At 42.5% G+C, this 576,716-nt stretch overlaps 7 protein-coding genes across 14 annotated transcripts; 3 read left to right on the top strand and 4 right to left on the bottom strand.

Annotated features, from left to right (window-relative positions):
• Positions 1 to 136,043: 136,043 nt before the first annotated feature.
• SPATA19 (spermatogenesis associated 19) lies at positions 136,044 to 141,577 on the bottom strand. 2 transcript variants are annotated; one of them, XM_086679452.1, is made up of 7 exons: positions 141,412 to 141,577; positions 141,184 to 141,240; positions 140,629 to 140,721; positions 140,361 to 140,452; positions 137,844 to 137,921; positions 137,450 to 137,541; positions 136,044 to 136,221 (listed from the first exon to the last, which is right to left on the bottom strand). In XM_086679452.1, the coding sequence occupies exons 1-6, from the start codon at positions 141,487 to 141,489 to the stop codon at positions 137,475 to 137,477; spliced, it is 465 nt and encodes a 154-aa protein (XP_086535578.1). In that variant the 5' UTR covers positions 141,490 to 141,577; the 3' UTR covers positions 136,044 to 136,221; positions 137,450 to 137,474. The 2 variants fall into 2 exon arrangements, with proteins under 2 accessions (XP_086535578.1, XP_086535579.1); XM_086679453.1 differs by having other exon boundaries at positions 137,466 to 137,541.
• A 40,725-nt stretch (positions 141,578 to 182,302) lies between these two features.
• On the bottom strand, positions 182,303 to 239,475 carry IGSF9B (immunoglobulin superfamily member 9B). Of its 3 annotated transcripts, none has more exons than XM_025928664.2 (20): positions 239,204 to 239,475; positions 228,171 to 228,368; positions 226,269 to 226,415; positions 219,885 to 220,036; positions 219,497 to 219,614; positions 218,023 to 218,164; positions 217,572 to 217,717; positions 214,725 to 214,867; positions 214,269 to 214,409; positions 214,068 to 214,184; positions 213,635 to 213,785; positions 212,428 to 212,551; positions 209,878 to 210,053; positions 208,570 to 208,796; positions 207,568 to 207,652; positions 205,226 to 205,387; positions 204,806 to 204,851; positions 202,583 to 204,232; positions 194,801 to 194,922; positions 182,303 to 186,216 (listed from the first exon to the last, which is right to left on the bottom strand). In XM_025928664.2, the coding sequence occupies exons 1-20, from the start codon at positions 239,265 to 239,267 to the stop codon at positions 186,008 to 186,010; spliced, it is 4,320 nt and encodes a 1,439-aa protein (XP_025784449.1). In that variant the 5' UTR covers positions 239,268 to 239,475; the 3' UTR covers positions 182,303 to 186,007. The 3 variants fall into 3 exon arrangements, with proteins under 3 accessions (XP_025784449.1, XP_086534764.1, XP_086534765.1); XM_086678638.1 differs by having other exon boundaries at positions 212,440 to 212,551; XM_086678639.1 differs by lacking the exon at positions 182,303 to 186,216 and adding an exon at positions 201,039 to 201,084 and having other exon boundaries at positions 194,803 to 194,922.
• Positions 239,476 to 326,525: 87,050 nt separating this feature from the next.
• On the top strand, positions 326,526 to 449,352 carry JAM3 (junctional adhesion molecule 3). Of its 2 annotated transcripts, XM_086678637.1 has the most exons (10): positions 326,526 to 326,694; positions 360,814 to 360,880; positions 438,261 to 438,326; positions 438,847 to 438,960; positions 443,039 to 443,191; positions 443,659 to 443,861; positions 444,854 to 444,953; positions 446,697 to 446,826; positions 446,924 to 446,978; positions 447,267 to 449,352. In XM_086678637.1, exons 2-10 carry the CDS (start codon positions 360,844 to 360,846, stop codon positions 447,300 to 447,302), a joined length of 894 nt encoding a protein of 297 aa, XP_086534763.1. In that variant the 5' UTR covers positions 326,526 to 326,694; positions 360,814 to 360,843; the 3' UTR covers positions 447,303 to 449,352. The 2 variants fall into 2 exon arrangements, with proteins under 2 accessions (XP_086534763.1, XP_025784630.2); XM_025928845.2 differs by lacking the exons at positions 326,526 to 326,694; positions 360,814 to 360,880 and adding an exon at positions 364,980 to 365,128.
• A 1,386-nt stretch (positions 449,353 to 450,738) lies between these two features.
• Positions 450,739 to 517,471, bottom strand: NCAPD3 (non-SMC condensin II complex subunit D3). Its single transcript, XM_086678632.1, has 35 exons — positions 517,297 to 517,471; positions 514,502 to 514,656; positions 512,868 to 513,030; positions 504,265 to 504,449; positions 503,455 to 503,619; positions 503,289 to 503,350; positions 503,006 to 503,093; positions 501,144 to 501,277; positions 499,665 to 499,737; positions 498,274 to 498,399; positions 497,890 to 498,142; positions 496,054 to 496,110; positions 495,451 to 495,540; positions 489,706 to 489,779; positions 488,777 to 488,911; positions 487,244 to 487,464; positions 479,753 to 479,944; positions 479,333 to 479,430; positions 479,123 to 479,238; positions 474,511 to 474,618; positions 472,394 to 472,508; positions 472,192 to 472,299; positions 470,832 to 471,070; positions 469,818 to 469,897; positions 463,638 to 463,775; positions 463,231 to 463,364; positions 462,782 to 462,981; positions 460,460 to 460,570; positions 458,451 to 458,588; positions 457,575 to 457,741; positions 457,217 to 457,356; positions 455,733 to 455,810; positions 451,586 to 451,660; positions 451,450 to 451,510; positions 450,739 to 451,359 (listed from the first exon to the last, which is right to left on the bottom strand). Exons 1-35 carry the CDS (start codon positions 517,358 to 517,360, stop codon positions 451,251 to 451,253), a joined length of 4,452 nt encoding a protein of 1,483 aa, XP_086534758.1. The 5' UTR covers positions 517,361 to 517,471; the 3' UTR covers positions 450,739 to 451,250.
• A 599-nt stretch (positions 517,472 to 518,070) lies between these two features.
• VPS26B (VPS26 retromer complex component B) lies at positions 518,071 to 540,947 on the top strand. Its single transcript, XM_025928401.2, has 6 exons — positions 518,071 to 518,748; positions 527,740 to 527,896; positions 533,227 to 533,391; positions 536,211 to 536,386; positions 538,029 to 538,171; positions 538,590 to 540,947. Exons 1-6 carry the CDS (start codon positions 518,526 to 518,528, stop codon positions 538,734 to 538,736), a joined length of 1,011 nt encoding a protein of 336 aa, XP_025784186.1. The 5' UTR covers positions 518,071 to 518,525; the 3' UTR covers positions 538,737 to 540,947.
• Positions 540,948 to 541,389: 442 nt separating this feature from the next.
• On the bottom strand, positions 541,390 to 546,789 carry THYN1 (thymocyte nuclear protein 1). Its single transcript, XM_025928501.2, has 8 exons — positions 546,701 to 546,789; positions 546,322 to 546,457; positions 544,405 to 544,586; positions 543,588 to 543,656; positions 543,188 to 543,280; positions 542,320 to 542,415; positions 541,916 to 542,066; positions 541,390 to 541,595 (listed from the first exon to the last, which is right to left on the bottom strand). The coding sequence occupies exons 2-8, from the start codon at positions 546,371 to 546,373 to the stop codon at positions 541,549 to 541,551; spliced, it is 690 nt and encodes a 229-aa protein (XP_025784286.1). The 5' UTR covers positions 546,374 to 546,457; positions 546,701 to 546,789; the 3' UTR covers positions 541,390 to 541,548.
• Positions 546,790 to 546,869: 80 nt separating this feature from the next.
• On the top strand, positions 546,870 to 569,905 carry ACAD8 (acyl-CoA dehydrogenase family member 8). Of its 4 annotated transcripts, none has more exons than XM_086678633.1 (11): positions 546,871 to 547,033; positions 548,782 to 548,882; positions 550,055 to 550,224; positions 550,887 to 550,996; positions 551,394 to 551,470; positions 552,077 to 552,214; positions 556,464 to 556,599; positions 556,694 to 556,791; positions 557,171 to 557,323; positions 557,958 to 558,137; positions 561,015 to 561,259. In XM_086678633.1, exons 1-11 carry the CDS (start codon positions 546,925 to 546,927, stop codon positions 561,225 to 561,227), a joined length of 1,485 nt encoding a protein of 494 aa, XP_086534759.1. In that variant the 5' UTR covers positions 546,871 to 546,924; the 3' UTR covers positions 561,228 to 561,259. The 4 variants fall into 4 exon arrangements, with proteins under 4 accessions (XP_086534760.1, XP_086534759.1, XP_086534761.1 ...); XM_025928498.2 differs by lacking the exon at positions 561,015 to 561,259 and adding an exon at positions 569,131 to 569,905 and having other exon boundaries at positions 546,874 to 547,033; positions 557,958 to 558,060; XM_086678634.1 differs by lacking the exon at positions 552,077 to 552,214 and having other exon boundaries at positions 546,870 to 547,033; positions 561,015 to 561,442.
• The last annotated feature ends 6,811 nt before the right edge of the window (positions 569,906 to 576,716 follow it).

Below are 576,716 nucleotides of genomic sequence, written 5' to 3'. Positions count from 1 at the left end.
AGCTAATAAGATGGGGAGAAACCAAACACACTGAGATATGCTAAATGGGGTCATTGTCGTTAATTCCCTTAGGAAGATAAATGCCACTGGCTTTCTCCACGCAGATTTTCAGTAAAAAGCTTTAAACAGTGTGCTTAGCATTGGGCTGAGTATGATCAAAGAATCATGAGTAGCCGTTCTCATGAAATTTATAAACTAGATGTGCTGAGAAAAATGGCACACATTGGATAATTAGCAAACAATATGATGGAACATAATTAAGCACTAACTAGTGTCATTCAGATTCAGAGAGGATTGAGGGTTAGAGTCTTTAAAAAAGGCCTCTTAGAGGAATTTCAAGCTACATTTTGAAGGGTATGGAAAGTTGAAGTAAAGGAAGGCCATCCAGAGGGGAAAACATTTGCACAGTCTCAGTGGTGGAAATGAATGTTGGGTGGTGAAACTGGCCCAATCAGATTTAGGAGTGTCGGGGTGGGGGGTAGATTTTAGAATCCAGATACCTAGGTGTGTCCCAAATTTACCACTCATGCAGCATTAGCACAAAAGTCCTTAACCTCTCAGAGCCTTTTTCCTCACCTGCCAAGTAGAAGTATTACCTGCATTTCTTCCTTACATACCTCAGAGAGCCCTGGTGGGATCAGAGGAGGTGCTGGTGTCAAAGGCCTGTGCCCGCAGGGAACACACAGGATGTGAGACAGCTGTGGGCATGGGGCCAGCCCACCCATAGCTTGAAAGCCAAACTGATATTTAGAATGTTTGCCTTTGGAACCAGTAAAGGTGATAGCTTAGACGTAACAGGATGTACACTTGGTGGAAACATTTCTTTTCTCATGTTGGATAGAAGATGGCTGGTAAGCCAGGGCCACAGGCTAGCAAACAACAGTAGCTTCGTGCTCAACAAGTGAGAGATTTTATAAAGGGCATCACCCTAGGATTGAAAAGGCATCTGGTACTCTTTCAGGAAAGCTATTATGCCTTAAAGTTACATTTTTTTCTGCTCCCTGGATTTCTTATAGTATTGTCTCTGGAAACAAGAGTTTGGCAACTTTCTGTGGTAAGGCTTTGTTACCTCCTAAAAATCGCCATCCGTATTCAGAGTATAAGCAAACCACCAGTTGTTTTGGCATTTTGCTAGCCTCCAAGCAGGAAGACATGACCTTCCAGGAATGAGGCAAGCCACATCTGGAGCAGTGGGGTTAAGAGGGGATGTAGATAGCCAGAGCCAACAGAGCAATGGTAATTTGCCAAACACCCCAGCTCTCCCCCCTTTTCTGGATCTGTTCCTTGAGTCCTACAGGAGACTTTGTCCTGACACAGAATGTTATGTGTCCTGGGTCCCTACAGAGTATTTCTCAGCTCCTCCCCTGCTGTGTGAAATGCCATATGCAGCCTCCTTAGTGAACAGAAGGTCGAATTTGGAAACGAGTGAATCTGAGCTCAGGACCTCTGTGCTACCTGTGTACCAGATTATTGTCCTGAACCCATCATCATACACCCTCATCTCAAGACCTAACTTGCCCCCTCTCTAACAGGAGAGACTGGTCTACTTCAGCCTATCTCAAATTCAACCAATTACCATAATCACCTGTGATGCTTGTCTACACGCAGGTTCCCAGGCACTACAGGAAATTCTCATTCAGTCCATCTCAGGTATCACCTCGTGATCTGTATGGTTAACATGGGCCCAGGATTAATCACAATGCTGGAACCACTGGGTCTCTGAGATGCCATCTGCCCCCAGTGTTCTCTGACCCTCTGCTTTGGTGCAACAGCCTAGAAGGAATGAAGAAGGCAAAGAAACCCTGTTTCTGTTGTAAAGGCCCCCTGAGAATTTTGCCATTACTTTTGCCAAGCAGAATTAATTTGATTCCTGTCTGCCTTTAAGCATGTGCCCAGTATTGGAGCTAGATGCCCGCTCATCTCTCTCTTACAGTCTGTGAGAAATTCGAGGGCAGAGGACACGTCTTATTTATGTGTCTATTCACAGCACCTAGCACAGTGTCTGGCATGGAGTAGGTGCACAACTGAATTTGAATGATGGTGACCTTAGTTCTGTAGGTAGGTGTTCTTCCTGTTCTTTCCACCTCCTGCTTTGACCCAGGAAACACTTGAATTAGGGTCAGAATTGGCAAGCCAAGTATCTATAATTTCAATCTTGGGAAGGCGCCCTGGTATCACCAAATACAGCATGGCCCTTAGAGGCTTAATTGCCTTCTCCCCTCCCCTCACAACCCTGGCCCAGCCTGGATGTCTGGGATGGGGTCAGGTTGGACAATCCAAGGGGCTCTGTAGGTTCTGATTCAGCCCACCATTCTGAGGCTTGTCCTGGAAAGAAAACTGGCATCCTCCCAGAAGAGAGCTGTGTTGTGGCCCCTCAGCCATGGGCCTCTGCTCTACAGCCTGCTTGTCTTTTTTTAGCTCAGCCTAGCCCTGCACCCTCCTCTCCAGCCAGCACTCTTCCTGAGAGAGGAGTGTGTTTAAGATTCCCTGCACGGGGTGTAAGAGGTGATTCCAAGCATCTTGCTGCAGAGTGAACTAATCCTACCTACCAGGTTAATTCTCCCCTCAGTTCATTCCATCTTATTAGAGCCGGCAGGCACCCCGCAATGCTTCATTACCTGTGCCACTCTAAGGCAAGGCTATTTTAATGAGCTGAGCAATGTGGGGAGCCCCCTGCCAAGCACCCCAGATGGATGTATTTGTCCTGAAAAGAGGGAGGCCCTGAACCCCCCCAAACCTGTCCACGGAACAAAACTGTTAAGAAGAGGAATGGATCCCACCCTCTGCCCACCTAATCCAACTGTAGCCTCAGTCATCACACCCTGTTTTCTAACAGAGAAAGTGCCATTTCCTCCCAGAAGTCTCATTGCTGGTGCCTTCTAAATTAGCCCAGGAAAGAAGGAAAGAAATGGAGTTTTGCCTTGGCAAGCAGAGAGAGAGGGCATCTGTGTGAGTGTGCTTGCTAACCCCTGGGTGTGGGCTGCGGGCAGGTGAGGGAGTGGCTGCAGGGCCAGGATGGGGAGGCAGCTCCAGTGCTCTGTTTTCATCCTTAAATAGCTCTGGCCTTACCAGCGAGCCAGCTGTCTGTGTGAAGGAAATCTCTGCTAATTAATCAAGTCCTCTCCACCACGGTGAGTGAGGGCTCCCACCGGAAGATAAAATAATGCTGCAGCTAGCAGAGGAAGGCCCACTTGGCACAGCAGGCCAGTATGAGGCAGGGAATCCATCAGCAGGGTGCAATAATTTCACCATCATGTTATGCCTCTATTTCCAGTAACCTGGGATCCCAGCACACCCTTGCTTACTTACACTCTCTTGCTTTGTCTGATCTGCATCTTACGCCCCCATCTCTCTGCTCTTTGGCTCCCTACTCTTGCTGGATGGCATTTAATTTGGTACATTCCCTGTGCTGGGCTTCATGAGCCCATCTCTGTGCACATTTCTGCCTTCTACTACATATTTCAATTTTCATTGTCCAAAGTGCAGAGAGAAAAAAGAAAGTGGCCAAAGTGAGATTCTGTGTGTGCTTGGGGGGGGGGGGGGCGGGGAGCTCCTCCAGGAAAAGGTCCTTTGCATACATTGCATACAGGAAAATCTCAGAGAGTGAGTGGACAGAGAGAAGAGAATAGCTCACTGAATACTCTATGTTTTCCAGAATAAAATGGTCATGGACAGAACAGCCCCTGTGGGGCAAGTAACTTTGCAGAAGGAAACCAAAGTAAAAGTATTCCTGTAAAACAAAACAAATGGTCTCTGGGCACCTTCCAGGAAATCAAAAAGAGTACAGGGTTATCTCAGAAATATTGTGGGTTCTGTCCCAGACCACTGCAATAAAGTGAATATCACAATAAAGCAAGTCAGATGAATTTTTTGGTTTCCCAGTGCATATAAAAGTTATGTTTACACCATGGTCTATTAAGTGTGCTCTAGCATTATGTCTACAGAAAAAATGTATGTACCTTAATTAAAAGATGCTTTGCTGCTAAAAATGCTAACCATCATCTGAGCTTTAAGTGAGTCATAATCACTGGTCAAAGACCACCATAAAAAATATAATAATAATAAAATTTTGAAATATTGCAAGAACTACCAAAATGTGACACAGAGATACAAAGAGAGAAAATACTATTGAAAAAAAAGGCTCTGATAGACTTGCTCGATGCAGGGTTGCCACAAACCAAAAACACACTATCTGCAAAGATCAACAAAGTGAAGCTCAATAAAATGAGGTATGCCTGTAATGAGCTTCTAAAACTGTTTTACAGTATCTACTGGTTCCCCATCCCTTCACTCTACCACCACACCCCAATTTCTACATAAGTTCTTTTTTTTAAAAAAATTATTTATTTTTGAGAGAGAGAGAGAGAGAGCATGTGCACACAAGCAGGGAAAGGGCAGAAAGAGAAGGAGACAGGAAATCCCAAGCAACTTCTCTGCTGTCAGGTGAGAGCCTGATGTGGGGCTCAAACCCACGAACCAAGAGATCATGACCTGAGCCGAAACCAAGAATCTGACACCCAACCAACCTAGCTACCCAGGTGCCCCCTACATAGGTTCTAGTCTCACTGTCCTTTGGCTACCACTGAAGATGCCTAGACAGCATGTGTACCAGAATAGGGCCAGTTTCCAGGCAAGCTGTAGAACTTCTCAGTACCTCAGTTTCTCTTTCTATAAAAAAGATAGTCTGATAACATCCCCATCTACATCAAGAGAATTGAGAGGGTAGTAGTCTTTTGATGTGAAAGTACTTTGAACTAGCTGGGTGTAGAACACTATTCCAACAAAGGAGTTTAGTGGTTTTGCTGCTTTTAGGAAGAACAAGTGTGAAGGGTTTTGGTGGAGAAAGTATTTGGAATCATAGAATTTGAACTTGTACAGCTTCCACCAAGAGGGAACCACTGAAATCCCTGTCCAATTCACCATCAGCCCAAATACTGTTCTTCAACCCTCTCCATCACCCACAGCCATGTCCATGCTACTCACAGCTTGTGCCTTCTCCTGGCTCAGGACAGTGCTACTTAAGACATCAGATTCTCTTCTCTGTCACCTCCTGGCCTCCGCTCCAGGTTCCATATGAGAAGGGGTGGTTTAATGGAAAGGCCATATAGGCAATGCATTATTATATTAACTTCTATAAAGAACAACCTCTGCAAAGCTTAAAGAATCCTGGTCAGCATCTGTGCTGCACATGGGCCCATGTGAGGTTCCTGCCCTAGGCAGAGGGAAAGGATCAGTTCTTTGAGTCATCAAATCACAGGACATTGGAGCTGGATGGGGTTTCAGGCCATTCCCGTAACTGGCTCAAATCCACCTACAACACAGCAGAGACATGGTCATCCAAACTCCCAGTGGAACTCCTCTGATGTGAGAGACCTCACTTCTCCACAGTGTTCTACTCCATGACTGTTATTTGTTAGAAAAATATGCTCAAACCTGCCTCACTTTAAGTATTATCTCAACCATCCCCATCCATTCATTCATTCATTCATTCACTCAGCAAATATGTGCATATCACCTACCGTGTGCCAGATATTGGTCTACAATGTCAGAGATGCCATGGTGAACAGGACTTGCTGATTCTGTCTTCGCAGAATGCTCAGTCCTGAAGAGACACACACCAGCAAAGAGACACCCACAGTCTAGTGCTGCAACAGAAAAGGTACAGGGACCTTTGGGGACAAATAGGAGAGACACCAGCCAAGATATTCTTGTGGATTATGGAGATGCAGATCAGGAAAGGCTTTCTGGGAGGAACAACATGTAAGCAGAAACGTGATCTAAAGAGTTAGCAGGTCAAAGGAGGAATAGAGGGTAAGAATGAGGTGGGAGGGGAGTCAGGACAAGAACTGGGCCTGCGGACATGTGGCCAGCTGTAGAGATGACCAAAACATGAATTAAAGTGGTGATGGCCAGGGTGGGTAGAGACATCCCATGAGCAGTGGAGCCCTTAGAAACAGCTCCCAAGTTCTGTTTGTGGCCTGGGTCCTAAGTCTCTTCACTCTCCTACCTCAGTTGCAGCCTCTCTACACATCCATAACCTTTCACTTGCCACAGCTCTGACCCAGGGCCTCATACCACCTTTTATCAGACTCCTTAGGCTACTCCTCAGTTCTGCTTTGATGGCATCTCCATGCCATTTGCTCTTCTCTGTCAGATCACAGTTCTCAGTGGCCCCAAGGCCCCTAAACATCCATCCCCAGGGCCAGCCTGTAGGCAGTTCTCAAGCCCATCACAAGTAGGTCAAGAAGTTTGTCCCATTGGCCCTGGTCTTCCCAGTGGGATGCACGGAGACTAGGTCCAGCTCTTCCCTGGGAGCTTCTGAGGTGTTTCAAAGCCGGTCTCATGACTGCCCTCCAGGCTCCTTTTCTCCAAATGAAGCACCTCTGTCCCCTCATTTCATGTTTTTTTTTAAGTTTTTAAATGTTTTTATTTATTTTTGAGACACAGAGAGACAGAGCATGAGCAAGGGAGGGGCAGAGAGAGAGGAAGACACAGAATCCAATGCAGGCTCCAGGCTCTGAGTTGTCAGCACAGAGCCTGATGCGGGGCTCGAACTCATTGGACTGTGAGATCATGACCTGAGCCTAAGTCGGACACTCAACCGACAGAGCCACCCAGGCGCCCCTTATATTATGTCCCTTCATTTCAAATTACCCCTTCTCTGTGATGGTTATTAGATTTCAAATGAAAACTACCAGTTTTTTATAAGCAAAATGTCATCTAGCTACAAAGTGAAATATTATTCAGCCATAAAAGGTATTGAAACATTGACTCATGTTACAATGTGGAGGACCCCTGAAAACATTGTGCTGAGAGAAAGAAGCCAGACACAGAAGGCCACATACTGTATGACTTCATTTATATGAAATACTTGAGCCAGGTAAATTCACAGATACAGAAGATAGATTAGTGGTCACCAGGTACTGCAAGGAGCAGGAAATGGGGAGTGACTGCCAATGAGTGTGGGTTTCAGTTTAGGGTGATGGAAATGTTCTGCAACTAGACTGTGCTGATGGTTGCACAACACTGAAAATGTACTTAATGCTACTGAATTTAATATGGTTAAATTGTATGCTATGTGTACTTCATGGCAATAAGAAAAAAACCCTATCATTTGTATAATTCTCTGTACCTTATAAGGCATTTTCATATAAGGTACAGTATACCACCTACTTCCCCCCTTCTGCCTGGTTATCATTCCCTTTTTACAAATGAGGGAGATAAAACACTGCCTGCCTTGGGGTCCCAAGCAGGACCTAGGGATAAGGCCCCGATCTTCTCACCCAATGTCCACAATCTCACCACTGCACATCCATACTGAGGCCAGGACCTGGACTGCTTGTTCAGCACAGGAGGAGCAAAGTTACTGACATACCTTTAACAAAGATTAAAGAAAGTGGGGTTAACAGTGTGATGTGCTGGTAAAGAATTACCCATCTTGCAAAGGAGGTATACAAGCAAGAAATCTGGAATGGGAAGGGAGACAAACTTGAGAAGTAGAACAAAAGGAAAAAAATACCATGTTGCCTCGCCCCCGTATTGACGCCCAGCCTTGAGCCTATGGAGGGGACAGTTTCCTTCCTATAGTGGGGAACACCCTGCTAGAAAAGACAGGAATAGAAGAGCAGGTGGTTGAGGGAGGGGAAGGAAGCGATTATCCAGGACTTGGGGAAAGACATTCAGGAACAGATAGGAAGAATAAGGAAACATGTGGAAAGCAGGGGAAGTTATAACGTGGGAGGGAGGGCAGGCGAAGGAGGAGATGCATGTCAGGAGAAGTGGCAGCACTAAAGCCCTGCAGATGCACAGGCTGGAAAAGGAAATGACACAGGAACAAATTTCCCTTTTCCCCAAATCTCCTGGGATGGGGGAGGGGGCTGCATTGTATGGAACTGGGAGCTCACTCTGAGGGTCATTTGTGATCTGACTGGCAAATAGCTCCTGAGATCAGCCAGAACAGAGGCATATTATGAGATGGAGAGAGAATAACAGAGCCAAGGACGGGTTGATGACTGGTCTGGACAGAGGTCATGAATCATGGGGAGCCATGGAGGGCTAGAATGGAGCACAGCTGCTCAGAAGCCACCCCACACTCAGCCCTGGGAATGTGGCCAGGTCTATGCCCTTCAAGGACACACAGAGCAGGTTCTCCTGGGCCTGTCAGGGAATAAAAGTGACATGGAGGTCTCAAGTCTCAAGAGTCACATTATCAATCTATGCATAATATGACAAAATAATCAGCTAAGTACTTGCAAGTGTTATCTGATTTATTCTTTATAAGAACAGGTCAGAGCACCAAGGCGTAGAATGCATAAAGAGATTTGCTCATGCACACACAGCTAAAGCATAGAGATTTGAACCGAGTTCAGTAGTATCAATATCCCTGCCCTGCCCTGCCCTCACCATGGTTTGACTTGAGGTCTTTCGGTAAAAGGCAAGGAAAGCGGGGGTGAACTACAGGCAAGCTTATGCTCACAGAACTTGGGGGCCTGAGCAGAAGACCTGAAGGCACAGGGCTGGGAGTACATGTCACTGTAGCTGTGGGAGGTAGGAGCCAAGGAGAGCATTTGCCTACCACTTGCAAGCACAGTCACATGCACCCACAGTCACAAAAGGCAACACAGAAGCCAGCTGTCTGAGCACACTCTCTCTAAGGCAACCACTTGGAACTGCCAGATTGTCCATTTCCTCCCTAGCTGGGGAGCCCTGTGTTCAGGGAGGGGCCTTTTCCATAGCTGTGGTCTGACCTCAGTCTAAGGATACCTGTCTCTTTAGGAGACCTGCCCCACAGGTCCCATCTCACAGATGGGGAAATGGCTGCAGAGAGGCCACCTAAGATACCCAAGGCCACACAGCTGATAAAGACAGAAAGAATACTTAGATCTAAGGCAGTGTGACTCTTTCACCCATGCTGCCTGCAATTCTTTCACCAAATTATTCTTGAACACTCGTCCTTGACAAATGTCTTCCCAAGAATCAGACACAAACCAAGACCACTGTGCACAACCCACAAGCCTGAGCACTCTGTTGGGCTGTGAGCAGTGGTGTTGGTGAAGGTCCACCAGCAAGTCTGCCACCTCTAATTCACAGCCAAATTCTCCAGTTCCCTGGGGCAACATGATGTTTTGAAAACCAGCTTATGAAAGAAGCCACCCAACAGGAACCACTCACGTCTCTACTCCAAACTTAGGTTCTGTGTGGGTTTGGAACCATAAGCTGTAGTTCAAAATTCTAAGTCACAGATTTTGATACAGAATGCAATGCCAATTGTCCAGATTTTTTTAATTTCAGATAGCCTCCCTAACACAGTGAAGATGTCTGTGTCAGGGATATCTTTCTGCCATGTTGCAGAAAGTACCATCCTCAATCCTAGAACATCTCCTTCTATATATCTATATCTATATCTATATCTATCTATATCTATCTATATATATCTATACACACACACACACACACACACACACACACACACATCAAGAAGACATTCAACCACTTTGTGTCTCACTTTTTCCACCTGTAAAATGGATGAGAAGAACCAGATATGCATCACACAACTCCTGCTCTGCTGCTCTATATATGTGTGGTCCCTTTCAAGGCATTCAACCTCCCAGAGCCTATGTCCCCAACCATAAAATGGAGAAAATAACCATCGTATGTTTTTTTGACTTTTGTGTCTGTCCAGCATTCATCCTCCCTTATTCTAGAAACATTATCTTCACTTTCCTTTGGGATCTGATGGGCCAATTCCTTCCACGAGTTACAGGGCTTGTCTTGTGACTCAGGTCTGACCAGTCAATATATTCCATCCCTCTGGCCACAGTGACCCATTCAGAAAAAGGACAGATGCATCTCCATGGAGCTCAGTTCCAGGATGTTTGTTGGAAATTCTGGGAAGAAGGGGTCCTTTCTCTGATGGATCTGTTGGTATCGTTTGTAGTAAGGATGTCTGGGGCCACCCTAAGGAAAGAACTCATGTGAGAGTGAAACTAACATAGGGAAACCCAGAGTCATGATAGACAAGGAAAGAGAGGAAGAATGAAAAGGAAGAGAAAGACAGACCATGTCCCAGTGACAATGTTTGAGTCCCTGGAACCAGCTGGAAGCCAGTCCTAACTCCTCCACTTTTTGTTTACATAAAGGAGTCAAATTGGATTTTTAATGCTAAAATAGAAATGATCCTTATGTAATAGGTTTGCTGTGAGGCTTGGTTAAGATAATATAAGTGAAGCACTTAGCCCAATGCCCAGCAAATAGTAAGCTCTCAATAAATAATGATAGCTGTTATGGGCAGCAAATGAGATGATGGATGTAAAAACACTCAGAAAAGCATAAAGTGTTATATAAAAGTAAGGTACCTATTATATGCTTTCCTGTTCTCCAATGATCTATACCTCCCATTGCGGCTTTATCGCCCACTCTCTCATTCTCTAAATATTTCATGTGCCCAATTAGACTGTGAGAATCTCATGCTACGTACGGACTAAGGTTCATATTCTGTTTTAGCCATCATAGAATATAATGTGGTTGTCATCACAGCTTAGTAAGGGGGTTGACATCAAAGACTTTAGTTCCCGGACACCTGGCTTCAAATACTGTCTCTGCCTCTTACTTGCTGGGTAATGACAGGGAGCTGATTTCACCCCTCCGGGTCCCAGTTTTCTAGGATGTAAAGTGGGGCCAATGTTAGTACCTACCTCATTTAGTTGTTACAAAGATTAGATTTATTAATAGTTGTAAAGCATGTGAAACAGTGCCTGGCCCATAGTGAGCCCTGTGAATGTGTCTAAGTAAACACTTCCCGATTATTTTATTATTGTAATTCAAAAGCATTTACTGAACACTCAAAGGATATACAACATTTTCCTTAATACTGTAATGAAGACAGGTTCCTTCCTTTAAAATAATAACAGCTATCATTTTTAAGGACATACCTTCTTCCTTCATTTTTATTTCTCATGTTCTAATCATGTACTTTAAAGCTACAAGGAGCCAAAAGAGACTTCTCACTTTGCAGATGAGAAAAGAGAGTCCAGAAAGGCTACATAATTTAACCAATTTGGCACAGATTGCTAGAAACAGAGTGAGGAGGAGAACCCAGGTCCCCCAACTCCAGGCCCATCATGCCTGCCTCACTACACCACACTGCCTAAAGACATGGTACATAGCATATGGCCAAAATGCATACACACAAACAACTGCAGATGCACAGAGATTTCTTCCATCCTTTAACAAATATTTATTTAGCATTGAAATATGTGCAACTGCCAAGAAATTAGGGAAATGGACTATGGTGAAGCAGAACCACTCCTCACCCTCTTTTCTTGCAAAACAGGTACTGTAGCTACCTTTCTCATTCATTTGGCAAATATTTAAGCATTGATGATTTCTCAATCACTGCTGATAGACACAGTATCAACATAAAGAAGATAGTCCTTATCCCCACAGAGCTCAAAAAATCCTGAGTTTGGCTGCACTATAAGTGCTCAGTGTTGTTCATTGAATCAATGAATGAATAATTAAATTGCCAACAAATGAATGCATAGATGGAAGATGGATGGATGGATGGATGGATGGACGATTGGATGGGTGGATGGGCAGATGGATTGATGGACTGGCTTTTCAAAACCCCACATGTCCTTGAGCTTTGTGCATAGGACATTGCACAGTTGTCTTCCTTTCATGTTCCCCAAAAGGATTTGACATGTAGCCTGAGAGATGAAATCAGGAACTCCAACATTCTAATTTTATGGATAAGAAAAGTAGCACTCAGAAATATGGATGTCTATGAGTCCAATTCTCTGACCACCTTTACAAACATAGCCATCCAGCAGCATAACATTCCTAGTCCTGGAATGGGATCACATCCTAGGAAAGTTCAATTTCATCCCCAGAGCCCCTCCTTGACACAGAGGAGCCATGCTTCAAGAAGACCACCTGTAGATTGTGCTTATTCAGGACAGTTGAGCAGGTCTTTGTCCCATCAGGACAGAGTAAATCCTGCCTAAGTACTCACAGACCATCAGATGGGTCTGAAAGCACCAATTTGTAAGGCTGCTACTAAAGTCCATCTGCTTGCAACAGGGTTTTTTTTCTCTTCCTGTGATTACTGCTCGGTTGTTCTTGAGGAAAAACATCTGTGGTTCCTATCCCACTACTGGTTGTTTTCTCCTATTTGTTTTCCCCCTAATGCTAGTCCAATCATAGCCAGGCAGGTGTGCTGTGGCTCAGCAGTATGTGGCTCTGATTTCCTCTTTCTTTCCAGTTGCACCTTGTCTATTTGCTAGTCCTACCCCTCTCTGGCCCAGTTGTATTTTTTGTTGCTTCTTGCCCACTTAGTATGTTGACTCAGGAAGCATCTATTTTAACCCCAAAGTACTGGGCCCTCTCTCCTAATTTCCTAGACTATATTGAAACCATAACACTTCTGGCATCCATGCTTGGGCATACCACTAAAGCAGACCTTCACTACTTTTAGAAAGTATATTAGTCTTTTTGATTTTCAATGTAATCATCTCATGAGCAAAAGAAATCCAAACTCACCACAATAAGTACTGTCAAACTGGAGGCAGAGCATCCATGCATTGAAATTTTATTGCAAACCACAAGGCTAGTGTAGGATTCCTGAATGCAATTTAACTGCTGGAAGGCAATGAAATTCCTTATACCTTCCCTGTGAAAGCAAAACATCAAATGACACAGGTTAAGAAATGCAAACCTAGCCACCTGCTGTGCTCTTCAAATATTTCTAACGATTTTTCTGATGCTTTGAACTGATTTAACCCAAAGTGCATTTGGCCCCTAAACAGTTATTCCTTTGATTTTTAAACTGGGATGTAATTTAATTCAGAGGCCCAGCTCTTCTATACTTCTGAGTACAAGGCTGGAAACCATAAATCTCTGAATCTAGTGGTACTTTTTTGCTTAGGGCAAAAAATTATGGTTTATTTCTGTCCAAAGAACATGACCTTAGGGAGGAAAATGAGCAAAACTGCAAAGCCCCAGGAACAAAAAGAAATTAGGCTGAACCTGAGGAAACCAGGTGTGGAATATGGAGATATTTGACTTCCAAGCAAGAAATGTGTCCTAATCTAAACCCCTGGTCTTGCCTTCTTCAAGACATTCCTGTTCTCGGAAGTGATGGGTAGCCTTGGGGATACTGAGAACAGTGACAAAAACTGATGATCATTAAAAGACAATTTAAAAATTAGCCTATCCTCCTGCACTTCTTTTAATCTCTGAGCCAGAAGATAAGCCACAACAACCAGGTTTGAGGTGCACCACATCTCACAAGGTGGCACAACAAAATAATCATCTCTCCATGGGCAAGGTGGGCAGAGGCCAGGCAGGGAAACACATCTTGAAATGAATGGAAGCAAATACTGGAAAAGGAAGGAGATGCCAACTTGAATCTGTAATGTCCAGCCTCTGATGTGATCATCATTCAACTAACTCCATTTATTTGTATTGAAGAGCTACCGTGTTTGTTCTCAAAGCGAGAGCTTCCCTACAACCACATTCAGAACCATTTGCTGAGCCTGTGTCCTTAAATGTTCACAGTATTTTTATCGAACATTAGGAAAGCCCTTGGTAATTTGCAGCAATTTAGTATGCTTGCTTTGCTTTTAGAAAATCCACAGCAATTCAATAAACACCCAGTCACTGTGGCTGTTAACACACACACAATATCTCTCCACAGCTGCCTGCCAGCTGTCACTCCAGGAAAGTGAGACATCGGAGCCTCCCCACTGCCTCCCCTTTCTCTGTGACCCTCAGTCCATCCTTTCTTCTATCCAAAGTGAAGATCAGCCCCAGAAAACCTTATCCCCACAGCTGTCATTCCCCTCCTCTCTAGGGTATTGAGAAACCCAGGGCACACTGATGAGTGGGGTAGTCCCATTGTGTACCCCAACTTGGCCTCATTTGGTGGTTAGGGGACATCTGTTGCATTGTCAGGGTTGAGCAAGACCCGAGAAGAAGGATCCACCTCTCCATCTGCTCTCTTTAGCATATGCTGCTTTGGACTTGCCGAGCCTCATCCCAGATGCACACATACAAAGGCAGTAATCTGGACTCTACCACCAAAGCCTGTTTCTTCTGCTAGTTCCTGTTTAATTACTAGTCTTTTAATTTCCTAAAAACCTTGTCTTTATCTATTTTTCCCACTTTCTCTGAAGTTCTGAGGGCAACCATGGAGATTCTCCCTAAAGAAATGTTCTAATCTTCACTCATTACCAAAGAATATTCTTGTAAAAACTAGCCAGTAAGACCCACAGGTATTGTGCTGTCCATGAGATCACAGTTTTGGTAGAGACATTCTGCTTTTTGGGCCAAGACCACATCTTTTAGACCTTATCCCCATGTCCTTAGCATAAGACCTAACATGTGATAAATATTTAGTAAATATATATTGACTTTAATAAAGGAAATAATTCATTATGAAGCACCATTGTCTAATTACTTTGACAGCAGGGCAAAAAAAAAAAAAAGTCTCAGTGACTTTGCATCTTGTCCCTTCAATGAAACTAAACCTAATACCTTCCTGGAAATCTCAGCAGCTTTTAAGATCTCTGAATTCAGTAAAACTCAGTGTTATCTCCAAATAAAACTAAAAGTTGACATCCCCATGTGATGCCATGTGCCCCCCAGCAATCACTCCAGTCAGTAGTTATAATGTAACAGTATTTACTCACCTACAGCCACCAGGTCACTAAAAACAGGTTTCTACCAATGGCAGCCATATAGATACATCCACATTGCAGCTTCTACCATGTTCTCCCCTCTGACAAACTTACTACAATGATCGAGGCCTGTGCAAATCTGGAGGATTCCCCCACCCATCTCTAGCACTCCTTGAGCACAGAGGCAATTGCTTGTCCTCACACACCATGCAAAGCCATGTCTCTGCTTTCTTGCACAGTGCTCTCTAGCACTAAGGCTGAGGAGCACCTTCTAATGGGACCATCGCCTCCCACGGGGCATGGTGTGAACCACAAAGGCCAATTCAGGGGCCCCACCCTACCATCCTCTCCAGCCCAGGCCTTCTGGGCTGGAAACCCTCACAGCCACAAATAGCTGTCAGCAAAGAACCAGCTACTTTTTGAGCTGTGTCATGTTTTGGGTTCAATGCGCTACTTCCCAGCTGCAAATACACATTATGATTGATGCCTGTGAGGTATGCCAATGTCCCAGATGGCCCCCACCCCCAACACCATCCTCCAAAAGCACAGCCTCCCCAACGGCTGCCCGTTCTCACAGCCTCCAATGAGCAGTGTGCCAAGAAAGGGATGGGACAAGAATTTTAAATGGCACTTCCTATATCCATGGCCTAAATCAGAAGTCCCTAAAATGGCATGTTTGATAAATTCATCCAAAAATCACAGCCAACCAGGAGCGGGGTGAGAACAAATCCTTCACATACATATGGATTTATTAAATATTTAAAGTTGCTACATAGATCTAAAGAGCCAGGTTATTTATTTTTGCAAGGTTGATCAATCATTTGTTTCCCTAAAGAATGCCAGACCTTTAACTACTCATCTAATTATGTCTGTGCAACCACATTGCTGTTACTCTTGCACTTAATATTTTATCCACACAGCTCCCTGGCAGAATCGTGGCTGCTTGTCCAACAGGACTCTTTTTTGCTTTGAGGAATCATTGTGCCCACTCCCATCACACTCAAATCCCCCCTCCCCAAATTTAAAAGGAATTTCTTTTAAAGAAGAGAAATGGAATAATAACTGTTTATTTCTTTCCTTCTCACTTCAAATATGAGATTTACTTTCAAAAACCCCATTAAGAGTTTGATGTGTTTGCTGAAAAACGGCTGCTGAGTTAAAAAGCACCAGCAAATTACATTGGCCTGCAGCTTCCAGTAGCTATAAGGCTTCAAGATAAGGCCGAGTTCCTGTCTCAGCTGCAGTGGTGTGGTTTGAATTGATACCAGCCCAAGCAGCAATTACCTTTTCACATGTTGGGTGGCAGGAGGGATTCCATTATTTGTCAGTCTCCATGATAATGATAAACAAGTGTTAAGTGCCAGCAGGTAAGCTAGAGATGGTACCAGATACAGAAACAAGGACACTGCCCGCAAGTTGCTTCAGCCAAGAAGAGACAAGGCAATGAATCTGTCATGGGTTTGGACTCCAGCCTCATCACAGCTCTGGCTTCTATTTGGCAGCCAGTTATTTCCTACAATGTCATGGTAGAGCTTCATTCATGAGCTATTACTGATTATTTGGTCTAAACTAAAGCCTACCTTTACGTTTATCTATGAAAAAAAAATTGGTGGAGAGAGGTATTCTGTGCAAATAAATGGCATAAATAAGAGGGGAAAGAATTGTACTATCATGGGAGAACCAAGCTGATTTAAATACTGAACAGACACTCATGTAATTACCAGTAATGTCATAATTCTATGGGTCAAGTGGAATCGTTAGACACTGTGCGTTCAAGTCCAGAAGCAAATGATCTCTGTTCACATTTGAGCTGGAAAGGGCATTTTAGATCTAACATGGTCATTCTACATATGTGGAAATTGAGCCTGAGAGAGTAAAAAGACTTTCCCAGGAAGTCTGAGTGTATCCACGATGCTCATTACCAGTGTTAAACCTCCCAATCACAGGAATAAAGGAAATTGAGTATTTGGAAGCCAGTCTGGGATAGATCTGATAAACCATAGACACACACACACACACGCACACACACCCTTATTGCCACACCAACTGCACCTTTTTCCTAGACTTAAGCAGGCATTCCCAGCTGTGAGCATAATCACCTATCTGCCCTAGACACACTCGTAAACTAATTAAATAATCTGGTTTAGGAAAAAACTACAGGATGGAAATCCATTACACTACCTGTGAAAGTGTATAGTGTGGATTCTGAGGGACTCAGTATAAAATGAAGGCATAGAGACCTAGAAAGTGTAACCAATAACAGTGACAATGGGAAACCATCCCAGCACCGGTGGCCAGAACCTGGCCAGACATCTTGACCATCACCATTCCACCTTGATCTCTCCCCTGGACTTCAGAGATAACCCTGCACTGGTCTCTCTGCTTCAACTCTTACCCACAACCCTTATTCCCCTTCTAATTCATTCTTGATACAGGAGTCAGAACTTTTCAAACATAAATCAGATCTTGTCATTCTTCAGCTTAAAGTCTTCCAGTGGAAGAGAGAGGGAAGATGGCGGCGTAGGAGGACGCTGGGCTCACCGCGCGCCCTGCTGATCACTTAGATTCCACCTACACCTGCCTAAATAACCCAGAAAACCACCAGAGGATTAGCAGAACGGAGTCACCAGAGCCAAGCGCAGACGAGAGGCCCACGGAAGAGGGTAGGAAGGGCGGCGAGGCGGTGCGCGCTCCACGGACTGGCGGGAGGGAGCCGGGGCGGAGGGGCGGCTCGCCGGCCAAGCAGAGCCCCCGAGTCTGGCTTGCAAAAAGCGGAGGGGCCTGACGGACTGTGTTCCCACAGCAAGCGCGACTTAGCGTCTGGGAGTTCATAAGTTAACAGCTCTGCTCAGAAAGCGGGAAGGCTGGAGGACAAAGGGAAGGAGAGCTGCTGAGCCCCCAGACGACAGAGCTCAGTTTGGTGGGGAACAAAGGCGCTCGCCAGCGCCATCTCCCCCGCCCATCCCCCAGCCAAAATCCCAAAGAGAACCAGTTCCTGCCAGGGAACTTGCTCGCTCCGCGCAAACACCCAACTCTGCGCTTCTGCAGAGCCAAACCTCCGGCAGTGGATCTGACTCCCTCCTACTGCCACAGGGCCCCTCCTGAAGTGGATCACCTAAGGAGAAGCAAGCTAAGCCTGCCCCTCCTGCCCCTGTGCACCTTGCCTACCCACCCCAGCTAAGACGCCAGATCCCCAGCATCACAAGCCTGGCAGTGTGCAAGTAGCCCAGACAGGCCACGCCACCCCACAGTGAATCCCGCCCCTAGGAGAGGGGAAGAGAAGGCACGCACCAGTCTGACTGTGGCCCCAGCGGTGGGCTCGGGGCAGACATCAGGTCTGACTGCGGCTCCGCCCACCAACTCCAGTTATACACCACAGCACAGGGGAGGTGTCCTGCAGGTCCTCACCACGCCAGGGACTATCCAAAATGACCAAGCGGAAGAATTTCCCTCAGAAGAATCTCCAGGAAATAACAATAGCTAATGAGCTGATCAAAAAGGATTTAAATAATATAACAGAAAGTGAATTTAGAATAATAGTCATAAAATTAATAGCTGGGCTTGAAAACAGTATAGCTGACAGCAGAGAATCTCTTGCTACAGAGATCAAGGGACTAAGGAACAGTCACGAGGAGCTGAAAAACGCTTTAAACGAAATGCATAACAAAATGGGAACCACCACGGCTCGGATTGAAGAGGCAGAGGAGAGAATAGGTGAACTAGAAGATAAAGTTATGGAAAAAGAGGAAGCTGAGAAAAAGAGAGATAAAAAAATCCAGGAGTATGAGGGGAAAATTAGAGAACTAAGTGATACACTAAAAAGAAATAATATACGCATAATTGGTATCCCAGAGGAGGAAGAGAGAGGGAAAGGTGCTGAAGGGGTACTTGAAGAAATCATGGCTGAGAACTTCCCTGAAGTGGGGAAGGAAAAAGGCATTGAAATCCAAGAGGCACAGAGAACTCCCTTCAGATGTAACTTGAATCGATCTTCTGCACGACATATCATAGCGAAACTGGCAAAATACAAGGATAAAGAGAAAATTCTGAAAGCAGCAAGGGGTAAACGTGCCCTCACATATAAAGGGAGACCTATAAGACTCGTGACTGATCTCTCTTTTGAAACTTGGCAGGCCAGAAAGAATTGGCACGAGATTTTCAGTGTGCTAGACAGAAAAAATATGCAGCCGAGAATCCTTTATCCAGCAAGTCTGTCATTTAGAATCGAAGGAGAGATAAAGGTCTTCCCAAACAAACAAAAACTGAAGGAATTTGTCACCACTAAACCAGCCCTCCAAGAGATCCTAAGGGGGACCCTGTGAGACAAAGTACCAGAGACATCGCTACAAGCATAAAACATACAGACATCACAATGACTCTAAACCCATATCTTTCTATAATAACACTGAATGTAAATGGATTAAATGCGCCAACCAAAAGACATAGGGTATCAGAATGGATAAAAAAACAAGACCCATCTATTTGCTGTCTACAAGAGACTCATTTTAGACCTGAGGACACCTTTAGATTGAGAGTGAGGGGATGGAGAACTATTTATCATGCTACTGGAAGCCAAAAGAAAGCTGGAGTAGCCATACTTCTATCAGACAAACTAGACTTTAAATTAAAGGTTGTAACAAGAGATGAAGAAGGACATTATATAATAGTGACAGGGTCTATCCATCAGGAAGAGCTAACAATTATAAATGTCTATGCGCCGAATACCAGAGCGCCCAAATATATAAAACAATTACTCATAAACATAAGCAACCTTATTGAGAAGAATGTGGTCATTGCAGGGGACTTTAACACCCCACTTACAGAAATGGATAGATCATCTAGACACACGGTCAATAAAGAAACAAGGGCCCTGAATGACACATTGGATCAGATGGACTTGACAGATATATTTAGAACTCTGCATCCCAGAGCAACAGAATATACTTTCTTCTCGAGTGCACATGGAACATTCTCCAAGATAGATCATATACTGGGTCACAAAACAGCCCTTCATAAGTTTACAAGAATTGAAATCATACCATGCATACTTTCAGACCACAATGCTATGAAGCTGGAAATCAACCACAGAAAAAAGTCTGGAAAACCTCCAAAAGCATGGAGGTTAAAGAACACCCTACTGGGGCGCCTGGGTGGCGCAGTCGGTTAAGCGTCCGACTTCAGCCAGGTCACGATCTCGCGGTCCGTGAGTTCGAGCCCCGCGTCAGGCTCTGGGCTGATGGCTCAGAGCCTGGAGCCTGTTTCCGATTCTGTGTCTCCCTCTCTCTCTGCCCCTCCCCCGTTCATGCTCTGTCTCTCTCTGTCCCAAAAATAAATAAACGTTGAAAAAAAAAAATTAAAAAAAAAAAAAAAAAAAGAACACCCTACTAACGAATGAGTGGGTCAACCAGGCAATTAGAGAAGAAATTAAAAAATATATGGAAACAAACGAAAATGAAGTACAACAATCCAAACGCTTTGGGACGCAGCGAAGGCAGTCCTGAGAGGAAAATACATTGCAATCCAGGCCTATCTCAAGAAACAAGAAAAATCCCAAATACAAAATCTAACAGCACACCTAAAGGCAATAGAAGCAGAACAGCAAAGGCAGCCTAAACCCAGCAGAAGAAGAGAAATAATAAAGATCAGAGCAGAAATAAACAATATAGAATCTAAAAAAACTGTAGAGCAGATCAACGAAACCAGGAGTTGGTTTTTTGAAAAAATAAACAAAATTGACAAACCTCTAGCCAGGCTTCTCAAAAAGAAAAGGGAGATGACCCAAATAGATAAAATCATGAATGAAAATGGAATTATTACAACCAATCCCTCAGAGATACAAACAATTATCAGGGAATACTATGAAAAATTATATGCCAACAAAATGGACAACCTGGAAGAAATGGACAAATTCCTGAACACCCACACTCTTCCAAAACTCAATCAGGAGGAAATAGAAAGCTTGAACAGACCCATCACCAGCGAAGAAATTGAATCGGTTATCAAAAATCTCCCAACAAATAAGAGTCCAGGACCAGATGGCTTCCCAGGGGAGTTCTACCAGACGTTTAAAGCAGAGATAATACCTATCCTTCTCAAGCTATTCCAAGAAATAGAAAGGGAAGGAAAACTTCCAGACTCATTCTATGAAGCCAGTATTACTTTGATTCCTAAACCAGACAGAGACCCAGTAAAAAAAGAGAACTACAGGCCAATATCCCTGATGAATATGGATGCAAAAATTCTCAATAAGATACTAGCAAATCGAATTCAACGGCATATAAAAAGAATTATTCCCCATGATCAAGTGGGATTCATTCCTGGGATGCAGGGCTGGTTCAACATTCGCAAATCAATCAACGTGATACATCACATTAACAAAAAAAAAGAGAAAAACCATATGATCCTGTCAATCGATGCAGAAAAGGCCTTTGACAAAATCCAGCACCCTTTCTTAATAAAAACTCTTGAGAAAGTCGGGATAGAAGGACCATACTTAAAGATCATAAAAGCCATTTATGAAAAGCCCACAGCTAACATCATCCTCAACGGGGAAAAACTGAGAGCTTTTTCCCTGAGATCAGGAACACGACAGGGATGCCCACTCTCACCGCTGTTGTTTAACATAGTGCTGGAAGTTCTAGCAACAGCAATCAGACAACAAAAGGAAATCAAAGGCGTCAAAATTGGCAAAGATGAAGTCAAGCTTTCGCTCTTTGCAGATGACATGATATTATACATGGAAAATCCGATAGACTCCACCAAAAGTCTGCTAGAACTGATCCATGAATTCAGCAAAGTTGCAGGATACAAAATCAATGTACAGAAATCAGTTGCATTCTTATACACTAACAATGAAGCAACAGAAAGACAAATAAAGAAACTGATCCCATTCACAATTGCACCAAGAAGCATAAAATACTTAGGAATCAATCTAACCAAAGATGTAAAGGATCTGTATGCTGAAAACTATAGAAAGCTTATGAAGGTAATTGAAGAAGATTTAAAGAAATGGAAAGACATTCCCTGCTCATGGATTGGAAGAATAAATATTATCAAAATGTCAATACTACCCAAAGCTATCTACACATTCAATGCAATCCCAATCAAAATTGCACCAGCATTCTTCTCGAAACTAGAACAAGCAATCCTAAAATTCATATGGAACCACAAAAGGCCCCGAATAGCCAAAGTAATTTTGAAGAAGAAGACCAAAGCAGGAGGCATCACAATCCCAGACTTTAGCCTCTACTACAAAGCTGTCATCATCAAGACAGCATGGTATTGGCACAAAAACAGACACATAGACCAATGGAATAGAATAGAAACCCCAGAACTAGACCCACAAATGTATGGCCAACTCATCTTTGACAAAGCAGGAAAGAACATCCAATGGAAAAAAGACAGTCTCTTTAACAAATGGTGCTGGGAGAACTGGACAGCAACATGCAGAAGGTTGAAACTAGACCACTTTCTCACACCATTCACAAAAATAAACTCAAAATGGATAAAGGACCTGAATGTGAGACAGGAAACCATCAAAACCTTAGAGGAGAAAGCAGGAAAAGACCTCTCTGACCTCAGCCGTAGCAATCTCTTCCTCGACACATCCCCAAAGGCAAGGGAATTAAAAGCAAAAGTGAATTACTGGGACCTTATGAAGATAAAAAGCTTCTGCACAGCAAAGGAAACAACCAACAAAACTAAAAGGCAACCAACGGAATGGGAAAAGATATTTGCAAATGACATATCGGACAAAGGGCTAGTATCCAAAATCTATAAAGAGCTCACCAAACTCCACACCCGAAAAGCAAATAACCCAGTGAAGAAATGGGCAGAAAACATGAATAGACACTTCTCTAAAGAAGACATCCGGATGGCCAACAGGCACATGAAAAGATGTTCAGCGTCGCTCCTTATCAGGGAAATACAAATCAAAACCACACTCAGATATCACCTCACACCAGTCAGAGTGGCCAAAATGAACAAATCAGGAGACTATAGATGCTGGAGAGGATGTGGAGAAACGGGAACCCTCTTGCACTGTTGGTGGGAATGCAAATTGGTGCAGCCGCTCTGGAAAGCAGTGTGGAGGTTCCTCAGAAAATTAAAAATAGACCTACCCTATGACCCAGCAATAGCACTGCTAGGAATTTATCCAAGGGACACAGGAGTACTGATGCATAGGGGCACTTGTACCCCAATGTTCATAGCAGCACTCTCAACAATAGCCAAATTATGGAAAGAGCCTAAATGTCCATCAACTGATGAATGGATAAAGAAATTGTGGTTTATATACACAATGGAGTACTACGTGGCAATGAGAAAAAATGAAATATGGCCTTTTGTAGCAACGTGGATGGAACTGGAGAGTGTGATGCTAAGTGAAATAAGCCATACAGAGAAAGACAGATACCATATGGTTTCACTCTTATGTGGATCCTGAGAAACTTAAGAGAAACCCATGGGGGAGGGGAACAAAAAAAAAAAGAGGTTAGAGTGGGAGAGAGCCAAAGCATAAGAGACTGTTGAGAACTGAGAACAAACCAAGGGTTGATGGGGGGTGGGAGGGAGGAGAGGGTGGGTGATGGGTACTGAGGAGGGCACCTTTTGGGATGAGCACTGGGTGTTGTATGGAAACCAATTTGACAATAAATTTCATATATAAAAAAAATAAAAAAAATAAAAAAATAAAGTCTTCCAGTGGCTTCCTGTTGTACTTGGAAAAAGTCTTTACCTGGCACCTAGAGCTCTTCATGATCTTGCCAGGATCACCAACAACCTTGTTTCCCTGTGCCTCCTTGCTCCATTCCTTTGCCCAGTTCCTTAAGCAACCCCAGGAACATTGTGTCACAGGGCCTTGCCACTGGATCTTTCTTCCGTAGGAACACTCTTCCAAAAACATATCTCTGACCACCCTTTTATCCTTTGTCACACTACCCTTGTTTCATTTTCCTTTACATCACACATCACTTTGAATTACTTTAATTTACTTCTATGTTTATTATCTGTTTCCCCATCAAATCTTTCTGGTGGCCTATGGACTGGCAGGGAGAGAATACATATGTACAGTGGAGTCAGGTTAAGTTTCAAATTCCACCTTCTCGGAGAAGAAAATGTCACCCAGAGTGGGGGAAAATGAGGGGTCCTGCAGTTTTCAATGACATGCTTCATGCAGGTATGGAGAGTTCCACACTCCATACTCCCAAGCTGAGAGGCTCAGTGCTTGCTGCTCTCCAATCCTTTACACTCAGAGTTTCTCCCACCATTCAAGATGCACTTGCAGTGCAAGGAATCATTTACAAAGCCAAGATCTCCTGATCCTTCAGACACGCTCATTTTTGGCAGGACCATGTATTCACTGGGGTATGGAGAAGAGACTCAGCACCCATATGTTTCTATCTCCAATTTCTTGACATCTAGAAAATGCATTTTCCTCACCTCCTCCACCTGAAAGGTAAGGTCCAGAAGAGACAAGGACTCTGTCTAAGTGGTTATTCCCAGTATCTCCAAAAGAATCTCCCTTAATGAGGGTCATGTGTTAAATAGGTGTGCAGGCAATTCTCACTAAATGAGTTGAAAATTGGTAAAGATACTCACAAATGAAGTCCACTAAATCAGGCAATTCATTCTGGCCTTCCCTCTAGTTAGGTTAATTTAGTAAGATTTATAATAAGTGGCTTCTCTCATCCTCTAAGTAAACCCCATAATAACTCCTAATTCTTTGACAGATTTATTTTGTTACTGAAGTCACCACATATTTGCAGGAACTCCAAAATAATTGAGGAATTGGGGGTGGGGAGTAAAGGGGGATGAGAATTTAATGAGGTCCAGTGGCAATTAGCTCACAGAAATACATCTAAAACAGAACCACCCAGGGGTGCTGGATGTCAGCTGTGCACTTGACTCCATGTTTCCTAGTAGCCAAAGTGAATATTATGCATCCAAACACCACCAGCCCACCCCTTGTTCCCAATAAACCCTGTAGTGCCTTCCAGGGTCAGCACCCATCTGCCCTGCATGTGGGTAGGTATCAGTATCTATATTTCTCTTAGCCAGCAATCATAATACACTTCTTTCTCTTTCAAAAATGGGAAGGGACTTACTATTTTCTCAATTATCTTTTCTCTTTACCTAAATCCCTCAGTTTCAAGCCTATTGTCTTTTACATGTTTTTGGAGATTCCTCCAAATCTTTGGTTACATGCCACACAGAATAAAGCAGTCTATGATTTCCACTTGTTTGTTTCAATCTGTTTTTAATAGCAAGACTAATTTCCTTACCAAAGATTAAGGCCTAAACTAGTTTCTGAACTTTTATTTTATCTTTTATTTAAATTTTAATTACTTAACACACAGTGCAATATTGGTTTCAGGAATAGAATTCAGTGACTCATCACTTACATCTGAACTTTTAAAACAGAATTGTTTTTAATGAATAGGTCCATTCGTTTATTCTGTCAGTCATTCATTTTCCATGATGCACTGTGTGGTTGCAAAGTGGTTTTCCTTGGACCTACCATTGGTGAGTATGTAAGCCACATAGATGGGACAGAGGCACACTGGGAGCTGAGAAACAGCAAGGACTCACATTGGAGAAGCACGGATATTAAATAAGGACTGTGAGTCCCAGCTTAATTGCAAAGTGATGGCCCTGTTAAGTAGGCCCAGGGTCTGAAACAGGACTCAGTGCAATCTTGAAATCATGTAATTTTTCGCCTCAATAAGCATGCAAATGTATTAGGGTGAGAAAAGAAGAAAGGGGTCTTGATTCAAAGACTTTTGAAAATGACAAGGATGAATGATAAAGGGGCTTAGATTACAGACACAATGAGTTGGCACCCACCCCCACCCCCCTTGCTCAGCACCTTGAAGAGGGTAAGACCTCCAATGCAGGAAATCTTGTGCCTAGCCTAAGAAAGTCAATCATGCCTGGAGATTCAGGATTCAGTGGGGAGTTGCCTACGAAAGCCATTCATGATCCTCCTGCTGCACTAAGCACTGCTCTGAGGCAGATGGAGGAGCTGCCAGTTGAGTGGCAATGAGGAAAGAGAAAGGGGAACATAGGCCAAACCCCTGCCTTAAAGGAGGCATGATAGAGAAGATGAAGCTTAAGAGCTGAGCCCACACAGATGTGCATCACCCATGTCTCATCATCTCAGAGAACAAGCAGGGTGCATTTTCATCTTGGAATTTTTCTGAGCCATGGGCATTCTCTAGATAATTCAGACATATCCTAGCCATACAATTAGGAGAGCCAGTGATCTTAAAGGAACCAGTCTAAACCAGAATGGGAAAAATATTTGAAGAATTTTCTGACCATGTTATTGGGGTTAGAAAAGACAAAAATCAGAGTACTTCTCTACTTTTCTGGAACATGCCATTTGGATCCATGGGAGGATGGGGAACTGCTCGTGTTTCTCACCAGCATCTGCCCCAATCCTCGCATACTCCTGATGAGCCAGAAAGTGCCTTCTGTACGTGGGCTGCCCCATCTGAAAAAGCAGCATGCTGAACCTCGGGATGAAATCACGAAGCTTCGGGACTGGAGCCTGCACAGGGTGGTGTCCACAGAACTTATTCCCTTAATTCCTGAAAACCAATTCCTGCATAACTCCAGGAACTGGAAAATGTAATCTCTGGATCTTCACCCTAACATAAATAAGGAAAACATACATTCTTAGGACTAAAATGACAAGTGTACAATGGTACACCCTCTAGAATCCTGTAGGAAGTAGAGTCCCCAGTTTCAACATGGGAAGGAAAAGCAACAAAGGGTGATGTCCGATGCAAGAAGGTATCTTCTCCATTCTGGAAATATTATTTCCCTGTTTTTCAGGAGTTAAGACTTTGGTGACAACATATCATCAAGAATTTAGATTATAGGAAAGGGGAAAAGCAGCATATTCCCAAGAAAGAGCAAGCCTCTTCTCCTTCCTATATTCTTTAATTCCAAAGTAATCCCATTTTAATTACATTTATAAATTTAAAATGGTTAACGTAGGACCATATTAGACACTCACACCCACCTTAAAGCTGCACTTTAATTTCCAACTCAATTGCACATATAAATTTGAAAACTGAATCCCAGGCAGACGAGAACAATTTCACAGCCTCCCTCACATGCGCTGCTTTGAAAACCACATTGCACTTTTAATACCTTCAATTGCATGTATAAATTTTTTAAAAGTTAATGCCACACTGTAGAGAAGAGCTTTAATTGAGTGTTAACGAGCTGCCAGATCAGCTTCCAGCCAGCCCCATTACACAGCAGGGAGCCACACAGGGGTCCCCAGGATAGGGAACTAAATGCATCTAAATAAACCATATGCACCAGCCACCTTTCCATGCAGTCCACACTGGCACTAGGCCCTGGATTTTAGATCCTTGCCCCTAAGTTTGGTCTCTTCTCTGAAATGAAATTGAGCCAGGCACACTCTAGAGCACATCAGTCCCCACAGGGGAGAGCAGCCCTGGGACAATTGGAATTTGAGGCTGTTCTGTTGAAAGTGACTGTGGCACTTGTAGCTCTTTAAGACCCTGGAACGTAAGGGCCAGAGATAACCTAAGAAGTCTCCCAGGCTTACTACCCTACTTTATAAATGAAAAAATAAGAAATATATATCAAGGTCACACAGTGAGTTAGTCATCAGAATGAGAACTTGATCTCATTTTCTCAACTTGTAATCCACTGCTACACCAAGGCATTTTTAAATTTTGGATTTCATTTTAACAGAAGAATACACACACATTATTTTAAAACACAAAAAATCCTATGATGTAAATGGGCAGCTCTCTGCCTCACCCTCCTCATTGCTGATCCCCACTCTTCAGAGGCATCCACGTCAACCCCCGGAGGCCTCCATTCCCAAGCTCCAAGCTTCTGGAAACTGCTGCACAGTTCTCATCCACTTCTGGAAATTCCTGTCCAACAGTTTCCTGAACCCTGGATCTTCATCCAAAGATATAATTCTATCTTTCAAGCTGCTGTTGACAAGACCAGCCCCACTCTGACCCCTCCCATGCAGACCACCATTCCTTCTACAGTTGCTCACTTCTCAGTAAGTCTGTAGGAGCTTCTCATTATCACTAGTATTTGAACATTGACAGTGATAGGGTAGGAGTTTTCCCATTCATTGTATTGGGCACTTGGTTAGTCCTTCCAATATGGAATCTCATTGCCTTCAGTACTGGTATATTCCAGGAAATATTTCTTTGAAAAATATCTTCTCTCTATGTAACTCCCATTAATTAAATTATGGGCTTTCTAGATTGATCCACGTGTTTTCTTTTCTATATCTGACCTACTGGATATTTTGTACTGCTTCATTAACTTTATCTTCAAAATCCTCCACTAAATTTTAAAATTCCTTTTACCATATATTTAGTTGTTAAGGGCAATCCCTTCTTTTTTGATTGTTCCTTTCCATAACACCCTGTTCTTTCAGGGATACAAACATTTTATTCTGAGATCAATTAGAGGACTTTTTAAAAGTTTTCTTCTGCTCCCTGCATTGTCTTTTTTCTCCTGGTTCATTTTTTAAAACAGTGTTTGCATAGGTCTCCATTTTTCATATTAGAGCCTTTTGTTAAGTGTCTGGTGCTCCTTGGCTCTCATGTAAGAGGAAAATACTGAAAAGCTAAATGGAGATTTTGTGTGCATGAGCTGAACTTGTGTAATAACCCTCGGGGCTATGCACAGATCTTTTGGTACTCCTCCTTCTGTGCCCATGGTAGGACTTCTGGTCTTTGAAGTTAGCTGTGGCCACATGACTTATATTGACCAATCACATATGAGCAGAATGGTATGTCCCTCTACCAGGGCTGACAGCAGAACTCCAGATGGTGGCTGCAACAGCTTTTGTCTTGACATGAGGATGACTCAGAGAAGAACCCCTAAGCAATCCACAAGAAACAGTTAATGTGAATAAGAAATAAACTTTGTTAATATAAGCCACTGAGATTCTAGAACTGCTTGTTACTATAGTATAACCTATACTATCCTGAAAGTACAGAAATTGACACATGGAGCTGCCACATCAAATACCTAGAATATGTGGCATCAGCTCGGTGGTGTGTCAGTGGGCAACAAGAAAATTTATCGGGGGTTAGAGGAATAGTGACCCACATTAGACAATGGGAACCATTTGGCAAAAGTTTCACTGGAGATATCTGGAAAAACAGAAAATAACCATGATGTTTAATTTTATGCACAACCTGACTGGGCCACAAAGTGCCAGATACTTGGTTAAATGCTATCTGGGTGTGTCTGTGAGGGTGTTTCTGGATGAGATTCACATTTGAATCAGTAGACTGAATGAAGCAGATTGCATTCCCTAAAGTGGGTAGGCCTCATCCAATCTGTTGAAGCCCTGAATAGAACAAAAGACTGAATAAGAAAGAATTCTCTCTCTGGGCTTGACTGTATTAGAGCTGGGACATAGGTCTTCTGTCTTCAGACTTGGATTTGGACTAGAACTTACATCATTGTCTCTCTTGATTTCCAGGTCTCCAGTCTCCCTTTCTAGATGATAGCTAGATAGATGAGAGAGAGAGAGAGAGAGAGAGAGAGAGAGAGAGAGAGAGAGATGTTATATAGGGATATATATTATATATAGATACATACAGTTAGAGATGAGAGAGAGAGAGAGAGAGAGAGAGAGAGAGAGAGAGACCCTATTGTTTTGGTTTCCTTGGTGAATCCTAGTACAATAATCTCGTGAACTTGCAGTGCTAGAGCAGGGCATCAGGACTGTGCATTTGTTGATGTTGGTTACATTTGGCATAAAGATAAATACAAAAGATTGTAATGAATTTAGAAAAGAACTGTGAGTAACCAAGTAGGAATGCAGAACAACCGAGTCAATAATTTGGGGACTTTTATGGTTGGAAGAGGTAGCTGCTTCTCACACTCAAACAGTAATAGAAAAAGCTGAGAAGAAACATAAGAAGAAAACATTTTAAAGGACGATTATAAATCAACCTTAAAGTAAGACCCACAAAAGCATGGCCTCCAACCCAGTGCTAAAACTCCTGAATGGACAAAGATACTCATTTAAAAATAAAGATACAGCTTCGAGAAAATCCTTCCAAATGAAAGTATGGCTTAAGGAAGAAGCTAGAGCTGTGGCTCTCTCACCAAAGCCTGATCAGATTTTTTCAAGGATCTGCAATTAGATTAGAAAGAGACATGAGAGCAAGTGAACAAATAAATATAGCACATTGAAAAAGTTTTTCTGTGTGTGGATATTCCCCTCATGGAGAGGACTATAATGAAATAAATAAGCTATCTATGTTTTGGAGAGCTTTATATTGTCAAAAGAACTATCAGCCTGGACTGAGACTCTTCAAAACTTAAAATGACCTCTGAGCTTCCATTATCTATGGGTATGAATTAGTATAAAAGTCTGCTCACTTCCAAAGGAAAGCATATTCCCCAAAATCCACCTCAAATGAGGCAATGGAGGTCAATAAAAAAGAAAAGACATGGAAAAAGGCGGAGCAAGGAACCACAGAACACAATGGGCAAGAAACAAGTACAGGAAAATGAATCAAGGTATAATCAAGGAGCATTTTCCCCTCTTAGACCAGGGGACTCTAAATATGACTGCCCGGTGGGATTCACCACTGCATGACTCCTCTCGTTTCCATTTCTAAATAAGAGTGTTTCTTGGAGTTATTCTGTCCTGTTCCATCAGTATATATTGGGTAGGTGGAGGGGAGGTAACAACTTGTTTATTTTGTTACTTGGCTTGTTGTTTGGGGTTACATATATGTTTATTTCCTGGATCACCAGACTGCTAAGAGCCACTCATGGATGAGAGGTAGAGACTCCTGAGCATCATCCCTTGAAGAGACTAGTAACATATACTTCTGTTTTAGAGGTTGAGCTTTATGAGACAGTAGAGAGATCTACCTCCAGGAGAGATAAGTATACTTTGCATGTGGGAAGAAGAGTACATAGAATATTTAGGGACCAGATGGGAATACTGTTGTCCAAGTTATTCACAAATATTCTGGTTCTTCTCCTTCCAGGCACATGGTAAAGTTTCATTCCCTCACCAGCTATAAAGTTAGACAGGCCTATGGCTTGCTCTGGCCAATGAAAAGTGTTTGGGTATGGTATGTGTCACTTCCATAGGGAACTTTAGGGATCAGTGCAGAATCCACAACACTATTCCCTTTTGCCATGATGATGGCCAACATGCCTGATAATAGCTGTTCCACTGAGTGCCAGGATAAGGACAACTCAGAGCAGAACTCCTGACCAACCAATGATACACATGTAACTCAAGTGGGCTTAACTTTGATTAGGCTATGCTCAATATCTGAAAATCTTGTATTAAATGCCCATCAGTTTCCCCAAAAAGGAATCATCCAGTGTCCTGCTAGGAGGAATAGTTGACTGATTCAGGAGGAAGATGAAAGAAAGGGATTGAAAGCCTTGCTGTTTAGTATGCAAACTTTCACTTAGCCCTGCTTTATTTTCCAAATAATGTCTCACCTTGTCCTCCATGCATACCTCCCAGTTTCTGTTGGATGGGAGCAATCACACAGCAACACACGTTGAGGGAGTTAATATGGGTCTACTGTTTTTTAGCAATTTGACCTTTTCTCAGCCATAGAGGTAACTAGGGCATCCAAACTCAAGGCCCAAGACTTTCCAATGTGGTGTTGTTTGCTTGACACACTCACATGCACACAAACAGGCACGCATGGGCTTAAGTTTTAACATATCCATTTTAAGGCAGTTTCTTTTTTCCTTTTGTCTGCTTTCTAGCTCCAAATACATATAATCATCTCTCACATGCTATGGTCTCTTTTTTTAATCTCTTTGTACTCATTGATGTTTCTTATTTATTTATTTTTTATTTTTTACTACCACTTTAGTGAACTTTGAAGGCAGAGTCAAGATGAAATCATATGTTCATATCACCAAGGTGTAACCAAATATTCTCCACCAGTCACTTAAAATTCACAGCATTCCTTGCTTCCATGAGGGAATTAGGCTTATTTATCAGTCAATATTTATTTAGAAGTATTGACTGAGAAATTCACATACCATATGGAAGTTTCCATCATAGGAACAAAAAAAAAGAGCTAATTTTATTATTATTATTATTATTTATTATTATTATTATTATTATTATTTAGCGCTCCCTCTCTCATCCTGTATTTTTTCTCTCTTTTTCCTGAGTTCATAAGAGTGTAGGAATTATGTATCACCCACCTTTGTAGCTCCAGAACCATCTTAATGATGATTAATTAATAATCAATAAGTATTTGTATAATATCTATGACATAGCTCCACCCTCAAAAAGAATAGGTATGTTAGCAGACACACAGATACAGATAATAAATACAAAGTGTAAAATTTAAAGGGATTAAATACAAATGAAGTCAAGCAGATTTTTTTAAATAAAGTTTTTCAAAACAAAAACCAAGGCTTGGCAAGATTAAGCAAATTGTCCAGCATCACAAAGTACTATAATTACTGTCTTTATATATATATATATATATATATATATTTATATACTGTCTTTATATATATATATGTGTGTATATATATATATATATATGTGTGTATATATATATATATATATACTCAACCTTGATCTAAAAGAGTTTAACAAGGCTAGACCCCAGTTAGCTACTGGCAAAAACAGAGATTTTTATATCCAGGTGGTACCTACTCTAACAAAGCACTTCTTAGAGCTCAAGATTGATTTTGACTAAGGAGTTTTATGAGAGCAGATGGGGTTTCAACAGCAACCTGAGTGATCGGGAGAGTGTGTCAACATTCCCAAAGCAACACTTGGAGAGGATTCTCAATAATAAGTAACCCCAGGGGAATCCATTTATGTTTGAAGGAATTATGAGCCTTCATAGAACCATGGAAGTCACTCTGCCCACGAACCCTTGCTGTAGACCCTTCTCCTAAATTCCCAAAAGCATGATAAAAGTGAAGTCCCTGTGTCCTCAGGGGGAGCAGGAAAATCTTAATGATTTAATCTGAGGCATTCGTGTCATTTATGGAGTTCCCTCTCTGGGTCATCATTTCCACACACTTGACTCATTAAGTGTGACCCTCCTGACAATCCCACTAAACAAATGGAGAGCCTGAGACTTGCTCAAGGTCAAATATTCCAAATTCCAACCCAGACATTTGACCCCAGTTCCATTGCTTTTCTCACTAGTGTGTTCTGCCTCCGTGTACTTCATTTGAAATTATGGTATCTGCTTTCCCTAGCATCATTTTCTCTTCCATGGTCCCCCTTCCCTCACCCTACTAGGGCAAGTACCAAGGAATCATGAGATAGCTGAAAGGTGGGAAGAGAAAGAACCAGAAGCAGTGTAGTTCCTGAATGGCTGAAATATGCTTAAACTTAGGGTGCGTGGGTGGCTCAGTCAGTGAGCATTAGACTCAGGATTCAATTCTTTATCATACTGGACATGGGGCCTGCTTAAGATTCTCTCTCTCCCTCTCCCTCTGCCCCTCTCCCACTCACTTGCACTCATGTGCAGTCTCTCTCCCAAAAAGAAAAAAAAATGAAACATGCTTAACTTTATTTTTTTTAATTTTTTTTTAACGTTTATTTATTTTTTTGGGGGGACAGAGAGAGACAGAGCTTGAACGGGGGAGGGGCAGAGAGAGAGGGAGACACAGAATCGGAAACAGGCTCCAGGCTCTGAGCCATCAGCCCAGAGCCTGACGCGGGGCTCGAACTCACCGACCGCGAGATCGTGACCTGGCTGAAGTCGGCCGCTTAACCGACTGCGCCACCCAGGCGTCCCATAACATGCTTAACTTTAAAGTCGAACTCTAAGCAAAGTCAAAACAACCAATCAGATCAGATAGATGCTCTGACAACTATCAGGGGCCCCTTGAGGATGCCTCTTGTTTAAAATAAAAGAAGGAAATACCTGGGGGACAGCAGAGCTCCATTCAGATGCTTATAGATGAGAGAGTGGGAAATTAAGGAGATGATGGACAGAGAGAAAGGAAGAAAGTTGGGAACCCTACTCTGCAGAGGAGAAAGAGCCACACTGGGCTTGCCAAGATAATTCCCTGGAGAGCATCAGAGGGTTTGCACAGAGGCTGGCCCATGAACTCCCACTCAGATGGTTCCAGTATGAGGACAGGAAGCAGCCTTTAGACCCTGTCTGATCTCACAGATGTGAGTAGGAGGGCTGAGTCAGAGAAGCTGGTAAGGAGCTGCAGTGCAGTGAAATCATACAGTCTTCAAATCAGGTTGAAAATCTCTACTCCAGTGGACTGATTACCAAGACTTTGATGGCTCATGTACTAGTTTTTAAAGTCCTGAGAGTTCAGGCTCCCACTTCTAATCCTGGTTGGAATTAGCCGTTGAAGGCAGATGTGTGAATCAGGCACGGAAATCAAAGCAAACTTGTACAAAATGAGAAATCAGGGAAGTAGGAGGCAAAAATGCAGCTCTGGAGACGTCCTCTCCAGAGCATCACCCTATCTCTCTGCTGTGACTTAGAGGTTCTTGCAGTTTAACCTTTTCCCCTCAATTTTTGTTATTTATTGTTTGTTTGCTTGCTTGCTTATTTACTTTATTGATGTGTAATTAACACAGTATTATAATAATTTCAGGTGCACCATATAATGATTCAACAATTCTGTACATTTCTCAGTGCTCATCAAGATAAGTGCCCTCCTTAATCCCCTTTCTCTATTTCACCCAAACCACGACTCACCTCCCCTCTGGCAACCACCAATTTTTTCTCTGGATTTAAGAGTCTGCTTTTTTGTTTGTTTGTTTGTTTGTTTGCCCCTTTTTTATGTTTGTTCATTTGTTTTCTTTCTTAAATTCCATATATCAGTGAAATTATATGGTATTGTCTTTCTATGACATGCTTCCTTTTGCATTATACCTCTTAGGCCTATCCATGTTGTTTCAACTGGCAAGATCTCATTCTTGTTTACTGATGAGCAATGCTTCATTGTATATATACCACATCTTCTTTATCCATTCTATCCATGGACACTTGGGTTGCTTCCATATCTTATCTATTAAAAATAGTGCTGCAATAAACACAGGGTGTGCAGTTCCATATTTTAAAGGCCTCTAACCAAATGACTAGCCAAAATTGTTTTTAGAGTGTCTTTAACATCCTGGTTGTTCTAAATCAATGGGTGAGGTCAGATAATTTCAGTCAATGCAAGTAAGGATTAAAGACATAAGATAAAACCAAAAGGAGAACCTTTTATAGATGGAATGAGAGCCAATGGATTAAGACCATTAAATAACGTTTACTGGATATTTACTCTATTCCAGACAGCAGTGTAAGATGCTTTATAAACATTATCCTATTTAATCCCCATGAGAACACTCTCAAGAAGGTATTCACAGATGAGAAAACTGAGGCTCAGAGTAGTTCAGTGGCTAAGCAAGATAACAATTGTAGCAAAACTAGCATTTTGAGCCCAGTTTTCTCTGATTCCAAATCTTATCTCCCCTACACCATGTTCTACAACTCCAAATCACATCTATGGCAAGCAAGCTACTTCATCTTACTGTCTCCTATGATAAGAGTTTAAACTGGAACAAGTCCTAAAACACAGTACCCCCAGGACGCTACTACATGTCAAACCTTTTTGCTATTTCATAGCTATAAATTAGCATAGGCAAAGGGTTGGGCAGGGAGGTCTCTCTCTCTCTACCACCATAGGAACAAGAAAAAAGTAGAAGCTAATTGTTTTTTTAAATTTAGGAGTCTCTCTCTCTCTCTATCTCTGTTTCTGTCTCCCTCTCTTTCCCTCTCTCTCTCTCCCTTCTCTACTCCCTTCTTCTCTCATATGGTGGGTGAAATCACTCAGTTTTTGCCAACTCATTTCCCCCACCCCCATCCCTAGCACCAACAGTCTCTCTTGCCTTCTGATCTTCAGCAATGTATTCATGTATTCATTTAAAAGTTCTGTCTGTGCTGAAGCCGGTGCTGCTTGTAATTGCTGGCGGCCAAAAGCTGTTCTGTTTTTTCTGGCTGAGTGTACCAGGCAATCATCAGCTGTAATTATTTCGAGTCTTGTTACAGATGGAATTTCGAGGTTTTCAGTCTTAAACAGAATTCATTATTCAAATGTCTCCAGAGCTGACAGCAAGGGGCAGGGGGCGAGCCTCCTGTGAGCCCAGGAAACTACAGAAGGTTCAGGAGAAGAGAGCTGGCCAGGTCTCCGACACCGTGGTGACTTAATGTGTCTTTTATCCCCAAATCTGGAAGCTTGAGCCCCCAGGTGCTCATGCCATTATCTCACCTTTGGGACTCAAGTTCAGTCCTGTTAACTTTTCAATTCCTTTACCTCAGACTTTCCCTGGGACACAAATGTGACCTTACACATCTCCCTTCTCCAAATCAAAAAATCAACCATGGTAGGCACATCTTTAGCACCACAAAATGCAATCATTGAGTCTCAATCCCTCAGAACCTTTGGTGAATTAATAGTGAGTTTCTTGGGAACAGAGCTCTTCTAAGAAACAGGGCAATTTCAAAGCTGTGAGGGAGAGAAGTTCTCATGATATCAACTCCATTGGTACCAGGCTACAGTCCAGCTTTAGAAACTTATATTAGTGGGTCTCCTGCTTCCTGAGAGTTTCATGAGCCAGTAGGTTAGGTGTTCCTGCAACTGCTCAAGTAGTCCCCCAGCCCTAGTGGGAAGGAGCCTCTAGAGAGGAGGACTGACAGGTGGAAAGACCAAAGTTCCAACTCTTAGGACATCTTTGAGGACCAGATTTGCATGGAGAGCAACTGTAAGGCCAAGCTATAGAGGAGAACTTGGGGACAACAGTTATTGAGTGACTGAGCCGTTCGTCATAATGGCTCTGTCAGCACATCCCTCCACCCCTGCTCCAAAATTATGGGGAACAGCATGCTCACAATCTCTCCCCATCTCCTATCCCAGAGGGAAGGGCCAAGTGCCCAGTGAGGATCCAAATGAGAAGAAACCCAGTGCTGTTGCAGAGGATTACATCTCTGACTCAAAAGGTAACTGCAGCCCAGATGCTTCTTCCACTGCTCTCGGCAATTTCAAACTTATCTTCAGTCTGCTGTTGAGCTACTGCTGTGTCTCTTGCCATTTTGTCTTCAATCTGAATTGTGGGATGTAGTTTCTCACTCATATAATTACAGGACTCTCTCTCCCCCACTCTCTCAAACACACACACATGCACGTACGCACTCACACATGCACACACACACACACACACAATCTCCCTTCCCATCCTTCTCTCCCAGGCCCCTGTTTCTTACTCCATTTCTCTCAGTTCCCCTTTCTCTTTCCTGCTTTTCTTACCCTCTCTGACTCATGTTCTTCCTTTCTCCCACCAATTTTCTTGCTTATTCTAATTTTTCCACACTGCCTCACACTCCTTATCCTCCCTTCCACACACACATATCCACACCCTTTTGCCTGGTTATGTCCCTCCCTCTCAGATACAAAACCCCTCACACAGAGTCCTGAGAGTGGCACTCTCTGACTGAGAACTTCAGAGTGGCAGGCAGGATGGGACTGAGACAGGAGGAAGAAAGAGCAGGGAGCTGCAGGAACAGATGGCAAGTCATCTCTGGCTGCACAGAAGCAGAGGCAACCCGCACCCCCAACCCACCACCCAGAGGTACCAGCCCATCACACTCCATTCCTTTGGTGGCTCCAATATGCCACTACAACAATGCTCCACCTATTCCACTTGGCAAGTATTCATGAGGGTCCTACTATGCACTTAGGTTTGCCAGGTGAGCAAACAGGCAAGAAAAGCAGTGAAGAGGTCAGAGTCTCCTCCAAGTGGCCGATCTACAGCCTACATGGGAAATCTACAATTACACAGACTGCTCCCTGGTAGCTTTATGTTCTGTGTGCTTCAACCAAGGAACAAGGCCCATGGAAGCCTCGTATCTCAGTTCTAAGTAAAACTGGGAGACTAGAGCTTGTGATATTCTGTGTTCAACTCTTGTTTTGTTGTGTGAGCAGTAAGTAAGGAACATTTGACAGAAGTCACCTATGAAAGTAGTTCTATGATCATCAATGAGGAAGGGAACTAATTAATATCTATGATAATTTTCTGTATCAAGTGTGATGATAAGAACATTGCACATATGATCTATGTAATCTTTACAGCAACACTGGTATATAAATATCCCCCATTTAACCCATGAAGAAATGGAGTCTGAACTTACTATATGACTTGCTGGTAAGTGATGGAGCAGAAGTTGACCTTACTTAGATCTTACTGATGCCAAAATATGGACTACTAGATGAATCTAGACTACTGGATAGATACATGCCAATTCATCTCTGCACCCAACACCAACATACTGCCTGGCCTTGGGAAGGACTTTATAAATGGGGCTAAAAGGCTGCTATATAATATGGCTTGGTTCCTGCTCATAAAAGGTATATAGTTGTGGTAGCAAATACATGAAATAATTGAGCACTTGTGCAGGAACCTGTACAATTGGATCCCATTGTAAATAATCTACACCACAAAGATCAGAGAATTCAGTGGTCAGACTGGTCAACAAGGCTTCATGGTGAGAAAGGAAAATTGCTGAGCCCTGAATGCGTGTAGGTGAAAGAAGAAGCAACAAATGCACTAGCAGGGGAAGCAGCAAGAGCCGGTGCTGACTGGGAATAGTGCTGTGTACACTGCAGAGAGTGAACCCACACATAGTTGAGAAGATGGACCACACACTGGGAAAAGTAGCAGGCACAATGCTGCAGACATCTGGGGCAACCCAGTACGAGAGCTCCAGGCCAGTGATAGAGATGGCATTTATTGAGAAGCAGCAAGAACTGATCCTAAGTAGAGTAATACCATATGACAATAAACTTATTTTCAGGAAGATTAAATGGGTAGTGGGTAGACAGATTAACAGGAAAAAGAATTGTCAAGAGACAATTATAATCATCCAGGTATGAAGTAATGAGAGATGAAACTGACATGGTAGAAGTAGAAGTAAAAATAAGGTAATGGATACAAAACAAGCATTAGAAAACAACAGGTCCTGAAGACTTGAAGTGATGGAGCGAGAGGAGAAAGTCAAGAAAAATATGACTTTGGACAGTAAGGCAAATAAGGAGAGTTGCTAATGGAGTGAGGTATCAGAGAGAATATGACTGATGGACAGGACAGCTGGGAATTCAGACAATGATTCGCTTAGAGTATGTTGAACACTTCACCTGCCACAAAGGATTGTACTCGGCATCAAGAGAAAACATATACATATGAAAACAACCAGAACACAAACCACATATGGAATGGATGAACAAATGGAAGACGTGGTAGTGTCAACTCTATGCATAAATACTAGAATTGCATTCGTAAAGGGAGCAGAGTCAGGCTCAGTAACTTTTCATGCATTTAAGAGTAAAAGAATAAATTGAACAAATTTTGAGCAATGTTCTGTTCTCCTCTCCTTGTTTCTCTTAATGTCTCCCTCCCCCACCCCACTTCTTCATTTCCCTCCACCCCACCTCAACCCTGCTTCTATTCCTTTCTCTGCCTCACTCATGAATTTTCATGCTCACACCACCAGGAAATCTGACAGCAGGCCTCAATGACCTTTGATGGGCTCTATTTCTTTCTATTCCTACCACACCCAATGTTCACAGAATTTTTTTTTATCTGGTTGAGTAGCAATTCTGAGTTGGGTGCTGCATACAGATGTTTCTCCTTTTTGAGCCTTAGGAGGACTGAAAAAGGGAGGAGGGCCAGAGGGTAGATGCACATAGTGAATATCACTAAATCAGGCACAGGTTAGTGAGCTTTTCTCATATCTGCCTCAGGAATCCTGACAAGTCAAATCCACACTGAGACCTGGGCAGGTTGGAGGCCCTGGAGAAGAAGCAGCCAGCATCTGGAGAGGTACCCAAGGGAAGTGGCAACATCGGGCCAAGTTTCAGCAAGCAGTCAGACCGAAAAATCCAAGACAAAGAACAGGGGGATTGGAAGATGAGTGACTGCCAGTGATTGAGAAGTCAGAGCTGGCCATACTGGAAGCCCAGAGAAGGTGGGTGTTAGGGTTAAGGTTACTGGAAGTTTGTCCAATAAGAGAAAAGCCTCAATACCAGACTGGGGGGCCAGAACAGTGCTCCAGTGAAGAATGGGAAAAGGAAGTAGAACCACCCTTCTAAGAAGGGCCAAAGGGAGTGATAAACAATTATTTCCACGTTGTATTGAACCCCTCTCTTATGACAATTCCAGACTCTGTACTATATCAACTAACCCTGAATATCAACAATAACAATATCACCATGAAGTAATATTATTATCCTCACCTTGCAAAAGAAAAAAAACAAAACAAAAACAAAAAACAAGACTCAGCAAGGCTATCATTTTGCCTGAATCACACATAGCAAGGCAAAAATTGAGACTCCAACCCAGGTCTATCTAATTTCAAGAATAGGAGTTTTAAAGAAAGAGACAAAGCAGGAGAGAAACTATAGGAACTTGCTCCTAGAGATGGAAGTAATGCACAAAGCCCAGATGAGAATTCAGAGTGGCTCCAGACCAAACCCAGTGCCTCTGATTAGCAAGGTCTGCTTGAGAGAAGGGCTCAACTTGGGTTCTGGGGATTCACCTGGGACTGCACCAGATGCCAGACTGACCAGGGTGGGGGTGAAGAAGAAACCCAGTGGCTGGAAACCCAGCTGGGCTTGATTTTATTTGCCCAAGATTTCGGAACTATTTCAAAGCCACTTCTGGAGCTGTAGTTTTCCAAGTCCTGCCTACAAACTATGGTCTTAAGCGTTCATCAGCTCAGGTGATTCATTAACCTCTTTGGACTTCCAGTGAAATAGGATTAAACACAGCTATTGAAAGTCTCCTCCAGCAATACGGTCCTATGATCGAAGGGTCCACGGTTTGACCTCGACTACAAAAGAAGATGAATCGGGGAGTGGCTCTAAAAGAGCAAAGAGCAAAGGAGAAAAAAAGAGCCCTCCTCAGGGAAATTTCACAGCCCCAGCTGAATGATACTGGAGGCGGCTTTCCCACCCTGTGGCTTCCCACTAGCTCCCTGAGATGCCCCCTGAAAAAGCATGGGTAGTTTACTATGTCTTTTCTTTCCAGTGTGGAGATGCCATCAAATCCTCTAGAACACTTCCATCTTTGGTATTCTGTGATCCATGAAATCTGTAAGATGCATCTGTAAGATGTTGGCCCATGATTCCCATTCAAAAGTGTCCCTATGATGTGTCTTGGACTATATGAGTGAGTGAGGGAGTGAAAGGCAAGTGGGTAAGTGACAGAAATACTAGATCTGAATCCCTAAGAGTTCTGTAATTCAAAAAGGTAAGCAAACTAGATGTGGTGAGCATTGCATAACATATAGAATTGTCAAATCACTACGTTTTATACCTAAAACTAAAATAACATGGCATGTCAACTATACTTCAATAAGTTTTTTAAAAGTAAGCAGACCACATCTTCACCTTTCTTTCCTCATGTAGTTAAAAAAAAAAAAACAAAACAGCAACTGGGTCTGGCAGAATCCTTGCCACTTAGTAACACTGACTTTGTCATATATATATATATATATATATATATATATATATATATTTTTTTTTTTTTTTTTTTAAACGATTTTAAGGGGCGCCTGGGTGGCGCAGTCGGTTAAGCGTCCGACTTCAGCCAGGTCACGATTTCGCGGTCCGTGGGTTCGAGCCCCGCGTCGGGCTCTGAGCTGATGGCTCAGAGCCTGGAGCCTGTTTCCGATTCTGTGTCTCCCTCTCTCTCTGCGCCTCCCCCGTTCATGCTCTGTCTCTCTCTGTCGCAAAAATAAATAAATGTTGAAAAAAAAATTTAAAAAAAAAAAAACAAAAAAAAAAACGATTTTAAGCCCTGAAGGAATGCAATTAAAATATTATAATTATTTGTGTTGGAATATTTGCTTTTATCGGCCCCTGTTAAAAAATATATGCAAATGTGGAGAGGTTTTAGCATCCTAGTGAGCCTTCTGCCTCCTACTAGGCCCAACATATTCACTCTATGGAAATGTGTTGGTTGGATTCCTTTAAAAATTATTATTTGGTTTTAAAGTTTTTTTTTCCCACTTCTCTCTAAAACTGGCAAAATAATTAATTAGTTGCAGAGGGTTTTTGTCTTTGTGTGTTTTCCTTCCTTTCTAGCCCAGATTGGCAAATCAATAGGAAAGAGTGTGACAGAATAAGAAATGCAAAGAAGCATCATTCTCATTCTCGGATGAACTGCCAGATATTTTGAGATCCCTAGGGCTGGCTAAAGGGGCTAGGCCCAGATTTTCATACTATCTTGGATTAATTTTTAATCGTTTCTCCAAAATCATCAAAGCACTTCATAATATTTTATTTACTCTAAAAATATCCCAGGAAGACAGCCAAAGAACCGGAACTGTAAAGGAGGGAGCTGAGGTTCAGAGACTTCAAACCTGCCTTCGGGTCCCACCACCAGGTCAGGACCTACACGCGACTTGGACAGTTGCATCCCTGGGATCGCTGATGGAAGCTGCTGCCCCATCTCAGCAATCAAAAATAAAGTGGTCCTGTGTTTCTGCTTGAAGCTTCTCTTTATATTATTGGAATGCCCTCTTCTCTCAGATCTGATCATCTTCTTTGGTTGAAAACAACCAAATGGACATTTGTTAAGTTTAAGAGAAAAAGAAGTACTTATCGGAAGGATACTGGCATTGGTGCATAAAGTAAGCCTTGGGGAAAGCCAGGAAGCTGCATGAGGACTCGGGGCATTTCTCAGGTATGGTCCCTAGATAGGTCCACTCTGACCGTCTTTGCCCCTCATCTTCCCCTTGTCTAAAGCATATTATTTATTGGCTGTAACTTGACCTGGCTTGGGTTACAAGTTTAGCCCAGTATTCAGGAAAGCAGAACGCTCTGACTGGCAGCCCCACTGAAGCCTATGTTATAGAGAAGAGACAGTTCCCCAAAGGAGGGGTTAGTGAGTGTTATAACTACAAGGAGGGGGGAAAGGATACTGGTCAGATGACCACTGTACTTCTAGTCGTGAATGAAACGTCTTGCCCAAGACCACATCACTATGAGAAACCCAGATCTCCTCTCTCCTGTTCCATTATTCCTCACCCAGTTACACTAGAGGCAACACTGTAAGTCAGTTTTGACAAACCTTATTCCCAGAGACAATAATCTCTGGGATTCTTTCCTGGCTAATGGCATATCAAAGGAGATGATAAGGCATAGAGGGGAATGAGGCATAAAGAAAGGGCATAAGCAAGCTTTTCATATATTCAGATTTTCTATGTCTCACTTTTCCAAATATCATCTCATTTCTGTCAGTTGCTAATTCTGCGAGGTCTTCATTATTTCTAATTGTCCACATTGCTTTGTTTTCCTTGCCGGGAACAGATTTGCCAAGTGTACGCACAGTCCCAGGCATTCACAGTGGAGAGTCAGCATTAATTTTCTCTTCTCATTTATTAGTGGGTCAATTTTTCTCCCTTGAAACTCTTTTTCCCTTTAATATAATTTCAACTACAAAAAGACTGCCTAAGTCTCCTTGGGCACTTTTTCTAGCACTGTGGGAGCAAGGCCTTTCTTCTATTGTGATCTTGTCTTTTGCTCCCAGCTTCTTTCTGCTAAGGAAATACTTTCAGTGTCTGCTGGCCTGCACATTTCAAAAAAGGACATGCTCCTCTGCTTGGCTACTTCACCCTAGTCATCTTTTACAAGGTGAGGCTAAAGGGATCATATCCCTGATTTCTTTCTTCATCAAAAAGGAATGGAAATCTGTGCTTACAAAGACAAAAAAAAGTTCTTCAGAAGGCCTCAGCTTTGCCTCCATAGATACAATTCCCCTCTCCCTGATGTTTTTCAATCATTTTCTATAATTTCTAAAGTATCGCTTTAGTGAGTGAAGCCCAAGGGTTCCCTGGAGACTGGATTTCATGGCCCAAGCCTCTTTCCTTGCCTGCTCAACAACTGTTGTTTAGTGTTTGCATAGAACCATTAAAAAGTATGGTTACTGAATTTGTAAATGACTGATGGCAAAGAGACACGGAAGAAACTGTGCATGATAAAATTAGTGACTGACCAGCTGAAATTACAAGCAAAACTTAATCATATTACAATGTAATAGATTTAAAAAGATGAAGTACATTTTGTGGGTCCAAAAAAGAGAGTGAAAGAAAGAGAAAAAGAAATTCACTGTGTAGGATAAGAAATACGTGCCTTTGAAGCAGCTCATGGGAGGAAGACTTAGGCAATAGCATATTATAAGCTGACTATGAGTAAACAGAATTGATCAGTTATCTATTGCTGTGTAACAAACCATCCTCAGCTCCAGCAGCACTTTTTGCAGAAATTGACAAGCAGATTATAAAATATACATGGAAATGCAAAACATCTAGAAAATCTAAAACAATATTTTTAAGAAATAACAAATTTGGAGCTCTCACACTTTCAGATTTCAAAACTCACTATAAAGTTACAGTTATCAAGCCACATAGGAAAGAAATAGAGATCAATGGAACAGAATTCAACAGAAATAAACTTCATGTTTATAACCAACTGATTTTGACAACGGTGCCAAAGAAAATCACTAGGGAAGGGATAGTCTGTTTAACAAATGGTACTGGGACTGAATGTGAAAGAAATAACCTTTAACCTTAACCTCGTACCATACAAAAACAAACAAACAAACAAATAACTCAAAACAAATTGCTCCACATCACATGCATAGGAATAGTCTTTTTCTACATGATCCAATGGGAGAGAATTAAGAAACACTGGATGGAAAATACAGGGAGAAAAGACCAAGACATAAGACAAGGAAGAATTTTCCATCAAATAAGGAAATGCTGACCTAAGACGATTCAAGAATAAGCAGAATACACCTTTGACAATGGTAGGAGTTAATAAAACTTCATATTCAGAACTAATTAATTGTATTGTTGAAAGCTCTTTAAACACGTGCTGCTCTTTTTTCCACTTGACCTAGCAATCATAAATGTATGTAGGAATTACTATGAAGGTAGACTTAGCTATTTCTTCCCAGAGCTCTATCAATTGCTATATCTTAGATTTTGAAGGATTTTTCGTAAATGCATATACATTTAGTACTGCCGTATCCTTTTGGTAAATTGAACATTGTTTTATTATGTATTGATCTTCTCCATCCCTAAAAAAAATGCTTTAATCTATTTTATCTAATATTAAGACAGCCATACTAACTTTATTTTGCCTGATCTGTCTTTTTACAACTTTCACTTTGTATCTTTGTGTGTTACCTCAGATATGGGCAACTTCCAGTTGAGGTCACAATTTGTTCCTGACAGTCAGCATCTTTTTTTTTTTTTTTTTAATTTTTTTTTTCAACGTTTATCTATTTTTGGGACAGAGAGAGACAGAGCATGAACGGGGGAGGGGCAGAGAGAGAGGGAGACACAGAATCGGAAACAGGCTCCAGGCTCCTAGCCATCAGCCCAGAGCCCGACGCGGGGCTCGAACTCACGGACCGCGAGATCGTGACCTGGCTGAAGTCGGACGCTTAACCGACTGCGCCACCCAGGCGCCCCCTGACAGTCAGCATCTTAAGTGAAAACTTAATCAGAAGCTTAATCTGTTTTATTTCATTTTTTCCAATAACCCACTACACACCAATCAAAACCCCTGACCTATTTTCTAACACACAAATGAATACAGTAAAATACATATATATCAGTAACAAACTTGTTAGATCACAATATATTTAAAATATCCATTCTCAATCACCAAAAAAATCAATATGGTTGTTAGCAAAAGTTTCCTTATTTGCAGGAATATCTCCTCCATTCAATCATTTCTCATACTCATTTTGCTTCCCTTTCCACAATTTTTTCAATTTTCCTATGGACTTGTTTTACAACATTAAGCTAAGTATGAAAGGCAGTGTAAAAACATGTTCAGAACAAGTGTACAATGGCAGAGAACTGCTCAGCTGAGAACGATTCTGAGAGCTTCTCAGCAAAATCCAAGATGAACATCCTCCTTGCTAACACTTGTCAAGACTTTCAAAATCTCCACACGATCTCACCAATTGTATTTATAACATAACTTGTTATTTTTCCTGAAATCGTTTTGCCAAAAATTGAATTGAATTTGGTCGGTATAAATATAATTTTCCCCATTAAAACATTGGATGAAAAATGTTGTACTAGGAAGTATATGTTCTATAAAGTTTGGCTAGTAAAAAGAACTTTCTACCAAGAAAATCTGAACCAGAGAAAATTCTTCAATTTTGTGTATATCTGGATATTTCCTAAACCATCCTATCATTATTTGTCTTGTAAATAGCAAGTTTAGTTTGTTTATATTTATTGTGGTAATGATATATTTGAACTGTTCCTAATATATAATTTACTTTTTAAGTTTATCTCCTCTTTTGAAATCTGTTCTTACTTTTAAAAAATACTATTGTTTCCCCTAATGAAACAGGAATTTTGGCTCACTCTTAGGTTTTTTGATCTCCTTCTCAACACCCATCATATTTATATTACCCTAAACTTTTAGTTCTGGATCATTATTAAAAAATTTCCTTTCTTTATTTTTTTTTTAATTTTTTCCAATGTTTATTTATTTTTGGGACAGAGAGAGACAGAGCATGAATGGGGGAGGGGCAGAGAGAGAGGGAGACACAGAATCAGAAACAGGCTCCAGGCTCTGAGCCATCAGCCCAGAGCCCGACGCGGGGCTCGAACTCACGGACCGCGAGATCGTGACCTGGCTGAAGTCGGACGCTTAACCGACTGCGCCACCCAGGCGCCCCTAAATTTCCTTTCTTTAAAGGACAGTATGATTAGTTTTGTTTGTCTTTTTGTTTGTTTTTACTTTTACATCTTTTACATTGGTAAAATATTCTGGATTATTCTCTCCTACTGTTTAAGTATTTCATCCAAACAGTTTTCAGCATGGATTTTTGTGTGACGAAGCCTTGTATTTCTGAGAATATTTTTATCATACTTCCATATTTGAATACCAACTTAGCTTAATATATTCTAGAATAAAGTATTATTTCAAAACTTTAAAAATACTATTTGAAACTTCTGGTTTCCTCTCAGGAAGTAGAGATTGGGAAAGAATGACAATCCCAACCCTACAACAACATTTAAAAAAAAGGGGGGGGCACAAACAGCAAGTTCATGATTTTTTTCTGAACCAGCTGGAGCATTGAGGTCACAGGGCAACCAATAAGTCCAAAATCTAGAGAAATGAACCAATAGGAGAGGAGATGCAAGAATGGTTTACCTTGACAACAGCACCCAGACACCAGTAAGGAGAATTCAGCTAGGGGTGTTGGCAAAGTGATGGAGGGTGAAAAAGCACTACTGATAGATGTTTACACCTGTAGGTGGCACAGGAACTGGGGGAGGCCACACACTATAATAGTTTTTTTTTTCTTTCTACTGGGTGCTCACAGAAAAGATTGGGAGATTTATGAGTGTCCTTGTGGTGCAGACTTAAAGAAGGGGAAGAACAGACTCTGCAGGAGGGGTAAAAACTCTACTGTTAACTTTTATTCTCTATCTCCTTTCTGGAACAAAAGCCCTAACAGGTGAGGGAAAAGACAACAAACACTGTCACCCTTAGGGCACTAGTGAAGACCCACTGCAGCTGAGAAACATAACAGGGGGGAAAAATCCTTTTATCCTTAGATGAAGGGAATCATGCTGGGGAAGGAGATCAGCGTGGAAAAAGCCACATACCCAAAGATGGAAGCTTAGTCAGAACAAAAAAGAATGACCCCTACTCCTATATCCTTATGGCTAGGCTAACAAGCATGGAGTGGTAAGTAAATTGGAAGATACATATCTTTTCTTAGGTGCAAAGCACAGTGAAGACCTCAAGCCAGAAGATGGATCATATACTGGAAAATATTCTCTGTCCAACCAGCCCCTACCCTAAATACAAGGTATTGTTTAATCATAGCAGTAACAAATCTGAAATCCAGTTCACCTCCTAATTAGATTAACTCAAGCTCCTGTACTAAAGTCCTAGCAGAAGGAAAGATATGTCTTTTTATTTCAGGCACAAAAAATAGTTACCTCATTCTCTACTGTCTTACACAAGATATATATCTTCCTATGAAAAGTTACAAAGCACCCAACAAGGCAAGTAAAACCAACACAGCCCCAAGAGAAAAAGTGATCATCAGAACCAAAATCAAATATGACACATGTTGAAACTATATGACAGTGAATTTGAAATAAGTATAATTAATATGTTAATGGAAAAAGTAAAGCAAAGGCAATATTTTGTGGGTAAAATCAGCAGAAATTAAATTATAAGAAATAAAATTGAAATGCTAGCAGTGAAAGCACAATAACAATGGTTAAAAATGCCTTCAACTTGTTTATAAAAGACACAAGAAGCTGAAGAATCAAAGAATTTGAAGATCTCAAGAAATTACTCAAACTAAAGCATAAGGAAAGGAAAAGAAAGGAAAGGAAAGGAGGAAGAAATTGAACAGAGAGTCCAAGAGTTTAGGAACAAATCAAATAGTCTAACAAACAGGCAAGTCAATACCAGAAGGAAAAGAGAGAACAGAGCAGAAGAAATATTTAAAGAAATAATTGTCAAAAATTTAGAAGATTAATGACAGATAGCAAAACACAGATCTAAGAAGCTCAGAGATTTCCAAGCAGAATACAGTAAAACCTTGCATTACAAGTAACTTGTTCTGCCAGTCTTCTGCAAGACAAGCAAATATTTCTAATAAATTTTAACTTGATAAATGAGTGATGTCTTGCAATATGAGTAGTATGTGATGACAAATGTCACATGATCACAACTGGGCCAATGGTTCTTGAAATTTGCTTTGATATATGAGTGCTTTGGATTATAAGCATGTTTCCAGAATTAATTATGCTCACAAATCAATTTGGTATTTTTGTACATACCAAAGCAAACAAACAAGAAACACCTATCATAGAATAATCAAACTGCTGAAAACAAAAGACAAAGAGAAAACCTTGCACCAGCATTCTTCTCGAAACTAGAACAAGCAATCCTAAAATTTGTATGGAACCACAAAATGCCCCAAATAGCCAAAGTAATTTTGAAGAAGACCAAAGCAGGAGGCATCACAATCCCAGACTTTAGCCTCTACTACAAAGCTGTCATCATCAAGACAGCATGGTATTGGCACAAAAACAGACACAGAGACCAATGGAATAGAATAGAAACACCAGAACTAGACCCACAAAAGTATGGCCAACTCATCTTTGACAAAGCAGGAAAGAATATCCAATGGAAAAAAGACAGTCTTTTTAACAAATGGTGCTGGGAGAACTGGACAGCAACATGCAGAAGGTTGAAACTAGACCACTTTCTTACACCATTCACAAAAACAAACTCAAAATGGATAAAGGACATGAATGTGAGACAAGAAACCATCAAAACCCTAGAGGAGAAAGCATGAAAAAAACCTCTCTGACCTCAGCCGTAGCAATTTCTTACTTGACACATCCCCAAAGGCAAGGGAATTAAAACCAAAAATGAACTATTGGGACCTCATGAAGATAAAAAGCTTTGCACTGCAAAGGAAACAACCAACAAAACTAAAAGGCAACCAACGGACTGGGAAAAGATATTTGCAAGTGACATATTGGACAAAGGGCTAGTATCCAAAATCTATAAAGAGCTCACCAAACTCCACACCCAAAAAACAAATAACCCAGTGAAGAAATGGGCAGGAAACATGAATAGACACGTCTCTAAAGAAGACATCCAGATGACCAACAGGCACATGAAAAGATGCTCAATGTCGCCTCTTATCAGCGAAATAAAATCAAAACCACACTGAGATACCACCTCACGCCAGTCAGAGTGGCTAAAATGAACAAATCAGGAGGCTATAGATGCTGGAGAGGATGTGGAGAATCAGGAACTCTCTTGCACTGTTGGTGGGAATGCAAACTGGTGCAGCCACTCTGGAAAACAGTGTGGAGGTTCCTCAAAAAATTAAAAATAGATCTACTCTATGATCCAGCAATAGCACTGCTAGGAATTTACTCAAGGGATACAGGAGTGCTGATGCATAGGGGCACTTTTACTCCAATGTTTATAGCAGAGCTTTCAACGATAGCCAAATTATGGAAAGAGCCTAAATGTCCATCAACTGATGAATGGATAAAGAAATTGTGGTTTATATTCACAATGGAATACTACATGGCAATGAGAAAGAATGAAATATGGCCTTTAGTAGCAATGTGAATGAAACTGGAGAATGTTAATGTAAGTGAAATAAGTCATATAGAGAAAGACAGATACCATATGGTTTCACTCTTATGTGGATCCTGAGAAACTTAACAGAAACCCATGGGGGAGGGGAAGAAAAAAAAAGAGGTTAGAGAGGGAGGGAGCCAAAACATAAGAGACTCTTAACTGAGAACAAACTGAGGGTTGATGGGGGTGGGACGGAGGGGAGGGTGGGTGATGGGCATTGAGGAGGGCACCTGTTGGGATGAGCACTGGGTGTTGTATGGAAACCAATTTGACAATAAATTTCATATTAAAAAAAAAAAAAAGAAACCATTGAAATCAGCCAGACAAAAAAGATGCCTTACATATAAAGGAACAAGGACAATAATTAAATTATAATTTTCTTCAAATACCATGAAAGCTAGAAAACAGTGAAGATTTTCAAAAGTGCTGAAGAAGTAAAACTTCTCAACCAGAATTCTATAACAAGTAAAAATATCTTTCAGAAATAAATGAGAAATAAAGTCTTTTTTCAGGCAAAAACTGAGAAAATTTGCTGCCAGCAGACCTACACTATAGAAAATATTGAAGAAAATTTTTCAGGAAGAAAGTTTATGATATGAGACAGAAACTGGAATCTACACAAAGAAATAAAGAGCACTGGAAAAGGAATAAGCGAAGGTAAAATATAATTAAGTTTTTCCTTATTTTTATTTATTCTAAAAGATCACTGATGGTCCAAAGCAAAAGTAATATCAATGTACTGATTTCTTATAACATATGTAAAAGTAAAATATATAACAACAATCAATAACACAAAGAATGGTAAGGAGATATTGAGAATATATGATTGAAAGGTTCTCACATTACACACAGAGGTATAATTTTATTTGGAGGTAGACTCTGATTAATTAAATTTGTATATATTAAACCCTTGGGCAATTGTTAAGGAAAATTTTTAAGAGGTGTAAATAAATCAATAGAGAACACAAATGGAATAAAAATTGTCCAATTAACCCATGAATACAGAAGAAGAGAAGAAATGAAAGACGGATGGAACAAATAGAAAACTGCTAGCAAGGTCATAAAATTAAATCCAAATATATCAATAATCACATTCATTCACATTATATGTGAACGGCATAACATAACAGTTAATGAACACAAATTATCAGATAGGATTAATTAAAATGGCAAGGCCCAGCAATAGGCTGTCTACAGGAAACTTACATTAAATGTGGAAATAAAAGTATGAGACTTCTGCTTCCAGGAAACTGAGCTTGTAAATGTACTTTTCCCTCTTATTCCCACTAAAGCCTGGAAATTATATCTAAATCCAACATTAGAAAACCCTGAAAGGTGAAGAGAAAAGGGCAGACCAGCTATGTATCTTAGGACCTAAAGAATAACACTGTGCTAAGTTCCCTGTATTCTCCTTTTGCTTTGTATATCCCAGACTTGGAGATGAAGGAGTCATCAACCCAGAAACACCAACAAATATGGACAAAATAAGCCCCCCCAAAAGCCTACTCTCGCTACTCAAAGGACCAGGAAAGGTCAGTCTAGCAAGACAGAATACTTTTTGACAACAACCGCTCTATTCCAGACAAACATTACAGAAAAGGCTATGACTGTGCCCATACCCATGCCAAGCAAAAGTCAAATAGGGAACCTAGACTTCTGCCCTCACCATGCTGTACAAAGGCACTTCAATACTCCTGCTGAGCTAGTGTCAGGAAAGTCCAAGTAGGGGGTCAGGACTTGATCCCCACCAGCCAGTAAAGAAAACTCCCAACCAACACAGCACCAGGGAAGACCAACTGGGATGTTTGAACATCCACTCCAACTCATCAGTAACAAGGGTTCCCCTACCATTTTCAATGCACTAATGTCAGACGATACCTAATAGAAAGTCAGGAACTTTCACTACTACCCAGTAGTAAGAAGACCACATTACTGAGGAGCCTGTGAGACCACATGGGGAGCCAGAACTGCTGCTCCAGCCCATCAGTAATGAATCACTCCTGCTTTGGGTGTCAATGGAAGTTAAGTGGGCAACATGGACTTCTGTTTCTACTTGGTGGTAATAAAGTGGCAACTCCCTTTTTCCCTTTTGGACATCTCGTAAAATTCAATACCACAACCAGGATACTGACATTGATGCAGTGTCATATAAAGCCAGCTAAAACAGATTAAAATAAGATACAGAGTCTCTTAGCATAAGATGAAAATATCCAAGTTTCAATTGAGAATTACTCATCATACCAAGAACCAGTAAAATCTCAAATTGAATTTTAAAAGATGATCAATAGATCCTGAGATGGCAGAGATGTTTGAATTATCTAGTAGAGATTTAAAAGAAGCCATAATGAAAAATGATTCCACAAATAATTAAAACTGATGAAACAAATAAAAAAATGTAAAGCTTCATCAAAGAAACAGAGGATATGAAGAAGAACCAAATGGAAAATTTAGAAATGAAAAATAAAATAACTTGCAGGAAAATATTCAATGACTAGGCTAAAAAGAAGAATACAAAATATAGAGAAAAAAAGTGAACTGGAACATAGAACAATATAAGTTATCTAACATAAATGAAAAAGATAAAACAGACTGAAGGGGGAAAAATAAAAGTAGACAGAGTCTCAGTGATCTATGGAACTATAGTAAGAAATCTAACATGTGTATTATTGGAATCCCAGAAAGAGATGGAAAAAAAAAAGTAGGACTGAGAAATGAATAAATTTGTTTTGCAAAAGATTCTACTAATAGGATAAAAGATAAGGTGCAGACTGGCAGAAAATATTTGCAAACCGTGTATTTAACAAAAGACTAGTATATAGAATATATAAAGAATTCTCAAACTTCAATGGTGAAAAAAAAATCCAAGTTGAACATGACCAAAACAAAAAGAGAATAGTGAAGAGATAATTCACTGAAGGGGATGTAGCAAATAAGCACATAAAAAGTTGTGTAGCATCATCAACCATCAAAGAAATCCAAATTAAAACCATAATGACTTATTACTACACACTATCAGAATGGGTAAAGTAAAAGAATAATGACAACACCAAATGTTAGTAAGGATGCAGAAAAAAAGGAATCACCATATATTCATTGTTCATAGGCATGTAAAATAACACAGCCCCTCTGAAAAAGTTTGGCAGTTTCTTTAAAAAGTAAATATACAACTACCATATGACTCAGTATTTGTTCTCTAGGGCATTTCTCTCAGAAAAATAAAGACTTGTATTTGCACAAATACCTGCGCATGAATATTTTTTCATAATAGTCCCAAATTGGAAACACCCCAGATGCCCTTTGACAGTTGAATAAAGACTGTAGTACATCCATATCAGAGAATGCTATGCAACAATAAAAAGAAACAAACTGTTACTACAAACAATTTGCATGGATCTAAAAGGGACTATGCTCAGAGGGAAAAAGTCAATCTCAAAATGTCACATCCTGTATGGTTTTATTCATACATTTTTGAAATGACAAATATAGAAATGGAGAACCATTTCTCTTTTACCAGGGGTTAAAGAAGAAGTGGACACAGGAGGGAAGTGGATGTGGTTACATGAGGGACTTTTTAGTGATGGAACTGTTCTATATCTTGACTGTATCAATGTCATTATCCCAGTAATGATACTGAACTATATATAATTTTGCAAGATGTCATTAGCAGAAGAAACTTGGAAAAGAGTACTTGGGACCTCTCTGTGTTATTTATTACAAACTGAATGTAAATTTATAATTACCTCAAAATTAAAATTTTAATTAAAATAAAACACTGCAGAAGTAACAACAACAAAATATGAAAATGATATACCATGTGAGTTGGGGGTCCTCAAGACCACCACATGTCTGGATATTTGCTAGGACTTATGGACTCAGCATATAGCTATACTCACAGCTAAGGTTTATTACAGTAGGTAATAAGAACACAGCATATCACAAAGGCTTCTGGATATGCCCTCCCTCCCATGAACACTCTCTTCCCCCAGCAATGAAATGCAGCAACATATGGGGCGCCTGGGTGGCGCAGTCGGTTGGGCGTCCGACTTCAGCCAGGTCACGATCTTGCCGTCCGCGAGTTCGAGCCCCGCGTCAGGCTCTGGGCTGATGGCTCAGAGTCTGGAGCCTGTTTCCGATTCTGTGTCTCCCTCTCTCTCTGCCCCTCCCCCGTTCATGCTCTGTCTCTCTCTGTCGCAAAAATAAATAAACGTTGAAAAAAAAAATTAAAAAAAAAAAAAAAAAGAAATGCAGCAACATGTGTGCAATTTTTTTCTGCTCAGAGACGCCCAATAGAGACCAAGCACTCAAGGTTTTAATTAGGGCTGGTCATGTAGGCACCCTCTGCTTTAGTGTGTACCAAAATTCTAAACTTGCAGAAGGAAAGCAGGTGTGTGGCATAAACCATATTGCTTGTACAAACAGTCTAAATGCAGTGAGCCCCTTTTATTAGTGAGGCAGTGGTAGGAATACCTCCAAAATCCAAATTCCCAGATACCCCCCAAGAGCCTTGCTCACACATGTTTCTAAGGATAGCAGCCTCAAGCCTACCATGCTAATTCCTTACTGCACACCATGAAAACACTAGTAGCCAAAAGAAAGCTAGAATAGATGTTTTAATACCAGACAAAGTAAACTCACAAACAAAGAATATCATCAGGGATAAATAGGGACATGACATAATAATGAAGGGTTCAATTCTCAAAGAAGAAATAATTCTGTGTATGTAACCCACAAGAAAGCTTCTAAATATATGAAGTAAAAACTTATATAATTGAAACAGAAATAACCAAATCCACAATTATAGTTGGCATCCTCAACACTCGAAGTAATTAGCAAAACGAGTAGGCAGAAAACCACTAAGGATATAAAAATCCTGAACAACACTATGAACCAAAATTGACCAAATTGACACATGATCCACATTCTTCTTAAATTTACATGGAAAATTCACCAAAATGCATTATATTTTTGGACTTAAAACAATGCTTTAAAAAATGAAGAGAATAGATATTACACAGAGTATAGTCTTGGACCATAAAGGAATTAAACTAGAAATCAGTAACAAAAATATAATTGGAAAATACCCAAATATTTGGAAACTAAACAACATAGTACCAATAACGTATTACTCAAAGAGAAAATCTCAAGGGAAATTTTAAAATATTTTAAGCTGAATGAGAATGAAAATACCATGTATCATCATTTACAAACAGCTAAAGCAGTGCTTAGATGGAAATGTATAGCATTAAATGCTAACATTAGAAAAGAATAAAGATTTCCAATCAATAATCTAAAATTACATCTGAAAAAGGCAATATGAGACCCAAAGCAACAAGAAAGAAGGAAAAAATACAGTTCAGAGTAGAAATCAATGAAATTGAAAATGGAAAACAATAGGAAAAAAACGGATTTCAGAGAAAAATCAATAGAACTGATATATTTCTAGTCAGACTGACCAATGAAAAAATAGAAAAGACACAAATTGCTAATACTGGGTATGAAAGAGGGGCCATCACTGCTGCTCCTATAGCCATCAAGATGATAATGAGGGGGATATTCAGAACAACTTCATACCAATAACTTCCACTTTCATCTTAGATGAAAGACATAAACTACCACAGCTCACTCAAGAAGGAATAGCCAGAATAGCCCTATATCTATTAAGGAAATTAAATTTGTACTCAAAACCCTCCACAAAAACAAAACTCCAGGCCCATATGGTTTCACTGGCAAATTCTACCAAGCATTTAATAAAGAAATAATACAAGTTTCTGCACAACCTTTACCAAAAAATATAAGCAAACTCTTCCAAATGACAAAGCCAGCATTACCTTAGTAATATTAAACCAGAAAAATACATTACAAAAGTTTAATGTCAATAGAATCCAACTAATTAATGTTCATTATATGGATTATATGGATTGTTTTTATATTTATTTTATTTTATTTTGGTGATGTATCTGAAAACTTTTTGCCTAACCCAAGATATCTTATCTTTCCTTTAGAAGTTTAATGATTTAGGGGTGTCTGGATGGCTCAGTTGGTTAAGCATCCCACTCTTGGTTTCAGCTCAGGTCATGGTCTTCGGTTTCATGGGTTCCAGCCCCACATCAGGCTTCAGTGCGGAGACTGCTTGGGATTTTCTGTCTCCCTCTCTCTCTACCCCTCCCCCACTCATGCTGTTTCTGTCTCTCTCAAAATAAATGAATCAATAAACAAAAAAGGTTTAGTGATTTACACAAAATGTCCAATAAAATGTACACTGCATTTCTGATTTGTTTCCAGAATACATAAATAACATTCAAAGCACACGGGAAAAAAATCCAAATTAAAAAAGACAAAAGATCTGAACAGACACTTCATCAAGTGGATGTCAAATAAGCATATGAAAAGATGCTCAAAATCATTAGTCATTAGGGAAACCAAAATCAAAACCACGACAAGGTGCCATTATATATCTATTAGAATGCCCAAAATCATAAAGCTTACCCATACTATATGTTGGTGAGAATGTGGAGCCACTGGAACTCTCATACAATAATTACTTTGTCATCAAATTCTTCAATACTGGAGATGATGGATTAATATTTTTAAAGTTTTTAATGTTTATTTCTTTACTTGAAGGGGGGGGGACAGAGAGAGAGTGCGTGCGCGCGCGCGCGCATGCGCGCACACACAACAGGGGAAGGGCAGAAAGAGGGAGACAGAGAATCCCAGGCAGGCTCTGCACTAAGAGTGCATGGGGCTCAAACCCATAAACTGTGAAATCATGACCTGAGCTGAAATCAAGAGTTGCTCAACTGACTAAGCCACTCAGATGCCCCTAGCTTTTTATTTTAAAAGAACTTGAGGCTTTAGAAGAGTTACAAAGACAGAAAAGAAAGTTTCCTGTTCCCTTTACCCAGCTTTCCCTAAAGTTAAAATTTGCCTAAATGTGATAAAATTAACAAAATTAATAAATTAACAATGATACAATATTATTAAATATAGAAATTATTTATACATCACCAGTTCTTGGAGTAATGTCCATTTTGCTGCTGTTCTGGATCTGACCCAAGATCCCACATTGCATTTAGATGTCCTTCCTCTTTAGTTTCCTTCAGTCTGACAATCCTTTGGTCTTTCCTTGTCTTTTCATAACCATACACTTTAGGAGCATACTAGTCAGGCATTTTATAGAATTTCCTCAGTTTGGCTTTGTCTGATGTTTTCTAATAATTCAATTGGGGCTATAGGATTTGGGGAAGAATATCACAGAAGTGATGTGCCCTTTTTAATGCATCATGTATCAGTAGTAAATAATGTTGATACATTACTTGCTTACGGTGGTATCTTCCAGGTTTTTTCCACTACAAAGTTATTCCATTTGTCATTAATAAGGTTTGGAGTTGTCCCTTATCTCTCCATTTTGGCACATGAGCTCTTTCATACAGCCATCCTCTGAAGTCATCCTTTTCTTTTTAATCCATTATCCCCCACAAGAGTTTTTCTTTCCTGATTTTATTTCTTACATCCTTAGATTCTTCTGCACTGCTGTCTTTGTGGTGCCCCTACAGGCTGAAGTTTCACTCCTCTATTGCTTCTTCTATCTCTCTCAGCTTTTCTATTTCTTTGTTCTTATTATTTTCTTTCTCAGATATGTCCTAAGTCTGATATTCCAAATCACTAATTCATTCCTCATCTATATCTTTCTTGCTCAATAACCCATCATTATCGACCTATTATGTATTTCATACCTAAATTTTTACTTTGACTATTTTATGTTTTCCTGTTCTTGTTTTATGTTTTCTCTTTTAGTATAGTTATTATTAGGCTCTTTTAAAACCTTGGTCCATATATTCTAATATTTATGCTTCTGATAGAATCTGCAATACACTATTCTTAATGCCATTTTCTTCAAGCTATACTTCTCAAAGACTCATTATTTTGACTAGTGACCTCCTTTTTCCTAGAGGTATTAGCTCTCTGCCAAACAATGAGTGTGGGCAAGCCAGAATCCCAGCCAATATTAGCCTAATTAACCCAGATGAATGAATCCCAGGTTGGAGAACCTTAGATACCAGTGAAAAATAGTCCACTACTCCCAAAACCAACCACCTAGGTCAAGTTTTATTTTCTGTCAACCAAAAGAAACATCAGTAAAGGGGGACACTCCTTATATAATAATTCACCATGGGGTAGGGGAGGGGAGTGGGCAAGGTTAGATGAAAAGAAGTAAGAAGCAACTGCCCAAAGTACAAGTCCCCACCTATTTTGTCAGTTCTTAATAAGCACAGAGCTTTTGTGCTGTACTAATTTATTCTTGAGAACACCTAGGCTAGAACTTGAGTTTCCATAAGTGTGGGACAGGTTCTGTATTTCCTGAAACAATGATGGAAGAGAAGCAAAAACAACCTCAAAAGGAGTTCTTATCTTCCCACTGCTGTGCTGGCTGTCCTGTAATCCCAAGAATTTCTCAGTTTTCTCTCTAACTTGCGATTTTCACTCTAGATCAAGTTTCTCAACCTCAGCACCACTGATATTTTGGGCCAAATAATTCTTTGTTGTGTTCAGCTGCCTTATGCATTGTGGTATCCCTGTAGCATCGCTGGCTTGTACTCACTATGAGTCAGTTCCATCTCCCCCACAGCTAAGACAATCAAAAATGTCTCCAGATATTGCCAAAGGTCCCTATGAGTGTGTGTGTGTGTGTGTGTGTGTGTGTGTGTGTGTGTGGTGGGGGATGTGGAGGGAGAATCATCCTTGGTTGAGAACCACTGCTTTTAAGTTCCTCAGGGTTTTGAAGGCATGAGTCTGCACTCATGCTAGTTTGGTGTCTTGGTAGGAACTGCTAAAGAACAATCTCTGCACCTGGTAGTTGTTCAGTAGGTATTGCTTCTTTTCCTCCTGTGCCCATTTCCCTAAGGTAATGAGGTTAAAAAAAATCAGGTCTTAAATCAGACCCACAATGATGCTAGGGACAACTAAGGGCATTAAATATAGGGGAGGTAATTGATCATAGCCTTTGAGGATGCACAGTCCTGCAGTACCTTGAGGACAGGGGCTTCTCTGCTTCCAGATGGTGCAGGGTCCACTAGTCACTGCCAATCAGACTTCCCTGTCTCCTAAGACCCAGTGCAGTCATGGGAGCCGAGACGTCCATACTGGACAGCTCACGGCATCAACTGATGGGCTGTCTCACTTGGGCAATGCTTGGGCTTCAGCTCTCCTGCATTTAATTGGTATTAAAGATTTAAAAAGAAAATTACCAAAGCAATCACACAGAATCCACTTGTCTATATCTCGCTACGGCTCCCAAGCAGTTTGATATTTACTGTCAGCTGGCATTTAATTACTCAGCCAGATTTGGAGGCCATAATTGACAGAATGCTGAAGACTAATTCTTTAAAAGGATGCTTTTCCCATACAAGAACACTTGGGCTCAAAGGTGACGCTGTCTTCCTGTTCCAAAGATCAGGGAGACAGACATTAGAACAGATTGATTCCTTCTCCCTCACTCCTCCCTACTGTTCCCTAGTTGATTTAGGTCCTCATGCCTGCTGGAGCCAGTAGGGAAAAGCAGATGAGATACTGAGACATGAAACATTTCCCCTTTCTGGTTGCCAAATCCAACCTGGTCCTGATTCTATAGAAAACACCCATAGCCAGGAGAAGGAGCAGGCCCTCAAGGATGAACTACACAGCCAGCCAAGAGAACCATATCTTTGCCCAGTACAAAGGCAAAAACCCCAAGTATTTGAGGAGCATCACAGTACCACTGACTATTTGGTTACATATATCTGAAATCTCACTGCATGTTGTAAAATTCCCCACCTCACCCTTGCTGCCCACATGTCATACCATTGCATGTTGTTTTAACTTCCTAATCCTGCATCAGTTACCTCATGTACCACTTAATAATTCAGACACCTCAAACTAGACTGGGCTCAGCAGTATAAAATACTGGAAAGAGGGCAATGAAGTTTTAAGGAAATATGGAAAAAATAGTAACAGATCAGCTATTTCCCTTTCTTCTCGTTCAAGGTTGCTGTCCAATACAGCTCAGTGCTGAATTAAAAACACATAAATCTTAATACAAAGAAAAAAGCTGTTAGCACATTTATCCAAGCTTCTTCTTCTTCTTCTTTTTTTATTATTATAATTAATAATACCAAAACTCTAAAAGAGGTAAATTTTTCAAAAAGGGGAAATAAAATGTTTTTGAATATTCCTACTTTCAACTAATGGTTCATCAAGGTTAACCACCCATCTGAGTAAATGAGCTTTTGTTTTCCGGCATTTTTTTTTTCCTTAAACATAGAGACTCAAGAAAAAAAAATACTGAAAAAAAGGAAAAGGCTGAGAAAAAAGGCTGACTTTGGAGGGATTGTTTCATTTTGAAATGTGTGCTCTCTACCATGAGTTTATCCTAGTCTCAGCTCCCACTGGGCACTCAAATCTCTGTCTTTCCTTTTCAACATTACAAAACTGTAGGTTCTGTTGCAGTCATATTTGAATCTGTGCAAGCTAAACTCTCCAGGCCTGGATGAAATAGCATGCTTAGGAATTTTATGAACCAGATTTTCATATAAATCCGCCTAGCTTTCTGTGCAGAGAGACCAACCGGGGCTACTGTGGATGTCCCATTTAAAGAAGAGAGCTAGGGGGTCTGGGCTTCCACTGGCAGTGCACCTGAGCAGGATCACATGTGGCAGGTGCTCCAGTGCAACACCAGTCAGATGGATTAGGTACCTGGATTTGCTCCAACAACTGTGACTGCACACTCTCCAAGCCAAACCCCTGCCCTGATTTCTCTTCACACACCTTTTCTTTTTTTTTTCTTTTTTTTTTAACGTTTATTTATTTTTGAGACAGAGAGAGACAGAGCATGAACAGGGGAGGGGCAGAGAGAGAGGGAGACACAGAATCTGAAACAGGCTCCAGGCTCTGAGCTGTCAGCAGAGAGCCCATCGCGGGGCTCGAACTCACGGACCGTGAGATCATGACCTGAGCCAAAGTCGGACGCTTAACTGACCAAGCCACCCAGGCGCGCCTTCACACAACTTTTCTCAAAGTGTTTTTCCCAGAAACTTCCATGAGCATGGCCTCCATTAAGATCTAGCAGTCCCAAAGGGAGTTTATATGTAACTGCCTGATTGCCTGTTTTAAGAAATTAATAACAGCAAATATCATCTATTCTTTCAAAATATCTTTGTGTTACTACACGATGTCTGCTCATACACAGGTGATGGCAAGCACCTCACTCCATTTTCACACATTGTGTTCACTCTAGGCCTTCCTAGCTTTGGGAAGTGAAGCTGTCACCCTCTTTTCTGACTCACACATCTGGAGGCAGTTTTAATTCTTGGTCCCAACCTACCAGACTGGCATGCTGACATTCAGGCCTCAAAAAGAATATATGCTTTAAAACACCACACACACACACACACACACACACACACACACACACACTAACGTTATTAATAAACATCCATCTAAAAATATAAGAACAAGAATTCTCATTTTAAAAAAATAAAGCAAAAATACAATTCCAATCCCTATTCACATTTTGATGCATTTTCTTCTTATATTTTTTAAAATAAATTTTTACACTATTATGATTACAAATTTATTTTTGTGTTCTGTATTTTTACCTAAATTTTTTTACATTTCCCCATTGAAAAGTACTCAAAAGGTCCATTTTAAGTTGAAACATAATATTTCCATAGAATAAAGTCACCCTCATTTATTTAATCATTCTCCTATTGTTGGGCATGTAGGTAGTTCCATTTCATTATAAAGAATAACTTGGAATGAACATATTTAGACATAAATCTTTGACCTTATCATTGATTACATTCTCAAGTTTCTAAGAGTGGAATTATTGAGTCAAAGGATATGAAGGTATTTAAGCTCTTAAAATAAATTGCCAAATTTATATCCAGTAAGGTTGCTCCAATTATACTCCCAACAATATGTATTACCTTCACTTTTAAAAATCTTTAATAATCAAATAGGCCCAAACTGATGTATAGTCAAAGTTATTGATCTGTTTCTTGGCAATCTTTTTTACCATTCCAAAGCTAAGAAAAACCATCCTCATTCAGAAGACAGAAAAATAGCCATATAAATACTATTGGGTTTTTTTCAAGGGTTCATTCTCTTACATTAAACTCTAAAATTTATGTGAAATTAGTGAATGTAGAAGGAGAGCCTCTTTTTTGGAGGGTGGGGCCTCCATTCCCCATTCCTTCATGCTTCCATGGGGACAGTGCTCTTCCTCCTGCTCTTCTGCCCAAATCCTTACTGCATATAGTGACAATTCTGTTGGTGCATGTGGGAGAAGCTGAGCCCTTCCCCTTGTCCTCCTCCATTTTGCTCTCCCACTGAAAGCTTTAATTCTGGTCTGCTGCTCCACAAGAGCAGCCCTTGCCCTCCCCCAAAGACCTGCAGCATTTAGTGCTGCCAGGGACTCACCTGGGAAAATCTATCCAGTCCAAGTGCAAAGTGTAGGAAACCTGTTTTCCAAAAGATCTAGACCTACATTCTCCACCCAGTATTTACCAGGGACCAGCATAACATACTAATTTCCACCTTTCTGATTGTATGTCCATCACTCAATTCATTTTGACTGTAGGCAGTGAGAGGAGTTTATTTATTAAACACCCTAGTTTCCAAAATGTTAATATGTTTTTTAAATAACTAGTCAGTATTTCCAACTAAATAATAGCTCCTTTCCTCACCAATCCATGAGTCTTCCTTCATTTCATATTTTTAGATATTTATATATTTAAGTTGAAGCAATTTAGTCTAGTCTATGTTCTATTTGTGATATCTATTTATTCTATTCTACATTTTAGATGTATATATTTATGATATAATACAGATTTATAATATGTTTGATTATTTGTGCTTTGAAAGATGAAATGGTGATATTATTCATTTGATTTGCCAGAGAGTAGCACATAGGATGATGACTCCCAAACTTTGTTGCATGTTAAAATCATCTGGGGAGCTTGTAAAAAATAATGCTACTAAGATTGTACTCTAAGCCATCAATGAAATTGAATGTCTGCAGGTGGAAACCAGGCATTCAGATATTCTTTAAAATGTCCACGTGATTCCAATGTGCAGCAAAATTTAGGAACTACTATCTTAGGAAGAAACATTGATGTATGGTCAGGAGACCAGGAACCAAAGGTTTTAATGCCAATTCCTTCACTGCCTCCTCAGTCTTCACTTGTGCAACATGGGTATATTAATACTTTACCACTGTTTCCCACACTGAAAATATCTTCCATTAATAAAATAATTCATTTTCAATAGTTTGCACCACCCAAGAAAGAAATACACTGAATTAACTTTAGTTATAAACTTTGCTAGACAGTGCAAAGTATATAGATACAGAACTGGTTCCTGTTTTCCCAGAAGATTATATGCTAGAACAGACAATGGAAATGTAAACCAATCATAAACATAGACTGCATCACAAAAGCATGATGTTTAAACCCACAAATTAAAAATAAACCACGAAATAATTACAGTTTGCATTTATTTTATCAATCAAAGTATTGTGACAAGTTCAAGGAAAATTTCTTTTTGGTTTATAAAATTTGCAGTCTTCAAGTTGGTTCAGACTACTGGGGAAAAAAACTAGAATTTATATAGCAAATTTCTCTTAAGGAGTCATCATCTCCACCCCCAGCCCCAAATGTGCATCTACAGTTTTAGCTTTCTGTGTCTCTCATTACATCTCTGTGGACCAGAACCCCTGTAGCTTCCTCAGCACCCTGTTGCTGGAAGTGTCTGTGGGGGCAGAATTTTGGCATAATGCCCCAACACCCTCTGAGAGCCCCAGGAGCTTCTATTATCCTCCAGGGCTTCTGTGTCCAAAGAAAGATCCCCAATCTGGCCTCTTTCTCTGAATCTTGCCCACACTGGACTCTGTGCTGGCTGCAATTCACAGTCACCTCATTGTAGTTCAAATAAACTTGCCCCCATGCTTCCAATTCTGCCTTCACATTGCCCTACACACCAACATCCTACCCAGTATTCAGCTCTGGGCTTGAGCTGTCCGTCTCCACATTGTCACCTGGATCCCCTTTCCCTGGCTCAGCGTTTTCCTCTGCTCCTTGCATGCTATTAAGCAGAGGTACAGCTGAGCCAACCCCTCCAAGGGGACTGTCAACTGGCCTGTGATTGACCCCAGCAAGTCCTCCCTGTTTGGAGCTCATGTCACTCAATTATAGCTTTTTCTTTTGCACTTTTTTTTGTACCTGTGTCAAATGAGACACTGTTGTCAGGATCTCTGGGTCCTCATTTTCTTTCCAACCAGTCCCCGCCTAAGTATGGGAGCACCTCAGAGCTTTGTCCACATCTGTGTCCTGTGTTCATAGTCTGTTCCTGAGCTAGCTTGTTTACACTCATAGCATTTACAGTCACCCAATGACAAAGCTGTCAGTCTCCAGTATTCTCCAGAGCTTCAGGCCTGTATCTTTGCCAGAGACCTTCCCATTAATGTTCTAAAATTTTTATTTTCAAAGATTCCAAGGCCAAATGCTTTCACTTCACCTGTTCCTCTGGTGACATCCTTGCCTCCTTTAATGACTCAACTTAGCTCCTTCAACCATGGCCAGAAGCAAGGTATTTTAGTAATAATAATAACAAGTGACAGTCCCATTTGTGGGGCACTTACTGTGGGGCCAGGCACCACACTGAGCTCTGTACATAAATCACAGCATTTAGTTCCTAGGGCCACGCAACACCACCTCAATTTTTACAGCATAGACAGGCTACAAACCTTGCTCCAGGCAACATGCAGACTAATATACAGTCTCCAAGTCCAGGTTGTGCCAGGTGCTGAGTTCGCATTACCCTCCCAGAACCCAATAAGGAGAGTGTGTGGGCACTGCAGACATCTCCCAGTATTTATTACATTCTAGATGATTTAAGCCAGTGTGACACATCTCTCCCTTTGTGGTATTTAGTTCAGGGATGGGCATTCCCCCTAAAAAAGGTATGTTGAAATCCTAACTCCCAGGATCTTAGAATGTGACCTTATTTGAGATAGTAATCAAATTAAAATGAGGTCATTAAGGTAGACCTTCATCCAATATGACTGGTGTCATTATAAGGAAGAGAAATTTGGGCACAGAGACAGCACACAGGGAGAATCTGGTGTGAAGATAGGAGGTAGACTGCCAAGAGAGAAGGAACTACCAGAAGCTAGGAGAGAAGACTGGAAAGAATCTTTCCCTAGAGCCTTCCAAGGGACTGTGGCCTTGTCCGTACCTTAATTTTGGACTTCTGAAGCCTCCTACTTTGTGATCCTTTAGTACAGCGGTCCCAGGAAACTAATCCAGTTGTCCTTGGCCACTTTAGGATAATGACACAGGAGAGGAAAGCTACTCAGGAATTCTGAGAAGTCACTCCCCTTCTTCTGCTGGTTGTGAAAGTTGATGCCAGTGACTATTGACTATCGCACAAGCATGAGGGGATCACTACACAGTGGGCCAGAGTTCCTGGCCTCCTGCACCTGAGCCTGCCCCCATTTCAAATCTCCTGCCTTTGACAGGACCCTTGCTGCCCAGTGATGGCAGCAACATACCTAATGTCCCTATTTTTAGAGGACTTAGAAGTGAAGTATCCTGACCAGGGGCCCACAATGAATACATGGCAGAAGTAAGACTTGAGCTCAAGTCTATCTACACCCAGATTCAGTGCTCTCATGCACTATGCAATATTGATTTTTATTTCATTAAAGGGATATTTTGGCATCAAGGGCTGCTCAAGGCAGTAGATCGTTATTCCTAGCTCCTCACCTTACTTCCTTCAAATTTTAGCTCACTCTTCCCTTTGTTCCTTTGCCTCACTTCTAATGCAAATATGCTGTTCTCCTTCTTAATCCTTGGTCCTTTCCTTCAGGCATAACGCTGGCCTTCTGGCCCCACTCCCCTTTGTCTTTTCCTTCCCCTGCCACTGGAGACTTAGCCCAGGCTGAGCCATTTCCTCCTCCTCCACCAGGCTTGCCCTTTACCAGGCTGTCCCAAGAGAGAAAGAAGAAACTCCTTCTGCACCCCCAATGCACTATGGAGTTATTATGACACATTTGCTCCCACGCTAGATTGCAGTCACCTTGAGGGCAGGGGTCATTATATCTTTGAATCTTTTAATCCTGATTTGGATTTCAGGCCACTTGAAAATCAAGTCAGTATCTCATCATTTTGCCAAATCACACATTACCTATTCATCTAGCAAATATTTGAGCCTCTACTGTATGTGAGGCATCATTTTTGACAGGATAGCAAAGGTCCCTGTCCACACTGAGCTAACTGGAGAGAGAGACAGACAGAGACAGAGACAGATACAGAATGAGAGAGAGAGAGAGAGAGAGAGAGAGGTGCACACCAGACTTATTTAAGGAAAGAGAAATGGTTCCATATGTTTGGCACATGGAGTTGTAAAACATGAAACTAGAGAGAGTAAACATCAGGACCTGGGCTCCTTATAAGCCATGTTAATTTCCTGTTACATAACATGTATTTAAAACCCTTTCACATATTAAGTGTTACTCATTCACACTAAAATACATATGAATAGAGTTTCCTTTCACCACCAAAAGGGGAATTAGCAGCCCAAAAGATGCTGGGGCAGCAAAACAAGTTAAGGGACAGATGCCCCCTTTAAGTCAGGGCTCTTCTCCTTCCCCACCCCAATCCTTTGGCAGCAAGTTCTGCTATCTGGGAAAGAGATAAAAATCTGACTCTGCAAAAGCTGTTTCCTATCAGCTTTGCTGGGCTTGGCCCTGACCCTGCTGAGCTGTAGGGCATTGAGCTGTGTAAGAACCATGTTGGAAGTGACTCCTTTGATGTTTTCAAAGGTCGGAGCACATCTCTCCCCTTTTGGAGTGTCACTCAGCTGTAGGTAGAGAATGTTTCAGCTGCTGGGAGAGCCAATTAGAGCCAATTAGAGCCCAACTAACCTCCCCTGACACCGAAACTCCTTGTAGAACTTGCCTGTTTCTTGCAAAAATAGTGTGCATCTAGGCCTAACTCCGGTGTGGAGTGTGCCTGATGACAGAAACCACGGGTGGCTTAGTCCTCGTCCACTCTGGCTGCACATTATGATCACCTAGCAGATTTTAATTCCCAACACCAAAACCCCATGCCCAGAGAGTCCAACTCAGTTGGTCTGGGTTAGAGGTCCAGGCAGCAGTATTGTTTAAAAGATCCCCAGCATTGAAAAACAGTATATCTGAATTCACCTGAAACAGCTGGCTCTCTGAAATCCAACTTCTCCCACTATAGACACATTTTTCTGGATATGTTGGCACCTGCTTCTATTACCATCAGGTCCTTATTTCATATTTCTTTATCATCCACTCTAATTTTCATTAACTCTTTCAGATATGTTCCTAATATATTTGCATTTTCATTTGATTTCATGCTTTCTTAACCAAATATTGCAGATATCGTGAACCAAGCAAGTGGACAAAGTAAACGCTTTTTTTTTTTTTTTACTTTTTGCTCAAGGTAGTTGAAAACTATTTCTTTTTATCTAGTTAATGGGAAACTGAGTCCATACCATCTAGATATAAATTGGCATCTTTTACAATTATAGGCTCATGCTTGCTATGACTGTGGATATGTTCTTTTGTTTACCCATAAACATATATCATTATTTCTCATACATACACAAACACAACACACACACACACACACACACACACACACACACACACACACAAAATCTTCCAAAGCACTAAGGCTTTAAAAAGCAGATATTCAATAAGAATTCTTGCAGGAAGAAATTAATGAATACACACATGGATGGATGCACAGAAGCTGAAACTAAAAGATAAAAACTTTATTCACATATATAGATATATGGATATATCACATATGTAAATACAACCTTATTTCCAGTTGGCATATTATAAGAGGACATCTGTTATAAATTTCAAAGTCTTTATTCAATCAATGTATGTAAATAACTGATATATGCATATAGCAGGATATGAGTTTTAATTTTTTAAATCATAGTGAACCACATCAATGCTTTTAATAATGATTAAATAAGCAAAACTTAATTATGTTATTATTACTAAATGGGTATTTCCAAGATGAAACATAAAATGTAAAGGTGCCTGATTAGAATCTATGATTAGAAAAAAAAAAGTCACTTCCAGAACAAATCAAGTTCCAGATCATGAGAATAGTATCAAACATCACAGACAATTAAGTCCAAAAGTTTTCAAAGATTTTGATTTGGCTTGTAGCAGCAGTTTCTTTAAACAAAACCCTAAGAAGAAAACCACTATATATAACCAGAATATAACCGCCTCTTTGAAGTGTTGGGGTGGGGCCTCAGAGCAGGTGGCCCCAGCTTCCCTCCAATCTAGAGGAGCACAGTTTGGAAACCATTAATCCCTTTAAATGATTCTCTTTCCTGGCTGCACTTAAGAATGACTTGGCAGGGCTCTTTAAAAAACATCAATTCTAACTACCCAAAGCAATCTACATATTCAATGCAATCCCTATCAAAGTAACACCAGCATTCTTCACAGAGGTAGAAAAAATAATCCTAAAATTTGTCTGGAATCAGAAAAGACCCCAAATAGCCAAAGCAATCTTGAAAAAGAAAACCAAAGCAGGAGGCATCACAATCTCAGACTTCAAGCTATACTACAAAGCAGTAATCATCAAGACAGTATGATACTGGCACAAGAACAGACACTCAGATCAATGGAACACAATAGAGAACCCAGAAATGGACCCACAAACGTATGGCCAACTAACCTTTAACAAAGCAGGAAAGAATATCCAATGGAACCAAGACAGTCTCTTCAGCAAGTGGTGCTGGGAAAACTGGACAGCGACATGCAGAAGAATGAAACTGGACCACTTTCTTACACCATACACAAAAATAAACTCAAAATGGATGAAAGGCCTAAATGTAAGACAGGAAGCCACCAAAATCCTCGAGGAGAAAGCAGGTAAAAACCTCTTTGATTTTGCCCACAGCAACTCCTTATTCAACACATCTCTGGAGGCAAGGGAAACAAAAGCAAAAATGAACTATAGGACCTCATCAAAATAAAAATCTTCTCCACAGTGAAGGAAACAATCAGCAAAACTAAAAGGCAACCAACAGAATGGGAGAAGATATTTGCAAATGACATATCAGATAAAGGGTTAGTATCCAAAATCGATAAAGAACTTATCAAATTCAACACCCAAAAAATAAATAATCCAGTGAAGAAATGAGCAAAAGACATGAATAGACACTTCTCCAAGGAAGACATCTAGATGGCCAACCAACACATGCTCCACATCACTCATCATCAGGGAAATACAAATCAAAACCACAATGAGATACCACCTCACACCTGTCACAATGACTAACATTAACTCAGGCAACAACAGATGTTGGTGAGGATGTGGAGAAAGAGGATCTCTTTTGCATTGTTGGTGGGAATGCAAGCTGGTGCAGTCACTCCAGAAAACAGTATGGAGGTTCCTTTGTGGCACCTGGGTGGCTCAGCCAGTTGAGCATCCGACTTCTGCTCAGGTTATGATCTCATGGTTCATGAGTTCCAGCCCCACATTTGGCTCTGTACCGATGGCTTGGAGCCTGGAGCCTGCTTCGGATTCTGTGTCTCCCTCTCTCTCTCTGCCCTCTGCCGCTCACACTGACTCTCTCTCTCAAAAATAAATAAACATTTAAAAAAAGGAAAAGAAAACAGTATGGAGGTTCCTCAAAGAAACTAAAAATAGAACTAACCCATGGCAGAGAAATTGCACTACTAGGCATTTATCCACAAGATACAGGTGTGCTGTTTCGAAGGGACACGTGCACCCCCATGTTTATAGCAGCACTATCAACAATAGCCAAAGTATGGGAAGAGCCCAAATGTCCATCGATGGATGAGTGGAAAAAGATGTGGTATATATATATATATATATATATATATATATATATATATATATACAATGGAGTATTACTTGGCAATCAAAAAGAATGAAATCTTGCCATTTGCAACTATGTGGTTGGAACTGGAGGGTATTATGTTAAGTGAAATTAGTCAGAGAAAGACAAAAATCATATGACTTCACTCATATGAGGACTTTAAGAGACAAAACAGATGGACATAAGGGAAGGGAAACAAAAATAATATAAAAACAGGGAGGGGGACAAAACAGAAGAGACTCATAAATATGGAGAACAAACTGAGGGTTACTGGAGGGGTTGTGGGAGGGGGCATGGGCTAAATGGGTAAGGGGCAATAAGGAATCTTCTCCTGAAATCATTGTTGCACTATATACTAACTAATTTGGGTATAAATTTTAAAAGATAAAAAATAAAATTAAAAAAAAAGAAAGGATCACACACACACACACACCACACAAAACATCAATTCTAGACCCCACCCTGAGGTGGAGCACTGGTATTTTGCAAAAGTTCTCCTGGTGATTCTAGTATGCAACAGGGTTAGGAACCACTGATCTAGTACAACTCCTCTAACATACAAACAAAACACTAAATCCCAGTGAGGTATGGTGACATGGCAAGACAATACAGCTAGTGGGAAGTCATGTCACCAAGACTAGAACCCAGTGATCCTGAATTCTAGTCCACCAATGGTACTATGCTCCCAGTAGACCCTCAGAAAATCTTTCTCTCTGAGGGGATTGATGGATGGCCTCCAGAAAAGTCTGTTATTACCACAGCAGAGAGAAGGAGATTTTAGCATGATCTCCCAGTCACAGACATCCAAATTTGCGCACAAGATATATAGTCATGAGAAACAGCAATCAGTCATGGAAAGTTCCCACTAGGAAAAAAGACTGAAGGAAGAATGGTCAGCAAGCACAGCTCTAATGAGGTTGTCTCTCAGGAGAAAAAGAGGACACGTGATTGGCACAGCAAATAACCTTAATAATAACAACAGGTGAGATGGATTGTTCTACACATTCTCATTTAGTCTTTACAACAAACCAATGAAGTTGATAACCATTTGGATGAGGAAACTTAAACACTTAGCTCCTAAAGAGCTGTGGTCATTTGCCCAAGGGTAGAGAGCTTTGCCTGGCTGAGCTAACAGATAAACATGGGTCTGTCCAATTCAAGTGCCTGAGTTTTCAACCAGTAGAGTATAAAATGAAAAACATAAAATTACTCACATGCCTCAATTTTAGGTGCTCTCAACTTGAACCCAAAGTCCTGAAAGGATATTCCCATCTTTCCTTCATAAAATGTTGAGTCTTAGGCCAAGTTATACACAGTTTCACACCCAGAAAGCCCATCTCCTGGCTAGAAAAACCTTTCAAGCCTCCTTGAACAAAGCTTTGCTATAAAGACTCACATTAGCTCTCTTTGTTTTGTGTATTTATTTCTCTACTATTTGCTCTCATTATCTAGAAATCTATATTTTAACCCTAATTGTCTCCCTGAGGTAATGATTAAGGCATGACTCTGAGATTTGCATTGCAAACACCATGAGGCCTTCAACAGGAGCAGATGAATGCTGAACTTGGCATCTAACAGCATTTATTGGTTCATTTTCATGTCTTCCCAGTTTCATTTTGGGCCAAATTTTTTAATATTTTTTTTCAAGTTCCAAAAGGATGGGGGTGGTATTCAGGATCATGATTTCAGGCCTACATTGACTCTACCCACTAGATCAAAACTGAGCTTTTTCTTCTTAAGACCATATCTTTGAATAAAAAACCCATGGATCAGTGCCTTATGTACATTTTACTAATGAATATTTATAGGACTACCCACAGAGTGTACAATTTCATACAAGCTACTCTATTTAGACAATGGCTATTTGGGAAAACCAGAAAAGGCTTTAGAAAAAGGCATTCTGTAAGTGGGATGCATTTTTATCCCTCCCAAAGGGAGAAGTCTTCAATGGATATCTGCTCCTTTTGGTTTTGTTGTCTTAAAAGTTTTATTTATTTTAGAAATAGTTACAACCCAGCCAGGTAAATATATTGCCATAAATTCCATTTAACTTTTTCCCTCACTGGAATAGCCTCATAAAAGACAACAAAGACCTGCAGAAAATTCAATGAGGGAATAAGATTGTCAATACAGCATGTGTATTTGAAAATAGAACGGTACAATCAGGTACAAAGAAGAGTCTGCATTCAAGTTAATAAAAATCAATCTAGAAGAAAGCATACTGCATTTTTGTGTCTAAGTAATCTTATCTTTTAATAACAATAAAACTTTTCACTTTACAGGGCTCTTTCTTTAGAGTCTCTAAGAGTTTGCTGACCAAGAACTAAAAAGTGATTGATGGTGTACCCAGCAGCTAAGGGTCTGTTCTAAAATCCTCCAGCTTCCTTCCATCAGTAGATGACCTCTGCTATGCAGGAGGTTCCCCACTATTACCATTCCTCAACCAGCCAATTAATAATGTTGACAAGCAAGTGTTCCAACTATGATTTCGAGTATAATTAGAAGGAAATGGAAAATCATAGAAAGTTATTTGCATTGGGTAGCATTTTGTTGCACATAACAAAATGCACTTAATAAATGGTGGCTATATCATATGAATGTAGTGACTCTAAGTGCCCAAATGAAAAATAATAAATCTGATTCCTTTTCATTGAGCTACCATATTTTCATGTCTTAGGAAGCCATTGATTGCATAACATACCATCAATTTAATAGCTTTCCAGGGGGAAAAGAAAAACAACTACCACATTGAATGTATGCATCAATTATAAGAAATATATTGATTTTATAAATGTTAAAGCATAGGAAAAAATGTGTCTTAAACGACAGAAAACACAGTGGAGCACCTGGGTGGCTCAGTTGGTTAAGCGTCCAACTCTTAATTTCAGCTCAGGTCATGATCTTACAATTTGTAGGTTTGAGCCCCACATTGGGCCCTGGGCTGATGGTACAGAGCCTTCTTGGGATTCTGTCTCCCTCTCTCTGCCCCTCCCCTCCTCGCTCTCTTTCTCTGTCTCAAAATAAATAAATAAAAAATATTAAAAAAAACAGAAAACACAGCAAACTTAATACTTCATTTTAAGAGCACTTTTATATTCATTATCTAATTTAATTTTACCACAATTTTGTAAGTTACTATGATTATTATTCCCATTTTATAGCTAAAAATCCAAGCCTCTAGGACATTAATTTGCTCAAAATTATACAGTTAGTAAACCAATACCATAACTGTTCAATTCTAAATTCCACACACTTTCCACTACTCCTGTTACCTTTCTGTCTTAAACTAGTAGAACTTTTTCTTACCTAAAACATTTTGACTGACCCCTAGTAAGAAATATAATGTTTGAAAAGACTACTATAGTAGATTTTTCATAACTGCTCTTGACATTCTTTCACGTTTAGGTAAGACTGTCTTCATACCAACCTATAATCATCATGGGCTGTTGCGTTAACTAGAGAAACAGTTGTCCCAAAAGGACGCAGTACTCCAGGAGTAGATTTGTATCACTGACTGAAATTTCTAATAGGTCCTCATGTATGTTTGGTGGAGAGACACCTGCTTTTGCAGATTAAAACTTTCAATTGGCTACATAAATTACCCTTCGTCAATTGTGAATCTTAACTTCTTTCTAAATCCTTGCCCTTATAAATGTACAGTGCCCATAAAGATTTATTAACTAGGTGTGCAATCAACTATCCTTCAGTGTTTTAGTGATCAGAGTAGAGGTTTGTAAATGGCTTTCTCCATTAACTAGATTGCTAGAAGTTGGTTCTGTTGTGGGAGTTTGGCTGTGCCTGGATATGAGCTCATGGAAGTGCATCAAATACAGAGTTGGAGGTAAATTTGCCTAATAAAGATATGTTCCCTGGTGGCAGTATTCGCGGCTTCTGTGTGGGATGTATAGCACTAGCGGGCATCTGCCATCCTCCAGCGCATGCAGTGGTGGCTGCAATGTTGTGTAAGCAGTGGAACATTAGTGTACAATACACTTAATGTCAATACAATTAGTGCCTCAACCCAGAAGAAAACTATCTCCAGGAGAGGAAAGGATGTCCTGTCTGCTTATACCCTGAGACCTGTAGTGAAAGCCCTCAAGCCTGACTCACTGATCAATGTTTCCAACCTTAAACAAAAGGCAACTATGTTCTGCAATCCATTCCTCCATCTCACTTGAAGGGATAAAAATAAGTGAGGACTGGGGTGCCTGGGTGGCTTAGTCAGCTCAGTCAGTTAAGCATCTGACTGTTTATTTGGGCTCAGGTCATCATCCCAGGGTCATGGGAACGAGTCCCACAGCAGGCTTCACACTGAGCATGGAACCTGCTTATGATTCTCTCTCTCTCTCTCTCTCTCTCTCTCTCTCTCTCTCTCTTTCTCTCTCTCTCTCCCTCCCTCCCCCTCTCCCCGCTCTGTCCTTCCCCCCTCCATCTACCCCTCTCCACCTCTCTGTCACTCCCCCATTCATGCTCTCTCTCTAAAAACAAAAGAGGGAGCCTGGGTGGCTTAGTGGGTAAAGCATCTAACTCTTGATTTTGGCTCAGATCATGATCTCACTGTTAATGGCATTGAGCACCACATCGGGCCCCGTGCTGACAGCGAGGAGTCTGCTTGGGATGCTGTCTCTCCCTCTCTCTGTCCCTCCGCCACTCATTCTCTCTCCCTCTCTCTTTCTCTCTTTCTCTCTCTCTCTCTCTCTCTCTCTCTCTCTCTCAGTAAATAAACTTCTAAAAAATGAAGAGTTTATATTTTTGTCCCAATAAATACCAACAAGTAAGTAGTACTATTTATCTATGGTTATTAGTGAATGATTCCTCCCAAAACTAATTTTAGCAGTGTTTATTTGAGAGTTTGAATTTGCTGTTAGCATTCTATGGCTGGCTTTGTGCTTTGTACCTAATCTTCCTATTAAGTCACTTCTTACCATTTAGAAGAGACTTCTATGACTGAGTGAATAGCACAGCAAAGGCAAAGAGAATAAGAACCAAGAGAATGCCAGAGAGAGAGGAGCCAATCATAATTGTGGAATCTAGTGGAGATTCCCAAGGCAACACCAAACTGATTTCCCCTATGTAATAATCAGATCTTTTCAGAGACCGGGGGCCCTTTGAATGGCCTCAAGGGAAAACAGCACAAGCAGACGGCTTTTGAAATGCAAAAAAAAAAAAAGAAAGAAAAACTTGTTTTACTTCCTTTTTTAACATACTTTGGAAATAAAATGAGATACTTATAAAACAAATAAGAAAATTGAGTTGGTCATTTAAAAATGCCCTATTAAAAAAATCCAGAGTGGTTACTTCAAGATAAACCCCCAAAACCATTTAGAGTGGGGATCCGTGGTGTTATTCTCAGCCCTATCCAGAGGCCAAGAAAGGCACAGATTACCTCAGCAGCCCCCGTTGCCTTAGGAGACTTGGATTTTACTCTTCCCACTGTTGTAGAAAGGGAACAGATGTCCCCTAGGCAATTTTTCTCCAAAGGACCTCAGAAAGTAACAGCTGCTACAGGCTTCAGCCATGCCTTCCAGGCGCTTCTGAAGATGAGGGAATTTCCTTCCTGCCTTCACCACCCTCCTAGATTCTCCACCCACAGAGCCGAGATTGCCTGGCCTGCTCCACCACAGAGCATGAGGACAGATCTGATATACATAAATCAACATATTACTCATTTTCTAGCACTGCCTTTGACAGCTGTTACATGAGCACATTGTTAGAAACTGTCAAGCAGTGATACACAGTGCCTTTTACAACATATGTTGACTTTTATCTAATGTAGTTCCATAATTAGCCCTAGGGAAAGCAAATCCAGGCATCCACCTGGCTGTGTGATCTCAGTTAACCTTTGCTTTCTTCTGAGGAAAGTTGGCAGGGTGGTGGTGGAGATCTAGGTACCTGGGTCCCCAAGACTAAGAGAAAATCAGTAAGTGTGTGAGTTGAGTAGGGTAGGGCACACTTCTTACATCTCCCTGGCCTCTACCCATTCTCCATGGAAAATATGTCTTCAGTCAGAGGCCAAGGGGTCTGGAGAGCTTCTCAGGTTGTTCAGGTCCCCCAGGCCTGGATGAGAATTGAAATTGTTACTGGAAAAATCACCCTGAAACCTAGGCCATTCAACATTAAAGAATTTGAAAGAAAAAACTAAGCATTGCTTCAAATGTTATCCTTGGTCCTCCTTTCAAAAAGGTGTTTCTCTTTCAGAAAAAAAAAGACAAAACTTAGAGCAATGAAAGCATATTTTCACTGAACTTCAAAATTCAGCAGGTAATTTAGCAAGGTCACTTAGCAAGGTGATATAATAGAATATATGCTTGTGGTAAGATAATCTAGACTCAAGTTCAAAATCCTTCATTTACCAATAAAGGAGCCATGGGAAACCTTATACTTTGTCATGACTTCTGTTTTCCTCAGTTTCAAATGAAAATAAGGGCAGCAGGCACCACGTCAATGTCATGAATGCTCATTCAGCACCATGGACAGTGCCTAGATCAAGAAACACTTTTAATGAATGAATTCATACACCTGGTATTCTAATAAAGACCAAAAGAGATGTAGAAACATTTTGAAGACAGAAAATCTGTGGCCAAATATGATTTTTATTATTTAACTTTCTATGTCTGGTTTTGGGGGGCAAGTCAGAGATACAGCTCTAGTTATCTCAAAAGCAATGAACCACAATAGATCTGAAGGAAACTGAAGGGCATGAATTGAACTTAAAGGCACAAGAACTTTCTAAATACTTATTTTAAATATTTGAAGACAACTAGAATTCCCCACATAGACATACTCCAAGTTGAAATTGCAGAAAAAAGATCTTCTCCAGAATCTCCATCTTGGTCCCATCCACTGCAGATCCTGTCTAAGCCACCCATGAGCCTTCTTCCTTCAATGAGCATCACCTCATGCACTGCAGTGTCAGAGCAAATGTGGGAATTCACAAACTGTATAAACAAGGTACTTGTTCTCAAGGAATGCATTCTACTAGTCTCTGGGTTACACCCTTAGAGATGCAATAAAGACAGAATGCTCTCCTTGACCTCAAGGAGTTATTGGTCCAATGGAAGAGAGAGTTCAACAAAGTGATGACATAGTAAGAGCTACACATAGAAGTACAGGGTAAAATAAAAAGGGCCAAAGACAGAATCCCATAGAACAAACATTTGCAGCATGGGTAAAAATGAGAATCCAAAGTAGAAAGAAAACTAGGAAATAAATGTCATAGAAACCAATAGAGAAGAGAATTTCAAGAATGATTCATTGCTTAGGTCACCTGGGTGGCTGAGTCAGTTAAGCATCTGACTTTGGCTCAAGTCTTGATCCAACAGTTCATCAGTTCAAGCTCTGCTTCAGACTCTATGCTGACAGCTCAGAGCCTGAAAGCTGCTTCAGATTTTCTTTCTCTCTCTCTCTCTCTCTGTCTCTCTCTCTCTCTCTCTCACCCACTCATGCTCTGTATGTCTCTCTCTCTCTCTCTCAAAAATAAACATTAAAAAATGAAATTAAGGGGGGATCCTGGGAAGTTGGTGGCGTAGGAGGATGCTGGGCTCACCGCGCGTCCAGCTGATCACTTAGATTCCACCTACACCTGCCTAAATAACCCAGGAAACTGCCAGAAGACTAGCAGAACAGAGTCTCCAGAGCCAAGCACAGACGAGAGGCCCATGGAAGAGGGTAGGAAGGGCGGGGAGGCAGTGCACGTTACACGGACTGGCGGGAGGGAGCCAGGGTGGAGGGGCGGCCCCCCGGCCAAGCAGAGCCACCGAGTCTGGCTTGCAAAAGCAGAGGGGCCAGACGGAGTGTGTTCTGACAGCAAGCGGGACTTAACATCTGGAAGGTTATAAGCTAACAGCTCTGCTCGGAGAACGGGAGGGCTGGAGGACAACGGGAGAGAGAGTTCTTGAGCCCCAGATGACAGAGCTCAGCCTGGTGGGGAACAAAGGCGCTCGCCAGCGCCATTTCCCACGCCCATTCCCCAGCCAAAATCCCAAAAGGAACCAGTTCCTGCCAGGGAACTTGCTTGCACTGCACAAACACCCAACGCTGTGCTTCTGCGGATCCATCCCTCCAGCGGGTCTGATCCCTCCCGGTGCTGCAGGGCCCCTCCCAAAGTGGAACTCTGAAGGAAAAGCGAGCTGAGCCTGCCCCTCCCGCCCCTGTGCACCTTGCTGATCCACCCCAGCTAATACGCCAGATTCCCAGAACCACAAGTCTGGCAGTGTGCAAGTAGCCCAGACGGGCCACGCCACCCCACAGTGAATCCCGCCCCTAGGAGAGGGGAAGAGAAGGCACACACCAGTCTGACTGTGGCCCCAGCTGTGGGCTGGGAGCAGACATCAGGTCTGACTGCGGCCCCACCCACCAACGCAAGGTATTAAAGACAGCACAGGGGAAGTGTCCCACAGTCTCGCACCACTCCAGGGACTATCCAAAATGACAAAACGGAAGAATTCTCCTCAAACAAACGTCAGGAAATAACAATAGCTAATGAACTGATCAAAAAGGATTTAAACAATATAACAGAAAGTGAATTTAGAATAATAGTCATAAAATTAATCACTGGGCTTGAAAACAGTATAAAGGACAGCAAAGAATCTATTGCTACAGAGATCAAGGGACTAAGGAACAGCCAGGAGGAGCTAAAAAATGCTATAAATGAACTGAAAAAATAAAATGGAGACAACTATGGCTTGGATTGAAGAGGCAGAGGAGAGAATAGGTGAACTAGAAGATAAAATTATGTAAAAAGAAGAAGCTGAGAAAAAGAGAGATAAAAAAAATCCAGAAGTATGAGGGGAAAATTAGAGAACTAAGTGATGCACTAAAGAGAAATAATCTACACATAATTGGTATCCCAGAGGAGGAAGAGAGAGGGAAAGGTGCTGAAGGTGTACTTGAAGAAATCATAGCTGAGAACTTCCCGGATCTGGGAAAGGAAAAAGGCATTGAAATCCAAGAGGCACAGAGAACTCCCTTCAGTCATAACTTGAATCGATCTTCTACACAACATATCATAGTGAAACTGGCAAAATACAAGGATAAAGAGAAAATTCTGAAAGCAGCTAAACATGCTCTAACATATAAAGGGAGACCTATAAGACTCATGACCGATCTCTCTACTGAAACTTGGCATGCCAGAAAGGAATGGCAGGAGATCTTCAATGTGATGAATAGAAAAAATATGCAGCTGAGAATCCTTTATCCAGAAAGTCTGTCATTTAGAATAGAAGGAGAGATAAAGGTCTTCCCAAACAAAAACTGAAGGAATTCGTCACCACTAAACCAACCCTACAAGAGATCCTAAGGGAGATCCTGTGAGACAAAGTACCAGAGACATCGCTACAGGCATGAAACCTACAGACATCACAATGACTCTAAACCCATATATTTCTATAATAACACTGAATGTAAATGGACTAAATGAACCAACCAAAAGACATAGAGTACCAGAATGGATAAAAAAACAAGACCCATCTATTTGCTGTCTACAAGAGACTCATTTTAGACCTGAGGACACCTTCAGATGAGAGTGAGGGGATGGAGAACTATTTATCATGCCACTGGAAGTCAAAAGAAAGCTGGAGTAGCCATACTTATCAGACAAACTAGACTTTAAATTAAAGGCTGTAACAAGAGATGAAGAAGGGCATTATATAATAATCACAGGGTCTATCCATCAGGAAGAGCTAACAATTATAAATGTATATGTGCTGAATACAGGAGCACCCAAATATATAAAACAATTACTCACAAACATAAGCAACCTTATTGATAAGAATGTGGTAATTGCAGGGGACTTTAACACTCCACTTACAGAAATGGATAGATCATCTAGACACACGGTCAATAAAGAAACAAGGACCCTGAATGAAACATTGGATCAGATGGACTTGATAGATATATTTAGAACTCTGCATCCCAAAGCAACAAAATATACTTTCTTCTCGAGTGCACATAGAACATTCTCCAAGATAGATCACATACTGGGTCACAAAACAGCCCTTCATGAGTATACAAGAATTGAGATCATACCATGCATACTTTCAGACCACAATGCTATGAAGCTGGAAATCAACCACAGAAAAAAGTCTGGAAAACCTCCAAAAGCATGAATGTTAAAGAATACCCTATTAAAGAATGAATGGGTCAACCAGGCAATTAGAGAAGGAATTAAAAAATATATGGAAACAAATGAAAATGAAAATACAACAATCCAAATGCTTTGGGATGCAGTGAAGGCAGTCCTGAGAGGAAAATACATTGCAATCCAGGCCTATCTCAAGAAACAAGAAAAATCCCAAATACAAAATCTAACAGCACACCTAAAGGAAATAGAAGCAGAACATCAAAGACAGCCTAAACCCAGCAGAAGAAGAGAAATAATAAAGATCAGAGCAGAAATAAACAATATAGAATCTGAAAAAAACTGTAGAGCAGATCAATGAAACCAAGAGTTGGTTTTCTGAAAAAATAAACAAAATTGACAAACCTCTAGCCAGGCGTCTCAAAAAGAAAAGGGATATGACCCAAATAGATAAAATCATGAATGAAAATGGAATTACTACAACCAATCCCTCAGAGATACAAGCAATTATCAGGGAATACTATGAAAAATTATATGCCAACAAACTGGACAACCTGGAAGATATGGACAAATTCCTGAACACCCACACTCTTCCAAAACTCAATCAGGAGGAAATAGAAAGCTTGAACAGACCCATAACCAGCAAAGAAATGGAATCAGTCATCAAAAATCTCCCAACAAATAAGAGTCCAGGACCAGATGGCTTCCCAGGGGAGTTCTACCAGACGTTTAAAGCAGAGATAATACCTATCCTTCTCAAGCTATTCCAAAAAGTAGAAAGGGAAGGAAAACTTCCAGACTCATTCTATGAAGCCAGTGTTACTTTGATTCCTAAACCAGACAGAGACCCAGCAAAAAAAGAGAACTACAGGCCAATATCCCTGATGAATATGGATGCAAAATTCTCAACAAGATACTAGCAAATCGAATTCAACAGTATATAAAAAGAATTATTCACCATGATCAAGTGGGATTCATTCCTGGGATGCAGGGCTGGTTCAACACTCACAAATCAATCAACGTGATACATCACATTAATAAAAGAAAAGATAAGAACCATATGATCCTGTCAATCGATGCAGAAAAGGCATTTGACAAAATTCAGCAACTTTTCTTAATAAATACCCTTGAGAAAGTCGGTATAGGAAGAACATACTTAAGGATCATGAGAGCCATTTATGAAAAGCCCACAGCTAACATCATCCTCAACGGGGAAAAACTGAGAGCTTTTTCCCCTGAGATCAGGAACACGACAGGGATGCCCACTCTCACCGCTGTTGTTTAACATAGTGTTGGGAGTGCTAGCATCAGCAATCAGACAACAAAAGGAAATCAAAGGCATCAAAATTGTCAAAGATAAAGTTAAGCTTTCACTTTTTGTGGATGACATGATATTATACATGGAAAATCTGATAGACTCCACCAAAAGTCTGCTAGAACTGATACATGAATTTAGCAAAGTTGCAGGATACAAAATCAATGTACAGAAATCATTTGCATTCTTATACACTAATAATGAAGCAACAGAAAGACAAATAAAGAAACTGATCCCATTCACAATTGCACCAAGAAGCATAAAATACCTAGGGATAAATCTAACCAAAGATGTAAAAGATCTGTATGCTGAAAAACTATAGACAGCTTATAAAGGAAATTGAAGAAGATATAAAGAAATGGAAAAACATTCCATGCTCATGGATTGGAAGAATAAATATTGTCAAAATGTCAATACTACCCAAAGCTATCTACACATTCAATGCAATCCCAATCAAAATTGCACCAGCATTCCTCTCAAAACTAGAACAAGCAATCCTAAAGTTCATATGGAACCACAAAAGGCCCTGAATAGCCAAAGTAATTTTGAAGACCAAAGCAGGAGGCATCACAATCTCAGACTTTAGCCTCTACTACAAAGCTGTCATCATCAAGACAGCATGGTATTGGCACAAAACAGACACAGAGACCAATGGAATAGAATAGAAACCCCACAACTAGACCCACAAAAGTATGGCCAACTCATCTTTGACAAAGCAGGAAAGAACTTCCAATGGAAAAAAGACAGTCTCTTTAACAAACGGTGCTGGGAGAACTGGACAGCAACATGCAGAAGGTTGAAACTAGACCACTTTCTCACACCATTCACAAAAACAAACTCAAAATGGATAAAGGACATGAATGTGAGACAGGAAACCATCAAAACCCTAGAGGAGAAAGCAGGAAAAGACCTCTCTGACTTCAGCCGCAGCAATTTCTTACTTGACACATCCCCAAAGGCAAGGGAATTAAAAGCAAAAAGGAACTACTGGGACCTCATGAAGATAAAAAGCTTCTGCACAGCAAAGGAAACAACCAACAAAACTAAAAGGCAACCAACAGAATGGGAAAAGATATTTGCAAATGACACATCGGAAAAATCTATAAAGAGCTCACCAAACTCCACACCCAAAAAACAAATAACCCAGTGAAGAAATGGGCAGAAAATATGAATAGACACTTCTCTAAAGAAGACATCCGGATGACCAACAGGCACATGAAAAGATGTTCAACGTCGCTCCTCATCAGGGAACTACAAATCAAAACCACACTCAGATATCACCTCACGCCAGTCAGAGTGGCCAAAATGAACAAATCAGGAGACTATAGATGCTGGAGAGGATGCGGAGAAACGGGAACCCTCTTGCACTGTTGGTGGGAATGCAAATTGGTGCAGCCACTCTGGAAAACAGTGTGGAGGTTCCACAAAAAATTAAAATTAGACCTACCCTATGACCCAGCAATAGCACTGCTAGGAATTTACCCAAGGGATACAGGAGTACTGATGCATAGGGGCACTTGTACCCCAAAGTTTATAGCAGCACTCTCAACAATAGCCAAATTATGGAAAGAGCCGAAATGTCCATCAACTGATGAACGGATAAAGAAATTGTGGTTTATATACACAAAGGAGTACTACGTGGCAATGAGAAAGAATGAAATATGGCCCTTTGTAGCAACATGGATGGAACTGGAGAGTGTTATGCTAAGTGAAATAAGCCATACAAAGAAAGACAGATACCATATGGTTTCACTCTTATGTGGATCCTGAGAAACTTAACAGAAACCCATGGGGGAGGGGAAGGAAAAAAAAAGGCTAGAGTGGGAGAGAGCCAAAGCATAAGAGACTCTTAAAAACTGAGAACAAACTGAGGGTTGATGGGGGGTGGGAGGGAGGGGAGGGCGGGTGATGGGTATTGAGGAGGGCACCTTTTGGGATGAGCACTTGGTGTTGTATGGAAACCAATCTGACAATAAACTTCATATATCGAAAAAAATAAATTAAAAAAAAGAATGATTCCTTGCTTGTTGGCATTAGATGCACTTCAAGTAAAATAACAACTGAGAACAATTCAGTGGATTTACCAGTTAGCAATAGGTATATGATGTTGTTGAGATGTGAAAAAACAAGTAGCCTTATAATAAAGGATCTTTCTAAGGGTAAAATGGTAAAAAAAAAAAAAAATTACAAATGCTATAGGAACACAGAAGAGAGAAAAAAAAGATCTCTTGGGATTGCAAGGTTAAGGGGTAATTCATCTAGAAGGTATGAAGTGAGACTTGAACGATTAGTAGAATTTGGAGGGGAAAAAAGTAAAACTAGAGTTTACTATTAGGGGTACTGGTCTGAATAAAACACTGGGCTGTGGATGTTTCAATCCTACCCCAGGGCCAAAACAGACGGTTTGTGGGGGATGAGACTGGGAAGAAATCTGGAGTCAGACTCCCAAAGACAGGGAGAAAGGACTTAGATGCCAGTTTCCCATTTGACCCCATAAGGCTTTGGGGCAGGGTCTAACAGATAACAACAGAGTATGGAATAGATTGGAGAGGAAAAAAGAAGCTAGCTAAGGAAATAGCACTAGGAGGAAGAGATTAGAGTTTAACTTGGCAAACATAAAGGGTTACTCTTTAATTCATAAAAGCAATATTTTACTATAAAAGGAATAAGAAACCACTTGCCCCAGAACATGGTATGGGGCAAATCTCCTTGTCCCTTAAGTCAAGTGTGCAAGATTTCCTTAGAACTTAGGGACATAATCTCGAGAGTCATACAGAGCCAGTTCAAAAACCAAATCACTGACTCACTAGCTACAGGATCTTGTTAGGTTGCTTAACTCCTCTGAGAGTAAATTTCTTCATCTGTAAAATGGGTACGATCTATTCCAAGGGGTTTAGCCCATGGCAAAGAATAAGCACTCAATAAATGTTATATCAGAATATTTCATTATTACAGAATACTGTTCAACCACATCAGAGAAATATCTGCAAATGAAGAATATGTGAAATAAATACCTCAAGAAACACTGGTCATCAACACATATATGAGAAATTATTTGACCTTAGACATTCAAAAATTAAATAATGTAATAGTTGCAAATTGAACACACTGACAGTACGAAGTGTGGCAGGCAATTCTATAATGATCACAAAGGTCCCTGATGTACACATCTTATATAATACCTTTCCCTGAGTATCAGCAAAAACAGTGAATATAGTATCTGCCCTGTGATTAGATTAGTAACCCACTGACTTTTTAGTTAATCAAAAGAGAGCTTATCCCAGATGGACCTGACCTCATCAGCAGTGCCTTTAGAAGAAGGTGAAGTGTCAGAGAGGCCTTGAAGATGTATACTCCTATATGAGTCCTACATCTGTAAAGAAAAAAATTCAACAACTGTGAGAGCTTGGAAAAGAATCCAAGGCTCAGATAAGCCCCCAACCCAGACCAACACCTTGATTACAGCCTTGTGGGACCCTGGGCAGAGAACTCCATTAATCTGTACTCAGACTCTGGCTCATGCAAATTGTAGGGCATCAAATTTAAGTTGTTTTAAATGACCATGTTTGTAACAATTTTTTTATGTAGCAATAAGAAACTAAGTGCTGGCAAAAATGTAGAGAATTAGTAAACTGTACCTACTGTTTATGAGAATTAACTTGGATTCCATTTGGAAAGCAGTTTGACATTATCTAGGAAGTTTGAAATGAATATTCACTGTGTCCATTCAATTTTGAGCTTTAATACATACCCTAGATAAACTCCTGCCTAGTGCATATGTATAAGAATGTTCATCACAGTGTGGCTTAAATAGCCAGACACTAAAAACAATATAAATTAAATATCTATCAAGATGAGAATAAATGAATTGCAGTATATTCAGAAAATGGAATACTGATCATCACTTAAAATGAACAAGCTATAGTTATATGATAATATGGCTGAATCTCAAAAACAAAATATGCATACAGGCAAGATGCAAAGGGGTATACAAATTCCATTTCCATAAAGTTTTCAAACAGGCAAAAGTAGGCTGTTTCTATTTACAGATACATACAGTGATATTAAAAAGCAAGGCTATTTTAGAGGCAAGGAAGTGATTTTCATGAACTTCAGGATAGTGGGGGCTGGGAGTGGGGGGAGAAGGGATTGTGTGTGGGGATAGGAAAACAGGGATTTACCAAGACCTGGCAAGGTTTGTTTTTCTTTTCACACTGGTGTTTGCTTTTAAAAAATTTTAAACTATACTCACATACTATATGCACACCTCTGTATAGAGGATATGTCTCACAATAAGAAAGAGCAGCAGTAAAGATCTCTGAATGGTGTATCTTACTACCATTCATAATAATGGCCTGAGAAAGACATAGAAACACAGATTTGGAGGCTTCTCTGATGTGTGGAAACCCAAACAGCCTGCCATGAGCTTGGGGCTGATGGCTCAGTGTGCCTCCACCTCATCCCTGCAGCGCCGTCAGCCTCCTGACACCTGTGCCAGGCTTGGCAGCTGTGGCCGGAAGGAAGGAGCCATCAGGAGCCATCACTAGAAGCAGACTAATAATAAGATTCATTTCTTTGAGACTCCCAGGACACAACCAGGGAGACTGGAGAATGCTAATGCTGCCTGCTAGGGCTCTGGGGGCTGCTTACTTATTTTTATTTTTTAAGGTCAATTGTTTCAGGTTGGCACACTTATTAGAGAGGGGATCAGTGGAAAAACAGTGTGCCCCTCTGCTCCAAGCCTAAAAGGAAAAACCAGACAAAAGGAAGACATTCGTTCACTAATCGTATATGAGTCCTCTTTTCTGGAGGCTGCCTGAAGTGGCCAGGGGCAGAATTAAGACCTGTAGTCACTCCAGAGCTTAGAGAAGGGAGAACCTAAGATTGAGACTGAAAATTTGGGAGGGGGTTCCCTGGCTCTTTCTTTCCTCCAACTCTTCTAAAGTTCATTTCTACCTCTTCCTCCTCCTCCTCTTCTTCCTCCTCTTCCTTCTCCTCCTCTACCTCCTTCTCATCCTCATCATCACTGTATTAGTATACTTATTGCTGCATAACAAAATACCACACTGAGTGAATTAAAACAACATAAATTTGTTATTGCAAAATTTCTGTAGGTCAGAAGTCTGGGCATGCATGGCATAGCTGGGCTCCATGTGAGAGACAGGTGTTGACCAGGGCTGTGGCTCCCTCAGGGGCTGAGTAGAATCTGATGTTCAATCAGACTTTGGTAGAATTCTATTCCTGGCAGTTGCACAATGGAGGTCCTTTTTTCCTTTCTAGCTGTTATGTGGGGGTCACCCCCACCTCCCAGATGGTGCCCACATTCCTTATTCCTTATTACCAAGATTTTCTTATGGGTACAATTCCACCATGCTTTGGATCTCTGACTTCTTTGTGTTGTGGCCAGAGAAAACTCTGCTTTTATAAGATCCAAGTAGTTAGAGCAAACCTAACTGGACAATCTCCATATCATAAAGTCAACTGATTTGGGACCTTAATTACATCTGCAACTCTTCACAGTTGTATCTAGTTTACTCATTGAATAACTGGGAAAATGTATGGGTATACTAGGGGTCTGGAATCTTGGTATATTATCTTAGAATTCTGTCTACCAAAACCATCAATTGCTAATACTTTCATTCTGAACAAGGAATTCATAGAGGTGTAAACAAACCAATGCTCCCAGAGAGGAGAATGTTAAGGAATGTTCTGTGAAGTGGGGAGATTTATAGTTATTTGAGTTGAAGTACACCCTGGAATTAGGAATAATGGCTTTAATTCATTCACTCATTCAACATGCCAGGTATTATGGGATGTTCATAGATAAATAAAACAAAGAGATTCCCATGACATTTCTGCTTTAAAAAGAGAGAAACCACAAAAGACCCCAAATAGCTAAAGCATTCCTGAGGAAGAATAACAACACTGGACACATATACTTCCTAATTTCAAACTATACTACAAAGCCATAGTAATCAAAACAGCAGAATACTGGCATAAAAATAGACATATAGAACACTGAAACAGAATCCAGAGCTCAGAAATAAAACCCACATACACTGAAAACTATTTGACAAGTGAGCCAAAAGTACTCAGTGGGAAAAGAACAGTCTTGTCAATAAATAGTGTTGGGAAAGCTGAATAACCATGCAGAAAAATGAAATTATACCCCTATCTTACACCACTCACAAAATTTAATTTATTAAAGACCTAAATGTAAGACCATAAACCATAAAACTTCTAGAAAAAAACATAGGGAAAAAGCCCTTTGACATATGTCTTGGCAATGACACCAAAAGCACAAGTAACAAAGGCAAAAATAAACAAGTGGAACTACATCAAACTCAAAGTCTTCAGCACAGCAAAACAAACATTCAACAAAATGAAAAGGTAACCTATGGAATGGGACATAATATTTGCAAACTATACATCTGATAATGGGTTAATATCCAAAATGCCCAAAATATATAAAGGACTCATACAAATAAATAACAAAATACCCAAATGAGGAATGGACAGTGAAATCAAATAGACATTTTGCCAAAGAAGACATGCAGATGGCCAACAGGCATATAAAAAGATGCTCAAAATCACTAATTACCAGGGAAATGCAAGTCAAAACTGTAATGTGATGTCTCATACCTGTTAGAATGGCTATCATCAAAACAACAAGAGATAACAAGTGTTCATGAGGATGTAAGGATGTAGAGAAAGGGAACCCTTGTGCACTACTGATGGAAATATAAATTGGTACAGCCACTGTGGAAGATAGTATGGAGGTTCCTCAACAAATTAAAAATGATTTGTCATATGATCCAGCAATTTTATTTCTGGGTATTTAAAAGAAATCAAAGCAGTATATTGAAGAGATAACTGAACTCCCATGATCATTGAAACATTATTCACAACAGCTAAGATATGGAAACAACCTAAATGTCCAACCATGGATGAATGAATGAAGATGTGACGTTACATACAATGGAGTACTTCTCAGCCATGAAAAACAATTAAATCCTCCCATTTGCTACAACATGGATGACCCTTGAGGACATTATGCTAAGCAAAGTCAAATAGAAAGACAAATACTACATGATATCACTTTTCTGTGGAATCTAACAAAGCTGGACTTAGAAACAGAGAGTAGAATGACGGTTAACAGGGGCTAGGGATGGGGGAAAAGGGAAGATGTTGGTCAAATAGTACAAACTTATAAAGTGAATAAGTTCTATTAATCTAAATCACAGGATTGTGATTACTGATATCAGTATTATACTATATATTTGAAAGTTTCTAAGAGATATCTTAAATGTTCTCACCACAAAAAAAGAATGGTAATTACATCATGTCATGTAGGGGTTAGCTAAAACTAGTGTGGTGATCATATCACAATATATAAGTGTATAAAATCAACATATTGTATATACCTTGAAGTTACACAATGTTATACATCAATTATATCTCAAAGCTGGAAAATAGAGAGAGAGAGATGCACAAAACTATAATATCCATTTAACAAATACGTAGTGTGTACCCACTATGAAGCAAGTGTTGGATATCTAGGATATTGTGGTGAATGATTGTGACAGTACAAAGTAAAATGCTTCAAGTTATAGCATAAAATATATAAGTCTCAATTTAGAGTTAAAAGAGAGCTTCTTGGGGAGGCTGGCTGGCTCAGTCAGTGGAGCAAGCTACTCTTGATCTTGGGGTTGTGAATTCGAGCCCAACATTAGGTATAGAGATAACTTAAAAAAATAATTTTTTTATTCTAAAAAAAAAAAGGCTTCTTTAACAGGCTGTTAACTATAGAGAACAAACTGTTACCAGAGGGGAAATGGGTGGGGGGTGGATGAAACAGATCCCCTCTTTTGATGGCGTTTAAGAAAGGCACTTGTTGTGATAGTACAAACTGGGGATGTATGGAAACTAATAGAACACTATATGTTAACTACACTGAAATTAAAATGAAAATAAGTAAAGAGCTTCTTAGACAGGGAATATAGTAGAGCAGCACTCTTACAAAAAAAAAGAAATAATGGGATATGCTTTATTTTAGGAAGAAAAATTTGGGATATAAGGGGAATGACATACCAGATAGAGAAACTGATGTGAAGAGAATCCCAAAGGTAACAAACAGCAGAATATCTGTGTAACAACATATTGGGTAGATTACAAGTGATATGAGGGGGCATTATACAGCTTAAGAATATAAAGGAGGCTTGGGGAAGATTTTGAAGCATATTGAAGGACAATGAAAATCCACTTTATTAGAATGTGGCATGCCCAAAGTTTAATTCTGAGAATATTGAGTTAGTAACTCCACATATTCATTCCTTCATATGTGGCAGGCACTGCTTTAGGTGCTGGGGGTACAAGTTCTAACCTGCCCTCCAGACATTTCCTTTTCAGGGGAGGAGACAATAATAAACAATAAAATTAATAAGGTAATTTCAGATAATGTGTCATGAAGAAAAAATAAATAAGGCAAAGTAATAGAAATTAGGTGTGAACCATATTAAGTTGAATGTCAGAGATGGCTTCTTTAAGCAAGTGGTACTGGGGTGAAGATTTATGCTATAGGAGCAAGATGGCAGGGGTCTCCAAGACAGAGGTTGAAGGAAAGGATCCTGGTGTAGAATCCTGCTTGTCACAATTAAGCAAAAGCAAGCAAGTGGTGAGGGAAAATGTCAGAGAAGCTGACATGCCCAAATTATATAGGATTTTGAAGGCCATGGAAAGTAGTTTGGATTTTATTCCAAAGGCAATGAGAAGTTACTGGAAGTTCCTGAGCAAGGCAGAGAGGTGAAATTGTATGATTTGCATTTTTGAAAGATCACTCAGGCCAGGAGAGAAAGAGTAGGGTTATTGCTGTATTCTGAATGAGAAGTAAAGTTCCCTCAGATAAGACGGCATGGCTGAGGCAGTGGTCAGTTTGGGGACATGACTTAGAGGTAAAAGCAAAAGGTCTGGTTGATAGATTGTATGAGATTGTGAGGGAAACAGAAAAATAGAAATTAGAGAGACAAGAGCCTGGAGAGGGACCAAGTAGGAAACTACTACAAACAGTTCAGGAGGGCAGAAATGAGGGGCTGGCAGTAAGAGGAGAGGAGGGTACCTAGGAGGAGAATTCCAAGTGGTAGAACAGATAGGACTGAAGCAAAGGTGACTTGGAATTTTTCATCCTTGATCACAGGGAACAGTGGTGCCCACTAATAAAAGCAGGGAATTCAAGATCAACGTAAAAGGGGAAATAATGAGAGAGTTTTGTATAATCTGTCCTTACAAGTGGAAGGTTTCTTGTGTATAAAAAGGAAAAGTTATTATGGTAATTACTTAGCAACAGAGCTTGCTACCTGCAAGGTAATCTCGAAGGTCTAGCACCAGGTCTACTTGAAGCTGCATAGGAAGCATGTAAGGTCAGTCCTATCAGGATCAAACAGGACTCCCTGCCTTTACCTCCCCCAGGACATGAGTGGATCTGTCTGTGGAGTTCTGAAGGCCCAAACCCAGTCCAATTCCTGTCCAACAAAGACAGGGCAAAGAGTAAAGAATGATCTGAATTCCACCACCTCTTGGGACTTAGAACTGACATGCTCCCTAAGCCCTGCATACCCAGAACAACTTGGTGCCTCTGCACACCTTCTGCAGCCCATGCTGACTTGTGACAAATCCATATGTGCTAAGAGTAAAGTCTGAGAACACATGTAGCTTTCCCTACACTCAAGTCACAGTACTCTTCATTTCCCTTGCCAGACCAGACCATAACATCTACCTACATTTCTACATACACTGTGTCATACCCTGGATTCTAGCCTATACCTCAAAATCTGACACTCACCTAGCTCCTGACAGCTCTCCTTAAGCAGGACTGGATCTTGTTGTCATTGTGTTTTTTCACTGGGTTAGTATTTTATGCTCTAGACAGACTCTCTAATAGCAACACTTCCCCATTTGACCTCCAATTCTCAGTTACCCACCCTCCACTGTTATGATTCTTTCTCCTCACCCTTTTAGCTAGGATCTGTATATTCTTTGAACTCTAGCCGACTCACCTGTATTATGTGAGATCTTGCCAAGCTATAAGCATTTTAATAACTCATATGAACATGGCCAAGGGTCCTGTGTGGTGGTTAAATCATGGATGCAACCAACATTCCTCATTAGTGGGACATGCAGCTGGCCATGTAATCATCTGTTCTATGACCACATCTGACCTTCTTCCCTTTCTGTCATTCCCTTGGTCTCCTCAATGCCTCACATTCATCCCATCCAAAGTTGAGCAAATCATCACTCCATTGAACCTCTCTCCCATCCTCTTGTCTCTCTCAAGCTAGTTCTTCCAATACCTTACACAAACCCACACACACATACACTTTTTTGTTAATTTCTGAAACCCTTTGCCCATAGTAAACACCACTGATAACAAGTAAGCCCTTATTCTAATGTAATTCCTTTGTAAGTAGCCTATTTTCTCTCTTCAGATGAGAAATTTATTTTTATCTTTTTGTACCTGATATGTTGCCATTTTACTGTGAGGTATCTAGATGTGGATTCCTATTTGTATGATTCTCAGTGTTGGAACACATTTTCAATGTGAAGTTTCATGTCCCACCCCTATCACAGACAAATACAACCTCCCCCACTATTAACATTCCTCTTCGCAGCTATACATTTGTTATGATCAACGAAACTACACTGACATATCATTATTACCCAACATCCATAGTTTATATTAGGGTTCACTCTTGGTATTGCACATTCTGTGGGTTTTGATAAGTGTATAGTGACACATGTCCACTGCTGTAGATCCTACAGAATTGTTTCATTGCCCTAAAAATTCTCTGTGCTCTGCCTATTCATCATCCAAAGTGACTATACCATCTCACATTCCTACCTTATTCCAATGAATAAGAGTTCCTGTTGCTCAACGTCCTTGTCAGCATTTAGTGCTGTCAATGTTTTGGATTTTGGCCATTCTAATAAGTGTACAGTAGTATCTCATTTTATTTTTTTAAGTTTATTTATTTATTTTGAGAAACAGAGAGAGAATGTGAGTGGGGGAAGGACAGAGAGAGGAAAGGAGAAAGAGAATTCCATGCAGGGTCCATGCTGTCAGCGTGGAGCCTGATTCAGCTCTTGATCTTGTGAAATGTGAAATCATGATCTGAGGTGGAAATCAAGAGTCAGAGGATCAATCAACTGAGCCACTTACGAGCTTCTTATTGTTTAAATTTGTAATTCTTTAATGACATATAATGTGGAACATCTTTTCATATGCTTGTTTTCATTTGTATATTTTCTTTGGTGAGGTGTCTATTAAAGTCTTTTGTCCTTTTTTTATCAAGCTGTTCATGTACTTATTGTTAAGGGTTTTTTTTTTAATTTTTTAAAAGTTTATTTATTTTTGAAAGAGAGAGTGGGCCAGCAGGGAAGCAGCAGAGAAAGAGACAGATACAGAATCTGAAGCAGGCTCCAGGCTCTAAGCTGTCAGCACAGAACCTGATGCAGGGCTTGAACTCATGAGCCATGAGATCATGACCTGAGCTGAAGTCAGATGCTTAACTGACTGAGCCACCCAGGCACCCCTCTTATTGTTAAGTTTTAAGAGTTCTTTGTATATTGTGGATAACAGGCCTTTATCAGATGTGTATCTAAAAATATTTTATCCCTGTCTGTGACTTGTTTTCTCATTTTCTTGACATTGTCTTTCACAGCATAGAAGTTTTAATTATAATGAAGTCCAACCTATCAATTATTTCTTTTGTGGATTATTCCTTAGAGGTTGTACATAAAAAGTCACTGCCATACTGAAGGTTATCTAGATTTCCTCCTATATTGATGTAGGAGTTTTAAAGTTTTGTGTTTTCCACGGACATCTCTGATCTATTCTAACTTAATTTTTGTGAAGGTGCAACCCATGTCTAGATTCATTTTTCACATGCGGGTGTCCAGTTGTTCTAGCACCATTTGTTGAAAAGACTCTCTTTGTTCCATTATATTGCCTTTACTCCCTTGTCAAAGATCATTTGATTATATTTACTTGGGTCTATTTTTAGCCTGTATTCTACTTATCTATTATCTATTGATCTATTTCACCAATACCACATTGTCATAATTAATGTAGCTTTATGGTGAGTCTTGAAGTTGGGTAGCATCAGTCCTCCAACTTTGTACTTCTTTAAGAATGCCTTGGCTGGGGATGCTTGGGTGGCTCAATCAGTTAAGCGTCTCACCTTTAATTTCCACTCAGGTCATAATTTCCTGGTTCATGGGATTGAGCCCCACATCAGGCTCTGTGCTGATAGCATGGAGCCTGCTTGTGATTCTCTCTTTCCTCTCTCTCTCTCTCTCTCTCTCTCTCTCTCTCTCCCCCTTACACACTCATGCACATGTGCACACACACTTTCTCTCTCAAAAAATAAATAAATAAGCATAAAAAACTTTAAACAAAAAAAAATGTATTGGCTGTTCTAGGTCTTTTGCTTCTCCACATAAACTATGGAGATATCCACAAAACAACTCACTAGCATTTTGGAGAGGGTTGCATTAAATCTATAGATCAAGTTGGGAAGAACTGACATTTTGACAATATTGAGCTGTTTTACTCATGAATTTGAAACATCCTTCCATTTATTTAGTTCTGCATTAATATCTTTCATCAGAGTTTTGTAGTGTTCCCCATATAGGTCCTGTACATATTTGGTTAGATTTATACCTAACTATTTCATTTTGAGGAGCTATTGTAAATAGTAATGTATTTTTTATTTCAAATTCCACTTGTTCATTGTTTAATTCACTTTTCTGCTTACTGAAATACATTCTTTAATATATCTTTTTCCGAAAGCATTATTAGAACACACTATTGTCTGAAAACACTACTGTGTTTTTCTAGCATTTGAATAATATGTGAATTGAAGCTAAAAATCTTGAGTTGACAGTGATTTTTTTCTTTAGCGTTTTGAAATATTACTCCATTGTCTTTCAGTTTCTATTATGTAGTAGGTACAATATGTGTTATCCCAGAAACACCCCCTCTATCTGAGATAATGCTTATTCCCCCAGCTTCTATGAGGACTGGATGCTAACAGCTCACAGCTACACTCTATTCAGGAGACTTGCCCTTGGTTGAGAAGAGCTGGTTCACCCTGAAATGACAATGAGGCTATGTTACCTCCATATCTCACTACCCTCTCTGGCCCCCATTCCCTATTGCTTCATCCAGTGACTGACTGATACAGGAGTAGAAAAGCTTAGCTCTATTTTCTCAAGGGGGGAAACTCTGGGTGCCATTTGTAGATCCCCAAGGATTAGGCTAAGACTAGACTTCAGCTCTTGTCTAATGACTAGACTCTAGACTGTTCCCTTGACCTACCTTATTGCCCTCACTCCCTTACAGGTTTTGTCCCTTCAATAAATAAGTTGCACAAGAATCTCCATCTCAAGTTCTTCTAGAGAACACTACCTAAAGCATATTTTTACTGGTAATAATGATTGTAATAATGCCTAAAAGTTATTTGAGCACTTAATGTAGATTAGACACTGATGGATAAGTTTTTTACCTGTATTATCTCGCGTAATTCTCACAATGATCCCATGGAATAAGAACGCTATTATTTCCACTTGTATTAGTTTTCTGTGGCTGCTGTAACACATAATCATAAACTGGATAGCTTACAGTAATAGAAATTTATTCTCTCACAACTCTGGAAGCTGGAAGTCTTAATGAGAGTGTTGTCAAGGCCACAGTCCCTCTGGAAGCTCTAAGGGAGTAACCAATATTTGCCTCTCCCAGCTTCTGGTGGCTGTCAGCATTCCTTGGCTTGTGGCCACCTTATTCCAATCCTCCCTCCACAGTCACACTGCTCCCTCCTCGTCTGTGTGTCAGTTTGATAAAAAATATGCATGATTGCGCTTAGGCTCACCCATATAATACAGGCCAAGCATCTTCTCTCAAGATATTTAACTTAATGACATCTTTTCCAAATAAGGTAATACTCACTCTTTTGCCATATGAGGTAATATTCATACATTCTGGGAATTAAGAATTGGACATATCTTTTTTAGAGGCTACCATTCAGCCTACTATACCAGTTTAGAGATGATAAGAGAGAGGCAAAGGTGAAAAGTACATGCTATTGTACTTTTCACAAAAGATACAGAAATCACAAAATAAGATGGAAGAAATACATCAGTAATAACAATAAATTTAAATGGCCAGAGCATCTCATAGTGGAATTTAAAAAAAAAATTAGGCTAAATGTGGTTTACAGAAGACACACCAAAAGTATGAGACTCAAAAAGGTTGAGGGGAAATAGAGTGAAAAAGACATGTCAGCAAACACTATTTCAGAGAAAGCTGGAGCAGCTAAAGCTGGAGCTGGAGCAGCTATAGTAATGACAGACAAAATTAACCTTAAGGCAAAAGGCATTATTAGGAATAAATTGGAAGTATTGGTCATGATAGGTTAGGTTAGGCTGCAGTAACAAACAATCCAAAATATTGCAGTAACATTCAAAAAAGGCTCATTTCTCAATCAACAGCATGTCTATCACAGATAGAGAGCAGCTTGTCTTTACAATACATTCACTCCCTTGGACCCTAGCCAATGGATTAGTTTCTATCTAAAACTTTGCTGGTGTCATGGCCAGAAGGAAAGAAAAAAGCACTATGGCTTTAAAACTTGGCTCTTAAATCTGGTTGCAAGTAATGCTTCTCACTTCCACTTGACTTCACTGCCCAAACCAAGGAACCCAACCAAATCTTATGTCAAGGAGAAGAGAAGTAAAATCTTACCTTAGCAGGGAGAGCAAATAACAATAATAGTCTATCATAAGGGGCCACTGTAGACTGATCCAGAAAATAATTCACCAGGAAGTTATAAAAATCCTGTTATTTTATGCAAAAAATGATTTAGTCTCAAAATATTTTTAAACTGACAAAATTACATTTAGAAAATGAAAATTTTATAATCATACTTGGCGATTTTAGGTTATTTTTATCCAATATGGATAAAGCAAGTACATAAAATTACTAAAGATATTGAAGACTCAAGCAACAAAGTAAGTTTGATCAAACAGACATGAATCTAAGAGTGCTGCACCAACAAAGAATATCCATGGAGCATGAATAAAAACTGAACTTGAACCAGCACAGAGAACTGCTCATAAATTTTTAAAGTGTCAACATCATACAGAACAAATTTTCTAACAAATTATAATTACATCAAAACTAATTATAGATAGACAAAGATAGTTTAAGAAATAAATATGCTAAAAAAAATAAATACATATGCATTCTTAAATAACCCCTTGAATATAGTAAATCATTAAGTAATTACAACTGAGCAAAAATATATATAATGTATTTAAACTTATAAGATGCAGCTAAAGTTGTATTTACAGGTAAATATATACCCTTAGAAAATAAAGATTGGAGAAGTAGCTAAATAACAAGAATGTAGAAAATAACAATGTAATGTGTAGAATTTAAAAAAAAAAACAAAATAATAAAAATTAAGAACAAAATAAATAGAAAACAAAAAATTAGAACCAATAAGAAAATTCAGCAAGATTGTTACAGATATAATCAATTTCTAAAAGTCAGTTGTGCTCAAGTCACAAGTGCACAGAGTGCATAAGTGAAGGAGAGGGGCAGAGAGAAAAAGAGACAGAGTGATAGAGAGAGACAGACAGACAGAGAGAGAGAGAGAGAGAGAGAGAGAATCTCAAGCAGGCTTCACACTCAGCACAGATCCCAAAGTGGGACTTGATCCTACAACTCTGTGATTACAACCTGAGCTGAAATCAAGAGTCAGGCTTTCAACCAACTGAGACACCCATGCACCCCCATACAAAGATGTTTTAAATAATATTTTTAAAGTTTTATATATAGAAAAATAATAATGTCAATAAATAATAATAACAAAAGCTGTATATTACATGTCTGAAGAAGAAAATAAAATTTTATTGAAAGATGCTGAAGAAAACATAAATGAAATATGTTGTGTTCATAAAGTGGGAGGATAATATTAGAAAACTGGCCATTCTCCTCAAATTAATCTAAATATTTTGCATGATTTCAATAAATTCAGTCAAGAATCTTCAAGATCCATGACAAGTTGCTTCTAAAATGTGTAAAGAAACTCAAATGATGAAAAATTGATCAAAACTTTTTAATAAGAACAAAATGGGCATAATCATTATAATAAATACTAAAACATCATAAAGTTATAATTAAAATAGTGTGAAATTTGACAATAAATTATATTTTAAAAAATAGTGTGGCATTGCTAAAGAAGCAAAGAAAACAAAATAGAGGGTCCAGAGATAGAGCTTTTACTATAATGAACATTTGTACCTGGTATGGTGATGATATACGTCACTGAGGGAAAATGAGACAATAAATAAATGCTGTTCATGCAACTAGGCATTCATGTGGGGGGAAAATTATATTCCTCACTCCATACAAAAAATATGTTCAACATAGATCTAAAACCTCAATGCAGACAATTATTTAAAAACCTCTGGAAGAAAATGAAAGAATATATTTAGAACTTCAGGGTAAGGAAGGATGTCTTAAAGCACAAAAAGCACCAGTCATGGGGCACCTGGGTGGCTCAGTCAGTTAAGTGTCTGACTCTTGATTTTGGCTCAGGTCATGAACTCATGGGCTCTGGACTGAGTGTGAAGCCTGCTTAAGATTCTCTCCCTCCCTCTCCCTCTCTCTCTCTCTCTCTCTCTCTCTCTCTCTCTCTCAAAAAATACCAGTCACAAATAAGGCTTATAAATTTCCCATTAAAACTGAAACCTATAACATTAAGCTACCTTATACTGAAAAGACAAACCACAGATAAGTAAAAGACATATGATAGACATATAACCAACAAAGTCTTTATATCCAAAACAAATAAAAAAGTACAATTAAATAAGCAAAAGGCAAACAATCCTATAGAAAAAATTGGCAACTGGAATAAATAGACAATTCTTAGGGGGAAAAAGTTGAAATGGCCAAAATATGAAAATACGTTCAACCTCATATCTACAAACTTACACTCATAGAAATGTAAATTATATTTCATATCCATCTAGTTGGCAAAGATTAGAAAGTCTAATGATATCAAATGATAGTGAGAATATGGAGCAACTGGAACTTGCAGCAAACAAAATTAGTACAACCACTTTAGAAAATAATTTGGCTAAATCCAGTTATGTTGAAAATGTACATAGCCTTATGGTCTAGCAACTGCAATTCTAAGGATATTCCCCCATGGAAACCCCATGTGTGTTCAATAGGACCCATGCATGTGAATATTAATTGTAATTTTTTTTATAATTGGAAAACTATAAGAAAAAATTGGGAGATCATCAGAAGAAAAGATAAATTATGATACAATCACATAATGGTACTCTACAATAGTACAAATAAAAAAAATAGACCTATAGCTGCTAACACAGACAAATCTAAAATATATAACATTGACTGAAAAGAATATTAGAGTTTTTTATGGAATAAAAGCAATTATATAAATTTTAATACCAAGCAAAAACAATAGTTTATGATGTTAATACACATACTGAATATGGTAAAATTATATCTTAAAAACAACAAATGAGGGGGCGCTTGGCTGGGTCAGTTGGTAGTGCATATGACTCTTGATCTCAGAGTCATGAGTTTGAGTCCCATGTTTGGTATAGAGATTATTTTATAAAAAGAATAAACAAAAACAACAAATGTAGGACATTGGTACCTCTGAGGAAGGGAAAAAGAGAATGGAGTTAAGAAGAAGTATAAGGGACCTCAACTAAATACAGCAAGAGAGAAAATGTTAATATTTGGTCAATCTAGTTGGTGGATATATGAATGTTCTCTATCATTCTCTTTATTTGGCTGTATATCTGAAACATTTCATAATTCTCTTAAATTTTCTTTAAAAAGTAAATGGATACAAACAAATGTTGGAGACTCCTTTCCCAGCTTGCTCCTACATGGGGAAAGGTAAAATTCCCATTCTGTATGGGTTGCAGTTGATTGTGAGGAGAAAGGAAATAAAGTCCTGTCAACCCCACTGAAACAGAGTGCAGCTGGACTTCACAGAGACTGGAACCCACTCTTCCCTCCCCTCCTCCTTCCAGCTGGTCTTTTCTGTATCTATTTCCTGCTTCTGTCTTTTCACCATGGGTCATCTACTCGTATCTTCCTGGTCCCTCAAAGTACCCAGGCCCAAGTCTACATGACTTTTCAGCTTAAATACCTACACTGATTCCTTCTCTGTCTCTTAGTTCAAATTCCTGAGAGAATTTGACTGACCACTGCTATGGTCAGCTGGCCTTGGACCAAGAGTCTACTTCAATTCAACTTCTAATTCAACAAGATTCAGCTGACAGAAGAGGAGACCATAATAAATAGGAATCTCTTTTAGGAGTTGTGGGCAAGACAGAATCTCAAAAAAGTTTTGGCTAAAGTACACAAACTTACCCATCAAGTCCATCAACCATGTTGAGTCAAGAGGAAAGTACTTGGAATGAGAACAGAAGCCTCCTCAGAAATAAAGAATGTACCTGAGGTTGAAGCACTCTTGTGTGGTCTTTCCCACACTACTTCTTTTTTTTTTTTTTTAATTTTTTTTAACGTTTATTTATTTTTGAGACAGAGAGAGAGCATGAACGGGGGAGGGGCAGAGAGAGAGGGAGACACAGAATCGGAAGCAGGCTCCAGGCTCTGAGCCATCAGCCCAGAGCCCGACGCGGGGCTCAAACTCACAGACTGCGAGATCGTGACCTGAGCTGAAGTCAGACGCTTAACCGACTGAGCCACCCAGGCGCCCCTCCCACACTACTTCTTGAGTGACCATCTGAAAAGCAGAAAAAAGAGAATTCCTCACATCAGACTCTACATGGACAAAAGACTCAATCAACAGATGAGAGGTAGGTGGAAATGTAGCATGACATACAGAATGGGGGAAAGTTCTTCATCTGAGACCAGACCCCTTACATGCAGTGGGTAAAAAAGAAGTCAAACATAACACTAAAGCCAACCTTTGAGATAGCCATGCCCCAGACTGAACTCATTATCTCTTCCCATTGGGATCCTCTTCTGGAACTCTTATCTCAATAAATGGCAACAATACTGATCTAATTGCTTCAATCTGAACCCTGAGCAAACCTTCCCCATTCCCTCTTATGTAACCCATCACAAGATCCCATTGTTTCTACCTCCTGGGTGCTGCTCGGTGTTTGCCCACTTCTTCACCACCTCCCATCTGTTGAACCTGCCCTCATTTCACCTGGTCTTCTGCAAGAGTTGCCCATGATACAGGGAAAGAAACCCCCAAACACAGTCAATGTGATTCATGTATTCAATCACTATTACATTTCCACCATGTGTCAGCCACTGTGTAAACACTGCATATGGACTGGTTAGAAGAGTCACTGCGATCCTTGCATTTTTAGTGATGATAGCCATTAAAAAAATAAACATGAAAATCACCATTAAAAAGTTGGGTAAGCGCTCTGAAAGAAAATATCTGTGTTCCTTGATAATGTTTAACCAGAGAAACCTAATGGAAATCGAGTAGATGGCCAGGCCTTCTCTAAGAAAGAATGACTTTTGATCTAAGGCTGACAGAGTCACAGTCTCCTTAAAACTTTCTATCATTTCCCCCCTTTTGAGGATAAAGGTAATCCATGAGAAAGTCAGATACAACTCAGCTTCTTTTTTCCTTCCCTGCCCAACTTCAACTTCACTTTCTCCTTAGCTCTCTGCTCCCAGCCACCAGGACGCCTCTCCAATCCCTCAAAATGTCATTTTCTCCCTTGTGTCAGGACCTGCATGCATGCAATGCCTGCATCAAGAAAAGACCTTCTTCATGTCCCCTTTCCTTCAGCCCCTGTTAACTAGCCAATCAACTGTCAAATATCAATTTAACATCCCTCACTCTAGAAAGCCACATCCTAATACCCCTGATAAGAGGGTCTAAGTCTGTGTGCCATATAGATTGTTATTTTCTTAGACCAAATGCCCTAGCAACTGTCTTGTCAACATCTGTTAGAACCCTGCACTCCATTATATGGGTAGGGGCATTTCTGTCTTCTTTGTCACTGAATCCCCAGGGTGTGGATTATTAAACATACTTAATAATAAAGCTGAATAAACAAATGAAAGAATCAATGATATGACTGTCCTGGTTTTGTAGAAACTCAGAACCTTAGAATTGAAAAGGACCCTAGGAGTCACCTAAACTTCCTCCCACCAAATAACCAAATCACACACCTCACAGCCTCTTTCAGGCTTCATACCTGTCTCCCCGGGCAGCAGAGAGCTCCTCAAGAACAAGGACAGCAGCTTATTCATCTTGGTATCTCCTTCCTCTACAGAATCACAAACTAGAGAGTTCCAAAAAGATCATTATCTCCAACCACAACCTAGAAACTATGTGGCACAAAGCCAGTGAGTGATTTGCCTAAAGGGACTCCAACAGATCCAACTGCAAATGTATTCATCCTAGCTCCTTCTGCTTAATTTCCTCATGTGCATAGTTTCTCTGAGGGTCATTCTCAACTCATTGCCAACCTTCCCTGTGTGTCCTTCCATAGTATCCAAGATTCCCACTTTACAACATCCCATTTTCTTCCAAGAATCCCCTCTCTGAGTGTCACAGTGTGCTTCTGTCTCTGGCCAAATGCCTAGCAAGCCCTAGGCTTCTCCTTGTCCCTGTGATCTCTAATATAAGGAATTAGCTAGGAGCCAAAGACCATCTCTCTCTCTCTCTCTCTCTCTCTCTCTCACACACACACACACACACACACACACACACACACACTATGAGCTCCAGAAATGGAGTTTATTTCATTTCCCCATTTTTAGGGCAGCCTCCAGCTTTAAGCCCTCCACCCTTGGCAGCAGCCTTTGCCTTTGGGAGAGAGACAAGCAACTTTAGAGTGATATGGAAATCACCCCCTAAACATTTGCAACCCTTGCAGGACTTGGAGCTGGTCCCAAATGAAATTCAATCAGCCCTTTCTCCACCCGCACTTGCTGCCTCCAGCTGAGCCCCATCTCATACAGTGGAGCCCAGTGAATGAGGTGCACCTGATAAGTCCCAAGAGGTCCCAGCCCCAAGAGAAAGGAGGAGCGGGGGAGGGAAGGGAACAGAGCCAAGCCTTGGCCAGTTGCCATATGCAGCCTGCTTTTGACAGAGGCCTCTGCCTACACTGAGAAGGACCCTCGGCAAAACCACAAATTTACACAGCAAGGAAGAGATCTTACTGGACTGTTGGGCCCAATTCCTGAGCTTTGGAGACTGAAAATGTTCAGTCTCTCAGTGTCTGACTCAAAAAGCCCTAAATCCCCCTGGTTTGTCAGATTAACAAACGATATTTGCAAGTGGATGTTGTGATACTGATATTCCTCTCCATCTCTGATCCATAGAAACCTAATTGTAAAGGATTCACTGGATTCAGTCCTCTGATGAGACAATGAAATTTCAAAGAATCCATAAAGAGGGAAAGCCTTGAGCATACAGTCTTATGTATGTGCTCTGAAAATGTATGTGCATGTGTATTATTGTGTCACCCCTAGCAATAGGAGAATTTGGGGGGGGAGGTTAAGAGTAGAGGGGGAATCAGAAACACAAGACACCGACCAAATGAATGTAAGATTAAGTGTTGAACAGTAATTCCATTGGACAAAATTCAAGGTGTTTACCTTAATCCTTCTCGATATTTTTTCCCACCATCACACGTTACAAACTCTGACAATCACTGGTACATGCGAACCCAGGATTTCCCTAGCAAAGCTCCCACCAAATCCTGTTATATGAAAATAAGTATCAAAATATTCAGAGGATTTGGATATACTTACCTGATGTCTCTCTTCTCACCATGTCACCACCTAAAGTCTAACAAGAGTAAATCTAAGAGGACTAGGAAACTGAAGCATGAAGAAACCTCCCACCATGCAGGGGAGGAAGTTTTTTCTTTTACCTTTCAAGCAACAAGATGCTGTGTTGTGTTGCTGTGGCTTTGGGTTCCATTATCCCTGTGTTAGAGAAATACAAGACGAACCTAAGAACCAAGCAGTTTTGAGTTTTACTGCAGGCCCCACAATGCCATAATCTTGGATAAAACACTTAACTTCTTAGAGCCTTGATTCCCTGGAGTAGGAATAAGGGTATAGATGAGATTAATATTGATTTATTTGGTTTATTTTGAGGCCAATAATTGTCATAATGGCATTCATGATTTGTGAGAGCTGTCATGCTCATCACAAAGTCTCTGTGATCACAAAATCCTGCCCTAGTCAGGAAAAGCAGTGCATCACTAGGACCTGCAAAGTTACAAAAATGTGAAAGCCATGTTTGTCGATACTTACTGGTAAATGATACAAAATCCTCATGAATTATACAAGATGCCTCATATGTAAACAGAGATATCATTTAAAGCAACAAAGTCATTTCTGAATTGTGCTTCAGTGACTATAAACTATGGATTCCTACATAGCTGCAACTTCTAGTTTCCTAAGTAAATCCCATCTGCCAAAAGGAAGACTGAAAACACATCCCTACCTCCTCCTGAGGACAATCATCTCTGAGAATGCATATGGTAGCTTCTACAGCAATAGTCAGCTACCTTTTCCTCAAGGTTTTGTGCTCCCTCTCAGGGGCTGCCCATTCTAGTGGTGGAGACATTTCCCAAATCCAGGGCCCTTATAGACTGCAGGAATTGAACTCATTTCCTGCCTGCAGTAGGTTTCACTCCTTCTGGCCCCTTCTCCCGACTAATCCAAGGATGCAGCTGTGTTTGGGCTAACATTTCTGCAGGGGGGAAGGAACATTTCTACAAGGCAATAAGAGCATGATAATTAAAACAAACAATAAAATTAAAAATTTATCAGCATCTTCAAAATATGAGTTTCAACCAACAGCACTGTACATGGAGGTGGGACAATTCCATTTTGGCAAACATCCTAAATCCTCTGAAGCAAGGAGACAACCTGTGTCCTTCCTGGAGGGAGTCTGGCTAGGATCTCCAGGGATCTTGCCAGGAGAGGGCACTTTCTGAGGGCATATTTCTTCCTCCTGTGGGGATTTTGCTGCTTTTGCAATGTCATGGCTAGGCCTCTGAGATATCAAACATCTAGGAGGCAAGCTGGAAGAAGAGGGAACAGTCATGGGGCTGAAGTAAGACAATCGTCTCTGCTTTAAGGAATGAGACAAATCCAAGCCACCTAGGTCCAGGGAAGAAGATGTGGTCAGGACAGACAGGACAAAGATGGAACAAAAGCTAAAGAATTCAATAGGCACTAACGGGTAAAAGCTAGCTTTCAAACCTGACCAGCTATGTCTTCAGAAGAGCCAATCATAGCAGAGAGTAGAATTTTCAGGGTTCAGAGTTGGCAGCATGAAATTTTAAATACCAAAAGCACAAGAAATTTCTAAAATTGCCTAGATGTTCTCTCTGCCTTCCAGAGATAACCATTGTTTATGTCTGTGTGTATTCCATATTCCTTATATAATTATATGTAATTATTGTCACAAGTTCAAGTCCATGACATACAATATGTTTTGTGATGCACTCTCTCCACCTGAAACACTACAAATGCTCTTCCATGTTGCTTCTATCTCAGTCCATAGTTGTTTAGGAAAAAGGAAACCTAGTGAAACTAGAATCAAAGGGAATTTATTATATGGATCAGGAATCTCTCCTAGAACCCAGGAAAGGGCAGCTGGGACAGGAGGGGCCAGCCCCAGCTCCCCAACTCTCTGAGGCACATGGTGCCTCAGTCTCTGCTCTCTCTGCAGTCTCATCCTCTGCCTCTGGGCACAGCAGCAACTGATGGCTGCCCTACTGGACCCCTTTCATCCATAATGCATAACACTAACTGACTACACTCCCACTCCAAATGCCCATGGTAGGTGATCTGACTGACTCAGTTTACGTCATCTGGACACCCTGGAAGTAGTCAGCCATGCTGGCAGGAATGGGAAAGGCAGGGAATAGATGTGCCAGTCCATTAAAGAAATGGACTTGCTTACAAATGTTATTTACTGTTTCTTCAAAGGATATGCCAGGAAAACAGCCTGTATTAGTCAGGGTAGACTAACTGCTGTTTACAAAAATCCCAAAGGCAATTTCTGCTCATATCCCAGTCTACTGTGGACCAATAGCAGGGGGGTGGTGATAGACCAGGAGGGCACTGCTGCTTATGGTCATTCAGAAACCATGGTCTCACCATCTATGGTCTCTCCACTTTTCAGGGTCTTAGAGTCATAAACTGGACCTTCCAAAGCTATTTGGCAGCCAGTGAAGGGAGGAAAGGTTTAGGAAAGAAACTGGAAGTGGTGTACATTATCCCTACCCACAGGCCCCTGGCCACAGCTAACCACAGACCCCTCCATCTGGTCTGGCTCTGGCTTCTGTGTGTGGTGACTTATGAAGTAAAGGTAAGTTGTTTACCATCCACAAATCCAACTTAACATAGTGGAACAGGGACAAGGTAACTACAATAACCATAATAAACACATTAAATAGTCCCATCTGAGAGAAAAAGGTGGAATGGGAGACCAGTCTGAAGCAAGTCTGATACATAACTGGGCAGGTACTTTCTCCATGATCCCCTACCTCTGCCCATCAGGAAGGTATTCCCTGTCTACCATCCTTCTGGGCCACATGTTAACTAGACATTAGGGATCATGCCTCCGCAGATGCTAGGAGAAACATACTGCTGGTTCCTGCTAAATGGGAAATTTGAGACTCATGGCTTTTCGCTTGCTCATTCCCTTGCTTTTTGCAACACAAATACCTCAAGAACCTAATAGCTTCTGATCCATTTGTTTCCAGTAAGTTTCATTTATTAAAATACACACAAATACAAACACACACACACACACACACACACACACACACACACACACACTCAACGGGCTTTCCTACACATAATTCTAAAGTGAATGTGATTTCTGTTTCTTCCCTCACTCTCACACTTTTTTCTCTAAGCAGCTGCAAGGAGGCTTTATGGTGCCACAGAATGAGACAGCCACACCCCATTCTAACATTTTTGCTACAGGACCAAGTCACTTTATCCAAATGAAGTTTTTTGACAGGTCATACTCTCACACAAACTCTCTCAATCATACCTCCTACTGTGTAATAAGCAACCAGCTTTTCCAAGCCCTTTGTGGCAAGTTTGTTTTCTGAAATACAGCCATGGCCATGGCACTTTTGTTGATGTCACGTGTTCCCTCAGAACATTGACCCTCAGCCATCATGAGGTAGAGTCAGCTTCCCCACCCTCAGTACAGTCAGTACAGATGGGCCTTAGTGAGTTGAAAATCTGAATAGTATGAGGCAGAAGGGAAACTGCATGACCTCTGAAGCTCTATCACAAAGGTGATACAACTTCGGTCTGGCAATCCAGTCACCATGCTGTAAGGAAGTTCAAACCAACCTGTCCAAACAGATTCGCTGGGCACTTGGCCGGTCTCTTCCAATGTGCCCATAGTCAGAAAGTGCAGGTAGAGCAGTGCCACACTACATCTATGCAGTGCTCCTACTGACTCCCCTTCCCAGAGTCTCTGCTCTGTAGGGATCAGGACTTCCTGGCAGCTAATCTTACAGACTTGCTCTAGGTTTGTCTAGGTACCACTAGGGTGGTAGCAGAAAAATGGCCTCAAAGATGTCCACATCCTAATTCCCCAATTCTGTGACTATGTTACCTCACAAGGCAAAAGACACTTTGCAGATGTAAGTAAGGTTAAGGACCTTGAGATGGGGAGAGTACATTGATGGGCCTGATCTAATGGCATGAGTCCTTGCAAACAAAGAAACTCTCCTGGCTGTGGTCAGAAAGGGAGACATTGCAATGGATGAAAGGTCAATTGGGGCATTGGCTATGAAAACAGGAAGGGGCCTGAGGAGCTGTCAAAGCTGGAAAGGCAAATAGAGGCAGACAGGATATCCAGAAAGGAAGGCGACTCTGCTGACACCTGTCTTAACTCAGTACAACCCATGTTGGACTTCTGACCTGCAAAATTGTCCCAAAAGAAATCCGTGTTTTAATCCACTAAGTCTGAATCTTTGTTATGGCAGCAAGGAAAAACTAATATAGCCAGTGACTGTTCTCAGCTCTAAATTCTGAGTCTAAAATTCAATAGCGTGTAGCATCCAGTGCTCCATAGAAATACACTTAATGGTTTTCAAACATGAATCTGGAAACTCTGCCAGAACTCTGAGCTGCTTTCCGCACACCCCAATGCTCCATCCCCCTCTCTTTAGTCCTCTGGGACATACGTGACATGCCCTGAAATCAGCGACCATAGGGTCTGCGTACTGTTCTGTGTCGCACACTGAGAGTCGTAGCCTTGACCTCCTGGAGCTCAGCCTCTGCTGGGGCAGAGACACAGGCTGGCCAGGCAGTGCTGGTGTTCTTTCCAAATGCACAGCTCTGAGCAGAGCCCTCTGGAGAAGGGCAGGCCCAGCCTCCACACAGATGGATACACTGGTGTGTCCTACAAGTGACCATTGGAAATGTAGCCCTGCACAGATCTAGGAAAAAATATGATCATATGGCCACCCCAGTCTCAATCTTCTTCCCCGTTTTCTCTTTTAGAAGTCACCCTCCCTCCCTCCAAGGTTTTCATCATCCCTTCTCCCTACCACCTTCATTCAATACCTCCCCTCAGGAAAGGATCTGGAAATTATTCCCCTTGATGGAAATGATAGATAGATATATGGTGGATAATAGCTTAAAGCACTACACATTTTTTCAGATGCTCTTTAACATAAATCTATGATTTAAGAAAAAATTTTAAAAAATGAAGTGTGGAATTTCAGGCAGCTGGTGAGGTAAGAAAAGGGTTATTTAGGTTTCTGAGTTTTTGCAAAATGCCTTATATAAAGAATATGCTATCTGCCCAGCAATAAATGAACTCTAGGCCAGTCATGACAATATACACACATTTGGGAGATAAGAATGAGATGGTGAAGAGAACTGAAAGAGGCAAAAATTGAAGGCACAGGCACAAAACTGGATACTAGTCAGGTTACATGAGTGTAACCCCCTTGTAGGGGTTAAAAGTGTGCTTTAAAGTTTGTGGGTGGGAAAAGAGCAGAAAGGAGCAGGTGGTGGCCTGGTAGATAGGCTGACACTGGGGTGAGGTCCCTCTTGCAGAGCCTACTGGTTTGTGGAGAGGTTGCCCTTCCTGCCAGCAGAGGGATGGTCCAACCATGTGGTCCACCCAGCAGCCCCAGGCTTCTGCTGCTCCTGTTGGAACCACAGGCTCCCTGAGTCCCTAGGTCTCCCAGTACCCTGCCTGTTTCTCTTGCCAGGGATTTTCCTAGCCTCCAGGGCAACACCTCTTGGCCATCCCCCTGGCTGGGGTTGACAATGGCCTGGAATAGCACAAGAAGCTTCCCAAAAACATTTCCAGATCCTCTGGGGAATTCCTGACAGAAGCCCAATTGGGATTCCCTGTGATGAGGCATAAAAATCCATTAGCATAATTAGATCAGACACACTATGATGTCATTACACTTCCTCTACTGTCTGTTCCCTTCATTAATAAACACACACTCCAAATGTGATTGTCTAGTCCCATCGTCCCTGGCCCTGAATTAGTTCCTGTATGCAGAAAGGATGGCAAAGAGAACAGAGTTACTTAGCAACTTTTCACTCTGACACTCTGACATTCTCTCTGACCCTCTGTCTCTGCACCTGCACATTCCAGCCCTCCTGAACCAAGAGGAACAGGCCTGCTTCCCACTGGTTCTCCTTCATGGAGGGAAAACTGCAGGTTATCCCATTGGTCTGGGATGGCTCATAGTAAAGCCTTCCTAAGGCCAAAGGAGAACCAGGTCCAGGTGACATTGGGAGAAAATAAGTGGGCAGGCACAATAGCATGCAGAACCTAGAAACTTGGTCAACTGGACAATAACTTAGGATTATTTCTCACTAACCCATGGAGAGCAGAATCAGGAAGAGTTAGGACTGAATGGACTATAAACCTCACCTGGTTCACTTTGTTTAACTGAAACTATTGATGGGCCTTTGCTACTCAGAGCCCCTTCAGTTTCATCTGTACTACAACCCTCGTAAGTCCCCAGTGTCAGAATGCCCTACAAATATTCTACCAAGGAAGGAGCCCCTTTGTTTCACAATGAAGAAATGAAGCAAGAAACATGATAAGACTCCAGGACCAGAGTGATCCATCCGGGTGGGGATAGAACAGCACCTGGAGACCAGGTTTGCTATTGGTCAGTCCAATGGTCTCACAATTGTACACAAGACTGAATCATTTTCCAAGGAGCCAGGAAGAAACAAAGAGGAATAAAACAGTATTTCACAGCAAAGGCCATCCTTTACATCCTTACCTACAGAGCTATCACTTCATGACCTCTGAGATGAGAGGTCAAATTCAAGATACATCAACACTAAAGAGACATGAGAAGAGGCAGAGAGGTTTTCTTTGGTGAGAACTGGTATTGTTAACAACTGTAACAAGTAAAAGCCAAAATTTATTGAATGCATCCAGCATACCAGGCCCTCTGCACAGCATTTCTTTGTGCATTCTGTCAGTTAACCCTTCTAACATTCCCATGACAGAAGTGCTATTACTACACCCATTTTCCAATAAGAAAACTAGAGAACAAAAAGAAGAAATTACTTACCTCAGGTCACACACGGAAAACCACAGAGCCAGGACTCAAACCAGATCTGAGTAACCACTGGCCTACCTGTTGACCTAAAACACTGTTTCAGCCCTGGAAACACACTCTCAGCCCCAGGCTTTCAAGTAGGACCAGATGCCTTCAATTCATCCATACAACAGGCATTTACTGAATGCTTACTAGGTGCCGAGCACTGTTCTGGACACTGAGAGTACTTTGCTGAAAAAAGCAGGCAAAAACCTCTTCTGTCTTCATGGACTATATATGTAGTGCCAAGAGGCAGACAATAAACATAAAACTTAAAAAATGACATACCCCATGACAAGGTGGTGAAGATAAGTACCATGAGGAAAAAAGCAGGAAAGGGGAAATCAGAAATGCTGCAGCAGCATAATTTTAAATAGAGTGTTCAGGGAAGGCTCACCTGGAAACTGACATCTGGACAAAGAATTGAAAAGGTTAGGGAGGAAGCATGTGGTTCAGAAGTTGCTTGTGGATTGCAACAACATGGTTGGACCTTGAGGGCATTTTTCTAAGTGAGATAAGTCAGACAAAGAAACACAAATACCAAATGATCTCACTTCTGTGTGGAATCTAAAAATCAAAACAAAACAAACAAAAAAACTCATAGGAAACAGACTGGTCACTGGGGAGGGCAGCTGAGGGGGGCAATGAAATAGAGATGAAATTGAAAGGGGATTTTAGTAACAAAGGCCTGTTAATAACCCTCTGTCAAGCAGAGGATCTCAGCCCTGTAACAAATATCAAATTAAAGAGGCTGCCTGTCCTTCTGTCATAGGTTGAATTGTGTCCCCTTAGAATCTGTATGTTGAAGTCCTAACCCCCCATATCTCTTATTTGGAAAAGGGCCTTTGCAAAGGAAATTAGTAAAGATGGGGTCCACTGCCTAGGGCTAGACAGCCCCTAGCCAATATGACTGGCATCCTTATAAAAAGGAGGAATTTGGACACAGAGACACCCACACAGAAGAGCTCCTTGGGACGATGGAAGAAGACTGAGGGTGATGCAGCAGAAGCCAAGGAACACCAAAGATTGGCAGCAATCCATCAGAAGTGAGGAGAGTGGCACAGAATGGATTCTCCCTCAGCCTGTTGACACCCTGGTTTCAAGACTTCCATTCTCCAAAACTGTGAGACAGTCCATTTCCTATGTTTGAGTCACTCCACTTGTGATACTTAGTTACAGGAGTCCTGGCAAGTGAACACTCCTTCCAAGCCTGGCTCCTGGTGGCTGCTACTGAGAGAGAGAGAGGCATGGGTAGGGGCAAAGAAGAAAAAAACTAAGCACACTTGGGAATTATATCTTGGAAAGAATTTTGGGTGCCGTTACTAGCATTTGAAACTGAATGCAAGCAAATAGTTCATAAACCTGCCCAAGTGTTTAGGATAATTGAAGACCAAAGAAACTATTAGCTGGCCCAAAGGAGCCCATGAGTGGAAAACTTGCACCAGCAGGAAGTAAGCTCTCAAATTTGTGCAGCTCCCATGACGACAGTCTCCCCTCAAATGTGGCCATGGAGGATGGTGTACAAAGGGCAGAGCAGGAGTTTTGCAGAGCAACAGACAGGGACACCTCTCCCGGAGAGTAAAGCAGAGTGTTATCAAGGAACAAACGCCCCTACAGCAGGGTGCAGCATCTTCATGTTGCCTGCCCTGTAAGATTTCACCTCTTTCATGGCTGCTGTGTGGCCGCCAATTAGCACTGGCCAAATGCTGTCATTGTCCTCACTCCCCCGTTGTATCCTGGGAGCAAGTGTGGTGGGAGTGGATAGTTTTGTTCTAGTTCTTAGGTAGCCAGACCTTGAAAAAGCACAGGGAAATATGTGAGTTTTCATCAATGGCATGTGCGTGAAAGTGGTGGGTGCCTTGTCCAGGGCACAGCTTCTCAAAAGTGTCTGAGCCCCCACATTGCTCTCTTTTGCTTTCTGCTATTTACACAAAGGGGCAGCAAGACTTCTAAAAATCAAAGAACCACAAGATGAAAGATCTTGAGTTCTTGCATCATCATCCTATGGAATGACATATGCCAATCAGGAATTCCATATTGGACTGTCACATGAACAAGAAATAAAATTCTAGTTTACTAACCCCTGAAATTTTGGAGCAGCTATAATAATCTTACTAAATATATGCAGCAATGCAACCAAAGTGGGGAATAGCAAGAACTTCTCTGCCAAGACACATCAAGGATTCATGAGATAATCCCTGGATTCAGATTTGGTTCTAGAGTCAGCTCTGCCATTAACCAGTCCTGTATCCCAAACAAGTTCACAGGACTTTGCCCAATAAGGTAGGTCTGCCCTAAAAGGCATGCCCCACCTCAGAGGTTCTGCAGCAGCACCTGTCAGGCTAAGCGCCTGGGGCTCCAGACACCTGCCTCCACCATACAGAATTGCCTCACCTTTACCTGTTATGTATATGTGGGCTTTCAAGTAAGACTTTTGTCTGAAGAAATGAGATCCTCAGGGGTGTGCTGATAAAAATAAAGTTTGAAGCCCCTGCTCCATGGGAATCTCTAAAGACATTAATTTTTGCCTTGGGCACTCAAATCCTTTACCCTCTCTTGACCCACTGGCACCGGCTCCCAGCTAGTTAAAACTCAGAGTCAAAACACAAATGTGGCTTCTCTGAAAATCTGATCAGAGCACGTACCAACCTATCATCCTGAGCCCTGCCTCTGAGGACCTCTGGGTACTCAGGCACAGAGAGAGCAAAGACACTAACAAGCACAGAGGCCAGGGACAGCATGGGCTAGGCATCATCTTAATGCCTCCAATGCATTATTCCATTTAATCCTCACAACAACCTCATTAAACAGGTATTATTTCCCTGTAATGCAGGTTTAAAAAGAAAAACAAAACAAAACTGAGGCTCAAAGAGATATATACAACTTGCTAGAGGTCACATTGCTAATAAGTGGCACAGCCAAGATTCCAACCCATGTCCCTCTGACTCCAACCCAATGCCATGTCCACCTCACTCCCTATTTGGTCAGTTGAAAGGATGTGTGCTGTGTCTTCTTTCAGCTGGGATGTGCCCTTCACTGCACTATCCGTGGGCACCAAACTAGGGAAGAGTTCTCCCTTCCTGCTGCTCCTCTGGAGCTGCTCTGAGGATGGGGGTGGAGGGAGGGATGATGCTTTTACCCTGATCCTGTGGACAGGACAGGCCCTTCCTCCAGGGCTCTGAGGAATGCTCCCCAGCTGGGCACACTCACATTTTCTAAATATCCACTATAATGTAAAGTAAATGCATATTTTTACAGAATGGTATGAAGCCATTTCAAACATTACCTGAGGGATCAAGGTAAACCACATTATCCACTGTTTGCTTCTTTCCTGCCTTCTTCCCCTCCTTTCTTCTTTTTTTTTTTTTTCCAGCGTAAATCTTTTCTGATACCAGTCTAAGTGCTCAGACAACATAGACTAATTGTAATGGTTAATTTCCTGGCTAAAGAAAATAAAAATCATCTCAAAGCCATGTGTTTTATTGTCCTCTATTTTACACTGCCCATGCCCCATTCTCCTCCAATAGCAATTGCAAATGGAGATTTAACTGAGAGTGGGGATGTCTGATCTTAACGGAGAGGATCACGGCTTATGAAACACATTCACACGGTTTTATTTGAGTGTCACATCTATGAGACATGCACAGTGCAGCTTCCATTATCTCCATTTAATTGATAGGGAAACTAAGTCTCAAACATATTAAATGAATGTCTAGAGAGAGTGAGAAATAGCATGGGGTGGTGGGAGAAATTTATGGAGAACTTGCTGGGTCCCTGGTTATGTGGGTAAGGTCTTGGAGCAAATAAGTGGTAAATGCCAGCCTGGGAGCCTGGCTGTCCAACTCCTGCCTGCCAGGGCTTGCCTTGGCACAGGAAGGCTGGCCCAGGACCAACTCCTTCCAAGTCTCTTCTTAACCCCTCTCTCTCCCACAGTTTGTTGACAAAGAGTGAAATCAGAGGTCTCCATTTTCTCATAACTTCAACAAAAGCCAATTACATTTCCCTCCGAACGTACAGATGGGGAAATTGTAACACAGGAAAAGTAGGTGGTTTTTCCCTAAGACTCTTCCATGGGTAAAGTCATCATCTTGAAAGGACACTTAATTTAACTCCTGTTTTCGGGAAGAACTCCCCTTCAACCCCGGCATACAGAAGGAGACAACCTTCAGCCCCCTGCATTGGCCCACTCCACATCACCTGTCAACACTCAGGTCGGCCGACCTGGAGGGTAGTCAAAAAGTCACAGCAGCAAAACCCTTGAGCACATTGTTCCTTTGAATGCCAGTGGATGATGTGAGGATGAATTTCAGACTTTGGAGCCAAAGATTTAACTTAGACATGAGCTCGCATTGGAATATTAATATCAGAGATGGGAATGGAGGGGACAAGGCAGGGAAAGCCAGAGAGGGAAAGAGAGCTGTCTACTTCTGTCAGACACAGGCTCCAGAGCAATAGAGATATACTGGGAGTTCAATTTCTGTTTGCCCGAGCCAGGGAGAAAATCTAATTAAATATGGTGTCTGAGTTTGGAGAAGCCAGGATGGGGCTGGAATATAAAGTGTGGCAGCTACCCATAGATCAGAGGGCAATATTAATAAACCCACAAAAAGGGACAGCAGGATCTGCTTGGTGGTATTGATAAAATGCAAAGCAAAGACAAATCAGGCTGGGAATGTTGCATGGTAATGCTGATAAAAACACACAAGGGACTCCTCCCCCACCATTGTGACCCCTGAACTGCTACAGGAACAGAAGCTTGGGTGGTTCACGCCCCGCTCCTTCCTTCTGTCGCTCTTCACCCTGACTCCAATTTCACTTCTGCTCCCCATAAGCATGCAAAGTCAGCATCAGTGAGCTTTCTGAGAACCACAGAAGCCAGGACAGGACATGGAGAATGAATGAGGGAAGATCTGAGCCTCCATTTCAACAAAGAAGTTTTGGATGAGGAAGAAAGAATCAAGGCTACATACACAAGTGAGTTCTCTGCAATCTGAGGATGGGAAAGTTGCACATTGGCTCTAATAAAGGGGAGTCTTGCTTGGAGGCTGAGGGCTACCTGAAGTGACCTCTGCAAAAGTGCTCTTTGTTCAACCACCCACCATGTGTGGGACACTTGCAGAGTTCCCCAACCTGCTGGCACTTCCAAAACCAAAGCAAAAGCCCTACAGACTTCAATTTTCAAAGAACACCAGGCACTCCTTTAAAATTTCATAGAGTGGACTTTGGGGTTTTGGAGTGAGATTCCTGTAGACTATTTGCCACACCTTCCTGGTTCCTCTGGCTTCCTAGGAACTGTTCCTGGCAGGGCTGGGGCTGGGGGCATTTCTAGGTTAGTGGAAGTACCACCACCTGCCCAGTTCCTCACTGTGTGCTCATATCATCTCTGTGGCCACTGTCACACTCAGAGCAAGGGTCTCAGATCTTAGCTGAACTATATTATTCTTTTGTCATCTGTATTTAATTGCCATCAGCTGGTATGTTATGATTTGCCTTATCTTCCTAAGTTTTCTCTGTTATAGCTAGCATCTGGCTGGAGTATTTTCAGCAATTTTTATTGTATATTAATCTGTTCTGTCTATACTACATTATTTTCCAGGAACTGTGTGTGTGATCAAAACAACAGTTGTCACTCTAAGTAAGTCCATGTCTGCCTACATACAATCACATTTTAAATCAATACCTGACCTCCCCACCCCACCTGCACAAACACCTAACACCTTCTCTTTGGGAACTGAATTTAGAATCAGAAGGTATTGGTTGAAAGTCTACCCCCACTGCTTACCAATTGTGTAATATTAACCTCTGACTTCTCTAAGCCTCAGTTTCCTTTCCCATTAAATGGTAATAATAATGACTTTAACCATGCTGGATGGAGTGTAAAGATTAAGTGAGACAATCTATGAGAAAAGTGCTCTTTGAGTTCTGAGACTATCTGGCCATGAAGCCTGTAGAAATGGGGAGCCATGCAACAATCAGGAGAAGGCCTAATTATCCTGACAGCAGCTTGCCTTTGTATCAGAGGTCACAGCTCCAAACATCCCCTTACTTCATCTCGACAATATCTTACAAGGTTTGGTGGCAGAGATATCACGTCCTCATTCAAGAGATGGGGAAACTGGATCACAATGACACCAAGAGATCTTTTAAGCTGCAAAGCTGATCATGTCCTTCCACTGCTGCCCTAAGCTTTCACTTTGGGAAGAAGGCAGACTAGAATCATAATCAGTCTAAGGTCTGCCTCACCTGACCCAGGACACCCTCGCTGCTCTCCTACTGGGCTACTTTCACTCCATGCTCCACACCAGCCTCCCTGTCTTTTCCATGGTGCTGAATATCCCAGTTCATGCTGAACTTCCCTGGATCCTTCTTTCTCACTCTTCTCTAGCCACAGCAGCTATTTCTGGGAGATGCCCAGCCCCAACCTGCATGTGTTCCGACCTTAGCATCTACTGTCCCCTCTGCCCAGAGATCCATGGCTCATTTCCTTACTCCATTCAGTCCATCTTCAGATCTTACCTCTGCAGCATGGGCATCTGAGACCATGTAAAATAGAACAGGTCCTAGGCATTCTCTGTCCTCTCTCTGCTTTTCTTTCCTTCAAACCCAGCCCTTCTATATCTATCTATCTAGCTATCTAGCTATCTACCTACCCTATCCATCCATCCTATCTATCACCTATCTATCAAATTGCTTATAGTCTAGCACTGTCCTCACTAGAAGTAAGAGCCAGAGCTTTCTTTTCCCCACTATTATAACTTCAGATCCTAAAAGAGTACTAGGAAATAAAACGTGCTCAACACAACAGCAGCAGTGGTCATTATTGTTACTGCACTTCATCCTGACAATGATCTAAACTACCTAGAGGCAGTATGTTTAATGGTTAAATGCACAGGTTAGGAGCCAGACAATATAAGCTAAAACCTTTATAACCTATATGGCCTCATGCCAGTTTCTTAACCTCTCTGTTTTATCACCTGTAAAGAGATGATATGGATAGAACAAACATCACAAGGTTGTTTCAAGAAGTAAAAGATATAATTGAGCACACAGCAAATGCTTAGTAGACGTGACCTAAGACTGTTAGTACAACTGTCACCATTGTTGTCATCATCATCATCATCATCACAAATATTAACCCTATGAGTTAGTCCCAACAAATATAATTATCCTTTAAAAGTACATTTTTTTAGACACAGGGTGCAAGTGAGTGAAGGGCAGGGGAGGAGGGGACAGAGAGAAGTAGGGCTCACTCAAAGTGGAGTTCATGCTCACCCTAAGTAGGGCTCCAGTTCATCCAATGTGGGACTTGAACTCACGAACTGTGACACCACAACCTGAGCCAAAGTCAGATGCATAATGACTGAGCCACCCAGGCACTCTAAAAGTACATTTTTAAAAAAGGATCAGAGAAGTTCATAGAACAAAGTCACAGAACAATGCCCTACCACAGCTGGAACTAAAGCCCATTTCCCTCTCCCCTAGACAAAGCTCCTGTCACAGTGCCCCCTCACCCTCCCTTTGCCTCTGTGTGATAAAGAGCACCCAAATGGTGAGGGAACAGACTGCTCTCCTACCTCCACCCCACCCTGCACAGACCTCCATGCCCGTGGCCATATACACCACTGTCTCCCCAAGCCTCCAGCAGACACTACTTGTTCCCTGTCCAGCCACCAATTTCTCTCCTTTTCCTTGTGTAAGAACTACTTTAAGTAAGAACTACTTTAAGTTTGTTAGCTTAATACAACAGGCATGTCTTCAAAATTTGACAATAAGAAAACTAACTTATGAGGTTAGCTGTTTGGTATCTAATCCAAGCATTATTGTTAAAAGCAAGCAACTCAAATAAATATGAACAAGAGTTTATACTAAACTAACAAACCGAACAATGGATATTCACTGATATCTAAATTATTTCCAAATAAAGATAAACAGTAGGTGCTAAACATAAGTGTATCTACTTTTAGCTTTTCAATTTTTTACAAACAGACAACTAATTAATAAGCATGTTTTGTGCCACATAGAAAAATGTATTATAAAGAAGAATATAATTCTATAAATTATAAAATGTACTTACAAATTTGCTAATCTACTACAGGAAGCTAATGTATGACAGTTCACAATTGCCTGCTTCCCAGTTTTTGCTGGGAAGCAAAAATCACTAATAGCCAAAATTTATAATCAATTTGTGAAAATGAAACTACTGGAAATAATAAGGGTGAAAGAAAATGACTATATAGTAAAACCTTAGATTGTGAGTAACTTGTTCTGTGAGTGTTCTGTGAGATGAACAAACATTTCTAGTAAATTTCAACTTGATAAATGAGCGATGTCTTGCAATATAAGTAGTATATGAAACCAAAAGTCACATGATCACACCTGAGCCAATGGTTCTCTCTCTTTTGCTACAGGATTGTGGTTGATCCTCGCCCATGCTCCATGCTCATATGATCACTGGTCTCAGGCCATGGTGTTTGGCAGAAATCAGTGATTTTTCAGAATGTTGGAAGGTGTCCACAACTGGCACTAGTATATTTTTTTTGTCACTTTGAAGCACCTATGAACAGTCCTTTATTTTGCCATACAAGAGTAACTTAGAAATGCTTTGCTTCATTCTAGGTCAGGCTGCCTGCAGATTTAGACCCTTTCCTCTGCTGCTTATTGCCAGTTACATTAAATACAGTATATGACAAGAGTTTATTAATACTGTACTGTAGTCAACATCCATGTGATCATAAACAATGGTCCCCATGCAGGAAAACAGTTGAAAAGAAAGGCAGTAAGAAGAAGGAGATGACTATGGTGGAAGTTAAGAAGGAAATCATCAAGAAATAGGAACGAGGTATGCGAGTGGCCGAAATTACAAGATTTTATAAGAAGTCTATGTCTGCATCTCATCTGCAGATGAGAAAAAGGCAGAGGAATCCCTCACTTCAAATGAGATTAGGGAGGTGTATAAAATGTGGGAGGCAGTGCAAAATTTTGCAGAAATCACCACCCAAATAAGGCTGTAACAGCGCAAGTGATGAATCTGTTTAACAACAATGCAATGTCACATCTCTGCAAAATCCTCAAAAGGAGGCAAAAGCAAGTGTCATTGGATAGGCTCCTTGTTAAAGTTGCACAAAAAGAAAAGATTCCATTGAGCCAATGGAGAGCAGTGACTCTGTTAGTGGTAGTGAAAGACTTCCCCCCTTCTCTCTCTTGTCTCCCTCACACCAGCCACGAAGGTTTTCAAAGGTAAGTACAGGTTAATTTGTTTTATTTTTCTTTATATTTTATACTTTCTTTATTATTTTGTATCATATTACAGTATTGAAGTATTATATTCATTTTTATATGAATATTTTGGGTTGTGTAATAAATCATCTGAGTTTCCATTATTTCTTATGGGGAAAGTTTCTTTGATATACAAGTGCTTTGGATTACAGGCATGTTTCTGGAATGAATTATGTTCACAAACCAAGGTTTTACTGTATATTAAAAGTGGATAAGGAAAAAATAATGTGTTTTTTGGATAAGGAAAGATATGAAGGACATGGGTTTGTTTTGTGGAAAAAAGAAAATAGAAGGAAAAAAAGAAAAAAGAAAATAATGTTGTCCTTAAGTAAAATGATTCTTCCAAAATAAGGAAATAAAAATGACAAAAGCTATGTGGATGTAGAAAGTTCTAGAAGGTCTGTGGAAAAAAGAATCTGGAGAGGGGCACCTGGGTGGCTCACTCAGTTGTGTCCGACTTCGGCTCAGGTCATGATCTCATACTTCGTAAGTTTAAGCCCCACATTGGGCTCTGTGCTGACAGCTGGAGCCTGCTTCAGATTCTCTCTCTCTCTCTCTCTCTCTCTCTCTGCCCTTCTCTCTCTCTCTCTCAAAAATAAATAAATATTTTTTAAAAAGAATCTGGAGAAAGGAATTTTATGTGTGATCAAGCTAAAATTGGAATAAATTCATTGAAGTTAATATCAAAACTATACTGATATAAAATTAGAATTTGTTTTTTTCTATTAAAATCACAAATATTTTTAGATTGTTGGTCTGTTCTTATTGAGAAATTGTAAACAGGGTGTCTCGGTTGCTCAGTCGGTTAAGTGTCTGACTTCAGCTCAGGTCCTGATCTCACGGTTTGTGAATTCAAGCCCTGCATAGGGCTCTGTGCTGACAGCTCAGAGCTCAGAGCCTAGAGCCTCCTTCGGATTCTGTGTCTCCCTCTCTCTACCCCTCCCCCACTCGCACTCTGTCTCTCTCTCTCTCTTTCAAAAGTAAACAAATATTTTTTTTTAATTTTTAATAAAAAAATTGTAAACAAAGATCTTTCTTTCCCATTAGTGTAATCTGCTAGAAAACAAAGATTCATTTTTGTCTTTACCAGGTCTTTGACTACTTAAGAAAACAGAGTTGGGGTGCCTGGGTGGCTCAGTCGGTTGAGCTTCCGACTTCAGCTCAGGTCATGATCTCGCAGTCTGTGAGTTTGAGCCCCACTTTGGGCTCTGTGCTGACAGCTCAGAGCCTGGAGCCTGCTTCAGATTCTGTATCTCCCTCTCTCTCTGCCTCTCCCTTGCTTATGCTCTGTCTCTCTCTGTCTCAAAAATTAAAAAAAAGAACATTTTAAAAAATTTTTAAAAAAAGAAAACAGAGTCTTCTCTGTTAAAAGAACTAAATTTTTTACAACTATGTAACTTTTGCACATGTTACATTCCATAGGAAGCATTGCCAAATAACTAAATTCTCTAGGAAAAAAATTGACGTGTCCTGGTAGAACATTACCAATCATAATTCCAGCTATTACCTTAAACATTGTACATCACCAAAAAACCAAATGTATTTGTCAACAAAAATCCTTCTTTTAATAAAGAGGGAATATTCTAATTTTTTTTAAGTTTATTTATTTATTGAGAGAGAGAGAGAGAGAGAGAGAGAGAGAGAGAGAGAGAGACAGCACATGCTCACAAGCTGGGGAGGGGCAGAGAGAGACAGAGAGGAAGAGAAAGAATCCCAAGCAAGGGCTTGATACCATGATCAAGAGATCATGACCTGAGCTAAAATCAAGAGCTGGACGCTAAATTCAGGCACCCCAATTGTATCTTGTTTTTGTGGTGAACTCTAACCATATTTTTAACCACAACTATCTTTAAGTCTTTCATTATTTTATAGACATTTTTTGTTCTATTCTGATGCTTTCACAAAAGTGTTCCCGCAAAAGCACTTCATCTTCAAAGAGATTTATGGAAAACACCCCTAGAAGTACTCTAAAATGCAGGCTTCTGATAACTTCAAGATCATAACATGAAACTGGGAAAGAGTTTCTAAAACTTTGATGGAAAACTGATTGATTCATAAAGCTAACCCAAGATGAAGCAAAACAAGAATTAATTACATAAGACTGAGTGAACTGTTAAAGATGATTATAATTTTTATGACTTCATTTGAAACATTGCTGGTTCTTTAATGTTTTGTTTTCAGATTTAAAGGACCCCTTTTTGTCCTCTTTTTTAAGCTATAACTTAATTTGGTAAAGTGTATCTTTGTTATAAAGGTTGAAACATTTATCTTTTTCTCCTTACCTGATCCCTCCAGAATTCAGAAACTCTTATTAAATATTCTTGATTTTCTTGACAATATACGTATTTGCATAACTTCAATTAAGAATCTGTTCTCCTTGTAACAGGACACGATTGGACAAGTCCTTGGCTTGGCTTCTTAGCCTCAAGAGGCTTTTGAAAGTTTAATCTGAGATTCCTTACGAAAAGCTCTAGCAAAGCAGATTTAAAAGAACCTATATGATCAATTGTTATTCTTGCTACACTTGAGTAAATAATCAGGCCAAGCTTACTGAAACTAGACTTAATTTGCAAACCAGTCTTATGGTGGTTGTCTTTGATAGAAATCAGGGTGATTATAGAGAAAAAAATATGTTTCAGTAGTACACCTTTGTGGATCAGATCCTAGTGCTGTTAACTGTCCTTGAGGTCTTGTTTTTCTGCCTGTAAACTGGACTGGATCCTCAATTCTTCTAGTTTCCTCACATATTTGGCTAGAACTCTCCAAACTGACATTTCCAATTCTCTCCCGCTCTTTTGACTTGGAATCACTATGAAACCAACACTGCCCTTTTCCCAAAGCCATGCGAGCTAAAGCTGGACAACTTGCTATAAACTTCAGAGAAGTCACCACAACAGTTCACGTGTGGACAGCCTTTGTGACTATTGCTGTGTGGCCATTCAGAAAGATCACCATTCACACTACACACTAGGAAAATCTATGCGATGGTCACTGTTTGTCCTCACTCTAAAGATGCCTAGAACACAACATTTAGATTTCTCAACTGGATGTTCTCAAAACTCAGAAACTTAATTTATAATTTGCTCCAAATATTAACCTTAGTTTTCTTTTGTTCCTATAGAAATGCTTCTCATTAAATTGCCTGTTGCTCACATTACATAGAGGCCTAATTTAGATGGGAGCTCACTCGCAACATCACCTCCTGAAATAAAACATCCTCATATTCGTCCTGTCCTAAGTAATAATATGTGAAAATACATGCTTGCTGATATATCATGGCGGTGCCTATGTAAGTAACTTTTAAAAAACTACGACCAGGGCACCGGGTTGGCCCAGTTGGTTAAGCATCTGACTTTAGATTTCGGCTCAGATTATTATCTCACATTTCGTGAAATCAAGCCCTGCATCAGGCTCTGTGTTGATACCACAGAGCTTGCTTAGCTCTGCCCCTCCCCCACTCATGTTCTCTCTCCCTCTCTCTCAAAATAAATAAAAAATAAACATAAAAAAATTAAAATAAAATAATTTCCTACAACCCATTCAAGTTATTTTGTTGGTTAAATCTTGGTTCCTGGGACTCTCAGCTCCAGAAAATTTTTCAGCCTTTGGCTATTGTCTCCTTATAGTCATCATATTGACCTCCCAGTGCATTGTATACTCTTGAGGGTTTTAAATGTCTGTCAGCAGTCACTCACATGTCACATGGTATCCATCAGGATCAGACAACTGCATGAAATCAACAATAACCATATAAATGATGAAGATTGTGACTCTATAACCCTAGACTAGCCCTACGACTCAACTAATGGAAACAGTGAATATGTGATTCTTGGGTCTGACTACACCATCAGTGGTAATAAGAATAACACTACAGTGGTAAAGGAGGAATTGTTGAAATCAAAAACAACAGAGACCAGCCTTGAAAATTCCCTGAGCAGACAAAACTAGTTTAGTCATACAAACAAAGCTTAATTGAGCTTATTTTTGCAAGACTAATTTGACCTGGGTCATTTCTCGCTTATGCCTCTGGAAATCATAAGCAAAACTTAAACTGGTTCCCAAGCTTAATGTGATATAACCACTAACCAATTCTCTATAATTTAAGAAAAGTATAATATTGTAACCAATCACTGTGAAGAAAAAAGTCACTGCCTTCTCGCTCTATAAGCTGTTTTCTAACAATACACTCCTAAACTTCATTCCATGCTCTGGTTTGAGTGGTCCCACTTTGCAAACTGTCTTTTTGGCATATGCACAATAAACGTTTACTAATTCCTACTTCAGTGATTCATTGGTTTTACTTCTGTAACTTATGATCTTGGACAATACAAAGAGAACTCCTAGAGTCAAAGACAAACCGGCAGTGTTCCAGGAAGCCATTTCTCCTACACCCAACCTTTCATGTCTGGGCAGCTTTAGGGGAGACCTAGAGTTGAGAGAATAGGAGGGAGCTGGGCTCATATTCAGGGAGTCATGACCAAGTGGCCAAAATGCACAGGATCCCTCACCAAGTGTCCTTCTTTGGGGGAATTCTTCTGCCTCTTTGCCAAACACAGCTGTATGAGTGGTAGATCCCCCTGTAATTGTTCTCTGTGTACCCCGATCACAAAGGATGGGGTGAGGACTTACTCCTAGCAATGAAGCAAGCATCCAGATAGGGACTGTAAGGCCAAAGGTAAGCTTCATGGAAAGACACAAATGGAGAGAGAAAGAGACCCACGAGAAGAGGAAGTCTGTAAAAACTGCATTTTGCCTACCCTTTCTTTCCATCTTCGTGTTCCTTGAGAGGACTCTGCGTTCAGTACTAAGCAGAAATAGCAACACCAAAAGATCACCCCTGAAGCTATTAATCACTATAGGAACCATCATCCAAGTAAACTTTAGAAAGATGTTTTCATAGCCAGGGTTCATTTCTGGGGGGACCTCCTTACACCCTAGCAAGGTTTCAGTCAGGGAAGGAAGCACACAATTTACACATCAGAGTGCAGACAGTGATTGGAGGTGAGGGGAATGGGCCATGGAAACATGCAACCTTTAGTAATACAGACAGGGTCTGAGTTAGCCCAGGTCCCAGAACATAACAAATAGGCTTGCATTCCAGTGGGGTGATTTACACTACACTGAATCAAATCAAGCTCTACCGAGCACCTACTAAAGTGAACAAAGTGAACAAAACCTAGATATTGCCCTAAGGAATCTTACAATCTAGCAAGTCTGGCAGACCCATTACCAAAAAAAAAAAAAAAAAAAGGAACTATTTAAAAATATAATATGGGGTGCCTGGGTGGCTCAGTTGGTTGAGCATCCGACTTTGGCTCAGGTCATGATCTCATGGTTGGTTGTTTCAAGCCCCACATCAAGCTCTATGCTGACAGCTTGGAGCCTGGAGCTTGCTCAGATTCTGTGTCTCCCTCTCTCTCTGCCCCTCCCCTGCTTGTGCTCTGTCTCTCTCAAAAATAAACAAACATTAAGAAAATTTAAAAATATACATAATGTAAAAAATGTGCTAAATACAGATATACACAGCAAGATGTAGAAATAAACTTGATCTTTGTTGACAAGCTGGGAGCAAGTAAACAAGAGGAAACATTTGAGCTGGTCTTAAAGGGCAAGTGCAGAGTTCAGAACAGAAAATGGAGGTAGGAAGGGTATTTCAGCCTGAAGCATAGAAGATCCACAGAGTTGTAGGAGAGAGGAATAGGCTAGCAGTGAGGCCCATAGATGTGTTGGAGAAGCAGGATCTGCACCTGTCTGGGATGGGTCATCAATCTGTCCTGCTGGGTGCAGAGGCACAGATCAAGTGAGCTCTGGAGATCAAGCCTCATCATCTAAAATCACTCTTGGAGGGGCGCGTGGGTGGCTCGGTTAAGCATCCAACTTCGGTTCAGGTCATGATCTCATGGTTTGTGAGTTCAAGCCCTGCATCAGGCTCTGTGTTGACAGCTTGGAGCCTGGAGCCTGCTTCAGATTCTGTGTCTCCTTCTCTCTCTGCCCCTCCCCAGCTTGTGCTCTGTCTCTATGTCTCTCAAAAAATAAATAAATGTAAAATCACTCTTGGAAGTCCAGAGATGCACAAACATCATGAAAAGAATTACACACATGCCCATAACTGCTTTTGGAGGAAGCAAATAAATTAGTTGTCCAAACTGAACTTCCTGGTGCAAACCCTCAGGGTTCCTGGGGTAGAAACCAGAAGGAGTCTCAGATTTGGGGATTTGGTAGAGAGGCAGCCTCAACCTGGCTTTATCCTCTCCTATTGCGGAAATAAAAACGATGTTTTTTCACCCATCAGGAACTTGACAACATTCCCTCTGAGCCTTTTCTCCACCCTTTCAAAGCACAGGGTGAGTGGTGCCTAGATAGAAATACAGCTTTTCTGATTTAAAAAAGTCCCCAGAGAGGTGGAGGCAGGAAAAGTCCATCGCTTCAGAGTCATACTGTTATAGTCACATTTATGGGGCCACTTTGTAAGGGTGCAGGGTGCTGTTCAAAGGTGTACATACACTTGCTCTGTTCCTGCCATGTAGATGTTATTATTCCCACTTTACCCATGAGCCCAGGGCCACACAGTCAATCCAAGGTTTGATTCCCTCAACACAATTTATCAAACCACAATTCTATGTGGTTCTCAAGGCCAAGCCCCTGGGATCTGCTACCCAAACCCAGCATGGGAGAAGAGAGCAGGCAGGTCTCAGAGGTCTGGACAGAGCAAAGAACAGGCAGACATCAAAGTCTCACCAGGCCCTTAAAGCAGGAGGGAGCGAAGGGATCAGCTACATCACAGCATCCATCCATACTCCACTGATTTGGCCAGGACCAATTCTGGGTGCAGGTGCTTCAACAGTCCCATTTTCCAGAGAGGTAAGCTTGGGCCTAGATACACTGAATGATTTGCCTGAATGCTTGCCCTTCTGAACTCTGGAGAAAAGGAGTACAGGGAGAGGTTGGGGTAGGTGACACCACTGAACACCAGCTCTGCCGGGCAATGCACAGGAGGCTTCACACACATTGTCCCATGACACACATCTAGTGTCACACCAGCACTGAGAGGATACTCTGACAGCTGGCAAAAACCCAAGTCTAGAGAAGTGAGATGGGTCAACCATGCTGACACAGCTGGTGCAGGCAAGGCAGCAATGGACACAGGGCTGCTGCCTCCATCCTCTTCTCTTGCCCCTTCCCCGTAGCTTCGCAGACAGTCGACCAAGGGTCCTGAGAAAATGGAGCGCAAACAGTGCAAACGCAAAGAAAAGCATCCTTTTTACTCCTTTTGCTTCACAAGGCATTATTTGATGCTGACAATACGAGAGCAGGGAAACAAAATGCACACACACACACCCACACACCCTTCAGGAAGGACTCAGAACAAGCTAGAAACCAAGAGATCCTAGGTGAGAGAGATTAAAGAGAAGGGATCAAGGGAAGGGGAGGAGTATTTCATGGGCTCAAGTTGAATAAGATTACTGACATACCCAATTTTCTGGGACTTGTTTCTCTCTCTGCTTATTTCCCTTTTGTTAATTCTCTTGGAGAAAGCAGAAGAAGAAGCCTTGAGATGACACAGTGGTAATTGGTAAAAGGAGCCCCCAAAGACCAGGTGAAGTAAGCAGCTGAAGTGAGTAGAATGTTCTCCTGGTGCTGACCCTGGATTTCCCAAGCTCTCCTCTATTAAGAAATGGCAGTGGTTTTTATCCCTGTGCATCTCAACACATGGCCTGAGGACAGCTGTCTCAGAATCACCTGCATGGGTCTGATAAAAATGGGTTCTGTCCAAAGCCTACCCTTTAAAATAAATCAGGTGGCGCTCAGAAATCTCCATCTTTAACAAGTGCCACCGTGCTTTGGTGGGACTCGGCTGCCCACCAAACCTGGAGAAGCAGTGCTTTACTTCCAGCTCTGCAGAAAGTGGATTTGGTCCCAAAAAGGGATTCTGAATCCCTAGGACTGATTCACAGTGATCCTCCTTCCTTTGTCCACACATACGCTGCATACTCTCCCCCTCATTCTACTCCTCCTCGAAGGGCATCCCAGAAGCCCCAAGCGGTATGCAGCAAGGGGCTGCCGCTCTGTAGAGTGGCCAAGTGACTGCATTCCCCAGGCCTCTGCCTGCAGTTGGGGAGCAAGACTCTTTCTACCCTGAAAACTAAGGCTACAGCCCTCTGCTTGCTCCCAAACCAGGCAGCCCTGAGTGGGCAGAGGAGCTTGCCCCACCAGGAGGACACACACAGGAGCCAAGGGTAGGTGCTAACGGAGCACTGGTGGCAGGGTTTGTGGTGCACACGGGGCACACAGCTGAGAAATCCGCAGCTTGGGGTTGAATGGGAGGGGGAGGTGCCATCTAGGGACCAGCAGCTGGCAACACTGGATCAACAGCATCACCTGCTGGCCACCACATGCCACACCCTCCCCCCTCCTGATCCAGGCCACGGAGGGGCTGCTCTCCTCAGAACTTAGGGGTCAGAGGAAGCAGTGCCTTTTCTCAGTTGGCACAAGATCCAGAGACACTTCCCAGAGTGTGAGGGGAGTCACGGAGTCCAGCCTGTCCCCAAGGGAGCATGTCCTGAGAGTCTGCAGAGCTGGGTCTTGGTTGTTCTAGGCAAACTTTGCCTCTCTTGAAGAGGTGCAATCCCTGACCTGACTGAGTGTAGATCTCCAACATACAGCCTCACGCACTGGGCTGTGAGTTTTATTTTCACTGTTTGTCTGTATTCCCCCAGCATCTTTAGATGCACCCAGAATCTTTCAACTTCCAATATCAGCTCCTACAGACCAGGGACTGAGTATTCTTTCACAGAGTGACTAGATCACCACCTCTCACTGCAAAGTGCTGAGGAGAGTATTTTATGAATGTAAAGAATAATAGCCAACCATCCATCACTGTCAGAAAGAGGTTGAACCAGGATGGATGGCTCTTCCTGGAGATAATCACCATCATGGCCACCATGTTTTGAGAGTTGACAGTTTCCCAAGTGCCAGGTACATGCCGCACACTTGACAGGGGTGATCTCACTTGATCTTCCCAAAAATTCAAGGAAACTGTGTTACAGAGAGGTTAAGAAACTTGCTCAAGGGCACACAGCCTCTAAACAGTAGAGCCTGGATTCCAGTGCAAGCAATCTTAGCACTTGTTCTCAGCAGTTATGCTATATTGCCTACAAAAAAACAAAAAAACAAAAAAAAACATGTGCACACACATTTAGTAAATGCATCCTCTTTATCAAAATATGCCACATGTAGTTTCTCACCAGGCCTTCCATGCATCCCACTTATAAGGCAGGCACTGCTATAGCTGCTGGTCTCCTTGTAATGGCCTCTCACTGACCAAACCACTTCTCAGGGACCCTTTCCTTCATCTGCAGGACTTCCAGGCCCACCCACAGAAAGGTGTCTTAGGAAGGGCACCAAAAATGAGGGCCCCCAGCAATGGTGGCGGAGGCCCCTGAACCAAGGTGCACACTAAGAAAATATTAACACAAATCTTGGAGGCCCAGACTGGGCACCAGAGACCCACGCAGCCACATATTCCTTCCATCAGTATTCACTGAGCACCTATATCAGACACTCAGTAGGGGGTAGAGGCACACACCATCCCCTGCAGGTGCACACTGTAAAGGAGCCCATCAGTAAGGAAACAAATTGGTCAGTAACCACAGTCAATGGTTATGCCCAAAGAGTTGTTCACAAGCTGCTGGTTTGGACCTTCTCCACTAACCAGCTGCTGCCTTTGCTATCTTCCCCTCAAAGTCCCACCACTGCCTCCCTCACTCCAACAAAGCCCACTCATGGGGACTTCTGGCTGCAAGCCTTGGTCTCCACACTCCTTGAGAAAACCCAAGTGCACTTCCTCCTGCAGTGCTGCAGGATCCCCAGGTCCCACGAACAGAACACTGGAGGAGGAGTAGAGATAGGAGTTGAACAGGAGTGAGGCAAGCGAAGTAGAGGGGAGGCAGTGGAGGGGGGAGAGGTCGAGGTGGAAAGAGGGGTTGAAGGGATTGAGCGGGAAGGAGAGAGGCAGGGTAAAGTGGGATGAGGCAGGAGAAGCGGGGAGACAGAGGAGGGAAAAGGAGGGAAGCAGGGAGGGGTGGGGAGAGGGGCAGAAGGGCGGCAGAGGGAAGGGGTATGAGGCAGGGGGAAGGGAGCAAAGTAGGGTTAACGGGGAATGAGGCAGTGGGGAAGAGAGCAAGGCAGAGGAAGGGGGCAAGGGAGGGGGAGAGGTGAAGGGGGAGCAAGGGAGAGGAGAGGGAGAGACTGGGGGCAGACGTTGAGGCAGGGGGAGAGGGGAGACAGGGCACAAGTCAAGGCGGGAGTGGGGGCGGGGGAGATAGGTGGAAGGGCCAAGGCTTGCGGAGTGTGAGGCCGGGGCTAGGGGCGAGGCTGGAGAGAGGACCGGCAGCGCCCCCTGCCGACTGCGCCCGCCCCGCTGGCTCAGTTCCGCCTGGCTGGGAGCAAAGTTTCCCAAGCTCACCCAGAGCAGCTGCTGCTCTCCCCTGCCTTTGTTTTCCCCTCTCAGGATGCGAAATGAAATTCGAGCATCGCTGCCGAGCCTGCCAAGTAATTGGAAAGCATGTCGAACACTGCGTCTGGTGGCTCTGCGAAGGTCTGCTGGTCGGCCCCCACCCTTCCAGGCCGTGGCGGAGGCGGGCGGGGGGCGGGGGGGGGGGGTGGGGGGAGGAGGGGATGGGCACAGGTGGCTGAGCACCTGGGGAGGGGAGGTAAACATAAGCAGAACCAGTCCCTGCGGTGCGGGGGGCCACACGTTAGCATCCTCAGCTAAGTCACCCAGAAGGGGCCTGGGCCAGGCCAGGTCCCTGCTTTATCTTCTGGACTGTGCACCCTCCCTACTCCACACCTGCAGCCACATCGTGGTGTTTAGTCTCAGAGTCTGAGGAAGGTGCCTGCAGGAGCTGGAGCCTAGGTTCCTCTGTTAAATGGAAAACTACAGACGTCACTTACAGTCCCTAAACCGGGATTTGAACCAATCTAATTGCAGTTCAACCTCCCTCCGAAATGCTGTCTTAACCAGTCAGGAATTTTCTTATCAGTGCCTTTGAAGTAATCTGACACCTGGACCCTCTCCAACTGCCCCCCCACCAAAGATGATGAGGCAGCCTGCAAAATAGAACCCGCTCCCTGCTCTCCCCCTAACCGGGCTCAACCTGACTAGGAAACAATCCTTTTCTTTCCCTAATAATTTTATCGCCCCACTCCCTTTCCTATAAAAACCTTCCATTTTGCACAGCTCCTGGGAAGCTCCCCTCTACTAGCTAGATGGTAGGCTACCCAATGGTTTAATAAAGACAATTTGATCTTCTAGTTGACTGGGTTGAATTGTTTTTTAACACCTCCCTGCTGTCTCCACTTCTCCTCCCCAGCCCCTCCCCGTCTGCTCCTGGGCAGCCCATCTGCCTGGCATTGTCTATTGGGTGCCTTACATTCTCCTCTGGGGATGGACCAGAGCCCCACCCCACCTCTCAGTGGACACCCTCGGACACTGGCTGGGTCTTCATCCTGCATTTCCCCACATTTGGTACTGTTCATTACAGCATGTGGGTCCTAACCCCCCATATGGACCGCATTCTGCATTGACAGACTCAGGAGGTACTGGCTCCTCTCTCCTTTGGTGTCTCAAGCCTCTGCTTTGCAAAGACCAAGTCTGTCCTCTATGAGACACCAGAGGCCCAAGTCTGGGTCTGTGTCGCTATCTCTGTCTAGAATTAACAAGTTCCCCGTTAGGACATGACACACTCTTGGATGATGAGAACAGGCCAACTTCCCCCCACCCCTCTCCACCACCACCACCACCACCAAGAAGTCCCAGGTATAACTTCTACAAGCATCAGTCTAGACTGACCCCCCCCCCCACCCACCCCTATCTCCCATGCCCTCCCTTCACAGAAAGATCCATGACCCACAAAGCCTTTATTAGCTCTTTCAGCTCCATTTAACTACACAAATGGCTTGGTCACAGCTGACTGATCCCAAATTTGCCAGTGATTTTCTTTTAATTTACCATGGCTCAGTCCCCCTGTAATACAGGTAGAGGAGGCATATTTGTTCCCAAACTCCCCTCCTGGGGTTAATCATGCACAGAACAAAACTCCATTTGAGCCACTTAATGATTTCATTTCCACCCTAGGTTTGAAGGAGCTGCGACTATAATACTAATGTAGGTCCCTCTCTCCCCAAACTCCAGATGTTTGTATGTGAGAGAGCTGTGGGGGCTTGTGAGCTCCTTAACCATTACCTCCCAAGTCAGAGCTCAAAACTGTAGGTCTCCTTTCCTTTCTGAGTGCAGTGGGCTCCCCTCTTTTCCAAGTGCCTAAAGCTGGAACCCTATGCACCTCTCCTCTCTCCAGAGAAGCCTTGCCTGACCAGCATTGCAGGTTTGGCTCATCTTTTCCTTGGCGTCTTGCAGCAGGTTTCATGGGCTTGTTTTGCACCCACCTGTGGGATCCCCACCTATGCACTACTCAACCTCCCTGCCCACTATTCTCCCCACCATATCCTGCATTCCAAACATTCAGGCCCAGGTCCAATGCCCCAAACATTCTGAATGCCTTCCCATTTGAGTATTCTCTTTGCCTAAAAGAACCCTCCTTCACTACAACAGCCTGGCAAATCCTCTACTTAAATGTCACCTCTGCTGGGAAGTCTGCACCTTTTCTCTCAAGCAGAGAAAATCACTCCCTCTTCTGCTTTACCATATATACCCTCTTGGTTCATTTACACACAACATTGAAAATTTGTTTGCATGTCAGCCCCTCCACCACTCTGAGCTCCCTGAGGATAGATGACAGAGTATTCATCTGGGTATCTCCATACTCTATCTAGCACAATGCTGGGTGTAAACACTCAATAATTTTTATTTCAATGAATAGCCCCTATATAGTTCATGTATGTGGATGTGAACTGTACCCATCATTAAACTGAGATATTCAAAGGCCTTCCATCTGTTTGGACTTCCCAAATCGTGCTAAAATTTAAATCCTGCCACGCACCCACGGTCTGACTCAAAGGAAAGACCAGTTCACCTTCAGAAAATGATTTTGTGTGGAAATGGCGCCATCTGGTGGTTTCTGGCAAAACAGCCTCGTAGGTGGGTAGTGAAGAGGGCTTTGTCCCTTCACAAAATGCAGCCCTGGCAAGGTAATCACCACTCCTTGCCTTCCCAAGATAATGAGTGAGGGGTTGAGAAGGCAAGGTCACATCCAGGACTGCTGAAAAAGGCCTGCTTACTTCTTGCCTACCTCTCTCCTCCTGCAGCTGTCGACTCCCCACTGCAAGCCCAGTTCTGTCTATCCGTCATCCACCTGCTTGACATCACCACTGAGATATTCTACAGGGGCCTAAATCATTACCCAAACTTAACTTATCTCCCCCAACCAAGACTCCCCTATCTGAGTAAGTGGCAGTTCCACAGACAGCTGCACCCCCAGGACTTTTCTTCTCCCCAGTTCTTCTGGTGCCACACATCACCAAGTCATGTCTGTCCTGTTCAAATCCTTGTTCCTCTACATCCCCTCACCTCCCCAAAGAGACCTCTCCTGAGGTCCCTGCTTCCATCCTGTAGCTCAGCCCGCCTCTACATATGTGATCCCCTTCTTCCTCCAACATTCCTGCACTTTTCATCTTTGCTAAGACAAGGCCCCCAGACCATATGGCCTGGCCCTGGCCCCCTCTCAACAGCTTCCTCTGTGGCCTTTCTTCCTCCTGCTCCCATCCAGCTATAGTGGCCTTTTGGCATTTTCTCTGTCACATCATACTCTTCTCATCCCAGAGCCCTCTCACCTACCACTGCCTAGCTCTGCTCCTCTGTCCCCTGGCTGGTCAACTCCTACTTTGTCCTTTGCCCTCTGCCTCCCCACTGGGGCAAGCAGGCAAGCAGGCTGGAAGGGAAAGGTGATGGAGAGGGAGAGTGCAGGCATTCCTGACCTCTGGGAGTAGTGGGGCATGGTGGATAAGGACGTGTCCTACCTCCACCTCTCTCCCTTCTACAGTGTCTTACTGGCCAAGGCTCACTACCACAATCAACCAAAATGACCCTTCCCCCAGCTTAGCTGCACAATGGAGTGGTTAAGGGCACTGGATGGCTGTGTGACATCAGGAGAGCTACTTAACCTCTCTGAACTTCCAGTTCTTCGTCTGTGCAATGGGGATGATGATTTTCAAATAATCAAAAATAAATCTGTTTTATTCTCTGATTAGGGCAAGTTCCCATTATATATAGTACTTCTCCTTTATAGTAACTGTGAAAATTGTGACTGTTTAAAACTTATCAAAACCTATCAAAATGAAGTTGAAGAGAGCAGAGAGAGGGTGGGTCCTACTTATTGTTTCATTCCCCAGGCCTAGCCCAGTCCCACACATAGTACAACAGTGTGGCTGAGAGAGAAGTTTTGGGAGCCAGAAGCCAGGCCATGTTCTCACACTCTGATGTCACCAAAGTAACTCAAGATACTCGGTCTTGTGTTGTCTCCTTTCATGTGGTAATAGCATCTATATCAGAGGGCTGCTTGGATAGTACATGGCACACAGTAGGTGCTCAGTCCACGTTAGCAGACACTCAATAAAGACCTGAATAAGACTTGCAATTTCCAGTCTAATATGTAAAGAGCTTGCAATTGTCACTCCCAATCTTACAATTAGAAAAAAAACCGAACAAACCAAAAACCAACAATAGTTCCTAGATCCATCAGAGAATTTAGGTCAAAGGGCAAAATGCTGACCAGAGAATTGGAGAGAGAGACAGGTTATTATGGAGAATTACATCTTAGACACAGTAACCTCTAGGAAACAGCATCAGAGTAGGGAAACTTAAATGTAATTGATGAATTGCTGGTGGCTCAATGTGGACAAGCTTGAGATTTAATAAGTCTAGGGGCCCAATCTTAAGAGGCCCTCCACTTCTGAGTTTTCCCTCCAGAAGCCCAACCAGGTTCTCACAGTAAAGATTAGAACCCCTCCTTCTTGCCCACCTCAGCAAAGGGAGAGGAAAATAGCCATTTTGAAACACGTCCAGAGCATTCTGTTCTCCTTAACAAAGGCCTGTTCTCAAGGTAGACTGTTTTTTTCCAGAGCCTACCCTGAGGGAAGGAAAACATCCAACGTGGTCCTCTCTGGCCTTCCTGCCTCTCCTAACGTGGAGGTGGGGGGAGGGGAAAGGTGAGCTGGACACAGCCAGGGGCACAGGCTCCCTAAGAGACTGACACCTGATCAGAGGACCCTAGGAACTTCCCCCTCTCCTCTCAGACCTCACCACCACATCACGAGTCCCCTATAGAACAATGGGCAGTGGGGGGGGGGGGGGGGGGGGGAGGGAGGGGAGGTTCAGCTGAAAGAATTATAAGTCTCAGACCCTTTTTAAGAAAGAACCTCTGGGGAAACCTAACAACAAGGAAGACAAAAGCAAGGGGACAAAAAGAAATGCTAGTCTCTGAAACTACAGCTGCTGGAGAGAGGAAATGCAGCCTAACTCCTAACCAGATAAACATAAAACCTCACACTATCTGTCTGGGCTTCTTTATCTCATGCAGCATATCTGGCTTTCAACAAAAAATTATGCTATATGATAAAAGGTAAAAAAATAAATAATAAATAATAAAAAATAAAAAAACATACAGCTTGAAGAGACAAGGCAAGCATCAGAACCAGACTCGAATAAGGCAGAGATGTTGGAATTGTCAGACTGGGAATGTAAAGCTATAATAAACATGCTAAAGAATCTGATAGAAAAAGTGGACAATACACAAGAATAGATGGGCAATGTAGGCAGAGACAAAGAAAACCCTAAGAAAAATCACAAGGAGATGCCAGGAATAATAAATCCTGTAATAGAAATCAAGAATGTCTTTGATGGACTCATCTGTAGACTAGACAGAACCAAGGAAATAAACATTGAGTTCAAAGAAATGCCAACAGAAAGTTCTGTGACTAAAAAGTAAAGATAACAAAAGGAATGGGAAAAAATGGGGGAACAGAATGGGAAAAAAAACTGGGGCAATTATAGAAGGTACAATGTATGCATAATGAGAATACCAGGAGGAGAAAACTGAAGAGAACAGAAAAAAAATGGTCAAAGTAATAGTAGTTGAAAATTTTGCAATAGTGGACCCCATACAACAGATCCAGGAAGCTCAGAAAACCAAGCACGGTAAACATTCAAAGCTCTACACCTACACCTACTCTACACCTACACCTACTCTACACCTCGGCATAGTATATTCAGACTGCATAAAATCAAAGACACGGAAAAAAAATTCTTGAAGCCTGAGTAGGAAAAAATCCTTACCTAAAGAGGAGCAAGGATAAAAATTCCATGTAATATCCATTCTTAAGCCATGCAAGCAAGAAGAGAGTGGGGCACGTATTTAAAGTGTTAAAGACAAAAAAAAACCCTAGAATTTTATGTCCCTCAAAATTGTCCTTCATGAGTGAGGTAGAAATACCTTCTCAAACAAAACTCAAGGCAAATTGTCTCCAGTAGACCTGCCTTACAAGAACTATTAAAAGTTCTTCAGAAAGGGAAAGGAATAAGTCAGAAACTTGGATCTACATAAAGACAGGAAGAGAGCTAGAGAAGAAATAAAGATAAAATAAATACTTGAGTGAAACAAACAAGGCACACTTCCCCCAGAAATCCTCCTGTCCTGGCCTAGCCCAGCACCCCTTCTAGTGTTCCAGGAGCACCCCACATGGCCTGCTGACACAGCTCTGTTCTGGCCTGTCATCTGCCTCCCCAAAAAGCTGCAAGCTGTGAGTCCCCAGAGCCAAGCCCATGAGGTGCTCAGAGCCTGATGAATGAATGGATGGCAAAGCACTCACACCAGAGACCAGGACAGTGATTAAATACCGTGTCTCTTTATTAGCAGTTCAGTGGGAAGATTCCAGTGTTGCACTGTCACAAGGAAAGGCTCACCCACCAGATTCTATCTCCCCAGGTGTAGTCGCTCCTCAGGTCAAGGGGTAATAGACGTTCTTCTGACACAGGCTGTTCCTTGACCCTAAAGGACATGAACCTGGGAAGCAGAGGATTGCATCAGAGAAATGCAGGGGTGCATCACAGATATGCAGGATGGCTACAGGGCTTGATGATCATGCCTCCAAAGCCCACAACCCCAACACTCATTGAGGTGCACCTAGAGCAGAAAAACCCATGGAGGGAAAGGACGATAGTGTATCAGACAAAGCTGGGGTTGAAACTTGGCTTTCTTCAAACTTGAAACTTTCCATTTGAATTGACCTATTTTGAAAATACAAATTGAAATCTGATTCTTCAAACTTCAGAAGACCCTGCAAGCACCCCAGATTCCTTATCTCTTTAATATGAGTAAACAATTGACATGGCACATCATGTCATTTCCTAAGTGCTGGAAGCCATTGTCCTCAAGCAATGTTTTAAAGTCTGAAAAAATTGAGGCACATGGAGTTGGACTAAAAGCCAGTATCCTGTGCCATCTGTATAGTGGGTTTGAACAATGCCCTCCTCTTAAGGTTCTTTTGGATCAGATGAGAAATCTTGACAATGCCTTGTGCTGAAGCTGGTATACAATAAGAATTCCATAAATGCCAGTGCTATATCTCCATAGCCTTCCTTGAAAGTATGTTGGGGTTCTACTGTGTTTAAATCACTCCTTCAGTCCCCTATGACATCCAGTTCAGTCTTCACACCTGACAGGGTGCAGTAACCTTTTCCTGAATGGATGGCCTCTGTAGTGCATCGACTGTCATTGGCCTTCCACCTACCAGAGCCATGTAAATGGCCACTATTGTGACCACAGGTACCAAATGCAGGCCAAGAAGCCATGGGACCCAAAGCCAAGTCCCAACTGGTGGAAGGGTCAAAACATATATGCCCTCACTCCTGACCCCAGTGCTCTGTGACCTTGTGGTTCAAGTAGGGTCAGTAGACCAACAGCAGCAATGCCTTGGGGTGTTAAAAATGCAGAGCAGCAGGCCCTCTGACAACCTACTAACACAAGATCCCAAGTGGTCCCTTACCTGTTCCAGGCTTAGAAGCACTCACTGTGACACCACAGCTAAAAGTGTCAGAGAGGTCAAATCCTGAACTTGACTTCAAGTCCTTTCAGAAACTTTAGAAAGGCATTGCAGAAGCCTAAGGTAACCTCACCAACACTCCCACTGGCCCCAAGTGTAGGCCTCCTCACCAAAATGAAAAGCTAAACTTTATAATCAAACTTCCACCCAGGACACTGTCTCACACCCAGGACAGCATCTTTTCCTCACCTGTTGGCCCTCTCACCTGTAGCTCTCAGCAGTCTGCATAGGAAGTTCTGTTGTGAATCTCCTGAGATGATTCATCCGTAAGATTGCGTAGGCTGCAGATGAAGAACACGGCAAAGGGGAGGCTGCCAGATGGCAAAGCTTACCCAGAGTGCACATCCAGATCATGGCGTGGAGCTGAGATGCCCACACAGCCCAGGACTGAGCCATTGCCCCATTCGGGTCCTGGAGCAAAGTCCCACAAAGAGACACTCAGCCAAGAAGGGCTTCAGGCATGGCCATGGAACCCAGGTGTGGTCTGGAGCCAGGGAGACCCACAGAGGAGAGGCTAACAGCCACCCCCATCGCCACTTGCCCCCAGTTAGGAGTACAAATAAACTTGTCCCAAATGGCTTACCTTCGTCTCACCTGCTCTATTCGGTCTCGCATAACATCCTCCCTCACCTCACTTGGCACTTGGAAGATACGGGTATGGCTGAAAAACACCATTCAAACATTTGGAATTCCTGAGTTTCTTTATCACTAAGCATAGTGAATGGGTTGGAATCATATAAACAATATTCTGTCGCCATGAAATTTTGATCTTGTCCTTCACTCCTCTTTCATGAGGCACACAAGGGTAGTTTTGTTTTGTTTTGTTTTGTTTTGTTTTACTATCAAGTACCCCTGAGTCACTCAATAATCCTGGGTAGGTAGCAAATGGTCCTAGGGAAAGTCAAAGAAACAGAAAGTTTAAGTGCCTTTACTAGAGTTGCACAGCAGGTGAGTAACCTTGTAAGACATGGAATTCACTCCTTCTGAATTCCTCTCCAACTTTCTTATCAGCTCTTTATGACCTACATTGTGCCATATTCACTATGGTTTAGAGATAATTGTAGAAAATTCTGTCACAAAGAAGCTGCAGACCATTCATTGCTGCTGTTGTTTTATTTCACCATGCTGACTTGCCTTCCTCTCTGTGGTGCAATTCATGCCCCCCTCAACTCTATTCTTCCCCCACAAGTCCTTCACTCCAGCAAAACCAGTGTGTCCACTATATCCTCCATTTTTGCATCTATTAAAATTGCCTTGTTCTAGGTGCTCTGGGGCTTTCAATGTGAAGACTTGAAGTCTGGGAGAGATAAATGTGCTCATTTACCACTCACACAAGGTAGAGCTGGGTCAGTGTCCAAAGAGAGGCAAGAGAGGATAAAGGAATTCCAGAGAAGGGAGAGATTACTCCCAGCCCAAGGCAGAAAGCAGGAAACCTCAGAGAAGGGGCCACAGCACTGGGCACTGGAGGCCAGATGGAATTGGCTAAGTTGCCAAGGCTTTCGTGATCTCTTGAAACACCCCTCATTCCTGCTCCTGTTTATCCTGTCCCTGCCCAGCTTATGGGTCAGTCCAAGCAAATGTCCTGCTAGAAACCTCTTCTGGCTACTCCAGGCAGCAATGCCTAGAGCTTGTGCAAGCTGGGTCTCCCATGCTATGCTCTTATAGATCCTCTTCATGGCTTTTCTGACATTTTCTCTAACATTTGCATACCTTATCCACCTAGTTCACTTTTATCCCTTGGAAACGGGGAACTCCATCTTATTTTCTCTCTCTTTAGAAGTCCTAGCAAACATCTGGTGGTCATCTACCAAATAAATGAGTATCCACTGATGCTTAATGAAGGGATATGTATTCCCTGACTACATATTTACTGAACCTAATAAAATAATACCAAAACTAGTGGATTATAGGGGAACCAGTCACAGTTTATGGATTTAAAAAATCCACAGAAAGTCCAGAGTGGAAAAATTATACATGGATAATTGACTGTAGGTTGTCTCCAAAGCTTGAATCTAGTTATGCCATACAGCTAATGTTTAAAAAATATCTGAAGATGATGTTCATATTATCCAGACCAAGGAATTGCAACATTTACAATTCCATATAGTGCAGCTATGTCAGGCAGGGACAGTCTCCCACATGCACGGCAGTGATTGTATACAGTCCCCAACATTTATGATTTTAGAATATGTTTCCCATCCAAAAAGTCTTTCCCAAGGAGGTCTCAAATTCCATTATTTGCTACCCTTTCCTATTACATAATTACTGAGCATTTGAATACTGTTTTAAAATGCTAATGACACTGTAAGGGGTAAACAGAGAAAACTGGATATCCCTCAGCAAAAATACATTTCTTGAGAAATATGTCCTCCTTAGTAGAGATGAACAAAGCTGGTGATGGAGGCAGGGGAAGGAAGAAAAGAGTACAGAAATGAGAGGGGAGCTGTTCCACAGTTTCCAGGAGTACCTGTTTAATCCCACATTTCTTTGGCTGGGAAAAGAGACCCTGAGTGAACCCTAGTCCTGAAGAAAATAGGGACGCTCATGCCAGAGAGAATGAGCTGGCTTCCAGGCCCATCTCCCTCCACCTCAGGTCTCAGCCCTTCAGAGCCAAGAGAGGCAGATGCAGGTGGTCTGTGCTCCAGCAGGCATAGCGGGAGGCTGGCAAAGCCACCATAATGTGAAGCACAGAATTCTAGCCTTGGGCACTGAGAAACCTCTCACCTCAGCTGCAGATGAGGGCTCAGGCTTTTGCATTTTAAGAGCTTATTTTCTTTTTGCTCTTTAAAGTACAGCCACTTCTTAACAAATCAAGTGCAAAAGTAACAGAAGTCTAAAATTTATTCAGAAGCATTTAAGAAACGGTGAGCAAGCCCAGTTTTGCAACCCCTCAAGTCATGCTAAAACTTAGGAATGAGCTGGGCTTTCAAGATAGCAAAAATATTCCCTTAACACCCCAAAGACTGAAAAATTTCTCAGCCAAAAAGTCAACATCTCTGGAGAAGAATAGCTGTGAATTTGTGTTGGCCAGGTATACTGAAGGTGGGGCCCTTGTGCCTCCCTCCCCACAACTCGGCTCAGGGCAAATGAGATGTTTTACCTCCATCTTATGAACTGGATTCTCGTTCTTTCCTCCAGGACCTCTTGACTCTGGTTTGCCAACAAATCAGACTTTGAGAGATGGTGCTTCACCTAGGAAACCCAGGTAGGGTGCATGTGACTACTGTCCAGCAAGGACTCCCTGGGAGGGGTGGGACCCAGCCTGGACAAGCTCCACCCACTTGCCCAAGACCCTTTTCAATTGGACATTGTGCATGTTTGCCTATCTGCCCACTCCCCTAGGATGATTGCCTCAAACTCTCAATTACCACATCTCTGGTCACATGTACATCTTGGCCATGCGTGGGAGGGCAGTTGGTCGACATCTTCTCCTTTATGTCCTGGGAAGCCTCTTCTTCAGTCTGAAAGGTGAGTAATTTCCCCTGAAAGCGTTGCTCTGTATCTCTTCTTCCTTCTCCCTGTTTTCCCTGCACATGCTGTGTGTCTTTTCGTACACACTCTATCTCTCAAAGTTCCATAGCAAGCTTATCTGTAGAATTCTAGGGGACTCATTAAATCCTTGGCCCTATCCCAAGATACTGCTGAGATGCCCAGTAGCTGGAGGTGACACATCTGAAACTTCTCATCCAGTATCCTTGAGAAGCAGGGTGGGGATAGTGATGATTCCAACACATCTCTGATGAAGACACAAGCCCCAGCATCTTTTAGGAAATCTGGTGAATTAGACACAGCTCTAGGTAAGGTGTTTGGCAATGAATTTGAGTTTCCCAGGTTTAGGAGGAAAGGAGTTCAGATTCCTGCACCCGCTGAGGCCAGCGCTCTAGAATTTGGGGTACCCTGAGTCATAGAGAAATCTTACTCACCTTTTTCAGCCAGTGCTGTACTACAGATACAGCCTCACTTTCTACAACTTCAACGTCCTGTAACAAATTGGTAAGTTAATGCCCTCAGAATACCTAGAGAACCAGCCCTCCTCCTCCATTCTTACTCAAAGTTATGTTATAAGATCTCTTTGGAAGTGCAGTAGGGGGCTCAGAAGGGAGGAGATGGATGAGAAACAATTCCAGGTAGCTATCCCAAGCTCCACCTACCGAACTGCTTTTTGGTGGGAAGGGGAACCCTGCACCTTTCCGGGCAAGAATGTACACAATCCATGTTGTAATTATCATCTTTGGACTTATGCCAGGCCTCCTTCTTGGCTCCCTCCTTCCATTGAAACTGCTGAAGAACTCCTCTGGAACAAGGAGGTCATTGACGGGAGGTGCTCACCTGATTGGCTGACCAATGATGATGTGACAATGGCCTCCTTTAATCTCCTGGGTCAAAGTGGAGATGGAAAAAAGAGGTCAGTAAGTATCTGCCTGAGTGATGGCTCAGAAATGGAGAGATAGGGGCGCCTGGGTGGCTCAGTCGGTTAAGCATCCGACTTCGGCTCAGGTCATGATCTCACGGTCCGTGAGTTCGAGCCCCGCATTGGGCTCTGTGCTGACAGCTCAGAGCCTGGAGCCTGCTTCGGATTCTGTGTCTCCCTCTCTTTCTGACCCTCCCCCATTCATGCTCTGTCTCTATCAAAAAATGAATAAATGGTAAAAAATATATATCTTAAAAAAAAAAAAAAGAAATGGAGAGATGGGGGGATGGAAAGAAAAACAAGATATAACCAATATAAACCTGAAGAAGACACATGGGGGAAATTATCAAAATCATAGAGATTTGATTGGGGCAGGGGGATTATGTCTGGTTACCCTGTTTTGAGCAATGCTGAAGCATAAAGAGATTTTTATAAATCAAAAGAATAAATTTGTAACAAAATTATCTGAGCCCTCTAGACATTTATGCAAACAATACCACAGGTACTTCTTATTCTTACATGTAAGGAAAGAATCTGTCCACCCCAAAAAAATCAAAGATGGAAGAACAAAATTCTCAACAAGGATATTTTCTTGTTTTTTTTTTTACTCTGTTTACACCAGTGATTCAAATCATAAAAAAATAACCCAAACGATAAGAGTGAAAGCGCCATTTCTTATTTAAAAAAAAAAAAATATATATATATATATATATTTCCTGATGATATATATATATATATATATATATATATATATATTTCCTGATGATATATATATATATATTTCCTGATGATATATATATATATATATATATATATATATATATATATTTCCTGATGATTTCAAGTGGACTGCCTAGGGAAGGACAGTAAAATAGAAATGAAAAGGAGATTGTGCTATGACTTCAGAGTTGGGGCTGAAGTCTGAAGCCTGATAGAGGCTCAGGTGGCTGCTATTCCCATCTAGAACCTTCACCAAGAAATTGGAAGTTCAATATACCCAAAGGATCCTGAGCAAATGTTCAGCTGCTCTCAAAAGTAATTGTAGCCTAACCCTGAGACTATTCTCAAGATCCTAAAAACCAGGGTTGTAATCCTGTCTTTACCATTAACTTGTTGTGTGATCTTGACTCAATCAAGATTGTCTCTCTGGTTAAATTTTTTTTTGTCTTCAAAATGAAAAGAACTGAATAAAGTCTGCAGTTTTCTTCTAGCTCTAATATTCTATAAAGGTTTTCATTCTTATTTTTTGAAGAATATAAAGAATATTTATTTCACTCTCCTCAATTCCCCTCATATAGCCACTGTGTCTCCTCCTTCTCCACAAATCATCTCAATTTTACATCTTCTCTATTAATCAGAATACTCTAGGCTATGTTGAGCTAACAGGCTAGTTCCGAAATTAGAAAGGTTTACTTCTCAGGGCACCTGGCTGGCTCAGTCAGTTAAGTATCCAACTCTTCATTTCAGCTCAGGTCATGATCTCGCAGTTCATGAGTTCAAGCCCCATGTTGAGCTCTAATGCTGACAGTGCAGAGCCTGCTTGAGATTCTCTCTCTCTCCCTCTCTCTCTACCCCTCCCCTGCTCACACTCTCTCAATAAATAAATAAATAAATAAATAAATAAGTAAATAACTTTAAAGAGGTTTACTTCTTATACAGGGTGATGTAGGAAACTGTTGAATCACTATATTGTGCACCTGAAAATAATATCACACTGTATGTTAACTGGAATTAAAATAAAAACTTTCACACACACAAAAAAGTTTACTTCTCACTCTCAAAAACTTTAATAGAAGTTGAGCAACTCTTCTGGGTTCATGTGGTGATTTAGAGATCTGGGAAGAATTCCATCCTGTGGCTCCAAGGTCTCATCATGTACCCTTCACAGTCGCAGAAACAAGGTGAGAGAACACATGGAGGAATAAAATCAGCTCTTCTGGTTCAGCCCAAAGGCTGAAAGCTTTCATCCATTCTTAAAGCTTTTTGGCCAGTACTACTCATATGACCCCAACCTAACTCCCAGGAAGACTGGAAATTGTAAAATAGAAGATGAAATTACTAGTGAAAGATCCTGTGGGGAATCTGTGAGGGCAATGCTCTCATTGGTAGAATCTCTGTTTCTGCCACTGTCCCCTAAAAGTTATGTTTCTACTCTGATTGATGTAATTTTTTAATATAAAAACATTAATGTGATTCAAAAGTTAAAACTACATGAAAAGATATACTCAGTGGGTTCCATCTCCTCTCCTATCTGTTTAACCTTGTTGTTACTTCAGAAGTAAGATTTTCATAAGTTTTTTAAGATATACATCCTGTGTTTATGTTTCCAAAATAAAACAGACACATAAATCTATTCTCACTTTTTTATTACTATGTTATAAAATGCGCACAGTAGAACATACAAATACATGCACAGTTCAGAAAAATTAGACACACACACACACACACACACACACACACACACACGCGTGCACCCTAAACAACTTCCAGTACCCCAGGAGGCTCAAGTAACACTCTCCCACAAAGTGACCAGGATTTTGACCTCTATCAGCACAGGTTAAGTTTTGCATAGTATTCCTTTGTATTAGCAGAACACAAATTATTTATCAGATTTGCTATTGATGGACATTGTGCTATATCTATTTTGATGCTTTTTTAGACTAATGCTGCTATGAACACTCTTATACCTATCTTTTGGTTGAAATAGGCACTAAATCTCTTGAGTATATACATACCAGAAAGTGGAATTGCTAGGTTATAGGCTTTACATATGTTTGGTATTAGTATATACCAAAGAGTATTGCAAAGTGGTTGTACCAACTTTTGTCCATAAGCAATATATGAAAGTAATATTTGCTTCATGTTCTTGCCAATACTCAGTATGTCATTCTTTATTGAATATTTAATCCATATGAAAGAATATTTATAGTATACTTTATGTACAGTTTAAAGAATAACAATACAAGAGTACACATTTAAGAAAGAGAACATTATTGTTACTCTTGAAATCCCTTGTGTAAGCCTCCCTGATTCTACCTTTTTCTTTTTCTTTTTTTTTTATTAAGTTTACGTAAGTTATTTTTATAGTTTAGCCAGATGAATGGAGATATATTGGTAACCAAGAATAGTTTAATTTGTAATTAATTAATTAATTAATTAATTAATGGTGGTAAACATCTGAGTTACATGGTAACTCTATTTTTGAGGAACTTTCAAAATGCTTTCTAAAAGGCAGCACCATTTTACATTTCCACCACAAATGTGTAAGAGTTCCAATTTCTCCGCATCCTTGCCAGCAGTGTTGTCTGTCATTCTAATTTTAGCCATTCTAGAAGTGTGGAGTGACATCCCATTGTGGTTTTGATTTGTATCTCCCTAATCATAAATGATGCTGAGCATCTTTTCATGTGCTTATTGGCCATTTGTATATTTTCTTTAGTGAAATATCTAATTAGATCCTTTCAACTTTATAATTGAATTATTTGGGGTTTTTTTGTTGAGTTTTAAGTTCTTTATATATTCTGTGTACAAGTGTATTCTCAGATAAATGATTAGCAAATATTTACTCCTATTCTGTGAGTTGTCTTTTCACTTTCTAGATGGTATCATTTGAAGAAAAAAAATGATGAATTAACTTAACATTCATCACACAAAATGGTGAATTGGACTTTGTGGTGAAGTGCAATTTACCTATTTTTACTTTTGTTGATTGTGCTTTTGGTGCCATTTCTAAAACATGCCTATTACCTTGTCATGAAGATTTATTCCTGTCTTTTTCTAAAATTTTAACAATTGTTGCTTTTACATTTGTGTCTATGATCCATTTTTAGTTAATTTTTGGATATGGTGTGAGGTAGGGAATCCAACCTCTTTTTATATTTCTGATTGAATTGTCGCAGCCCCATTTGTTGAAAGCAATTTATTTCTCTATTAAACTGTGTTAGCTCCCTTGTCAAAACTCAATTAGCCATAAATGTAAGAATTTATTTCTGGACTGTACGTTCCTTTCCATTGATATATATACCTATCCTTGGGCAGGAAAGAGAAGTAAGGGGACAAGAAAGGTCTTTCTTATACAGACAGTTGCATCAGGATTTGGTGGCATCTGGGCATGGCAGACGTCCAGACTTGGCTCTTGCTCTCATTGGTAGTCATGCATTGCCCTCACAGATTCCCCACAGGATCTTTCACTAGAGATTCACTTAATCATCCATGCCTCTGCATTACCTGGCTGCTTCTGGCTCCCCACTCAGTCTTCTGGACTTTGGTTGTCCACCTCACTATTGAGTCCAGGTAGGCCTTTTGGAGGAGTCCCGTTTTACAATTTTATCTGATCCCCCAGGATTACCTGTCATTGGTGGGTGTGTAGCTTGCTCCCAACGCAACCATTGCTCTCTCTCCTGCCCACTCAAACCAGACCTGAAAGATAGTTGTCTCAAGTGGGTGTGACACTAAGCCTGATGTTCTCTAAACGTCCAAGGACATATGACAAGGACTTATTTTCTGGTGACTTTCCCTCTCAGCCCTCCGCATAAATATCCCAGACCTTATCAACCTCAACCCTCAGTGGATATTTGCTGAGGTGAACTGAAGCATGGTTTGTGCAAAGTTTCACTCCACTACCTCTCTGCACAAGCAGGATCAGTTCCTAGGACCGGTTACTTTCTGACAAATCTGGTCTGCAGAGTTGACATATGTCATCCTTGCTGAGGTATAACACAGAGATGGCATACAGGAAGAAGACAGCAAAGGAAAAAAAAAAAAGCATTTTCTAGAAAGTAGCAGCTTTTATCATCTTGATTTGCAATGGAAATTATTTTAGAGAGGCATATATTACCACCTTGTTACCCCACTCTCTTGATTACTGTAGCTCTGTAGTATGTTTTGACATTGAGAATTTTGATTCTCCAACTTTGTTCTTTTTGTAAGATTGTTTTAGCTACTGTGAGCTTCGCAAATTTCCATTGGAATTTTAAGATCAGCTTGTCAATTTCTACAAAAATAATTTAAAAGTCTGCGATAGGGATTGCACTGAGTATGTTGATCTATTTGGAGAATATTGTCATCTTTACAACATTAAATCTGCTGTTCCATAAACATGGGGTGTTTTTCCATTTATTTCCTCCTCTTTAAATGTTTGTTTATTTATTTTGAGAGAGAGTGCAAGAGGGAGGGGTGGAAAGAGAGAATTCTAAGCAGGGTCTATGCTGTCAGTGCAGAGCCTAATGTGGGGCTCAATCTCATGAACCATGACATCATGAGCCTGAGCTGAAATCAAGAGTCAGACACTCAACCAACTGAGCCACCCAGAAGCCCCTATTTACATCTTCTTTAATTTCTTTCAACAAAGTTTTACAGGTTTTAATGTGCAAGTCTTGCACCTCATTTGTTAAGTTTATTCCTAAGTAGTTTATTCTTTTTGATGATATTGTAAATAAAATTATGTTCTTATTTTATTTTTGGATTTCTCATTTATAGTGTATAAAAATAAATTAGATTTTTTAAATATTAATGTATATCCTGCAACTTTGGTGAATTCATTTATTATAATAGTTTTTGTGGTTTCCTCAGAATGTTCTATATATAAGATCATGTCTGCTGCTGTCAAAGTGAAAATCTTAATTGAAAAATAATGGAATCCTGAAAATTGGTATGGAGACATATGGAAAAATCTTAATAAGCCTGGAAACATTTGACTCTTAAATAGTTTTTACTCTTCTTTGCCAGTGGAAGCAGTCCTTCTGTCTCATCTGAAGAGATTGATCCTGCTTTGCTTGAGGTACTTGCCTTGAAAGACATTGCTGATTCTACTCAGGACCCATCCTTATTACCCTGTTTCACTCTTATATTTATAACTACACTCAAATACCAGCAGTCTGCAACAGGTGAGGTACAAAGTATGACTGATGAGGAGTTGCACTACACTCCAAAAGAACAACATGATTTTTCCAATTTATGCAGACATAAATTTGGGGAACATGTTTGTGGATAAATATGAAGAACAGAAGATAATGGTGGAAGGAATATAAAGTTTGGTCTGGCCACATTTATCAATATGGGCCTGCTATTCAGAGATTCTGCATTTAATATTGGAGCTCAGGGAGTTAGAAAGGGCTCTAATGGTTTGCTTGACCGTTAGGATGAAACATGGATCAAAAGATGACCTACACAAAATGAATCTGAAATGCCAGAATTGCCTTGGTATATTATAGAGGAAGGCATCTAAAGGTTGTGGGAGATTGGAATGCTAGAGTGTATTGATCATGTAAGACATGCTCACCCACCCCTGGAGGGTCCGGAGAACACAACTTTTACTATGATTATGAGAAATAAATTTGTGAGAGGAGCCCCAACATCCTTGAATAGCTCTTGGGTCACTTTTCTCTGTGGGTCAGAAATTAAAGTGGGAATTGCTACCACTTACTTGAAGAATCTAAATGCAATAGAGATATTTGGATCCCAGGTAGCAGGGGCCATGTGGCAATACTTAATCATCAAAAGCAAGATGGCATGGTTAGTATAATGGACAGTGGAGTCAAAGCAGTAGTAAGAAGAGTCTGACTTCCAGAGACGTTTAGTGTTGGCTAGTTGCTCATGGTGTCCTTAGAAGTGAAACAGATGACTAGTGTACTAAATACTTGCCTGATATATATAAGTAGGAGAATTCTAGGTCAAATGAACAAAAGTCTAACTTGAATCATAAAAACAATCATGGCCCTTTGACCAATTCTGAATTGAGCCAGTTACAGACACAGAAATCCTTGAATGAAGGAGAGTCCAGATCCCCTTGAGGAAAGACCCTCCTACACTACCAAAAGCACATACTGTTAATCTTTCTTCCAGCCTTCTCAAAGGGACTTACAACCTTTTACTGGGTTGACCTACATACTCAGCAATGAGAGAATCACCACACTGCTTCCCTAACCTGTGGAGTGAAGACTATTATGGTAGGAATGGTGAAGTGGAAGCCAGTAGAACTTCCTTTACCTGGGAAGAGTAAACCAAAAGCAATACCACATTCCTAAGGGATTACAGAGATTTGTGCCACCATTAAAGACCCAAAAGATGCAGGGATGGTGATTTCCACCAAATCTTGACACAACTTGCCTATTTGGTTTGTGCAGAAGACAGAAGGGTATTGGGGAATGGCAGTGGATTATTGTAAACTTAGCCACGTGGTGATTCCAACTACAGTTGCTGTTCCAGATGTGGTTTCATTACTTGAGCAAATTAAAACAATCCCTTGTACATGATATATGGTATATAGAAACTTATGTAGCTAATGCTTTTTTTCAATACCTGATAGTAAGAGCCACCAGAAGTAGTTCTGCCACTTGGGCCATATGATCCAGTAGATTCAATAGTGCCTGAAGTGTCAGTAGCAGATAGGGATGCTATTTGAAACCTTTAGCAGACAGGGGCGCCTGGGTGGCACAGTCGGTTAAGCGTCCGACTTCAGCCAGGTCACGATCTCGCACTCTGCGAGTTCGAGCCCTGCGTCGGGCTCTGGGCTGATGGCTCAGAGCCTGGAGCCTGTTTCCGATTCTGTGTCTCCCTCTCTCTCTGCCCCTCCCCCGTTCATGCTCTGTCTCTCTCTGTCCCAAAAATAAATAAACGTTGAAAAAAAAAAAAAAAAAAGAAACCTTTAGCAGACATCTATTGGTAAATCACAGTGGGAGCCATTAGGATTTGGAGCAAAGTTTTGCCATGCTCTATGAATAACTACTCTTTTTTCATAAATACAGCTTTTCATTTGCTACAGGGCCCTAGTAGAGAATGAATGTTTAACCGTGGGCCACCAAGTTACCATGCAGCCTGAGCTGCCCTTCATGAACTGGGTGATGTCTGAACCATCAAGCCATAATGTTGTGTGAGCACAGTAGCACTCCATCATCAAATGGAAGTGGTATAGTTGAAATCAGGCACAAACTACTCCTGAAGGCAAAAAGAGTTATTTGAGGAAGTGGACCAAATATCCAAGTTCCCTCATCTGGCTACACTACCTTCTTTCTGCCAGCACATACCTATGGCCTCATGGGGAGCTCTTTATGATCAGCTGACAGAGAGGGAAAGACCCAGGTCTGATTTACAGATGATTATGCATAATCAGTCATCAAAACCTGAAAGTATACTGCTATAGCACTATGACCACTTTCTGGGATGTCCCTAAAGGACGGTAGTGAAAGGAAATCCTCCCAGAGGGCAGAACTTCAAGTAGTGCACCTGGTTGTTCATTTTGCTTGGAAGAAGTGGCCAGACTTGTGATTATATACTAATTCATGGGCTGTGGCCAAATGGTTTGTCTGGAGAGTCAGGGACTTAGAAGGAATATGATTGGAAAATTGGTAACAAAGAGGTATGGGGAAGAGGTATGTGATTAGACCTCTCTGGATGGGAAAAAAAATGAAGATATTTATGTCCCAAATGAATGTTCACCAGAGGTGATCTCAGCAGAGGAGCATTTTATTACTAAGTGGATAAGATGAGCCATTCTGTCGATACTAGTCAGTCTCTTTCCCCAGCTACCCTTGTCATCACCCAATGGTGGTAGGGACAGAGGCTATGCATGGGTTCAGCGACATGGACTTCCACTCACAAAGGCTGACCTGGCTACAGCCACAAATAACTAACTGCCTAATCTGCCAGCAGCAGAAACCAATATTGAGACCCAGATATGGTGCCATTCCCTCAGGTGATCAGCCAGCTAGCAGACAGCAGGTTGATTATACTGGCCTATGTCCATTATGTAAGAAACAATGTTTTGTTCTTACTGGCATAGATATTTACTCTGCATATGGATTTGCCTTCTCTGCACACAATGCTTCTGCCAAAACTACCATGCATGGACTTACAGAATGCCTTATCTACAATCATGGTATTCTATACAGCATTGCTTCTGATCAAGGGAACTTACAGCAAATTAGGTGAAGCAACAGGCCTATTTTCATGGTATTCACTCATCTTACTATGTTCCCTACCATCCTGTAGCAACTGGTCTGATAGAACAGTGGAATGGCCTTTTGAAGACTCATTTAGATTGCCAGATAGATGGCAATACCTTGTGGGCCTGAAGCATTATTCTACAGGAAGTGGTACATGTTCTAAATCAGTGTCCAATGTATTGTGCTATTTCTCTCGTAACCAGGATTCATAGGTCCAGGAATCAAGGGATGGAATTGGCAGTGGCACTACTCACTGTTACTTCAAGTTATCCACTAGCAAAATAGTGCTTTCTATCCCAACCTTGTGCTCTACTGTTCCAAAGGGAGGAATGCTTCCACCAGAGGACACAACAATGATTCCAATGAACTGGTAGTTAGTATTGCCACCTGGCCACTTTGGGTTCCTCATGCCTTTGAATCAAGAAGCACAGAAGGTAGTTACTGTATTGGCTGGGATGATTGATCTTGATTTCCAAGAGGAAATTGGACCTTACAGCAAATTATGTGCAGCTGTAAGTGAAGGTAAGGAAGAGTATGTCTGGAATATAGGAGACCCACTAGGATATATCTTATTACTGTCATGGCCTATGGTTAAAGTCAATGGAAAACTAAAACGGCCTAATTCAGGCAAGATTACTAATGTCCCTGATCCTTTTATCAGTTTATCATTTTTTCTTTATATTATGCTTTTGTTTCATGTTTCAGGAAATATCCTTACCCCCAAATCATGAAGACATTCTCTTATGTTTTTTTCTAGAAATATTTATCATTTTAGAAGTTTTTATACTTAGATCTATGATCCATGTCAAATTAATTCTGTGTATTGGGTGATGAGTTATACATCCAGATTCATTTATATTTTCCCTTCCAATAATCATTAACCTGATGAATAAGAGTGGTGTCTTCATTATAAACAGATGGCAGTGTATGTGTAGAGCTATTTCTAGGTTCTTTTTCTCTATTCTCCCTCCCTCCTTCCCCTCCTCCTCTTCCCCTTCTTCTTCTTCTTCTTCATCATCATCACCAATAGCACTCTTCCTTAATTTTAATTTTATCATTGGTAGTGTAAGTCCTCCTACTTTTTCATTCTTATTCATGTTTATGTTGTCTTTCTAGGTCTTTTGCATTTCTATATATATTTAAAATCAAATTGTCAATTACCACAAAAAACTTCTGGAATTTTTATTAGTATTTTATTAAATCTATAGCTCAAAATGGAAAGAAATGACATTTTATCTAAAGTGAGATTTCCAGGGGTGCCTGGGTGGCTCAGTTGGCTAAGGGTATGACTTTGGCTCAGATCATGATCTCACAGTTCATGAGTTTGAGTCTTGCATCAGTCTCTGTGCTGACAGCTCAGAGTCTGGATCCAGCTTCAGATTCTGTGTCTCCCTCTCGCTCTTTGCCCCTCCCTCGCTCATGCTCTTTCTCTCTCAAGAATAAACATTAAAAAAAATTTAATAAAAATAAAGTGAGATTTCCATCCTTAAACATGCTATATTCTTCCATTTATTTAAGTCTTTAATTTTATCAACATGTTTTACAGTTTTCAGTATAGAGGATTTGCATATCTCTCATTAGATTTATCTCTAGATATTTGATAATCTTAGTGCTACTTTCATTTGTATTTCTTTTTTCATTTCATTTCTATTTCAACTGGTTTTTGGTTGTAAAGAGAAATTTTTCTATTGTCCCTGTATCCAGTAAATTTGTAAAATTCACTTAATAATAATTACATACAGATATTTTTGGATTTTCTGCATATGAAATCATGTTGTTTGTCATTGTTGCTGCGCTGTTGTTGTTTGCTTGCCCTTTTTCTCTAGCTAGTATCTTCAGTAAAATATTGAATAAAAATGGTAAAAACAATCTTTGCCTTGTTTCTAATCTTACAAAAAAAGTGTTCACTATTTCATCATTAACGCTGGTGCTAGGTCCTTGGTAGATTCTCTTCACCCAGTTACATATTTTTCCTCCTACTCCTAGTTTGCTGAGTTTTTGTCATGAAAGAGTGTTGAATTTTACCAATTTGTTTTCCTGTTTGTTGAGATGATCATATGGGCTTTCTTTTATTCTATTATTATAGTGCATTCTATTGACTGATTTTTAAATGTTAATTTTTTTAACGTTTATTTATTATTGAGAGACCAAGAAAGACACAGCCTGAGCATGGGAGGGGCAGAGAGAGAGGGGGAGACACAGAATCTGAAGCAAGCTCCAGGCTCTGAGCTGTCAGCACAGAGCCCAATGCGGGGCTTGAACTCACAAACCCTGAGATCATGACCTGAGCCAAAGTCAGACACTTAACTAACTGAGCCACCCAGGCACCACGATTTTCAGATGTTAAAGCAATATTGAAATTCTATGACAAATCCCACTTGTTCAGGATATATATACATATATACACATACATATCATACATGTATATTATAACCTTATACACTATATACCTTAAATATAAATATATAGTTTTATTAGAACTTTTCCATCTATGATAATAACAGATATTAGCCTGTATTTTCTTTTTTGTATTCTTTGCCAGATATTGATATCAACGTTGAACTGAAATCATAAAATGGATTTAAAAGCATTCACTATTTCTATTCTCTAGAAGAATTCATTTGAGATTTATTTCTTCTGTATGTGTTTGGAGGAATTTACCTGTTATCCATCTATCTGGACCTGGAGTTTTCTTTATTGGATAGTTTTTAATTATAGAATTAACTTCTTTAATATATACAAGAATATTCAGATTTGTTTTACTGCTTGTGTAAATTCTAATGTTGTATTTCTCAAGGAATGTATCCATTTTATGTAAGTTGTCAGAATGATTGGCATAAAGATGCTAACAATATTCTTTTGTCATCTTCCTAATATTTGTAGAATTTGATGTGAATTCTTCTTTTTTATTTCTGATAATGTTAATATATGATTTTTGTCTTTTTATCTTTACTAGAGGTTTGTCTTTGCTTATCTTTGCTAGAGGTTTGGCAGTCTTATTAATCTTTTCAAATAACTATCCCTTGTCAATTTTCATGTGTGTATCTGTGTTAAATTTCAATAACACACTCCTTTATTACTTCATTTTTTCTGCATTCTTTAGGTTTAGCTTATGGCTATTGTTTCAGCTTCTAGAGATGGTGCCTTAGATCATTGATTTTCATTTTTTTTTTCTTTTCTGATGTCTGCATTTAGAACTGAAAATTGCCCTCAGAACATTGCTTTAGTTGTGTCTCACAAGCATTTTTTATTAGTATCTAACTAAAATGTTTTCTGGTTTATATTATATGGTAATTTCTTATTTGAATTTTGGGTTACTTAGAATTGATCCTTAACTGAGAAACTTTCAGAAATATTATGATGACTAATTTATAATTTAATTCCACTCTAGCCAAAGCACTAGTCTGATTTCAAGCTTTTGATTAGTGTTCTGGCCCAGTATATAGTCTATTTTGGTAACTAATCCAAGAGCACTTAAAAAGAATATGTACACTACAGTTGTTGAGTGTAGAGGTCTACATTTGTCAATTAGTTCAAGTTAGTTGATTATTTGTTATATTTTCTAAATCTTTACTAATTTTTCCTTCCTTGTTCTATAAATCCATGAGAAAAATGTATTAAAATCTCCAACTATGATTTTGTTTGTCTATTGTTTCTTTTAGTTCCATCAATTTTGACTTCATACATTTTGAAAGTATGCTATTAGAAACAAATTTAACATTTATTTGTCTTCCTATTAAATTGTCCACTTTATTACCATTAAAACAGCCTTAATGACCAAAAATATTCTTACTTTATTTGGTGAAGGCAATGGAAACAAAAACAAACTTGAACTACTGGGACTTCATCAACATAAAAAGCTTCTGTCCAGCAAAAGAAACACTCAACAGAGCTAAAAGGCAGCCTACATAATGGGACAAGATATTTGCAAATGACATATCTGATAAAGCGTTAGTATTCAAAATCTATAAAAAAAAAAAAAACTTATCAAACTCAACACCCAATAAACAAAGAACCCAGTTATGAAATGGGCAGAAGACACGAATAGACAATTTTCCAAAGAAGACATCCAAATGGCTAACAGACACATGAAAAAGATGCTCAACATCATTCATCATTATGGAAATACAAATCAAAACCACAATGAGATATCACCTCACACCTGTCTGAATAGCCAAAATTAACAATACAAGAAACAACAGGTGTTGGTGAGGATGCAAAGAAATGGGAACCCTCTGGCACTGTTGGTGGAAATGCAAACTGGTGCAGCCACTCTGGAGAATAGTATGGAAGCCCCTCAAAAAACTAAAAATAGAACTACCCTACAATCCAACAATTGCACTATTAGTTATTTACCCAAAGGATACAAAAATACACATTCAAAGGGGTGCATGCACTCCAAGGTTTGTAGCAGCATTATCAACAATAGCCAAACTATGGAGAAAGCCCAAATGTCCATTGACTGATGAATGGATAAAGAAGATGTGATACACACACACACACACACACACACACACACACACACACAGAGTGGAATATTCCTCAGCCATCAAAAAGAATGAAATCTTGCCATTTGCAATGATGGGTGGGAGTGGGGGAAGAGAAGAGAGGGAAACAAACCACAAGAGACTCTTAATGATAGAGAACAAATAGAGGTTTGATGGAGGGAGGTGGTGGGAGATGGACCGCATGGGTAATGGGTATTAAGTAGGGCACTTGTGATGAGCACTGGGATTGTATGTAACTGATGAATCACTGAATTCTACTCCTGAAATCAATATTGCACTGTATATTAACTAAGTAAAATTTAAGAAAAAAAATAAATAAAATAAAATAAAATAAAATAAATAGACTTTATCTACATCTGTGCTACTGGAACAAACAAGGCCATTGGGGTCTTGTGGAATTATTTGATTAAATGGAGTCAGAATGATGCAGAAGATAGTAAAATTAAATTTTCAAAAGGAAAACCCCCAAATTTAAAAAGCCCTCATAAAAAATTTTAAGAGAAAGTCATTAGATTTAGGTCAATGAAAATTTCCAGGGGGAGAAAAAAGCAAAAGATTAATCTAGATAGTAAGCCAATAAAACTCATTCCTATTAGAAAAAAAATTGGCTTTGTCTGATTTAATAAGGCTTTAATAACCCTCTTTTTGTTAGTACTTCTATGATATATATTTTTAAATTTTATTGTTTCCTACCCACCTTTCCATTTATTTGTATAATATGCTCCTGTAAATATCAATGATTGTGGTTTTTAAATCCAGTTTGACAATGTTTGCCTTACTAATTGTATTTCTTAGTCCATTTAAAGTCAATGTATTTACCAATATATTTTAGATAGCTTTAAGATTAATATATTTTTATTTGTATCATCTAGTTTTATCCTTTCCTTATTTTATTTTAAATCAAATATTTTAAATTATTATATTGTTTACTGAGTTATAGTTTGGCTGTTCCTTTCAGCACTTTAAAGATATCCCATTGTCTATGTTGAAAAGGCTGTCATTAATCTTATTGTTGCTCCTTTAAAGATAATGGGTTTTTTTTTTTCTGAACCTTTTAAGATTTTTCTTTTTATCTTTGGTTTTTAGCAGATTAACTATGATGTGCCTGGTGTGTTTTCCTTTGTATTTATCTTCCTTATAATTCATTGAGCATCTTGAATCTGTGGAATATCTTCTACCAGTTTAGAAAATTTCTCTGACATTATCTCTTCCAATATTGCTTCTGCCCATTCATTGTCTCTGCCCTGTTTGGGGCTCCAATTATATGTTCTGTTAGACCTTTTTGTTTGTGTTCCACATGTCTCTCTTGTTCCATTCCTTTCTTTTCCCCTTTCTTTTTTGATTCTGCACTTCAGCTTTGGATATTTCTTATTATCCTGGCTTCTGGTTCCCTAGCTCTGTCTTCTGCCATGTCCAGTGTGCTCTTCAATATATTTTTCTGCTAGAAATGTAGTTGTGCTCTTTGAAGGTTGTAAGTTCAGCTCTTCATGCTCCTTACCCCGTATAGTTTCAAAATCTGGCAAATGCCTTGAGGAAAAGGAAGGTTGTGTATTTGAGGAGGCCCCAATCTCCTTAAAGATTAGGGGTATTTCCCTCTGCCTCTTGGTATTTTCCAAGTAACTGCCTACCTTCCCAGCCTCATGTGCACAGCCCCAAACTCAGAAAAATACCCTATGGCAAGAACTTATCATTTATTTGGGGCTCCTTGAGTTTCCAACCCGTCACACCAGCTCTGTGTGATCCCTAAAGCTTCCTGACTTCTGTTTCCCAGTATTGTCCATCTGAGGGGGCCAGGATTAAACATAGGACTGGTCTTAGAATTAATAAATGCCTCCAGAGTAGAAAACCACTGGCAGCGACCAGTTTTCCTCAGAAGGGCTCCATTCTCTCTGGAATCCAAATTATTTTATTCTTTATTGCTAACATGATCTCCAAAGTATTTTATTTTTTTTATTTAAATTTTTTTTTCAACGTTTATTTTATTTTTGGGACAGAGAGAGACAGAGCATGAACGGGCGAGGGGCAGAGAGAGAGGGAGACACAGAATCGGAAAGAGGCTCCAGGCTCTGAGCCATCAGCCCAGAGCCCGACGCGGGGCTCGAACTCACGGAGCGCGAGATCGTGACCTGGCTGAAGTCGGACGCTTAACCGACTGCGCCACCCAGGCGCCCCTGATCTCCAAAGTATTTTAAAATACACTTTTATAATGTGTCTGACTTTTTAAAGTTGGATTGCTATCATTTAATCCAGAAGTAGATTCAAAAATCTATTCTTATTTCCCCTTTTTTCTTAAAAAGTGTACACAGACGTGTGCACACATATTAACCTTAAAAATGCCTCCACCCACAAGACCCCTGCTCCTTGATATTCATGTTTTCGTACAGTTTCTTTGTCCTTTGAATATGGCTGGACTGTATGAACACAATGCTAGTTTATAAAAGACATCACAGCCTCTGCTTTGGTCTTTCAGATTGCTTGATCTTGAGGAAGTTGGAGAACATCCAAGCAGTCCTGTAGAGAAGTATACATAAACAGTAACAGGCCTTCCACCAACAGCCAGTATCAACCTGCCAGCCATGTTGAAAGCAGATCTTCCTGCCCCAGAAAAGACTACATGAGTGTAGTAACAGTTAACATTGTGGCTGCAACTCCATGACAGACCCTAAGCCAGAACCAACCAATTAAGCTTCTCCCAAATTTCTGACTCACATAAAAGCAGAGAATAGAACAGTAGTTACCAGGAGCTGGAGGAAGGGGAAAATGGGGAACTGTTGTTCCAATGGATGGAGTTTCAGTTATGTAAGATAGGATCTCCTGTACAACAAAAGGCCTATTGTCAACAATACTGTATTGTGCATTACAAATTGTGTTAATAGGGTATATCTCACGTTAAGTTTTACCACAAAAACAAACAAGAAACAAAGGGACACAAGGAAGTTTTTGGAGGTGATGGACTTACAAGGCTATGCTTATGTCCAGACTCATCAACTGTACACATGAAGTATGAGCAGTTTTTATATATATATATATATATATATATATATATCTCAATAAGGTTGTTTTAAAAAAAGAGCCAAGACGGGGTGCCTGGGTGGCTCAATTGGTTAAACATTTGACTTCGGCTCAGGTCATGACCTCACAGCTCGTGGGTCTGAGCCCTGCATCAGGCTCTGTGCTGACAGCTCAGAGCCTGAAGCCTGCCTCAGATTCTATGTCTCCCTCTCCCATTGTCGGCCCCTCCCCCATAAAATAAATAAACATTAAATTTTTTTAAAAAAAGAGCCAAGACAATAAATATTTATTGTTGCTTCAAGCCACTAAGTTTAGGAATAATTTGTTATGAGGCAATAGATAAATTATATTACGTGTATGTATACACATTCTTTGCACTTTTAAAAAATTTAATGATACATCCTAGAAATTATTCCATATGATTTCAAGATCTTCTTCATTTTTAACAGCTTACAGTGTTATATTGTGTAGTTTATTGAACCATCTCCTGTGAGTGTGCAAATCCCAATATTTTGCTATCAGAAATAATACCAAAATTAATAACATTGTGCATGTTTGTGTTGTCAGAGGCGTAGCTTCATGGTAAATCCATAGAGAAGATTGCAGCTTCAATGTGTAATGTATTCTAGTTTTGTTAGATGTTACTGGATTTCACTCTATAGGGTTGTACCATTTTTACTCCCACTGGGAATATATGAGCGTGCCTATTTCCCCATGGTCTTACCAACAGAGTGTTTTATCAAGTTTTAGAACTTTTGCCAATCAGATAAATGAGAAACAGTATCCCTGTGTAGTTTAATTTTCCTTTCTGTAACTATGAGAAAAATAGAGCATCTATTCATTTGTCAAGAGCTATTAAAATTTTTGTGAACTGTTCACATGCCTTACCCATTTACCTTTTGAATGTTTAATTCTTTTACTTGATTCTTGAGTTCTTTGTAAATTACATATATTAGCTCTCTGTCTATGAGGGAAAATACTTCCTCCCAGTTTATCATTTTTCATTTTGGTCTTGCTTATGCACTTTTTATTTCATTTTTATTTTGCTTTACATGATCTTTTAGCCATGTAAAAATTTTGTAATTTTTATGTAGTCAAATTTATTAATTTTTAAGTGCATCTGGATTTTGAGTCATAGTAAAAATAGTTTTTCTTACACTCCAAATTATGTAGGAATTTATCCATATTTTTCCTAGCACTTGTGAGGATAATTTTTTTACATTTAGGCCTCCAATCTTTTAAGAGTTTATTATCAGTTTACCCTGTGTATCAGTTATAAATACATTACAAATAATAAATACATTATAATAAATACATTAAAAGTCAACCATAGAATGTCAGAGCATAAAACAATAAGTGTTTGTCCCTTATCTATCTGCAATCGGTTAGGTGTCAACTACATACCTCTCCTGACTCACCCAAATAGCTGGGGACGAGTTGATCTGCTCTGGCTTCTAACATCGGCTGGATTCAACTAGAGCAATTAGAGCAATGGGGCAATTATGTCTCATAATCTCATAAAGGCTACCAAGGCCATGTTCTCATGGCAATGGCAGAAACACAATAGAGAAGCCTTGAAGCAGGATCATTCAAGTTTTTGTGCATTATCTGCTGATATCCATCTCATTGGCCAAAGCAAGATACCTGATCAGTTCCAGAGTTCAAGAAGGAAGGCACTAGAGAACTATATGGCAAAGGGTCTGAACACAAGAAGGGGTAAAGAATGGAGGACATCTACTACATCCTGGAGTCTCCTAGATTCAGTTCATTCTAGACCTCCTCTTATCAGATTGGGCTTCTTGAAAGTCTTTATGAGTCTCTCCATTTCCTCATCTCCCAGTTAACCTAGTCCACTGCAATTTGGATTCTTCTTCCAATCTTTCCATTAGACCTGTTTCAACAAGGTTGTCAATAGACTGTAAATTGCCAAATCAATGTGCATTTTTTGGTTCCTATCTTACGTAACAGAATCTGTTAGTTGAGCATAAATCTAAGTCCTACATTTTGTAGGCAGATCATGTTAGTACCAGATATCTTCTGATTGCCCTCAAGATCCATTATTCACCCCTCTCCTCACTCCTCTCTTCTACTATATGGATTCCTGTATCCTGTGACTTCTAATTGGCTCCAGCCTGTGGAAATCCTTGTCAGGATATTGGAGGAAGAAAGGAAAATGAGATCATGGTATTTATTCCCTTGGTTCCATACCTGTGAGGACATCTGGAGGTTGCTGTCTCCCTTTTCATTGCTCTCTCAAGGTGGCCTGCTCCATATGACACCTTCTCTTCCCAATTATGGTGACCTCTCCTTCTCTTCTTGCCTTCAGGCATAGGATGGTGTCAGTCAGCCACTAATTGCCCCCTGTGCCTGAACTACCTCACTGTGGTCTTCCTACATCCCTCCCACACTTATAAAAATAACCGCTGTATAAGTAAACCTTCCTGTAATTATCTGTTTCTTGTTAGAACTCTAATTGATACAGTGTAGCATCATTCATTGCTTCCCTCTCCATCTCAGTATATGCTTTTACATTTAGGACTCAGAGGCCGCTCCTTCTACTCATCTAATCACATCCAATAATTGATATTGAGGCAGAGAGGGAGAAAATGGAGAGTCCCTGATCCCTACACTTTGAAATTTTAGGAATTGAGGCATCCTCATGGGAAACAAAAACTCCTAAAACAGAAAGAACTAACACTCCATGTATGCAATATGTGGCTCTCTCTAGACTATGGACCACAGCACTCATGTTTGCCTCCTTCCTGCTTATTTGGCAAATGAGACATGGATGATTTCAATGGGAAGTTAATGTGATTTCACCCCATCTTGTGAAGACATATTATATTTTGACTCTATTGACCATTTCCTCCTTGAGACTCTCTACTCCCTGGTTCTCTTCCCCTTTATGATCTGTCATTTTAGGTCCACTTTTCTCTGCCTTCCCTTACAGGTTGGTGTTTCCCAATATTCTATTCTTGGACCCCTGATCATCCCCTTTGCCACGTTCTCACAAACAATCTTGACCACTTTCAAGATTTAACATTAGACTCCATTTCTTCCTCTGCAAAATGTTGACTTAGGTACAAGTGTTGGGAAAATCCCAGGAGCAGGAGAGGAACTTGGTGGGCCCTGGAGGACTCTTGGTGTACAAAGATACCTGAGCCCCAGGGAGGGGAAGTGATAATAGCCCATGAGTCTGTGCCTGTTCTCTCAGTCCTGCAAGGAGCAGAGGGAGAGCTGAACAATTGAGCTGAGTCTTCTCTCTCCCCAAGCCCAGAAGAATAAGAGATGATCAGGGAGCTGAGAGGCTTCATTTGGTGTCTTGAAAGAGGGTTGAAAACTCCCTGCTGCTATGTTGCTGTCAAAAGGAGTCAAAAATTGGATTTGCAGATAGGCATGGTCTAGACACTATATCACCTATGAACCCATATAAGAAAAACACTTGAGGAAAGTCTTTACTGTCAAAAAAATTTTTTTAAGTCAAAGACTTCAATGTAGAATAATGTAGTGAGTAATAAATACACACAAATTCCTATATATGTACATGTGTGCATTCCAAGATACATTTTGGCTACATATGCACATATAGTCAAATGTGCATTGAAAATGAGCATCTGAGAATATATAATCTAAGAAATAAGGATTCTTAAAACAGAGGAGACCTATTGCAGGATAAAGTCTAATAATAGCTTAGAGTAAATGTATTAAACTCTCTTAGCAAAACCTAAGTATCAGGATGGGAAAATAGAAGTAAAAATATTTGAAGCTATCATTTCAGGTTGGGGAAAAGGAAAGTAGGGAAGCAAAAATGTTCTAAAGTCTCATCTTAAGCAGGAGTAGGAAGCAGCCAGATAATAATCTTGGTGGGGGGGGGGGGTGGGAAATTGGCATTTACCACCATTTAATAGTGGTGAAGGAAAGATAGACCCAGTTGAGTACTAGGGAAAGGAACATAATCATTAATAGAAAAAGATGTGATACACACACACACACACACACACACACACACACACACACACATTGGAATATTACTCAGCCATCAAAAAGAATGAAATCTTGCCATTTGCAATCATGTGGATGGAGCTAGAGTGCATTATGCTAAGTGAAATAAGTCAGGGGGTGCCTGGTGGCTCAGTCAGTTAAACATCCAACTCTTGATTTCAGCTCAGGTCATGATCTCACGGTTGTGAAATCAAGCCCCATGTCAGTCTCTGCACTGAGCATGGAGCCTGTTTGGGATTCTCTCTCTCCCCCTCTTTCTGCCCCTCCCTCATGTTCTCTCTCTCTCAAAATAAATAAACATTTTTAAAAATTTAAAGAAAATAAGTCAGTCAGCAAAAGACAAATATTATATTATTTCACTCATATGTGGGATTTAAGAAACAAAACAGATGAAGATATGGGAAGGAAAAAAGAGAGAGAGAGAAGCAAACCATAAGAGACACTTAACGATAGAGAACAAACTGAGGGTTGATGTATGGAGGTGGGTGGGGGATGGGCTAGATGATTGATGAGTATTAAGGAGGGCACTTGTTATGATGAGCACTGGGTGCTATATGTAAGTGATGAATCACTAAATTCTACTCCTGAAACCAATATTACACTATATGTTAACTAACTAGAATTTAAAGAAAAGCTTGAAAAAAATAATAAACTCCCAAATTTAATAAAAGGGCAAAATAACAATAAATAGCAACCGAAAAATACATAGCAAACAAGCAAAAATAAAGAAAAAGAAAAAGAAAACCCAGCAGACCACAAAATAAAATTAATAAAAAATACAAAATAAGATAGAATCCTATAAAAAGTGTAACAGTTGTTATTCAATGTGAATGAAATGAATGTTCCTTGGAAAAACAGACACCATTAGATTGAGTTAAGTAACATAGTTATAGGGGTGCCTGGGTGGCTCATTCGATTGGATGTCAGACTCTTGACTTCAGCTCAGGTCACAATCTCATGATTTGTGGGTTCTAACATGCATCAGGCTCTGCACTGACAGCATGGAGCCTGCTTGGGATTCTCCCTTTCCCTCTCTGTCCCTCCCAGGCTTGCACAGGCACCTGCTTGTTCTCTCTCTTTCTCAAAAACAAATTTTAGGGGCGCCTGGGTGGCGCAGTCGGTTAAGCGTCCGACTTCAGCCAGGTCACGATCTCGCGGTCCGTGGGTTCGAGCCCCGCGTCAGGCTCTGGGCTGATGGCTCGGAGCCTGGAGCCTGTTTCCGATTCTGTGTCTCCCTCTCTCTCTGCCCCTCCCCCTTTCATGCTCTGTCTCTCTCTGTCCCAAAAATAAAAAAACGTTGAAAAAAAAAAAAATTAAAAAAAAAAAAAAAAAAAAAACAAATTTTAAAAAACATTAAAAGAAAATAAAAATATATATAAATAGGCTCTTTAGAAGAAAAGAAACAGCATAGTTTAAACAAAAACTAAGAAAAATTGGAGACTGTCAGTGTTGGTACAAAGGCTGACTAGATGACCTAGAAAGCTTCCTGCCTCAAAAAATCTAGAATGCTGGATGAAATAAAGAACGTATACTTCTGAAAGCAGAGCTGCGTTCATAAGAAAAAGTACTGGTAATTGCCAGTAGCCAAAAACTAAAGGGAATTGGAAACTAGAATCCTAAGCCTAAACTGATTCTATGGTTGACCTGAGTGGGGCTGGGTGGGGTGGGGGTGATGTGGAGGGAAAGGCCCAATCCTGTAAGTAAAGAGCTGAGGTTTTAACACCTGGGGACAAGATCTGAGCCATAATTCTGCAGAAGGCAAAGTGCTGGTCCTGACATACCACATAGAGCCAGAACCCCTGCAGGACCACATCCTCAGTGAAAAGAATCAGAAAAATCCAGCCACCAACACCAGGAGACAGAGATACTTGTCTGTCTCAGTCTGTGGTTCACATTTATTTAAGCTTTCTCTCATGTCTTCAATTAAATTTTACCATTTCATCTATAAAGGTTAGATTTATTCCTGTATATATTATTTTGTTGTTGTCATCACTCTTATAAAAGTAACTTTAAAATTACATTTTCTGTTGCTAGTATAAAGAAACAGCTCTCATCTTAAATCCAGCAATCTCACTTAGTTCTCTTACTATTTCTAATAGTTTGTCCATAGATGTGCACAGATTTTTTTTATATAGCTGTTCACATTATTTGAAAACAATGAAAATACTGTTTTACTTTCTAATTTTTAAATCTCTTTTTTTTTTTTACTTTTTTCAACTATAACTGGTTGGATTTCCAGTACAATATTTCATAATATAATGGATGTGTTATTTCTTTTCTTATTCTAGGCTTTAAAGGGATGCTTCTAATGTTTCACCATTGATAATAATACCTTCTACGGGTTTTTGGTAAACATTCTGTTCTCAAAATGCATGATCAATCACCAGCCCCAGCCTGGAGAAGACAGCCACTGGTGAGCCTCTCACCCATGCTGCTGTGCTTTTCACCAACACATCCTTCTCTCCTAGGTAAATGGAGGGAGAGTCCTCCAACCCTCACAGTCAGCTGGTGGGTTTCCTGGTTCTATACAGTGGTCCATAGTAGCATGCCTACTTCTCCAAACCTTTTGACCCCTTCTTCCACAGGGAGTTCTGACATATCTATTTCACTTCATGGGGCCATCACATTCATCTAGTTTTCAAGATTATTCCATAAGCTACTAGAATCACTTTTCAGGGCTCTTGCAGGATTGTGAAGTCCTATGTCATAGGAGAGTGCTCCCATGTCAACAAATTCTCCTACAAAGAGTTTTATGTTCTAGCTCACAGGATCTACTTGCAGGCACACTCTGCCAGCCCCTGCCCAGGGCACATTAGCCAGGTCCCAGTGAAATCCCTATCTTCTCAGCAGACGCAACAGTTGCCCAGTGGGGTCACATGGAGGTTTGACTCTCATTCTTTTTCTAATGATAAGAAGGGAAGAATAAGGTACCTACTAAGGAAGTCAAGAATTTCTACTTGTAAGACATCTGCCTCGTTTGAGACATCTGCATATTCTTCAAGCAAGGAGGGGCTTCTATCTTCCAGAAAGAGGAAATAGCCATTTCTGTTTCAGAGGAAAGTGGAGGTTTAGGGTTTTCCATTGTATTCATCTATATATTCCCATTCTGGATCTCAGGGGCTCAAATCTGTGACTTTGGCACAGGAGACTCATCAAGCTGAAATTCAGCCTTCTCCAAAATTCTTCCCATCTCACAATTAAGTCCTGGGTCTTGTCTTCAGTTTTGTTTGCCCTTCTGTTGCAGGAGATGAAGTCTCTTTCTAGGTGCAAAGGAAGCACTTTGACTCATACTTTGCTTTAAACTGGTGATTGGTGGCCCTGATCCTGCATTTTCTCTCTTTAAGGCATCAATAGCATTCTGCAACAGCCACTCAATTTCACATTCTTATAAGTATTAGCTTCCCAGTATCTCTCAAATAGAAGATATTCTATGAACCAGTTTATCCTCTTCACCTGAACCCTGCCTCTGTTCAGCATAGGTGATATCTTAGCAATTTACACTGTTGGCACATGCCTGGGGTTGAGGGGGCTCTTAGCACTGTATCCAGCACCATGATGGGGTCCTATTGCCAGCAAGATGGTAAGTGACCCAACGCCAGAATGTCATCCTTAGATTCTCCAGGCAGTAGGTCTTAGAATGGGTTCCCTATGTTCAGAGTCTAAGACAAGCAATTGGGTGTATGTGATATGTGATATAAATACTCTTAGGGAAAAACACACACACACACACATAAGGGGGTAAGAAAAGCTAGACAGATTTGGCAAAAGAGGAATGTAGTCTCAGCTGAATTCTAGTCTTGCACCGATCCATGGAGATCACCAAAGAGGTCCCCCCTCTTAAGGAAAGTGGGTGGTCTTTTGTATCCCTGTGTCAGTCACTGTTAGTCATTGGCTGTGAGTCACCTCACAGGGAGGGGAATATAACCTCTTGGCAATAAGTCTTGTGTCAGTCAAGAGCACTTCTCCGGCAACAGGGAACTTGAGCCATTAGCTGCCACCACCGGTGAAGCTGGAGGATGGATGCACCTGTCCAGTACAGAGGATCCAGGTAGAACATTATAGCACCCACTGTGCTCCTAAACCTTTAAACAATGTCCTGGGAAACTTCCACTTAGTGGTCAGCAAATTATCCCATGTTATCAGAACTTTCCTTCTGCCTCCTAGCCCTATTTTAGTCAATAGCCCACTTCAGCTTGGACTGCTGTCCCCACCGTTCCACTGAGGCTGCCCTTGTTAACACCATCAATTACATGTCTCTATGCTGCCCAAACCTGTAGTCACTTCTCTGTATTTACCTTACTGTTCTTCACTCAGTGGCTTTTAGTACATCTCTTACATACCTCTTCTATCTCCCTACTTCCTAGGATTTAAACACCATCTGTCTGAGAATGATCGCCCAATCCAGATCTCTGGTCCTTGTCTCCCTCTGGAATTCCAGACTCATATATCCAGTTGCTTACTGACATGTCCAGTTGAATGTTTAATAATCATGAGATATTACAAACTCTTGATTTCCCTCCTCTTCATATCTCCTCCTCCTCTGTCTTCTCATTCTCATTCAGGTAAAAAAAAAATTAGGAGTCATCCTCGACTCTTCTATTTCCCTCACCTTCCACATTAGATCTTTCAACAAGCCTGTCAGCCAACCCTACAAACATATCCCAAATTGGCCTTATTTCTTTCCATCTGTACTATGACTGCCATAATCTAAAACACCGTCTTCTCAACTTTGGACTACATGCGTGGACTTTTCCCTGCTTCTGCCCTTGCCCTTCTACAACCCACTCTCCACCAGCAGTGGAGGGATCTTTTTAAGGCACAAATCAGAGCATGCCTTTTCCCAGCCTAAAACTCTCCAATGAGTTTCCATCACCAAAAGACAAAATCTAATTCCTTATTCAGGTTTACAAAGCCATGGAATATCTCTCCAGCCTTATCTTCTGCCTCTCTGCCACTCTTTCCTGCACACTCACATCTCATTTCTCTTTGTTCCACAGACATACCAAACTCATTCCTGCCTTAGGGTCTTTGCATGAACTGCATCTTCTACCCACAATGCTCTTTTCTGGCTGGTCCCTTCTTATCACCAATGAGACAAGACTCAAATGTTACTTTGGAGAGGTCTTCCCTAACCACCCAGTCTAAAGCAGCCAATGAGTCATTCTCTTTGCATAATGCCCACTACAATTTAACGTTGATGGATTAAGTGATTGGCTGATTGGCTGACTCCCTACCCCAGAATGTAAGTTGTGGCAAAGCAGAGACTCTATCTATTGGTTCCAGACCATTTCTCTCCTTTAAACCTAATCATTTGAGATGTGTGCCTTGCAAATCTACCACTACTTCCCTCTTGTTGTTGCCCACATCTCTCATCCTGAAGACCCTTCCATTCACTGAAACTTTCAGTACCTGCCCCAGTTTTCCTCTCCTCCCAACTTCCACCGTCATTCTCAGTGATGACTTGTCCAGGTGAGCCATCTATCACCCTGACTTCTTGTCCTTTTGAGCTCCTCACCTTTAGTGAATTTTCTCTCACTCTACCTGAGCCATCCATCTACAGTGACACCATAGACCTGATCAGCACCAGAATTATTCCTCCTTTAAATTATGAATACACTCTTACCAAGACCAGACCACAAGCTCCTATTCTTCAAGCACTGTGGCTCAACACTGCCCTCCCCCCAAAAAACCAAGTAGCAATCAAGACTCCAAACCATTGGACCCATCACTTAATATTTATCAATCCTGTTCTATCTTATTTACTTATTGACCTTGGATTCTATGATTTATTATAACTATTATCTTATAATCTCCCTCAACTATATTGTCCCTCTCCCTCCATATCATTCTTTCCTAGAAAATCCACAAGTCTGGATAAAACACAATATATTGTCATGAACCTCAAATTCATACACAAAATAGCCCAGCAATTCTTGGCATTTTTCAAGGAAGTTAACTTATTCTTCACATTTTTTCCACCACCACCACAACCCCTCTGATCTTTCATCTGATAACCTGGTTTTTTCACTTCATAAGAAAACACAAGTCATCAAATGAGAGCTTTCTCTTCCATTCCTATCACATCCTGGCATCTTCTTCCTTCCCATCCCAAGGGATAACATATCCCACCTTTTCTCAAAAGGCCTGTTCATTCATGTGTAGTCTGGATCCCCTTTTACTGTTATTTAATCAAAAACCATGTTACTTTTGTTACCACCATTCTCTCTGGTATCATGAGTCTCTCCTCCACTGGATCATTCCAGTAGCATAAAACACACTTTAACATCCCCTGACTTAAAAATGAAACTTTCCCTTGTGACATCATGCCCTCACTACCATCCCATTTTGCTGTTACCCTTTGCTATGAGGTGTAGTAACTCTGTCTTTGTTTCCTGTACTCTGATGCATTGACATTGGGGGCCTTGTCAAGCCTGAAAGGACTACTCCTTCCAGAGCTAGCCAATACCTAGAGATAATAGATAATTTACCCACAAGTGCAGTTTTCAAATACAAACCAACCAATCCAGTGTGTACACCTCAACCAGCTCCTTTATCGGGCTCTCACACTCTAGGCCATTATCCCCCTGCCCTAATGACCAGGGCCAGGGACCAGACAATTAGGAACAGTCCCTGTGCCCTGGAGCCTGCTGAAATTATTCAAACTAGCCAACCCTAAACCTGATTCCCCTGTTTTGCTCATTCCTTCCTGTGGAAACTACAGTAAAGATTCTTGCCTCAACTCCCCTCTCCTTCTGCCTCCTGACCAACTCTGGTGCGTCCCTGTGGGGCCCCTAATAGCATGATAACTAACAGACTATCTTTTCAGTGACAATTGTCTGCTGATCTGTTGGCCTTACTATACCTCAGATTTTCTATTTTTTGAAACACTAGGCTTCTTGAAAGTATGGCTCATAGACTTGTCTCTCATGCTTATCCCCCATGCCTCAACTGTCCAGTCTGGTTTCTGCTCCCATCAGGACACTGAAGTTACTCTTACCAAGGTTACCAATGACCAGAAAATTCAATGCTGCCAAACAAAATAGGCATTTTCTGAGCAGCCATTAATTCTTTCAATAAGTATTTATTGAATCTCTCTTTTGTGACAGGCACTCGGACTCCAGCAGTAAACAGGTCAGATAGGACCCAATCCCCAAGGAGCTTACACATAAGAAAGGCAAACACACAATGAGCTAGTGTAACAGAGTGTTAAGGGGCACTTAACAGACAATACTCCTGCTGTCTTCAAATGGGCAACTAAGACCCCAAACTGAGGATAAAGGGGAGCAAAGTACCTTTCTTTCTCAAGGTAGTTGCAGTCATCAAGAGGATCAGTTACTTCACCACAACCTACGAAAAGGAAGTGGCAGCACCCCAACCCCCGACCCATGCCTCTGCACTGGTGAGATACAGGCATGGAGAGGGGGGAGAAGGGGAAGACTCAAGCCCAGAGTGACTGCCTAATGGAGAGCATCTGTAGATTCTAAGAGGCTTATCTATCTCCTCCCTGTGTGGGCAGAAAAGGTGTGCTTTCCAATTAAAGCCAAATGAAATAAGGGCTCTAAAATAACCTGTCATAGAGATTGGGATTGCCAGCAAGGAGAGAATGTCCTCTCACCTTGGAATGCCATCTGGATGAGCTGCAGAACCTTGTGGCTCAATCTGGTGTTGCTAAGGGAGTTCCCCAGGAGAGAATGACCAGTGTGTTTGAGACTAAGCGCCAACACAGAGAATGCACATGTCACACCCAGTGTTTCTTGAAGGAGGGAGGCTGACAAGAGTAGCTCCCTCAGCAAAGTCAACTGATTTTCCCAAATTCATCATATACTCAATGGCAGAACCAAGACAGGATTTCTTCCAAGGGGCAGGGGGACCACGAGGGATGGGAGTAAACCATTGTAAATGTGGACAGTTTATAGACTGGGACTGAGGACATAAAGGAGAAAGTTTCTCAAGAGCAGAGTGAGCTACAATCTGAGATTTCAGGGTCCTAGGGAAAGACCTTGCCCACCTGCCTTGACCGATGAAGAAACTAAAGCATCCTGAGATCCTTCCTTAACACCATGTTCACAGATAGAAGGGTGCAGGGCCCCCATCTGTAGAGGTAAAGGATTCAATGGAAATCAAGGAAAGGGCCCAAAAAGAGAACACTGGGGATACAAAAGGAAACTTCCACAAGTTTACAAGTCTAACTTGGGTGGCGCCTGGGTGGCTCAGTCAGCTAAGCATCCAACTTCAGCTCAGGTCATGATCTCACGGTCCGTGAGTTCAAGCCCTGCATCAGGCTCTGTGCTGACAGCTCGGGGCCTGGAGCCTGCTTGGGATTCTGTGTCTCCCTCTGTCTGCCCCTCCCCTGCTCGTGCTCTCTCAAAAAATAATAAACGTTTAAAAATTTTTAATAAAAAAACAAGTCTAACTGGGGCTCACCATGCACCATGCTGTCAGTATGAGGACAGAGGTTCCTTTACCACCCAGGAACAGCCTGGTTTCTTCCTAAAACCTAAACACAAAGGGTCTTGACCCAAGAAATCAGTAGTTTCTTCAGGTTTATGAAGCTTATAGTTTGCTTACCACATGGTCTTTCCCCACCTTTCTTTGTCACTGTAATTTAGCTGAATCTCCACTAACAAATGTATTGGTTTTGCTCAGTAGGGTTCCAGAGTCTCATCTGCCAGACTCAGCTCTATATAACCTCACAGGGAGAATACAGGTATCCGGGGACTGGGTCATGTCCATCTGAAAGGAGCTTAAGGGAAAAAGTATGGGACAAGGACTAATGTCTGAGGCCTCTTATTTTCTAAGCAATATCTTGCTGCCTTAAAGCCTTTGTGGAATGAGGAGTGGTATGGAAGGGTGGGAGGAAATGAGGGAATAGGGGAGGAAGTGGCAGGGTTCAGGAGGTGGAAGGAGGGATGGAGGGGAAGGGGAAGAGAAAAAAAGGGACATTGACTGGTTGGCTCATTTGTTAGTCCTCACCCTCTCATTCCTGTCTCTGAAAAATAGAGAGAAACACCTATTTTACTTAAGCCATAAAGTTACCATGAGCACCAAATGTGAAAGACTTGTTTAAAGCATGGAGCACTGGGTCAACATGAAGTTAGGGCCAATTTTAAAAACATATTGAAGTCCCTAAAATAACACAATATAACACAAAGAAGGGCCTCCTGACCTAAGCTATTTATTTTTTCCTCACTACTTAATTCTTTTTTAAACTGAGCTTTGCCACAGAGCTGACAAATGTAACAGAAATGTTTGTTTCAGCCTGCAAGCTCTTCCTGTCACATTCACAGGGCTAGGAGAGGATTAAGGGGACTGTTGTGATTTATAGACTAACCTGGAGAAATTGAGCAGCTGGCCTTTGCCAGGGTGGGTTTGGGCAATGTTGCCACACTCATGTAAATAAGAGACTGCAAAGTGACCATCTATTGCTTTTTTTTTTTTTTTAAGTTTCTTTATCTTATTTATTTATTTTGGGAGGGGAGAGGGGAACGGCACAAACAGAGAGCCCAATATGGGGCTCGAACTCACAAACCGTGAGATCATGATCTGAGCCAAAGTCAGACAGTTAACCGACTGAGCCACCAAGGTGCCCCTCATCTATTGCTTTTGAAAATTAAGACCAGAGTCTGTAAGAAGTATCAAAAAGATTTTCATTATGACCTGCTAAGAAAAAGGGAGGGCAGAGGAAACCAAATGGAAACTAGGTAGGAATGCAAAACTGTGACCAGTAACTGAGGCCAAAGCAAGTTACATAGATACTAGATTCTCTAGCATCACAGTCCCGTCTCATGACGCTCAGGGAATCTTATATGGAGACTTTTTACACCATGGCAAATGTGTTTAAATTTGTAGATGGCCCTGTTTTTGTTTTTGCTTGGGTGGTGGGTTGTTTTCTTCACTTAGGACTCTGAGCATAAATAGGGATATCATGGTATTGCCTCCAACCTAAAGACCCAGTGAAATTAAAAATAAGCATCCTAAGAGTTATAGATGCTAAGAGTACTGCAGAGAGTACTGCAGAGATAGAACACACGGAAGGATACCAAGAAACAGGAAAGATGGTGGGTCAACGCAGGGAAAGCATGCTGATTTAGGCAGTCAAATCCACCAAATCACCCCTAGGGATGATGAAATGAGATGTGGAAGCCTGCTAATCCTTTCAAGTGAAAGGAAAGACATAATTCCGGTACAGAGGAGTCATGGCACCATCGACTCCTGTATGTGACATTTTGCCCAGGGCCAGCCTCCATCAGAGAGAGGGCTCAGTTAGACAAAGATGGAATGAAACAAACAAAAAAATGATCTTCACATAACTGAAAAGTCACATATTTTCTCCTAGTTTATACAGCTCTTGGGCATTGTAAAAACAAAATCTACCAAATTAAAGAACTTTATAGGTTATTAGACCCTGAGCTAGCTACCCCTTTTAGTTTTTGCTCAAATGTTATCTTTCCAGGAAGCCCTCTCAGGATGATCTATTTTATTTTTTTTTTAAATTTTTTTTTCAACATTTATTTATTTTAGGGACAGAGAGAGACAGAGCATGAACGGGGGAGGAGCAGAGAGAGAGGGAGACACAGAATTGGAAACAGGCTCCAGGCTCTGAGCCATCAGCCCAGAGCCTGACGCGGGGCTCGAACCCACTGACCGGGAGATCGTGACCTGGCTGAAGTCGGAGGCTTAACCGACTGCGCCACCCAGGCGCCCCAGGATGATCTATTTTAACTGCAACCAACAGCCTCCCTCTGCACTCCACCTGCCCCTTATCCTGCCCTTTTTTTTTCCAAAGCACTTATCACCTTATTATATTCTACACAATATTCTTTAGTATGTTTTTAATTTTTTTGATGTTTATTTATTTTTGAGAGAGACAGGCAGAGTGTGAGCAGGAGAGGGGCAGAGAGAGAGGGAGACACAGAATCTGAAGCAGGCTCCAGGCTCTGAGCTGTCAGCACAGAGCCTGACATGGGGCTTGAACTCACAAACTGTGATATTATGATCTGAGCTGAAGTCACACGCTTAACTGACTGAGCCACCCAGACGCCCCTATTCTATGTAATATTCTTATTGCAATAATTGTTTATTCTCAGTCTCCCCACCACTAGAATAAAAGCCCTAGAAGAATAGAAACCTTATCTATTTTGCTGACAGATTCCTATTGAATGGAACAGGGACTCACATGTAATATACCCTCAGTACATATTTGTTCAATGAATGAAGTCGGTCCTTAATCTCCAAGCCTCAAATCCTTCCAAAATCAGGTTGAGCCATGAGTTTAAAAATTTAGGATTAATTAGGGAGATCTAAAGCCAGAGGTGAGATTAGAAAAGATAAGAAAATACTTCCTAAGTATAAATAAAAATTAGAAAATAAACTTTTTTAGCAAATGTTTATTTATATCAAAATACAAAACATTTCTGAAGCAGAGTAATGTTACATGAGGAGCAATTAAATACTAAACTTCTTTTAATTACTTTAACTTGCAACACTCCCAGGATACCTTCACTGGCTACACATCTTGTCGTTCGATGAGCACTTTTTCCTCTTTTTGTTTGTTTGCTTATGTACGTGTTTGCTTGTTTCGATTTTAACTCACTATATGAACATGCAGTATTACTGGCGATGAGTTGGTTTAGTATCCAGCAAGCCTGAAAATACCAGCGAGTGGAGCCTGGCATGGCAGCCTGAGCCAACACAGGCTGCAGACCTTCTCCCTAATCGAGTTTGGGGTGTCACTCGGTTTTTTAACTGGCAAGAGTCTAAGGCCAAAGGGTCCTTGGTAGCCAGGGTGGGCATTATTGCTTAGGGCCACAGAGTAGGCGTGGCTTAGGGGTCCTCTCAAGCAGGTCTTCCTTGTGAATTGGGAAGAAGGGGTAGGACAGCCAATCAGAGCCCACCTGGAGGGTGGCAGCTAGAACAGGCCCAAGTCTAGGAATGGAGGACAAGGAGGAGCCCCCTTCCCCAAGAAAGCAAACAAGAGCTAGAGAGAAGAAAAGCTCCTCCTCATCTTGGCAGTCTGTGATTTTGTAGTTAGAGGTACCTGCCCCTTGGATGGGCTTTTTATAGATGCTTAGTGTCTGGAGATTTTGAGGGAAAAGCACCTGGTTAAGAGTGTAGCTGTTTCCATACACCTCCATTCCCTGACAGAGAGGAAAGGGAAGGAGACAGGAAATAAGGGAGAGGACACACTCCCCCTTTGATTCATTACAACCAGCCCACTCCCAGAGCCAACCTGGGTCTCCCTTTCAGACCCCCAGTTAGTGCATTCACTTTGGCATTGTGCACCCATAAGCACTCCCACACACACATACAAACACACATGCACACACACACACACACACACACACACACATGCCTGGTTTCCCCTCAGAGTCTACTCAGGAAGCAGAACGGTGTCCCATCTTCATCATTATCCTCTGCTCCAAGGTGTCCCCTTGGCTCACAGGTCCCCAAGACCCAGCCCCAGGCTTGGCACACGCTGGCATTCCCAGGCTTTTGAGAAGAGGGTGAGAGAGCAGGAAGTTCACCAGAGACAGGATATACAGAGTGTAAATATGTTCATATAAGGCTTTGGTACAGCACCGATTTAATGTTCTTATAGTCTGATTTCTAAGTTGTCTCTTAGAAGAAAAAAAAAAGCTTACTGAAAAAATAGTGTTTTTATTTACTTTTGAGTTACATACCTGAAGTTCAAAAAGTAAGCCTCTAGTTGCCATTCAATTTCACACTTAAAGGTGTTCTGTGTGCAGCTGTACAATTTGTTGGTTTGTCTTTAATAATTAACCAAAGTCAGCCAACCAATACCATGAAGTCAGCTGCCCATGATAACTGACTTTAACCAGTCCATACATAAAGAAAAGAGAGGGAGAGAACACAAAAGCTACTACCCCCATGTCTCCCACCCCAAACCCCTAGGGAAAAAAAATAAAATAGAAGACAAAATACAGCAAGATTTAAGGAACCAGTGGGACGAAGGAGGTTCAGTCCAGCTGGCCTCTTCAAGAACAGCACCATAAAGCACCCTAGCGCAGTTATGTTGTAATATTTGACATTCAAGAAATGGAAACGAGGTTTGAATGGTCTTCACAAGAAGACCTGGCATGGGTGGGGAGTAACTCCCAAAGAAAGCTGAAGAAGGAAAAAAAAAAGAGTTTGAAATGAGAGCAAGAACTCCCATGACGAAACTGATAGTCACATCCAGATTCATCAGAAAATAACTATACAAGAGGCTACTGGGCATCTGGAGGTATGGAGTTTTTAAGAGGTCTTGGGGGGGCTGCACTGGGACCCCTCCCCCTCCCACTGCCTAGCCACCCCACCCTCTGTGTGTCCACAGACCACTGGGTGAAACAGGGAAAAGAAACTCATACAAAATGGCCTCCAGGTGTGCGATGGAAGAAGTATATCCAGGATGACAGAATCTCTCCTGGTGGAAGAGAAAAAGTTGAAGGTGAAGGGAACCAAGCATCCCTGACAGGAAGCAGGATGGTTCCTTCAAGTCAATGGCTGTGGAAAAGGAGCAACTGGGGAAAGCACATGCCATCCGTGCCCTCAGTCTCTGGCCCCACAGATGGTAGTGTGGAAATTAAATATGAATGAGACATTAAGACCTTTTGCGATTGATGCATACGACTTGGTAAATGGAGCTTTGAACTGCTATTCTTCCCTAAACCAATGATTTCATCTAAAGTTCCAGCAATCAAGATCATTCTATGATGTGTCCCCTTCCAGTGCCTGGACACTGCACTGTGGTTTACTAAACAACAGCAGAGACCCCCACAGTCTGGCATTGTGGATAATCCCTTACCTTATGGACAGGAAGAGCACTGTGTAGTTCTCCTGTTCCCCCGCCTCCCACTTTTCATATTGTACAAAGTGGCGCAGCATGGTCACCTACAGCAAAGAGGAGGAGAAGGGCCTAACAAAAAGCCAAAGAGCAACAGACAAATTCCTCTTCCCCAAGCTACTGGTTGATAATAAAGGGGGAAAGGATATGACCCACCCCAATCTGTGGGTGAGCAATTCTCAATGACTTGGTCTACTCCAAGCTCTTGTTCCATGTAGCAGACAGAGGTAGCAGAAGAAAAACAACTCCACAGGTTCCGCCACCAGCTACCAAAAGGGAAAAGCCAAAATTCAATATCCCTTCCACCATATGGGAACCAAGGATCATGGCACAAGCGTATGGAACAGCTCAAGTTCCCAGCAGGGGCTATGAGCTTCACAAGCCTAATCAGAGCACCCATCCCACCAACTTGTCCCATGAACTGAGAGGTTCAAAGACAGGAAATTTTTATTCCATATATAATCAGATCTCAACCCATTTTGCTCCATGTGCCTTTGTGAAAGGCTCGTTCTTCAGAGAAATTGGAGATCCACACTGGGCTATCTATCCTTTCCCCCTCTAAGGTCTACCTACCTTTTCACCATCTTTCTGAGGGCTTATGGCCAGGATTGTTGAAAAGGTAGAGGTAAGCATTACATCCTCTCCCAAGCTCTAAAATTTCAAGGTAGGGTCTATGTCCCTTGTCGTCATTTTTCCTTCCATAAATGAAGAGTCCAACTGGAGGTTAAAGAATGAAATGGGAATGTGCAGGTGACTTTTGACCTTGTGTACTTTGATGCTGCTGAGGATTCTAAGGATCAAGACTTGAGTATAATGTGAGAAGAAGTAGAGTTTTAGAGTAACTGCAGATCTAGTGATGGTACTAACCCTCTGAAGGGCCTGGGATGTTAAAGTGACATATTCTGCTGGTTGCATGAGTACCAGAAATGGGACAGGATCTATGTAGAAAGAAAGGATGACTGATTTAAGAGCCAAAAAATAAATAAATAAATAAAAAGAAAAAAAGAAAGAAAGAAAAAACCAACAATGCCAACAATGGAAAGCACTCTGTGTGAAGGCTTGGGTAGGTTAGAAGGTGGAGGGTGTGAGTGGGAAAGGACAGAGAATGTGCTGCTTTGTCTCTTGCTTAACCTCCCTGAAAAATCTTACTAAGAAACATCCGGCTGTATCCTTGGCCTCCCTGGAAGACTACAGAAAAAGTTAGTCAAGGGTGGACACATTACCAATTGGACTCGGTATTGGAGCACTTCCATTACCTCAGACAGAGCCCATTTTCCTTCAGTGTCCTTGGAACATGAGAAGTGTTTTGAACAAGTAATCCAGGGACTCTATGACAGTGCCTGAGTGAATGGCAGAGCCCTATAAGGTCCACATTATAGGGCCAGGAGTCAGACTCAAACTCCATCCCAACCTACTCTTCCCACAATACCCCAAAAATGTAAGAGAGCCATTCCAGAGGCTGAGGCATCTGAGTCCCTCTAATGACAAAAGCTCTTAGATAACACGACACTTTGGTTGGGGAGGAGAGGTTAGTATTGCCTTTTTTTAGTTGATGAGCAGGATGAGAGCAGGGAGATTTCAGCCACAAGTCTCTCCTGGCTGCCTGTACCATCTGGCCCTTTACCAGCTTCAAACACATCACTCTGAGCTCTTGGCAAGTCAGAAGAAAAAGCTAGCACCCAAGAGACAATTGTTGAGGCTGCAAGGTGCAGAGCCCTTGCAGCATATGTGAGGTCTTGAATTCTCAAAGAGGTATACTTCAGGCCACACAAAGTGTCCTGCTCCAATGCAAGCGAGCTCCCACTCTCCAAAATCTCCAATTGTGAGTGAAATTCTTCTAATATACTGTTCAGCTCTGTAAGTCCCAGGCCAGGTGGAGGAGGTTCCACCCAGCCCCATCCTCCCCATCATGCCCAGAGTTCTTCTCTCACACCTTATCCTCCCCTCAGTGTCACAGGATTGGACCATTCCATTTTCAATGACACCTTATTTTCCAATTAAAATAATAACTGAAAAAGCATATATGATGTATTTATACTAGATATCACATTCACACTAGTTCCAAGAATCTGCAGCAAGAATGACCAGGGTATCTTCTCTACGACTGAGCCCATACAGTCAGCCTGGCAAAGCTCTCTCAAGATGCCTCCCTCTCACTGCCACATCTTCCAGGAGTGCTTGAATCAAGGTGCTACAACCAGAACAAGTACTGCTGTAAGCCTGCAGGTAATCACAACCTTCTCCTTTCTAAGGCTGCTGAGCCAGATTCCTTCAGAGGAACTGAGTACCAACCCCAGCAGTAAGAGGAGAGATTCACAGTCTTCAGCTCCCCATCTTCACTGCATTAAGCACCTGTGCCAAAGCGTTCAAGCCTCAGTGTCCTTTCCCAGTGACAAGAGACACTGGGTCCTGATTCTTTGGGGCTATCAGATCCAACAGCTTCCTGACAACCTTCAGTTCACTTGTCCTTTCTGCAAGTGGATTATTTGTTTTGTTATTTTAAAAAATTTTCATATACACACATTTCCATCAGAAAGACCCAAGCTACTCTGAACAGTGTTTCAAAGGAAAAGAAGCATAGAGGAAGGATAGGGAAGGTGGGGGCATCAAGGCATGAGCTAGTATTCCAGACCACCTGGGGAAGGCGGTCCTGCTCAAAACATCTCTAAGCACAGGTACAAAAATAAAGCAAACTATGACTTCATATAGATATATAGATATATAGATAAGCTAGCTAGATAGACTTTATATAGGTTTTCTGTATATTTATATATGTGTGCCGAGGGCATGAGCCCCACTCCTCCTGCCCAGCTTGAGTCTCCTGTCCTACCACTTCCCACTCCCCAGATGCCCCACTTGCCTGAAGCCTCCCACACTCAACTATTACATCTGATCCTTATACCCACCCTCCCCTTACATAAGTTTCCCTCTCCTTAAAATAGAACAAATTTTATGTACTTATATAATTTTATATACAATCTCCATAAAAAATACACTAAAGATGGTATATTACTAATTTCGCCCTCCTACCTAAACAGAAGTTGCCTATCAAAGAGTCAACCAAAAAGAGGGTCATCTAGGCCTGATGCTACTCAGGCAAATTAGTGTGTCCTTACAAACCTATACATACACACACACATACCACACACCACACACATGTACCCCAAACCACCAACACATCCCACACCACACACACCACATACCATACCACACACACACACACACACACACACACACACACCACAAACACACCTAACAAAAACATCCATATCGCATCACAAACACACACCACACACCCACACACCACCAAAACACACCACACCCATTCACACCCACACACATACAGTACACACACTCTCACACCCACACATACCCTTACTTCCTGAGCCCAGGAAAGGAACACAGACTAGATAGCTGGCTGGGGCTGGCGACCAAGGAGATGGTCTGGCAACTGCAGAGGGACAGGTGAGACAGCCCCATTTCTCTGACCCAGCCAGGACACTGTCTACTCATGACAGACCTCTCATTGTTCATAGTAGGCAATATAAATATTCATTGATAGAATGATTGACAATTGCCTTCGAAGGATTGTAGATAACCATGAGGGGGTTTACTCCCCTCCATCAGAAATGAATTTTTATAGGTGTCCTAGGACCAAAGGAAGCAAAAAGCCCCTAAGCCCTCATCACCCCTGAGGAGGGTCAACATTTGCCCCTTTCATCTACTACGTGAAAACCTCACACATCGCCCAAAAGCATGCTTTCAGTATTTCTAAGGCTGAAAATGTAACTACGCCTCCCAGCCCAAACTGTCTCCCCTCCCAGATTCCCTTCCCTACCCAACCACCTCCCCATCATAAACCATGCACAAGGTCAGGATCCCTGGAGCCATAAAGAAGTGGGGAAGGAAAGACCGAACTGGTATGTATATGGGGTGGAGGTGGAAAGCTTGCCCTAGTTCCTAAAATGAATCCAGGAAATCCAGGAAGAGGTGGGAATGGCAGAGCACACTTCTTCAAGACCAAAAAGAACATTAGGCCCAGACAGCCATTCACGTCTCCATCTAGTGGAAAGGCAAACAGCCAAGGGACCAGGGATAGGAACTGAGAATTTGTACCACTCTAACTCCCCAATCTAGCTCTCCCAGCCAGTGCTCCAAAACTGGCAATTATTCTATCAGCCATATACAGGAGCCCTAACTGCTATTACATACCCACCACAGAAGGGAATACCTACATGATTTCAACTGCTGGCTGTGGTCCGACCCAAGTATTTATTAATCAAGATACTCTGACTCTTCCTTCTATAAGGTGTGGTGAGCCATTAATGATATGTGCACTAATGCTTATTTTTTCCTTATCCTACCCAGAAACCCTTAGGTTTAGGTCTGTCTTTGGATCAGACTTAATCTATTGGGAATTATTTGGTCAGCTTAAAATGAGGTTAGAAAACACTTCTACCCTCTCAGCACCCCCAAACACAGAACATCTGGTGGGGATGTTATATTTGTTCATGAAAGACTTATTTGAAAGTACAGATGGTGGGGGGAGCCAGAAATAAAGGATTGGACCAGTGTAGTTTCACAACTAGTCTGAGGGAGGGATGGCAATGGATACCCCTCCCTAACCAAACATCAAGGTGCTAAGAGGGCTGAAGTCCAACCTGAGCTTTGGTCCCTATTGACTTCTTCTAAAGAAGAGATTTTTAATTCTGCCTCTTGATCTGAAAGGAGGAAGACATCAAAGAGGACAAAGGAATAGCTGGTCTCACTTCAGGGTGAAACTCTCTCATCCTTCTATGGCAATCAGACTGGTGGCCTCACCTTGTCAAAGGAGGAGAAAGTGAGGAGGACAAAACCTCTAGGTATGAAGCCACTAGGTGGCTTCATGGTCTGAAGGCAGTCTCTGTGCCCCAAGAAGAAAAGATGACAAATGTAAAAGCAACCCTAATCCCTCCTCTCCACCACTAGCAACAATGTCTTATAAGGAATTTAAGATCATGGGAGAGAAGGAAAAGGCCACCTGCCACTGCTGCTTATGAACACAAACACATGAAGCTCATGAGAATGAGTCTTCCTCTTTCTCTACTGACACAGAGCTAGCAATATGATGGGGATTTCAAGACAAGTCTCCCAGCTTTGGGCCTGAGGAACCCCTGAAAACAAACAGATGAAGTTGAAATACATCACAGAGAATATGCCCATGTTTGGTTTGGGCACTTAGTGTTATAGGCTAATTCTAGAAGAAGTAAGGAAGTCCAGCTATGAAGCAAGATCTTTTCCAAGATCCAGTCTGGGCCTATGCGCTAAGGTCCTACTCCACAGTCTTTTTTCAATGACTATAACAGTCTTCCACACCTATCCCCCAAATGATCTTCAAAGCTACCACTCCCCAGCCTGCCCCATCCCAGGCAATTGCTCCTCTTTCTTTTCTTGGGATGACCCCCGACTTGTATACTGCACCCTTAGGAGTAACTAAGTTATCACATGCTCCATAGAGAAAGGTAAGATTTGATGTCCCCTGGCTCTGGCCTTACTGTCCTATCCCAGGATCCCCACCTTCTACTCCATGATCAACCTAGCTCTCTATTCCCCTTCCAGCCTTATAGACACTTGGCTAAAGAATTCGACCTCCTTTCTATGCTCCAACTCTCTAAATCCCCTTCCTGAAAACACCCCACCTGATCAATTCCCTCATTCAGTTTAGATCTAGACCCTCTCCCCAAAGCAATAAGCATAGCCCCATGGGGCTCCATGCCTATAGCCTGCTGGAGCCTGCCTCCTTTTTATTTTGGAGAAGGTAAGAAGGCAGAGCTGGCCTAGAATGGCTTGTGAAAATGTGCACTCTTCCCCAGGGGAGAAGTAGGGATGCACTCAGGGGAGCTGCCCCTCACTCCCACCCATCTCTACCCTTTGACTCTTTCCTGCTGCTCCCCAGAAATCCCTGTGATGGCGTCCAAAGCTCCTTTACATGCAAGCAAAGCAAGCCCAAGATTAACCATTAGCTTCTCTTTCCTTATGTTTCTATGTAGTAATAAAATGTACTTTATGTACAATTCTCCCCCCCACCCCAGCCCACCCCAACCCCACAGAAGGCTTTTCTAACAAAACTGGAAGAAACAGCTCCAGCCACGCACACCTCAGCCCTGGATTTTAATCCTGGGAAGTGGCAAAGTCACCCTGACTTGGTGAAGTCTGTTTCTCCCTTGAAGCTACTGTTTTGTCAACTCAGCAAAAACTCAAATGAGCTAAAACAAAAACCAAACTCATCAGGAAATTCCACATCTGAACCCTACCCAGTGTCTTCTGCATAAAAAGGACACAGGGAAACAACTGGAATCAGTTTAATCCTAAATATTTTAGATCCCAAATCAAAATAAAGACAGAGAGCACTGAAAAATATTAATAATTACTCACCCCAGTCTACCCCTGCTTGAGATGCCCCCTAGAGCATGATCATGGGACATAGGCCCCTCTTCTAAATGGGGCACAGACCTCACCAGCCCTGTGGGATGAAGCAGACTGCCTATAGAGAAAGTGGAATCTCCCAAGGCCTCTCATACCCCCCATCTCTCAAGGAAAGTCACAAGGGAGATATGGCGGCAGGGCTCACCAGCATGTGCTGAGCTGGGCCACAAACAATGATACACACACAAGGCCCCACACAAGCCATGAAACCCACTCAGTGTGGTCAGCCAGCAATCAAGAAACAGGATTCACCTTCTCCTTATTGCTCATTTATTCTCCCTCAAACAATTGTAGTCTCAGATCCCCCTAAGTGCTTTCAGCCTCAGACTCCTCTGAGAATCATTTAATCCTTTCCCTGGTCTGAGAATCACCTAACCCTGAAACAATCAGTTTCCAGTCAAGGTGTGGAATGAATGGATAGGCAAAAGTCTGAGACACAAGAATAGGTTTTTATCTGAGTTGCTTCTTCTGCAAAGCTACCAGACCATAAAAGAGGAAGTCTGGAGGACGTTTGATCACACACAGAGTGGAGCACGAAAGTCCTAGGAAGCTCAAAAGTGCACATCGCCATTGTTCAAGTGCAGAGTACAAAGGACATTTGGTCCCAAGGAAAGGCTATACCCCCATCATGCACATGTTCACAACCACGCCCTCACACGCATGCACACACACCCAGCACAGAAGCATGTGCCTGTGACATCTTTACCCTCCATCAGAGGGACAAAGGGGACTGTATTCTGCCAATTTCCACCACAGCCCTTAAAGGAAGGACTGAAATAGCTCCCAGGGCTGCAGAGAGGCTGCTGGCCTTCAAGGACACTGTCACAAGAAGGAAGCCCTCTTAGGAGGAGAAATGAGTGTGAGGCTGTCAAAAGGTTAAGTTGGCTATGTGTCCTTTCCCTAGCCTTAGGGATGTCCCAGCATAGTTGCCACTCAGTGGCCAGCAAAAAAGCACAGCTCCAACCATTTGGTCTGATGCACTGAGGTAAGGTGCACTGCCAGAGGAAGAAGAGAAGACAGGAGTCAGCACCTTTGTTAGCCCTGGATATGGCTCACTGGGGGTCCCTGGAGATGGCTCGCTTGGGAAAGCACAGCTGTAGTCTGAGGCACCTCAGCCCAGAGATAGGCTCTCAGTCTTGTAGGACATCCTAAAATGGCAAAGCCTTCCACCCCATCTTCTCCTCTTCTGTAAGCTCAGGACCTAGAATTCCAAGCACAGGGCTCAGAAAGATTGGCCCAATTCACCCTGAAGTCCTTCAGCCCTGGCATCCCACATTCACATTTCATCCAGGATCCACCCTGGTTGGCAAACAACATGCCCAGAGAGGGTTCAAACTGACTTGGTATGAGACCCATGTCCATTCCCTGCACACCCTAGGAGAGGTACTCAGTGAGTCACTTATCGGGCACAGTGGCAGAGGTAGTGCTGCCTCTGAAAAGCAGACAGTCACCCGACCTCTGCTTTTCTGTTTTGCTGGAACTGCCACCTGGTGGTAAAGTGGTCTTGGATGCCAGGAGAAGTGCATTGGCCAGAAGGTCGAGGCTCCACTCCAAGGGTGCAAAGCCCAGTCCAGAGCAGTGGGGCAGTCAACAAGATGAGGGCCAGAAACTGCCCTCTCCCACCTCTGTCACCATGACTCACTGCCCTTAGAAAGGAACCATGGTTATGTGGCATGTAGCCAGACCCCAAAAGTGGAGTTGGTCCCCACTCTCTAGGCAAGAGAAAGGAAGCACCGGGGCTTGTGTGGCAGAGAAGAATCCATTCCCTAAGATGGAAGTTCCCAGCAGGGAGAAGCTCCCCAGCTCTCAGAGCCCCCCTTGCTGAGGTCATGTGGGCTAAACCAGTAGCAACTGCAGTGAGACCAGCAGAAGCCTCTAGATCTTTGACCTGGCCAACATCCAAGCAGGTAACTGGGGAGAGGTAGATGTCCCCAAACCCACCAAGACAACAGCACCAAGAAGGAAATACTTCAAGGAACCTGACAGCCACCTTTATTCCCAGGTAGTCAGAACACAGGCTCCTGCATAAGAAGAAGGGAAAGAGCAGATGCACCCCTATCCATCTTCAGGACCTTCTGTCCTGCTCTTGGGCAGCACCATTATCTTACTGGAGATGCATCTTTAGTCACTGTAAGATGAGTGCAAAGAAGCTTCTGGGTGCTAATAGTTTGAACTAGGACAAGATTTTGGCAGAAAAAGGACCAGAACCCAGGCCCCTACCTATCACCCTTCTACCTTCATCCCTTTGCCTCAGCCAGTTCCACAGAAATAAAACTGAGGGAAGAGAGGGGATCCAGAGTTGCTCCAGAATCTGGAAATCTGAGGCACCCTAGCTTCATGTGATCCCATCCTGTTGGAGCTTGGGTCCACGGAATGCAGGAGGGCCCAGGGCAAAGAAGAGTCTGCAGGCAGCATGTGGAGAGATGGAAAGGAGACGCAGGCAGGCTCCCCACAAGTGGCAATTAATCAATCTGGGGAATTAGCTCCCACAAAAGGAAAGGAGGAATCCAATCAGTGCCTTTGGAGCAGCGCTCCAGAGGGTGCCGAGCCAGAGGCAGGATATAAATAGAGCCGCGGCAGCTTGGTGTTCAGAACAGATGGCTCCAGAACGGGAAGCCCTTTGGCCACAGGGCTTCTGGCCCTGGCTGGACCAAAGGGGACTGACGAATCAGCTCGAGTTTGTGCATCAGGACCTGCTTCTTGGCCCCACTGCTAAGCAGCTTCTACTTCCGCAGCATGGGACAAACTGTGGAAGGAAGAAAGATGCCAGTCTGGCCCTTTGCTGGCTACCCTTTCTTCACCCAGGAACCAAGAAATAAAGGCTTGTGTTTAGTTCTGTGGTAACTCATTGATGAACCCCCAAAGCAGGCAGCTAGAAAGCATTGGAAGACCCATTTCTGCTCTGGACAGGAGAAGGTAGAGTTCAGCTGAGAAGCCATGAATCCTGTTTCAGAAGGAAGAATACCCAGGACGGATATCAGATGCCCAGCTGGCTCTCAGCCAGTCCTACTCACAAACCCCAGCAGTCTGCTGCCCTCTACCTCCTTCCTTCACTGACCACAGAAATAAACAGCACTTTGCTTCAATGTACATATATATACATAGAGAAGCCCACAAACTACATACATATGCATTTGTATCTATATCTATATATATGTAGATTTGGAAGATGGGATGGAAGTCCAGCCCTCTTCCAGGATTTAAGAAACTGAAACACAAGCAGAGAGCAGTAAAAGCCATTGCTTTCCCCTTCTTCACTTCCAAGGATATTTGAAGAGGTGAGAAAAATCAAGCCAGGGAAGAGGGGAGAGGTGGGAAGGAGGCAGATCTCTCCCTGTCCCTGGTTCACTTTCTGATCTCTACCTACAGGTCTGCCCCTGGCCTTCTGTCCTGAAAGTGAGACCGGATGGCCAGGATTCAGAGGTTCCACTCTGGCCAGAGGCAAAATGAACAGAACAAAGGTCAGAGCAGCCCCAGAAACTGCCCGCCTGTTGGCACACCCTCATCCTCCCTTGCCCCTCAGCCCAGCACTGCCACTCAGGGAACACTTAGAGTTGTGTCGTGTCACAGCAGGGTGGCATGGCCAGGGTCATCATGATCCACGCTGTTGAGAATCGCCGTCTGGTCTTCTGGAAGCTGGCGGTGGCACAGGTCTGAGAGGCGGGCAAAAGGGTCAGGCCGAGAGTGTCTCTTCTTCTTTCGGAGGCAGACGGCTTCATCGGGCCACAGAACCTGGGAGTCTGGAAGCTGCTGAGCCTGGGAGGCAGAACCGTCTAGAGAGAAGGGAACAGGTGCACCAAACAAATGGGAAGAAAATAAAGTGGGTGAAAAGGAAGATTGTCACCTCACACACTCATCTTTTTCATCTGCTGGGACATCTATCCTGGCTTTCTAGTATGACAGCGAGAATCGCTGAGTGTAGCAGGGCCTGGAGGCCACTACAGCAGAGATCCCCATGTTGGTTATATGGGTAACCAACCACATACACTTGCTCCCTGCTTGTACTGAGCTGAGAAAGTAGGATAGTAGGATAGGTCTAGTCAATTGGCATTTTTTAATCTTTTATTTAATATTTAGTATATTTGTTTAAATCTGTTATCTAGTAGTTACTAGAAATACTTTTATTTTTATTACAGTAATATCAGTATTTCTTTTTTAGTGCCACTTGGGTACCAAGCATCATTCTAGGTGTTGGGGATCAAGGTATCTAAGAATGGGTTGGGACTCATTTTTTCACCCCTCTCTTGGCCCCCCCCCCCCCAGAAATGGTGGACTTTGCCCAAGATTTCAATCCCTGCAATAGAACCAGGCCTGGCGCTTCCAAGACTTCTAGGGCCACTCCTGTGCCTCATGGGCCTTCTGCAGAAAGGGCAGTAAAGCGCTGGGTTTCTAGAAGATTATACTTAAATGTGGGGTGAGGAGGAAGAAACAAACATTACAGACTTAAAAAATACAGAAATGAAATTTTCAGATACTAATAGTAGCACAAAGAAAGCTGAAAACAGGGCCATGTGAGAGCCAATGACTGATGCACACTTCTACTCTTGGAAGGAGTCATGCCTGAGTCTTAAATGGAGCTTTCTGAAGCTCCGAGGGAGAAGTGTTACCAACAGAAGGAAGGGCAAATGTGAAACCCCTGGGTTAAGAGCCAATGTGCCACATTTCAAAGACAGAAGACTATTGCAGATGAAGCAGAATGAACAGAGGACAGAGACAGGAAAGACAGAGAAGAGTATCGTAAGCAGTTTGAAATCTGCTCTGGTTGCAGCAGGAAATTTCTGGAAGGTTTTATCAGGTGTGTGTTCATGTGTTCATGTGTGCATGTGTGTGTGCACACTGCCATGGCTGAAAGAGGATGCTATTACATTTTCTAAAGATCACTTCAGTTTCTGGGTGTAGAATATATTATAGAAGGAGCGAGGATGGAGCAGGATAACCAGTGAGGCAGTCACTGCAATAATCAGAGTGGGGATGAGAGTAACTCAGAATTTAGTTTTAGCAGTTGAGGTGGATTTAGGATATACTGTAAAAGTTGGGCCCGCAGACCTTACTAAGTAGATTGCACAGGACACGTGAGAGCAAGAAAAGCAAGGCTGAAGCGAGTTGTAGGGAAGATGGCGGCGTAGGAGGACGCTGGGCTCACCGCGCATCCTGCTGATCACTTAGATTCCACCTACACCTGCCTAAATAACCCAGAAAACCACCAGAGGATTAGCAGAACGGAGTCGCCGGAGCCAAGCGCAGACGAGAGGCCCACGGAAGAGGGTAGGAAGGGCGGCGAGGCGGTGCGCGCTCCACGGACTGGAGGGAGGGAGCCGGGGCGGAGGGGCGGCCCGCCGGCCAAGCAGAGCCCCCGAGTCTGGCTGGCAAAAAGCGGAGGGGCCTGACGGACTGTGTTCCGACAGCAAGCGCGATTAGCGTCTGGGAGGTCATAAGCTAACAGCTCTGCTCAGAAAGCGGGAAGGCTGGAGGACAAAGGGAAGGAGAGCTGCTGAGCCCCCGGACGACAGAGCTCAGTTTGGTGGGGACCAAAGGCGCTCGCCAGCGCCATCTCCCCCGCCCATCCCCCAGCCAAAATCCCAAAGAGAACCAGTTCCTGCCAGGGAACTTGCTCGCTCCGCACAAACACCCAACTCTGCGCTTCTGCGGAGCCAAACCTCCGGCAGTGGATCTGACTCCCTCCTGCTGCCACAGGGCCCCTCCTGAAGTGGATCACCTAAGGAGAAGCAAGCTAAGCCTGCCCCTCCTGCCCCTGTGCACCTTGCCTACCCATCCCAGCTAAGACGCCAGATCCCCAGCATCACAAGCCTGGCAGTGTGCAAGTAGCCCAGACAGGCCACCCCACCCCACAGTGAATCCCGCCCCTAGGAGAGGGGAAGAGAAGGCACGCACCAGTCTGACTGTGGCCCCAGCGGTGGGCTCGGGGCAGACATCAGGTCTGACTGCGGCTCCGCCCACCAACTCCAGTTATACACCACAGCACAGGGGAAGTGCCCTGCAGGTCCTCACCACGCCAGGGACTATCCAAAATGACCAAGCGGAAGAATTCCCCTCAGAAGAATCTCCAGGAAATAACAACAGCTAATGAGCTGATCAAAAAGGATTTAAATAATATAACAGAAAGTGAATTTAGAATAATAGTCATAAAATTAATCGCTGGGCTTGAAAACAGTATAGCTGACAGCAGAGAATCTCTTGCTATAGAGATCAAGGGACTAAGGAACAGTCACGAGGAGCTGAAAAACGCTTTAAACGAAATGCATAACAAAATGGAAACCACCACGGCTCGGATTGAAGAGGCAGAGGAGAGAATAGGTGAACTAGAAGATAAAGTTATGGAAAAAGAGGAAGCTGAGAAAAAGAGACATAAAAAAAATCCAGGAGTATGAGCGGAAAATTAGAGAACTAAGTGATACACTAAAAAGAAATAATATACGCATAATTGGTATCCCAGAGGAGGAAGAGAGAGGGAAAGGTGCTGAAGGGATACTTGAAGAAATAATAGCTGATAACTTCCCTGAAGTGGGGAAGGAAAAAGGCATTGAAAGCCAAGAGGCACAGAGAACTCCCTTCAGACGTAACTTGAATCGATCTTCTGCACGACATATCATAGTGAAACTGGCAAAATACAAGGATAAAGAGAAAATTCTGAAAGCAGCAAGGGGTAAACGTGCCCTCACATATAAAGGGAGACCTATAAGACTCGTGACTGATCTCTCTTTTGAAACTTGGCAGGCCAGAAAGAATTGGCACGAGATTTTCAGTGTGCTAGACAGAAAAAATATGCAGCCGAGAATCCTTTATCCAGCAAGTCTGTCATTTAGAATAGAAGGAGAGATAAAGGTCTTCCCAAACAAACAAAAACTGAAGGAATTTGTCACCACTAAACCAGCCCTCCAAGAGATCCTAAGGGGGACCCTGTGAGACAAAGTACCAGAGACATCACTACAAGCATAAAACATACAGACATCACAATGACTCTAAACCCATATCTTTCTATAATAACACTGAATGTAAATGGACTAAATGCGCCAACCAAAAGACATAGGGTATCAGAATGGATAAAAAAACAAGACCCATCTATTTGCTGTCTACAAGAGACTCATTTTAGACCTGAGGACACCTTTAGATTGAGAGTGAGGGGATGGAGAACTATTTATCATGCTACTGGAAGCCAAAAGAAAGCTGGAGTAGCCATACTTCTATCAGACAAACTAGACTTTAAATTAAAGGCTGTAACAAGAGATGAAGAAGAACATTATATAATAGTGACAGGGTCTATCCATCAGGAAGAGCTAACAATTATAAATGTCTATGCACCGAATACCGGAGCGCCCAAATATATAAACCAATTACTCATAAACATAAGCAACCTTATTGATAAGAATGTGGTAATTGCAGGGGACTTTAACACCCCACTTACAGAAATGGATAGATCATCTAGACACACGGTCAATAAAGAAACAAGGGCCCTGAATGAGACATTGGATCAGATGGACTTGACAGATATATTTAGAACTCTGCATCCCAGAGCAACAGAATATACTTTCTTCTCGAGTGCACATGGAACATTCTCCAAGATAGATCATATACTGGGTCACAAAACAGCCCTTCATAAGTTTACAAGAATTGAAATCATACCATGCATACTTTCAGACCACAATGCTATGAAGCTGGAAATCAACCACAGAAAAAAGTCTGGAAAACCTCCAAAAGCATGGAGGTTAAAGAACACCCTACTAACGAATGAGTGGGTCAACCAGGCAATTAGAGAAGAAATTAAAAAATATATGGAAACAAACGAAAATGAAAATACAACAATCCAAACGCTTTGGGACGCAGCGAAGGCAGTCCTGAGAGGAAAATACATTGCAATCCAGGCCTATCTCAAGAAACAAGAAAAATCCCAAATACAAAATCTAACAGCACACCTAAAGGCAATAGAAGCAGAACAGCAAAGGCAGCCTAAACCCAGCAGAAGAAGAGAAAGAATAAAGATCAGAGCAGAAATAAACAATATAGAATCTAAAAAAACTGTAGAGCAGATCAATGAAACCAAGAGTTGGTTTTTTGAAAAAATAAACAAAATTGACAAACCTCTAGCCAGGCTTCTCAAAAAGAAAAGGGAGATGACCCAAATAGATAAAATCATGAATGAAAATGGAATTATTACAACCAATCCCTCAGAGATACAAACAATTACCAGGGAATACTATGAAAAATTATATGCCAACAAAATGGACAACCTGGAAGAAATGGACAAATTCCTGAACACCCACACTCTTCCAAAACTCAATCAGGAGGAAATAGAAAGCTTGAACAGACCCATAACCAGCGAAGAAATTGAATCGGTTATCAAAAATCTCCCAACAAATAAGAGTCCAGGACCAGATGGCTTCCCAGGGGAGTTCTACCAGACGTTTAAAGCAGAGATAATACCTATCCTTCTCAAGCTATTCCAAGAAATAGAAAGGGAAGGAAAACTTCCAGACTCATTCTATGAAGCCAGTATTACTTTGATTCCTAAACCAGACAGAGACCCAGTAAAAAAAGAGAACTACAGGCCAATATCCCTGATGAATATGGATGCCAAAATTCTCAATAAGATACTAGCAAATCGAATTCAACGGCATATAAAAAGAATTATTCACCATGATCAAGTGGGATTCATTCCTGGGATGCAGGGCTGGTTCAACATTCGCAAATCAATCAACGTGATACATCACATTAACAAAAAAAAAGAGAAAAACCATATGATCCTGTCAATCGATGCAGAAAAGGCCTTTGACAAAATCCAGCACCCTTTCTTAATAAAAACTCTTGAGAAAGTCGGGATAGAAGGAACATACTTAAAGATCATAAAAGCCATTTATGAAAAGCCCACAGCTAACATCATCCTCAATGGGGAAAAACTGAGAGCTTTTTCCCTGAGATCAGGAACACGACAGGGATGCCCACTCTCACCGCTGTTGTTTAACATAGTGCTGGAAGTTCTAGCATCAGCAATCAGACAACAAAAGGAAATCAAAGGCGTCAAAATTGGCAAAGATGAAGTCAAGCTTTCGCTTTTTGCAGAAGACATGATATTATACATGGAAAATCCGATAGACTCCACCAAAAGTCTGCTAGAACTGATCCATGAATTCAGCAAAGTTGCAGGATACAAAATCAATGTACAGAAATCAGTTGCATTCTTATACACTAACAATGAAGCAACAGAAAGACAAATAAAGAAACTGATCCCATTCACAATTGCACCAAGAAGCATAAAATACCTAGGAATAAATCTAACCAAAGATGTAAAGGATCTGTGTGCTGAAAACTATAGAAAGCTTATGAAGGTAATTGAAGAAGATTTAAAGAAATGGAAAGACATTCCCTGCTCATGGATTGGAAGAATAAATATTATCAAAATGTCAATACTACCCAAAGCTATCTACACATTCAATGCAATCCCAATCAAAATTGCACCAGCATTCTTCTCGAAACTAGAACAAGCAATCCTAAAATTCATATGGAACCACAAAAGGCCCCGAATGGCCAAAGTAATTTTGAAGAAGAAGACCAAAGCAGGAGGCATCACAATCCCAGACTTTAGCCTCTACTACAAAGCTGTCATCATCAAGACAGCATGGTATTGGCACAAAAACAGACACATAGACCAATGGAATAGAATAGAAACCCCAGAACTAGACCCACAAACGTATGGCCAACTCATCTTTGACAAAGCAGGAAAGAACATCCAATGGAAAAAAGACAGTCTCTTTAACAAATGGTGCTGGGAGAACTGGACAGCAACATGCAGAAGGTTGAAACTAGACCACTTTCTCACACCATTCACAAAAATAAACTCCAAATGGATAAAGGACCTGAATGTGAGACAGGAAACCATCAAAACCTTAGAGGAGAAAGCAGGAAAAGACCTCTCTGACCTCAGCCGTAGCAATCTCTTCCTCGACACATCCCCAAAGGCAAGGGAATTAAAAGCAAAAGTGAATTACTGGGACCTTATGAAGATAAAAAGCTTCTGCACAGCAAAGGAAACAACCAACAAAACTAAAAGGCAACCAACGGAATGGGAAAAGATATTTGCAAATGACATATCGGACAAAGGGCTAGTATCCAAAATCTATAAAGAGCTCACCAAACTCCACACCCAAAAAGCAAATAACCCAGTGAAGAAATGGGCAGAAAACATGAATAGACACTTCTCTAAAGAAGACATCCGGATGGCCAACAGGCACATGAAAAGATGTTCAGCATCGCTCCTTATCAGGGAAATACAAATCAAAACCACACTCAGGTATCACCTCACGCCAGTCAGAGTGGCCAAAATGAACAAATCAGGAGACTATAGATGCTGGAGAGGATGTGGAGAAACGGGAACCCTCTTGCACTGTTGGTGGGAATGCAAATTGGTGCAGCCGCTCTGGAAAGCAGTGTGGAGGTTCCTCAGAAAATTAAAAATAGACCTACCCTATGACCCAGCAATAGCACTGCTAGGAATTTATCCAAGGGACACAGGAGTACTGATGCATAGGGGCACTTGTACCCCAATGTTCATAACAGCACTTTCAACAATAGCCAAATTATGGAAAGAGCCTAAATGTCCATCAACTGATGAATGGATAAAGAAATTGTGGTTTATATACACAATGGAATACTACGTGGCAATGAGAAAAAATGAAATATGGCCTTTTGTAGCAACGTGGATGGAACTGGAGAGTGTGATGCTAAGTGAAATAAGCCATACAGAGAAAGACAGATACCATATGGTTTCACTCTTATGTGGATCCTGAGAAACTTAAGAAAACCCATGGGGGAGGGGAACAAAAAAAAAAAAAAAAAGAGGTTAGAGTGGGAGAGAGCCAAAGCATAAGAGACTGTTGAGAACTGAGAACAAACTAAGGGTTGATGGGGGGTGGGAGGGAGGAGAGGGTGGGTGATGGGTACTGAGGAGGGCACCTTTTGGGATGAGCACTGGGTGTTGTATGGAAACCAATTTGACAATAAATTTCATATATAAATAAAAAAATAATAATAATAAAAAAAAAAAAAAAAAAAAGAAAAGCAAGGCTGAAGGAGCCCGAGCAGTGAGGTCGGCAGCAGTGTCATTTGTGAGGTTGAGGGAGAAGTGAAGAGATGCAGATTTGGAGAGGATAATCAATAACTTTATTTTGGACATTTCAAAGGCTTATAAAACATCTAAGCACATGTTCAACAGACAACTGGAAATATGAGACTTGTGCTTATGGAAGAGACTGGGGCTAAAAACATTTGGGAGCCATCAACATATTATGGGGCACAGGACACTGTAACAGAACAAGAGGGAAAAAAACTGATGTGGCTCTTTTTGTTAAAAAAAAAAATAGATATGTACGTAGGTGGGTACATGTGTCTTCAACTGCAAGGAGCTTAAATAGGTTGAACATTCAGCTTTGGGCTCAATTTCTCACCCAAACCCTAAAAAAAAGCTTCTTCCTCTTCTCTGCCTCAGGACTCCCATTTATAAACTAATAGGATAATAGCACCACCCAAAGGCTAACTGAGAGACAAGTGCTCACTGTCTTCCAGAGAGTCCAGGGGCCTCTGCAGGACACTTTCCCAGTCTCCAAAGAAAGTTACTCTCCAGTGGTTATTAAAGATCTGCAAGGAAACTGTGCAGCTGTCTTTTTTTGACAGCCTATCATAAGATTCCTAAAACTATTGGTAAAAAGTACATGATAAATATTAAAGAGTTTTCTAAGTGTAAAAAAGGGCTGAATTATTTTTGCACAATCTTAGAAGCCATCTATCACTGGTGGATAAACAGACATATTTCAATGGAAATGTCCTTTATACGAGGTAAGGAGATTTCATTCTATCTCACTGAGAAAAGTTTGGTCATCCAGCAGAGGCTGGGTCCATGCCACAGTGTCCCTTAAGCACTGAGTAGGATCCCATAATTCCCATGTCCAACTAAAAGGTCTGAAATAATAGAGAAGAAATATATAAGGAGATAGGGATATTTCCAAAAGGCATATTACAAAAAAGAAAAGAAAATATGCTATTTATGGTATTTATGCTAAAAAAAATATATGCTATTTAGGTCATGATCTATAGTTCATGAGTTTGAGCCCCACATCGGGCTCTGTGCTGAAAGCTTGGAGCCTGGAGCCTGCTTCAGATTCTGTGTCTCCCTCCTCTGCCCCTCTCCTGCTTGCACTCTGTGTCATTCTCTCTTTCTCTCTCTCTCTCAAAAATAAACATTAAAAAAAATTTTTTTTAATTCTAGAGAAAACCCAAGGTTGGGATCCTGAGCCAAACAATCCCATAATAAAGGCAGAGAGAACTGGAAAGAGAGAATCCGCCGTTTACCGGATCGTTTCTTTGACTTCGAAGAGCCCTTGGATGACTTTTTGGGCTTCTTTATCCGTTGGTATTTCAGAGCCTCCAGCCTCTCAGGTGCAGCAGCATGCCCAGGTGCAGGTGGATGTGTTCTGGAAGGGACAATTAGAGAGGCACAGGTCAGCTCCCAGAAAAGGAAGCTTTTGAAGAGGGGCTGGAAGAAAACCACATAGCCGACCCACAGGAGGACAGAGTACAGTTCTATGGAGTCCCAGGTATCCACAATGTTTCCTTGACATCAGCCTCTTGATTGCTCCTGGAAGGGAGAAAACCCAGTAGAAAGCTCCAGCAGTGGGAGGCCTACCTCAGATGGAAACCAGAAGACCTAAGAGAGGGAGAGAGAAACTTTAATAGTGAGCCCCAGCCCATATCACTCAAACATGGAGGAGGAAGGTCAGAGAAGAAAGCAGCTTCAATGTCCAAAGCTCTCAGAAATCCTCACAAGCAAGACCTTTAAGTGAAAAGTAAAAAGGCAGATTAAAGCAGTAGGTGAGTAATCCCACCCCAATTAATTGTCCTCCTCCAGAAAGAGAAGTCCAGGTCTAAATGAGAAACCCAGTATCAAGTGAGATGGAGGTACATAAAACCCAGCTTCTTTGGGCTTCTTCCTCTCCATCTATAAAAGGCAGGTGGAGCCCCAGCAGCTAAAAGTAACAGATACTTGCCATCTACCAACATTTCAGCAGGAGTGTCTCCCTGACCTTCTGCAATCTAGGCTCAGATGCCATCAGCCATGTAAGCAAATAAAAGGTAAAAATAGATTATGATGGTTAGTGTCCAAATTCCTTGCCATCAGTAGCAAGTGTCTAGTGAATAGAGATTCATTTTAAGATTCAGTAGAGAAACCAGGGCTGGGAGAGACACCATGTATATCAGTCTCTCCTTCTCCCCCAGCTGCAGAATAGATGCTGTCATTTGCCTGATGGATCAACTACGAGGTTAGAACAAAGTCCACAATTTGACTGGAGCCTGTGCAGCCCATGTGACAAAGGGAACCAAAGGTAGCTGGGAGGATGGACTGTCTGTGACAATCTGTGCATACTGGAGAGAATTTTTCAAAAGTCATAAAAGCAAATCTAGAAGACTTGTATGTTATAAATGTCATTTCTTCTCAAAGTAAGCCAAACTCGGAGCCTGAGGAATAAAGGGAGAGAGAGAGGAGTCGCTCTTTCTTTCCCGCCGGTGCTGGCTTTAGCACACCATCAGGGAAGTAGGGACATTCTAGGACCATGGTGGACTGAGGTGAATCACACTCTTCCTCAATCCCCACATCTCCTTTTTCCATCTCCGTCACAACTGGTTTTGGGTAAATTCTGATTAAAGGGAGTAGGACAGCCAACCCTGTGAGGGGAAAAGAAGTCCCCAGTGGTGAGCAACAAGCAATTTGAGATTGAACAACAAATGACAGCAGGATGGGAGGTCTGCAGCCCCATCTCCCCAGTATTGGCCACATTTGTGGGGATGAAGGAAGAAAAAACTTACAGACTAATTGTTGATAAGACTCTGGTCTCTGGGGTTTCCTGAATTAACTGGCAATGAAGCAACCTCCATCTTCTTTGATGGATATCATCAGTCCACAGTCTTTTAGTAAATAAAGTATCAAGACTCTCCTCCAAATTTCAGGTCAGAAACAACTTGTAGATTTCCCCCTGATAGCACAGGGCTAGGGGGCCCCACCTACATGCACACACAGGCAACACATGGTCTCATCTGGTAGAGAAGTCCAACTCACCAATAGAAGTCAGTCTTCCATCCCCAAAGCCCCAACCCACCAATTCCCCATCCCCTCCTCTTTTAAACTCTACCCACAGAGATCCTATATAGCAGGTGCTGCTGCCAGGGAATCTGGAAGGCAGGCAAAGGGTAGAGATGGCCAGGGTATGAGGGAGCATGACTTTGCACTGCTGGTAGAATGTCCTCACCCCCTTCTCATCCTTGACTAGAACTTCTTCAGCTGCCTAAAAGGAAAATCAAAGGTATGAATCTGCCCATTCAGTTTACCTCTTCCCTGGTCTTGGCCAGCCTTTTCAGAAAGACCACACAAGGTGAATGACGCATGGTCTGAAGAGGCATATGACAAGCAAGTGGACCCAGAGAGCAGTGTTTAAATGACATAATCCAGGGTGACCTATGAGGGCATAAGAGAAACTGGTTCAGGGTGCCCCGAAAATTCCTAGGGATTCTCCAAGCCAGGTAAAACATCCAGAGATATATGAAAATTAACATATCATTACTTTTATCATTTCCCTTATATAGCATTTATTTACCACTTACCATGTCAAGTACTGATCTATGTTTTTTACAATAGTTCTCTTTAATCCTTGCAACAACCTTAAAAGGTATATTCTATACTGATCCTATTTTTTTTCATAGGGAGAAACTGAATGTGGAGAGTTAACCAGCTTGTCTGATAATCCAGTTATTATGTGATAGAGCCAAGATTCTCAACATTAGGCTAAACTGCTCTTCTAACTTCTTCCTAAAGAAAACAGGTACAGAATCTATCTAGAGGAAAAACAGTGCTTCCATACCTCACCTGAGAAATCAGTGTGCCCTGCTGTTATAGTCATTGACAATCTCTGTTTCAGTGGCACAGTCAGGGTAAGACAGACCAGGGATTGGAAAAAGCTGACTGATGTTATATCTTCAAGCAAAAATTCCCAAATGGTAATGATCCATTGAGAAGGATAAGCCAAATTTCTCTTGTGAAACAGCCAAGCTCCAGCCCTTCCAGGACACCTGCTGTCCACCTGTTTTTGCTTTGGGCTCAGGGCTCAAACACAGAAACATGACAGAAGGCTCCTCGAGGTACCAAGACACTCTATGGATGCAGGAGAAAAAAATAAAATAAAAGCAAGTGTGTCTGGAAGGGGTGGGGTGTAAAATGGATCTTTATTTTAAGCAAATTATACAGAAAAGACACATGGAATGTGGTCCAACAAACTTTACCTGCATCATGTAAAGCCTTTTGGAATCAAACTGCCTCTCTTTTCTAGGAAGGGTGACCTTATCCCCAGTCAAACTCACAGCAGGAACTATCAGATAATGACATTTGGGTGATGGTGTCTCTCAAGACAGTGGGAAGCTTGGGTTAAGCAACTTCATCCTATCCCTGGAATAAAGTTGGTACGTGAATTTGAGGTTGACCAGTAGGTTACCCTGTTAGAACAGCATCCAACCCTGGGCTCTCTAAGAAATGGAGGTCACAGTTCTCTTCCCAAACTCAATTCTTCTAAAATCCAGCAAATTCTGGGGCTCTCCGTCTCCCAGGAAGTAAGAATATGAGGTCTAAAAGCCTAAGGGATTTTCTGGATCTTCCTTGTCATATGGGGTTTCCCCTAATCTCCAGTGCTCTGTCCCAGTGATGTCTCTCTGCAGTTCAGAACCACCAAAGAATGCCTGGAATTTACTTTCTCACTTTCTCTCTCTCTCTCTTTTCATAAAATCCATATGAAACCCAAATCACAATCATTTAGCCCAGGGGCCTTGGTTGCTTAGCTCTGTGCTTACCCAGAATAGTGAAGAAAAGACACAGTCAAAAAGGTTCAAAAAGCAGGCAGAGCCACAGGACAGAAAAGTTAAAATCCATGGGACATTTCCCACTCTTACTGCCCTGAGGGCTGACCATCCCAACACAGTTTGCAGCTGCCCGTCCCAGTCAGCAGAGGCAGTGATTTAAGGAGCGTTTTCATCCTCTTCATGATTGCCTGACAGCAGACTCTGCTTGTCTGACCTTAGACTAGAGCAGAGGCTGAGGAAATCCACTCACATATGAGGCATAGCCAGGAAAAAGGTCACTTCATTCTCCATATACAAAGCAGAAAGCCAGGATTGTGGAGGTCAGGTTCCACCCAGCGTCCACCCCACTTTCTAGTGGGGTCAGAACTCAGTGTTTGGCCTCAGAACTCAGGAGAGATTTGTTTCCAAATGGGAGCTCCTTCCTGCAGTTCACCCAGGAAAAGGGGGCCCATCCATCCTCCCAGACCCACCTGATTAGAGGCCAAAGTCGGCACTAACAGGACAGGGGATTCAAGGGTGGTGTGAGAAGAGGGTTGCTACTGGTATGAGAGAGGGAGCCGAGAGAAGCACCAGCCTCCCAGACGGCCACAGAAGGGGCAGGTCCACTCAATACAACTCCCCGCTCTGAGGTGGGAGTTGGGAAGAGGAGAAAAAGGGGAGAGAGAGAGGAGGAGGAGAGGCGGGAAGACAACTGCAGGTTTGGGGAAAAGGAACAGGAGAGAGACTGAAGGAAACAGGAACAGAGCGAGAACGAACGTAGACAAGACGTGTCACATCTTCTCCAAGCAAGACCGAGTGGAGACACATGCAAAGGCGCAGCATGAAGACAGCGTCTGAAGAGGAGCCTGACGCTTCCCAATGGCCCCAGCAGCTACCGCGCCCAGGGAGCTCTCAGCAAGCAGGAGTGAGCGGTGGCTCTTGCTGCCCAGCACCATCAAGGTCTAACTCCGAAGCTGCGGGAAGCACTTTATTCTCCTAGGCTGGGGATACTGGCCAGGCCCCAAGGAACCAAATCTCCCTCGTCGCTGCCCTTGGTTTCTGGGTTTGCCACAGCAGTGAGAGTATGATAGCTCAGCTCTCAGACCTGGTGCAGTGGGGACATTGTGGAGACAGGGATCAACAGCTGGGTGAGGGGAGTGGCAGTAACAATGGGGAATGAGGTCCAGGCATTTTCCAAGAGTGGAGTGAGAACTGGTCTTGGTGCTATCACCTCTCTGGGCATGACAGAGGGGTCATAACTAGGGTTCAGGGAGAGAGAGTAATGAAGGTGGAGGATGGTCCAGTCGCCATCCCCTGGAGCACCCACCCAGTAGGCCACAGGAGGCTCCTCATGAAGGAAGGCTCATAACTACTTCCTGACACCCTCCCTGCTCTCTCCAGTACTAATGGCTGCACTGTGGCAACCAACCAGCAGCAGACACGATCCCAGGGCCTCTTGGCTGCTACAATTTTATAGCCACAGATCATAAAGAAATGGCACAGCATCCCAGTCCTCCTTATGGGAGGCCACTCTTATGACTGAAGATTTATAGTTCTGAGTTTGGATAATCAGCCTCCCTTGACATCACTAGGTGGGCAAGGGATGCAGATGCTTCTCACCTAGAGAAACCAGGAGGCTCTCCTGACTCCACACTGCTTGTTCCCAGAAGTACAGCCAATGGAGTCCATGGAAAAAAGAAGTATCTTAGTCACCATGAGAGACAGTGAGTCTCAGGTGACCCTAAGCCTCTGTAAGGGACTCAATACCCCTCTAAAATGCCCAAGTTCCTAGATTTCCACCTGGGAGAATGCCAGAAGAGGACCAACCTCAGTGGAGAGCAGAGCGCAGTGCTTTACTGCTCAATTTCTTCCTGCCCAGGGGAAGCCTGTCCTCTCTCCCTGGGAAGATCCTCCCAAGACCCTAGAGCTGTGACCCAAGATCAGGAGTGACTACTACAGGGACCTTGGAAGCTATGTAAGCCTGAGGGCGAGGTCCACATCTCAGTCCTGTAACAACCAAGAATGAGCTATAGAGGGCAAGGAACATGGGAAGTGGTGACATTTCCCTGCCCTTGCCCTCACAGGACTACAGGTGACCTGGTCCTAAGGAAGACCCAGCTATTGAGGGAAGGAACTGGGCCACACCCCAACCCTGTGCTCCTTGAGAATATTAGTAAGATCCCAAGAAGACTGTGAGGGACCAGCAACCCGAGGGGAAGATCTGAGTCTCTGCAGGGGTCTAGGAAGGAAAGGGGTGGTGCTATGCCTGAGGGCAGAAGGGGGTCTGTTTCTGGATATGAGTGTGGCCCTGATGTTTCCAGAGGTGCAGAGATGCAAAGCAGATTTAGGCATTCTAGGCCCCTTGGGGTACATGCAGGGTCTCAGGGGGCTTCTGTGGGAGGCCCTGGGTGTGTTGGCAGCAGGGATCTGAGTGAGGAAAACTGCAGAGAGGCTCTGGGACAGGCTTGGCATGTGGGGTGGGAATCAGAAGCTGCAGCTAGGCGGTGCCCGAGCGTGGCCTGGTGAGGCTGTTGGAGCAGCATGATGTGGGGAACCCAGAAGCCGTGGGAACAGAGCAGCAGAGGCTGCCGCCCACAGAGGGGGTGAGGGGACATGGTTTGGATTCCCCTGTAAAGGAAGCGATGGCCCTGCCGAAGCCCCGTCCGCCTGTCCACCCCCCCGCCCCACCCCAGCCGCGGAGCTCCCTTACCTATTGAGCTGAGGAGAGGCTTGTCTCGACAACACTGCCCAGATAGCTGAGATCAATCAGAAACAAAGCAGTTATCAACACGGGCCGTGGGGGAACCACCCACGCACACCCAGAGGGGAGGAGGGGAGGAGCACAGGGGCCAGAGAACCACAAGCGAGGCCAGAGAATGGGGTGAGGGGAAGGAGAGGAGAGAGACAGAGAACCAGACGGCACGATGGACGAGGCAGATGGGCGCTGCACAAAGCACAGACAGGGCTGCGGCGCACAGCATCTCCTGCACAGACAGAGGCACGGGTCCCGTGGGCGCGCCACGCCTGGCATCCTAGCTAGAGCTCTCCTCCACCTTCTCCACCTGCCAGGAGCAGGGGGGAGTGGGAGGGGAGGCTGTACTTCCAGGTACCAGAGAGGGTGGGAGTGCATGGGGCAGGGGAAGGGCACTGGGCTCCCTCCTCTCCAACCGCCTCCCATCCTGCCTACCACCAGACCAGCCTCCTCTGGAACACTCTGCTCCCCTGCACAGGCGGCCACATCAAGAAAAGAGACCAAAGGACGGAACCAGAGAGAAAGAGAGAGTGGGAGGGAGGGCAGGAGGGACCGGGGGCACTACAGAGATGTGGTAAGCCCTTTGGAGCAAGTTGGGCCAACCCAAAGAAGATGGAGAAGGAAGAAAGACAGACAGAAAACCAGACTTGAGGAGGAAGGAAGGGGGAGGGGGAGGAGGAGGAGGAAGAGGAGGGCCAGGGAAGAAAGATGAGAGAAAGAGAGGCACAGACGGGCATCCAGGCTGACTCTGGTACCTGGAATACCAGCTGCTACAGTTTAGTGTGTGCCCTCTCAGGCAGGCTGGTCGCAGGAGCTTGTCTGTTTGTCTGTCTGTCTGCGGCTTCCTGCGAGGCACACAGGTTGGGGTAGGGTATGTGGCTCCGGGCACACAGTTCACAGGCCTGAGATTTTGCTCCCAGCCTCCAGGATGCGCCCCCTGGAGAGTCTGTGGGAGGGGCCCGGCGCTCTCTAGGCTGCTATGGGCAGGAGATTGGGAAGAGGAGCCCCAGGCCTGGTGGTCCAGGGAAATGAGGCTTCAGGGTCCTGCTTAGCAGGGAGGACAGCCCAGGGAAGGGAAGGAGGCTGGATACAAGGTCTCTGGGTAAACCCTGGAACCACCCCCAAAGCCAGGATCACGGGGATATGGAGAGCTCTCCACTCTAAGAGTAACTGAGGTGACCCCTCACTCGGACACACCACACCCTCCTCTCCTTGCCCACGTGTGTCCATTCCGCATCACCCTGGGGGCCTCCTGAGATCTCTGGGCTGGGTAGAGGAGATCCCTCATGCTCCTGGCAGGGTACCTGGGCAGGTAAGCCCCACCTTCAACCCCATGACCACACCCTGTCGATGCCAAGACCAGAACTCTCCCAAAGGGATGCTGCACCATGTCCAGACAAGCCCTGTCATTTGGGTTGATGGAAGGGGTGGAGGGCAGGTAAGGAATGGGGAGTGGAAGATGACCAGGTGGAGGTGGGCAGGAGAAACCAGCTCACACTCACCCTGAAGTAGGTAATGGCGGTGGGGGGGGCTCTGGTCTGAGCAGCTCCTCCCCCATCCTTCGAGGGGAAGGCGTCTGTCCAAACACATCCAGGTTGTCCGCAGGCCCTGCAGGGCCTGGCGGAGGGGAGGGGTAGCCTGTGGCCAGAGTGGTGAAGCCCATGGTGGGCCGGTAGCTGGGGCTCCCGCTGCGGCTGCTCTGGGAAGGGGAGCCGGTGGATGGCGTGGACTTGCGAGAGAAGCTGACAGCGGCTGGTGGCTGCAGGGTGATCTCCGACATTTCTGCCTGCTGCAGGAGGCCCGGGCGGGGCCGGGCCCGGGCGGCAAGCTCAGGGGAGCCGGTGCGGGAGCTCAGGGGACTTTGGGTCAGAGGCGAGAGCCGGGAGGGCTGTAGCACCACTTGATGTAAACTGGGCTCGGCGCGCCTGGCCTGCCGGGGGCTGGGCCGGGGCCGGGGCTGGGGCTCGTACCACCGGGTGTCCAGGCCAAATGTGCTGGGGCCGCTGTGCCCCCCCGGCTCAGCCGGCTCGGGGTAAGGCAACACGGGTATGCCCATACCTTGGCTGGTATGTCTTAGCTGCCCTTGGCTCACCAGAGGTTGCATAGGTCTGTCCTGCCACTTAGCGGAGGCCGGTGCTGGGACGGGGCCTCTGCCCGGCGACTTGCCTGCCCAGCCCTTGGGCGCCTCCAGAGACAGGATGCCCGGGTAGGCCGCGGGCACCTGCAGGGAGGTGGGGGGCAGTCCTCGAGGGAGGCAAGCCTTGGGCTGCAGACTCTCGGCTACGTCACAGGGGTGCAGCTGGTGGGGAAACATCATGGCCGGGGTTTCCAGTCCCCCAAAGGGGAATTCTGGCCGACCCCAGGGCTCAGGGGAGCGCCCTCCCGTGGGTGTCTGAGTCAAGGGCAGCGTGCTGTTGGAAGCGTTCTCTCCGTTTTCCTCAGGAATGGTGGGGTGGCCAAAAGGCCCCTCAGTATGCAGGGGTGGGGAGGACATGACAGAGCTCAAGGGGCTGCCCACTTCTGGCATGTAGAAGGGCGGTGGCTCCACCTCCCCAGGGCTGCTGCTGCTGAGGTACCCATAATACTGGCCATGGTGAAAGGGCCGGGGGGCGGGAGGTCTGGCTTGGCCTGTGGCCTGGAGCCGACCTTCCAGGCCGCCGGGGCCCTCCAGCCCACGGGGCTGGAACCGAGGGCTGTATGCTGGTGGTGGCAGGTAGGACTCCTGGCTGGATGACAGAGGGGTCAGCTGGGACTTCAAGGCAGCCACAGATGTGGGCACCAGCGGGTCCTCGTTCTCCTCATCTGACTGGCGGAACTCAGGGTACATGTCCGTCTCCTCGGCAAAGGGAAAGCCCTCAATGCGCCTGCTCTTCATCGAGGGCTCCATCTCAGAGGGATCCATCACAAAGCGGCCATCAGGGCCTCTGCTGATGAGCTCAATGGGTGTCGTGGCCTCAGCCTCAGCCTCAGCCTTGGCCACGCTGTACTTCTTGCTGCTGATGGCCCTCTTGGTCTTCTTGTACAATGACAGCTCTTTCTCCCGGGTGGGACTCAGCATCCTCTTGGCTGCTGGCTGGCCTTGGTCATCAGAGGACTCCGATGGGGCCCGGAGAGTGCGGATGCTCTCAGGGCTCACCTTGCCAGATGACAGGCTGTGGGGGTGAGTGAAGGAGCCGGAGTGTGAGGCAGGGCACACCTGCTCCTGTACTTCTTTTTCTTCTCTTAACAAACAACCACAAACACCTAAGATAATACTAAGGAAAAGGGGTGCAGATGGGCTGCATATTTTGGCATGAAATACCTTGGCCAACTCTCCACTGTCTAAATGTGTGCTGGCCATTTTTTGAATGAACACCCACATTTCTACTTTCATTCTGCCCTGCCCTTACTGTCTGCCACACTCTGTCTAGTCACCTTCATTTCCAGGGTGTTCAAGCAATGCAAGCCCATCTTAATATTAACTTAAGCAAAACACATTATGAACGCAAATCTATTAGGATGAAAAAAAATAACAAACACATTCCAAAGCTAAGGAGATTATCTGCTAATTTGGACTGTCCACTCTACTGCTCCCTCTGTTAATGTGGACAACTTAAAATTACCGTGCAGATCAGTTAACAGCAAACAATTTGGAAACACTTGTCTTGGGGCTGAGTGAGACAAACCACCTGCCTGTCTCCACCCTCAACCCTCTGCCCATACACCACAACAGCAGGGGCACTTACGGAGACTCCAAGCTCTTTCTGCAGTGAGTGATGGAGAGTGGAGGATCTGGAAGGAAAAAGAAGGGGAAGAGACCCTACTGAGGCCAGGGATACAAAATTTATCTCAGGTGTCCTCAGGGGCTGGAGCAAAGCCACATAGGACAGCAAGCCCTTCCAATGTTAGGCATCTTTGGGTCCAGTCCAGAGTCCTGTGCCCACCACTACACCTGCCTTCTCTCTCATTCTGGCCCCAGCACACCCTCCCCAGCATCCTTCTTCCTTACTCCCTCTTCCAGATCAAGTCCTGCTGGTAGTTCTACCCATAAGATTCCAATTTCCCTTATTTTCGAGGGAGACCATGCTAAAAGTGGACCTTCTCTCCCAATGGGGAGCATTTGAAACTGAGCCAGGTAGAGCAGGGTGGTGGGGGCAAACACCCACCTTTTTTGCGCTTGAGCTTACGCTTGCGCTGCTTGTTGACAAAGCAGGCGGCCAGGGTGCTGAACAGGATGGCAGCTGCCAAGAAGCAGATGGTAGCTACAATTCCAGCCAACACAGGCCGAGCTAGCCCGTCATCGGTCAGGTCCGGCTGTGGGAAGATGTCTGCAGGGAGGGGCGAGGAACACACATGACTCCCTACCTCCCTCCCATAACAGCCCCCACCTACACTGACAAGTACCTCCCAAGTATTTTTCCCTACCTCTGTAGAACAGACAATGTTAAAGCTCAGGCTCCATGTTCAACTCTAGCACTTGAAGAGGTTTGTATAGATGGGGAAGAGACAGAAAAGACTAGTTTATGGAAGTCAAGTGATACCTACAGAGCTTGTAAAGAAGAAATCACATCTATACCTTACCCCATAAGGGTAATAATTTCAATAATAATCTATAGTTGGCTACTGCTGTTTGCAAAGGGCTCTCATGCATATTACCTGATACCCTCAAATGAGACAGAGCACATGCTATTGCTCTCATTTTCTAAGGTAAAGAAACTGTCATGGCAGAGTTTGAGCAACTTGCTTACATAGATACTACAGATCAGTGCCCAAACCACAACACTGCTACTCTGACCTCCTGTTGGTATTTTCTGCCTTCTGCTATGTCATCTTAACAAAATGAGAGTGTAGATGTGAAGGTACCTTGAGGGAAAAATGCTATAGCAGGGAGAAGAGTTTGTGACCACAGAATTCAGATCTGTCTATTTCTAAGTCATTATAGCACAACTAAGCAACTTCTACAGGGAAGGTTAGCACGTCCTGGTCATCTCAAGTTCAGAATACTGGAGCTAGCACAGACATTCAACACAGGTCCCACTTCATTTTACAGGTAAAGAAGTGAGTTTCACTTTGTGCCCAAATCCACACAGCTTGTTAGTGAAGCCAGGACTAGACCCCATCTATTGTACCCTACTTCAAAGTCAGTTATAACAGTAAGTGCCACTTTTTAGGTTCTGTGCAGTCTGATATATTTGGCTGGAACCCATTGTTATGGTGATATAACGATGGATGAAAATAACCCAAATCACACTGATGAGTTGAGTTGGCAAATGAATGCTACAGTTTTTGGGAATGGGGGGCTTAAAGATGGGGGGAGGGGAGCTGAGGTTGCTGCACCTTCATTCACTCATGGGGAATCTTCCCTGTACACAGAATAGTTCACTGATGAAAACCTTCACATCTTCTATCCTGCAAACTCGGTTCCCTGTTCCTCTGGGTCTCTTCTCTAGAGGGAAGCCACGACAGAGGTATGTGTCTATAGCAGGACTTTTGTAAGAAAGAAAGCAAGAGAAAGAAAAAGAAAGAAAGAAGAAAGAAAGAAAGAAAGAAAGAAAGAAAGAAAGAAAGAAAGAAAGAAAGAAAGGTAGGAAGGAAGGAAGGAAGGAAGGAAAGGAAGAAAGAAAGAAAGGTCCATGGTGCCTAGCATGATGCAGAAGTCACACCCCACTGCCCCAGGGCTCTGGTGCCACTTCAGTCTTTCCTTCTCCTCCCCCAAGTCTGCCTACTCTGGTGCTTCTATAGCTCTGTGAGTACTACTGCATGAGCTTCTTGGCCAAGCTCTGAGCCAACTGGTCCCAGAGGTCTTTGTGTGAGCAGTGCCCATGGAAATGGTGCCATTGCTTGATCACTAAGAAAAAGCCTCTTCCCAGACCTAGGGAGCCACTTCACTGGGCAAGGGAGGGGTTCTTCTGTGTTCAGGCAGGAACTGTAGCAGAGAAAGATGTGTATAAATGGGACCAGGGCCAAGAGAAAGAAAGATAAATGGGGAAAATGCTAGGGAGTTGGCTGTATTTAGCCTGAAAAAAATCTAGGGAGACGAAGGGGTAGAGGGAAACAACACCAAACAGTAATTTTCCAAATAAAACCACCATAATTATAAAGCAGTCTTATAATAGGCACTCAATAAATACGTGCTGACCTGTTGTCTCTCCAGTTCACTGCCCCAGCCCATTACAGAGGACAACACTGGAGGAAACAGGGATTTTATAGCAAAAGAACTTAAGTCAAGTTATTTTTGACAACTATAATGAGATTAGCGACATTTCTTTCTGCAGCTATCTTTTAGAAAGTGTCATAAACGCAGCTCTTTAGTTGGAGAAATCCTGTCCATCATGGATGCAGAAGAATGGGTCGGAGGGCCTTAAGAAACACTACAACTCACAGCTTCAACCAGAGCTCTCCGTTGTTTCCAATTCAGTCTTCTTTCCTCATTTTAGCTATCTCACTGGGGGATTCCCACGTGGCTTTTACCCCCCACAGTTGTAAGAGAACCCCCCAGCCCAAGTACCTGTGCTGGAGACACCGGCAATGTTGCTGGGCTCACTGATCAGATCCTGCATGACGGCCAGAACCCGGAACTCGTACCAGGTGTCCTACAGTCCCAGGGATAATAGCCTGTCAGCCCAGAAATCTGAGACAGACACTGACCCACCACTACACCCACCCTGCAATGACCTTTCATGGAATGGGGTACCCAAAGCAGTGGCATACTGCAAGTGTTGAACAACCAGCTCTCAGGTTAAAAGAAAAAAGTCCTGATTTGAAAAACGCACTTGCCAATTTCCATGATAAAAATACTCCTACCATGGCAGATTTCAATCTACAAAAGTGAGGGCACTGAAAGCAGAGTTGGAAAGAGATGCTCACACAGGCTCTCAGGAGCCCCAATGCTATCATTAAATGAGTGTCCAGGGAAGGAAGACAGAAAGATAGATGAGGCTATCTATATCCATGTAATAATAAGCTGTTTCCTCTCTCCAGCTAGAGAGACATAAAAGTTTAAAGCGGAGGGTCAGCTGGAATATATATATATATATATATGTATGTATATTCCTCTAGGGACTCTAAATTGTTAAAGCAGGGGTCCTTCCCTGGGCAAAGCTAGAAGACAATCCTTCTGGGAAATCCTTCACCCAGCCCAAGTTAGACCCCTAGCAGGGACCTGAGGTCACTGTCTATTTACACAATCTGGGCTCCTAACCTGCTCCGCCTGGCTCCAGCTTATGTCTGTATGTGGAAAAAGCCCTCAAGGCAATAAAAGTCACCACTGCCAAACACTGGTCCTGAGTCTGTAGGACCCCAGTTGCCATGATCTACGGATCCCAGACCTCGGTAGCAGATCTGAGAATAAAGGAATCACGGTGTGGGGCAGCACATGGCTCAGCCTTGTACACCTTGTACACCTTGTACACCTGACTTGTACACCTCACTCAAAGCGTTCAGTGACTCCAGAGAGTCATGACACTTCCAGAATTTGGGAACAGCAGCAAGGAAAGGCTGGACACCTCACCTGTGACAGATCCTTGGCAAAGAAGTCTCCATCAGTGCCCGGGATGGCACCATCTAACGTCTCCCAGTGTTCCCCGACACGAAATTCCATGATGTAGCGGTCAATGGGAAAGCTGTGATTGGCAGGGGGTAACCAAGACAGGAGCACACCCTGCTGGGTCCGATTGGCTGTGAGGCACCTCGGTGGGGTAACCAGCACCAGGGGTTCTGGAGTTGTGATAGGGAATGCTGTGGCACAGAGGGGAGAGAGGGAAAGTATGTGGCGATGCCGAGATCATTGTACCCTCACCTCTCTAAAGTGCCTTCTGGCTCAGCATGTGTCTCTAGGGCACTGTGGCCCCAAGGCAATGGTCACTTTGCCATGCAGGAGTCATTTCAGAGACAAGAGTGTCACACAAAAGAGCCCTCCTCACCCAAGGGAAGTGGCCCACAGCCACAAGAACCTATTTTCTCAGCATTTCTAAAAACATAGATGAGGGAATGAAGTGTCTCAAATGGAAAAAAAAAAAAAAACAACAGAAATCACCAGGGTGGGGCGGGGGGGGGGTGGTGGTGGTTGTCGTGTAGAGAGTTAGGAGATGGAAGAATTAAATGTAATCTTTTAAATAAGATAATATCTTTAAAAAGATACTACAAAATGTATTTTATGTTTTCTTCCAAGGAGCTAGAATTGTCTTCTCATAGCACATTGTCTGCTCTCAATTGCCTTCTTGGCACAGGTGGAGAATAAAAAGGCCAAGGAGGAAAGCTCCAGAGCAGGGGTAAGCATCCCATCACTGCTGCACCCCCTAGTGGCAGTAAAGGATCCAGGAACAGGCTGGAGGGGTGCCACCTGTTCACGGCGCTCTCCAGGTGGAATGGAGTGAGCCACTGGGTCCAGGAGGGAAGAGTCAGCATGACTAAGATTTGACAGGGAGAACTGGCCACACACCAGCCACCAAATGAGGCCAAGGGCCAGAGGAAAGAATAGGCAAGGGTGCAGAAGGAGGAAGAAGGATTCCTAGCCTGCCCTGTGAAGCCACAGGAAGATGCAAACATGTGGCTTACCAAGGAAGGATAAATGTTGAAAGGAACCTGGCCCAAAGTGCTCTGATGTGGGTCAAGGCACTATGGTCCAGGCAAAACTCAAAGAATGGGATGAGAAGTCCTTCTTGGGAGATCAAATGACATGATTACCTGAAGCATGTAGCAAGGTGCCTGGCATATAGTAAGAAGTAAATGTTATCTGCTAGGATCATCACCACCATTACCGTCTTTACCCAGATCCTCCAGGAAATATCCTCAAGACATCCCAGCCCGGGGTCCTCACCTAAAGTGTTCACAGTGACCACCTCACTGAAGGCGCTCGTTCCCAGCTTGTTCTGGGCCAGGACGCTGAACTGGTATGCTGTCTCAGGCTCCAGGGCATCCACTAGCAACCAGCTGGGTCCCGGTGGCACTGGCAAAGATAGCCAGTCATGGGGCCCAAACTGTGCCCGCTTCATCCTGGCCAAAAGAAAGAGAGAGGATCGGGGACAAGGAGGTGGGGTGGGTTACACTGGAGACACGAGAATGCATGCAAGGTCCTCAAGGAGGTGGCACTGGGCAGACCTGGCCTTCCCTGGCTTTAGGATAGAAAGAGGAAATGACCAAGGTGGGATGACCTTCCCAACTCTGGCTGTGCCAGTCTTTTTAACGCCGGTCGCCAGCCACCACTGGCACCACCTCTACTAAAAGGAACCCTTAGATATAAGTGATGCTTACAATACTGGTAAAACTACCAATTGCACTGGGGGGCGGGGGATCTTTACCCTGGTCACAGCCCTAAGAGTACATCTGCCTTGGGAGAGTAAGGACAGTAGGAACAAGGCAGGTACCATCGTGGGGAAGTGAGGATGAGCAATTCAGCAATGGCAGGACTAGGGAAGAAATCCAGGTGACCTCAGCTGCCCACCCTCCCAGGGACAGTGAAAAGTAGGGAGTAAAGTAACCCAGAGGGCTCACTCAGTCCAACAAGGTTTGAGTCACCTGAAGAAGCCTAGGGTATAAGACAAAAATGAGCAGGGATTTCCCCACAGTGAGGACCAGGATCCTTAAGGCCTTAACAGTTAGAACTCATAATCAAGGGCAAGGTCACACTGTGTGTAGAGGACCCTGGAACTCAGGGTGAAGGTTAGCGTTTGTTCTACACCGCCCACCTAACTCTCCATCCCTGCTATTTCCAGGTGCAGTGCCCTGGGATCACCACGGGGAGGAGACATCATCCTATGGGACTGAGACCCTGGGCAGCTTTCTTCCTGCAGCCCTGAGCTACAACTTAGTGGATGCCGGCTCACAGGGTTCCCTCTAGGTTTAAATGCTCACTACCATGAATGCTTAGGAGTTTGAGCTGAGGCAGCAAAAAGCACAGCAAAAAGAAGCCAGTACCAAATGTCTGAGTCAATACGTGGAGAGTCAGCGGCAATCAGAACAACAGGAGGGAAGAAGACCTCCCCAAACTTTGCAACTACCCTTCCCACCCGCCCCCACCCCACCACCCCGGGCACCAAAGCAAGTGAGCAAAGTGTGATAAAGCGGTGCAGATGAGCAGCAGCATGGAGCAGGACCGCAAGCAGTGAGGGAAATCCCAATCTACACCCAGACCTGCCACTTGGACATCCCCAAAGATGGCCTGGCCTTGCCAAAGGCCCTTCCCTGGACACACAGCTGCCCAGCAGCACCATGATTCTTGCAGCAGTCACCTGGCAGGGTTGTCAGGAGCCCTCCCCCGCCCAGCCCCCCACCTTGCCTTGGGAGGAACAGAGATTAAGGGGTGGAGGATGTTCTGGTTGTAACTCAGAGAGTTCCCCACACTCATCATCTAGGTTGTTTGCCTAGTCAGAACTCAAAACATCCAGAATATTCAGGATGTACCCACCAAAACATCATGATGGGAAAGAGGGCAGCTTCCTCTTAACCCCCCTTGATGTTGACTAGTGTATCAAGGGCTCTCCCTGAATCTCCATGAGTTGCCCTCTGCAGGAATATTTCCTCCTTCCTAGGCCCTGATCGAGCCTGGCTGGGAATACATAGCCAGATGAGGCAGGTCTGAAAAGGAGGAAGTGAGAGGGCTCATCCTTCCCACTCAAGGATGTCCCATATTGCAGGTGGCCAGTTCTTGGCTCAGGATAGGAATGTGGGGGAGAAAAACCTTTGCGTGATGGGAAGGAGGTCCACTACGGCCCCTCTCTCCACCTTTTCTGTGCCTCTTGACCTCAGCCTGATTTATGTATGCATCTTTAAGATCCCTTACCTACCCCAAGGTTTAAGCAAAGATCTCAAATCACTACATCTGGCCAAATTAATAGCAGAGATATAAACACAATAGAAACACAGGGTCCTAGAGAAAATGAAGATGCTGAAGACAAGGCCAGAAGGCAAGCACCACTTCACATCAGTTTCTGGAACCACTGGGAAAGCGAGAGAATAAAAATTAGATTCTACGCTTCCAGCTGGGCTGTTTCTCAATGCCACTGAAGATTGGGAGTCTCTTCCAGACTCCAGAGGACAGAGGAACCTAAAAGAAGCATGAACCAAGGACACAAAAAGGGGTAGTGAGATAAGCTGAAGAGAGAGCAGCAGAGGGTGATGGTCAATTCAGGCAACAGCCTAAATTGGCATCCAAACCTTTCAGGCTGGGAATGCAGAATGCCCCGAATCCCTCACAGACGTGCCCATTCCCCACAAGACCTAGTCACTATGTCAAAACACCTCACTGACTGGAGGTCTAGCAGGCAAAGAACTGTATCCTTCTCATAACGTCCACCCGCCCCAGGGACTGACTGAAGTCAGGGGTTGGGGGAGGGAGAAGCAGAGAGCAAAGCATGCGGGGGTGACTCACAGAGGTCCGTACCAAACTGAGAATGTCTGCTCGAATCCTCCATCATAGCCTGGCTCCCAGGACACGTTGGCAGTTGTCATGGAGACCTGGACCCGGACACTGCCCGGGGCATGGGGGCTGGTGCCTGGAGACCAAGTGGAGTGCTCTCAGACTGAAATGAACTGGGCCCAGTGAGCTGGGCACCCACAGTGGCACTGCGTAGTAGCAAAATGCAGTGCCTCAAGTGGAGCACAGAATGGCGAGGGATGCTGAGGAGCTGATGCCCTGAGCAGTAGGACTGCAGAAGAAAAGCCATCCCACTGTGCCATAGAGTCCTTCTAGCAAGATATGGCACGAACATCAGGAACATGGCCAAAGGGAAACCAGAACCTTCGTCATCCCAGGCCAAAATCCTGTGCTCACCTGGCAAATACAGAAACACTCTCCCTCAAGGTCACAGTCCAAGCTAAAAAGTCCCTCTCCTATAAAGTTCTCTGGCCTCATGAGAGATAGCCATATTCCACCCGAACATCAAAGTGAGAGGCAGCACAACACAACTATTAAGAACTTCTACTTGTGTTTGAGTCCAGGACCCAGCAGTTATTAGTGATGTGATGTTCGGCAAGGTGTGTGATCCATGCCAGCCTTGGTTTCAATGTATGTACACTGGGGAAATATCAGCTCTCACCTCATAGGTTAAAAATGATAGGGCACCAACTGGGACAGAGCCTAAAACTGGTGGTAAATGCTCGAAGTGTTGGCCACTGTTACAACTAGCTATCAGTCCCCAGAGGGGCAGGCTACAAGCTGAGGTCTTAGGGACACACACCTCAGGCAAAAGAAGTGGGAACATAACCCCTGGCACCCCGGAAATGGGAATGCCAGTAACCTCCAGGCCAGGCCCAGCTGCTGGAGCTCAGCACACTGGTCCCCTCCCAGATCCCCCTCATTCCATTCTTCCAGCTCCCCTTCTAGGCCTAGACACAGTCGCTACTGCCCACACACCTGCCTCATTTCTATGGGGGGTGTTGCTGGGTACATTTTGCCAGAAAAAGATCTCCCCAGGACAGGCCCCATGTCACCTTCCCTTGTATAGAGTCCACAGAGGGCTAGGGTTACACGTGGCAGGCTCCTGATTCAGGGGTGGGCCGACTCAAGAAAGATGCCCAGAAAGGGTAGACATTGTCCGATGCCCAGACCACAGCCCTCCTGCCCACAGCCCCCGTACCGATGACGGTCAGGTGGGTACTGGCAGTGATGCTGGTGACCACGTTGGTGGCGATGCACTCCCACTCCCCGTGGTCCTCCTTACTCAGGGCTCGAAACTGGAGACTCCCGCTGGGCAGGGCATTGTGCTTGCTTCTGCTGGGCTTCCCTACCTTGGCCAAACAAGGGGGCAAAGAGGAAGGCAGGAGCGGGTCGGCAGGGGAGGAGCCGGGTCAGCAGGGAAGAAGAGAAGCCACCAACACATCAGAGGCCCAAGAACAGGAGGAGCAAGTGGTACCCGAACATTCAGCCCACACCCCCACTGCCCCTCCTCCAGAGCACCCATCACTCTAGAAGTCAGCCCCACTGCTCAGCACCTGGCCCGGTCACAACAGAGCACTACCAGATCTTGCCCCTCCAGCACACTTCCCAAGAGCTCCAGAACCTGAAGGTACCTTTCTCCAAGTGATGACAGGGAAAGGGTCCCCTGCAGCAGCACAGGGGATAAGCAGCTCCCGGCCAGCCTCCTGCCTATACTCCCAGCCTGGTAGCACCGTAAAATACGGGGGGTCCTAGGGAGAGCACAGCAAGGCCATGAAGTCAATCATTTCAGCTTGCCCACTCCCATGGAGGCCACTCTCAGCCCTGGGCCTCACCTTCAGGACAAGCCGTGCAGGAGCAGACTGGCCCATGGTCCCCAAGGTGTTGTAAGGCACACAGGTGTAAGTGCCAAGAGCCTCCTCTGTGGCCTCCTCAATCCGAATAGAGCCATCCTCCATCAGGGTCCAACCCAGGTTCTGTCAGAGCACAGACAGCAGAACAGGGAGCAATGGTCAGGGGACAGAAGCTCGGTCCCAGCCCCCACCAGGCCAGACCTAACTTTGCAGACCTGGACACAGCACCAGCTAGTGTGGGGTAAGGGGTTGTCTAAGTGCCCTGGGAGAATGGCAAAAGCTCTACCAGAGTGTAGACCCGCCACAGGAAGCAGCTCGTTGCTTTCTCAGAGTTTTTTGGTAGGGACTAGAGGAGTCCTGCAGGGAACCAGACCCTCAGAGGCAGCAGCTCAGCATCAGGAGAGTCTCACTGTGACCCCACATGCATCTTTTCAGCACCTTCTCAACCTGCAGGGGGCGGCCATCTTTGTTCCACTTGACCACGGTGGCTGGTGGCTCTGCATCCACAGGGCATCGGATATAGCCATGAATTCCCACGGGCACGTAGATGACAGGGGGCATGTTGAGGACACGGGCTGGATCTGTAGAGGGGTAGCATGGGGTGGGAGAGAAGAAAGGCAGGAGGGCAGTCAAGGAGTGAGAGATCTGGGCAGGGGGCCAAACCACCACATAAACCCCTGGGGTCTCATACAGACACTCCTACTCCAAGGAACTGCCATTCATACCCATCCACCCATTCAGTAAACACTGCCTATGTCCTCAGTGCTCACAACAGTGCCAGGTACCTGGACCACCATGAGGAACAAGACGGACAAAGCGCAGAGGCCACATCAGGCTGCCCCAGTGCAGTGTGGGCTGCCGGCGGCTTTTCATCTGCCCAGCCTACTGTATTCTTAAGAACTTCTGTTTCAAATGTCTGGAGGCACCCAAAGGCATGTTTTCACCTGCCTAAATCCCTAACACCCCTCAAATGCTCCTACACATGGACTGAACTGCAGACTAAGGACCCTGGATGTCCATTTCCCCAGCCCCTAGACTCCAAACTCAAAGTCAACATTTGACCCTATCCTCCACCGACCATTCCTCATCCCAAGTGTGTCTTGGACACCAAGCAGCTCTCTCTCGCTCCACATCCTAAACCAAAAGTGGAACATCAGTTCTACATTCTGTGTTCAGAGACATGACCACCAGTGATTCTTTCCTCTCCTCTCCATTCTGCTAGCTGTCCAGCCCCTCTTGGCCTCAGTTTCCCCTCTGTGCATCTGGAATACGGAATCAGCTTTGGCCACAGAATGGATGAAAGTTTCCCACGAGAGCAGCAAGAGGAGCACATCCTGTGATGTGGGTGACTCATCACCTTTCCATTCTCCCCAATTTCCCCTGAGGGCGACCAGGAGAAAGATCCAGAACTTCCAGTGAGGCAGTGAGGATGAATGAGCTGGTATGTTTTAAGCATTTGGAGCTCTTCAGAGAACAGCATTACATAAATATCAGGCCGAGTTATATATTTAGACATAGCTTCCTTCTTTTGTATGTAGAGTTTTTTTTTTTTTTTTTTTTTTTTTTTGCCTCCAAGATTTTTCAAAGGGTTTATGAATGGGAAATACTCTGAACGCTGCTTTTTAGCAGAAATAAAGATCCTTGTCTCACCCACCCGAAAATCTCACCCCCCGGATTCCCTCTGAAGGCAAAAAGGAGGTAAAAAGGGACAAGCTGCAGTGGGTGATGGCACTGGGGAAAGACGCAGAAACCGCATATCCCTCTCGGCACAGAATGGCCCATGGCTTCATGGATGGGGGCCTTACTTTTGGTTATATTCCTCATCCTTCTGAAGACTACCCCTGCTGGTTCTCTCTCTCTCTGCCCCCGCCACCTTCTAGCCCAAGTGACATAACTAGACAAGATGCTACTCCAAGTGGACTCTTCCCTGCCCTTAGCTCCTCCACATCTAGCACAGCTTGGGGCACATGGTAAGTCATGTTTAAATAGCTTCTTGACTTGCTTTTTCCTACTGCAGGTCAGGGTGGGAAGTGCTTGATGTCCTGGGTCACACCACATAGCTTTCCTAGGGCCTCATAGCCCTTAAAAACTTAGACTCATCATACAGCATGCTAAAAGCCCTTTTTAAGTTGATGACAATGGAAGTGGAAAAATGATGCCTTTGTCCCCACAAGCAAAATCACTGCATGGAGAAGGAAACAATAAGCATCTGAGGTGAGAAGCTAGACAGGGCTCAAAGGTCCAGCTTGGCTCCACCACCACAGCGCCCACTCAGCAGTAGACAATTGCAAACACCCAGCTGTTTGGAGTGGCTTTGGAGACCAGCCCCACTTCCTGGGGTCATCAACTGTCCTTCTGCTTGTTCTCAGCTCACATGCTGACCAGGGCATCTCTAGGCTATTGAACTTCTCACCCAGCCACGGCATGCCCTTGCAGGTGAGCAGTCTTCCCATACTAGCCCTCAAGTGATAAAAAGCCTGTCACCTACGGTAACCAGGCAGGGCCTTTGTTGTCTGAGTGACAGGGCCATCCACAAATCAAAAGAAAGAAATTAATCCTCATTACTCATCCTTCTGTCTCTTTCTCACAATGATCAGCTTGCCAGGGGGTGGGAAAGCATCGACCACACTGCTGGATTCAAGATTAGCAAACTGAATTATTGCACTTGCACAAAAGCCCTCAATTGTTCTGGCATGAGGAGCAGCTCATCCATTTGGATCTCTGGCCGCCCTAGAGAAGAGCTAGAAGAAAGCCAAGAGGGAGCCAGATGCTGGCAGAACTAGATCAAGTCACCCCAGAAGAGGGTTCTGTCCCCTTCACTCCAAACAGCTGTCCACAGTGGGGGAAGGCATAGAGCTGGCAGGAAATCTAACTCTACTTCAGCTTCACCTACACTCCCTCATATACCTGAGAAAAAAAGGACCAGAGACCATCTCATTCAACATCCAGAGAGAGGAGTTGGCTAGCATTCAATACAAAGACAACTGCTCAAAAGGTCTACCGATTCTTGAATCCAACCTAAGCTTGTTGACTGATGGAATGAATCAGTTAACACTTGTAGTGATGCCTGGCCCATAGAGGACACCCAGCAAGCACTGTTTCACCTCAATTGACCAGCCCAAGTCTTGGCCTCATGTTGGGCTATCCCTGCTTCCTGTCATTCCTCTGCCCACATTCCCTCAAATGACACTCGGTCTCTTACTATCCTCCAGCCTCCAGTCTGGCTAATGTGGCTTGGATCTTCTGGAACCCCCACCACGTGTTGCTCTCCCTATCCCTACTCACACTGCACAGTTAAGTATGCTGAGGCAGAAGGGGAGCGCCCCAGGCTGTTGCTAGGAACACAGGTGTATTTCCCTGCATCCTCAGGTTTCACCCGGAAGATGATCAGGGTCCCATCGATCAGGATCCGCACTCTCAACTTCAGGTCACTACAAACACACAAAGAGACAAGGAGGGGTGGGGGAAGAGGGTCTTCCATGAGACAGTGGAGCAAGGCAGCAAGGAGTCCCCTCTCTGTGAATGAGGCAAGGAGAGCCAGAGCCTCCTCATATTCCTGGCCCATCTCAAGGCCACTCTGTGCAGACACTGGCCTTGCATGAGGGACAGATTAGACCTCCCCTCTGCAAGCTCCTAGAGCCCAAGAGCAGCCTGCAGCAGCCCCTGCTCAGAGGCCTTGCCCCTGGGAGGCCTGGTGTCTGGGGACCCCACTGAGAGGGCAGGGCAGCATGCTCACTTCTGGAAGTAGACGTTCTCGTCCTGCCAATACCAGGTGTAGGTAAGGTTGCCGGGATACGCCTCTGCCCGGCAGGTGAGCAGAGCATCCTGGGATATGTTGACAGTGATGTTCTCAGGAGGGGAAACGATGAAGGGAGGCCCTAGGGAATAGGAAATAAACATAACCTTACCTGGTATGGGAGGGGAGCACAGCAGTGCTGGGACCTCCCAGGAAGCTCTGAGAGGTCTCAGCAAGCAGTGCCTAAACTCCAGGAGGGAGCTGGAGGGTAGCACTGGTTCAAGAGGCAACAGCACAACCCTGGGCAGTCGCCACAGAGATGCTTCCAGCTACTGCTAGCATTCACATTCTTACTCTCCTTACAGGTCCCAGAGATGCAAAAAGTCCTGGGGTGTGACCACAGTGAGCCCCAGCCCCCTGAGCCAGCTGCAAGACACCCTTGTTGGTGTATACCTGCACCCTGCCTCCATGCACAAGCTCCCCAAACCAGCCATCTCACCCCTAGACACATAGACATACATACCCCTTCCTGCTCATCCTTCTCTCCAGCAGAACCTGAGCAGGGGACATGCATGAGGGACAAAGGCCACTCTTTTCAATCCAGAGCAAGGAATAATCTTGCTTCTAAAGGAGTTAAAAGGCTTGTGCTGCTTATCAGCCAGAGGTCAAGAGGGCAGATTTGGGGAGAGGAGGCAGGGGGATAGCAGAGTAAACAGAGAGTGAAATCCCAGAACTCCCTGGTGCTAGCTTTCCAGATAGGCCACAGCTGCCACTTTGCTCTCTCCTGAGAGTGGGCAGCTCTTCTCCAATCTACAGAGGGACCTCTGGCCCATGCTGCAACACTCCAAGTCAGAAGAAGGCAAAAAGAACATGTGTCTCAGCAGCCCTGGCAGCCCAGACAGCCACCACTAGCTCTCACCCGCTCCTTCAGCAGGCAGCAGGTGGGAGGCAAAGAGGGTGGATGGGCTCAGTACAAAGAGATTCTGCCATCCTGACGCTAGTCCTTCTGGGGCACACTGGGGCCCCAGGCAGGGAAAACTGGCATTTCCCAGTGCTGACCATGCAGACCCCAGCTTTGCCAAATGCCCTTCAGTGTTATTTTAAATGTCTGAGGCTTGGATTGAATTCCTATCTTTATTTATTGAAGCCGTCACTAATGGGGTGGAAACCTAAGGGAGGTCTTCTCCCCTGGGGAAGATGGAGGTACAGCAGGACACTACTCAGACAGAGTAACCATCAACATGGTGCCTCCTGTCATCCCGTGTGGTGGCCACAACAGGCCACCATGGGCACTTGGGCTATGAACTACGCAATGCTCAGGGGGAGCCCAACCCCACTCCTCATGAACTGCCCATCTCTCTACCTACCTCAGCTGTGCCAGTCGTGCCCTGGGCAAACCCCTCTGCAGCTCAGATGGGACGAAAGTCCCTGTAAAAGGTCTGAGGCATGAAGAAGCCAGAGAAATCTCTCTTACCTTGGACAAGCAGGTGGGTGGTATGAACAGCCTCCCCCTGAATGCTGTATGCGCGACAGGTGTAGGCACCTCTGTCCTCCCTACTGACCGATGTCACCGTCAGGCTGCCATCACTCACCTGGGGCCAAAGAGAGATGGAGCTCAGCACCCACACTGGGGCCCCACCAGGGGCTATCTCCTCAGGCAGAGATAGCCTCAGGGCTCATGCACTACGGAGATATGGAGCCAGGCACTCCGTTCATCTCCCTTCAACCACAGACACCAACAAGGCTGCCTGCTGTGCAATGTTACTGGTCACATGAAGCAGGAGACCACCGTGGAGAGGGAGGAGGCAAAGGAAGGGCAAGCAAGGAGAAGTGCAGCAGCCCCAATGGAGAACCACACTTACCTGGTATTTCCCACTAGCACCTAGGAGTGTCCCCTCCTTCAGCCAGGTGACAATGGGCTTGGGGTTCCCAAAAGCTGTGCAGGTCATGGTAACACTGCCGCCCTCCTTGGCCTCGATGTACTGCGGGGGTGTTTCCGTAAAGGTGGGAGGAGCTGCAGAGAGATGCAGGGTGGGATTAGCCAGGCTGCCGCCCTGCATGCAGTGCCCACCCACACCAGGCACCATGGCCATTGTGTTCATACTTAACCTTCCGCGAGGTGCTAGGATAAAGGAAGGAAGGGGGACACAAGTAAAATCCTCTGCGCCTGAGTCTTACAGGAGAAGAGGAGACCTGAAATTCAAAGTCAGTCTGGCTGGGTGCAAATTCTAATATTCTCCCATTGTGCTTCGCTAATTCCCAATAAACAAATATTTGCTGAGTACCTACAAGGAGGCCACCATGCTCAGCACTAAGGACAAAGCGATAAACAGCACAGCTCCCATGACTTGCAGAGCACACACTTGCTACTAGCTCCAGACTGTTCCATCACCCCCCACTCCGGTCTTTCACCTAAAGATCATCCCTGATACTCCAACTTCCTTAACCCCAGCCCAGTCAGGCCCCATATTTCCAGGATGTCTCCCACCTGAGCTCCATCTAGGCCTACTACAGACCACAGGCCATGGTGACAAGGAATCTTACTCTTCCAGATTAGGCAGAGAAAATTTTCCACCTTCTTCCTTTTCTGGCATCCAGACAGAAAGACAGCCCACTCTGCAGGCTACTCCTTTTTTAATTTTCTTCTGATTATGCCAGGTTATCCCCACACTACCACCTGCATTGATTGTAGTTTTTTTTTTTTTTTTAAATTTTTTTTTTTCAACGTTTATTTATTGTTGGGACAGAGAGAGACAGAGCATGAACGGGCGAGGGGCAGAGAGAGAGGGAGACACAGAATCGGAAACAGGCTCCAGGCTCTGAGCCATCAGCCCAGAGCCCGACGCGGGGCTCGAACTCACGGACCGCGAGATCGTGACCTGGCTGAAGTCGGACGCTTAACCGACTGCGCCACCCAGGCGCCCCTGATTGTAGTTTTGACCAATATCCATCCTGTTTGGATAATCAACTGTTCAGAGACTCAGTCTCATCAGTCTGAGCTGCTTGTAGAGGCAATCAGATCACTCTTAACCTCTTGGACTTTCATTGCTTTTGAAGTGACAAGGAGGGGCCCCACTTTTAACCTTGAGTCCTAGGGTTCACAATGCCTGGCTGAGGCAGGACATTTTTAGCTCATCTCAAGGTACCCAAAGACCAAGTTACAGTGCAGCCTGCCACTAGTTGGGTAACCCTGGACAAGTTACTCAGCCTCTCTGGGCTTTACCCAAATCTGGCCCCCTCCAGTATTGAGGTGAGGAATAAGTGAGATACAGTTTGTGAAAGGGATCTTGTGAATGTAGATACGTGTGAAATGTTGGTTATTTTGCCATGACTATCATCATTGTCATCTCCCCAGAAACATCTGAGGCACCAATGAGAAGCTTTGAGGGGCGCCTGGGTGGCTCACACAGTTGAGTTTCCAACTTCAGCTCAGGTCATGATCTCACAGTTTGTGAGTTCAAGCCCTACGTTGGGCTCACTGCTGTCAGCCTGGAGTCTGCTTCAGATCCTCTGTCCCTCTCTCTCCCTGCCCCTCCCTGGCTCACACTCTCTCTCAAAACTAAAATAAACATTTTAAAAAGAGAGAGAGAAGCTTTGAGATAGGTGTCACCTCTCCAGACAGCATTGCCCCGAGAACCAGTCAGAGTGCTTTGAGGTTTGGTACTGTCTGCCCCCTCCTCTGCCAACCTCGTCTGCTACCATATACCCCTTCACTGTGCTCTAGCCACCCTGGCCATCTTTGTCTTTCTCAAATGTGCTAAGAATGTCCGATCTCAGGGCCTTTGCATTTGCTGCCCTCTCTGTACCCAGACCTCACGCCTTTGGTTCATGCAAATCTTCACTAAAATGCTATCTCTGCCTTAAGTGGTCAGCCCATCTAAGATAGCACTTCTAACATTCTCTACCCCCTTAGACTATTTTATTTTCTTTAAAGTACTGATCACTGACTCTCCCTGAGAACAAAGATCTTTTCAGTAAATCACACTGCATGCCTGGCTTTTAGCACAGTTCCTAGCTTGTAACAGAGCACTCAACGAATGTCTGCTGAATGGATAAATGAATTAAATGTACATACATACACACACCTACAGACCAACACAAATTCAAACACATAAAACTTCCTAGGAACAAGACCATGGCAATACCACTTTCTTCAATCATTTCCAAAGCCCTTAACTCAGTGCGGGCACACAGAGGGCACTTGGAGAATGAATACTGAGTGAATTAAGAAGCATAGTTCATCACACACAAAACACACACAATGGACAACTTCAAGCACATCAATACTCATCCAGCATCTAATATAATAAAAATGATGGCAAAAACCATCCCAAATCCTTATAAAGGGATTCTGGAATCCTAGCTTCTAGGCCTCTCGTGCTGCCCTGGAATGTGTGCTCATCTCCAACAGAGCCCCTCTTGCCAAGTCTGTCCCTGGAAATATAGCCACAGCCTTATTACCTCTGGTGTCAAGCTTAAAAGAAAAGATAATAAATTAAATTACGTCCTGAAGTGACAAATTAATTACTAATTACATAATTACTTTATTATTTAGGTGCTAATCAGGAAAGTACTTTGAACAATCTCGAGTTTTCAGGAAAACAATGGTTTGACTCTCAATTATTTACAGAATTAGGTGTTAGCTTGCCAGCTGCATTTCTAGGCTTAATTCTTTTTTACAAGTGCTCTATAATTAATAGTGCAGGTTAGAAATAGACTGGCCTCTCCTCCAAGTAATTCACCAATGTAAAGCAAGACTTGGCTTGGGCTTTTTGGGTATTTTATGTGATAAAGGAATAATTGGGTTTGTTTCCACCCAACTGGTCTTTAAGAAAACACAGAAGGAGACTGAGACCATTTATAATTCTAATTTTTCACTGGCCTTTCATTTTCCAAAGATGATCTCTGTCAGAAAATGCCTGACACTAAACATTCTAGTTTGGAAGCAATGGAATGCTGGCACTCCAGACTCTTTCCTTCCATAATGGAAATATTTATGCTGGAAGGAACCTCAGAACTGGGGGTGAAAGGAGGAGGGAATAAAGGGAGACAGCTCTCTCACCTTCAAATGTGTCTGCTCTAATCTACCCACTTGGGAGGCAGGCTCCTTGGTAAGGGCAAAGCCCCAGTTTAAACCCTGGAGCAGATGAGGGAACATTCTTCTTAGCTTTTCTGGCCAACACTTTCTTTTTTTTTTTTAATTTTTTTTTTCAACGTTTATTTATTTGTGGGACAGAGAGAGACAGAGCATGAACGGGGGAGGGGCAGAGAGAGAGGGAGACACAGAATTGGAAACAGGCTCCAGGCTCTGAGCCATCAGCCCAGAGCCTGACGCGGGGCTCGAACTCACGGACCGCGAGATCGTGACCTGGCTGAAGTCGGACACTTAACCGACTGCGCCACCCAGGCGCCCCTGGCAAACACTTTCTATAAACAACCTCTATGAATGCACTGACTCTCCATCTGGGCATGTGGGCATGTTGTTCCCTCTGCATGGAATACCCCTGCACCCGGCTAACTCCTCCTCCCTAGTTGGGTCTCTGCACAGGAGTCCTTCCCTCAAAGAAGTTCTCCCTCCTTTGTTCTCCCAAAGCCCATATTGCAATTTTCTCTGGACTTACTGCCTCTGGAAGTTTCCTTAAAGCTGAGTCTGGATTGGGCCCATTGCTGTGTCCCCAGAGCCTGCCACAGAGCAAACATCCAAGATATGTGTGTGTGTGTGTGTGTGTGTGTGTGTGTGTGTGTGTTACTTCCCTTTATTTACAAAATCTAAAAAAAAGCACTCCAGCCTGATCTCCAGGCCCAGGATATACAGGTTACTCATGTAAATACTAAAAGCCAAGACTCAAGATGTGTTATGAATGGATAATTATTGGTGAGTTTACAAGAACTTTCAAACTACTACAGTCCTCTGCATCTTCCAGTCTGAGGACCTTCCTATATACCACCTCCCTGCCACTACTATTTCATTTGATTTCATCTTTTTTTCTCTCTTGAGAAAAAGAATGGCCAGCATCTGACCCACATGTAATTAATGTCACAGACATTGTGCAGGACACTTTCTTACACAGCATTTCATCTGATCTTCACAACAGCTCTGCAAACAGGCATTGGTTTTGGTAACTGAGGGAGTTGATGCCCAGAGAGTTGCCTGGGATCTTACAGCTACTGAATGCATGAAATAAACCAAACCTTTTCAAGGCCTTCTCCCATGCTTATTCCACTCTAAGTCATTGTGAATTCTCACAGAACCAATTCCCACTCGTGCAAACTAATACAGAGATGTAATACAACACACAATCTCCAATTAAATTCTACCTTCCTGTCACGTGAGTGCCTACTGAACACCTGACATCTCAGGTCAATGAAGTGGGCGCTGCCAGGAGGACATGAAGGGAAAACAAGGTGGTTCTTGGAGATTACAGCCCAGTTTAGAAAGGGCATAAGAGAGAAAGAAAGCAACATGGGGACTCTTGGCTCAGTGTTCAATCAGCGAAGCTTTTCGCGGCAGATTTACCTTCCTAATTATGTTTTGCTTGGGCTAATATTTTTTTTTTAATTTTTTTTTTCAACGTTTATTTATTTTTTGGGACAGAGAGAGACAGAGCATGAATGGGGGAGGGGCAGAGAGAGAGGGAGACACAGAATCAGAAACAGGCTCCAGGCTCTGAGCCATCAGCCCAGAGCCTGACGCGGGGCTCAAACTCACGGACCACGAGATCGTGACCTGGCTGAAGTTGGACGCTTAACCGACTGCGCCACCAGGCGCCCCGATTGCTTGGGCTAATATTAAGATGAGTTTTCATTCTCGGCACACACAACAGCTGGCATCAAAAGGAGGTGACTCAAAAGCTTGCTATGTGGTGGGGACAGCCCACCCAAGACTTAAAGTAAGCCTCCAATCAGTCTCTTGGGACTGACTGACAGGAGCCAACTATATCTAATGGGTTGGGCAGCCTAGGACTGACAGGAGCCAACTATATCTAATGGGTTGGGCAGCCTAGACCAACACTGTTCTAGGACCACCATCGCTAAGTCTGCTCTTCTCAGATAACAGTGCCCTGGCTAAAATACTCTGTTCTTTCAGGACCCTGGAGAGGTTCTCAAGCCAAGGAACATGGCCTGCCCCCCTTGGGAGGAATGACCCAACCCCACAAGGTAGGGCAGAGAGAGCCATCCTTCAGAGCAGATCAATACTATGAGAAACTTCCAAGCCAGGAACAACATCAATTTCTCTCTCCCAACCACAGCATCTATAGTCACAGATATCAAAACCACAAGGACCCAAGCTCTGTGTGGCACATCCAAAGCATATATGCCACTTCTCCAGATTTTTCTCCACAGTTCCAGCTTCTCCTGGCTCCTCTAGAGTATCTCCTCCCAAGTAAGGACTCCCAGGGACATAAGAGAGACTCTCTTGTGGAATGCACGCAGAGGGCCCAACCCCTGGTGTGGTCACAGCCTTAGAATCAGGCCCCCAGCCTGCACCAGCACTGGGAACTCAACTAAGTCACTTGGGCCTCTGCAAAGGGCTTTGTTGCCTTTTCCCAAACACTTGAAAAGCATCAACACATAGCAGTTAATTTAACTGAACTATAATAACTGATAGCCATTAAAATGGTTACTCTTCACAGGATTCTTACATTTTCTTAGACAGTAAACCCAGCACAAGAAGGGACCATGTCTGGGTTGGCTCACCATCATTTCTCTTCCCCTAGTGCAAGGCTAGGCACACAACAGACACTCATTACATATCACTCAAATGAACATATTTAACAAGGAACCAAGATATTAACCTAAAAATGAAAATGGTTATGGTGGGGCTCCAGAAATCCCACTAGAGCAAGAAGGCATTATTTGGACTAGCAGGGTCTTCCCAAGGCTGGGAAATGGTGCCAGAGGCTATAAACTGGGCTTCGACAAAGCCTTAAACCTCCTGGTTCCAAGAACCAGCTACCTACCTCCCTCTGAGGAACTCTGACTCCACCACCCACAGCAAACCCCACTTCGTGCTCAGGGAGCTGCTCCTCCTATGCACCTCTGTTAACCCAAGGCTCTAGGAAGACAACTGAAGGGGCGTAGGAGGTGAGAGCTACTAATGCAATGGGGCCCGGCCCTGATGAGGCTCCTCTTTGTGGCAGAGATTTGGGGCAGGAATAGTGGCTTTGCCTAAAGCAGGTCCTCAGAGAGCAGTCTTCTGGGTCATCCCCCACCCGCCCAGCCCCAGGAATGAGGCCCATACACACCGTTGATGGTAAGGTGGACCCAGCTACCATTGTGAAAGGTGTCATATTGTTGGTCCAGCATGAGCACTTTGCACTCGTACCAGCCCTGGTCCTCAGAGCGAACCTGCTCCAGTCGCAGGGATGCTTTATCATGAAGACTTGCCCGGCCTGCAGGAAGAAAGTGGACAAAAGCCCAGGAGGCCATCAGGGTGAGGCTAGCAGTGTGACACCTGCCAAAGGCAGAGGACCCATTGTAACCTTCAAACCATTTCCCATGATAGGACCCCAAAATAACACCTCGCACCAATCCCAGGCAGTAGGCTGAAATGAAAAGGCACGCAGCCTTGCCATGGAGCCACTCTCCTGGTCTCGGCTGGCCCAGCCCCGCTGCAACTGTAACTCTGGGTTTGGCCCTGGGAAGAACCTCAGTCCCTCAGAATACTCCTATTCTTTTGGAGATCTCTTGGGATAAAGGAAAGGCATGGGGGATGCAGAGCTGAAGAAAGAGAGTGGGAGGGAGCGAGGGAGGGAAGCAAAGGTGCAAATAGAAGAAGGTGAGGTATGGGACTCTAGAGCAGGCCCTAAACCTCAATTCAGGCTGAGTGACATCCTTCTCCCACCTGGGTCCCCACCACCAGCATCTCTCTGCCTGTCTTCCCTATGGTAAAGCAGAGGAAAGGCAGGCCAGGGACCAGGGTGGAGAGGTCCCCTCCAGGTGCTGCTGCCCATGCCTGAGACACTGCACATCTAGCCAGAACCCAGTGTCCCCAAGAGCTAAGACGCCAGAGCCCATAAGCCCAAGAATGAGGACAGGGCTGGCAAGCAGAGCAAAGGCCCCCCAGCTACCCTCCTTAACTCCATCCTCCTCCCCATTAGGAGGCCATCTTTGTCTCACTCATGGTGATGAGATGGTAAGAACTGCGGCAGGAGCAAGCAGAATGGGAGTCTAAAATGAGGATACAAAGCACCCCTCAGGGTCCACCTTCCCCTCACCCACCACCTCAGCCCAGCCCTCAATGCCATGTCACCACCTTCTCAGTTTTCATCCTGTCTCAACACTGGCAATCTGCCTAAAAACCAGAGCATCAAATGGCCAAAAACAGAGTGAGAGAGAGATAAATGGAAGCTTTCTGAGAGATGCAAATCAGACCTCAGAAGTCTGACCTCAAAGTCCTGCCAGCTTCCTGTCTTCCATTAAAATTCCAGCACACATATGCACACGCGCGTGCACACACTCCTACACGCATGCATGTCCCATGCTCTCCTCCCTGGCAGGCTGGCAGACAGGCACTGGCAGTGACTCACATTGAGGCCCCTTCTGGCAGGTGGAACCACAGAGCAAGACACCGAGGAGACCAGTAGGAGAGAGGCTGGAGCAGCAGAGGAGGCAGACAGCAGGTGCAAGCCACAGCCACAGCACTGCCCGGACCAGCCTCAGACATTTACTTCCACTGCTCATGGATGGGATGAGGCCCCAACTTCAGAGCTAGAGGGAGGGAGTGGGCACAGGCAGACAGAACAAAGTCTACAGTGCCACCAGCATACCTGGCCAAGGGCAGCAGGGCTCTGACTCAGCTTCTTTCTGCACAGAGCTCCCCTTCTGCCCAGCTCTCCTCCCCTGCATGGTGGGCTCTCTAGGCTTCCCTGTCCTTACTCCTGCCTCTGCCCCTACACATCCATAGCTGTGCAGTGATGCTTTGTGTCTGCACCACCTCCTCTTCCCTCTCCTCCCCACCACTTAATTAAAACCTACCAAAGTGCAAACGATGGGAGGAAAGAGGCAGAGACTATGGAGAAAAGATAACAGACCAGTCAGAAAGATAAGAAGCAATAGAAAGGCAGGAGGAAGAGTGCCATGACCATAACCACTGAGAGCAAAACCCAGGAGAGGAAACAAGCAGCCCCGTGCAGCCCAGAACTTACCTGCATACTCAGGGTCCACATGAGGGGGATAGTAGCCAAACTTGATGAAGATAGGGATGGGCACCCCAAACTTGAACCACTCCACGACATAGGGTGGGGGCTGTCCCGTCACTGGGTGAATCACATCGCATCGCAGGACCACGCCCTCGCCGGCTCTCGCAGTAACAAACTCAGGCTCCTCTCGAAGGCCGTGGGCAGCTAATGGGTCAGCAAAGTTGGGATGCACAAAGGGAAATGACAAGGAGATCCTGCCCCAGCAGCCCAAGAGGCAGCCCCTTGCCCATGTCTAGGGACCTCTGCATTCCCACTTCCTCTCCAAGGCAAGCGGCCCACCCCAGCCCTCCTCCTGAAAAGTAGTCCAGTCACTTCCCAGAAGGTCCTCAATACATTTTTAACCCCCTTAATCCCCTCTCTGCTCATACCTCCCACAGCTCTGGGGGCCCCAGCTATCCATGAACCTGAGACAGGTAGGAAGGGGAGCAGAAGAGGAGAGAGAAGCAGTTCTTTCCAGTCCTGCATGCCAAACCTTCCCTCCCCAATCCCAAAGAGCAGATCCATGACCATATCCTCCTCCTTTGAACTCCCAACAGTCCTAAGGAGTCTGGATACTGAGAAAGTAAAGGGGCCTCAGCCTCTCTGTGGAGACCTGCAGCCTGGATTACAGAAGCCTGCTGTAGCAGAGGGTAAACATGGAATCTCTTCCTGTGCAGGATGCTTCCCACCAGAGCCTGGTAGGAGCTGCAGAGCCAGCCTCCTCCTACGCCCCACCCCCAGCTCAGCCTGATGTTCACAGCACAAAACAAGAGTACTCCATACAGGAGCAGGGGAATCCCTAACAAGCTGAGCAGAGGCTGCTCATGGCAACACCAGAGGGAAAACCCCACAGGCCTGACTAGCCTCTCCAGGCTCCTCCCTCCCACGCCCCACTGCACCTGCTACAAAGAGGGGAACAGAAGGGTCCTCCAGCCCTCCAAATTCCAAGCCCAAGACATCACCATTAGGATAGCAGTATGCTGGGGGCAGAGCAGGGATCCTGGGGCTGCTAAGTTCAGCCAGCTAAGGAGAAATCACCCCACCTTTAGTAGATGATAAAACATATGGCTGGATAGGGTGCGCCTATCCTCTTGGCAGCAGGAGGGCAAAGTGGAGAGAGACCCATCCCCACCCACAAGCTGGAGGACACAGAGGACAGGCTAACTCAGGCACTGCTTCTCTCACTGGTCAGCCTGTTCATGAGCCCCTACAGGAGGCATGCCACCCCCACCTCCAGCCTAAAACTGCTCCCTCCCGCATGAAGCCTCCGTGCCCACAAAGTCACCTTGTCGAGCTTGCTTCCCAGTGAAGAGGACAGCCTGGAGAAGCCTCTTCTTCCTGGCTTCCCTCACACTACCCAACACAATTACAGAGGAGACCTCCCCGGCTCTCCCCATCCAAACTCACCGCCCCTCCCAGTCCCTGCTGGGCCGCTCCAGGCAGCACCAAGGACAGCAGCTGTTCTACTAGCAGTGCAAAGCCAAGAGCTGATGGACCCTCCCAACACAGAAAGGATGCCCAAAAGAACAGCGTGTCTGTTTGTCTGTCTGTCTGCCTGTCATGGTGCTTCTGTATCTGACTCTTACTGCATCTCTGACCCCTGTGTGCTACTGCCTGTCTCCTTATCTCATCTCTCTGCTTCATGTCTCTGTGTCTTTGGCTCTTTCTATGTGTCTGTCTCTCTGATTCTGTCTTCTGGTTCTGAGACAGAAGTCTCTCTCCTACTCCTTCTTCATGTGTCTCTGTGCTGTTCCATCTCAAATCTTCAAGTCTCTCTGTCTCTGCCTCTTCCTCTTTAGCTCTCCCTCTATGAGGATGCTTCTACTTGTCTTTCTTGGTTTGTCTGTGTGTGTGTGTGTATTAGGGAAAATATGTGGATTTCTTTTCACCTATGCACTGAGAAGGGATTCTGCCTGCTTTTCTGTGTGGAGGTACCTCTATGTGCTTATGTTTCTGTGTTTGCGTCTTTCTGTGTCTGTCTGCATGTTCGTTGTTCATCTGTGTCTCTCCTTCTCTCCCTCCCCATCCCCCTCTCCCTCTCCTCCCTAAGTTGCGGAAGGAGGAGGAGGCAAGCCCTTCTAGAAGCTGATTGGCTACTGGTGACATCACTGTTTTCTAGAGAAAGAGCTAAGATCACAGAGTATTTTTGGAGCAGAGCGGGAGTGTTGCACTCACCTGCCAGAGGCCCCAGCAGGTTTCCCAATACCCCCACCCCCAACGTTGTTTCAGGCTAGGTTTGAATTCCAACCCCTCAGGGAAAGCTCCAAGAAGGCCCAGCTGCAGCAGGCACCTCCCCCACAGCCCCAGAGGCACCTGGATAAGGACAGAGCCTGCCTCCTAGCCTCCAGGAGCACAAAGGCTGATCCTGGACCCAGAAAGAATGGGCAAACAGTAGGCACCATGTGTGAACAGGGGGAGCAATGTGTGTGTGCATATGTGAATGTGTGTATATGAGGCTGCTCTTGGCAAAAGGATGTATGTGTGGATACATGCCTGTGTGTATGTGACTAGCTCTTAGCAAACAGACAAGGATGAGTGGGGGGGGGGGGGATGCTGCATGTGTGAGTGTGTATACGTTTGTGACTGTGTGTGTATAGCACAGACTTTCCAGGCGGTTAAAGGAGGAAATACAGGAGGCTGGGAGAAGAGGAAGGAGGTATTCCAGGGCCTAGTTACCTGGTGTGCAGGACAGAGGCTGTCCACAGAAGGGGGCCTCTTCCCAGGGCTTTGGCCCCTAGAGCCTAAGGCAAGAGGCAGAGGGGCAAAGAAAATGACCAGCTCTGCTGAGCAGGTGGTTGCCCACTTTTAGCAGTGAAGCTTGGCTCTGTAGCACCATGGCTACTGGGGTTGAGGGCTCTGGAGAGCAATGCCAGGAGGTAGGTTGGCTCCAAAATGGGTTCCCACAGTGCCTCCTGCTCAGTGCTGCCTCAATCACACCTCCCCCAGCACTGGGGCTGGCTCCAGGTTTCCACTTCCACCCCCAGCCAGCACCTGGGCTCAGGACTGAGCACCCAACCCAAGGCCCACCCCCAAGCCAGTCAGCCCCATCCCTCATCTCTGCACAAGGACCCTTTCAACCAGGGACAAGCAGCTGGAGAGAGGACTCAGTGAGATAAGCATCCCAAATATGATAAGCAAGGCAGAAAGAGATGGAGTTTCCCAAGAAGAAAGCAGAGGTGTGGGAGCTCCTGGCCCAGCCTCTGCACTTGGTTCAACCCATTTGGTTTTCTGAACCCTGAAGTACTTATCACCTTCCTCAACTCCTCAACACACACACACACACACACACACACACACCACTCTCACTCCATCACCTACAAGCACTTCTTCCTAAGCCTGATCCTTCCTGAGCCAAAGCATGTCTAATAAAACACTTTCTCTAGAAAAACTCAAAGCATGAAACAAAAGTAAACAGGGTGGCAGTAAATAGGGAAGGGGTGCTTGATGGAGGAGAAACTCTCACCTAGGACACCAAACCCAAATTGAAGACTTTGAAAGAGACTCAAGAAACCAGGAAGGAGAGAGACACAGAGACAGACACAGTGCAAACCTGACACAGGAAGAGCCCAGCCCACAGCAAGAAAGAGAACTCTGGGGCACGGAGGACCCAAAGACATAGGCCTTCATAGGAGCCCAGAATCAGGAAGACAGAGCAGAGGCTATTCGTTCAAGAAGCAAGTGGGCTTCTCCCCAGCAGATTGACTGGAGCAACTGCCAGTGGGCAGGGGGGCAAGAGGAGGAGAAGGAAAGGATCGAGAGTGACCTGAAGTGAGGAGGGGCTGCAAGAGGCAGAGACACCCCCAGGCCCCTTCCCCACCAAAGAAGCCTACAGCAGCCCAAAGAGGTGTGGCAACAACCTCAGAGGGGAAACTGGCATCTGCAGGAGTGAGGGTGGTAGGAGCCCATGAAGTGCTCTGGATTCCACATACCTGTTTTAGAGAAGGCAGGAAACAGCAATACCCTAAGCCAAGCAAATCTGCATCTTGGGGCTCTGCCCAGCCCACTTTGGAGTTGTTTTCCCAGGATAGGGTAGAGAAAGCAGGAGAACAAAGGAAGATGAGGTAGCCCCTGCAGTCTGGCTGACCTTTCAGGAAGCCCATAGGGTACAGGTCTCCTGCTCTCTAGGCCAGGTGGTGCCCAGCAGGCAGCCAAGTCCAGGTTGCCATTGGATCCCCTGTGGACATAGAACCATGAGGAGCCAGGCTCTGGCACAGCCCTTGTGCCCCACACTTACAGCCTGGGGCTCTTCCACCAGAGCAGGGCTGGGGGAGGAAGGGTACCTGAGAATGAGAAACACTAAATGCCTAAGAAGTTCTAGGAGCCAGGGCAGGGAGAGCTTCAGCTGTCAAGCAACCAAACTTCCTCTAAATACCTACCACATACCAGGCTCTGTGCCTGGCGTGTAACACAAATTTCACTTAATGCTCACAATGCCCACCTGATAGAAATACTACCAGCTCGTTTTCACAAATGAGCAAACTGGGAGGCTACCTGGCTCAGCCAAGTCACTCAGGTACAAGTAGGGGAGTCAAGCTCCAGCTGCTGTGTCTCCTCCTCCTCTTTGCCCACACTCATTGACAATATCCTGACCAACCACAGGCCCAGGCACCACAGCCTCTCCCACATTGCATCCCAGACATCCCAGACACTTTCCTCCCTGAGTCAGAGGGCAGACCTTCTCCACTACACATTCTGCTTAGGTTCCAACAGCCAGACCCATGCAGCCCAAGACTAGAAAAGGATGACAAGGTGGGTCTGTTTCAGAATGCAGCTGGTGCTCTCTGGCTGGCTCTGGGCTCAGCACTACTCAGCACCTCTGGCTACGTCTGGCAGTGGCTACCATAAGGGAAGACCACCGGGTGAGGACCAGCCTCCTTCATTCATGAGTACAAATCCTTACTGAAGCCACTGCTGCTGCCTCCTCCTCCTCTTCCTCCTCCTCCTCCCCTTCTTCCTCCTGCTCCTCCACCCCCTCCTCCCCCCCCCCCCCCCCGCCTCTTTGTCCCCAGCCCCCTCATCCTCTGGGCACCAGACTCCCAAACCACAGGCCTGTTGTCTAATAATACCAGCGACAGCCACCGCCACCTCCATCTGCCAGCCTAAAAATAATCCCTGCTAGTCCAAAAAAGGCACAGCCCCCAATAGTCCCCCAATCGCTCCTCCCCAACAAGCCAGAAGGCTCCAGGAGATTCCAGGAAGCCGGGGACTCAGGCTCCCAAGGAGCCTCCCACAGAGGTACACACCCAGAGGGATGGCATGAGGAAAGCAGAGAACAGAATCCCTATTGCCCAAAGCAAAGAACACTCTACAAATATGAGATAGACAAGAGGCCTGTGTCCAAAACATCTGGTCATGTCCTTGTTCTTTCCAGAAGGCAGGTGGGCTAGAAGTCATCTGGCCATCATTCTGCCTCCATCAAGAGCCCCCACACCCAGCCTAAGCAGGTTCTCAGAAATGTCCCTACCTTCCATGGTCTCCATCAGTGTCCTCCCAGCCCTTCTGGCCCCCACTCCCCATTAAACCTCTCAGGGTGGGAAGTCAGAGGTCAGGTGAGCCCAGACCAGCCCTAGCCAGCAAACCCTCCCATCTTCCAAACAGCAAGGCATGGAGGAGGGAGGGGCAGGAACTGCAGGCCTCCTTCCTCTTGTAGGTGACTCCTTCCTAACCCTCTTGGCTGGGCTCCCCTCGAAGCCCATGAGGCAGTGATGCTATTAGCAACTTTAATTTGCTCTCAGCTAGATTGTATTTCCAAGAGCCTTTTCCCCATGAGCCACTGACAGGAAGCAGTCAGTAATTCAACCTCCATTCTGCTCCTTTAATGGCTCCTCAGCAGAAAGGCAAAGCCACACCCCACCCCTGCCACCTGGGTGGAGGCCTGCACCCTGCACACTCACACGTGGCCATGTGCACACATGTGTTCCAGAGCAAACAGGCAGGCCAGCCCAGCCAGGTGAGGGCACCACAAGCTCTGCCTGCCACTAAGCCACCCTCCTCTCCTCAAGGAAGACAAGATAAGAAAGAAAGGGGGAAATTGAAGCTCCATATTTACTTACAGTAAGGTGTCAGCATTCCCTACTCTGAAGCCGGAAAATAAGGACAATGGCTCACCTTATACAATTTGTGAAGGCAGGCCTGTGTGCAAGCTGTCTGCCACAGACCTTCCTGGTGGATGCCTGTGACTAGGAGGGAGGTAAGGGGAAATGTGGAGGGGAGGGGGGGCTGGAGATACAATGACAGGCAGAGGGGACTATCCCAGTCCCTTCTCTTCTCAGAAGGACAGTTAAGCTGGTTGGCACTTCCCTCAAAGCTTTGGCTCACATGGAATTGTTCTCCAAAACCCTTACAGAGGCCCTGTCTCTGCTCACCAGTCTCCTGCTTATTCACGCAAGAGAGAACAAAAAAGCAGGAAGATTCCTAAGAAAAATAGGTCAGCTGCCTCGGGCAGATCGCGCTGGCACCCGTGGGCAGTGCCCCTGAGGGGGCCAGGCTACAAGCTGCCTCTGCAGTCCCAGCACCCTCTCCCATCTCCCCAGGGACCCAGCCCCTTCTCTACTCTATGTAGAGTGCACTGGGTTAACAGGCAACTGATGCCAGAGCCCACTGTAGCAAGACAGGCCCATTTTTTGTCCCCTGGAGCTCTGTCTGGGTTTGTCCCCCATTTAGGCTTTCTCTCAGGGACATCAGACATCCTTCAATCCAGTCCCTGGGCTAAGCCTCCAACTTTGGAAACTTCTGGGCTGTCTAGACTCAGGTACAGAGCAGGGGGATAAGGAAAGTAAGACATCTGCTCTGAGTACAGTCTGGCTGCCAACTATAGCACTTGGAGGGGAGTGACTCCCCACCTCGTGCCTGGAGCTTAACTGTCCCCCTGTCATCCTGCATTCTATACACATGCATGCAAACACTCAAGTGCACACACACACACAGGTGTGTGCACACACATGCACACACATAAAAGCACAGGCATGTATACTTACACACACATGTAAACATGCACACACATAGAGGCATGTGCACACATCTCCAGACAGCTCACACCAATTACAGCTATTTTCATAATTCAGATCCACTCTTCACACAAGCTGCTTAACCAATGCTAGGGAGCAGACAGAAGAAAACTGCCCCCCTGAAACCCTGGGCCCCAGCCTGAGAAGGTCACAGGATGTGTCTAGGAAGAGAGGAGACTTTCAAGGGGAGGAAAAGTGCGTTAAATCTCAGGCCTAGCCCTGTATAGAACATATCTCCCGGCCTTCACTTCCCTCCCCCTGCCAGCACACAGGAAGGCTGGGAGAGAGAAGAAAGCAGCCAGCAGGCCTGAGAAAGACAGGGCCAAGGGAGAAGAGAGAGCAGCAGGCCAGGCTCTGAGAGCCGCGCCCTGGCTGGGGTGGGCAGAGGGGAGAGAAAACGCAGGCATCAGAAGAGCAGTGCCAGGAGCCAGGAAAGAGGGAGGAGCAGAGAGATGCTGAGTTTCAGCATCTCCCCAGCTAGGCAGCCTCTGCTCCTTGGGTAACCAGATCCCAGCTTTCTGTCTCAGAGCCACAAACATGAAACCACTGAGCTCTGGGACCTGCCTACTCCAAGTCTGGCACATGTTGGGCCTCAGGTCAAGAGCTGAAAGCTGATTCTTCCCACTGCCCCTTTGCCATGCCCTTTCCAACACATCCCTTCCTCAGCTTCTCCCAGGGTGTGTGCTGCCAGACACACCCCTGTCTCTGGCAAGTGTGTGAGGGATGCACACACACAGGCGCGCGCACACACACACACACACACACACACACACACACACACACACCACTTGGCTACTTGCTGAGCAGAGTCCTTTGCTGATGGACTGCCCATGGGGTCTTGCTAGCAGCCTCCTGGTCTAAATCTCCTCCCTCTCATCTTCATCAGCAAAGGGAAGAAGGGAGAGCTAAGGCCAGGCACTCTACCAGTAGGATCTGAGTCAGAACCCCACTTTATTTGGGGACACTGTAGTCAGGGATCGTCCAACCACAGAATCTGTGGTTGACAGGAGGAGGCAGCCTTGGGAATAAAGGTCCAGACTTCTTCTCCCCTATGGGAGGTCCAGAGTCATCTAGGCATGGCCCAAGGTCCTGCCCCAAGTTTCCTCAGTCCAGGATGTTGAGGCTTCAATCACCATCTTCCAGATTCCAGATGCCTATCTTCTCCCTACCCTCCCCAACCTCTCCACTGACCTCAATCACCTCCCAGACACACATGATCAAAGTCAGATGGGAAGCCCATCCCTAACTGTCCCAACCCGACACTGGCTTAGGGGCCCATTCCCTTTTACCCCTCTGCTAAAGCGGCCCCTACTTCGGCCAAACCCTAAAGGTGGCATCTGAAAGTCCCTCCCTGTCAGAAATCTCCTCAGAAGTCACCTCTGCCAGTCAGACAAGAGCTGAGCTGTCACACAGAGCCAGCTTTTGAACAGTGACTGGTATTTCCCATATGAGCCAAAACCCTGCCACACAGATCCCCTCCCCCTCCCCCCAGAGTCTGTGATGCTAGGACCTGCTTGGCTCCCGGGCTCCCTGCATCCTTCCCACAAGCCTCTCTGGCCACTGACAAACTCTGAGTTTTGCAGATCTTTCAAAGAATTTCCAAGTAGTCCTGAGGTCTGCACACCCTCTGCATACCTCCCTGGGATTCAGAGGAAAAAGGGGTTCTGCCCAGGCAAGGTCAGCTTGTGAAAGGGTACTTGATTCCTACAGAGGCAGTCTTCTGAACTTCCCTCAACACACTTCCATCTCCCAATGCCCTGAATGGTCCAAGGGAAAGAAACTGAGAAGGGGCCTGGAACTCCAGAGATACTGAATGTAATAATAATAATAATATTCACATTTATTGAGCAATTACTATATAACAGGTAGTCATTCATTTCTTTACAGCACTAATGTTCACCAAAAAACCCTGCAAGCTCATACTGTTAATCCAATTTTTCCATTGAGGCAAGTGACATTTAAAAGGTTGAGCAACTTATCCAAGGTCACAAGGCCAGCAAGTGGCAGAGCCAAGATATGAAACCAGATCATGTGACTCTATACCTAGGTCCTCAACTACCATATATACTGGCTTTTTAAGCTAAAAGGACTCCAAGACCAACAGAGGTGGCAGGCTCAAGGGTGCATGTCAAGCCATCCCAGACAGAAGGATCTCTCCACACCCAGAAAGAGGGTATAACCTTCATGCCCAATAACCTTCAATGTTGTTTGGAAGTCCTTCCTTCTGTCTAGCCATTCTGTGTGTTGCTGCCATTTGCCTTTATTCTGTGCTTAAACTTGCACAAAGTCCATTCCCCTCACCCTGACTTCTCCAGTTTAGAAGCTATTTCAGAGCCTCCTTTCAGTGTCTCTTTTTTATTCAAAGATCCCAGCAGCTCCTCTTGGTGCTTTCAGCGACAGTCCCATAGCAGGAACGTACCAAAAAATGGAGGGGAGGAGGACGAGGGCATTGGAAGACTACAAGGAAATAGGGGAAAGGAGGAGGCTGAAGCTAAGAACAATTTCTCACACACAACTCGACCGATCTCACGCCTACCCCCATTTCATAAGCTTCTGAATTTCCCTGGCCTCAGTTTTCCCACCTGACAAATGGAGGTTTTAAACCATCCAAGGCAACGTACCATTTAACAAAATTACCCTCCCTTCACCTTCCTCTGGTTCGGTTTTCAGACTCACTCCCCTCCTCCAATAGCATGGAAGACATTCCATTCTAGAAACTTTCTCAAATCATTCCTTTCTCCCCCTACACACCCTCAGACAAGAGAGGACCCTGTCTGTAAAAGGCGCCTCCAGCGAACCCCCTCTACCCTAGCGCGGCTGGGAGCGGGTTCTCTCTTTGCCGGGTCCTCCCTGCTGACTTCCACCCACCGACGGGTTTTCTCCCCGCTCTCCTCTCCTCCCAGCTTTGTGAACTTGCCCGCAGCTGGGTCGTGTCTGCGTGGTGAAAACGGTGAGCTCAGAGTCCTCGCACCCTCCGGGCTCCGCTCCTGCTTCCATACAAGGGCCGAGAGCCTGGGGTGCCACCCAGAGGCTTGTAGGTCGCTTTGCCCGTCTCCAAAGCAAAAGCGCGCGCGCTCACGCACGCATCAACCAAGTCGCTGGCTTCCCTCTTGTCTCTTCCCCAGCTCAGACAGGGAAACCAGAAAAAGAGAAACCTCCCTCCGCTCCGAGATGAGGCAGTGGGGACCCCTACCCCGCCACCCTCACACCCAGCCAGCTCTGCCTCACAGCCGGTGAGGGCGACGTGGAGTCCGCACGCCTGGGGCCCGCTCTTAGGGAACTTTTGCCTGGCCAGGGCCCAGGTGAGGCTAAGACAGGCGCGGGCGCCTGGCAGGGCTAGGCAAAAGCGGACACTCCTCTGAGCCGGCCAAGAGACTCCCTCGTTTAACCTGCTCTTCTCTTTCGGGGCTGCCTGCGCCCCCAGCCCCGCAAGGGGAATCCAACCCCTAGCTGTCAGGATGTGTGATCAGAAGGGATGCGAGTTGGAGTTGGGGCGCCCGCAGGGTCGAAAAACCAGTCCCTTTAGCTAGCTAGCCGTGGGTGCCGAGAGTCCCAAGGCTGGACTGTGGAGCGGTGGCGCTGCGCGGGGCTCGTGCGTGCTGCAGCCTACCCAAACACCCACAAACTACCCGGCAGCCAGAGTTAGGAAAGCCGCCGACTCCCCAGCGCTAGAGAAGGCGGTTGCTCCGGCAAAGAGCACCTGGCTCGGCACGCCGGTATGAAACCCTGAGGCCGAAGGTGGACAAAGTCGACCCGGATCCCAAGATCTTTTCCCGAGTGCCAGGCAGCCCTTGGATTCCGGCCCCTTCCCACCCGGCCCCTCCGGCCCGCGGCCCACAGCGCTTCCCCGCAGTGCTCCGGAGCGCTCCTCAACCGAACCAGAGCCTCGCCCGCGGAAAGGCGCAACGCTCAGCGGGGCCGGGGAGCCCGAAACGAAGAAGAAAGGGCTGACGCCGCGGAGGGCCAGAGGAGGGGCGCTGCACTTCAACTCACCTTGAGCCGCAAGACCTCGGGTGCTGATCACACTTGCTATCAAAGTGGCCACATACCAAATCATAGTACTACCGCGCGCCAGCCAAGAGCCTCATCCTATCGCAAAGTGCTCCTGCGCCCGCACACTTCTCGCGCCCGAGCGCCTGCTCACGCCCGCTCGCGCCCGCCTACGCCCCACGCCGGTGCTCCTGCAGCCCCGCCGGCCCGCTCTCCATCCCTCCCCGGCTACGCTCGGCTCGGCGCGCAGCCTCCCCGGCCCCCGGCGCAGCGGCACCTGCACTACTAGCCCCGGCAGAGCGCAGCCAGCTCCACGGTGAAGCCTACCAGGGCCGGGCCTCCGGGACCGCCCCCACCGCCCTCCCATTGGACACTGCTCGCAAGCCTGGGGGCCGATTGGCTCGAAAGTCTGTCCGTTGTGGCGCGAAGGAGGCGAGCCCATTTCAAGGTGCGTTGAAGTGTGGCGAGCACAGAGCCGCAGAATCATGCGCATTGCCAGGGAGAAGGCGTTGTAGCGTCTCTGCTCTGTTCTGTTCTCTGCTCACACTGCATGGCAAGTTCCTGGTGAAGGGAATGGTAGCTTCTTGGGCTTGCTAACGGGACCCTGGGAATCTCAATTACCCCAGAAATGTTAGAAGGGACGTCGCCCCCGCCCACCCAGGGAACCCAACATCCGGTTTCCAACCAGCAAAAAGCAGTTCCCTAGAGGACCATGCTGATTCAATGATGGGGAAACCCAGGAACGGGCAGGGCAGCCTGGGAAAGCTAGGGAACGTCCTTCACTGGAGATCTTTTCAAAGAGGTCACACAATATCCCCCGCCCCGCGCCACTCCTTTCCACACACGGACATTCTTCCCTCAGCAACGCACCCCCTTCCACCCAAACATGATATTGTTAAGTTAAGCTCCATCCGGCCTGAAGGCAGGGGGATGACTAAAATGACCTCCAAAAGTCACTCCAATTTAGAATGAGTCATTGGCTCAGCTGAAGGAGTGTCAGAGAATCTTCTCCCCCCCCCCCCCCCCCCCGACACACACACGTACACACACTACCACCCCCAGTGCAGGTCATTGTTGCTCATCATTAGTAAATCTCTACTTTGAGCAATAAAAGTGTTTTTTTTTCCTTGTCTTAAAAAAGGCTGCCTCTTCATGCATAAAATTCCTCCCCTCCTCACCTATCTGAGAATTTAGTCCCATCTCAGCATCATGAAGCCAGGATGGATTTGTAGAGCAGTTTAGGGGTTTGGGATGGAGGGACCCAGGGAAAGGGGCTGATGGACTTCTTACTCCTACAGAGGAAGACAGATGAGGCAATTGCAAGGTCTCCATATTTCTCAGTCTCTCTACTCTAACCTCTCATCCCCTCCCCCAACACAGTTGTATCTGCAGAAGAAATAAATGAGTGTCATGGAAACATCTACTATAAACAATCACCTCACACCAGTGTTCTGAGGCTGCAGTGAAGATGTTTGTTCTTTCAAGGAGTGAAAGCAATGTGAGAGTGGCACAGTTCCCTAGGATGGGCTGTGGGCCAAGGAAGGAAGACATAGGGGCAGCAAAGGGGAGTTAAGGAATTTCACCCTCTCAAAGCATTCATTGGGCACAAAGCACTGGCTTTGAGACATGAAGCTCCTAAAAGGACATGAAGCTCATAAAAGAGCAAGAAGGATACTTGCTTCTGGGAAAACACATCCACACAACATGCATCAAAACTGGCCTTGAGTGCTAGAGGAACAGCTTTCTCTGAAACCTGAGCCCTTTTAGCTCACAGTCAGCCAGGAGGTGGAAAATTGGGATCCCCCCTCCCCACCGCAGAGTACCAAACCCATGGTAAAGGTTTAGCATCTGGATATAATCTGGAGAACCAGAACATCCTACCACTACCCACCCACTCCGGTCATGTAAACACACTCAAGGTGCATAACACTGAGGCCATCTCTCCTTGGGTGTTTGCTTTAGTTTCTCTTTCTCTGCCTAGATGCCTTTCTTGGGAATATGAAGTGAATTGGAAGCTCTGAGCCCCCATTGATGGGCTAATTCCAGCCAGTATGCCAAAGAATAACAACTTCACTCTCAGCATACACACACACACACACACACACACACACACACACACACACACACACACACTTTCCCAGGGTTCTCGGGCTGTAAAGCCTTACTGGGATCCATTTGCAGAAATAGTGATAAGAGAATTCTTCCCTTTCCAAAACCTCCAAGCAGCTAACTGGTGTAGAGAGAAATGCTGAATTCCCAAGGGCAAGCCCCAGTTCCATAAGGAAGGAAGAGGGGTGAAAAGCATCTGTGCTCAGGTAAACATTCTTCCAGTGGGCATGCAGGGTAAGGAAAAAGATGGAGCCACTCTCATCATCCATCTTGATTGTATCTGCTTGGCAATCTTCTTTGTCCTACTCACTGTAGTGGTTTCTGCTAGGGAATTAAAACTGTCAGGTTGGCAGGAGGGGAAAAAAACCATAAAGAGCTTGATAGCATGAGTTGGGTTTGGAATGTGTACAAAAGAACTATCTAAAAAAGAGGCTAAATTTCTTCTGAATAAGACTATTGGAGATGGAGTGGAACAGGGAGTGAAGACAGAGAGCAAAGGAAATAAAATTGAGATACAAAGGGAAAAGTTAATAGCATCACCACCACCACCATCATCATCATCATCATCATCATCATCATCATCATCATCATCAGATATGTCTCAGTTTGGTTTCATCTCAGCTCAAAAGAGATATACTGTTCCAAGTAACAGTGAGGAATAGGTCCCAGTAAACCTTCACCTCTTGGCATATGGCTAATTTCTGGACCCAGGAAGGATGGCAGACCCTCTCTGGCATGGACACATCCAGTAGAGTATTTGAGATAAGCATGGACCCCAGCTGTCCAAGAGGGATGTTAGGGAAGAATGGAGCCTCTCTCATGAGCAGCTTCTAGGTACATGATTAATAATCAATGACAGTAATAAATGCAGTGTATGTATATCAGGTATAGGAGTATATGGCATCCCTTCTTTTTGGAAATACAAAATGCTAGTGTTATCAGTTACTCTATGAAAAAAAATACATCTAGCTGCCTACCTATATATATCCATAGGCCCTTGAAGCTGACAGAAGCTTCATATCTAGGAGAAGAGGATACCATCTGTACTCCTTCCTCATATCCACTGAGCAAGTGGGACTCAAAAACAATAGTCCACTCACCTGTCATCACTTAGCTTCCTCAGCAGTTGCAGACATCTCTGTAGAATCTAGGTTAGAACAGTTGTTAGGACAGCTGCCTGTGAGGAAGAGAGGCAGCTCTAAGTCAAAGCAATTTACCCAAAATAAGCACCAAAAAGCATGTTTAGTGTTTATATAATTAGGGAACTGTATCAGTTATCTTGTCGTATAGAAAACCATACCAAAATGTAGTAACTTAAAACAACAAGAGTCACTTATTTCAAAAAAAAAAAAAAATCTGCAATTTGGACAGAGCTTGGTGGGGGCAGCTCTTGCCTACTTTGTATGGTATCTAACCAACTGGAGGATGGAGGCCGTGTTTCAAGATGGCTCACTCTCATAGCTGCCAAGTTGATGCTGGCTAGTTAGCCAAAGCTATAGGCAAAGCTGTAGTTCTTCTCCATGAGGGCTTTTCTACAGGCTGCTTGGACTTCCTCACAGCATGGAGGTTGGGTTCCAAGAGCTGCCAGTCTAACAAAACCAAATGGAAGATGTTTTCCATACTGTTTGCTGGAGTGGCTGCACCAGTTTGCATTCCCACCACAGTGCAAAAGAGATCCTCTTTCTCCACATTCTCGCCAACATCTGTTGTTGTGTGAGCTGTTAATGTTAACCATTCTGACAGGTGTGAGGTGGTATTTCATTGTGGTTTTGACTTGTATTTCCCTGATGATGAGTGATGTGGAGCATTTTTTCATGTGTGTGTTCACCATCTGGATGTATTCTTTGGAGAAGTGTCTATTCATGTCTTTTGCCCATTTCTTCACTGGATTATTTGTTTTTTGGGTGTTGAGCTTGATAAGTTCTTTATAGATTTTGGATACTAACCCTTTATCTGATGTATCATTTGCAAATATCTTCTCCCATTCCATCTGTTGTCATTTAGTTTTGCTGATTGTTTTCTTCTCTGTGCAGAAGCTTTTTATTTTGATAAGGTCCCAATAGTTCACTTTTGCTTTTGTTCCCCTTGCCTCTGGAGACGTGTTGAGTAAAAAGTTGCTGCAGCAGAGGTCCAAGAGGTTTTTGCCTGCTTTCTCCTCTAGGATTTTGATGGCTTCCTGTCTTACATTTAGGTATTTCATCCATTTTTTAAAATTTTTGAATGTTTATTTATTTTTGAGAGAGAGGAAGAGAGACAGAGCATAAGTGGGGGAGGAGCAGAGAGAGAAGGAGCCACAGGATCCAGAGCAGGCTCCAGGCTCTGACCTGTCAGCACAGAGCCCAATGTGGGGCCTGAACCCACAAACTGTGAGATTATGACCTGAGCTGAAGTCAGACGCTTAACCGACTGAGCCACCCAGGCACCCCATTTTCATCCATTTTAAGTTTATTTTTGTGCATGGTGTAAGAAAATGATCCAGGTTCATTTTTCTGCATGTCACTGTCCAGTTTTCCCAGCACCATTTGCTGAAGAGACTGTCTTTATTCCATTGGATATTCTTTCCTGCGTTGTCAAAGATTAGTTGGCCATATGTTTATGGATCTATTTCTGGGTTCTCTGTTGTGTTCCATTGATCTCAGTGTCAGTTTTTGTGCCAGTATCATACTGTCTTGATGATTACAGCTTTGTAATACGTCTTGAAGTCTGGGAGTGTGATGCCTCCAGCTTCGGTTTTCTTTTTCAAGATTGCTTTGGCTATTCAGGGTCTTTTCTGGTTCCATACAAATTTTAAGATTGCTTGTTCTAGCTCTGAGAAGAATGCTTGTGTTATTTTGATAGGGATTGCAAGACAAAAATGAACTTTAGAGAAAGTTTCTACAAAGAAAGGGTTTGCAAACACTATCTAGATCTTAGAATTTTCTCACTTCAATTCAAGCTGCTGCCACTAGTCCCAGGCACACAGGAATGTAAACTTCACCCTTATAAAAGTCTAGCCCATGTTTGAAGCAAATCTTTTCACCTTGTTTTCTCTTAATACTCCAGGGACCAGTCAGCATGTTTTAAAAGAACTTGGAAGGAGAGAAGAAAACAAACAAAGGGAAATTAGATTTCGAAAATATAAATATCTAATCTTAAAATCTGATATAGGAGAAGTGGATTAAACTTTACAGGATTCTCAAAACTTCTCATCATAAGAATTTTCCATCTCAGCTCAAAATGCTTGCAAAACTTTGTAGGCACCTTGCTTGGCTTACTTCTCTCCCAGATCCCTCTTGGGCAGATGGCCCCTGGTCATAAATTGTTTTTCTGGACACAAGTAGTTCTTCTAACAATCCACTTTGCCCTCTCCAAAAATAAATTCCTGAAGACTATGTCTTAATAAAATTCAAACTGAATTATGATTCAAACTTTTCAGAGGTTCAAAACTTTCCCTAGTCTGTTCCCACTTTCCCTAAAGGCTACATCTTGGTTAGGTGGTAATGATTGACCCAGAGACAGATCCAGTCCTTCATGGCTTAAGACACTTGTTCTGATCACCATAGGATCATTTTATGATATTTCACCCAGATGAGTCCCCAAGCATGGGAAGAGAAACTATCTATTATAGAAGGGCAGTAGGACATTGCTTAATTATACACTAGTCATCAATCATGTGCATATGTTAGATACAGCACACCAGTGAATGGGAAGGAGATGACATTCTCCCACAACCTGCCCTGATCATATATGTGTGCACAGGTGCCAGTTCCTGGAACTGTAGCCATACTATATTCATTTCTTGTCTGACTGACAAGGGAACAAGTTCTTGTCCAAGGAAGAAAGTGGATCCACTATTTAAGATAAGTTTATCTGAAAACCAGATACATAGCCCCCTCAGCCATACCAAATTCCTCTCCTCTTTCTTCTTGGTTTTCCAGACCAGCTATGAACAATCTCAAAGAAGGCATGTTTCATGTTTCTCTGGCTTAATCTAAGAATGCAGAAAGGAGGTTCTCTGTTTTATATCAAATTTGTCCACAGAACTCAGGTGCCCCCATGACAGCCCTCCTTATGAGGTGCCCCACAAGAATATGCTGCCATTAGTCTTCAGCAGCCTCTCACCTTGCCAAGGACTGCATCATATAAAATTTTATTTCCAGGACTCCTAGGCAACTCTGGCCCACCTGAGTATACTCTTGCCTACACAAAGCTAAAGGCCCAGCCGTGAGGTGCTGAAACTGCAGTGACCCCACTTACACAGAAGTCTAAAAAACAGCTAGGAATCAGGACTCTGCCAAACCATCCCAGCTCTGGCCTTAGGAAGTTGGTGTTCTGAGTCATTCTTTTGTCTGAGTTATGGTTTCCCAATTTGCAGAAAGGACAGTAGACCAAAGGTAGAAATGAAGGTCTGCAGAAAAAGAATCTAAAGATTCTTATGTGCTGTTGCTCTGTCTCAGTCCCAAACAGTCTCAAGCCATAGCCCAACTCCACGCCCCTGTTATACTATATAGGAGGAAATTTGGACCTAGCTTTACCCCAAGACTTTTGAATTCTCAGGGATTCTAGTACAGTATAGAAGCTTCCACAGAGGTAAATGGAGTCATGGACTAGAGCAGCTGGCATCACTGAAATTGGCAAAATGTTGACATGAGCAGAATATCAGAAAGATGTGGGGAATCAGCCAAGAAACAGGTCATGCTAGAATGCAAGAAGGGAGAGATCAAGGACCTAGGTCAAGAAACACCAGAAGAAGGAATTCTCCAATTAACAAGTAGCCGCTGAAGAGCAATTCACAGTCAGCACTGTGCTAAGTATTGAGGACGACACAACAGTGACAGACCAGGATCCCTATCACTCAGGAGCTTAGTATCTAGTTGGAAAGATAAACATGACCACCTGAGCAATACTTAATAAACTCTGTCAACATGGAACCTAGAGAGAGATGGTGGCCCAGACTTGAATTGCTGTAGAACCTCAAGAAGGTGGAGATGGTAGAAACAGGTGAGAGCTAAGTAGAGGAAGTGAGATGTGAGCCAAATCTCAGAAAAAGGAGAACAAGAGACAGAATGGATGAAACAAGACACTGCAGTCAAGGGTAACTACTGGTCTGTCACCCCCTGAGGGCAAAGAGTTTACTAGTTTACTGCTCTCTAGTATCCTAGTACCAGCACGTAGTGGATGTTCAATAGAGTTTCGTGGGAAATGAGTGTACAGAAGTGGTAATAAAATGACATGGCTGGCATGTCTGTGGCATAAGGCAGAAGCTTCCATGTTTAGAGCAGAGACTATGTTTAGGGGGAATGAGAAAATAGGTCAGCTAAGAAAGGTGAGAAGGAGGAGTAGGCAAATAGGAGTAACACAAGTCCATATAGGGTTAATTAGAAAGGTAAGGAGGGAGGTGGTGAGAAACAAGTCTGGGCCCAAGAAAAAGCTGAGGAGAAAGCATCTCTCTTGGCTCAAATAAAACCAATGGGCAAGGAGTTGGGGGGATGGGGAGTGACAAGTAGTCCAAGAAATAGTGTGGGAAGGGTCTGTGCTTCTGCTTTGGACCCACAGATGGATGGGCTGGGGATGGGGGAGGAGAACAGATTCTGGAGCCACAGCTGGAGGGCTTTATGGGGTCTATTTCTGGCACACATTCGACCCTCAGACCTCTCATTCTTGGACCCCTCCACATTTAGTTCTCAACCCCCACACAAAAGGGCCTTGTGTGGGAGAGCTAAGAGATGCCAAATGCATCTTTATTCCATTGCCTCCCCCTCCACCCCTTCCCCAGAGCCTTGGCTCCAGTATTGCTCTGCCAGGTGCAGGAAACAGGAAGAGAGGGGCTGGGGACCAGATGTGAGCCAGAGGTCGGCTGGAAATGTCAGCTCCATCCTCCCTGCCTCCAGTCCCCTTACTCTCTGCTGCATCCTCTCTAACTCCCCATCAGCGACGCCCTATCCTTACCCCTTCCCCTTTTGTCCCTGTCCCCATCCTTCTTTCACTGCCCCCTGTATCACAAGACCTCACTTCTCAATCCTCTCTTCTTTTCCTCTCTATTCCTCCCTTTGTTGGGCTTTAGAGTGGTGTGGAGAGCCTGGAGACAGAACTGGATTTATTCTTGGAAAAAACACCCATGGCAGAGGGTACCACAGCAACAAGTTTCCATGGTGCTTGGCCACAAGGTAAATATGCTATGAAGGAGCAATTACTGGACTCAGAGTTAGAAGACCCGAGTTCCATCCCTGACTTACTTCACCAACAACATATCCTGAAGCGACTTATGTAACTTCCCTAAGCCTCATTGGGAATTCCACCAATGTCCAACCATTTAATCAATAGCTGGCATTCACAAGTATGTATTGAGTACCTGTTATGAGCCAAGAACTCTGCTAGGTACAGGAAGATCAATGTAGACATGGTTCTTGCCTTCATATAACTTACAGTTAATAACTAGTAGGGTTGTTCAGAAAACTGGAGTGAGCTAAAGGGTTAACACAATGGCCAGTCCATAGTAGGTATTCAAGAGGCACTGTGCACAGAATCCCAGTAAGGAGAGCAGTCTGGCCTCATACCCCCATGATATGAGCTGCTACATACATGTAGCAGCTGCTACAATACTGGTTTAAAATTAGAAGATGCTGCTGAACTTCTAACCTTGCTTGCAGCCCAGTGTCTGTTTCTAGGTAGTTAGAAACTAGGGAACAATGTGAGATACTAAAGATTTATCTGCATAGGAGACAAGATTGCCCAATCTAGGAAGGTTCAGATATGTGGGAGATTCTGGTGGATGTGCTTGATAAGGGTGTATTCCTGGGGGTGGGATGGGAGAAATATATAAATGGTGATAGGAATTATTTGGGAAAGGAGAAGAATTCATCCAGAACCCTGACTTCTGAGGGTTTAAAAGCTAAGCTCCTTCCCCAATCCCTTTCTAGGAAACCAACTTGGAAAATCTTGTGGACTTGGGGGTAGTCACAGATCCCAGGGAAACCCATGACAGGAGTATCTTGTGGAAGAAGGCCAGTTGGGGCACTGAAAAGAGAGTCTCATAGGGAATCCCAGACAATGAGTTGATAGAAAGAGGAATGTGGAGAGAAGGGGGATAAAGGGGCAGGCTGCCATGACGGCTGCTTTCCTGGCAACTTCCCAAGGTTAATGGAGGGGCACCAAGAAGCCTCTGCAACATTCCAACAAGAGGGAGGCTGGTTTGAAAAGAGCATTTGCTGTGGGGAAAAGGGGCCTTTCTCTGCCCTAGGCTGCTGTTCTTTTGTGGAGGTTCTTTGAGGCATGAGCCCTGAGAAAACACACTGGGCAGGGGCAGAATGGATGATTTGCCATTCATCATCCAGGCAAATGATGTACACCTAGAAGACAAGAAGAGGTCAGAGGCTAGGTCAGCTGAGATGATGGTAGCTGAGAAACTTCTATATAAGGAATTCCAGAGCCTAACTGTACCCCATGAACTATGGGTATTTAGAGAAGGGCAGAAAGAGAGAGAAGGAGAGAAAACTGAGTATTAACTGAAAACTGAGGAGTACTTTTAGAGAGAAGGGGGGATCAGGAGTTTACACTGTAGGAGAAGATGTTGACCCTTCCCAAGCTCAGGGCCCTGTGTCTAGTTTGAAGAATTTGACTTAAGAATGCCCAGGCTTGGGGCGCCTGGGTGGCGCAGTCGGTTAAGCGTCCGACTTCAGCCAGGTCACGATCTCGCGGTCCCTGAGTTCGAGCCCCGCGTCGGGCTCTGGGCTGATGGCTCGGAGCCTGGAGCCTGTTTCCGATTCTGTGTCTCCCCCTCTCTCTGCCCCTCCCCCGTTCATGCTCTGTCTCTCTCTGTCCCAAAAATAAATAAACGTTGAAAAAAAAAAAAAAAAAGAAAAAAAGAATGCCCAGGCTTTGGGGCGCCTGGGTGGCGCAGTCGGTTAAGCGTCCGACTTCAGCCAGGTCACGATCTCGCGGTCCGTGAGTTCGAGCCCCGCGTCAGGCTCTGGGCTGATGGCTCGGAACCTGGAGCCTGTTTCCGATTCTGTGTCTCCCTCTCTCTCTGCCCCTCCCCCGTTCATGCTCTGTCTCTCTCTGTCCCAAAAATAAATAAAAAACGTTGAAAAAAAATTTTTTTAAGAATGCCCAGGCTTTTACCATATGGTAAGTTAAGACAACTAAAACCCCCATCTACACACACACACACACACACACACACACACACACACACACACCATTGCACACATACCCACTGTCAGGACTCACATACACATATGCAAAATCACACACAAATGCAGGATGCTCTTATGAACACATTCAAGGCAGAATCTCTTCATATAACCACACATATGTCATATCTACATCTGTACATATTTACAAAGTCCACATCCTCTTTTTTTGATGTTTATTTATTTTTGACAGAGAGAGAGAGAGAGACAGAGCATGAGCGAGGGAGGGGCAGAGAGAGAGGGAGACACAGAATCCAAAGCAGGCTATAGGCTTTGAGCTGTCAGCACAGAGCCCAAAACGGGGCTCAAATTCACAGACTGCGAGATCATGACCTGAGCTGAAGTCGGACGCTCAACCGACTGAGCCACCTAGATGCCCCCAGAGTCCACATCCTCTTAAGCTGCTCATAAGCGCAAGTGGATGCCATATCCTCACGCATCACAAGGCTGACACACATTGACCCATAGTTTATATGTATGTGAAATCTCCTGCTTTCCCATACCAGAACTCCCAGCATAGATGTCCCTAGAATGTTCTCTTCCTACTGGCCAATTCATGTCCCAAGGAGACTTGTCCATGAAACCCACCTTCCTAAAACTCCTCCTGAGCCCAGTGTCCAGGTTGCCCTAGGCTTCACCCTAAATTCTGTCTCCAGGGTGCCCAGCTCCCCACCCCCAACTTGTTATGACGCTGGGTAGTAGCTACCAGCAGGTGGCGCCAGCAGGAGCCTCAAGTAACCAGGATTTGTATTAATGAGAACAAATCCACATTTCTGAGAGGAAAAGTGGTCATGCCAGTGTGTAACCCTCCTTACTTTATCCAGGGATGAGCCCAGTGAATGGATATACTAAGAGCACCAGGTCAAGGAAAGCCACTCCCAAGGAAGAGGGGAAAGAGGGCAAAAGATGCTGAGTTCAAGAGAAGATGGGAAGCTAAAGATTAGGGATAGAATGGAAGAAGGAAGGAACTGAGAGCATTTCTGTGCAATTTGTCAGAGGTTTGGACATGCGTGTGCTCCTGTTTTGTGTGCACATGTGTGTTTTCATGCACCTTTGAGTGCCGTATTATATTGCTGATAGGTTACTTGTGTGTCAGTGGATACAGAAGAAGTAGGTGTGAATAGGCTTGAGAGTGCAGGTGTGTGTATGCATCTGTGGGTGCTGCTGTGTGTGGTATGGCTCATGGAGACAAAACGATGAAGCTGAGCAGACTAGACTCCTCACAACTACAGTGCCATCAGCACCACACACACCACAGTTGTTAGCCCTCTCCCACACACTTTCCATACACACACACTCCAGGGACACACACACACTCTTACACCACCCACACAGACAGGTGCTATGCCGCCACGTACAGACCTGCCCACCCACACACTTTCACACATATATACAGGCCCTGTACAGAACCACAGGGATACATATAGATGCAGCCAAGATGCACACAGAAGGGTGTATTCCTGGGGGTAGGATGGGAGGCACACATTGACCCTGCATGCACCTGCACATGTTTGCACACTTGCACATTCTGCGCTGTATGTCCAAACTCTCAGTGCTCCACACCACTCACAGGAAAAGGGGAGAGAGGTTAATAGATAGTAGATAACTCTTCTAGTCTGTAAAGCATCCTAATTTCTGTTCCTATGGGGATTAAAGAGAAAAATATGAAATCTGACAACTCCTTTGTCTGAGGATTGGGGGAACACATGAAACAACCACTCTACACACCCCTCTGCCAGAGTCAGGAGCAGCAGTGGTAACTCCCTGGCCCACAGGTCCTGCAGAGATCCCTCAGCACTGTGGACAGCACCTCAGCTAGCAGGAACCTGTCAACCCAGAGCAGTTCTCAGAGGTTCAGGGCACTGGAGCTCCCTTATCTGCATCCAGAAGGGCAACTGAAGTCAGACACATCCAAGTTCCAACTCCTTTGACTAGAGTTGGAACCCCCCCAGCACTGTTCCTGGCACACATCAGAGGAAACTATAAAAATAATACCTGCTCTGGGGTCCATACCCATGAATTCCAGACCAGACAGTGAACAGTCTGTGCAAAGAGTATTGATGGGCTTGGTAATATGGCATTGCTGTGTTGTGCCAGTCGATTTGGGTTCAACCCCAACCTTTTCAAAATTTAGCTCTGAAACCTAGGCATATCACTTACCCCATCTAAGTCATGGTTTCTTCTTCGGTTGGCCTGGAATAATAACAATAATGAAAATAATGCTAATTTTGATTCCCACACCCCAGGCCCTGTTATAAGTACCTCACAAAGATTAAATCAATGGGGCACCTGTGTGACTCAATTGGTTGAGTGTCTCACTCTTGGTTTCAGCTCAGGTCGTGATCTCTCAGTTCATGAGATTGAGCCCTGCATCGGGCTCCACACTGATGGTGCAGAGCCTGCTTGGGATTCTCTCTCTCCCTCTCTCTCTTCCCCTACCACTACACTCTCTATCCATGTCAAAATAAATAAACTTTAAAAAATAGTAAATCATTAAATCCTCATGACATTAAAAATTGGTTATTATCCCCATTTTATAGAAGAAGAAATGAAAGCACTTGCTTAAGATCATACCAATAGTAGAGACAGAGACAGGATTGGAACCCAGAAAGTCTGCCTCCAGAATCCGTGTTCTTAACCATGACACTGCATTACCCCCTTCACAGTGAGTGGTGTGCATCAAATGACATCACGGGTATAAAAGTAGTTAGAAGATGGCAAAGCATTATACAAATCTGAAGGTATACTGTTATACATCTCAGCCAGGCTCAGCCTCTGAGTAATTGCACAAGGAGTGAGAAGCAAGATGAATACAGGAAACAGGATGGGGATGGGTGCCATCTGGGACTGGCACATCACATGAAGAAGAGAGAAATGGGTAGAGGATAGACCAAAGGAGCAAGCAGCCATGAGTATCTTTGCATGGCTTTTCACTCTTAACCCATTACTAGCCTGGAGGTCAAACTACAGTATAAAACATTAAGAAGGTCATTTTCAGGTCATCCTGAAATGTTCCTCTTAATTTTAACCATGGTCTCACCAGCTCCTTTCCCCCTCTACACCTTCCATTACCACTCCTCGACCACAGTCCCTAGTGTAAAACATGTCACCTACTCTGTGATATATTTGAGGATCGTGGTTATGGGGAACTGCTGTTATTGCAAGAGCATCCTAGGGAAGTGTAGTCAAGCCAAGTGGCCCCTATGGATCAGAGCACGTCTCTCTGCTATCTGAAAGAGGAGGATGTGGAGACTAGGAACTTTGTTAGCAACTTATTTCAGGAAAGAGAGACCTCTGGACACTCTCCCTGATCCCCCCTCCCCCGGCTCATCTTGATATGACCTACTGCTTTCTGGAGAAGACTCTCTAGTTCTCAAAAAAGAACTCTTCCATGTACATGAGGAAAACTCCATCTTTTTGGAAGTTCCACATCTCTCATCCTGGCTGGCTACATTTAAGACTGAATAGGGGCGCCTGGGTGGCACAGTCGGTTAAGCGTCCGACTTCAGCCAGGTCACGATCTCGCGGTCCGGGAGTTCGAGCCCCGCATCGGGCTCTGGGCTGATGGCTCAGAGCCTGGAGCCTGTTTCCGATTCTGTGTCTCCCTCTCTCTCTGCCCCTCCCCCGTTCATGCTCTGTCTCTCTCTGTCCCAAAAATAAACGTTGAAAAAAAAAAATGAATAGTCACTGGCCAGGGAGGGATAGTCCTTCAAACTTCTTACATTATGCCACCTCTTACTTTTTCCCCAATTCTCCCGTTCTTTCCAGAATATCCTCCAGCCTAGTTATTCCTCTCTTCTTCTCCTGGCTGATGAATCCATTAGAGCAGAGTTCTTTTCTTTTGACGCTCAAGCTGGCGAAGTGAACCCAGGCATTTAATAGGATTGACTGTGAGTCTGACACCAATAATAGTGCAGTGAAGGCACACAAGCACTCCTGGATCTCTATATGATTCTTGTTCCCTTTCCTTTTCCTAACATAATTTCTCTACAACTAAAGCTGGACCACCCCCTACTACTGCCTATGAAGGCTATGCTAGCTCCGTCTCTAAGTCCAGTTGAAACACTGTGAGGGAGTCCCAGTAAACCTCAGAAGAGCCTGGGTTTTAAAGAATTGTCATTCCACCCTTCCCTCTTTATTCATGGCTTAGAGAGTCCACTCTCTCCAGCAGCTTCCCTTCCTTCTTCCACCTGCCACAGGCAGACAACATGCCCCACCATTTATGTTTCCTCTTAGCTGTTCCTTGACCTGAGCTGGAACTCGCTGTTTTCTAACATCCTCCCTCCTCTTCCCACTCCTTAAAGTCGTGTTTCTCCAAACATGGCTCCTGGACTACCTGCCCTAGGATCACGTAGAGCATATAATTAAAAATCTCAGATTCTGGGCCCCATCTCAGCTCCACCTCAGACCCACTGAATCAGAACCTCTGGGGGTAGGACGTGAGAACCTGCAGCCTGCAATGCTTCCTGTGGCTCAGGCATACTACAATTTGAGGAACTACTGCCCTAATAGAGTAGAAACCATCCTCCAAAGCTTCCGGGTTACTTTTTTTCTCATTAACCTTCACCTCAGATGAGTAAAAGTCATACACATGCATATCTGTGCCTTATTTGAGAATCACTGAAATGGGAAAGCCCCTATTACAGCCTAGAGCTGGTTCTGAGCTATGATCCCACCTCTACACCTAAATCCTTATAGGAGATTAGGCAAGTCACTCTGCACATGTGCCTCTGTTTCCTTATCAAAAAATGGGGGCATGATACTTATGTTTTCACCTCATAATTATGTTGTAAGATTCAAATGAGTAAAGAAGAGTGAAAGGTTGTTGAAAAGCTAGAAGCCTTAAATAAATGACATATGTTTTTATTATGCAAGAGATGCATGAGAGTGAAAGATATAGTATTCATCAAGAGATACTGTTCCCACACTGCAAATAAGCAAGGGCAGAAAAGTGAGAAGTTTCCTCCAGTCTCCATTACTCCATGGGTGATCCTTTCAGAACCTGTCCTGAGCCTGGTAGAAAAAGGAAAGTAGAGTTGGCATAATAGGTACAAGGGAGAATGCTCTGGATCCACTTAAATAAGTCTCTTCTCCACCATACTCTACCAGTCTGCCCCTAGGCCAGCAGCCCCATCAAGGACAGTGGGCCCAGCCCTTGGCATCAGCTCCTCTCCCTCTAATTACTTTTCACACACTCTGGCTCCAGGCCTTCTAACCAAATAACAATTGATTCTTCACTCCTCCTGGATCAATGCCATCGACCCAGAACAAGGAGGATGAATCCAAACTCACCCTCTAGGAAACCAATGGCCCAAGGCAAAACCCAGCAGAGAGATCTACCTACCCAAACTTTGGCACATACATGCACACACACACACATGATCACACACACATGCATGCACAGAAGGCACATGAATGAGTATGTGCATGAAATGCACTGGGTCACGAATAGATATTCTTATGTATACACATATATACCTAGATATTCTCATAACTGTCTACACATGTGTACACAAACACACACATATATTCATACATAGGGGCACATACATATGCCATTGACTAGGAGAAGGCCCTTTTGAAACCACAGAAAGCATCCTTTGGCCAAGTGTTGAACAGAATACTAGCTCCTTGCCAGCCCCCTTTCCACCTGCCCTCTAAGCTGCACACTCAGGAGCACGCACTGCCTGTGAGTCATGGTATGATGAGCCCAACACGCTTATGACACACACCTCCAGCAGAAGCTCTTCTGCCAGTTGTGTGGGACTCTGGCTCCCACTCCTCTGGGACGTGCCCTGCCTGCTAATCTCTTCAGGGGTGTTGGAGAAATGCCCAGCCACTTCTATACCAGACAGAGCCCATTATAACTCAGCTGGACTTTCTCTACACCTCCATCCTCAGAGGAGCCTGGAGTACATCTGCACCTGAGGCCCCAAACAACAGGAAATGAGGTGCCAAGCCTTACAGAAGCCAATGCAGAATGACAGCCACCAGCCTAATACCATCAGGTGTAGATATGGGGACACAAATAGAATGTCAAATACAGAGTAGAGAGAATACAGAATGGTACCACCCATTCAAAATAGTGCAAGCACATGACCAAGGCCTCAGACTATACTACCCCCTGCCCTTGAGGTCAAGCTTGTCTACTCTCCCTTACACACATACTCAGGCCACTGGCACATCCACCTCTGGGTCAAATCACAGAAATGCAGAACATCAGAAGTATAAAAGGCCTTAGAGATTTTTATTTTTTTTTATTTTTATTTTTATTTTTTTTTTAAATGAGAAGGATTTTCCAAGCTGGATGTGCTGTTACTATCCAACGTTTATTTATTTTTGGGACAGAGAGAGACAGAGCATGAACGGGGGAGGAGCAGAGAGAGAGGGAGACACAGAATCGGAAACAGGCTCCAGGCTCTGAGCCATCAGCCCAGAGCCTGACGCGGGGCTCGAACTCCCGGACCGCGAGATCGTGACCTGGCTGAAGTCGGACGCTTAACCGACTGCGCCACCCAGGCGCCCCAGAGATTTTTAGATCATTGCCTCTTCATTCTCTCAATGCCCAAATTTCCTTAATGACTTTCTCAACAAGTGACTGTCCATCATACTGAACATGTTCACTGGGACACCTTGGGGAATGGAGGACTCTTATTAAGCAGCTTGTTTTCTGGCTGAACAACTGTAAAATTCTCTCAACATAGAGTCACAATCTTCCTTCCCATAATGTCCACCAATTGGCATGAAGAAGAAGGAAATTAATTGTAAATGTTTTGTTGTGTTACTGAAACTGCTTACAGGAAGGAACACTGTCTTATACTTCTTTTTTTTTATTATTTATATATGAAATTTATTGTCAAATTGGTTTCCATACAACACCCAGTGCTCATCCCAAAAGGTGCCCTCCTCAATACCCATCACCCACCCTCTCCTCCCTCCCACCCCCCATCAACCCTTAGTTTGTTCTCAATTCTCAACAGTCTCTTATGCTTTGGCTCTCTCCCACTCTAACCTCTTTTTTTTTTTTTTCCTTCCCCTCCCCCATGGGTTCCTGTTAAGTTTCTCAGGATCCACATAGGAGTGAAACCATATGGGATCTGTCTTTCTCTGTATGGCTTATTTCACTTAGCATCACACTCTCCAGTTCCATCCACGTTGCTACAAAAGGCCATATTTCATTTTTTCTCATTGCCACGTAGTATTCCATTGTGTATATAAACCACAATTTCTTTATCCATTCATCAGTTGATGGACATTTAGGCTCTTTCCATAATTTGGCTATTGTTGAGAGTGCTGCTATGAACATTGGGGTACAAGTGCCCCTATGCATCAGTACTCCTGTGTCCCTTGGATAAATTCCTAGCAGTGCTATTGCTGGGTCATAGGGTAGGTCTATTTTTAATTTTCTGAGGAACCTCCACACTGCTTTCCAGAGCGGCTGCACCAATTTGCATTCCCACCAACAGTGCAAGAGGGTTCCCGTTTCTCCACATCCTCTCCAGCATCTATAGTCTCCTGATTTGTTCATTTTGGCCACTCTGACTGGTGTGAGGTGATACCTGAGTGTGGTTTTGATTTGTATTTCCCTGATAAGGAGCGACGCTGAACATCTTTTCATGTGGCTGTTGGCCATCTGGATGTCTTCTTTAGAGAAGTGTCTATTCATGTTTTCTGCCCATTTCTTCACTGGGTTATTTGCTTTTCGGGTGTGGAGTTTGGTGAGCTCTTTATAGATTTTGGATACTAGCCCTTTGTCCGATATGTCATTTGCAAATATCTTTTCCCATTCCGTTGGTTGCCTTTTAGTTTTGTTGGTTGTTTCCTTTGCTGTGCAGAAGCTTTTTATCTTCATAAGGTCCCAGTAATTCACTTTTGCTTTTAATTCCCTTGCCTTTGGGGATGTGTCGAGGAAGAGATTGCTACGGCTGAGGTCAGAGAGGTCTTTTCCTGCTTTCTCCTCTAAGGTTTTGATGGTTTCCTGTCTCACATTCAGGTCCTTTATCCATTTGGAGTTTATTTTTGTGAATGGTGTGAGAAAGTGGTCTAGTTTCAACCTTCTGCATGTTGCTGTCCAGTTCTCCCAGCACCATTTGTTAAAGAGACTGTCTTTTTTCCATTGGATGTTCTTTCCTGCTTTGTCAAAGATGAGTTGGCCATACGTTTGTGGGTCTAGTTCTGGGGTTTCTATTCTATTCCATTGGTCTATGTGTCTGTTTTTGTGCCAATACCATGCTGTCTTGATGATGACAGCTTTGTAGTAGAGGCCAAAGTCTGGGATTGTGATGCCTCCTGCTTTGGTCTTCTTCTTCAAAATTACTTTGGCTATTCGGGGCCTTTTGTGGTTCCATATGAATTTTAGGATTGCTTGTTCTAGTTTCGAGAAGAATGCTGGTGCAATTTTGATTGGGATTGCATTGAATGTGTAGATAGCTTTGGGTAGTATTGACATTTTGACAATATTTATTCTTCCAATCCATGAGCAGGGAATGTCTTTCCATTTCTTTAAATCTTATTCAATTACCTTCATAAGTTTTCTATAGTTTTCAGCATACAGATCCTTTACATCTTCGGTTAGATTTATTCCTAGGTATTTTATGCTTCTTGGTGCAATTGTGAATGGGATCAGTTTCTTTATTTGTCTTTCTGTTGCTTCATTGTTAGTGTATAAGAATGCAACTGATTTCTGTACATTGATTTTGTATCCTGCAACTTTGCTGAATTCATGGATCAGTTCTAGCAGACTTTTGGTGGAGTCTATCGGATTTTCCATGTATAATATCATGTCATCTGCAAAAAGCGAAAGCTTGACTTCATCTTTGCCAATTTTGATGCCTTTGATTTCCTGTTGTTGTCTGATTGCTGATGCTAGAACTTCCAGCACTATGTTAAACAACAGCGGTGAGAGTGGGCATCCCTGTCGTGTTCCTGATCTCAGGGAAAAAGCTCTCAGTTTTTCCCCGTTGAGGATGATGTTAGCTGTGGGCTTTTCATAAATGGCTTTTATGATCTTTAAGTATGTTCCTTCTATCCCGACTTTCTCAAGGGTTTTTATTAAGAAAGGGTGCTGGATTTTGTCAAAGGCCTTTTCTGCATCGATTGACAGGATCATATGGTTTTTCTCTTTTTTTTTGTTAATGTGATGTATCACGTTGATTGATTTGCGAATGTTGAACCAGCCCTGCATCCCAGGAATGAATCCCACTTGATCATGGTGAATAATTCTTTTTATATGCCGTTGAATTCGATTTGCTAGTATCTTATTGAGAATTTTGGCATCCATATTCATCAGGGATATTGGCCTGTAGTTCTCTTTTTTTACTGGGTCTCTGTCTGGTTTAGGAATCAACGTAATACTGGCTTCATAGAATGAGTCTGGAAGTTTTCCTTCCCTTTCTATTTCTTGGAATAGCTTGAGAAGGATAGGTATTATCTCTGCTTTAAACGTCTGGTAGAACTCCCCTGGGAAGCCATCTGGTCCTGGACTCTTATTTGTTGGGAGGTTTTTGATAACCGATTCAATTTCTTCGCTGGTTATGGGTCTGTTCAAGCTTTCTATTTCCTCCTGATTGAGTTTTGGAAGAGTGTGGGTGTTCAGGAATTTGTCCATTTCTTCCAGGTTGTCCATTTTGTTGGCATATAATTTTTCATAGTATTCCCTGGTAATTGTTTGTATCTCTGAGGGATTGGTTGTAATAATTCCATTTTCATTCATGATTTTATCTATTTGGGTCATCTCCCTTTTCTTTTTGAGAAGCCTGGCTAGAGGTTTGTCAATTTTGTTTATTTTTTCAAAAAACCAACTCTTGGTTTCGTTGATCTGCTCTACAGTTTTTTTAGATTCTATATTGTTTATTTCTGCTCTGATCTTTATTCTTTCTCTTCTTCTGCTGGGTTTAGGCTGCCTTTGCTGTTCTGCTTCTATTTCCTTTAGATGTGCTGTTAGATTTTGATTTGGGATTTTTCTTGTTTCTTGAGATAGGCCTGGATTGCAATGTATTTTCCTCTCAGGACTGCCTTCACTGCGTCCCAAAGCGTTTGGATTGTTGTATTTTCATTTTCATTTGTTTCCATATATTTTTTAATTTCTTCTCTAATTGCCTGGTTGACCCACTCATTCGTTAGTAGGGTGTTCTTTAACCTCCATGCTTTTGGAGGTTTTCCAGACTTTTTTCTGTGGTTGATTTCCAGCTTCATAGCATTGTGGTCTGAAAGTATGCATGGTATGATTTCAATTCTTGTAAACTTATGAAGGGCTGTTTTGTGACCCAGTATGTGATCTATCTTGGAGAATGTTCCATGTGCACTCGAGAAGAAAGTATATTCTGTTGCTTTGGGATGCAGGGTTCTAAATATATCTGTCAAGTCCATCTGATCCAATGTCTCATTCAGGGCCCTTGTTTCTTTATTGACCGTGTGTCTAGATGATCTATCCATTTCTGTAAGTGGGGTGTTAAAGTCCCCTGCAATTACCACATTCTTATCAATAAGGTTGCTTATGTTTATGAGTAATTGTTTTATACATTTGGGCGCTCCGGTATTCGGCGCATAGACATTTATAATTGTTAGCTCTTCCTGATGGATACGCCCTGTCACTATTATATAATGTCCTTCTTCATCTCTTGTTACAGCCTTTAATTTAAAGTCTAGTTTGTCTGATAGAAGTATGGCTACTCCAGCTTTCTTTTGGCTTCCAGTAGCATGATAAATAGTTCTCCATCCCCTCACTCTCAATCTAAAGGTGTCCTCAGGTCTAAAATGAGTCTCTTGTAGACAGCAAATAGATGGGTCTTGTTTTTTTATCCATTCTGATACCCTATGTCTTTTGGTTGGCGCATTTAATCCATTTACATTCAGTGTTATTATAGAAAGATATGGGTTTAGAGTCATTGTGATGTCTGTATGTTTTATGCTTGTAGTGATGTCTCTGGTACTTTGTCTCACAGGGTCCCCCTTAGGATCTCTTGTAGGGCTGGTTTAGTGGTGACAAATTCCTTCAGTTTTTGTTTGTTTTGGAAGACCTTTATCTCTCCTTCTATTCTAAATGACAGACTTGCTGGATAATGGATTCTCGGCTGCATATTTTTTCTGTCTAGCACACTGAAAATCTCGTGCCAATTCTTTCTGGCCTGCCAAGTTTCAAAAGAGAGATCAGTCACGAGTCTTATAGGTCTCCCTTTATATGTGAGGGCACATTTACCCCTTGCTGCTTTCAGAATTTTCTCTTTATCCTTGTATTTTGCCAGTTTCACTATGATATGTCGTGCAGAAGATCGATTCAAGTTACGTCTGAAGGGAGTTCTCTGTGCCTCTTGGATTTCAATGCCTTTTTCCTTCCCCACTTCAGGGAAGTTCTCAGCTATTATTTCTTCAAGTACCCCTTCAGCACCTTTCCCTCTCTCTTCCTCCTCTGGGATACCAATTATGCGTATATTATTTCTTTTTAGTGTATCACTTAGTTCTCTAATTTTCCCCTCATACTCCTGGATTTTTTTATCTCTCTTTTTCTCAGCTTCCTCTTTTTCCATAACTTTATCTTCTAGTTCACCTATTCTCTCCTCTGCCTCTTCAATCCGAGCCGTGGTGGTTTCCATTTTGTTATGCATTTCGTTTAAAGCGTTTTTCAGCTCCTCGTGACTGTTCCTTAGTCCCTTGATCTCTGTAGCAAGAGATTCTCTGCTGTCAGCTATACTGTTTTCAAGCCCAGCGATTCATTTTATGACTATTATTCTAAATTCACTTTCTGTTATATTATTTAAATCCTTTTTGATCAGCTCATTAGCTGTTGTTATTTCCTGGAGATTCTTCTGAGGGGAATTCTTCCGCTTGGTCATTTTGGATAGTCCCTGGCGTGGTGAGGACCTGCAGGGCACTTCCCCTGTGCTGTGGTGTATAACTGGAGTTGGTGGGCGGAGCCGCAGTCAGACCTGATGTCTGCCCCGAGCCCACCGCTGGGGCCACAGTCAGACTGGTGTGTGCCTTCTCTTCCCCTCTCCTAGGGGCGGGATTCACTGTGGGGTGGGGTGGCCTGTCTGGGCTACTTGCACACTGCCAGGCTTGTGATGCTGGGGATCTGGCATCTTAGCTGGGGTGGGTAGGCAAGGTGCACAGGGGCAGGAGGGGCAGGCTTAGCTTGCTTCTCCTTAGGTGATCCACTTCAGGAGGGGCCCTGTGGCAGCAGGAGGGAGTCAGGTCCGCTGCCGGAGGTTTGGCTCCGCAGAAGCGCAGAGTTGGGTGTTTGCGCGGAGCGAGCAAGTTCCCTGGCAGGAACTGGTTCTCTTTGGGATTTTGGCTGGGGGATGGGCGGGGGAGATGGCGCTGGCGAGCGCCTTTGTTCCCCACCAAACTGAGCTCTGTCTTCCGGGGGCTCAGCAGCTCTCCTTCCCTTTGTCCTCAAGCCTTCCCGCTTTCTGAGCTGTTAACTTATGACCTCCCAGACGCTAAGTCACGCTTGCTGTCGGAACACAGTCCGTCAGGCCCCTCCGCTTTTTGCAAGCCAGACTCGGGGGCTCTGCTTGGCCAGCGAGCCGCCCCTCCGCCCCGGCTCCCTCCCGCCGGTCCGTGGAGCGCGCACCGCCTCGCCGCCCTTCCTACCCTCTTCCGTGGGCCTCTCGTCTGCGCTTGGCTCCGGCGACTCCGTTCTGCTAATCCTCTGGCGGTTTTCTGGGTTATTTAGGCAGGTATAGGTGGAATCTAAGTGATCAGCAGGACGTGCGGTGAGCCCAGCGTCCTCCTACGCCGCCATCTTCCCTCCCATCGACCCACTGTCTTATACTTCTACTGACATTCCTCAATATGAGACTTTGTGCAGATGTTGAAAACCCAGACATCGGATGCTATCTGACCCTTGGAAGGATGTGCAGGTGATCTTAACCTCCCATATGTAAGAAGAAGACCTTGAAAATTCTAAGATAGTTTTCAACCTATTGAAGAAGCCCAATTGAGCTTTTGTTTCTAATTTTATCTACTAATTTTCCTATGTGACAATAAGGAAATTCTTTCTTGGGACCCTCTGGGTTCAGCCTTCCCCAAAATAAAATGAATTAATGGGATTAAAACAGATGATGATGTGTCTAAGGTCTGAGAACATTTTCAGCGTTTTGTGTGCCTGTACACTGACACCAAAGCCTTGGCTCCAGCACTAGAATCAGAAACTTCCCACATGAGGAAGTCTCTGAATTTGTGTTCTCCAAGTGCATAGTTTAAAAATTCTCTGTGTAATCTATTGCCATTCCTCACTCACAGAGAGCGTTTCCAACCCCTCCCATAAAGGCCTGAGGACCATCAGTTATGCCCCCGCTGCCTCCACACCCCCCACTACCTCTAACCGGTTGGACTGAGGAGCATTTCTTGCCATTTACCTGTCACTTGCAAGCCAGTAGAGGGTCATCTATTGCAGAATCACCCACCATGTGAATTAGATCCCACACACTACATGTAGTTGCATAAGATTTGAAAGACAAACAAGAGATGGAGGTGATCTTTGTGGAGCTTCTGATGGTTATCAAGGCCATAGTAGTCTTACAGGAGTTTTCAGTGTTCATTCTTCATTTTCCACGTTTCAAAAACAGTAGCAACAGCTTCTTTATCTGACTGCTTAATCCCTGGATTCTACTGTCTATTCTCCCATCTCCAGATCTCCAGAGGCTTCTGGAGCATGGTAGTTCCAATGGTAGTTTCAACCTTGATGTGCTTAGTCCCAGTGACACCTCAGAGGTGCAGCATCCCTAATTTTGCATTGCTGTAGGAGTCGTTTTAATAAGCTCAATACTGTACCTGCTTCCTCTGCCTTTACAACAATTGTGTAAGATCCTATATTTCTGTATTAAACCCCTTTCTGCTTTAAATATCTAGAGTGGAAATTTTTCATTCACTCAATCTTGACAGACAAGGTGAAGCAGGGTTAAAAACAGTTTTGTTGAGCTCAGTTCAACAAATATTTAATAAGCACAAACCATCTTGGCACTCTACCCACAGAGACACATAAGGCACAGTTAAGCAAGGTCCTGACATGGTGGGATAGGAAGGGCATAGGAGAGCAGAAGTTTTAGTATCCACCCAGGCAGCCAAGCTGAAGGGAGAGAGGCATGAAGAAGAAAGGCAGCCTCTGGAGGCAGACAGATGGGGTTGGATCCTGGCTCTGGAGCTTACCACTGAATGAACTTGGGCAAGTTGCCTACTCTGTCTAAGTTTCAGTTTCTGTGCTTTACTCTTGCTATTCCTTCTCTCCTTTGTGCTTGTTATTCATTCTTCAAGATACAGGACAGATGTCCTCTCCCTGAGGTCTTCCTGGATCTCCTCCCTCAATGCCTCTGTTCTATGCTAACCTATCTCCTGACCCTTCCCATGTGGTTCACGGAAAGTGTTCAGTAGATTGAATTAATCTGATTCATTCTTGCCATATTCTCTCTCTCTCTCTCTCTCTCTCTCTCTCTCTCTCACACACACACACACACACACACACACACACCCCTCACTGGAGTAAACTATGTCTAAGGTCGGGTTTCCTAGGTGTAGGACTTGAGATGTCAATTCTTGTGCAAGGGATTTATTTATGGAGGGCTCTCAGAATATACCTAAGAGAAGCAAGGCAAGCAGTATGTGTAGGAGAAGAAACCAAGGAAGAGTGGAGTTTCAGCTAAAGTTCTGGAGTTCTGAAGCATGAACTCCATGGGCACCGCAGAGCTGTCCCACCTTGAGGAAAGGAGGATTGCCCTTTGTAATCTGTATTGGTCACACTACATTGTCCCAGGTTGGGGGCATAACCTCCCAAGAATTTTCTTGCAGGGAAGGGTACAGTTATAAACCAATAATGCCCAACACTCACGGAGCAACTAGGGTGGGTATTCCATCCCAATAAAGGGATCTAGGAAAACACCAACTGCAAGAGATATAAAATAGCAAATGCATTGCAGTATCCTAAAGAATAAGAATTGGGCAGGTGGGGTCAAGGGAAAGATAGCAGGTTCCTAATCAAGTTGCCTTCCTCCTCCCATCAGCTGAGCCAGAGCTTGGGCAAAGCAGATTCCCACCAAGACAACAACATGGTCATAACAATGAATTGGCTATGTTTGCAGATGTTTAGGGATTAATAGCAAGCTTATTAATTAAGCAACATAAAGCTGCAGGATGTGTTTTTTATTATTTACCACAAACAGAGCTGTTGTTTTGGTTACAATGAATTCTAAACTGCGTGGTCAGACCTGGGGGCCCCCAAAGGGCACAGTGGGTGGAAGGTACCTGGAGCTGTGCTTTGGCAGAGAGCATGACAGTCTGCCTGAAATGCTTTCCAAAGCCACACTGTCTCAGTTTTTCCCAGGAGACAATGGAGTGTCTGGCCCATCCTCTTTTTGACTAGCCCGTAAGGAGGCCTCCTTCCTCCCCAGCTGGGAGTCAGTGTTGTTCTATCCAGAAGCCAGAAATGGACAAGAAAAGTTTTGTGTCCAGAATGCAGTGGCAGCCTTGTAAAGACACACATAGCAAATAGGGAATGTATTGCCTGAACCAGTCGTTAGCCCAGAAAGAGAAAAAGCAGAGCTGGCCAAAGTTGGCTTTCCCCCAGAGAAGAGACACAGTCCAGCAGCCTGTAGGGTGACCTGTATCCTTGCACTTTGGCAAGGAGGGACAATGCCACAATGACCTGATGCCTAGGATTCTGTGCCCCGGAGCCTTACATAAGGACCATATAATACCTACCTTCAAGTGAAACTCTAATCTTAGTTCATTAGATTTTTTTCTCACCTCTAAGCCAGAAATCTTTTGTCCTACAACCCCTACGACAGACTTCTTTGGGAAGCCAGACTCACCAAACCAAGAAAAGAAGTGCTCTGGGAAATTCTGCAGAGTGTTTTCTAATCTGATCTTCTTCCTCTACCTTCAGCGTTACTGCCTTCTCATCTCTGCCTTTTCTTGCCCTAATGGAGTAGGTGGCGATTCTTCTCAGAACAGAATTGGCCCAGGGGAGAAACTCCTCTAGCCAAGAAGAGAAAGTGACAGCAACAGGTCCCAGAGAATATGTCTGTCTGGAGACGTTGAATGCCAGAGCAGTGAAACCTGACCTGGCCCCTGCCAGCCCCAGGTCTCTGGAAGGGTGCCCCCACTCTGTTCCCAAAGAGACAAGACAACTGGTGACTTCCTGCTCACTAGCCTGGCATTGTGTGAGCCATAGTCAGATTGACTCTTACTTATAGCATTGAGCCAGAACATTGGAGAAAGGGTCATTTTTGCAATAGGATCATTCCTCATACAGCAATAAACTTCTAGAAATGGAGCTTTAAGCCAAGAAGATGAGACTTGAGCTCCAAGGAATTAAGAAAGATAGTGATGATGGGCCTGGGGTGGGAAGGAGGGAGTACAGGGAGCAGAGCACATACAAGCGTATAGTCTGCCTGGATCAAATGGTGGGCCCTGGTCAGTCTCCCACACTAAAATCTACCCTTATTACCTTTCACATCCCTCATGTCCCCCATTCAGCATCACCCACTTACCTCTTCAACCTCTGCAATGCTGCTTCCTCTGTGGCAATCACAGCATTGGCTCCACTCCAAAGACTGTTCCTTCTTAAGTCATTTTCTTAAGCAATTTCTGAAAACTAGAAAGGTAAGGCTTAGTGAATCTGGGGTCATACAGAGAGGCCAAGCCACTCAACCCCCTACCTCTAGAAATTTACACCTCCTAGAATGTAAGGTATTCTCCTATTACTATGTATAAGTCATGTTAAGACAGAAGATTATGCTTGGCCAGGGACCCAGAGCTGGCTTGCCTACATCTTGCCCTGCCACAGCCACTGTTCTGTTAACTTCATGCCACCCCTGTAGTGTTCCCGCAGAAAGAGATGCCTATGTGGAGGGCAAAGCCAAGCCAAAGCATGCTCTTGAAGTTTGTGCTGCAAACCCTAAAACAACCCCTGGGGAGCAGTCTATACACATAGAGGTCTCCTTTGGCCAAGAATGAAGGCAGGTGTTCTTCCTTTTCTCTCTAGGTCTACACCCTCTTGACCAGAGAAGAAAGAGGACTCCAGAGCAAAGCACAAAATGAAAACAGAGCATTTTTCTTTAGGCCCCTGCCAGGAATCCACAAGTCAGGACACTTCACCAGTAGGAGAGGAAGAAAGTCGTAGGCTTCACAGTCCTAAGGAAAAGAGACCATACTTGTAGCACCTTGGCCCCAAACCATCCTTTCCCTTGGCCCATGGAAATAAATCTTTTTTTTTTCCACTTGTACATGAAATAAGGGAGGGTATAAGGGGGTAGAGGAATCCTGAAGCTTCCCCTGGTGTCCCAGGTAAGCTGAGTCCCTAGGTCAGTCATCACTTCCCTGCATAAACCTGTTAGGAATCTGACTGTATCTCCAGTGTCTTCAGAGTCCTCTTACTCTCACCTGAGCTAACATGATGAAAAGCCAAATTACTGATGCTGTGGGAGGCTTCAAATGGTGTTTCCTGTGGGTATTATTTCCAGCCTAATGTTGCATTAACATAGCTCTGCTTGGTGATTACTATATTATTATATATTAATATATATTAATCATAGGATAATGATGCATACTCACCTTGCTTCTCTCCTCAGTCAGTTAGATCCTACCTAAAGCCCAAGGCACAACACCTGCTCTTCCTGAATCTGCACCCCCATCCCACCCTCAGGGGTCAACCTTGGGCTTAGCACCCCTTCTTACAGGTAAAGTCAGAGGAGGATAATTTTGTGTGTGTGTGTCTATGTGCCAAGCTAACAGTGTCCAAAGCTGGAGTTTGGAGCCCACAAGTCTGGACTACCAATTAGCCCTCTTTCTTACCCTTAATTGGGGAAAGGTCTTGAAGGCAAAATAAGGTCCAGAAGAAATGAAAGATGGCTTTGATGGCTTTCTGGGTCCAGAAGAAGGAGAAAAAGACTGGAGCTACGGCAATTTGAGCCTTGTTAACTCATCCAAGTACTGATTTAGCATTACTTTGTGCCAGCATTCATTCATTCACTTAGTAAATATATGTTCAGCCTTTATTTGGCAAGTATTTTTTGAGGCAAAGAAAGAGATCCTGCCCTCATGGAACTTTATTTCTAAAATAGTTTCCATGACAGGCCTCAGAGATACAACAGTGAAAGGTTGTTGTTCTTTACCACTTACTGGAGACAGTCAAACCAGTCATTTAAGGGTGTGGTCCAGGTCCTCACTGGGACACTGACTTAGAAGGAGAGAAAGATACCCCAAAGGGAGAAGACTAACTCCCTGACATCAAGGAATATATAATCTAGTAAAAAAGAAGTACAAATGAACATATTACAACTGATGAGGCACCAAAGAACCAAGGGAATGTGCCACTGAAATGAGCCTGATGGAGCTATCAGGGAAGATGTCATAAGAGTATCTGCTCCAAGGGGTCAAAGCCTATGCCTGTGATTTATACTTTTCCCTTGAAGGCCTGTGCCTTTCTTCAGGAGTCTTTGTATATCATGAAGGCCATTTATACATGCACACCCACAATATGACCAGGGCACAGACATAGGGTATAATGTCCAGACATAGGGTATAATGTCCAGACATAGGGTATAACGTCCTGTGCTTAATGGCTATTAACCATGGTAGAATGAAAAGAAGGAAGCTAGTGGTGGTGATGATACCAGAGATAAGAGGATTTCCTAGGCAGGAGAATTGGTAACCTGGAGATAATATAAGCATATGCAAAGATCAACCCACACCAATTTATTCACAAACATGTGCACTACAGGGAATTTGTTCATCTTACTCATCTTTGTATCCTCAAGTAAGCACTCTACAAGATGGCTCTCAATGCTCTTGGACTTCTTGTATCCATGTTTTTATACAGTTCCCTTCCTTAGGGCTGACCAGTGTTTCCAACAGAGCTCTATGGATGTGATGGTATGCAACTTCCCAGTGTTGGATCATAAAGGTATTGTGGCTTCTGCCTTTGTCTCCTGAATTACTCACTTGGAGGAAGTCCTTGCCATGGAGAGGAAATGAACACTCCCACCAGGAGCCAGAGCCATCTTGGAAACTTGTGAGTAAGCCACTTTGGAAACGGGTCCTCCAGCCCCAGTCAAGGTTTCAGATGATGACAGCCCAGGCTGACACCTGATTATAATCTCATGTGAGACTCCAGGCTAGGACCACCTAGCCAAGCCACTCCTGAATTCCTGATCCACAGATACTATGAGAGATAATAAATGTGTGTGGTTGTTTTAAAGTTTGGGGATGATATGTTATGCAGCAGAAATAACCAATACATACCCCTAGTGTTAGCACAATTCCCAGGACACAGCAGGTGCTCAGGAAATATTTGATAATTGAATGAGTGAATGAATGAATTAAGCCTGTTAGCAGAGGAACTACATGTCAAACATTGTGACCATTGGTGGGAAAGGGGGAGTGGTCATAACCAGGAGAACAAATATTCAAAACTTGGAAAGATAATAAAACTTAACCCATAAATGTGCATGCTCAAGAAATGTCCTAGTGCTTCATTTTCTTTAACTCAAAGTAAATTGGCTCAAAGCCACTATTGTTACCCAAGATCCCTTTCTACCCCTACTTCAGCTTCATTCAAGAATCTGAGAAAAGACCCCATATGGGGGAAGTGACTCTACTCCCCAAGTCTATTAATAGTCACCTCTGACGCCTTCAAAGCCCACACACCCTGGCTCCTTAAAGCCATACTACTCTATAACTATAGGGACTTTCCTGGAAGTCTCAATGTCCAGAATATAGTCTCTTAGAAATACAATAAAGTCAATCTCTTCTGGAGTCCTACACTTCATTTAGTCATTCATTCAACAGATATTTATTGGGTACTATATTAGGGGTCACCAGACAAAAAAGATCAATACAATATATAGAGAGATACACATATAGGGTTACATACAGATAGGTAGATGGATGGATGGATAGATAGATAGATAATAGATGATACATAGATACATAGGTAGACACATATAGATGATAGATAAATAGATACACATAGATAATAGAAGATAAATAATAGCTACATAGATAAATGATAGATGATAGGTACGTAAGTAGATAGATGATAGATAGATAGATAGATAGATAGATGATAGATAGATTTAAAGGAACTGGCTCACATGATTGGAGCTGCAAAATCCAAAATCCCTAAGGCAGGCTATCAAATTGGAGACCTGGGGAAGAGCTGATTTTATAGCTCAAGCCAAAGGTAGTCTGCTGGCAGAATTCCCTCTTTCTGGGGTGACCTCATTTTTTTTTCTCCTAAAAAGAGAAGGCCTTCAACTGATTGGATGACCCACACACTTTATGGACTGTTATCTGCTTTACTTAAAATCTACCAATTTAAATGTTGATCCCATCTAAAAGTACCTTGATAGCAACTTCCCGATTGTATTTGACCAAATATCTGGGTACCATGGCCTAGCCAAACTGACACATAAAATTAAACATCATAGCTGCCATTAACTGAACTAAGCATGAGGCTATAGTAGTAAACCAAAACAGACAAAATCTTTGGCTTGCTGGAGCTTTTACATTCCAGGGGTGGGAAAATAAACAAATAGTCACATACATATATGCCAAGTAGTTCTGATGTTAAGAAGGAATATAAATCGGGCATAGTGAAAGAAACCACTGAAGGTTGCCATTCCTGAAAGGCTGGTTAGGGAAGGTCACCATGGGAATATAACGCTTGGGCAGAGACCTAAATGAAGTGAAAAAACAAGTCATATGAGTATCTAGGCAGAAGAACCCTCTAGACTGAGCAAACAGCAAGTGCAAAGGCCCCACTTATCAGGAAGGTTGGGCATGTTTCACTCACTGCTGACACAAGAAGGACCCCTGCCCCAGCCCCACCCCTCTGATGTTCTCTTCCCAACTCTTCCATTCCCAGCAGAATTCCTCCAAGGAGCCCAGACTTTCAGGAGACAAAAGCTGGGAAGGAAATTTGTGAGCGTGTTCTCTTTTGGCAATACAATCTGTTTAAGCAAGGGAACAGAATGTAAAAGACCTGGCTGCTTTCTTGGAAAGGAGTGGGGTGGGGAAAATATAACAAATAAGAAATTAATTTCTCAGAAAATCAAACAACCACAGGAACAGCTGCTCCCCACCCCACCCCCACTACCAGCTGGGGTCTTCAGGCAGATTCGGGGGTGAGGAAAGGGGAACCAGGGTAGGAGAAGCAAGAACTTTCTCAATTTTAGAACTTTCTGATTCAGAAGAATTCACAAATTTCCTGACAAAAATTAAACTGTAAACTAAACCAAACTGTAGGCTTCTCCTTCCCCAAGAAATCCACATAGATTGGTGGGCTGAGCACTGTAAAAGGCAAAGGGGTAACTCTCCTTTCACACAACCTAAGAAACAGGAACCAAGAGCTCCCTGGAGAGAAAGCCACATGGCACCTGCTATACCTGACTCCAGCCTGGGGTCAGGCCCTGGGGGCTGAGAAGAAGCCTTCTGGAAGCCATTCCCAGACAGATTTGAAGCCATAGTGACCACTCCCCAAGGGACAGGGAGTCAGTAATGGGCAGTGGCCTCCATGATTGAGCCGTTATGGACTTAAGGTGGAAAGACTGGAGGAGAGGTTAACTGACATCCAATATCTTCTGTAAGAATACTGAGCCTAAAGCCAGAGACCTGGAGGGAGGCAGGAGAGGAAAAGGGGTCAGGATGGCTTAAGGCCAAATGGTCATGAAAAGATAGTATGGCTCCCCTGAACCTTTTCTCTCCCTCACCCTCTTACACTCCAGCTCTGACACCCACCCACACCCACATATGCACATGCGCATGTACTCACACACACAGCCCCCAGAAAAGGTGGTATCCAGGAAATTGAAATCAGTTCCATTCAACAAATCTGTATCCATTAATTCTCTTCTCCATGCTAGGTACCCCACCAGTGCTGGGAACGCCAAGAGAAACAAAAGTCACCTCCTGCCCTCTAGAAGCTTACCCAAGGTTGTGGCATGAGAACTGGTGTGTCATTGTTATGAATAAAGTTTGATAAGAGTACAGAGGAGGAAAAAATTAATTCTGCCTAGGGGCTTGTGCAGGAGGAGCAGATTCCTCCCAGGAGGTGACATGTAACCCTTGGAGACTGAGTTGGGGTGTGCAAAGATAGCAGCTTTGTCAAGGGTGAATGGCAGTGCTCTTCCCAGAGTGGTCTCAAATGAGGCTGGGGAGGGGCCTGTAGTCCCATTATGAAAGAAATTGACCTTAAGGCAATTCCTTAAATTAAATATTACTAAACAGGGAAATGCTCCTATGAACCCTCAGCTGTATCATCAGCATGGGGTGAGGGTGCAGTAGAGGGGAAACGTTATCAAGGAGAACATGGAAGAGACTGGCAGTCCAGGTCAGTGGTCCTGCAAGAAGATGTGCCAGCCCCTGTGAGGATGGAGAAGAGAGGCATATCTAAGCAAGATTTCAGTTGGAATACCTAGGGTTGGGGAACAGCCAAATAGGGCAGATGGGGGCATAGAGCACCCAAAGATCACTCTCAGGTTTCTGATTTGGTTGGAAGAAAATGGGCTAAAACATGAGCCCCATGAGGGCAGGGCTAGATCTATCTCATTCACTGTCATCCTCTAGCCCTAGCACAGTGACCAGTAATAGAAGGCCCCAGTAATGTTTATGGACCAAATGAGCAGAGGAATAAAGGCAGAGTGGTGAAAAGGAACAGTCAACTTGCCTGGCACTTTTGGAACTGCTATGCAATCCCTCCTAGGAACAGCTGTGTTTCACAAAAGGGCACTTAACACACAGGAAGGGCCCACTGCTGACAGAATTCTGAGCATCACTGTAGAAAACATTTCTAGTTGGTGGGATCTGCCACTTGCTCCTGCTCTGCCTAGCTTTCAGACTAGGGTCCAGTGGTGAGTGAGAGCAGCAGACTCTGTAGTGAAATGAAAGCTGTCAGGAGGCAGAAGGTACAGTGACCACAGCAGAACAGGCAAGAAGAGAAAAGCAAAAGAACTCAAATCTATTAACAGCAGGAAATCCTTAACTGGGTCTGAGGCCAAGAAAGGGATTTGCAAAGAAAATTCTATTCATGGCGTATTTCCTTCTTATCACAGTAAATGGTCTGCCAAAGTGGTATTGCTCTGTATTAAAAATGTGCTATCCTTTCAAAATTGCACACAGACACCCATGCATTGTATCTGCTGTGTGTACATAGAGAAACATATCCATAGCTCCCATTCATAAATGCAGGGCCTGAGGCGTTCTGATTGAGGTGGGGTGGGAGAGCAATTTCTGTAGTAGAAACACTTGTCCCTGATGCAGGGTTCATACTACAATTGTGGATTATCCTAGAACTTGTGCTTCTGGATAAGTTCCATTCCTTCCCTTTTTAAAGATATTTTAATTTATTTAAAAAGTATTGACTCCCTTTTCCATTGGTGTATAATTATGTGAGTTTTTACATATGTATAGATTCATGAGACCACTACCATGACCAGGACACCTAAGCTGGTCACCCCCCAAAAAACTCCTTCAACCCTCACCTATTCCCTCATCCCTACCCCTCACAACCATTGATTTGTCTTCCATTACTATCATTTTGCCTTTCCCAGCATTTCAAAAGCATACAGTATGTAGCCTTTGAGACTGGCTTTCTTACTCAGCACAAGGGTTTGGATATTCTCGGAACTGTTACCTGCACCAGCAGCCCATGCTTTCTGTCTAGTTGTGTTCCACAGAATGGAGGGACTACAGTGTGCTCCGCTGCTCTTCTAGTCCACTTCATAAACCCTTAGTACCTTTCTCACAGAGTGGACTGAGAAATAAAGAAGGAATGACCCACTGACTTTTCATCTTCTTTCACTCAGTAAGTACTGTCTGGGCCTCCAAAATGTGCCTGCCACTGTTCTATGCCTGGAGATGCACAGTGGAACAAAGCAGGCAGCACTCCCTGCCTTTGTGGGACTATAGTTCAAGAGCACCATGAACATATAAGCTAATGGTATGGGATGGTAAGAGGTGATAAGTGCAATGGGGAAAAGCAGAGAGGAGCAAGAGGAGTCAGAAGTGTGGGGAAGAGCCTGGGTTTAGAAATGGAGGAGACATTCAAGGACTTGAAGAAGACAGACTGTGCTTCTCTGGTTCCTGAAGAGCAGCCTGGCAGAGGAAGACACTTTTGTGAGGGAAAGGTCTGGAGGGTTCTGTGGATGCAAACTAAACAATGTGGCAGGATTTGGGAGAAAAGCTCAACCACCACCATGCCCCTATAGCTCCCTGTCACTGCAACATCTCAGAACATCCAGGATAGCTAGTGTGTCTCAATCATCTCTTAATAGCCAAGTTCAGAAGAGGTTCTTAAAGTAGACTCAAGCATGTGCTCATGGTGGGGAGCCTTTGGCAGGCTTCCCTGAGCCCCATCATGACAGCCAACCCTGAAAACAACTCACAAACTGAAAGACTCCTGGGTCCTGACCCAAGAGACTTTTCTCTGCTCCCAGGAAACTGGTATTTTTGTCACACTCTGCCAGCACTGCCTTAAGCCAAGGAGCCAATAGGGTACATCGGGGGTCAGAAACAACCTGAATCCTGGGGGCACAGGCCCCATGAAGCTGAGGTCATAGGGACAATTGAGTCTAGCAGGCATCCCTCAAGAAAGCTCTTATTAAACTCTTCTCCTAGAAGCAGTCAGAAGAGCACTGATCCATGCCTGAACCATTGGCTAGGGTTCCAGATCTCATTAGCATTTACAAAAATTGAATTAATCCTCCCCTGAAAATCTGGTGGTTATTGATTTTTATTTTTAACTCTTGTTTTATGAAGATAAATAAAGTGCTTTCAGCAGCACAGATGTTCCCAGAGGTGCAGAAAAACAGGAGAGAGGGGAACCAGGTGTTCAGACAGATCAAAGGATTTCTTGTGGCCTGGACAATCGGTCCTGGGAACAAGATAGTATGCCAGAATGTGGCCAGTCAATTCAACTGATCAGGAGCACAGAAGATGCCCAAAGAGGACATAGAGACCCAAAACTCTAGTGCCCCAGTTAGGACCATCTGCAGCTGGTAGAGACAGCTCTGATTCATCTTAATCACATGCAAGTTAAAAATAAACACCAATAACCAGTGCCTGGAGAAAGGGGGTGAAATTTTGAGGTGCAAATGAAGTGGGAAGTCCCAAAGCTAGGCAATAAGAGTGCCCAATCTTTGATCTCCTCAGCATAACTGGCCTGAGAACAATGTGGAGGCCGCCCACCAGTCCCCATACCTCTGAGGAACCAGCACAAACAGCAGCTACCAATTTTCCAGCGCTGGAAGCGTGATGTCCTATTGCATCCAGCACCTTCACAGTCAGCAAAGGTATGCTGGAAAAACTTGGATCCCGGTGGTAGAAGCTCAGCCATGTCCCAGCTCACATAGCTGAGTCATAGACCTATAACACCTCAGTTAAAAGACATGATACAGGTACAACGCCCAGAAAAGTCATGGTGCATAATAGGTGCCAATAAGAACTTCTCTTTCATTCATGTTCTGCTTCTCTCAGAACACAAAATTTACCACTTAAAAAGTTGGTTTAAATTATAGAAAATAAAAATCTTAATTAAACATCTCATACTAAATCAGGTGCCAAGGACTGTACAGGAATATGTGAGATCCTTGGAATACATATTAAATAATAAATTCCCAACCCCTACGCACACAGAGCTTAAGAAATCAAAGTGGGGTGTCATGGCCACTGAGCATGAGAGAAACTAGTTGATAAAGGCTGTGTTATCCACTTCCATGTAGATATTGCTGTTCGGCTCAGATTCTGTCCTGCCTAGAAGTAATGGTGAGATGGGAGGTGAAAGGCAGTTGCCTTCCTCTATTTTCTGCCTATGTGCCAGGCATTTCCACCTACAATATTATATTTGATTGTCACAGGTTTGCACATGAGGAAATCGGAATTCAGATGAGCAGGGGGACTTGCTCAAGCCTGGGAATCAGCCTATCATCCTAGACCCTTGGTTGCTGCTCATCCCACCCAGACATGGAGTTAAGAGAACCTCAGTCCAGAAAAGAGATGAACTAACTCACTGTGATTGACTCACTGTGGCAGCCTGGCAGCAGAGCCCTTTCCTGACAGGGCTCCTTCAGGGCTCCAGCCCCTCAGAGCACATCCAGGATTCTCTAACTTGCCCTCATTACCACAAACTCCCTGAGCCCCTTTCCTCATGTGGTTCTGCTCAGCTTCCAGCGGACTTTTCTCCACTCAGCTCCAGAGCCCACGGGTCTGACAGTCTCCCAAACCACCACCACAGCCCCTGGGGGGCAGCGGGGGCCTGAGGGAGGGCTCAACCCACTGTCCCTCTGCTGTGGAGCCAGCTCACCTCTGGGGATAGGAGAGACCTATATCTGTAGAGAAATCTTCAGTATCTCGTCCTGGTATGGGGGATCAGATGCAGCAATTGGCTGATTAGGAAAACTGCATTAACACCCAGTCAAAACAGCTCCTTAAAACAAGCTTTGACAAAATTGTCACATTAGATGTTTCTGAATAAAGTCAGCCGGGCGGCTGGCAGAGCACAATTCTATATCATTTTGACAGCCTGCGTTAAGAAGCTGCAGGCACCACCGGGAAATTACCTCCAAGCGAAGTCCAAATTATAGCCAATGCAGCATATTCAATCTTTGGTGGGTGAGGGGCTGCCAAGAAAGGGGCTTGGAGGGCAGAGGATGGACATTTTTCTCCCCTCTCTTCTCACAGTCAGGAGTGGAGAGGCTCCACCGCCTGCTGGGGAAGCAAAATGGATTTTAGTGCAGCTAGGGAAGACTCTTCTTCCTTCCATCTGAGTAGGAGTCCTCATGCCTGCACTTCTGTCTGGGCTCCCAAGTTCGGGGCCTGGGAAATCCTGGATGTGGAGGCTGTAAGTCCAAGTCTACCTCCCTCCTTCTGTTCCTAATGAGCTGTTTGATCCTGGCAACTTACCTTTCCTCCCTGGCCTTCCATTTTTCTTTCCTGGAAAAAAAAAAAAAAAAGAATGAAATCAATGTTTTGTACACTGTGCTCCTTAGATCTCCAGAAAGTGTCCCAGAGTGATCTGATGGGAGGATACGTGGAGAAGGCAGAATTCTTTCCATCCTCAACTATGCATTAACTGAACTGCTGTTGTTTTTATCCGTTTTATATGCTGTGCATCTAGGGAAGATGCCATTGAAGGGAAGTTTCTGTTGCTAATTTAAAAAAAAGGAAAAAGGAAGGAAGGAAGGAAGGAAGGAAGGAAGAAGGGAGGGAGGGAACTAAGGAAAGAAGGAAGGAAGGGAGGGAGGGAGGGAGGAAGGAAGGAAGGAAGGGAGGGAAGAAGGAAGAGGGGAAGGAAGGAAAGAGGGAAGGAAGGAAGGAAGGAAGGAAAGAGGGAAGGAAGGAAGGAAGGAAGGAAGGAAGGAAGGAAGGAAGGAAGGAGGAAACCACCAGCAATCAGGAATAACCAGACTTCAAATTGCTCTAATAGTCTGTGCTTAAAGGACCACATATTCTAGTGCTCATGGTATGTCTTTTCCAGAAGTAATCATCCTCATAGACTTTGGGCAAGTAAGGCAACCTGTGCATTTTGCATTTTTCCAAATAGGGAGATCTGATGGCCTGAGCTTTGTGGCCCCTAGAAGAGGGGAGGTAGTGAGAGCTAGGACCTCAGCCCTCCTGCATTCTCCCATCCTTGCAGCTCAGGAAGGAAGCCTGAGCTCTGTGGGCCTCCGCCCCACCCCCATCTGCAGATGTGAGAATACAATCTGATGGAGTAGGCTGGGTTGGAAGACACTTGAGGGAGGAAGATGCAAAAGGGCGTGAGGGCTCTGAATATTCATGTTGCTAATTAAGCAACAGCTAATTGGAAAATGTTGGATTTTATTAAGACCTCAGACTTATATCTTTGCAACAGTCACCAACACAATAACAATTATCTAATGGGCACTTTGGGTTCTTTCCAGAGTTGCTTTCCTCTCTCCCTGGCTATTAATGTGCAGGAGAGAGCAAGCCAGTGAGCAGATGAGGCCAAGGGAGCTAGATTTAGAGCTTGGTTTGTGCAACCTAGAAGCAAAACAGTGGACTGGATGATGGCCTATGGAGACTCCTTCCACATCATCATGAGTGGAGCTGCGAAAGGAAGGATGGAGGGATGTTCTGTCTTCTCTGCACCCAGGATTCCTGAGATTGGAGGGGCAGAGAAACATGTGCAACGAATATATTTGCTAACCTCAAAGGTGGAAGGAAGATTCCACACTGAGCATGACGCCTTTCACTCAGCAGAGAGTCAATAAAAATTAGTGGCGCTGATAGGAGCAAATGGGCTTTAGGATGAAGTTCCTAGAGGGAGGTCTGCAGTCTCACTGACTTGCTCTCTCATGGAGCTGGGTACCAGTTATTCCTCAAATCCTGGGAAAACATTTCTCAAGGTCTATGCCAACTGGAAGCATCGAAAGTAGCTCAGAAGTGAAGGAAACTCAAGTCTACTAATTTAATTTCCCTTCCCTGTAGAAAGAAAGAAACACCGCCTTAAAAGGAAAAAGTATAAAAAGTAAAGAATACCCTGGATCCTTTGAAAAATGTCCAATATGACACTGATATTACATTCGAGGGCAAAATGCGATCATACCTTCTCTACCTTCAGATTTGCTAAAACAAGGTAGGATATGAAGTAGAACAGGGAGGGGCTGTCCTGGAAGCCCCCTTCTTGTGTGTGACAGTATCAGAGCTCAATCCTACCACAAGCACACAGTTCCACCTGTATTGTAGAAATGACAGAGAAGGAGGAGTAATAAACGCTGAGTTAGAAAATAAGAACTGCACATTGGAATCAGGGAAGGGAAGTGGCCATACATACCTCCTGATGAGTCATGTATTTGATTAATCCACCGCTTTGCAGAATAGCCATCATCACCAGTAACAGGTGGCTACTTCTCTGGCTCCTAAGACACAGTGGGGGAAAACAGGGGCCCCTGAATTAGGAGCAGGATGCAGAGTTGTTCTTGTGTCCCATCCAAATGAGAGGTGATTCCCTTCCCCCACATTCCACTGCAGACCACCACCACCCTCTCTCTATCACCACTACTTTTCCCAGCCCAGGCCACAGGCCCTTCTAACATGGCCTTCAGGTAGGTCCTTTCAGGGATGGTCTTCCTCAGGCAAATGGGGCATGCCTGAAATCTCACACAAGCACCAGGTGAGGAGGAACTGGAACACAGGTTCAGGCATGGCCAGGAGACACTGGATCCCTGCAGCAGGTAAGAGTGCTTCTGGCCAGGAAACAGAAGCAGTCAAGACAGGAGCATCTTGAGGAATGATTCACTATTTGAGGGACTTTTTCATGAGGAAAGGATCAGCAGAGGCCTAAACTCTCAAAATATCTCATTAGTTTCCTTTTTTTTTTTTCAACTGTGGCAAAGATTTATTTTTATTGGCAAGGAAAAATGTTTGTTATATTAAATCAAAAAGCAAGTTGGAAGGGAGCCTGGATGGCTCAGTCAGTTAAGCATCTGACTTCAATCCAGGTCATGATCTTGCAGTCCATGAGTTCAAGCCCCACTTCGGGCTCTGTGCTGACAGCTCAGAGCCTGGAGCCTGCTTTGGATTCTGTGTCTCTCTCACTCTCTGCCCCTCCCCTGCTCACACTCTGTGTGTGTGTATCTCTCTCTCCCTCAAAAATAAGTAAACATTAAAAAAAATTATAAAAAAGCAAGTTGGAGAGCAGCAATTTCTGTGCAGATTAAAAGCAAACAATATATTTCTTTAAGGTTTTTTTCCTCATTGGTTTGCTATCTGGAGGATAGGCCAGATTGCTATCTGGGAAAGGCCTTATGTCCCTCCTGTAGAATCTAGTTTGAGATGTAGTGTTACTTCTGCTCATGGTTCTCTTACCTCTATCATCAAAAGCTTATCGAGAAAAACACGTTGATGAGGAGACCAGGAACCCTCATGCACTGTTGGTGAGAATGGCAGTTGGTGCCACCACTATGGAACACAATATGGAAGCTCCTCAAAAAATTAAAAACAGAACTACCATATGATCCAGCAATCACATTTCTGGGTATGTATGTGAAAGAAACAAAAACATTAAATTTGAAAAGGCACGTTTGTTGTGACATTATTGACAATAACCAAAATATAGAAGCAACCCAAATGTCCATCCATAAATAAATGGACAAAACACAAGTGGTATATATATAGTGGAATATTATTCAGCTGTAATAAAGAAGAAAATCTTGCCATTTGTGACAGTATGAGTGGACCTTGAGGGCATTATGCTAAGTGAGATGAGTCAGACAGAGAAAGATAAGTACTATATGATCTCACTTATATGTGGAATCTAGAAACACAAATAAAAACAAAACAAGCTCATAGATACAAAGAGCAGATTGATGGTTATGGAGGCAGGGGAGGCAGGGAGTAACATGGGTGAAGGGGATCAAGGGATACAAACTTCCAGCATAAAATAAATAAGTCAAAAGGATGTAATATACAGTTAATAATACACCGTAACATATTTGAAAGTTGCTAAGAGAGTAAATATTACTTACAAGTTCTCATCATAAGAAAAAAGAAGTTTCCTAATTTGTATGGTGAAAGATGTTAACTAGATTTTTTGTAGTGATCATTTCTCAACATATACAAATATCAAATCATTATGTTGTACACTTGAACCTGATACAATGCTATATGTCAATTATATCTCAATAAAAATTAGTTAATTAATTTCTAAAAAAGAAAAAAGATGATGGATAGATGGGTTGATGATAGATAATAGATGATGATAGATGTAGATACAGTTGTGACAAGAGATGATAGATACAGATATACAAAACAATGCAAAAGCTCAATGCTTAACAATATTTAAAGCACTTTCCCAGAATATGTTTAAGGCACTTCTCTGTCTTTCCTTAGAGGCTGTAAAGGTTGCAGGGCAAATGCTCTTATGCCTATTCCCACAGATGAGGAGCATAACACCCAGAGAGGAATGTTATTTGCTCCAGATGGCACAGTCCAGAGTTTTTTGTCTTCTGATTGACTTCTCTCTTAATTCAAGAGAGCAATTAGTTATTAGCATTTCTTTTTTTAAATGCTTTTTTATTTTTGAGAGAGAGAGAGAGATTGAGAGAGAGAGCTCACAAGTAGGGAAGAGGCAGAGAGAGAGAAGGGGACAGAGGATCTGAAGCGGGCTCTCTAACAGCAGAGAGACAGATGCGGGGCTCAAACTCACGAACGGTGAGATCATGACCTGACCGGAAGTCAGACGCTTAACTGACTGAGCCACCCAGATGCCCCAGTCAATAGCATTCCTGAGTCCCAGCTAAGGACTGGGAGCAGAATACAACAAATTCCGTCAAGGACGGAAGCATAGCTACAACCTCTGTGGGGATAATGCTGTATCTAAAGCCAAGAGGAGTCACAGATGTGAAGTTTTGCTAAGTTTCCAGGGTTCTTCTGTGTCATTCTCTCAAGGTTCAGAGGAGCCCTCTAACCATCTGTGCATCCTGTGGCCTGCTTGTGGATATACCTCAGCACTTTGGAGAAGTCCCAAGGGAGGCTCCTACTCCCATGGTTACACACACCTACCTGTCCAGCCTTCCCGGAGCCACTGTCATCTCGCTGCCTGCCCCATTTTAGGAGCAGATTAACTAGTGAAGGAGTTGCCTCATGGTCTGCCAGTCACAAGGCTAAGAGAGAAAAATGAAGATATTTATACTTTTCCAGCAATTTGTATCAATTACTACAGTGTCAGCATCACCCAGGGGTGGTTTCCTAGCAGGACAGACTGTGGATCTTAGGACCCCCTGGGACTAGCTCAGTGATGTCTGCCCTTATCTGCCCTCAGCCCCAGCAATAATCTCTCAACCCCTGATGTTCTGGGGATAAGGGCTCCAGTGAACTGACCCAGTAAACTCTGGCCCAGACAGACATCAGTCTGAACCATGGTGTCCCCATCTGCAGGTGGCAAGAGTACATAGCGACCAGGGTCCGTGGAGGAAAAGTGCCTGGACATCTTTGCACATAGTGTGTTAGTCAAAAGCTTCCCATAAGGTCTGGGGTTGGTCTTAATCCCAGGCTCTGCTGCACTACAGAAACTGAGCCTGGCTCATACTTAAAAATCTTGGGGAGGTGGGCTCAAGCAGTGGATATCAGTGAAACTGGGCACGGAAATGAGGGTGCTTACATGAAAGTGAGGGTCAAAAAAAGGGGAGAGGGCATGACACAGAGGGTCACACTGGACAGCAGTGAGGGCAGCTGCCTCCACCAGTGCAGAGGGAAGAGCAGCAAGGCCAGGCCCATGTGGCTCCCTGCCGTGGGATACAGGCATCCTAGCCAGAAGCCTGTCCTCACTGCAGGCAGTCTGGCGCCAAAGCCCATTCCCCCCACCATATCAGGCTGCCTCAGAGGAATCCGCAGGGAGAAAAAAAAGAGCCATTATTTCCCTAATTTCCACGTTTTCTTCTTTTTCTTCTCTGCATGACCGTGTTTCATTGAGAGGAGATAGCCAAGCCAGATGAGGCCCTGTGAGCCTGTCTCTCCCCACTGCCAGCTTCACCCACCACCATCACCACCACCCGCCCTAGGGCTGGATCCAGACTGCTCTCCTGGGGCCTGGAGCAGATCTGCTTCCCAGACACAGATAGCCCTGCTATGGAACCACTTGCTTTGTGCCCCTTTGGTGGCACAGTGTTAATAGCTGTCCCCATCCCACCTACACTCTGAGCTCCTGAGGACAGAGCCTCTCTTTCCTTCTCTATTCTCCCACAGGGTGTCGGGCAGCAATAGCTAATGCAGGGTTCTCTCCTTTCAGCAAGTGTGCATCCGGTCTCCCAGGTGGCAGCCACAGTGCCAGGCACCAAGGATCCCAACATGAAAGGTTTCAGACCCTGGTTGACTGACGCTTTAGCAGAAAATGCTGGGGGAGGCCAGAGAGACCTTAGCCTGCCCTATTTCTCTGTCTCTTCACCATCAATAATGAAAGACCCAGGAGCAGACTCCCCCAACACTTCCTTAGCCCAAGCAACCAAGTAGGAAAGCAGGTCCAGGCAGCAGCCCCACAGGGGGTCTCCAGGAAAGGACTGCAGACACAAGCTGCCCCCATGCTGTCTCACATGTCCCTGGTCTCATCCTCTGAGTCTTTAAGTGACAGATTTGGCTTCTCCTCACCCCACTGTCTGGCTGTCTCCCTGCCAGGCCTGGGTTTCTGCTCCCTCTGAGTCACCCTGACCCCAGCTGCCACTATCAGCAGGCTCTGTCGGCCACGGCCGTCTTTTCCTGGTAAGTGACAGGTCTGCTACATCACTGCAGCGCGGCAGCACACTGCGTCCTTGAAGATTTTCTCCTGCCTGCAGTGCATGCACGCAGCTGTCCCCTTGCCCTCTGCAGCCATCTCCACACTCTGCGACCAGACTGCTCTTGCCACCCTGAACCCCCAACATCTGGGGGACACCTGAGTCACCTCAGCCCCGGCTACACCACAGCTACATGTTTAACCTTGGCAAACCTCTGACCCTTTCTAATCCTGTTCTCTCACCTGCGAAATAGCAATAACAATGCATCCTCACCCACGTCACAAGATTACTGGGAGGTGAAATGAGATCACGTATGCGGATTTGCAAACTACTGTGAGATTCTGGTTATTATTATTCTCATTCCTGTCCTACAACACATCCCAAACCTGAGCATCATAAAGCGGGACTGAGGGCAATTTCAATGCCTAAGAACTGTCACCTCCTACCTTCCCCAGTCACATTCTACTGGAGTCTCTCATGGCTTAAATCCAGCAAGCTCAGTTCTCCCAGGTCTTAACATGCAGAAAGAATATCAAGGCCCTACGTAGTTGTGATGGTTAATTTTATGTATCAACAGGATGCCCAGTTATTATGTGTGTCTGCGAGGGTGTTTTTGAATGAGATCAACATTTGACTCTGTAGACTGAGTAAAGATGATTGATCTCCCTAATGTGGATGGGCCTCGTCTAATCAGTTGAAGGCCTAGCTAGAACGAAAGGACTAACTCTCCCACAAGTGAGAGGGAAGTCCTACCTGACAGCCTTGAGCTGGGACATCAGTCTTTTCCTGCCTTGGATTCAATCTAAAACATCAGCTCTTCCAGAGTCTTGAGCCTACTGGCCTTCAGACTGCCACTTACACATTGGCTTTCCTGAATCTCCAGTTTGCTGACTGCATATCTTGGGACTTGTCAGCCTCCATAATTGCATGAGCCAATTCCTTATAATAAATATCTTCATATATAAATGTCTTGTTGGTTCCATTCCTCTTAAGAACCCTGACTAATATACTTATCTTCCAGTGGTCTTTATTAGGCAATGTGTGGGAATGGAAACATGTTGGGGAATTTTTTCATTGTCAGAATGACTTGGGAGAGGAGGCACTACTCGCATTTAGTGAATGAGGGCGAGAAATGCTAAATACCACCTAATACCCATGCTTGACTCACCCTAAATACCAAGAGCACTCCTTTAAGGAAGTCTGGACTGATGCCCTGCCAATCTCTCTTAAGTTCATCCCCCCTTGGTGAGGCTCACTCCACCAAAGCCACATGAGCAACACTGGCCTCCTTTCCTGTTTCTCAAACACAGCAAGCTAATTGCTACATAGGAATTTCATGCTCCCCATCTTCTCTGCCCAGAGCAGTCTCCACCCCCACCCCCAAATGGTTGTGTCATTGGTTCTTCATGTCCCATGTCACCCCTGAAAGAGGCCTTTCCTGATAACCTGATTGATCCACAGTGGTCCCTCCACCCATGACACTAATCCTCTATCCTCTCTCCTGAGAGCACTCCATTCCTTATGAAATGATCGCACACATTTGCTTGCTTGCTTTGCTATTGTTCATTCACTCCCATGAGGACACGAACTTCATGTCATTCACCCTTGTATTCCAAGAACATGGTAGGAACTAAATATTTATTAAACCCTAGATTGGGAACTTGTAATAAGCCAGACACCCTGCTGGGCACTGAAAGATACAGAGTAGAATAAGCTCTCCTCCACTATGGGGGAGGGGTCAGCTCAGGAATTCCTTTGGCAAAAGCAGTCATGACCCCTAGCATTCCTGGGTGAAAGCCCCAGACACCTACATGTTCACGAAGGTCTTTGTATAACCAGGCTTGCCTCCATCCTCCAGAGCACCTCGTCACCTCTAGGCTTCTTCACCACAAACTCAGCCCTCTTCCTCCTCCAGCCCTCACCAACTCCCTCCTCCAGGGCACTTCAGACCAATTGTCTCCACAAGTCTGATTCAACGTGTGCTGAGGACCCACCAGGGCTCTGCAGCCAGTCTCTTGCTGGGATCTTCCTAAGTTGCCCTCCTCACATCTGTCAGCCCAGAGTTGTCTTGAGTCTGTCCTGCCTCTCTAAACACTTCATCAAGTGCCACCTGTAAACACAGGAAGCAGCCATGGAACATGGGCACATTTCCCAAAGCTCTTACTCTGTGTAGGTCTAATTTCTTATGGTTCTCCAATTCAGGTTTCCAGAATCCCAGCTTGCTTTGTATACACAAGCCCACTTAAATTCAGAATGACAGACACATCCTGCCCAGGATTTGGTCTTAAGAACATTTGAATAGTGACTGGCTTTTTTTTTTTAATTTTTTTAATATTTACTCATTTTTGAGAGACAGAGATAGAGAGATTGGGGGAGGGACAGAGAGAGAGGGAGACACAGAATCCGAAGCAGGCTCCAGGCTCTGAGCTGTCAACACAGAGCCTGATGCAGGGCTTGAACTCACAAACCGTGAGATCATGACCTGAGCCAAAGTCGGATGCTTAACCGACTGAGCCACCCAGGTGTCCCAAATAGTGACTGGCTTTTAACTTGGTCCCAAGTATCTCCTCACTGACCCCATGGCCCTTCAGGTTAGCAAAGTCTCGGAAGCTCATTGATGAATCTCTTACCTGATGACACATCGGGGAAACCCAGTGCTAGGGCTGTCTCTGCAGAGAACAGTGGCCTTACTCAATACAACAAATGGTGTAAGAAGAGGCCTCAGGCATGCCAGTGACCTGGCCAAACTTGCTCCACAGGTAAACACCCCCTTGCTGTGACTTGAGGTATCTGCTCCCTGCCTCTAATTCCCTCACTGTCTCTAGAAGCTTTTTGTTAAAAATGTAAATGTTATTATTAATATGCAAACTGGAAGAAGTAAAACATCAATATTACCACACTATCATTTTATCATACCAACAGATCACTCAAGGAGAAGGGAACCAGAATAGGGTATAGAGAAAAGCAAGGGAAAGCAAGTGCTGCAGACAAAAATTTTTGTTTCAGGATTTTGCCTCAGGTCACACCTTCGAGATATTCTCTCTGGAAGGGAATACCCCAGGCAGATCACCAGATGTCATCCAGCTCACTTGGTGGTCTGCCTCAGCAGTACCCTGTTCCCTGAGTGGGAGCAGTCACTGCCATCCCTCCCTGCCCTTTAGGGATGCTGATCTGATCTCTGAACTACACTAGAGTGTGAACAATGATCTTTGTTACCTTAGATAAGCCGATATAACATGGAAATTATTCAAAGGGAATTCTTGAAATGTAAGAGGAGAAAAAGCAAAATGAGAAACCAGAAAATAAAGGCAACTTTTTTCTTCCAACACAAGGTATCTTTTTCTACAGGTGGGAATAACCTTGCTTACTGATAGAATGTCCAATTCTCCTCAGGATTTGAGATTCCTGTTCATTAAAAATAGTATTAAATCAGGGCACCTGGAGCTTATGAAGGTAATTGAAGAAGATTTAAAGAAATGGAAAGACATTCCCTGCTCATGGATTGGAAGAATAAATATTATCAAAATGTCAATACTACCCAAAGCTATCTACACATTCAATGCAATCCCAATCAAAATTGCACCAGCATTCTTCTCGAAACTAGAACAAGCAATCCTAAAATTCATATGGAACCACAAAAGGCCCCGAATAGCCAAAGTAATTTTGAAGAAGAAGACCAAAGCAGGAGGCATCACAATCCCAGACTTTAGCCTCTACTACAAAGCTGTCATCATCAAGACAGCATGGTATTGGCACAAAAACAGACACATAGACCAATGGAATAGAATAGAAACCCCAGAACTAGACCCACAAACGTATGGCCAACTCATCTTTGACAAAGCAGGAAAGAACATCCAATGGAAAAAAGACAGTCTCTTTAACAAATGGTGCTGGGAGAACTGGACAGCAACATGCAGAAGGTTGAAACTAGACCACTTTCTCACACCATTCACAAAAATAAACTCCAAATGGATAAAGGACCTGAATGTGAGACAGGAAACCATCAAAACCCTAGAGGAGAAAGCAGGAAAAGACCTCTCTGACCTCAGCCGTAGCAATCTCTTCCTCGACACATCCCCAAAGGCAAGGGAATTAAAAGCAAAAGTGAATTACTGGGACCTTATGAAGATAAAAAGCTTCTGCACAGCAAAGGAAACAACCAACAAAACTAAAAGGCAACCAACGGAATGGGAAAAGATATTTGCAAATGACATATCGGACAAAGGACTAGTATCCAAAATCTATAAAGAGCTCACCAAACTCCACACCCGAAAAGCAAATAACCCAGTGAAGAAATGGGCAGAAAACATGAATAGACACTTCTCTAAAGAAGACATCCAGATGGCCAACAGCCACATGAAAAGATGTTCAGCGTCGCTCCTTATCAGGGAAATACAAATCAAAACCACACTCAGATATCACCTCACGCCAGTCAGAGTGGCCAAAATGAACAAATCAGGAGACTATAGATGCTGGAGAGGATGTGGAGAAACGGGAACCCTCTTGCACTGTTGGTGGGAATGCAAATTGGTGCAGCCGCTCTGGAAAGCAGTGTGGAGGTTCCTCAGAAAATTAAAAATAGACCTACCCTATGACCCAGCAATAGCACTGCTAGGAATTTATCCAAGGGACACAGGAGTACTGATGCATAGGGGCACTTGTACCCCAATGTTCATAGCAGCACTCTCAACAATGGCCAAATTATGGAAAGAGCCTAAATGTCCATCAACTGATGAATGGATAAAGAAATTGTGGTTTATATACACAATGGAGTACTACGTGGCAATGAGAAAAAATGAAATATGGCCTTTTGTAGCAACGTGGATGGAACTGGAGAGTGTGATGCTAAGTGAAATAAGCCATACAGAGAAAGACAGATCCCATATGGTTTCACTCTTATGTGGATCCTGAGAAACTTAAGAGAAACCCATGGGGGAGGGGAACAAAAAAAAAAAAAAAAAAGAGGTTAGAGTGGGAGAGAGCCAAAGCATAAGAGACTGTTGAGAACTGAGAACAAACCAAGGGTTGATGGGGGGTGGGAGGGAGGAGAGGGTGGGTGATGGGTACTGAGGAGGGCACCTGTTGGGTTGACCACTGGGTGTTGTATGGAAACCAATTTGACAATAAATTTCATATATAAATAAAAAAAAAAAGAAGCTATAAGAGGAGAAAAAGGGGGAAGGAGTCAAAATGAAAGGGAAAAAAGAGGGAAAAAAAACACTTGAGACAAATAAAAAAAAGTGAAATGGTAAAAAAAAAAAAAAAAATCAGGGCACCTGGGTGGCTCAGTCAGTTAAGCATCCAACTTAGGCTCAGGTCATGGTCTCACAGTTTGTGAGTTCAAGCCCCCCGTTGGGATTTGTGCAGAGTGTGGAGCCTGGAGCCTGCTTCGAGTTTTGTCTCCCTCTCTTTCTGCCCCTCCCCCACACCCGCTCACACTCTAACTCTCTCTCTCTCAAAAATAAATAAACATTAAAAAAAGAATTAAAAAATATAAATAAAAATACTATGTCCTATTTCTCTTCAAATTGAGTTTTATTATAACTTATTTGCACAACAGTAGTATACATTCTAATAAATAATATAAACTCTAAAATAGACTGGAGGCAAATATTCTACTATCAGGCATTTTACTTTGACCTATAAATCATATCTAATGTATTTATTGAAACTACCTGGCAGCTGGGAACAGAGGCCTCACCTGGACCTCAAACCCGAAGTAGCTGCTGGTTGAGTCTTTTTGGGGCAGGGCTCACCTGGGTGTCTAGTCCAAGGAGGGCTGTCTTCCTTCCCTCAGCCCAGGCTCCCATGGCCACGCCCTGGTCTCTGCCCCCAACCTGAGGGAGGAATTACTCCCTCTGACCCACAATGCATTTCAGTCCCTGAAATTGAACCATGAGGACTCTTCCTTTGTCCTTCTGCTGGAAGAGTCTGTGGCTTTCAGCCCTGGAAGCCTCTTCTCACCTCAGCCTTATCTCTGTCACTAACCAACAGTTGTCAAGGTTCAATGAGATTTATATTTGGGACTAGGCTCTCTACTTCTGTGCCATCCAATAGAACTTTCTGTTATGATGGAGATGTTCAATATGGTAGCCACTCGCCAGCCACATATGACCTTTGAGTCTTAAAATGTAGCTAGTGTAACTGAGGAACTGAGTTTTTAATTCTATTTAATTGCAATTAATTTAAATTTAAAGAGCCAGATGTGACTAGTGGCTACCATGTTAGTGCGACTCTAGTCCACATGGCCCATGAACACTACTATCATGCTGGCATTGCCTGGCTCATGTCAACTGCCTGCCCAACATTCCCTTTAAGTTACAAGAACATGTACAGTGGATCTTACATTCAAACCCTTATTTAGTCTAAGCGATGTCTTATTTTCATCATAGTTGCAAAGCAGATGTACATCTTTAACTTTCAGTTATACATTTAACCCACTGAATGATCTGTTTCTTTTCAGTTTAGGCTACTTCCTGCCACTTCTCCAGTAACTTTTTTCTCATGGGTGCCTGAGAGGCTAAGGAAAACCCCCTGACTGGAAAGGAGAAAGAACCTTAATATCAAGAGGAAAGAGTTTAGATGTGATGACCTAAGAAATGAAAAATCATTGAAAATTTCATAGCCAAAAGTGACAAAGATAGCAGGCATTTGAAGAAAACCTGAGAGATTGGAAGTCTACACAAGCAGGATTGGCATCTTCCTAACTAGCTGTGAACAAGTGACTGGACATTTCTGAGCTTCAATTTCTTTGTCTGAAGAATGGAAATAATACTCACTTGTATTAATCCAGTTTCTCCAGAGAAACTGAGCCAATAGGATGTGTATACCAAAAGACTAAGAGATCTAGTTTAAAAAAATCAGTTCATGTGATCTTAAATCTGCAGGGTGGGCTGACAGGCTGGAGACCCAAGGAAGAGTCAATGTCACAGCTCAAGTCCAAAATCTGTCTGCTGGCAGAGTTCCTTTTGCTCAAGAAGGTCTGGCTTTTGTTCCATTCAGGCCTTCAACTGATTGGATGAAGCCCTCCCAGAGCTTTGAGAGCAAACTGCTTTACTAAATGTTCATTTATTTAAATGTTGTTTTCATCCAGGGATGCCTGGGTGGCTCAGTCAGTTAACATCTGACCCTTGATTTTGGCTCAGGTCATGATCTCATGGTTCGTGAGTTCAATCCCCATGTCAGTCTCCTCACTGACAACATGGATCCTGCTTGGGATTCTCTCTCTCTCTCCCTCTCTCTCTCTCTCTCTCTGCCCCTCCCCCACTTGCTTTCTCTCTCTCTCTCTCTCTCTCTCTCTCTCTCTCTTTCTCTCTCTCTCTCTCTCTCACACACACACACACACACACACAAAATTAATAAACTTTTACAAAAATAAATGTTGATTTTATCCAAAAGTCACACTCACACAACATACAGAATGATGTCTGACCACATATCTATATACCATGACTCAGCCAAAATCAACGTAAAATAAAACTAACCAATATGCTGCCCTGTAACAAGGGTCATATTCACTTACATATTGACAGAATATATATGAAAGTGTTTTGAAACTCTCAAGTGCTGTAAGAATGCAGTCATGATGAAAACAATGCCCATGGTCCAGAGGTGATAAAAAGAACTGAGCTGAATGAACCTAGAATCCAAGCGGGTAAGGCAAGGCAGGACAGTGCAGTAATGTCTCAGAAGATGTGGCCTGGTGGCCATGGATGAGTGTGGAACGAGGAAGCAGTGGGTGTGAGTGCTGTTTTAAAGAAGGAGCCCCTGAACTTGATAAGGAATCAGACATGGCAAGAGAGAGAGAGAGAGAAAAGGGGCACTGCTTCCTTAAATGTGACAAAGTACCACTGGCAGATGCAGGAATGCTGTACCACAGGGGAGGGGAGCAGTAGGAATGTGAGTGATGGTTTCAGTTCTGAACATGTGGAGTTTAAAGTGGTAGCAAGTTATTTCAAAGAACTTTTTCATAAACTGTGGAAGATTCCAGTTTTAAGTAGTGTGGAGGGTCTGAGATTTTACTCCAATTGCAAGTTAACAAGGTAGCCTGCAACAGCCTAATGGATGCTGGCAGAAGATAGAGACCACTGGGTCAGAGACAAAGGACCCACAGCAATGACAGTAGCCACAATGTCAGAGCTTATGCCAGTTCCCCAAGCCCTACTCCCACAGAACACCATGAAAAATGGCCTGGCAATGCCTGTACCACTGGGATGGGTGCATTCCAGGAGGGGAGCTCTCAGCTCAGAAAACCCAGATTCTTTATAGTGAGCTGTAAGCCTGCTGCCCTTTGTCCTAGGGGAGGACTAGGACTGTACTGGACAGTAATCAAGCCTGCCCTTTACTCTGAAGGGAGACCGGATCTCAATCTCCCAAATCCATTTGCTCAACAAACAACCTTAGAAAGATCATCTGGAAAAGGGGAGTCAGTACCTGTGTCCACAAGATGTGCAGGAGCATGAGACCCATGGAGAACTGGTTCCCAATATCAGTATGGGTCTTAAGGAAGAGAAACAAACAACTGGGGGTTTGGATTTGGGAATCATCACCAGAAGTCCAAACCAAGCGAATGGATTCATATTCCTCAGTCTTTATCAGGAAGAGTCCTGGTGGAAAAAACGAATTCACCCCTGCTGATTCACAAGTAGAGATTGTAATGGCCAGGTGACTTACAGAGGCAAGTGCAGGGTGAAGGGAGGGTAGGAATATGCACAAAGCAAGCACTAGCCCTTGATGATTTGCAAGGGTCTCAGGTCTGATGTGGATGTGGTGCTTTACAGTACCAAAGCAATTTCACCCCATCCTGCTACTTAACCCCCACAACAGATTGGGGTATCTGGGGCTCAGAAATGTTAGACAACTTGCCCAAGGTCACAGAGTTGGGTCTTTTGTAGTTCAATCTCTTTCTACCATGCACACAGCTGTCCCCAGATGGGGGGACATGGTGACATACCTTGTGAAACATTTATGATTTAAGCCTATATCTCCTGACAGTGCCTACTCTATGGTAATTGCTCTCAACAGCAGTGGAGCACATAGCAGCTGGAATGATCCCTTTAAATGTACATCAGATGATACCCCTGCAATGACTCACCACCCCCAGTGAATAAAAGGAAAAGTCCTTACTTTTGTCTATAAGGCCTTCCACAATCCATCCCCAGCAAGATGATCTCTCAGCCCTAACTTTCTCATTCTCCCCTGCCCTCAGAATATTCCAGCCAAACTAGGCCCTTGTTCTTCCACAAACATGTCAATCATGGGCCTCATCTCAGGGCCTCTACACTTGCTTTTCCTTCACCTGGAATTCTCTTCCCTCAGGTTCCATATGGCTTGCTTCCTCACTTTATTCAGGTGTCCACTAAAAAATAAAAAATAATTTTCAGGAGACCTCTAAACACTGCAGATGTAGTCTCTCTCTCTCTCTCTCTCTCTCTCTCTCTCTCTCTCTTTCTCGATGTCTCCCTCTCTCACTCTCTCTCTCACACACACACACCTCACCATCTCTCATCCCTCTCACCTTGCCTTTCCCCTCTTCATTTCCCTGATCACTACTTGGCAGTTTATTTACCTGCTTACTGTCTGGGCTCTTCACTAGCAAATAAGCTTCATGAAGGTAGAAACTTTTTTTTCTTTTCCACCCTATCTACAGTACCTGGAGCAGCACAGGGAACATATTAGGGACACAAAAAAATCATTGCTGAATGAAGACTGAATAAACACATGTATTTGTGAAGAGGATGGGGAGAGATAAGAGAGTGAAGGGGTTCCAAACTGGATGTTTCAGCCCATCATCTTCTGCTCCTTCCTCCTCTCCTCCTGATGCAGACTGCAGCTGTGATCTTCCAAAGGTTGACTCAAGTGCCTCCTTGTGGAGCTTGGGTCTGCTAAATATTGCAAAGCCCTCCTGGGCAGAACAGATGCTGGATGTCAGGAGAAGATTTGTCTTCAGGAACAAAAGCAGGAAATGCTCTCACCACTCTGAGCCTCCAGATGTTGGGGTCCCTGACACAGCGGGAGGGAGCGTTGGCTAGAAGTCTTTCCCTTTAATGGAGAGAGTGATGCTCATCTCATCCCATTCCCTTGTTCCTTATGGGACTTTCTTCAGGGTAGATAACTGCCCCTTGTTCCCCCCAGTACCTTCTCCCAGTTTGCCTTCCTTATTATCCCACAGAAGTACGAGGTTCTGGTGAGAAGGGCGAGGAGGAGGATTTTACTTATTTTTCTCCCCATCCAAAGGAGAGTGGTTTGCTAGTTGAAATGATTTTTTTTTTTTTAAGGCAGGGGCAGGGTGTCTGGGTGACTCAGTCGGTTGAGCATCTGACTTTGGTTCAGGTCATGATCTCATGGTTCATGAGTTCAAGCCCTGTATCATACTTTCTGCTGCCAGCCCAGAGCCTGCTTCAGACCCTCTGTCCCCCTCTCTGCCCCTGCCCTGCCTGTGTGCTCCTCTCTCTCTCTCTCTCTCACTCTCTCTCTCTCTCAAAATAAATAAACATTAAGAATAAAAAAGACAGGGGCTTCATGAGCAATATTTCCAAATACAAAGTGCCTGACACATAGGAGCCTACTACATATGTTGTAACAAAAGAATAATGCAATATTGCCAACCTACATGAGTTCAGGGTGGGGTGTACAAGAAGGCCACTACCATTAGTACCTTGAGGAGGCTCACATGAAAATGAAGCCAAAAGGTCTATTTTTCATGCTGACACCACAGTTTTGTTTTACAAAGCTGGCCTTTGATGTGGCATCAGGTCATCTCCCTCTTTCTGGCCATCTCCAAGCACACTTGATATAGTCCTTTACATGGGGAACCTTAAACAAGGAAAGAGGTAAGGCTGCCCTCAGAACTCTGAGAGGTATAATTACAGATTTTCCAGATCATTCACCACTGACACGGTGCAGAGGGAAGACTCTCTTCCAAAGTAGGGAAGCCACCGCAGTGCCAGCTACGGGGCCACAGGTCAGGGCTTCCATGGTGGCAAAATTGCAGCCAGCAGTCATGAGAGCCCAAAGTGGACTCCAGCCATGTGGATGGGAGGTGGGCAAGGCATGCATTCAGGCCTCTCTGGACAGAGCAAAGGCAGGCTGCAGCCCACCTCTAGGCTCCTGCCACAGTGGACACCTTGCCAGGGCACTAAAGGCTACACAGAGGCCCATAGTAAAGCTGAGGGGCCCCCTTCTGGGAACTAGAAGGCCTGTTTCTGAATTCAGCTCTGCCGCTAAGTTACTGTGTGCTTTGAGCAAACCATTTTACCTGTTGGAAGCTCATGTTTGCAAGGCCAGTGATGCACCCCTCAGACTTGAGGGGATTCCATGGCCCCGACACAGTGCCCACCTCCAGCCCTGCTGGGAATGACCTGCATTTCCCACCCCCTCAGTCCTCTGCTTGCCCGGCCCTGCTCAGTGTGAGCTGGTGGAGGACACTCCTGCCTCCTTGGCCAGGACAGGGATGAATGTCCATACCCCAGTTCTGTCTTTGCATCTCCAGCTGTGGCACATGACCTGATACAAATGAGAGGCAGGGGGCAGAGGAGGAGCCCAGGAAGCAGCCCCTACTGCTGGGCCTTGAACCAGAGGGACAGGGAGCAAGCAAGTCCGTGGAGCAGAAGGCAGGATGAGGAGAAAGCCAGGAATTCTCTGGGTTTTTTCCTTCAGGTATGGATATTTGTTTGTTTGCTTGCTGAGAGGAAGCTGTGCTTGGGGCCAGATCACAGTAGGGGTTAAGAGGGCCACAGGGACACTGATGCTAAGGTCCCCTAATTCCCACCATTGTACTTCATTTCTCCTCTTGGATTTAATAAAGGGATCTAATATACCTACAAGAAAAGGCTTTGAGACAAAGCTGGTCTACTGGCTCGAGGTCTGTGGTAGGCATCATTAGAATCCTTCTGGGGTGACTAGCTAATGTGGTTTGTCAGGTACTGAGGAGTTGCCAAGACACCACCGTATCCTTCACCGCTCCCAGCAAGCACGGTCTCAATAACAGGACAGGTGACCTTATTATTCTAAACCTGCCTTCTCTCTCAAATCTCCCCACTTTCCACAAAACCCTCCAGCCCCTATATCTCCCTCCACTCTTGCACTGACAGCATCTCCTCCAGCCCAGGAAAGAAAGAAGTAGGGAAGTTCTGTGTCCATCTGAGTCCATGTTCAGGGTAGGACTAGTCTTTCTAGAAGCTGACCTGGGATAAGGAATGAAGGCGGAATCCAGAGGTGAGTGAGAAACCAGAAGAAGGCCCAGAGCCATTCTATTAATGAAATACCACCCACATTTTTGAAAGCCGGGCCCAGTCCCCCAAGATCTCCCCCTTGGGACTCTGCATGTTCCTAGTTCCTTGCTATACTTGAGAAGCAGTGACATCCTGCTGACAACTTTGACAGAAGCACATCTAATTTAGACACAGCAGCAAAGCAGTCACTGTCTCCCTGGGCCCACAGGGGATGGACCTTCGCCCCCAAGGGAGTCTCCCTTGTCCCCTCCCCTAGGGCCAGGGTCAGGGCTCCACTGCTTGGACAGAACCTTATCTTTGAGGAATCATGATATTTCTGAATTTTAAGAGCATTTTAAACCTTTATAAATGATATTGTCCATACAACATCTTTTTTTAAAAGAAATTTTCTTTATTTTTCCATCTTTATTGAGATATAATTGACATATAACACCATGCAAGTCAAACCATCACATTGTAAACCTTAAATATATGTCATCTCTTGATCTTCACACAATCCTGGGAGTTCCTGGAGTCTGGGTGATTCACTCAAGGTCACACAGCAGAGCTGCGCTGAGGTCCAAATTCTGTCTGTTTGCTCTTTTCTGTGGCCTGTTTTGCTTCACTCGTGGACAACGCTGTCAAACAAGGCCTGCCAGACTCTGGGGTGGCCCAGGCAGATGAGGAAAGTGTCAAAGCCATATCCTGATGAGCACCAAGCCACAGGCACCAATGACCTGAGACATGGCCCAGATGTCACCACCTCCAGGGGCTCCACTTTAGCTGTCTCAGCCTGGCCTGAAGCCAGAGGAAACACCTTTCAGGACAGACTGTACCTGCAGAGCTGTCCGCAAGAGCTCAGCGGGTCCCTAAATACCAGTGCTCTTTCCAATAGACACCAAAATATAACAGAGCTCTTTTAAAGCTGCATTTTCTATAGTTTTTCCAAGTTAAAGAAGCATTCAGCAACCGTATATTTTCTGGGTGATTTCCTGCCAAATGAGAGGGGAAGAAAGGCCATACTTACACACCAATGTTGAAGATGTCTGGAAATAAGATGTTTCCTACATAGTCCTTCTTCCAAGACATTAGCATTAATAGGAGACCAACAATAGGGAGACAAATACAAAAGGATCCGGTCTCTCCAATCTTTTCTTGGAAACTTCTTTGAATCATTGTGTCAGGACAATTCTTATTCCAAATGGGAATTGCAATCTTTGATGACAAACTGGAGAATATTGTCCATGGGCCTTAATTCACACATGCTAAACACTTACAGTGAAGCTGTGGGCACTCAGCTTCTCTGTGCCTCAGCTTTCCTCATCTGTGAAGCAGGAACCTTCATAATGCCCATATGTGGCAGTACAGACTTGTAGAGATGGGTTAAGTGAAAACAAATCAATAGGAAGTGTCCTATAAATCTTGGCTACTCTCATTCCTATGCACAGAGAGCACAGAAGGAGGTACTCATAGGGACTTACATGAGCCATTTTGTCTAATCCTTTTTAAAGGATACCTTGAAATGTATCATATTAATCCACGTTTTACAGATGAGGAAATAGAGTCTTGGGTCGCAGAGAGATTGGGGGTGAAGGTGGTGCTAGGAAGCAAAAAATGGAGGTCACTTTTAAAAACACAAATCCTGCTTGAAGCCTTCCTGGGCTTCCTAGTGCACTGAGACTGAAGTCCCAACGCCTGGCGTGGCCCACAAGGCCCTGCTCCAAGCCCACCTGCATACCTGCCTTCCCTGCCTCTTCAGGGCCCCCTCATGTGTTCTGAATCTTGTCTTTTTCAGAGTCTTCATACATCTTGTTCCCTCCTTCCCAAGCACCTGTCACCTTGCTACCCCTGGTGGCACCTTCTCAGGGGCCACCTGCCCAGAGAGTGACTGTTGTGAACAAGGAAAAGGCATCCACACTGGGTGGTGCTGGCCATGCAGGCACTCGGCCTGGAGGACACATGCAGGCAGGACCTGACTGCCACTCCCACTCACAATCGCCACACAATTCAGAGTGACTCCCAAGCTCAAATATCCCTCAGAGAGACTCCCTGACACATACCACTTGCAAGTCATGATTGTGTATTTATATGTGTTTATTTGTCCATATTTGCATCTCATTCTAGACTCAACAAGAGCAGGAACTGCACCTGATCTATTACTGTCCCTGGCACATACTAGGTACTAAATAAATAAGAATTGAATGAACAAATGAATGAATGAAACAACAACAGATGCCTGCATGAACTAGGTCATCTATCTGGATTTTGAGAGCATCCTTGATTAGGGTAAAAGAATATCTTTGGTGAGACCTACAAAGGGACCTTAACCTGAAGATCTGGACCCACTTATAGTGCTCAGTATCATATTCTCAATTTCCAAAATAGTGACTGCCATCACAATATGAAGGCAAGGACTTGCTCTTCTTGCTTACAATTATTTCCCCAGTAATGACATTTAGATGGTCAGTCTTAACATAGTTTTGTTAAATGAATAAATGCTTCTAGCAGGTGTGGTTTCAAAGCAGTTACATTTCTGTGTTTAAGCCAGAATCCTATTTCATTGATCAAATGTAAACAGGAAAATCATATTCTTTGGAAATTGTAAGGAAGCTTCCTGGAAATTATGGGTCTGAGCTTTCAAACATCAAGATGTTGAATGGGTAGATGTTGCTGCCGTAGTCTCATTATAAGTAACTAATGCAATGCACACAGTAAATACTAATAATCTCCATCCAAATCCAGTCTCTGCCATTTTCCATCATACGTCCTCTGAGCCTCAGTTTACTCATCTGTAAATATAGGGGAGTAAGAATGTCTACCACCTAAGGGAGTTGTGAGATATTACCTGGCACACAGAAAGCAACTATTATTATAATTGCTTAAACAGAAGGCATCATTTCAGAACCAAGCTGTTTAAAGCTCTGAGAATATACTGTCAGAAAATGTCCCTGACATCATTAGAAATACAGAAAAAGTGAGGAAATTCCTTGAAATGTACTATCCTAATGAGAGTATTCCCTCCAAATTCCACTTCTGCCACAATCAACTATCCAGTTTGAGGTGGATTCTGATAGAAATTATAAAAAAAAAATTGGCAACAAGAATGTATATTGCAAAACAAAATGTGTTGCTTTTAAAGTGATTTTGGAGCTTCAGTAATTAGTCTAGCAAGTTCCAAAGATACATTCTGTAGTCATCATTCAGTATTTGTTTCATTTGGTAATCTGCCTTTCTAAAAAAATAAAATAAAATAAAAATAAAAATAAACTGGGGTAAAAACATCTGTTATGAAGCTGTTTGGGACCAAAGGACCCCCCCCCCCAGGCTTTGTTGAGCTCCATATTACAAGGAACCCCCCCTTGGATCCCACATTCTTTCTTCCTGCCAGGCTGCTCCTGGGTCACTTCTCAGCTCTGGTGGCTGCTGAAACAAGACAGATGCTGCTATACAAAATAACTCAAGAACATACCAGAGCCTGTTGCTTCCAGCACTTGGAAAATTTGACATTCAAATATGCAAATATTTTATGGCACGAAGAGAAAAAAAAGAGAGAGAAGGAGCTGGAAAGTCACATTTGAAACGAAACATACTAGAGATGTAAGCAAACTGGAATTTACACTTCTCGATTATAATTAAACTGGTGCTATCATCAGAGAAGAGCGCAGAATTTGCCTTGATCCATTGCAAGGGTCTCTTTTTTTTTTTTTTTTTTTTTTTTAATTTTTTTTTTTTCAACGTTTATTTATTTTTGGGACAGAGAGAGACAGAGCATGAACGGGGGAGGGGCAGAGAGAGAGGGAGACACAGAATCGGAAACAGGCTCCAGGCTCTGAGCCATCAGCCCAGAGCCCGACGCGGGGCTCGAACTCACGGACCGCGAGATCGTGACCTGGCTGAAGTCGGACGCTTAACCGACTGCGCCACCCAGGCGCCCCATGCAAGGGTCTCTTTTACTGCTGAAGCCACCAGATATACCACCCAGTCTTCAGCACTGACCGGTGATGGCATGGCTGTAGTTGAAGCCCCAGGATGTGAACCTCCTTCTCTGCCTGACTGAAAGCATCCGTTGGCACAAAGGGCAGCTGGGAAATCAGAACACAGTCTTCACCCCATTTTCAATAGTGCAATATTTATGTTTATTTAAGAAATGGGATGCCTTTAAATATGTGGATTAAAATTCTGTCTGATATTCATCAGCGTGATCCTAGACTTTGAGTTGGTTTTCCAGGAGCAAAGTCAGTCTCACTGCCTCAAATGGTGAAGTGAAAAGAAAAACAAACCAGAAGTCCAAAATCAATTTGGGTCACACCATTAATAGCAGAGCTATTTTGATCAGTCGCTTAACCTCTTGGAGTTTTTATGTCCTCACGCATGTTAGTGGAGTTAGTCTACATGATTTCGAAGTCACCTTCTAGATCTTAGATTCTGTGAAAAACTGCCATCAAAAAATATGAATCAGACAGACCCGAATTTGAATAATGTTTTCATTATTTACCTGTTTGGTGGACTTGGGCATGTTACTTAATAGCACAAGACCCTGATTCTCATCCATAACACAGGGATAATAATAGCTTCTGTCTCACAAGGTTGCTGCAAAGTTTAAATGCAATTATGGTAAGTGAAGCTTTTGCAGTGAGGTAAAGTCTGGTTTTACTTCCTCTTTTTTAATAAAAAAAAATCTATTTATTGGGCACCTGGGTGGCTCAGTTGGCTGAGCACCCAAATTGGGTTCTGGTTGTGATCTTGAGGTTCACTGAGTTTGAGCCCTACATTGGGCTCACTGCTGTCATCATGGAGCCCACTTCGGATCCTCTGTCCCCCTCTCTCTCTCTGTGCCTCTCTCTCTCTCTCTCAAAAATAAAATAAAAACATTTAAAAAATTATTTATTTAAATTCAAGTTAGTTAACATGCAGTGTAGTATTGGTTTTGGGAGTAGAACCCAGCCATTCATCACTTACATAAAACACCCACTGCTCATCCCCACAAGTGCCCTCCTTAATGCCCATCACCCATTTGGCCCATCCCTTACTTCCTCTTTCTTATAATCTCTTTTGTGATGCAAGCTACAGAGTAGAGCTGGACGATAGGAGTTTGTGGCTGGGATGCCTGCAGCATTAACCTCATGAATACTAAAATAACTTTTGAAGGTCTGGATACATGAGACTAGTTCCTTAAATGAAAGACCACCCACGGCACTTTTTCACCTGTAATTTCCATCCTCTAATGCCAATTGCACTCCTGATGTCCTATCACCCTCAAGTGGTGTGTTAGTTAGTGACAGTGGTTGTTGTTGTTTTTTATTTTTTAGTTTATTTATTTATTTTGAGAGAGAGAGAGAGAGAGAGAGAGAGCGAGCAGGAACATGGGAGGGGCAGAGAGAGAGTGCGGGAGAGAGAATCCCAAGTAGGCTCCGCCGTCACCGCACAATGCATGGCCCAATGCCAGGCTCAAACCCACAAACCATGAGATCTTGACCTGAGCCAAGATCAAGAGTCAAACACTTAACCAACTAACCAACACTTAACCACCCAGGTGCTCCGACAGTGGTTATTTTTAATACCAATCTAGCAATAAAGTGTGAACTTTACTACCTGACTTCCCCTCCCTTATAAATCACAAAAAGATATACAAAAATTAGTTTTATGGTGCTTTGACTTTATCAGTAACACTATTCTCCCTCATTTGACATAGAACCTTGACAGTCATTGATTTCATTAATTCAGCTGATTCCAGTGGCATTTGCTCCATATTTTTTACTACTGAGACATACTATTTACCAGACACTATGCTAAGTATGCAAAATAAATGAGAGGAACATTTCTTCAGTTTGGTAAGATAAAGGAATTCTGATTTATCAACAGGCCTGGCTACATTAAAAGACATTATTGGCAAAGACACAATGAAAGAAACCAATTCTTTTTTTTTTTTTTAATTTTTTTTTTCAACGTTTATTTATTTTTGGGACAGAGAGAGACAGAGCATGAACGGGGGAGGGGCAGAGAGAGAGGGAGACACAGAATCGAAAACAGGCTCCAGGCTCTGAGCCATCAGCCCAGAGCCTGACGCAGGGCTCGAACTCACGGACCGCGAGATCGTGACCTGGCTGAAGTCGGACGCTTAACCGACTGCGCCACCCAGGCGCCCCTGAAAGAAACCAATTCTTAGAGAAACACATTGTATTAGTTATCTACTGTTGTTTAACAAATTACTCTGAAACTTAGTGGCTTAAAACAATAAATGCTTCATGCAGTTTCTAGAATCCAGGAGGAATCCAAAAGCAGCTTTGTTGGGTGGTGTTGGCTCAGGGAGTCTCATGAGACTGCAGTCAGGTGTCAGCCTGGGCTGCTGTCACCTGAAGGCCTCCTGGGCCAGGGGATCCACTTCCAGAGTAGCTTCCTTACATGGATGGAAAGTTAGTCTGATTTCTGGCAGGTGCTCATCCCCTGGTGGACCTATCCATAGGCTGCTTGGTATCCTCATGACCTGGGAGCTGCTTCCCCCAGGAAAGAGCAGTCCAAGAAAGAGCAAGGTGCAAGCCACGGTGCCTTTTTCGGCCTCATCTTGGAAATCACGCTCTCACATCTGCAGTTTCCTTCTGGTCTCAGGTCAAGCCAATTCAGTAGGGGAGGGCTTTGAAGGGTGTGAATACCCACCTTATTGGAGGCTGGCCACCACATGGATTAGACAGAAAGAGATTTCTGAGTTTAGGCCATGGAGGGGACACTGGGGCAGCAATTCTAATCAAAGAGTAAAAGAGGAAGGAACAAGGTCATCCACTGGGGCAGCAATTCTAATCAAAGAGTAAAAGAGGAAGGAACAAGGTCATCCACTGGGATAAAGGTCAGAGAAGAAACTGTTCAATACATTTAACCTCTTAGGAAGGTAGAGTGGGTCTCCCACCAGAGGCCAAGCACCCACCACAGGGAGTGAAGGCAGGAAGATTGTAAAGGGGTCAGAGGCAGCGGGTCCCAGGAGGGCTGATGCTGCCCATCTGGGGGTCCACTACACAGAAAAAAGAGGCTTTGGGGGGCCAGGGGCATGGGCAGTGTGATCACCTCCAAGGCAGCATCCTGCTGCAACATTCTGGGACACAAAGGGAGTCAAGAGGGTCTGGGGATAGCCATGGGCCATTGCCCTGGACTCAGCCTGTGGTTTTCTTTTCATCAAAAGAAACAGTTCAACTCTTGCATTTAGCCCACACACAGGCTGGAATTCCAGTCTCCCTTCCCTTATTCCACATTCCAAGCCACATTCCTTTTCCTCCCATGAGGCCAGAACAATCCCAAGAAAGAAACATTTATAAAGACCTTTCATTAGGAAGTTTTACCTGGACATAAACCTCCATACAGCCCATCAGCTTAGACCCTAAAAACCGGGTCTAACTAGGATTTTTTTCCCTTTCATAATTTATTCAGTCGGTACTGTAATTGAGAAATTATAATAAATTATGTTTAAAAGTGTTATCCTATAAGGCCCCATTCCAACACTCTGTGTTCCCCATTTCCCACTAAGCAGATAAATGTGGCTCTGTTTTCTTGCCCTGGGCATATCCTTGAGGGAGTGCCTCCTGGCCTCTAGGCCCAAGTCTACCCAAGCTGTTTGCTAGTGCTATTTCCCTATAACCTCTGCCCTAGAGTGAAGTCCCAAGAGCAGAGGTGATTGTGTATCTGCCACTTTTTGAGATGCTGATGAGTAACCAAGCCTTTACCAAGGAAGCCTCTCTCCCTTCCCTGTCTTGAACTAAAGGTCTCAAATGTAAGGAAGATGAGGTAGGGGAGGAAAAACTGCCCACCCTTATGTTACTCTCCTTCGGGGGCTGACATAGCAGAGGGCTGGTGTCATTCCTTTGGGGACCCCAGCTCTGTGGGGAAGTGAGTCTAATATCAGAGATTGGTGTGTTTTGCTGACGCTGCTTACTTCAGTGAATAATAAAATCAGGGTCAATCTGCTCAGAACCACCTGGCTTCATCCCTCAAGGGACAATATGGTGCAGGGACATGCTGACTGTGAGATGGAAGGGCAGCTGGGACCTTGTCACCCACAAAAATGATGTCATCTGATAAGAGAAGATCTGGCCTCAGATCTTCTTGGGGAAAGAGCTTCTCTCCTGACTTCCACACCCTTCAGGGCCCCAGGTAGGTGTCAGGATCTCTGCCAGAATGGGGCAAACCAGACTAAATGAAACACATTATGCAAACAGAAGACGGCCAAAGGGTGAATCTAGATGCAAAAACTAAGGGTAGAGATAACAGTATTTCCCTAAGCCCTTGGTTCAGCAAAAAGATGGTTCACCTTCTGCTTCCATCCAGGAGCTCCATAGTTGCCTGAAGAAGCCACCAAAGGCTTTGCCAACTCCTGTACCTCTGTCCCACTGCCCCACAGTGATGGTAGGCTCATGTAGAGCATCTTGGCCTCTGAGTCCTTCCCTTTCCACGTAAACCCTACACCTAAGAGATTCAGTCACTTTACTTTTCCTGAGAGCTGAGAGCTGTAAAACGGTGATAAGCTTTGCTCTTGTTGTTTTGCATGGATTATATCATACATGGTTTCAAATCTTACCTTGATTTGGAAAAGTCATATCTCCAAACGCATTATTTGTTTCTCCTAGCACAATTCCCCAAAAGAGGAGAATCTGCATATTTTCCCCTTCAAGGAGAAAAATCCTTAATCTGAATCCCTAATCTAAGTGCCTAATCCCTTACCTAATGGCCTGGCAAAGGCATCCCTACCTTGACAAAGGGCTTGACTATATATATATATATATATATATATATATATATATATATATTAAGAAATTTTGTATAAGAAAACATATCTAAAAATATTTTAAAATGCAGACACCTCAAAAGTGAAATGGACAAGAAACCTGAACAGGCAATTCATAGAAAAGAATATCCAAATGGTCATTATATGTGAAAATATCTCAGTTTAAATAGTGATCAAGGCAATTCAAATTAAAACCACAAAGAGATATCACTACATACCAATGAGAGTAGTTTAAATTAAAAGGAGTGATAATATAAAATTTTCACCAGGATATAGAGCAACAGGAATTCTCATATGTTGCTGGCAATTGTTCAAATTGGTACAGCCACTATGGAAAACCACTTGGCAGTACCTACTAAAATTCAACATATGTATCCCCTCTGACTTAGCAGCCTTACTGCTAGATATAGACCCAACAGAAATGCATGCACACAACCTCCAAAAGACATGTATTGAAATGTCATAGCAGCAGCATAATTTTAATAAATTTAATAAATTTTAATAAAGACTGAAAACAAGCCAAAGGTCAATCACCAATGAAATGAATAAATTCTGTTATAGTCATATAATGGAATATTATTCACTGATGAAAATTAACAAACTATAGCTACACCAAACAACATAAATGAATCCCAGAAGCGATTAGTAATAAAAGCAAGCAAAGATGGAAAAACATGCTGTTTGATTCCACTTATATAAAATCGATAAATGTGCAAAACTACCAGTTGTTTTCATAAGAGAAATGCTCATGATTCTCTCTAGGGCAGTGGAGAGGTGGTGATTGGGAGGAACTACTAGGGTACTGGCAGTATTCTGTTTTCCTGATTCGGGGTAGTCAATATTTGGTTTGTGATTTTTAGTTTTTGATAAGTCATTGGGCTGTACATGTTTTCCATATGTTGTTCTGTTTGTGTGTATACTTAGCAATAAAAACAGTGGACAAAAAAGTCACCCCTTCCAGCCCTACATGCCACTCATAGGATGTGGGTTAAGGACACACATGAGTTCAGGTCCACATAGGATTAAGTCATGGCTCCTATCTTATCATCTATATGACTGTGGCAAGTTACTTAACTTCTGTAAGCCTCAGTTTCCTTTCCTATGTGATGGGATGATAATGATTAATAAATAGGGTTAATGAAATGGTTAAATGTCCAAGAATATATTAAGAACCCAGTACAGGGCTAGAACATGGCAGGTGTCCAACAAATGATAGGTGAGTGTGGCAGCTTCTATTGCTTCTTGCTATTGCTATTCACCTTGATCTATTCCACCAAAACTGTGAGAAAGTGGAAAGTACTCTGAATTTGAAATTAGGTTGAGAGAGCCATTTGTCTTCTTTAAGATTCAGTTACCATATCTTTAAAATGTGATGAGTAATACCTGCCTCAGATAGCTCTTATGAAGATTAAGTGAACTAACATACGAACATGTCTGGCATACAGTGAAACCCCAAAGTTCATTTCTTTAGCAGTTTTTGTTTTGTTTTGTTTTTTAACATGGGACCATCCATTAGTGAGGCACTGTAGGAAGGAGTACTGCATGAAGAAAGACTGGCTGGGAACACTGAGTTGCTGCTCTGGTTTTCTATTGTTACATAACATTTAGATTATCCAAAACTCAATAGCTGAAAACACTTTCCTTTTATAAATTTCTTTTATAATTCCATGGGTCAGAGAAGGGAAGGAAAGCAGGGATCAGCTGGGTAATTTTTGCTTGAGGTCTCTCGTGTGGTTGTATTCAGATGTCAGCTGAAACTACAGTCATTTGATGGATCAACTTGGCTGGTCACCCAAGAGGTTACTTGCTGGCGGTCAATGCTTACTTTTAGCAGAAAGCTCAGCTGGAGATATAGACTCTTACTGAGCACCTGCACATGACCTCCCCAATTGGTTTGTATTTTCTCAGAATATGGTGGCCCCGAGACTCTAAAGGGGAATGGCCTGATGGATAAGGCAGAAGCCACATTGCTTTTGATGACCCAGCCTTGGAAGTCATCTAGTGTCAGATCTGTGTCTGACCCCAGAATCTGTTGATCAAAGCAGTCACACACCTGCCCTTATTCAAAGTATGGGGACAGAAAATTTGCAGCCATCTTTTAAAACTGTCACAGGTACTAGGAACACTAAGATTGCATGTGAATCCTGAAAACCTTCCCTCTAACATTATAGGCAACCTTGTATAAAGGTTAAGAATGCTGTCTGGGTTCAAATTTTGATTCTACCACGTATTGCTGCATATCTTTTAAAAGTTACCTACTGTTCCTGTCTCTTAGGTTCTTTATTTGTAAACTCAAGATTGTACCATCTTCATTGGTCCCATTAGCAGAGTGTGTGGTCCATGGTAAATATGCTCAATGAATGTTAACTTCTAATATTGTTGCTATCCATAAGTGTATCCAATTCCATGACTGTGGACTCTAGTTGTGTCACTCCCAACGTACTTGGACCTCTACATTTTTCCTATGCATATCACCTCCTTCCTGGGATGCATGCTATTTGACTGCTTCTGGAGATGGAAGAAACAGGCACCTATGTTACAGTGGGACAAAGACTTGAATTGGAGTCAGCTGGTTCTCAGTTCAAATCTTAATGCTGCTTTTTTTTTTTTTTTGATGGATATGGGATAATTTGTAAATTCTCTGAGATGCAGTTTCCTTAAAAGAAGAAGAAGAAGAAGAAGAAGAAGAAGAAGAAGAAGAAGAAGAAGAAGAAGAAAAATAAGACCTCCTTAATGAAAGGGCTGAAAAAATTAAATGAGAAAGTTTATAGAAGAACTCAGCACAGAGTCCAGCTCTGGGTACTTGGTATTTGGGGGTTTTCAGGGGTTTTTTGTTTTGTTTTGTTTTTTAGTTTCCAGGAGAAACAAAACATGACTCAGAAATGGCAGTAAAAGAAGCATTTCTCAGTGGCTGAAACAAACACCTCAATTAAACCATCCTCTTCAGCCAAGAAGAGGCTAAAAAGAATAAACTCCTGGTCAAAGATGGCATGATGATTACACTCCCAGGCATCACATTTCCTCTTTCCTCTTTGCCTCCTCGGTACCTCCCTCCCTAGTTCCCTGCTTCCCCTGAACCTGGACCTCACAGCTTTTCAGCTGTTCTCTACAAATACACAGTTTAGATGGGTAGACTCATGTGACCCTCAATGCCTCTGGTTCTGGTATTTTTTCTAATGGCTTGTTTTCCCACTGTGGCTACTTCAGCACAGTGGCTTCGTGCTGGGACCTTGTTAGGCTCTGCCCTCAACCCAACTCATGGACAAGCCACTCTGGTACTTACAGGAATTTTCCAAAGAACAAAACATTGGGAAAGGACTTGGGATCCTTGGTGGGAGCAAGCCAAATCCCTTTTCATCTGTTCACTTCTTTCTCTGTTTCTTCTTTGTGTCAAAGAACTCTTATTCTTGGCCTGTTCTTCTCTGCACCACATTCATTTAGTCAGTCGTGCTCATTCATGTAACAGATAATTCTGAAACACCTACTATGCACAAAATAAACAAAACTCTCCTCTCCTGGCCTTCATTTTCTAGTGAGTGAGCCTTCACTGCCTCCCAAAGGGTCTTCTACAACTGCTGCCTCTGACAAGAACTCCAGAAGAAGATACAAGCCCACCCAAATGGCCCAGATGGGGTATTGCAGAGAACAAAGGTTTGCTCTGGTATTGGCCCCTAAGAACTTGTGGTTACTGCCATGGGTGGGGCACAGGTATAGTTTGGATGAATGTGAAATGAGGTTAAGGGGTTCAGTGGCAAGAATTCAAATAGCTAGAGGCATAGATATCTGAATTTGTAGAAAATATCAGTGCCAGAGTTAGATGAAGCACAGTTGTTGGAAGGGAGCTGCAGCAGATCTGATCAACAACACCAGGAAAGAGGGCCAAGAAAATATGGGGTCCAAGGGCATCTGGGTGGCTCAGTAGGTTGAGTGCCTGACTCTTGATTTTGGCTCAGTCATGATCCCAGGGGTCATGGGATTGAGCCCCAAGTTGAGCTCCACGCTGAGTGTGGAGCCTGCTTAAGCTTCTCTCTCTCTCTCTCTCTCTCTCTCTCTCTCTCTCTCTCTCTCTCTCTGCTTCTCCCCCACTTGTGCTCTCTGTCTCTCTCTCTCTCTCTCAAATAAAAAGAGAGAGAATATGGGGTCCAGAGACAATTGTTTCCTCTCTCAGGGATTTAGGACCCATGAGTAATATCAGCTACTCTCCCGCTGGGACATTATAAACTGCAAACTAGGAGACAGCTCTGCTTTTGAATGTGGAAGATGCCATTGAACTCAGATCCCCTGAAACAGGGGCTCTCCTGCTCTCATCTCTGGCGAGAATGAGATACTGGGGGGTACCAGGGGCTCTTAGCTGTGAGAAAAGCAGAGCTGCTTCAAATTCCCTGGATTCCAGCTAGCAATGAACTTAACCATTTCTCCATCCATAAGATGTGAACCACTTTTGAGTTCCTAGATGGAGCAAAGCCTGCCTACCCCAAAGTAGACTTGAGTGTAAAATTTTTAAGCAATGATTATATATACAGTATACACAGGATATTTCCATATAGTACATAAAATGAAAATTGTAGAAATAGGTCAAAACTGAAAAAAATGAAAACAGGTATTTTACATTTTTGAAACACTGCCCAAAAGTTCATCAATAGTACTCAGTTCTCTTGAGTCACTTTATGACCTCTAGCTCAATCCATCTCTCACATGTAACGAATCAGCATCAAATCAACATCTCTCACAAATCAGCAGCAAGATTCTATAATCAGAAGGTCACATAGATCTGTTCTATGTCCTCTAAAAAGAACAGACTTAGAAAATAATTTAGGATACAAGGGAGGGAGAGTTTCCCTCATGAGGGAGCAGCCAGGGACAGATTAACCAAATTGTATCAGGGTAACAAACACACTTACCTTGATCCATGAATGATATAAATGCTCAATGTTTCCTGTTACTTTTTAAAACTTTGTTCTTTGTGTCCTGTGGATGGTTGCCCATATTGTAACATCTGTCTTTAGACTACTGATTTCTCCAAGACAAATTGTTGTCTCAAATAATAATTGTTATTTAAAAATATGAATAAGTACATGATTCTGCTTGTTTTTCAACAGCATGGAGAATAGAATTCTGGGTATACCCTCAACAAAAAGCAAATCTGTCCCCCTACCACCATTCACTTTCTATCCCATCCTTTTCCCCTCAACTTAAGATGCACTTGAGGGGAGGCTTGTGAAATTTGGAAACATCTTGGGCAGAGATATTAAAAGAAGTGGGGCCATCATGCCTAGAGAGTGAGAGCCTAAGCACTCTTAAGTTGCTGATAGAAGTTCTGGAAGAGAGGGAGGGAATATGCCAATGGCAAAATGTTCTCAATCATTAAGAACAGAAGGTTCATAACTGGAAAAAGCAGACTAGAGAAAATATTTGTCAGGGACACATGATTAAGTATTCAAAGAAGTATGATCCTGAAACTGGAGTAGACAGAGAACCAGGAAGCCATTAAAGCCAAGTTATAGTTGTTACAGAGGGCAGTGGGAAGCCATCAGAAAGTTTCAAAGATTCATGCAAACTTTCACCCAAAGTGAGTGTGTTCTTACACTTTTAATTTTAGGGTTCACTGGACACACAGGCTTCACTATCAAGTTGGACTGATACAAAAATAAAGCAAAGCCTAAAACCAAATGCATTAGCCTCCCCAACCTTATCAAACTGACTCATTGTTCAGTCTCCAGAGCAAGAGCCTGAGACGTGTGCTGTGGTTGGCCCGTGCTCTAAAGTCTCACGCCTTCCATGGAGACCTCACACCCATCCCTGCACTTCTCCTTGATCACGCTGTTCCATGGGTATTTTTAGCTTGGCTCCTTGGCAGTTTCTCAAAGGCTTTGCAAGATACTTATGGGCACATGTTGAGAATTACACTGTACAAAACTGGGGAAACCTGCTGGCTGCATTTTTATTCTACAGCCCCCACCTTTGAGGGTCCCTATCTTTCTCTCTGTCCCAATTTTCCTCTCTGACATGCTTGGGTGCCAGAAGCCCAGGCTGGATCCAACCTATAAATCAACTTTAACTCTGGCATGAAATAAAAGATAAAGCTTTTAAAGATATTGCTGTTTTTTTGTTTTTTTTTTTTTTGTTTTTTTTTGTTTTTTTTTTTTTTTGTCATTAGGCAAAGAGTCAGCTCTCCAGTGGACTAACCTTTATTTGACTTTAGGGGGCTAAGCATATGGCTTATGAGCACAGAAGTTCTGATACATTAACTTCAACAAGAGAAGGCTAGACAAGTCCACAGGGAGAGCAAATTTGCCTATCTTACACCTATGAAAAAATACATAAGAGTAGGGCCCCTGTCCTCTCCATTTACTGAAAGAGGTTAGGAAATATGGCAGCAAGACAAATGAAAATTAGATAGAAAGACTTAGTTGATGTTAGAAAGCACGTCCTGTCTTAAAAGATTGAGAGACACTTCAGTCATCTTCTACACACCAAACTTAAAAACACTTTCCATTTGGGTGCCTGGTGGGCTCAGCCAGTAGAACATGCAAGCTCTTGATCCCAGGGTTGTAAGTTTGAGCCCCACGTTGGGTATAGAGATTACTTAAAAATAAAATATTTTTAAAAATACACTTTCCCTTATAAGATATTTAGGAAGAGGATGGCTTAAAAGCAATTGCATCTAAATGTAAGGACAAGATGAACTACAGGTGAGTTGGAGTAGTGGCAAGAACATTGAGGAAGAAGTGACTTGAAGGACGAGTCCTTTAACATCTCTGAACTGCACATTCCTCCTCTATTAAAGAAGGGGTTTAAGTGAAAATCTTTAAGACCGCTTTGACCTCTCACAAAGTATAATTCTGGAGGTCTTATCCAGACTGAGAAGAATTTGGTTCTAAATAGTGAGTCCTGGGGTGCCTGGGTGGCTCAGTTGGTTAAGGGTCCGACTTCAGCTCATGTCATGATCTCACAGTTTGCGAGTTTGAGCCCCAGGTCGGGCTCTGTGCTGACAGCTCAGAGGCTGGAGCCTGCTTTGGATTCTGTGTCTCCCTCTCTCTCACCCTCTTCTGCTCACACTCTGCTCTCTCTCTCTCAAAAATAAATAAAAAGTAAAAATATTTTTTTAAATATGTATTTAAAAGGGCGCCTGGGTGGCTCAGTTGGTTAAGCGTCCGACTTCGGCTCAGGTCATGATCTCGCGGTTTGTGAGTTCAAGCCCCGCGTTGGGCTCTGTGCTGACAGCTCAGAGCCTGGAGCCTGTTTCAGATTCAGTGTCTCCCTCTCTCTCTCTGACCCTCCCCCATTCATGCTCTGTCTCTCTCTGTCTCAAAAATAAATAAATGTTAAAAAATAAAATAAAATAAAATAAGTATTAAAAAAAATAGTGAGTCCTAGAGTTTGTAAGGTTACATCACTGGTAACTAGCATATCAATTTTCTCAATCACTTGTAGCAGAGTCTTGGACTTCTCTGAGGCCTCAAAAAAGAATATATGTCAGTCAAAATGCAAGTTCATGGAAAACCCCCATTAACAGTGTCAATAGGACTGACAGTTTTCGAATTAAGGAAGACCTTTTCACTTGGTGGGGGTTAATGGAAAGAATGGGGGCTAAGGAAGACATAAGAAAATATGACAGGAGAACCAAGATCTTCTTTTGGGAAAGCTCCACCATTTGGGAGACTTGCAGGTGATAGGAGGGGACATGTATAGATACCTGTCCAAGGAAAAGAGAAAATCATGTCAGAGAGAAACTTGTACATATTTATTCATGCTCCTAGACAAATCACAAGCTGAGCCAGGAGACACTGACCTTATCATAATATTTATGCCCGCATCTTCCATGTCCCTTTTAGACATGAGGCAGGTGACAGGGAGGGCAGACTCACTGCTCCCTGCCAGTGATAAATGTTCCTGCTGCAAAAGAGTAGCAGTCACTAGGACTGAAAGCATGGCAGTGTCTTAAAACAACTACTCTCTGGGGCGCCTGGGTGGCACAGTGGGTTAAGCATCCGACTTCAGCCAGGTCACGATCTCACAGTCCGTGAGTTCGAGCCCCACGTCAGGCTCTGGGCTGATGGCTCAGAGCCTGGAGCCTGTTTCCGATTCTGTGTCTCCCTCTCCTCTGCCCCTCCCCCGTTCATGCTCTGTCTCTCTCTGTCCCAAAAATAAATAAACGTTGAAAAAAAAAAAAAACAACTACTCTCCATTCAAACATCTATGCCACATATCTGTTCTGTATGGTCTCCATCATCTGGAAAACCCATTGCTATTTCCTTTGATCCAATACATTGGCATTGGCCTAACCTGGTCAAAAAGCACTATGATTGGGTACTAGATGCATATCTGCCCTCACTTTGAGAACTCATCTCTCTTTCCCACCTGTGAAATGATAGATATCAAATAGGCAAATTTGCCCTCCCTTGTAGCATTTTTCCCCTCCTCTGGACCAGCCTTCTTTTGTTGAAGTTAAGGAATCAGAACTTCTGAGCTCATGAGCCACGTGCTTAGTACACTAAAGTCAGATAAAGGTGACTATCGGCCACTTTTCATATAGTGGTAAGGTGATCAAATAAGTGAATGTTTATGAGAAACTCCATGTTAATGCAGGCTGTTCTCACTGTCTTCTCTGTACTCAGTGCATCCCTGTCATCTTAGACTTAGTTGCCACACAAAAGATTTCTCTGTCTCACGCCACCTGGCACAGACATCTTGCTTCTGTCTGTTTCATTGGCTACTGTCTTATTCTCTTCCTTGCGTAAAAAAATCTCTTCTCCCTTGCTGGTGTGTCTTAATTTCCCTCTCCCTTGACTGTTATTTCAGCAGCTCTGCTATTTAGCTCCATGGTGTCATATCAGACAGTTGGTGGGAAAGAAACTGTGCTAAATGACATAGCATCAAAATCCAGGACTGGTTTCTTAGTGGTGAGGAAGCCCTCTTTAAAGCTCATTGCCATTTTGTTGCTTTGCAGGGAGTGGTTCCCTTAGTTGGGAGAAGAGAAAACACCCTTTAATCCCACTGCTTCCCACCTCATGCATATATCACAAGTTCCCCTAAGAGGTCATCTGGAAGGTCTTTATGGCCAAAAAGGGCACAGCTCTGACTGTTGTTCCTCCCCTGGTGGAAGAAGACACAGAAGCAAGAGGAGCTTGGGTATGCCAGTCCCTATTCTAGAACCCCAAGAGCCTGATTGCCTCTTGCTGTTAGAATATTTGCAGAGTGTTTCCCTACTTGTACATTTTCTTCTCAGCATTTGAACTTGGTAAAGCTGGAGGTAAAGCTGGTAGGCTGCCTGGCATGCATGATGATGCCTTCTGGCAATCAAGAGACTAGAGTTCCATGCCAGGCTCAGCCTCTTACATGCTGGGTCACCATGAACAGTTAGTTCCCTTTTCCTCCATAGCCTCAGTCTCCAGATCCATAACAGAGCTCACAGAACTGTCAGGACATTACTGCCTTTGTCCTTTTACCAAGAAGAATCATGATGCAGTAGAAAGAAAATGAGCCTTGAATCAGGTGGTGTTCTAAACTGAGCTCTGTGCCTACTAACTATGTGACCATGGGTGAGATGTAAAATGAGAATCAAATGACGAAAGATGTAAATCTTCCATTTCTATCCACATCTTTAAGGATTTTAAAGACAAAACAATAGAATTTACACCATGCAAGTCTGTAAGGAAATTGGCCAGGACTATAAGACCCCTTATGTTCCAGTAGTTTATAATTCTGATTCTTTAATAGACTCATAAATCCTGAAGCTAGGGTTATAATCATCAGCAATTACAAAGTCAATTATTTATTGAAAGCCTATTGTGTATTACTCTACTCTTTCCCTTGAAAGACTTAAAATATATATGGGCTATATATTTTTTAATTACTAAAATATAAGATAAGTATATGCTGAGTGACAAATGATGGAATTGTACAAGCCAGATGCCCTCCTGGTTTCTGAGGAGGAAGTGATTATCCAGGGTGCCATGGTAACATGCTTTTCCCATCCCATCCCCCACATGACTCAGGGCTCCACTGACCAATTTCCACTGCAATCAGAAGAAGCCAAGCAAAATGGGTAATTGGGAGGATTTCAAAAATTCCAAGGTTTTCATTTCCAAAGATACAGCAGATGATCCTTAGGCCTTCCATGAAAGCGCTTCTCCTGCTAGCCCCATGGTTTGGGAAGTAGTTTAATGGGAGTTCCCCATGATGGCCTCTATGAGGGAAAAGGGCACTGCTCTCAGCTGTGTTCATCTTTTTTTTTCAGATGGGGACAACAGAGGAGAGAGGCATTGTTTTTATCTAACCAATCATCAGGCCAGCACCCAAGTCTTAGCATTTCTCTGGGCTTGTAAATGAAGGCTGTTAAGAAATTTTCTTCCCCATTTCAGAGATAGAAAACTACAGCACAAAGTAGAGAGCGTTGTTTACCCAGACTTCAAATACATCAAAGTAGAAACTTGTAGAGAGCATTGCTAGGCCAGAACTGTGAAGGCCAACCATTCTAGAAAGACTCAAAGATGAAACCTGAGTTCCTCTCCTTGACAACCCCCCCATGGCCCCTCCCACACAGAGTGGGCTTAGCCTGAGCATGAGGAAGGCACTTTAAGCCTGGGAATGGCTTGCAGGAGGAGAGAAAGAGGAAAGAGCTCTTCCTAGGGAGCCAATTGTTCTTTTGCTGCTTGGTTTATGTTTTTGGAATAAATCGCTTTGTATAATAATAGAAATGAAAGCGCTGGAGTGAAACATCATTACAAAAAGATTTCCCACTGGCATTTCAATCAGTTGTGGTTTTTGTCCCCAATGTCCTCTTGCTCATAAGCAAAGAGAACCCTGATCCGACAAAGGGAATGAGCCTCTCTTTGTCCTCTCTGGTCCAATCTACCCACCAGAAGGGACAGTTTCTCTCATCACCACCTTTAATGATCCCAATCTGACTTCCTAGGAGGAGGTCTTACTGTGTATGAACCTTATATGTTTTTGTTTTGTTTTGTTTTGTTTTGTTTGGAAGACACTTCCAGAGCTGGAAGAGACTTTAAAAGTCATCTTATCCAATTCTCTCACCTTTCATGAGGTAAGGTTCAGTGATTTGCAAAGGTCCTGTAGTTAGTTCACAGGAAACCCAAAGTCCATACCTGTGTCTTTTTTACTCCCTTTGCAGAAGACCAATATAGGTCCATTATGCTATAGTGAAGCCCTGGGTATAGTTGATTGCTTCCTCATCCAACCGAACACTCCTCAGAGGGCAGAGACCCTGTTTTAGGTGACAGTGCACTCCCAGCATCTGGCATAGTGCCTGACACATAGCAGGTATGCAACAGAAGTTTTTTGGATATGTATAGAATTGCACATATTACCAGTAGGTGTCTGGTCTGCTGAAAGATGTATGCCCTACCTCTGGGCACTAGTGAACCTTCTGTGCTCTTCTCCAACTTGGGGAGAAGAAAGTATGTCTGACGGGGACAGACACAGTACTGAAAGGAGCAACACGTGGAGTGGAGGAGGCAACATGGAGGTGGATGGAGGGGAGGGAGCACTCTCAAGATCAGTTGTGGGAGTAGTGATGATGACAAGTCCAAGTGTAAGGAAATGACAGCAGTCACTGGGAGAATCATGAGCCACCCTGGATGTAGGAGAAATGAAGGAGACTGAGCAGAAAAGCCCAAGTAATGAAACCAGGAGACTCAAAGAACTTTTGTGACTTTGTTCAGAGCTCTGATTTGTGCAAAGTCTGAGATGCCTATCCAGGCTTAATGCCCAACGGGTCATGCCTCCCAATGTGTTTCTCCCAGATGTTTTCAGGCCAGGACAGACCTCAAAATATGCATGACTGTTGGTGAAAGGCACAGGGTGCCTGAAAAGGGTTTGATTGGCAGGGTTGTAATTCAACAACCAGAGGGATGCGGCCATGTCATCAGCAAAGCTCCCTATTTAGACAAGGCTCAGTCAGCAACTGTGAGGGCCAGGAGTTCGATGACCTGAGTTTTAATCTTGCTCTTCTGCAAGATTTGTCAATGTGCAAGATCTTTGGCAAATCGTTTCATCTCACAAGGCGTCAGTTCCCTCATCTGGAATCCCAAGTGTATATTCTAATTCTATGCTTCTATGGTTACCTGCCCCTCAAGCTCCCTCTGTGTGATCCTGTGCCCCAATCTGCTCTCCTGCTCCCGAGCAACTGGGGGGAGGGATCAATTTTGCATCTCAAATGCCTTATAGTGACAAAGATCTGGTTGTGGCAGAAATTCAAAGTAGGAGGATTTGAGGAGGACCAAGACCCAAACTCGCAAATAGAGAATGAACAGCAGGAATCTCAGCAAGGAGGACACATTCTGAATGACCACTTGCTGACTGACAGATGGAGGGAGGAACAGAGCACAAGACCAACAGCCTGGGCCCAGCTTAGGTCCTCCCTTCCCCTTCCTATCTGCTCCTGTGTGTTGCAGATGGGGGTAGGCATTGTGATAAACCCCCTATTAAAACACTTCCTCACCTCCTTGACAAAGTGGCAGAAGCAGCTGATTTCCCCACGTCTAAGAAGCTACTTTCTCCCTCAAAGAGGCTAACCTGGCTCTGTAACATTCTCTTCTCCTTTCTTGCTTTGCTCTCCTTATATTAGCAGCTCAATCTATATGCTGATTGCTGTTGTCCATGCATTAAATGGTAAGAGGCTGCAACCCATGAATGTTAAGTGGGGAGGAATCTTCACAGGAGAGAGTGGTTTACTTCTCTGCAGCTGGTGGAAGCTGAAGCATGTGTGAGGAACAGGATGTAGAGGAGAAGAACTAGACTCCGGGTTGTGGAGAAGAGTGCTTTGTAGGCCATCAGGCATCTCCCACTGTAGAGTAGAATGCCTCCAAGTAGATGCAAGAATTGGGACTTTATTTCTAATGGTGTCCACAGGTGACGATTTGGTTACATGGCTACCCAGTCTGATGGTTAAATCATCCCCATTTGTGGAGTTCTTCTAGCTAACAAAATACTCTGGGTGCAGTCTGGATCCAGAATTCAGGCAGACCCAAAGCCCCGACCTGCCAAGGGACACTTGTGAAAAAAATGACCTTTGCTCTTCCCAATTTCATAATAAACACTGAGCGATGGAAGAAAAGCTCTGTATAAATCATGTGCACCTCCTGAACAGACTGACTCATGGCCTGAGTCCCTAAAACAATCAGGAGGTCAAGGGTATCAGAGCAGAAGACAACACAACAAAAAACACACAGAATGGAGAAAGAACATCTCAGAGTGAGCCCTGGAAGAATCCTAAGTCCCTTGGTTGGGCCACCTTCAGCCATGGATCCAACACAAGAGCTCTGGGGCACTTGAGAAGCTGTCTAGGAGCATGCCTTAGTCTCTGGCTAATGTGTCCTTGAGGTTAAAGAAATGACATCCCTAATCTTGTCTATTTGCATCTCCTGTCAGTCATACCCTAACCCCCAACCCTGTCCCTGCATTCTGGCAGCTGTGCAAAATCTAATCTTCATTCTTCTTACTGGTCAAGTTTTCTTCTCCTTTGAGATAAAGATAAGTCAAAAAAAGAGTTAGATCTTTCCAGGCATATTTTGATGTTGCCCCAGCCAGAGATGGAGCATCTGATGAACCCATTCAAAACTAGCCACTGCCCCATGATACTATCTGCTCAACCTCCTTCAGAGTGACAGCATGAAAATAGCTGGACTAAAGTGTCTTCATTGTTCTATAGTCAGCTCTTCTGAAAGCTCACTGCCTGATTCCTAATTCTTAAGACTCTAAACACAAACAGAAGCAATACCAACTAAGTCTCTTCAAAAGCCAACCGAACACTTTCAAGATAGGTGTGCTTTGGTACCTTCCCCCAAAGTGGTTGCCAATAATAAAACAGTCTCTTTTATGAAATATTTATTGTATTTTCTTGGCGATTTGCATCTTCATGTCACCCATCTTACCATTTCACTGTGACAACAACGCATAAGGTCAGGTTTTATTCTCTTTGGAATAGGGAAGAGAGAAACTAAGGAGAAGTTAGCACTTCTTCTAAGGCACAAGCTTCGTGTTATCTCTGCCTGTGGCTGTTTCCCCCCACAGGTCCAGCCTCTGCTCTGCTGAATGCTTCTTGTGAACCATCTCATTCAGTCCCCACAGTACACTGTGAGTAGGAACTCTTATCCTCTTTGTAGAGTTGAGGAAACTGGCACTCAGAGAGGCTGAATTATTTGAGCAGAGCTTGTGAGTACACATTGGGATCCAAGTCCACATCTCTTTAACTATACAGCCTTGGTTTAGCATCTCACACCAGAAAGTTCCCCAGAGCCCCCACTTCTTCTGACGTGGGCACATCACTGCTTAGCCTGTCCAGAGCCCTGGCAAGTGCCCATCCTGGGCTCCTGCCCCTAGTTCTCATAGAAGATCCCCAACCTCTTCACATTATCCCTGGAAAATTAGAGAAAATATCTTTGATTCAGAGTCTCAGAAGCTCCCCAGCTTAAGAAATGTTGCCTTTTTTTAACTGTCTCTGAATCACTCACCTTTTCAACCAGCCTCCCCCCTCCAGGCTGCAAGTGGGGCAGGTGAGGCAGGAGAACAGAGCAGCAATGAGCCAGCTTTAGCCCTGAGTCAGTGATGATTCCCAGCGGTTTCTCCTCCACAGATTAATCACCTCCAATTACAGCTTCTGACTGGGCCACGAGTCATTCACAGCATCGCCTCCTTTGTCTGACCTGCGCCTCCCTGCCATCAGGCTGCCTATTTGTCCAAAATGCTGGCTGCGTGCTACACTTCCCAGCACCCCGAAAAGGTACCCCAGCAGCCAAGTGACTCAAGAATAAGGACTCCACCCTCTTCCCCCTCACCATCTGCTCTCAGCACCATGAGCCTTTTGGGGGCAAAAAGAAGAGGGAACATGAAATTGTTCTCCTTAGGAGCCTATAGATGACTATGAACCCTCCATTAGCTGATTGGATAACACCTTGTTGTGTTTCTCCTCAGCAGTGGCTAATAAAGCTTTTTCTCATTTCTACCAATTACCCCCTCCTCACCGAGAAGGATGCCACACAGCCCTGGAGGGTGTTCCATGGCTCACCCCACAGCCTTGCCCTCACTTCTCCCTCTGGCCTCACAGCGACACCTGCCTCCCTCCCACCATGCCAACAAAACCTGGGGCAGTTGGGGCCCTGCTGCCTTTCTGCTTCCTCCATGCAATTCTTAAGTATCCTCGCTTTGGCTGCTGACCCAGGCACATGGGTACCACAAGACACCATGCCATCTGCCCACCTCAGTGGGTATCACACTTGGCTCCCTGCCCTGAGCTGCCAGCCAAGGGTGGTGCACAAAGCCCCCCAGGAGGTGTGAATGAGAACTCAAGGTAGGGTATTGAATACATCTCTGTAGCTTGGCTCAGTTTACCAGAACTTTCCTAGGTCTTGTTTCACTTGACCTTCATGTAATCAACTGGGATTATTACACCCACTATCCTCTGAGAAAACGTGGTGCATTATTATTCCTGTTCTTTAGAGATCAGGAAAATGAGGCCCCATAAGTGGCTATGACTCCCCCACCCTCAGTGAGTGGCAACCCAAGTCTAGAGCTTGTGTTTCTCCATGATATCATGATCTAGCCCTAGCATTAGGATTGTGAAGCACCACTGAAACCCTTGTGGGCATGCTACAGGAGCTTAGAATTAGGTAGACCTATGGTTGAATCCTACCCTAGCTCTATTTTATTTGGTAACAGAGACTATTCCTAGCACTTTTCAAATACAGCGCCAACCCTTTTAACTCCCACAACTTCCTTTGGGCAAGGAATTATCGGTATCCTCAATTTGCCACTGTGAGAACACAGGCCAGGCCACACAGATAACAGGGTGCATCCTGGGGTCAGACACAGGCATCTTGGTCTAGGGCCAATCTCTTAACCCCTCCATGAGGCTGCCCTCACTTCTCCGACTTCTGACTATATAAACTTGGGCGATCACTTAAGTTTCTCGTTGTTTCAATATTCTTATCTTCTAAATGGTGGTCATAAGAGAACCTTCTCCTTAGAACTGTATGAGGGTTAGATGGGAAGACTGTGCATAGTTTAAATAAAACACCAAGTTCAGGGTCTGACACACAGTAAACATTAGTGATTAGTACAATTAAACCAGGGCAAAGCTGCAAGACAGGAGAGTAAGGACAGAATATTTAGGGTGGCATTAGGAGAAAGATTCCCAGGTCCCTATTCCCAGAGATTCACAGTGGGGCAAACAGTAAATCTAAGGGCACTCTACAGATATGGACCAGGTAGCATGTCATTTGCTCCTATCTTGGCCACACTCATTCCTTTTTCTAAGCATATCTCTCAAGCCTGCCTGATAACCACGATCTAAGATAACTCTGAGACTGAAAGCAAAAGCCTCTGTAGTTAAGGTTCTTACCTACTAGGGACCTTAGTCATCTTTGAGAATCTGATAAAAACTATAAACCCTTTCTCTAGAAAACTCCACATATACCCAATACACAAATTTATTCTTAGAAGTTCAGGGATAATCATCAGATTGCCAAAAGTCCATTGACCCCCAAGTTTAGCATCCTTATAATTATCATGGCTGAGCTTGCCAAACCCTTTCCTTTCCAACTTCTTACCTTGGCACTTTCTTCTCTCTCTCTCTCTCTCTCTCTCTCTCCCCCTCATACACACACACACACACACACACACACACACACACACACAGATGCATACTCCCTAACTCCCTGCTTCAAACCCAAGCTTCCTTGGACACTGCTCCTGGCCAGTGCAGATGCTACAGTGGTGGTTGCGATGGCAATGGTAATGGCTGTTGCTAAGGGAGCCAGGAGGCCGGGGAGGTGGTGGCAGGGAGGTGAGTGGGCAGCAGCCCAGCAGGGCAGCAACCCCCCCATGCAAGTCTGAGTGCCTCAGGCCCTGGAAACAGTGTTCCCAGCTGGCTGCCATGGCAACAGCAGGCTTGGGAAAGAATTCTTCATGGTCTAGACAGATTTCTACAGCTTGCACTTGCTCTTTCTTCTCCCTAAGTGGCTAATTGAGGTTTGAAAAGGTCTGCTGTGAGTGGGCAAGGGGCACAAAGGGTAAAGGGCTGGTCACATGTCCTGAATGCAGCAGGCTCCCTGGGAGGCTGAGAGGCCAGCAAGGGTCTGAGCCAGCACCCAAGCAGACAGCCTAACTGCTGGGGAGGCAGCCCCAGAACACAGATACTCATCCCTCTTCCAGGGACCTCTGCCCATCCTCTTGCTAGGAAGCACTTGCGCGTTTCCCAAGAAGTCATCCTAGGACGACAACAATGCAATGTGGTCACCACAGTAGATCCTGGGCTTTAAAAGACCTACAGGCTATGTTCAGGTGAGCCAGCAGCCAGGTGTGATCTGGTCACTCACAGCAAAGCCATTCAGGAGATGCAGACTTCTAGAGGCTCAGGCTTATGGGGAGAGGTTGAGAGATTGGGTCTAATTTACATGAGGCTAAAGGACAGATCAGATTGGAGTTAATGAAGAAGTTTAAAGCCTCACCACAGTGTAAGACCACCAATTCACTCATCTGGTTGTAGGTGATTTACATTAGCATCAGGTAAAAGCACCATTCCTGTTATCATTTATTGGGTGGTGATTACATGAGGTGCCTATCTCAACTTGATCTTTGAAGCAAAAGAGATTGTCCTCTTTTTACAGATGGAAAAACTGGGGCTTAGAGAGTAAAAACCACTTGACCAAGTCATGCAGGCAGAAAGCAATGAAGCTGAGACTTGAACTTCCATCTGTCTACAGATCCCATCTCTTACTGCAGGTAACAGACGGCCTGGTGCAGGTATGACCTGTTCACCTCTCAAAACAAGAGCAAACACGTCAGCGTGGGGTTTTGGGGTTCAGAGCCTTCATGGCCAAAAGTGCTCCCTGCCACTGTGCATCCTGCCAATTGTGGTTTCAGAGCAGCCTGATGTCTTTTGAAGCCCAGGATCTACTGTAGTGACCACATTGCATTGTTGTTTTTATTTTTATTTATTTATTTAGTATTTATTTTTGAGGGGGGGTTGCAAGTGAGTGAGGGGAAGAGAGAGAGAGAGAGAGAGAAGAAGGGTTCACCCAGGGCTCATGCTCACCCGAACTAGGGCTTGAGCTCACCTGATGTAGTACTCGAAGTCACCAGTTGTGAGATCATGACCTGAGCCAAAGTCAGATGCTTAACAACTGAACCACCCAGTCTTTAAAGTATATGTACAAAAGTGGAGCAATCTCACCTGTGACCCAGGGCTCTAGTTGCCTGGTGTGACTCCCAGGGAGATCCCACTGGAAGATGACCCTCGGTGAGAATCACTGGACCCTCCACTGCCAGAACTGGGTGAGGTAGGGCATCTCAAGTTTGTCTGGTCTTCTCTGTTCTCAGAAGCTGAGAGCGCAGAGAGAGGTGGCTAGGCCCAGCTGGGATTATGGAAGGGAAGGGAACTAGTACTTAAGAACATGTATTATATTCTAGGAATTCTAGTACATGTATTTGTTTAATATGCACAAGTCTTTATGGTTGGTATTATCATCACCCCATATTATGGAGTGAGAAACTAAACTCATAAAGATCTGGTAAGTTGACCCAGGGCAAAGAAAGCTTCAGCCCAAAAATAACTGGCTCCAAAATCTGTCAGGTTTCTATTCCAGTCTCTGACCTCCCACAGGTGCTAGCTGCTTCTAATGGCCCACTGAGACAGGAATCCCCAACTCAACCTCTGAGCAGAGTGTCCAAATGGTCTTCTTCTTCCTAGGGGCTCCCTAACCCCCCACAGAAGATGATCATCTTTCATCCTCCAGCTGTATTTATTTCTCTTTCTCCATTCTTCTTACACTCCTGTTTCCATCTAAGCAGGAGACCAGAAGCCATAGCCAACAAGTCAGAAGCCAAAGCAAGGCTCTCACCCCATCTTCCTCCAGCTACAGAAAGAAGAGAGGGGTCTTCACCAAGCCTGAGTGCAAAGGAAGAGTCACCAGGAAAGCCTGGAGATTGGGGACTCCATCCTCAAGCTGGCCTTGGTGCAGACTGTGCCCTCTCCAAACTTTCCTCCCTGATCCCTGCTTCCTTGGGAAGCTCTCACACCTGCAGGTCCTGCTGGGATCAAGGAGGAAGTGGGGGTGGGAAGCCAGTGCCCTCAAGATTCTATTCATTGTCTGGGATGGAGTCTCTCAGCCTACATCTGACCTCCCCTTCCTTGCCAGACATAGACCTCAAACTCAGTCTCTTTGGAGTGTCGTGTCCCCTGTTGGATTCAATTCTTAGGAGGTAGTTTGCAGTCCTGGGAAGAGCTGAAAACCAGGAGTCAGGGACCTTTGCTCTATTTCCAGTTCTGCTACCAATAAGCCACTAACTTAGCTTTTCTGGGCCTCACTTTCCTCCAGTAATTATTGAACCAACTGGTCCCTTCTAATATTCTACATTGCTTCTCTGAGTTCTGTAGTTCCTGATACCTATTCCACATCTCCCTCCCCGAACCAACAGTCCCTTCTCCCCCCAGTAGTTGGATGTCCTTACCCTAGCCAGACCTGCCAAACTATAAAGAGTACAAGGCAGTGGATTTGTTGCTGTTATGATTTCTTTTCAGGCAGGAAGCTGAATTTAAATTGTGCCCAATCAGTAGAAATGCTGGGATGCTCAGGTCTTCTACACAATGGATTATATAAAAACAGCTCACTTCTTAATGCCGTCTCTCTTTGTTCCTGCTCTTTTCCAATCACTCAGTCAAGTAATATGTATTAAGTGGATGTGTCTGCAAGGCATGGTGCAGAAATGTAATCCAAAACGACAAGGTTCTTGTCCATGAGGAACTTACAATTCCACAAGGATACAACCCAGACAGGAGCATTAAAGGCAAGCTTGCTGCCTTCTTCAGCGAGGAAGGACAAAAGATTTCTCACTGCCTTTTAATGTTTCCTTTACCCACTTTCATTGTTAATTTCATAGTGATATCATGTATCTGGTACCTGTCTTTGAGTCACAATGCTTCCTTCTGTCTTCTTATCTATGATGGAAATCAAGCTGCTCAGAGACACCAATCCCCTCTCCTGCCTGGGCCTCACCTTCCTACCTGGATGTGTTGACCTAATTTCCGCAAATCTGCAATGCAAAGACAAGGGTTTGAAGGCTGGGACATGTAGTCTGCGTCTGTCCAAGCAAAGGATGACACTACATACAGGCAGAGGTTGTAGAGACAGTGGAGATCTGCCCTCCTCATGGCTGAGGTCTCTGGCTGCCAGGTGTCTGTGTTCTCTGAATTCCCTCACTAAGCCTGTTAGAGGGCAAGTGCTACTTGCTGTCTCCCTCTTCTCCTTTAGCCCCAATGTCTCAACGTCTGCTCCATAAATAATAGTTTCTCTAGAGCTCTTTATAATTTACAAAGTGCTTCACTTGTATTTTCTCATTTAATCTTCTCAACAATGCTGTGAGATAGGATTATTATTGCTCCTTCTTTACAGATAAGAACCTGAAACTCAGGGAGACTTAGTGAGTGGCCCAAGACCTCACAGCTGGACCCAGCTGAGCTGTGCTGGAACCTAACTGAGCTCTTTCAGCCCGAGATGCTCCCTCATGGTCTTCTACATGAAATCCGAGGGAGAAACTGCTTCTCGCCTGGATCTTCACTCTCCTAAGACGTCACAGCACCACACTCTCACTCCATCTACTTGTACTGCACATGAGCCCAGAGCACAAACACAAGAGATAGGGCTCAGCAAAGGAGTAAGAAGAGGGGCAACAGATGAAAATGAGTCAGGGGTGTGCTTGTGCCCACTCCCCACCTGCTGGTCTGAGGCCCAGACCAATGCAGTTTCTTTGGTGGCACTATTTTAAAATGTAGAGTGGGTTTTGAAGGGTTTGTTTGCTTGGGTTTGGGTTTGTTTTTTGTTTTCTTTTTTTTTTTTTTTCTGGACAGAAATAAAAAAGAAACATTAAGGAAAAAGTAAATCATTGGCCAGGAGTCCCCTACAAAAACAAGAAAGTACCAGGGTGTGGAAGAAAAACCAAGCCAAGCCAGGGAGGCAGAAGGGAGGAGTCCCAGGGCTAAACTGTTCTCATTGACTACTGGAGGTTGGTGTGTGTTAGGCAGGAGAAAGGGTGTCTGGAGTTTCCCTGTGAAAAGGATGTCTGTCTACTTCACAGCTGCTGAAGGGCCCCACAGTGGGGCCTCTAGGTGAGCCTCTGGCTGGGGAGCAAACCTGCCACAAGTGTACATTGGGTGGGGCCTCACCTGACAACCCCCATGAGGCCCATAAAGAAGACAGCCACACGGGGAGCACCCTGGGAGTATAGACCAGAGTCAGGAGCCATAGGGGAGGAGTGTGACAGGCCAGTTCCCATCCATTCCTACATGGACTCTGCTTCTGAGCCACTTTCCAGCCACCATGAGAATACACTGGCTACTTTGTCAGTGAGCCAGGAAGTGGGGCTTATGAGGAGGTGCTCAGGGAGCAATGAAAGGTAAAGAAATGGGAAACACAGAAGAGACATAGGGCAGAAGGAAGGGCTGGACCCCGAAGATGTAGGGGAAAGACAGGCAGGTGACCTGAAGGTGGGATGGAGAATGAAGAATAAAGCAGAGAAGGGTTTCTGAGGCCAGATGATGAACAGGCAGAGAAAGGAGATGGAGGAATAATTGGGACTGGGGGAGTGACTCATTAACATGTGGAAACAGGAGGACACAGTGCTGCCATCCCCACCTCCTCCCCCTGGTGGCTACTGTAAAACTAATGGGCATCAGGAGAGGACAGGACACTCGCACTCACCTGCCACTGGCCCCTCTCCCTCTTCTCTCTTCTCCCTCTCTCTTCCCTGCTCCCAGCAGACTGGGTGCAGTTTCTCACCTGACTCCTTTAACTGCTGCTTTCCACCTCTTTTGGGTTCTTTCTGTTTGTTCACCTGCCACATTCAAGGGACTGAAAATCCCAAAGTGGAGATTCTGCTTCTAGTTCCATTCCCCAAGTGCTGGGCTGCCTGTTAGAGTGACATCCACACTAAACACCACAGTTTCTTCATTTATGAGACTCCCATGAGAGTTGTAGGGGGATAACAGAGCAATGTAAAAGAATTGTAAGATCACCAAAGGATCAGACACTTTAGATCCTAAGTTTATTTCAGGACTGAACTCGTCAAATCCCTTGAAGGGGAGATTCTTGCCCCAGACGCTCCGTGCCCTCTGCCATGTGTCTTGACCGAAGCACTGTGGCTTGTCTGTCTGGCTTCTATACCCCTTACAGCTGCCTGGCCCCAAATCAGAAGAGCCAAGAGTGAGCCATGCTTGGGGGAGAATAGGTGGGTTTACCAACATTTTCTAGACAATTAATCCAGACTGGGGTCAGAGACAGGGACCTAGAGTCACAGCCTGAGAAGTTTTATTCCTGAAGCAGATCTAGGCTTTTAGCACATAGAATCATCTAGGTGGATTTTCAAGGAGCCATTGAATATGCATGAGAGAGAGAGAGACAGAGAGACAGAGAGAGACGGGGGGGGGGGGGGGGGGGGGGGAAGGGAGAGGAGAGGAGAGGGAAAAATACCAGAGAAGCAAGAGAAATGGTGGCTAAAGACAAAGGGGAAAGAAGACCGCAGGGACTGTGGCATGAATGTGGTTGGATAGAGACCGGGGAAAGGATAGGGAGAAATGAGGAGCAGAAGGAAGGTTCTGGGAGAGAAATAAAGAGGCCGAGAGAGCAGAGCCAGGAGCTGGTGGCGCAGGCAGATGGAACAACAGAGACAGAGAACAGAGCCAGAGGAGTGGGCACGCAGCGAGGCCTAGCAGCCAAGCCCTGTGGGTTTCCGTGGGAAGCAGATGCTTCCAGGGACCAGCAACCGATGGTCCCCAAGCACGTGGATCCTTGTTGACTCCAGGCCCAGGGCAGCCTCCTCGGCATCCAGCCTTACCCTGGAGGAGCAACCCAGGTTCAGAGAGGTAGATGAACAACAGCCCTGCCCCTGTGGGGCTCCACTGCTTCTCCTCCATTCTCCCCCAGCCTCCACCACCCCTTTGTGGGTCCTGGGAAGCCATAAACTGTCACATCATGCCTGGAAGAAAGCAGGCTGTGTTGGAGGGGTAAGTGTGAGCCACAGCATGGGTGTGCAAGTGTGTGCAAGGGTGTGCAAGCTGGTGGGAGGGGCAGGGGATGCGGAGCAGTAGCTCTGGCAGCATGGAGCCTAGTGCCATGTGCTGGGATGGGATTGATCCCCAGCAGGGTACTCCTGGCCAAGGGGAGCAGGGAAGGCCATTCCTTCCCCTCTGGGTACCCACCATGAACAACCTGCAGCTTCCTGCTGCCAACATTTTTTTCTTTTGCCCAAGCCACTGGACTGCCACAGCCCCTTCTCTGCAGGAAGGAGCTGGAAGTAGGCTGGGGTTCTAGGTCAGAAGAACCTTGGGGCTTCTCTGGCCTCATTCTCTCCCGCCGCTACTCACAGGTCACTTTCCAATTGCTGCTGCAGACAGAGAGCAGTATGTACAAGACTCTGACTTGGGAGACCCCACCCCTACCCCCAAAATGCAGTCTAGTAGGAAGGAAGCTCAGAAGGATCTGAGAAGGAGGTTTTCACGAGCACCAAGCCCTCTCTCCAGTCCAAAGGCTATTTCCATTCTGTACTCCACCACCCACCTCAACACCCCTCCAACAGCATCCCCAGAACACTGCAGTGACCCCCACAACAGGCTCCCCAGCTGTGCCTGGGGCAGTCCCCCAGGCTAGAGGAGTCCCTCACTTCCCTACACCAAAGGTCCAGGGCTCCTGCCAGTAACCCGAGTGAACAAGAGCAATGCCCTGGGAGGGAAGTGGTAGAGGAAGAGGAGGAGGGTGGGGAACACAGCGTTGGCGTGGAGGCACAATTCAGTCGAGTGAAAGACAGGTACCACGGGAGCCAGATGGGCCAAGCAGAAACAGAAGTTAAGTAGGAAGAGACGGATAAACAGCAGACACCAAGCAACCAGCCAAGCATATGCTCTGCAAGCAGGCGATACAAGCACCCAGTAGGGTTTTGGGTGGGGGAAGGGACACGGACCCACAGGAATGGGACAAAGGGTTTGCTGTGGGCTGACTGTTGCCTGGTCAGAACTAGGGATCCAATCTTTCTCCATGGAGCCTCAGAAAAATGGAGCGCAGCTGTGCTGGCAAGGAAAAGGCGCATTTGGCAGGGTGGGGGGGAGGGGTGCTTGGGCCGACTGCCCCTGGGATTGGTCTTCGGTGGAAGAACCAGAGCCCCAGGCATGGAAGTCTGAATAGCCATGTGCCATTTCCGAGACCCCCAAGCAGAGACCCCTAAGCTGAATAAGATTCAGGACACAGAAGAGAACCACCGCCTGGCGAAGCCGGGAAGTCCTTCAGCCATGCAGGTGCGGCTTCCCCGCTAGCGAAGCCCTTCTCGGCTGGAGCCCTCAGTCTGGGTGATGTCATCCCTTTGAGCTCCAGGCTGGGAAGGGGTGGAGCCAGGCTGGAGCTTTGCAGTGTTTATAGGCTCCACCCCCAGGCCCGTTCTGTTTCTGGTCCCCGTCTGCCCAGCCCCCTCCAGGCCTGGCTTTCATGCCGGCCTGCTGGAAACCTGGTGCTGCTGCAGAGCTGGAGGAGGGAGGAGGGGCACACAGAGTCACTCCCTGCAGAAAGCGGGACCTGTGCAAGGGATAGGCTTACCTGGGGCCCCTCTTCCACTACACCCATGTTCATTCCCAGGTTCACTTATGGGAGCCCTGAGCTTCCAAGGCCCATTAGCCAGTGGCAGGAGCCCAGTTTCCTGGTACCCCAGCCTCAGTCCACTTGGCGTGTCCGGAAACGTTTATCTGTACCCGGTATCCCACTGGAATTTTTTCTCTAAACAATGATCCAGGGAGGAGTAACTGAAGGAGACAAGTACTATCCCAAATTTGTTATTGCTGAGCTAAAGAAATAAAGGCTCTGAGCTGAATCTGAGATTATTCTAAGCCCCAAAGCTAGACAGCCCTCCCTCAGAATGGCCCCTTCACCTCTCACATGCTCTTACTGGACATAAGCCAGCTCTGTGCCAGCTGCTGGCCTCTTTCCAAAGCTGGCATTGGCCTCAATTGTCCTGCCTCCCCTCTTCCAGGGCTACCCTAGCCTGTACCAGCCGCTGTGGCTTGGAGCACTGAGGACTCACTCTGGGCTAGGCAAAAATTGGCCTTCCTGTACCATCTTAGATGTTAAGGTGCTTTTTGGGGGTTGCCACAAACCTAGGCGGGGAAGCACAGGTAAAAGATTCAGCCCTGGAGTGAATTGTCACGTGGAGTTCACCACACCATGGCAGCTCTAATTCTGGACTCAGCTGGTTAGCACAGCCCTAGAGTCCAGGAACAGAGAACTCTCTCCCAGGTGTAAGTCTGGGAGCCAGGCCCATGTGTAGATACTTGCCCAGGGCAGATGCTTGCTCATGCCCAGGGCAGATGCTTGGCTCAGTGCTGGTGATCCCTGGCTCTGTAACCATGATGTGTCTAGAACAGACAGAAGTGAGAATGAGGGTGAAGAAAGAAGAAAGGCAGGACCAGGAATGAATTCCTTGAGCCCTAGACCAGCAGCCCTTGGCAAGACCAGCAGCACTAGGACCAGCTCACACAAGGAAAATATGGTCCCTACCTTTGCCAGCTCTTGGACTGCACTCGTGAAACAAATTGCCCTAATAGCCCAGGGTATGATGCACAGTACACTTTCAGGCTTCTTTCTTATGTATCAGGTTTGATGTGCATAACATTGCCATCATGAAGATAAAGCAGACAGTATTTTAATCCATTTTATGGATGAGGAAACTGAGGCTGAATTTTAGTATCTATCTATTGAAGGCCTTACGAGGCATGTGAGGTTATACAAAGATAAATGAGCAAAATAACTTATTAAGAACCCACGCTCTTAGACTCCTACCATCATAATCTTTCCCTTCTGTGACAGTGCTTCACATACTCAACTCCAGAGGAAGAGATGTGGCTAGGGGAAGAAGTTTCCACCTATGGGATAGCTGCTCAACCAAGAGGTGAAGGAAACAGAGCAGAGCAGTTGTGTGATAGAGTGAATTATCACATAGGTCTGGGATGGAGAAGCATGGTGTGTGCATGTGGGCTGCACAGTCCTGTCTCTAGGTATGGCCATACACTGCAGGTTTAAAAGGCTGAGTTAAGAAAGGGTATATGCATGAGCTTTAGATAATTCAAAGTTTTATACATTAGCATATATGCTGATGACAATCACATGTACGGGAAGAAAGAAAGAAAGGAAAGAGAAGAATGTTTATATGGAGATATGAGTAGGGTCTGCATATATTTTTCTGGTAAGAAAGAAATTATATAGACAGGTTTAGAATGTGTCTGTTAGCATACGACTGGTATACTGGGTGTGCAAATATGTACTGTATAGGCACGGGTGAGTGTGTGAAGACAACTAGCACCAACTGGAGAAGAGCATTTCCTGCAGCTGAGTCAGTTGCCTCTCTATTCTCCTTTCCAAGGGTTTCCTCCCTGAGACAAAAAGGTGAGCATTCCTGAGCCCTGGCAGTGGCTCCATGAAGCCTCTGCTACCTTGCAACACCTCAGGCCTCCACTGCTCTTCCCTCTCAATCCCTCAGAGGACCTAAGCAGATCAATTATAGTTAATAACATTTAAATTCTGGCCTGGAGGTGCTGAGGAGGCCATGGGAGAGAAGGAAAAGGTGGCATGGATTTCAAAGGAGGGACTTGGCAGATTGAATCACTTGGCTCCTGCAATGTCCAGTCCCAGAGTCAGACACTTGAGCCCTCTGATTTGTGTGGAAGCCATGGCTGGGCCAGAAGATTAAAGGCCACAGGTGACATTAGGAATTGCCCACTTCCATGCCCCAGGAACAGCACAGACCCACAGCATATTGCGTCTTGGAGCAGACCTGCTATGCTTCTCTACCCCTCTCTACCCCTCTCTACCCTTCAAGTAGGTGACCCAACCAGACAATGGGAGGGGAGAGGACTCCTCTGTGCAGGGCACCCCTTCTCAGATATCTGTAATGAGTACCAAGGAACAGAGAGGCCTTGCAAGATCACAGGAGGGGCCCAGCTGCCCAGGAAGCCCCCAGTGGTTATTACCACAGAAAAGCGCACTTCCCCTCCATCACTAAGGCTTTGGGCTGTGCTGAACCCTCCCCCATGGAACTGTGATTTATAAGGCTGTAACCTCTGCCAGAGCAGGCAGCCTTAGCTTCTAAATCCCCATAGCAGCCACTGCAGCCCTGGCCCAGGCAGTCAGCTGCAGGGGGAAGCAGAGTGGTGCAGGGGGAGGAGGCCCTGAGCTCTGGGGGTGGCCAGGAGCACAGCTCGGAGCAGTAGCTGGGAGTTTTCCTCACCAGGGCTCAGGTCCAGCCCCTGGAATCAAGGGCTGCCGCACCTGGAGACTGCCTCATCACCCCCGCGCCCTCCCCCACCCCCGCTCCTTGTCCTGTCTCCTCAGTAAAAGACATACCTGTGTGCCACCATGACGAAGACTCAGGGCACATCAGAGATGGAAGGAACCTCAACTCTACTTCAGTGTCCCAGCCCTTCTTCACTTCACAGACAAGACAAATGAGACCCCAAAGAAAGGAAGAGAATTGGCCAAGGTCACAGAGTTCACTGGCAGCCTCACCAAGATTATAATTTAGGATTTTTGCAAATGCATATTTCTGCTGTTTGGTAGAATTTAGAAATTTTTCAGAAAGTTAGAGTCTGGGCCAAGCAGCCAGCTTCCCCTAATCCACTCTGGTAGAACACTGTGATTACAATTCAGCTACACAGCTCCTGCTGGGAAATGCAGTGATATATCCATCAGTGCAGGCCACACAGCTGCCTCCCACTCTTAAAACAGGGGCTCTAAACCCAAGATCATTGCATCAGCTTCCTGGGCTCAGATGCCCATCAAATTATAGGCAGATGTTTGAGTGTCTATGCTCTAGATATTTTTCTGGAGAGAAGTTCACAGCTTTAATCAATTTATAAAGAGATGCATGACGTGGAAAAGGTTGAGAATCACTGCCTTAAAGCATAAGGAATCCAGCATCCAGAGAAATCAGATCTTAGCAATCAGTTGCTAGGTGCCTTAGCAGCATTCACAGACATAAAAGCGTTGGACTATTGCTCCCTAGATATATGAGTATATGTTTTGCAATATGAAAGAGTTTCTAAGCTCTAGATTTTAAATTCCTCAAGGGTAAGGTTGTTATCTATTTGTTCACCTATCTAAGATATCATCCTGGTTCAGGGCCTGGAGTAAAGAAAAATGTGATTAATTAATTTTTGAGTATCTCTCTCCCCATATCCACTACTGCTTGGTCTCCAACAATGACAAGAATTATAACAGAGAAGTCCTGATGTGAGAAGTGCAAGAACTATTTTATGGTTCAACGTTGAGTTTCAGGACCTTTTTCATCTACTGTTAAAGACCGATCACCTTGAGGAAGTCAAGGCAGTCCACCCAAAGCCCAAATTTAGATCTCCTGATGCAGTTTGTGTTGCATTCCACAACAGCCCAAGAACTTGCGGGGATGCCTCCTTCTCCAGTCAGAAAGAGAAAGCTCCTGCAAGCAGGGCCAGATGGGCTCAGCTTGTCTCAGAACCTGGACCTCAGGAGTCTGAGTTCTCCATTGTTAAAAGAGAAAAATTCTAAATCTAGAAAGGATCCGGGTGGACCTTAGCCTCAGAACACAGGCTCCAATTCCTCAGCCCCTTGATCTTCTGTTTGATCGTCCTTCCTTGTCCCACTTTGCAGCTTCTACATGCACTGGAGATTAAGAAATTGGGGGGAGGGATGAGGAGAGAGCTCATCTTGGGAAAGGGTGGCTTTCTGAGAAGGGAGGAGGGGATGGGGTTCTCAGGGCCCTGCTGGGCCACTTTCCTCCCCTTCCTCAGCCTCGTCCCCACAGCCTGGACCCTCCTTTGGAGAAACGTGCTCTGAGAGGTGGTTATACAGTAATGAAAAGCCAGAGCTGGGCCAGAGCTGTGCAGAGGACTCAAAGGCAGGAGGGAGAGAAGGTAGGGTGGACACAAGCGCCCCCAAGATGGGGGAACAGAAAGAGGGGGGGTACCACCTCAGGACTCTTGACTCTGCCTCTTAACTCTTAACTCTGGTCTTCTCTGTTGTCCCAGAAAGTCCTCTAGAGAAGGGATAGACTTTCTTATTCCCATGCTTCTGAGGGGACAATAAGGCATAGAAAGGTAAAGCCAGCTGACCTGAGTCATGTAGCTAACATTTATGAAGACCTTACTACCTGCCTATTTTCACTGTTTTAAGCACCACAGACATAAAGGACCCTATGATGTAGGTATTGTTAGTATTATTCCCTTTGACAATTAAAGAAATGAAGGACCAGAGACATAAACTCATCAAACTCAGAGTTGGAAAGTGGGGGCAGGATTCCACCTCAGACAGCCCAAGGGCAGAGCCCACACTGCTAGCCACAGCCAAGGCTGAGATCCCAGATCACTCAGGGCACCAAAGGCTGAAGAAGAGGAAACAAAGTCCCAGAGTGGCCCCAGAAGAGGGCACCCCAAGTGAGATGGGCATGGTTACCTAACATCCACCTTCTAAGGAGCTTATCATAACCATGGACACATGACATGTTTCTGGGTCCACTGCCCAGCAGCCACTTCCTCAGACTGGCTTCAAATTTTTAGGCAAATCCTCTCTAGCTGTCCCTTTCACCTTGCATGTTTCCACTTCCCCATTTTCTTAAAAGGTTCAGGGACATGGTGCCTAGTTAAGTCCTGGGAAGTAGGGACCCCAGAGACTCAGCCAGTGGGTCATGTTTCTGTGAATAGATGGTTAGGGGGCACCTAGGGACCTTTCTAGCCTGAGTGATGTAAATACTTAGAACCAAGCAGATTTGGGCTTCACAGACAGGGGTGAAGGTGGACAGAGGATGGAGGAAAGGATGTAAAGGGGAAAAGAAGATAAAGGAAAAGAAGAAAGGAGGGAGAAAGAAGAGGGGGAAGGGAGGGGAGAGAAAGACAGTGAGCAAAAAGTGGGTTCTCAAGGCTGGCTGCCAACCTGGCCACTCTTTCTAGACTAGAGGAGCCTAAGAGGGGAAGGGTTAGTCCTGTGGGGTATGTAGATGGTTGCAGTGGAGGGAAAGAGGGTGTCAGCAAGAGGGTGGGGGAGGAGTGGACCGTGGTGTCCCCAGGATTGCAGGATGCTGTAAACACTGCTTCAGTCCTGTCTCCTCTACAGATGCCTCTGTTGCACTTGCCTGTTTAAGGCCCAAGCACACACCATCCTCCCACAGAGCCACTAATGCAATTAACAAAACACATTCATAAATCTTGCATGGCGTCCGGAGCTGTCTCCTCTCTCCCCAGCAGTGAGGCCAGCTCCGGAGATCCTGTGCAGAGAGCCGCCTGGCTCTCCAGCATTAGAGCCTCCTGAAGAAAGCAGCGCAATCCTTAGTAGGACAGCAAGACCACCTCTTCCTGCGGGCGTCCCATTTCAAGAGGGGGAGGGGACCAGAAATAGTGAGAAGTCAGAAGAAGCTGGGAGAGGAGGTGGATATGAATATGTGTTTGCAGGGGACTGGGGAAGTGGATCATGCCTTCCAAGCTCCAGATGAGAGCATTCCCCCAGAGGCCACAGCATCACCCCTCTAGGGGGTATTTTACCTGGGAGTTCAGTCTGAGCATGTATGAGACTGAGGGCATCTGCATGAGGATGTGTGCATGACTTGGCAGCGTGACTGGGTGTTTGTGTTTTGTGGTGTGTGTGTGTGTGTGTGTGTGTGTGTGTGTGTGCACTCAGTCTGGAAAATTTGTGAGTCACTAAAAAAGGGAGCTTTCTGATCTGAAGAGCTTATTTTCAGCTATTTTTATCTCCTCTTGTCTCTTGGCCCTTTTTTTCCCCTTGTCTCTTTCAAATGTAGAGGAATTTGGGGGCTGTGAGTGCTGTATGTGCCTATGTGAATTTCAGCTTGAGCCAAGAGGTCAGAACCCCCCTGGAAGTGCAGAGATAAATGCACATGTGGGCTCCATGGGTGTGCAGTGGGGACACACTTATACACAGATTACCATAAGGTATAAGCAAATGTGAGTGAGGCCAGAAATGTCCCTGGACGTTTCCATGCCAGCTGCCTGAACTCTCTGATAGGATAGGTATAGAGCTCTACGTGTTCACATTGAGACTACGCCCTAGCTCAGGCTGCACATAAACTCATGTGAACACATGGCCCTGCGCCCACCTCACACTTACCCAGGTAGGCACACTCACTTGAACATGTGGCTACAGGCACAATCCTGGGCCCCTGTCTTAGGAAGTGGCCCTGGCCCCTGCATCTTCTCTCTTTGTCCAGCCATCGTCACCCCCAAAATGTTGACATCTTATCAGGAAGGTCCTTTCTCTGTTCTGTCAACAAAGAACAAGACATGAGCTGCTAACTGGGCTTTGGCCATGACTCATTCAGCCCATCCCACTCACCGCCACCTTTGGCCCTGAGATACCATGCTCCCTAATCCAACAGTCATCCAGTCATCTGGGGCCAGCTTGTGTCTGAGCTGGCAGGACAGGGCCAAGAGATATATTCCTCCTCTTGTCTTCTTGGGAGCTCATTCCTCCAGCCCATAAAGAGGGAGAAGGGAGGGAGCTCTTTGAGTACTCTGCCTCAGAAACCCTGCCTGCAAAAGAGAGACCAATGTGGCTTCCAAGGAAGGCATTCCAAAGCATCTTTCTCTCCCTCCATCCCACAAAGGGAGCAGGGCAGAGAGCAGACTGCATTCTCTAGAGTTCTAGAATGCCTGTGGGTCCCTTGACCTACATTCTATGTTGATAGGTCCATATAAGTGCACACATGTGCTAGTATTGCAGTACAGAAATGCACATGTCCTGACAGAAATGCACACAGCGTGTGGCACATGCTCACAGTGTCACTCCACACAGGCATGGGCCCCACTGCCTACCTTCCCACATGAGCACACATATTAACACATACAGTGGGCACACACATGCATGCTCACTCCTACTAAACCTCATGAGAGCTAACGGGAGGATTCTATCTGACAGGCAGCCTGAGGTCCACCACTTCCTTAAGACTGCAGTTTATGCATGTCTCAAAGGCCTCCTGCCAAGGGGGCCAAACTCCAGCCATTTGTGGCTCCTCTAGCCTTGTACTCTTTTGAGGGGCCAAATCAGCCCATAGGAGAAGCGCTTTGTCTAGTTTGTGTGCCCAAAGACACTGTTGCTCCTGGTGTCCTGTATATCACACACCTCTCCACTTCATCCCATTCCTCAAGCATCTGGGGGGCATGGGCTCATGCAGGTCATCATTACAAAGGACAAACCAGACCCCCCAGATCACTCACAGTCTGGCAGGGAAGACAGACATCTGCACAATTAGCCTGACAGAATGTACCACCAAGGCTGTGTCTGTGTGTGAACTACAGGGAGTTATTACTTCTTCCTGCTGGGGCATAGGGGCCTGCACAGAGAAGAGGTCAGGGGTTTTGCCTAGGCCTTGAGTGGTGAGTAGACTTCACCAGGTTGTGGAGGAGCTCGTAGGGGAAGCAGAGTGCAGACAGTGACTACGGAAGGGCATGATGAGTGGCAGGAAAACAGCAGGCTGGACAGGGCACATGAGGGAGAAATCTAATCCTGCCAACAGGTAGCCTGGGTTCAAATCCTGCCTTGACTAGTCTGTGGCCCTGGCCTCAAGGAGAAGAGATTTTGAATTATCTCCCTCCGTTTTACCCCACTAGAAGGAAAAAGTCTTTGCCTTTCTTGAAAGGTCTGGATACCTTCCAAATGGGTGCCTTTTAAGCATCTATAAAATAGGGATACTAAGAGAGCCTACCCTCCAGCAATTGTTCTGAACTTAAATGACACAATCCATAGAAAGCCGTTAGCACAGAGCTAAGTAGGTTTGTACTAAGTTATTAGCCTGTGTTATAGCTAAAACAGTGATTCTTGACGGGGGCAATTTTGCCCCCCAGAGGACATTTGTCAATATCTGGAGCCATCTTTGCTGTTAAAACCTGGGAGGCAGGGCAGTGTGCCATTGGCGTGCAGTTGATAGGGCCTAGAGATGCCGTCGAGCATCCTGCAGTGCACAGGAAGGCCCCACAACAACACATTATACAATCCCAAATGTAAATAGTGTAGAGATCAAGGAGTTTGCCTCTCTCCTGAAGACAACGAGGTGATGTCTAAGCAGAGATGACATAATGAAATCTAAGTTCTAGAAAGAAAATTCCAGCAAAGTGTGACATGACTAAAGAGTTCAGCCAGGAGGCCATGCAGGTCTGCAGAGGGGACTTGAATGGCAGCACAAACTCAAGGGGCATGGGAGGGAGGAGAAGGTTGGGAGAGGTAGCTGAGGTGGGGAGAGGGGAACAAGCATGAGGGGTAGCACTCTGAAGCTTGTGGGACTGAGCTGATGTTGAAGCCACCTTTCAACAGCTTCTGAGGAGGAGGAGGCTGTTTAGCTGTCCAGAACTCCTACTTAAGGGTGAAAACTCCTCCAACAATCTGGATGTCAACTGTGACCCCTCCATGCTTCCACTACTGCCCCCCTCTCCCAGTGCAAGGGACCACCCTTCAAAAGACCCTTCACCACAACTTTCAGGGCCCAGGAGAGGTGGCCCAGTGCAAAGAATCACCCTTCAAGAGACCCTTCACCACAACTTTCAGGGCCCAGGAGAGGTGGCATCCCACTGTGCCATTTCTCTCTCCATCCCTTGAATGGATGGAGATGGAGACCCTGAAAGAAGAAAGGACTCCCTGTGGCCCTAAGCAGACCAGTCACAGATGAAGATGACCACTCTGGGCTCCTGATGTCCAGCGTCCATCTGTCTTTCAAGACACTGAAGCTCCTATGGCCTGCTGTTGGCACAAAACAGGGACTCTGGAAGCACGGGCACACTGGGTCAGTCTGTGTGAGGAGAGACTGAGCCTCCTTATCACCCCAATTCCCCACGTCCCCTCAAATGAGCCCTGAAGACAAGTTAAAGTGTTGTATCCCAGTGCCTTGGGGCCTGAAGCAGGTCTCTACACCTCAAAAAGCTCCAGCTACCTTACCCATATAGATTACTTCTAGTTGTCTGGCTTGTGGATGGTAGTAGCACTTCTGATGGGTTAGTACTGATCTCCTGAAGCACTGTGTTCAGAAGGACTCTGAGGCAGCATTTGGGCTTAGCAGAAGTGCTATGGTTAATTAGTGATGCCTGGGTTGAGTGCTAACAGATGCTGTAGCAATGTAATCGCTGCTTATTAACTACTCCTGAGTAAGAACAACTGACCGGGATCATTTGCAAAGACTCTTCCAGCTCTCAAGTTCTATGGTTTAAATGGTAAATTTCAAGGCACTGGCTGGAAGCACAATAAGTCAGGGGAGGAAGAGCTATGTGTGGGTTAGAATCACCAGGAAAGACTTTGGGAAGAGGCGGCTCTTTAGCTAGGCCTTGGAGTGGGGGAGTATGAGTAGCTGTACAGAAGGTGGGAGGACATTTATGTGCATAAAAATTGGGCTGAGCATGGGCTGTTTTTGATACAGGAAGGAGGAGGCCAGCATTGCTGGAATGCACTGTCTTTGTTTGGGGCAGATGAGACATGCAAGGCTTGGTCATATAGAAAAACAAGAACTAACATTTATTAAGAGCTTACTATGCAGAAAGCCACAGAACAAAGATGACTTTCCACAAAATATCTTGTTCAACCCTCACAACACGCCCACAAGGTAAGTCCTATTACTAGCCTTCTTTTATAGAATGGAAACACAGAGACATAAAGGACTTGCTCAGGGTCATATGGCTAGTTGGAGGTAGAGTCAGGTTTTCAGCCCAGGCAATGTGGTTCTGATGTTTGCAGGTATAACCTCTCTGCTCTGTTGTGCCCCTCCTCTTAAAAGTAAGCACAGTGAGGGAACCCAACGAAGCAGTTGAAACATCATGGGTGATTCTCTGAGGTCCAGAGAGAGGGCAGGAACAGCTGCATCTTGAAGAAAGGAGACCTAGGACATCAATCACAGGAGCAATCCGAGCCAAGAACTTGGCAGTGTGGATACAGATCATAGTAACCACTAAGCGCCCTGGGTCCCTGCTCCTGGACACTTTCCCCAAGCCCTAAATAATCTACTGGATGGTGTCCCAGCACTGCAGATAAGGCAGCAGGGCATGATATTCCAGGGATTTGGGGCTCAGCATGTGAAGGTAGAAATAGATCCAACCCCGCTTGTACCACAAGCTCAGAAACAGAAGGCGGCAGCCTGAATCAAGATCTCATTTTAGAGATCTTAGCTTAGCCCTGCCTTAGCCCTGGGCTGCAGCCTCTGGCCATCTTGGCACTGTCCCTGCCTAGCACCTGGTGGTGTGCAGGGGAACTTATGTCCCTTCTCCCTCTTTTCCTAGCACTCTCTCATTCCTTCATTCCTTTCTGGGTTTAGGGACAAGTCCAGCCTCTCTCCAACTTGGACTCTTATCTTAGTTCAGTAGGACCAGAGAAGTACTGCTGTGCATCTCCCTGCTTCCAAGCACCTGGGCAGAGGAGGAGACTCATGTCTTCTCATTCTTCCTTCACCACTAATACCACTTGACCCGGCCACCCAACAGCCCTGTACCATGCAGGCGTGGCTCAGAAATCTGGGGATCAGCATGAAACTAGCCTGGGAACTTCCAGCCTTTCTCACAATCTCCCTCTTTGCACCCCGACCCTCGTTCTCTTTCTCAGCTTATTCTACTCACTCTCAGGACTGCCTTGAGGCCCTTCCATCTGGCTTCAGGGAGGCCTCTGGCTGCCACTGCACTGATAAAGGGACAGAGCCATAACAAATGACTGAAAGCTCCCGCTAACCACCTGCTAAGCTTCCACTTTTGTTGTCCAGAATATGTTCATTGACCAAAGACCTGATTTTGTAACTTTCTTTCTAGAACTTTCCTCCTTCCCAGGCTATTGGACCACAGTGGCCATCCCCACTGTCAGGAATCTCATCCTCATTTTCCAGCTTACCTTCTCAAATGCCTCTATTCCTTCTTGTTCTAGGGATTAGCAGGACCTGACCCCACAGTCACACTATCCTTAGTACCCTGCCTCAGCAAAAACAGTTACCCAAAGCTTACAGCCCCAGCCTCTTGGACCTGAAGCACTGAAAGAAGGCTTTCCATCCAGCCAGTAGCAAAGGAAAGAAAACCTAGACTTTTTTTTTCTGTCTACCTTGAAGAAGCCAAGTGGAAGGCCCCACAACTCTCCCTAGACTCCTGAGCTTTGCTTTCTTCCCAGTGGACCCAATAGTCAGGTGTCCTGAGCTAAGCAAATCTCCAGCAGCCAACCTCTCCTCTCTCTTGTTTCCTTCTCTTCTCATGTATCTCCCTCCATCCCTCCAATCATTTCAGAAGTTCTCTGGAGCTATCCCCCATAGAACTCATGTTGTGTCTAGTGTTAGAGGCAAGACATGCAATACTGAGTCTCTATCTGTCTGGGGAGCAAGACCATAAGAAAGCAGAGTTAGAGAGCTCTGCCAGCAGCACTGGAGAGGGATCACAGCCCAGAACAGAAGCCAATGCCCTGACCATCACATGCACACTCTGGAGTCCTGGGGTACTATATTCTCACTGCCCCTAGCTGGTGTGGGACTAACAGGAGAGAATGGAACAGACCCCCATAAGGCATGGAGGCATTCCCATGGAATTCATGAAGATAACCCCAAATATTTTCCAGTGGAAATATATGTCTTTGGCCTTTAGCCCTCAAAGTGCTATTTCCTAAGGGAAGGGCATGTCACCCAGCTGGTGGTTAGGAGGGGCTAGAATAGGTGGGTGCCATTGCTGGAGGAGTAGCAGCCATTTTGACCCCATCATACCCTGTTGTCTGTGGAATAAAGGCCCAGTTACATAAAGCTCCAGCTGACTTGGTATAAACTATGACTAAGAAAACTTTCTAAAGACAGTTGGTGGTCCTCCACCCCCCTGCAACTGGTGAGAACTACCCCCACAGAGAGCAGAGCAGAGATTAGGGCTCCTAGCTCCATGGCCCTGACTCATCACACACAAAAACACTCCCCAACACTTTTTCCCAAAACGGTTCCCCTCCTACCCGTCCACCCTCCTACCCAAGCTGGGTGACAAAAATGAACACCCCAGAGATCTTTCCAAGTTCTGGGCCAGGCTGAGCCCAGGGAGTATGAAATTCTCCACAGAATGGGATGGCCAGCTCCCCCACAGAAACAAAGTCCATTCAAAGGAAAGTCACCACTGACCCTACTATCATCACTGTATTGTTTCTCAAATAGCTTGAACTACCTTCCCTCAAAAGAGCCAAAGTCTGTAATCATAAAATATTAGAGCTTAAAGGAAACTTAAAGGTCATCCTTAACCCCTTTTCTCCTTCCCTATTTCCATGCATCTACTTATATATTCATCTATTTATCCACTCATGAAATAGTTATTGAGTTACTACTATTTGCATATATGGTGCAGGCAACAGGGATCTAAGAGATGCAGTGTCTCCTCAAGGAGCTTATCATCTAGATGGTAAGAAAGGCAGGTGAAAGGAAGTTGCTATAGTGTGATAAATACCGTGACAGGAAGGACATATGTTCCAGAAGCACCAGGAGGGCAAAGCATCCAAAGGACTAGAGGCAGGGTGTTCATGACACTTACTGGATGAGTGTCAAAAAGGAGGTAAATTCCACTTCCATTCATATCCATTTTGAGATACAAAAAGGAGGTAAATTCCATTTCATTCAGTAAGGGGTCTGTTCAACATGTAATATGGACAAAGCCAGTGTTAAGCATCCTACCTGAAATGAATTCATGTGGTATCCACAAATGGATGGGGGATATAAAATAAAGCTACAAATGACCAGAATATACTATGAAGCACCCAAGAGAAGGACCCATGGAGTCCTAGGGAGAATTTAAGAAAGGGTGAGGAGAAATATCCAGTTGGGAAAATCAGAAAAGCTACATAGAACAAGTGGAATTGGGTTTTATCTTGGGAATGCATAGAATTTAGAAGCACAGGTGGGGTGGGAAGGGCATTCCAAACAAAAATAATGGTATTAGCAAAGCTTAAGAATCAGTGATGTCTGTTTGAGAGAATGAGAGTATACCAGTTTGACTAAAGTTTATAAGACAAAGCAATGGTAGATGCAGCTTAAACATAGGCCAAGTTCTTATAATAATGGATAATTCTTAAATTTAAAGCAAAGCCCAGAGAGACTAGGCAATTTAATGAAGGTCACAGAGTTAGTAGAAAGCAGGTCTTCTGGAGGCACCTGGGTGGCTCAGTCAGTAAACAACTCTTGATTTCGGTTCAGGTCATGATCTCACAGTTCGTGAGAATGAGCCCCCAGTCAGGCTCTGCGATGACAGTGCGAGGTCAGCTTGGGATTCTCTTTCTTTCCCTCTCCACCCATCCCCTACTATCTCTCTCAAAATAAATAAACTTTTTTTTTTTTTTTTTCAAAGAAAGTAGGTCTGTCTTCTGGATTCAACTTCAAGGCTCCTTCTGCAGGTACTAGGCATGCCAGTTTCTCTCCTTGCCACAATTAAGCCCCCTCTTTGATGGAGGAGCACTGTGGCTGATTCCTCTCTCCCCTTGTCAGCGGGGCTCTCACTGCAAAGCAAGCTGACCCCAGGCTAGCAATTCAAACTGCTCTACACTCTCTCCTGCATTTTTTAGATGAATATGTAGATTTTCTTAAAGAAGGTAGAAGAATAGCTAACAGACTGGGTTAGGTTCTCACTTTGGCCCTTGTCCAGCCCAGTTTGAAATATCTGGAATTCCAAAAAGAAAGAAAAGAAAAGAAAAAGAAAAAGAAAAAGAAAAAGAAAAAGAAAGAAAAAAGAAAAAGAAAGGAAAAGGAAAAGAGAAAGAATTCAGGAAAGACCTGAAATTCCTATGGATAGTCTTCTTTCTTCTTCCTCCCCAAGGCATCTCTCCCCCCACTGACCTGTGGTCTCTTTAGGGTTAACTCTTTATTGTTTTAAGTACAGGCTCAGTTCTATGCTTGAGTCTATGTGGGTGTTTATGACTACAAGTTCTCAAAATACTGAGAGACACTGTACACAGAATTCCCTTTGAACACTCAAGCACGGAACACCAAACAACTAATCATCTAAAGCTGGTAATTGGCATTGAAGGGCTGGCTTGGGGGAGTGGCAGGGAGGGGACGAGTAAGGAATTGTAATGGCAAGAGCCAGCCACAAGGTGGTGCCGTGAGGCTGGCGGAAGGGTTTGCTCGGCTAGAAGCGGAGCTGCGTTCCTGCCTCAGATGGTGTGGGCTCGGGCTGGACAGCTTTCCCCTAGGAAGGCCACAGACCCGGGCTGGCAGCGGAATCCAGGAACGCGGGGTGTAGACTCACAGACGCAGTGTTTGCTCTTTGCTCTCCTCTTCTCCTTTTACAAGCCATCCGTGACCAAGAGCAGCACAGGGCGCACCTAAGGGCCTCCGCAGTTGGATCCTGCTCTACAATGAATGGGGAGCAGCAGTGGGGGGGGACTCAGCCTAGCATCGGGAAGTAATCTGTGCCTGTGGGTGTTTATCTATGTCCTTGAGGTTTGAGAGACTAAATGGCGGGGTCAAAGATGCTTTCTTCTTAGCCTAACACACTTCTTGGAAACAAAGCCAATTCCTGGAGGGAAGCTGCTTGGACATTTGCTGCTGCCCCAGAATGGGAGATTTTTAGGGGCTTTCATAAGATAGGGTCTGGATGCCTCTAAGAAGTACAAAAGAGTTTCCTTTCTGTTTTCCATCCAAAATTCACCCTACATATAAACCATACATACAAATCAAATATTTCTCTCACTTCAATTCATACCTGTTGTTAAATATGTATTTCTACAAATGCCCTTTTCCAGATACCTCTCAATAGCTTTCTGCAAAGTACTGCTCAGAAAGACATCTGTGCGCGCACACAGGCGTACACATATCCATCTTCAGCCCAACCATGCATTCCACACATACCACTTCCACCCTCTCCATATCTCACACAAGGATCCCGCACAGAGTTATATACATATTTATCGCGTATGCATTTCTCCACACAAAAAGGCAAAAGCATGCAAGTGTGCATGCACACACACCCCAAGATGGTAGACCCCGTGTAATGCAGAGACAAGAATAACAAAACCCATGCAGGGTGAGTGCCAAACCCCATTTGACCTTGCAGTGGTATGTTTGTTTCCATCTTACACATACTGGTTCTGAGCTCAGCTTGGGGAGACGGAGATGAAGAAGGAAACACAAAAGAGAGTTTATCAAAGAGGCTGACTGCAACCTCTCCTCAGCGATGAAGACAAAAATTACATAATGAGAGACAGGTTTTGATTTGGATTTTTTTTGTAAGGTCAGCAAAGTTTGAGGGAGATGGACTCAGTCTCAGTATGAGCCAGGAAGAGTTGCCTCAGACCTTTGAATTGCCTTTCACAGGTCAATCAAGGGTCAGGGTGTTTGTTGATGTAAGAAAGAGAAGTTAAATGTGTGTGGATCTGTGTGTGTGAGAGTGTATGAGTAAATAAGTAGGGGAGTGGAGAGCAAGGTGGGGAAGAGGAAAGGTCAAAACCAGAGAGGTGGAAGTAAGCAATTGAGAAAGAGTACAGACTGTTAAAAAAAGAAAGAACAAGCCCAAAATGGAGTCATATGACTCCAACAACACCAACAACTTAAATGGTTTCAACCTCTCCCAGGAATGTCACCTTAACAGTCAGTCTGAAATTTCCTGATCAACACTAATGAGGTCATCTTCTCGGCAAAAACCCTGCCATTCCCTCTTCACAAAAGAGATGTCCTGGCCTGAAACAATCCTTTCTTTTCTTTTGCTAGTAACTTCTTTGTCCCACCCTCCTTTCTCCGAAAACCTTCCATTGTGTACAACTCCTCAGACCATCTTTCCATTGGCTAAATAGAATGCTGCTCAATTCACGAATCACTGAATAAAGCTATTTAGATCTCCAAACTTAGTCGAAATTTTTTAACAGATTTGGTGACAGTGGTAGGATCTGAAGCAAACTTCTGATGGTACTCAGAAATAAGATAAACAGGCATGGAGCCCAACAAACCCTTTTGAGTTCATTGTCTTTCTTGCCATTTCTGAGGGCTATGAGTAAATTTCTGTCAATTCTAAGCTCTGTTTTCTTTGCATTGAACTCCTGATTTAATTGGCTTTCCTTTACAGGGAAGGTCAACTTGAGCTGGCAGACAGTTCTGCCCAGAGCCCAACTGAACTGGCATATCTGCCCAAAGCCCAATTAGCTAGCAGATGGTTCTGCTTGGAGCCAGGCCCCTAGCCTTTCAAACTGCAGTTCCCCAGGTTGAAAACCCCAGACCTTAGCTCTGTCTCTGGATTCCACAGTGGGAATTCTGATGGTTTGGTTTGCAATTCCCCATTTGTTTGGAATCCCTCCCCAAATTCCATGTTGGGAACTGGTGATGAGTTCCCAGTTCTCCATTTGTTTAGAATCAGTCCCCAGGCCCCATTCCCTGCAGGTTCAGTCCTCTCCCCATTTTTCAGATTATTAGTGTGACTCCAGGAAAATGAAAGGCCTAGCTAAAAGAGAGGGGATCCTTTATTTCCAGAGAGCTGTGCATGCCACCTTCTGGCACACCTACTTACTTTATGTATGAGAACTAGATTTCTATAAGTTGCAGATTATCTAGTAAGATGGCAAAATTTTACTAAAAACAACCTTGAATTACAATGGCCATTATGAGGAATGTTCCAAATAGAGAAGATCATTTAAAAAGTACACTCATGTGGTGCCTGGGTGGCTCAGTTGGTTGAGCATCCGACTTCCACTCAGGTCATGATCTCCCGTTCCTGGGTTTGAGCCCCGCATCAGGCTCTGTGCTGACAGCTCAGAGCCTGGAGCCTGCTTTGAATTTTGTGTCTCCCTCTCTCTCTGCCCCTCCTCTGCTCATGCTCTGTCCCTCTCTGTCTCTTAAAAAATAAAATAAAACATTAAAAAAAATTTTTTTCAGTACACTCAAAAGCAAGGGGTTTCAAATCAAACAATGAGATGCCTGTTTTAATTAGTATGCAGAAGCCTTCAAAAGCTTTCAAAATTCTAACATAGCTTCATAGAATGATTCATTGCAAAAGGCTAGTGAATAATTAAAGAGATAAAAGATATGTAAAACAAAAGCTACAACCCAATTCTTTGGGGGATTGGAAAGAGCTGCTTTTGTCATATAAATCTCTGCCAGGCCAAAGGTGTTGCTCTTGAAGTTCAAAGTTCACCTTCCCCTTCCAATCCCTTAAACCTCACCTATTCCTCTCAAAATGCTTGAAAAGATCAAAATATTGGAGATAAAATTGTTCTGCACTCAATCTGTATTTTGTGATGTAGATTTTTATCCTCCTCTTCTCTAGGACCAAAGAACCATTCTTTGAACTTCAAACTTTAGGGAGAAGTTTCTTTTCAGAAGAACAAAGAGAAAGAGAGGGAAGTATTTGAAAATTGGGCCTAAAATGTCCTCTCCACAAATATTAGTAAAAACAAAAGCTATAAGATTTTTGTGTCAGTGTGTGTGTACATGCATGCACATGCATATAGTAAATATGAGATATTTTTCCATCTCCAGATGGTATTGCTAAAATTAATTTGTTTTTTTAATGTTTATTTATTTTGAGAGAGAGAGAGAGAGAGTAACGGGGTGAGGGGCAGAGACAGAGGGAGACAGAGAATCCCAAACAGGCTCCACACTGCCAGCACAGAGCCCGATGCAGGGCTCAAACCCACAAACCGTGAGTTCATGACCTGAGCTGAAATCAAGAGTCGGACGCTTAACCAACTGAGCCATCCAGGTGCTCAACTAAAATTAATTTGTAAGAGAGCTCTATTTAGCCAGTTTGGAGGCAAGCACTTATAAGGATGGGGCATTCTTTTTTTTTAATTAATTAATTAGTTTTTTTTTTCTCTACGGGAAAGACTTTATTTTTAAAATTTAATTTATTTAAATTCAAGTTAATTAACATACAGAACATACAGCGTAGTATTGGTTTCAGGAGTAGAACACAGTGATTCACCATTTACATATAACACCCAGTGCTCATCCCAACAAGAGCCCTCCCTAATGCTCATCACCCATTTAGCCCATCCCCCACCTGCCTCCCCTCCAGCAACCTTCAGTGTGTTCTCTGTATTTAAGACTCTCTTATGGTTTGCCTCCCTCTCTGTTTTTACCTTATTTTTCCTTCCCTTCCCCTACATTTTTCTGTTGTATTTCTTAAATTCCACATGTGAGTGCAATATATTTGTCATTCTCTGATCGATTTATTTTGCTTAACATAATTCATTCTAGTTCCATCCACATTGTTGCAAATGACAAGATTTCATTCTTTTTGATCCCTGAGTAGTATTCCATTGTATATATGATGAAGCACCATGAGTCAGGCTGAGGGCAAAACACAAACTAGCACCCCACCCCATCCTAGGTGGGACTTATGATATTCCCTGGACACTCCCGGCTACCCCAAAAAAGAAAGAACAAAAAACAAATGGTTAAACTGAAAAGAGTCTCCACCAGTTTACCAGAAAAAGGCAATCTCATCAACAGCCTAAAGTCCAGGTACTCCTTACTGTCTCAATGTTAATGTGTTGCTAGAGGGAGAAACAACCTTATCTTCACAATAGCTAAGCCTCTAGTAAGTCTTTAGCATGTGAAAGTCTCTTTGGAAACTCCCTCTTGACTTTACCTCTCTGGACTCAACCCCTACATGTAAAGTGAAGCTCTTCCTGCCCATTGGTCCTATCTCCATGCTTTAATAAAATCACCTTTTTGCACCAAAGATGTCTTCAAGAATTCTTTCTTGGCTATCAGCAATGGACCCCACAAACCCCCCATAACCCCAAAACTTCATCATATATATCCCACATCTTCTTTATCCATTCATCAGTCAATGGACATTTGGGCTCTTTCCATACTTTGGCTATTGTTGATAGCGCTGCTATAAACATTGGGGTGCTTGTGCCCCTTTGAATCAACATTTTTGTATCCTTTGAATAAATACCTAGTAGTGCAATTTCCAGGTCATAGGGTAGTTCTGTTTTTAATTTTTGGAGGAATCTCCATACTGTTTTCAAGAGTGGCTGCACCAGTTTGCATTCCCACCAGCATTGCAAAAGAGATCCTCTTTCTCTGCATCCTCGCCATCATCTGTCATTGCCTGAGTTGTTAATGTTAGCCATTCTGACAGGTGTGAGGTGGTATCTCATTGTGGTTTTGATTTGTATTTCACTTACCATGAATGATGTCGAGCATCTTTTCATGTGTCTGTTAGCCCTCTGGATGTCTTCTTTATTCTGTCTGAGTTTACTAGTTAAATTCCTGTTGTCCTATTGCAAAACTGTCAGCAAAAAATAGATGACTAGAATGATGGCTGAGGGGCACCTGGGTGACTCAGTCAGCTGAGTGTCTGACTTCAGCTCAGGTCATGATTTTGCAGTTCATGGGTTCGAGCCCCACATCGGGCTCTGTGCTGACAGCTCAGAGCCTGGAGCCTGCTTCTGGTTCTGTGTCTCCCTCTTTCTTGGCCCCTCCCCCCCTTGCACTCTGTCTCTCTCTCAAAAATAAACATTAAAAAAATTATTAAAAAAAGAGTACACTTACTGTGATGAGCACTAAGCGATGTATAGAATTATTGAATCACTGTATTGTACACCTGAAAGTAATATAACACTGCCTGTTAATTATATTGGAATTAGAAAAAAATAATTTAGGGACATCTGGATGGCTCAGTTGGTTAAGCATCTGACTTTGGCTTAGGTCATGATTTCATGGTCCATGAGTTCGAGCCCTGTGTCAGGCTCTGTGCAGAGCCTGAAGCCTGCTTCAGATTCTGTCTCCCTCTCTCTCTCTGCCCCTCTCCTGCTCATTCTCTGTCTCTCTGTGTCTCTCTCTGAAATAAACATTAAAACAATTTAAAAAAAAGGATTTAAAAATGTGAAGTGAAATGTTGGGGTCTGGGAGCAAACAGTCAAGAAAGAATTTTTAAGACATCTTCAGTGCAAAAAAATGGTTTTATTAAAGCACGGGGACAGGACCTGTGGGCAGAGAGAGCTGCACTGGAGTTGTGAGGAGTGGCCAGTTATATACTTTCAAATTGGGAGGGGGTTAGGGATAGCATAAGTGTCTAAGGAGTTTGAAAGCAAGGTTTCCAGGACCTTGAAGGGCTAGCTGCTGTTAGGATAAGGTCATTTACTAATGTCTAGTATACCCTTAGTCATGAGACTCTTCAGCGAGTATCAGTGGGTCATGTGCTTGGAGGATCATTTCAAACATATATCTTGGGAGGTGGGTAGAGATAAAGGAAGTTTTCAAAGGGATTTTTATATGTTAAAGGAGAATTACAGGATTCTGGAGGTCAGGCTAATGTCAAGCTAAGGTTGCCTTTTGCCCTTAGCAAAGTATTAACATCCATGCAGTTGAATTTCTGGAGGAAAGTCACCATGCCTGTCCCAAGTAGTTGTCAATGGGCTGCAAGTTGTAATGAAAGTTATTTTTTTTCTTTTGCCCTTGTTCTTGACATCAAATGTAATTTACTTTTTAAAAAGGTCACCTGGCAGGGCATCTGGATGCCTCAGTTGGGTAAGCCTCTGACATCTCACTGTTTCATGAGTTCAAGCCCTGCATTGGGCCCTCTTCTATCAGCACAGAACCGTATTCAGATCCTCTGTCCCTCCTCTCTCTCTGCCCCTCCCGCACTCATGTGCATTCCCTCTCTCTCTCTCAAAAATAAAGAAACATTATAAAAAAGTAAACTGGCAAAATTAGATTTTGGCTTTCTCGTTGGCGTTTTGGTCTGCTTTTGATAACAGGTCATGAAAGTTTCTTTACCTTTTAAATGATCTGCCTAGAAAACAAAGATTTTATGTTTTATCAAATTAATTTACTGTGTTTACTGTCTCTATCAGGTCTTTCATTACTTAGGAAAACAGAATCATCTTAATATTAAAAGAACTGGGGAGCCTTGGTGGCTCAGTTGGTTGAATGCCCAACTCTTGATTTCTGCTCAGGTCATGATCCCAGGGTCATGAGAGATCCTCTCTCTCCCTCTGCCCCTGTCCCTTGCTCACACTCTAAAAATAAAATAAATCTTTAAAAAAATTAAAAGAACTAAGTTTTGTTAATAGATAATGATGTATTAAGTTTCATAAAAATCCGTGATTCTCTGCAACTAAGTTCTTTAAAACCATATATATGGGTTTTTGTCTATTTGTGTGTTTGTTTTTACAAACTTCTCAAAACCAAATTCTAAATGAAGTATTTTTGGTCTGGAAGACACTTTGGGATTTTTTTAGAGGGGCCCTGGAATATTCCAAAGTGTTTGTTAAGCTGATTAGGTTTACCTGATATGTTAAATTATATGGGAAACTGTCTCATAAGAAGTAATACTAAGCCTTCTTTATGTTGTTTTTGTATAGGTATATAAATGTTCTACAAATTAGATAAAATTCCTAGAAATCTGATATGTTCTGCTATAATGTTATCTCTTGTATGTCTAACTATTATCTTAAAATGCTGTCTTATATCCTTTGGGACCCCAATAAAAAAAAAGGGCAACAAGTAAATGGTATTACTGGAGTTCTTTTACTTTCTGAAATTGCTGTCATTAAAACTGAGGCTTACACTAAAAGGACAGAGCCTGAGTATCAGGGAAATCTATAAAAGGGAAACTGAGACAAGATGAACAGGCCTTTGGACTATGGTTCTTGCAATTTCCATCTGAGCCCCCTTAGTGTCCCAGTGCTCCTGTCACTATTCCTGTAATTCTTTGACCCACAACAGGGTAGGAACACATAAATCTGTCCAAATAAAATGCTGCATATAGGGAGGGGGAAAAAAGATTGTGGCACATGTGAATGAAGTCTATTCTGCGTCTACAAAAAATGGCCCCTCAATGCCAGACTTTTGCCATCCTGATGTCCCTGTAGCATGGCAACAGTCTGCTCCTGAATCAGAGAAACAGGTTGGTAAATAATAGCTGTAAATTGGGGTGCTTGGCCAGCTTGGTTGGGGGAGTGTGCAACTCTTGATCTCAGGGTTATGGGTTAGGGCCCTATGCTGGGTGAAGAGATTACTTGAAAATAAAAGCTCTAGGGGTGCCTGGGTGGCTCAGTCAGTTAAGCATCTGACTCTTGATTTCGGCTCAGGCATGATCACAAGGTCATGGGATTGAGCCTCATGTCAGGCTCCGCACTGGCAATGTGGAGCCTGCTTGGGATTCTCTCTTTCCCTCTCTCTCTCTCTCTCTCTCTCTTCACTTCTCCTTCTTGTGTGCATGTCCATGCATCCTCTCTCTCAAAATAAATAAATAAACATTTTTAAAAAAATCTGTAAAATCATAATATCTGTAAATTAAACAGTCAGAACGATGGTAAACCCAAGATGGCTGCTTGATTCTTCTTGGCTCCCTATCAAATCCAATTTATTTGTTTTTGTATTTTTTCACTCACTTTTGCATTTAAGATGACTCAAATTATGAATTGACATTGGTGGGGAGACTTCTACAAAATTGTGAAAACAGTCTATCAGCAGGTTGGCCTGTCAGGTCCTTTATCCTGGAAACAATATTTTTGTCCCCAGAGGCCTCAGACTTCTCTATGGATCCTTTGAACACCTACAGTGAAACTTCATTCAACTGCCACTTAGTCTAGGTTTTCAATATGCTCCTGTTATTGTGTGTGTGTATGTGTGTGTGTGTGTGTGTGTGTTTTCTTTTTTAAAGGTTTTTAAGTTTATTTATTTATTTTGAGAAACAGAGCACAAGCAGGGGAAGGTCAGACAGAGGGAGAGACAGACTCCCAAGCAGGTTCTGCACCATCAGCACAGAGCCCGATGTGGGGCTCAAACTCACAAACTGTGAGATCTTGACCTAAGCCGAGACCAAGAGTTGGATGCTTAACTGACTGTGCCACCCAGGTGCCCCGTGTGTGTGTTTTTTTTCCATATGGGTTGAAGCTTTCCCCTGCCACAAGGCTAATGCCCCTCAGTGGCAAAGAAGCTGTTGGGTTTCCCACTTGGGGTATACCTTCCATGAGCTCCAATGATCAAGACACTCACATCACTGGGTAAATCATACAAGCCTTAATGAAAGCCTTGCAAACTTCTTACAATTAACACTGCCCCTATCACTCTCAACTATAAGGCAAGGCCAAAAGAACTAATGGGATCCTAAACTTAAATTTTTTAAACCTGCAGTAACTACTGGACTTCCCTGGTCCAAGGCATTGCCTTTGGTCTTATTGACTATATGCAGTACCCACTCTGGGAAACATAAACTCACTCTGTATGAGATAGCCACTGATAGGCCAATATCTGTTGGTATACAACCTTCTGCTGATCACTTGTCTCATGCTAGTATGGCAAGCTACTGGGAGGCTCTAATGTTTTATGCTCAAGCCTGTCATCAATAGGTTAAAGAAGGCTTCCTAGATCCCAGTTCGAAGGATCCTGTTGGCTATAATGTAGGGCCTGATGACTGGGTTTTCTGGAAACGTTATCAACAAGACAGCCCTCAAGTCCCATTGGAAGGAAGCTTACCAAGTGCCCCCGGACACTGTCATTGCTGCAAAACTGGAAGGTATTAAGCTTTGGATGCACATCTCATAGCTAAAGAAGGCCCCACCTGACAGCTGATTCTGTACAGACACGGGACCTCTGAATCAAACTGACCAAGAAGAGAAATAGTTGACATTGAAGTAGACTGTTTTCACCCAAGAAGATAAAACAAGACTTCATACTTTAAGCCCAAAACCTTTATCCTTCTTTTTCTTTCCTTTACTCTGACACTGGCCTAGAAAGATAATGCCCTCATCTGTATCATTTCAGGCTAGGATAAAATGTAATCATATCTCAAACTTCTCACAAAGCAAATAAGACATTGCATTGACAAAGGCCTCTGAATTTACATTTTCAATTTGGAAGAAAGCAGCAGAAGTTTGTATATGAAGGCTTTCGTGATTCAGGATTCACTCCTTTTGGCAGGACTCTCCTTCCCTGGCTAGGAATAAATATAAATGAGGCTTTGATCAGGAACTTCTCCTTAATTCTTTTTTTTTTAATGTTTATTTGCTTAGTTTGAGAGAGAGAACATGGGTAAGTGTGAGTTCATGCAAGTGGGGGAGGGGCACAGAGAAGAGAGAGAGAATCCCAGCCTCCATGCTATCAGTGCAGAGCCCAACTTGGAGTTTGATCCTACAAATCGTGAGGTCATGACCTGAGCTGAAACCAAGAATCAGATGCTTAACCAACTGAACCATGCAGGCACACTGAGGAACTTCTCCTTAATTCTTATTGCAGAATCTGCTGCTGAAGTAATAGCAGCCCAACAAAGTTCCCTAGACTCTCTGGTCAATGTTCTTCTGGATAATAGGATAGCCCCTGATTATCTTTTATCTGAGCAAGGAGGCACCTGTGCTATGGCCATCTGCTATACCTCGATCAACACTTTTGAGGAGGTTGGAAACCCCATTACATAAGATTACTGAGTAGCCATTTGGCCTGAAGGAGTGATTCCTTTAAACAAGATCTTTTTTTGACTCATTTGATTTTGATTGCTTTGGGTTTGGGGGACAATGGCTTCAAAGTACACTCCAAACATTGGGAATTATCCTGCCTATGATCTCCCTGGTGTGCTATATCATCTCAAAAGCTTTATTTATTTTTTTAATTTTTTAATGTTTATTTATTTTTGACAGAGAGAGAGAGAGACAGAGCATGAGTGGGGGAGGGGCAGAAAGAGAGGGAGACACAGAATCCGAAGCAGGCTGCAGGCTCTGAGCTGTCAGCACAGAGCCCCACGCGGGGCTCGAACTCACAGACTATGAGATCATGACCTGAGCCAAAGTCAGACACTCAACCGACTGAGCCACCCAGGCGCCCCTCATCTCAAAAGCTTTAAATGCATGTTCACAGCTGATAGCTACCAAGCGGATGATCTCCCTGAGACTAGAATATTGGAGGAGAAGGAGCATGACTGACTTAAGGATTGTGAACCCAGAGTTGTGATCTGAGAGTATCATAGGGATTAAGCAAAAAAACGTCATGACCTATGAATATCACACAGAGGATCAGTGAAAAACCATAAGAACCACAGAGCAGTAGCTGAGAGTGGCACTAGTGCCTTAATTTGTGATCACACCTCTTAGGCTGACCAAAAGAGGGCAATTATTACAAAACAGACAGGCCCAAAATAGAGCCATCGGCCCTCACAATAGCAAACCAAGACTTAATTACAGTTTCAATCTCTCCCAGGAATGTGACCTTTAAAGAGTCAATCTGAAATTTCCTGATCAGCACTAGTGAGGCCATCTGCTCAATGAAAACTCTCATCCCTCTTCACAAAAGAGATGCCCTGGCCTGGAGCAAACCTTTCTTTTCTTTTGCTAATAACCTCTTGCCCTACCCTCCTTTATAAAGGAGGTTTTGCTAATAACCTCTTGCCCTACCCTCCTGTATAAAAATTGTACAACTCCTTGGAGCATCTCTCTACTTGCTGGATGGGATGATGCCTGATTCGTGAATGACTTAATAAAACCAATTAAATATTCAAATTTACTCAGCTGAATTTTTTTTAAACAAGACAAAAATGTAAGTCAGAGAAAACAGAGAAAATGTAAGTCAGAGAAAGGAATATAAATAAGGAATGTTAACTTAGAAGTGGAAGAGGAGGAATAATAAATGATAGGAAAGAGAATCAAATCTGAGAAGTGATTGGGGAGAAAGAGGAGAGGGAGAGAACTTGAAGGCAAAGAAATGAAGGAGGGCCAGAATGGCTCAGCAGGCGTCTGAGAGTCCTGCTGCGCTGTGCCCACTGTGCCCAGCAGAGTCCAGCCCAGCAGGACCTCAGGATGGCAGCTGGCTCATCTGTAATTTACAAGCACAAGCTCCCCTCAATCCTGATTAACAGGAATTAAGTGGCATATGACTAATCCTCCTTGCCACAGTTAATACTTTTCAGCCATGCATAGGGAACTAGGCAGCCTTTCTTATTCAGGAAGGAGGCTTCACCCAGCCTGGCATCTCAGGCACTGGCAGGGCTGGCTCTACTATCCATGTCTGCTGCAGGAGAGACTCCAACACGAGATTATCCAGCCAGCCAGGAGGAGAAGGAGAAAATGAAGTGGCTGGAAAACTTTCTCTACCTCCTTGAAGAGAATAGTAGTCCTCTGCTTGTGTGCCATTTGCTTTTCCTTCTTCCAAAAGGCTTTTTTGTCTGCCATTTCACTTCAATAATCACAGAAAATCTGTAAGGGACAGAAGATATGTAATTGTCATGACAAAAAATTAGGAAAATAAATCCTAGAGAATTGAAAGGAATTAACCAAGGGCTACTCAGTAGCCAAGTTTGGGTGTCCTTCCTCCCAGTCCGGCCTAATTTGTGGAAGATGGTGGCTGATTTGCTCCAAGAGTAACAACAAACAAACAAACAAACAAACAAAACAAACAAACAAAAGGAGAAAGAGAGGAAAAAGAGAAGAGGGAAATGGGAAAGTGGAGAGGAAGAAAAAAAAGGAACAGGAAAAAGATGAATTTCTGACAGTGGCCAGAACACAGTAAGGTATACTCTGAGCCCCAATTGAGTGCTTTGTGATTAAGGATTTGCTCACCTTTATAATTGAGCTGGTTATGGAATCCTGGACTGACTTCTCATTTCCCTCCACACTTTGAAGCTATTATTCCATTTTGTTCCCCGCTCTGCTATCACTATTGCTGTTTCCTTGTAAATAGCCTACCTTTTCAACATAACTAGTGTTGAGATTTTTCTTTTAGTTTGGGGTTCTAATATTTCACTCTATTATGTCTAGGAATGACTCATGTGGCTAGGGGTGACTAAACAAAATGAGAGCTTTCTTTATCATGGGATGTTGTGTTTAGGATAGCTTCTTCAAACTAGGGATTTATGACATCAATTCTAAAACATTCTGAGCATTACTTCCTAAATGACTGCCTTTTCCTTGTTCTCACTTTATTCCTACACAACTTTTATTCTGTTTTGCACGTCTCTTAACATCTTTTTCATATTTTCATGTCTTTACTTCTCTGTGCCTCATCTTTGGTAATTTTCTAAGATCTAACTTTCATTTCACTAATTTTTTTTTTTCAGTCAGCTATTAATTCATCCACTGAAGTTTTTTTTTTTTTCCCAGATGTTTCATTTTTTAGAAATTCCATATGGCTCTTTTCCTTATCTGCTTATTCTTTTCCAGCATCCTTTTATTTTTCTGTTTTCTAGTCCTTTTATCTCTCTAAACTTTGTAAGCCTACTTATTTTATTATCTCTTTTGGGTTGTTTCATTGTCTCAAGATTTGGAGGTGCTGATTCTCCGGCTTGTTATGTGTGTTGACTCTGCCTGTGGCAAGTGATTTCCTCCTGGGGTTTGTACACTTACTGTTAAAGTCTTCATTAGGGATTGTTTTATTCTGTGGGGGCCCTGTATGTTTTCAGGACATGCCAGGAAGAGCTGTGCATTTGCTTCTATCGGTTGGTCCAAAGGTTTCCTCCATGACTATGGTAACAAAAAAGAAAAGGAAAAGGTTTTACATTAATTTCAGGGTTTGAGGACTTCCATCCCATGAGATAAAGTTAAGTCACATCACACACCAGAATATGACATAGGTCTGGAAGTTTGAGTTTCTCCTAGGAAACTGATTTCTTTCTTCCCCAGAGCCTTAGGGCAGAAACCAATGGATGGAGATTTTTTTCTAGCCATCTTTCCCTGACAGAACAGGATTTCAGTTCCAAAGCCCTGCTTCCAGTGGGTCGTAGGACATGCCCCCTCATGCACATGGGTGTTAACGGCTCCCCCAGTTCTAGGGCTCCGTCCTCCTGCTGTTCACACCACCAAGGCTCTGGTTTGCAATGCTACTCTTTTGGCTTTAAATTCCTCCCTGTTACTGTCACTTGAGGATTTATTTCTTTACTTCAAGCTCAATATGCATTTTAATTTTTCTGTTATACTCTATTCAGAATTTCCCTGCATGGTTCAGTAAAGCAGTAGATATCCATACCAGCTCATTCTGTGAGTTACTAGACCCCTAAGGCATAATTATTTTTGTTCCTGTCTCTCCCACTGGACTGTGGGCTCCATGAAGAAAGAAACTGTGCCCTTATTATCTCTGGTTCCTAACTCGTACAAGAACATACACAATATAATGTGTGCTAGATGGAAAATTAAATGACAGAAGGTGATTCCCAAGGTTATACAGTTTTTCTAGATCTCCTCAATCTGGAAGAAGGTGACGATTTCCTCAATCATTCCGAGCACAAGGATATTCTTCCTTTCTTTCCTTTTCTTTTTCTTTCTTCCTTCCTTCCTTCCTTTCTTTCTTTCTTTCTTTCTTTCTTTCTTTCTTTCTTTCTTTCTTTCTTTCATAATCTCTACACCCAATATGGGCCTTGAATTCATGACCCTGAGATTAGGAATCACATGCTCCACCAACTGAGCCATCCAGGTGCCCCAGCACAAGGACATTCTTTTGTTCTGAAAATCTTTGTGGGAGATTCTGTAACATATGTCCTGTGATACCTATGTAAGTGTGTTTTACTTAACATTCTAACATGTTTATTAAGCAACCACTATGCAGTTGGCCCTTAGGAGGACAAATGTAGAGATATACCACAAGCCCTGCACTGAGCTCATGGTCCTCCAATTGCAGAATATAATGTGGAAAGCATAATTATCACATGTGTTTTGCAACATTGATAGTTGCATTTGCCATGATTTTATTCATGGAGAAGACTAAGTTTATTTGGAAGAAAGTGTTTACTAGGCCTATTTGGGAGAGTAGCTAAGGCTCCAAAGAACTTGAGAATAGAAGAAGCTGCTCTGAGGCAGACAAGGATAGCATTTTTCTGGTTGAGCTAGAGGGAGAGTGAGGGAGAGGAGAGAAGACAGGGAGAGGGTGAAAGCCTCAGTGCTTCATGGTGTCATGAGAATGGTACAACACTCCTGAGCCTATACGCCATGTAGTTAAGAACAAAAAGCATTTCTACAGAATTGTAATGAAATTATGAGAAATCCATAATCATAGTGTAATATTTAACAAATCTTTCCCAGAAATTACTAGCTACATTTTTTTAAAAAAGGCAAAAATATTGTGGTGCCTGGGTGGTTCAGTTGGTTAAGCGTCTTACTTTGGCTCAGGTCATGATCTCACAGTCTGTGAGTTGGAGCCCCATGTCAGGCTCTGTGCTGACAGCTCAGGAGTTGGGAGCTTGCTTCGGATTCTGTGTGTCTCTCTCTCTGCACCAACCCCATTTGCACTCTGTCTCTCCCTCTCTCTCCCTCAAAAATAAATAACATTAAAAAACGTTTTTTTTTAAGAGGCAAAAATATTGAAGTTTCAAGTAGCACAATAAAATTTAACTGAGTGGATATATAAAAGACCTTATACCTAACCATTAGAGAATACATTTTTTTAAGTATGCAGGAAGCATTTAAAAAAACTTACCCTCACTAAGCTGTAAAGTCACTCTCAGTGAATATGAAGCACTGATTTCACACAGACCTTGTTCTCTGGCCACCATGCAATAAAACTAAAAGTCAGTAGGGGCACCTGGGGGGCTCAGTTAGGTGTCTGACTCTTGATTTTGGCTCAGGTCATGATCTCTTGGCTCATGAGATCGAGCCTGTGTGCTGAAGATGGGGTCTGCTTGGGATTCTCTCTCTCTCCCTCTCTCTCTGCCCCTCCCCTGCTTCCTCTCTCCCTCTCTCTCAAAATAAATAAATAAATACTAAAAAAAAAAAAAAAAAACAAAAAACCTAAAAGTCAGTAATGGCCACATAGTCCCCAGTCCCCAGATATTGAGAAATTAATAAAGCAGACTTCTAAATGACAAATTGTCGAGTAGAAATCATATAGGACATTAGAAAATACTTGGAGACAAGTGACAACAAAGGCAAATATATAGCATAATTTTTTGGGATGCAGATAATGCAGCATTTAGAAAGAAATTGTAGTCTCAAAGGTGTATATTAGAAAAGAAGGAGGGTGGAAAACTATTAAATTCTAGAAGTCTGAAAACAACTACAGAGAAAATATGGCATTAGAATACAATGTGATAAAGTGTAAAATATATGCAAGCATAGTGTATTATGGAAGGACAGAGGAGGGGCACCTAAATCATCTTGGAGGGAGTGGGATTGAGCCTCATGTTGGGCTTTGTGCTGAGAGCATGGAGCCTGCTTGGGATTCTCTCTCTCTCCCTCTCACTCTGCCCTCCCCCCCCCTCAAAATAAATAAATAAACTTTTAAAAAAAGAATCATAGAATCCAGGTAATAGATTCTTTAAAAAAATCATCTTGGAAGGAACAATGTGGTCAAGAAATTCTTCCATGAGGATGTGACGTTTGAAGTGGTTCCTCAAAGACACATGAAAGCTAGAAAACTGAGTGGGCTGAAGAGGAGACAATGTAGGCAAAAGGGACCATGTAGGTTACTCCAGTGGCTTGAGAGAGCATGACAAGCAGTAAGAAGTTCAAATAACTGAGAGTAGCTAGATTCAAGGCTATAGATGAAGGTGTAATACGAGATGTTGACATGATGTTATTCATGACCAAAGGACTTCTTTATTTCAGCCATGACTTTTTTAGTTATAGAAGAGATTTTAACTGGATTGTGAAGGTAATATGGAGCCAGTTAAGAATTTTAAACAGAACAACATGAGCTGATATTGGGTTTATAGGATGCAAGAGTCTTATAGGCATTCATTCCACGGATATTCGTTGAGCACTTACCAATGTTCTAGTCCCTGTGCTACTCACAATTTTGAAGAGAAAAGTCTAGAGACAGAAGATACAGGCAGGTGCCTACAGATCATTTTAACAATCTGAATGAAAACTGATGCAGTTTGCTTTAGGCTGGTGGCAGTGAGGTGGCCATTGCTGTGGGGGGTGCGCAAGGAGTATCTTAGTGCTTAGCAGAGCTCCCCACCTCTTCTGGGAGTCTGTCCTCAGCAGCCGCTAATGCTAGGCTTGAACTACACTAGGCAGTGCAATTCTAGGGAACAAGGCCTGGCCAGAAGACAAAATACTGCCTGGAAAGACTGATAGGAATAAGGGGTGACCTCAGAGTATAAAGGGTGCAGACTGTAGACACTCTTAGGAGATGGTTCTCTGACCTTTGTAAGGCTACAGTGGCCTCCCAACTGCAGTAAATCTCTGCATTGCTATTGAGTATCTTGAGTACCTGATATCATCACAGAAGACCAAACACACCCACTCCTCCCAATCCCAAATTTTGTGGGAATACAATTCCATGAGATTAAATAGAAACTTCAGAGTCTTCTCTAGAGCCCTTATCATTTGCTTAAGAGGCCTGGTATTGAATAATCTCTGCGGGGAAAAAAGGCTTGTGGCATAATCCTCATCACATTAGAGTTCTGGAAAATAGAATGAAATACCCACTATTTCCAGTCCTGGAACAGGATATCCAGAATCTCTGCAATAGCAACCACAAAAAGATCCTTCCATCAGTACAAATTACCAGGTCAAACGCTTGGACCCAAAGCCATCAGGAAGAACTTGCCTCTTCCTCAAACTATGCAGTAGAGAATTGACCCTCGAAGGGACTCCGAAGGAGGTGCAAGATTCCCTGCAGTGAAAGAGGGAGAATAGCAGAGGCCCTGGTCTCTCTTTGGTGCTGCCAGGAAGTAAACACTGGATGGTACAATTTGTAGGAAAAGAAAATTACCTCTAATTGGAGGTTGGGATAAAAATATCTCCAATCTGTAAACAAAGTTGTTGGAGCATCCTTGAGGCACACAACTTGAACTGCAGAGCTGCAGATATGCTCTCTACCCACTGTTAGTTCCACACCTTCCCCGGAATCGGCTCCTCAGTCTGGCTCCAAGATAATCCCCACTGGTGCTCATGCTCATTGGTGTCCTCAGTACTGAAGCACAGATGAGGGAAAGCTTCCCATCTTCTCCCCAGACCAGTGGAAATATTCATCAGGGCAAGCAGAGGAGAGAACTGGTCTGTTTTATCTCATCACAGGTGTCCTTCCTAAAGGTGGTCTGGGAAGTGTTGTTTGCTAGCTGTCCCTAACACCTTTTCTTTCATGTTTGGATAGGGCATCCAGCCAAGCCCTGCTTCTCTACTTCCTCGAAGAAAGAACTGAGGCAGACACCTCAACAGGGGAACTTGGGATTCACAGTTCTTAGGGCCCTCAGCCCTGGAGCAGCAAACCCTAGTTAGGTTTCCACTGTGGCCATGAAATTGTCCATTAAGTGTTGTTTGTTGTGCTGTGTCTTCAGCTCCACTGGTGAGTAAAGAGACCTTGGCTGATGGTGATGGGACACTCTAATTCCTCCTGTAGCAGAGGTAAGTGACTCTTTCTTTCACCCATGGCATGTATGATACGTTTACTTAAACACACACTACACAAAAACACACACTAACACACTCTAGCACACGAACACCCAGGCTCTTTTCGGTGAAATATGAAAGGGCTGCTAAACAGCTCCTTATAAAGGTGTCTCTCTAGGAAGACACTTTAAGCCAAAACTTTGGCATTAATATGATCTTTCTCAGCTGTGCCACTACAAAAGAAAGGACCTTGCAAATAAATTGAACTGCAAAAGAACTTCCCTTCCTCATATAGCATGAGCAGCACATCTCGTTAGAAGGGGTGAAGGTTTTATCCCCTACTGTTTCCTTAGATTGCGGGGGGATCCTTCTATTTAGATGAAATTAAAGAAATACTTTGAAGAGAAGGAGCAGGACCTGATAGTTGGGAGAACATGTGAGAGACCAGAGTTGGAAATATTTCAAGGAAGAGGAAACTTGAATGGAGGTAAGATGGAGCAACAGGATCTTTGATAAACCCTGAAGAGGAATGCTTTTATAGAATAACTCTAGGGTCACAGATTTCCCTTAGTCAATGGATCTTACTTCCATCATGCTGTGAGGGTTGACTTCAGGTGATTGTTCAGGTGTATAATGGCATAGTGAAGGGGCAGAAGCCATAGCCATGTTACTTTTTAAGAATATAATCACACTGAGAGAACAAATACACATTGATGTAAAAGTTCCTCTTTGCTTCTCATTCTCTTTGACCCAACTGCAGACTGAAGGTACTTTTCTTTATCAAGACTCTCCAGGAATATTGTAGTCATTTTTCCCATTCTGAGCCAAAATAGTAGGAAACCGAAGGGGCACAGGCAACAGATATTTACTGAGCACCTAGTATCTTTTGGAACTTTATTTCACATGATCTTCACAACGACCACTTGAGGTAGGTATTGTTATCCCTATTTTACAGACAAGGAATCTAAGGCTTAGGGAAATTAAGTAACTTTCCCAACTTTACAAAAGCCAAGAATTTGCATCATTGCCCATCAGACTTCAGAGTTTATGTCTCCCCTCTTGTAATTGCTGATTCCAGGACCTCTCCAGTTTGTTTAGAGGTGATTCTCACAGGAAAACCCTACTCTTTGCTACTTGATTTACACTTTGCATTAGTATTGAAAAGTCTTGCACATGCTTTTGGTCAAGTTTAGCACAAGTGTATTTAGTTCCCTGAACTCTTTTAAGAAATGAATCTCTCCTTAGTAAATCACACATTAGAAACAAGCATATTCAGTTGGATAATGTGGTGATAGAAGCACAGACGCCACAGCTTCACTCACTGAATGCTTCCAGACCTCTGGTTCCCTTCTGAACAGGGCCAAAGCTCTCCTGGGAATAATTAGATCATATGAAGAAGCAGATCACTAGACAGCCAAAGGCATTCTACCCTGTCCTGGTGCATCACCAGTTAGGCTCCATTCCCGGATTGTGTCTCAACCACCAGCCATGACATGCAGACTCCATCAGTGGAGGAAAATCAATGTTTTACAATGAAGCACCTGCATCCGCTCTCATAGGAACCTCTGTTCCATATAGAATATTCATGGAGCCTTTCTCTGTGGTCTTGTTCTGAATTTCAAAAGATTCCCTAACAGAGAAAACCATTTAACAGACAGAACCATGTCACAATGCAAACACAGGAAATCAAGCAGGAGAAAAGAGGCACTAGTTTCTGAAAACTATTCCGTCCACAGTCAGACACCTCATACTTCCCAGGTAATCAGAATGGTTCTTTTAGTTAGGCAAATATGCCTGATTATATTTCCAAGAACTAAAGGGAATGATAAGACAAGAGAAAACAAAAGGAAAAAAGTCAGTGGGCCTAAGAAGATTTTTTCTCTTTTTAATTCCTGTATGTTGTGTTTGATGAAGGGAGAAAGGCTGCCATGATAATACAATTTTCACATATTTTTATTTGTGACTTTGGAATATGGAGAACTGGAACAGAAAGAGGGTTTAAGAAAAGAAAGACAAAATCATAATAAGTGGTTGAGTTATTTTTAAAGTTTTTATTCTGTCTTTATGAAATTTTGAAAATGTAATTAATTCACACTTGCAAAGGTTTGAGCAATTATAAAAAGTTATAAAGAAGATCATAAAGTGATGACAGTTGAAGAATGTCCTTGGCAACAGCCTCAATTTATTTCATGTTTCTTGGCGTTCATAATTTGGTATATATGTGAATTATACACACACAGTTTCCTACTTTGTGAAAGCTAAAAATACTAAATGCTAAAAAAAATGTAGGGTGTGTGAAAAATGAAGTCTTTAAGTTAAACATTTTTAAAAGTTCATTTATTTTACTTTTGAGACAGAGACAGAGAGAGAGAGAGAGAGAGAGAGAGAGAGAGGAGAGAGAGAGAATGCAAGTGGAGGAAAAGAGAAGGGGCAGGGAGAGAGGGAGAGAGGGAGAGAAAGAATCCCAAGAAGACTGTGCACTCTCAGTGCAGATCTTGACATGGGGCTTGATGTGGCGGTTGATCCCATGATCTGTGAGATCATGACCTGAGCTGAAATCAAGAGTTGGACATTCAACTGACTAGCCACCCAGGCACCCCCCACTAAGTTAAACATTAAAAAATAATAGTTGTTGGAGGGGTGCCTGGGTGGCTCAGTCGGTTGGGTTTCTGAGTTTGGCTCAGGTCATGATTTCATGGTTTGTGGGTTCAGGCCCCATGTTGGGCTCTGTGCTGACAACTCAAAGCCTGGAGCCTCCTTTGGACTCTGTGTCTCCCTCTTTCTCTGACCCTTGCTTGCTCGCACCATGCCTCTCTGTCTTTAAAAAATGAATAAATGTCAAAAAATTTAAAAAATATATAAAAAATATTTGTTGTTGTAAACTCTGGCATATTTTACTAATAACTATACTTAGAATTCTGTTTTCACTCTGTTGTTTCCTGAAGCATCAGGGATACTTTCTATATTAGATATAATAAAAGCTATTTCAAGATTTTTCCACAGTACTTTTTATTTTTTAGAGAGAGAGACAGAGGGAGAGTGGCAGAGGGAGAGAGAGAATCTCAAGCAGGCTCCATGCTCAGCATGAAGCCCAACGTGGGGCTTGATCCCATTACTCTGGGATCATGACCTGAGCTGAAATCAAGAGTTGGGTGCTCAACCTACTGAGTCAGCCGGGCGCCCCAAGAATTTCCATGGTAGTAAGTGACACTCAAAATCTCCTGCATCCCTAGGTCCAACTTCCAGTACCTTTTATGCTTCTCTTCATCTTATCTGCTTGTCTTCATAAGATTCTGCTCCATTTTTCTACCCTAGCCTTATCATTTTCCAATATTGAGAAATCAGAGCAAAGAATTATCATCCTGCTTTTCTGCAGAATAAACTATGGGCATGCCATCATGCTTTTGATCTACCACAGAAACTATGTATTGTGTTGAAAGACATCACTATTTAAAAAAAATGTTTATTTTTGAGAGAGAGACAGGGAGAGAGAATGTGGGCGGAGGTGGGGGCAGAGAGAGAGAGAGGGACAGGGGATCCAAAGAGGGCTCCGCACTGACAGCAGAGATATGGATGTGGGGCTCGAACTCAGGACCCCTGAGACCATGACCTGAGCCGAAGTCGGATTCTCAACCGACTGAGCCACCCAGGCGCTCCAGAAAGACATCACTTTTATATTCTGCATAATATATGTCTTGCTTATGTTTTAAATGGATTTCAGCGCTTTTTGCTTCTATCACATTTGGAATCAGGGACTCAAAAGAGGTGCAGGCTATAATGCTTTAAAGACAATTAGAATGCATCCTTATTTGTGGAATAAGGATTTGTGGAAATAATTTGAGGAAATACTTCATTTCCAAGTTTTAATTGAGTGCTCCTTCTCTGATCTGTAGTGTTCCATTCATTTTATAGCTATGGAAATTTACCCCGCCCCATTCTTGAACACGTTTCTTTATCTCCTCCCATCAAATTCGTTGAATGAGACCTCATGCGCTTGGGTCCTGAGCATCCCTGAATCCATAGCGACCAAATTTCAGCTTCCCTTGTTACTATGGTGACGGCTGTGCTGGTCCAGGTGGTCGCTATGGTAACTAGGGGCGGGTAGTCGGGGCCCCGGCAGGCAGGGCGCATGCGCGCGGGGGAGCCTAGCTGCGCCGCGCGCCCGCGGCCCCTCAGCTCCCCTAGACATGGCGCTGAGGCGGCGGCCAACGGTCCGGCTCTGCGCCCGGCTGTCTGACTTTTTCCTCCTGCTGCTTTTCAGGGGTGAGTGTGCATGTTTCTGCCTTTGGGAGAGGAGGATTTGAGGCGGATGGGAGCAGAGCGGGCCCGGAGCGACTGAAGTGGTTCCTGGCGGGAATAGCGGTCCCGGCTCCGGAGACGCTGGGGGCTCGGCCGGAGGAGCGGCGCGCGCCCGCGTCCCGGCGGAAGGGGGTCGATCGGGGGCCTCTGGGCGGGGTCCCAGCCGGGTCGTTGCGGGGGTGCAAGGGGCCGGTGCGAGGCCCGGGTAGCTCGCTCCGGGCGGTGGGCAGGTTCCGGGCGGTGGGCACCACTCTCTGGAAAGAAGGTGGAAGCTTAGGCGTGGGCTCGGAACTTGCTAGAACACACTGCGGAGCGAGCGCGTTGCCTAAAAGTCGACAGTGAGGGGCCTTCCGAAGTACCAGCGAAGCGCAACTCTGAGGCCTGCCTTCTTGGTCACAGCCCTCTGGGGATGTGCTGTTCATTTCTCTCTTGTTGTAAACAAAGGAACTGAATTGGGCAAACCCAACTTTCCTTTGGGGGAAATAAAATGCCATAGATCTCAATCAAGTATCCTTTTTGTCTCCAGCCTGGCCCAGGAGACCCTGCAGACCCTTACCCTGAAATAGCATCTTGGCCGTTTTCATCAGGTCACACTGACAAACTTAGGAGTTTTGTTTTGTCTTTTCCACTGTCCAGAATTCTCTTAGATTTGTGTGTCTCAGGACAGTTGGATGGAGGGTCTAATGTAGCTTGTATTTAGTGAGCATGTACTATATACTAGGCACTTTGAAATCTTCTCATTTAGAGCTTACAATAGCTTTGTGAGGTGGATTTTATTAACCCATTCTCAAATAAGAGAATTAAGACCTAAGTCAAGCCACCTTTTCAAGACTGCATCCTGAGTGAGTAGTAAAGACTGAAACCCATGTCTACCTAAAGCACACTACACAACACTTCTGTGGAGGACATCCTCAGGTAACCAGATGAGGTCTTATAGTTCTTAGGTCATTTATTGTTTGGCTCAGTTGCTGTTGTCATCCCGTGATGTTTTCCAGAATATACAAATTAAAACACAAAGTGACTGTTTGGGAGTGGGGGTGGACAGACCAGAAAAACAAAGCACTCCTGTGTTTGATGTCCATTCTTGTGGAATGTTCATAATGGTGGTAGATAAAAGTGAGGGTCTGAGGCAGAAGCTGTGGAAACAGGGCTCTATGATGAAGGATAAGTTTCAGGATATGGGTAGGTGTTGTCATATACTTTGCCCGAAAGTGATTTCCAAAAACATGTGGTTGGGAGATATAAATGATCAAAGGCTAGCCAGGGGACAAGGGTGTCAGGAATGTCCAGCTCCCAGCTTTGTTGGTCACACTGACACTGTCCTATTCACAGACTGGAACAACTCCCCATTGTTGAAAAGTTCTGTTCACATGAAAGTTTGCAGTTTTTATTGCAGACACATTTGGCAGTTGAATTTCAACTTGGTTGCTTGTTAATAAAACTAGAAGATGCTAAGGACTTTGTATACCATTAACTTTTTACTTTGTTTTTCTGGAGGTACAGGTTTTGTGGCTTTCTTGATATTAAGGGCTGGGATTTACCTGCAGAGCATAGGAGGAAGAATAAAATTTTGCAAAATAGGACTAATGACAAGGAATCAAGGTGGTAGGTTGTATTAATACACCTTAAGGGGCTATGGCTATCTTTTTCAGTAAGGAGCTCTTTTTCTCTTATTTTGTGTGTACTCTAAACACGCTGTAATACCTTGAAAACTTTACTCTTCCGCAGGTCATGACAGCCGTGTCTTTTTCATTTTTATGATTATTCTTTTCAAATACTATTATTTTTCAGCGTTGTCATTTAAAAAAAATTGTTCCTGATATAATACATTGTTTTTGTTGTTGTTCCTAATACAGTACATTCTTTATTAACCTTTGCCAGGCTGTTTAAGAATTTAATATGTAATTCATTTCATATTACTAACAACTTTAAGAGATTGTTAAAATTATTTTGTTCATTTTGTGCATGAAGAAACAGACTGAGAGATGCAGTAACTTGCTCAAGGTGATAGCCTATGCGTTTTAAATTTGGGAGTTTTGAACTATTTCTGTTAATTTAATTTGTGGTTACTTGTATCATTTCATTTGACAGTCGATTTGTTATGCATCAGTTTAACAATTTATCAAATGTTCAAAGCTTTGTGGTTTGCATATAAAATATTCTTTTGTTGTATTGGTGACAGGTGCAATTCAGCCTTACAAATGTTATGCCACATGGCTTTTTTGAATGATTATGTAGTAATATTTTTTGGCTTCCAAATCTTTTGATGTCCTAGAGAGAAGTGCTTCATTTAGAATTAAAACAGTAATATTTTGTTTATAATTATTGATATAATTTATTTATTTTTATTAATAATTATTTAATTATATTTAAATTATATTTAATTAATATAAAATTATTAATAATAATTAAATTAATTATTTATAATTATTGATAATTATAGTTTATAATTCTTGATATAAAACAAGCTTGTGTGCTTAAGTTTAGCAAAATCTAAAAATTAAAATTTCCTGGAAAAAAATTTGAAAAGTATTCTAAACCATTTTTTAAGAATGACTTATTTTATGTTATAATTCCTTTTAAATTTTCTGGCAGATATAATTGCTATCAGATGTGTGTGTGTGTGTGTGTGTGTGTGTGTGTGTGTGTGTGTGTTCAGAAAAACGAAGAACACCTGCCCTGCATTATGCAGTGCCTCAAATCAGCTGTTCATTCTCAAATGACTTGTTGATAGGCATTTATTCATGAGTTCAGGCTTCAGAGACTGAATGGATAGCTATTAGAGGTACTTAATCATAAGTAATTGCAGTATTATATCCAGACAAAATTATCAGACACCAGCCCCTAAGGTCTGTGTAACTTGCACTTAAGGAAGCCTAGTAGGATAGGCTTAGAACAGTTCTGAAAGAAACCAGATTTGTAATTAAGCACACTTTCTGAAATGGACACATAATGTAACTGAAGGAGCTATGGATTTAGTATATCAAGCTAGCAGCTGTTAGAGATGTGATATTAGCAGATTCCTTCTCCATAAATTCTTTGAGTTTTTTCAAAGCACAAGTGGGGTAAAAGAAAAAATATGTGTATGAATGAAGTGAGGATGTATGGAGTCTGTTGAATGATACTCTATTCATGAAGCTGGATTCTTTTTTTTTTTTTTTTTTTTTTAAGATATGTTTAGAATCAGGCGGTGTGAGTATGATGCTGTTAGGGTTGAATACAGATTTCAGAGCTCTCTCTACCCTCTGAATGCTAACCATATATGCAAATAGCTTCACTGGAGTATAAAGAGATCCTGAAAGAAAGGTTTGGTAAGCACATTCTTTTACACCTAGTTTAGCAAGGACAGTATCCACCATAGTACTCTATATGGAGATCTAAAGCTTTAATTTACTGCCTCTTTGCCACTTTTCATGACATACAGAAAGCTTCCTGAGAATTAGCCCTTGTTTCTGATTTAAAGGAATACTGTAGTATTTTGTGGTGGTGTGTTTTGTTTTTAGGTAGTATCTATTCTATGTTATATATTTCCCATGAGTAGTTCATATGTTCAGTGGCAGTTTCAATGCTGATTGTGTAGAAACATCAAACTTTTTATAAGTTAAAACTATACAAACATTTTTAAAAATTTTTAAATGTTTATTCATTTTTTGAGAGAGGAGGGAGAGAGCACGCGCGCGCGAGTACGCGCGCGCGAGCACGCGCATGCGCACAAGTGGGGGGTGGGGGGGAGAGAGAGAGAGAGAGAAAGAGAAAGAAAGAAAGAAAGAAAGAAAGAAAGAAAGAAAGAAAGAAAGAAAGAAAAAGAGGGAGACACAGAATCCGAAGCAGGTTCCAGGCTCTGAGCTGTCAGCACAGAGCCTGAGGTGGGGCTTGAACTCAGGAACCACGAGATCATGACCTGAGCTGAAGTCGAACGTTTGACTGAGCCACCCAGGCACCCCATATTTCTTTAAAAAAAAGTTTTTAAAATTTATTTATTATTTATTTTGAGAGAGAGAGAGAGAGCATGCATGAGGGGCAGAGAGACAGGGAGAGCTAGAATCCCAAGCCTGCTCCACGCTGTCAGCATGGACCCCGATGCAGGGCTTGATCTCGCAAACTGTGAGATCCGTGACCTGAGTGGAAATCCAGAGTCTGACGCTTAACTGATTAAGCCACCCAGGCGCCCCTACAAACATTTTTTTTCCTCATGTTATTTTTCATTTTCACAGAATCCCAAAGCTTCTATGGTTCAGACTTCTTTCGGTGAATTATTGCCAAAGTCAAATTATGCTATATTCATACTCCTACTCTGCCTAACCTAACCTTGTCTCTCAGTGACCTTTCTTATTTCTGTATAAGCATGACTCTTAGTTTGTAGTTCAGTTTAGTATAGCATTTATTGAATATCTGTTCAATATATTGAACAGGCACTGTTGTGCATACTACGGGTGCAGAAATGAATAAAGCATCCCCAGCTCTTGAAGAGCAAGGATAGTTGTATGCTGAATTACATTGGGTTTCAATTATTGGGTATAATACATTCTATCTTTTCAATGACACTAAAAACTCATTAGAAACCGAGGCTTAATTTCATTTCTTTTGTATCTTTCTAGAGATGACTATAGTAAATATTCTCTTTGTCACTTGTAAGTTAGTTAACTATCTTAAGTACTTCCTCTGTGTCTAGGCATTTTTTATGTATCTTAGCTCCAGTGGTCCCAGGAACTTTTGAGAATTCTTAGTTTTTACTGCAGTAGTTTCTGTGAAAGAAAGCAAATGGTAAGTATTTCTTGGTTTAATTTAAAAATCTTACCATGTATGCAAGTTATACATGGTTAAGAAGAAAAAAAAACATGGAGAAATGTTTATGAATAATTTAAGTGACACAAGCTGCAGGTAGGATTAGCATATACATATGATTACAGTTATGCAAAAACTAATCTTATGCTTAGGGGGAAAAAAACCCCCTGGAATCTAATGAACCAAAATGTTGATAGGTACTGTTTTTGAGTGGTAGGTCTTATGGCTGATTGTTTTCTACTTTTCTCTTTTTCTGGCTGATTCTTTTGTCTTTTTCCCAAGTTTTCTTTATTTTCCCCCCAAGTTTTCTTTAATGAGGATGTTTTTTAATAATGAAAAAAATTGTATTTTGTTTTGGCCTCTGATAGATAAAATAGTGGAATTTTAGATTTGACAGTAGTAAAGATTTTCTTTTCTTTTTTTAAGTTTTCCTTTTATTTTTTAATTTTTATTTATTATGTTTTTATTTAAGCTATGGGTCATTTCCTGCTTTTCCTTCATGGTCTGAGAAGCCAGGTTTCTTTCTCTGTAATGAAGCATAAGTAAGATCCCAGACAATTCTTAAGTTTATTTTAATGTGTATTTATTTTTGAGAGAGAGACAGAGACAGAGAGTGAGTCGGGTAGGGGCAGAGGGAGAGAGAGAGAGACGGAGTGTGAGTGGGGGAGGGACAGAGAGAGAGAGAGGGAGAGGGAGAGAGAGGGAGAGGGAGAGAGAGGGAGATAGAGAATCCAAAGCAGGCTCCAGGCTCTAAGCTGTCAGCACAGAGCTGGATGTGGGGCTCGAACTCATGAACCGTGAGATCATTAGCTGAGCCAAAGTCGGATGCTTAACCTACTGAGCCACCCAGGCACCCCTAAAGATTTTCTTTTAAAATGGAAAAACTTGGTGTGCCTGGGTGACTCAGGTCATGATCTCACGGTTTGTGAGTTCAAGCCCTCCATCGGGCTCCATGCTGACAGTGTGAAGCCTGTTTGGGATTCTCTCCCTCTCTTTTTGCCCTTTGTGCATGAGTTTACTCTCTTTCTCTCTCAAAATAAATAAATAAACTTTAAAAAAAATGGAAAAACTTTGAGTCTGGGTGGCTCAGTTAAACATCCAACTCTTGATCTTAGCTCACATCTTGATCTTGGGGTCATGAGTTCAAGCCCCGCATTGGGCTCCATGCTGGGCACGAAGCCTACTTTAAAAAAAATTAAAATGGAAAAACTTTGTTTAGTTCAATGTGATAGCATGTTGATTGTGAACCTTAATTAATGTCCCCCACAGTGAATGAAGTACGGAGGGGCTAACCTGATTCAGTTGTTTGATCATGTCTTCTTTGTGACTCATTTGAGAGGTTTGTTACTGGGTTTTGGGTGGGGGAGCCAACTGTGGCATCCTCAGCAAATGGTTAACTGGAAAACTGAAAGAGCTGATGAGAAAATCTGCCTCACTACCTTGTTTTCTTGTTTTTTTGTTTTTTTGTTTTGTTTAAACAAGCAAAATAATCTGAGTAGTTGCTTTGGTCTGCCTGTTCAGAGTCAGCCAGCATTTATTGAACACCTCCTTTGTGCTAGCTGGGCAACTCCTGGAAAACTGTTTTCTTTGTCTTGGGTGAGAGGAACACCAGGTCAAATTGACTTCCTTGGAAAATAGACTCTGAAAGATGTTTCCTGAAGAGAGCTGTCAGCTGATGTATCCTTATCACTTCTTCCTGCCCACCATGGACTTCCTTGTCTGATGTTTTTCTGTAAGGAATATGTATAATGTCTTTAGAATGAAGCACAGCTGTCTGGAAGGTTACAAAGAATGCAGTGAATCCTAAGACAGCTGCCTTTTTCCCCCCCACTCCTGTTTTTCCTCTAAAGTATCTCTACCAGGGTATTAGAACTTAAACAGCCAATCCATATTTATTTGGCAGTCTCTGTTTTCACGGCTGTAAAGCTTTCCATGAGTAAAACAGGAAAATCTGAGATGAACACCTCTTTAGACCAGAAGAAACATACAGTTTAGATAGTTAACAGAATAGCATTTTTGGAAAATGTTTTAATGTGTTTAGAAGTGAGAGCACTTACTTGCTCTGGCCTGGTAGACAAGAATTTCAAGAAGGAGCTGGACTTTTAGGGATAATTTTGATTTACCTAGTGCAGATTTGGGGGGAATGGAGGTGTTGGGGGCCAGTAAAATGAAGGAAATATTGAGCAAAGGCATGGAGTTGGAAATGCCTACATTGTATTTTAGGACCAATGAGTTATAATACCACCTACCATTTATTGAAAACTATGTGGCAGGCAATGTGCTGATAGCTTCACCTGGGCTATTTTAATTGATCTCAGAAGTCAGTTTTTATAGGTTGCATTTTGCAGATGATGAATCTGAGACTCAGAAAGGTTAATTCCCTAACTTAAGGTTACAGTTAGTAAATTAAGGAGCCAGATCATCCATGTAAAGAACATTGGGGAGTAACTAGATTGTAAAGTGCTTTCGATGCCAGGCTAAGAAATTTGGATCTTGTTATGTAGGTTCTAGAAATTAATGTGGCAGTTTGAAGCAGGGAAGTGATATGATCATATGATTTTAGGAGCATTAATCTGATATTCAAGAAGATTGGAGAGGGAAGGTTGGTTAGGAAGTTCAAGCTCATTTCCTTCAGGGTAGGCCTCTTGATCTTCAATTCACTTTTATGCATATATAAAAATATATTTATTTTCTTGAAATATAGGTTTATGGATGTGTAATTTTTGGTTGATAGTTATTTTGTCTTAGAAACTGGAATATGTAACTTAGATGCTTTCTGGTTTCCATTATTACTGTGGTGAAGTCTGTGCTTCAGTTCAACATATCCTCAGTCTTTTCTAGGTTGCCTGTCTTCTCTCCAGCTACTTTAAAGATCTCTTCTTTGTCTTTGGCATTCTGAAATGTTACTATTTTCCTTGTTAATTTGCTATACTTTGTGTATCTATGACTTTATGTCTTTGCTGAAAATTCTAAGGTTTGTTTAAATACTGTCTACTTTCTGTTCCTTAATTCTTTCCTTCTGGAACTCTGATCAGATATATATTCATTCTGTCTTTCAAGACTGTTAACCTTTCTGTCATAATTTCATATTCCCTCTGTGCTCTTTTGGGTTATTTATTTAGCTTTGATTTACAGCTCTTTTTTTCAGCTGTGTCTAATCTGTTATTTAACCAATACATAGAGTTTTTTTTTTTTTTTTCACCAATTATATTGCTCATTTTTGAAATTTTTACTTGGTTCTTTTTATAATCTGGTCTCTTTTGCTTGCTCATATTTTTAAGTCCTTTTTAATTTTTTAAGTTTATTTTTATTTTGAGAGAGAGAGATAGCAAGTGGGGGAAGGGCAGAGAAAGAGGAAGACAGAATCCCAAGCAGGCTCTGCGTTGTCAGTGCAGAGCCTTATGTGGGGCTCAAGCCCATGAACTGTGAGATTATGACCTGAGCTGAAGAATCAGCTCAGCGGGGCGCCTGAGTGGCGCAGTCGGTTAAGCGTCTGACTTCAGCCAGGTCACGATCTCGCGGTCCGTGAGTTCAAGCCCCGCGTCGGGCTCTGGGCTGATGGCTCAGAGCCTGGAGCCTGTTTCCGATTCTGTGTCTCCCTCTCTCTCTGCCCCTCCCCCGTTCATGCTCTGTCTCTCTCTGTCCCAAAGATAAATAAACGTTGAAAAAAAAAAAAAAAAAAAAAAGAATCAGCTCAGCCACTCAGGCACCCCTAAGTCCTTTCAAAAAAACATTTCAAGTGTAGCTGTTTTATAATCTTTATCTGATACTTTAGGTATCTGAAGTTCCTGGAGATCAAAATCTAATGTGTGTTGTTTCTTATGACTGTTAAGGTGGTTTGTTTGTTTTTCTTTATTCATAAGCTGACACTTGGTTGATCGTTATTAGTGGAAATATGGGTCTGACCTTATGATGCTTCTTATGAGAGTAGCTTCCACCAGACAATGGCCACCTGGGATGGCTTTACTCCTTTGAAGGTCCCTGGGATTATTTGAAGATGCTCAGCTTCTCTGCCTTTCTGCTGGCCCAAGGGCACAGTCTCCCCACTAAAGTGTTAAAAATGAGCATTTGCTCTCAGAGTCACACCCCCACCTATCTTTCTGGTTTCAGCCTGTGGCTGTTTTATTTTGCAGATCCCCCCATCTCCTGGGAGCCCAGAGGTATATTAGAAACTATGGTGTGCATTGGACCTTGTTATTGGAATGAAAAGGCCTTTTGAAGTATCTAATCCATACTGCTGGAAACAGGAGTCTCAGCTTTTACTTAACCTGCCCCCACCCCCCCTTTTTTAAAGATCATTTTAATTTCTTTTTTTTTTCTTTTTTGAAGAGACAGAGAGCATGAGTGGGGAGAAGGGGCAAAGGGAGAGAAAAAGAGAATCTTTAGCAGGCTTCATGCTGAGCATGGAGCCCAATGTGGGGCTTGAACCCACGACCCTGGGATCATAACCTGAGCCAAAATCAAGAGTTGGATGCTCAACCGACTGAGCCACACGAGTGCCCCTGGTCCCCCTTTTGATTAACATAAGAGTCACATACGTTTCTTTAAATGTTCATCTTGTGAAGGCAATTTGTTTTCAGTTTTCAGATATAAAATAAAAAATATTGACTATGTGTTTTCAGAGCACATATATACTCAGAGAGGTTGTGGTATGCATGAAGGAAAGGATTGCATGATTCTTGCTAAGCATCACTGCTTTGAGGATGGGGCTATATTATTTTAAAGATATGCCCAGTTGTACAACTGTAATCTCTGTGGATTGGATTCTCTGAGAAGCAACCATCTATCATTCAAGATACAGCAACTTAAAATTTGGAGAATTACAGCTGTTTTGCACTAGACAGGCACCTGAAATAGCAGCTTTTTACTCTGCTAGGAACAGGTATAGGTGAAGACATTCAGAAGTAAAATGTAAAAGTAACCTTGAGCTTTATAGCTGATATCTGAATCTGAGATTCAGATTCCTACAGAATGAAATGCTGGTTCTCTGAAAGGCTGATCAGTCCATGTATTGGGAAGAAGAAAACCACTCACTGCATCTTGGGAAGGCTCCATTGTTTGTAGCCTTTCAGATACTTTTCTGGTTGAAGGAAGGATCACAGCATCGTGGGTGTTAGGCATTCTGGATTCATTTCCCAGCATTGCATGTGATTCATATTTGGACCTTGGGGAGATAATATTGGTTTTAATCCAAATCATTTGAAAGTAATTTAAACACCATTCCTCTCACACTACCAGCAAAACATCTACATTTCATTCCCCTTATTAGATGGCTCACTTTAACTATATGAGTTTCACATCAAAAGAAGTGATTTTATGAGAAGTTAAGAGAATTTTTAACTGGTTAGTTGAATTAGTTTATTTGTTAATTAAAAGTGCATTAGAAGTTTACAAAAATCTCTTTCTTTACTGAAAGTTTAGAAGTGTTTTAGAAACAGGTAAACTTGGTTTGAACTCTAAGACGTTGGGAATATTCATCTTTCAGAGCCTCAGGGTTTTTTTGGTGTTTTTTGTTTTTTGTTTTTTTTTGTTTTTTTGTTTTTTTAAATCTGCTACAGCCTTACTATGTCTAATGTTTTAAGAGTTTCTGTGTTTCTTGGGGCACCTGGGTGGCTCAGTCGGTTAAGCGTCTGACTTCAGCTCAGGTCATGGCCTCACAATTCGTGGGTTCGAGCCCTGCATCCGGCTCTGTGCTGACAGCTCAGAGCCTGGAGCCTGCTTCACATTCTGTCTCTCTCTCTGCCCCTCCCCCTTCACACTCTGTCTCTCAAAAATCAATAAACGTTAAAAAAATTAAAAAAAAAAAAGTTTCTGTGTTTGTTTACCCTGAAGAAAAAATTGAGAACTATTTGGTTAGATTGGTGTTCTTAATTCAGTTTGATTTCTTAGTATCAGATATGAAGCTTCACTCTAACCATAAGTCCACTCACTGGTAATAAAGAACCAGTTTAGAACCTTAGTTGTGAGGCTTTAGAGCACTGGTTCAGCAAGAACAAATATTTAAGTGTCTTTAATTTAATAGGCACTGTTTCAGACTGTCCAGATACATTGGTGAAGTAGCTTATGGTATGAATACTTCATAGGAAATAAAGCTACAGATCCTTTCCTCCAAACGGTATTCTTATGTACATATATTAAAAAATATATATTCTATTTTGGGGGGTTTATAGCCCCCAGAAGATTATTTATACACCTCAGGTTGAGAAACCTGCCCTAGGGCTCAGGATCCTTATGGGGGACACATCCTTAGAATGAATGTTTTTTGAAATAGATGCTTACTGCATATAGAGTTCAGGAGCATTACAAAAATGTTATTTTATTCTTATGTTATTTCTTCTTTCCATTAATTCTGTTATAGCCCAACATTTCTGTTAGACTCTTTATATATTATGACGCTTAGTGTCAAACATCTAGTTATATTCTCTATACATTTCCAATTTAAATTTCTCTATAGATAAGTCCGAGAGTGAAGAGTTTGATTTAAATGGAAAACAAAGCATACATGTAACTTTAGACATGCTTAATTCCATAATTTTCAGTGTTTCATCATGTCAGTACAGCTCTAGGAGGTATGCAGGGGTAAGCCATATGAAAGACAGAGTGAAATGCCAGGAAGAAATTATTGCCGGAATTCCTTTTCCATCTATGTGTGGTGTCTGTTTATAGCAGGTTTCGCTGTCTCTCTGTTCCTCCCTGGCTCACTCTCTCTCTTTTACTTAGGCATTAGTGATGAGAGAAGAGTCCTGAAGATGTTTCATAACATTTGATGAGGGACTTCACTGAAGCCAGAATAAATATTTTCTCCTTCTATTACTCTGTGGCTACTATGCCACATGCTGTTTGCAAATTACAACAAACTATTCCTCAGAGTGAGTTCAGGGTCAGGTAATTTTCTTGAGAAGGAGTATGTTTTTGTGTTTTGTTCTTTCTTCAACTCCCAGGTTTTACTTTCTGTGCTTTTCTTGTCAAGTACGTTTTCTACGTGTAGAGTAAATAAAATCTGTTAAAACTTTGGTTGTTTCTATTATATGCGAGCAGCACCTTTTGGCTCATATATTTTAAAAGCTACTTTTAATGAAACCTTGAGGAAGAAAATGTAATTGGAATTTAGAGTCCCGGTTTTAAGCCTCATGACTTGCCTACAGCATGATGATAATGTGATATGTTTGGTTGTAAAGCCTTAGTTTCCAGTGGAAATCACTGCTTTGCCTTCAAGGGTGAGATTACTAGACTTGGGTTTCCTCATGACAGAGGTGAGGCAATTCTTTACCTGTCCACAGCCACCCTTTTCATTGAGGCATTGGATTCTAGAGAAATGTTTCTTTCTCTTTTTCTTTTGCAAGATTATGGCCATGTAATAAAGGGAACATAGATCATAAGACTTTATTTACTTTTTATTGGGAATCATGATTTGGAGCATGTTCTTTATCTCTGTAAAATTGTTTCATTATTATCTTCTGAGTAACCCTTGTTTATTCCATTTCTATCTTATTATCATGGCCCGTCTACCCTGAAATATGGAGTATAGTCTTCTTCTTCATTCCTACTTATTCCCTAGTGTCCAGCTTAGTGTACTTCTCTATAAAGTCTTTTTTAGATATCTAACCTGGAGTGATCTTGTCCTCTTCTGAATTCCTATTTATTAGGAAGAGCATAAACTAGACCAAGATTTGGGTCTCAGCTCTGCTATATGTCTTGCCAAAATTAATTTACTTTAAAAATTTACTGTAAAAAATAGTAATAATGTGTAACTTTGTAGGATTGTTTTTCAAACCAGTGACTATATGTAAAGCTGCCATCAAAGTATCTAAATAAATGGTAACAAAGGTAACACTAATTAATATAGCAAAATTAAAATTAATTACATAATTCTTATAAAATGCTCTGCAGAGGGTCTGGCAAAACAATACGCTTTTAGTGTTAGGTTTATTTTTTGTTCTTGCTGTTGTTATTAGTCAGTAAGTGGTAGAGATTTACTTTATTACTGTTGTTGCTGTTACTGTTACTGTTTTACTACAGTTCATTTGATCCTTAATTATTCAGAAGCAAGTTTAAAGTGAAGTTTATCAAGCTTATGCTTTTGGACTCCTCACTTAAAAAGGGACCCCTTTTGGGGCACCTGGGTGACTCAGTCGTTTGGGGCTCTGACTTCAGCTCAGGCCGTGATCTCATGGTTTGGCTCTGTGTCCAGCTTTGTGCTGACAGCCTGAAGCCTGCTTTGGATTCTGTGTCTCTCTACCCCTCTCCTGCTCATTTTCTGTCTCTCTCAAAAATAAATAAACATTAACAAAATTTAAAAATTTTAAGGCCCCGGATTTCATACTAGCAATATGTCCTCAAATTTGCATAAATTAGATGCCATAGCTATAATCAATTAAGATTTTTCTCTTCTTCCACTTTGCCTTCCCCTCTGTCATACTTCTCCTTATGTTGAGTAGTATTGTAATGGTCACAGGCATTTTCCCCAGCTAAGGGGAAGTGAGTTGGGAACACATTCAGTTCTGGTTTTAGTGGAATTGTTTATGTGGTCCATGGTCACTGGTATATAGAGCTGTTATTGCTAACCATCTCAGTGTAAGATGGCTTCTGAGAATATTCAGCCATGTTGTTTGACTTACGAGGATTGTGATATGAAATTGTAGAGCCTACTGTGAGTGCCATTTTTAAGCCCTCATAATGCCATTATAGTGAGTATGTGGTTGAAAAGTAGGTAATGAGTTTTCTCATGTCAAAGAGTATTTAAGATTTGTCACTGTTCAAGAAAACTCAAAATATTCTGAAGTCTTACAGCTTAAATGTGAAAGAAACTTTAGATAGAAGTTTTTGCAAATTTAACAATACTTAACACTTTGCATGATTTGCCAATAGTGCATATTTTATTTTCCTGTGATATTACCAATAATGAATAATGAATTATGAAGCAGAAAGAAACTTTCCTAAAGTATCAATATTACATTTTTTTATTAATCATGCTGAAAGAAAATCTTAATTATCATTGTTATTTTCATAGGCAATATTACAAAATGATTGGCATATGATAAGGTGATTTAAAATCCCAAGATAAAGGAAAGATTGGAGAGTACCAAGGAATTAATGAAAATATTGTTATATGTCTAGATTTTGTGCTATTTGTGTGGCCAGCTTTTAAAACTTAAAATTTTTTTTGTGATTTTTGTTCTCTTTCTTAATAAATATTCACTTACTACCTAATTTTGTATTCATAATTTTGTATTCATTTTCTTATTGAGGGACTCAAAATTATAGCATCAGGCTGCATAAAACCTAGTGTACACTAATTATACTCTAATTTGAATCATATCTTTGGATGTTAGATTGGCCTAATTTAAGTTATTAATGGCAGTATATTTTTCCTATTTGTGTACCTTTGACTCTTCAAGTAGTTTGCAGTTTGAGGGTAGAAATCTTGTCTTAATGCCTAGCATAATTCTTGAAGTAGGTGTATAGATATAGGTATACAGATATTCATTGACGAGAGAACAGTGTGGCAAAAGGAGGTGTCTATTCTTTAATTGTGGGTTTGAGAAAGGGGTAGAAGTTTCACTAGCTGTTTTAGATGGGGGCTGACAAGTATTTCTGTTCAAATATATTACAGTCTTGACAGATGAGAAGCCATGGTCTAATTTTTATGTTTCTTAATCTGTATTTTAAAGTAATTTGGAGCCAGCAGACCTGGTTTCTACTTTTCCACTTTGATCTCTGATACTTTCAAGTTTTGAGGTTATAATTGTCTCCTAATATATTTCAGACTTATTCTCTTAATCTAGGAAGAGATTATAATACCCACTTTATAGGATTGTTACACATGGATCAATTGAGACAGTAAGTGAAAGTGGTACTTTGCCAAATGCTACACACTTTCACAAGTGCTACATATGTAAACTATTACCATTCTTTGCTTTATTCCTTTTGGGTGCTCAAGTTTTATTAGACCTCTGGTTCTCCAAAACTTTAGGTTACAATCCTAATTAGAGGAACTTTTTTTTTTAAGTGGGATTACACCCACTGCAGAGCCCAACATGGGGCTTGAACTCAAAACCCTGAGATCAAGACCTGTGCTGAGATCAAGAGTCAGACAGTTAACTGGCTGAGCCATGCAGGCACTCCAAGGAACTTTTCTTCTATTAAAGCTTCCCTGATGGTTTATTTTGATGAGATTGCCAGTTAATTTTTTTTTTCTATGTAGAGAAGACATTTCATCTAAAGTACAGATAGTGTCCTTAATTAAAAACAAAACAAAACAAAAACCAAAAAACAAAAAAAACTAGTTTTAAGTTTCAAGAGTAAAGAAGAAAAAATTCTCTTTGACATTCTGGGATTTAAAAAATGGCTCAATGATATTTGTAGAAAGGATTAGACCTTTCATGCTTTGGGAAATTTTCATGTCTGAACTAGCAAACTTTCAATAATAAAAAGCATCGGTGAGAATTTCAGCATATCTTTAGTAAAGGGGATGCCAATATAAATCAGTGAGTTTACATTAAAAATAAATGTCTTATTAGATAAATAGATACTAAGAATGGATGAGTTCAGGATAAGAAAATGCCTTATGAATCAATAGATCTCCATGTTTCATAGGCTATTTCCACCTGAGAGTTTTACGTTGCCTTTTCCCAAACCCTTAGTGAAATGAAGTGACAGAATTTCATGTTCTCAGATAAGTGTGCCATATAATGTTAGCAGTCCTTCAGATGAAGTGCTTTTTTTTTCTTTTTTTGCATATGGGAGTATGAAGGAAAACATTCTGTAACTAAACAAATAAAATACCTCTGTGTTTTTTAAATACCTCTGTTTTAAGGCCCAAAGAATATATAGTTTTAAAAAATGCTAAAACCATATGTTGTTATTAAACCAGAGCATTATAGGCATTAAATTCTGGGCTCCCAGCTCTCTCTCACAGATTATATTTTTATTTATTTCAAAGCATTAGTTGAAGTCTGGAGAGTCTGAATGTATTAACTACTGCTCAAAGTTAGAGGCACTCATTCATTTGGAGGGCCAAAATTTGGAATCTGTCTTGTTACAAACCTAGGTAGGTAAGATACTTAAAAAAAAAAAAGTCCTCTTCTTTTGAAGGTCATTCATGTTGGACTTCTCTGGAAGAGGGAACTGTCTCATAGGCCAAATCTAATTTCTCAGTAACTGGAGTGGTTATCAGGAGATCTATACTTTGTCACTGATGTACATGATGATCTCAGCAACTCATTTAATCATCTTGTGTTAAGTTTTCTACCCACCAAGGTAATATTTACCCCTCTCAACTCACACAGATATATAGCTTATAGGATTTTAGAGCTGAAAGATCTCATAAGACATGGTTTCTCCTTCCTTCCTTTTTCCTTTTTTCTCTTCTTTCTTTTTTCTTTCTTTCTTTCTTTCTTTCTTTCTTTCTTTCTTTCTTTCTTTCTTTTCTTCTTTCTTTCTTTCTTTCTTTCTTTCTTTCTTTCTTTCTTTCTTTTTTATTTTGAGCGGGGGGGGGGGGTGGGGTGGGCAGAGAGAAAAGGAGAGAGAATCCCAGGCAGGCTTTGCATTGTCAGCACAGAGGCTGGTGCAGAGCTCCATCTCATGAACCTAAGCCAGAATCAAGAGTTGGGTACTTAATCGACTGAGCCACCCAGGTGCTCCTAAGACATCATTTCTTAACCTTAGCATTGTTGACCTTTTGAGCTGGATAATCATTTGTTATGGTGAGTTGTCCTGTACATTGTAGGATGTTTAGCAGCATCCCTGACCTCTAAATGCCAGTAGTAGGACTGCTAGTTAATGATAGCCAAAAATGACTCCACACATTTCCAAATATTCTGTGGATAGCAGTATCTCTATTAGTTGAGAACCCCTGCTGTAAGAGATTATTCAAGATAAGATAGCTGAGGCCTAGAGAAATTCAGTCACCAGCTTTAGATCACATAAATATTAAGTGGTTTAGCTGGAAGTAAAATCCAACTTTGTTAATATAATCCCAACCCAATTCCCTGGTTTCCCCCCTTCCCTCTTTTTTTAATGTTTGTTTGTTTATTTATTTATTTATTTTTACTTATTTTTGAGAGAGAGACAGAGGCAGAGAGAGAGAATCTCAAGCAGGCTCCACATGTCATTGCAGAGCCTGATGCCAGGCTCAAATTCATGAACTGTGAGATCATGACCTGAGCTGAAATCAAGAGTCAGATTCTCAGTTGACTGAGCTACCCAGGCACCCCTCCTGGGTTTCCCCCTTAAATTAATTTAGAGTTTCATTCCATGTCAAAAGCAGTGGCATACATTTAAAATTTTGACACCAAAAGAAATATTGACAAATCTACATTTACCAGTTTTGTATTACCCACTCACTTCCATCTCACCACTTCCAAAGCTCTTAACCATACATCCCAAAGAACCTTGCTTTCCTTGATTCTTAAACACTTGAAAAATGCTTGAGCACCACTTTAGCTCCTGCTGTCCCAACAGGGCACCCTCTGCACAGAGCCCTGACCTATGCCCACTTCAGCTCCATCTGTCCCATCAGGCCCCTAGGCTGTGCCCAGTCCAACTCTAGCCATCCTGCTGGGGTGGCTGGTACAGAGTGCTTCAGGACCACTGGTTCGTGCCCACTTCAGTTCCAGCTAGTCAGCTAAAACTTTCAGGCACTCACAGTCTGCACTGGGCATGTTCCCTCATAAGGCCACTCCTTCAAGACTGGGAGGCATAGCTGTTTTCCTTAATTCATAGAAACAAACACAGAAAATCAAACAAAATGAGGATATGGAAATATGCTTCAAACAAAAGAGTGAGACAAAACTTAAGAACTAAATGAAATGAAAATAATGTGTCTGATAATGACTTCAAAGTATTGGTCATAAAAGCACTCACTGGACTTGAGAGAACAGTGGATGAACTCAGTGAGAACTTCAACAAAGAGAGAAGTATAAAAAAGAACCAATAAGAGTTTTAGAATACAATAACTGAAGTGAAAAATACACTAGAGGGAATCAACATCAGATTAGAGGATACAGAAGAATGGATTAGCAATCTGGAAGACAAGGCAATGGAAAGCACTCAAGCTGAACAGAAAAGAAAAAAACAGAGAGAAAAAAAAAATAAGATAGGTTAAGGGACCTCTGGTATAGCATCAAGCACACTAACATCTACCTTCTAGGGTTCCCAGAAAGAGGAGAAGAAGGCCGAAAATTTATTTGAAGAAGTAATAGCTGAAAACTTTCCTAACCTGAGAAAAGAAACAGACATCCAGGTCCAAGAAGCAAAGAGAGCCCCAAACAAGATGAATTCAAGGAGGTCTGTGCTAAGACACATAATAATTAAAATGTCAAGAATTAAAGAATCTTAAAAGCAACAAGTGAAAAACTACTATTTATTTATGTATGAGGGAAACCCGATAAGGCTTTCAGCTGATTTTTCAGTAGAAACTTTGCAGGCTAGCGGGAGTGGAATAGTATATTCAAAGTGCTGAAAGGGGAAAAAGTGAAATAAAAAACTCTGCAACCAAGAATAGTCTACTTGGCAAGATGATAATTCAGAATTTAAAGAGAGATAAAATTTCCCCAGAGAAACAAGAGTTAAAGGATTTCATCACCGCTAAGCCGGCCTTACAGGTAATGTTAAAGGGACATCTTTTAGTGGAAAAGAAAAGGCAGTAAATAGAAAGTGAGAAAATTATGAAAGGAAAAATTTCACTGGTAAAAGCAAACATATAAAAGATTCAGTCCTTTGTAAAGCTAGTATGAAGGTTAAAAGACAAGAGTAATACAATTAATTTTATCTAAAATATTAAAGGATTCTTGAAATGATGAAACTTATGACTTCATATACATAAAACATGGAAGAGAAGGAGTAAAAATATAGTGTTTTTATGTTTTTGAATTTAAGTGACCATCAACTTAATACAGACCACTGTATACTTAGGGTGTTGTATGTGAACCTCATGGTAACCACAAATCAAAAACATGTAATAGATATAATGTATAACAAAACATATAACAAAAAAAAAAAATGAAGAGAAAGGAATCCAAGTATAACGCTGAAATAAGTCATCAATCACAAGGGAAGAGAAACAACCACAAAACAAAAAACAAGAGAGGAAAAGAAGAAAAGACAAAACTACAAAACAACCAGACATAGTTAACAAAATGACAATAAAGATGTATTATCAATAATTGCTTTAAATGTAAATGTTCTAAATGCGCCAATCAAAAGACAGGGTGACTGGATTTAAAAAAAGAAACCATCTCTATGCTGCCTGCAAGAGACTCACTTCAGACCTAAATACACTTATGGACTGAAAGTGAAGGGTTGGAAAATATATTTCATGTAAATGGAAGTGTAAAAACCTGGGGTAGCAATACCTTATCAGATAAAATAGACTTTAAAACAAAGATTGTAACAAGAGACAAAAAGTATCATTGCATAATGATAAAGGTATCAATCCAAAAAGAGGATATAACAATTTTGAGTACCTGTGCATCCAGCATAGGAGTAACTAAATAGATAAAGCAAATATTAACAGACATAAAGGGAGAAATTGATGGTAATACAATAGTAATAGGAGTGGATTTTAAAACCCCACTTACATCAATGGATAGATCATCCAGACAGAAAATAAGGAAACCGTGGCCTTGAATGACACATTAGACCAGATGGACTTAGCAGATATATACAGAACATTCTATCGAGAAATAGCAGAATACATTCTTTTCAAATACACATGGAACATTCTTCAGGATAGATCACATTTTAGGCCACAAAATGAGTCTCAGTAAATTTAATAACATTGAAATCATATTGAGCATCTTTTCCAACCACAATGCTATGAAACTGGCAATCAGTTGCAAAAAAATGGGAAAAAAACCCACAAACACGGGGCTCGAACTCAAGAACCGTGAGATCATGACCTGAGCCGAAGTTGGACACTTAACTGACTGAGCCACCCAGGCACACCATAAAATCTTTGGGGTTTTAGAACAAAAGAACAAAAGAAGTTTTAAGAGTGAGGTTTTTAGTGATACAAGCCTACCTCAAGAAACAAGAAAGATCTCAATCTAACCTTAACACCTAAAGGAACTAGAAAAAAGAAAAAGCCCAAAGTTAGAAGGAAGGAAATAACAGTAAAGATCCGAGTAGAAATAAATGAAAATGGGTACTACAAAACATTTGAAAATATCAACGAAACTAAGAGTTGGCTCTTTGGACAGATAAACAAAATTAGTAAACCTTTAGTCAGACTTATCAAGAAAAAAAGGACTCAAATAAAATTAGAAATGAAAGAGGAGAATTAATTAAAACCAACACCACAGAAATACCCAGGATAATAGGAGACCACTATGAAAAGTTATATGCCAACAAATTGGACAACCTTGAGGAAATGGATAAATTCCTAGAAACATACAGTCTTCCAATATTGAATCAGGAGGAAACAGAAAATCTGGAAACATAATAGTAGTGAAATTCAATTGGTAATTTAAAAACTCCCAACAAACAAAAGTCCAGGACTAGAGTGCTTCACAGTTGAATTCTTCTAAACATTTAAATAAGAGTTAATACCTATCCTTTAAAAAATATTCCAAAAAATAGAAGACAGAAGAAAGCTTTCCAAATTCATTTTACGAGGCTAGCATTACTCTGACACCAAAACCAAAGACACTACAATAAAAGAAAATTACAGGTCAGATTCCCTGATGAACATAAACACAAAAGTTTTCAACAACATATTAGCAAATCAAATTCAACAATACATTAAAAGGATTATCATACTCAGTGGCGAAAAGCTGAAAACTTTCCCTCTTAGATCAAGAACGAACAAGGATGTCCACTCTCATCATTTCTATTCAACATAGTGCTGAAAGTCCTAGCAGCAGCAATCAGACAAGAAAAAGAAATAAGAGGCATTCAAATTGGTAAGGAAGAAGTAAAACTTTCCCTATTTGCAGATGACATGACACTGTATATAAAAAGCCCTAAAGAAACAAAAACAAGACAAGGATGTCCACTCTTACTACTTTTATTCAACATAGTACTGGAAGTCTTAGTCACAGCCATCAGACAACAAAAAGAAATAAAAGGCATCCAAAGTGGTAAGGAAGAAGTAAAACTCACTATTTGCAGATGACATGATACCATATGTAGAAAACCTGAGAGATTCCACCAAAAACTTAGTAGAACTGATAAATGAATTCAGTAAAGTCACAGGATACAAAAACAATGTGCATAAATCTGTTGCATTTCTATACACTAAGAATGAAGTATCAGAAAGAAAAATTAAGAAAATAATCCCATTTATAATTGCACCAAAACCATAAGATAGCTAGGAATAAACCTAACCAAGGAGGTGGAAGACTTATATTCTGAAAACTATAAAACATTGATGAAAGAAATTGAAGAAAACACAAAGAAATGGAAAGACATTCCATGCTCCTGGATTAGAAGAGTAAGTATTGTTAAAATGTCTGTACTACCTGAAACAATCTGCAGGTTGAGTACAATCCCTATCAAAATACCAACAGCATTTTTCATAGAACTAGAACAGACAGTCCTAAAATTTGTATGGAGCCACAAAAGACCCCAAGTAGCCAAAGCAGTCTTGAAAATCTCAAGGTATCACAATTCCAGACATCAAATTATAATACAAAGCTGAAGAGATCAAGACAGTATGGTACTGGCACAACAATAAGACACACAGATCAATAGAACAGAATAGAAAACCCAGAAATAAACCTACAAGTATATGGTCAGTTAATCTTCGACAAAGGAAGAAAGAATATGCAACAGGAAAAAGACAGTGTTTTCAACAAATGGTGTTGGGAAAAACTGGACAGCTACATGCAGAAGAATTAAAGTGGACCTCTTTCTTACACCATACACAAATATAAATTCAAAATGGATTAAAGACCTAAATGTGATAGTGGTACGTGAAGCCATAAAACTAAAGGAAGCACAGGCAGTTATTTCTCTGACATTGACTGTAGCCACCATTTTTCTAGCTGTCTCCTGAGGCAAGGGAAATCAAAGCAAAAATAAACTGTTGGTACTATATCAAAATAAAAAGCTTTTGCATAGTGAAAGAAACAACAAAACTAAAAGCAAACCAAACTGAATGGGAGAAGATATTTGCAAATGACATAAATGATCAAGGATTAGTATCCAAAATATGTAATACAGCATTTCTAAGCACCTACCACATTCTGTACTGGATAGTGGAGATTCAGTGAACAATTCCTGCTCTCTGGAACCCTGCATTCTAACAATATGTACATAACCAATATACAGCATTCTAATTCTACATACATTATTGATTATATTTGCAACAAAGGCTATCAAGAAAAGTATAGGGGGCTATGAAAGCATATAACAGAAAGTACTAATCCGAAGAATTAGGGAAAGCTTCCCTTAAGGAAGTGACATTTGGGATTGAATCTGATGAGAAGGTAAATTCAACCCTGCAAAACGGTGGCCAGATAATATATGCACTGGGAAACATGTACAGTATCTCTGAGCAGCTATGAGAAAATAAAAACCAGGAAAGCTAACTATAGTGAGCAAAGGGACAACTGACAGGAGAGAAAAACAGACAGGTAAAAAAAAAAGGCTCAAGAATTTGAGCTAATACTAAGAGTAATAGAAGTCCCTCAAGAATTTTAAACAAGGGCATGAAAAAAGTAGAGAACAATGATATTTAAAGTATGAACTCAATTATTTCTAAAAATTTACAGAAAAATGACAAATACATAAAAATGTTAAATTGTTGCAACATTGTCCTGGTAAGATTATGATTATTTTTCTCATGTATACTTTTTAAACTTACCAAATTTTACAGACTATAAATTCTCAACAGTGAAAAAAAAAAAGTCCAGGTCACCAAATATAACACAGTAGTGGCTCCGTTCTTCCCTTGCTTCATGCAACCTTTCCATTGCTACACACATTTATTTGCAGGATACATCCTCCACCCCAGATCTAGTCTTTGCCCCTCAATTCTACTACCAACGCTTAACTCTAAGGACCACTTCTAACTGCCCTTCAGTACTAGTCCAATCCACATTGTCTAGCGTTAGTTCATTTTTCTAGGGGAAAATAACACTAAGAATACTGATACCCAGTGAGAAGAATGAAATTTGTGAGAATCTTATTAGGTAGCCAATGCTTTAGCTTAAGATAGTTTATAATGTACTTAGAGGAAAAAACAGCAAGTAAATATAAGCATGGCAGATAATTACACTTAATGTTGAATGGCTCCAGTTTGTCTTACTCTCCAAACCCCTAAGTTTGGACTTCAGGAACTCTCATATTGTGAACTTATGCATGTTCAGAATATTACATAACAACCCAGTTGTATCTGAGTTCAAAAATTTCAATAGATTAAAAAAGCATCTTCAAAGCTCAGTGTCTGAGGTTTTCAACATTGCAGGAGTCTGGAATTTTCAAAAGATATACAGCTGTGTTGCACAGCTATCAGAGAAGAGATTCTGTTAATGAGACCACATGAAATCAGAGATGTCCTTAGCACAGAGCTTGAGGTATTCCAGAATCCAGATGTTCAGATGATTTACCCTGATTTTAAAGGAAAGTGTTTATTTATAAGCTCTCCTACCTGACAGTGAGTTTCTTTTCTGACAACTAATTTTACTCAATTTGCTCTTATCTGGTTTTCCTTTTTTTATGTCTTCCCCTTCATGTCCCCAAGGCAAGCCTGAATTTCTACATACTGAAAACCCAAGATATGATAAACTGAAACATTAGATATGGAATTAAACAACTAAACAAAATTTACCATGTGCTACTATGTTTCCAAACATAATGCTTATTAAAACCCATAAAACTTAGAAGTACATAAAGAATGGAAGATATAAGAAGGTTCAGCATAAACCTTAGGTAACACAGAGATTTAATTTAATACATGGGCACTAGAATTCAGAAATACATCTTCTAGAGACCCTTGATCAGAACAAAATTCACTAACTTTTCAATACCCCGTACATCATATCCAACTTAAATTTACCAGTATGACTTGCAATGCAGATTGAAATCTTCCAAACCATCCATTCCAATTGCTCTTAAGTGTTGCTCAAGCATTTTTTATTGAAGTATGGTTGACACACAACATTGTATTCATTTTGGGTGTACAATATAATGATTTTAAGATTATGTATATTACCAAATGCTCACCACCATGAGTGTAGTAACCGTCTGTCACCATACAAAGTTGTTATAATATTATTGACTATATTCCCCATGCTGTAACTTTCATACCTGTGACTTATTTTGTAACTGGACATTTGTACCTCTTAATCAGCTTCACCTACTTCACCCATCCCCTGACCCTCTTCACTCTTGCAACCAGCAGTTTGTTCTCTGTATTTATTCTGAGAAAGTAAGTAGGGGAGAAGCAAAGAGAGAGGGGAATCCCAAGCAGGCTTTGCACCATCAGTGTAGAGACTGATGCAGGGCTCGACCCAATGACAGAGATCATAACCTGAGCCAAAACCAAGAGTCTGACTCTCAACTGACAGAACAACTCAGAAGCCCTTGTTCTTTGTATATATGAGTCTGTTTCTGTTTTTCCTTGTTTGTTCATTTGTTTTTTGGATTCTACACGTAAGTAAAATCATAGGGTGTTTGTCTTTTTCTGTCTTTATTCACTTAGCATAATACCTCCTGCATCTATCCAGGTTGTCCTAAATGGCAAGATTTCATTCCTTTTTAGTAATACATACATACCACATCTGCTCTATCCATTCATCTATGGATAGACATTTAGGTTACTTCTGTATCTTGGCTATTGTAACTAATGCTGCAATAAACACTAGAGTGCATATATCTTTTTGAATACATTTTTCAATCCTTCAGTGAAACATCCAGAAATGGAATTATTAGGTCATGTGGTATTTCTATTTGTAATTTCTTGAGGGACATCCATACTGTTTTCCATAGTGGATGCAGCAATTTACATTCCCACAAACCGCACACACGGGTTCCCTTTTGTCCACTTCCTTGCTAACATTTGTTATTTCTTGCCTTGATAGTAGCCATTCTGACCAGTGTGAGTTGATATATCATTCTGGCTGATTTGCATTTCTCTAATGATTAGTGATGTTGAGCATCTTTTCAAGTGCTTTCTGGTCATATCTATGTCTTCTCTGGAAAAATACATATTCAAGTACTCGGCCCCTTTTTTAATCAGATTATTTTTTGATGTTGAGTTTAAGAGTTCTTTATATATTTTGGATACTGATCCTTTATCACATGTATCATTTGCAAATATCTACTCACATTGACTAGGTTGCTTTTGTGATTGTTTCCTTCACTGTGCAAAAGCATTTTATTTTTTTATTTATTTTTATTTAATTTATTTTTTTTAAATTTACATCCAAGTTAGTTAGCATGTAGTGCAACAATGATTTCAGGAGTAGATTCCTTAATGCCCCTTATCCATTTAGCCCATCCCCTCCCACAAAAGCATTTTATGTTGATGTAATCTCAACACTTTAATTTTGCTTTTGTCTCCCTTGCCTGAATAGACAGAAGCAGAAAAAACATTGCTAAAGCCAGTGTCCAAGAGTTTACTGCCTAATTTTCTTTTTTGTTTTTGGTTTCAGGTCTTACATGTAGGTCTTTAATTCATTTGAGTTTATTTTTGTGTATGGTGTAAGAAAGTGGTTCAGTTTCATTCTTTTTTTTTTTTTTTTTTTTTAAATTTTTTTTTTTTTTCAACATTTATTTATATTTTTTTGGGACAGAGAGAGACAGAGCATGAACGGGGGAGGGGCAGAGAGAGAGGGAGACACAGAATCGGAAACAGGCTCCAGGCTCCGAGCCATCAGCCCAGAGCCTGACGCGGGGCTCGAACTCACGGACTGCGAGATCGTGACCTGGCTGAAGTCGGACGCTTAACCGACTGCGCCACCCAGGCGCCCCTAGTTTCATTCTTTTACATCTTGCTGTCCAGTTTTCTCATTTATTGAAGAGACTCTCCCCATTGTATATTTTTTACTTCTTTTTTGAGATTAATTGACCATATAAGTATGGGTTTATTTCTGGGTTCTCTATTCTGTTCTATTGGTCTGTGTGTCTATTTTTGTGTCAGTGTCATAATGTTTATTACAGCTTTGTAGTACAGTTTGAAATCATGGATTGTGATTGTGCTCTTCTTTCTCAAGATTGCTTTGGCTCTGCCAGGTCTTTTGTGGCTCCATACAAATTGTGGGATTATTTGGTCTTGCTCTGTGAAAAACACTATTGGCATTCTGATATGGATTGCAGTGAATTCTATAGACTGGGGTAGTATGGACATTTTAACAATATTAATTCTTCCAATCCATGAGCATGGACTGTCTTCCCATTTATTTGTGTCATCATCAATTTCTTTCATCAGTGGCTTGTAGTTTTCAGAGTACAGGTCTCTCACTTCCTTTGTTAAATGTATTCCTAAGTTAAGTATTTTTTTTTTTTTTGCTGTGATTGTAATTTATTTCCTCTTTCTGCTACTTTGCTATTAGTGTAAAGAAATGCAATGGTTTTCTCTATATTAATTTTATATTCTGCAACTTTAGTGAATGTATTAGTTTCAGATGTGCAATACAGTGATTCAGCAATTCCAAACATCACCCAGTGCTCATCACAAGTACAGTCCTTAATCCCCATCACCTATTTCACCCATCCTCCCACCCACCTCCCCTCTGGTAACCATTAGTTTGTTCTTGATAGTTAAGAGTCTGTTTCTTGATTTGTCTTTTTTCCCCGTTTGCTCATTTGTTTCTTCAATCCACATGAGTGAAATAATATGGTATCTTTCTGACTTCTTTTCCTTAACAGTATACTCTCTAGCACCATCCATGTTGTTGCACATGGCAAGGTTTCATTCTATTTTACAGCTGAATAATATTCTAGTGTGAATGTGTATACCACATTTTCTTTATCCATTCATCTGTTGATGGACACTTAGGCTGCCTTCCATAATTGGCTATTATAAATAATGCTGCAATAAACACAGAGGTGCATGTATCCCTTTGAATTAGTGTTCTTGTATTTTTTCTACTGTAAACATTTAGTAGTACTGGATTGTAGGGCATTTATATTTTTAACTTTCTGAAGAACTTCCATACTGTTTTCCATAGTGGCTACACCAGTATGCATTCCCACCAACAGTACACAAGGGTTCTTTTTCTCCACGTTCTTATCAACACTGGTTTTCTGTTTTTTGTTTTTTTTGTTTTTTTTTAATTTTAGCCAGTCTGAAAGATATGAGGTAAAACCTCACTGTAGTTTTGATTTGTATTTCCCTGATGATGAATGATGTTGAGCATCTTTTCATGTGTCTGTTGGTCATCTGTATGTCTTCTTTGGAGAAATCTCTGTTCACTTCCTCTGCCCATTTTTTAATTGAATTATTTGTTCTTTGGGTGTTGATGTTCAGTATATATTAATAAATGAATGAATGACAGAACATTATAGGCAGCCATCCTCTTCATTCATAATACCTTTGCTAAAATATATGCTTGGTTGTGATACTGATATGGGAGATATTTCTTCCTGAGAGAGAAAGAATAGCCCCTATTTAGTGTATGGCCATGTAGTAACTTAATAGCAGTCACAACTCAGTATTTCTATGGTGTTTTAACCTAGACTTTTTTTTCCTATTTAATTATTTAATTCCCTTTGCCTGATTTTATATGACCACAAAACCTTTAAACATAGTCTTCTTGTACCAGTAGAGAAAATAGTGGTTTTCTGTATTTGTATATGCAAAGAGATATTAAGAATATATTTTAAACAGATGTATTTTCCCACTTATATTTGGACTATTTTGTTATAAAACCTAATTTTAACAAGTAGGAAAAACAGGTTGGCTTTTCTCTTTTTCTATTGAATTTTTCATCTGTCACATTTGTTCAGCAGAAGTCTAAAATTTAACACATAGCAAATGAATCATCTTCTCTTTGCTGGACTCAAATATAACCATTAATGTTATCTGGCCTTTAGAAGCCCTTTATATAATGAGCTGCTATTGCTGGAATAAGATCTGAGTTGAATATAAATAGGAAGGACCTGTATACTCTGATTTTGGTCTGTTCAGTTCCATCCAGAAGTTCTGGGTCTGTAGATTGGTACAGTGGCTTCGTATGTGGAGATAAACTTTAAGTGCTTTTACACTTGTTTTACTTCATACTGCATGGTAAGTATATAGCAGTATTTGGGAAATTCCTCTATTTTAAGATTCTTCTCAAATACAGGTAGCAGTTATTTGGGTTGAGGTTTACTGGAGACTCTAATCACCTGTTCTTCCCCCTGAGGAAAGGCAGTGTCTTTGGAGTCTCAGTTCTGTTATCCAAAAGATGGTTCTACATTTACCTGCCTCTGGTCTTTCTTACTTCCAGGAAAGGCTGAGTCTGTTTGGACATTTCCACCTACCTTGTGCTTTGAACTGACTTCTTTGGTGTGTTGAGATGCTCAGTTTATCAGTGGTAAACACATTTGGATTCTTCTTTCCTTTGGTAGATGCTGGCCAGAAGTACTTTTTTCTTATCTTGTATCAGTCAATAAAAGACTCCTCAGTTTTTGGTTTCACATAATTCACCAAATTTAGTGTATTTAGTTAGTTTTATCAGTATATTGTTTGTTGAATGTTCACATTGTGCTTGACACTTTCCAGAACTCTGGGGATTACCCCAAAAGTACATGTGTGTATCTTGGGTATTGTGGGAGAAGGCTAGAATATAGCATTGCCCTTGAGGGGTTCTGTTGTGATGTATAATATAGAAAAGCTTTCTGCATGGTCCCCTTCACACCTCTGTGCTTACTTTAGGCAGAGCTTCTTGGCATGAGGGGGAACAATTAAGGGAGGAATAGAGATAGTGACTGTGTCTTAATTCCTCCCTACCATCTCCTTTTCCCCCAAGAGTTTGAATGTTACTTAGAAACAGTTTCTAAGTGGGAATTTCCATAAGTAAGTATTACAGAATTTGGCAAATTGTGGAAACAGTTTTAGCATCTATGGTTGATGTTCTACCTTGCAGAACATTTTTGCACATAGGTTTGAGGCTTAGCTGATCACTGCCTTCTACATCACGTATGCAGGAAGAGGTACATTGACAACACCTTCATTTTAGACTTAGTGAAATACTCCACAAGTATCTCTGGATCTTTTGATAAACCTCTTTGGAACATTTAATGACAACTTAATGTGTTTTACAGAGACATCTCTTCTTACATCTTATAAGTACTTAATCTGTGCTGGTTTTCAGAAGCAGGCTTGACTTCTGGTTGCACAGTCAGCTAGATTTTTTTTCTACTTGTGGAGAAGGAAGGTATTATCAGAAATGGAAAATCCAAATTTGCAAAGTATTAGAAACAATTTAAAACTGTATTTTACTTTGAATAACATTTGCTGTATATCTGACCTAATAATGTTTACCTCAGGGCAATGTTTTTTTGAATTATTTTTATATTTATAAGATGGTAATTTCCCCCCCCTCCCCAATTTATGTAAGGTAGTGTGAAGGGGTGATCTTTAGTTTTTAAAATTAAAATATCTGTTCTTAATTTTCTTATTCTAGGTATATACTTTCTTGGCACTGTAATATTGATATTGACCTCTCAACAGAGTAGGTTTAGTGGAAACATACCGCAACATAATAAAAACCATATATGAATAACCCACAGTTAACATCACTGTAAACTGAAAAACTGAGAGCCTTTCCTTTAATATCAGGAATAAGACAAGGATGTCCACTCTCACCACTTCTATTCAGCATTGTAGTTGAAGTCTTAGTCACAGCAATTAGACAAGAAAAAGAAATAAAAAGTATTCAGGGGAGCTAAGATGGTGACAGAGTAGGAGGACCCTAAACTCGTGTCTTCTCTCTAACGCAACTAGATAACTATCAAATCATTCTAAATACCCCAGAAATCAACCTGAAGACTGACAGAACAAACTCCACAACTAAAGGGATACAAGAAGCCACATTGAAGAAGATTAAAAAGTGTGGAGATGTGGTTTAGGGGAGAAACATACTGTGGGTGCTGCAGAAAGGATGGAGCCATGTTTGTGGAGAAGGAGAGGGAGAGAGGAGCACACAGGGGAGAGAGAGAGGAGCACACAGGGAAATGCACAAGGAGAACATTTCCCCAAAGCCATTGGCTGGGAAATGAGAGGGGCTGATTTTCATGAGTTCTGGCAACCAGAGGGGCATAAAGACTGGAATTTGAAAAGTCAGTGGGTTTTCCTGGGATAGAGCCTGGAGGACACTGCACTGTTCCTGGAGAGAAGACAGGCAAACAAACCAGAGGTGGACAGTGTGGAGATAGTGATCTGAAAAACGCCTGGATCATACATAGGGGGAGGTTATTCACTTTTCTCGGAGTACTCCCCTGAGAGGCAGTGTTCAGATGCCTCCCCTCTCTAGGGAGAGCCAGCTAGTGCCATTTCCCTCCCCAACCCCTCAGCATAAACACAGAGTCACCTACAGTAAGCAGCACAGTGCTGAAACTGGCTGCCTAACGTGCTTACACCAAGTCCCACACCCTTGCACTCTTTCAGGACTGCCCCTCTCCGTCAAGTTGGCCCCAGTCCCAGTGTGGTGGGCCCTGTCCCCAGAGGACCAGCAGACACCCCAGCCCACACCAACCAGATAGTTCTGCAGGGCTTCAGTTCTTTTTTTGTTTTTATTTTTAATTAATTAATTATTAAATTTAATCCAAGTTAGTTAGCATATAATGCAACCATGATTTCAGGAGTAGATTCCTTAATGCCCCTTACCCATTTAGCCCATCCCCCCTCCCACAACCCCTCCAGCAACCCTCTGTTTGTTCTCTGTATTTAAGAGTCTCTTATGTTTTTTCCCCCTCCCTGTTTTTATATTTTTTTTGCTTCCCTTCCCTTATGGTCATCTGTTTTGTATCTTAAATTTCTCATATGAGTGAAGTTAAATGATATGTCTTTCTCTAATTTAGCTTAGCATAATAGCCTCCAGTTCCATCCTTGTAGTTACAAATGGCAATATTTCATTCTTTTTGATTGCTGAGTAATGCTCCATTATGTATATATACATATATGTATATATATATATGTATATATATATGTGTATATATATATGTATATATGTATATCTTTTTTTTAATTTAACTTTATTTTTTTTATTTTTAAAAATTTACATCCAAATTAGTTAGTATATAGTGAAGCAATGATTTCAGGAGTAGATTCCTTAATGCCCCTTACCCATTTAGCCCATCCCCCTCCCACAACCCCTCCAGCAACCCTCAGTTTGTTCTCCATATTTATGAGTCTCTTTTGTTTTGTCCCCCTCCCTGTTTTTATATTATTTTTGTTTAACTTCCCTTATGTTCATCTGTTTTGTCTCTTAAAGTCCTCATATGAGTGAAGTCATATGACTTTTGTCTTTCTCTGACTAATTTCACTTAGCATAATACCCTCCAGTTCCATCCACGTAGTAGCAAATGGCAAGATTTCATTCTTTTTGAATGCTGAGTAATACTCCATTGTATATATATACATTTTCTTTATCCATTCATCCATCGATGGACATTTGGGCTCTTTCCATACTTTGGCTATTGCTGATAGTGCTGCTATAAACATGGGGGTGCATGTGTCCCTTCGAAACAGCATACCTGTATCCCTTGGATAAATTCCTAGTAGTGCAATTGATGGGTCGTAGGGTAGTTCTATTTTTATTTTTTTGAGAAACCTCCATCCTGTTTTCCAGAGTGGCTGCACCAGCTTGCATTCCCACCAACAATGCAAAAGAGATCCTCTTTCTCCACATCCTTGCCAACATCTGTTGTTGCCAGAGTTGTTAATGTCAGCCATTCTGACAGGTGTAAGGTGGTATCTCATTGTGGTTTTGATTTGTATTTCCCTGATGATGAGTGATGTTTGAGCATTTTTTCCTGTGTCGGTTGGCCATCTGGATGTCTTCTTTGGAGAAGTGTCTATTCATGTCTTTTGCCCATGTCTTCACTGGATTATTTGTTTTTTGGGTGTTGCTTTTGATAACTCAACAATTTTGGATACTAACCCTTTATCTGATATGTCGTTTGCAAATATCTTCTCCCGTTCTGTCGATTGCCTTTTAGTTTTGCTGATTATTTCCTTCGCTGTGCAGAAGCTTTTTATTTTGATGAGGTCCCAGTAGTTCATTTTTGCTTTTGTTTCCCTTGCCTCTGGAGATGTGTTGAGTAAGAAATTGCCGCGGGCAAGATCAAAGAGGTTTTTGCCTGCTTTCTCCTTGAGGATTTTGATGGCTTCCTGTCTTACATTGAGGGCTTTCATCCATTTTGAGTTTCTTTTTGTGTATGGTGTAAGAAAGTGGTCCAGGTTCATTCTTGTGCATGTCGCTGTCCAGTTTTCCCAGCACCACTTGCTGAAGAGACTGTCTTGATTCCATTGGATATTCTTTCCTGCTTTGTCAAAGATTAGTTGGCCATATGTTTATGGATCTATTTCTGGGTTCTCTGTTCTGTTCCATTGATGTCAGTGTCTGTTTTTGTGCCAGTACCATACTGTCTTGATGAGTACAGCTTTGTAGTATAGCTTGAAGTCTGAGATTGTGATGCCTCCTGCTTTGGTTTTCTTTTTCAAGATTGCTTTGGCTATTCAGGGTCTTTTCTGGTTCCATACAAATTTTCCAATTATTTGTTCTAGCTCTGTGAAGAATGCTCTTGTTACTTTGATAGAGATTGCGTTGAATGTATAGATTGCTTTGGGTAGTATCAACATTTTAATAGTATTTGTTCTTCCTATCCAGGAGCATGGAATCTTTTTCCAGTTCTTTGTGTCTTCTTCAATTTCTTTCATAAGTTTTCAGTGTATAGATTTTTCACCTCTTTGGTAGATTTATTCTTAGGTATTTTGTGGTTTTTGGTGCAATTGTAAATGGGATCGATTCCTTGATTTCTTTCTGTCGCTTCATTGTTGATGTATAGGAATGCAACCAATTTCTGTGCATTGATTTTATATCCTGCAACTTTGCTGATTCATGAATCAGTTGTAGCAGTTTTTGGTGGAATCTTTTGGGTTTTACATATAAAGCGTCATGTCGTCTGTGAAGAGTGAAAGTTTGACCTCCTCCTGGCCGGTTTGAATACCTTTTATTTCTTTGTGTTGTTTGATTGCAGAGGCTAAGACTTCCAATACTATGTTGAATAACAGTGGTGAGAAATATCACATCTACTTTATCCATTCATCCATCGATGGACGTTTGGGCTCTTTCCATACTTTGGCCATTGTCGATAGCGCTGCTATAAACATTGGGGTGCATGTGCCCCTTCGAGACAGCACACCTGCATCCCTTGGTTAAATACCTAGTAGTGCAATTGCTGGGTCATAGGGTAGTTCTATTTTTAATTTTTGAGGAACCTCCATACTGTTTTCCAGAGTGGCTGCACCAGTTTGCATTCCCACCAGCAGTGCAAAAGAACCTTTCTTCTCCACATCCTCACCAACATCTGTCATTGCCTGTTTTGTTAATGTTAGCCATTCTGACTGGTGTGAGGTGGTATCTCGCTGTGGTTTTGATTTGTATTTCCTTGATGATGAGTGATGTTGAGCAGTTTTTTCATGTGTCTTATTTGGAGAAGTGTCTATTCATGTCTTTTGCCCATTTCTTCACTGGATTATTTGTTTTTTGGGTGTTGAGTTTGATAAGTTCTCTATAGATTTTGGATACTAACCCTTTATCTGATATGTCATTTGCAAATATCTTCTCCCATTCTGTCAGTTGCCTTTTAGTTTTGCTGATTGTTTCCTTCGCTGTGCAGAAGCTTTTTATTTTGGTGAGGTCATTTTTGCTTTTGTTTCTCTTGCCTCCAGAGATGTGTTGAGTAAGAAGTTGCTATGGCTGAGGTCAAAGAGGTTTTTGTGCAGTTTCAGTTCTTTTTTTTTTTTTTTTAATTTTTTTTTTCAACGTTTATTTATTTTTGAGACAGAGAGAGACAGAGCATGAACGGGGGAGGGGCAGAGAGAGAGGGAGACACAGAATCGGAAACAGGCTCCAGGCTCCGAGCCATCAGCCCAGAGCCTGACGCGGGGCTCGAACTCACGGACCGCGAGATCGTGACCTGGCTGAAGTCGGACGCTTAACCGACTATGCCGCCCAGGCGCCCCTGTGCAGTTTCAGTTCTAATGGAAGTAGCATCAGGTCTCATTTAACAAACAGACCACAACATACCTAGTTAAAACTCTCCACATTGTGGCCAAGGACCAAACACTGCCCACTGCCGGCAAGGAGAGATTTTCAGATGACTGGCCTGAAAGATAGAGTAGCCAAAACACAACAGCAGAGTACATGCAGCACACACCAGAGGCCCTCCCTGTAGAGTCAGGCCATGGACACTATATGACTTCTTCTTCATGAAGCCATTACCAGGAGCAGAAAACATACCAGGCTTTTCTTTTCTTTTTGTTTTTTTATCAGTTTATTTATTGAGAGAGAGAGAGACAGAGAGACAGAGAGAGAGAGACAGAGACAGCACGATTGTGGGAAGGGCAGAGAGGGAGAGAGACAATTCCTATCAGGCTCTGTACTGTCAGCAGAGCCCGATGTGGGGTTCAAACTCCAACCATGAGATCATGACCTGAACCAAAGTCAAGAGTTGGATGCTTAACCAATGGAGCCAACTGGGCACCCACATAACAGGCTTTTCTAACACACAGAAGAAGACAGAAACTTAGACAAAATGTCAAGATGGAGGAGTTAATCCCAAATGAAAGAATAAGATAAAGTCATGGCCAGAGATCTAAGCAAAACAAATGTAAGTAACATGGCCAATGGTGAATTTAAAGCAGTAATCATAAGGATACTTACTGGTCTTTTTAAAAAAAATTTTAATGTTTATTCATTTTTTGAGAGAGAGAGAGCGAGAGCATGAGTGGAGGGGGGGCAGAGAGAGAGAGAGCGAGACACAGAATCTGAAGCAAGCTCCAAGCTCTGAGCTGTCAACACAGAGCCCGATGTGGGGCTTGAACTCATGAACTGCGAGATCATTGAAGTCAGACGCTTAACCAACCGAACATCCTAGGTGCCCTGGGATACACACTGATCTTGAGAAGAGAATGGGAAACTTCAGGGAGATCTTTATTGCTGAGATAAAAGAGAGAAAAAAGGAAACAAAAATGAAAAATGCCATAACTGAGATTAGAACCAGGCTTGCTGCAATGAACACAAAGCCAGAAGAAGTAGAGGAAGGAATAAGTGACACAGAAGACAAAATAGTAGAAAATAATGAAACTGAACAAAAGAGAAAAAAGAATTATGGAACTGAGAATAGACTTAGGGAACTCAGTGGCTACATCAAATGTAGTAACATTCATATTATAGGAATCCCAGAAGAATAAGTGAGGGAAAAGGGGGCAGAAAATTTATTTGAGGAAATAGTAGCTAAAAACTTACCTAATTTGGGGACGGAAACAGACATCAAGATCTAGGAGGCACAGAGAACTCCTGTCAAAATCAAGAAAAATAGGCCAACACTAAGACATATTGTGAGTGAATTAGCAAAATATAGTGATAAAGAAACAAAATCTTAAGAGACAAGACAAAAGAAGTCCTTAACTTACAAGGGAAGACCCATAAGGCTAGCTGCAGATTTCTCAGCAGAAACTTGGCAGTCCAGAAGGGAGTGGCATGCTATATTCCAAGTACTGAATGTGAAAAATCTGTAGCCCAGAAAGAATACTCTATCCAGCAAGGCTATCATTCAGAATAGAAGGAGAGATAAAGAGTTTCCCTGACAAAAGCTAAAGGAGTTCATGACCGCTAAACCAGCCCTGGAAGAAATATTAAAGGAGATTCTTTCAGTGGAAAGTTAAGACCAGGAACACCTGGGTCACTCATTCAGTTAAGTTTCTGACTTTGGCTCAGGTCATGATCTCACAGTTTATGAGTTTGAGCCCTGCATTAGACTCTCTGCTGTCAGTGCAGAGCCCTCTTTGGATCCTCTGTCCCCCTTTCCCTCTCTGCCCCTCCCCTGGTCATGTGTGCATGCTTTCTCTCCCTCCTCCCCCTCAAAAATACATAAACGTTGAAGAAAGACAAAAAAAAAAAGTCACAAAGACAAGAAAGGAATGAGCAGATCTCCAGGAACAACAAAACAAATAATAAAATGGTACTGAATACGTATCTATCAATAATTACTGTGAGTGCAAATGGAGTAAGTGCTCCAGTCAAAAGATACAGGGTGTCAGTGGATTAAAAAAAACAATATCCATCTATATGCTGTCTACAAGAGACCCATTTTAGACCTAAAGACACCTTCAGATTGGAAGTGAGGAAATGGAGAAACATTTATCACAAATGGATGTCAAAAGAAAGCCAGAGTAGCAATACTTATATTGGACAAACTGTACTTTAAACCAAAGACTGTACCAAGAGATGAAGAAGGGCACTATATCATAATAAAGGGGACAAATACACCAAGAAGATCCAGCAATTGTAAATATTTATGTACCCAACATGCAAGCCCCCAAATATATAAGACAATTAAAAATAAACATAAAGGAACTTATTGATAGTAATACAGTAATAGTAGGGGACTTTAACACCCCACCTTACATCAGTGGACGGATCACCTAAGCAGAAAATCAACAAGGAAACAGTGGCTTTGAATGACACACTGGACCAGATGGACTTAACATATATTCAGAATATTCCATCCTAAAGCAGCAGAATGCACATTCTTTTCAAGTGCACACGGGACGTTGTCCAGAATAGATCACATACTAGATCACAAATCAGCCTTCAACAAGTACAAAGAGATTGAGATCATATCATGCATAGTTTCTGACCACAATGCTATGAAACTTGAAGTCAACCATAAAAAAAAAATTTTTTTTTTGAAAGATCACAAATACATGGAGGTTAAACAATATGCTACTAAAGAATGAATGGGTCAACCAGGAAATCAAAGAAGAAATTAAAAAATATGTGGAAACAAGTGAAAATGAAAATACAATGGTCCAAAACCTTTGGGATGCAGCAGAAGTGGTCCTAAGAGGGACCACCTACCTTAAGAAGCAAGAGAAATCTCAACAACCTAACCTTACACCTAATGGATCTAAAAAAGAACAACAAACAAAGCCTAAAGCCAGCAGGAGAAGGGAAATAATAAAGATTAGAGAAGAAATAAATGATATAGAAACTAAAAAAAATCGGTGAAACCAGGAACTGGTTCTTAAGAAAAAATTAATAAAATTGATAAATTCCTAGCCAGACTTGTCAAAAAGAAAAGAAAAAGGACCCACATAAAGTCACAAATGAGAAAGGACAAATAACAACCAACACCACTGAAGTAGAAACAATTATAAGAGAATATTATGAAAAACTATGCCAACAAATTGGACAACCTGGAAGAAATGGATAAATTCCTAGAAACATATAAACTACCAAGACTGAAACAGAAAAAAATGGTAATCTTGAATAGATCACTAACCAGCAAAAATTTCCCAACAAACAAAACTCCAGGGGGTCAGATGGCTTCAAAGGTGAATTCCACCAAACAATGAAAGAAGAGTTAACACCTATTGTCAAACTATTCCAAAAAAAATAGAAAACCAAGGAAAACTTCTGAATTCATTGAATGAGGCCAGCGTTACCCTGATATCAAAACCAGAAGACTCCACTAAAATAGAAAACTATAGGTCAGTATCACTGATGAACATGGATACAAAAATTCTCAATAAAATACTAACAAAATCCAATAGTACATTAATCATTATGTACAGTAATGTACACTAGTACATTAATCATTAATTAGAATCATCCACCAGGATCCAGCGGGATTTATTCCTGGTCTGCAAGTGTGGTTCAGGCAAGAGAAACAAAAGCAAAATTAAAGTATTGGGACTACACCAAAATAAAAACTTTTGCACAACAAAGGAAACCATCAACAAAACAAGACAACTGACTGAATAAAGAGGATATTTACAAGTGATATATCCAATAGTGGGTTAATATCCAAAAAATACAAAGAATTTCTACAACTGAACATCATTACAGATGGGCATAGGATCTGAATAGACACTTTAAAACAATTGTTTCAGTGTTTATTTTTTGAGAGAGAGATAGAGCATGAGTAGGGGAGGGGCAGAGAGAGAGGGAGACACAGAGTCTGAAGCAGGCTCCAGGCTCTGAGCTGTCAGCACAGAGCCTGACATGGGGCTTGAACTCACAGACTGCAAGATCATGATAAAGCCGAAGTTGGATGCCTAACCAACTGAGCCACCCGGGGAACCCCTGAATAGTTACTTTTCGAAAGAAGACATACAGATGGCTAACAGACACAGAAGATATTCAACATCACTCATCATCAGGGAAATGCAAATCACAACCACAGTGGTACATCACCTCATGCCAGTCAGAATGGCTAAAGTCAAAGACCAGAAATTACATGTTGGTGAAGATGTGGAAAAACAGGAACCCTAGTGGTGGGAATGTATATTGATGCAGCTACTGTGTCAAACAATATGGAGTTTCTGCAAAAAACTAAAACAGACTTACCATATGATCCAGTAATTCCACTACTGGGTATTTACCCAGAGAAGATGAAAACACTAATTTTAAAAAGCATATGTACTATGTTTATTGCAGGATTATTTGTAATAGCCAAGATATGGAAGTAGCCCAAGTGTCCATGGATAGATGAAAGGATAAAGATGATGTAGTATATATCTATAATGGAATATTACTTAGTCACAAAAAGGGAATGAGGTCTTGCCATTTGCAACAGCATGGATGGACACAGGGATTATATGCTAAATGAAATAATTGAGAGAAAGACAAATATTACATGGTTTCACTCATGTGGAATTTAAGAAACAAATGAACAATCAAAGAGTATAAAATCATTTAAATACAGAAAACGAACTGGGGTTGCCAAAGGGAAGTGGGCAGAGAGGTAAGTGAAATAGAATAGATAAAGGAGATGAGCACTGAATAATGTGTAGAATTCTTGAACCATTATATTGTACACCAGCAACTAATACTGTAAAATGTACTTCAACTAAGAAAAGCTATAAAAATTTTAAAAATAAAATATGAGCCCTGTATTTTATGTGAGATGACAAAGCAAAGAGGATCTTGATGCACTCAAAAACAGAGCAGTGATACCTGGTAATGATCCTCACCTGGTGGACACTCAAGAAAAGCATTAATGAGTGAGGTCCAGGCTCCTGTACAAAGGCTCAGCTCCTTGCTACTGCCCTCAGATGCACTAAGTAGGGCTTTTCAAAGGCAAAGTAGGAAGTTTTTAAAAGGGCCTGAGGCAGAAGACTTGTAAACCAGACTGAGAAAGTGGTCAGTTTAATCCTATCCTGCAAACTCTTTTACAGCCAATTAGGCAGGACATGTAAGACTGGAAGCCTGCTGTCCTCCCTACCCTTTCCTTCTGTCATTGTCCCTTTTCCCCAGGCCCATGGTGGCCTTTTTGAATGCTGCTCTTCTGGACTGTACCACAGGGCTCAGTCTAGGAATTGTCTGACATCTGTACTTCACACCTGTCCCACTTGAACTTCCCACATACTGTTCCCTTAACAGGCGATGAACTAACCAAATAAACTTTCTGACTGGATGTCTTCCGGTGTTGTATTTCCCACACTTGGTAAGCTCTACCTGGGAATTATATCTGGGAGACTGGAGCTAGACATGCCATAGCTTCCTTTAGAGCATCAGTGTTACTCCAAGATTTTGGAGAAAATATAACATCATTTGGAAACACATAGATGCATTGTGATGGAAAATATAAAATTCACTTGATTTTAAGGTAAAACATAAAATTTAGAAATATAATACAGTTGGTTAAGTCACGTCTCTAGACACTCCTCCTTCACCCCCTGTCCTACCCCTGTATAGAAACCCATTCATTCTCTTCTAGAATTAAGGGTGCCTTGGCGGGGGGGGGGGGGGGGGGGAGAAGGTAGTTCATGCCATTATTAATGGCTCTAGCCCTTGAGTTAGAAAATTTAGTGCTTGCTTAGTTGTGATGACTGTGTTGGTTTTTTTTCTAATCATTTGCAGCGTGTACGCTGTATGGGACACACAGGAAACATCTCCCTCAACATTTCCCACTTCAAAAAAATCTGGATTAGATCCATCCCCTGTGTCGAGTCAGTATTTATTGAGTGCCTGCTATACATGTAGAGCATTGTGCTAAAACATGGTGAAGGCTCTGTTCTCCAGGAGAAATACTATAGTTGTGGAGAAGACTGAGTTGGCCATTTCTTTTACTGGCACCCACACCATACATACATAGAACATCATGCAGATGCAGAAACTTCAGCTGCATATGGGCTATTTTTTAAGAACATGGACACAGAATTTCAAAGAGGAAAGCTAAGAGCAATTCCAAGTTAACTAAAATTATTTGTTTTAAAAGAGGTCTGTTTATAAACTGCAGTAGTTTTTACAAAAAGTGCAGTAACTCAAACCAGATAAAACCCATTAGAAGGTTTGTGTGAGATATTTGGGATTTGCAAAATTAGCTTAAATGTGTTGGGAGAAAACAGTCAACTTCTTTTACTTGGGCAAGATTTTGCTTTTCTTGTGTATCTAAAGTCAGAACCAGTCGTCCCTTAGGCTGAAATGCCTCTTCACAGGTAGGCCAGGTAGACAGATGTGCATTCTCTTTCTAGTTGGGTCAGCCATCTTTCCTACATATTAGGGTTACCTCTAACAAGATAGCTGAGGTGGCAAAGAGAAATCCTTTGTTGCCTCATACCAAGGGCATTGTCAAAATACACTAAACTGAATTAGGCAAATAGCAACCATTTTATCTTTCATTTTTCTCAGCCTGATTTTTATGGCATACTGATCTTCCTAACTGAATTCTGAGCCAGCTCTCTGAGCTTGACAAGGTGGGTTCCCCCCTGCTGATGTTTGTGAGGGGTAGCTCGGTAAGTACTGTGCTTTTCCCAGAATATCTTTCCCACTGATACTTCACCATTAGAGACATACCTTTGGGTTCAGTCAGAGTCTGTGCAAAGTCTCTGGTTATGTGAACCTGTGCTGCATGGGGTAGAAATGAGATGAGGTAAATGTAAGATGTGAGGTGAACGAGGCACCTTCTTGGGAAAGGCAAGCCCCGGAACAAGTTTCAGAGGTTTATCCACATTGTTATTAGAATGTGTTTCCGTTTTCAAGATTTTTCCTTTTCTTACCCACTCCCTGCTACTTAAAAGGGAATTTGAGGATGCGTACATAATGAGGAGTCTGTTTCCATCCTTTTCTCTCTCATTCTCTCTCTCTTGTGGTGACGGTGGCAGAAGAGACCTGTCATTTGTCGTGCATTGTAACTGATTAGATAACTGTTCTCAAACGTATATTTCTGTTTAGAAGAATACTTTGAGGTGACTCCCCCCTTCCCCCTTGTCTCTGAATCTTCAATGAGTTGATCACTTTTTTCTAATCCAGGCAAGTTTCTGTGACTCTCAATTCTGTAGGGCCCTTTTGTCCTCTGAAGAGTGATTACTTTCTGCATAACATCCAGTGTTCTTTGCTGCTTTCCACCCACATAGCCTTTCTAGCTGAGGAGGAGGTGTTATGTGGAAAAATTATGAGTGCTTTTCAAACCCATTTGAGTTGAAGGCCCAGATGGTGAGGAAAATCCCTTGGGGAGCTAAAAATTGAATAGGTGATAGAATTTAAAAAGTCATAATTAGACTCACATTCTTTTAAGACCACTGTAGAGTTTCCAGTCTCACTTAGGCATGTGAGTTCCATTTCTCAACTGATTAGTGACCTCCTTGAGGGCATTCTTGGTTTGTATACCACTGCAACTCCAACACCTTAGAAAGTGGCTCTTTAATAGAGTCATAATAATCCCTAACATGGATTGAATGCCTTTTATGTGTTAGGTACTGTATTAAGTGCTTTACATATGCTGTTTTATCTAATTTGTACAAACTTAAGAGGAAGATATTGTAATTTATACCCATTTTATGGATAAGAAAATACAGAAGTTGAGTAAGACCCAAATTGCAAATACCTGGTAAGCAGTTAGAAGCAGAATTCAAACCCAGGCATTCTAGAGTATGAGCTTTAAACCACCATATTATACCCTTATTAAATACTTACTTAGTTTTAAAATAAATTTTTGTTGAGCAGAAGAATGAGTGAACCAAACCTAAAATTAATTTCCTGAAGTCACACAGTGATATTTTACCTCTTCTTAGAATAAACTACTCAGCATAAGTGGTCAGCCAGAATGTGTGGTGCTGTGCTTGGTGTTACTCAGTTCACGGAGATGTCACCCATGTTATAAACACTCAACATGGGATAAGAGTGTTAACACTGAATTTTATTCTCTTCTTATAGCCTTCTTCAAATAAAACAACCAGGAGCAGTTTAACAGTGATACTTGGCTTATAAACTTAACATATATTACTTAATGGTAATGACAAGTTAATGTGGCATAGATAAAGTGGTGCCATCATATAAGTACAAATTAAATGTAGATTTTCATTCCAGTTCTGTGTTTATTAAGTAGTGTTGTGGGAACTACAGCATATTTTCAAGGGGGAGAGACACTTAACTATAAGCACAACCATTTGATTTGTGAAGACCAGAGTATTTGTTAAAAGAGGGGTTACAAGGAAGTAACTTGGCTAAGGATGCTATCTCCTAGTGGAGGGAGCATTGGACTGTGAGTCAGGATATTTAGATTTTAGTTCTCTCTCCACTTTAAATTTCTGTTGGGTTTAGCTAAAGCATTTATGCTGTAATACTTTGCTTTAATATCAGAAAGTGTCCTAACTATACTAGAAAATATGGTGACTTTCTTTGTGCCTTTATAACGATACAGTGTTTGTTCTTTTGGTAGAATTTTCTTTCTTTTTCTTTTTTTAATTTAATTTTGATAGAATTTTGTATCCACCACAAGTATTGCCTTTTATCTTCTTAAAAACAAATCTGATCACATTACTCTCTTCTTCACCAATTTTTATTAAGTGCTTGCTCTCTGCTAGAAATTATTATAGGTCATTTATATGCAGTAACTCATTTAATTTTCTCAATTACCTTTTAAGGTGGTCACTAATACCCATATTTCATAAATGAAAAAACTGAGGCACAGTAGTACCCAAAGTAGCATAGTGAGTGATGGAGCTGATATCAAACCCAGACAGTTCAATGCCCAAACCACCACTGTCAATTAGTAATCTTTACTGCCTGTCAATGAAATATTTCATTCTTGAAAATCATCAACAAAAACACTTATGAGCCCTTGATTTATGCCAGTTACTATTCTAGACACTGGGGATTCAGAGGTAACCAACATCCAAGCACTGGGGTTCAAATAATCTGTCTCTAAGAGTGTACTTGATTAGAGTGCTTTCCTAATAACCTTTCTGGTGATTTAATAGGAGCATGAGGCCACCCCAGCCCACACTCTAGTACACAGAAAGCAGCACATCATACTTTATCCAATACTGGTCTGGTGGCTTTACACCTCAAACACCATAGGATTTTCATTTTTCACCCTTCCCTTTTCTTACTGGAAGAAATCGGTGTTAGCATCCCCTTATGCAGGCAGGCAACGCAGTACAGCAGTGTGGGAAAGAGCATGTTTCTGGAGCCACAACCTGGTTTATCTCTCCTGTACCTTATTTTTTTTTAAATGAAAGATTTATTGGAGAAAAATAGAACTGCCATGTACACAGGGAAAATAGCAAAAAAAAATTAATTGATACAGAACAACTGAAAGTCATAATTACCCAGTGTTGTTTGCAGTTACTTTTCAATTTCTTAAACAGTACCCCCTAACTTGTTTTTTAATAGTCTTGCTAATTTTTCAGTTGAAACAGCAAGTTTTCAAAAAACAAAGAGCCTCAAGGAAGGGACCAGCTTCTAAGAGAACAAAAATGACACCAAAAGTCTTCTCCTAACAGGGACCAATTCTACCTAAAAATTCCTTAAGAGTAACTATTGAGTCTTGTGAAATAGTCTGTATATCTCAGAGGCCACCAGGGATGAATTTTAGGACACTGACATAGATGGTCCAGTGTAGGGAGAGGACAAACAGAATAACAGTATTTCCTTGTCAGATGAGCCTATGCAAGGAAGCCAGAGAGAAGCTGAGAAAATCCAGGCAATGGCTGCTCAGAAAGAATTAAGAAGGTGTTCTAAAGGCCACATGTTGTTAACAATGTGCAAGCTGATGCAATTAGAGAGTAACAGGAAACTTTTTATAACAGCTGGTCACAGGTCTTGAGAACTCAAGAAAACAAATAATGATAGACACAAGAGCCAAAAGTCCCCTTAGTTGACCATTAGGATCCAGGTACTCTTCCTAATGGCTCCAAATAGTCAAGGAAATAAAATGTTGCCAAAAGCATCAAAGCAGTTCTGATTTTAAAAAATCCAAACGAAACTTTCTGCCTTTCTCTAAGATCAACTCCCTTCAAACAAAAACAAACAAGGAAGCAACAAAAACAGAAACAAGATGAAAAAACCCACAAAACCAAAAAATCCACAAACCCACTGATGCTAAAGAGCAGCCTTTTACTGACATTACCAATTCCATTAACAATACTTTTGCTGTTTTCTATGAATGGACAATCCTAAAACATCCCCCGGAAAAGTAGATGTCCAGGGGGCTATGAGAACTCTTTAAGAAATTTTGGAAGGAATAAGATCAGCATAATACAGATTTTGAAATTCCCAGCCAGGGGGTATATGGGGAAAATAAAGGAGGACCTTTATGTCTAGGGCTTTAGGAAGTTAAAAGGATGATAGGAAAGGTTTATTTACCAACAAAATTCCCCTGTATCACCTTAGTAGCTGTGTGACCTCTCTGCAAGTCATTTTCTTCATCTGTAATGGGGAGGATCATTGGCTCTGTCCCCACAGGATCATTGGGAAAATGAAAGCCCAGTGGTTTAAGGAACTTGTCACATGGCACGTAGGAAATTCTCCTAAAAATGTTCGCAGAGGGGTGTTTGTGTGCATGCGTGTGTAATGGCACATAGGCGTATCTATATGAGCATGTGCAATTTATGTAATGTACTTACACACATACATAGCATTCTTGTTTAGATTATGATTATAGTTTGACTTGAAACCTGCACTTCGATTTCTGATCCTGAGTTTACAGCTCATTTTAATTTGCTTTCCTATAATAAAAATGTTACCATATGAGATGGTAATTTTCACATACAAGTTATTTTTTCTATTTTTAGAGATCCACTGTCCTCCTTGATTCTAAAAATGTAATTCATGTGGTTATGGAGGTTTCAGTAGGAGGGAGAGGCTAGACTTCAGATCTCTGGGTTGGTTGGATGCTGTGAGCATGTTGGGCTTCTATAATAACTCTGAAATTTGGTGTGTGGGTATCCTATTAATTTATGGATCTACAGAAGCTAAAAATAAAATCCTCCATTTAGAGGAATTATGTAAAAGGAACGTGGATATCCCTGGTTTATTGTTTATCTGGAATGAGAGCAGTTTTCTTTTTTCTAAGCTTCAGTTTCTTTTTTAATGTGTGATGTTTACCATTTCCCCTTTCCCATTCTCTTTCTTATACATTGTAGTATCTCATTTTAAAGTTCAAAACCAGGGCCAAAAGCTTAATTCTGGGATATTTGGGGAGGAAAATTACATGGTATAAGAAAACTTAAGAACTTCTTTCTTTTTAATACTATGATTTTGCTAACCCCCCACCTTTCCCCCTTACGATCGTACAAAGTGGGAAATGAAATTGCCTGGATTTTCATGGGTGTCTTTTTGTAGTTGAGTTAAATGATGGATGTGTGTTGGGTGGAGTGCAGGCATGTTGCACAGGCATAGAAAAGGTAGAGTAGGGACGAAGAAGCTCTTCAAGGAACCATATTAGTCTATATTCTTATACATTAAGCTTCTCACAGAAGGAAAAGTTTGGGATGCCTTCATATCTATGCCAAGTATTAGTGAGGAATTCTGGTTTAGAACTACAGCATCCTTATTCAGCAGGTCTCTGTGTCAGAGGGCCACACATCAGACTTGTTTTTCAATTGTGGATGTTTTATAAAACACTTGAGGTGTAACTGACACACAGTAAACTGCACATATTTAGCGTACAGTTTGATAACTTTGGCATATTTGTAAACTCTTGAAACTACCAACCCACTCAAGATTTGAACATAACCATCAGTATCAGAAGTTTTTTAGTGTCCCCTTGTAATCCTCTTCTGCACCTCCATCTCTATCCCAACCCATCTGCACTTTCCCCAGGCAGCCATTTATCTCTCTTCTATCACGGCATGCTACTTTGGATTTCCTAGGATTTTATATAAATGGAGTCAGACCATATGTAATCTTTTTTTGTCTGGCTTTTCTCACTCAGCATAATTATTTTGAGATTTATCCATCTTAAAGTATGCATCAATAATTCATTCCTTTTTATTGGTGAATAGTACTATTCCATTGTATGGAAATACCACCTTTGATTTCTCTATTCACTGTTCATGGGCCTTTGGGGCTGCTTCACTATTTAGTTGTTACAAATAAAATTGCTATAAACATTTGTGTGCAAGTATTTGTATGATCATGTAATTTCACCTTCTTTGGTAGGTGTGAACCAAATGACAGGTGTCTTTTAAATTTTTAAGAAACTCCTAAATTGTTTTCCAAAGTGGTTGTACCATTTTACATTCTCACCTGCAGTAAATGAGAAATCCAGTTTTTGACATTCTTGTCAACACTTGTTACGGTCAGTCTTCTTAATTTTAGACATTCTAATAGGTTAGGTGTGTGGTGGTATCTTATTTTTAAATTGTATTTATTTATTTTAAAGTAAGTTCTGTGCCCAATGTGGTTCTCAAACTCAGACCCCAACGTCAAGAAGTCATATGCTCTACCAACTGAGCTAGCCCCAGGTATCTTATTATTTTAATTTGCATTTCATCAATGGCTAATGATGTTGGGCATCTTTTCTTGTGTTTATTTTTCTTCAGTAAGATCTTTTTCACAATTATGCAACTCTGCCATTTTAGAATGAAAGCACCCATAAACAATATTAATGAATGGGTGTGGCTGTGTTACAATAATATTTTATTTACCAAGACAACAGCAACAAAAAACACAGGGATAAAAATAAAGTCCATATACAGGTTGTATATGGACTTTGGATTGTAGTTTGCTGTCTCCTAACATAGATGGTCATGTCCTCTGCAAATAAAGATAGATTTATTTCTTCTTTTCCGGTCTGGCTGTATTGGAAAATTTCTTATTTTTAAAAAATGTTTATTCATTTTTGAGAGAGAGAGTGGTGGAGGCGTAGACAGACGGGGACAGAGGATCTGAAGTGGGCTCTGTGCTGACAACAGTGAGCCCAATGTGGGGCTTGAACTCACAAACTGTGAGATCATAACCTGAGCTGAAGTTGGATGCTCAACCGACTAAGCCACCCAGGCACTCTGGAAAATTTCTGTTCATTCCTGATTGTACTGTCTAAAACTTCCAGTACAATACTGTCTAGAAATGGTCAGAACAGATATCCTTGACTTGTTCTGATGTTTAGGGGAAAAGCATTCAGTCTTTCATCACTAATTATAATTTTATCTGTGAGTTTGTCATGGATACTATTGATCATGATTAGGAAATTCCCTCTATTCTTAATTTTGGTTTAATTGAAGTAGCTTTTGGTTTATTAACTTTCTTCTATTTTTTTTTTCTGTTGTCCATCTCTGGAAGTTCCTTTCTATTCTTAGAATAGAATATTTTCATCAGGAATGGATTTTGGATTTTGTCAAAATGATATTTCTGCATTTATTGAGAATATCATAGTTTTAACTTGTTCTTATGATGAATTACATTGATTGGTTTTCAGATGTTAAGCCAGTCTTGCATTCCTGGGATAAACCTTGTTGGTCTTTTAAAAATACATTTTTTGGGTTCTCTGTCTCCTCTCTACCCCTCCCCCCAAAGTAAATAAATAAACTTAAAAAATATAAATATTTTTGGATTTGATTTCCTAAGATTTTATTTAGAATTTTTCATCTGTGTTCATGAGATATATTGGTCTGTAGTTCTCTTGTAATGCATTTGTGTGGTTTTGGTATTATGGTAATGTTGGCCTCATAGAATAAATAAGTTATGAAATATTTCCTTCTCTCTACTTTTCTGGAAGAGTTTGTTCAGAATTGGTATTTTTTCTTTAAATGTTTGATAGAATTGACCAGTGAACCTCTCTGGGCCTGGAGGATTTGTTTGTTTGTTTGTTTGTTTGTTTGTGTGTGGGGGGATTAATATACATGAGGATATTCAGGTTATTCATTTGTTCTTGAGTGAGCTTTGGTAATTTGTGTCTTCCAAGAAATTTATTTTAAGTTGTCAAATTTAGAAGTATAAATTTGCTTGTAATATTGCCTCTTTTTAAAATATCTGTACAACTGTAGTGTTGTCCCCTCTCTCATGCCTGATACTGTGTCTTCTCTCAGTTTTTTTCTGCAGTCTAAGTAGACGTTTGTTAATTTTATTGATCTTTTCACAAAACCATCTTTAGGTTTTACTGGTTTTTCTGTTTTCTATCTCATGATTTCTGCTTTGATCTTTATTATTTTCTTTATTTTGCTTACCTTGGATACAATTTGTTAATTTCTTCGTACTTTCATAATGTAGAAGCCAAGGTCATTGATTTGAGACCTTTCTTCTTTTCTAATGTAGGTGGTTAGTGGTGTAAATTTTACTCTAATTACTGCTTTAGTGGCCTGATACAAATTCTGACCTGTCATGTTTTCAGTTTTGTTCAGTTTGAAAATACTTTGAATTTCTCTTTTGATTTCTTCTTTGATCTATGGGTTTTTGAAAAGTGTTTAGTGTTTACTTTCCAAATATTAGGGATTTTCCAGATACCTTTCTGTTTATTTCTAATTTAATGTCACTGTGGTTAGAGAACAACAGACTTTGTATACTTGAGTCTTCTGAATTTTTTTGTGATTTATTTTATGGCTCAGAATATGGTCTACTTTGCTAAATGTTTCATGTGCATTTGAGAAGAATGTAAATACACATGTCTTTGAGTGAAGTGTTCTATAAATATCAACTAAGTCAAGTTGATAGTGCTTTTTAAAGTCTATATTCTTACTGATTTCCTGTTTTCTTGTTCCATTAATTATTCAGAGAAGAGCATTGCAGTTTAACAACTGGATTTGTACATCATATATTTTGCAGCTTTGTTATTAGGTACATCATTATATAGGATTGTTATGTCCTCTTGATGAATTGACCCCTTTGTCATTATGCATGACCTTTTTTTATCCCTCATAATATTATTTAAAATCTACTTTGTCTTATATTAATATAACCACCCCACATTTCTTTTGACTAGAAATATACTTTTACTTCTACCCTATTTGTGTCAATATTTAAAGATGTCTTGCTTTAAAAAAAATGGAATCTCACAGCCTCTACTTTCTAATTGGGATATTTCAACCATTTAATTTAATGTAGTTATTTATATAGTTAGGTTTAAATATGTTCTCTTGCTGTTTGTTTTCTCTTTGTCTTGTTTCTTTGTCTTTTCCCCCTTTTTTTTTTTTCTTTTCTTGTCTTCTTTCCAATTAAGTAGTTCTTATTCTGTTTGGATATCTTCTTTGCTGTTAGCTGTAACTTGTGACCTTGACATATTTAAAGAGTAGTAGTTGGTTATTTTGTAGAATGTCAATCAATTTGAGTTGGTCTGATGGTTTTTCATGATTAGATTTGGGTTATAGATTTTGTGGGTTAGGGGAGGAGAATACCACAGTGGTGTAATAACCTTCTCATCATACGTATCAAAGGGTACATAATATCATCATAACATGTTACTGATGTTACCTAAATCTCTAGGTCTAGGTGGTATCCTCAAAGTTTCTTTACCATAAAGTTACTAGTTTTCCCATTTTGAACTCTGTTATTTATAAGAGCAGCCTACACTCAAGGGGAGGGGTATTAGGGTTCACCTCTTGGATGGAAGAGTATCAAATGCTCTTCCACATGTAGTTGTATGATAAAACCACCACAATAACTAATGAATATTTTGGAGGATCAGATATTATGAAATAATTCAAATACTCTGTTTCTCCTTAAAATTTTTTCCCTAATTTTGGCAATCATCAGTGGATCTTGCCTGCAGCAATTATTACTGTGGTCTAAAGGTGATTTTTTTTATTTACCTAATTCTTTCTACATTAATTAGTTGGAATTCTTTTACAAAGAAAATTTATTCTCATTTATTTGCTTATTCATTTATTTATGTCATCCTGGACTCATGGATATTTATTTTATCCTTTATATTATTGTCTGGTGCTCTCACAATTTAATTTTTGCTCATATCTTCCAGCTTTAACCACTGAAGTTCTCTCAGTTTAGCTCCTGGTTCTTTGATATTATATTGTTTGAGCACTACCCGACTTTTTGGCACTACAAGGTGGTCCAGCATATCTTGGATTTTTCCTGTCCTAGCCCTAGAATCAGCCATTTCTCCAAGGAACCCTAGGTCCCTTTTCTGGAGTATGGTATTTAGAAACCAAGATCCGGGCACTGAGTATGCTTTTTGTTACTGAAGTGTCAGTACTTTTTTTTTTTTTTTTTTTTTGAGAGAGACTAGCAGAGAGGGAGAGAGAATCCTCTGAGGGACAGAGAGAGAGAGAGAGAGAGAGAGAGAGAGAGAGAGAGAAGCAGGACTCATGTTCACCTGATATGAGGCTCAAGCTCACCCAAAGCAGGGCTTGTGCTCACCTGATGTGGGGCGCACCATTAGATCATGACCTGAACTGAAGTCAAATGCTTAACCAACTGAGCCACCCAGGCATCCCTGAAGTGTCAGTACTTTCTAAGTTCTCTCAGTAGACAGAGCTAAGAGATACATGTATTTATACTAACCCGTGAACACACGTATCCCTGTTTGTTTCTCTATTTGTATGTATATTAAAATAAACATTAGTTAATATTGGTATGTCTAATTCAGTAATACAGGGTTAATTCCAGCTTTTCCCCCTTATATATTCATAACTTCTTTCTTTGATAGTGAGAAATTGGCTCTCATAGTCTGTGGCATATTTATAGTTCTTATTTGTTCAACCCTGTTTATACATATAAAGTATTTTCAGAGTTGCTAACCCATACCACTGTGTGAAACAAATTTTTCAACTAGAATACAGTGTTTGTGTAAAGTTTTTTTGTTGATAGCCTTATGATAACAGTTAAGAACACTATTTTTGCAAAGTTATTTATGTTAGCTCCTTTCTTCCCTACCCTCATAGATGTGGTTATAGGTAATACTGTTAGTTTCATTTGTCAGTCTGCATTCCATCCTGGATGATATATTTTTAAAAATTTTCATAAAGTTCACTCTTTGGGCTGTACAGTTGTAAAGGGTTTGATAATGCTTAGTCATGTATTCTCCATCACTGTACCATACCCTAAAAGTTCCATCATGTAGCTCTTTTGCAGTCAATCTAAAAATAAAGTTATTTATTAAAATAAATTTTTTATTTAATGGATCCTTATAGTGTATTTGGTTATTAAAGTAAACCATAGAATGCTGAAATCAATTTTTCAGAGTCACTTTTGATATGAAAAAATAAGTAGACTAGCCAAGGCTGGAGTCATTAACTTTTGTTAGGTTGAAATTAGCAGTAGGGAAATTAAGCTAAGACCATTATTTTGTTTTCTTTTTCTTTTAGAATGATAGAAAGTATTTGATGTGGCTTTCCAGAGAATATTTTCCCCTCAAAATAGGCATCTCTAATTTTTCTACCCATTGTAGAGCAGTTGAAGATGAGCGAATGGTAACCATTTTAAAAATCAAAGGTCACTTGTTAGTGATGACTGTCTAAAGCCTGCCACTATTAATATTTCAAAATTCTATTACACCATAATGACATAGCATAGCTGTTACTCCATTTTCTTTATCTTTTTTTTACACGTTTGCACTCTTTTCCTATGCTCATTGTATGTTCATTGATTCATTGAGTTTTATACATTTAGTCATGACTATGCATGTGTCACTAAACTCTAGACTTTACTCTTTTTTTTTTTTTTTTATTTATATATGAAGTTTATTGTCAAATTGGTTTCCATACAACACCCAGTGCTCATCCCAAAAGGTGCCCTCCTCAGTACCCATCACCCACCCTCTCCTCCCTCCCACCCCCCATCAACCCTTAGTTCTCAGTTCTCAACAGTCTCTTATGCTTTGGCTCTCTCCCACTCTAACCTCTTTTTTTTTTTTTTTTTTTTTTTTTGTTCCCCTCCCCCATGGGTTTCTCTTAAGTTTCTCAGGATCCACATAAGAGTGAAACCATATGGTATCTGTCTTTCTCTGTATGGCTTATTTCACTTAGCATCACACTCTCCAGTTCCATCCACGTTGCTACAAAAGGCCATATTTCATTTTTTCTCATTGCCACGTAGTACTCCATTGTGTATATAAACCACAATTTCTTTATCCATTCATCAGTTGATGGACATTTAGGCTCTTTCCATAATTTGGCTATTGTTGAGAGTGCTGCTATGAACATTGGGGTACAAGTGCCCCTATGCATCAGTACTCCTGTGTCCCTTGGATAAATTCCTAGCAGTGCTATTGCTGGGTCATAGGGTAGGTCTATTTTTAATTTTCTGAGGAACCTCCACACTGCTTTCCAGAGTGGCTGCACCAATTTGCATTCCCACCAACAGTGCAAGAGGGTTCCCGTTTCTCCACATCCTCTCCAGCATCTATAGTCTCCTGATTTGTTCATTTTGGCCACTCTGACTGGCGTGAGGTGATACCTGAGTGTGGTTTTGATTTGTATTTCCCTGATAAGGAGCGACGCTGAACATCTTTTCATGTGCCTGTTGGCCATCCGGATGTCTTCTTTAGAGAAGTGTCTATTCATGTTTTCTGCCCATTTCTTCACTGGGTTATTTGCTTTTCGGGTGTGGGGTTTGGTGAGCTCTTTATAGATTTTGGATACTAGCCCTTTGTCCGATATGTCATTTGCAAATATCTTTTCCCATTCCGTTGGTTGCCTTTTAGTTTTGTTGGTTGTTTCCTTTGCTGTGCAGAAGCTTTTTATCTTCATAAGGTCCCAGGAATTCACTTTTGCTTTTAATTCCCTTGCCTTTGGGGATGTGTCGAGTAAGAGATTGCTACGGCTGAGGTCAGAGAGGTCTTTTCCTGCTTTCTCCTCTAAGGTTTTGATGGTTTCCTGTCTCACATTCAGGTCCTTTATCCATTTTGAGTTTATTTTTGTGAATGGTGTGAGAAAGTGGTCTAGTTTCAACCTTCTGCATGTTGCTGTCCAGTTCTCCCAGCACCATTTGTTAAAGAGACTGTCTTTTTTCCATTGGATGTTCTTTCCTGCTTTGTCAAAGATGAGTTGGCCGTATGTTTGTGGGTCTAGTTCTGGGGTTTCTATTCTATTCCATTGGTCTATGTGTCTGTTTTGGTGCCAATACCATGCTGTCTTGATGATGACAGCTTTGTAGTAGAGGCTAAAGTCTGGGATTGTGATGCCTCCTGCTTTGGTCTTCTTCTTCAAAATTACTTTGGCTATTCGGGGCCTTTTGTGGTTCCATATGAATTTTAGGATTGCTTGTTCTAGTTTCGAGAAGAATGCTGGTGCAATTTTGATTGGGATTGCATTGAATGTGTAGATAGCTTTGGGTAGTATTGACATTTTGACAATATTTATTCTTCCAATCCATGAGCAGGGAATGTCTTTCCATTTCTTTAAATCTTCTTCAATTACCTTCATAAGCTTTCTATAGTTTTCAGCATACAGATCCTTTACATCTTTGGTTAGATTGATTCCTAGGTATTTTATGCTTCTTGGTGCAATTGTGAATGGGATCAGTTTCTTTATTTGTCTTTCTGTTGTTTCATTGTTAGTGTATAAGAATGCAACTGATTTCTGTACATTGATTTTGTATCCTGCAACTTTGCTGAATTCATGGATCAGTTCTAGCAGACTTTTGGTGGAGTCTATCGGATTTTCCATGTATAATATCATGTCATCTGCAAAGAGCGAAAGCTTGACTTCATCTTTGCCAATTTTGACGCCTTTGATTTCCTTTTGTTGTCTGATTGCTGATGCTAGAACTTCCAGCACTATGTTAAACAACAGCGGTGAGAGTGGGCATCCCTGTCGTGTTCCTGATCTCAGGGAAAAAGCTCTCAGTTTTTCCCCGTTGAGGATGATGTTAGCTGTGGGCTTTTCATAAATGGCTTTTATGATCTTTAAGTATGTTCCTTCTATCCCGACTTTCTCAAGAGTTTTTATTAAGAAAGGGTGCTGGATTTTGTCAAAGGCCTTTTCTGCATCGATTGACAGGATCATATGGTTCTTCTCTTTTTTTTTTGTTAATGTGATGTATCACGTTGATTGATTTGCGAATGTTGAACCAGCCCTGCATGCCAGGAATGAATCCCACTTGATCATGGTGAATAATTCTTTTTATATGCCGTTGAATTCGATTTGCTAGTATCTTATTGAGAATTTTTGCATCCATATTCATCAGGGATATTGGCCTGTAGTTCTCTTTTTTTACTGGGTCTCTGTCTGGTTTAGGAATCAAAGTAATACTGGCTTCATAGAATGAGTCTGGAAGTTTTCCTTCCCTTTCTATTTCTTGGAATAGCTTGAGAAGGATATAGACTTTACTCTTTTTAAAATTTATTTTGAGAGAGAGAGAGAAGGAGGGAGAACGAGCAGGGGAGGGGCAGAGAGAGAGAGGGAAAGAGAGAATCCCAAGCAGATCCTGACACATTGCTCACACTCATGAACTGTGAGATCATGACTTGAGCTGAAATCATGACTCAGATGCTTAACTGACTGAGCAACCCAGGCACCCCTAGATTTGACTCCTATATTGACTTTTTTACAACTGGTTTTAATATAAAATTAAAATAATTTTTAGTGTTAGTTGTATTTATTGAATATGTTCTGGTCTTAAAATGTAAATGGATTGAATATTTTCTTCTTCATTGAGGTAAGAAAAAGCAAATTAAGTTGCTTTTTATATGATTTGTTTAGTCTGTGTATGAATCAGTGGTCATCAAGAGAAAAAGATCTTCTGGGGCACCTGGGTGGCTCAGTCAGTTAAGTGTCTGACTCTTGATTTCAGCTCAGGTCATGATCTCACAATTCATGAGTTCAAGCCCCGTATGGGGGTCCATGCTGACAGTGCTCAACCTACTTGGGATTCTCTCTCTATCCTTCTCTTTCTGCCTCTCTCTCTCTCTCTCTCTCTCTCTCTCTCTCTCTCAAAACAAATAAATAAACTTAAAAAAAGAAAAACATCTTCTTACCCCTGTAAGAAGAAATACTTGGTAGTTGATTATCTTTTCTACCTCAGATGGGATTGCACTAAAACTAATATGAACATAGGAGGATTTAACTTTTTTGTGAAGACCACCTCCTCCACTTCGCCCACTCCTCCAGTAGGTTAGTCCCCATTGGGATATTTCATACCATTTTAAGAAACATGTTAAACCTGAAGTGCATGTGTTATAGCTTGAATATGTTTCCTCTTGTTGATATGTTAGTAGAATAAAACAAAACAAAACAAATAACCAGCCCTTATCTTTTATACAGTGGATCTTGTAGGTGAAATTACCTTACATGTTCAAGCCTAGAGCCTTTGAGGTGGTTCACCTATTCAGATTCTATAGTAGGGTGATATGCTTGCACTGCCTTTTATCTTAACAGCAAAGGCTGTTTCCAACCTCTGAAGGATACAAAGATGGAGTGGACTCTAGAGAGGACGTGTTGGATAGGCTGACTGCAGTGTCTGCAGTTGGAATGCAGATGTAACTTTGAATTATTTCTCTATAGCATGTGAGAGAACACACTTTCCAGAATGCTCTGATACCAGAGCATCTGTAATCAATATGAAACTGTTACAGGACTGGGCTCACACAGAGAATAACATTATGCCAAGGTCTTATGCTCAGGGCAAGTGTTTGGGATAATTTATTTCCAGATGAGGTATTTTACAGAACAAGAATATGCCTGGACACATGTTCTGTATTTAGTTACATGAATTTGTCATGCCTCAGTACCTCTAAGATGGGTCTCACTGCAACAGAGAATTTTATGTGTTTATCTGTGCTTTAAAGCCAAGAATATTTTACAGTTGGTCTGATGGGTTTGCAGTTAGAAAAAGTGACAGTGTGCTATATTCATGTAAAGATGGTGACTTCCTCTCCACCAACCATTTGTATAACTTCATTTCCTTATTTCAGTGCAAAGCAAAGCTCCTCGTGAGTGAAGGGCAATACTATACAGTTTTTTTTTCCATTGCAGAGAATCTTTTTAAACCATTGTAAACACTGAGAAATCATTGCAGTGGAAGTGCCATTATTCTAGGTAATTCCTTCCTGTGTTCCTGTCTTTCTCTTCTGCCTTCCCTCTGCCTATTCCCCCCATTTCACTCTTCTCTGCTGCTCCACTTCCTGCCTTCACCCACTTTTCCTCTTGCTTTCAAAACTTTCCCCAACCACTAGTTTAGGATATTTTATCCATGTTTTTACTTGGTTGTTTGCTGAAAGGGCATGTAAGACCTAGCCCTTCTCCTTTTCCCTGTTGGTCTTCTTCCAGAGCTTTCATTAACATGACAGTAATTTCTTCCCCACAATAATCCTGGACTTTCTACTAAAGCTGTATAAGCCTATCTATTAGACATAGAAGAGGGATGGAGAAAGGTTCTTCCAGGTAGTTATTTCTGCAAACACTTCTATTTAAGGTGACCACTAGATGGATTTTCACTCTAGTGTTATCTGACATGGTTAGGCAGACTCATGGTCAAACCATCTTTGATGCTTTGGTTTAGATGTAAAATTAAATAGAAACACTAATAGTGTACTCAAATCAGTAGCACCTCATCTCATGTCTTCCTGCTAGCTTAACATGGCATCTGACATGATATTGCTCTGACTCTGCATTTAGGGTTGCCACTGAAAGAGTTCTTCATGAAGCATATGTGCAGGAAATTACATAGATTTTTCTTTTAAATTTGAGATTCGCAACAAGAAGAAACATAGCCCAGTGTATTAGTCAAGGTTCTCCAGAGAAACAGAATCATTGGGTTTGGGTGTGTGTGTGTGTGTGTGTGTGTGTGTGTGTGTGTGTGTGTGTGTGTGTGTATGTGTGTGTGTGTATAGAATGGAGTCGAATTTATCTATTTTATGTATATATCTTTTATGTATATATAGTTTTATTATAAGGAATTGTTTCATGTGATTAAAGAATCCGGCAAGTTCAAAATCAATAGGATAGGCCAGCAGGCTGGAGACTCAGGAGAGCTGAAGGTGCAGATGAAGTTCTAAGGCATTCTTCTGGAGAAATTCCCTTTTGCCTGGGGAAACGGGTCTTTATGATTTATTTATACTTTTCAACTGATTGGATGCGACCCAACTACATTATGAAGGGCAGTGTGCTTACTCAGATTTCACAAACTTAAATGTTAATCTCATCCCAAAACACCCTCCAAGTTGATACATAAAATGAACCATCACAACCAGTGTATTTGGAATTCTATATTTGGTTTAGTCTTTTTATTTAGGTCTTTTATTTTTTAAAGGTCTCTGTGTATAAACATTTATTTAAACCCAAGTAACAATGGGTAAGCTTTACCAGGGCCTCAGCTGACTATGTTCTTTTCATAACCCTTTTTTGCTTGATTTACTATATATTCTTAGCTCTGTGTATAGGTGAGTGGGTCTGGAAAGTATCATTGGCTGACATGTACTTTCTCCTGCTCTTGCTATTAAATTCTTTAAAAAGTTGGTTAAGGAACTAAATAGACATTGTTTAAAAGGTTGTTTTATTTGATATTTTCTTCTCTAAGATGGATTCTGCTAAGCAAGCTAACAGAAGTAGTCTTGAAGAATAAACATGTAAGTATTCTTCACTGGAAAGCCTGCATCACCATTTTATATTTAGACTTGACCCCAGTAGGCCAATGAGGTCTCACAGTGATGCATGCTGACATGCACCCACACGACTATAGTCTCAGTCAGGGAAAAGTTTCTTTCGAGCAGGGGAAAAACTGGACAGAATGCCAGAAGTCTAATTATAACTTTTTAGAGAGCCAGACATCCATAAACTAGTTCTTGGCGAACACATCTGACTTAAAGTGAAAACATTTTCTAAAAGAAAATTATAAAAGAAAAATTGGTTTATAATAATGAGTATAAACCCAAATTAATTTGATTTACTTGTGTAGAGCTAAGACAGCCACTGATTTTTCTCTTTTAGTTCTCTCAGCAGTTATATGATAATAGCCATTATTAAATACAGAAAGAAGCTCCTTCATCTCCTGGTATCCCTGTCATGAGCCAGTAAGCCTGTTTTGCTGTTCAGATTGGTTTTGTTTCCATAAGAGGAAAAGACAAGTAGTTTGTAGTTTGAGATCTTGATCTTCCTGGCTGTGGGTTGGATTGTCACTTTTGGAGTTTAGTTTTTCCTGGACTCTTACTCTTCCTCAGAATGCTTATACCAGTGTGCCAAGGCTCTTCGAAGAATCAATCAAAATAAAGTTAGCCTCTCCTGAATCAAAGAGTTTGTGGGCTGAGACTGACATTACCTCAAGATCCATTATGGTTTAAATGTATTTTTTATTATAATATTCTATGCTGTTATTCTTTTGCCTGAGGCTTTAGAAGCATTTTATAGCCAATAATTCTTTAGTAAAGCAAAGCAGTCATCATCCTCATGCCCAACAAAGGGCTGTGCTTCTGTGAACACAACTCTAGATTTCTGGTTCGGCCCATTCATAATGAATAACTTAGTCATAAGGTTCCCTAAATGAGACTGCACATAAGAGTCACCTGAGAGGCTTGGAAAAAAATACAGATCCAGGCTTTTCCCAACCCACTGAATAAGAATTTGGGGTGCACGTGCTCTAGGGACTGAGGAGATGTGTTGGGAAATAGCATTTCAAACAAGATCCTGAGGGGATCATCATGCAACTTATCTGGCATCAGATCCCCAGACTCTGGCAGAATTTCCAAAAGGTCTCTCAAAACCAGAATAAGAAACTGCAGTTGTTCTGCACAGCTGCTAAAATTGTTTCAGATTAGGAAAGGGAAGGGCAGACAAAGAACACAGTGGTTCCAGAGAATAATCTGAGGAGCCTGCATGAACTGGGAAGGCCATTGTGAACCTCAGCGTCAGCGTTTCCTCTCCTGCCTTATCATTCCCATCTGCCTGCTCCCTTCTCTGCCCCTTCATTCAGTTCCACATCTTTCCTAGAAGGAAGAGATGGTTGTGTTGAAGATGCCAGTGCCATCTGCATATCATTCCAGAGGCTTTTTTTCTTTTTTAAAGGCCACTTCCTTTGCAAACTCCTCTAAGAAAGGGTTTCAGTAGAACAATGGGATATAAGTTTAGGCTTCAGGGTCTGAGTCATGTTTCCCTTTTAGTTCCAGATCCTCTTTACATGTATTTGTTGCAGTCTCTTTTAGTTCTGTCTAGATAGATTTTAATAATATGTTTCTTCTTATATAAGAAAGATTATGAAATAGAACAGGAAGTGGAGACTAGGAGTCAGAAGTCCTGGCTTCTGGTTTTTTCTTTGTACTTCTAGACATTGATCTCTAGGACTTGGTCTTCTAACTGGGAAATGAGCGTAGTCATCCTTACCCACCTTGATGGAATACTGGAGGCTTAATTAGTGTTCCCAGTGTGCTGTTGTACCACCCAAACAGTATTCAGAAGGATGTGCAGTTCATTGAATCCCCAGCAGCGCTATGTACTTACCCTGTAGTTCCCTCCTACTTTCTTAATTATCAGAATGTTGGTGGATGGAAGTCCAGCATCTGCCTTGTTCTCTTTTCTCTATATTAGGCATTCATCCTGCAGGTGGAACAGTCCTGTTCAGAAGTACCTTAACAGGTCCAGCTCTCCTTTTTAGCAGAATAGGGAACTGAACTATGAGAAGCAGCTTACCATCACATTTACTACAGGTCAGAACAGTGTTATTTGTGAGACTAATGGTCTAACTTGTCTGTCTGCTCTTCTTTCTCTGAGCACTGCTGATTGGCTTTTTATAGGTGAAAGTTTATATTCCATATGACATCCGTTTGCCAGCCCACCCTTGTCTTCTCAGGAAAAGCGTGTATTTTGTTTGTAGATCAGTGTCCAGAGGAGTGGGATACTTGTAATTCTTGAGCCCAGTTGCTTAACCAGATTATACTGGAACTTAGAAATTGACACCACAGTCCTCCGGCTCTGTTCTGTGTGTGCTGTGTTCAGGCTCCCTAACCAAATGAGGCAAAGGCTTATGTCAAATGTGGTGACTCATATGTAGATGAATGGCCACAGTGTGCTCCATCCCTGCTATCATCTCTCTTTTGTTTTTCTGCTGAGCCCGTGCTGCAGTGCCCAGCAGGTTCATTTATATACATGTCTCTGGCATCTGTTTCTGCGAGCAGAAGGGAACCTCCTGACTGGGAAGGGCCTATGCTCTTTATTTTAGGGCAGTCCCATGTTTCTGTTTTCTCAAGGCAGGATTCCCAGCTGGGTTACTTCTCTCCATGTAGTGCCTCGTTCCTCTCTTACTTCAGGCAGTGTGGGCAGGGACACACAGATATGGGAGAAGGGGGCACTTAGCTGGGTTGGTCTAGGAACTGTGTAGGTGGAGATGGGTCAAGAAATCTGTGACAGAGCTAGGACAGCAGTCACAATTTCTTGGTCAGAACTTCTTATGTAGAATAGAAAACTTTTGCCAGAAACCACTATTTATGCTATGGGGTGTGTGTTTGGAAGCAGATCTGTCCCATGTTGTGACCTTTCTATATCTTGGTTTTGTCTCTTCCTCCTCAAGTCTTGCTGATTATACCTAACTGTTGTGCCTTAAGGATATCAGTAACTTGCCGTGCCTCTGATAATGTTATATGGTTAGCATCAATGTATTGGTGATAACCTGGCCCTCTTGCATTGTAGAATAGCATTGCCTTTGGACCATCTTAGAGCCATTTAGCATTTGGGAAATAAGTGTTTAGAAGAATTTTCCAATTTTTTTTTTTATTATCTCTTGCCACATTTCTTGTCAAGCACATACTCATATGAAACCAACCAAATGTTAATTTCTTTCATGTATTCCCTGGTGAAAAAAAGGAAGTGTAGACAATACAGTGTAATGGAAGGAGTATTCGACCTGGAGTCTGAGGACACAGCTTGAGTACCAGCTTCATCAGTTAGCTGTAGACTACAGGCAAGTCATAAATTCATTCATAAATTGGAAATGATACCACTTACATCAGTATTTTAGAGGATGATCTAAGGAATAAGTTGGTGTCATTTTCACTTCCTTCCTCACCTCAGTAACTGTGACATCTCTGATGGCCTTGGTTTCAAGAATAAGAAATAATACCATTGTGTAATAAGCCATTTCAAAGCTTGATGCCTCTGGAAATGCAGAATTAGCTTCATATTTTTCAAAAAAGTAAGCCCAGTGGAGAATGGAGTGACAACTGCTACTCCTAGAATAACATTAAAAGCATAGAGGAGATAAAAAGCAAGAGACAATGTGAGGCTGGGCCTGTACACCTGACCTTCCCATCATTACATGTGTCTTCTCAGAGCTCCTTATTCTCTCCTCTGTCCTTGTGTCTGGTTTGACGTGGGTGTTGTGCTGGGAGGTACTTCCAGGCAGAAAGCATTTATTGACTCTCATAGTGAACCAAGCAGTGGTATTTTTTCTTATTAAAATAAAATCAGAGCCTTTGGGAGTTGTTTATAGAAAAAAGAAAGGAAAAATGAGGTTTGCTTCTTAGATTTTAGCTTTGGCTTGACACTGGGCTGGTATATTTTCATAATTATTATGAGCTTGAGAACACACCAGCCTGAAGTCAAGTCTTCTCCTTAATGTAGTTGGAAATGTCATATTGTGTGGTTTTATAATTCCTTTTTCTCTGCTCATCTGCGGAGAGCCCTCCAGGAGTGGATGCAAGTGTCTGCTTTCTCAGAAATCCCCAGATGGGATTAAATATCATTGGATTAGAAGACTAAGAGCTTTTGCCAGCTATGAATTCAAGCATATTTGGATGCTCAAAAATTTAGAATTTCTGGATTTGGTATAAAAGAAATTCTCATTTTTATGTTTTCATTTATTTTTCTTGTCTTGCCACTATTTAATGTTCTCTTTTTTAGTTCCTCTTGCCCTCCCTTCTTCTTTGTTTCTTTCCTTTTTCTTTTTTAGCCTACCTCTCCTTAACCTGCCTCAGACCTCATATTGAATTTTCTTGTGATTCTCATTTATATTATTCCACTCATGGTATTTGGGGTAAATATATTTCTGGTCTTAAGTGTAAAGCCATTCGATTTGAAACTTACTGTTCCTTCAGCTACTAGAAAGGTATTGATCTCTACATAGCAAATATAGCAATGATGTTAAAGATAATAATAATTAAATGTTTCTCCATCTTTAGTTATTGGTGAAAGAAGGATAAAAAGTTTCTAATAATATTTTACAGTTGGGAAAAGTGAAGAGTACAGTCACATTTAAAGTCAGTAAGAGTATTAAAAGTAAGGCCCAGGGGCGCCTGGGTGGCGCAGTCGGTTAAGCGTCCGACTTCAGCCAGGTCACGATCTCGCGGTCCGTGAGTTCGAGCCCCGCGTCGGGCTCTGGGCTGATGGCTCAGAGCCTGGAGCCTGTTTCCGATTCTGTGTCTCCCTCTCTCTCTGCCCCTCCCCCGTTCATGCTCTGTCTCTCTCTGTCCCAAAAATAAATAAACGTTGAAAAAAAAAAATTAAAAAAAAAAAAAAAAAAAAAAAGTAAGGCCCATAAAATTTTAAAAAATAGGGCCCAGATTTCTTGATAATACTTTACAGCTTTGGCATATAGAAGAGGTTTGAAAATGGAATTACAAGCACAAGACTGGTTATACCTCTATACTGGATTGGGTCACCTGGTTCTTCTGGGTTGAGAAAACATTTGTCAGTTCTACGTGAAGCATTTTGTCAGTTCTGAGAAAAATAGAACATTTATCAGTTTTACTTGAAGTTAAGTCCTAGGAAATCATGGAATCCAAAAATGCCACTTTCCCAATTTAATTTTTTTTTTTCTTTCAACGTTTATTTATTTTTGGGACAGAGAGAGACAGAGCATGAACGGGGGAGGGGCAGAGAGAGAGGGAGACACAGAATCGGAAACAGGCTCCAGGCTCCGAGCCATCAGCCCAGAGCCCGACGCGGGGCTCGAACTCACGGACCGCGAGATCGTGACCTGGCTGAAGTCGGACGCTTAACCGACTGCGCCACCCAGGCGCCCCGACCCACTTTCCCAATTTATAGTGAAAGCTACATTGTTAGGAGAAATACTAAAAGGCAAGAAGTGAGTCAGACAGCTCTGGGTTTGAATCCTGGCTCTTCAGCCAGCTGTGCTGTATACTATGTAGGTTTCTGACATGTAGATTATCATATTGTATTGAAATTGTATCTCTCTCCAATTTTCAGTTAGTATATTTCCCAAAACTTCTTGCATCTCAGGTACGACTGTTGGGAATTGGAGGTGCAAAGATAAATAAGAATGGCTGAAATAACAAATAAAAAATGAAAAGAGCAGTAATGCTAGTTTGGTGTGACATCAGCAAGATGTAGAATAGGAAACTCCAGGCTCCTATTCCCCCACAGAAACATTGAAAAAACCCACAAACAAGCAGTAGGTGAACCAACTTTGTAGGAGTTTTGGAAAAAGGTTGAAGGTTTATAGTAACCAAATAAATGCCCAGTTGAGGAAAAACAGTCTTCAAAATGATAGGAAAATTTTTTTTTTAAGTTTTTATTTATTTATTTTGAGAGAGAGAAACAGTGTGTATGCACACAGGGGAGGGGCAGAGAGAGAATTCCAAGCAGGCTCCACACTCTCAGTGGAGAGCCTGACACGGGGCTTGATTTCATGAACCATGAGATCATGACCTGAGTCAAAATCAAGAGTCGGGTGCTTAACCATCTGAGCCGCTCACGTGCCCCTAAAATGGCAGGAAAATTTTATGATATTTTTACTCACCCTTTCCCCAAAACAGTCTCTCTCCTTCCCTGTCCCTTCTCCCCAAACTGGAGCAGGGAAAACCATATTTGCAGGTTATTGGGTATATTCATTTTAACTTTTCTGGGGATACCTGAAGGACTGACATGAGGTGCTTATCTTTGTTTCACATAACTTGGAATGCATATGGGAAAAGCAAGTAGCCACTGCTTGTAAAAGCTACAAGGGGACTATAAACCCACAATTGCTGGAAGAGATTCTGGGTAGAGATACACAATCTCTAGGCTCAGAAGAGAGGTTGTGATGAGACTAGGAAATTAGGACATTCAGAGCAGCAGCATAACATCTCAGGGTGATCCCTACACTCAGAGTAGCCTAGCTAAGGGGTGAAGGAGTGCCCCTGCACAGAGTGTCTGCAAAGATGTGGGAGAGAAGAATGTTCTCCTTTTTGTGTGTGTATGTATGTGTGTTTGTTTCAGTTCTTGACATTGAGGAAATCTTTATCAGAACAGGAAATGTCTGTCAGAACATTAGCTGAAGAGAAGGTAAGGGAACCTCAGTGACCATTTTTAAAAAGGAATAGTGTTTAAGAAAAAAAAAACTGGAGCTCTCAAAACAGATACTATAGTTTTCAACAATAATTAAACACATGCATGCATACACACACAGACACACACACACACACACACACAGAGCAAACCCTGGGGAAGGATAATCTGATTTCCTGAGTAATAGTTTGGTAATAGTCAAATGCCTAATTTTCAGCAAAACCTGCAAAGCATATAATAAGCAGGAAAGTGTGGTTCATTCAAAGAAACACAATGAATGAAAAGAAGCTGTCCTAGAGGAAGCCCAGACATTGGATTTAGTAGAAAAAGTCATTAAATAATTTATCTTATCTATGTACAGAAAGCTAAGGGAAAACATAGAAAGGAATTCAGGAAAACATTATATGATCAACAAAGTATTGACAGAGAGAAATTATAAAAGGAATAAAAAATTCTGGAGCTGAAAAGTACAGTAACTGAAATGACAAATTCACTAGAGAGGACAAATAGCATATTTGAATAGGTAAAAGAAAGAATCAGTGAACCAGAAGGTAGGACAATATAAATTATGAAATCTGGGGGGGCGGAAAGTAAAATAATGAAAAAGAATGAACATAGCCTGTATTAATTAGTTGGCTAGGTTGCCGTCACAGAATGCCACAGACTGAATGACTTAAATAACCAGGATCTATTTTTGTCACAGTTCTGGAGAGTAGAAGTCCAAGATCAAGGTGTCAGCAGGTTTGGTTCCTTCTGAGGCTTCTCCTTGGTGTGCAGATGGCCACCATCTTGCTGTGTCCTCACGTGGTCTTTCCTCTGTGCACACACATCATTCTACGTATCCTGATTTTCTATTTATTTAAGACACTAGTCAGATTGGATTTGGACTCCTAGTAGCCTCAGTTTAACTTCTCATCTTTTTAAGGGCTCCGTCTCCACATCTAGTCATATTCCAAGGTACTGGGGGCTGCGGCTTCAAAATATGAATCTTGGGGTGTGTTGGGGGGTGGGGGACACACACTTCAGCCCATAACAGAGCCGAAGGGACTTGTGGGACACTGTCAAGCTAACCAACATGTGCTTTATGGGAGTTCCAGAAGAAGAGAGAGAAAAAGGGGCAGAATGATTATTTGAAAAATTAGTGGCTAAAAACCTCCCCATTTTGATGAAAGGCATGATGAATCTACAAATCCATGAAGATCAATGAACTCCAAGTAGGGTAAGCTCAAGGGGACTCATCTTGAGACACATTGTAATCAAACTGTCAAAAGCCAGAGACAAAAAGAGAATCTTAAAAGCAGCAAGAGAGAAGTGAATTATCACTAGGGAGACCATTAATAAAGTTATCGGCTGATGTCTCATTAGAAGTGTTGGAGGCCAGAAGACAGTGGGATGGCGTAATATTTAATGTGCTGATAGAAAAAAGAAAACAGGCAAACTGAAATTTTTATATCTGGCAAAACTGACCTTCATAAATGAGGGAGAAATTAAGACATTTTCAGAAAAACAAAAGCTGTGGGAGGGAGTTCATTACCTGCTCTACATAAAAATGTTAAGGGAAATCCTTCAGATTGAAACAAAAGAACTCTAGACAGTAACTCAAAGCCATATGAAGATATAAAGATCTCTGGTAGAGATAATTACACAAATATAAAAGCTAGTCTTTGGAGAGTGTTCTAAGTGAAATCAGTCATACAGAGAAAGACAGATACCACATGTTTTCACTCTTATGTGGATCCTGAGAAACTTAACAGAAGACCATGGGGGAGGGGAAGGAAAAAAAAGAGAGAGGGAGCCAAACCATAAGAGACTCTTAAAAACTGAGAATAAACTGAGGGTTGATGGGGAGTGGGAGGGAGGGGAGGGTGGGTGATGGGCATTGAGGAGGGCACCTGTTGGGAGGAGCATGGGTGTTGTATGGAAACCAATTTGACAATAAATTTCATATTTAAAAAAAAGCTAGTATTACCATAATTTTGGTTTGTCAGTGCACTTTTTATTTTCTACAGAATTTAAAAGATAAATGCATAAAAGTAATTACAAATATATGTTATTTATAAGGCACACAGCATGTAAAGATGTGATTTGTGTCATTAATAATATAAAGGAAAGGACAGAATAGAGTTTTTGTGTATAATTGAAATTAGGTTGGTATCAACTCAAATTTGTTATAATTTTAGAATGTTATGATAAACCTTATGATAACTACAAAGAAGATATCTACAGAGTTTACACTAAAGAAAATGAGAAGGCAGTCAAAATGTGTCACTCCCCAGAAAACACTAAAGAAAACAGTAATGGAGAAAATGAGAGGCAAAAAATGATACATACAGAAAGCAAGTAGCAAAATAGAAATAAGTTCATTATTACTTTAAATGTAAGTGGATTAAGGGGCTCCTGGGTGGCTCAGTCGGCTGAGCCTCCGAATTCGGCTCATGATCTCACAGTCTGTGAGTTCGAGCCCCGGATTGGGCTCTGTGCTGACAGCTCAGAGCCTGGAGCCTGCTTCGGATTCTGTGTCTCCCTCTCTCTCTGAGCCTCCCTTGTTCATGCTGTCTCTCTCTGTCTCAAAAATAAATAAACATTAAAAAAATTTTTTAAATGTAAGTGGATTAAACTCTCTATCAAAGGCATAGATTGGCAGAAAGGCTAAATAAGTGATCTAGCTACATGCTGTGTATGAGACATTCACTTTAGATCTAAACACAAATGGGCTAAAAGGATGGGAAAAGATATTCTATGCAAATAGTAACCAAAAGATAAAATAGAATTTAAGTCAAAAACTGTTACAAGAGACAAAGAAATATAAAGAAATATAAAGAAAGTTTATATTGATAAAAAGATGAGTTGATCAAGAAGATATAATAATTACAAATATGTGCATCAGACGTCTGAGCCTCATAATACATGAAGCAAAAATTGACAGGATTGAGGGAGAAATATTTTTACAATAATAATTGGAAATTTCAGTGTCCACTTTCAGTAATGGATAGACAAGATAGAAGATCAATAAGGAAATTTAGGACTTGAACAACATTATGAACCAATGGGACCTAATGGACATATACAGAGCACTGCACTCAATAACAGCAGAATACACATTTGTCACAAGTACACGTGGAATATTCTCTAGGATTGACCATATGTTAAGCCAAAAAAGTATTAATTAAAAAAAAACATATGAAGTATCTTTTCTAATCACAATGGAATGAAACTAGAAAGAAGTAACTGAAAGAAACTAGGAAATTCACAAATACATGGAAATTAACACACCTTAACCAGTGGATCAAAGAAGTTACAAAGCAAACCTTGAGATAAATGAAAACATACCCAAATTTATGGGATTCAGAGAAAGAAGTACTAAAGGCTAGAATACTTCAGATTTCAAAAAATAAAGGGATAAAATCAATAACAATGTTACACCTTAAGGAACTGGGAAAAGGAGAATAAACTAAACCCCAAACTAGCAGAACATAGGAAATTATAAAGATTAGAGCAGAAATTAATAAAAAAGAAAATTAGAAAAACAATAGAAAATAAATGAAAATAAAAGTATCTTCTTTGAAGAGCTAAACAGAATTGGCAAAGTTTAATTAGATTGACTAAGGAAAAAAGAAAGTTTGAATTACTAAAATCAGAAAGGAAAGTAGGGGGTGCAACAGTTTGTCAGTTTCTTAAAAAAACTGACCATGCAGCAACATACAGTGGAGCACTTGTACTCTTGGGTATTTATTCCAGAGAAAAGGAAACGTGTTTATAGAAAAAGCTGTATACATATATTCACAGTAGTTTTATTTGCAATAGCCCCAAACTGGAAACCACCTAGGTATCTTAATAACAGATGAGTGGTTAAACAGTGGTATGTCCATACCATGGAATACTACTGAGCAATGGAAAGAAATGAACTATCATTGTACCCAAGTTGGATTCTAAAGGGCATTATGCTGAATGAAAAAAAGTCAATCTCAAAAGATCATCTATGATATATTTCCATATATATATATATTATATATCTCTAAATGACAGAATTATGGAGATAGAACCAGATTAGTGGTTGCTAGGGGTAACAGATGGTGTTGGGAGTAGATGTGATCGAAAAGGGTAGCATGAGGGAGATCTTTGTGATGATGGAATAGTGCTGTATCTTAATTGCAGTGGTGTTTATAGGAATCTTCACATGTGATAAAGTGACATAGAACCATACACATTTATTCTACACATGTCAGTTTTTGGTTTTGATATTGTGGGGAATTATGTAAGATATGACCAATGGGAAAACGTGGGTAAAAGTTATACTGAATTTTAATGACCACATACTGAAACCATAATATATTTGAGACTTACCTTACCTGCCTCTAGAGGAGAGTCTTAAATTTGGTTAAGAGGTTTTGAATAGAAACAGACAACTACACCTATCTTAGATCCTTTCTAAGTCCAAGATTCAATAATATGTTTCTAGGCAGGATGAAGAAGAGAGTGCCCATATTATAGCTCTGTGAGAAAATGGAATTCAACTAAATGATGCTTTGGAAAGCTCAAGTCAAGGAAATACAATATAGAATACAAAAAATGCACTTTGATTTATTCAGCAAACACTTTTCAGTTACCTACTAAATATCATTCAGTCATGGAATTGAAGATGTAAAGATGAAGAAACATGATACTTGTTCTTTTAAAATGTTTTAATGTTTATTTTATTTTTAAGAGAGACAGAGTGTGAGCAGGGGAGGGGTAGAGAGAGGGAGACAGAATCTGAAGCAGGCTCCAGGCTCTGAGCTGTCAGCACAGAGCCCGACGCAGGGCTCGAACTCACAAACTATGAGATCATGACCTGAGCCGAAGTCGGATGCTTAACCGACTGAGCCACCTAGGCGCCCCTGAAACTTGTTCTTTAAACTAGAGTGTGAGCTCCATGAGAACATAGATTTTTATTTGCTTTATTCATGTAATCATCGGTAATGTTTAGGCCAGGATCTGGCACACAATAGGTGCTAAGTAAAAATTGCTGAATCAATGGATTATCCTAAAAAGCTTAGAGTCTGATAGACAAGCCAAGATAGGTAAGAAAATAAATAGGGACAACATGTGATAGATGCTATCACAGACTTTCCCCCTTTTTCTCCTTTCAAAAAACCCTTTGTTCAGTCTTAAGTAATGCAATCACTGTGTGGGTATTCTGCTAGCACTGGAGTTAGGTATGTGCAAAATTAAACTTCAGGGCTGGCTTCCAGACCCCATTTCTACTGGTTCTGTCAGAGTCTTACCCTCAGGCGGGGATAGTGTTCCAGCTGAGTCACTGTGATACCTTCAAGAGTTGGGTTTGTTCCAGTCCTCACAGCACTGTTCTTTTACACACGGTATTGCTATACAGTTAACCCTTGAAGAACAAGGGGCTAAGAGGTGCCCCGCCCCTGCAGTTGAAAATCCTAGAACTTTTGACTCCACCAAAACTTAACTATTAATAGCCTACTGTTGACAGAAGCCTTACCTATAACATACACAGTCATTTAACACAAATTTTGTTATGTTGATTGTATTATATGCTGTATTATTACAATAAAGTAAGCTGGAGAAAAGAAAATGTTAAAATCATAAGATAAAGTACACTTACAGTACTGTATGTATATTTAAAACATCTTCCATAAATGGGCTGGCAGGGGCTGGGACAGAGGGTGGCAGCAGTGAGCCTGGCCCTGGGGTGACACTTTTCCTTAGCTTGGTGGTCTCTGCTCAGCATTGGCAGCGGCTGGGCAGCCCACAGGCACTGGGAGTGTCCTGGAGGTGCCGTATAGCTGCCCCAGCTGCCTGGAGTATATGGCTGGCTATAGCTAGCAGCAGCTGTGGCCTCTGGGAGGCTGCCAGGATGCATCAGTGCTGGGCCAGGAGGGACCAGCGGCAGCTCCAGTGCAGCCCAGAGCCTTCTGGGCATGTTCTTCCGCTCCAGCCCAGTTCCTCCTGCCTGCCAGCCCTGGGTGTTCCACTGGACCACCCTGTTGGCACATGGGGTGACCTGCAGCCCTATCTGGTATCAGGGGTCTGGGGCTGCAGATGGCCTCTGTGGGCGTCCCTGCCTGGGTTCTCAGAGGGCAGCAGGCGCAACTTCTGTGCCAGTCACTTCGATTCTTCTGTGGAGACTAGGGTGGGCAGTTGTCAATAAATGCTATGTGGCTTTTGCTGTCCACTCTTAAAAACCCACCTAAAAATGGATCTGTGCAGTTCAAACCCATGTTGTTCAAGGGTCATCTGTATTTTAAAGTAGGGATCTGGGTTAGTGAGGATGGGTAAATGAGGCAGTATAGAATACTTGTAAATTTAAGACTTGTTTAAGAATGGAAGGAGAATTTTGAGGGAGGACTCTCAGCGGGACCACCTCACACCCTGGGCCCAGCTGTCGTGAATCATCACTTGGGCTAGAACTTCACTTGCTTATAGCGGTCCTCTGTTGTTGAATCTTCTTGGGACATCCAGGACTGACACAAGCAGCTGTCTGAAAACTTACCCAGGGTCGTTGGGCAGTAGAGGGTCAGACCAAGCCTTTATTAAGGAGTATAGAGCACTCACTTCTTTGCTGCAGAGTAGAGGGATTAAAGAGGTGATTATTTCCATTATCTGGGGCGTGTTCCTTTAGCTTCTTTTAGGTGGTAAGAAACAAATTGGCTTATTTCACTCTAGAGGCTTATTGTAAAGAATGTGTCTCAGTTGGCCTTCATGAAAATTTGACATTGTTGCAGACACTAGAGTAACTTCAGTGGTACCTCTTTGTCTTCCAGTTCATTTGTTACCAACTGTAGTGTTTCCACCATTTTGATAGCTAATCTTTCACTCTACTTCCACTCAGTTTCTTGGGTGACTGTGCACTAATTCATTCTTAATTTTTCTCAGCAGGAAAGGGTCAAGTTGGGTTGTCCAATTATTTATTATCCAGTTGGACAAAGCTCTTGTGAGTTACCTCAAAGGCTCCTTAGATGGCCTCTCGGTTGGAAGCTGATTACTTGTCATAGTTCTTTGTAACCAGAGTCTTATTTTCTCATCATCTAAACTATGGTGATCATACTGAAAGAACTGTCTATGGTCATTTCCTTAGAAGGAACATGTGTGTCCTTGGTAGATATTCAGAGCATCATTTATTACTCTTTATCAGTGGGTCACTGGGAGCTTTCAGACCAAAGGAGATGTAGAAATTGCTGCAGATACACAGGGTGTATTTCTGGTTTCCAAAAGGAATAGCCCATGGCTAACCAAAACAAAATCAAATTATCTTTACTTGTCCTGGTTCAACAACCTTTTATAGAAATCATTGTTTTAGATACTAATAGCAACTCAGGTGTACATATTATATTTATACCTTTTAGTTTTTTTTAATGGATTTTGCTATAACTAATGAAGTCTTACTAAATAAGAAAGGATCAAATGTATACTTGGAACTATGCATGAAACTGAACCATTAAATATGATTAAAAATGGGAAAAGAATAGATTATTGTGACCTTCATCCCACCTAATGATTCAAGGTGTTAGAAAAAAAGCAGCTTAGAGTACACATCTTTGCACATTTTCTTTATCTGGGATAGTAAGTAAGCTAAGAACTAGAGACCTTAATGAGGATTTTTTTTTAAAGATTTTATTTTTAAGCAATCTTTACACTCAACATGGGGTTTTGAACTTACAACCCCAAGATCAAGAGTTGCATGTTCCACCGACTGAGCCAGGTAGGCACTCCATTAATGAGGGTTTTATATATGAAGGCCTTCTTTGGGGAATGCATATTTTTCTAGAGGCCAGGTAGCTGAAGAATGACATTTTGTGAGTAGTCAGTCTACTACTTGATCTTCTCCAAGAAAATTAGTAAGACATTTTGAGACCACAATAAACTAGTTTTTAAAAAAAAATTTTTTTTTAACGTTTATTTATTTTTGAGACAGAGACAGAGCATGAATGGGGGAAGGACAGAGAGAGAGGGAGACACAGAATTGGAAGCAGGCTCCAGGCTCTGAGCCATCAGCCCAGAGCCCGACGCGGGGCTCGAACTCACGGACCGCGAGATCATGACCTGAGCTGAAGTCGGACGCTTAACCGACTGAGCCACCCAGGCGCCCCACAATAAACTAGTTTTAATGTTTGTTGAAACATATGGAGAGTCAAAGCTAGTTTGAAAGGGATTACCACGCAGTTGGTATATCCTGATTTCATCAGTGGCTTCATTCAACTTAGCTTCATGAAAATTACTTTATTATTTTTCTCATTTTACTAAAAACTAGTGAAAACTTTTTAATGGATGGGAATCACTGGGTTGCATGGTTAATATTGCGTGGTGGTCTCTTAGCTGGTTGTGCCATACCAGAGAGTGTTGTGCCATCCTGAAGGGGAGAGCACCTGGCCGTGAGTCTGTGCCATATCAAATCCACCAAGAGTGCTATTGCCGGGTAGGAAGCCTTAGAGGGGAGGAGAGTTGCAGGAGGCAGGAGTGACAAGAAGACCCGGGTGGGTCTGGATGAAGGATGTTGACAGGATTAATAATGACTCTGAGCAAAAAGAAAATTCTTAAAGGAAGAGTCTTTAAAGCCCAGGGCCATTTTGTTCTGGAACTAAGAAAGAAAATGAATTCTTAGGACTCTTCTCTCAGTTCATTCCAGTGAGGTCAGACTGAGAAAGAAAGCATCTTGCTCTATCTAAGAGATTTTGTTTTGGAATATAATATTTTTCTATCCTCTGTGGTAAGTGATTGTAGCCTATTTAGAAGGGAAAAATCTGAGCTCAGTTGGAGAGTTCTCTGCTATTTTAGAGTTATGTCGTCTCTGATTTTACTTTATTTTTTTTCCTTCAGGTTGCTTGATTGGGGCTGTGAATCTCAAATCCAGCAACCGAACCCCAGTGGTACAAGAATTTGAAAGTAAGTACAAGGGAGAGACCACTAGGAGAATAGGCGCCATCTAACGGACACTTGGTAGTCTTACAGCCAACTGAGGACAAACACACACACTGTAGTGCCAGAGATGTTCAGGTGGGTGGCCCCTTGGCAGTGCATCTGGTGTACAGGTGGGTCAGTGCAACACTGCTTCAGCAGGCCAACAGGGAACTCTGCAGCTTTTACATGGGCTAAAATCCGATTTCTGCTCTGGCTTTATACGTATACAACAAAGAATTTTCATATATATAAGCAGAGTATTAAGGGGGAATGTGTATTCTATTTAGTAAAAGTCCTTGCTAATCATATGTATTATTTTTCTGGCTAAAATTTATCTTTTGTTAAGGTCACTTGGAGCCTGGAGATAGGTAGATTTGTAACCTGCATGAAAGACGTCTCTAAAATTTGCGATAACTTGCAGGTTCTGGGTACATAAGTGATTGTAAAATTGTTTCACATCCTCTGAGAGTTCTTTTCTTCTTCTTCTTCTTCTTCTGCTCATTAGGTGTGGAACTCTCTTGTATCATTACGGATTCACAGACAAATGACCCCAGGATTGAATGGAAGAAAATTCAAGATGACCGAACTGCATATGTGTTTTTTGACAACAGAATCCAGGGTATGACCCTCTAATCCCTTCCTTTGTCCACAAGGTCCAGGCATGTACTTGTGGCCAGAGACTTTCCTCTGACTGGTCCTGCATCTGTAGCAAGGATTGGTTTCTTGTTTTGTTTGTTTCACTTATAGAAAACTCAAACGTAGAAAAGTAATGAGAACAGTGTATTGAACCTCCCCATCCCTGTCATCCAGCTTTAACAAGTATCACCTCTTTAGTGAGGATTTAAATCTGTCTGCCCATCCTGTTGGAGTATCAGAGTGAACATTTTGTTAGGCCATCCTCTTATCACAGTCCATGACATTTGTGATACAAGCTGCATGAGTTAATCAGAAAGATCACGTGGAGCAGCAGGGAGACACATATTTACTGAGCACCTACTATGTGCCACACTTCCCATGTTGAGAAAGTGTTTGCTAGAACAGAGGTCAGCATAGGGAGTTCTCGGGTTGCATGAGGTAGGGGCAGGGTGGGTGGTGGGGAAGGCTTCCCAGAAGTGACATCTAGACAAGGTGATGAAGCTGGGTAACCAGTGAGGGGCTGGTGAAGAGGGGTGGATAAAGGTGTTGGGCAAGAAAGAGTGTTGTATATAAAGATGTGGAAGCAAAAACCAGCTTGGTTCAGGGAAACTGCAAGTTCTCCACCATAGCTGGGACTTAGGGAGGTGAGAGAGGAGGGATTCTCCACAGCTGGGAAGGCATGCCAGGGCCAGGCAAGAATGAGGGTCCATAAAGATTTTTAGGAGGAAAGTGTCATGATTTCATTTACACTTCAGGAAGACTGACTTGCCTGCCTTGTAGAGAAGAGATTGGAGAGGGAAACTCAGAGCAGAAGTGCTAATTCTGAATTTTTTTGCAGATTGCAGAAGGGAGTTGCTAATGGCCTGAGCTAAGGTCAAGGCAGTGTAGAGAGAGATGAGGAGGGGTTGCTAAGGGCTGGCTGTGGCAAGGGAGGGAGAAGGAGGAATTACAGATGAATACCATGGGACCGTCCCTTCACTGTGACAGGAGGGACATGGTAGACATGAGGGACAAATGCAGCTACTTCTAAAGGCTGGCTTCAGAGTTGTCAGAGAACCTGCTAGTTGAGGCTTCAGAGGAGAATGGAGATTTTGTGGAAACAGCCTAATCTCGGTCTTCCTGCTTTGGGTCCCCAATATCATCAGGAGTGATAGGCTTTTAAATACCACTTTTTTCCCTCACCAGTGTCTCCCCCACCTCTTAATTTTGAAGAGATGGAAATATTTTTCCCAGAAAACAAGTCCATTTTCTCTGGCAACTTAGGCTGCTGCTGATAAACCCTGTACACACACTTGTGATCATCAGAAAAACCAAGTAGGAATTTTCTTAAAGCACTTCTGTGTCTGGGAATTAAACACTCTTAGCCAGAGGGAGGGGGAAGGTATTTACACACAAAATATGAAGGCTGGAGGAAAACTTGAATCTGCTTGGTCTCTCCTCTTGCCTCAGTTCAGGTCTGTGCTAAAAACATCCTGATAGATCTTTAAAAATTTTATTGAAGTATGGGTGAAATACAGTGTTGTATTAGGTTCAAGTATACAGCCTAGTGATTAGACAAATCTGTACCTGACTCAGGCTCACTGCAAAAAGTGTAGTCACTGTACATGATTACAATATCACTGATGGTGTTCCCTATGTTGTACTTTTTATCTCTGTGACTTACTTATTTTATAACTGGAATTTTGTGCCTCTTAATTCCCTTCACCTCACCCTCCTCCCCTCCAGCAACCACCAATTTGTTCTCTGTATTTATTAATCTGTTTGTTTTTTTTTCTATTGTTTTGTTTTTTAGATTCCACATGTAAGTGAAATCGTATGGTACTTGTCTTTCTCTGTCTGACCTCACTTCACTTAGCATAATACCCTGTAGGCCCATCCATGTTGTCACAAATGGCAAAATCTCATTCTTTTTTATGGTTGAATAATATTCTCAATAATACACACACACACACACCCATATCTTTGATAGATTTTTATTTACTAATTTCTTAAATTGTTGAAATTCTAATCCTCTACTGAGGGCTGCTGAATAACAAACCTTCCTATTAGAAAATACCTTTGGAATGTTCATCCTTTGCAATAAGCATTTTGCTGTTTTTATTATATTATGGTAAATCCTTCCTGTTCTTGCCACCATTCAGCAGGTTTAGTAATAATTAGTTTCTATGTTTGTGTCATTTTCCTCCTAATTCCTTCCCTTATTTGTCATTCTTTAGGTTCTTCATGCTTCTTTGAAAGAGTTACCATCTTTTTGTGCTTTAAATGTTTTAAAAATTAAGATACAATTTGTATGGTATAAAACTCATACTTTTAAAGTGTATACTTCAGTAGTTGTTAGTATATTCAACAAAGATATATATCTCTCACCACCATCAAATTCCAGAACACCTTCACCAGCCTCCAGAGAAACTACATGTTTATTAGCAGTTACTCCCCTCCCCTTAATCCCCTCCTCCTGGCAGCCAGTAATCTCCTTTGTCTCTGTGGATTTGCCTGTTGTGGACACTTCATAGAAATGGAGGCATACAGTGTGTGGTCCTTTGTGACTTCTTTGACTTAGCATATTGTTTTCAAGGTTCATCCACATTGTAGCATGTGTCACTACTGCATTCCTTTTTATATGGAAGAATATTCCATTGTAAGTAGGCTAATTTTTAAAATCCATTTATCAATTGATGTACATTTGGGTTGTTTCCAATTTTGGGCTATTATCAATAATGCTGCTGTGGGTATTCATGTAGACATAATGGTTTTTGTGTAAATACAAGTTTTCATTTGGGGAAGATACATGACCAGAAGTATAATTGCTAGGTAATATGGTAGTAGCATGTATAGTTGTTGTCGTTGTTGTTTTTAAGAACTTGCCAAACTCTATTCCAAAGTGGCTACACCATTTTACATCCCTTTAGCAGTCTATTTCCCCACATCCTCACTAACACTTGTAATTGTTCATCTTTTCAGTTCTGCCCTATGTGGGCGTGAAGTGGTATCTCATTGTGGTTTTGATTTGCATTTCCCTGGTGACTAATGATTTCGAGCATCTTTTCATGTTCTTAGTGGACATTTGTATATTTTCTTTGGAGAAATGTCTACTCAAATCCTTCGTCCATTTTTAACTAGGTTATTTGTCTAATTATTTTTGAGTTGCAAATTCTTTATATATTCTGGATACTAGCCCTTTGTCAGATTCATGATTTGTAAATACTTCCTCCAATTCAGTGGATTGTCTTTTCAAAATTTGCATGTGTCCTTTGAAGCACAAAAGTGTTTAAATTTTTTATGAAAGTCCAATGAAGGCCAATGTAACTTTTTTTATCCTTATGGTTTTGGTACCATTTCTAAGAAATCATTGCTTAATCCCAGGTCATGATGATTTATGTCGATGTTTTTTTCCTAAGAGTCATACTGTTAACTCTTACAGAAAGGTCTTTGTTGTGTATGGTATGAGTAGGGGTCCAATCTCATTCTCTGGCATGTGGATATCCAGTTATCCCACCACCATTTATGAATACTGGTTGTTTTTTAATGTTGTTTGTTTGGTTTTTTTTCTCTTTAAATGGGGAATCCTGGCTGGGAATGATGAAGAGGAAATGAGGTCCCTGCTTTAACAACAAAGACACATGTAATGAGTCCTCTTACACACCAGGTACTATTTTGCTGCTCAGTGTCCTCAGTTCATCTCTGTTGTAGAGGAGCAGAAACAAAATCCAGTCTGAAATCTCCTAATTGAGGCATTAAATGCTGGCTCCAGAAGCCACCTTCTTTAAGTGGCAAAGATGTTCTTACTTTTTATTTTTATTTTTTAAAGTTTTTATCTTTTTATTTATATTGAAAGAGAGATCGAGAGCAAGTGGGGGAGGGGTGGAGAGAGAGGGAGAGAGAGAATCCAAGCAGGCTCCACACTGTCAGCACAGAGCCGGACATGGGGCTTGAACTCCCAACCATGAGATCCTGACCTGAGCCAAAATCAAGAGTCAGATGCTTAACTGACTGAGCCACCCAGGCTACCCCCAAAATGTTTTTAAACAGTATTTTTGTGTTCTGTTTCCTCTTTTCTATAGGAGATTTGGCAGGTCGTGCAGAATTATTGGGTAAAACATCTTTAAGGATCTGGAATGTGACCCGGACAGACTCAGCCCTTTATCGCTGTGAAGTGGTTGCTCGAAATGACCGCAAAGAAATTGATGAGATTGTCATTGAGTTAACTGTGCAAGGTAGTAACTCACATGAAGTTAAAACATGTTCTCCCTTTCAGGCCTCATGAGTCTGTCTATTAAAAAAAAAAAAAAAGGATTGGGGAAGGGGAAAAAAGAATAAAGATCAGCTCTTTCTTTCTTTCTTTCTAGAGCTACATCCCAGGGGGTATTGCAGGACTTGCAGAGCTTGGACTGAGTCGGGGTGGAAGGTGAGAAGGGAAGTGGAACTCCTGCCACTCCCCTCCACCAGCTGTAGGAGGTGCTCCTCAGGGAGATGGAGGCATTAGAAATGCGTTGTGGGACTATATGTGGGGGGTGAGCTGTGAGGCAGATGCAGTGGCAGATCAGAGCCTGCAGGCAGGATGTGGGGATGGCAGTGGTGCAGGAATCCCCTGGCTGGTTTTCCTGGTTTTGGAGATTTATTGTGGGCTTTGATAAGAAGCCATGTTGTTGATTTTAAACCCCAACCTGTGTTTCTCCCACAGTGAAGCCGGTACCTCCTGTGTGCAGAGTACCAAAGGCTGTACCCGTGGGCAAGACAGCCACGCTGCAGTGCCAGGAGAGTGAGGGCTTCCCCCGGCCTCACTACAGCTGGTATCGAAATGACGTGCCGCTGCCCACAGATTCCAGAGCCAATCCCAGATTTCGAAACTCCTCTTTTCTCTTAAACTCTGAAACAGGCACTCTGGTAAGATCTCTTCTCAGAGGTGAGGATAGAAACATCTTTATTGGGGAAGGGATTCCTATTGTGGAAAGAGCACTTATTGAGAGAGACAATGAACTTTATAACACAGGAGCTAAAAACCCATAATGTTGGAGATTCTGTGGGAAAAATGAACCTCCCCTTCTTTCTATAAACAGGTTCTAAGGGGATAAAATAAAGGGAAACCTGGAGAATAAAGTGTGATTATGTGATTATGAAGGGATAGTAAACAAATGTAATGGGTGGATGATGTTAGGGTCCTGATATGAATAACCAATTATAAAAATCATGAGACAATCAGGGAAATTGGATTACTGGCTGGATATTTGATTAAGGAATTGTTAGTTGCTTTAGGTACCATAATGGTATTGTTACAATGTTAAGAAGCTCTTGTCTTTTAGAGATGCATACTGAAGTATTTATGGATAAAATGTGTCTAGAATTTTCTTCAAAATGACCTAGTGGTGGTGGTGGGAAGTGGGTGGGGGGAGAGACGAAGTAAGATTGGTCATGTGCAGAAGACAGAATTGCCCTCAGCAGCATCTCACCGAGCTTTTACCACAGCTACATCTCCTGGTGGTGTATCTAACGTAGCCACAAGCAGGTTATACTAGGATCCTCTGTATTTGTATTGCCCAAGTGTTGCCTTAGAAACAATCATTATCAGAGAGTCCCTTTCCGTGAATAAAAGTAAAGCTCACATTGCATTCTGAATGTTATTAGGCTTTGATGTCTCCAGAAACCTAATGGGATCTCATTGTTCAGGAGCTCTTGGGCAAGACTTGGGAAAAAATTATCGGGGAAGAACCTGGACACTGACCAGGAAACCAAAAGAAAACTAAGAGCAAATAGACATTTTACTATGTTCTGAACTTAGCAGCTTGGTGGGGGATAAGCATGGCAGTATCTTCTCTTCTGTCCCCAGAGGTGCACCCTGTTGATTAGTCTCGTGCTTTACTTGTGATTTCCGGAAACAGGTTTTCAGTGCTGTTCACAAGGAAGACTCTGGGCAGTATTACTGCATTGCTTCTAATGATGCAGGCTCAGCCAGGTGTGAGGAGCAGATGATGGAAGTCTGTGAGTTATTTTTTGAAAATATTTCATCTGAAGACTGGCAAGTGGATAGAACATTTTTAATTTAATATTAGACCATCAGTTTAGACAACTATTGTGCCATAGGTCAGCTTTCTTCTGGAGATGACTGGATTCACCAAAACCCATTAGGGGACATTGAAAGGAAAGATGAGAGAGTTCTGAGTAACAGCTAAATGACTAAGAAGTGGGTACTTACAATATGTTTATCTCCTCAAAATAGACCTTCAGGAGTCTTCTGGTGTTGGGAATGTAGCTAATCATGTCACTTTTCAAATAAACTCCATTTCTTTGGTTATTGATAGGATTATCAAAACATAACATTGTGTAAGGTCTCCAGCAATTTATCCAGTTATAACCATTTTGTTATAAGCTGAAACCCAGAGTTTTAGCCCCAGTAACTTTACCCTATTCTGTGATGATGCTGTCTCTAGGGTACTGGTTCTGAAGGGGTGGTGTTGGGGGCAGGATGGGGCACACCTCCTTCCTTCCTGGGTATAACTGATCCCAGAGCAGTGTTTTCCAGACTTGCCTGATCATGAGAATCATTTGAGTGCACTTGCACATACAGATTCCAAGGCCTCACCCCAGGCGTATGGACTCAGTCCCCAGGGGAGTGTTGGTGGAAATGTCTGTGTGTAAAACATTCCAGGTGATTCTTGTCATCTGTCAAATTTGGGAAACTGCTCCAGGGCAGGAGGAAGATTCCTGGGCTTTGCCCCAAACCTATTGCATCTCTAGTGATAGAGGTTGGGAATTGGATATTTTAAAGTCAGAATTTCAATTTTTAAATGCACACTCACATTTGAAATCACTGCACTGAGATAAAGGAGAATTTTAACAACTTCCAAGTTGTTTTCCATTATGTTTTCCATTGCATTTTTATTTGCATGAAGGAAACACCCCCAGTGCCCCAGCTGACAGGGACTGAGTATCTTTGCCCCGTATATAGAAATGTGAAGAGGAGGGGATCAAGGGGTTTCCTCTAAGAGGGCTTATAGATATGAGGCCAGGCAGCTGCTGGTGAAAGGTCACATTCCTGCCTCATATTTTTATCTTTAAGTACTGTGTGAAACTAGTTTTCTTCCCCCAAATAATCCACAGCAAAGGGAATCCCTGGAAATTAGGAACTTTTTCTTCTTTGAGATTCCTGGCACCTTATTCTGTCTTTATAGTGAAACCATTTCCTCCATTAATAATATTTTCAGGGATTTAACCAGAGGATTTTTTTTTAATTTTTAAAAAATTTTTTACATTTATTTATTTTTTAGAGACACAAGCAGGAGGGGCAGAGAGAGAGGGAGACACACAAAGCAGGCTCCAGGCTCTGAGCTGTCAGCACAGAGCCCGATGCGGGGCTTGAACCCACAAACCATGAGATCATGACCTGAGCCAAAGTCGGACGCTTAACCGACTGAACCACCCAGGCACCCCAAGGATTTTAAAGCCTTTTATACAACGCTAAGCCCCTTTTAATAGAGGATTAAGTATAATAGCATTTCAACTGTGGAGGTCTCAGTAGTTTTACAAGTGAGATCAGGAGTATGGGGTCCTATTTGTTAATGGACTAGAAAGAGTTTTAAGTGCTCTCACTCTGCTGGCTGGGGTAGGCATGAGGGGGCAGGGCGGCAATGTGGAAGGATAAAGGAGGGAGGCACAGTGGGGTCAGGGGCTTTTATAAGACCAGATAGTGTGTATTCTCTCTTCCCTCCATCCATCTTTCTCCAGATGACCTGAACATTGGTGGCATTATTGGGGGGATCCTGGTGGTGCTTGCTGTACTGGCCCTGATAACGGTAGGCATCTGCTGTGCATACAGACGGGGTTACTTCATCAATAATAAGCAGAATGGTGAAAGGTGAGCCTGTCTTCTGTCTTAAGTGACAAAACCAAAGTTTAAGTTGGCATCCTATGAAAAATCAGTAGTCACTGAAGTCCTCTCTCTCGTATTTCAGTTACAAGAGTCCGGGGAAGTCAGATGGAGTTAACTATGTCAGGACAGAGGAAGAGGTAAGGAAAGGAGTTTCAGAACCTAGAAAGGGGGGTCTTCAAGCAGGAAAATGACATTCCTTCTTGGAAACTCTCCCAATATAATATTTTATACACTCTGGCATCATAGTTCTCAGGCTCTAGTAGATGTTACTTTTGAAGAATGGTTTCATTTGATTTGTTTTGCCTTAAGTTTCTTCTTCAGGAAAACCGTGATTAGACCTGACTTCCTCTGTTCCTCTTCCTGTCCTCCTCGGGCCCCTTGGTTGGTAGAGGATAGCCGTGTCTAACCCTGTGCTGGCCTTGCAGGGCGACTTCAGACACAAGTCATCATTTGTGATCTGAGATCTGACGGTGTGGCTGAGGGAGCACACGCAAATACCTCCACCAGAAACTCCTATCAAGAACAGCCCGGGGCCAAGTGCACTTGGACAGAGCTACACACTTGCGCAAAAGCTTTTTGTTTGGCCAAAGTTGACTGCTACTTCTTTCTTACTTTTTAACAAGCCACATAAATAAAAGAAGTTCCCTCCAGCTGGGCCCAGTCATCATAAGGAAAAAAATTATATTTCACTGAGGCTGATTCCCAGTCTATTTCTGGCCTTGTTCCCACCTGAGTGTTAGGGTCACTGTGAGGCTCTTGCTCACAGAAGCTGGGCTGGGCCTCTGAAGGCAGTGTGTTTGCCACTCACTGACATCAGCTAGGGTGAGCCCCATGAGAGGGGCCACAGAGCAGCCACATAGCACCAGTACTGCAGGACTTGAGAGCATGACCCACCGTGAAACCTTGCAGCTGGAGTTTGAACCAGTCAGTCCAGAAAAGTGGCATTTTATGCAATGACCTTGTTTCATACTGGCCCACAGTCAGCACTGTACTCATTGTTCTTAAAGGTTCTATTGATCAGTATTTTAGTGTCCTTCATGGAAAATCTCTTTGGAATTTTATTAAAACAACTCAGATCAGGAAGATATATTGTTTGTTGGAAGAAGGGATCTTCTCACCTGTAGGAACCCTGCTTGTCCTTTGGGGGGTGGGGTGGATGTGTGGGATGTTCAGTATTTAAAGAAAACCTTAATTTTAGGTGAAATCTGAAATGGTACTAAAATCATGTTCTGCTTTTCTATGGGTATTTTATAAAATTTTACATTCTAAATTTTTGCTAAAGATGTATTTTGGTTATTGAAAAGAAAATTTCTATTTAAACTGTAAATATGTTGTCAGTACAGTGTTAAATAACCTATTTTTTTTAAAAATTTCAACTTAAGGTAGGAGTTCCAAACTACTAGTGTTAAATTGGAAGATATCAATGATTAAAGAGTATTTTGACCCAAGAAATCCTCTCAAGGAGGCTTATTGGAACATTCCTTTTTTCCACATAAGTATCAGCATTTTTCACAAGAGAACTTACGTTGGCTATACATCAGATCATTGTTACTTAGGAAACCTTAAAAAAAAAATTCCAGTTGAATAATGTTAGTATCTGTTTGCATCTCTCCTAAAGACATAAGGAGCTCTAAGGTTAGCTTTGAATGGCCTCTTCACTCAAACTACCTGTGCCCAAAGACCACCCAGAACTGCTTAGACATACATGTGAAATGTCAGCCAATCCCTGGACTTGAGTCTTGTGCCCCACTCTAAATACTGGCTACTAACATGAAGGCTGGCCAGCATGCGCACTGCCATCTTTAATGCTCAGACAGTGGCTCTATGTTAGCTTTATGTGTTGGACAGTTCTAAGGTGTACACTTCAGGAAGGGTAGGTGTCCTCCATGTGGCATCCCAACCTTTGGGTCCCCTGTGACAGAGCTCTTTTTGGTTGTGGATGGCTCATGAAACAAAGCAGCGGCTGCTGTTTGGTTTTAAAATTCATTTTACTTATTTGTGTAGTTCCTAAGACTGTCCAGGGCCAAAGGCAGTTCTGAAATCAACTACAATAATGTTTTTTAAGAAAATGAATTCCACTATTCCCTTTGCCATGAAGAAAGCACAGACACCGCAGGTTGCGTCTTGCTTCACAATAAACCATTATGTGGCGGCAGAGAGGCCAGCCTTTTGAAGCCAGTTGGGTAGTGCAGCCAGAGCAGAAAGCCTGATGGTGAGAAAAGTGAAATGCCTGAATCAAGGCCATTTTCTGATTTTGATTTTAAAGTCTTTTTCTACCCAAGACACTGCAGCTCACTGTGTGTGGGACATTAGAAACATCGTTATAAAGCCTTTGTTCTTCAAGAGCAGATGTTCTTTGCCTCAGATATGTTGCTGTGTTAAACTCACAATGTGAAGAGGTTTGAAGAAGGAGCTGCTCAGAGGAGCACCCCCCAGTTCCACTGTGTCCTTAAAGGATGGTTTTTGGGTGGAAGGATGTAGTCATCTTGGTATTAAACTTCAGTGTCTTAATTTTTTCTACTTTGGGGTTTTTTTTTTTTTTTAATTGAATACTTGAGACTTATGTTGACTTTTCTTTTTTAAGTTATGTGAATACTTTACCATGGGATATTTGGCAGAAGCGGTGGGCAACTCTTCATAATTGCTTAATGGTACCCATCTTCTTTTGCATTTGGGTCTTGAATGCTTAGACTTAAGACTGTCCCTTCATCTTCACCCCTATTTGGTGGAAAGGGATAGTGTCCCCGTTCTCTGGGAAGCAACACTTTGACTGCCATCTTGGTTGTCATAGTGATAGGGCAGCCTTATCACCTCCCTTCTTATGACCCTAAAACCTCCTATCCTAGTGCCATGTGAACTGGGTCTGACAGAAGCGAGTATGGAGTCTGGGAAGTAGTTGCCTAACGTAAAAATGTAGGCTGAAAAGGAACATTCATGTGTTTTTAAAATGTGAATGCGGCTGAAAACTCGAAGCCTCTACAAGGCTGTTGTGGCCTTTGGTGTGGCTGTTGCTGTACATAGAGACTTGTACTAACACACCTAGAAGTTGGTATTTGTTAAACCTCATTTATAAAAGCTTAAAAAAAAAAAAAACCCTGCCTCATTATTTCTCTTTCTTATATGCTCTTACCTTGGGTTTACCTCTTTTTCCTAGCATTTTGTTAGGCAAATACATTTAAGATGGTATAGTCCCAGGTTTAAAGAGAGACTGCCATCAAGTACCCTCCACCTGATCTGGAGATAAGTCTTTACTCAACACTGCTCTGTGACTTCCTCTGCCAATGACAACGTCCCTGTGTGTCACTGTTCATATATGGGAGAGCTGAGGGGTAGAGCACAATGACATTCTACCTTTCAGATCCAATTACCACATTTATTTAAAAAAATAGCAACACAGTAACCCTGCACTTTTGCTTCTGTAGTCCTGGGATTAAAAAGTGAACTGACTGAATTTCTTCCCGGTCACTCTTGGACAAAACATGAATGGACATGTTTTAAGGTTACCCAATGGCATCAGAAGAAGACACCAAAGCCACTCCCCCTCGTGGGAGCAGTTTTTGTGGAGCTTAAGACAAGCCAGCATTAGTGCACGCAGGTCAGGACCCAAGGGGGGACTTTCACAAGCAGGCCTACATTCACACACTAAGAAGGATGTGTGCTGTTAGGAGGCAGACAAAGGGACAGGAACTGAACATTACTGACAAAGGCTTTTTTTTCCCCCCTACAAGGAAAGTTGGGTTTTATTCTTTTTTTTTTTTTTTTTAAACAGACATTTATTTCTCACAGTTCTCCAGGCTGGGAGGGTTTTATTATTATTAAACATTTCATGTAAATTAAAATGACTACCAGTAAAAACCCTGTGCTAAAAATAGAAATATTCTTTTGAACATAGAAGGCTGTATTTATGTTTAACCTTTATTATTCCATTTTAGAAAGCTGTACACTTTAAAAACTTCTAATTTATAAATAAGAATAAAAAAATAATTACAGTCAAACTTTCATCATTAGATACAGGAAACTATGTAGGGAATTCCAAACAGATAACAGAGGCCTGATTTATATAATAGAAAACTCATCTGTTAAGTTGTGTTCCTTAAGGACCAGAATACAGTTTACCAGAATGAACTTGATACTTTCAAATGGAGTAAAGTTAGAATATTTTAAATAGCTAAGACATTTCTCTAATATTTTACAACTTTTTTCATATTTCATATATTCATAAAGAGAAATGTAAAAGTTTGGTCAGCCCACACAGGTGAACAGTTACGGGCTGGAATCACAGGAACGTCTCTGGTATCGCACACTAAAAGCTGCCCTCTCCCTGGGGGTGAGGGAAGCAGATTCTGCACAGACAGGACACACCATGTCCTTAGAGCTCTTGCCTCCCAGACACTCCCAAACACAAGGTTTCAGTTGGCTGTTTTCAGTGGGGTCTTTCGGAGTGACCTCCTGCTGGGGGCCGGGTTATCTTTATTTCTGGCTGGGGACTTCACGTTCCACTGCTGAGGCTGCGGGGCCCTAGGGAAAGGAAAGAGACAATTACTCTGGAACTAAAGATAAAACACTGACAAAAACATTTACCTCAAAAGGAACTCTTGGTAAACTTACGGTTTATCAGGAAGTGATAAACATAAAATGTCATTTCCTTGACACTGGGTTTCAATTTTCTCTGAAAGGGAGTCAGACACAAATTCAGATTTCCTACTCAAAAACAGCTAATATATCTGACAAGAAGGGAACTTGCCTTTGATTGAAGAAGGCGTCCGTGGTGTGACTATGTAGCTGACTCCTGCTCCAAATGTGACATCATTGATGGTCCCTGGATAAAGGGGAAAGCAGCACCATTAATGAAAAGCCAGTAGGAAATAGACATACATAAAGTCACCGGAGCAAAGCCCTGGAGCTTCTGCTACAGTCTTACTCTGTCATCTGCATCAGGCCCCAAGTGCTGTCAAATCTAAATCCAGGGGCCATATGAGGCCTCAATTAGACTTTTTGCAGGATGAGACTTCGTCTTCCTGATATTCATCCCATCTGTGGTCCCCTGGCTCTCTCCTTGGACCACTCCCTCCTCAGACAGCTTTGCTGACCCCTGTGTACCTACTGTTCACGGCCTCTGGCTCCTCGCCCACCCCATGTCTCCTGTTACTGCCAACACATCAGTGACCCCCCCCACCCCCGAAACTTCACCCAGCTCTGACCTCCCTCCAGAGTCCTGTGTTTCCTACTCCCACACTACACTCCCTGAAGACGCTTAGCCAACTTGTTACCCCTGCTCCTCAGCACGGTCTTTCTGAATCTCTTTCCTATTGATGGTCTGTCCAAGCTGGGAATGCCAGGTGGGAAAGCTAGTAACGGGTCACGTCCACCTTCCTCCTATCTCCTCTTCCACTCCAACTTAGCACAGTGGTCTCCACCATGGCCTCCCCTTCCTCCAGTTCCCCCCTGGGAGGCAGGGAGCAGAGTGTGGGAACAGACTTGAATCAGACTTGATCGGAATTCTGGCTCTGGGTCTTACTAGCTGTGTGAAATTACTCTAAAAACCTCAAGTTTATCTCCAAAATGGGATACAGATGTACCTGCCTCAGGGTTGTCGGGATGAAATGAGATTATTTATGTTAAGTTCTTAACACAGTACCTGGCACAAGGTCAGTGCTGAAGGAAGGCTAACAATTATGTAATTTATTAGCAGTTATCCCCTATGTCACTAAAGTTTAAAGATCTGGTGAGGTGGCTGCTCTGCTTACGCATCCTGATGGCTCAGTGTTCTAGAGGAGGCCTCAAATCTAGCCTCTGTGTAAGCTGGACATAACCTCTGTGTGAGTTAGCCCCAAGCCACCCTTACCAACCCACTTGCTATATTCCCACACTGTGGGCCACCGTGTCCGATTATCACTGTTCTCTTCCTGGCTCCGGTCTGCACATGAGTCCCTGCTGCCTGGAACTCATCCTGCTGACAATGCCAGTCACTTGAGACCTGGGTGGTGACACCTCTCCCAGGGACTTACTTCCTCCTCTGTCCTGTACCATCACACTTGTCGGGGATACACAGCACAGGCTCAACAGCTGGCTGGCTGTTGACTATCCTGTCAGAGGCTGCGTACCTCCCACAAAACCAATTGCGACATAAGCTTTCTCCCCCCACACTGTAACCTTCTTAGAACACCAATTAGATCTTTCTAGTCTGTTTTAAAGTCCACCAGTACATGTGCAGTGCTATGTGTCTGTGAACTACTTAAGCTATGTTAACTGATAAGAGATCTGTATTTTCATCATGGTGCCACTCAGCGCAGTTGTGCTCATTCCTATTTCTGGGAGGCCTCTTCTCGTGCTGCGGTTCAAACTCCCTTTCCTTACGTGCACATTCTGTTTCCAGTTTGGAAACCTGAGCACATCCAGGCAATAGGCAGCGGTTTGGTGGCCCTCAGATTTCCTGTATACATCGTAAGCGCTTAGAATCAAAAGCAGGAGCATCTTTGCTGCCCGAGTGACAGCAGTAAGAGGGACTTGCTGAACTCCGAATAGATTTCCACTTAAGATCTAGCTCTGAAAATGACTCATTTCCATTTAGCAAAGCCACTTTGCTAATGCTGAACACCATTTTTCCTCCTGCTTCCATAGAGTGGAGGCCACTTCCTGAGAGTAACCCCACCTAAGAGTTGTCAACAGAATTTGTATTTATAAACCACAGAACAGACAGAACTGAGTGTTTTTACATGATCTAATAATTCCCAGGAAGGAGAACTAATGGGAGATCGTCCTCACTTATTCCTTCCTGGTTAAGAATAAGGATGGCCAGGAATTTTACATTCAAGAGACTAGATAAAGAAGAAGTGCTCTGTCGACCTGGGGACACCTGAGACGGCTCCGTGCACACAAATCCAAGCAGATTTAATGCAGCAAGCCAGGCTTTGCTGCTGAGGAGCTCAGGCTGCTAGGAAACCAACCAAGCACTGAAATGAGAGGCTCGTGGGGATGAGTGGAACTAAAACGAGAGGCACTCCCCATTTCTGGGGCATATGGTTCCTAATGCCAAAATAGAAGTACTCAGTGCCTCTGAACCAAGAACAATATACAGAAAACTTGTCTGTTTCAAAGAGGTTGAATTTTTCACATATATAACATTATATCTGTTCCATAAACAGGACCCCCAAATTACTGCTTTTAATGACAAAAAGCAGTCCTGATTCAGTTGTCATCAGAGGATGGGTGGGGCAGGAGTTCTGCTGGTCCATTCATCTCCTGTAAAAGGAGGACCTGGATGGAAGCTCTGTAACCCACTAACTAGTTAGATCACAGCACCTCAGGTCCTAGACCCTCCAGGCAAGTAGCCAGAACACATTATGTGCTCAGTCAACTCAAACTGACTGAATGCCTGCTCCTGGGCTGCTCCATTACCAAAGAGAAGAACACATGTGCTCATCCAGCAGTCATGGGCACATCCAGCTCATCCAGCACATGGGGCATGTGCTCATCCAGCAGTCATGCCCCAAGAGCAGCAATGCCAGGGCAGAGAGGCTGTAGGACACAGGGACTGCAGGCAGGAAACCATCGCCATTCAACCTGGCACTTAACATCTCTCTCACTCCTACCATGTTGCAGGCATAGTGGCAGCCCAGTGGGTAAGCTGCACAGGACAGCTTGTATAACCATAAGGACAAATGAAGGAGGACGGCCGTCCCCGAACAACAACGTGGGGGGTGGGGGGGCTGCCACCACCCTCTCCATAGTTGAAAATCCACGCATAATTTCTGACTCCCCCAAAACTTAACTACCAATAGCCTACTGTTGACCAGAGGGAAGCCTTACTGAGAGCATCAACAGAGGATTAACACATATTTTGTATGTTACACGTGTCACATACTGTACTCATAATAAGGCACGCTGGAGAACAGAAAATGTTAACAGAATCACATGGAAGATACGTTTACTGCACTGCACTATAAACAATCTGCACGTACGTGGACCCATGCAGCTTAAACCTGCATTGTCCGAGGGTCTGCTCTACGTAGAGGCAAGGTGAGCACTACTGAGGTGGTCAGAGCGCCGGTAGGGGGCGTCTCATCTCACCTGTAGAGTCCAGGAGGCTTTTTGCTGGAGGGTGAGGCAGTGGCTACTGGGGAAGGGGAGGCTGAAGGTGAGGACATGGCGCGTAAACACCCTCCTGTCAGGAAAGAGGGGGTGCGTGCAGGACCCAGACACCACTGCCAGGGCTGACGTGCAGAGGACAGAGGAGGTGGCAAGCGAGAAGGCATGAAGGGCACCGAGACACGCCTGGCAGGGCCTTGCATGCTGCACTAGACTGCGGACTATAAAGCAAGGCAGTGGGACAAAGTCCTCTCACTTCTACTTTGAAATAAAAGGAAATAACAAGATTAGGAAAACCATGCAACGGGGTAAGACAGGCTCTCCACATAGCTGGCAGTGGGTCCTCAACAGGCCACTGAACCCGAAGGCTTGTCTGGCTCCACAGCTGATCTCTGTGACATACACAGCGCCTGCCAGGGCCCACACGTGACTGCCACCCAGCAGGGCTGCCTGAGGCCGGCAGGAATATGCAAGAGGGGCACTGTCCAGGGAAGCTGTGCCTCAGCTTCCCTGTCTATCAAATGAGGAACCTCACCAGGTGGTTGGGAGTTGCACTGAGTTCATATGTATAAAAGCATTTAGAAGAGCGCTTGACATTCAGCTAGTGCTCAGTCTATGGAGTTACTGCAATTATCACGAGACGCTGTCTGACAATGCACTACAATGTGGTTGACCATCAGGAGCACCCTTATCTAGTAAAAGATGTGTCTCACAACAGAAGGAGTCCTACTGCAGCTCCAGCAGACACACTGTGACCACAGGAGACACTCAGCAGGAGCTGGCTTATTCACGTGAGAACTTACTCTCAGGGGTGCTGATCGCTCGTTTCGTTACATGGTCAACAGCTCCGCTGGACTCCTGCTCCAGGCTGTAGGAAGTTGCTAGGATAAAACAGTATAGTTTTATCTGCCCCAAAACACCCGAACATAATATCAAAGGGCAAAACAACCAAATCAGGAAAAATATTAGCAAAATATCTGATGAAGTTATTATCCCAAATAAGGTGTTCTTCTAATGAGGTAATTCAGAAAGATACCAAAAATGATAAACCTGAGAAACAATGTCCATCTCCACTAGGAAATTAAAACCATAACCAGTTTTGGTCTACAAAGCTTGGCAAAGAAGAGGGAAAATTGGAAAACCAGTGTTTCTAAGAAGGAAAAGGGACACTGGTGTACCTTTGCTCCCACCAATGTACAATGTGGAGTGAATGACAGAGGGCAGTCTGGGGCTTTAAAAATGTTCATGGCCTCTGAGTGCTGGGAATTAAATCCTAAAGATTACATATATACAAGGATGTTCACTGTGACATTACTTACTTCAAAAAATTGAAAAACACCTATATTTCCAAGAATAGGGTAATAGTAAATAGGTTCCAGTACTTCCGCAAGATAGAAAACTACAAAGCCACTGGGAGAAAAGATAGAAAGAAAAGTTCATGGAAAAATGTTCACTGTTGTTGTCAGTATGTGCAGAGAAGTGGATTACAAACCAGAAATGCACACTAAGATCACAACTTAAATTTTTTTTCTTAAGTTTATTGAGAGAGATGGAGACAGTGCAAGTGGGGAAGGGCAGAGAGAGAGGGAGACACAAAATCTGAAGCAGGCTCCAGGCTCATCAATGTCCGCACAGAGCCCAACATGGGGCTCGAACTCATGAAACCATGAGATCATGACCTGAGCCAAAACCGAGAGTCAGATGCTTAACCGACTGAGCCACCCAGGTGCTCCTAAGACCACAACTTTATAAATAAGGCCAAAGGCATGTGTGTGTGAGGAATAAAAAGACTGGAAGAATTAACACCTTACTGCTACAGGTGAGTTTTCACTTCACTCTCTTTTCCAAAATCTCTTATAAATATGCACTGTTTTATTACCTAGAATCCCAAATCCCCAAAGTTGTTTGTTTTAAAGATAAGAAAACAGAGGGGTGCCTGGTTGGCTCAGTAGGTTAGGCATCCAACTTCGGCTCAGGTCATGATCTCGCGGTTCATGGGTTCAAGCCCCGTGTTAGTCTCTGTGCTGACAACTCACAGCCTGGAACCTGCTTTGGTTCTCTGTGTTTCCCTCTCTCTCTGCCCCTCCCCTGCTCGCACTCTGTCTCTGTCTCAAAAATAAATAAACATTAAAAAAAATTTTTTTTGAAGATAAGAAAACAGAAATCATTTTGAAAGCAAAGAAAGGGAGACCTGTTCTGTCTTTTCATCTGTGTGTTCACTGTGTCTGCGATACAAAACCCCACACATCTACCAGCCCCTGGAGCTACCCTGGGACTTGGGACTTACCACGATGGCACACTTTGTCCAGGCTTTGAGAACTCAAAGGGAATGACAACCCTCCTGTACTCCGACTCCGGTGACTGCTGTTGGACTCCACAGCCTTCTTGACAGAATTCAGGATTGCGATGGTGCTCAGGGACATGCGCCTGCAGAGGAAAACAGGCCACAGGCATGCAGAGGAGGCTGAAAACACTGGAGTGACTGCCCTCTGCCTCTTGATTGTGCCCTCATCCACACCCATTTCAGATTTGAGTGCGAGGAGCCTGGAGGGTGTGGGTGAAAACGCCCAGTGGGGAAGATACAGATGCCACGGAGAAGGTGGTGAGAGGCAGGGGTCCCCGTTACTGACACACCGGCTCCATACCTGCCTTTGGGCATAAGTGTCTTCAACAGCCCTGTCTCTAGGGTAGAAGGCAGAGGCGGTGCCTGGCCAGCAATAGCCCTGGGTGTTGAGGGCTGGCTTGCAGCAGCGGGCACAGCAGCACCTTCTTGGCCAGCCAGAGCTGGCATTCCTTCGAAACTTGGAGCAACCTGTCAGGGAAGATAAAGAAAGACTGTTTATCTACTGACACTTTTATTTCTTTATTTTTAAATAGAACCTTTACATGCCCTGAGTAAGTCCATAAGTAATTTATTTTAAAACCATGTCAGCCATGGGCACACAGAACGTTCTCTCCAGAAACAGTTGAGGCAGATGTGGTGTTAAAGAGAAAAAAGATTAAGTTAGTTTGTCCTAATCATTTTTTAATGCAGCAGATATGTCTGGATTTCTCAGAGAAGTGAGCACACTGTGTCTGAAAATGAACAGCAGCTCACCTAGAAATAGCCCAAGTGACATTCTGTCCGAAACAGGGGCGCACAGGAAGCAGGACCATAAGTGAATGGAGACACCTAGGGGGATCTGGTTAGCTGTGATCACTATAACCAGATTAAATAACTCGACTACCAGCTTGCTTTCTGGGTATTCACGTACTTCCCCCAAGTATTACTATGACTTTCCAGACAAGTTCATGTGATCCGGCCATGAGGGAAGGGAAGCCTCCCTGATCGAGTGATCTGCATGGCACACGTGGCAAAGGAACACGCAGCAGTCCCGAAGGTCTCACTCACACCAGCCTCAGCTTGTGTGTGGGTTTCGAGAAGCACTAGGAAAGCTGGTGGCAGAGGGAAGACTGTGAAGGTGGGCCACCCCGCACCTGCTCTCTGTGCACCTGCCGGCCCTGTAAGCCGCCCCACTCACGTCTGCCAGTCTCGCCAGCTCCTGCTCCTGGGCTAGCTGTTCGTTGTACTTCTTCATGTCGTACTCGAGCTCCGACGCCAGCTGCTTGTCTAATGCAAAGAAGTCCTTGATTTCATCGCGGTAATCCTGCATCACCTCCTAAAACAGATCCCAGAGGCACACTTTAGTAAGTTTTCTTAAATAAACTTACCTGACCTGACAATTATTAACACGAACAGGAAGACATGTGTTGCTGAACTATTTCTAGTACATCAACCAACAAGTTAAGTAACATAATGGTGTTTTCCCAGGAAATGCCAAACATGCATGTATTTACCACACAAACCAGTGAGCTCAACATGAGACATTAACTATTAGTTCTGATCTCTTACGGAGCTTCCTGCCTATCTGCCAATTAATAGGAAATTTCCCAGGTTCCTGATGAAGGACAAAGGACAAGGAATCACACAATCTTTGCCTAAAGCAGAACTTACAACAGAGGCACAGAACTGCCACCAATAAGCTACCACCTTTCCATTCTTGAAGGCTGGGATGGGGATGGTGACATATCTAGGTGGTTGGGCTTGGCTCTAAGTCAAGGATCTAGTTTAAAGGGTCTTGTAGTGTCAGGCCCCTTAGAAATTGAAGCCAGAGGTTATATGGGCAGGTAATACATGGCATGTCCTGGTGCAGACAGGGCCTCTGGAACACGTTACAGAAAGCAGTGCAGTGTAAAAGTTGCTCATCTATCTGTCCACACTAGCTTTCTGAGAGGACTGCAACTATCTTTGTGTCTTTTGAAAATAGGACAGAAAACCTTTCATCATATGAACGTAAGAACATTCTCAGGTCTGAAAAGGGGCTGCCAGGGACCAGACCTCCTTGCTAAGAGAAAGAAACCACTTCACCTAACAGTGCTAGAGGGAGAAGCTTTATCGTAGCCCCAAGTGCAAGGCAAGTCCCAACAAAGGGAAGGAACTCTATGAATGCTTCCAGCTGCCACCAAGAGAGGGTTGCCCAAATGAGACGAAAGAGTGGCCAGAGCTGCTTGCACAGAAGGCTGCCAATGCACATGTGCCACGCTGCTGGAGCTGGAGGAAGGCAGCTATGTGGCCGTTCTCTGGGCATGTGCTCAGACAGGAGAAAGACTCATTGTTCGGAAGCCTTTCAGCAGTTTATTGAGGGTCTAAACTCCTTTCTTTCTGAGCTTTAAAACAGGGCAATAAAAGTATAAGAATAACTGGAAGTTGCCATTTTTTCCCACACAATTATCCTATCTCTCCTACCTTAACTTTTTTAAAGAGATATTTGAAGAATTTACATTCAGTGTAATTTGGTGGTAGCCCTTATTGGCAAAAAAAATTTTTAGCTTTTTTTTGGAGGGAAGAAAATGGCATAGTGTAAACAGAGAAAGGAAAAAATGTTGCATTTATTTCTGATTGAAAAATTTTGCCAGAAAGGTCAGGGGCCTCATTTATATCTGCACGGCAAGTCCACTTATCTTGGGTGCTTAGACTGCAACCTTTGATGGCTTTGGATTCCACCGGTGATGGCAGCCCAGCCCCATCAGCGCTCCCCAAGACCCACTGCTATTTCCTGATGCAGAGGAAGTGTTAAAGGTAAACAACCCCAAATTAAACATGATGCCCAGTCACTTTATCCCTCACCAGAATGAACTAAGATGATACCTTTGTACCTTGACCCTAGCTGAGAAAGCTTTCAGAACTAAATCTCAAAACTGGCATCAAGGACACACATGTTCAGTACAGTGGGTCAGCCCTTCATAAACTCAATTGCATGAAAAAGGCAAGAACTGGCTTCTGTGGAACCTATGGTCAAACTCTCTCTTCTCCGCCACAGTCAAAGGCCTGTCTGGCTGGTCTAGTTCTAGAAAAATGTGAAGCTGGTTTTGTAGCAGTTTGAGCTCCTAAATTCACTGACCAACTGCACCATCATAACTGCTACAGATTCTGACTACTGAGCTGGAGAAGGGAGACACCCCAACCACAAAGCACAAGGTCATCTTTTACCCTGAGATAGGTCATGAGTTCCCGCAAAGCTGGGATCTTATTTCTCTCTAGCACAGTCTTCAGGGAGATGATAATTGGAATAATATTTTCTATGAAATTCTTCTTCTGAACCTGTAGTAACACAAACAAAGGCATGTTTTAGGTGGAAAAGTTCTGAGACAAAGGCTTCTCCTTGACCTAGTTCTTTCTGTACAGCCAATCTAGGGTGCTACAGAAGCTTCTTATTTTTTTATTATGATACTGGAGATTGTAGAGGACCCAGCACCTTTGTCCTGGAGACTTTATAAGCATTACCTCAAAACACTCTGAAGGATTTGTGAAGGAGGATGAGGATGAATGCTATTCTTACTTTCTAAACAAGAAGCGGGAATTAGAAAAATGTTGAATAACTTGACAGCAAGCTCCAAATGTCCACACAAATCCATCTCAGATGCATTCCATTCTTCCACTCAGGAGGAATGAAAATGAGCTCAAAAGAGACATTTTTTTTTTCCTGATGTGAAATGGCAAATAGTTGAGAACGGCAAACATGAGTCAATTTGGTATCTCTCTCTTTTTGTGTGTCTAAACTTTGCACACATTTAGAAAAGGGTTATGTATTTATATAGTACCTGATTTGACCAAGCCTTCAAATTCTTTACCATGAATGGTCACTAGCCACAAATATTTTGTAATAAATCTCTTAGAATTAAAAATAATCATTATAACAGCCCTCATATGTGGTAAGATTTATCATTTTGAATCTGACAAGTATTCTTTTTCCTCTCATTTATACTCACTAGTATAGGTTCCTTCCTTGTAAATCACTATTTCTAAAAACGTCTTATCAGAGTTCCTGAAATAGAAGGGCAATTGGTAGAGAAATAAACAAATAAATATGAATCTGAGCAGATGGTTAAGTATAGGGATAGTCTTAAAAAGTGGTCTAAGTGAATTCAACTCAATAAATGTTATCAAATGCCTTCTCTGTACCAGACACAAAGCTAACCCCTGGGGATGTAGAAACGAAGCCAAGAATTCTTGCCTTCAAGCTGCTTCTAGACAAGACTGTGTGCTCTGATGTGTGGCATGGTGTGACAGCTGGCAGGATGGTGAGGGATTTATAGACAAGGGATGCCTAGAGAGGCAGGGGCTTCTTTTGAAAAGATGTAGGAGTTTGGTGGCAGGAAAGGAGGACAGGGAGGGAGAGGCCCTGCAGGCAGACAGATGGGCAGCACACAAAGACACAATGGCAGAAGCGACGCTTTCTACCCAAGGAACCAACAGTGACCTGGATGGGATGGTCAAGGAGGGGGGCGTAGAGACGGGAGGCGCAAGGGCGGAGGGACACCCAACAGCTCTGTGTGTCTTGAAAAAGAATCAGGATTTTACTCAGAAGATGATTGGAAGCCACCAAACGACTGACTAAAGGTAGCATTAGTGGGCTATAACTTAGATGTGATAAAATTTACCCATGTTAAGTGAACACTTTGATGAGTCTGACAACGGTACAGAGGTGACTAACCAACACTATCTATCATCCACATAACCACCTGTAATCTATCACCCTGAAGGTTCCCTGCTGCCTTTGCAGCCAATCTCCCTCCAGTCTCTTTTAACCAGGAAGATAAAATGATCCAATTTGTCCTTAAGAAAGACTGCTGTGGCAGCAAAGTGGTATACAGCCTGGAACAGAAAGAAACTAGAGACATAAAGGGTGCCAGAAATGGCACCAGGTTAAGTGTGTGCAGAACTGGTTGGAATGGGGTAGAGAGATGGGTTTGTGAGATAAAATATATAGGATCTGCTAACACACTGAATGACATCAAAATCTATTTCTTTGAGGTCCAAAGTTTTCAGGGCTCAGGTGGGAAATAGAGCCTAGTAATTGAGGCCAGGTGTAAGAACTGGGGCCTTGTGACTATGGCAATTTAGCACTCCCTTAAATCAGTCTGATCCCAGTTTTCACATTCTGGCCAAAGGAAGCATGCACCTGGCATGCCAGACTTCAGGTTCCCTAATGGACAACTTGGTAGATAACAGTCTCCTTCTCTACAGTAGAGACTGTGGGAAGAGAGACAAAGAGGAGGAAGAGAGGAGTAACTCTGTTTGGCCACACTAAGCCTGAAATGTCTGTGGCACATTCAGGCAGGCAAGTGGGATGTGTTCAGGCCATGAGAGAAGTTGGAGCTAGAAACACAGAGGCAGAAACATCATCACTGGGGTGCATCTTAAGGCCATGGGTGAGAATGAAATCTGGATCTGAGGTAGACCACCAGTAGTTAGGGGGCGGACAGAGAAGCATGGGCGTAAACAGGCCCATTTATGGAACAACAAACTCACTTGTGAGATGAGCCTCTTCTGAGCTTCCTGCATGACTGCATTGGCCAAAGCTGTGTCATCTTCTTCCATAAGCAGGTCCTTATCTGCTTTAGATCTCATGGCCAAAAGCTTGATCTCCTTTGAGCTGAGGACCTCAAATGTATCTGAGAGCAACTCACTGGCTTCCATGTCCAGTGGCAGGATGCCGTCAGCAAAGCATGCTGGAAAAGAGCACAAAAGATCAGCCCCCGAGAAAGAGTCCAGCCCCAGGGTGGGGGAAATGTATCCCACAGAGCTAGGAGGGCTCCTCTTGGCTTCAAGGTGGGTGTCTGCATTGGCACAGCTGATGTCAAAGAAAGCAAAAATGGGGTCCTCCCACAGTACGAGGGTCTCATTTGCTGCTGGTCTGCACTAGCCACACAGTATTTCATTTGGAAACATATACTTTATCCCAAACACACCAGGCCTACCCAAAATACTAAGGCAGATTTTAGAAGTGATATTGAATCGCTGTTCATCTGTGAAGTGCTCCAGAAGAAACTTGTAGATTTTCATTCGTTTCTGCTTGTTTGTCTTCCCCTTCAGTGAAAACAGCCGCTTCTCTCTATAGCAAAATGGGACAATTTTATCACACATCACGTGGGCAAGGGTACAAGGACATTACTTTCTACAGCATTCTGCAGCATCCTAAAAGCCGTCTACACAAGGCTTACATAAGTGCACGGAGGAGATGACAGTGCTTCCCAGAGGCACCTCCTTTAGGCTGCTACTTGCATGGGTGAACTGCCTGGAGTCACTGGCCAAGAGAAGGAAGGCCACCACAAGGAATGCCGGGGCCGTGTCTGTTCACCCAGCCCTTCCCAAGAGCTTCACTAACCTCTCTGACTGGGGGAATTTGTTATACTTCTCATGCTTCTCATAGTTATTGAAGTGGAAGATACACTCAATGAAATGCTGGAAGAACATGACAGGATTCCTCTTCAGTAACAGGTGAGCCAGGCAAAACTCCCCAAAACTGCAAAGAAGGAGGAAACAGAAGAAAGAGACCTGTTTGCGGTTCGCAGACAGTCTCTAAAATTACATAAGAATGCTGAGATGTGAATAAGAGAAAGGTATATGTAATCTATCCCAATACCCAGCTTCATTCAGATCAAAAGCAAGATACAAATTTAGCTTCTTTTGTCTGTCCTTGCTCAACAGCCTCCTTTTTGAATCCAAGGTCAGCATAAAGGCTTTTTCTACAAGGATTCCTTTGAAAATTCTAACAAGGTGTTATTATTCAGCTACACTTCAAATGTGGGAGAACAACCAACTGCCCCCAAATTGCTCTTTTAAGCAAAACCCTGTGGTCCTCATGGCTGATGCAACAACAAACCACTACCAAAAAATGAGTATTTGGCTTCCCCACCCCACTTTGAGGTTTGTTGCCCACAATAATGAGCAAAAACCTGTTTTAGTAACTGGGACTTTTTCAAGAATTGGGATTAATTACAAGAGCCTCAGAGTTTGGGTCAGCACAGATAGTGAAGGGCTCTCACTGAGCTTTGGACTCATCAGCAAGCCCTGGGCACTCTCCTTTCTCCTGTGCCCCTAAATCTTGGAGAGGCATCCAACATGAGATACTGATGTCACCAGCACCGCACCCATCTGAAGAGCAAAACACTAACAGTTTCCAAAGTCAAATGGACATGGACAAAGGCAGGCTATCTAACTACAGGCCTCGGACAGTTTGTTTAGTAGGGGAGAGAGTTTGCCCAGGAAACAGTATGGGGTGGTGCAAGGCTGGCTCTGATCCATTCAGATTGTGCAGACGATTGTCTTAATTTCATTTCAGAGATAAATGCAATTTCAACCTGCACAGGGGCACCACTCAGCTCTCAAGGGTGGGTGGTAGTGACAAGGATGACCCAAAACAATTCTTGGCTTTGGAATGCATAGGACTTGCAGGAGATTCACCTTCCCCTAATGATCCTTCTGAGGCTAATATTAAAATCACTCTGTATTCAAAGCACACCATCAATTAAAACTTAAAGAAGGTAGTTCCAAAAACGATGTTGAAGTAAGCCTAGGTAAAAATTTCACTGTAAATAGCAGCACTTTATCTATTCATTCACCCAGGAAATAAGGGAGCAGCCTGACATTCTGAACCCAAAACAAGTACAACTCTGTATCATAAAGGGAATCTCCGAAGCAGAATTTCACTTAAGGCCAGCTAGAAGCACCTACTGATCTAGGAGCCATTTGTGACCACCATTAAGTAAACAAAAACTATTCCCCCCAAAACAACAAGATGTCACTTTCTGCAGTGTTTTATTACGGTTAACCTTCCACGGCACAGCAGTTCTTACAACTACCTGCATTTTCTCCTCATATTTGAAGTCATTCACATGACAATAAGATCAGACAGAATCCAGGAACTCTTCTGCAAGAAGAAGGGCTGCTCTGAGCTTCAACTTACGGGCTTCAACTTGATGTCAAACATTCCTCTACTCGGAGTTCAGGTCAAGAATACATACTGGGAGAGGGAACTAACTGGTGGGCAAGATACTGCAGTCTACTCCCTAGTGAATAACTGGCTTAACCAACTACACAGATAAATCTAATAGTAACATAAATTATGCAAAGGATTCACATGCTCAGGGCTGGAAGCAGAGTGAGAGGGCTCTGCATCATGAGAAGCCAGAAACCACAGTCAATGGGGTAACATCCAGCACTAATCCTGCTGCTGCATTTACTGGGGCTTAAAAGGGTACATTTCATCCCTGACTGGATCAAACTCACAGATCCTACTAGCTTGACAAACTGGGGAAGAGAGACAATTCTGCATTTTTTTGTTTGTTTGTTTGTCAGCTGTAAAGTTAAAAAAAATGAGCAGTCCAAGCAGTGCTTCCTGGAGCATTCCTTTAGAGTGGCAGAAGGCAGCACTCTTCAGGTACCTGGAACGGAAAGCTTCAACAGCCCCAAAGACACCGCACTAAGTTAAGATCTCAGCATCCTTTCCCACCACTTCTCATCCCTCAGGACAATTAAAAGAAACAGCATGTAATCACACCACCAATTCAGGGATACCCTGTAAACATTTTACACAGCATTAATTGTGTTATATAGAAGACCAGCTAAATCTGGGTCATAATAATCTTGCAGAAAACAATTATTACTCTCTTAGTAAGAATCCAAATCCAGATTTCAAACAGCCTTACTTCCACTTTCAGTATTAGTAGGAACATAAAAATCTGACTATTTTCAGATATTTTCCCATGCCAAATGCTATTCTGAAGCAGCTATCTGTTCAATAAAGGCCACTGTTCATGGACTCCTATTCCTGATCTGGCCTACAACATGGTCTATCTCAGACCGACTTATGCCAGAATTCTCTTTGAAACCTGAGGTAAGTAATTTCCCACATCTATGTGCTCCTTGGCTACACCCCAAATCCAGGCCCCCTTGTTACCCAGTCCTCCTCATCTCTCTCACATCCCTATACTGTTCTGTTTCTTTTCTCCTCATCTCACTTCCCATGTCTCCTTTCCCCGGCCTTGAGTGCTTCCACAGTGTATACTGTACTTCCCAGGAGTCAGCTCTCTCCCCTCTCCACACTTCCCTTCTTCGCAAGTCAGGGCTGGCTTTCCTCTGGGGACACCATTTCCCACAGTCCTCTTAAGGGAAGGCCACTTGCTGCTTCTCCCAAACGCCAGAGTCGAGGAAGGAGGACCATATTCCCACACCCACTACCCCCGCCCCCGTCATAATATTTTCATTCATTCATTTATGAAATGTTCATTGAGGGTCCACTTAGTCTCAGGCTCTCTTTTAGGTGCTAGGGATACCGCAGTCAACAAAACAAAATCTTGGCCCCTCCCAGATGCTTATATTCTAGCAGGTAGAGAGATGTTATACATACAAATATGCTGCCACAAGTGCTCTGAAGAAAAGGCTATTTGAGGAAGGTACAGGAAAGAGGGAATGGTGGGTTGGCTTCCTCTACCTGGTCCATGTAATAATACCTTTTCTACAGAGCCTTCTCTACAGAGGCTCTGGCTATCTATTTGCCCCTCAACTGCTTGGTAACCACTTCCTAGTTTTAGTTTTTTCCATTCCAGATCCCAGCATCACTGCTATGGTCTGAATATTGTGTCCCCCCACCCCTGCCCCATTCCTATGTTGGAAACCTAGACCCTAAGGAAATGGTCTTAGGATGCTGGGCCTTTGGGGTTAGTGAATGAGATTAAAGTCCTTATAAAAGAAGCCCCAGAAAGATCTCTCATCCCTTCTACCATGTGAAGATACAAACAGAAACTAGCTATCTGGAGGAGGACCTTCACCAGACCCCAACTGTGCTGGCGCCCTGGTCTCAGACTTCCAGCCTCCAAAAGGTGAGAAAGAAATTTTTGTTGTTATAAGCTACTAGGTCTGTGGTATTTTGTTGTAACTATCTGAATTGACCAAGACAATCTCTCAGAGCATCTTCAATGTCTACAGATGGGCTCATTTAACCCCTAACTTTCTGTTTTTCTGATTACATCGGCTCTAGTGACCCTTACGCCTATGCTCTGGGAAGCTACTCTGCAGCCCCATCCAGAACATGTCACTACACCTGGAACACCCACTTCTGAAGTCAGCTAATCTACCTCATGATCACATACACATATCCTTCCAGCTTTCTGACCTCATCCCCATTCCTCTTGTTCCACAGCTTCACTAAGCCCTCTAGGTACTCACTTCCTCTCCTCCAAACCAAACAATCTCTGTCTTTACTTCCTTTTCTATCTCAATGGCCATTATCTTAGTCATTCTCTTACCTTGAATCTCTCTGGCCGTCTTTTGCACTTCTGCAGCATTTGCCCAGTTAACCTCAAAACAACCAGCCTGTAACCTTTCAATCTGTGAATGCTGTACCACAAGGACACCACCTTGTAGGCAGAGGGGAAAGTACATCAATACAATTTTGCAGCCTCCAAATTGTGGGTGTGTACGACCAATTAAAAATGTCATGCGAGGGGCGCCTGGGTGGCGCAGTCGGTTAAGCGTCCGACTTCAGCCAGGTCACGATCTCGCGGTCCGTGAGTTCGAGCCCCGCGTCAGGCTCTGGGCTGATGGCTCAGAGCCTGGAGCCTGTTTCCGATTCTGTGTCTCCCTCTCTCTCTGCCCCTCCCCCGCTCATGCTCTGTCTCTCTCTGTCCCAAAAATAAATAAACGTTGAAAAAAAAAAATAAAAATAAAAAAATGTCATGCGAATTTGCTCATGCCAGAATCTTCAGGAAATCCTCCTGGGCCAGAAATAAATGCAACAGGCTCTGTCACTAGTCTCTTTCGAAGATCTGTATTAGTAGATACATATGGAAAAACTAATGTGTTTGATGTAAGCAGACTGGCCTGACCTAAAACTAGGGAAAGAGACTAATTTAAATTACAGTTAACAAAGGTAGTCATCAGCTTATCAAAGCTGAAAATCAGGACCCACATTTGAACAACTGTTTAAACACACCCACAATACAGGGATAAAATAGACTTAAAAAAGAAGTATCAAAATACTGTAAGAGGCACTGATAATTTTACTATGGTGTAATTACCTATCCGGTTTTCTAATTTCTTTCTGATTCATACTCTGATCGCCTATACAACAGGTTCTGTGTATGTTACATACTGATCAATGCTCTTGTTAACATACATGCATAGGAGCTGAGAAAAGTAAGTAAACCCAAAAGTGCAAGCTAAACAACCAATCTTACCTCCCAGGCTCATCATGTGAAAACCTTCTCAACACTTCTAATTATGCCAGCTTCTGGGCTACACATTGTATAGAGAACACCATGACAGCCAATCTTATGGTAGCAGAGTATAGGTGAGAGGGCAATGCATTGCTATTTTGGTCCTTTCTCTCTCAATTATATACACAAAGAAAAAGTAATAGTCTTAGCTTTTTATTTCTGATTCTAGATAGCATTAATTGGAATGTTAACCTTCTACTAGTTTAGTATGTAAAATATTCCTTCTTGGAAAATTATACCCAAAGAAAACTGAACGGAAATTCTTTCATGGAACTCAGAGTAAATCATTGGTGACCATATTTAGAAGCAGAGGGACCCATTATTTTAAGTTATTTATAGTTAATGAACTCTATAAAGACCTTTTCCCAACTGTGGCATTCAACATTCTATTTTCCAATTGCAGACTTGCTTTAAAAAGAATTATTCATGCAACATAATCAAGGTTAACTAATTCTGTGGGATCATTTCTCATCCCCTTGAAAATAAATCCTTAAAAAAATTATAGAATGATAGGAATTAACAAGTGACAAAGCAATTCCCTTCCCTTCCAATTCCTTGGGAATTGATAGGGAAGCCTTGTAATTTGTATAATCTCATTTTACACTGTGTGATTGTCTTAATTCCTAGAATTTCTTCTTTATAATTTCTACACTTAAAAGAAAGCCTTAACTCCATCAAAACTGACATTTTATTGGCCTAGAAATCAACACAGTTAAGTCAACAGTTAATGGCTAAAATTCCATATAATTTACTATGACAAAGTCATATACTGCTGTTCATTACTCCTTTAGGGAAGAATCAACAATGTTAGCAAATGTAGTAATTTCTGAGATTATTTAATAGTCAATCTGGATGAGTGATTTATTAATTTTTTATTTATGTGCAAAATAAAGCTTTGTTGGTGCACTAGGTGGCTCAGCTGCTTAAGTGTCTGACTCTTGATTTTGGCTCAGGTCATGATCTCGGGATCACAGATCATCCTCTGCACTGACAACATGGAGCCTGCTTGGGATTGTCTCTCTCCCTTTCTCTCTGCTCCTCCTCCACTTGCATGTGCATGCGCTCTCTCTCTCTCTCTCTCTCTCTCTATCTCTCTCTCTCAAAATAAATAAACATAAAAAAATAAAGCTTTGTTATATAGCTTAAAAATCTGCTAGTTTTCTGGCAACTGCCAAAAGCTCACTAAATCCTAAATAACTCAACTCTAAACCAATTTTAGAGAAAAGAGATCTAATATATACCAGAAATTTGGTAAATCGTTCAATCATCTGACATGTGAGGGAAGTTACCTGGCGATGTCCGGGTGTGAATCTATCAGAGTGCTAACAAATCGAAAGAACAGAGAGCCCTTCCATTTCACAAATTCTTCCTGTACAAAGAGAAACCGGAATGTTTAAGGATGAATTGTAATATACAAACTTTAAATGCATTCAGTTATAAAACCAACTGTTAACTTTCTTTTGTTTAACATCACACCTGTCAGCTACTCAGTCTGTCTGTGGCACATTAGCGCAATTTGTTAGCACTCACTTCCCAACCATCTTGAAAGCACATACACTTGTTAATCACGAAGAGAAGTGGAGGGATATGTGGGTAGAAGAGCATCATATCTACTCTATTAGGAAAATGACTCAAAGCACATGGCTTTAAAAGGGAGAGTGCCAATGGTGCCTTCGTCAGGTACCTAACCAACCACGTAAAAAAATAAGCCTACAGAACATACTAGAATAGATATACAACTTGGTTAAATGCCTTCTTTTTAAAGATCAAATATTTCCTTCCTCACTATAGGCTAAACATAGGTTCTCAGTGGGAAGAAAAACATTGAATACTCTGTTCACTGAGAGTTCTGAGTTCACGAAGCTCTTTTGCCCACTAAAATGTCTCATTGGACTCTCAGAGCAACTCTGAAACAGCAGGGCAGATATGATCCTCACTTCACAAAAGAAGAAGTTACGTCTGAGAAGCACTGATCTGTTCAAAGTCAAGAATGACAGAACCGGAACTAGAACTACTGTCCACTGAGCGGGCTAATCCTTGCATGGAGTTTATTCGCAAACATGAAACTTCACTTTGGCTTATGAGATATCTGAACATACACCCAAAACAAGTATTGGGAAGTAACAATCTGTTTAAGAAGGCTGTACAGAACAGTAGAATGATATTTTAAACCAGAGAACAGGCTGATTATTTTTCGATTCTATTAGAGAGCAGCACATTTCCTATACTACTCAAGTATTCCTTGAAACCAGAAGAAATAGTGGAAGGAAAAAAAAAATGACGGGCCCAATTCTCATACATACCTGCAAGAGATTGGTAAGCAAGATGAGTGTCTGCTTTCGGATGAATGGATTTGAATCCTTCAGACACATGGAGATATTGGGAATGTACTTGTCCACCATGACGGTGTACCGGATACAAAGGTCACACATCACAATGACAACATTGTTGCGAACGGCCACATCATCACACACCTCCAGCTCTCGCACAAGAGCTGGGATGCTCTTCTTTGCAAGATCCTCATGCTGTAAGCACAACTTACCTGTCACAGAAGATGAAGATGTCTTGACTTTAATAACTCTATGCCTAAATTTTCTCCAGATATATCTTGCTATGGATTTTACTTGATCAAAGTTAAAATATCATGTCAATAATCACAAACAAAACAAAATCAAAAACAAACCCATACTACTAAATATAAGGAGGTTCAAAATACCTAAAAATAATGTCCCCCCCCCCCCCCCCCACGGCCCCTCCAGGGTTCCACGAGACATACACTAAGAGATGTTCCTTCACTGGAGTAAAACTATCCTCTTTTTAAAGTCAACATTTGAATTTGAGAGTTATCTACTTCCCTTCAAAATGACTAACAAAATCTAATAGCTAAAAAGTTTAGCAATGAATTTGAAATCTGAGCTAGGCAAACAGGAAAGAATAATCACCTCATTTTACTTCTCGTTCACAGTTAGGAGAAGGAAGGCTGTTGTTGAGTTTTATTGGTTTGTATATTTTTGTGACCTGGGGAATGTTTTGCTCTCATTCACAATTCTTAGATTTTTGAAAAATAACTGCTATTACAAAAAATTTCATAAATCCTACCCAGCATAAAATACATAGTTATACTTAAAAAAAATTAAAGTATAGCACAGAGGTCCATCTTTTCAAGATTAACAACAATTTGAGTCCATGCGGAAATGTTTAATAGCTCATCTACCAGTTCTGGTATCAGATAAACTATCTCCTTTTATGAACTGAACTGCAAATTTATTTTTTCATTCCCAGAAATCAATGTAGCGCCTGATTCTGATTAGTGCAGTGTCTTGATGAAGACTTTATGGTGCTGCATTATGAGTATTAAAAAACAACCCACAGGACAGGTATAATTGTGATAAATTAACATAAAAAACAAAAGCTCCCTCCAGGGAGTGCCTTGAGTCTGATCATCTAGGGTAGCTGCCAACTGAGGGCTCTCATTATCAGCACTCTGGTATGCCTCTGAGCTGGGGGTTGCTATCAGAATTCCCTTCCAAATTCACAAGAGCTAGAATAAACACTAGCTCCGTGTATGTAACATATTTACTAAGGCTGGCTTATTTGAGACAAAAAGCTACCTATGGAACTAAACTGCACAAACAATACTCTCCCCACATTATTCTCACTTACCCAAGGTAATGATGGCATGTGCTCTGATCACGGAAGGCATGACAGAGCCTCTGACCTGGGAAAGTGGCTGAAACGCTGGGGCTTCACTGCAACCTGGAGGTGATGCTGCTACAAGGAAGGAAAAGAGGACTTATTTACAGTATCTCAGGGGCCAAGTCCGCCTTAAGATAGCACATGCAGAGGATAATTTCAAGTGCCTTACAATGATCCACATCAACAGAAGAAGCGAGGATGGACTGAATCAGAAGGAAGGCTCGCTTCTCCACTCTGGCTGGACAAAGCTGGGCTATATCTCCCAAGGTAAAAATGTACTTCACCTGAAAAAAGAATTGGTTTTGCAATATAATAAGGCAAAAGAAAAATAACTCTAGCTAAAGACATGTCAATATTTTTTTGTTCCCCAAATTAAAACAACTATTTTTTTCATAAAAATAGTCACTGGGAAAACTTAGTCATTACTTGGTAAAATTCACTCTATCTTTTATGTCAATATATATAGTTAATATGTTTATTTTATTTTATTTTTTTTTATTTATTATTTTTGGGACAGAGAGAGACAGAGCATGAACGGGGGAGGGGCAGAGAGAGGGAGACACAGAATCGGAAACAGGCTCCAGGCTCCGAGCCATCAGCCCAGAGCCTGACGCGGGGCTCGAACTCACAGACCGCGAGATCGTGACCTGGCTGAAGTCGGACGCTTAACCGACTGCGCCACCCAGGCGCCCCTAGTTAATATGTTTAATGACTACATAAGTACATTAAAAACTATGATGTTATCATAGTTTACTCCATTACTAATGAACATTTACATTGTTTCTAATCCTTTGCTACTGTTTGCATTCCGTCTGAGGAACACTTTTGCACCTTTAAGTACTGTTCCACTTCCTTAGAAGTAATCTAGGGTTTAAAGGGCATAAAGTTGTTTTACATTTTAAAACATATTTCCAAAGGGTGTTCCTGATTGGTTTACTATTTAGACTCCTATCAAAAACTTGTAAGTGCTAGCTTCCTCACAGCTGCTTCTACTGTGTGTTTAAGAACATACAACTTGATAGTTAATAACACTGGTTTTAATTTATCCCAGAGAAGCATGGGTGAGGCTAAACAGTAAAATGTGAAAGGCTTAGAGTGAGGAAGCCAGTAAGTGTATGTATATTTAAAAAATCCTGAACATGTATCTCTTAGTGGATGAAAGGAATACTTGCATTATATTTAAAGAAGAGTGAAGTAAACAATATTATATAGGGCAAAACTTCTCCATATATATTTTGACTGAAAGGTAGATTTTGGTGACATATTTAACAGTTGAAAAGAAAAATCTTAGAAGGAAAAACTCTCTGGTCATGACAAGCATTTTTCTTAGTTTGGGCAGTAGCTGCTCAAATTAGAGGTGCAAGACCCTCTAGAAAGCTTGGGATGGGGACATCCTACACGTCACAGCCCCCTGCACTGAAATGTGTGGATTCCTACTGATAATAGTTTTATTACTGAAGTGTTCACATTAATGCCTCAGCACAACCGGTCTCTTGTCACAAATCTCAACATAGTCTTTGGTCTCAAGGTACAAATGTGAGGTGGCAAAGCAGGCAAGCACAGAGGAGAGGAACAGATGAGGAAAATGGCCAGTTCTGGTGAAATGATGGCTTATACTGAAGAGCATGAAGAAGCAGCTCGTTATTTGCTTTACTGAGTGTCAGATGTTGGAGTCAGAATGACTGCAACATGTTTTGTGGACGGTCAGTCACATGAATCGGGAAATTGCACATTTACTGGCACACAGGACTCTCTGGCACCAACAAAATTTCTAAAGCAGGGTGCCATGTCACCCAATCTTGCTGCTCCAATGTTATTTGTGTTTTTAGTTGTCAAATATTTCACTGTATTATAGGCATGGTTCAGAACGGCTCCACATGATTCCCTAGTTCTACAATCTGATATTCAAACAGCTTAGCAGACACATTAGAATTTAAAAACATATTGAACAAACAAACCAAAAGAACAAGGAGCACCCTCACTTTATTCTTTTCTTGCCCTATTATTTCATAATATGCCCTGTGTTTTCCCTAATGGATTAGGCACCTCACAGGCTCTAACTGGATAAAGTATATCCCATCAAGTTTTCCCCCAGATAATAAGAACATGAAAGAAAAATGAATAGGTCGGTCACCAACACAGAAATTCTTCTTTTTAGAAGAGTAAGCTCTAGGCTAGAAAATCCTTTTCTTGCCAATAGTATTAAAAATACACATTAGAAAGTCATCTTTAGAAAATCCCAGCTGATATAAAGGAAAACAATAGTTAAGAAAAGTAATTACTTACGAACAGGTCTTCATCCACATTCCCAGGGCCACTTTCCTTCAGAACTATGTTGGACAGAGACTGCACACAGGTGGAGAGGACATCCCCACACACCCGCTTCAGTAATTCCTGCAGCAAGTCAAAGGTAATCTCTGAAGGATCCCACACATCTACTAGACTGTCCATGAAACAATTGTCTCAGAAGAAACTCTATGGTCTTCAAAGGCATAAACCATAAGAAGCCTTATGAGAAGCCTCAGCCATCATGCTTTTGGATCTTTGCTCTTTTAGCAATCTGCCTATAAGGACTAAGCAGAATTTACAAAGAACAGTACATATATACAGCATACACACACATATATAGATGCCATAAATATGTGTGTGTGTGTGTGTGTGTGTGTGTAGATATCATATCTTTCTACATGTGCCCTTTAAGAGCAAAAGGCAAATATCTGGGAAGATCTAGCGCCCTAACTGATAAGAGTTCTGTAATAGCAGTGCTGCTCCTTTAATAGAGAAAAACATCACAATTCGTCCAGTATGTGTAGATGGTGAAGTAACTACTACAGTAAATAGTATATTTTCTAAAGACATGGAATAAAAAAAAACATTTGTTATCGTTTTGAAATGTATTCCTTAAAGACAAGTTTTCAGTGCTTTTTATTAGTTAAAATAACCTCAAGGGGTCACCACTACTGGTACACAACACTTCTATGCTAAGCAAGGGAGCTGAATCACATTCTACAACTCTGACTACATTTCCAGTAGGAGGCCAGTCCAAAATACCCAGGTTGAACTAAGTGGCTTGAACCCAAGACTTCCATATTACCCTATGTTCATTTCTCTTTTAGGAATGATTATATTATTCCTAATAATTATATTACATATTATGTTGAAATCACCTGTTTCCATGTGTGTCTGCCCTATTATGCTGTGGGTGACTTAGGAAGACATTGTTTTATTTATTTTATTTTAGAGAAAGAACACGAGCAGGGGAGAGGGGTAGAGTGTGGAGAGAGAATCTCAAGCAGGTTCCACACTGTCAGTGAGGAGCTGGGGCCCAGCAGCACTACCGCAAAACAGTGTTCAATGTTTACCATTGCAGGAAACTTTCACTATGATCCAAATGTTTTTTAGTCTGACTTAGCCTAAAATGTTTCAAAATGATTGTCTTTATTACTTTTTAAAGAATTATTGCACTTAAGATTTTAATAGGTTGCACAGCCAGGGCAAGAGAGCTTCTGAAATCCATATGCTCTACCCTGGCAAGAAGACAAAGGTTAACTTATGTGAGGCCTCAAGCCTAGAACTGGGCTGGGTGGTTGGACTAGAAACTTTTGGAATAACAGAATCTGGAAGAGAACTGTAATGGTCATCTAATTCTGGGATTCTCTCCACACGGGATTCATATCAAGTTGTTCAGTTTTTCTGTGAACACCTCCAATTACCCAGGACATGTTTTGAGGCAAATCCCTCCTTTGTAGGCAGACCTCTGTATGGCTTTTCTTTGGTTGGCCAAAATTTGTCTCCTTGCAATTTCCAGTCATTGGTCCAAATCAGTTCTCTGTGATGCCAAATAAATTTAATTCTTCTTTCATTTTATGGTCCTTCCTGTATTTTAACTTAGCTAGGCAGCCTATCCCACATAGTTGTTCCCTTCTTGCTAAACACCCAGGACCTTTAGCTGTTCCTTATACAACCTGCTTTGTAATCACCTCATCAAATTGCTCTCCCATCAATATATTCAATTTTATCAACATTTCTCTATAGAGTTGCCACTGGAGTTAAATTAGAACATGCTGACTTAGGGGCACCTGGGTGGCTTAGTCAGTTAAGTATCTGACCCTTTTTTGGCTCAGGTTAAGATCTCACTGTTCATGAGACTGAGCCCCATGTCAGGCTCCTCACTCACAGTGTGGGGCTTGCTTGGGATTCTCTGTCTCCCTCTCTCTGCCCCTCCACCACTTGAGCGTGCAAAATAAATAAACTCTCTCTTTGTCTCTTTGTCTCAAAATAAATAAACTTTTTTTTTAAAGAGCATATGACTTAGATTTTACCAATATAAAGAGGACCATCACCCCTCTTACTGTAGACACTATTTCCATTAATACAGTCCAAGATCTCATAGATTTTGTTCAATAGCCACAAAACACTATTTTTTTAAGTTTATTTATTTACTTTGAGAGAGAGAGAGAGAGAAAGCAGGGGAGGGGCAGAGAGAAGGAGAGATAGAATCTCATATAGGCTCCTTGCTGTCAGCGAGGAGTGTGACGTGGGGCTCGATCCCATGAACTGTGAGATCATGACCTGAGCTGAAATCAAGAGCCAGATGCTTAACTGATGGAGTCATCTAGGTGCCCCAGTCACAAAACACTATTAACTGGTACCAAGCTTATAGCAACAATGCCTCCAAACCTATGTCTTTTCATATACAGTGCTGTTGAGCTAGATCCTGATCATCTGTTCTTTGGGCAATTGTTTTTTTGCAGTAAAATATAGAATGTTCATTTATAGAGAAAAGAAAAAGAGAAGTATGTTTAGGGGAAACAACCAGGTCACACAGATTTAAAATATCCTAAGGTTCTGTGGGCGCCTGGGTGGCTCAGTCAGTTGAGCATCCCATTTGGGCTCAGGTCATGATCTCGTGGTTCGTGGATTCGAGTCACGCATCAGGCTTTGGGTTGACATCTTAGAGCCTGGAGGCTGCTTTGGATTCTGGGTCTCCCTCTTTCTCTACCCCTCTTTCACTCGTGCTCTGTCTCTGTCTCTCAAAAATAAGTAAACGTTAAAAAGGTGTTTAAAAAAATAAAATATCTTAAGATTCTGGAAAATCTCAGGGCCTTAGTCCAGTGTCTACTACCAAGGGAAGCGGTATTGCCAAAGCTACAATTGTGGCCTTTTTTCTAACATAGTAATAATCTCTCTCCAGTTCTCAATTTTTAATTTTTTTAAATGTTTATTTATTTTTGAGAGAGAGAGAAAGACAGAGCACAAGTCAGGGAGGGGAAGAGAGAGGGGAAGACACAGAATCCAAAGCAGGCTCCAGGCTCTGAGCGGTCAGCAGAGCCCAACGCGGGCCTTGAACTCACAAACCTTGAGGTCATGACCTGAGCCAAAGTCGGACACCTAACCAACTAAGCCACCCAGGCACCCCTCTAGTTCTCAATTTTTAAATGTTAAGATAACTCTGTCTTCCTCACAGACTCTAACAATGATGTAACTAATGACTATGGGCCATTAGTGAGTAAGCCAGTGGCTTCTGGCCCTGACTCCCCCCAAGTACTATAGATCACTCTTCCTCTAGCCAGTGCTGGTAAAGAAAAGACTGGGAAGACAATCAGAGGCCTTAGTTCTAGGCATGGCTCTGCCATTAATCAGATGTGTGCCACTGAGAAATGTGGGATGACTGTTCATAATCTGCCATATAAATTTCTCCCCAGTTTTCCTATATCATTCTTTCTTTGTGACCACCTTTTTGCTTTGTTTTGACCTGTTTTCTGCTATTCAAATATGCTCCCTACTTAGGTAATGCTCCTTATTTAAAAGTTTTTCTTGGATCAAGAGATAAACGGCTAGAAAAATCAAACAAAACAAGCATCCCTTTCATCAGATGAGCCAAAAGGTACATGCCAGGAAAACACCAGACACCATTTACGTGGAAAGAGCTGGGCATTTTTAGGTAAGTACATTTTAACCTGTTTTAAGTCCTAAGCAAAAAAAAGTTATAATATACTTTCTTATTATATCTGTTCCTACAAATAGAAGATGTAACTTATCAAGGAAGGACTCTCTTTAAGGAACTTATATAAGAAAAGGAAGCAAAGGAATGTAGCTGGGTAGCTCAGATGAAGCAAAGGTATTTTTATTCTGGGAACCTTAAATATATTCCAGCGATTATTTAAATTAACCTTTGACTTCTAAAATCATCATTTATCACCCGAGCCCTAAAATTTTTCATTATGATTAGCTTTGTCTAGGAGTATATTTCATGATAAAAACAGAATACATGGCAGTAAAATAATTTATTATTAAAACTGATATGGATACCTTTTTAGGGAGTCAAAGTAATGCTCTCACACAAAACCCTGGTTTGGATTTGTGTGTATGCATCTGTAGAGAACATCAGTTGTAGGCTCCGATAAAGCAAGAGGCGTTCTAGTAACAGGACAGGTATTTTCCAGGAGAATGACCTATCAAATGATCAGAAATCTTCTGATCTGGAGGGAACGCCCTGCCTAGGTGGAGAATCATTGGTTAAGCTTCTTGGATGAGGTAGAAGTGAAGGAGGAGGAGATACAAAGCTATCGTAAGCATCCAGGCTACAACTTGTTAAAAAATAACTACGCAGTTTTCATTAGAAAATATATGCCCAGAAGGCATGCCTTCCTAGAAGGCACTTGTACCCAGAACCAAGGTGGTGACTTCCTGAGGGAACCGTGTGTCATGAGTAGCCAAGATCTTCTCAGAGAATGTCAACGGCTTTTCACATAAATGTTTCCTTGTAGTATCAGCTGCTGGGGACTACCCATTTCTTATAGGTTCTCCACCGAGATCACTCCTCAAACTTCACAACAGAGTAACATGTCCAAGTACAGATAAACAACAAACATATCCAGGAGAATTTCTAGTGTACCTGTTCCTCCATTGGTGTCTCTGCAGATGCTCTACAGAGTCTTTGCAAAGTATCAACAGCTGAGCTGATCAACTCTAGAGACCACTGGAATCCATTCAGCTTACACTTGACCACATCTAAAAAGAAATTAAAACCCTCAAAATTTAACTGCTTAAAATACATTTAAAGTGAGAGGCAAAGCTTTTTCAAGATTCCCCAATACACACTCACCAGTCACCTTGTCCCGCGTGCTCTTAGGAAGATGCTTTGCGATATGCCCAATAACACATAAAATATGTCCTAAGGTGTTTGGATTGGGATTCTGTTGACTAGGAAAAGGGCATAAGGAATATCAACATACAAAAAAACACTGCCACCAACAAAATACTCTCTGGATTGTTAACACTGGAGGAATGTAAGGAAGCATGGTTTAGGAGTCAAGTTGTAGGAGCATTAAGGCACTTAATTTACTTGGACAAAGGGTAAAACTGAAAGCTTAAAACTGATTCTTATTTTTCATGTTTGTTTTTATGCCAGAATTTAAAGACCTGCGTATACAAACAGTTAGGAAACGCCCACTTCCTTAAGGCATGAGCTTTGTTTCCAAGAATCTTTAGTGTCTATCAACAACTATGTTACAAGCATGCAAACCTGCTGATTTTCTCCCAGGACTCTATTATTTTGGTATAGTCCAGCTTGGGTGATGAGCAAGCAATCTTGGAAAGCAGCATCCAGGCTGGTGCAGAATGTTCTGTGCCAGTGTAGGATATCACATTGTTTATAAAACTGGATGAGAATTTCTCTTTCTTGGACCAGATATGAAAAGCCTTATTTAAATAGCGGCTGGAAAAAAGATGGGAAAGCAGAATTGTAACTGTAAATATACAAAACTGTTCAGAACAGCCATCAGTGAAAGGTTATCAACTTCTGCTGCTCCAGGACTCCCCTGGCACATGGAAGTCAATGCAGAAGTTCCTGGCTAGTGACATATTTGATAACAAATCAGATATCTTTAAAATTTTTATTACACAGAATAAGATACATTTATTTCTCCCCTTCTAAAGTATTTCTTTTTAAAGCAAAGAATAAAATTTCGTAATTCACTTGAGACCCTTCTTATCCTCATTCCCTCCCAAATTTCTATACAAACATTAAGGAATAGGTTACCAATAACAAATACATCCACAGTTTATAGGGTTTTAGTGACAAAAAAAAAATGTAGACACTGTTGTTTTTTGAATGGAAGGAATGGATAGAAATGGCACCCTAGCATTTAAATATGGTGATATTAAACAAGCTAAACTTTGCCATGACCCACCAATACCATTCAGAAATACATATTTCAAACACTTTAAAAGTAAAACAAACAAACAAAAATACTTCTGGTATATTAAAGTGCTTGTGTTATGTCACTTGTTGTTTTAAGTAATTTATTTGACTTCCTCCCACAGCACTGGATGAGAAAACATTACCCATGGCACAAATGCAGTGTTATGTATCTAAGTAAAGTGAAAAATACACTTCTTTCCACAATTAATTTTCCTTAGACTGCTAGGAACACACATGTGATCACACATGCGCACGCGCACACACGCTCACACACACCCCAAGACTTTCTCATTAAATGAAAAAAAGAAAAAAAGGAATTCTAAAAGCATCAGAAGGCAACTGTAACAAAATAAACACATCTATATACAATAAGCATGCCCATATAAATTGTTTTAATAAATTATCTATTGTTAAAAAATCTGTCTATAAACATCTAGAGTTTTACTGCAGGTAACTCATAACTCATATACGATTATGGTCCAAAAACAACACATGGAATCAGTAAATATTTTAAAATTTATTAAAAAGAATCACACAAAATATTAAGTAATGTTTACTATAAGACATGAATAGAATGGGGAAAAATTCTCTAACTTCCAGTTGAAACCTCAAATTTGGCTCTTAGGACAACTCACACCTTTCCACATGAGTTGAACAGTTTCCAAAGCCCCCCTCATTTAGCTTACCCTTCAATTAGCCCCGTTGTTGATCATAAGCCACTCCCTACCAAGTCAGAATGTTTTCAATAGAGAGCAACCTGTGTCTTTTGTACAGCACCACTGACCTCTATCCTAGTATCAAAATCAATCCACTATCTTTAGTCTCCATTTTCCATCACCTCTACTAGACATTATTGACCATTCTCTCTGCCCTTGTACTCTGGTCTACTTATTGGATCTCTGTTCTTTTCCTTTTTTCAAATCAGTCTTATGGCTGATTTTGAAAAGTTCTATTCTTAGTCCTCTTCTCTTATCTACAACTGAACGCTGGGTGATCTCATCCATTACCAAAAGCTCTCCACTCAGACATGTCAAAGCATTGCAAGCACACATTTAAATTGGGCTCCATCTCCTGCCTCTGCTTTCCATACCTCAGTCAACAGTAATCCCATTGACCAGTTATTTTGGATAGCCTCATGGAGCCTTCAGGCCTCTAAACCTTTGCATTGTTATTTTCTGTCTGGAAACTCTATTATGGCTGCCTGGTTAATTTCTATTTATTCCACTTCTGGGAATAATTCACCTCTTGCCACCATTAATAGCTAAAACAAGGAAAAAGATTAACAAACAAAAACAAAGACAAAAAAACTACCAAACTGCTCTATGCCCTCCCTCTTTCCTCCTAAAAGTCTACCAAAACTGTGAATTTATTTTGTTTCTTTCCACTAGACTGTGAGCAACCTGAGTAGAGGAAGTACACTGATCTCTTTCAACCCTCAAATCAAACCTTTACCACCTCTGTACTTCCCCTTGTTAAACATTTTTAAATATACCCCATTCTCTTCATGCCCACTGCCTTATCCTTGATGCAGGCCCTCATCACCTTTAACTTAAATCACTTCAGTGGTAGCCTGTTTTCTTAGATTCTAGTCAGCTCCTGGTCACCCAACATAAGCACCTTTGCTACCCTTCCTGTGAAACTGAATAGAGGAAACCTCATTGGCAGTGGAGCTGGGAGGCCAGCATGGCGAGCTCTCATGCCTACCACTGGTCATCAACTGCAAACCCAACAGGAAGGGATAGGACTCCCATACCCAAGAGGAACAAACAAGCTGCCCTTTACTACTCCAGCAAGAGGAAGGATTTCTTCTTGCCCAGCAACAGCCCAGCCAATGAGAGTCTGTCACAACTCTGCCATTGAGAAACCATCGCCACCTTGAACTCTCTTTCTTTCAATGGACTTTTCTTCAAAGCAGCCCCTCCCAACTTTCTCTTTTTTAAGAACAGTTCTTTCCTTTGATTTCCAGATTTTCTTGTGGTTTGTCACAGTGTGCTTGTTTCCAATTGCAATTCTGTGCTACTTCCATATAAACCCATTTTGCTGGTAAAATAACTGGGTGTTTTATTTTCAAGATTTGCACTTCCTAAAACATAAAACCCTGTATTACCCATCCACTTCATATTCACCAGCAGCCTCCCCCTGCCCACTCTGTTTTCTCTAAAGTCAAACTTCTCAGAATGCTATGTTACAACTCTGCAGTATCTGGGCTCTGCTTAACTTCTCCAGTTTCATTTTATATCCAGGCAGCCCCATTTCCCCAGCAGTGAAATCCTCTGGCTCCTGAACAGTGAACACTGTTTATGCTTCTATGGCTTTGCACCAGCTGTTTCTTTTACATGGACATACCCTTTTGCCCCCTTATGAAACTTCAAGATTCAAATTCAAAATTCATCTGTTCTGTGAAGTCTCTTTTCCTGAACATTCGCTGATGTTTCTAGTTACTTTCTGTTTATCAAAGAACAAGTCACAAATTTTGTTTACAAATGTTTATAGAACTCTATTCTGCTAGCCCTCACATTTCTTTTTTTTAAATTTTTTTTTTTTCAACGTTTATTTATTTTTGGGACAGAGAGAGACAGAGCATGAACGGGGGAGGGGCAGAGAGAGAGGGAGACACAGAATCGGAAACAGGCTCCAGGCTCTGAGCCATCAGCCCAGAGCCTGACGCGGGGCTCGAACCCACGGACCGCGAGATCGTGACCTGGCTGAAGTCGGACGCTTAACCGACTGCGCCACCCAGGCGCCCCTAGCCCTCACATTTCTTAATACTCCTTTTTGAAAAATTCATTCCCAAGTTCAGTGGCTCTCATACTTTTTCATTTATGGGTGCTTTTTTTTTCTTTTTCTGGGCACTTTTGAACTCAAAACCTACAGACCACCTTGAAGAGCTTTGGTTTTGTGGGCCATCATATCTATCAATATTTGTTGTGCCAAAATTAAAACTGAGAAATTTAAAAATATTTATCTATTAATCTAAAAATAATAATAAGCCAATTACATGTTAACATAGATGCACTGCTTTACAAAAAAAAGTTAACAATCTTTCTCAAAACAAAATAAACTTGGTGAAAAGAGTGTCATTGCTCTATACTTTCGTAAATCTATTTAAAGTCTGGCTTAAATAGAAGACAGGTGGATTACTGTAACTGCTTCTGCATTCAATTTGCTTCAATATCATCATACGGTTCTGGAAAACTGTACTGTACTTCTGTGAAAGAATAAAAGTGAAAAATGGCATATATCACCTTAATATTATGATCAAAACAGTCTGAGCTCATGAATCCATCCATTACACTTTGAGAATTTGTACCATAGCTCATTTTCTATAATGGCTATTCCAAAACTTCTTTGCACTTAAGACCCTAATTCTATACTCTCCTTCCTAACTTTGGGCAAATATTTTTTTTTCCTTGTGTTAAAATAGATAATAGAGTTTTTACCATTTTAACCATTTTCAGGTGTACAGTTCAGTGGTGTTAAGCACATTCACACTGTTGTGCAATTATCCATCTCCAGAACTCTGTTATCACCTCATACTGAAACTCTGTACCCATTTAACAGTAATTCCCCATTGCCTTCTCCACAGCCCCTGATAAGCACCTTTCTACTTTTTGTCTTTAAGCATTTGACTATTCTATATATCTCAAATAAGTGGAATCATCATTAATTGTCCTTTTGTATTAGGCCCATTTCACTCAGCATGTTTTAAAGGTTCATCCAGAGTGTAGCATGCATCAGCATTGTTACTTTTTTAGGCTGAAAAATATCCTGTTGTATGCATATACCACATTTTGTTTGTCCTTTCACTCATCCATGGACAGCTGGGGTATTTCCACCTTTCTGGCTACTGTGTACAATGCTCTGACACTGCTGTACTGAGTAAATATTCTATCACTGTACTGAGAAGAGAAGGCGAGGAAGCTCTAGCGTTCATATGATTTCCTCCTTTGTACTTTTCTTCTTGTATTTTTTTTTCAATGTTTATTTTTGAGAGAGGGACAGAGTGCAAGCGGGGGAGGGGCAGAGAGAGGGACACAGAATCTGAAGCAGGCTCCAGGCTCCCAGCTGTCAGCTCAGAGCCCGATGTGGGGCTCTGACTCACAAACTGTGGGATCATGACCTGAGCTGAGTCGGACACTCAACTGACTGAGCCACCCAGGTGCTCCCCTTCCTGTATTTTTTTGTTTCCTTTTATTTCTGAAGTTCTCTCCTTCTACCTTATAAAGTGAGTCCTTTCATATAATATTGTTCTTTTTCAGAAACTCCACTAAGTATTCCTTTCATTCATCCTCAGTATTTTCTATCTCCCCCTTTCCTTCTGACTTCAAATATATATAAGCACATTCCCTTATGTGAAAATAAAAAACAAGGCCTGTGAAGGAAACTATGGCACATCTTAATTGCAGGTAAGCTAAAGACCTAAACATAAAAGGAAGAAAGAAAAAAACAAACAAACTTCTAGATTATATGGGAGAATATATGACCCTGAGGTAGGAAAAGAACTTCTCTAAAAAATATATTAACCATAAGGAAAACCACTGACAAAATGAACTCATCAAAAGATACCATCAGGAGAGTAAAAAGGCAAATCATGAGGTAGAAAAGGACATTTGCAATACATATAACAATGGCTTGTCTACAGAATATGTAGTGAACACTTTCAGATGAACAAGCAAAAGAGTGACAGTCTAAAAGGAAGGCCAGTGGGGCACCTGGGTGGCTCAGTCAGTTAAGCGTCTGACTTCAGCTCAGGTCATGATCTCACAGTCCGTGAGTTCGAGCCCCATGTCAGGCTCTGTGCTGCCAGCTCAGAGCCTGGAGCCTGCTTCTGATTCTGTGTCTCCCTCTCTCTCTGCCCCTCCCCTGCTCATGCTCTGTCTCAAAAATAAATAAAAACATTAAAAAAATAAAAATAAAAAAATAAAAGGAAGGCTAGAGACCTGAGTAGGTAATTCATAAATGTGAACATTATAAATCCCACACCTACTAGAATGCAGTGTAAATTGGTATGAACCCTCTGGAAAACTTCCTCGCAGTATCCATTAGAGGTGCCTAAAAATGTACTTAACAACACTGTTCCTGGGTATATACCCAACAGAAATGCAGGTACCTGTGTATCAACAGATGTGTACAGGAATATCCATAGCAGCATTATATATAATATTTTAAAAATTGAAACAACTCAATTATCTATCAACAGAATGGATAATTATGTTTTATTCATAAAATCATACACACACACACACAACTGCAATGAAAGTGAATATGCTATAGCTACACACGATAACGTGAATGAGCCTTCTATTGCTTTGAGTATTAGGAGTCAGATACACAAAGAATATATACCACATAATTCCATTTATATAAAGTTGTAGAACATAGGAAACTAATCACAGCAGTGGTTACCTTTGACAAGGGAAGGACAGTGATGGGAAGGAGTGTGAGGGTATTACTTGGGCTTAGCAATGTTCTATTTCTTGACCTGGGAGGTAGTTACATGGGTATATTTTCTTTTTTATACTTACTGACCTATGTACTGACCTACTATACTTTTCTATGCATGTTATATTCCAGTATAAAAGTTTTATAAAAATAAATGAAATAAACCTCCCAACAGCATCTCATGAGCTATATATATAGTAGGCCTCTCCTGCTTTTTTGTGAAGAATGGCTACTACTTTTTATGCTGAATTTTAATATGTTGGGGTTGCTTACTGAGATGTCCCTAAGAAAATCAAAAAAGTAAGTGATTCTATTGCTAGCTAAATTCTCCTCTCTTCTAAGAATTTCAGCCAAGCATATAGCTGGTACTGAGAAAATATTTAATGAATGAATATGCTTTCAGTCATAGTGTTTTAATACAAAAAGGGACCTGAAGAGATCATGTAATCCAACTGGCTGCTCTTACAAATGCGAAAACCAACGTTCAGAGAGATTAGGTGATTTTTGCCAGGACCACAGAACAGTATTGTATGATCAAAAAAATCTATTATGTTTCTATTGTATGATATTCCTCCATAACTACATGTAAATAAATAGGAAAGTGTTTCCTACATGATAAAAAAAAGGAAAAAAATAGTCAAACTGATTGTAAGATTACTGCAATATAGATTAAAATACACCGTTATAGGTGCTAACTCCTCATTACAGTGTTCACTGTATAGTGTACACTTGGCAAATGTTATCTAACGGGAAAGAATACTGCAGTGGTATTAAGTCAACTAATCCAATAAAATGTCAGAAGTTTAATTTCTAAGAACTAAGAAGTCATCTTTCATAAAAACTAGTATTATGGAAAGTTAAAATTAATACATCATATCCATCAGTGCTTTCTGCTATATATTAAGACATCAATTAAAACTAAAATCACTCAGAGAAAAGCAAAGGAGGAGATCAAAGTCTTCACAGAAAATTGTCCTCATGAAAATGCTAGATTTGAATTGGGTCAAAAAAAAAAAAAAAGACCAAAATTGAGTCTTCACATATATTAAGTAATTTGGAAAGCTGATTTGCCAAGATCAATACAGAAATATTTTTAAAAAAATGTTTATTTTTTTGAGAGAGGGTCAGAGAGCGTGCACATGTGCAAGAGGAGGAAGGGCAGACAGAGGGAGAGAATCCTAAGCAGGCTCTGCACTGTCAGCACAGAATCCTATGCAGGGCTCAATCCCATGACCATGAGATCATGACCTGAGCCAAAATTAAGAGTCATATACTAAACTCACTGAGCCACCCAGGTACCCCTAATACAGAAATTTTAATAACAACTTTTATGGCTTTCTATAAGGAAAACAAATCACACAATTAACATACCTCAGTTCCTGGTTTTCTGTACTAAGGAGAGTAAGAAGTGCCCAAGCCAGTACCTGGCTGTTGTCTCCAGTATGGAATTTATTATAATGCTTAATGTTCTGCAACAGGAGCTGGTCAAGGCATTCCAGAGCCTTTTCCTGCACAGTGCTCTCACAGTCCATCACAGCTGGAATGATCCCTGTTAGCCAGGCTTTCTGTATCTGGACACATCCAGGCTGGGCCTTAGGAATTAAACATCATGAAATCATAAAGAAGTCTGATGCTAGCAGAAGTCTAAACATGTATCAGTGAGGCTGTGGTCAATGTTTTGAGACTTGTGTGTGGTCACACACACAAGTACAAATAAACAAGTGAAAAAAAAAATCAACACTTGAAATATATATTAAAACAAAGTTCAATCTCCAGTTACTGTATATCAGTGAATACTGAAATTTTAAACTTAGACAGTCATTACTGTATTATTACAGTAAATCAGCACTTTTTGGTAATTAAATTATTTTTATTAATATTTATTTATTTTTGAGAGAGACAGAGTGAGTGAGCAAGAGCCAGGGAGGGGCAGAGAGGAAAGGAGACACAGAATCCGAAGCAGGCTCCAGGCTCCGAGCTGTTATCACAGAGCCGGACGCAGGGCTCAAACTCATTAACGGTGAGACCATGACCCGAGCCAAAGTCAGACGCTGAACCAACTGAGCCACCCAGGTGCCCTGATAATTTAAGATCAAGAGCAAATAAAAAATATTTATCCCAAAGAGAAATTAAAATAGATGCTGACAGAGGAAGTCAAAGTATGCACTGTTTAATGCTTTCTATCACAAAATAAAGAAATAAACAGGCTTTAAAAATTCTTCAAAAGCTCATTATTTGGCAGACGTAAATTATATATTGGATTAGTGGATCTGCTATTTTGACAGTATCATCTAATAGGTTTTAATGTTCAAAAATTAATCTAGGCCTCTGGCCTAACCAAATCTATTTTACCACTCATATTTCTATGTGAGATTTAAGCTGAAGTCAAGAAAAGGCTAATCACTAGCATTCTCTAGCATGAGTCCATAATTATATCAACATGAGACATAATCATATGTAATTGAAACATACCTCTTCTCTTCCACTGTATAGTCCTTCAGTAGACCTGGTAGAATTTCCAATAGTCAATTTAATATTTTGCAAGAGGCAATTATTAGGCTGAATTATTTATTTATTTACTTATTTATTTACTTATTTATTTAGTGTGTGTGTGTGTGTGTGAGAGAGAGAGAGAGAGAGAGAGAGAGAGAGAGAGAGAGAGAAAGAGAGAAAGTTATACATGTGTGAGAAGGAGGAGGGGTGAACAGGGGGCAGTGTAGAGGGAGAGGGAGAGAGAAACTTAAGCAAGCTCCACTGGGCATGGAGTCTAGACACAGGGCTCGAACTCATGACCCTGAGATCATGACCTGAGCCAAAATCAAGAATCGGGCACTTAACCAACTGAGCCCCCCAGGCACCCTGTATGCTGAATTATTTTTAATGTAAAAACACACTGTCTCTCACCATGAGAAGTTCAGTAAGAGACTGTAAGGCCTGCTTTCGGACAGACACTGCAGGGTCCCGACACTGGTCCTGCAGAAGCAATAGCTCTTCTTTCATACCCAAGATGTCACAGTGTTTCAAAATACTCACTAATACCTAGAAGAAGCATATGTAACATGAATTATGTATAGAAAAAAGACTTATGTATAGAAAAAAGACACACTGTAGACAAAAATAAGACTTAAGTCTGTGGTTCTTAACATTTCTGAGGTACAGATCCATCCCTCCACCCAGTAACATCCCACCTTTTCAGAATCTGATGAAAGCTCAGGCCTCTCTCTGGAGAAAGTCTGACATACATTTATATAAACAAGTATTTACAAACCATTTTGGGGCTTACATGCACCCTATTAAAATTCATTCATGGTCCCCAGATTAAGAATCCCTATTCTAAAATGAGAAATTAAGAATATAAATATGTAATTCTTTTAAAAATTTTTGTATTAAAAAAAATGTTTTAATGTTTATTTTTGAGAGAGAGAGAGAGAGAGAGAGACAGAGCACAAGTGTGGAAGGGCCATAGAGAGAGAGGGAAACACAGAAACCGAAACAGGCTCCAGGCTCTGACCTGTCAGCACAGAGCCTGTCCCAGGGCCTGAACTCACAAACCGCAAGATCACGACCTGAACTAGTCGGATGCTTAACCAACTGAGCCATCCAGGTGCCCCAAAATATGCAATTCTTAAAGTCAACAACCCAGCAGGAATTTTAAAAACAGATAAACCTTTTAGTTCATCTCTGTAATTTATACATACAATGGGATCAAAATGAACAAATGTTAGGTGAAAAACAAGTTAAATAATGAGCATGGCAAAATTTTTATGAAATATTTCCAGATTTTTAGTGCTTGAAAAAAGAGCACATTCAAGAATACCTAGAAAAACTCACACCTGGAGTGCAGACTTCCGGACATTGGTCTTCTCATCCCTGATTCTCTTTTTCAGCATTCCCATGACACATCTCACTGTTGAGGAAATGCCAAAGAATCATTATACAGTCTGAGAAAAACTATATTTATAGCATCTAACATCTCACCACACAGTTCTGAGAAAATACTCTAAAAAACTGACTAATTAGCTTGTTTTAAATCCTGAGAAATCTGAGTATGAAATAATGTAGAAAAAAAAAAGAAAAGTCAAATAATTAGGTATTCAATAATGCAATAGGGCACAGTATTATAATTTTAAAAGGGCACAAATTCTGAAATATTAAAAATTCAGTTTTAAATCCTGGCTCTTACATCTAAAATTCTGAATGAATTATTTGGCTCTTCTATTTTATTTAGCTACAAAAAAGGAATATCCAAATCATAATTTTTTTTTTTAAGACTAAAGATAAATAGCAGCTTTAAAACTTTTTTTTTTAATCTTTATTTATTTTTGAGAGAGAAACTGTGAGCAGAGAGGAACAGAGAGAAAGGGAGACACAGAATCCGAAGCAGTCTCCAGGCTCTGAGCTGTCAGCACAGAGACCAACACGGGGCTCAAACTCACGAACTGTGAGATCATGACATACATGAGCCCAAGTCGGACGCTCAACCAACTGAGCCACCCAGGTGCCCCTAAAACTTTTTGACCACAGGCCCCTTTACACTACTAAAAAATCACTGAAGACTTCTAAGGGCTTTTTTGGTAAAAATCTCCAGTAAAGAGATTTAATAGTTCATTTTAAAAAAGGAAGATATGCCACTATGCACAGTATATTTTTAAATAAAAAATAACTATATTTCCCCTCCAAAAAAAATTTAGTGAAAATAATAGCACTGTTTTACATCTTTGCAAACTCTTTAATGTCTGGCTAAATAAAAAACATCTAGATTCTCATCTCTACTTCAAAATCATAATGCTGAAGAGTACAAGTCTTGATATTATTATGAAAAAAAATATTAACTTCAAGGACCTGCTAAAGGATATTATGCTATTATTATGAAAACAATATTAATTTGAAGGATTGGCTGAGAGAAGCTAAGGGATCCCAAACTACTTGGAGAGCCGCTGATGTATAAGGAAGTATGTTACAAAACGAAATAATGGGAAATAGAAAACGCCAATGAAATCAAAAGTAGGTTCCTTGAAAAAGATAAACAAAATCAACAAACTTTTAGCTAGACTAATTAAGAAAAAAAATAGAAGATTCAAATTGCTAAAATCAGGAAAGAATGAGGAAACATTACTGCTGCCATTACAGAAATAAAAAGGATTTGCAAAGAAATACTATGAAAAATTTTGTTATATTAAGTAATCTGGATGAAATGAACAAATTTCTACAAAGATAAAAACTATGGACATTGACTCAAGAAGAAATAGTCTGAATATACCCATAACAAGTAAAGAGATTGAATTGGAAATCGAAAACCTTCTCACACATGTACAGAAGTCCAGGACCAGATGGCTTTACTGGAGAATTCTACCAAATGTTAAAACAAATATGAGCACCAATTCTTCATAAACACTTAAAAAAACGGTAGAAAACACTTCCTACCTCATTCTATTAAGCCGGTATTACCCTGAGAGCAAAACCAGATAAATACATGTCAAGAAAAGTAAATGATAGACCAAAATCTCCTGCAAATACACACATGATATCTTCAACAAAATATCAACAAATCAAATCTAGCAAGATGCAAAAAGGATTATATACCATGCTTGGGATTTATACCAGGAATGAAATCTTGGCTCAACATATGAAAATCAATGTAATAAAAAACCACAGCAATATAATAAAGGACAAAGACCGCATGATTTTCTCCACAGATGAGGAAAATGCATTTGTAAAACCCAACACCATTCCATAATAAAAACACTCAACAAACTCAGAAGAGAAGGAAACTCTGTCACACTGATAAAAGCCATTCTGAAAAAAACTCACAGCTAACATCACACTCAATGGTGGAAGACTGAAAGCTAAGTACAGAAGAAAGACGAGGATGTCTGCTCTCCCCAATTCTTTTCAACATTGTACAGAGGTCCTTGCCAGGGAAAGTAGGCAAGGAAAAGACAGAAAAGACATCCAGATGGAAAAGAAAGAAAAAAAACTCTGTTCACAGATGGCATGAGCTTATATACAGAAAATCCTAAGGAATCCACACACACACAATTAGAGCTAGTAACAGATTTAGCAAGGTTGCAAGACACGAGATCAAATCATCAAACATCAGTTGTAAAAACTAGCAATGAACAATTAGAAAATGAAACTAAGAAACCAATGTAACTTATTATAACATCAAAAAGAATAAAATTTTAGGAACACGCTTAAAGAGCAAGAATTGTACAATGAAAACTGAAAAACATCAGTGAAACAAATTAAAGAAAATCTAAATATAGAGAAAGGCATCCCATGTTCATGGACAAAAGGGCTTAATATTGTTAAGATGGCAATACTCCCCAAAGTGATCTACAGATCAATCCTTACCAAAATCCAAGCTGTTTTTTTTTTCCCTTTCAGAAACTGACAGGTGATCCTAAAATTCATATGGAAATATAAGAAAAACAGAATAGCCAAGTCAATCTAGAAAAACAAGAACAAGAATGCAGAGCCTACACTTCCTGATTTCAAAATTAGTATAAAGTACCAGTAATCAACACAGTGCGGTACTGCCATAAAGAAAGACAATGGAATGTCAGTGGAAGAGAACTTAAAGTACATAAGCTCATGTGTCTATGGTCAACTGATTTTTGACAAGGGTGACAAGAGCATTCAAAGGAGAAAAAAGTCTTTTAAACAAATGGTGCTACATCAAACTGGATATTCACATGCAAAAGATGGACCCCCACATCCCATTATATGCAAAATTTAACTAAAAATTGATCAAAGAGCAAAACATAACAGCTAAAATTACCAAACTCTGAAAACATAAATGTAAATCTTTGTGATAAATTAGGCAGTGATTTCTTAGCTATGACACCAAAAGCACAAACCAGAAAAAAAAAAAAAAAATTGGATAGCTAGATTTCATGAAGGCTAAAATGTTTCATGCCTCAAAGAACACTATCAAGAAAGTGAAAATTTAACCCTCAGAATGAGAAAAAAAAGATATTTGCAAATCATATATCTAATAAGGAATTTGGACCCAAAATATATAAAGAACCCTTTCAACTCAAAAATATAGACAAATAATCCATTTTAAAAAATGGGCAAAGAACTTCTCCAAACAAGACATATAAATGGTCAATAAACACATGAAAATTTGCTTAACATCATGAGTCATTAGGAAAATGTAAATCAAAACCACAGTGAGAGACATACTTCACATCCACTAGGATGGCTACAATAAATAGACATGACAAGTGCTGGTAAGGATGTGGAGAAATAAGATTTATTACACATGCTAGTGGGATTGAAACATGATGTGACCACTCCGGAAAACAGTTTGGCAGTTCCTCAAAATGATAAAGGTAGAGTTAGCACATGACCCAGCAGCAGTTCCACTCCTAGGTACACACCCAAAAGGAATGAATATTTACATACAAAACTTGCACAGGAATGTTGATAGCACCATCATTCATAATCGCCAAAAGATGGAAACAACCCAAGTCCATCAACTGATAAACGAACCTTGAAAATGTTCTGCTAAGAAGACATCCACAAAAAAAAAAAACATATTGTATGCTTCCATTTATGGAATGTCAAAAACAGGCAAATTGATAGAGACAGAAAGCTAATTCGTGATTGGCAAAGGCTGGAGGAGGGGGAGAATGGGGAGTAAATGCTAATGAGTACAGGGTTTCTTTTTGGCAAAGGAAATATTCTGAAAATTGATCAATTTTGTGAATACACTAAAAACCATTAAATCATAAACTTTATTTAAATGGTGTTTATGGTATGTGAATTACATCTCAAAAACAAAACAAAAGACCCACCACAAAGAAAGCACTTAGCACTTAAGACTGGAGTCAACACATTCAATATTTTTCCAGAATACTTTTTTTTATATTTTAGAAACTCGGATAATATATAAATTGAATTACTGCTCATAATTTGAATAACACATGCTAATATCTAGCCATATAAATCCAATTCCATGCTAATCTTTCAGGCCAAAATAAATAATTATCCTCATGATACTTTACAGATTGACGTCAGTACTTATCTCACACCTTACTATTGTATATATATATAAAAATATATAAAATCTGTATACATGTATATTTATTATTCCCATTGCTCCCCAACAGATAGAACTATGTTTTATTTATTTTTTTTTTAATTTTTTTTTCAACGTTTATTTATTTTTGGGACAGAGAGAGACAGAGCATGAACGGGGGAGGGGCAGAGAGAGAGGGAGACACAGAATCGGAAACAGGCTCCAGGCTCTGAGCCATCAGCCCAGAGCCCGATGCGGGGCTCGAACTCACGGACCGCGAGATCGTGACCTGGCTGAAGTCGGACGCTTAACCGACTGCGCCACCCAGGCGCCCCGAACTATGTTTTATTAAAGTCAATATCTACAATGCCTAGCACAGATTAGAAGGGACCAAATAAATGTTAACAGAATAAATTAATCTAATTATATAATTAAACCTCTATACACGTTTTCTCACTTATCTATCTTGAAAAACCACTTCTCTTAACATTATTTTCATAGACTGACAACACCCCTCTGTGAAAGGTGGAGAAAGTGTCAGATTCAGAAAGTGACAATTAGGGTGCTTTGCTGACTTCCATGTCTTAGTCAAGCAGCTATTTAGCAACAGAATTGATACAAGAACTCAGACTGCCTCTCCTTTCTAGTGTGTTCCCCACTATTTCATGCTATGTCATTTCACAGATGAATAAGGAGCCCAGAGAAGTAAAGTGACTTTCTCAAGACCACACAGCTAGACAGAAACAGAATCTAGGAGTAGGCTCCAGGTCTACCTACTATCTAGTCCATATTTGTTTTTTTCCCTCCTGAATCACATTAACACTTAAGCTATCCAGATTACTCGGGGTTCAGTAAGTCAATGAAGGAGATCAGGCATCCCTCGTATTCAGAATCCTGTGCTGGAGTCCATGGGAGAGAGGACCCCCACAACCATTCCATGTAGTAAATTTGGTTCATACTATTAATGAAGAGAAATTATAATCTAAATTCTGAATTGTCATTTTCAGTGGGAGCTTGGATTTACAGTTCCCTATCATATATTAAAGGTGAACTCTGGGTTGCCTTAATCAGAGTCAAGATGACATAGTGAAAAAAGTACAAGAAATTAAAAACAGGAACAAGACTGGGTAGAATAATATTCTTCATCTTTTCCCTTTTTTTTGTGATGACTTTTCTACAAACACAAATTTAATCTGTGCTGTGCTTTCTCTAGTAGCTGGTCCCTTTTTGGTCAGCAATCCCAAGAGTTCACAATTGTCTTTAATAAATAAAATATTTGCTAATATTCTCTTAAGTATTACAGAAATACTGAGGTTCAGTACGTCCTAAGTGGAACATAGCTTGTTCTTTACCTTAAGATGAAACAGAATGCAAGGATATCAATTAAAGATATAATAAAATAAAAATTATTCCATTCTTAAGAAGAAAGAAAGATGTCCCAATTCTTCAGGATAAATTAGAAAAAAATTCTAAGTTTTTTAGACTCTACTTACAGTTGTTGAAATCCAACAGTTATCATTCATTCATCTGACAGTGATAAAATCTGACATACCCCCAGATCCATCAGTTTCACCACTGTTGTCTATACTGATCACTCCTGAGCCTCCAGAAGGGTTAAGTGTTTGCCTCTGATAGGGAAAAGCTTAAAAATAATAAATTTTAAAAAAGGCTCAGTCATTGAGGTAAGAAATTGTTATACCTCTTAATAATATAAGCCTGACATATTACACATTTAAATTACATATTACTGAAATGAATTTCGATTTCCTTGAAAAAGAAAAAAAGTTCAATATTAAAATAGGTAAATATGGAGACAGAAAAAAGCATGTCAAATACCCAGCAAGTCCTTTATTTTTTTTTTTTTTTTTTAAATTTTTTTTTTTTTTTTTCAACGTTTATTTATTTTTGGGACAGAGAGAGACAAAGCATGAACGGGGGAGGAGCAGAGAGAGAGGGAGACACAGAATCGGAAACAGGCTCCAGGCTCCGAGCCATCAGCCCAGAGCCTGACGCGGGGCTCGAACTCACGGACCGCGAGATCGTGACCTGGCTGAAGTCGGACGCTTAACCGACTGCGCCACCCAGGCGCCCCCCCAGCAAGTCCTTTAAATAAAAAGACAATTATTCAATATTGGAAAATATATTGACCCATTACCTGCTGAATTTCTCAGTAAGGTACCAGGGTGGCTGTCTGCTCTTGAAACTGCAGGACCTAAAAATAAGCAGACACATAAGAGGGAAAAATGGCATAGTATCATAATCCCCAAGTAAATATTCAAAGTAATCAAAATCAAGATAATTAGGCCTAAACACAAGACAGATTCCAAACTGCTGACAAGTAATAATGTTCTCCTCTGTATGCATTTGAAATGGATACTAGGCACAATACAGCCATTACCCAACAATGCAAAGTAGTGTATAGGCAGCCAACAATCTCACCTCTAAAACATGAATATCTAAAATACTTTAAAAGACCTCTCAAATGTATCAGGCTTGTCTACAGGCATACATTGTTTTATCACACTTCCCTTTATTGTGCTTCACAGAAACTACACTTAAATTGAGAGTCTGTGGTAACCATACATCATACAAGTCTATGGGTGCCATTTTTCCAACAGTATTTGCTTACTTTGTGTCTGTGCCATGTTTTGGTAATTCTCACAATATTTAAAACTTTTTCATATTTATGGTGATCTGTGATTAGTGATCTTCGACTTTACTATTATAATTGTTTTCAGGTACCATGAACCATACCCATACAACACAGCAAACTTAATACATGGTGTATGTGTTCTGACTGCAGATGTGAAAATATCAAGAGAAACAGAATCAGAAGTGGAGCTCAAAGATGTGACTGTGTTGCTGCCATCTCATGATAAAACTTGGAACAGATGAACAGCTCCTTCCTACAGACAAGCAAAGAAAGAGGTTTCTTGAGATGGGATCTACTCCTGGTGAAAGAGCTTTGACAACAAAGGATTTAGAATATCACATAAACTTAGTAGGTAAAGCAGCAGCAGGGTTTGAGAGGATGGACTCCAATTTTGGAAGAAGTTCTACTGTGGCTAAAAGCACTACATGCTACAGACAAATCATTTGCGAAGAGTCAATTGATGAGGCAAACTTCACTGTCTTACTTTATTTTTTTTTAATTTTTTTTTTCAACGTTTATTTATTTTTGGGACAGAGAGAGACAGAGCATGAACGGGCGAGGGGCAGAGAGAGAGGGAGACACAGAATCGGAAACAGGCTCCAGGCTCTGAGCCATCAGCCCAGAGCCCGACGCAGAGCTCGAACTCATGGACCGTGAGATCGTGACCTGGTTGAAGTCGGACGCTTAACCGACTGCGCCACCCAGGCGCCCCATTCACTGTCTTACTTTAAAAAATTGCCAAAGCCAGCCACCCTTCAGCAACCACCAACACAGAGGCAAGACCCTCCACCAGCAAAGAGATTACAACTTGTTAAAAGCTCACATGATGGTTAGCATTTTTAGCAATAAAGGTTTTTTAGGTTTTTTTAGATTTTATTTTTAAGTAATCTCTCCACCCAATGTGGGGCTCGAACTTACAATCCCAAGATCAAGAGTCACGTGCTCTAGCAACTGAGCCAGCCAGGTGCCCTAACAATAAAGTACTTTTAAATTATGGTATGTACTTTTTTAAGGCATAATGCTAGTACCACTTAATAGACAACAGTGTAGTGTAAACATAGCTTTTGTATGCACTGGGAAACCAAAAAATTCATTTGACTTGCTTTATTGCAATGTACACTTCATTGTGGGTGGCCTGAAACCAAACTCAGAGTATCTCCAAGGTATGACTATGTTTAAAAAGTTATTCACATAAAATATATTGATACAGGTTTATGAGGTTAATAGTATATCATATTGTATCTATTACTTTTGCAACAACAAAGAATGATTCCCTTACAGTCCAGTTTCTCCACAAGCACAAGACAGGCTCCCTGTCACAACTGTCACCACACTTACTGTTAATCAGAAATTCCAGGATGCTCTCTGATGCAGTGGTAACAGACACCTCCAGGCAGTGTGCAAAACTGGACAGTGCCTTGCTGCGGACAGTTGGTGCTTTGTCTACACAACGGTCAAATATAATTTCCTGCACCAAGAACTTATGCTTTATGATCTTCTGATGCTCCAAGGAGAGAGTGTTATCTACCGCTCTTTCAGGCAGTTCCAACAGAGCTAAGACAACATCCAGAGTAAAAACCCTGTGTGGGATCTGATAAAACAAAATCATAAAAATCTCCATCAGACAGGAATAAATACCAAAGGATTCCTTGCATATTCAGATCTGGCTGTCAGGAGGTTGTTGAGTCAGGAACCAAGATTTTATGCAGACGTATCTCCTACCTTGGAACTTCGTGAATATCTGTAAAGCCAAGCAATGAATGTAGCATATTCCCTACTGGGAAGTTTGCTGAGCAGCTGGACCAGGGACTGGGCTGCATAGGTCCGGTACTCTGATTTGTCAATCACCTGAAACATAAACAGTGAGAGGCCATTCAGCCAATATCTACCGGTAGAACAACTGAGACACATGTTGTGACATAAGTGGAAAATTAGTGAATGTAACTATTTGGTGAATCTTTAAATGTTATAGGAATTACTAACAAATTTTAGGTTTTGGACACCTTTGAAAACTAACCTATAGGAAATTGATGAGCCCTCTCCTCAGGAATGCAAATTTAGCACATAATTTCAGAGAGTTTATGGACCTCCTACAATGTACTGGGTTCAAGGTAAGAATCCTCTGTCTAAACTGCTATAGAAATTTAAGGGATAATCATAAAAATTTGAACATTGGATATTTGATGATATTAAGAAATTATTATATATTTTCTTTGGTGTGTGGTGTATTTTGTGGTTATGTTTTTAAAGAGTTCTTACCCTTTAGAGACACATAGGAAATATTTAAGTTATCAATGGTTATGATAGAATTTGCTTCAAAAAAAACCCCCTAGAGTTCATACGTTTTGGGGAAGTTATACCTTATAGGTGTATTAATGCCATAAAATTGTTGAATATGGGTACACATCACTCTATTCTATTTATATGTCTGAAATTTTCCAAAATAAAAAGGGTTTTTCACCCAAAATAGAATACTCTGTCGTGGTAACATGTAGTGAAAATATTAAATAAAACTACTCTCAGTAACGATAACAGACTCTTCTCCAAAACAAATATATACACAAACACATGGGGCACCTGGGTGGCTCAGTTGGTTAAATGTCTGACTCTTGGTTTCAGCTCAGGTCATGATCTCACAGTTTGTGGGTTCGAGCCCCGCATTAGGCTCTGCACTGACACCATGGAGCCCGCTTGGGATTCTCTCTCTCTCTCTCTCTCTCTCTCTCTGCCCTTCCTTTGCTTGCTTGTGTGCTCTCTCAAAATAAATAAATAAACTTAAAAAAACTTATTAAAAAAACAAACAAAAAAACCAAACACAGATATTTACCTTCACACATATATTTTTATCATTATTATTATTTTTGGAGAAATCTTTTTTAAAAATATTTATTTATTTATATTTGAGAGAGAGTGCATGCAGGGGAGTGGCAGAGAAGGAGAGAGAATCTCAAGCAGGCTCCGTGCCATCAGCACAGGGCCTGACGCAAGACTCAAACTCACAAACTGTGAGATCATGACCTGAGCAAAAATCAATTGTTGGATACTTAACCAACTGAGCCACCCAGATGCCCTTTCGTTATTATTATTACTAATACTATTAAAACAAATGGTACCTTGGCACAGATGTGCTGGAGTAAGATACGAAGGACTGGGAATATATTCTCCTTTAGTTCATCCACAAGTGAGCTATTAAAAAATAAATAAATAAAAACCACATTGTTTACAATACACCTATGACTACATAAAATAGCAATTTTTCTTGACTCTGTTCTCAAATACCATGACCCCTATATCTTAGAAAGCCTGAATACTGAAAATATTTACCCTGTATTGCAAACAGTGCCTCAGTGAATAAAGAATACAGAGTGTCACAGCAGAAAACCATTCACCACGTCCCATGTATTGTTTTAGAGAGCTGGTGCCAAGCAGACAACTACAGTCAGAGAGCAGCAAATTTGTAATTTTTGAATGACTCTTTTGACTATTTATTGAATTTCACATTAATACTGAAATACAGTATATCCTTTCAGGGTAAATAATAGATTAAGACACAGCACCACCGTGTGGTAGTTCGGTGAAATGCTACATTTCATTGGATTTGTAACAGTACCTGCCAAACTTTAACCCAAGATTACATAATGCCCAGATGTGACCCATCTTTATGCTAAGTTTATCTGTACCACTGGATGTATACTACTGAACTTGGAGACATTATAAACTGTTAATGGAAGAACCAAAAGTATCTTATGTACTTAATGTTTAAAAAATCTGTAGTCAAAATAAAATAAAAATACACCTAGCAAGAGATAGTTGCACAATGATCACGTGACAGTCTATACTTGGATTCCACCAACCACACCCCGTATCTCCAACAACACTGCATTCCTTGAATACCGGCAGGCATATACACACTCTCATATACTTACCACTTCATTCCACTCCCTCCACATTGCATGCCAAATATTCAATGAAGGAGGGAAAGAAAAGCCAATGACATAGCAAATATGTTTTCCCCAATAAAGCTGAGACACAGAAGTTTTTAGGTGAAGCTAAGTGATTCATGAGAGAAAACTGCTCTATCAATTATTACTAGAGAAGTAAAAATCAACTTAATTCTTCCCTTTAGGAAGTACTGCCTGTAGGGGGAGGGGGGATGGAAAAGTGAGAAGAAACAAGAAAAAGTGCAAAGGAACAAAAAGAAAGAGACACAGAGAAGACAGAAATAGAAAAGGGAAAAACAAGACAGACCTGTAAGAGAGGCAAACACCGAGGCAATGATAAAACATAAAAGAAATAACTGTCATTGCTCAGTGCCTGGCCTTACAGGCTGGTGGGAATCAAGCTGGAGGCTGGTGCTAGCCCATGAATTAGATTCTGTATCCCTCAACAAAGCCCCAGTGCAAAGGCTACCAACAGTGACCTAGACCACATGAACCACAGGAGCTCTGAGGTACTTTACTTTGATCCCAAAACCACAACAGGACAGAAATCTGTTAGTTTCCATAGGTGTCAGTAACCTCGGTAATACAGGGCCCAGAAGACTTAAGGGAGAGTGATAAAGAGAGTAAAATGCCAAGCTGTGTGTGCTTCACCTGATGAACTGCACTGCCTGGTTTCTACTGTTGATCACTGGTGATGTAACAGTAAGGGGAGCACGATGGGCTCCTTCGCCTGCTTCTACCATTAATATCACATTTAGCATTTGATGGAAAACACAACCTATAACCTGGAAGAGAAGAAAATTCTATTTAAGGCATGATTGAGAATTCAAGAGCCTCAAAGATAGACATGCAGACCACAGTAAACCATTCCAAGAAGATAAGTCAAATTAACACAGCTTTTGGGTGACCACTGGAAATGTTTCTTGGACAATTACCAAGTATTCAATCAACACATGATGAAAACAGTATGAAAACACTGCTTATAGATAATGACAGGAATATCATTTAGTTTCTCTCCTCACCCTCTCAAACTGCAGCCCTGAAATTAGGGCAAATAGAGAATTAATTGTCACTTCTAAACGGCAAAAAAATGCTACTGATAATCTCTCACAGAATCTCTTACAGAAACAAGAATACTTTACACTTGAATTTTCCTGAAGTTTACACTGCACCTTCCAACATTTCTCATATAATTTACTCACCTAACCAATTCATTCATTCTGTAAATAAAACATGTACTGAAAACCAAATATGTGGCAGGCATTGTGTTAAGTTCATATGTATTACTAGATTTTACTATATTTGATCTTAAACCTCACAAAAACTGCAGGAGGTAAGCAAGGCATTCCTACTTCATATGTATTATTATTTCCACTTTACACCTAATAAAAGAGATTCCAAAGGTGAACTGCCCAAAGTCAAGTGATTAAAAGTCTGGCTGAACCCGACACTGTCTAACATCAAGTCAATACTTTCACAATTAAAAAAATCCTACATCTTTAGAGGCACTGTGGACCTAAAGGCATAAATTTCCCAATCCAGCTAATCTTTCCAATGTTATCAAGAGCATGGAAATTGAAAGCATTCATGTGAGTTCTAACACAGCCATACTTTAAACACAGAAATGATAACGGTATAATAAAATATAGCACATTTTCTAAACAACAAGCATTATGCTCCGCATCTGAAGGGCATTCTTTCATTTACTCCTCCTGACACACCTAAGAAGATTGAGGCTTTGGAAAGGCTGAGTACCTCATACAAGAATACACAGCTAGACAGGGTGGAGCCAGAATTGAAACACAGGTGTACAAAACCTGGCCCGAGAGCCTCAAACCTTCTTATTAACCACCATGTAACTCGCCCTAGAAATTATGTGTAGCACAGCCACCAAAAGTCGTATGACTTCAGTCTATCACATTTTTGGCATGATCTTGTTTTATTAATGATATACAAGTGTATTAACACCATAATGCTAAAACATCCTTGACTCCAATGTTTAGATAGTGATACTGATAAGGCAGTTCAAGGGGCAAAATCCACATATGAATACTAACCAGGAATGATAACTAGTAATATTTCTGTAGAATTCTCAACTAAAATGATATAAACATTTTAGAAATACTGAAGTGCACATGAAACTTGCCAAGCATTGCCAAGGAAAACTTGAAAATTCCATGACTGTCTAGTCTTTTCAGAACAACCTGGTAACTATTTCTCTAAATACAACACCCTGTTCAGTGTTCTTCCTACCTAATCTACACTGGAACCATTTTTCATGTATGAAACCTAACAATAATTTGCCATGGCCTCCAAGTATTTGAATATCAGTTTGGTTATGAAGAATAGGCAGCAAATAGAAGTGGTGATGCTTTTTATGCTACACATGATACAGAGTCATGAAAATGACCTAGTTAAAATGGCATCACATCAAATGCTGCCAATGGTTTTCCATTATGATTCAGATTCTTTCAATTCAACTAGGAACTAAATTAAGTCCTTGTCTCCTTTACCTTATCTCCCTCTCCATGAATTGGGGAGCATAGCAAATACAATCCATGATAGGCCAGTTCTGGTATGTACTTTGCTTGGTTAAGGCTTCTAAAGAAAAAGACAGAAGATTAGTTAATGGATATGATTTTATTTGGAATATTCACTAACCCTATAATCAACCACATCCAAATGAATACACTGTATCTATGTGCCAATTAGGATAAAATACCATTTATACTTCTGTGAGATCAAAATTTATTACATTACATTTAAATTTCAGCATTGGAAGAATGAGAGCCTCACCTGGCCTGTGTAACATGAAATTCATGAAGAACTGGTTCAAAATTAGTTAATGCAACAAAGACCTAGAAAATAGAAGAAGAGGCCTGATTATTCCTATTCATTAAGTATTAGCCATCATCTCTGCCCTTCTGAGGTTGCCCCAAGGATTTTTGGAATTCTCACTTACTTCTATACAATTCTGTATACACTGTGGCTTTTCTTTCAGGGAAAACTTGGACAGAAGCCGTAAAAAATTCTTCAGTAGGTGAAAGATGGCATTTCGAATTTGACAAAGGTCTCGGGCAGAAAAGCAAATACTTTCCTCATCTTCCTGTTCTTCTAGTTCATCCACCTAGATCATAAAGCAATATATAGGTGACTGCATAGTAATGCCTAACACTTTGTCCAATGGTTTTCAATGTACTCAGATCAAGTCCGTTAAACTCCAGATGGTTGCTGAGCTTCTGAGGTTATGGGACCCTGATCAGGTCCCTTAACTGCTCTGTCTCCACAGCCAGAACAGTAAATCATTGGACTAGATGACTGTACAGTAGTTTTGAGCTCTGCATTTTTGTGTCAATGGGAATTCTTATGTTTCTTGAAAGTTTTCTCTACCTAGTCAGCACACAAGAATTTGGAATTAATGTTATTCCATTATGCTCTTATGGACATGAGTCCTCAGGATACTTCAACCATCCTCTCTGATGACAACAGATGATGTGCAAATATACATGTTCGGATGTTGTCAAGCATACCTGGGAACAAGGCTGGGGAGAGATTATGGGGAGGCTGGAAAGATGAAAAGGTAGAGATATATATTCTCAGCAGTAAATGAAGCCTGAGAAGCAACTTAAAGTCACACTGGAAACCTGATGATGCTTTAGGATCATTTGGTTATAATCACAATGCCTGAAACCATATTTTAATATAAAGTTAACTCTTATATCACAATCATGTGTTGGTACAGATACATTTTATTATTCTACTTACTTCTTACCTCAATATCTTCTTTCCTGGGTGGCTTTCCTCTTTTCCTATTTCCTCTTGGATTAGCCTCAGTGTTCTTAGGCTGTTCTTTCTTTCTTTTCCGATTCAAGTTAGATTCCTGAGGCCAACTCTTCTTTAGAATCTGAATACATTTGTCAAACATCACCTGGTGGAATACTTGATTGGCTACACTGCCTATTCATAAAGAATAAAAGTGGGTTAGATTTGTCTTTTTTTTTTTTAAGTTTACGTATTTGAGAAAGACAGAGACAGTGCAAGTGGGGGAAGGGCAGAGAGAGAGGGAGAGAGAGACAATCCCAAGCAAGTTCCACGCTGCCAGTGCAGAGCCTGACGCGGGCCCCAAACTCTTGAAACCACGCGATCACGCATGAACTGAGCCAAAACCAAGAGCTGGATGCTTAACCGATTAAGTCACCCAGGTGTCCCAAAAATAAAAAGAATTTTTAAAAAAGGATGTCATTAATGCATTGAATATATGTAGACACTAGTCTGTTTTATAATTTACTACCATGAAATACATACAAATCTATCATAAAAGTTAAAGTTTATCAAAACTTACACACACAACACTTACAGGCTGTATGTGGTGAAATGCATGGTTGAGAGAAATATAAACATAAAAATGCAGTGTTAAGTTATAATGGCATACAGCTACTGTGCTACTGTCATAATTTTATACCTCCCATTCATAGTGCAATGAGCTTGAATACTGTGGGTACCCACTTAAACACCATTTGATGCTAATCATCTCAGTATAAGCAGATTGTCTCTACAGTAAACTGTGTATTGCAGGAAAAAGTGATCTCTCGCAGTTTTTGAGTATTTTTCACTGTGTTTAGTCCAGTGCTGCAAACTGTGAACAACACCATGGAGCCCATACGAAGTGCCACTAGTGAAGTGCTCACAAGAAACAAAGAGAATTCATGACATTACAAGGAGCAGCCTGACTTCGGATTCTGTCTCTCTCCTGCACTGACAGCACAGAGCCTGCTTCGGATTCTCTGTCTCTCTCCCTCTCCGCACCCCCCCTGCTTGTGCTCTCTTTCTCAAAATAAACATTAAAAAAAAAAGAAAAGAAAAGAAAGTGCAGCTCTATGTGGGTGCAGGATTGTTATTAGAAAGCTATACCTATATGATTCAAGAAAAAGCAAAGTCATTATATGACAACTTAAAGCAAAAGGAAGGTGAAGGATCTAAAGTAAGAGAATTTAATGTCAGGAAAGGATGGTTTGATAACTTTAGAAAGAGATTTGGCTTAAAAAAGTGTCATGATAACAGGAGAAACAGCTTCCACCAACCAAAAGGCAAGCAGACAAGTTCCCAGACACCTTTAAGAAAATCACTGAGGAGAAAGGACATCTGCCTGAACAAGTTTTTAATGCAGACAGAAGTGCCTGATTCTGGAGAAAAACATCACAAAGGACATTTATTAGTTGAGGGAGAGAAGCAAACACCAGGATTTAAGGTAGGAAGGGATAGGTTAGCTCTACTGTTTTGTGCAAATGCAGTCAGGTTTATCATCAAGACTGCACTTTTCTATATAGCTGCTAACCCTAGAGCCTTGAAGGGAAAAGATAAACACTAGTTGACAGTCCTTTGGTTTTAAAACAAGAAGGCCTAGATAATGAGAACCCATTTTTTGGATTGGTTCCATTGATGCTTTGTCCCTGAAGTCAGGAAGTACCCTGCCAATAAACGACTGCCTTTTAAAGTTCTTTTGATATTGGACAAAGCCCTTGGCCACCCAGAACCCCATGAGTTCAAGACAAAAGGCAGGGATCTACTTGCCCCCGGACACATCTCTAATACAATCTCTAGATAGGGAGTCATAAAGACTTTTAAGGTTCATTACACACAGTACTCCATGGAAAGGACTGTCAACCCTGTGGAAGACAATCCTGACAGAGGGCACACCATCGAAGTCTAGAAGGATTACACCACTGAAGGTGCCACTGTTGTTATGGAAGAAGCCATGAAAGCCATCCAGCTCCAAACAATAAATTCCTGCTGGAGAAAACTGTGTCCACATTTTGTGTATGACTTCACAGGACTTATGACAGAGCCAATCAAGGAAATCATGAAAGAGATTGTGGATATGGCAAAAAAAAGTGTGTGTGTGTGTGGGGGGGGGGGGGGGTTCAAGATATAGATCCTGGAGAAATTCAAGAGCTAACAGGCCCAACACCACAGGAATGAACAGAAGATGATGTGCCTCTGAACCAGTGCCAGACAATGAGAAAGAAGACACTAACAGGGGTGCCTGGGAAGCTCCAGTCAGTTAGGTGTCTGACTCTTGATTTCATCTCAGGTCATGATCTCATGGTTCGTGGGATGAAGCCCTGCTTCGGGCTCTGCACCAATAGTGCAGAGCTTACTTGCAATTCTGTCTCTCCCTCTCTCTCTCTCTGCCTCTACTCTGCTCATTTTGTCTCTATCAAAATAAATAAACATTAAAAAAAAAAAAAAAAAGAAGTGCCAGAAAACAAATCTAGCAGATTTGACAGCAGATTTGTCTAGCAGATTTAGACAATCTAGCAGAAGGTTCTGATCATTTAAGACTGTTTTTCACTCCTTTCTTTTATTACATGGACTCTTCTATGATATGGGCACTGAAACTACAACAAATGATGGATAAAGGATTGGTACCATACAGAAACATTTTTAGAGAAATGAAAAAGCAAAAATTCAGACCAATTACAATGTATTTCTGTGAAATGACCCTGTGTGTACCTCTCTTTCCACCTCTGAGACAGCAAGACCAACCCCAGCTCGTTCTCCTCCTCCTCCTCAGCCTACTCAACATGAAGACGACGATAAAGACCTTTCTGATGGTCCACTTCCGCTTAATGAACAACAAATAATCATCATGCTGTACAGTCAGTGATCTTTTTTTTTTAAATTTTTTTTTCAACGTTTATTTATTTTTTGGGACAGAGAGAGACAGAGCATGAATGGGGGAGGGGCAGAGAGAGAGGGAGACACAGAATCAGAAACAGGCTCCAGGCTCTGAGCCATCAGCCCAGAGCCTGACGCGGGGCTCGAACTCACGGACCGTGAGATCGTGACCTGGCTGAAGTCGGACGCTTAACCGACTGCGCCACCCAGGCGCCCCATGTACAGTCAGTGATCTTATCTGCTGTGCATGTGTTATCTTCATGTGAACATCTAATAAGTGTACAGCAAGAACTATACAAGGTGTTTCTGTGTTCTCATCATCATTACCTAAGTATTCACGGTGTAGGACACCATGTGCAAGATTTGAGTAGAAGTGGACAGCCTATTCTTACATAGGTATAAGGTGAGTGATATTTAACATAAAATTAACAATATGTTAATTTTCTTACTGTTTTAGAACTTTAGGGGCACCTGGGTGGCTCAGTTGGTTCAGCATCCAACTCTTATTTTGGCTCAGGTCATGATCTCATGGTTTGGGAGTTTCAGCCCCATGTCAAGCTCCACACTGACAGTGCAGGGCCTGCTTGGGATTCTCTCTCTCCCTCTCTCCCTGCCCCTCTCCTGCTCTCTCGCTCTCTCTCAAAATAAATAAACTTTAAAAAGAACTTTAGTTTCAGGGGAGCCTGGGTGACTCAGTTGGTTAAGCATCCAACTTTTGATCTCAGCTCGCGTCATGATCTCATGATTCGTGAGTTTGAGTCCTACATTGGGCTAACACACTGTCGGTGCAGAGCCTGCTTGGGATTTGTTTTCTCTCTCTCCGTCCCTCCCCCTGGTCCCCCATGTGCTCTCTCACTCTCTCTCTCAAAATAAATAAACTTAAAAACAAAAAAAAAAGAACTTCAGTTTCAAAGAGTTACATTACTATATAGTATCTCTTTTTCTCTGGTAACTGAAGAAACTGTGTATCAGCCTATCATCACAGGTGTTTTTTTTTTTAATGTAACAATGTTTCCAATGCAGCATTATGAATACAGCTGTAATACTGTATGCCATAAAAACTTCATAATGATTCATTCATTAGTGTATAGCCCAGAACCCCATAAAGCAATCATTTTGCTGCTTATCAATGCATGAATCGTTATACCTATAAATAAATATGAATTCCTTTTTCATGTTATCTTTTTATTTTTTTGTCTAATGTTAATAATACATATAACACCTAAAGTGTTTTGTATCCCATAAGACAACACTGATATAGGTACTCACAGCAAGACAATTCATCTTGTAAAGAAATAATGTAAACTTATGGTACCGATAAATACAGTATTGTACTGTAATGTGTTTTCTTTATGATTTTCTTAATAACATTTTCTTTTCTTTAGCTTACTGTATTGTAAGAAAACAGTATAAAATAAATACACAATAATACGTGTTAATTGACTGTTTATGTTATTGGTAAGGCTTCTGGTCAACAGTAAGCTATTAGTTAAGTTATGGGGAGTCAAGAGTTACACAGGGATTTTTGACTGCGGGAGAGGTCAGTACCCCTAAGCCCTGTAATAACATTTCAGGATAGTCCTCAAATATTTGGAAATTGGATACACTATTAAATAACTCAGAGGTGTAAGGAGAAATCACAAGAAAAATCAGAAAACTGCTTTGGCTTCAATGATAATGAAAACAAATCATCAGAATTTGCAGGGTGCAGATAAAGCAGTACATAGGGAAATTTGCCAGATAAGAGAAGTAAGCAAGAACAAAGATCTAAGCAACCACCTTAAGAAATCAGAATAAAAGCAAATTAAACCAAAGTAAGATGGAAAGCAATAAAAGACCAAAATCACTGAAATAAGAAATGGACAAAGAATAGAGTATAATCAATAACATCAAAAGTGGTTCTTTGAAATGATCAATACAATTAATAAACCTCTATCTACAGGGATGAAAACAACAACAAAAGGAATACAAGTTATCAATCAGACATGAAAGAAGACATATCACTACAGATTCTGCAAACAAAAATATTTCCAAGCAAACTGCATGCCTACATGACTTCATTATTGAATTCTACCAAAAATTTAAGGCAGAAGAACAACCAGTTCTTCACATACTTCCAAAATATAAAAAAGGCAAGAACACTACCCAACTCATTCTATGAGACTGGTATCCTGAAACCCAGGCCAGACAAAGGCATATCAAAAAAAGAATGTCCTTTATGAATACAGATGCAAAATCTTCAATAAAATATTAGCTAACAAAATCTGACAACACATAAAAAGGTTATACACTATCATCAAGGAAATGCAAAACTAGTTTAACATGAAAATCTATCAACATAATACATTCTATTATTGGAATAAAGAACCACAAGACCAACCCACAGATACAAAAAAGCAAATAACAAAATCTAAAATCCTTTCATAATAAAACATTCAACAAACTAGGAACAACAATCTCATAAAGGTGATTCTTACAACAATCACAGCAAATATCATATACTTAAGGACAAAATACTGAAAGTTTTCCTTCTGAGATCAGGAACAAGACAAGATGCCCACCTCCTGACTTCTGCTCAGTACTATACTGGAGGACCTAACCAGGGCAATTAGGGAAGAAAAAGAAATAAAAGGCACCCAAACTGGAAAAGAAGTAAAATTATGTCTACTTACAAGCAACATAATCTTATATATAAAAATCTTATTAGTAACAATAAATGAGTTCAGCAAAGTTGCAGGGTATGAGATCAGTAATAAAAAATCAACCGTACTTTTCTGATTTAAAAAAGGCAGAAGACCTGAATAGACAGTTTTCCAAAAAAGACATACAAATGGCCAACAGGCACATGAAAAGAAGTTCAAAAATACTAATCATCAGGGAAATGCAAATTAAAACCACAATGAGATATAACCTCACACCTGCCAGAATGACTAAAATCAAGAAGACAAGAAATGACAAATGTTGGCGAGGATGTGGAGAGAAAGGAATCCTCATGCACTATTGGTGGTAATATTGGTACAGCCACCATGGAAAGGAAATAGCACAGAAGTTCCTCATAAAATTAAAAATTGACATACCCTACAATCCAGTAATTCCGCTACTGGGTATCTATCCAAAGAAAAACACTAAATCAAAAATATAAATGCACCTCTATGTTCACTGCAGCATTATTTACAATAGTCAAGACATGGAAGCAATCTAAGATTCCATCAATAGATGAATGGATAAAGAAAATGTGAGATGGAAGTAATGGAATATTACTCAGCTATAAAAAAGAACGAAATCTTGCCTTTTGCAACAACACAGATGGACCTAGAGGATATGTGCTAAATGAAATAAGTCAGACAACGGGGAGCCTGGGTGGCTCAGGGGGTTAAGCGTCTGACTTCGGCTTAGGTCATGAACTCGTGGTCTGTGAGTTCGAGACCCGGGTTGGGCTCTGTGCTGACAGCTTGGAGCCTGGAGCCTGCTTCAGATTCTGTGTCTCCCTCTCTCTCTGCCCTTCCCCTGCTCACACTGTCTCTGTCTCTCAAAAATCAATAAATGTTAAAAACAAAAAAATAAAAAGGAAATGTCAGACAAATATCATATGATTTCACATATAAGTGAAAACTAAACACAAAACAAACAAAAAAAGCTGAAACAACCCATAAACACAGAGAACAAACTGGTAGTTGGTAAAGGGGAGAGGGGTTGGGAGATGGGCAAAATGGGTGAGGGGAAGTAGAAGGTACAGGCTTCCAGTTACAGAATGAGTAAGTTATGGGGATAAAATGCACAGCACAGGGAATATACTCAATGGTACTGTGACAGCATTGAGTGGTGACAGATGATAGCCTCACTTGTGGTGAGGATAGCATAAGGTACAGACTTTTCATACAGACTTATCCAAACACTATATTGTACACCTAAAATTAACATAACGTTGTATATTGACTATACTTAAATAATAAATAAGTAGATAAATTGTACTTCTACACACTACCAGTAAACAATCTGAAAATGAAATTGAGAAAACAATTTCATCTACAATAGCATGGAAAAGAATAAAATGCTCAGGTATAAGTTTAACCAAGTAAGTGTATGTTGGAAAGTATAAAATGTCATTGAAACAAATTAGAGAAGACCTAAATGGAAAGACATCCTGTGTTCATGGATCAGAAGACGTAATGTTGTTAAGATGGCAATACTCCCCAAATTGATCTATAAATTCAGTGCAGTAACTGTCAAAATCGTAGAAGCCTTTTTTTTGGGCAGAAATTGACATGTAACTCCTACAATTCACATGGAAATAAAAGGGACCCAGAATAACCAAAACATCTTGAAAAAGAACACACTATGATTAAAAATTAAGTATCAACAGCATCCCAACCATAATCTGGAAACATTTAAAAACAGAAGGTAATTAGCAAAAACACTCTCTGGAAAGATGCAAGTAGCCAATAATGAACAACACTCTTTGCTTTGGCATAAATCTCAACCTTAATCAGAAGGATCTGCATCTAGCAAGGGAAGAGAAGAGTAAAACTGGGTTCCTAAAATCACCACTCTTCTGTGAGACAACTCAGTTCCAACTGAGATATTGCTTAGCAACTAAAGTCTTTAGGAACTTATTTCAAAAGTCATGATTGGGAGCTTTAACAATAATATAAATTAGTGTCCAAGGCTTTATATGTCTTTTTACCAATTCCCAATCACATGGAATAAATCTTTAACATTCATTACAAATGAACTTGTGTAAACTATGACAAGCAGCATAAATGCTGACTAATCTTGTGATTTTCTTGTCTATATGAACTTTAGGTTCTCCAGCCACATCTCCCTCTGTTCCAGCCTCTCTTACCTTAGGTTTGGGGTGTGTAGAAGGGACTCCTTTATTGCGCACAGGAGGAACAGCCACCTGAGCGCTCTGACAATAAGGGAAGTAGAACAGTGCTCATAAATAGACTCCTTTCCTGTGCTTTCCTTCATCAAGCATTACTAGCTATTCTCATGTTTTCTTTATTAGAATGGTTTTAACCTATTTTTCCATATCTGCATAGGAGAGAGAGATATATATAACACAATGACTCTCCAGCAGTCTTTCTCAGTCTGGACGGGGAGTCAGGAGATGAGTGGGTGGTATCAGGTTTTTATACTAGATGGTGGTGGGTGGGAATGGAGCTCTTATAGCTTGGAAACAAACCCCTTCAGCCTTATCCCTCTGATATTAATTGTATTAGGTTATAGACACAGCATATTACAAAACAAACACACTTAAAGAAACGAGGCTTGGGGCGCCTGGGTGGCTCAGTCGGTTGAGTGTCTGACTTCGGCTCAGGTCATGATCTCACAGCTCGTGAGTTCGAGCCCCACGTCAGACTCTTTGCTGACAGCTCAGAGCCTGGAGCCTGCTTCTGTTTCTGTGTCTCCCTCTCTCTCTGCCCCTAACCCACTTGCATTCTGTCTTTACCTCTCTCAAAAATAAATAAACACCAAAAAAAAAAAAATTTAAAGAAACAAAGGAAACACATTTCTTGAACACCTATAACAAGCCATGTATTTCACAGACTCATTGTATTTAATTTTTAGAACGACTCTATAAGATGGGTTGCCCCTGCCTCATTTTATAAGTGAGAAAAAGAAATACAAGAGTTCAAAACAATGTAGAAATTTAAAACAAAAAAATATTTATCTTATGATCAAATTTATACATACCTGGTACTTCCAGCAGCAGAAAATAAAGCCCAGCAGCATGAAGGCCATACTGTCGATATTGCACACTGACACTTTTCTTATGGACTGTTTGAACAAAGTGATAGAACAATGCCACCAGTGCCCTGTGAGAAATACTGTTTTCAATGAAGAAGGTCCATATGCTCTGTGGGGAGGGAGAAACATAAAAGCCAATAATTAGAGAAATTGGAAAATCTCCTATTATTTAATTTTTGCAAGTATTTAGTACCTTATTAAAAAAAAAAAAAAAAAAAGACCAACCTGGCTCCTAATTCTAAATGTTTGCTATCTTCTAAGGGATTGAAAAAAAATTAAAATGTAGTATTCAAAATTATAAAAATAAATAAGTACATAAGAAATTTAAATAATTAGATATCAAAATAATTTGGGGATAGGTTTGAAGCATATATATTTCTGAAATTATCATAGCCAAAAACTATAGTAAGACCTTTAGGACACCCTATATTTGTGTTTACTCAAAGAAGTTACCTATCCAGCTATATTAAATGTACTCAAAATCATTTATCGCTCTAATTACTAAATGAAGAAATTAGAGCCGTTTACTTAAATGTAAATCTCTATGGGCAACAGGAACAGGAAAAGAAATACCTGAAAGTTTCTCCCTCAGCAGATTTCATAAGTAGCCAAGGTGAGAAAGGAAATATACCCTAGACTATAAACCACTAGTTTATTAATTGTATCGTGGTTCCATGTTTTGCCAATTAAACACATGATAAGGAAACGGGTTATTTCTATAAACCAAACAGCAGGGAACTAAATATGATTTATCCTGGAGTACCTTGAAAAAAACATAGGCCCACGGATGTTCAAGCAATCAGACCCTATACTTGCTGCTCCCCTGAAGACAGGGAAAATGGCAAGTAATGCCTTGGCTTAGCTACACTAGTTAGCATGTGCCACTTTTATGGAAGAGCCCATTTAAAATCCTGTCAGTACTCTGCATTCTTTCACCATGAAACTTCTGGAAGAAATCACCTCCTACCTTTATAGTAGTTACCTCCTCATTCCTAATGCCACTTCAGCTCCACCCCACTTCCCTGTAACTGTGACCTTACAGGTCACCAAGGATGATCCAATCACCTCTGAGGGGTGACTGTGCCTGCCCATGACCTCTGCAGCACGTGATACCTGGCCACTTCCTGGTCTTCATATCAACACTCTCCACACTCCGACTGTGCACCTATAGGTCACCCTCAACCAGCTTTTTTAAACTTGTCCTGTCCTCTTCTCTTCCTCCCTGACCTCATGCATTGTTGCACTTCATCCATCACCTTGACTCAGAATTGAGAGGACTCTTATCTATTTTATTAAATCTTCACTTCTTTCCTAGTCTTCCAATTCACATTTCCAGTGACCCGTTACATCTCTCTAAGAATTTCCTAACAGAATCTCACATTCCAAAGCCTAAATATGAATTTCCCCACTTGACTTAGCTGTTAGCTACTAGGATTTTCTAACAGACGAACCACATTCTTTATGCTATCCTTACCATACTCCTTATGAATTGTATACTAAAAAAGGCTAAGCTTCAGATTATAATGACTTTCATCTTCCACTTCTAACACCTAAAGATGGCTGGTTCGATTTTTTTTTACCTCTGTAGATCCATGTTCTTCAGTAGCAAAGGGAAAAACACTTTCATATAGTTTTATAAATGCATTCAATCCAGACTCTATGATTTCTGCTTCTATGCTGGGATCCAAAGGTTCGGTCTCTGTAAAATCCAGTTCCCACACTGTGTCCACCCATTCTAGTGGGAAAATGCAATGAAATCAATAACTTTTCTATCACAAGTAAAACACCAATCATTTTAGACACCAGGCACGTTCAAAAAGAAAAAAGGAACTAGTCATAATTCACCTAGAATTATACAATAGAAGTGTAGCATAATTAAACGAAAGCAGAAAAGGTTAAAAAATATTTTTTAAATCAGAACTGACAGCTGCTAAAAGATTGATCATCTTCTTAAATTATCAAGAAGGAACACACATTTTATTTTATTTATTTATTTATTTTTAATTTTTTTTTTCAACGTTTATTTATTTTTGGGACAGAGAGAGACAGAGCATGAATGGGGGAGGGGCCGAGAGAGAGGGAGACACAGAATCGGAAACAGGCTCCAGGCTCTGAGCCATCAGCCCAGAGCCTGACGCGGGGCTCGAACTCACGGACCGCGAGATCGTGACCTGGCTGAAGTCGGATGCTTAACCGACTGCGCCACCCAGGTGCCCCAGGAACACACATTTTAGATATGACAGCCTTATGGAATGACACATCAAAACACTAATGATATGGCTACCCCATAAGTTCATTCTGGAGAAAGAGAGGTTAATAAAAGAATGCCTCAGATGTCCCTGTGTGAAATTCTTACAATCAAGTTAATAAACCCAAATAAAGCGTATAAGCACAAAGGGACATGTGAAACAACTGACAGTTTACCACAATTTAATTATTCATTCACTCTTTCCTAATCATTCTCCTAACAAATACGATCTTCTTCCTAAAAACATTCTATCTTTTCCTGTCTCTTTCTTTCATATATTCTCCCATTTATTTTATATGCATATTTTTAAATATATACCAGTATTTTTACTTTATTTCTGGATTACACCTACCCCAAGTCTCAATGAAAAAAGAAAAGATCTGGTGTCAGGAAATGAAAAAATTCAGGGGAGCCTTGGTGGCTCAGTCAGTTGAGTGTCCAACTCAGGTCATGATCTCACAGTTCGTGAGTTTGAGTACATCAGGCTGCTCGCTGCTGTCAGCACAAAACCTGCTTTGGATCCTCTGTGCCCCTCTCTCTCCACCCCTCCCCTGTACTCTCTCTCAAAAAAGTTTTTTTTTTCAATAAATGATAGCTACTATTATTATTTTTACGATGGATCAGTGTTAAAACAGTAACAGGTATGTAAAACACTACACAGCATAACAGAAAATATTATGGGAGAGGTAGGAAGGATGACAGAGGTGGGAAGAATGATTCTGCTTCAATTGGACCTAAATGTGGGAGTTTACCAGGGAAAGAAATGCAAAAAAAAAAAAAAAAAAAAAGCATCCCAGACAGAGGGAACTAAGAGAAAGAAAGTATAACCTGTTTAAAAATGAACAAAATAGGGGCGCCTGGGTGGCGCAGTCGGTTAAGCGTCCGACTTCAGCCAGGTCACGATCTCGCGGTCCGTGAGTTCGAGCCCCGCATCAGGCTCTGGGCTGATGGCTCAGAGCCTGGAGCCTGTTTCACATTCTGTGTCTCCCTCTCTCTCTGCCCCTCCCCCGTTCATGCTCTGTCTCTCTCTGTCCCAAAAATAAATAAAAACGTTGAAAAAAAAAATTTAAAAAAATAAAAATAAAAATGAACAAAATAGTTACAGCACTCAGTCTTCGCGTGAAGGGGGAGAGTCATTATTAGTATTCAGCAGTTACTATGTGCCAGGTATTAAATTAATCTTCACAAAACTGTGAGGTGGATATTATTTTAATCCCCATTTGACATGTAAGGAAACTAAGGCTTAGCAAGGTTAAGCGTCTTGCCCAGTGATACAGAGATGGTAAGCTATGGAACCAATCCCACCCACTATTTTGACTCAAAAGGTTAAGCTCTTAGAAAAGAACACTGCAGTGAATGGTGAAAGCTCTTACAGGGTATGCCAAAGATTTGGTATTTATTTAACAAATATAAGGGTAACATTAAAGGTTTAAAGACCTGACAGGGTGACGTTGGTGTTTTCAAAAGTGACCCCAGTAGAGATGCGGGGAATGGGCTGGAAGAGTTAGCATGAGAAAGCTGCTTGGATAATTCAATTGCATAGGTTGCCCATAATAAGGGCTTGCTGCTGGACAGCAGCATCAGGAAAAGGAGCAAGGAGGACCCGAGAGACATCTCTGAGGGGAGGACAACCGGTGGTTGTAAGCATGAAAGATGAAGGAAGAATGTTATGACTCCCAGGTTTGTGGATTGGCTGCTACCATTAGCTGGCTTCAGGAATCCAGTTTCACGCAGGTGACGTTTGAGGTGCCTGTGAGACATCCATTTAAACCAACGAACATGAACTTCAGGAAATAAGTCTGAACGAAGAAATAGATTTGCTATGTAAAACCACAAAAATGGATGAGGCTGTCGGTGAAGATTTGCAGAATAAGCAAGGCCGAGAAAACATGCAAAAGAACTAAAAGACCAGACAATATAAGCCCCCCCCCTTTTTTTCGTTCCTTTACTAGGTTGAGCCCCTATTCAAGAGCTGGCTCGCCAATGCCCTAGAGTGCACAGACCTGGAGATCCCAGAGTCTGCCAAGAGGAGGGCCCCACCCCCACCCCAAGCCCGGGCAGAGGAGCACCGCAGTGGCAAAGCACCACAGTTCGGCCTCCCCGAGACTCACGGCCTCGTTTTCTCACCAGGGTTGAGATCCAACGGGCACCAGGGCTGCAGGCCACTCCCAAGGCCCGGCAGAGCCACCATTATCTCCCAAGAACCGGCTAGCCACCGCGGTGGTCAACTTTCAAAGCTCGCTCCCGCGCGCGCTCCAAGACGTTCCTGTGGACCAATCACAACGTGGTGGAATTTCCCACCGACTAATCATAGCGCTCAGCCGTTTCCACTCTATTAACCAATGAACAAGGTCTTCTTAACGCATGCGCAAAGAATGGGGCGGATAAGGGACTGTAGATTGAACCAAGGTTCCACGGGGTGATTTTTTAGGTTTCCCTTTAAGTTGGGGGGGCGGGGGTCAATAATTAAGTTATAGCTTAATAGAGTTTTTCTCGCCTTATATTTTTAATGGGACGACTCTTTAAGGAGAATTTAAGACAGGAACCTTCGTGTATTAAATGTCACCTTTGCCCCCCATCAAGCGACATTTCCCGTGAGTGTCAAAGGGCTACCTTTACCCTGTCAGACAGCGATCGAACGTTGTATATATTCGAATGTGGATGGTAGCCTAACGTTTATCGAACTAAAACAATAAAGGAAAACAAACAAACAAAAAAGCACTCAGAAAGTGTATCTGCAGTTCTTTTAATTCTACGGGACGTCTGGCCCCAAATTCTGGCAAAACGCCGTAATTGCCATGTCAACTAAGGGAAAGGCCGGCCGCCCTTTCTACCACTGCACATGCGCTGTGAGCACACCTTCCGGCAGCCGGGTGGTGAAAGCTATAGAGGCGGAGGCGAGCGCATGCGCGCGGTGTCTTCAGCGCGTCCGGGCTGGAGACTGCGCCCCCCTCTGCACCTCCGCCCGAAGCTGCCGAAGCACCTCGGTGCGTTGCACCTCCAGAGGCCAGGGCTGGCTATCTGTGCTGCTCAGCGCCGCACCCCACCCGGTGGGCGGCTGTGGCCACGCACGCCAGGGATCTGCACTGCCCCCCTCCAATTGCATTGACCGCCCTCGCCCCTCACTGCCGCCGGCGGCTCGGGCTCACTGGACACTGGCGAGCAGCGGTGCACTGGTACCCGGGGCGCTGCAGCCGGCCCTCCCCCCTCCCCGTGGAGTCGGGAGTAGTGCAGTCGCCCGCCGTCTGGCAGCGGAGCTGGGTCCCGCGTCCAGCCCTCCGGCCTTTGCTTAGGGCCCCTGATCCGCAAAGAGGAGCGGTCTTACCGAGACCGGCCCGGCCCAGCCCGGCGGTGAGATGAGCTTCTTCGGCTTCGGGCAGAGCGTGGAGGTGGAAATCTTGCTGAATGATGCGGAGAGTAGGAAGCGGGCCGAGCACAAGACGGAGGATGGGAAGAAGGAGAAATATTTCCTCTTCTACGACGGAGAGACGGTCTCCGGGAAGGTGAGCCTCGCACTCAAGAACCCCAACAAGCGGCTGGAGCACCAGGGCATCAAGATCGAGTTCATCGGGCAGATCGGTGAGTGGGCACCCGGGCCTTCCTCCCGGCCGCGTACGCCGGCCCAGAGCGCCGACTTGGAGGCGGGGGGAGCGGGGTGGTTCGGGGCCCAGCTCCGATGAGGCCTGTGGGAGTCTCTTGTCCACTGCAGTCTGAGGCCCGCCCGCCGGCGACAGCCCCTGCGTTGCCGGCTTCCCTGCCAAAAGTGACAGCGCACCGCGAGGGCGGTGGGGGTGGCTGAGGAAGACAGGGAGCCTCCCCGCCGAGAGCCTCATTGTTGTGGGTACCTTGCCCTGAGATACTCTAGTTGTCCCTTCAAACTGCCGCTCAGCTTTGCTTCCTGCCTCCAGGATTTCCGAGTGAGACGCTCTCCTGCCATAGCCTGCCAGGTGGGTTTGTTAGGGGGAGACCTTGATCCAGTACTGCTTTTACCATTTTCTGGACATCCACAGCTGTCAGATCCAAGTTAAGTTGGTCCTCTGTGCCTCACTAAGTTCACTCCCATCCACCCACTTTTCCTTTTAGATGTGGTGATGGAGAGGGCTCCCCACCCTTCTCCTGTCTCACCTTAGCTCTGATCCCCTCTGTTAGAGATAGAAAAAAGTTATCTCAAAGCTAAGGAAGGGTGTTTTGAGAAAACAGCTCTGCAGTCTTCAGTCTTTCTGTCTACTTAGCTAGTGTTTCTAAGATTTATTAGAATGCTAGTTTTCAGTTGACGAATTTTCTTCTTACAAAGAAATGATCCTTCTAAGTCCAAAATTAAATGATCGGGGCGCCTGGGTGGCTCAGTCGGTTAAGTGACCAACATTGGCTCAGGTCATGATGTCACGGTTCACGAGTTTAAGCCCAGCATCAGACTCTGGTTGCTAACAGCTCAGAGCCTGGATCCCGCTTCAATTCTGTCTCCCTCTCTCTCTACCCCTTCCCCACTCATTCTCTGTTTCTCTCTCTCCTTCAAAAAAAAAAAAAATCATAATTTCTCGATGCTCTAACAATCTTCAAACATGATTATTAATAATTAAAACTAGACTTTAAAAGGCGGTAACAATATAGAAGATTTGGAAGCTGCCAGTGAAGGTGGGGTTGTCTCTAATGCTAAGACTATTTGAAGTCTTGTGTTTTTAAAAACTCTCAGGTAGGGGCACCTGGGTGGCTCAGTCGGTTGAGCGTCCGACTTCGGCTCAGGTCATGATCTCATGGTCTGTGAGTTCGAGCCCCGCATCGGGCTCTGTGCTATCAGCTCAGAGCCTGGAGCCTGCTTTCGATTCTGTGTCTCCCTCTCTCTCTGCCCCTCCCCTGCTCATGCTCCGTCTCTCTCTCTCTGTCAAAAATAAATAAACATTAAAAAAATAAAATAAAAAATAAAAACTCTCAGGTACTTCTGAAATGCATGGTCTGTGTCATTAGGTCAGGAGTAGATTCACAGTAAATACTCCTGTGGGCTGAAAAAAGCTTCTGTCAAAGGATTCATACCCTATATAACACACTCTGCATGTGTAACCCTGTTCTTAAGGACTTCCTGAGAAAGCTCGTCAAATACTTCTCTCACATCCTGAGAGTTCAACAAAGAATCTGTTCTCTCTGTTTTACAGAGGCAGGAAACACTGGCACAAGTAGGAGGAATCCTGGGAAAAAGAGTCTGTGTGGATAGTGCTCTGGCTGAAGTATTTTCCTCTGGTATTTAAGAAAATGAAATCAGGTCAAATACTGGCTCTTTACATAGGAAACTTTTTTGTTATTTTAAATCCAGAATATGAGTGGCCTTTTATGTAGCTGAAGGGGGCTTGAGAGTGAATTTTATGCCCTCTGTTTTCCTGCCTCTAGCTTGGATAGTGTTTCTCAACAGTAGTACTGTTGACATTTTGGGCCTGATAATTCTTTGTTGTCACATGACATTTAGCAGGATATTTACCCTGGCCTCAACCCACCAGATACCAGAAACACCCCTAAAAGGCACCCACAAAGATGTCTTGAGATATTGCCTTATATCCTGTGGAGAGTAAAAGCACATCTAGTAAAGGACCACTAGGTATATGGGGTGAATCCAAAGCATTTTATGCTAAGCATATTGTATGAGATAGTTGAGAAGTCCTTGCCTACTGAGCATCTGTATTTTCAAGTAGTTTTAAAGCTACTGCATGGATTCTTTGGCTCTGTAATACAAGTGTAAACAGGCACACTCTATGTCTTATACCATCACTACAGGTGATGATACCTCATCAATACGTGAAAGATGATCAGAATGTCCCCCACCCAGCAGTGTGACATGAGCTGTTCTTGGGGAATGGGGACAAGGCCTCCCTCTAGTTCAAGTGAAAGGAAGTTGCAGAAGCTGCTTGCTGGGCCTGCCCTGCCTGGTGTCTTGTCTAACTCCTTGAATGCCAGGACAGCAGCCCTGCCAGGTTTTCTACCAACCTTTTATCTTTCCTTGATAACTCTTTCCAAGCCTCTGAGCACTGTGGGCAGTGTTAACCCTGTGACTTTGAGGAAGCTGTGTCCCTCTCTGGGCCTCAGCTTTTTCACCTGTAAGGCAGCAATAACAGTCAGCTTGTGAGAATAATGTTGAGCTGTCAAGGGATTCTTCTTCATGCAGAGTATGATCTATTTTTGTTGACAGTCTACTGACCTCAGGGCACCAGAGCGAGGCTAGTGAGTAACTTTGCTGAGGTTGTGGTCCCGTGGTTTTCTCCTTCATTGCATCTTTGACTATGAATGAACTGGGTGGAGCTTTGGTGGAGTTCCTTGGTCTGGCTCTATGAGTGACATACAGTATAGATTTTACTGTACTGGAGTAAGAAAGTTGATATCATTGTGCTCTGTTCACCTTCCTTGTTGATTTCCATTTTAATTCAAAAGCATTCTTGTAAACCATAGTCTCTTGGGTTTGTTTCTTTTTTCCTTCTCTCCTTCCTTTCTTACAGGGAACAGTTCCACAGCTTGAAAATCAAGTGCTTTACATAATTAACCTTTTTATCTTTATGATTAATTTCTTTTTCCTCCTGATGAATATATATTTGTCCCACCTGTGTATTCATTTGAAGGACAGACTGGTACATGATTAAGGGTCAAGCAGACAGGGTGACTTAAATTAGATAGGGCTCAGTTTATAATAGCACAGTCTTTGCTAGGGTCTTGTGAAGACCAGAGATAATATACGTGATGTGCAGGTCTTGGCACACATCATAGGTACGCAGTAAAAGGGAGTTAAGATGATCATTGTCATTTTCTCTTGACTCATCAAGAAGTTTCCAGACACTAGACCTTTAACACATGTTACCTTGCAGTCACCCTGATTTCTGTGCAGACCATCCATAAGAAATGTTTGGACCAGGTTTGCCTCCCCTTTGGTCTGCTTGTTTGTCTCCCCACCATTGCCTTCCACTGTTTTCTGAAAAGTGTGTTAGTGCAAGTAAAAACCTATGAGAGGGACTCTACACAGAGTCTTTGCTGAGACAGCTATTTGGCCTTCTGTTGCATTGGACCTCTTTGGACCCCATTCCTCATAGTTGCCCAGACCCTACTTAGAAAAGCTGCTATCTCAGTCTTGATTTTGGAGGTCCTACCTCCAAAAGGAAGAGGGTAACTTTTGTTTCTTCTCCCTTCTCTATAACTTGCTCTCGCAGCCTCATCCACACTCTTATATTCTGATGATTCCCAACCTCTTTCTTTGTCCTGACCTGAACTCTACTGAGTTCCATGCCTGTGTTTCCAACTGCCTGCTAGGCACCTCCACCTGGATACCCCATAGGTCCCTCTGAAACACATCCAAAACAAAACCCCTTTCTCTCTGTGCTCCAGCCTCAGCCCTGCTTCTTGTCCTGTTTGCTCCACTGTGGCCTATGTCACCTGTGTCCATTCAGCCTCAAAAATCTGGAAGCCATCTTAGACTAACTCCTCCCACATGCCCAGCTGGCTCTCCAACAACTCTCTGATATGTCCCTATTCTGTGGTTCCTCTCCATGCCAATGCTACTGCCTTTTGTAACTCTTTTGACAGCCCCTTCCTAACTGGCCTTCCTGCCTTTCCCTCCCTCATCTTTCAGTTCATTCTTGTCTTTCAGTTCAGTAAGAATGAACTTTCTAAAAGGCAGTTCTGACATTGTCAGTCCCCTCCTTAAAATTCTGCTCATCAACTTTCTATTGGTTGAAGGGCAAAAGTGTACCCAGCTCCTTCCTGAGTGGCCCTGCCTTTCTGTCCAGCCTCATCTCTCCCTTACCTTTCATCCTCACCCTTGTAACTTCCTTAAAATATGTTTCTTTTAGAATCTTGGCCTCTTCCCTTTGTGAAAATCTTTCTGCAAGGTATGACCTTCTTCCCAGGCTCATACTCATTCTGAAAGCCCCCAGCAAACATGATATCCAGATGACTTAAGCCTTTCTTCCACTGTTCTTCTACAGGCCTTCCTCACTGAAAACCAGTGTGGTAGCTAATCTCTAGTCTCAGTGGCTAGCACAAAGTAGGTGCTCAATAAATAATTGCTAATGGTACATGGTCAGATCTAGGAATCAAAGGCTGTGTTCCAGATTTTTTCTTCCAACTCCTCCTAGATAAACCAGAGTTACTTGAATGAAGGAAAGGGAGAGTGCAGATTTGCTTTGCTGCTTACTGTTACGAGACAGGGTTTCCTGCTGGTGCTGGTGGCTGAGGCATTGGTGAGCTAGGTGTGGCCCTTACTCCAGGCCACTGAGAACTAAGATGACTTACCCACTGACAGTCACCCATGCGCAGCATCTTCACTGAGGGAACTAGGTACAGAAACATTAAAACGGGTGTCAGTTTGCTTGCTTTTGCATGTTTCTTTGATCAAATTTTCTTATTCCAAGTTGAGGCAGGTTTCTCCCTGAGTATAAGAAAATATGAGTTGTGATCCACTCAGTCCTACACCAACTGCTTGGATGTTGCACTTTGAATGGTGCCCCTTGAGAGTATAAGAAGGTCTTATTTATTCACCTGTGTTGTATATGTTTTCTGTTACTTTCAGTAAGTTTTTGAGACATATTGGGTTTCTTCCTGCACCTAGTATACTTTTTCCAATGGCTTGGTCTGTTGTAACAAAACCAACAAATGTGTGGTGAGGGCATCTCCCATGTCACTGTGACAGCTAATGGCCTACATTTTTTTTTTTTTTTATGTTATGAAATATTTATTTATTTATTTATTTATTTATTTATTTATTTATTTTAATGTGAAATTTATTGTCAAATTGGTTTCCATACAACACCCAGTGCTCCTCCCAACAGGTGCCCTACATTTTTAGAAGAATGCAGTGTGGTATATAAGGAGCATAGAGGGAAGTTTTTTAATTGTTAAGAGAGACCATTTTTCCGCTGCACTCATTTGGGGGGACTCTAACGCAGGACATAAGGCAGAGCTGGACCACCTTGGAGACTAATGGGGTTAAACAAACCAAAGGTAATTAGAAGGTCAAAATTACAAGGGAGAACAGACATGATTACTCCTGTCTTCCAAAGCCAAATAAACAATATTTGGATTTTTAAAAAAGTTTTTAAAATTAATGCCACTAGATGGATCTGAACCCATCAGTACTAGTTAAGTGTATACTTCTAAAAACTCCAGAGGCTTTCTGTATTTTAATTCATTAAGCTATGAAAAGCCAAGTAAAAGGCAATTGAGATTAAATGGATTGATTCTAGCCTAGTAGTGAGTTGTTGCAGGGCTTAGAGAGCCCTGGAGAGCTGTATCTTGCTGGGGATGGGGAGCCCAGGGCTGTTACTGCTCCAGTGTCTGGGAGATCTGGGTGGATGTGGCCAGCGTGAATCTTGACTGGATTGCCAGTCAGCAAACAGTGGCTGGGAAAATCAGGATGAAGACAAGGCTCTTTGGAAGTCTTTTTGCCCTTGCTGACTTAACTTTCTTCTAAGACCTGCGTGAAGCTTGGACCAGACCTGGTTCCAGCCCTGTAGCAGGTCTCAGGTCATCTCTAATGGTGACCCTGTGATGCAAAGCTGGCTCAATTTCCTTCCAAAGTGGCAAATTCACTCCTTATCCGTTGGTGGCAAGTTTCATCATGAAAACATCCCAACTACAAAAGTTACTTCCTCCTATTGGACTGAGAAAGACAATCAAGACAGGGAAGTTACCACAACAAAAAACATGGCCAGTTCCTACTTCTAGCTTGAGATGGCTTGTTGCTGAGGGCTTTGGAGTTTGGAGAGAACTAGAGATGAATTGTCACTGCATCTTTGAAATAGATACAGGCCATTTATAGTCTCTTGACAGCTTAAACCTCTTGCTAAAACAGCATTGGGATTTCTGTTCTAATTTATGTGAGAGAAAACTTTCTGGCAAATAGTGAAGTATGGATGCTATTTCTGCCCCTTTGCACCACAATGTTTGCAAAAGCATTGCAAATGGCTTATAAATTATAAATTAAAAAGCCCAGTCCAGCCCCACTCAGACTACACACTGGCCACTGTTCCATGACAATTAATGTAGGAGCTAGTATTAACATGTGTCCAGGGAGAAAAGCACTAAGGAGAATGTGACACTATGCAGGGAAGGACCTCTCTTACCAAAGGTGGCCACAGCCAGGTGCCCTTGCTGGGCCAGGCAGAATGTTGCTAGGATCCCCAGATGCTGGCAGTCTGCATGTTCTCTGAACGCTCTCAGGTCCTTCTCTGTTCTGTTTCTCATGTTGCCTTTGGGCTCTGTGATCACAGTTGTATATTTTTCCATCCTTCTCTTTCCATCCTTTTCTTGACTCTGGGATTTCTCATTTAAAGATCATGGATACTAGGGCTCTACCTTGCCTGCTTCTGTACCCTGAAACTATGGGCAGAGTCCAGTGCTTGGGAGCTAAGACACCAGGTCCCCCAGTTAAGGGGTCAGTTCCCACATAGGCTCCAGGACCATCAACAAGGACTTGTATAGCAGCAGATCCAGGAGAGTAAGTGAAGGTGCCCTTGTCACCGAGGCTCTTCCCACCTACTCACTGCACTTCCTTGCATTTATGGGGGGGGGGGGGAGGGGCGGCACAGTTCTTGGATTTTAAAACTAGCAATGGATTGCTCACCTTTCCATGTCCTTTCCCTTATTGTTTGTAAGTGTCATCTCCCATTAAGTGACTTTGTGGAGTATTACTCACCACCCAGAATGCTACTTGCTACTGATTCCATTTAGTGTTTGGAAGAGATAATGGATTGTTTGTAATATAAAGTGGATCAAAGTGTAACTACATAGGAAATCAGCAGCAAGCTGTAATCACAGAATACAATGTAAATTAATGCAGAAGTGGCACTAGTTTGGGATTATGCTGCTGCCACCTTCCTGAGTTGCATAAATCTTAACGACAGAGCCCACTTTGCTTTAGAATGCTTCCTTGTCTGGGGTGGGGGGGAAAGGCTTCTCATGGAATAGGTTTGTCAGAACCAGCTCCTCGGGCAGCAAGGGGTTGATTTTGCACTCAGACTGAAAGCACTGCTTGAAACCATTTTCTCTTTCTGGGCATGGTTCTCCCCTGGGGCAGGGCTGGACACTGCATTTCTTGGGCCCAAAGTTTCAGTCCTGATCAGGGCTTACATCTTGTGCTGTCTGAGGCTGACCCGAGCAAATGCATCTCTGCCCCACTGCCCTGATGCTCTGGTTATCCCTGAGAGAGATTACCTGCTGTGCTCTGGAGATATGGGAGCTGGTTTGGTAGGCGGTTGTCCCAGACACTCCTCTCCATGGACCTGTTTCTTTATCCCCAAGCAGCCAATAGCAGAAGGAGTGAGTGTACTCCACCTGCTCCATGTTCCCAGTTGGTCTGCCCTATCACAGTTTGTAGCCTCACATAGGACCGGGGCCCAGAAATGCTTGAGATGTGGTACCTTGGTAATGTGGCCATATATACTCATAGTCAGTATTAAGTGTCCCCTCTGCACAGCCAGGTACTGAGGAGGTGCCAGGAACCTGGGGATATAGGCCTTATCTCTAAAGACCATGCATATAGAGTATCCTCAAATAGAAAAGTACAAATAGGTACAAAATAATATAGGATAAATTGATAACATGAACTTATAATTAAGACTCGAATGCCAGAACTATTTCTAGAGGAGGATGAATTTAGAGCAGTGCTGCTTCTCAAAGTGTGGTCCCTGGACCAGCAGTACTAGCATCCCCTGAGGGCTTGTTAGAAATGCATATTCTTGGGCCTCACCCCAGACACTAGAAGTGAGGCTGAGCAATCTGGTTTTAACAAACTCTCCAAGTGATTTTGGCACTCCCTGAAGTAGAGGAACCCCTGATTTAGATGGAGGGAATAACATTAAAACTTCTGCGTCAAATTGGCCACATGGATTCCCTTGAGGGATAGTAGCAGCCAGCAGCTAATATGTTTTGAGTATTTACTATCTATTGGGTACTATTCTGAGTCCTTTACCTGCATTACTTCCTCTAATTCTTATAGAACCTTATGAAGTGGGTTATGTTATTACTCCCATTGTACCAGGTCATAAAAACAGATTCATTCTAGCAGGAGATCTCTAATCTCAGCTTTGCAGCCAACTCTGAGATTCTAAGCCAATCATTTAACCATGCTATGTCTCAGTTTCTGTCTCTGTTAAATGGGTGACAAGGCCTGTCCTAGATACTTCAGAAGATTATTGCAAGGAAGATAGGATTAAATAACTATGAATATGCTTTCAAAAGTAAGAAACAGTTTTAGAAATGTTTTTAAAACAGTGTGGTGTTTTTGTTACCGGTTCCCCCGATATATCTCTTAAAGTACCAGCCTGATGTGCTAGAGCAGAGTTATATTGGGTTTTTACTGTGCCACAGAATTTCTCTATATAAAACCGAGTGTTTGGAAAGTGGGGAGAGAAGGAGACCAGCATATGGAGAATGCAGTGCAAGAGCGGGATTAGGAAAAGAAAAGGAGTCAAAAACAAGGCTCGGGGAAGTTTGTTTTGGAGAGAGGTCTCTCAGAAGCGGGGGTCCTGCAGCCTGGGATCCCCCTTGTTAAGCCCTGTGTAGCTTGGGGTCCGGTTGTAGAGGCTGATGCTCTCTCTCCAGAGCTCTACTATGACCGTGGGAACCACCATGAGTTCGTGTCCCTGGTGAAGGATTTGGCCCGGCCCGGAGAAATTAGCCAATCACAGGCCTTCGACTTTGAATTCACCCACGTGGAGAAGCCCTATGAGTCATACACAGGCCAGAATGTGAAGCTCCGGTAAGTTGTTAAGTTGTGTCTGCTGTTTCCCCACCTTGTCCCTGCTGTTTCCCCACCTTGTCCCTGCTGTTTCCCCACCTCACTCCTGAAGCTGTCTACATTTGAGTCTTTTTATATAGGTATTGAGAAGGAAGAGAACTGAGAGCAGTGGCATGCTGGTAAACGTTTAACAATAGACTCTCTGGGAGGAGAAGCCCTAGTTTATAGCATTTGTCAGTTTCTGTCATGTAAATATTCCTACCGTGGCCAATTTCAAGCTCCCAACCTGAGGTGCCTGATTACAGAGTTGGGGAGAGATGTATGGTAATCACCTTTACATAGCATTACTGTCAGACACTAGATTTTAATTCTCCTAAAAGCAGACAAAATCGGTAAACTGTAGCAAGATTATTAAGAAGCAATGAGTTTTGAGTATGTATTACCTTTGTTTTTAATAGAATCCATTTAAGTTTAGGTAATTTAGGTTTTTTTTAATTTATGTTTATTTTTGAGAGAGAGAGAGGGAGAGAGAAGGAGGGAGGGAGGGAGGGAAGGGCAAAGAGAGAGGGAGACACAGAATCCGAAGCAGGCTCCAGGCTCTGAGCTGTCAGCACAGAGCCCAATATGGGGCTCAAACTCACAGACCACAAGATCATGACCTGAGCCGAGTCAGACGCCCAATCGACTGAGCCACCCAGGCACCCCAAGTTTAGATAATGTTTAAAAATTGCTATATTTAACAACCAGTTTATAAAATTCCTGAAAACTGAATAGTCAGCTTTCATACACTGGGATGAGCTGTATCCAAGCACACCATGGGCTGCACATCAGGACCTGCGAATCCTCAGTCCAGCTCTGCCACACAGCAGCAGTGGGATCCTGAGCTCTTGCTTGAAAAGTAGGTAATAGATTTGGATTCTAGTTCTAGGTGTGTCCTCCACCTTTTGGGGTGACAGGAGAATAAAACATAACACAGATTTTCAAAAAATTTAATAAACACAATTTAAGTACATGGGACTGTTTTTATTCTTCTGGTTTCTGAGGATAGGGACTGATTCCAGGGGCCTCTTGGGTAAAAAAAAAAAAAAAAAATCCAGGGGGCGCCTGGGTGGCTCAGTTGGTTAAGCATCTAACCTCAGCTCAGGTCATGATCTCATGGTCCGTGGGTTTGAGCCCCACATTGGGGCTCTGTGCTGACAGCTCAGAGCTTGGAGCCTGTTTCAGATTCTGTGTCTCCCTTTCTCTCTGCCCCTCTCCTGCTCACCCTCTGTCTGTCTGTCTCTCTCTCTCTCTCAAAAATAAACATTAAAAAAAATTTTTTTTAAATTAAAAAATCCAGAGCAGCTCTAGACTCTTGGATGTAACTTGAGATTATGTGAAGTTACTGGGCTAAAGCCAACTTCCTCCATCACTCTGGACACCTGGCTCCGGGTTTGATGCCACCTTAAGATCAGCTCATCTTTATCACCTCAAGGCCTGGTTTTCGGATGGTGCGGACTACAGCAGGACCTTTCTTCTCCTTCTGTCTCCCTGGTCTCCCCTCTTCTGTCAGAAGAGTGATTGTAGGCTCTTCTTTTTCAATCTTTGCAGAGAGGTCTAAACACTGACGTTACCCAAACTAAAGACAGTATTTCCTAATTGCATTCAGAAAAGGCTACAACAGTAGCCTGTCTAGTTGTCACCTAAACTTGCCTGTGGGACTTACTATTATTTAATTTAGTATTTTCAGTGGATTGCTCTTAAATGTTTTTAAGTCAGAAATAAAGATGTTGAAAAGAGTGGTGATACTTCAGAATATGAAAAATAGGATTATCATATGATCCAGGAATTCCATTCATGGGTACACACCCAAAAGAAGTGAAAGCAAGGGCTCAAACATCAGTGTACACCCACACTCATAGCAGATTGTTCACAATAGCCAGGTGGACCAATGTAAGTTCCATCAGCAGATAAATGGATACACATACAGTGGAATATTATTCAGCTCTAAAAAAGGAAGAAAATCCTGTCATATGCTACAACATGGATGAACCTTGAAAACCTTATGCTAAGTGAAATCAGCCAGCATAGAAAGACAAATACTGTATGATTTCACAACAATGTGAATGTGCTTAATGCCACTGAAGTATGATTAAAATGTTAAATTTTGTTGTATATATTGTAGGGGAGGAAAAGGGTTTTTTCCCTTTTTCGATCTTAGGTCGACTGGCTGAGGTTCTGCAAATCAGACTGACAGAAGACAGGCTAGCAAGAGAAAAGCAGACCAGTTGATTCACATGTGCATTGTGCATACACACAGCGATTGGTCATGCAACGGGGTGGTTAGAACTCGGAGCTTACATGAGCATCTTAACAGAATAATAATTTCACAGAGAAATGACGAAACAAAGGAAAGGGACTTTGAGCTTTTAGGGGCAACAAATTCTGGGAAGGTAAATATATGGGGGAAACAAATGGAAAGTAAGAGTTTGTTTAGTAAGATTTGTTATGTAGATTTCTCTAGTGCAGTCTCTGGGCTGATAACAGTTGTCTCTGATGATTAAGAATGTTCTGCTCTTCCTGCTAGAGAGTGAGGAGGGCAGAGAGTTTTTCTTGTGTCTGCTTCTTATTGCTGTACATAATCCTATACCAGAGTGGCATATTTTGGAGTGGCATACGCTAAATCCCTTCTGTATTTTACCACACACATGCACACACAAAATGAATAAAAGAGAAAAAAGTGTTGCTGTCCAATTAGATGAAGACTTCAGGATTCATGTTGAGAAAGAGAGGAGGTCAAGAAGAGAAAATTAGTTAAGGGAAGTTTATAAATTTCAGTTCCAGATTAAGGGCTTTTATCTTACCAGCAGAGGGAAAACATGAAAAGATCATTCTGGACTCCTCTTTCTTTATATTTGGTTGAGGGAGTGGTTCTTTTGGACAATTAGTTTAAAGTCAACCCACACTATTTGATGAATGGTGCAGAGACAAAATTGTTAGAAGGCTAGTATGAGGTTCTTCCTAAGCATCTTACCTTAGTAGACACAATGGGACCAGGCAGAAAATGAGGAATTTAATAGATATCAATAGAATTGACCAGTGAGTGGAGATGCAAACATATGGCTATCAGGAAGAAGAGATGATTTATATTTTAAATGATTCATCCAATTTTAAAGCCTGCAGCACTGGCAGAATGTGTGAAAGTTCACTAGACAGTTGGAAATGCAAGCCTGGCACTCAGGACAGAGAAATGCACTGTTGGGAGCCCTCTGCTCAGGGGTAAAAGCTGGTACATTTTTCAAGAAGGAGAGCTGAGGGAGAAGAGCCCGGGCAGGATCTACTGGGGCATTTGGTGGGGGGATAAGAGGGTGGGGTGGGGAGAGAAGCAGGGTAAAGCCCTCTTGTGGAACTATAGGAAGAGCATTTCAAGGAAGAGGAGGAAGTATTATACACTCCAGTGTAGAAACAAGCTAAAAGAAAAGACCGCTGGATTTAGAAACTAGGGGACCATGTGTTACCTTCAGGAGGACAGTTTCTGGTGGTGGAGACAGAAGCCGGGGTGAGTAGTAGTGACTGGAAAGAAGCTGCAGTAGTTAGAACAGGACCCCTCAGTGACAGCTGTTCCAGAAGAATGGTCAAGAGTGTAAGACCTGGAATGTTGGGGAATTGATGAGATTGGGACTTTGTATAAACTCAAAGAAGGAGGACTTTATTGGAGAGAGATTCAATATGTTGAGAAAATTGGAAAACTTGAAGAGTCAAAATACCAGACAGTGGTTCTCCACCAAGGCTCCTGTATTAGAATCACCTGGGTGGTTTTAAAAAATGTTGATGCCTATGTCCCTCTGTGGAGCAGTTACATGTCAGCTCTGCCTGGGCATCAGGATTTTGGAAGCTGCCCCCCCCCCCCCCGGGTGATTATAATGTGCACCCAGAGTGAAAATCATTCTGCCTGATGGAGGAGGAGAAAGGTCTTGAGAGACCGAGGTGCCGTTGGAAGGAGGAAAGGAGCAAAGATACAGATGCACATTTAAGCCCTAAGTTAGACACAGCACAAAGCAGAGAAGGGAGAGAATTAGAAATCTTGACTTGGAAGGCCTTCCTCTTCTCAGTAGAGTAAAAGCTGTGAATCCCACAGAGAAGGGGAGAGGAGGCTTGAAAGCCTGAACAATTAGAAAAGGGTTAGGGACAAATAAGTCTTGGGGAATGTGGCAGAAGTTACTGAGATGAATAAAAGGGTTGCCAAGCATCAGTTAGGGCCACACAGAGGAGAGTAGCTTAAATGTGCAGTCGATCTGGTTAGCAGTTTTCTCCAGGAACAGTTGACAGGTGATGTAGATTAACTAAGTTTATTTTAGAAGAAGATATTAAAAGGGTGTTCATTCACTGGGTATTAGCACAAAGTAAGTCCAGGGGACACGGATGCTGGGGATCGGCTGCACTAGGGTGGCTGACTGGAGAGGTCAGGCTTGGCTTACTAAGCCCTTCAGGGGCCATGTCTCTCTGTTCTTCTCTACTTGTCTCCTACTGCAGCAACACCTCCCCAAGGATCCACAGTTCAGCCAGAGACTATCTTTGTTCAGGACCTCTCCCACCTCTGCTGCTTTACTTGTAAGGTCTGCTCTGCCTGAGTGCCCTTTTCTCTCTCTCTAGCACTTGATTCCTCTATCTGATTTAGCACTTGCTCTGTGTTCTAATTTTTCTGTTTGTTGACCCACCCTCCCCAGTGGACCGTGAGCTTCCCATGAGACTATATCTTATTCATCCTGTGCCAAACAATAAACGTTTGCTGAATGAAGAGCTGACTTACTTTCTCCATTCCCTATTTCTCCCATTTAACTCGAGGGACTTGAAAAATGCTTATTGATTGAATATTGTTAAGTAAACAGGCATGCAAATAGAAGAGTGTAAGACAAATCCCTGTGCCTGAAGAGCCAGGAGTTAGTTGAAGAAGTAAAACCCATACACAAATATACATGGTAGGCAGTGGTAAGGAGCATGAAAGGCATAGGATAACTTGCTATAGGCATATAAAACAGAAACCATTTTTATTTAGGGCAGTGTTCTCAGCTCAGAGGATGGGCTTGAAAAGGGATTTGAGGGAAGGTCTTTGAACTCCCTGGAGCTATAATTAGAAAATTTCATGTTATAAGTGCATATGTTCATTTTTGTTTGTTTTGTTTGTTTGTTTGTTTGTTTGTTTGTTTGTTTGTTTTTCCGGGAGAAGGGTCCACTGAGGTAAATTCTCAAAGGAATACAAAGCCCCAAAGGTGAACCACCGTAAGGGCTTTTCTCCAGTGGCCCTGTTTGGTGAGTAAATCAAGGCAGCATCTAGAAACCAGAAGTGTTCACAATACGTCTCTCTCCTATAGGTATTTCCTTCGAGCCACCATCAGCCGCCGTCTCAATGATGTTGTCAAAGAGATGGACATTGTAGTTCATACACTCAGCACATATCCAGAGCTGAACTCTTCCATCAAGATGGAGGTTGGGATTGAGGACTGCCTGCACATTGAGTTTGAGTATAATAAGTCCAAGTAAGTATCTGGGGCCTCATGGTTGTGAACTATTGAGGGAGGTTAATAAGATAGTACTTAATGAGAACGCAAGCTGGTGGAGTCCTGGCCTTGGCTGGCTTGAAGTGACGTGTTCACTGACATGGTACCATGAATATATGTGCCAGGCTGGTGAAAAGTAGATAGAGTAGGAAATCAAACTTCATTCTACTTAAACTAAACTGTTTGCAGTTAAAAAGGTACATTTAAGTCAAATACCCCGCATTGTCTTTCAGAGTCAAGCTAGACAAACTTTGAGGTTGTTTTGGTACAGCTCTTGCCTTCTACTGATGACCACGAAGCATCTCAGAATACCATTCCTGTTATCATTTATGTCTGATCTACAATATGTCTTTACAGATCAATGTGAAGAAACCAAACACTGGCCACAGTTTGTTGCTTCCTCCTGAGCTTAAATGAATTGTAGCAAAGAACACCTCTTTATAAATGTCTTTAAATTTTAGCTGGCAAGTTGGGAAGCCATGTCTATTTTAAACTGTGTTTGCTGTCTGAACGTGAAACTATTTAAGTGCTTGTAAATCACAAAACTTACTGACACTTCAAAAATGTACCACAGACATCTTTCTTTTCAGTATATACATTCCTGAAAACGTTTGAAAATCAAACATGCAAAGTAAAAGTGTATTCTATTCACAGAGAGCTAAAAAAAGAAATTAGAGTCTCTAACTAGGGTTCTCACTAGGGAGACCCTCACATCAGACCCAGTTTTCAAGAGCAACAGGGTTGTCGGGGGGAGGCAGGGGGGTGTTGTTGAGCCAATTGGCTCTCCTGTGAAGGGAGAGGAACAGGGCTTTTTAAAAAACTAGCAACATACATGGTTCCTAGAACAGGGGTGAGGGAAAGGCATATTTTTTTCCCCTGCCCTCTGGCCTGGAACCACTTGTGACCCAGAATGGGCCCTGCTTGGCTGGTCCCACCTATGGAATGGGGTGAGGCGAGCTGGGAGGGGGTGTTGATCTGCCCCAGGCAAGGACATGTAAGGAAACAGCCTTCTTCCACTTTCTCCTCACAGTCTCAGGGCTCTTTGGGCCTTCTGGAAAGGAGCCACCAAAAGTGCATGCCCACCAGTGCTCCAGCCACCTGGTAAAAGGGGTAGTTGGCAGGCAGTGCTACCTTGTAGAGCTCAAAATAGCTGTCAGTCAGCAATATGTTCAGGACCAAGCATGGTATGTGAAAGGCACTTCAGGGAGTCTATTTCATAATATCAAGAACTGGGTGTTCAGACCTGTCCTGCCCTCTCAGCAGGCTGTGCTGTGCAAAAGCAGTCTAATGGAGAGCCTAATCCCATTCTGCCCTTAAGGATTGCCCTTGGGGTAAGATTAGCAGGTAACACTTTTATGCCTCAGGTTTCTCACCTGAAAACTGGAGTCCTGGATCAGGATAATGGGTTTCAAACACATACAGAAAGGATGAAGTGAAAAAAGAGCCAGGAACCAGGGTTCTAGGCCCTCCAAAGGAGTGATACTTTCATGTTTTTCACATTTTAGTGCTTCCATGTAGGATTTCATTGAGAATAAAGGAATTTCCAGGGGCACCTGTGTAGCTCAGTTGAGAGTCCAGCTTCAGTTCAGGTCAGGATCTCAAGATTCATGGGTTTGAGCCCCATGTTGGGCTCTGTGCTGACAGCTCAGAGCCTGGAGCTTGCTTCGGATTCTGTGTCTCCCTCTCTCTTTTCCCCTCCCCCTCTCGTGTTCTATCTCTCTCTCTCTCTCAAAAATAAACATTAAAAAAGATTTAGAAGAAAAATGTTTAGTTTTTCAAAATTTGAAAACCCCTAGAATCTATGATCTCTCAGCATTCCTTCTAAAATGCTGGGAGTGGCCTACGTGCTGCTTTTGTAAGTGTTCTTAGGTTATCTACTGAGAGTGTCTGCAGTCTTTCCAGTTAGACTGTAAGCAGAAAGGCAGAATGAAATAGGGGAGAAGACAAGCCTAGAAATTAGGCACCTGGGCTTACACCCTGTGTCTGTCCCCTACTCAAATCTGGTGCAGGTTTGAACCAGGGGTTCAAGATAGGGGTTCTATCTTCTTTGAACTTTCTTTTCTTCACCTGTAATATAAGGAGGTTGAATTCTAAAGTCCCTGCCAATACTTACATCCATGATTCTGAGCTTCAGGTTTGAAGATTTTCCCCTCTGCCTGCATGTGCACACACAGACCACTGGTACTACAGACTGACTCAAAAGTTTGAAAGGTCAGAAAGCATCGTGCAGCATGGCCGAATTCACAACAGCTCACAGAGCACACACCATGTCAATAGGGCCCAGAGAGAAGGTGCCCATGGAGCAGTATGCATGCCCTGGCCTGTCACATCCATAGCAGACGAAGCTGCTTGCTGCAGGCCACCAAGGCCGACTTCCCAAAAGACGTCTTGTGGAGTTCAGAGACAGAGAGCAAGACCTGGTTCCTGTATTTGTGGGGCTGGACTCCCATACATCAGGACATCTAAGACAACACATACACAAATACACAAGGCATAAACAGAATTAAAGCACTGGGGAGATAGATCAGATGAGCATATAACATGCAGGAAAGATGTCCTGTGCTTACATACGGAAGAATGGAAGGGATAGGGACTACTGTGATTCAAGTAAAGAGCATAGTGGGAAATCATTCTGCAGTGGCAGTTGTGGTGAAAATATGAGTGAGTGTGCACCGTGACTCCCCATCTTTAGCCAGCCTGTATGGCGGCGCCCCTGTCCTGAAACCCAGAAGGCCTGGAAATGTGCACAGGTCAGCTGCTGTACACACATCTTGTTTTCTGTGCTTTCTCTTCCCCAGATACCACTTGAAAGATGTCATTGTAGGGAAGATCTACTTCCTGTTGGTGAGAATCAAAATCAAGCACATGGAGATAGATATCATCAAGCGGGAAACGACGGGCACAGGCCCCAATGTGTACCATGAAAACGACACGATAGCCAAGTATGAGATCATGGATGGGGCGCCCGTGAGAGGTGAGCATCCTGGCCCCCAAGCCCACAGCCACCTCCCCTGTTCTCCCAGGCCCAGCATGGAATTATGGAGGGGCCTGGGGTGGTTATACTGCTAAAGTAAGATTGCCCATTCACCTATAATTTCTCATCTCTAATTGTTTATTGTGGATCCCAATAAAGAGGAAAAGAAGGGCTGGGTATATGGAACTCCAAGCTCCTTCTCTACCTTCACCCAGAAGAGCTCCACCTTGGCCTCGTTTGCACATTGAGCTTGTACTGGAGATTTCATCTTAAGAGTTACACGTCTTAAAAACAACAACAACAACAACAACAACAACAACAAAAGCTTGAAAAGTACTGGTTTAGCAGATAGTTTGCACATTTTACCTACTGACATTCTTTGCTACTAGGGAGCAAGATATTAATGCAGAATAATCATTTTTGTTCCTTAGTTCTAGCTCTTGTGAAATGACTTATTCTCTGAATTCATTCACCAAGTGCACATACTCCATCCAGCACTACCAGGTGCCACAGACCACACCAGGAACGGGACAGAAACAGTGCGCCTCCGCCCCACCCACCCCAGAGCTGACATTACATCTGGAGTGAATGAAGTTGCAAGCTTTGTTATTTGGGGAGTCTGTGATTATTTGGGAGTAGCAATCATTTATGTTCTTCTGGCCCTGCAGCCATTGATGATGAAGAATTAATTTTTTCATTTAGAAGTGCTTGGTGATGCCAAGGTTTTATTCAGTTTATTCCTACATGTCTTCCATGTGGAAGGAGGGGACAATGACAGCCGATTCTTGGGCATCATCATTCTAGGTCCTTGCGGGGGGATAGGACTGAACTCTCCTGACTCTCTGCATGTTCCATTTTTTTCACCAGCTGTACAAGTAAACCCACTTGTCATTTCCCCTGAGAAATAAGACAAAACAGTAGATAATTAAAAGTGCATTTATATTTAGCTTAGGCTACGTTATAAGTTTGGCCTTTCTCAGTAGAATTACTGTCCTAATTTCATTTCTCTTAAATTAGGAAAGGCACAGTGTTAGAGCTGGAAGGGACCTAAAATATCATGTAGTCTGATTCCACAATTTTCCACATGAGAAAATTAGGGTCCAGAGAAAGCAATGGACTTACACAGAAGTCATACAACTGGTTAATGGAGAACTGGGACCAGAATGAGGATTTTCTCTTTTTCAGATCACTATACCACCCTGTTTATCCATCTTAGAGTGGGATGTGTTTTGCGGGGCATACACCATTTAGGTTGGAGGAAGGTGGCATTGAAATTGCTGACTGACATGATGAGTTAGCTGGGGCTTGGCAATTGGCCTGTTAAAACACAACAACTAGACACATTACATATAATCAAAAGATGCTTAGCAGTAGTATCCTGTGCTGTTCATACTCACTGGTCTCTATGTTGGAACAGTGAGAGAAGATGCAACAGGACCTGGAATCGAATTGCAGAGTCACGTTTTTGCTTCAGAAGATCACTGAGCCACAGAATGCAACTTCCCAAAGGCTAGAAGCATTCCCTTGAGTGTGCCATGACACGCTTAGGTGGCGCCTCCCTTGCTGTGGGCAGAGAGCGACTTGGTGTAAGGTAGGGTGGGTCACTTTGCCCTTTGCTCTGACTTCTGCCTGGCCCTTCCAGGAGAGTCCATCCCGATCCGGCTCTTCCTGGCGGGCTACGAGCTCACCCCCACCATGCGGGACATCAACAAGAAGTTTTCCGTGCGCTATTACCTCAACCTGGTGCTGATAGACGAGGAGGAACGACGCTACTTCAAACAGCAGGTGAGGCCCAGGTACCTCCCTGAGACCCCTGGCTGCCCTAGAGCCAGCACAGGAAGGGCATCATCCCTGTGAAGATCAGGTTCCATTTCTGATGGATTAAGTGGAGTGGTATAGGGGAGAGAGTTTATTAGTCTCTGTGCCACTTGTTGGTTCACTGAGAGGGAATCCCATGACAAGAATGAGGGTCCCTACTTGACACCTCAAATTCGCTTTCGCAGGCCCAAGGCCAGTGACCACTCTGCCCTTCCTGCCCGTACCAGAAGGAGCCCTTGGTGGTGTGGACAGTGGCTATCTTTGGTGAGAGAGGAGCAGAGGAGGTTTTGCTAAGATTCCTGGGAGAAAGTTAGAGCCTCTGGGAACCCCACCCTCATGCCTCCCTCTCAAGATATCATGTCACCTCCTTCTCCCAATTCTGCAGGAAGTGGTGTTGTGGCGGAAGGGTGACATTGTACGGAAGAGCATGTCCCATCAGGCAGCCATTGCCTCACAGCGCTTCGAAGGCACAACCTCCCTGGGTGAGATGCGGACCCCCAGCCAGCTGTCTGACAACAACAGCAGGCAGTAGGCCCCCAGGGCCAAGAAGCTGCTGGGCTTCCACCCAGCACCCCCGTCTACCAAACACCAGCGGCTGGGGGAGGGGAGGACGGTGTGATGTTCAACTGACCCGTTACTTGCAACCTGAAAACAAATCATGTTTTGACTTAAATTCTTTTTTTCTGAAGAACCTAAGGGGCTTGGGTTGGGAGGCAGTCTCCTTGAGATTCTGCGGCTGATGTGAGAACAGGGAGAGGTAGCATTCTGGTAGCTGGTCTCTCTGGGGAAAAGAGCCTTTTGTTGAGGCCTTCCATGGGGGGCTGCCTCACATCTTGCAGGGGAGCAAAGAGTAGGCATCCTTGGATCCTGGTTCTCTGAGCTTCCTGATACAGGATCTGAGCATGTCCCTGGGATTCTGAACTGCCAGCGGGGCCAGGGGGTAGTCCTACCTTATTCTCCCCTCTGCTGTGTCTGAGGTAGTGGCCAAAGAAGCTGGTCCTTCCCCATCCTAAATGGCAGCAGGGAGACTCAAGATCAGGAAGCTACCTCTTTGGGAGTCTTGGATGTGGTGCTTTGACGCTTCCACAAGCCACCTCCTTTCTGGCCTTTCTCTCACTGCTGGGACCCAAGCACCTCCCTTCTCCATCTTCTACGGACTCTTGTCAGTAACGTCCTGGAACAGAAGCTTGTGGAAGGGCCTTTGGCTGTTGTCCCCTCACCTGTGAGAAATTCTGGGCACAGAGACACCTGGGGTTAGTGTCATGCATGGATGGCAGCAGTGTTGGATATAAGAGGCCAAGCCAGAAATATGGTGACTATGTGTGGTTGCAGTCTGCCTGCACCCCATGACTGCAGTCTCCAGCCCTGAGGGCTGGGTGGCTCTAGGATACTGCTGTGTGCCACAGCAAGCCCAAATAAGGGCATGTGTTTCCTTTAAGAGATCCCGGGAAGGCCTCGATCTCTTTGCTTCCCTAAGAATGGATCCTCATCACTCCTTGCTCTCCCTTCATTTAATTTGTGGGAAGTAGGGCTTGTAAGTTTTGTTCTTACTGTCACCCATGCCCCTTCATTCTCTGAGTTTCAGGAGGGAGAGGAGAGCCTCAGCAGAAGACTCTGCTACACAACTTCAGAATAATTCTGCTTGCCAAATTATGTCTTCACCTTCACCAGTTGGCTGACCAGACTTTAGGACCATTGATGTTTTTGTTTAAAAACATACAGAAACTCTTGTGGGTATTCTTGTTACATGAAAGGAAAGGGGACCTTCCCTCTGTTGCACTGTGCTCGGGCCTATTGGAGTAAAGGTGTTGACATCCTTTTCTGCCTCATCTGGAAATGACCTATTGGCCTTCCTTCCCTTCAGGCAGACCCCATTGGCCAATAAGTCCAATATCTATGGGTCTGAGTTCTCTATAGTTTGGAAAGCAGGGAGTTTTGTTCCTTTGTCATCTTTTAGTGTGGAAAATGGGGACTCCTCTTTTCCTCAGAAATCAGTGTAGTCGTGGGCCTCTGACTGGGCAGGGCTCATGGGTCAGGACTGAGACGGGGGGGGAGAAGACACTGGGATGACACTAGAGGTTGACTGGGGACAGCAGAACCACAGAAGGTAAGGTGGCTCCCCCACATGCTGGACCCCGAGTTCAGGTGCGACGGACAATCTCATGGGAAGAGAATCACCCATCCAGCTGCCCCTGGAATATCAAGTTTGGAGTTTAAGGATATGGGGGAGGCAGATTGTGTGCTCCTTGTCTTTTCCAGATCATGAGATTAGGCTCTAGTGTGCCTCCCATAACAGCTGGTATTCTAACTAGAAAGTTCCTCTGCCTCCCAACTGATAACCCAAATTCATTTTCCAACTTTCCTAACATCTTAAACTTTTTTTTCTGGGAGAACTAGAAGATAGAATTTGCTTTTATTCTCTCAGGAGCTGTGCACAAGCCAGGTCTTCTGTTTTCTCTCACTCTGTCCCCATTCTCTACTTCTCTATGCGACTGTGGAAGTGAGAGGAGGGACCGCCCCCTCCTTTAAAGGTCCCCATACCTGGGAGTGCATAGGTACTAAACCAAGCAGTGCAACTTGTAATTAAGCAGCTGCAGTGTTTACATGTTTCTTAATGTGTTGTCTTTTCAATGGCTGTATTTTAAAAAAAAAAAAAGAAGAAAAAAAAGAACACTTGTTTCAATTGTCTCTCTGATTAAAGGAAGCCCCTGTGGCTTGGAGGCATTGTGCCCATGGTCCACCAGGTTCTGTGGTTTCTTCTGTCTTATACTGTCTTATACTCACACAAAAGGGGAGACAGACACCCACCCTGATCCAACATGACACCTGCCCTCTCTGTGGCTGCGGCCCCTGGCGAACACTGATGTTTTATTCACACCCATTTTAGATAAGCATATGCTGAGAAAGGAATCCCAGTTGTATTCTCACCTGGCAACCTGTGCTGATGTTGCTGGTGGTTTAAAGCCCTATGGGACCCAGATGACTTCAGGGGCATCTGAGGAAGGCTGGTGTAGAAAGACAAAAGTTCATTTCAGTAGGGGTAATAGACAGAACCCTGCACCCTGGAATTTGCCACAGTAAAGGAAGATGGTAGAGGGTAACCCTGCACCTTACTGATGGGCAGAAGATCTGCAGTGGAGTAGTCTACCACACCCAGTGCTACTTTAAAAGAAAAGCTTCCCAACTTTGATATTAATGTTTTATTGAAAAAGGTACATGAAAATCACCTACGTACACAACCCCAGGTCAACATAACAAGAAAGCCTTCTCACACCTCCTTCTGTCTTACAAAAGCTTGAATTCTTTGGAACAATGCCTTGTCTATTCCAGCAACAGGGTCCCAGTTAACTTGGTTCCTTTTCCTCCAGGGTCAAAATAAAATCGAACTCCTCTACCAAAAAAGGGGGAAAAGAAAGCAAAGAATTAGGAGGTGTGTCTCTTAAACAGGGAGGTTGTGTCAGACATTTCATATTGTTACTGAGGTAGGTTGTCATTCATTCAAAAACTATGGAATGTTTTACTATGTGCCAAGCACTGCTGGGCACATAGTAATGAGTAACTCCAGACCTATTTCCTCCTTCGTGGATATTATAGGTGAGTAGACAGGCTCAAAGAGGTTAAATACTGTGCCCAAGCTTAATCAGTAATAAATGTGAGTTCACGTAGTCATTCTAGTATGTGAGTAATATAAAAGAAAGGGCCCACTCTTACCTTGGGTCAGGGGCTGAATTGAGAGTCTCTGGCGACTGAAGAGAGCCATATTTTTTAAGGGGCCTCCAGTGGCTTTGTGAGCTTGGTGATGGGTTTTGAGCTCAGCCAGGGTGATGAAACGCTTCATCATCCGAACAAATTGTACATCCACCTATGTGACAGAAAGTGTATGGGACAGAAAGACATGTGCAGGTAGATTCTGTCCACTGTGTGCTTTAGCTTCTTATGGGAGGTTCTTATAGGTAGGGCTGCCAGTGTTCTGTTCCTATTCCCAAAGCCAGGGTAACCTCATCTGAGTAAGAACTGGACTCTATACCTTGACCTAAAGATACCCCACACCTTCTTCCTCCCTCTCTTTGTCCATTCTTTTCCTTTCATGAAATAGCAAAAATAGTAATCTTTACCATGGACCATTTGGGGTTGTCTTCCTTGCTGGATGGGTCATAATGGGGATTGTTTTTCTCAAACTGTGTGTGGTCTGGGTAAGCCTCCTTCACAATCTGAAAACAAAACCAAGTCTCCAATCATTTGCCTGTACAGTCAGCTCCATGGCCATTTAAAAAAAAAAAAAAATTTTAACGTTTATTTATTTTTGAGAGAGAGCATGAGTAGGGAGGGGCAGAGTGAGAGGGAGGCACAGAATCCGAAGCAGGCTCTAGGCTCTGACCTATCAGCACAGAGCCCGATGTGGGGCTCAAACCCATGAACCAACCGTGAGATCATGACCTGAGCCAAAGTCGGATGCTTAACTGACTAAGCCACCCAAGCGCCCCTCCAGGGCCAATTTTTAATTCTAGTCTGACTTTCACTTCTGACCCTGCACATTCTAACCTCTTCGGCTGTGCCGTAGAGCCAATGAAGGTTCAGATATCTGGAAATAATATACAGGCAAGCATAGGAATCAATCTTATTTAATAAAATCTTAAAAGTAATGTTCTAAAACCAAGTATTAAAGGTTATTATTGGTGCCACTGTCTTTCCACCTGCAGTTCATAATTTTATCCTAGTAACTTCTGATCTGGAAGAGCTATCATCAGGCCTGTTTTTGAGTGAAAGACCAAGGCACAGAAATGAGAAGTCTGTACCAGCGGGACCTGAAATGAAGGCCTTGTTATAGTCCTTGTCATACTGAAGAGGCCTGAGTGGTGACATCAGGGATGGGGAGGAGGGTACTTCTTTTTTGTTAACTGATTTAAACTTTGTTCTTTTATATCTACATGAGTAAGTTTCCCTGAAGGGAGAGGGATTAAGACCAATGCCTATACAACTGACCTTCACAAGTCCTGCGATGCCTGGCTCTTTGCAGTTGCTATGGTAGAAGAAAGCTTCTTGCTCCAGCTTCATGGCTCGAAGGAAGTTCCGGGCCTGTCCCAGGGGAGAATAAACAACTACCTTCCTCCTCACCCACTGGAAAACACTAGCTGTTAGTGGAAATCAAGTCTGCTTTCCTTAGATGAGGTTTTCTTTTCTGCAGCTTGCCTTTACTGAAACACCCAGACTTGTATCCAGACCATTTGCAAACTGCATGCAGAGTAATTAAGGTATTTTTGAATACATTTTCTATTTTATTATCTGGGCCGTTGGCCAAGAGATTTTGCTACTGAATAAGTCATGGAAGGAGGCAGGCGTTTACTCAACGCCTGGGTCTCAGGCCCTGCTTTTACCCTCTTACCTGGTAGTTGCGAACACCATCCCAGCATGCTGTCTGCTTGGGCTGTGCTTTAAGATCCTCGATGCTGAACTAGGCAACAGGAAATGAACCCATTCATTAAACAATCTTGAAGCCAACTGGAAATAATATGGAAGTAGGTAGTTTCTTCCCCTACACTGAGGGTGCTACTTGCTATAGTGGGAGTATGTAGTTTACTGGGAAGTAGTTCCGCAAAGCCACTTCTGTTGGGCACATGCAAGTAAGCCTTGTAGTAACTTGTTATCCTTGTTAATTAAGAAGATCAGTTGAATGGATAATCCAGATGATAATGTGTTGGTTATTTGTATTTTACTCATTAAGGTACTATATATTTCTTCTATAATATTTTTCTCCAAGCTATTATTAAAATTGGTTTATATTAATTCACTGAATAAATACTAGCTGTTGGCAGAGAAATATGTAGGATTATGGCAGGTGGCAAGAGTAAGGCAACATAAGATTGAAATGTTGCCCAGGTCAGGGTTTGGCAAACTATAGGTTTTAGGCCTAATTTTGTAAATGGTTTTATTAAAACACACCCACACCATTTATTTACATATCGTCCATAGCCACTTTCTTGCAATAGCAGCAGAATTGCAACAGCAATGAGAAGACCTGAAAACCTAAAATATTTATTACGTTGCTAGTAATAAACCTTGCTGATTTTATTCCTTATTTCCTTATTATCTTTCCCTTAACTCTACCCTTCAGAGAAGCTGGTGGACTCTGTGGTGTCCCATATTTATTTCTTATCTAAAAAAACAGCTTGAAGGGATTAAAGACAGGTACCTGGTCTCACCTTCACATCTACACCTTTCTCTAATCGGCTTTCTGCCTCTGACTTCATCAGCCAGTAACTACTTAGATTCTTCCCACAGGTTTTAGAGGCTGAAGTCTTCTGAGGGCTGGAGTTAACCACTTGAGCCGATGCCCCCACTGGATTCTTAGTCTTGGTACGTTTTCCTGCTGGTCCCTTATTGTCTGCAATAGAAACAAACAGCAGAAACTGGTCATGCTGGCTGAGAAGTAATGTTGCATTGTGAGGAAAGCACATGCTTTGGAGTCAGACCTGGATTCAAATCCTGGATCTGTCAATTACTAGCAGTAGCAACTGAATTGCTGAACTTCAGTTTATCTATAAAAATGGGACAGGAATGCCCATTTTCACAGGGTATCTTCTGGATTATCCATTCAGTGGGATAAGAATACCTTACATGGTTGTGGGTCAGGATTGACAGTCCTAGCAGAGTTCTGACTTGTGTTAAGTAATTTTCTTTCTTTACCTCACTCTCTTCTGTGCCCTTGCTGAGGCTATTTCTCTCCAATGAGGAAACCAAACACTTACTCCACAAACTTGTTTTAGAGATTAAGTACAACAGTGGTAACAATGGGTTTAGACAATGCCTGGCATTATAATAAATGCTCAATAAATATGAGCTATTATTATAATTATCATCTCATAGTTCTTTTTTGCTTGCTCACTGTGCTTTGTGGCCTGCTTCCTTTCAGCTCCTTGAAGGTGCCAGAAGAAGCTGGATAAAACAGCTCATTCTGTACTTTGTAGACTTGGCAAAGATGACTTTATTCTAAGAGAATTAGAGAAAATGTTCCTGGAACATATTAGGCACTCAATAGCTTAATATGAGTTGTTAAATCCATACTCTATGACAGACCCTAAGCTCTATTTGTTACCCTAACAGTAACTCAGTTAATCTGTATAATGAGATATTCTGTTCATCTGCTAAATGTGTCCCAGATTACACACTTAGTAAACAATATAATCGGGAACTGTCCCCTGGTCTATCTGGATCCACCCTTAATGACTGTACCACACTGCCTCTGAATTTAGTCCCATCTCTCCTACATCAGCCCTCATTAAGTATCATTTATGGGTGTCTAATACTCAGAACCTCCCTAGCCTAGTTGATCAGGTGGTCCCTTTGGAGGTAAGCACACTGCAAATACCATTATGTGTTGCTAAATAACACAATGTATTGTAGTCAATCTGGAACTTCTGCCATTCCCAAAAGTACTTTAATTGCTTTGTTTCTGCACTTCATCTACTTAGAATGCCATTCATTCTTGTGAATATAAAAATGTCATTGAATTTTCTCTGCCTGAGGAAAGACTTCCCGTTCTTTAAGGCTAGATTCAAGTTCCACTTCCGTTTCTGGCAGTCCTTACTGCCCTCACACCCTTAGCCATCTAGTTTCTTAGACCTTTTCACTCATGTCTGTTTGCATTTTCCATGACAGCAGAACTAGGCTTTTTTTTTTTTTTAATTTTAGTATTTTATTTATTTTTGAGAGAGAGCAGGACCGGGAGCTGGGGAGGGACAGAGAGAGAGGGGAACAGATGATCTGAAGCAGGCTCTGCGCTGACAGCAGCAAGCCCTGTGTGGGGCTCAAGCTCACAAACAGTGAGATCATGACCTGAGCCACTGTCTGACGTTCAACGAACTGAGCCACCCAGCAGAACTGTATGTTATTAACCTTAGTACAAGCCACCCCTTATCTACTATTGCTTTAATGAACAAACAAGAAGCTCTGGGTATAAGCTTGGTGGGAAGAATAAAGAAGATGGAAGTCAATTAGGAATAACGTAACAGAAAATCCACAAAAGGATTCTCCCGACAGACAGGGAGTTGAAAGTGAGCAGTACGAAACAGGTCCTAGAGAAACTAGGGCCGCCTTTTTGCAGCCTAGGTGCAGCTCACCTGGCCCAGCTGGCTCGGCAGACCCAGCCAGCCTCTTCCGGGGTCTCGGCATGCTTCCCCTGCGAGGGCTGAAGTGCAGAGGATTCTGGAATCAACCAAGAGTACAAGAGGCAACTCTGAATCTGCCCCCAGAAACCTGTGCAAAGCAAGATGCAGACAATGAGAGGAAGCGGAGTTTCAGTCCCGAGGGTTTTTTGCGGACCTGGACTTGGGCCCGTCAATTCTTCCCCCAGTTATCTATTCCATCTTGCATAACCTGCCGCTAACGTCTCCTCGGTTCGTAACCTGATCCTTGTCCCATTTATTCACCATTCTCCCGCTACACTGACGCAACCGCACAGCCTACACAACCCCAACCAACCACCCCAGGATGCAGCACCTGGTCACAGAGTCCCAGTCCGGAGCATCAAGTAAGACCCGGCTCTGTTGCGCCGAGACCCCGGCGTCTCTGGGAATTGTAGTCCTGCCTCTGGAGCAGGCCTCCCTGAATCTGGGCTGTGAGGGTCGCTGGATGGACTACAGCTCCCAGGGTGCACTGCGGGCCTGGCTCCTGCAGTAGCGAGCATAACCCGCTTGCAGATTCTGCGTGGAGCAGAGGCTACTATGTTGCGCAGAGGCTGCTGGAGGCTGGGAAGGCCGCTCATCTGCCTGCGTGGTGGTCTGCAGGCCCCCGCCCAGAGCGGCCGCCGGAGCTTGGTCTCCTGCATCGATCGTAAGTCTCTCCTCCGGTGTGCGGGGAGGGAATGCAGTGGTCTGCGCGCCCGTAGAGCGCATTGTCACCCCTGGCTTGTCGTGGGCCGTCACCGGGGTCATCACCCCAAGGCCCACCTGCCCTCTCCCAAGTCGGCTTCCCTAGCTGGCGGGTCACCCCATCCCGTCCACCTGGCTGGCTTCCCTTGGCCGCCCTCACTCTCTGCTGTTTCCATCTGTTGCGCCCCTGGCCCTCGTGTATTACTCTTCCACCCCATCCCCTCCGTGGTCGGGAAGCCAGGCGTCCGAATTTGTGCTCCAGGCCTTCTGCTTAAGCCCTGTCTTTCCTCCTGCCTACTTCACAGGGGCCCTCTAAAGATATATTAAGATAGAAAAATACTTTGTAGTTACAGCTTAATCTTTGCTGCTGATGCTGTTTGTTAATTGTTCAAATCTCCTTAAACGTAGTTGATATTATCGACTTCTCGATACATTTAATACGTTTACTTGTGAAAACAGTAACTAAGGGTTTTACAATTATCCTCACAACTCTGAGGTAGATTCTGTTACGATCCCTGCTTCCTGATAAGGAGTGGATATAGAGAGAGGTACAGAAACTCATGACTTTGTTTCATTTTATTTTGTTTTAATCATAGGTCATTTAAGGGTCATAAAGGTATAGTAAGAATGTAAAAAGCCTGGTGCTGGTTGTGTTAGATGAAGGAATGCTCCTTCCTTATGTGACACAAGATTTGCTCACATAAATTTTATGATGTAACACCTAAAACCTTTTACTATTGAAATTCCTGCAGGGAAAATAATTATTATTGCAAATGGGAAACTATGAGAATTGACAGACCTGAATGTTTTTAAGTACCAAATAATTTGGATGTGAAGAACAGAGAGTGATAGGGGCCTAGGCTGACTAGGGATAGATACTCAGCCACTTTGTGATTCTGTCAAGTACCTAACCACATTTTTTCTTCTGAAAAAAACAAAAACAAAACAAAACAAAAACCTTTCGAATAAATGACACTTCTTCATTGTAGAATAGGTGATGAATCCCTTAGATTACACCCAGATCTATAATATACACTAGTATAGAATACTGTTTTCTTCTCCGTGTCCTAAAACTCCTTCATAAGTTGCTGCCCTGTTCTAGCATTTAGAATTTGGTAAACAAAATTACCCTTGCGGATACCAAGGCAGGTAAGGAGTTGTTCTGGCAACAAATAGATTAAATATTAAATAGGTTAATATTAAATAACAAATAAGTGAAATATGTTGGAGTACTTCCATCAGCTAGTTGTGTAACTTCAACCAATGAGGTACTTTTTCACCTTTAAAAGAAAGTATCTCTCAATCAGTAAAATAAAAGGAAATTGTCCTTTAATGTATCATTCCACATATTAGAATATCAAATTAATGGGAGTGATTAACAAATATTTCTTTGTTTCATTGCATATTTTAATAAGTGAAAAGTGATTAAGACAATTATGATTTGTATTGTATTTTATGTATCATATATTACATATATACTCATTATGTATACTTTCCTCATTCTACAGATGAGGAAATTTACTCAGTAAATAGTGCAGCCCCCTCATTTTACAATGGGATAACTGAAGTTGATTGGGGTTCCTGACTTACCTTATTGTGTAAGAGAAATGCTGTATTAGGTTGACTGTCCCAGCTTTGTGGTTCTTGCTCTTGGCAATATCCTTCCCTGACCCCTGTCCTGGAACTGAGTATATACAATCTTGCCCACAGCTTCCATAGGACTAAATGAAGAGCAGAAGGAATTTCAGAAAGTGGCCTTTGACTTTGCTGCCCAGGAGATGGCTCCACATATGGCAGAGTGGGACCAGAAGGTGGGAGTTCTCCTTATGGCTAGATGTTCCAAAAATGCCTCATATGGTGACCAAGATCTCCTTGTAGTCCTAACTTTTCAGTGTTTATTCTCCTTGCGCAATTCTTACTGCAGATTAGAGTACTGGTAATGGCGTGATTCCTTTCCTAGAAACATCCTCATCATCTTGTAGAGACCTGTTTGTTTTTTTTTTTTTTTTTAACTAATTATTTAAAATGTTTATTTATTTTGAGAGAGTGTGTGCAAGTCGGGGAGGGGCACAGAGAGAGGGAGAGAGAGAATCCCAAGCAGGCTCTTTCCTTCAGCTAATATGGAGCTCCATCTCCCCATCATGTGTTCATGACCTGAGCCTAACTCAAGAGTTGGTTGCTTAACTCTCAACAATAGCCAAATTATGGAAAGAGCCTAAATGTCCATCAACTGATGAATGGATAAAGAAATTGTGGTTTATATACACTATGGAATACTACGTGGCAATGAGAAAAAATGAAATATGGCCTTTTGTAGCAACGTGGATGGAACTGGAGAGTGTGATGCTAAGTGAAATAAGCCATACAGAGAAAGACAGATACCATATGGTTTCACTCTTATGTGGATCCTGAGAAACTTGACAGGAACCCATGGGGGAGGGGAAGGAAAAAAAAAGAGGTTAGAGTGGGAGAGAGCCAAAGCATAAGAGACTGTTAAGAACTGAGAGCAAACTGAGGGTTGAGGGGGGTGGGAGGGAGGAGAGGGTGGGTGATGGGTATTGAGGAGGGCACCTTTTGGGATGAGCACTGGGTGTTGTATGGAAACCAATTTGACAATAAATTTCATATATAAATAAAAAATAAAAAATAAATAAAAAAAAAAAAAAAGTTGGTTGCTTAACCAGCTGAGCCACCCAGGTGCCTAAGACCGGTTTGTTTTTTGTTTTTTGTTTTTTGTTTTTTTTTAATTATACAAAGATTTGGACACTCTTAAAACCAAGGCAATTCTGATAATAAAAAGAAACTTTAATACTAGAAAACCAGTACTTCCAGAATGCGTTTTAACTGTTATAGGTAACAAATAGCCTGTTATGTTAAGGGAATACTACACTCTCCCAAATGCAAACATCTTAATCCCCCATTGTGCCATTTAAAGAAAAGTCCATCTGTGAATCACTTATTGATGACCCTGGTTTTTTTGTAGGAGCTGTTCCCAGTAGATGTGATGCGGAAGGCTGCTCAGCTAGGCTTTGGGGGGGTCTACGTACGAACAGATGTAGGTGGGTCTGGACTGTCACGGCTCGATACCTCTGTCATCTTTGAAGCCTTGGCTACAGGCTGTACCAGCACCACAGCCTATATAAGCATCCACAAGTGAGTGCCAAAGCTTGGTGAGCACAACAAAGTGCTCATACCGGTTGACTGTGAAATTTTCAGATAAAGAGAGAAAAGTTCATCTTTGAAGGTTGATTGCTGTTGAGGAACCTAACTGTAAAAGTTCACACTAGGCCTGCTATTGCCTCTTGGACTGGAATCTGTCATGTTGTATGTTGCTTGGAGAATGAGGTCTGTCAGCTTTCTCTCAAATCCTAGATTGAGCTGGAACCAAATAGACTTCTCTAGGACAGTGGTTAGGGCCCTGATCCCCTCTTCCTCAACCCAAAGACAAAGCCTCCAGGAATTTGCAAAAGTACCTATATAACTCTTTGATTTTTACGGACCTTATTGAACCTAACTAGAAGTAGCATGAACATCCAAGTGAGAAATACCTTGATCCTGATTATCTGTGGGAACTGTGTGTTCCGGGAGTATGTTTTAACCTAGGCCTTTCCTTTAAATTTGAATTTCCTCAGTGGCAGTTTTTCTCTTCCCACTCTCTCTTCTGCTTCACTCTGCTTTGCTACCTGTGTTCTCCTTCCCCAGACCTTCCCCCTTCAGATGTCTTTTTCTCCATATTAACTCTGTCATTGTTGTTTCTTCTTCTTTCTTTTTTTTTTTTCCCCCTTTTGGTCTTTTCTTCTTGGTTTACTTGTCAGCATGTGTGTCTGGATGATCGATACTTTTGGAAATGAGGAACAGAGGCACAAATTTTGCCCACCGCTCTGTACCATGGAGAAATTTGCTTCCTACTGCCTCACTGAACCAGGTGGGTTTGCCATGCTGCCAGCAAGATGAATCAGGAGATGCTGCTCAGGCAAAGCATATAACCCTTATTTAACCATGAAGTTCAGCCATTCCTGTGGCCTGATGTCACAAGACTCAGAGGCCTCTAGGCCAGAGTCTATCCAGGCTGTCGACTGGAACTTCCTTGTAGGAGGCTCACTGCAAGCCGGTGTTCTGGGAGATGGAAAATGATCTGATTGCTGTCCACCATTTTCACCAAATACAGAGAGTTCCTTTGGCTGTCTGAGTTTCAAAGTAGGAAACACTGAGCTGTTTGTTGTAAGGAAAGATTTCCTTGGAAGTGGAGCCGTGCTGAGTGTCCCTTAACTTCACTGACTTTCTCTCCTACCCTGTCTGCTTCCTTTTGATCCCTGCCTTAGGAAGTGGCAGTGATGCTGCGTCCCTTTTGACCTCAGCGAAACGACAAGGAGATCATTACATCCTCAATGGCTCCAAGGTACCAGCATACCCACCTTACAGAATTGTTCCCATCTTCCTGCTGATATCACCTGGATCCTTGCTCTCTGCGAGTTAATATTTCCTGGGATTTTTACATGTTGGGTAGAGAACCTCTGACCTATTTCCCTTTATTTACCTTCACTTTCTCTCTCTTTTTCAAGTTTATTTATTTATTTTGAGAGAGAGGGGGAGAGAGCGCAAGTGGGGGAAGGGCAGAAGGAGAGAGACTCCCAAGCACACTCCACACTCAGTGCAGAGCCCAACACAGGGCTCCATGTCAATGACCTTGAGATCATGGCCTGAGCGAAATCAAGAGTCAAACACTTAACCGACTGAGCCACCCAGATGCCCCGCTTTCTCTGTCTTCTGATCTGAGTCCAGATAATTTTCCTCATTTTTGTTTATCCTTTTTATAGTTTCATCAGCTAGATCCCTGATTCCCCAGTCAGCACAGGTTCTTTTTACCCCTTCTTCATTTCTCTGTGCCACCATATACCTCTTAGCAACCTACTGTTGGGAGAATCCCTATGTTTTCCCAGTTGTTAGGCTGCTGCAGGAATGCATGTGTTTCCTGATCCTTGTGCACCCCCTCTCCAACCACCAGGCCTTTATCAGTGGTGGAGGTGAATCAGATGTCTATGTAGTCATGTGCCGAACAGGAGGACCAGGCCCCAAAGGCATCTCATGTATAGTTGTTGAGAAGGGAACCCCTGGCCTCAGCTTTGGCAAGAAGGAAAAAAAGGTGAGTGGCTAATGGACATGAAGCAATTCAAGTTCAAGCAATTCAAGAATCTGTTACCTGCCAGACCTATCTCTGTTCTATTTGTTTTGTTTGAATAGGTTCACATACTTGCTAACTTGCATTGGAGGCAGTTGCTCCTATTACAGTTTCAACAGGAGCAGGTGAAATAAAATAGGGCATGTCTACAGAAATACTATACCACTGGCAAAAATGGTGGAGTTTGTCAGTAAGTTCCATAAGCCACCTGTCATTTTAGTGTGAGGGATTTCTCTATTGTCTGCCTCACCTCCACTTTTGACTTGTGTTTTTTTTATTTAATTTTTTTAAGTTTACTTATTTTTGAGAGAGAGAGAGAGAGAGAGAGAGAGGAAGAGTGCGAGCCAAGGGAGGGGCAGAGAGAGAGGTAGAGAGAGAATCTCAAGCAGGCTCCATACTGTTAGCACAGAACCCAGTGCAGGGCTCGAACTCACGAACCATGAAATCATGATCTGAGCCAAAATCATGAGTTGGATGCTTAACTGACTGAGCCACTCAGCCATAGCCCCTGACCTGTGTTTTTTATCCAACTTCTTATTTTAGTGCACTCTTTTATCCCAGGAAAAAATACTTACAGAAGATCTGTTGGTGACTAGAGGTCTCAGGAATGAAAAGCATATCAGCCACTTTTCTTCTTTAAATAAAAATAAAATAAAACTCATTGGAGATGATTATGGGTATTTCAATAATGTAAGAAGAAGGGTGTTTCCATAGGTGGTTTGGAAAGACATTTCTAGGATTAAGAAATCCCCTAGTCAGGCCATGAATAGTAAAACTATGATTATATAACTGTAGCTGGTGGTAAGATGAGACCATTCAGATTTGTTAGGGCAGGTGACCAGAATTGTCATCTGCCTCCAATATGTACTGTTACAGTTATGACTTTGGGGGAGAATTCAGGTAATGAAATGACCCCTAAATGTACTTCTCCTTTCATAGCTCCTAGGGTTTCCATATTTCCCTTCATGAGCCTTCCTGATATTTTATAAACTGCCAAAGAGTTAGAAGTATTAGTGCCCCTTATCTTTTATAGGATAATAGGTTTTTACTAGATTCCTGCCATGTACAAAGCCTGATGCTGGCTCCTGGGATGGGGAGGATACAAAAGTCACTCCTAGCCTTGTCTGAAATTATAAGACATATGCTGTCTCACGTGTATAATGTATGTGAAGTTATACAGCTATAGGATATCTTAATTCTAGGAATGTCTGCTTTGGGCCATATGACATAGATCAACTTACATAGTCTGGCACATAATTTTACAGGATTGAGTTATGCTGATTCAGGTTGTCTGTGCTTATAAAGGTAGTGATGATTGTTTCAATACACAAGGGTAGTATCCACCTCAGTATTCTGTTGACAGAATACCAAAGCTATCAAGTTTAGTGCCTAGAGAAAAGTTGTAAATAAGTTCCAGAAACAAAAAGTATATCTTTTCTTCCTTTCATTTTCTATTTTCTCTCACTTTTTAAGTGTATACATTTTCTTTTTTGTTGTCTTTTTTTAATTATTAGTTTTGCTTTATATATGTTTCAATGCAAGGGAAATCTGGAAGGACATCTCTTTATGCATTTGACAGCTGGTGAGTGCCCACTGTGTGCCAAGCATTCTTCTAAACAGTAGGGATGGAGCAGTGAACAAAGACAAGCTCTGCCCCCATGGAATTAACCTTCCAGCAAGCAGAGATAAGCCACAGGCAGGTGAATAAGCAAGGTGCCTTCTGGAAGTGTTCTGTGCTACAGAGGAGATAAAACAGGTTGATAGGATACTGATTGAGGAGAGCTTGGGAGCTTCTACAATAGACCTGAACTCTGAGACGTCATGACTTTTGAGATGAGATCCCAAGTATATTAGAAGGAACAACCATAGGAAGAATTCTGGGCAGATACAACAAATAGACAGATGGTCTATTTGGGAAACGGAAAAAATGTTCAGTATGGTCCTAGAGAAGTGAGCAAAGAAAAGAATGGTGTAGGTGTAGGATGAAATTGGACAGTAAGCAGGGCCTTGTAGGCCGAGATGAAGAGTCACCCGTTGATCCCCATGGTTGACCTGACTGTTCTGGTGACCCAAGCAGCCAGCCTTTCTCCCTGTTCCATGCCATCTTTCCTGCAAGGATGGTTGTGACTTGGCATATTTAACACATTATATAGCTGAGAGCTTTAAACTACTAGTTTTGCATTGACTTTATGGGAAGGTAATGAGGACTTTATCTTGGATTTAATTGTTAAAGGTTTTGCATAGAAGAATGAGTTTTGTCATGGGAGGGCTGGAAGTGAGGACTCCCAGAAGAGAGAATGAAGATAATATGTAGGACAGAAGTCAAGAGTGACAGAAGGAATGGGCTCTAGTGGTAGTGGCCCAGCAGTTCAGGGCCTTCAGAAAGGGAAATGGGATATCTGTTCTCACTGGCTAAAGCTACCCAGGGGCCCAGATAGGATTAGGAAAAGAATTCTCTGCATAGGGGAGGAAGGTAGATGTTTTTATAGTAAGGGGTTAGAAGTGAAGAGGTAGCAGGTATTTGTTTTGAGCTCTTTAGAAATATTATTAAAATAATAATTTTTGTTTCAGTCTTGCTTTCAGGTGTTTATTTGGGGAGATAAGTTCTCAGGTAACCCCTATACAGGCCAATATTGGGAGGTTTGAGACTTGTAGAGATTATGGGAGCCTAAAAGAGAAGTTCAGTGTTGGCTCAAGTGACCTAGAAGGCCTCAGGAGGTTTCATTTAAGCCAGACTTTGATAGAGAGAGCAGAATAAGCAAAATATGGATTGAAAAAAACCTAGTGGCACAGTACACAGACCAGTTTGAGTTGAGACTGCCAATAGGTGACCAATAGAAGAAAAGGCTGGTAAAGAAGGACCGGCCCAAATTGTAGAAGACCCTAAATGAAAGGTTGAGGAATAAAGTTTATTTGCCAACAGAGGGAGCTATTGAGTGTTTTATGTAAAGAAATGGTCAAGTAAAGGCAGTAGTGTTTACAGAGCTATACGAGAAGTGGGAAATTTTACATAGTCTTGTGCTTTTAAAAATCTGCCTCATTGAGCCTTAGAGTTCTTTGAAACCTTGAAATACCTTGAAGAAGAGATGAAGAGGATCAAGTAGTGAGGGTCTTTATCTATTTATATATGAGACTTCTGAATAAGATTTTATTTGAAGAAAGTGGCCCTGCTGGCTTTCCAGTCCAGTTCTCTTACGTAAAGGAAAACCGAGGCCCCAAAGAAATCAAGTGATTTGTTCAGAGATAAATACAGCTAGTTAGTTTCATAACATGGACTACATCTTAGGTATTTAGAATTCTCTCTGGGCTCGTGGCTGACATATTCAGCGATGTCCTGGTAAATCAGCTCTTTAGGAAAAACAAAAACCAAAACACTCATCTGTAAGGCCACCAACCTGTTATCACTGAATGCCACGTTAGGAAAAGATGTGTGTAATTGGCTCATGTAAGCTGCTGACAGCACGTCATTAGATCTCTCTGCAGCCAAACACTCAACCAGGTATTGCCAGCACAGTGAGTGTTATTCCTCTCATCTAATGATAACAATCTTAGAAGTAACACTAAGCTTTTAAAAGGAGAAGTGTGACTGTTGTTCTTGATAATCCTTGTTATCCTTATAGAAGGACAAATCAAATAACCCTTATATTGTCTATGTTTTTTTTTTTTTAATGTTTGTTTATTTTTGAGAGAGAGAGAGAACACACAAGCAGGAGAGGGGCAGAGAGAGAGGGAACAGAGGATCCAAAGGGGCTCTGTGCTGACAGCAGAGAACCCAACACAGGGCTCAAACTCACGAAATGTGAGATCATGACCTGAGCCAAAGTTGGACACTTAACCAAGTGTGCCACCCAGGCGCTCCCCCCCCCAACTTTTTTTTTTTTTAAATAAAAGAATATACTTGTAGAGGCACTAAAAATGAGGACAGTTCTGCCCCAATCCTCAAAGAAATTGTGAGAAATGTTTGTGGATAGGTTAGTCTGGTAAAATAGACATTAGAAAGCAGATAATATGTTAAAAAATGTTTCACTGAAAAAACAATCTATGACAATTGACAAGTGTATAAGTCTGAACTTTTGTATTGTCTCTGATTTTAAGTTCTCAAGGTCTAAGTCCCAGGATAATGGAACCTGTACTTCACAGGGTTTCATCAACAGAGAACGGTGCCCTAAATGCTGCCCTGTTGGGCAGCCATACAGTCCCTGATTTTTGCCAGGTGGGGTGGAACTCACAGCCAACCCGCGCCGTGATCTTCGAAGACTGTGCAGTCCCCATGGCCAACAGAATTGGGGATGAAGGGCAGGGCTTCATCATTGCCATGAAAGGACTGAATGGAGGGAGGATCAATGTTGGTGAGAACACAACAGGATGGGGCAGGGAGGTAACGGAATCCAGCAGGCAGCACTGTGCTGGCTCACTTGAAATGTTGGCACTCTTCCTTTCCAGCTTCCTGCTCTCTAGGAGCTGCTCATGCTTCGGTCATCCTCACCCGAGACTACCTCAATGTTCGGAAGCAGTTTGGAGAGCCTCTGGCCAGTAACCAGGTCATTTCCCAGATGCCCCTGCATTTGCTTTCAGCTCTGTATGAGATCTGCTTTGTGGTCCACATCCTCTAGGAGGGTGAGGCTGTGATTTCTCATTGAAATTCTGCCCCCATCTTAGAACTTATGTTCTAATTTTATCAGTAATCTTTTTCAGGAGGTAATATTGAAGTGCAGGGCAAGCGAAGTGGTCTTAGAACTTACAAGGTGATACATTTTCTCTGTAGAAGATACATTTCTCTGCAAAGTCTGAAGGAGACTTTGAAGCTTGGGGTCACTTAGAAAAGGTACCTCATCAGAGAAGGCTTATGGAGGTCCCCAGATCAGGTGCTGGTCTAAGCCTGTCTATCTTGTCTGGTTCTCTTCTCCCCTGTTGCTGCAGTACCTGCAATTCAAACTGGCTGATATGGCAACAAGGCTGGTGGCCTCGAGGCTGATAATCCGCAGTGCAGCAGTAGCTCTGCAGGAGGAGCGGGAAGATGCAGTGGCCCTGTGCTCCATGGCCAAGCTCTTCGCTACAGATGAATGCTTTGCTGTGCGTGATGGTGCCCTCTGGCTGTCTTGGGTGGACAGGGACCAGCTTTTGGGTCCAGGGATGTTGAGAGCCATTAGTTAGCTCCTCGGATGCTGCAGAGATTGCCTTGGGGCTTACGGATATAAATGAACAAATGAGAGATCTGCTTGGGAGCTGACTTTTTATCTGCCCTGTGCCATTGCACACTCCACTGTGGCACTGTTAACTGATTGTGTTCTAGATGAGACACTTCTTTTGGAAGAAGGTTCAGAGCCTTCCAGTGCCTCTTATTCAAATTTAGCACTATGCTGTGTTTAAAATGTCAAGGGCTAAGCCATTTCCACATGAGGCTGCATTGCCACTAGATGACACCATGACTTCACATAATCCCAGCCAAAGTGCTTGTGGGCAGCCTCTCCCCTGCAGATAATAAGCAAGAAAGGCAGAGCTTTCTGAGTTGCCCGCCTGGTGGGAACTGGTAAGTTTAGTAGTTGTTGTCCAATCACACAGAATACAGAGCCCCTTTTTGAGCTTGGCTGGTTATCTGTAGGTTGTTCTTCCTCATATTAGTTTATAGGAGGCTGGGGTGGAAGGAGAAGCCACTTTTCCATAGTCTTCCCAAAATCAGAGATGTGTAGTCCCTATCTCCCTGCAGATCTGCAACCAGGCTTTACAGATGCATGGAGGCTATGGCTACCTGAAGGACTATGCTGTTCAGCAGTATGTGCGGGACTCCAGGGTCCATCAAATCCTAGAAGGTAAAAATTGCCAGAGGTTATTCTCCAGAATGGTTATAGGGTCACCACTTTCCCTGGCCTGTCTGTCCCTATGCTGGCTGGTTCTCAGGGTACCATCAGATCCTGTCTGTCTTTTGCCTTCCTCCTTCCTCTTTTTCCTGACCCTACTCTGGAAGTGCTTTTTGATGCCATACAAGAGCACTATCCTGGGAGTCAGGAGGCTCTGCTTTGTCACCAGAAATAAGCTGTCAAATCACTCCATTTCTACTCTTTTTCTTTGCAAACTTTAGAGAACATTCAAACTCAGGTAATACATGAGAAAGCATTTTGAAAACTGCAGCAGTAACTGTTCTTTACTCTCATAAAGTACTTGGTCCTCAAGGATCCCCAAACTTCGGTACAGTAATTAACACAGCAAATGTGAGCTAATTTGATCACCAGGAACCTCTATAAATTCATATCTCTATAATATGACTAATGGATTTTTCAGTAAACTAAATCATATGGGTATCTTCTTGGCAATCACAGAGTGGATTGGGCTGGGAAATGTGTAAGCTGTTGGGAGTATGGCTCAGGGCATGGCCTTCTCCACACTCCACACCAGTGACTCCTGTCCCAGTTAGTGTAAACAGCCAGGGGTGCCTACACTGTAGGAGAGCCAGATGGGGCAGAGGCTTGTCTAAGTGACTTTCAGTGGTGCGATGTGGGGCTGCTTCCATGGTGGCAGAGGAGAGGCTTGTGGGCATTGGTCTCTCTGCCATTTTCAAAGCATTCTTCTCAAAACTGAAGAAGTGTCAGAATCACCTAGAGGGCTTGTGAAAACAGAGTGCTAGGCTCTGTGCCCAGAAGTTCTCACTCAGTAGGTCTTGGGTAGGCCTAAAAATTTGCATCTCTAACAAGTTTTCAAACAAGACTGTCACTGTGTGTCTGGGAACACCACTCTGAAACTGAACCCACTGCTCTGGTGTGATGACCAAATCACAGTTTGTAAAAGTTAGAGTTCGCTTTCTTCTGCAAACCCCATTCCTGAAGCACATCGATGAGGTCAGTTACTCTTGCTCAAATTCTTCTGATTACTCCTGTGGTTGTTTCCTTACCCAGCTTTTATGAGTGTGTGAGACTTCACCTTTATTCTAACTCTCCCTTTTAACCTTATAAGAAGAAATGGGAAAGGCCAGATACATAGATTTCAGGCCATGCCATCATCCACTTCTAGAAAATTTGGGGCACTGGTCTTCATCACTTTGTTTCATTGTGGACTTCGTTACTGGATAAATCTGAAATTTTGGCTTGGTTTTATTCGAGATGTGTGATTACTCATTCCTCATGGGGGTTCATATTTCTCTTTGCATTAAAACCCACTGTAAAAATGAAGCAAGAAGTTGACCCCTCCTTTCAGGGAAAATGTTTTTGTTTATTTTTTTAAAATTCAGTGTTGGGGCGCCTGGGTGGCTCAGTCAGTTAAGCAACTGACTTCGGCTCAGGTCATGATCTCACGGTTCGTGGGTTCAAGCCCTGCGTCAGGCTCTGTGCTGACAGCTCAGAGCCTAGAGCCTGCTTCAGATTCTGTGTCGCCCTCTCTCTCTGTTCCTCCCCTGCTCGTTCTCTGTCTCTCTGTGTCTCTCAAAAATAAATAAACGTTAAAAAATTTAAAAATAAAATAAAAAATTCAGTGTTTTTGTTTGTTTGTTTGTTTGTTTTAAGATTTTATTTTTAAGTAATCTCTACACCCAACATGGGGCTCAAACTCACAACCCAGAGATCAAGAGTTGCATGTTCCACTGACTGAGCCAGCCAGGCATCCCTAAAAAATTTTTTTCTGATTACCAATGAAATTGGTATATTTATTGTTGAAAACTCATAAAATATAGGAAAAGTAAAAAAAAAAAAAAAAAATGACTCATGTGTCCACATTCAGAATTCATATTTTAGATTCTTTATATATGTAAGTCCAAAATATCTCCTTTGGTGCTTTTTCTGTGCTTTTGTAGGTGCATTTTCTTAATGTGAGGCATAGTGGTCATACAATATTATAATAGTTTCAGGTGGACAGCATAGTAATTTGACAATTGAAATAGTTTAAGAAGGAAAGGTATTAACTCTTCTTTAATGTTTGTAGCTGTCCAGTCCTTGACTTTTCTTTGTTGGGAGGTTTTTGATTGCCAATTCAATTTTGTTACTAGTAATCTGTCTGTTCAGATTTTTTTAGGCTCCATGCTCAGCACAGAGTCCAGCGCGAGGCTTGAACTGACATCCCTGAGACAAAGACCTGAGCTGAGATCAAGAGTCAGACACTTAACTGACTGAGCCACCCAGGTGCCCCCAGCCTGTTCACATTTTCTATTTCTTCCTGATTCAGTCTTGGAAAATTGTATGTTTCTAGGAATTTATCTGTTTCTTTCTTCAGGTTGTCCCGTTTGTTGGCATATCATTTTTTGTGGTAGCATCTTAAATCCTTTATGTTTCTGTGGTGTTGGTTGTAACTTCTTATCTTTTATTTCTGATTTTACTTATTTGAGTCTTCTCTCTCTCTCTTTTTTCTTTTTTTTTTTCTTAATAAGGCTGGCTAGGCGTTCATCAATTTTGTATATCTTTCCAAAGAACAAACTCTTGGTTTCACTGATCTTTTCTATTGTTTTTTTTAGTCTCTATTTCATTTATTTCTGCTCTGATCTTTGTTATTCCCTTCCTTTTACTAACTTTGAGTTTGTTCATTCTTTTTTACAAATTCCCTTAGGTATACAGTTAGATTGTGTGTTTGAGATTTGTTTCTTTTTTTTTTTTTTTTTAATGTTTATTTATTTTTGAGACAGAGGGAGAGACACAGAGAGACAGAGCATGAGCAAGGGAAGGGCAGACACACACACACACACACACACACACACACACACAGAATCCGAAGCAGGCTTCAGGCTCCAAGCAGTCAGTACAGAACCCGACGCAGGGCTCAAACTCACAAACCATGATATCATGACCTGAGTCCAAGCCAGACGCTTAACCAACTGAGCCACTCAGGCAACCCTGAGATTTGTTTCTTGAAGAGGGCCCATATCAGTATAAACTTGCCTGTTAGAACTGCTTTTGTTCTGCCCCAAAGGTTTTGGAATGTTGGCTTTCCATTTTCATTTGTCTCATGCTATTTTATTTATTTCCTTTTTGATTTCTTCATTGACCCATTGGTCGTTTAATAGCATGTTGTTTAGCCTCCACATGTTTTACACCATTGTGGTTGAAAAAGATGCTTAATATGATTTCAGTCTTCTTAAATTTATTAAGACTTGTTTTGTGGCTTCACATGTGATCTGTCTCAGAGAATGTGTACTTCCATGTGCACGTGAACAGAATATGTTTTCTCATCTTTTTGGATGGCATGTTCTGTATATATCTGTGATATCCTCAAGTCCTATCTGTTCTAAGGCATCATTTTTTTTTTTTATTTATATATGAAATTTATTGTCAAATTGGTTTCCATACAACACCCAGTGCTCATCCCAAAAGGTGCCCTCCTCAGTACCCATCACCCACCCTCTCCTCCCTCCCACCCCCCATCGACCCTTAGTTTGTTCTCAGTTCTCAACAGTCTCTTATGCTTTGGCTCTCTCCCACTCTAACCTCTTTTTTTTTTTTTTTTGTTCCCCTCCCCCATGGGTTTTTCTTAAGTTTCTCAGGATCCACATAAGAGTGAAACCATATGGTATCTGTCTTTCTCTGTATGGCTTATTTCACTTAGCATCACACTCTCCAGTTCCATCCACGTTGCTACAAAAGGCCATATTTCATTTTTTCTCATTGCCACGTAGTACTCCATTGTGTATATAAACCACAATTTCTTTATCCATTCATCAGTTGATGGACATTTAGGCTCTTTCCATAATTTGGCTATTGTTGAGAGTGCTGCTATGAACATTGGGGTACAAGTGCCCCTATGCATCAGTACTCCTGTGTCCCTTGGATAAATTCCTAGCAGTGCTATTGCTGGCTCATAGGGTAGGTCTATTTTTAATTTTCTGAGGAACCTCCACACTGCTTTCCAGAGCGGCTGCACCAATTTGCATTCCCACCAACAGTGCAAGAGGGTTCCCGTTTCTCCACATCCTCTCCAGCATCTATAGTCTCCTGATTTGTTCATTTTGGCCACTCTGACTGGCGTGAGGTGATATCTGAGTGTGGTTTTGATTTGTATTTCCCTGATAAGGAGCGACGCTGAACATCTTTTCATGTGCCTGTTGGCCATCCGGATGTCTTCTTTAGAGAAGTGTCTATTCATGTTTTCTGCCCATTTCTTCACTGGGTTATTTGCTTTTCGGGTGTGGAGTTTGGTGAGCTCTTTATAGATTTTGGATACTAGCCCTTTGTCCGATATGTCATTTGCAAATATCTTTTCCCATTCCGTTGGTTGCCTTTTAGTTTTGTTGGTTGTTTCCTTTGCTGTGCAGAAGCTTTTTATCTTCATAAGGTCCCAGTAATTCACTTTTGCTTTTAATTCCCTTGCCTTTGGGGATGTGTCGAGTAAGAGATTGCTACGGCTGAGGTCAGAGAGGTCTTTTCCTGCTTTCTCCTCTAAGGTTTTGATGGTTTCCTGTCTCACATTCAGGTCCTTTATCCATTTTGAGTTTATTTTTGTGAATGGTGTGAGAAAGTGGTCTAGTTTCAACCTTTTGCATGTTGCTGTCCAGTTCTCCCAGCACCATTTGTTGAAGAGACTGTCTTTTTTCCATTGGATGTTCTTTCCTGCTTTGTCAAAGATGAGTTGGCCGTACGTTTGTGGGTCTAGTTCTGGGGTTTCTATTCTATTCCATTGGTCTATGTGTCTGTTTTGGTGCCAATACCATGCTGTCTTGATGATGACAGCTTTGTAGTAGAGGCTAAAGTCTGGGATTGTGATGCCTCCTGCTTTGGTCTTCTTCTTCAAAATTACTTTGGCTATTCGGGGCCTTTTGTGGTTCCATATGAATTTTAGGATTGCTTGTTCTAGTTTCGAGAAGAATGCTGGTGCAATTTTGATTGGGATTGCATTGAATGTGTAGATACCTTTGGGTAGTATTGACATTTTGACAATATTTATTCTTCCAATCCATGAGCAGGGAATGTCTTTCCATTTCTTTAAATCTTCTTCAATTACCTTCATAATCTTTCTATAGTTTTCAGCATACAGATCCTTTACATCTTTGGTTAGATTGATTCCTAGGTATTTTATGCTTCTTGGTGCAATTGTGAATGGGATCAGTTTCTTTATTTGTCTTTCTGTTGCTTCATTGTTAGTGTATAAGAATGCAACTGATTTCTGTACATTGATTTTGTATCCTGCAACTTTGCTGAATTCATGTATCAGTTCTAGCAGACTTTTGGTGGAGTCTATCGGATTTTCCATGTATAATATCATGTCATCTGCAAAGAGCGAAAGCTTGACTTCATCTTTGCCAATTTTGACGCCTTTGATTTCCTTTTGTTGTCTGATTGCTGATGCTAGAACTTCCAGCACTATGTTAAACAACAGCGGTGAGTGGGCATCCCTGTCGTGTTCCTGATCTCAGGGAAAAAGCTCTCAGTTTTTCCCCGTTGAGGATGATGTTAGCTGTGGGCTTTTCATAAATGGCTTTTATGATCTTTAAGTATGTTCCTTCTATCCCGACTTTCTCAAGAGTTTTTATTAAGAAAGGGTGCTGGATTTTGTCAAAGGCCTTTTCTGCATCGATTGACAGGATCATATGGTTTTTCTCTTTTTTTTTGTTAATGTGATGTATCACGTTGATTGATTTGCGAATGTTGAACCAGCCCTGCATCCCAGGAATGAATCCCACTTGATCATGGTGAATAATTCCTTTTATATGCCGTTGAATTCGATTTGCTAGTATCTTATTGAGAATTTTTGCATCCATATTCATCAGGGATATTGGCCGGTAGTTCTCTTTTTTTACTGGGTCTCTGTCTGGTTTAGGAATCAAAGTAATACTGGCTGCATAGAATGAGTCTGGAAGTTTTCCTTCCCTTTCTATTTCTTGGAATAGCTTGAGAAGGATAGGTATTATCTCTGCTTTAAACGTCTGGTAGAACTCCCCTGGGAAGCCATCTGGTCCTGGACTCTTATTTGTTGGGAGATTTTTGATAACCGATTCAATTTCTTCGCTGGTGATGGGTCTGTTCAAGCTTTCTATTTCCTCCTGATTGAGTTTTGGAAGAGTGTGGGTGTTCAGGAATTTGTCCATTTCTTCCAGGTTGTCCAATTTGTTGCCATATAATTTTTCATAGTATTCCCTGATAATTGTTTGTATCTCTGAGGGATTGGTTGTAATAATTCCATTTTCATTCATGATTTTATCTATTTGGGTCATCTCCCTTTTCTTTTTGAGAAGCCTGGCTAGAGGTTTGTCAATTTTGTTTATTTTTTCAAAAAACCAACTCTTGGTTTCATTGATCTGCTCTACAGTTTTTTTAGATTCTATATTGTTTATTTCTGCTCTGATCTTTATTATTTCTCTTCTTCTGCTGGGTTTAGGCTGCCTTTGCTGTTCTGCTTCTAGTTCCTTTAGGTGTGCTGTTAGATTTTGTATTTGGGATTTTTCTTGTTTCTTGAGATAGGCCTGGATTGCAATGTATTTTCCTCTCAGGACTGCCTTCGCTGCGTCCCAAAGCGTTTGGATTGTTGTATTTTCATTTTCGTTTGTTTCCATATATTTTTTAATTTCTTCTCTAATTGCCTGGTTGACCCACTCATTCGTTAGTAGGGTGTTCTTTAACCTCCATGCTTTTGGAGGTTTTCCAGACTTTTTTCTGTGGTTGATTTCAAGCTTCATAGCGTTGTGGTCTGAAAGTATGCATGGTATGATTTCAATCTTGTAAACTTATGAAGGGCTGTTTTGTGACCCAGTATATGATCTATCTTGGAGAATGTTCCATGTGCACTCGAGAAGAAAGTATATTCTGTTGCTTTGGGATGCAGAGTTCTAAATATATCTGTCAAGTCCATCTGATCCAATGTCTCATTCAGGGCCCTTGTTTCTTTATTGATCGTGTGTCTAGATGATCTATCCATTTCTGTAAGTGGGGTGTTAAAGTCCCCTGCAATGACCACATTCTTATCAATAAGGTTGCTTGTGCTTATGAGTAATTGTTTTATATATTTGGGCGCTCCGGTATTCGGCGCATAGACATTTATAATTGTTAGCTCTTCCTGATGGATAGACCCTGTCACTATTATATAATGTCCTTCTTCATCTCTTGTTACAGCCTTTAGTTTAAAGTCTAGTTTGTCTGATATAAGGATGGCTACTCCAGCTTTCTTTTGGCTTCCAGTAGCATGATAAATAGTTCTCCATCCCCTCACTCTCAATCTAAAGGTGTCCTCAGGTCTAAAATGAGTCTCTTGTAGACAGCAAATAGATGGGTCTTGTTTTTTTATCCATTCTGATACCCTATGTCTTTTGGTTGGCGCATTTAGTCCATTTACATTCAGTGTTATTATAGAAAGATATGGGTTTAGAGTCATTGTGATGTCTGTATGTTTTATGCTTGTAGTGATGTCTCTGGTACTTTGTCTCACAGGGTCCCCCTTAGGATCTCTTGGAGGGCTGGTTTAGTGGTGACAAATTCCTTCAGTTTTTGTTTGTTTGGGAAGACCTTTATCTCTCCTTCTATTCTAAATGACAGACTTGCTGGATAAAGGATTCTCGGCTGCATATTTTTTCTGTCTAGCACACTGAAAATCTCGTGCCAATTCTTTCTGGCCTCTAAGGCATCATTCAAAGCCATTGTTTGTTTATTGATTCTCTGTCTGGATGACCTACCCATTGATGTAAGTGGGGTGTTAAATTTTCTTACTATTATTGTATTACTGTTAATTTCTCTCTTTATGTCCATTAGTATTTGCCTTATATAGTTAGGTGCTCTTGTGTAGGGTGCGTCAATATTTTTTTTTTTTAATTTTTTTTTTTTCAACGTTTATTTATTTTTGGGACAGAGAGAGACAGAGCATGAACGGGCGAGGGGCAGAGAGAGAGGGAGACACAGAATCGGAAACAGGCTCCAGGCTCTGAGCCATCAGCCCAGAGCCCGACGCGGGGCTCGAACTCACAGACCGCAAGATCGTGACCTGGCTGAAGTCGGACGCTTAACCGACTGCGCCACCCAGGCGCCCCGAGTGCGTCAATATTTACAATTGTTATATCCTCTTGTTCGATTGATCCTGTTATCATTATGTAATTACCTTTTTCGTGTTTTGTTATAGTCTTTATTTTAAAGCATGTTTTGTCTGATATAAGTATTGCTTCCCTAGCTTTTTAAAAAATTTTCATTAGTATAGAAGATCTTTTTCCATCCCTTCACTTTCAGTCTGTATGAGTCTTTAGGTCTGAAGTAAGTCTCCTATAGGCAGTTTATAGATGGATCTTGTTTTTTAATCCATTCAGTCACCTTTTGTCTTTTGATTGGAGCATTTAGTCCATTTATATTTAAAGTAACAGTAATATTGATAGCTATGTACTTATTGCCATTTTGTTCATTGTTGTCTGGTTGTTTTTGTTCAGTTTCTTTTTTCTTTTCTTTCTGTCTTCCCTTGTGATTGATGACTTACCTTAATGTTATGCTTGGATTCCTTTCTCTTTATTTTTTGTGCATCTCTTACAGGTTTTTGGTATGTGGTTACCATGAGGTTCATGTATAACACCGTATGTATATAGCAGTCTATTTTAAGTGATGTTTGCTTATATTCAAACACATTATAAAAGCACTACATTTTTAGTACCCCCCCATTTTATGTATTTGATGTCATATTTTACATTTTATTTTATGAGTCCCTTAACTAATTTTTAGATATAAGTGATTTTACTATTTTTTTTCTTTTAACCTTCACACTGGATTTATAAGTGATTGATTTACTACCTATATTACGTTTGCTTTCACCAGTGAAATTTTTCCTTTCATAATTTGCTTACTTCTAGTTGTTGCTTTTTTTTTTTTTTTTCAACTTAAAGAAGTTCCTTTAACACTTCTTATGAGGGCAGTTTAGTGATGATGAACTCCATTAACTTTTGTTTGTCTGGGAAATCCTTCATTTCTCCTTCAGTTCTAAATGAAAACCTTGCCAGTAGACTATTCAAGGTTTTAGGTTTTTTCCCTTTCAGCACTTTGAATATATCATGCCACTCCCTTCTGGCAGCAAAGTTTCTGCTGAAAAACTGCTCTTACCTTTCTGGGTACTTTCCCTTTTATATAACTATTTGCTTTTCTCTGGCTGCTTTTAAGATTTCTCTTTATATGTAATTTTTACTATTTTAATTATATTATATTATATTATATTATATTATATTATATTATATTATATATATTATATGTCATGGTTTATCTTGTTTGGGGCTTCCTTTGCTTCCTGAAACTAGATGTCTGTTTTCTTCCCCAGAGTACGGAAGTTTTCAGCTATTACTTCTTAAAATAAGTTTTCTGCATCTTTCTCTTTCTCTTCTCCTTCTGGGACCCCAATAGTGCAACTGTTAGTATGCTTGATGTTGTCACAGAGGTCCCTTAACCTATTTCTTTAACTCTTTTTCTTTTTGCTGCTCATCTTGGGCACTTTACACACTACCCTGTCTTCCAGATTGCTGATCCATTCTGAATCTTCTGATGTTAATTCCCTTTAGTGTATTTTTCATTTCAATTACTGTACTCTTCAACTACTTTTTGTTTTATATTTTATGTCTCTTTGCTGAAGTTCTCACTAAGTTCATCCAGTCTTCTCTCAAGGCCGTGAGCATCTTTATGATCATTATTTTGAAAGTTTATCAGGTAGATTGCTTATCTGTTTTATTTATCAGTTCTTTTACTGAGGTTTTGCCTTGTTCTTTCATTTGGAGCATATTCTTGTCTTCTCATTTTTGTTTTTGTGTGTTAGATAGTCCAGCTGTGTCTCCTGGTCCTGAAAGTAATGTCCTGTATAGAAGGCATCTCGCTGGTCACTAGAACCAAGCATTCCAGGGGTGTCCCCTATATAGGATGTATGTGTCCTACTGTTGTATCTGTGCTGGTGGGTGGGGTTAGCCCCCACTGTGGCTGGCTACCAGGCCCAGCTCTGGGTCGTCTGGGGATGCTAGTGGGCAGCAGTCACTTTGGGCAGGAGCGGGTACTGATCCAAGGTGACCTGCTGGATATGGTGGGTGGTATCTGCTTGAAGCGACATCTATCTGCTGGATTGAGTGTGTTAAGCAGGGAAGGTCTGCGGAGGAATGCCAGGGTGGGACAAACAGTGCTAGCAAGGTAGGTGGAGAGTGTCAGATCTTGGTCCCGCAAGCATCTAGCTAACTAAGCTGTAGGAGTACAAGAAAAATGCACTTGCCAACACTTTCATTCCCAAAGTTCCTACAGATCCCTGTCCCTCTGGCACACACTCAAACATTAGTCATTAAGTCTCCCTCATGTATGGCCCAGGAGCTTTTCAAACAACTACCTCTGTCCTGAGCTCCGAGTGACTGATATTGTGTGTGGGCCCTTTCAGTTTCCTGTAGCTCCCTGGCTCTCCTGGAGTTAAACCCCACTAATTTGCAAAGCCAGACAATATGGGGCCTCATATTTCCAGTGAAGATCCCCAGAGGAGAAGGTGCCTGATGTGAGACTTGAACTTTTCACTCCTCAGGAAGGACCTCCACACCTGTGATATCTTCCTGCTTATGGGTCACTGCAATGGGGTGTTTTGGCTCTTGACCATCTCTGCCCTTCCTACCCTCCTCAATGTGATGTTTTCTTTATATCTTTAGGTGTGGAATAGCTGTTCTGCTAGAGTTCAGGGTCTCAGAGTTAGTTGCACTGTATGTAGTTTCAGCCTTAGTGTGTCCATGGGAGGAGGTAAGCTCAGCATCTTCCTACTCAGTCATCTTCCCTGTCCCAAGAGAGGTGTTTTTAAGGGTACGTTTATTTCTTACTTCCTGACATTTTTCTGTGCTTTGGAAAGCAGTCTGTGATAATCCCATCCCTCTCAGTGTTAAAGCAACAATTGTAGTTTACACCTACTCCTATCCTGAGTGAGGCTTGGAGCACCCTAGTTAGAGGTTTACGGAGCTCTCAGACTTTGCTGCAACTAAATCCTTATTCTTTCTGTCCTTGCAGGTAGCAATGAAGTGATGAGGATGCTGATCTCTCGAAGCTTGCTTCAGGAGTAACCCAGACTTGATGTTCAGGCATGACATTTAATGTACAACTTGAATGAGCATTGAGTGGTTCATGTGGACTGTTGTGTTCCAGTTGAGTCATGGATTAGATTGGAGGCCTGAGCTCTTTCACCTGGGCCCTTCATCTGTATGTTGGGAGCAGCATCAGCTAAAGGACTGGGACAGAGTCTTGAGCAGAACTGGAGGAGCTGCCCTGACTGGGAGTATCACAAGTAGACATACTACCTTGTTTTCCTAATGCAGAAAGGTGACCAGTAAAGATTCATCACCAAATCAACGTTCTCTCTTGGATCTACATTGTCTTGACTTGTGTGCATTTTGCTGGTTCCCCGAATCCTGCTTCCAGGGGTCTGGATATTTCCATTGAGGGTTTTTCCTGATTATAAAGCAAAGGTGTGGGAGAGGAGAAATGGAGAAAAATGTAGTTTTATCTTTTGCTGTCCTCTGAACCTCAGCTAAATATGCAGAAGGTTTCTGTGGGTTGCATTTTCTTTGTAGTACTGCTGTGAATGTGAATGATGATAAAATGAATATGCAGGCAACCTAACTCCTAAACTGTGATTTAGGGGATAACCATACTTGTAGACTTGTGAACATCAAAGGCTGAGATTATGTGGAACTCTGAATATTTGTTATATTCTTTTTTAGAAGTATATGATCTAGGAATGTTATTCAAGTTTCTATAACCCTTCCTGATAAGTACTTTGAGCATATTTTTTTTTCTGCATTTTTCTTTCCTTTCTTGAAGTTGCTCCTTTTTATAAATATTTTAGTCATTATAAATATTTTAGTCACTACATTGATAAATAAAATCTATCCCCCTCAGTATCATCTCCAGTTCTGTTGAAGTTAATTTTTATTTTTTTTAATTTTTTTAATGTTTTATTTATTTTTGAGAGAGAGAGAGACAGAGTATGAGTGGGGGGGAGGGTCAGAGAGAGAGGGAGACACAGAATCTAAAGTAGGTTCCAGGCTCTTACCTGTCAGCACAGAGCCCGACACAGGGCTTGAACTCATGAACCACGAGATCATGACCTGAGCCAAAGTCAGATGCTTAACCAACTGAGCCACAGGTGCCCTAAAGTTAGTTTTTATTTTATCCTCTAAGCCTTTACAACAATTTTTAAAAATTTTTTGATATTTAATTAAACATTTAACTAGATTTTGGAATAATAAAAAATCTCTTCCTAACCAAAGTAGCTTATAAATAATAGGCTCCTTATATTACTAATGGATTTTTAATTTAAGAATTGTTTATGGGTTACCTGAATGGCTCAGTCAGTTGAGTGTCCAACTCTTGATTTTGCTCTGGTCATGATCTCACAGTTTGTGAGATCGAGTCCCATGTTGGGCTCTGAGCTGACAGTGTGGATCCTGCTTGGGATCCTCTCTCTCCCCACTCATTCTGCCCCTTTCACACTCATGCTCACATTCTCTCTCTCTCAGAATAAATATTTAAAAAAGAACTGTTTATAATTTATGAAAGTATATTTAAAGTAATATTTAAATGGAGACTTTTTGGAGAACCCTGTTGTAAATTATGATCATTACAAATGCTCATCATAACAAGTGCCCTCCTTAATCCCCATCACCTATTTAACCCATCCCCCTACCCATATCCCTTCTGGTAACCATCAGTTTGTTCTCTATAGTTAAGAGTATGTTTCTTGGTTTGCTTCTCTCTTTTTTCCCCTATGATCATTTGTTTTGCTTCTTAAATTCCACATATGCATGAAATCATATGGTATTTGTCTTTCTTGGACTGACTGACTTAGCATAATACTCTTTAGCTCCATTCATGTTGTTGCAAATGGCAAGAATTCATTCATTTTATGCCTGAGTAGTGCAATTGCTGGGTCATAGGGTAGTTCTATTTTTAACTTTTTGAGGAACCTTCATACTGCACTGGCTGCACTGGTTTTGCATTCCCACCAACAATGTAATAGGGTTCCCCTTTCTCCACATCCACAGCAACACCTATTGTTTCTTGTGTTGGTGATTTTAGCCATTCTGACAGGTGTGAGGTAATATCTCACTGTAGTTTGAATTTGTATTTTCTTCATGATGAGTGACGTTAAGCATCTTTTCATGTGTCTGTGGCTCTCTGTAGGTCTTCTTTGGAAAATTGTCTTTTCGTGTCTTCTGCCCATTTTTTGATTGGATTATTTGTTTCTTGGGTGTTGAGTTTTGTAAGTTCTTTTTGTAATTTGGATACTAACCCTTTATCTGATATGTCATTTACAAATATCTTCTCTCATTCCATAAGTTGCTTTTTAGTTTTGTTGATTGTTTCCTTTGCTATGCAGTAGCTTTTTTATCTTGATGAAGTCCCAATAGTTTATTTTTGCTTTTGTTTCCCTTGCCATAGGAGGCATCTTTAGTAAGAAGTTGCTAAGGCCAGTATCAGAGAGGTTACTGCCTGTGTTCTCTTCTAGGATTTTGATAGTTTCCTGTCTCATGTTTTGGTCTTTCATCCACTTTATTTTTATATATGGTATAAGAAAGTGGTCCAGTTTCGTTCTTTTGCATGTTGTCCAGTTTTCCTAACACCCTTTGTTGAAGAGACCATCTTTTTTCCATTGGATATTCTTTCCTGCTTTGTCAAAGCTTAATTGACCATATCTTTGTGGATTCATTTCTGGGTTTTCTATTCTGTTTCATTGATCTAAATGTCTATTTGTGGCAGTACCATACTGTCTTGATCACTACAGCTTTGTAATATAACTTGAAGTGTGGAATTGTGATGCCTCCAGTTTTCCTTTTCTTTTTCAAGATTGCTTTGGCTGTGCGGGGTCTTTTGTAGTTTCATACACATTTTAGGATTGCTTGTTCCAACTGTGAAAAATGCTGTTGGTATTTTGGTAGGGAATGCATTAAATGTGTAGATTACTTTGGGTAGTATAGACATTTTAACAATATTTGTTCTTCCAATCCATGAGCATGGAATTGTTTTCCATTTTTTTGTGTCATCTTCAATCTCATTCATCAGTGTTTTCATAGTTTTCAGTGTACAGATCTTTTACCTCTTTGGTTAGGTTTATACCTAAGTATCTTACAGTTTTTGGTGCAATTGTAAATGGGATTCCTTCATTTCTCTTTCTTCTGCTTCATTATATATTGGTGTATAGAAATACAACATATTTATGTATTTTTGTTTTGTTTCCTGTGATTTTACTGAATTTGTATATCAGTTCTAGCAATTTTTTTGTGAGTCTTTTGCGTTTTCAATATAGAGTATCATGTCATCTGCAAATAGTGAAAGTTTGATTTTTTTTTCCCTGCCAGTTTGGATGCCTTTTATTACTATTTGTTGTCTGATTGCTGAGGTTGGGACTTCTAATACTATGTTAAATAACAGTGATGAGAGTGGATATCCCTGTTTTGTTCCTGACTGTAGAGGAAAAGCTCTCAGTTTTCTTCATCATTGAAGATGATTTTAGCTATGGGTCTTTCATATATGGCCATCATTATATTGAGGTGGGTTCCCTCCAACTGCACTTTGTTGAGGGTTTTTGTCATCATGAATGGATGTTGTACTTAGTTAAATGCTTTTTCTGCATCTGTTGAGAGGATCATATGGTTCTTATCCTTTCTTTTATTAGTGTGGGGTTTCATGTTGATTTATTTGTGAATATTGAACCACCCTTGCAGCCCAGGAATAAATCCCACTTGATTCTGGTGAATGATTCTTTTAATGTACTATTGAATTTGGTTTGCTAGTATTTTATTGAGAAGTCCTAATTTCTAATACTAATTTCTCACCTAATTGGATGACTTTAGGTAAGTCTCTTAATACCCTTGGGACTTTTTTCCCCTAGTAATTAAATGTATTTCTGTTGGTCTAATATTTTTTTTAATTTAATTTTTTTTTAAATTTACATCCAAATAGTTAGCATATAGTGCAACAATGATTTCAGTAGATTCCTTAATGCCCCTTACCCATTTAGCCCATCCCCCCTCCCACTACCCCTCCAGTAACCGTCTGTTTGTTCTCCATATTTAAGAGTCTCTTATGTTTTGTCCCCCTCCCTGTTTTTATATTATTTTTGTTTCCCTTCCCTTATGTTCATCTGTTTTGACTCTTAAAGTCCTCATATGAGTGAAGTCATATGATATTTGTCTTTCTCTGACTGACTAATTTTGCTTAGCATAATACCATCCCGTTCCATCCAAGGTCTAATGTGTTTTTGATTGCCTCCTACATGCATGAACTTTTCAGAACAATGGGAAGGATGCATGGATAAAACAGCTGCATCTCCTGAGTCTGACAGGTTGAAACACTACCTTACATTGTAATGTATACAAGGATAGAAATGTATCCAAAGCAAAAAGTCTGTTTTGTCATTCACTCTGGACTGAATGTTGGCTTCACCCTAAACCTCATATGTTAAAGCCCTAATCCCCAATGTGATGGTATGTCTACTAAACATCACCCCACATCCAGTTTGTGATCAAGTCTTTTGTAGGTGGAGCCTTTGGGAGGTTATTAGGTCATGAGCACCCTTATGGGAAGAGACATGAAAGAGATTATCTCAGACTCCACCTTTTGAAGGCATGGCAAGAAGGTAGGCATCTGCAAAACAGGAAACGGGTCCTCACCAGACACTGAATCAGCAGCAAGTTGATCTTGGGGACTTCCCAGCCTCCAGGACTATGAGAAATAAATGTTTGTCTTTTATTTTATTTTATTTATTTTATTTTATTTTATTTTATTTTATTTTATTTTATTTTATTTTATTTATTTTATTTTTAATGTTCATTTATTTTTGAGAGAGAGACAGAGTGTGAGTGGGGAAGGGGCAGAGAGAGAGAGGGAGACACAAAATCTGAAACAGGCTCCAGGCTCTGAGCTGTCAAAACAGAGTCTGACATGGGGCTCAAACTTGGGAACAGTGAGACCAATATCTGACATGAAGTTGGACGCCTAACTGACTGAGCCACTTAGACGGCCCGGTAAATGTTTGTTTTTAAACCATTCTATCTATGGTATTTGTTACAGCTGACCAAGATGACTAGGGAAGTCATTCATACAATTTGCAAATATTGAACCACACTTGTGGCCCAGGGATAAATCCCACCTGATCCTGTTGAATGATTCTTGTTTTTTATCCATTTCCACACCTTATGTCTTTTTATTGGAGCATTTAGTACATTTACATTCGGATAGATATGTATTTAGTACCATTTTATTACTTGTTTGGTCATTGTTTCTTGTCTTTGTCACTTGTGGTCTTTCCTTTCCATTCAAAGAGTCCTCTTTAATATTTGTTGCATGGCTGGTTTAGTGGTCATGAACTCATTTAGTTTTGTTTGTTTTTTGTTTGTTTTTTTTTTTGTTTTTGTTTTTTTTTTGTCTGGGAAACTCTTTATCTCTCCTTCTATTCTGAATAATAGCCTTGCTGGATAGAGTATTCTTAGCTGCAGATTTTTCCCATTCAGCACTTTGAATATATCATGCCCCTCCCTTCTTGCCTGCCAGGTTTCTGCTGAGAAATTTGTAGCTAGCCTTATAGGTTTTCCCTTGTAAGCTAAGGATTACTTTTCTTTTGCTGCTTTTAAGACTTTTTTCTTCATCATCACTATCTTTTGTATATTTAATTACAATATGTCTTGGTGTTGGCCTGCTTTTGTTGATTTTGATGGGCGTCCTCTGTTCCTGGATCTGGATGTCTTTTTTTTCCCCCAGATTTGGGAAGTTTTCAGCTATTATTTCTTCAAATAAATTTTCTTCCCCCTTTTCTCTCTCTTCTTCTTTTGGGACTCCTATAATACAAATGTTATTACATTTGACTGTGTTCCCTAAGTCTATTCTCGTGTTCCATAATTCTTATTTCTCTCTTTTGTTCAGCTTCATTATTTTCCATTATTCTGTCTTCCATATCACTAACTCATTCCTCTGCTTCTTCTAGTCTTGTGTTCATTGCATCAAGCCTGTTTCTGGTCTCAGTTATGGCATTTTTTTTTTTTTTGACTGATTCTTTTTTTAATCTCTTTTATCTCTGTTGTAGGGGTCTCCCTGAAGTCCTCCATTTTTTATCTCAAGTCCAGTGAGTATCCTTATGATTGTTGCTTTAAATTCCCCACCAGGTATGCTACTTATATCTATTTTACTTAGATCTCTGGCCATGACCTTGTCTTGTTCTTTCATTTGTGATGAATTCCTCCACCTTAGCATTTTGTCTAAGTCTCTGTCTTCTTTTTTGTGTTAGAAAAGCCTGTTATGTTTCTCACTGCTGAGAGTAATGGCTTTATGAAGAAGAGCTCCTGTAGTATCCAGGGCCTGGCTCTTCAAGGAGGGTGTCTGGTTTGTGCTGTGTATGCTCTGCTGTTGTGTTTTGGTTACTCTCTCCTTCAGGCCAGTCATCTGCAGAGACTCTTCTTGCCTGCAGTGGGCAGTGTTTGATCCTTGGCCAGAGTGGTAAATCTTAACTAGATATGCTCTAGTCTGCTTGATAAATGAGACCTGATGCTACTTCAACTAGAACTGGTGCCCTGCAGAACTCTCTGGTCAGGAGACATGGTGTGGACATGTGGCAAGTTTAACAGAGTGGGGCAGTCCTGCCAGACCACATGGTGTGGGACTTGGTGTAAGCATGTTAGGCAACCACTGTGAGCACTGCCTTGCTCCCCGCAAGTGGCTCTGTTTTGATGCTGAAAGGTGGGGGAGGGAAATGACACCAGCCAGCTCCTTTGTCCCCAGAAAGGCATCTCTGCGAAAGCTTCCTTTCAGGGAAGCACTCCATGAAGAAAGAATAATCTCCCCTCTGTATAACCCATGCATTTTTCAGATTGCTTTTTCCATACTGTCCACCTGTGGTTGTTTGACTGCCAGGAACAGCAAGTGCTCTCAGGGCTCTATCCCAGCCAAGCCTACTGACTTTTAAAACTCCAGGCTTAAAACACAAAACAAAACAAAACAAAACAAAAACAAAACAAAACTCTAGGCTTTAGGGATGTGGTATGGGCAGGCCCTGCACTGGTCTTTTGGGGAAGGGTCTTGTAGTGCTGGGATTCAAGCAGGTTTTACTGAGAAGAGCAGTGGCACCAGAGCACAGTGGTGTGTGACTTGGAGTAAGCAGGCTAGGTGGCCAGTGTCAGGGCTGAATTGCCCCCCACAGGTGGGTAGGCATTCAGGCTGAGGGACATTGGAGGGGCAATTTTCCCCAGAGAGGCATCTCTGTGAACACTACCCCTCTGGATGCACTCCAAGAAAAGCGAATAATCTCCCCCATGTGTGACCCAGGTGTTCTTCAGATCTCTGTTTCCACACTGTCTCTGGGTTGTTTGCCTACCTTCTCTCCAGGAGGAGGGCAGTACCCACAGGTTTCTATCCTAGCCAAGTCCACTGACCTTTAAAACTCCAGTCTTTAAGCCCCACTGGTTGCAAGAACTTAAAAATCAGCTTCTCTCATTTTCCCAGCCAGTGCCTTTCGGAAATGTTCTTGTGCATTCCCCTTTGTGCTCCTCTCTCTCTTGCCTTTCTCTTCCCCCATGGCTCCCTACCCTTTGCAGCACCCATGATCC

Source organism: Puma concolor, chromosome D1 (genome assembly GCF_028749965.1).
Source record: "Puma concolor isolate L17-30 chromosome D1, mPumCon1.1.hap2, whole genome shotgun sequence".
Taxonomy (NCBI): domain Eukaryota; kingdom Metazoa; phylum Chordata; class Mammalia; order Carnivora; family Felidae; genus Puma; species Puma concolor.
The sequence above is the reverse complement of the archived record's forward strand: the minus strand, read 5'-3'. Positions and strand labels throughout refer to the sequence as shown.

Excerpts from the sequence above, each read along its gene's own strand:
- SPATA19 (XM_086679452.1), bottom strand. The coding sequence starts at position 141,489 with ATGATAATTACAACATGGATTGTGTACATTCTTGCCCGGAAAGGTGCA. Across the intron at positions 137,922-140,360 it reads ATCCAGTTCATAAGATGGAG|CCATACCCGTATCTTCCAAG; the intron begins GTAAAACATCTC and ends GGTGTTTTTCAG. Across the intron at positions 137,542-137,843 it reads ATAGAGCAGGTGAGACGAAG|CCTACGCAATCTTACGGATG; the intron begins GTAAGCCATTTG and ends CTTCATCTGCAG.
- IGSF9B (XM_025928664.2), bottom strand. The coding sequence starts at position 239,267 with ATGATTTGGTATGTGGCCACTTTGATAGCAAGTGTGATCAGCACCCGA. Across the intron at positions 226,416-228,170 it reads TGTGGACCCTGAGTATGCAG|GCCGGGCAAGTCTTCATGAT; the intron begins GTAAGTTCTGGG and ends TTCTTCCTGCAG. Across the intron at positions 217,718-218,022 it reads GAGAACGTCTACTTCCAGAA|TGACCTGAAGTTGAGAGTGC; the intron begins GTGAGCATGCTG and ends GTGTGTTTGTAG.
- JAM3 (XM_025928845.2), top strand. The coding sequence starts at position 365,053 with ATGGCGCTGAGGCGGCGGCCAACGGTCCGGCTCTGCGCCCGGCTGTCT. Across the intron at positions 438,961-443,038 it reads TTTTGACAACAGAATCCAGG|GAGATTTGGCAGGTCGTGCA; the intron begins GTATGACCCTCT and ends TCTTTTCTATAG. Across the intron at positions 444,954-446,696 it reads GGAGCAGATGATGGAAGTCT|ATGACCTGAACATTGGTGGC; the intron begins GTGAGTTATTTT and ends ATCTTTCTCCAG.
- NCAPD3 (XM_086678632.1), bottom strand. The coding sequence starts at position 517,360 with ATGGTGGCTCTGCCGGGCCTTGGGAGTGGCCTGCAGCCCTGGTGCCCG. Across the intron at positions 503,094-503,288 it reads TTTCATGTTACACAGGCCAG|AAGCCTTAACCAAGCAAAGT; the intron begins GTGAGGCTCTCA and ends CTTTTTCTTTAG. Across the intron at positions 501,278-503,005 it reads TTCATGGAGAGGGAGATAAG|GTTATAGGTTGTGTTTTCCA; the intron begins GTAAAGGAGACA and ends CTTCTCTTCCAG.
- VPS26B (XM_025928401.2), top strand. The coding sequence starts at position 518,526 with ATGAGCTTCTTCGGCTTCGGGCAGAGCGTGGAGGTGGAAATCTTGCTG. Across the intron at positions 527,897-533,226 it reads GGCCAGAATGTGAAGCTCCG|GTATTTCCTTCGAGCCACCA; the intron begins GTAAGTTGTTAA and ends TCTCTCCTATAG. Across the intron at positions 533,392-536,210 it reads TTTGAGTATAATAAGTCCAA|ATACCACTTGAAAGATGTCA; the intron begins GTAAGTATCTGG and ends TCTCTTCCCCAG.
- THYN1 (XM_025928501.2), bottom strand. The coding sequence starts at position 546,373 with ATGCCGAGACCCCGGAAGAGGCTGGCTGGGTCTGCCGAGCCAGCTGGG. Across the intron at positions 543,281-543,587 it reads ATGGTGTTCGCAACTACCAG|GCCCGGAACTTCCTTCGAGC; the intron begins GTAAGAGGGTAA and ends CCCCTGGGACAG. Across the intron at positions 541,596-541,915 it reads AATTCAGCCCCTGACCCAAG|AGGAGTTCGATTTTATTTTG; the intron begins GTAAGAGTGGGC and ends CTTTTTTGGTAG.
- ACAD8 (XM_086678633.1), top strand. The coding sequence starts at position 546,925 with ATGTTGCGCAGAGGCTGCTGGAGGCTGGGAAGGCCGCTCATCTGCCTG. Across the intron at positions 547,034-548,781 it reads CTTGGTCTCCTGCATCGATC|CTTCCATAGGACTAAATGAA; the intron begins GTAAGTCTCTCC and ends TCTTGCCCACAG. Across the intron at positions 551,471-552,076 it reads ACATCCTCAATGGCTCCAAG|GCCTTTATCAGTGGTGGAGG; the intron begins GTACCAGCATAC and ends TCCAACCACCAG.